Source organism: Pantherophis guttatus, chromosome 15 (assembly GCF_059756535.1).
Source record: "Pantherophis guttatus breed Tessera chromosome 15, ASM5975653v1, whole genome shotgun sequence".
NCBI classification, from domain to species: domain Eukaryota; kingdom Metazoa; phylum Chordata; class Lepidosauria; order Squamata; family Colubridae; genus Pantherophis; species Pantherophis guttatus.
The window spans coordinates 6298242-6866243 of record NC_142077.1 but is presented as its reverse complement, the minus strand read 5'-3'; the positions used below and the strand labels follow the sequence as shown (position 1 = coordinate 6866243).

Genomic DNA, 568002 nt, shown 5'->3' with positions numbered 1-568002 from the left:
TTTGCATTTGGTTTCAAAAAAAAAATTTGGCTTCAAAAAACATTTTGGTTCCCGGGCAGCATTTTTCCTGACCATTAAGTCACGCGTTTTCTTCCCCAGGCACCAAAAAGGCTCGATTTTTAAAAAGTGGAAGCAACACCATTTTTAGATATGGAATTTCATCCCTAAACTCATCCTGGTGTCCGTTTTTGCATTTGGTTTCAAAAAAAAAATTTGGCTTCAAAAAACATTTTGGTTCCCGGGCAGCATTTTTCCTGACCATTAAGTCACGCGTTTTCTTCCCCAGGCACCAAAAAGGCTCGATTTTTAAAAAGTGGAAGCAACACCATTTTTAGACATGGAATTTCATCCCGAAACTCATCCTGGTGTCCGTTTTTGCATTTGGTTTCAAAAAAAAAATTTGGCTTCAAAAAACATTTTGGTTCCTGGGCAGGATTTTTCCTGACCATTAAGTCACGCGTTTTCTTCCCCAGGCACCAAAAAGGCTCGATTTTTAAAAAGTGGAAGCAACACCATTTTTAGACATGGAATTTCATCCCGAAACTCATCCTGGTGTCCGTTTTTGCATTTGGTTTCAAAAAAAAAATTTGGCTTCAAAAAACATTTTGGTTCCTGGGCAGCATTTTTCCTGACCATTAAGTCACGCGTTTTCTTCCCCAGGCACCAAAAAGGCTCGATTTTTAAAAAGTGGAAGCAACACCATTTTTAGACATGGAATTTCATCCCGAAACTCATCCTGGTGTCCGTTTTTGCATTTGGTTTCAAAAAAAAATTAGCTTCAAAAAACATTTTGGTTCCTGGGCAGCATTTTTCCTGACCATTAAGTCACGCGTTTTCTTCCCCAGGCACCAAAAAGGCTCGATTTTTTAAAAGTGGAAGCAACACCATTTTTAGACATGGAATTTCATCCCGAAACTCATCCTGGTGTCCGTTTTTGCATTTGGTTTCAAAAAAAAAATTTGGCTTCAAAAAACATTTTGGTTCCCGGGCAGCATTTTTCCTGACCATTAAGTCACGCGTTTTCTTCCCCAGGCACCAAAAAGGCTCGATTTTTAAAAAGTGGAAGCAACACCATTTTTAAATATGGAATTTCATCCCGAAACTCATCCTGGTGTCCGTTTTTGCATTTGGTTTCAAAAAAAAAAATTTGGCTTCAAAAAACATTTTGGTTCCTGGGAAGCATTTTTCCTGACCATTAAGTCACGCGTTTTCTTCCCCAGGCACCAAAAAGGCTCGATTTTTAAAAAGTGGAAGCAACACCATTTTTAGACATGGAATTTCATCCCGAAACTCATCCTGGTGTCCCTTTTTGCATTTGGTTTCAAAAAAAAATTTGGCTTCAAAAAACATTTTGGTTCCTGGGCAGGATTTTTCCTGACCATTAAGTCACGCGTTTTCTTCCCCAGGCACCAAAAAGGCTCGATTTTTTAAAAGTGGAAGCAACACCATTTTTAGACATGGAATTTCATCCCGAAACTCATCCTGGTGTCCGTTTTTGCATTTGGTTTCAAAAAAAAAATTTGGCTTCAAAAAACATTTTGGTTCCCGGGCAGCATTTTTCCTGACCATTAAGTCACGCGTTTTCTTCCCCAGGCACCAAAAAGGCTTGATTTTTTAAAAGTGGAAGCAACACCATTTTTAGACATGGAATTTCATCCCGAAACTCATCCTGGTGTCCGTTTTTGCATTTGGTTTCAAAAAAAAAATTTGGCTTCAAAAAACATTTTGGTTCCTGGGCAGCATTTTTCCTGACCATTAAGTCACGCGTTTTCTTCCCCAGGCACCAAAAAGGCTCGATTTTTAAAAAGTGGAAGCAACACCATTTTTAGATATGGAATTTCATCCCTAAACTCATCCTGGTGTCCGTTTTTGCATTTGGTTTCAAAAAAAAAATTTGGCTTCAAAAAACATTTTGGTTCCTGGGCAGCATTTTTCCTGACCATTAAGTCATGCGTTTTCTTCCCCAGGCACCAAAAAGGCTCGATTTTTAAAAAGTGGAAGCAACACCATTTTTAGATATGGAATTTCATCCCGAAACTCATCCTGGTGTCCGTTTTTGCATTTGGTTTCAAAAAAAAAATTTGGCTTCAAAAAACATTTTGGTTCCTGGGAAGCATTTTTCCTGACCATTAAGTCACGCGTTTTCTTCCACAGGCACCAAAAAGGCTCGATTTTTAAAAAGTGGAAGCAACACCATTTTTAGACATGGAATTTCATCCCGAAACTCATCCTGGTGTCCGTTTTTGCATTTGGTTTCAAAAAAAAAAATTTGGCTTCAAAAAACATTTTGGTTCCTGGGAAGCATTTTTCCTGACCATTAAGTCACGCGTTTTCTTCCCCAGGCACCAAAAAGGCTCGATTTTTAAAAAGTGGAAGCAACACCATTTTTAGACATGGAATTTCATCCCGAAACTCATCCTGGTGTCCCTTTTTGCATTTGGTTTCAAAAAAAAATTTGGCTTCAAAAAACATTTTGGTTCCTGGGCAGGATTTTTCCTGACCATTAAGTCACGCGTTTTCTTCCCCAGGCACCAAAAAGGCTCGATTTTTTAAAAGTGGAAGCAACACCATTTTTAGACATGGAATTTCATCCCGAAACTCATCCTGGTGTCCGTTTTTGCATTTGGTTTCAAAAAAAAATTTGGCTTCAAAAAACATTTTGGTTCCCGGGCAGCATTTTTCCTGACCATTAAGTCACGCGTTTTCTTCCCCAGGCACCAAAAAGGCTTGATTTTTTAAAAGTGGAAGCAACACCATTTTTAGACATGGAATTTCATCCCGAAACTCATCCTGGTGTCCGTTTTTGCATTTGGTTTCAAAAAAAAAATTTGGCTTCAAAAAACATTTTGGTTCCTGGGCAGCATTTTTCCTGACCATTAAGTCACGCGTTTTCTTCCCCAGGCACCAAAAAGGCTCGATTTTTAAAAAGTGGAAGCAACACCATTTTTAGATATGGAATTTCATCCCTAAACTCATCCTGGTGTCCGTTTTTGCATTTGGTTTCAAAAAAAAAATTTCGCTTCAAAAAACATTTTGGTTCCTGGGCAGCATTTTTCCTGACCATTAAGTCACGCGTTTTCTTCCCCAGGCACCAAAAAGGCTCGATTTTTAAAAAGTGGAAGCAACACCATTTTTAGACATGGAATTTCATCCCGAAACTCATCCTGGTGTCCGTTTTTGCATTTGGTTTCAAAAAAAAATTTGGCTTCAAAAAACATTTTGGTTCCTGGGCAGCATTTTTCCTGACCATTAAGTCACGCGTTTTCTTCCCCAGGCACCAAAAAGGCTCGATTTTTTAAAAGTGGAAGCAACACCATTTTTAGACATGGAATTTCATCCCGAAACTCATCCTGGTGTCCGTTTTTTCATTTGGTTTCAAAAAAAAAATTTGGCTTCAAAAAACATTTTGGTTCCCGGGCAGCATTTTTCCTGACCATTAAGTCACGCGTTTTCTTCCCCAGGCACCAAAAAGGCTTGATTTTTTAAAAGTGGAAGCAACACCATTTTTAGACATGGAATTTCATCCCGAAACTCATCCTGGTGTCCGTTTTTGCATTTGGTTTCAAAAAAAAAATTTGGCTTCAAAAAACATTTTGGTTCCTGGGCAACATTTTTCCTGACCATTAAGTCACGCGTTTTCTTCCCCAGGCACCAAAAAGGCTTGATTTTTTAAAAGTGGAAGCAACACCATTTTTAGACATGGAATTTCATCCCGAAACTCATCCTGGTGTCCGTTTTTGCATTTGGTTTCAAAAAAAAAATTTGGCTTCAAAAAACATTTTGGTTCCTGGGAAGCATTTTTCCTGACCATTAAGTCACGCGTTTTCTTCCCCAGGCACCAAAAAGGCTCGATTTTTTAAAAGTGGAAGCAACACCATTTTTAGACATGGAATTTCATCCCGAAACTCATCCTGGTCTCTGTTTTTGCATTTGGTTTCAAAAAAAAAATTTGGCTTCAAAAAACATTTTGGTTCCTGGGCAGCATTTTTCCTGACCATTAAGTCACGCGTTTTCTTCCCCAGGCACCAAAAAGGCTCGATTTTTAAAAAGTGGAAGCAACACCATTTTTAGACATGGAATTTCATCCCGAAACTCATCCTGGTGTCCGTTTTTGCATTTGGTTTCAAAAAAAAAATTTAGCTTCAAAAAACATTTTGGTTCCTGGGAAGCATTTTTCCTGACCATTAAGTCACGCGTTTTCTTCCCCAGGCACCAAAAAGGCGCGATTTTTAAAAAGTGGAAGCAACACCATTTTTAGACATGGAATTTCATCCCGAAACTCATCCTGGTGTCCGTTTTTGCATTTGGTTTCAAAAAAAAAATTTGGCTTCAAAAAACATTTTGGTTCCTGGGCAGCATTTTTCCTGACCATTAAGTCACGCGTTTTCTTCCCCAGGCACCAAAAAGGCTCGATTTTTAAAAAGTGGAAGCAACACCATTTTTAGACATGGAATTTCATCCCGAAACTCATCCTGGTGTCCGTTTTTGCATTTGGTTTCAAAAAAAAAATTTGGCTTCAAAAAACATTTTGGTTCCTGGGCAGCATTTTTCCTGACCATTAAGTCACGCGTTTTCTTCCCCAGGCACCAAAAAGGCTCGATTTTTAAAAAGTGGAAGCAACACCATTTTTAGACATGGAATTTCATCCCGAAACTCATCCTGGTGTCCGTTTTTGCATTTGGTTTCAAAAAAAAAAATTTGGCTTCAAAAAACATTTTGGTTCCTGGGAAGCATTTTTCCTGACCATTAAGTCACGCGTTTTCTTCCCCAGGCACCAAAAAGGCTCGATTTTTAAAAAGTGGAAGCAACACCATTTTTAGACATGGAATTTCATCCCGAAACTCATCCTGGTGTCCCTTTTTGCATTTGGTTTCAAAAAAAAATTTGGCTTCAAAAAACATTTTGGTTCCTGGGCAGGATTTTTCCTGACCATTAAGTCACGCGTTTTCTTCCCCAGGCACCAAAAAGGCTCGATTTTTTAAAAGTGGAAGCAACACCATTTTTAGACATGGAATTTCATCCCGAAACTCATCCTGGTGTCCGTTTTTGCATTTGGTTTCAAAAAAAAATTTTGGCTTCAAAAAACATTTTGGTTCCCGGGCAGCATTTTTCCTGACCATTAAGTCACGCGTTTTCTTCCCCAGGCACCAAAAAGGCTTGATTTTTTAAAAGTGGAAGCAACACCATTTTTAGACATGGAATTTCATCCCGAAACTCATCCTGGTGTCCGTTTTTGCATTTGGTTTCAAAAAAAAAATTTGGCTTCAAAAAACATTTTGGTTCCTGGGCAGCATTTTTCCTGACCATTAAGTCACGCGTTTTCTTCCCCAGGCACCAAAAAGGCTCGATTTTTAAAAAGTGGAAGCAACACCATTTTTAGATATGGAATTTCATCCCTAAACTCATCCTGGTGTCCGTTTTTGCATTTGGTTTCAAAAAAAAAATTTCGCTTCAAAAAACATTTTGGTTCCTGGGCAGCATTTTTCCTGACCATTAAGTCACGCGTTTTCTTCCCCAGGCACCAAAAAGGCTCGATTTTTAAAAAGTGGAAGCAACACCATTTTTAGACATGGAATTTCATCCCGAAACTCATCCTGGTGTCCGTTTTTGCATTTGGTTTCAAAAAAAAATTTGGCTTCAAAAAACATTTTGGTTCCTGGGCAGCATTTTTCCTGACCATTAAGTCACGCGTTTTCTTCCCCAGGCACCAAAAAGGCTCGATTTTTTAAAAGTGGAAGCAACACCATTTTTAGACATGGAATTTCATCCCGAAACTCATCCTGGTGTCCGTTTTTTCATTTGGTTTCAAAAAAAAAATTTGGCTTCAAAAAACATTTTGGTTCCCGGGCAGCATTTTTCCTGACCATTAAGTCACGCGTTTTCTTCCCCAGGCACCAAAAAGGCTTGATTTTTTAAAAGTGGAAGCAACACCATTTTTAGACATGGAATTTCATCCCGAAACTCATCCTGGTGTCCGTTTTTGCATTTGGTTTCAAAAAAAAAATTTGGCTTCAAAAAACATTTTGGTTCCTGGGCAACATTTTTCCTGACCATTAAGTCACGCGTTTTCTTCCCCAGGCACCAAAAAGGCTTGATTTTTTAAAAGTGGAAGCAACACCATTTTTAGACATGGAATTTCATCCCGAAACTCATCCTGGTGTCCGTTTTTGCATTTGGTTTCAAAAAAAAAATTTGGCTTCAAAAAACATTTTGGTTCCTGGGAAGCATTTTTCCTGACCATTAAGTCACGCGTTTTCTTCCCCAGGCACCAAAAAGGCTCGATTTTTTAAAAGTGGAAGCAACACCATTTTTAGACATGGAATTTCATCCCGAAACTCATCCTGGTCTCTGTTTTTGCATTTGGTTTCAAAAAAAAAATTTGGCTTCAAAAAACATTTTGGTTCCTGGGCAGCATTTTTCCTGACCATTAAGTCACGCGTTTTCTTCCCCAGGCACCAAAAAGGCTCGATTTTTAAAAAGTGGAAGCAACACCATTTTTAGACATGGAATTTCATCCCGAAACTCATCCTGGTGTCCGTTTTTGCATTTGGTTTCAAAAAAAAAATTTAGCTTCAAAAAACATTTTGGTTCCTGGGAAGCATTTTTCCTGACCATTAAGTCACGCTTTTTCTTCCCCAGGCACCAAAAAGGCGCGATTTTTAAAAAGTGGAAGCAACACCATTTTTAGACATGGAATTTCATCCCGAAACTCATCCTGGTGTCCGTTTTTGCATTTGGTTTCAAAAAAAAAATTTGGCTTCAAAAAACATTTTGGTTCCTGGGCAGCATTTTTCCTGACCATTAAGTCACGCGTTTTCTTCCCCAGGCACCAAAAAGGCTCGATTTTTAAAAAGTGGAAGCAACACCATTTTTAGACATGGAATTTCATCCCGAAACTCATCCTGGTGTCCGTTTTTGCATTTGGTTTCAAAAAAAAAATTTGGCTTCAAAAAACATTTTGGTTCCTGGGCAGCATTTTTCCTGACCATTAAGTCACGCGTTTTCTTCCCCAGGCACCAAAAAGGCTCGATTTTTAAAAAGTGGAAGCAACACCATTTTTAGACATGGAATTTCATCCCGAAACTCATCCTGGTGTCCGTTTTTGCATTTGGTTTCAAAAAAAAAATTTGGCTTCAAAAAACATTTTGGTTCCCGGGCAGGATTTTTCCTGACCATTAAGTCACGCGTTTTCTTCCCCAGGCACCAAAAAGGCTTGATTTTTTAAAAGTGGAAGCAACACCATTTTTAGACATGGAATTTCATCCCGAAACTCATCCTGGTGTCCGTTTTTGCATTTGGTTTCAAAAAAAAAATTTGGCTTCAAAAAACATTTTGGTTCCTGGGCAGGATTTTTCCTGACCATTAAGTCACGCGTTTTCTTCCCCAGGCACCAAAAAGGCTCGATTTTTAAAAAGTGGAAGCAACACCATTTTTAGACATGGAATTTCATCCCGAAACTCATCCTGGTGTCCGTTTTTGCATTTGGTTTCAAAAAAAAAATTTGGCTTCAAAAAACATTTTGGTTCCCGGGCAGCATTTTTCCTGACCATTAAGTCACGCGTTTTCTTCCCCAGGCACCAAAAAGGCTTGATTTTTTAAAAGTGGAAGCAACACCATTTTTAGACATGGAATTTCATCCCGAAACTCATCCTGGTGTCCGTTTTTGCATTTGGTTTCAAAAAAAAAAAAATTGGCTTCAAAAAACATTTTGGTTCCCGGGCAGCATTTTTCCTGACCATTAAGTCACGCGTTTTCTTCCCCAGGCACCAAAAAGGCTCGATTTTTAAAAAGTGGAAGCAACACCATTTTTAGATATGGAATTTCATCCCTAAACTCATCCTGGTGTCCGTTTTTGCATTTGGTTTCAAAAAAAAAATTTGGCTTCAAAAAACATTTTGGTTCCTGGGCAGGATTTTTCCTGACCATTAAGTCACGCGTTTTCTTCCCCAGGCACCAAAAAGGCTTGATTTTTTAAAAGTGGAAGCAACACCATTTTTAGACATGGAATTTCATCCCGAAACTCATCCTGGTGTCCGTTTTTGCATTTGGTTTAAAAAAAAAAAATTGGCTTCAAAAAACATTTTGGTTCCCGGGCAGCATTTTTCCTGACCATTAAGTCACGCGTTTTCTTCCCCAGGCACCAAAAAGGCCCTATTTTTAAAAAGTGGAAGCAACACCATTTTTAGACATGGAATTTCATCCCGAAACTCATCCTGGTGTCCGTTTTTGCATTTGGTTTCAAAAAAAAAATTTGGCTTCAAAAAACATTTTGGTTCCCGGGCAGCATTTTTCCTGATCATTAAGTCACGCGTTTTCTTCCCCAGGCACCAAAAAGGCTCGATTTTTAAAAAGTGGAAGCAACACCATTTTTAGACATGGAATTTCATCCCGAAACTCATCCTGGTGTCCGTTTTTGCATTTGGTTTCAAAAAAAAATTAGCTTCAAAAAACATTTTGGTTCCTGGGCAGCATTTTTCCTGACCATTAAGTCACGCGTTTTCTTCCCCAGGCACCAAAAAGGCTCGATTTTTAAAAAGTGGAAGCAACACCATTTTTAGACATGGAATTTCATCCCGAAACTCATCCTGGTGTCCGTTTTTGCATTTGGTTTCAAAAAAAAAAAATTGGCTTCAAAAAACATTTTGGTTCCCGGGCAGCATTTTTCCTGACCATTAAGTCACGCGTTTTCTTCCCCAGGCACCAAAAAGGCTCGATTTTTAAAAAGTGGAAGCAACACCATTTTTAGATATGGAATTTCATCCCTAAACTCATCCTGGTGTCCGTTTTTGCATTTGGTTTCAAAAAAAAAATTTGGCTTCAAAAAACATTTTGGTTCCTGGGCAGGATTTTTCCTGACCATTAAGTCACGCGTTTTCTTCCCCAGGCACCAAAAAGGCTTGATTTTTTAAAAGTGGAAGCAACACCATTTTTAGACATGGAATTTCATCCCGAAACTCATCCTGGTGTCCGTTTTTGCATTTGGTTTCAAAAAAAAAAAATTGGCTTCAAAAAACATTTTGGTTCCCGGGCAGCATTTTTCCTGACCATTAAGTCACGCGTTTTCTTCCCCAGGCACCAAAAAGGCCCTATTTTTAAAAAGTGGAAGCAACACCATTTTTAGACATGGAATTTCATCCCGAAACTCATCCTGGTGTCCGTTTTTGCATTTGGTTTCAAAAAAAAAATTTGGCTTCAAAAAACATTTTGGTTCCCGGGCAGCATTTTTCCTGACCATTAAGTCACGCGTTTTCTTCCCCAGGCACCAAAAAGGCTCGATTTTTAAAAAGTGGAAGCAACACCATTTTTAGATATGGAATTTCATCCCTAAACTCATCCTGGTGTCCGTTTTTGCATTTGGTTTCAAAAAAAAAATTTGGCTTCAAAAAACATTTTGGTTCCTGGGCAGGATTTTTCCTGACCATTAAGTCACGCGTTTTCTTCCCCAGGCACCAAAAAGGCTCGATTTTTAAAAAGTGGAAGCAACACCATTTTTAGACATGGAATTTCATCCCGAAACTCATCCTGGTGTCCGTTTTTGCATTTGGTTTCAAAAAAAAATTAGCTTCAAAAAACATTTTGGTTCCTGGGCAGCATTTTTCCTGACCATTAAGTCACGCGTTTTCTTCCCCAGGCACCAAAAAGGCTCGATTTTTAAAAAGTGGAAGCAACACCATTTTTAGACATGGAATTTCATCCCGAAACTCATCCTGGTGTCCGTTTTTGCATTTGGTTTCAAAAAAAAAATTTGGCTTCAAAAAACATTTTGGTTTCTGGGAAGCATTTTTCCTGACCATTAAGTCACGCGTTTTCTTCCCCAGGCACCAAAAAGGCTCGATTTTTAAAAAGTGGAAGCAACACCATTTTTAGACATGGAATTTCATCCCGAAACTCATCCTGGTCTCCGTTTTTGCATTTGGTTTCAAAAAAAAAATTTGGCTTCAAAAAACATTTTGGTTCCCGGGCAGCATTTTTCCTGACCATTAAGTCACGCGTTTTCTTCCCCAGGCACCAAAAAGGCTCGATTTTTAAAAAGTGGAAGCAACACCATTTTTAGACATGGAATTTCATCCCGAAACTCATCCTGGTGTCCGTTTTTGCATTTGGTTTCAAAAAAAAAATTAGCTTCAAAAAACATTTTGGTTCCTGGGCAGCATTTTTCCTGACCATTAAGTCACGCGTTTTCTTCCCCAGGCACCAAAAAGCCTCGATTTTTAAAAAGTGGAAGCAACACCATTTTTAGACATGGAATTTCATCCCGAAACTCATCCTGGTGTCCGTTTTTGCATTTGGTTTCAAAAAAAAAATTTGGCTTCAAAAAACATTTTGGTTCCTGGGAAGCATTTTTCCTGACCATTAAGTCACGCGTTTTCTTCCCCAGGCACCAAAAAGGCTCGATTTTTACAAAGTGGAAGCAACACCATTTTTAGACATGGAATTTCATCCCGAAACTCATCCTGGTGTCCGTTTTTGCATTTGGTTTCAAAAAAAAAATTTGGCTTCAAAAAACATTTTGGTTCCTGGGCAGCATTTTTCCTGACCATTAAGTCACGCGTTTTCTTCCCCAGGCACCAAAAAGGCTCGATTTTTAAAAAGTGGAAGCAACACCATTTTTAGACATGGAATTTCATCCCGAAACTCATCCTGGTGTCCGTTTTTGCATTTGGTTTCAAAAAAAAAATTTGGCTTCAAAAAACATTTTGGTTCCTGGGAAGCATTTTTCCTGACCATTAAGTCACGCGTTTTCTTCCCCAGGCACCAAAAAGGCTCGATTTTTAAAAAGTGGAAGCAACACCATTTTTAGACATGGAATTTCATCCCGAAACTCATCCTGGTCTCCGTTTTTGCATTTGGTTTCAAAAAAAAATTTGGCTTCAAAAAACATTTTGGTTCCCGGGCAGCATTTTTCCTGACCATTAAGTCACGCGTTTTCTTCCCCAGGCACCAAAAAGGCTTGATTTTTTAAAAGTGGAAGCAACACCATTTTTAGACATGGAATTTCATCCCGAAACTCATCCTGGTGTCCGTTTTTGCATTTGGTTTCAAAAAAAAAATTTGGCTTCAAAAAACATTTTGGTTCCCGGGCAGCATTTTTCCTGACCATTAAGTCACGCGTTTTCTTCCCCAGGCACCAAAAAGGCTCGATTTTTAAAAAGTGGAAGCAACACCATTTTTAGATATGGAATTTCATCCCTAAACTCATCCTGGTGTCCGTTTTTGCATTTGGTTTCAAAAAAAAAATTTGGCTTCAAAAAACATTTTGGTTCCTGGGCAGCATTTTTCCTGACCATTAAGTCACGCGTTTTCTTCCCCAGGCACCAAAAAGGCTCGATTTTTAAAAAGTGGAAGCAACACCATTTTTAGACATGGAATTTCATCCCGAAACTCATCCTGGTGTCCGTTTTTGCATTTGGTTTCAAAAAAAAAATTAGCTTCAAAAAACATTTTGGTTCCTGGGCAGCATTTTTCCTGACCATTAAGTCACGCGTTTTCTTCCCCAGGCACCAAAAAGGCTCGATTTTTAAAAAGTGGAAGCAACACCATTTTTAGACATGGAATTTCATCCCGAAACTCATCCTAGTCTCCGTTTTTGCATTTGGTTTCAAAAAAAAAATTTGGCTTCAAAAAACATTTTGGTTCCCGGGCAGCATTTTTCCTGACCATTAAGTCACGCGTTTTCTTCCACAGGCACCAAAAAGGCTTGATTTTTTAAAAGTGGAAGCAACACCATTTTTAGACATGGAATTTCATCCCGAAACTCATCCTGGTGTCCGTTTTTGCATTTGGTTTCAAAAAAAAAATTTGGCTTCAAAAAACATTTTGGTTCCCGGGCAGCATTTTTCCTGACCATTAAGTCACGCGTTTTCTTCCCCAGGCACCAAAAAGGCTCGATTTTTAAAAAGTGGAAGCAACACCATTTTTAGATATGGAATTTCATCCCTAAACTCATCCTGGTGTCCGTTTTTGCATTTGGTTTCAAAAAAAAAATTTGGCTTCAAAAAACATTTTGGTTCCTGGGCAGCATTTTTCCTGACCATTAAGTCACGCGTTTTCTTCCCCAGGCACCAAAAAGGCTCGATTTTTAAAAAGTGGAAGCAACACCATTTTTAGACATGGAATTTCATCCCGAAACTCATCCTGGTGTCCGTTTTTGCATTTGGTTTCAAAAAAAAAAATTAGCTTCAAAAAACATTTTGGTTCCTGGGCAGCATTTTTCCTGACCATTAAGTCACGCGTTTTCTTCCCCAGGCACCAAAAAGCCTCGATTTTTAAAAAGTGGAAGCAACACCATTTTTAGACATGGAATTTCATCCCGAAACTCATCCTGGTGTCCGTTTTTGCATTTGGTTTCAAAAAAAAAATTTGGCTTCAAAAAACATTTTGGTTCCTGGGAAGCATTTTTCCTGACCATTAAGTCACGCGTTTTCTTCCCCAGGCACCAAAAAGGCTCGATTTTTACAAAGTGGAAGCAACACCATTTTTAGACATGGAATTTCATCCCGAAACTCATCCTGGTGTCCGTTTTTGCATTTGGTTTCAAAAAAAAAATTTGGCTTCAAAAAACATTTTGGTTCCTGGGCAGCATTTTTCCTGACCATTAAGTCACGCGTTTTCTTCCCCAGGCACCAAAAAGGCTCGATTTTTAAAAAGTGGAAGCAACACCATTTTTAGACATGGAATTTCATCCCGAAACTCATCCTGGTGTCCGTTTTTGCATTTGGTTTCAAAAAAAAAATTTGGCTTCAAAAAACATTTTGGTTCCTGGGAAGCATTTTTCCTGACCATTAAGTCACGCGTTTTCTTCCCCAGGCACCAAAAAGGCTCGATTTTTAAAAAGTGGAAGCAACACCATTTTTAGACATGGAATTTCATCCCGAAACTCATCCTGGTGTCCGTTTTTGCATTTGGTTTCAAAAAAAAAATTTGGCTTCAAAAAACATTTTGGTTCCCGGGCAGCATTTTTCCTGACCATTAAGTCACGCGTTTTCTTCCCCAGGCACCAAAAAGGCTCGATTTTTAAAAAGTGGAAGCAACACCATTTTTAGATATGGAATTTCATCCCTAAACTCATCCTGGTGTCCGTTTTTGCATTTGGTTTCAAAAAAAAAATTTGGCTTCAAAAAACATTTTGGTTCCTGGGAAGCATTTTTCCTGACCATTAAGTCACGCGTTTTCTTCCCCAGGCACCAAAAAGGCTCGATTTTTAAAAAGTGGAAGCAACACCATTTTTAGACATGGAATTTCATCCCGAAACTCATCCTGGTGTCCGTTTTTGCATTTGGTTTCAAAAAAAAAATTTGGCTTCAAAAAACATTTTGGTTCCTGGGAAGCATTTTTCCTGACCATTAAGTCACGCGTTTTCTTCCCCAGGCACCAAAACGGCTCGATTTTTACAAAGTGGAAGCAACACCATTTTTAGACATGGAATTTCATCCCGAAACTCATCCTGGTGTCCGTTTTTGCATTTGGTTTCAAAAAAAAAATTTGGCTTCAAAAAACATTTTGGTTCCTGGGAAGCATTTTTCCTGACCATTAAGTCACGCGTTTTCTTCCTCAGGCACCAAAAAGGCTTGATTTTTAAAAAGTGGAAGCAACACCATTTTTAGACATGGAATTTCATCCCGAAACTCATCCTGGTGTCCGTTTTTGCATTTGGTTTCAAAAAAAAAATTTGGCTTCAAAAAACATTTTGGTTCCTGGGAAGCATTTTTCCTGACCATTAAGTCACGCGTTTTCTTCCCCAGGCACCAAAAAGGCTCGATTTTTAAAAAGTGGAAGCAACACCATTTTTAGACATGGAATTTCATCCCGAAACTCATCCTGGTCTCCGTTTTTGCATTTGGTTTCAAAAAAAAAATTTGGCTTCAAAAAACATTTTGGTTCCCGGGCAGCATTTTTCCTGACCATTAAGTCACGCGTTTTCTTCCCCAGGCACCAAAAAGGCTTGATTTTTTAAAAGTGGAAGCAACACTATTTTTAGACATGGAATTTCATCCCGAAACTCATCCTGGTGTCCGTTTTTGCATTTGGTTTCAAAAAAAAAATTTGGCTTCAAAAAACATTTTGGTTCCCGGGCAGCATTTTTCCTGACCATTAAGTCACGCGTTTTCTTCCCCAGGCACCAAAAAGGCTCGATTTTTAAAAAGTGGAAGCAACACCATTTTTAGATATGGAATTTCATCCCGAAACTCATCCTGGTGTCCGTTTTTGCATTTGGTTTCAAAAAAAAAATTTGGCTTCAAAAAACATTTTGGTTCCTGGGAAGCATTTTTCCTGACCATTAAGTCACGCGTTTTCTTCCCCAGGCACCAAAAAGGCTCGATTTTTACAAAGTGGAAGCAACACCATTTTTAGACATGGAATTTCATCCCGAAACTCATCCTGGTGTCCGTTTTTGCATTTGGTTTCAAAAAAAAAATTTGGCTTCAAAAAACATTTTGGTTCCTGGGAAGCATTTTTCCTGACCATTAAGTCACGCGTTTTCTTCCCCAGGCACCAAAAAGGCTCGATTTTTAAAAAGTGGAAGCAACACCATTTTTAGACATGGAATTTCATCCTGAAACTCATCCTGGTGTCCGTTTTTGCATTTGGTTTCAAAAAAAAAATTTGGCTTCAAAAAACATTTTGGTTCCCGGGCAGCATTTTTCCTGACCATTAAGTCACGCGTTTTCTTCCCCAGGCACCAAAAAGGCTCGATTTTTAAAAAGTGGAAGCAACACCATTTTTAGACATGGAATTTCATCCCGAAACTCATCCTGGTGTCCGTTTTTGCATTTGGTTTCAAAAAAAAAATTTGGCTTCAAAAAACATTTTGGTTCCTGGGCAGCATTTTTCCTGACCATTAAGTCACGCGTTTTCTTCCCCAGGCACCAAAAAGGCTCGATTTTTAAAAAGTGGAAGCAACACCATTTTTAGACATGGAATTTCATCCCGAAACTCATCCTGGTGTCCGTTTTTGCATTTCGTTTCAAAAAAAAAATTTGGCTTCAAAAAACATTTTTGTTCCTGGGAAGCATTTTTCCTGACCATTAAGTCACGCGTTTTCTTCCCCAGGCACCAAAAAGGCTCGATTTTTAAAAAGTGGAAGCAACACCATTTTTAGACATGGAATTTCATCCCGAAACTCATCCTGGTGTCCGTTTTTGCATTTGGTTTCAAAAAAAAAATTTGGCTTCAAAAAATATTTTGGTTCCTGGGCAGCATTTTTCCTGACCATTAAGTCACGCGTTTTCTTCCCCAGGCACCAAAAAGGCTCGATTTTTAAAAAGTGGAAGCAACACCATTTTTAGACATGGAATTTCATCCCGAAACTCATCCTGGTGTCCGTTTTTGCATTTGGTTTCAAAAAAAAATTTGGCTTCAAAAAACATTTTGGTTCCTGGGCAGCATTTTTCCTGACCATTAAGTCACGCGTTTTCTTCCCCAGGCACCAAAAAGGCTCGATTTTTTAAAAGTGGAAGCAACACCATTTTTAGACATGGAATTTCATCCCGAAACTCATCCTGGTGTCCGTTTTTGCATTTGGTTTCAAAAAAAAAATTTGGCTTCAAAAAACATTTTGGTTCCCGGGCAGCATTTTTCCTGACCATTAAGTCACGCGTTTTCTTCCCCAGGCACCAAAAAGGCTTGATTTTTTAAAAGTGGAAGCAACACCATTTTTAGACATGGAATTTCATCCCGAAACTCATCCTGGTGTCCGTTTTTGCATTTGGTTTCAAAAAAAAAATTTGGCTTCAAAAAACATTTTGGTTCCTGGGCAGGATTTTTCCTGACCATTAAGTCACGTGTTTTCTTCCCCAGGCACCAAAAAGGCTCGATTTTTAAAAAGTGGAAGCAACACCATTTTTAGACATGGAATTTCATCCCGAAACTCATCCTGGTGTCCGTTTTTGCATTTGGTTTCAAAAAAAAAATTTGGCTTCAAAAAACATTTTGGTTCCCGGGCAGCATTTTTCCTGACCATTAAGTCACGCGTTTTCTTCCCCAGGCACCAAAAAGGCTTGATTTTTTAAAAGTGGAAGCAACACCATTTTTAGACATGGAATTTCATCCCGAAACTCATCCTGGTGTCCGTTTTTGCATTTGGTTTCAAAAAAAAAAAAATTGGCTTCAAAAAACATTTTGGTTCCCGGGCAGCATTTTTCCTGACCATTAAGTCACGCGTTTTCTTCCCCAGGCACCAAAAAGGCTCGATTTTTAAAAAGTGGAAGCAACACCATTTTTAGACATGGAATTTCATCCCGAAACTCATCCTGGTGTCCGTTTTTGCATTTGGTTTCAAAAAAAAATTAGCTTCAAAAAACATTTTGGTTCCTGGGCAGCATTTTTCCTGACCATTAAGTCACGCGTTTTCTTCCCCAGGCACCAAAAAGGCTCGATTTTTAAAAAGTGGAAGCAACACCATTTTTAGACATGGAATTTCATCCCGAAACTCATCCTGGTGTCCGTTTTTGCATTTGGTTTCAAAAAAAAAAAATTGGCTTCAAAAAACATTTTGGTTCCCGGGCAGCATTTTTCCTGACCATTAAGTCACGCGTTTTCTTCCCCAGGCACCAAAAAGGCTCGATTTTTAAAAAGTGGAAGCAACACCATTTTTAGATATGGAATTTCATCCCTAAACTCATCCTGGTGTCCGTTTTTGCATTTGGTTTCAAAAAAAAAAAATTGGCTTCAAAAAACATTTTGGTTCCTGGGCAGGATTTTTCCTGACCATTAAGTCACGCGTTTTCTTCCCCAGGCACCAAAAAGGCTCGATTTTTAAAAAGTGGAAGCAACACCATTTTTAGACATGGAATTTCATCCCGAAACTCATCCTGGTGTCCGTTTTTGCATTTGGTTTCAAAAAAAAATTAGCTTCAAAAAACATTTTGGTTCCTGGGCAGCATTTTTCCTGACCATTAAGTCACGCGTTTTCTTCCCCAGGCACCAAAAAGGCTCGATTTTTAAAAAGTGGAAGCAACACCATTTTTAGACATGGAATTTCATCCCAAAACTCATCCTGGTGTCCGTTTTTGCATTTGGTTTCAAAAAAAAAATTTGGCTTCAAAAAACATTTTGGTTTCTGGGAAGCATTTTTCCTGACCATTAAGTCACGCGTTTTCTTCCCCAGGCACCAAAAAGGCTCGATTTTTAAAAAGTGGAAGCAACAACATTTTTAGACATGGAATTTCATCCCGAAACTCATCCTGGTGTCCGTTTTTGCATTTGGTTTCAAAAAAAAAATTTGGCTTCAAAAAACATTTTGGTTTCTGGGAAGCATTTTTCCTGACCATTAAGTCACGCGTTTTCTTCCCCAGGCACCAAAAAGGCTCGATTTTTAAAAAGTGGAAGCAACACCATTTTTAGACATGGAATTTCATCCCGAAACTCATCCTGGTGTCCGTTTTTGCATTTGGTTTCAAAAAAAAAATTTGGCTTCAAAAAACATTTTGGTTCCCGGGCAGCATTTTTCCTGACCATTAAGTCACGCGTTTTCTTCCCCAGGCACCAAAAAGGCTCAATTTTTAAAAAGTGGAAGCAACACCATTTTTAGATATGGAATTTCATCCCTAAACTCATCCTGGTGTCCGTTTTTTGCATTTGGTTTCAAAAAAAAAATTTGGCTTCAAAAAACATTTTGGTTCCTGGGCAGCATTTTTCCTGACCATTAAGTCACGCGTTTTCTTCCCCAGGCACCAAAAAGGCTCGATTTTTAAAAAGTGGAAGCAACACCATTTTTAGACATGGAATTTCATCCCGAAACTCATCCTGGTGTCCGTTTTTGCATTTGGTTTCAAAAAAAAAAATTAGCTTCAAAAAACATTTTGGTTCCTGGGCAGCATTTTTCCTGACCATTAAGTCACGCGTTTTCTTCCCCAGGCACCAAAAAGCCTCGATTTTTAAAAAGTGGAAGCAACACCATTTTTAGACATGGAATTTCATCCCGAAACTCATCCTGGTGTCCGTTTTTGCATTTGGTTTCAAAAAAAAAATTTGGCTTCAAAAAACATTTTGGTTCCTGGGAAGCATTTTTCCTGACCATTAAGTCACGCGTTTTCTTCCCCAGGCACCAAAAAGGCTCGATTTTTACAAAGTGGAAGCAACACCATTTTTAGACATGGAATTTCATCCCGAAACTCATCCTGGTGTCCGTTTTTGCATTTGGTTTCAAAAAAAAAATTTGGCTTCAAAAAACATTTTGGTTCCTGGGATGCATTTTTCCTGACCATTAAGTCACGCGTTTTCTTCCCCAGTCACCAAAAAGGCTCGATTTTTAAAAAGTGGAAGCAACACCATTTTTAGACATGGAATTTCATCCCGAAACTCATCCTGGTGTCCGTTTTTGCATTTGGTTTCAAAAAAAAAATTTGGCTTCAAAAAACATTTTGGTTCCTGGGAAGCATTTTTCCTGACCATTAAGTCACGCGTTTTCTTCCCCAGGCACCAAAAAGGCTCGATTTTTACAAAGTGGAAGCAACACCATTTTTAGACATGGAATTTCATCCCGAAACTCATCCTGGTGTCCGTTTTTGCATTTGGTTTCAAAAAAAAAATTTGGCTTCAAAAAACATTTTGGTTCCTGGGCAGGATTTTTCCTGACCATTAAGTCACGCGTTTTCTTCCCCAGGCACCAAAAAGGCTTGATTTTTTAAAAGTGGAAGCAACACCATTTTTAGACATGGAATTTCATCCCGAAACTCATCCTGGTGTCCGTTTTTGCATTTGGTTTCAAAAAAAAAAATTGGCTTCAAAAAACATTTTGGTTCCCGGGCAGCATTTTTCCTGACCATTAAGTCACGCGTTTTCTTCCCCAGGCACCAAAAAGGCCCTATTTTTAAAAAGTGGAAGCAACACCATTTTTAGACATGGAATTTCATCCCGAAACTCATCCTGGTGTCCGTTTTTGCATTTGGTTTCAAAAAAAAAATTTGGCTTCAAAAAACATTTTGGTTCCCGGGCAGCATTTTTCCTGACCATTAAGTCACGCGTTTTCTTCCCCAGGCACCAAAAAGGCTCGATTTTTAAAAAGTGGAAGCAACACCATTTTTAGATATGGAATTTCATCCCTAAACTCATCCTGGTGTCCGTTTTTGCATTTGGTTTCAAAAAAAAAATTTGGCTTCAAAAAACATTTTGGTTCCCGGGCAGCATTTTTCCTGACCATTAAGTCACGCGTTTTCTTCCCCAGGCACCAAAAAGGCTCGATTTTTAAAAAGTGGAAGCAACACCATTTTTAGACATGGAATTTCATCCCGAAACTCATCCTGGTGTCCGTTTTTGCATTTGGTTTCAAAAAAAAATTAGCTTCAAAAAACATTTTGGTTCCTGGGCAGCATTTTTCCTGACCATTAAGTCACGCGTTTTCTTCCCCAGGCACCAAAAAGGCTCGATTTTTAAAAAGTGGAAGCAACACCATTTTTAGACATGGAATTTCATCCCGAAACTCATCCTGGTGTCCGTTTTTGCATTTGGTTTCAAAAAAAAAAAATTGGCTTCAAAAAACATTTTGGTTCCCGGGCAGCATTTTTCCTGACCATTAAGTCACGCGTTTTCTTCCCCAGGCACCAAAAAGGCTCGATTTTTAAAAAGTGGAAGCAACACCATTTTTAGATATGGAATTTCATCCCTAAACTCATCCTGGTGTCCGTTTTTGCATTTGGTTTCAAAAAAAAAAATTTGGCTTCAAAAAACATTTTGGTTCCTGGGCAGGATTTTTCCTGACCATTAAGTCACGCGTTTTCTTCCCCAGGCACCAAAAAGGCTCGATTTTTAAAAAGTGGAAGCAACACCATTTTTAGACATGGAATTTCATCCCGAAACTCATCCTGGTGTCCGTTTTTGCATTTGGTTTCAAAAAAAAATTAGCTTCAAAAAACATTTTGGTTCCTGGGCAGCATTTTTCCTGACCATTAAGTCACGCGTTTTCTTCCCCAGGCACCAAAAAGGCTCGATTTTTAAAAAGTGGAAGCAACACCATTTTTAGACATGGAATTTCATCCCGAAACTCATCCTGGTGTCCGTTTTTGCATTTGGTTTCAAAAAAAAAATTTGGCTTCAAAAAACATTTTGGTTTCTGGGAAGCATTTTTCCTGACCATTAAGTCACGCGTTTTCTTCCCCAGGCACCAAAAAGGCTCGATTTTTAAAAAGTGGAAGCAACACCATTTTTAGACATGGAATTTCATCCCGAAACTCATCCTGGTCTCCGTTTTTGCATTTGGTTTCAAAAAAAAAATTTGGCTTCAAAAAACATTTTGGTTCCCGGGCAGCATTTTTCCTGACCATTAAGTCACGCGTTTTCTTCCCCAGGCACCAAAAAGGCTCGATTTTTAAAAAGTGGAAGCAACACCATTTTTAGACATGGAATTTCATCCCGAAACTCATCCTGGTGTCCGTTTTTGCATTTGGTTTCAAAAAAAAAATTTGGCTTCAAAAAACATTTTGGTTCCTGGGAAGCATTTTTCCTGACCATTAAGTCACGCGTTTTCTTCCCCAGGCACCAAAAAGGCTCGATTTTTTAAAAGTGGAAGCAACACCATTTTTAGACATGGAATTTCATCCCGAAACTCATCCTGGTGTCCGTTTTTGCATTTGGTTTCAAAAAAAAAATTTGGCTTCAAAAAACATTTTGGTTCCCGGGCAGCATTTTTCCTGACCATTAAGTCACGCGTTTTCTTCCCCAGGCACCAAAAAGGCTTGATTTTTTAAAAGTGGAAGCAACACCATTTTTAGACATGGAATTTCATCCCGAAACTCATCCTGGTGTCCGTTTTTGCATTTGGTTTCAAAAAAAAAATTTGGCTTCAAAAAACATTTTGGTTCCCGGGCAGCATTTTTCCTGACCATTAAGTCACGCGTTTTCTTCCCCAGGCACCAAAAAGGCTCGATTTTTAAAAAGTGGAAGCAACACCATTTTTAGACATGGAATTTCATCCCTAAACTCATCCTGGTGTCCGTTTTTTGCATTTGGTTTCAAAAAAAAAATTTGGCTTCAAAAAACATTTTGGTTTCTGGGAAGCATTTTTCCTGACCATTAAGTCACGCGTTTTCTTCCCCAGGCACCAAAAAGGCTCAATTTTTAAAAAGTGGAAGCAACACCATTTTTAGATATGGAATTTCATCCCTAAACTCATCCTGGTGTCCGTTTTTTGCATTTGGTTTCAAAAAAAAAATTTGGCTTCAAAAAACATTTTGGTTTCTGGGAAGCATTTTTCCTGACCATTAAGTCACGCGTTTTCTTCCCCAGGCACCAAAAAGGCTCGATTTTTAAAAAGTGGAAGCAACACCATTTTTAGACATGGAATTTCATCCCGAAACTCATCCTGGTGTCCGTTTTTGCATTTGGTTTCAAAAAAAAAATTTGGCTTCAAAAAACATTTTGGTTTCTGGGAAGCATTTTTCCTGACCATTAAGTCACGCGTTTTCTTCCCCAGGCACCAAAAAGGCTCGATTTTTAAAAAGTGGAAGCAACACCATTTTTAGACATGGAATTTCATCCCGAAACTCATCCTGGTCTCCGTTTTTGCATTTGGTTTCAAAAAAAAAATTTGGCTTCAAAAAACATTTTGGTTCCCGGGCAGCATTTTTCCTGACCATTAAGTCACGCGTTTTCTTCCCCAGGCACCAAAAAGGCTCGATTTTTAAAAAGTGGAAGCAACACCATTTTTAGACATGGAATTTCATCCCGAAACTCATCCTGGTGTCCGTTTTTGCATTTGGTTTCAAAAAAAAAATTTGGCTTCAAAAAACATTTTGGTTCCTGGGAAGCATTTTTCCTGACCATTAAGTCACGCGTTTTCTTCCCCAGGCACCAAAAAGGCTCGATTTTTACAAAGTGGAAGCAACACCATTTTTAGACATGGAATTTCATCCCGAAACTCATCCTGGTGTCCGTTTTTGCATTTGGTTTCAAAAAAAAAATTTGGCTTCAAAAAACATTTTGGTTCCTGGGCAGCATTTTTCCTGACCATTAAGTCACGCGTTTTCTTCCCCAGGCACCAAAAAGGCTCGATTTTTAAAAAGTGGAAGCAACACCATTTTTAGACATGGAATTTCATCCCGAAACTCATCCTGGTGTCCGTTTTTGCATTTGGTTTCAAAAAAAAAATTTGGCTTCAAAAAACATTTTGGTTCCTGGGAAGCATTTTTCCTGACCATTAAGTCACGCGTTTTCTTCCCCAGGCACCAAAAAGGCTCGATTTTTTAAAAGTGGAAGCAACACCATTTTTAGACATGGAATTTCATCCCGAAACTCATCCTGGTGTCCGTTTTTGCATTTGGTTTCAAAAAAAAAATTTGGCTTCAAAAAACATTTTGGTTCCCGGGCAGCATTTTTCCTGACCATTAAGTCACGCGTTTTCTTCCCCAAGCACCAAAAAGGCTTGATTTTTTAAAAGTGGAAGCAACACCATTTTTAGACATGGAATTTCATCCCGAAACTCATCCTGGTGTCCGTTTTTGCATTTGGTTTCAAAAAAAAAATTTGGCTTCAAAAAACATTTTGGTTCCCGGGCAGCATTTTTCCTGACCATTAAGTCACGCGTTTTCTTCCCCAGGCACCAAAAAGGCTCGATTTTTAAAAAGTGGAAGCAACACCATTTTTAGATATGGAATTTCATCCCTAAACTCATCCTGGTGTCCGTTTTTGCATTTGGTTTCAAAAAAAAAATTTGGCTTCAAAAAACATTTTGGTTCCTGGGCAGCATTTTTCCTGACCATTAAGTCACGCGTTTTCTTCCCCAGGCACCAAAAAGGCTCGATTTTTAAAAAGTGGAAGCAACACCATTTTTAGACATGGAATTTCATCCCGAAACTCATCCTGGTGTCCGTTTTTGCATTTGGTTTCAAAAAAAAAATTAGCTTCAAAAAACATTTTGGTTCCTGGGCAGCATTTTTCCTGACCATTAAGTCACGCGTTTTCTTCCCCAGGCACCAAAAAGGCTCGATTTTTAAAAAGTGGAAGCAACACCATTTTTAGACATGGAATTTCATCCCGAAACTCATCCTAGTCTCCGTTTTTGCATTTGGTTTCAAAAAAAAAATTTGGCTTCAAAAAACATTTTGGTTCCCGGGCAGCATTTTTCCTGACCATTAAGTCACGCGTTTTCTTCCACAGGCACCAAAAAGGCTTGATTTTTTAAAAGTGGAAGCAACACCATTTTTAGACATGGAATTTCATCCCGAAACTCATCCTGGTGTCCGTTTTTGCATTTGGTTTCAAAAAAAAAATTTGGCTTCAAAAAACATTTTGGTTCCCGGGCAGCATTTTTCCTGACCATTAAGTCACGCGTTTTCTTCCCCAGGCACCAAAAAGGCTCAATTTTTAAAAAGTGGAAGCAACACCATTTTTAGATATGGAATTTCATCCCTAAACTCATCCTGGTGTCCGTTTTTTGCATTTGGTTTCAAAAAAAAAATTTGGCTTCAAAAAACATTTTGGTTCCTGGGCAGCATTTTTCCTGACCATTAAGTCACGCGTTTTCTTCCCCAGGCACCAAAAAGGCTCGATTTTTAAAAAGTGGAAGCAACACCATTTTTAGACATGGAATTTCATCCCGAAACTCATCCTGGTGTCCGTTTTTGCATTTGGTTTCAAAAAAAAAAATTAGCTTCAAAAAACATTTTGGTTCCTGGGCAGCATTTTTCCTGACCATTAAGTCACGCGTTTTCTTCCCCAGGCACCAAAAAGGCTCGATTTTTAAAAAGTGGAAGCAACACCATTTTTAGACATGGAATTTCATCCCGAAACTCATCCTGGTGTCCGTTTTTGCATTTGGTTTCAAAAAAAAAATTTGGCTTCAAAAAACATTTTGGTTCCTGGGAAGCATTTTTCCTGACCATTAAGTCACGCGTTTTCTTCCCCAGGCACCAAAAAGGCTCGATTTTTACAAAGTGGAAGCAACACCATTTTTAGACATGGAATTTCATCCCGAAACTCATCCTGGTGTCCGTTTTTGCATTTGGTTTCAAAAAAAAAATTTGGCTTCAAAAAACATTTTGGTTCCTGGGCAGCATTTTTCCTGACCATTAAGTCACGCGTTTTCTTCCCCAGGCACCAAAAAGGCTCGATTTTTAAAAAGTGGAAGCAACACCATTTTTAGACATGGAATTTCATCCCGAAACTCATCCTGGTGTCCGTTTTTGCATTTGGTTTCAAAAAAAAAATTTGGCTTCAAAAAACATTTTGGTTCCTGGGAAGCATTTTTCCTGACCATTAAGTCACGCGTTTTCTTCCCCAGGCACCAAAAAGGCTCGATTTTTAAAAAGTGGAAGCAACACCATTTTTAGACATGGAATTTCATCCCGAAACTCATCCTGGTCTCCGTTTTTGCATTTGGTTTCAAAAAAAAAATTTGGCTTCAAAAAACATTTTGGTTCCCGGGCAGCATTTTTCCTGACCATTAAGTCACGCGTTTTCTTCCCCAGGCACCAAAAAGGCTTGATTTTTTAAAAGTGGAAGCAACACCATTTTTAGACATGGAATTTCATCCCGAAACTCATCCTGGTGTCCGTTTTTGCATTTGGTTTCAAAAAAAAAATTTGGCTTCAAAAAACATTTTGGTTCCCGGGCAGCATTTTTCCTGACCATTAAGTCACGCGTTTTCTTCCCCAGGCACCAAAAAGGCTCGATTTTTAAAAAGTGGAAGCAACACCATTTTTAGATATGGAATTTCATCCCTAAACTCATCCTGGTGTCCGTTTTTGCATTTGGTTTCAAAAAAAAATTTGGCTTCAAAAAACATTTTGGTTCCTGGGAAGCATTTTTCCTGACCATTAAGTCACGCGTTTTCTTCCCCAGGCACCAAAAAGGCTCGATTTTTAAAAAGTGGAAGCAACACCATTTTTAGACATGGAATTTCATCCCGAAACTCATCCTGGTGTCCGTTTTTGCATTTGGTTTCAAAAAAAAAATTAGCTTCAAAAAACATTTTGGTTCCTGGGCAGCATTTTTCCTGACCATTAAGTCACGCGTTTTCTTCCCCAGGCACCAAAAAGGCTCGATTTTTAAAAAGTGGAAGCAACACCATTTTTAGACATGGAATTTCATCCCGAAACTCATCCTGGTGTCCGTTTTTGCATTTGGTTTCAAAAAAAAAATTTGGCTTCAAAAAACATTTTGGTTCCTGGGAAGCATTTTTCCTGACCATTAAGTCACGCGTTTTCTTCCCCAGGCACCAAAAAGGCTCGATTTTTACAAAGTGGAAGCAACACCATTTTTAGACATGGAATTTCATCCCGAAACTCATCCTGGTGTCCGTTTTTGCATTTGGTTTCAAAAAAAAAATTTGGCTTCAAAAAACATTTTGGTTCCTGGGCAGCATTTTTCCTGACCATTAAGTCACGCGTTTTCTTCCCCAGGCACCAAAAAGGCTCGATTTTTAAAAAGTGGAAGCAACACCATTTTTAGACATGGAATTTCATCCCTAAACTCATCCTGGTGTCCGTTTTTGCATTTGGTTTCAAAAAAAAAATTAGCTTCAAAAAACATTTTGGTTCCTGGGCAGCATTTTTCCTGACCATTAAGTCACGCGTTTTCTTCCCCAGGCACCAAAAAGGCTCGATTTTTAAAAAGTGGAAGCAACACCATTTTTAGACATGGAATTTCATCCCGAAACTCATCCTGGTGTCCGTTTTTGCATTTCGTTTCAAAAAAAAAATTTGGCTTCAAAAAACATTTTGGTTCCTGGGAAGCATTTTTCCTGACCATTAAGTCACGCGTTTTCTTCCCCAGGCACCAAAAAGGCTCGATTTTTAAAAAGTGGAAGCAACACCATTTTTAGACATGGAATTTCATCCCGAAACTCATCCTGGTGTCCGTTTTTGCATTTGGTTTCAAAAAAAAAATTTGGCTTCAAAAAACATTTTGGTTCCCGGGCAGCATTTTTCCTGACCATTAAGTCACGCGTTTTCTTCCCCAGGCACCAAAAAGGCTCGATTTTTAAAAAGTGGAAGCAACACCATTTTTAGACATGGAATTTCATCCCGAAACTCATCCTGGTGTCCGTTTTTGCATTTGGTTTCAAAAAAAAAATTTGGCTTCAAAAAACATTTTGGTTCCTGGGAAGCATTTTTCCTGACCATTAAGTCACGCGTTTTCTTCCCCAGGCACCAAAAAGGCTCGATTTTTACAAAGTGGAAGCAACACCATTTTTAGACATGGAATTTCATCCCGAAACTCATCCTGGTGTCCGTTTTTGCATTTCGTTTCAAAAAAAAAATTTGGCTTCAAAAAACATTTTTGTTCCTGGGAAGCATTTTTCCTGACCATTAAGTCACGCGTTTTCTTCCCCAGGCACCAAAAAGGCTCGATTTTTAAAAAGTGGAAGCAACACCATTTTTAGACATGGAATTTCATCCCGAAACTCATCCTGGTGTCCGTTTTTGCATTTGGTTTCAAAAAAAAAATTTGGCTTCAAAAAACATTTTGGTTCCTGGGCAGGATTTTTCCTGACCATTAAGTCACGCGTTTTCTTCCCCAGGCACCAAAAAGGCTCGATTTTTAAAAAGTGGAAGCAACACCATTTTTAGACATGGAATTTCATCCCGAAACTCATCCTGGTGTCCGTTTTTGCATTTGGTTTCAAAAAAAAAATTTGGCTTCAAAAAACATTTTGGTTCCTGGGAAGCATTTTTCCAGACCATTAAGTCACGCGTTTTCTTCCCTAGGCACCAAAAAGGCTCGATTTTTAAAAAGTGGAAGCAACACCATTTTTAGACATGGAATTTCATCCCGAAACTCATCCTGGTGTCCGTTTTTGCATTTGGTTTCAAAAAAAAAATTTGGCTTCAAAAAACATTTTGGTTCCTGGGAAGCATTTTTCCTGACCATTAAGTCACGCGTTTTCTTCCCCAGGCACCAAAAAGGCTCGATTTTTAAAAAGTGGAAGCAACACCATTTTTAGACATGGAATTTCATCCCGAAACTCATCCTGGTGTCCGTTTTTGCATTTGGTTTCAAAAAAAAAATTTGGCTTCAAAAAACATTTTGGTTCCCGGGCAGCATTTTTCCTGACCATTAAGTCACGCGTTTTCTTCCCCAGGCACCAAAAAGGCTTGATTTTTTAAAAGTGGAAGCAACACCATTTTTAGACATGGAATTTCATCCCGAAACTCATCCTGGTGTCCGTTTTTGCATTTGGTTTCAAAAAAAAAATTTGGCTTCAAAAAACATTTTGGTTCCCGGGCAGCATTTTTCCTGACCATTAAGTCACGCGTTTTCTTCCCCAGGCACCAAAAAGGCTCGATTTTTAAAAAGTGGAAGCAACACCATTTTTAGATATGGAATTTCATCCCTAAACTCATCCTGGTGTCCGTTTTTGCATTTGGTTTCAAAAAAAAAATTTGGCTTCAAAAAACATTTTGGTTCCTGGGCAGCATTTTTCCTGACCATTAAGTCACGCGTTTTCTTCCCCAGGCACCAAAAAGGCTCGATTTTTAAAAAGTGGAAGCAACACCATTTTTAGACATGGAATTTCATCCCGAAACTCATCCTGGTGTCCGTTTTTGCATTTGGTTTCAAAAAAAAAATTAGCTTCAAAAAACATTTTGGTTCCTGGGCAGCATTTTTCCTGACCATTAAGTCACGCGTTTTCTTCCCCAGGCACCAAAAAGGCTCGATTTTTAAAAAGTGGAAGCAACACCATTTTTAGACATGGAATTTCATCCCGAAACTCATCCTGGTGTCCGTTTTTGCATTTGGTTTCAAAAAAAAAATTTGGCTTCAAAAAACATTTTGGTTCCTGGGAAGCATTTTTCCTGACCATTAAGTCACGCGTTTTCTTCCCCAGGCACCAAAAAGGCTCGATTTTTACAAAGTGGAAGCAACACCATTTTTAGACATGGAATTTCATCCCGAAACTCATCCTGGTGTCCGTTTTTGCATTTGGTTTCAAAAAAAAAATTTGGCTTCAAAAAACATTTTGGTTCCTGGGCAGCATTTTTCCTGACCATTAAGTCACGCGTTTTCTTCCCCAGGCACCAAAAAGGCTCGATTTTTAAAAAGTGGAAGCAACACCATTTTTAGACATGGAATTTCATCCCGAAACTCATCCTGGTGTCCGTTTTTGCATTTCGTTTCAAAAAAAAAATTTGGCTTCAAAAAACATTTTTGTTCCTGGGAAGCATTTTTCCTGACCATTAAGTCACGCGTTTTCTTCCCCAGGCACCAAAAAGGCTCGATTTTTTAAAAGTGGAAGCAACACCATTTTTAGACATGGAATTTCATCCCGAAACTCATCCTGGTGTCCGTTTTTGCATTTGGTTTCAAAAAAAAAATTTGGCTTCAAAAAACATTTTGGTTCCCGGGCAGCATTTTTCCTGACCATTAAGTCACGCGTTTTCTTCCCCAGGCACCAAAAAGGCTCGATTTTTAAAAAGTGGAAGCAACACCATTTTTAGACATGGAATTTCATCCCTAAACTCATCCTGGTGTCCGTTTTTGCATTTGGTTTCAAAAAAAAAATTAGCTTCAAAAAACATTTTGGTTCCTGGGCAGCATTTTTCCTGACCATTAAGTCACGCGTTTTCTTCCCCAGGCACCAAAAAGGCTCGATTTTTAAAAAGTGGAAGCAACACCATTTTTAGACATGGAATTTCATCCCGAAACTCATCCTGGTGTCCGTTTTTGCATTTGGTTTCAAAAAAAAAATTTGGCTTCAAAAAACATTTTGGTTCCTGGGAAGCATTTTTCCTGACCATTAAGTCACGCGTTTTCTTCCCCAGGCACCAAAAAGGCTCGATTTTTAAAAAGTGGAAGCAACACCATTTTTAGACATGGAATTTCATCCCGAAACTCATCCTGGTGTCCGTTTTTGCATTTGGTTTCAAAAAAAAAATTTGGCTTCAAAAAACATTTTGGTTCCCGGGCAGCATTTTTCCTGACCATTAAGTCACGCGTTTTCTTCCCCAGGCACCAAAAAGGCTCGATTTTTAAAAAGTGGAAGCAACACCATTTTTAGACATGGAATTTCATCCCGAAACTCATCCTGGTGTCCGTTTTTGCATTTGGTTTCAAAAAAAAAATTTGGCTTCAAAAAACATTTTGGTTCCTGGGCAGCATTTTTCCTGACCATTAAGTCACGCGTTTTCTTCCCCAGGCACCAAAAAGGCTCGATTTTTAAAAAGTGGAAGCAACACCATTTTTAGACATGGAATTTCATCCCGAAACTCATCCTGGTGTCCGTTTTTGCATTTCGTTTCAAAAAAAAAATTTGGCTTCAAAAAACATTTTTGTTCCTGGGAAGCATTTTTCCTGACCATTAAGTCACGCGTTTTCTTCCCCAGGCACCAAAAAGGCTCGATTTTTAAAAAGTGGAAGCAACACCATTTTTAGACATGGAATTTCATCCCGAAACTCATCCTGGTGTCCGTTTTTGCATTTGGTTTCAAAAAAAAAATTTGGCTTCAAAAAACATTTTGGTTCCTGGGCAGGATTTTTCCTGACCATTAAGTCACGCGTTTTCTTCCCCAGGCACCAAAAAGGCTCGATTTTTAAAAAGTGGAAGCAACACCATTTTTAGACATGGAATTTCATCCCGAAACTCATCTTGGTGTCCGTTTTTGCATTTGGTTTCAAAAAAAAAATTTGGCTTCAAAAAACATTTTGGTTCCCGGGCAGCATTTTTCCTGACCATTAAGTCACGCGTTTTCTTCCCCAGGCACCAAAAAGGCTTGATTTTTTAAAAGTGGAAGCAACACCATTTTTAGACATGGAATTTCATCCCGAAACTCATCCTGGTGTCCGTTTTTGCATTTGGTTTCAAAAAAAAAAATTTGGCTTCAAAAAACATTTTGGTTCCTGGGCAGCATTTTTCCTGACCATTAAGTCACGCGTTTTCTTCCCCAGGCACCAAAAAGGCTTGATTTTTTAAAAGTGGAAGCAACACCATGTTTAGACATGGAATTTCATCCCGAAACTCATCCTGGTGTCCGTTTTTGCATTTGGTTTCAAAAAAAAAATTTGGCTTCAAAAAACATTTTGGTTCCTCGGAAGCATTTTTCCTGACCATTAAGTCACGCGTTTTCTTCCCCAGGCACCAAAAAGGCTCGATTTTTAAAAAGTGGAAGCAACACCATTTTTAGATATGGAATTTCATCCCTAAACTCATCCTGGTGTCCGTTTTTGCATTTGGTTTCAAAAAAAAAATTTGGCTTCAAAAAACATTTTGGTTCCCGGGCAGCATTTTTCCTGACCATTAAGTCACGCCTTTTCTTCCCCAGGCACCAAAAAGGCTCGATTTTTAAAAAGTGGAAGCAACACCATTTTTAGACATGGAATTTCATCCCGAAACTCATCTTGGTGTCCGTTTTTGCATTTGGTTTCAAAAAAAAAATTTGGCTTCAAAAAACATTTTGGTTCCCGGGCAGCATTTTTCCTGACCATTAAGTCACGCGTTTTCTTCCCCAGGCACCAAAAAGGCTTGATTTTTTAAAAGTGGAAGCAACACCATTTTTAGACATGGAATTTCATCCCGAAACTCATCCTGGTGTCCGTTTTTGCATTTGGTTTCAAAAAAAAAAATTTGGCTTCAAAAAACATTTTGGTTCCTGGGCAGCATTTTTCCTGACCATTAAGTCACGCGTTTTCTTCCCCAGGCACCAAAAAGGCTTGATTTTTTAAAAGTGGAAGCAACACCATTTTTAGACATGGAATTTCATCCCGAAACTCATCCTGGTGTCCGTTTTTGCATTTGGTTTCAAAAAAAAAATTTGGCTTCAAAAAACATTTTGGTTCCTCGGAAGCATTTTTCCTGACCATTAAGTCACGCGTTTTCTTCCCCAGGCACCAAAAAGGCTCGATTTTTAAAAAGTGGAAGCAACACCATTTTTAGACATGGAATTTCATCCCTAAACTCATCCTGGTGTCCGTTTTTGCATTTGGTTTCAAAAAAAAAATTTGGCTTCAAAAAACATTTTGGTTCCCGGGCAGCATTTTTCCTGACCATTAAGTCACGCGTTTTCTTCCCCAGGCACCAAAAAGGCTCGATTTTTAAAAAGTGGAAGCAACACCATTTTTAGACATGGAATTTCATCCCGAAACTCATCTTGGTGTCCGTTTTTGCATTTGGTTTCAAAAAAAAAATTTGGCTTCAAAAAACATTTTGGTTCCCGGGCAGCATTTTTCCTGACCATTAAGTCACGCGTTTTCTTCCCCAGGCACCAAAAAGGCTCGATTTTTAAAAAGTGGAAGCAACACCATTTTTAGACATGGAATTTCATCCCGAAACTCATCCTGGTGTCCGTTTTTGCATTTGGTTTCAAAAAAAAAAGTTTGGCTTCAAAAAACATTTTGGTTCCCGGGCAGGATTTTTCCTGACCATTAAGTCACGCGTTTTCTTCCCCAGGCACCAAAAAGGCTCGATTTTTAAAAAGTGGAAGCAACACCATTTTTAGACACGGAATTTCATCCCGAAACTCATCCTGGTGTCCGTTTTTGCATTTGGTTTCAAAAAAAAAATTTGGCTTCAAAAAACATTTTGGTTCCTGGGCAGGATTTTTCCTTACTATTAAGTCACGCGTTTTCTTCCACAGGCACCAAAAAGGCTCGATTTTTAAAAAGTGGAAGCAACACCATTTTTAGACATGGAATTTCATCCCGAAACTCATCCTGGTGTCCGTTTTTGCATTTGGTTTCAAAAAAAAATTTGGCTTCAAAGAACATTTTGGTTCCTGGGCAGCATTTTTCCTGACCATTAAGTCACGCGTTTTCTTCCCCAGGCACCAAAAAGGCTCGATTTTTAAAAAGTGGAAGCAACACCATTTTTAGACATGGAATTTCATCCCGAAACTCATCCTGGTGTCCGTTTTTGCATTTGGTTTCAAAAAAAAAATTAGCTTCAAAAAACATTTTGGTTCCTGGGCAGCATTTTTCCTGACCATTAAGTCACGCGTTTTCTTCCCCAGGCACCAAAAAGGCTCGATTTTTAAAAAGTGGAAGCAACACCATTTTTAGACATGGAATTTCATCCCGAAACTCATCCTGGTGTCCGTTTTTGCATTTGGTTTCAAAAAAAAATTTGGCTTCAAAGAACATTTTGGTTCCTGGGCAGGATTTTTCCTGACCATTAAGTCACGCGTTTTCTTCCCCAGGCACCAAAAAGGCTCGATTTTTAAAAAGTGGAAGCAACACCATTTTTAGACATGGAATTTCATCCCGAAACTCATCCTGGTGTCCGTTTTTGCATTTGGTTTCAAAAAAAAAATTTGGCTTCAAAAAACATTTTGGTTCCTGGGCAGCATTTTTCCTGACCATTAAGTCACGCGTTTTCTTCCCCAGGCACCAAAAAGGCTCGATTTTTAAAAAGTGGAAGCAACACCATTTTTAGACATGGAATTTCATCCCGAAACTCATCCTGGTGTCCGTTTTTGCATTTCGTTTCAAAAAAAAAATTTGGCTTCAAAAAACATTTTTGTTCCTGGGAAGCATTTTTCCTGACCATTAAGTCACGCGTTTTCTTCCCCAGGCACCAAAAAGGCTCGATTTTTAAAAAGTGGAAGCAACACCATTTTTAGACATGGAATTTCATCCCGAAACTCATCCTGGTGTCCGTTTTTGCATTTGGTTTCAAAAAAAAAATTTGGCTTCAAAAAACATTTTGGTTCCTGGGCAGGATTTTTCCTGACCATTAAGTCACGCGTTTTCTTCCCCAGGCACCAAAAAGGCTCGATTTTTAAAAAGTGGAAGCAACACCATTTTTAGACATGGAATTTCATCCCGAAACTCATCTTGGTGTCCGTTTTTGCATTTGGTTTCAAAAAAAAAATTTGGCTTCAAAAAACATTTTGGTTCCCGGGCAGCATTTTTCCTGACCATTAAGTCACGCGTTTTCTTCCCCAGGCACCAAAAAGGCTCGATTTTTAAAAAGTGGAAGCAACACCATTTTTAGACATGGAATTTCATCCCGAAACTCATCCTGGTGTCCGTTTTTGCATTTGGTTTCAAAAAAAAAATTTGGCTTCAAAAAACATTTTGGTTCCTGGGCAGCATTTTTCCTGACCATTAAGTCACGCGTTTTCTTCCCCAGGCACCAAAAAGGCTCGATTTTTAAAAAGTGGAAGCAACACCATTTTTAGACATGGAATTTCATCCCGAAACTCATCCTGGTGTCCGTTTTTGCATTTCGTTTCAAAAAAAAAATTTGGCTTCAAAAAACATTTTTGTTCCTGGGAAGCATTTTTCCTGACCATTAAGTCACGCGTTTTCTTCCCCAGGCACCAAAAAGGCTCGATTTTTAAAAAGTGGAAGCAACACCATTTTTAGACATGGAATTTCATCCCGAAACTCATCCTGGTGTCCGTTTTTGCATTTGGTTTCAAAAAAAAAATTTGGCTTCAAAAAACATTTTGGTTCCTGGGCAGGATTTTTCCTGACCATTAAGTCACGCGTTTTCTTCCCCAGGCACCAAAAAGGCTCGATTTTTAAAAAGTGGAAGCAACACCATTTTTAGACATGGAATTTCATCCCGAAACTCATCTTGGTGTCCGTTTTTGCATTTGGTTTCAAAAAAAAAATTTGGCTTCAAAAAACATTTTGGTTCCCGGGCAGCATTTTTCCTGACCATTAAGTCACGCGTTTTCTTCCCCAGGCACCAAAAAGGCTTGATTTTTTAAAAGTGGAAGCAACACCATTTTTAGACATGGAATTTCATCCCGAAACTCATCCTGGTGTCCGTTTTTGCATTTGGTTTCAAAAAAAAAAATTTGGCTTCAAAAAACATTTTGGTTCCTGGGCAGCATTTTTCCTGACCATTAAGTCACGCGTTTTCTTCCCCAGGCACCAAAAAGGCTTGATTTTTTAAAAGTGGAAGCAACACCATGTTTAGACATGGAATTTCATCCCGAAACTCATCCTGGTGTCCGTTTTTGCATTTGGTTTCAAAAAAAAAATTTGGCTTCAAAAAACATTTTGGTTCCTCGGAAGCATTTTTCCTGACCATTAAGTCACGCGTTTTCTTCCCCAGGCACCAAAAAGGCTCGATTTTTAAAAAGTGGAAGCAACACCATTTTTAGATATGGAATTTCATCCCTAAACTCATCCTGGTGTCCGTTTTTGCATTTGGTTTCAAAAAAAAAATTTGGCTTCAAAAAACATTTTGGTTCCCGGGCAGCATTTTTCCTGACCATTAAGTCACGCCTTTTCTTCCCCAGGCACCAAAAAGGCTCGATTTTTAAAAAGTGGAAGCAACACCATTTTTAGACATGGAATTTCATCCCGAAACTCATCTTGGTGTCCGTTTTTGCATTTGGTTTCAAAAAAAAAAATTGGCTTCAAAAAACATTTTGGTTCCCGGGCAGCATTTTTCCTGACCATTAAGTCACGCGTTTTCTTCCCCAGGCACCAAAAAGGCTTGATTTTTTAAAAGTGGAAGCAACACCATTTTTAGACATGGAATTTCATCCCGAAACTCATCCTGGTGTCCGTTTTTGCATTTGGTTTCAAAAAAAAAAATTTGGCTTCAAAAAACATTTTGGTTCCTGGGCAGCATTTTTCCTGACCATTAAGTCACGCGTTTTCTTCCCCAGGCACCAAAAAGGCTTGATTTTTTAAAAGTGGAAGCAACACCATTTTTAGACATGGAATTTCATCCCGAAACTCATCCTGGTGTCCGTTTTTGCATTTGGTTTCAAAAAAAAAATTTGGCTTCAAAAAACATTTTGGTTCCTCGGAAGCATTTTTCCTGACCATTAAGTCACGCGTTTTCTTCCCCAGGCACCAAAAAGGCTCGATTTTTAAAAAGTGGAAGCAACACCATTTTTAGATATGGAATTTCATCCCTAAACTCATCCTGGTGTCCGTTTTTGCATTTGGTTTCAAAAAAAAAATTTGGCTTCAAAAAACATTTTGGTTCCCGGGCAGCATTTTTCCTGACCATTAAGTCACGCGTTTTCTTCCCCAGGCACCAAAAAGGCTCGATTTTTAAAAAGTGGAAGCAACACCATTTTTAGACATGGAATTTCATCCCGAAACTCATCTTGGTGTCCGTTTTTGCATTTGGTTTCAAAAAAAAAATTTGGCTTCAAAAAACATTTTGGTTCCCGGGCAGCATTTTTCCTGACCATTAAGTCACGCGTTTTCTTCCCCAGGCACCAAAAAGGCTCGATTTTTAAAAAGTGGAAGCAACACCATTTTTAGACATGGAATTTCATCCCGAAACTCATCCTGGTGTCCGTTTTTGCATTTGGTTTCAAAAAAAAAAGTTTGGCTTCAAAAAACATTTTGGTTCCCGGGCAGGATTTTTCCTGACCATTAAGTCACGCGTTTTCTTCCCCAGGCACCAAAAAGGCTCGATTTTTAAAAAGTGGAAGCAACACCATTTTTAGACATGGAATTTCATCCCGAAACTCATCCTGGTGTCCGTTTTTGCATTTGGTTTCAAAAAAAAAATTTGGCTTCAAAAAACATTTTGGTTCCTGGGCAGGATTTTTCCTTACTATTAAGTCACGCGTTTTCTTCCACAGGCACCAAAAAGGCTCGATTTTTAAAAAGTGGAAGCAACACCATTTTTAGACATGGAATTTCATCCCGAAACTCATCCTGGTGTCCGTTTTTGCATTTGGTTTCAAAAAAAAATTTGGCTTCAAAGAACATTTTGGTTCCTGGGCAGCATTTTTCCTGACCATTAAGTCACGCGTTTTCTTCCCCAGGCACCAAAAAGGCTCGATTTTTAAAAAGTGGAAGCAACACCATTTTTAGACATGGAATTTCATCCCGAAACTCATCCTGGTGTCCGTTTTTGCATTTGGTTTCAAAAAAAAAATTAGCTTCAAAAAACATTTTGGTTCCTGGGCAGCATTTTTCCTGACCATTAAGTCACGCGTTTTCTTCCCCAGGCACCAAAAAGGCTCGATTTTTAAAAAGTGGAAGCAACACCATTTTTAGACATGGAATTTCATCCCGAAACTCATCCTGGTGTCCGTTTTTGCATTTGGTTTCAAAAAAAAAAATTTGGCTTCAAAAAACATTTTGGTTCCCGGGCAGGATTTTTCCTGACCATTAAGTCACGCGTTTTCTTCCCCAGGCACCAAAAAGGCTCGATTTTTAAAAAGTGGAAGCAACACCATTTTTAGACATGGAATTTCATCCCGAAACTCATCCTGGTGTCCGTTTTTGCATTTGGTTTCAAAAAAAAAATTTGGCTTCAAAAAACATTTTGGTTCCCGGGCAGCATTTTTCCTGACAATTAAGTCACGCGTTTTCTTCCCCAGGCACCAAAAAGTCTTGATTTTTTAAAAGTGGAAGCAACACCATTTTTAGACATGGAATTTCATCCCGAAACTCATCCTGGTGTCCGTTTTTGCATTTGGTTTCCAAAAAAAAATTTGGCTTCAAAAAACATTTTGGTTCCCGGGCAGCATTTTTCCTGACCATTAAGTCACGCGTTTTCTTCCCCAGGCACCAAAAAGGCTCGATTTTTAAAAAGTGGAAGCAACACCATTTTTAGATATGGAATTTCATTCCTAAACTCATCCTGGTGTCCGTTTTTGCATTTGGTTTCAAAAAAAAAATTTGGCTTCAAAAAACATTTTGGTTCCCGGGCAGGATTTTTCCTGACCATTAAGTCACGCGTTTTCTTCCCCAGGCACCAAAAAGGCTCGATTTTTAAAAAGTGGAAGCAACACCATTTTTAGACATGGAATTTCATCCCGAAACTCATCCTGGTGTCCGTTTTTGCATTTGGTTTCAAAAAAAAATTTGGCTTCAAAGAACATTTTGGTTCCTGGGCAGGATTTTTCCTGACCATTAAGTCACGCGTTTTCTTCCCCAGGCACCAAAAAGGCTCGATTTTTAAAAAGTGGAAGCAACACCATTTTTAGACATGGAATTTCATCCCGAAACTCATCCTGGTGTCCGTTTTTGCATTTGGTTTCAAAAAAAAAATTAGCTTCAAAAAACATTTTGGTTCCTGGGCAGCATTTTTCCTGACCATTAAGTCACGCGTTTTCTTCCCCAGGCACCAAAAAGGCTCGATTTTTAAAAAGTGGAAGCAACACCATTTTTAGACATGGAATTTCATCCCGAAACTCATCCTGGTGTCCGTTTTTGCATTTGGTTTCAAAAAAAAAAATTTGGCTTCAAAAAACATTTTGGTTCCCGGGCAGGATTTTTCCTGACCATTAAGTCACGCGTTTTCTTCCCCAGGCACCAAAAAGGCTCGATTTTTAAAAAGTGGAAGCAACACCATTTTTAGACATGGAATTTCATCCCGAAACTCATCCTGGTGTCCGTTTTTGCATTTGGTTTCAAAAAAAAAATTTGGCTTCAAAAAACATTTTGGTTCCCGGGCAGCATTTTTCCTGACAATTAAGTCACGCGTTTTCTTCCCCAGGCACCAAAAAGTCTTGATTTTTTAAAAGTGGAAGCAACACCATTTTTAGACATGGAATTTCATCCCGAAACTCATCCTGGTGTCCGTTTTTGCATTTGGTTTCCAAAAAAAAATTTGGCTTCAAAAAACATTTTGGTTCCCGGGCAGCATTTTTCCTGACCATTAAGTCACGCGTTTTCTTCCCCAGGCACCAAAAAGGCTCGATTTTTAAAAAGTGGAAGCAACACCATTTTTAGATATGGAATTTCATTCCTAAACTCATCCTGGTGTCCGTTTTTGCATTTGGTTTCAAAAAAAAAATTTGGCTTCAAAAAACATTTTGGTTCCCGGGCAGGATTTTTCCTGACCATTAAGTCACGCGTTTTCTTCCCCAGGCACCAAAAAGGCTCGATTTTTAAAAAGTGGAAGCAACACCATTTTTAGACATGGAATTTCATCCCGAAACTCATCCTGGTGTCCGTTTTTGCATTTGGTTTCAAAAAAAAAATTTGGCTTCTAAAAACATTTTGGTTCCCGGGCAGCATTTTTCCTGACAATTAAGTCACGCGTTTTCTTCCCCAGGCACCAAAAAGTCTTGATTTTTTAAAAGTGGAAGCAACACCATTTTTAGACATGGAATTTCATCCCGAAACTCATCCTGGTGTCCGTTTTTGCATTTGGTTTCCAAAAAAAAATTTGGCTTCAAAAAACATTTTGGTTCCCGGGCAGCATTTTTCCTGACCATTAAGTCACGCGTTTTCTTCCCCAGGCACCAAAAAGGCTCGATTTTTAAAAAGTGGAAGCAACACCATTTTTAGATATGGAATTTCATTCCTAAACTCATCCTGGTGTCCGTTTTTGCATTTGGTTTCAAAAAAAAAATTTGGCTTCAAAAAACATTTTGGTTCCCGGGCAGGATTTTTCCTGACCATTAAGTCACGCGTTTTCTTCCCCAGGCACCAAAAAGGCTCGATTTTTAAAAAGTGGAAGCAACACCATTTTTAGACATGGAATTTCATCCCGAAACTCATCCTGGTGTCCGTTTTTGCATTTGGTTTCAAAAAAAAAATTTGGCTTCTAAAAACATTTTGGTTCCTGGGCAGCATTTTTCCTGACCATTAAGTCACGCGTTTTCTTCCCCAGGCACCAAAAAGGCTCGATTTTTAAAAAGTGGAAGCAACACCATTTTTAGACATGGAATTTCATCCCGAAACTCATCCTGGTGTCCGTTTTTGCATTTGGTTTCAAAAAAAAAATTTGGCTTCAAAAAACATTTTGGTTCCTGGGCAGGATTTTTCCTTACTATTAAGTCACGCGTTTTCTTCCACAGGCACCAAAAAGGCTCGATTTTTAAAAAGTGGAAGCAACACCATTTTTAGACATGGAATTTCATCCCGAAACTCATCCTGGTGTCCGTTTTTGCATTTGGTTTCAAAAAAAAATTTGGCTTCAAAGAACATTTTGGTTCCTGGGCAGCATTTTTCCTGACCATTAAGTCACGCGTTTTCTTCCCCAGGCACCAAAAAGGCTCGATTTTTAAAAAGTGGAAGCAACACCATTTTTAGACATGGAATTTCATCCCGAAACTCATCCTGGTGTCCGTTTTTGCATTTGGTTTCAAAAAAAAAATTTGGCTCCAAAAAACATTTTGGTTCCTGGGCAGGATTTTTCCTGACCATTAAGTCACGCGTTTTCTTCCCCAGGCACCAAAAAGGCTCGATTTTTAAAAAGTGGAAGCAACACCATTTTTAGACATGGAATTTCATCCCGAAACTCATCCTGGTGTCCGTTTTTGCATTTGGTTTCAAAAAAAAAAATTTGGCTTCAAAAAACATTTTGGTTTCCGGGCAGGATTTTTCCTGACCATTAAGTCACGCATTTTCTTCCCCAGGCACCAAAAAGGCTCGATTTTTAAAAAGTGGAAGCAACACCATTTTTAGACATGGAATTTCATCCCGAAACTCATCCTGGTGTCCGTTTTTGCATTTGGTTTCAAAAAAAAAAATTAGCTTCAAAAAACATTTTGGTTCCTGGGCAGCATTTTTCCTGACCATTAAGTCACGCGTTTTCTTCCCCAGGCACCAAAAAGGCTCGATTTTTAAAAAGTGGAAGCAACACCATTTTTAGACATGGAATTTCATCCCGAAACTCATCCTGGTGTCCGTTTTTGCATTTGGTTTCAAAAAAAAAATTTGGCTTCAAAAAACATTTTGGTTCCTGGGCAGCATTTTTCCTGACCATTAAGTCACGCGTTTTCTTCCCCAGGCACCAAAAAGGCTCGATTTTTAAAAAGTGGAAGCAACACCATTTTTAGACATGGAATTTCATCCCGAAACTCATCCTGGTGTCCGTTTTTGCATTTGGTTTCAAAAAAAAAATTTGGCTTCAAAAAACCTTTTGGTTCCTGGGCAGGATTTTTCCTTACTATTAAGTCACGCGTTTTCTTCCACAGGCACCAAAAAGTCTCGATTTTTAAAAAGTGGAAGCAACACCATTTTTAGACATGGAATTTCATCCCGAAACTCATCCTGGTGTCCGTTTTTGCATTTGGTTTCAAAAAAAAATTTGGCTTCAAAGAACATTTTGGTTCCTGGGCAGCATTTTTCCTGACCATTAAGTCACGCGTTTTCTTCCCCAGGCACCAAAAAGGCTCGATTTTTAAAAAGTGGAAGCAACACCATTTTTAGACATGGAATTTCATCCCGAAACTCATCCTGGTGTCCGTTTTTGCATTTGGTTTCAAAAAAAAAATTTGGCTTCAAAAAACATTTTGGTTCCCGGGCAGCATTTTTCCTGACCATTAAGTCACGCGTTTTCTTCCCCAGGCACCAAAAAGGCTCGATTTTTAAAAAGTGGAAGCAACACCATTTTTAGACATGGAATTTCATCCCGAAACTCATCCTGGTGTCCGTTTTTGCATTTGGTTTCAAAAAAAAAAATTTGGCTTCAAAAAACATTTTGGTTTCCGGGCAGGATTTTTCCTGACCATTAAGTCACGCGTTTTCTTCCCCAGGCACCAAAAAGGCTCGATTTTTAAAAAGTGGAAGCAACACCATTTTTAGACATGGAATTTCATCCCGAAACTCATCCTGGTGTCCGTTTTTGCATTTGGTTTCAAAAAAAAATTTGGCTTCAAAAAACATTTTGGTTCCCGGGCAGCATTTTTCCTGACCATTAAGTCACGCGTTTTCTTCCCCAGGCACCAAAAAGGCTTGATTTTTTAAAACTGGAAGCAACACCATTTTGAGACATGGAATTTCATCCCGAAACTCATCCTGGTGTCCGTTTTTGCATTTGGTTTCAAAAAAAAAATTTGGCTTCAAAAAACATTTTGGTTCCCGGGCAGCATTTTTCCTGACCATTAAGTCACGCGTTTTCTTCCCCAGGCACCAAAAAGGCTCAATTTTTAAAAAGTGGAAGCAACACCATTTTTAGACATGGAATTTCATCCCGAAACTCATCCTGGTGTCCGTTTTTGCATTTGGTTTCAAAAAAAAAAATTAGCTTCAAAAAACATTTTGGTTCCTGGGCAGCATTTTTCCTGACCATTAAGTCACGCGTTTTCTTCCCCAGGCACCAAAAAGGCTCGATTTTTAAAAAGTGGAAGCAACACCATTTTTAGACATGGAATTTCATCCCGAAACTCATCCTGGTGTCCGTTTTTGCATTTGGTTTCAAAAAAAAAATTTGGCTTCTAAAAACATTTTGGTTCCTAGGCAGCATTTTTCCTGACCATTAAGTCACGCGTTTTCTTCCCCAGGCACCAAAAAGGCTCGATTTTTAAAAAGTGGAAGCAACACCATTTTTAGACATGGAATTTCATCCCGAAACTCATCCTGGTGTCCGTTTTTGCATTTGGTTTCAAAAAAAAAATTTGGCTTCAAAAAACATTTTGGTTCCTGGGCAGGATTTTTCCTTACTATTAAGTCACGCGTTTTCTTCCACAGGCACCAAAAAGGCTCGATTTTTAAAAAGTGGAAGCAACACCATTTTTAGACATGGAATTTCATCCCGAAACTCATCCTGGTGTCCGTTTTTGCATTTGGTTTCAAAAAAAAATTTGGCTTCAAAGAACATTTTGGTTCCTGGGCAGCATTTTTCCTGACCATTAAGTCACGCGTTTTCTTCCCCAGGCACCAAAAAGGCTCGATTTTTAAAAAGTGGAAGCAACACCATTTTTAGACATGGAATTTCATCCCGAAACTCATCCTGGTGTCCGTTTTTGCATTTGGTTTCAAAAAAAAAATTTGGCTTCAAAAAACATTTTGGTTCCCGGGCAGCATTTTTCCTGACCATTAAGTCACGCGTTTTCTTCCCCAGGCACCAAAAAGGCTCGATTTTTAAAAAGTGGAAGCAACACCATTTTTAGACATGGAATTTCATCCCGAAACTCATCCTGGTGTCCGTTTTTGCATTTGGTTTCAAAAAAAAAAATTTGGCTTCAAAGAACATTTTGGTTCCTGGGCAGCATTTTTCCTGACCATTAAGTCACGCGTTTTCTTCCCCAGGCACCAAAAAGGCTCGATTTTTAAAAAGTGGAAGCAACACCATTTTTAGACATGGAATTTCATCCCGAAACTCATCCTGGTGTCCGTTTTTGCATTTGGTTTCAAAAAAAAAATTGGCTTCAAAAAACATTTTGGTTCCTGGGCAGCATTTTTCCTGACCATTAAGTCACGCGTTTTCTTCCCCAGGCACCAAAAAGGCTCGATTTTTAAAAAGTGGAAGCAACACCATTTTTAGACATGGAATTTCATCCCGAAACTCATCCTGGTGTCCGTTTTTGCATTTGGTTTCAAAAAAAAAAATTTGGCTTCAAAAAACATTTTGGTTCCTGGGAAGCATTTTTCCTGACCATTAAGTCACGCGTTTTCTTCCCCAGGCACCAAAAAGGCTCGATTTTTAAAAAGTGGAAGCAACACCATTTTTACACATGGAATTTCATCCCGAAACTCATCCTGGTGTCCGTTTTTGCATTTGGTTTCAAAAAAAAAATTTGGCTTCAAAAAACATTTTGGTTCCCGGGCAGGATTTTCCCTGAACATTAAGTCACGCGTTTTCTTCCCCAGGCACCAAAAAGGCTCGATTTTTACAAAGTGGAAGCAACACCATTTTTAGACATGGAATTTCATCCCGAAACTCATCCTGGTGTCCGTTTTTGCATTTGGTTTCAAAAAAAAAATTTGGCTTCAAAAAACCTTTTGGTTCCTGGGCAGGATTTTTCCTTACTATTAAGTCACGCGTTTTCTTCCACAGGCACCAAAAAGTCTCGATTTTTAAAAAGTGGAAGCAACACCATTTTTAGACATGGAATTTCATCCCGAAACTCATCCTGGTGTCCGTTTTTGCATTTGGTTTCAAAAAAAAATTTGGCTTCAAAGAACATTTTGGTTCCTGGGCAGCATTTTTCCTGACCATTAAGTCACGCGTTTTCTTCCCCAGGCACCAAAAAGGCTCGATTTTTAAAAAGTGGAAGCAACACCATTTTTAGACATGGAATTTCATCCCGAAACTCATCCTGGTGTCCGTTTTTGCATTTGGTTTCAAAAAAAAAATTTGGCTTCAAAAAACATTTTGGTTCCCGGGCAGCATTTTTCCTGACCATTAAGTCACGCGTTTTCTTCCCCAGGCACCAAAAAGGCTCGATTTTTAAAAAGTGGAAGCAACACCATTTTTAGACATGGAATTTCATCCCGAAACTCATCCTGGTGTCCGTTTTTGCATTTGGTTTCAAAAAAAAAAATTTGGCTTCAAAAAACATTTTGGTTTCCGGGCAGGATTTTTCCTGACCATTAAGTCACGCGTTTTCTTCCCCAGGCACCAAAAAGGCTCGATTTTTAAAAAGTGGAAGCAACACCATTTTTAGACATGGAATTTCATCCCGAAACTCATCCTGGTGTCCGTTTTTGCATTTGGTTTCAAAAAAAAATTTGGCTTCAAAAAACATTTTGGTTCCCGGGCAGCATTTTTCCTGACCATTAAGTCACGCGTTTTCTTCCCCAGGCACCAAAAACGCTCGATTTTTAAAAAGTGGAAGCAACACCATTTTTAGACATGGAATTTCATCCCGAAACTCATCCTGGTGTCCGTTTTTGCATTTGGTTTAAAAAAAAAATTTGGCTTCAAAAAACATTTTGGTTCCCGGGCAGCATTTTTCCTGACCATTAAGTCACGCGTTTTCTTCCCCAGGCACCAAAAAGGCTCGATTTTTTAAAACTGGAAGCAACACCATTTTGAGACATGGAATTTCATCCCGAAACTCATCCTGGTGTCCGTTTTTGCATTTGGTTTCAAAAAAAAAATTTGGCTTCAAAAAACATTTTGGTTCCCGGGCAGCATTTTTCCTGACCATTAAGTCACGCGTTTTCTTCCCCAGGCACCAAAAAGGCTCAATTTTTAAAAAGTGGAAGCAACACCATTTTTAGACATGGAATTTCATCCCGAAACTCATCCTGGTGTCCGTTTTTGCATTTGGTTTCAAAAAAAAAATTAGCTTCAAAAAACATTTTGGTTCCTGGGCAGCATTTTTCCTGACCATTAAGTCACGCGTTTTCTTCCCCAGGCACCAAAAAGGCTCGATTTTTAAAAAGTGGAAGCAACACCATTTTTAGACATGGAATTTCATCCCGAAACTCATCCTGGTGTCCGTTTTTGCATTTGGTTTCAAAAAAAAAATTTGGCTTCTAAAAACATTTTGGTTCCTAGGCAGCATTTTTCCTGACCATTAAGTCACGCGTTTTCTTCCCCAGGCACCAAAAAGGCTCGATTTTTAAAAAGTGGAAGCAACACCATTTTTAGACATGGAATTTCATCCCGAAACTCATCCTGGTGTCCGTTTTTGCATTTGGTTTCAAAAAAAAAATTTGGCTTCAAAAAACATTTTGGTTCCTGGGCAGGATTTTTCCTTACTATTAAGTCACGCGTTTTCTTCCACAGGCACCAAAAAGGCTCGATTTTTAAAAAGTGGAAGCAACACCATTTTTAGACATGGAATTTCATCCCGAAACTCATCCTGGTGTCCGTTTTTGCATTTGGTTTCAAAAAAAAATTTGGCTTCAAAGAACATTTTGGTTCCTGGGCAGCATTTTTCCTGACCATTAAGTCACGCGTTTTCTTCCCCAGGCACCAAAAAGGCTCGATTTTTAAAAAGTGGAAGCAACACCATTTTTAGACATGGAATTTCATCCCGAAACTCATCCTGGTGTCCGTTTTTGCATTTGGTTTCAAAAAAAAAATTTGGCTTCAAAAAACATTTTGGTTCCTGGGCAGGATTTTTCCTGACCATTAAGTCACGGGTTTTCTTCCACAGGCACCAAAAAGGTTCGATTTTTAAAAAGTGGAAGCAACACCATTTTTAGACATGGAATTTCATCCCGAAACTCATCCTGGTGTCCGTTTTTGCATTTGGTTTCAAAAAAAAAATTCGGCTTCAAAAAACATTTTGGTTCCTGGGAAGCATTTTTCCTGACCATTAAGTCACGCGTTTTCTTCCCCAGGCACCAAAAAGGCTCGATTTTTAAAAAGTGGAAGCAACACCATTTTTAGACATGGAATTTCATCCCGAAACTCATCCTGGTGTCCGTTTTTGCATTTGGTTTCAAAAAAAAATTTGGCTTCAAAAAACATTTTGGTTCCTGGGCAGCATTTTTCCTGACCATTAAGTCACGCGTTTTCTTCCCCAGGCACCAAAAAGGCCCTATTTTTAAAAAGTGGAAGCAACACCATTTTTAGACATGGAATTTCATCCCGAAACTCATCCTGGTGTCCGTTTTTGCATTTGGTTTCAAAAAAAAAATTTGGCTTCAAAAAACATTTTGGTTCCCGGGCAGCATTTTTCCTGACCATTAAGTCACGCGTTTTCTTGCCCAGGCACCAAAAAGGCTCGATTTTTAAAAAGTGGAAGCAACACCATTTTTAGATATGGAATTTTATCCCTAAACTCATCCTGGTGTCCGTTTTTGCATTTGGTTTCAAAAAAAAAATTTGGCTTCAAAAAACATTTTGGTTCCTGGGAAGCATTTTTCCTGACCATTAAGTCACGCGTTTTCTTCCCCAGGCACCAAAAAGGCTCGATTTTTAAAAAGTGGAAGCAACACCATTTTTAGACATGGAATTTCATCCCGAAACTCATCCTGGTGTCCGTTTTTGCATTTGGTTTCAAAAAAAAAATTTGGCTTCAAAAAACATTTTGGTTCCTGGGCAGGATTTTTCCTAACCATTAAGTCACGCGTTTTCTTCCCCAGGCACCAAAGAGGCTCGATTTTTAAAAAGTGGAAGCAACACCATTTTTAGACATGGAATTTCATCCCGAAACTCATCCTGGTGTCCGTTTTTGCATTTGGTTTCAAAAAAAAAAATTGGCTTCAAAAAACATTTTGGTTCCTGGGCAGGATTTTTCCTGACCATTAAGTCACGCGTTTTCTTCCACAGGCACCAAAAAGGCTCGATTTTTAAAAAGTGGAAGCAACACCATTTTTAGACATGGAATTTCATCCCGAAACTCATCCTGGTGTCCGTTTTTGCATTTGGTTTCAAAAAAAAAATTTGGCTTCAAAAAACATTTTGGTTCCTGGGCAGCATTTTTCCTGACCATTAAGTCACGCGTTTTCTTCCCCAGGCACCAAAAAGGCTCGATTTTTAAAAAGTGGAAGCAACACCATTTTTAGACATGGAATTTCATCCCGAAACTCATCCTGGTGTCCGTTTTTGCATTTGGTTTCAAAAAAAAATTTGGCTTCAAAAAACATTTTGGTTCCTGGGCAGCATTTTTCCTGACCATTAAGTCACGCGTTTTCTTCCCCAGGCACCAAAAAGGCCCTATTTTTAAAAAGTGGAAGCAACACCATTTTTAGACATGGAATTTCATCCCGAAACTCATCCTGGTGTCCGTTTTTGCATTTGGTTTCAAAAAAAAAATTTGGCTTCAAAAAACATTTTGGTTCCTGGGAAGCATTTTTCCTGACCATTAAGTCACGCGTTTTCTTCCCCAGGCACCAAAAAGGCTCGATTTTTAAAAAGTGGAAGCAACACCATTTTTAGACATGGAATTTCATCCCGAAACTCATCCTGGTGTCCGTTTTTGCATTTGGTTTCAAAAAAAAAATTTGGCTTCAAAAAACATTTTGGTTCCCGGGCAGGATTTTTCCTGACCATTAAGTCACGCGTTTTCTTCCCCAGGCACCAAAAAGGCTCGATTTTTTAAACGTGGAAGCAACACCATTTTTAGACATGGAATTTCATCCCGAAACTCATCCTGGTGTCCGTTTTTGCATTTGGTTTCAAAAAAAAAATTTGGCTTCAAAAAACATTTTGGTTCCTGGGCAGGATTTTTCCTGACCATTAAGTCACGCGTTTTCTTCCCCAGGCACCAAAAAGGCTCGATTTTTAAAAAGTGGAAGCAACACCATTTTTAGACATGGAATTTCATCCCGAAACTCATCCTGGTGTCCGTTTTTGCATTTGGTTTCAAAAAAAAAAATTGGCTTCAAAAAACATTTTGGTTCCTGGGCAGGATTTTTCCTGACCATTAAGTCACGCGTTTTCTTCCACAGGCACCAAAAAGGCTCGATTTTTAAAAAGTGGAAGCAACACCATTTTTAGACATGGAATTTCATCCCGAAACTCATCCTGGTGTCCGTTTTTGCATTTGGTTTCAAAAAAAAAATTCGGCTTCAAAAAACATTTTGGTTCCTGGGAAGCATTTTTCCTGACCATTAAGTCACGCGTTTTCTTCCCCAGGCACCAAAAAGGCTCGATTTTTAAAAAGTGGAAGCAACACCATTTTTAGACATGGAATTTCATCCCGAAACTCATCCTGGTGTCCGTTTTTGCATTTGGTTTCAAAAAAAAATTTGGCTTCAAAAAACATTTTGGTTCCTGGGCAGCATTTTTCCTGACCATTAAGTCACGCGTTTTCTTCCCCAGGCACCAAAAAGGCCCTATTTTTAAAAAGTGGAAGCAACACCATTTTTAGACATGGAATTTCATCCCGAAACTCATCCTGGTGTCCGTTTTTGCATTTGGTTTCAAAAAAAAAATTTGGCTTCAAAAAACATTTTGGTTCCTGGGCAGGATTTTTCCTGACCATTAAGTCACGCGTTTTCTTCCCCAGGCACCAAAAAGGCTCGATTTTTATAAAGTGGAAGCAACACCATTTTTAGACATGGAATTTCATCCCGAAACTCATCCTGGTGTCCGTTTTTGCATTTGGTTTCAAAAAAAAAAATTGGCTTCAAAAAACATTTTGGTTCCTGGGCAGGATTTTTCCTGACCATTAAGTCACGCGTTTTCTTGCCCAGGCACCAAAAAGGCTCGATTTTTAAAAAGTGGAAGCAACACCATTTTTAGATATGGAATTTTATCCCTAAACTCATCCTGGTGTCCGTTTTTGCATTTGGTTTCAAAAAAAAAATTTGGCTTCAAAAAACATTTTGGTTCCTGGGAAGCATTTTTCCTGACCATTAAGTCACGCGTTTTCTTCCCCAGGCACCAAAAAGGCTCGATTTTTAAAAAGTGGAAGCAACACCATTTTTAGACATGGAATTTCATCCCGAAACTCATCCTGGTGTCCGTTTTTGCATTTGGTTTCAAAAAAAAAATTTGGCTTCAAAAAACATTTTGGTTCCTGGGCAGGATTTTTCCTAACCATTAAGTCACGCGTTTTCTTCCCCAGGCACCAAAAAGGCTCGATTTTTAAAAAGTGGAAGCAACACCATTTTTAGACATGGAATTTCATCCCGAAACTCATCCTGGTGTCCGTTTTTGCATTTGGTTTCAAAAAAAAAAATTGGCTTCAAAAAACATTTTGGTTCCTGGGCAGGATTTTTCCTGACCATTAAGTCACGCGTTTTCTTCCACAGGCACCAAAAAGGCTCGATTTTTAAAAAGTGGAAGCAACACCATTTTTAGACATGGAATTTCATCCCGAAACTCATCCTGGTGTCCGTTTTTGCATTTGGTTTCAAAAAAAAAATTTGGCTTCAAAAAACATTTTGGTTCCTGGGCAGCATTTTTCCTGACCATTAAGTCACGCGTTTTCTTCCCCAGGCACCAAAAAGGCTCGATTTTTAAAAAGTGGAAGCAACACCATTTTTAGACATGGAATTTCATCCCGAAACTCATCCTGGTGTCCGTTTTTGCATTTGGTTTCAAAAAAAAATTTGGCTTCAAAAAACATTTTGGTTCCTGGGCAGCATTTTTCCTGACCATTAAGTCACGCGTTTTCTTCCCCAGGCACCAAAAAGGCCCTATTTTTAAAAAGTGGAAGCAACACCATTTTTAGACATGGAATTTCATCCCGAAACTCATCCTGGTGTCCGTTTTTGCATTTGGTTTCAAAAAAAAAATTTGGCTTCAAAAAACATTTTGGTTCCTGGGAAGCATTTTTCCTGACCATTAAGTCACGCGTTTTCTTCCCCAGGCACCAAAAAGGCTCGATTTTTAAAAAGTGGAAGCAACACCATTTTTAGACATGGAATTTCATCCCGAAACTCATCCTGGTGTCCGTTTTTGCATTTGGTTTCAAAAAAAAAATTTGGCTTCAAAAAACATTTTGGTTCCCGGGCAGGATTTTTCCTGACCATTAAGTCACGCGTTTTCTTCCCCAGGCACCAAAAAGGCTCGATTTTTTAAACGTGGAAGCAACACCATTTTTAGACATGGAATTTCATCCCGAAACTCATCCTGGTGTCCGTTTTTGCATTTGGTTTCAAAAAAAAAATTTGGCTTCAAAAAACATTTTGGTTCCTGGGCAGGATTTTTCCTGACCATTAAGTCACGCGTTTTCTTCCCCAGGCACCAAAAAGGCTCGATTTTTAAAAAGTGGAAGCAACACCATTTTTAGACATGGAATTTCATCCCGAAACTCATCCTGGTGTCCGTTTTTGCATTTGGTTTCAAAAAAAAAAATTGGCTTCAAAAAACATTTTGGTTCCTGGGCAGGATTTTTCCTGACCATTAAGTCACGCGTTTTCTTCCACAGGCACCAAAAAGGCTCGATTTTTAAAAAGTGGAAGCAACACCATTTTTAGACATGGAATTTCATCCCGAAACTCATCCTGGTGTCCGTTTTTGCATTTGGTTTCAAAAAAAAAATTTGGCTTCAAAAAACATTTTGGTTCCTGGGCAGCATTTTTCCTGACCATTAAGTCACGCGTTTTCTTCCCCAGGCACCAAAAAGGCTCGATTTTTAAAAAGTGGAAGCAACACCATTTTTAGACATGGAATTTCATCCCGAAACTCATCCTGGTGTCCGTTTTTGCATTTGGTTTCAAAAAAAAATTTGGCTTCAAAAAACATTTTGGTTCCTGGGCAGCATTTTTCCTGACCATTAAGTCACGCGTTTTCTTCCCCAGGCACCAAAAAGGCTCGATTTTTAAAAAGTGGAAGCAACACCATTTTTAGACATGGAATTTCATCCCGAAACTCATCCTGGTGTCCGTTTTTGCATTTGGTTTCAAAAAAAAATTTGGCTTCAAAAAACATTTTGGTTCCTGGGCAGGATTTTTCCTGACCATTAAGTCACGGGTTTTCTTCCACAGGCACCAAAAAGGCTCGATTTTTAAAAAGTGGAAGCAACACCATTTTTAGACATGGAATTTCATCCCGAAACTCATCCTGGTGTCCGTTTTTGCATTTGGTTTCAAAAAAAAAATTCGGCTTCAAAAAACATTTTGGTTCCTGGGAAGCATTTTTCCTGACCATTAAGTCACGCGTTTTCTTCCCCAGGCACCAAAAAGGCTCGATTTTTAAAAAGTGGAAGCAACACCATTTTTAGACATGGAATTTCATCCCGAAACTCATCCTGGTGTCCGTTTTTGCATTTGGTTTCAAAAAAAAATTTGGCTTCAAAAAACATTTTGGTTCCTGGGCAGCATTTTTCCTGACCATTAAGTCACGCGTTTTCTTCCCCAGGCACCAAAAAGGCCCTATTTTTAAAAAGTGGAAGCAACACCATTTTTAGACATGGAATTTCATCCCGAAACTCATCCTGGTGTCCGTTTTTGCATTTGGTTTCAAAAAAAAAATTTGGCTTCAAAAAACATTTTGGTTCCTGGGCAGGATTTTTCCTGACCATTAAGTCACGCGTTTTCTTCCCCAGGCACCAAAAAGGCTCGATTTTTAAAAAGTGGAAGCAACACCATTTTTAGACATGGAATTTCATCCCGAAACTCATCCTGGTGTCCGTTTTTGCATTTGGTTTCAAAAAAAAAATTTGGCTTCAAAAAACATTTTGGTTCCTGGGCAGGATTTTTCCTGACCATTAAGTCACGCGTTTTCTTCCCCAGGCACCAAAAAGGCTCGATTTTTAAAAAGTGGAAGCAACACCATTTTTAGACATGGAATTTCATCCCGAAACTCATCCTGGTGTCTGTTTTTGCATTTGGTTTCAAAAAAAAATTTGGCTTCAAAAAACATTTTGGTTCCTGGGCAGCATTTTTCCTGACCATTAAGTCACGCGTTTTCTTCCCCAGGCACCAAAAAGGCTCGATTTTTAAAAAGTGGAAGCAACACCATTTTTAGACATGGAATTTCATCCCGAAACTCATCCTGGTGTCCGTTTTTGCATTTGGTTTCAAAAAAAAATTTGGCTTCAAAAAACATTTTGGTTCCTGGGCAGGATTTTTCCTGACCATTAAGTCACGGGTTTTCTTCCACAGGCACCAAAAAGGCTCGATTTTTAAAAAGTGGAAGCAACACCATTTTTAGACATGGAATTTCATCCCGAAACTCATCCTGGTGTCCGTTTTTGCATTTGGTTTCAAAAAAAAAATTCGGCTTCAAAAAACATTTTGGTTCCTGGGAAGCATTTTTCCTGACCATTAAGTCACGCGTTTTCTTCCCCAGGCACCAAAAAGGCTCGATTTTTAAAAAGTGGAAGCAACACCATTTTTAGACATGGAATTTCATCCCGAAACTCATCCTGGTGTCCGTTTTTGCATTTGGTTTCAAAAAAAAATTTGGCTTCAAAAAACATTTTGGTTCCTGGGCAGCATTTTTCCTGACCATTAAGTCACGCGTTTTCTTCCCCAGGCACCAAAAAGGCCCTATTTTTAAAAAGTGGAAGCAACACCATTTTTAGACATGGAATTTCATCCCGAAACTCATCCTGGTGTCCGTTTTTGCATTTGGTTTCAAAAAAAAAATTTGGCTTCAAAAAACATTTTGGTTCCCGGGCAGCATTTTTCCTGACCATTAAGTCACGCGTTTTCTTCCCCAGGCACCAAAAAGGCTCGATTTTTTAAAAGTGGAAACAACACCATTTTTAGACATGGAATTTCATCCCGAAACTCATCCTGGTGTCCGTTTTTGCATTTGGTTTCAAAAAAAAAATTTGGCTTCAAAAAACATTTTGGTTCCCGGGCAGCATTTTTCCTGACCATTAAGTCACGCGTTTTCTTGCCCAGGCACCAAAAAGGCTCGATTTTTAAAAAGTGGAAGCAACACCATTTTTAGATATGGAATTTTATCCCTAAACTCATCCTGGTGTCCGTTTTTGCATTTGGTTTCAAAAAAAAAATTTGGCTTCAAAAAACATTTTGGTTCCTGGGAAGCATTTTTCCTGACCATTAAGTCACGCGTTTTCTTCCCCAGGCACCAAAAAGGCTCGATTTTTAAAAAGTGGAAGCAACACCATTTTTAGACATGGAATTTCATCCCGAAACTCATCCTGGTGTCCGTTTTTGCATTTGGTTTCAAAAAAAAAAATTGGCTTCAAAAAACATTTTGGTTCCTGGGCAGGATTTTTCCTGACCATTAAGTCACGCGTTTTCTTCCCCAGGCACCAAAAAGGCCCTATTTTTAAAAAGTGGAAGCAACACCATTTTTAGACATGGAATTTCATCCCGAAACTCATCCTGGTGTCCGTTTTTGCATTTGGTTTCAAAAAAAAAATTTGGCTTCAAAAAACATTTTGGTTCCTGGGAAGCATTTTTCCTGACCATTAAGTCACGCGTTTTCTTCCCCAGGCACCAAAAAGGCTCGATTTTTAAAAAGTGGAAGCAACACCATTTTTAGACATGGAATTTCATCCCGAAACTCATCCTGGTGTCCGTTTTTGCATTTGGTTTCAAAAAAAAAATTTGGCTTCAAAAAACATTTTGGTTCCCGGGCAGGATTTTTCCTGACCATTAAGTCACGCGTTTTCTTCCCCAGGCACCAAAAAGGCTCGATTTTTTAAACGTGGAAGCAACACCATTTTTAGACATGGAATTTCATCCCGAAACTCATCCTGGTGTCCGTTTTTGCATTTGGTTTCAAAAAAAAAATTTGGCTTCAAAAAACATTTTGGTTCCTGGGCAGCATTTTTCCTGACCATTAAGTCACGCGTTTTCTTCCCCAGGCACCAAAAAGGCTCGATTTTTTAAAAGTGGAAGCAACACCATTTTTAGACATGGAATTTCATCCCGAAACTCATCCTGGTGTCCGTTTTTGCATTTGGTTTCAAAAAAAAAAATTGGCTTCAAAAAACATTTTGGTTCCTGGGCAGGATTTTTCCTGACCATTAAGTCACGCGTTTTCTTCCACAGGCACCAAAAAGGCTCGATTTTTAAAAAGTGGAAGCAACACCATTTTTAGACATGGAATTTCATCCCGAAACTCATCCTGGTGTCCGTTTTTGCATTTGGTTTCAAAAAAAAAATTTGGCTTCAAAAAACATTTTGGTTCCTGGGCAGCATTTTTCCTGACCATTAAGTCACGCGTTTTCTTCCCCAGGCACCAAAAAGGCTCGATTTTTAAAAAGTGGAAGCAACACCATTTTTAGACATGGAATTTCATCCCGAAACTCATCCTGGTGTCCGTTTTTGCATTTGGTTTCAAAAAAAAATTTGGCTTCAAAAAACATTTTGGTTCCTGGGCAGCATTTTTCCTGACCATTAAGTCACGCGTTTTCTTCCCCAGGCACCAAAAAGGCCCTATTTTTAAAAAGTGGAAGCAACACCATTTTTAGACATGGAATTTCATCCCGAAACTCATCCTGGTGTCCGTTTTTGCATTTGGTTTCAAAAAAAAAATTTGGCTTCAAAAAACATTTTGGTTCCCGGGCAGAATTTTTCCTGACCATTAAGTCACGCGTTTTCTTCCCCAGGCACCAAAAAGGCTCGATTTTTTAAAAGTGGAAACAACACCATTTTTAGACATGGAATTTCATCCCGAAACTCATCCTGGTGTCCGTTTTTGCATTTGGTTTCAAAAAAAAAATTTGGCTTCAAAAAACATTTTGGTTCCCGGGCAGCATTTTTCCTGACCATTAAGTCACGCGTTTTCTTCCCCAGGCACCAAAAAGGCTCGATTTTTAAAAAGTGGAAGCAACACCATTTTTAGATATGGAATTTTATCCCTAAACTCATCCTGGTGTCCGTTTTTGCATTTGGTTTCAAAAAAAAAATTTGGCTTCAAAAAACATTTTGGTTCCTGGGAAGCATTTTTCCTGACCATTAAGTCACGCGTTTTCTTCCCCAGGCACCAAAAAGGCTCGATTTTTAAAAAGTGGAAGCAACACCATTTTTAGACATGGAATTTCATCCCGAAACTCATCCTGGTGTCCGTTTTTGCATTTGGTTTCAAAAAAAAAATTTGGCTTCAAAAAACATTTTGGTTCCTGGGATGCATTTTTCCTGACCATTAAGTCACGCGTTTTCTTCCCCAGGCACCAAAAAGGCTCGATTTTTAAAAAGTGGAAGCAACACCATTTTTAGACATGGAATTTCATCCCGAAACTCATCCTGGTGTCCGTTTTTGCATTTGGTTTCAAAAAAAAAAATTTGGCTTCAAAAAACATTTTGGTTCCCGGGCAGCATTTTTCCTGACCATTAAGTCACGCGTTTTCTTCCCCAGGCACCAAAAAGGCCCTATTTTTAAAAAGTGGAAGCAACACCATTTTTAGACATGGAATTTCATCCCGAAACTCATCCTGGTGTCCGTTTTTGCATTTGGTTTCAAAAAAAAAATTTGGCTTCAAAAAACATTTTGGTTCCTGGGAAGCATTTTTCCTGACCATTAAGTCACGCGTTTTCTTCCCCAGGCACCAAAAAGGCTTGATTTTTAAAAAGTGGAAGCAACACCATTTTTAGACATGGAATTTCATCCCGAAACTCATCCTGGTGTCCGTTTTTGCATTTGGTTTAAAAAAAAAATTTGGCTTCAAAAAACATTTTGGTTCCTGGGCAGGATTTTTCCTGACCATTAAGTCACGCGTTTTCTTCCCCAGGCACCAAAAAGGCTCGATTTTTAAAAAGTGGAAGCAACACCATTTTTAGACATGGAATTTCATCCCGAAACTCATCCTGGTGTCCGTTTTTGCATTTGGTTTCAAAAAAAAAATTTGGCTTCAAAAAACATTTTGGTTCCCGGGCAGCATTTTTCCTGACCATTAAGTCACGCGTTTTCTTCCCCAGGCACCAAAAAGGCTCGATTTTTTAAAAGTGGAAACAACACCATTTTTAGACATGGAATTTCATCCCGAAACTCATCCTGGTGTCCGTTTTTGCATTTGGTTTCAAAAAAAAAATTTGGCTTCAAAAAACATTTTGGTTCCTGGGATGCATTTTTCCTGACCATTAAGTCACGCGTTTTCTTCCCCAGGCACCAAAAAGGCTCGATTTTTAAAAAGTGGAAGCAACACCATTTTTAGACATGGAATTTCATCCCGAAACTCATCCTGGTGTCCGTTTTTGCATTTGGTTTCAAAAAAAAAAATTTGGCTTCAAAAAACATTTTTGTTCCCGGGCAGCATTTTTCCTGACCATTAAGTCACGCGTTTTCTTCCCCAGGCACCAAAAAGGCCCTATTTTTAAAAAGTGGAAGCAACACCATTTTTAGACATGGAATTTCATCCCGAAACTCATCCTGGTGTCCGTTTTTGCATTTGGTTTCAAAAAAAAAATTTGGCTTCAAAAAACATTTTGGTTCCTGGGAAGCATTTTTCCTGACCATTAAGTCACGCGTTTTCTTCCCCAGGCACCAAAAAGGCTCGATTTTTAAAAAGTGGAAGCAACACCATTTTTAGACATGGAATTTCATCCCGAAACTCATCCTGGTGTCCGTTTTTGCATTTGGTTTCAAAAAAAAATTTGGCTTCAAAAAACATTTTGGTTCCTGGGCAGCATTTTTCCTGACCATTAAGTCACGCGTTTTCTTCCCCAGGCACCAAAAAGGCCCTATTTTTAAAAAGTGGAAGCAACACCATTTTTAGACATGGAATTTCATCCCGAAACTCATCCTGGTGTCCGTTTTTGCATTTGGTTTCAAAAAAAAAATTTGGCTTCAAAAAACATTTTGGTTCCCGGGCAGCATTTTTCCTGACCATTAAGTCACGCGTTTTCTTCCCCAGGCACCAAAAAGGCTCGATTTTTTAAAAGTGGAAACAACACCATTTTTAGACATGGAATTTCATCCCGAAACTCATCCTGGTGTCCGTTTTTGCATTTGGTTTCAAAAAAAAAATTTGGCTTCAAAAAACATTTTGGTTCCTGGGAAGCATTTTTCCTGACCATTAAGTCACGCGTTTTCTTCCCCAGGCACCAAAAAGGCTCGATTTTTAAAAAGTGGAAGCAACACCATTTTTAGACATGGAATTTCATCCCGAAACTCATCCTGGTGTCCGTTTTTGCATTTGGTTTCAAAAAAAAAATTTGGCTTCAAAAAACATTTTGGTTCCTGGGAAGCATTTTTCCTGACCATTAAGTCACGCGTTTTCTTCCCCAGGCACCAAAAAGGCTCGATTTTTAAAAAGTGGAAGCAACACCATTTTTAGACATGGAATTTCATCCCGAAACTCATCCTGGTGTCCGTTTTTGCATTTGGTTTCAAAAAAAAAAATTGGCTTCAAAAAACATTTTGGTTCCTGGGCAGGATTTTTCCTGACCATTAAGTCACGCGTTTTCTTCCACAGGCACCAAAAAGGCTCGATTTTTAAAAAGTGGAAGCAACACCATTTTTAGACATGGAATTTCATCCCGAAACTCATCCTGGTGTCCGTTTTTGCATTTGGTTTCAAAAAAAAATTTGGCTTCAAAAAACATTTTGGTTCCTGGGCAGCATTTTTCCTGACCATTAAGTCACGCGTTTTCTTCCCCAGGCACGAAAAAGGCCCTATTTTTAAAAAGTGGAAGCAACACCATTTTTAGACATGGAATTTCATCCCGAAACTCATCCTGGTGTTCGTTTTTGCATTTGGTTTCAAAAAAAAAATTTGGCTTCAAAAAACATTTTGGTTCCCGGGCAGCATTTTTCCTGACCATTAAGTCACGCGTTTTCTTCCCCAGGCACCAAAAAGGCTCGATTTTTTAAAAGTGGAAACAACACCATTTTTAGACATGGAATTTCATCCCGAAACTCATCCTGGTGTCCCTTTTTGCATTTGGTTTCAAAAAAAAAATTTGGCTTCAAAAAACATTTTGGTTCCCGGGCAGCATTTTTCCTGACCATTAAGTCACGCGTTTTCTTCCCCAGGCACCAAAAAGGCTCGATTTTTAAAAAGTGGAAGCAACACCATTTTTAGATATGGAATTTTATCCCTAAACTCAACCTGGTGTCCGTTTTTGCATTTGGTTTCAAAAAAAAAATTTGGCTTCAAAAAACATTTTGGTTCCTGGGAAGCATTTTTCCTGACCATTAAGTCACGCGTTTTCTTCCCCAGGCACCAAAAAGGCTCGATTTTTAAAAAGTGGAAGCAACACCATTTTTAGACATGGAATTTCATCCCGAAACTCATCCTGGTGTCCGTTTTTGCATTTGGTTTCAAAAAAAAAATTTGGCTTCAAAAAACATTTTGGTTCCCGGGCAGCATTTTTCCTGACCATTAAGTCACGCGTTTTCTTCCCCAGGCACCAAAAAGGCCCTATTTTTAAAAAGTGGAAGCAACACCATTTTTAGACATGGAATTTCATCCCGAAACTCATCCTGGTGTCCGTTTTTGCATTTGGTTTAAAAAAAAATTTGGCTTCAAAAAACATTTTGGTTCCTGGGCAGGATTTTTCCTGACCATTAAGTCACGCGTTTTCTTCCCCAGGCACCAAAAAGGCTCGATTTTTAAAAAGTGGAAGCAACACCATTTTTAGACATGGAATTTCATCCCGAAACTCATCCTGGTGTCCGTTTTTGCATTTGGTTTCAAAAAAAAAATTTGGCTTCAAAAAACATTTTGGTTCCCGGGCAGCATTTTTCCTGACCATTAAGTCACGCGTTTTCTTCCCCAGGCACCAAAAAGGCTCGATTTTTTAAAAGTGGAAACAACACCATTTTTAGACATGGAATTTCATCCCGAAACTCATCCTGGTGTCCGTTTTTGCATTTGGTTTCAAAAAAAAAATTTGGCTTCAAAAAACATTTTGGTTCCTGGGAAGCATTTTTCCTGACCATTAAGTCACGCGTTTTCTTCCCCAGGCACCAAAAAGGCTCGATTTTTAAAAAGTGGAAGCAACACCATTTTTAGACATGGAATTTCATCCCGAAACTCATCCTGGTGTCCGTTTTTGCATTTGGTTTCAAAAAAAAAAATTTGGCTTCAAAAAACATTTTGGTTCCCGGGCAGGATTTTTCCTGACCATTAAGTCACGCGTTTTCTTCCCCAGGCACCAAAAAGGCCCTATTTTTAAAAAGTGGAAGCAACACCATTTTTAGACATGGAATTTCATCCCGAAACTCATCCTGGTGTCCGTTTTTGCATTTGGTTTAAAAAAAAATTTGGCTTCAAAAAACATTTTGGTTCCTGGGCAGGATTTTTCCTGACCATTAAGTCACGCGTTTTCTTCCCCAGGCACCAAAAAGGCTCGATTTTTAAAAAGTGGAAGCAACACCATTTTTAGACATGGAATTTCATCCCGAAACTCATCCTGGTGTCCGTTTTTGCATTTGGTTTCAAAAAAAAAATTTGGCTTCAAAAAACATTTTGGTTCCCGGGCAGCATTTTTCCTGACCATTAAGTCACGCGTTTTCTTCCCCAGGCACCAAAAAGGCTCGATTTTTTAAAAGTGGAAACAACACCATTTTTAGACATGGAATTTCATCCCGAAACTCATCCTGGTGTCCGTTTTTGCATTTGGTTTCAAAAAAAAAATTTGGCTTCAAAAAACATTTTGGTTCCTGGGAAGCATTTTTCCTGACCATTAAGTCACGCGTTTTCTTCCCCAGGCACCAAAAAGGCTCGATTTTTAAAAAGTGGAAGCAACACCATTTTTAGACATGGAATTTCATCCCGAAACTCATCCTGGTGTCCGTTTTTGCATTTGGTTTCAAAAAAAAAAATTTGGCTTCAAAAAACATTTTGGTTCCCGGGCAGGATTTTTCCTGACCATTAAGTCACGCGTTTTCTTCCCCAGGCACCAAAAAGGCTCGATTTTTTAAAAGTGGAAGCAACACCATTTTTAGACATGGAATTTCATCCCAAAACTCATCCTGGTGTCCGTTTTGCATTTGGTTTAAAAAAAAAAATTTGGCTTCAAAAAACATTTTGGTTCCTGGGCAGCATTTTTCCTGACCATTAAGTCACGCGTTTTCTTCCCCAGGCACCAAAAAGGCTCGATTTTTAAAAAGTGGAAGCAACACCATTTTTAGACATGGAATTTCATCCCGAAACTCATCCTGGTGTCCGTTTTTGCATTTGGTTTCAAAAAAAAAAATTGGCTTCAAAAAACATTTTGGTTCCTGGGCAGGATTTTTCCTGACCATTAAGTCACGCGTTTTCTTCCCCAGGCACCAAAAAGGCTCGATTTTTTAAAAGTGGAAACAACACCATTTTTAGACATGGAATTTCATCCCGAAACTCATCCTGGTGTCCGTTTTTGCATTTGGTTTCAAAAAAAAAATTTGGCTTCAAAAAACATTTTGGTTCCTGGGAAGCATTTTTCCTTACCATTAAGTCACGCGTTTTCTTCCCCAGGCACCAAAAAGGCTCCATTTTTTAAAAGTGGAAGCAACACCATTTTTAGACATGGAATTTCATCCCGAAACTCATCCTGGTGTCCGTTTTTGCATTTGGTTTCAAAAAAAAAATTTGGCTTCAAAAAACATTTTGGTTCCTGGGCAGCATTTTTCCTGACCATTAAGTCACGCGTTTTCTTCCCCAGGCACCAAAAAGTCTCGATTTTTAAAAAGTGGAAGCAACACCATTTTTAGACATGGAATTTCATCCCGAAACTCATCCTGGTGTCCGTTTTTGCATTTGGTTTCAAAAAAAAAAATTGGCTTCAAAAAACATTTTGGTTCCTGGCAGGATTTTTCCTGACCATTAAGTCACGCGTTTTCTTCCACAGGCACCAAAAAGGCTCGATTTTTAAAAAGTGGAAGCAACACCATTTTTAGACATGGAATTTCATCCCGAAACTCATCCTGGTGTCCGTTTTTGCATTTGGTTTCAAAAAAAAAATTTGGCTTCAAAAAACATTTTGGTTCCTGGGCAGCATTTTTCCTGACCATTAAGTCACGCGTTTTCTTCCCCAGGCACCAAAAAGGCTCGATTTTTAAAAAGTGGAAGCAACACCATTTTTAGACATGGAATTTCATCCCGAAACTCATCCTGGTGTCCGTTTTTGCATTTGGTTTCAAAAAAAAATTTGGCTTCAAAAAACATTTTGGTTCCTGGGCAGCATTTTTCCTGACCATTAAGTCACGCGTTTTCTTCCCCAGGCACCAAAAAGGCCCTATTTTTAAAAAGTGGAAGCAACACCATTTTTAGACATGGAATTTCATCCCGAAACTCATCCTGGTGTCCGTTTTTGCATTTGGTTTCAAAAAAAAAATTTGGCTTCAAAAAACATTTTGGTTCCCGGGCAGCATATTTCCTGACCATTAAGTCACGCGTTTTCTTCCCCAGGCACCAAAAAGGCTCGATTTTTTAAAAGTGGAAACAACACCATTTTTAGACATGGAATTTCATCCCGAAACTCATCCTGGTGTCCGTTTTGCATTTGGTTTCAAAAAAAAAATTTGGCTTCAAAAAACATTTTGGTTCCTGGGCAGCATTTTTCCTGACCATTAAGTCACGCGTTTTCTTCCCCAGGCACCAAAAAGGCTCGATTTTTAAAAAGTGGAAGCAACACCATTTTTAGACATGGAATTTCATCCCGAAACTCATCCTGGTGTCCGTTTTTGCATTTGGTTTCAAAAAAAAAAATTGGCTTCAAAAAACATTTTGGTTCCTGGGCAGGATTTTTCCTGACCATTAAGTCACGCGTTTTCTTCCCCAGGCACCAAAAAGGCTCGATTTTTTAAAAGTGGAAACAACACCATTTTTAGACATGGAATTTCATCCCGAAACTCATCCTGGTGTCCGTTTTTGCACTTGGTTTCAAAAAAAAAATTTGGCTTCAAAAAACATTTTGGTTCCTGGGAAGCATTTTTCCTTACCATTAAGTCACGCGTTTTCTTCCCCAGGCACCAAAAAGGCTCGATTTTTTAAAAGTGGAAGCAACACCATTTTTAGACATGGAATTTCATCCCGAAACTCATCCTGGTGTCCGTTTTTGCATTTGGTTTCAAAAAAAAAATTTGGCTTCAAAAAACATTTTGGTTCCCGGGCAGCATTTTTCCTGACCATTAAGTCACGCGTTTTCTTCCCCAGGCACCAAAAAGGCTCGATTTTTAAAAAGTGGAAGCAACACCATTTTTAGACATGGAATTTCATCCCGAAACTCATCCTGGTGTCCGTTTTTGCATTTGGTTTCAAAAAAAAAATTTGGCTTCAAAAAACATTTTGGTTCCTGGGCAGCATTTTTCCTGAACATTAAGTCACGCGTTTTCTTCCACAGGCACCAAAAAGGCTCGATTTTTAAAAAGTGGAAGCAACACCATTTTTAGACATGGAATTTCATCCCGAAACTCATCCTGGTGTCCGTTTTTGCATTTGGTTTCAAAAAAAAATTTGGCTTCAAAAAACATTTTGGTTCCTGGGCAGCATTTTTCCTGACCATTAAGTCACGCGTTTTCTTCCCCAGGCACCAAAAAGGCTCGATTTTTAAAAAGTGGAAGCAACACCATTTTTAGACATGGAATTTCATCCCGAAACTCATCCTGGTGTCCGTTTTTGCATTTGGTTTCAAAAAAAAAATTTGGCTTCAAAAAACATTTTGGTTCCTGGGCAGGATTTTTCCTGACCATTAAGTCACGCGTTTTCTTCCCCAGGCACCAAAAAGGCTCGATTTTTAAAAAGTGGAAGCAACACCATTTTTAGACATGGAATTTCATCCCGAAACTAATCCTGGTGTCCGTTTTTGCATTTGGTTTCAAAAAAAAAATTTGGCTTCAAAAAACATTTTGGTTCCTGGGAAGCATTTTTCCTTACCATTAAGTCACGCGTTTTCTTCCCCAGGCACCAAAAAGGCTCGATTTTTAAAAAGTGGAAGCAACACCATTTTTAGACATGGAATTTCATCCCGAAACTCATCCTGGTGTCCGTTTTTGCATTTGGTTTCAAAAAAAAAATTGGCTTCAAAAAACATTTTGGTTCCTGGGCAGCATTTTTCCTGACCATTAAGTCACGCGTTTTCTTCCACAGGCACCAAAAAGGCTCGATTGTTAAAAAGTGGAAGCAACACCATTTTTAGACATGGAATTTCATCCCGAAACTCATCCTGGTGTCCGTTTTTGCATTTGGTTTCAAAAAAAAAATTTGGCTTCAAAAAACATTTTGGTTCCTGGGCAGCATTTTTCCTGACCATTAAGTCACGCGTTTTCTTCCCCAGGCACCAAAAAGGCTCGATTTTTAAAAAGTGGAAGCAACACCATTTTTAGACATGGAATTTCATCCCGAAACTCATCCTGGTGTCCGTTTTTGCATTTGGTTTCAAAAAAAAATTTGGCTTCAAAAAACATTTTGGTTCCTGGGCAGCATTTTTCCTGACCATTAAGTCACGCGTTTTCTTCCCCAGGCACCAAAAAGGCCCTATTTTTAAAAAGTGGAAGCAACACCATTTTTAGACATGGAATTTCATCCCGAAACTCATCCTGGTGTCCGTTTTTGCATTTGGTTTCAAAAAAAAAATTTGGCTTCAAAAAACATTTTGGTTCCCGGGCAGCATATTTCCTGACCATTAAGTCACGCGTTTTCTTCCCCAGGCACCAAAAAGGCTCGATTTTTTAAAAGTGGAAACAACACCATTTTTAGACATGGAATTTCATCCCGAAACTCATCCTGGTGTCCGTTTTTGCATTTGGTTTCAAAAAAAAAATTTGGCTTCAAAAAACATTTTGGTTCCCGGGCAGCATTTTTCCTGACCATTAAGTCACGCGTTTTCTTCCCCAGGCACCAAAAAGGCTCGATTTTTTAAAAGTGGAAGCAACACCATTTTTAGACATGGAATTTCATCCCGAAACTCATCCTGGTGTCCGTTTTTGCATTTGGTTTCAAAAAAAAAATTTGGCTTCAAAAAACATTTTGGTTCCTGGGCAGCATTTTTCCTGACCATTAAGTCACGCATTTTCTTCCCCAGGCACCAAAAAGGCTCGATTTTTAAAAAGTGGAAGCAACACCATTTTTAGACATGGAATTTCATCCCGAAACTCATCCTGGTGTCCGTTTTTGCATTTGGTTTCAAAAAAAAATTTGGCTTCAAAAAACATTTTGGTTCCTGGGCAGCATTTTTCCTGACCATTAAGTCACGCGTTTTCTTCCCCAGGCACGAAAAAGGCCCTATTTTTAAAAAGTGGAAGCAACACCATTTTTAGACATGGAATTTCATCCCGAAACTCATCCTGGTGTCCGTTTTTGCATTTGGTTTCAAAAAAAAAATTTGGCTTCAAAAAACATTTTGGTTCCTGGGCAGCATTTTTCCTGACCATTAAGTCACGCGTTTTCTTCCCCAGGCACCAAAAAGGCTCGATTTTTAAAAAGTGGAAGCAACACCATTTTTAGACATGGAATTTCATCCCGAAACTCATCCTGGTGTCCGTTTTTGCATTTGGTTTCAAAAAAAAAATTTGGCTTCAAAAAACATTTTGGTTCCTGGGCAGCATTTTTCCTGACCATTAAGTCACGCGTTTTCTTCCCCAGGCACCAAAAAGGCCCTATTTTTAAAAAGTGGAAGCAACACCATTTTTAGACATGGAATTTCATCCCGAAACTCATCCTGGTGTCCGTTTTTGCATTTGGTTTCAAAAAAAAAATTTGGCTTCAAAAAACATTTTGGTTCCTGGGAAGCATTTTTCCTGACCATTAAGTCACGCGTTTTCTTCCCCAGGCACCAAAAAGGCTCGATTTTTAAAAAGTGGAAGCAACACCATTTTTAGACATGGAATTTCATCCCGAAACTCATCCTGGTGTCCGTTTTTGCATTTGGTTTCAAAAAAAAAATTGGCTTCAAAAAACATTTTGGTTCCTGGGCAGCATTTTTCCTGACCATTAAGTCACGCGTTTTCTTCCACAGGCACCAAAAAGGCTCGATTTTTAAAAAGTGGAAGCAACACCATTTTTAGACATGGAATTTCATCCCGAAACTCATCCTGGTGTCCGTTTTTGCATTTGGTTTCAAAAAAAAAATTTGGCTTCAAAAAACATTTTGGTTCCTGGGCAGCATTTTTCCTGACCATTAAGTCACGCGTTTTCTTCCCCAGGCACCAAAAAGGCTCGATTTTTAAAAAGTGGAAGCAACACCATTTTTAGACATGGAATTTCATCCCGAAACTCATCCTGGTGTCCGTTTTTGCATTTGGTTTCAAAAAAAAATTTGGCTTCAAAAAACATTTTGGTTCCTGGGCAGCATTTTTCCTGACCATTAAGTCACGCGTTTTCTTCCCCAGGCACCAAAAAGGCCCTATTTTTAAAAAGTGGAAGCAACACCATTTTTAGACATGGAATTTCATCCCGAAACTCATCCTGGTGTCCGTTTTTGCATTTGGTTTCAAAAAAAAAATTTGGCTTCAAAAAACATTTTGGTTCCCGGGCAGCATATTTCCTGACCATTAAGTCACGCGTTTTCTTCCCCAGGCACCAAAAAGGCTCGATTTTTTAAAAGTGGAAACAACACCATTTTTAGACATGGAATTTCATCCCGAAACTCATCCTGGTGTCCGTTTTTGCATTTGGTTTCAAAAAAAAAATTTGGCTTCAAAAAACATTTTGGTTCCCGGGCAGCATTTTTCCTGACCATTAAGTCACGCGTTTTCTTCCCCAGGCACCAAAAAGGCTCGATTTTTTAAAAGTGGAAGCAACACCATTTTTAGACATGGAATTTCATCCCGAAACTCATCCTGGTGTCCGTTTTTGCATTTGGTTTCAAAAAAAAAATTTGGCTTCAAAAAACATTTTGGTTCCTGGGCAGCATTTTTCCTGACCATTAAGTCACGCATTTTCTTCCCCAGGCACCAAAAAGGCTCGATTTTTAAAAAGTGGAAGCAACACCATTTTTAGACATGGAATTTCATCCCGAAACTCATCCTGGTGTCCGTTTTTGCATTTGGTTTCAAAAAAAAATTTGGCTTCAAAAAACATTTTGGTTCCTGGGCAGCATTTTTCCTGACCATTAAGTCACGCGTTTTCTTCCCCAGGCACGAAAAAGGCCCTATTTTTAAAAAGTGGAAGCAACACCATTTTTAGACATGGAATTTCATCCCGAAACTCATCCTGGTGTCCGTTTTTGCATTTGGTTTCAAAAAAAAAATTTGGCTTCAAAAAACATTTTGGTTCCTGGGCAGCATTTTTCCTGACCATTAAGTCACGCGTTTTCTTCCCCAGGCACCAAAAAGGCTCGATTTTTAAAAAGTGGAAGCAACACCATTTTTAGACATGGAATTTCATCCCGAAACTCATCCTGGTGTCCGTTTTTGCATTTGGTTTCAAAAAAAAAATTTGGCTTCAAAAAACATTTTGGTTCCTGGGCAGCATTTTTCCTGACCATTAAGTCACGCGTTTTCTTCCCCAGGCACCAAAAAGGCCCTATTTTTAAAAAGTGGAAGCAACACCATTTTTAGACATGGAATTTCATCCCGAAACTCATCCTGGTGTCCGTTTTTGCATTTGGTTTCAAAAAAAAAATTTGGCTTCAAAAAACATTTTGGTTCCTGGGAAGCATTTTTCCTGACCATTAAGTCACGCGTTTTCTTCCCCAGGCACCAAAAAGGCTCGATTTTTAAAAAGTGGAAGCAACACCATTTTTAGACATGGAATTTCATCCCGAAACTCATCCTGGTGTCCGTTTTTGCATTTGGTTTAAAAAAAAAATTTGGCTTCAAAAAACATTTTGGTTCCTGGGCAGGATTTTTCCTGACCATTAAGTCACGCGTTTTCTTCCCCAGGCACCAAAAAGGCTCGATTTTTAAAAAGTGGAAGCAACACCATTTTTAGACATGGAATTTCATCCCGAAACTAATCCTGGTGTCCGTTTTTGCATTTGGTTTCAAAAAAAAAATTTGGCTTCAAAAAACATTTTGGTTCCCGGGCAGCATTTTTCCTGACCATTAAGTCACGCGTTTTCTTCCCCAGCCACCAAAAAGGCTCGATTTTTTAAAAGTGGAAACAACACCATTTTTAGACATGGAATTTCATCCCGAAACTCATCCTGGTGTCCGTTTTTGCATTTGGTTTCAAAAAAAAATTTGGCTTCAAAAAACATTTTGGTTCCTGGGCAGCATTTTTCCTGACCATTAAGTCACACGTTTTCTTCCCCAGGCACCAAAAAGGCCCTATTTTTAAAAAGTGGAAGCAACACCATTTTTAGACATGGAATTTCATCCCGAAACTCATCCTGGTGTCCGTTTTTGCATTTGGTTTCAAAAAAAAAATTTGGCTTCTAAAAACATTTTGGTTCCCGGGCAGCATTTTTCCTGACCATTAAGTCACGCGTTTTCTTCCCCAGGCACCAAAAAGGCTCGATTTTTTAAAAGTGGAAGCAACACCATTTTTAGACATGGAATTTCATCCCGAAACTCATCCTGGTGTCCGTTTTTGCATTTGGTTTCAAAAAAAAAATTTGGCTTCAAAAAACATTTTGGTTCCTGGGAAGCATTTTTCCTGACCATTAAGTCACGCGTTTTCTTCCCCAGGCACCAAAAAGGCCCTATTTTTAAAAAGTGGAAGCAACACCATTTTTAGACATGGAATTTCATCCCGAAACTCATCCTGGTGTCCGTTTTTGCATTTGGTTTCAAAAAAAAAATTTGGCTTCAAAAAACATTTTGGTTCCTGGGAAGCATTTTTCCTGACCATTAAGTCACGCGTTTTCTTCCCCAGGCACCAAAAAGGCTCGATTTTTAAAAAGTGGAAGCAACACCATTTTTAGACATGGAATTTCATCCCGAAACTCATCCTGGTGTCCGTTTTTGCATTTGGTTTAAAAAAAAAATTTGGCTTCAAAAAACATTTTGGTTCCTGGGCAGGATTTTTCCTGACCATTAAGTCACGCGTTTTCTTCCCCAGGCACCAAAAAGGCTCGATTTTTAAAAAGTGGAAGCAACACCATTTTTAGACATGGAATTTCATCCCGAAACTAATCCTGGTGTCCGTTTTTGCATTTGGTTTCAAAAAAAAAATTTGGCTTCAAAAAACATTTTGGTTCCCGGGCAGCATTTTTCCTGACCATTAAGTCACGCGTTTTCTTCCCCAGCCACCAAAAAGGCTCGATTTTTTAAAAGTGGAAACAACACCATTTTTAGACATGGAATTTCATCCCGAAACTCATCCTGGTGTCCGTTTTTGCATTTGGTTTCAAAAAAAAATTTGGCTTCAAAAAACATTTTGGTTCCTGGGCAGCATTTTTCCTGACCATTAAGTCACACGTTTTCTTCCCCAGGCACCAAAAAGGCCCTATTTTTAAAAAGTGGAAGCAACACCATTTTTAGACATGGAATTTCATCCCGAAACTCATCCTGGTGTCCGTTTTTGCATTTGGTTTCAAAAAAAAAATTTGGCTTCTAAAAACATTTTGGTTCCCGGGCAGCATTTTTCCTGACCATTAAGTCACGCGTTTTCTTCCCCAGCCACCAAAAAGGCTCGATTTTTAAAAAGTGGAAGCAACACCATTTTTAGACATGGAATTTCATCCCGAAACTCATCCTGGTGTCCGTTTTTGCATTTGGTTTCAAAAAAAAAATTTGGCTTCAAAAAACATTTTGGTTCCTGGGCAGGATTTTTCCTGACCATTAAGTCACGCGTTTTCTTCCCCAGGCACCAAAAAGGCTCGATTTTTTAAAAGTGGAAGCAACACCATTTTTAGACATGGAATTTCATCCCGAAACTCATCCTGGTGTCCGTTTTTGCATTTGGTTTCAAAAAAAAAATTTGGCTTCAAAAAACATTTTGGTTCCTGGGAAGCATTTTTCCTGACCATTAAGTCACGCGTTTTCTTCCCCAGGCACCAAAAAGGCTCGATTTTTAAAAAGTGGAAGCAACACCATTTTTAGACATGGAATTTCATCCCGAAACTCATCCTGGTGTCCGTTTTTGCATTTGGTTTCAAAAAAAAAATTTGGCTTCAAAAAACATTTTGGTTCCCGGGCAGGATTTTTCCTGACCATTAAGTCACGCGTTTTCTTCCCCAGGCACCAAAAAGGCTCGATTTTTAAAAAGTGGAAGCAACACCATTTTTAGACATGGAATTTCATCCCGAAACTCATCCTGGTGTCCGTTTTTGCATTTGGTTTCAAAAAAAAAATTTGGCTTCAAAAAACATTTTGGTTCCTGGGCAGCATTTTTCCTGACCATTAAGTCACGCGTTTTCTTCCCCAGGCACCAAAAAGGCCCTATTTTTAAAAAGTGGAAGCAACACCATTTTTAGACATGGAATTTCATCCCGAAACTCATCCTGGTGTCCGTTTTTGCATTTGGTTTCAAAAAAAAAATTTGGCTTCAAAAAACATTTTGGTTCCTGGGAAGCATTTTTCCTGACCATTAAGTCACGCGTTTTCTTCCCCAGGCACCAAAAAGGCTCGATTTTTAAAAAGTGGAAGCAACACCATTTTTAGACATGGAATTTCATCCCGAAACTCATCCTGGTGTCCGTTTTTGCATTTGGTTTAAAAAAAAAATTTGGCTTCAAAAAACATTTTGGTTCCTGGGCAGGATTTTTCCTGACCATTAAGTCACGCGTTTTCTTCCCCAGGCACCAAAAAGGCTCGATTTTTAAAAAGTGGAAGCAACACCATTTTTAGACATGGAATTTCATCCCGAAACTAATCCTGGTGTCCGTTTTTGCATTTGGTTTCAAAAAAAAAATTTGGCTTCAAAAAACATTTTGGTTCCCGGGCAGCATTTTTCCTGACCATTAAGTCACGCGTTTTCTTCCCCAGCCACCAAAAAGGCTCGATTTTTTAAAAGTGGAAACAACACCATTTTTAGACATGGAATTTCATCCCGAAACTCATCCTGGTGTCCGTTTTTGCATTTGGTTTCAAAAAAAAATTTGGCTTCAAAAAACATTTTGGTTCCTGGGCAGCATTTTTCCTGACCATTAAGTCACACGTTTTCTTCCCCAGGCACCAAAAAGGCCCTATTTTTAAAAAGTGGAAGCAACACCATTTTTAGACATGGAATTTCATCCCGAAACTCATCCTGGTGTCCGTTTTTGCATTTGGTTTCAAAAAAAAAATTTGGCTTCTAAAAACATTTTGGTTCCCGGGCAGCATTTTTCCTGACCATTAAGTCACGCGTTTTCTTCCCCAGGCACCAAAAAGGCTCGATTTTTTAAAAGTGGAAGCAACACCATTTTTAGACATGGAATTTCATCCCGAAACTCATCCTGGTGTCCGTTTTTGCATTTGGTTTCAAAAAAAAAATTTGGCTTCAAAAAACATTTTGGTTCCTGGGAAGCATTTTTCCTGACCATTAAGTCACGCGTTTTCTTCCCCAGGCACCAAAAAGGCCCTATTTTTAAAAAGTGGAAGCAACACCATTTTTAGACATGGAATTTCATCCCGAAACTCATCCTGGTGTCCGTTTTTGCATTTGGTTTCAAAAAAAAAATTTGGCTTCAAAAAACATTTTGGTTCCTGGGAAGCATTTTTCCTGACCATTAAGTCACGCGTTTTCTTCCCCAGGCACCAAAAAGGCTCGATTTTTAAAAAGTGGAAGCAACACCATTTTTAGACATGGAATTTCATCCCGAAACTCATCCTGGTGTCCGTTTTTGCATTTGGTTTAAAAAAAAAATTTGGCTTCAAAAAACATTTTGGTTCCTGGGCAGGATTTTGCCTGACCATTAAGTCACGCGTTTTCTTCCCCAGGCACCAAAAAGGCTCGATTTTTAAAAAGTGGAAGCAACACCATTTTTAGACATGGAATTTCATCCCGAAACTAATCCTGGTGTCCGTTTTTGCATTTGGTTTCAAAAAAAAAATTTGGCTTCAAAAAACATTTTGGTTCCCGGGCAGCATTTTTCCTGACCATTAAGTCACGCGTTTTCTTCCCCAGCCACCAAAAAGGCTCGATTTTTTAAAAGTGGAAACAACACCATTTTTAGACATGGAATTTCATCCCGAAACTCATCCTGGTGTCCGTTTTTGCATTTGGTTTCAAAAAAAAATTTGGCTTCAAAAAACATTTTGGTTCCTGGGAAGCATTTTTCCTGACCATTAAGTCACGCGTTTTCTTCCCCAGGCACCAAAAAGGCTCGATTTTTAAAAAGTGGAAGCAACACCATTTTTAGACATGGAATTTCATCCCGAAACTCATCCTGGTGTCCGTTTTTGCATTTGGTTTCAAAAAAAAAATTTGGCTTCAAAAAACATTTTGGTTCCCGGGCAGGATTTTTCCTGACCATTAAGTCACGCGTTTTCTTCCCCAGGCACCAAAAAGGCTCGATTTTTTAAAAGTGGAAGCAACACCATTTTTAGACATGGAATTTCATCCCGAAACTCATCCTGGTGTCCGTTTTTGCATTTGGTTTCAAAAAAAAAATTTGGCTTCAAAAAACATTTTGGTTCCTGGGCAGCATTTTTCCTGACCATTAAGTCACGCGTTTTCTTCCCCAGGCACCAAAAAGGCTCGATTTTTAAAAAGTGGAAGCAACACCATTTTTAGACATGGAATTTCATCCCGAAACTCATCCTGGTGTCCGTTTTTGCATTTGGTTTCAAAAAAAAAAATTGGCTTCAAAAAACATTTTGGTTCCTGGGCAGGATTTTTCCTGACCATTAAGTCACGCGTTTTCTTCCCCAGGCACCAAAAAGGCTCGATTTTTAAAAAGTGGAAGCAACACCATTTTTAGACATGGAATTTTATCCCTAAACTCATCCTGGTGTCCGTTTTTGCATTTGGTTTCAAAAAAAAAATTTGGCTTCAAAAAACATTTTGGTTCCTGGGAAGCATTTTTCCTGACCATTAAGTCACGCGTTTTCTTCCCCAGGCACCAAAAAGGCTCGATTTTTAAAAAGTGGAAGCAACACCATTTTTAGACATGGAATTTCATCCCGAAACTCATCCTGGTGTCCGTTTTTGCATTTGGTTTCAAAAAAAAAATTTGGCTTCAAAAAACATTTTGGTTCCTGGGAAGCATTTTTCCTGACCATTAAGTCACGCGTTTTCTTCCCCAGGCACCAAAAAGGCTCGATTTTTAAAAAGTGGAAGCAACACCATTTTTAGACATGGAATTTCATCCCGAAACTCATCCTGGTGTCCGTTTTTGCATTTGGTTTCAAAAAAGAAATTTGGCTTCAAAAAACATTTTGGTTCCCGGGCAGGATTTTTCCTGACCATTAAGTCACGCGTTTTCTTCCCCAGGCACCAAAAAGGCTCGATTTTTTAAAAGTGGAAGCAACACCATTTTTAGACATGGAATTTCATCCCGAAACTCATCCTGGTGTCCGTTTTTGCATTTGGTTTCAAAAAAAAAATTTGGCTTCAAAAAACATTTTGGTTCCTGGGCAGCATTTTTCCTGACCATTAAGTCACGCGTTTTCTTCCCCAGGCACCAAAAAGGCTCGATTTTTAAAAAGTGGAAGCAACACCATTTTTAGACATGGAATTTCATCCCGAAACTCATCCTGGTGTCCGTTTTTGCATTTGGTTTCAAAAAAAAAAAATTGGCTTCAAAAAACATTTTGGTTCCTGGGCAGGATTTTTCCTGACCATTAAGTCACGCGTTTTCTTCCCCAGGCACCAAAAAGGCTCGATTTTTAAAAAGTGGAAGCAACACCATTTTTAGACATGGAATTTCATCCCGAAACTCATCCTGGTGTCCGTTTTTGCATTTGGTTTCAAAAAAAAAATTTGGCTTCAAAAAACATTTTGGTTCCTGGGCAGCATTTTTCCTGACCATTAAGTCACGCGTTTTCTTCCCCAGGCACCAAAAAGGCTCGATTTTTAAAAAGTGGAAGCAACACCATTTTTAGACATGGAATTTCATCCCGAAACTCATCCTGGTGTCCGTTTTTGCATTTGGTTTCAAAAAAAAAATTTGGCTTCAAAAAACATTTTGGTTCCTGGGCAGCATTTTTCCTGACCATTAAGTCACGCGTTTTCTTCCCCAGGCACCAAAAAGGCCCTATTTTTAAAAAGTGGAAGCAACACCATTTTTAGACATGGAATTTCATCCCGAAACTCATCCTGGTGTCCGTTTTTGCATTTGGTTTCAAAAAAAAAATTTGGCTTCAAAAAACATTTTGGTTCCTGGGAAGCATTTTTCCTGACCATTAAGTCACGCGTTTTCTTCCCCAGGCACCAAAAAGGCTCGATTTTTAAAAAGTGGAAGAAACACCATTTTTAGACATGGAATTTCATCCCGAAACTCATCCTGGTGTCCGTTTTTGCATTTGGTTTAAAAAAAAAATTTGGCTTCAAAAAACATTTTGGTTCCTGGGCAGGATTTTTCCTGACCATTAAGTCACGCGTTTTCTTCCCCAGGCACCAAAAAGGCTCGATTTTTAAAAAGTGGAAGCAACACCATTTTTAGACATGGAATTTCATCCCGAAACCAATCCTGGTGTCCGTTTTTGCATTTGGTTTCAAAAAAAAAATTTGGCTTCAAAAAACATTTTGGTTCCCGGGCAGCATTTTTCCTGACCATTAAGTCACGCGTTTTCTTCCCCAGGCACCAAAAAGGCTCGATTTTTTAAAAGTGGAAACAACACCATTTTTAGACATGGAATTTCATCCCGAAACTCATCCTGGTGTCCGTTTTTGCATTTGGTTTCAAAAAAAAATTTGGCTTCAAAAAACATTTTGGTTCCCGGGCAGCATTTTTCCTGACCATTAAGTCACGCGTTTTCTTCCCCAGGCACCAAAAAGGCTCGATTTTTAAAAAGTGGAAGCAACACCATTTTTAGACATGGAATTTCATCCCGAAACTCATCCTGGTGTCCGTTTTTGCATTTGGTTTCAAAAAAAAATTTGGCTTCAAAAAACATTTTGGTTCCTGGGCAGCATTTTTCCTGACCATTAAGTCACGCGTTTTCTTCCCCAGGCACCAAAAAGGCCCTATTTTTAAAAAGTGGAAGCAACACCATTTTTAGACATGGAATTTCATCCCGAAACTCATCCTGGTGTCCGTTTTTGCATTTGGTTTCAAAAAAAAAATTCGGCTTCAAAAAACATTTTGGTTCCTGGGAAGCATTTTTCCTGACCATTAAGTCACGCGTTTTCTTCCCCAGGCACCAAAAAGGCTCGATTTTTTAAAAGTGGAAACAACACCATTTTTAGACATGGAATTTCATCCCGAAACTCATCCTGGTGTCCGTTTTTGCATTTGGTTTCAAAAAAAAAATTTGGCTTCAAAAAACATTTTGGTTCCCGGGCAGCATTTTTCCTGACCATTAAGTCACGCGTTTTCTTCCCCAGGCACCAAAAAGGCTCGATTTTTAAAAAGTGGAAGCAACACCATTTTTAGATATGGAATTTTATCCCTAAACTCATCCTGGTGTCCGTTTTTGCATTTGGTTTCAAAAAAAAAATTTGGCTTCAAAAAACATTTTGGTTCCTGGGAAGCATTTTTCCTGACCATTAAGTCACGCGTTTTCTTCCCCAGGCACCAAAAAGGCTCGATTTTTAAAAAGTGGAAGCAACACCATTTTTAGACATGGAATTTCATCCCGAAACTCATCCTGGTGTCCGTTTTTGCATTTGGTTTCAAAAAAAAAATTTGGCTTCAAAAAACATTTTGGTTCCTGGGAAGCATTTTTCCTGACCATTAAGTTACGCGTTTTCTTCCCCAGGCACCAAAAAGGCTCGATTTTTAAAAAGTGGAAGCAACACCATTTTTAGACATGGAATTTCATCCCGAAACTCATCCTGGTGTCCGTTTTTGCATTTGGTTTCAAAAAAAAAATTTGGCTTCAAAAAACATTTTGGTTCCCGGGCAGGATTTTTCCTGACCATTAAGTCACGCGTTTTCTTCCCCAGGCACCAAAAAGGTTCGATTTTTTAAAAGTGGAAGCAACACCATTTTTAGACATGGAATTTCATCCAGAAACTCATCCTGGTGTCCGTTTTTGCATTTGGTTTCAAAAAAAAAATTTGGCTTCAAAAAACATTTTGGTTCCTGGGCAGCATTTTTCCTGACCATTAAGTCACGCGTTTTCTTCCCCAGGCACCAAAAAGGCTCGATTTTTAAAAAGTGGAAGCAACACCATTTTTAGACATGGAATTTCATCCCGAAACTCATCCTGGTGTCCGTTTTTGCATTTGGTTTCAAAAAAAAAAATTGGCTTCAAAAAACATTTTGGTTCCTGGGCAGGATTTTTCCTGACCATTAAGTCACGCGTTTTCTTCCACAGGCACCAAAAAGGCTCGATTTTTAAAAAGTGGAAGCAACACCATTTTTAGACATGGAATTTCATCCCGAAACTCATCTTGGTGTCCGTTTTTGCATTTGGTTTCAAAAAAAAAATTTGGCTTCAAAAAACATTTTGGTTCCTGGGCAGCATTTTTCCTGACCATTAAGTCACGCGTTTTCTTCCCCAGGCACCAAAAAGGCTCGATTTTTAAAAAGTGGAAGCAACACCATTTTTAGACATGGAATTTCATCCCGAAACTCATCCTGGTGTCCGTTTTTGCATTTGGTTTCAAAAAAAAAAATTTGGCTTCAAAAAACATTTTGGTTCCTGGGCAGCATTTTTCCTGACCATTAAGTCACGCGTTTTCTTCCCCAGGCACCAAAAAGGCTCGATTTTTAAAAAGTGGAAGCAACACCATTTTTAGACATGGAATTTCATCCCGAAACTCATCCTGGTGTCCGTTTTTGCATTTGGTTTCAAAAAAAAAATTTGGTTTCAAAAAACATTTTGGTTCCCGGGCAGCATTTTTCCTGACCATTAAGTCACGCGTTTTCTTCCCCAGGCACCAAAAAGGCTCGATTTTTTAAAAGTGGAAGCAACACCATTTTTAGACATGGAATTTCATCCCGAAACTCATCCTGGTGTCCGTTTTTGCATTTGGTTTCAAAAAAAAAATTTGGTTTCAAAAAACATTTTGGTTCCCGGGCAGCATTTTTCCTGACCATTAAGTCACGCGTTTTCTTCCCCAGGCACCAAAAAGGCTCGATTTTTTAAAAGTGGAAGCAACACCATTTTTAGACATGGAATTTCATCCCGAAACTCATCCTGGTGTCCGTTTTTGCATTTGGTTTCAAAAAAAAAAATTAGCTTCAAAAAACATTTTGGTTCCTGGGCAGCATTTTTCCTGACCATTAAGTCACGCGTTTTCTTCCCCAGGCACCAAAAAGGCTCGATTTTTAAAAAGTGGAAGCAACACCATTTTTAGAAATGGAATTTCATCCCGAAACTCATCCTGGTTTCCGTTTTTGCATTTGGTTTCAAAAAAAAAATTTGGCTTCAAAAAACATTTTGGTTCCTGGGAAGCATTTTTCCTGACCATTAAGTCACGCGTTTTCTTCCCCAGGCACCAAAAAGCCTCGATTTTTAAAAAGTGGAAGCAACACCATTTTTAGACATGGAATTTCATCCCGAAACTCATCCTGGTGTCCGTTTTTGCATTTGGTTTCAAAAAAAAATTTGGCTTCAAAAAACATTTTGGTTCCTGGGCAGCATTTTTCCTGACCATTAAGTCACGCGTTTTCTTCCCCAGGCACCAAAAAGGCTCGATTTTTAAAAAGTGGAAGCAACACCATTTTTAGACATGGAATTTCATCCCGAAACTCATCCTGGTGTCCGTTTTTGCATTTGGTTTCAAAAAAAAAATTTGGCTTCAAAAAACATTTTGGTTCCCGGGCAGGATTTTTCCTGACCATTAAGTCACGCGTTTTCTTCCCCAGGCACCAAAAAGGCTCGATTTTTACAAAGTGGAAGCAACACCATTTTTAGACATGGAATTTCATCCCGAAACTCATCCTGGTGTCTGTTTTTGCATTTGGTTTCAAAATAAAAATTTGGCTTCAAAAAACATTTTGGTTCCTGGGCAGCATTTTTCCTGACCATTAAGTCACGCGTTTTCTTCCCCAGGACCAAAAAGGCTTGATTTTTAAAAAGTGGAAGCAACACCATTTTTAGACATGGAATTTCATCCCGAAACTCATCCTGGTGTCCGTTTTTGCATTTGGTTTCAAAAAAAAAATTTGGCTTCAAAAAACATTTTGGTTCCTGGGCAGCATTTTTCCTGACCATTAAGTCACGCGTTTTCTTCCCCAGGCACCAAAAAGGCTCGATTTTTAAAAAGTGGAAGCAACACCATTTTTAGACATGGAATTTCATCCCGAAACTCATCCTGGTGTCCGTTTTTGCATTTGGTTTCAAAAAAAAATTTGGCTTCAAAAAACATTTTGGTTCCTGGGCAGGATTTTTCCTGACCATTAAGTCACGCGTTTTCTTCCCCAGGCACCAAAAAGGCTCGATTTTTAAAAAGTGGAAGCAACACCATTTTTAGACATAGAATTTCAACCCGAAACTCATCCTGGTGTCCGTTTTTGCATTTGGTTTCAAAAAAAAAATTTGGCTTCAAAAAACATTTTGGTTCCCGGGCAGGATTTTTCCTGACCATTAAGTCACGCGTTTTCTTCCCCAGGCACCAAAAAGGCTCGATTTTTAAAAAGTGGAAGCAACACCATTTTTAGACATGGAATTTCATCCCGAAACTCATCCTGGTGTCCGTTTTTACATTTGGTTTCAAAAAAAAAATTTGGCTTCAAAAAACATTTTGGTTCCTGGGCAGCATTTTTACTGACCATTAAGTCACGCGTTTCTTTCCCCAGGCACCAAAAAGGCTCGATTTTTACAAAGTGGAAGCAACACCATTTTTAGACATGGAATTTCATCTCGAAACTCATCCTGGTGTCCGTTTTTGCATTTAGTTTCAAAAAAAAAATTGGCTCCAAAAAACATTTTGGTTCCTGGGCAGGATTTTTCCTGACCATTAAATCACGCGTTTTCTTCCCCAGGCACCAAAAAGGCTCGATTTTTAAAAAGTGGAAGCAACACCATTTTTAGACATGGAATTTCATCCCGAAACTCATCCTGGTGTCCGTTTTTGCATTTGGTTTCAAAAAAAAATTTGGCTTCAAAAAACATTTTGGTTCCTGGGCAGCATTTTTCCTGACCATTAAGTCACGCGTTTTCTTCCCCAGGCACCAAAAAGGCTCGATTTTTACAAAGTGGAAGCAACACCATTTTTAGACATGGAATTTCATCCCGAAACTCATCCTGGTGTCCGTTTTTGCATTTGGTTTCAAAGAAAAAATTTGGCTTCAAAAAACATTTTGGTTCCTGGGCAGCATTTTTCCTGACCATTAAGTCACGCGTTTTCTTCCCCAGGCACCAAAAAGGCTCGATTTTTAAAAAGTGGAAGCAACACCATTTGTAGACATGGAATTTCATCCCGAAACTCATCCTGGTGTCCGTTTTTGCATTTGGTTTCAAAAAAAAAATTTGGCTTCAAAAAACATTTTGGTTCCCGGGCAGCATTTTTCCTGACCATTAAGTCACGCGTTTTCTTCCCCAGGCACCAAAAAGGCTCGATTTTTAAAAAGTGGAAGCAACACCATTTTTAGACATGGAATTTCATCCCGAAACTCATCCTGGTGTCCGTTTTTGCATTTGGTTTCAAAAAAAAAATTTGGCTTCAAAAAACATTTTGGTTCCTGGGCAGCATTTTTCCTGACCATTAAGTCACGTGTTTTCTTCCCCAGGCACCAAAAAGGCTCGATTTTTAAAAAGTGGAAGCAACACCATTTTTAGACATGGAATTTCATCCCGAAACTCATCCTGGTGTCCGTTTTTGCATTTGGTTTCAAAAAAAAAATTTGGCTTCAAAAAACATTTTGGTTCCCGGGCAGGATTTTTCCTGACCATTAAGTCACGCGTTTTCTTCCCCAGGCACCAAAAAGGCTCGATTTTTAAAAAGTGGAAGCAACACCATTTTTAGACATGGAATTTCATCCCGAAACTCATCCTGGTGTCCGTTTTTGCATTTGGTTTAAAAAAAAAAATTTGGCTTCAAAAAACATTTTGGTTCCTGGGCAGCATTTTTCCTGACCATTAAGTCACGCGTTTTCTTCCCCAGGCACCAAAAAGGCTCGATTTTTAAAAAGTGGAAGCAACACCATTTTTAGACATGGAATTTCATCCCGAAACTCATCCTGGTGTCCGTTTTTGCATTTGGTTTCAAAAAAAAAAATTGGCTTCAAAAAACATTTTGGTTCCTGGGCAGGATTTTTCCTGACCATTAAGTCACGCGTTTTCTTCCACAGGCACCAAAAAGGCTTGATTTTTTAAAAGTGGAAGCAACACCATTTTTAGACATGGAATTTCATCCCGAAACTCATCTTGGTGTCCGTTTTTGCATTTGGTTTCAAAAAAAAAATTTGGCTTCAAAAAACATTTTGGTTCCTGGGCAGCATTTTTCCTGACCATTAAGTCACGCGTTTTCTTCCCCAGGCACCAAAAAGGCTCGATTTTTAAAAAGTGGAAGCAACACCATTTTTAGACATGGAATTTCATCCCGAAACTCATCCTGGTGTCCGTTTTTGCATTTGGTTTCAAAAAAAAAATTTGGCTTCAAAAAACATTTTGGTTCCTGGGCAGCATTTTTCCTGACCATTAAGTCACGCGTTTTCTTCCCCAGGCACCAAAAAGGCTCGATTTTTAAAAAGTGGAAGCAACACCATTTTTAGACATGGAATTTCATCCCGAAACTCATCCTGGTGTCCGTTTTTGCATTTGGTTTCAAAAAAAAAATTTGGTTTCAAAAAACATTTTGGTTCCCGGGCAGCATTTTTCCTGACCATTAAGTCACGCGTTTTCTTCCCCAGGCACCAAAAAGGCTCGATTTTTTAAAAGTGGAAGCAACACCATTTTTAGACATGGAATTTCATCCCGAAACTCATCCTGTTGTCCGTTTTTGCATTTGGTTTCAAAAAAAAAATTTGGTTTCAAAAAACATTTTGGTTCCCGAGCAGCATTTTTCCTGACCATTAAGTCACGCGTTTTCTTCCCCAGGCACCAAAAAGGCTCGATTTTTAAAAAGTGGAAGCAACACCATTTTTAGACATGGAATTTCATCCCGAAACTCATCCTGGTGTCCGTTTTTGCATTTGGTTTCAAAAAAAAAATTTGGCTTCAAAAAACATTTTGGTTCCCGGGCAGCATTTTTCCTGACCATTAAGTCACGCGTTTTCTTCCCCAGGCACCAAAAAGGCTCGATTTTTAAAAAGTGGAAGCAACACCATTTTTAGACATGGAATTTCATCCCTAAACTCATCCTGGTGTCCGTTTTTGCATTTGGTTTCAAAAAAAAATTTGGCTTCAAAAAACATTTTGGTTCCTGGGCAGCATTTTTCCTGACCATTAAGTCACGCGTTTTCTTCCCCAGGCACCAAAAAGGCTCGATTTTTAAAAAGTGGAAGCAACACCATTTTTAGACATGGAATTTCATCCCGAAACTCATCCTGGTGTCCGTTTTTGCATTTGGTTTCAAAAAAAAAAATTGGCTTCAAAAAACATTTTGGTTCCTGGGCAGGATTTTTCCTGACCATTAAGTCACGCGTTTTCTTCCCCAGGCACCAAAAAGGCTCGATTTTTAAAAAGTGGAAGCAACACCATTTTTAGACATGGAATTTCATCCCGAAACTCATCCTGGTGTCCGTTTTTGCATTTGGTTTCAAAAAAAAATTTGGTTTCAAAAAACATTTTGGTTCCCGGGCAGCATTTTTCCTGACCATTAAGTCACGCGTATTCTTCCCCAGGCACCAAAAAGGCTCGATTTTTTAAAAGTGGAAGCAACACCATTTTTAGACATGGAATTTCATCCCGAAACTCATCCTGGTGTCCGTTTTTGCAGTTGGTTTCAAAAAAAAAATTTGGTTTCAAAAAACATTTTGGTTCCCGAGCAGCATTTTTCCTGACCATTAAGTCACGCGTTTTCTTCCCCAGGCACCAAAAAGGCTCGATTTTTTAAAAGTGGAAGCAACACCATTTTTAGACATGGAATTTCATCCCGAAACTCATCCTGGTGTCCGTTTTTGCATTTGGTTTCAAAAAAAAAATTTGGCTTCAAAAAACATTTTGGTTCCCGGGCAGCATTATTCCTGACCATTAAGTCACGCGTTTTCTTCCCCAGGCACCAAAAAGGCTCGATTTTTAAAAAGTGGAAGCAACACCATTTTTAGATATGGAATTTCATCCCTAAACTCATCCTGGTGTCCGTTTTTGCATTTGGTTTCAAAAAAAAAATTTGGCTTCAAAAAACATTTTGGTTCCTGGGAAGCATTTTTCCTGACCATTAAGTCACGCGTTTTCTTCCCCAGGCACCAAAAAGGCTCGATTTTTAAAAAGTGGAAGCAACACCATTTTTAGACATGGAATTTCATCCTGAAACTCATCCTGGTGTCCGTTTTTGCATTTGGTTTCAAAAAAAAAATTAGCTTCAAAAAACATTTTGGTTCCTGGGCAGCATTTTTCCTGACCATTAAGTCACACGTTTTCTTCCCCAGGCACCAAAAAGGCTCGATTTTTAAAAAGTGGAAGCAACACCATTTTTAGACATGGAATTTCATCCCGAAACTCATCCTGCTGTCCGTTTTTGCATTTGGTTTCAAAAAAAAAATTTAGCTTCAAAAAACATTTTGGTTCCTGGGCAGGATTTTTCCTGACCATTAAGTCACGCGTTTTCTTCCCCAGGCACCAAAAAGGCTCGATTTTTTAAAAGTGGAAGCAACACCATTTTTAGACATGGAATTTCATCCCGAAACTCATCCTGGTGTCCGTTTTTGCATTTGGTTTCAAAAAAAAAATTTGGCTTCAAAAAACATTTTGGTTCCTGGGCAGCATTTTTCCTGACCATTAAGTCACGCGTTTTCTTCCCCAGGCACCAAAAAGGCTCGATTTTTAAAAAGTGGAAGCAACACCATTTTTAGACATGGAATTTCATCCCGAAACTCATCCTGGTGTCCGTTTTTGCATTTGGTTTCAAAAAAAAAATTTGGCTTCAAAAAACATTTTGGTTCCTGGGCAGCATTTTTCCTGACCATTAAGTCACGCGTTTTCTTCCCCAGGCACCAAAAAGGCTCGATTTTTAAAAAGTGGAAGCAACACCATTTTTAGACATGGAATTTCATCCCGAAACTCATCCTGGTGTCCGTTTTTGCATTTGGTTTCAAAAAAAAAATTTGGTTTCAAAAAACATTTTGGTTCCCGGGCAGCATTTTTCCTGACCATTAAGTCACGCGTTTTCTTCCCCAGGCACCAAAAAGGCTCGATTTTTTAAAAGTGGAAGCAACACCATTTTTAGACATGGAATTTCATCCCGAAACTCATCCTGTTGTCCGTTTTTGCATTTGGTTTCAAAAAAAAAATTTGGTTTCAAAAAACATTTTGGTTCCCGAGCAGCATTTTTCCTGACCATTAAGTCACGCGTTTTCTTCCCCAGGCACCAAAAAGGCTCGATTTTTAAAAAGTGGAAGCAACACCATTTTTAGACATGGAATTTCATCCCGAAACTCATCCTGGTGTCCGTTTTTGCATTTGGTTTCAAAAAAAAAATTTGGCTTCAAAAAACATTTTGGTTCCCGGGCAGCATTTTTCCTGACCATTAAGTCACGCGTTTTCTTTCCCAGGCACCAAAAAGGCTCGATTTTTAAAAAGTGGAAGCAACACCATTTTTAGACATGGAATTTCATCCCTAAACTCATCTTGGTGTCCGTTTTTGCATTTGGTTTCAAAAAAAAATTTGGCTTCAAAAAACATTTTGGTTCCTGGGCAGCATTTTTCCTGACCATTAAGTCACGCGTTTTCTTCCCCAGGCACCAAAAAGGCTCGATTTTTAAAAAGTGGAAGCAACACCATTTTTAGACATGGAATTTCATCCCGAAACTCATCCTGGTGTCCGTTTTTGCATTTGGTTTCAAAAAAAAAAATTGGCTTCAAAAAACATTTTGGTTCCTGGGCAGGATTTTTCCTGACCATTAAGTCACGCGTTTTCTTCCCCAGGCACCAAAAAGGCTCGATTTTTAAAAAGTGGAAGCAACACCATTTTTAGACATGGAATTTCATCCCGAAACTCATCCTGGTGTCCGTTTTTGCATTTGGTTTCAAAAAAAAAATTTGGTTTCAAAAAACATTTTGGTTCCCGAGCAGCATTTTTCCTGACCATTAAGTCACGCGTTTTCTTCCCCAGGCACCAAAAAGGCTCGATTTTTTAAAAGTGGAAGCAACACCATTTTTAGACATGGAATTTCATCCCGAAACTCATCCTGGTGTCCGTTTTTGCATTTGGTTTCAAAAAAAAAATTTGGCTTCAAAAAACATTTTGGTTCCCGGGCAGCATTATTCCTGACCATTAAGTCACGCGTTTTCTTCCCCAGGCACCAAAAAGGCTCGATTTTTAAAAAGTGGAAGCAACACCATTTTTAGATATGGAATTTCATCCCTAAACTCATCCTGGTGTCCGTTTTTGCATTTGGTTTCAAAAAAAAAATTTGGCTTCAAAAAACATTTTGGTTCCTGGGAAGCATTTTTCCTGACCATTAAGTCACGCGTTTTCTTCCCCAGGCACCAAAAAGGCTCGATTTTTAAAAAGTGGAAGCAACACCATTTTTAGACATGGAATTTCATCCTGAAACTCATCCTGGTGTCCGTTTTTGCATTTGGTTTCAAAAAAAAAAATTAGCTTCAAAAAACATTTTGGTTCCTGGGCAGCATTTTTCCTGACCATTAAGTCACGCGTTTTCTTCCCCAGGCACCAAAAAGGCTCGATTTTTAAAAAGTGGAAGCAACACCATTTTTAGACATGGAATTTCATCCCGAAACTCATCCTGCTGTCCGTTTTTGCATTTGGTTTCAAAAAAAAAATTTAGCTTCAAAAAACATTTTGGTTCCTGGGCAGGATTTTTCCTGACCATTAAGTCACGCGTTTTCTTCCCCAGGCACCAAAAAGGCTCGATTTTTTAAAAGTGGAAGCAACACCATTTTTAGACATGGAATTTCATCCCGAAACTCATCCTGGTGTCCGTTTTTGCATTTGGTTTCAAAAAAAAAATTTGGCTTCAAAAAACATTTTGGTTCCTGGGAAGCATTTTTCCTGACCATTAAGTCACGCGTTTTCTTCCCCAGGCACCAAAAAGGCTCGATTTTTAAAAAGTGGAAGCAACACCATTTTTAGACATGGAATTTCATCCCGAAACTCATCCTGGTGTCCGTTTTTGCATTTGGTTTCAAAAAAAAAAATTTGGCTTCAAAAAACATTTTGGTTCCTGGGAAGCATTTTTCCTGACCATTAAGTCACGCGTTTTCTTCCCCAGGCACCAAAAAGGCTCGATTTTTAAAAAGTGGAAGCAACACCATTTTTAGACATGGAATTTCATCCCGAAACTCATCCTGGTGTCCGTTTTTGCATTTGGTTTCAAAAAAAAAATTTGGCTTCAAAAAACATTTTGGTTCCTGGGAAGCATTTTTCCTGACCATTAAGTCACGCGTTTTCTTCCCCAGGCACCAAAAAGGCTCGATTTTTAAAAAGTGGAAGCAACACCATTTTTAGACATGGAATTTCATCCCGAAACTCATCCTGGTGTCCGTTTTTGCATTTGGTTTCAAAAAAAAATTTGGCTTCAAAAAACATTTTGGTTCCTGGGCAGCATTTTTCCTGACCATTAAGTCACGCGTTTTCTTCCCCAGGCACCAAAAAGGCTCGATTTTTAAAAAGTGGAAGCAACACCATTTTTAGACATGGAATTTCATCCCGAAACTCATCCTGGTGTCCGTTTTTGCATTTGGTTTCAAAAAAAAATTTGGCTTCAAAAAACATTTTGGTTCCTGGGCAGCATTTTTCCTGACCATTAAGTCACGCGTTTTCTTCCCCAGGACCAAAAAGGCTCGATTTTTAAAAAGTGGAAGCAACACCATTTTTAGACATGGAATTTCATCCCGAAACTCATCCTGGTGTCCGTTTTTGCATTTGGTTCCAAAAAAAAAATTTGGCTTCAAAGAACATTTTGGTTCCTGGGCAGCATTTTTCCTGACCATTAAGTCACGCGTTTTCTTCCCCAGGCACCAAAAAGGCTCGATTTTTAAAAAGTGGAAGCAACACCATTTTTAGACATGGAATTTCATCCCGAAACTCATCCTGGTGTCCGTTTTTGCATTTGGTTTCAAAAAAAAATTTGGCTTCAAAAAACATTTTGGTTCCTGGCAGGATTTTTCCTGACCATTAAGTCACGCGTTTTCTTCCCCAGGCACCAAAAAGGCTCGATTTTTAAAAAGTGGAAGCAACACCATTTTTAGACATGGAATTTCATCCCGAAACTCATCCTGGTGTCCGTTTTTGCATTTGGTTTCAAAAAAAAAATTTGGCTTCAAAAAACATTTTGGTTCCTGGGCAGCATTTTTCCTGACCATTAAGTCACGCGTTTTCTTCCCCAGGACCAAAAAGGCTTGATTTTTAAAAAGTGGAAGCAACACCATTTTTAGACATGGAATTTCATCCCGAAACTCATCCTGGTGTCCGTTTTTGCATTTGGTTTCAAAAAAAAAATTTGGCTTCAAAAAACATTTTGGTTCCTGGGCAGCATTTTTCCTGACCATTAAGTCACGCGTTTTCTTCCCCAGGCACCAAAAAGGCTCGATTTTTAAAAAGTGGAAGCAACACCATTTTTAGACATGGAATTTCATCCCGAAACTCATCCTGGTGTCCGTTTTTGCATTTGGTTTAAAAAAAAAATTTGGCTTCAAAAAACATTTTGGTTCCTGGGCAGGATTTTTCCTGACCATTAAGTCACGCGTTTTCTTCCCCAGGCACCAAAAAGGCTCGATTTTTAAAAAGTGGAAGCAACACCATTTTTAGACATGGAATTTCAACCCGAAACTCATCCTGGTGTCCGTTTTTGCATTTGGTTTCAAAAAAAAAATTTGGCTTCAAAAAACATTTTGGTTCCCGGGCAGGATTTTTCCTGACCATTAAGTCACGCGTTTTCTTCCCCAGGCACCAAAAAGGCTCGATTTTTAAAAAGTGGAAGCAACACCATTTTTAGACATGGAATTTCATCCCGAAACTCATCCTGGTGTCCGTTTTTGCATTTGGTTTCAAAAAAAAAATTTGGCTTCAAAAAACATTTTGGTTCCTGGGCAGCATTTTTCCTGACCATTAAGTCACGCGTTTTCTTCCCCAGGCACCAAAAAGGCTCGATTTTTATAAAGTGGAAGCAACACCATTTTTAGACATGGAATTTCATCCCGAAACTCATCCTGGTGTCCGTTTTTGCATTTGGTTTCAAAAAAAAATTTGGCTTCAAAAAACATTTTGGTTCCTGGGCAGCATTTTTCCTGACCATTAAGTCACGCGTTTTCTTCCCCAGGCACCAAAAAGGCTCGATTTTTAAAAAGTGGAAGCAACACCATTTGTAGACATGGAATTTCATCCCGAAACTCATCCTGGTGTCCGTTTTTGCATTTGGTTTCAAAAAAAAAATTTGGCTTCAAAAAACATTTTGGTTCCCGGGCAGCATTTTTCCTGACCATTAAGTCACGCGTTTTCTTCCCCAGGCACCAAAAAGGCTCGATTTTTAAAAAGTGGAAGCAACACCATTTTTAGACATGGAATTTCATCCCGAAACTCATCCTGGTGTCCGTTTTTGCATTTGGTTTCAAAAAAAAAATTTGGCTTCAAAAAACATTTTGGTTCCTGGGAAGCATTTTTCCTGACCATTAAGTCACGCGTTTTCTTCCCCAGGCACCAAAAAGGCTCGATTTTTTAAAAGTGGAAGCAACACCATTTTTAGACATGGAATTTCATCCCGAAACTCATCCTGGTGTCCGTTTTTGCATTTGGTTTCAAAAAAAAAATTTGGCTTCAAAAAACATTTTGGTTCCTGGGCAGCATTTTTCCTGACCATTAAGTCACGCGTTTTCTTCCCCAGGCACCAAAAAGGCTCGATTTTTAAAAAGTGGAAGCAACACCATTTTTAGACATGGAATTTCATCCCGAAACTCATCCTAATGTCCGTTTTTGCATTTGGTTTCAAAAAAAAAATTTGGCTTCAAAAAACATTTTGGTTCCTGGGCAGCATTTTTCCTGACCATTAAGTCACGCGTTTTCTTCCCCAGGCACCAAAAAGGCTCGATTTTTAAAAAGTGGAAGCAACACCATTTTTAGACATGGAATTTCATCCCGAAACTCATCCTGGTGTCCGTTTTTGCATTTGGTTTCAAAAAAAAAATTTGGCTTCAAAAAACATTTTGGTTCCTGGGCAGCATTTTTCCTGACCATTAAGTCACGCGTTTTCTTCCCCAGGCATCAAAAAGGCTCGATTTTTAAAAAGTGGAAGCAACACCATTTTTAGACATGGAATTTCATCCCGAAACTCATCCTGGTGTCCGTTTTTGCATTTGGTTTCAAAAAAAAATTTGGCTTCAAAAAACATTTTGGTTCCTGGGCAGCATTTTTCCTGACCATTAAGTCACGCGTTTTCTTCCCCAGGCACCAAAAAGGCTCGATTTTTACAAAGTGGAAGCAACACCATTTTTAGACATGGAATTGAATCCCGAAACTCATCCTGGTGTCCGTTTTTGCATTTGGTTTCAAAAAAAAAATTGGCTTCAAAAAACATTTTGGTTCCTGGGAAGCATTTTTCCTGACCATTAAGTCACGCGTTTTCTTCCCCAGGCACCAAAAAGGCTCGATTTTTACAAAGTGGAAGCAACACCATTTTTAGACATGGAATTGAATCCCGAAACTCATCCTGGTGTCCGTTTTTGCATTTGGTTTCAAAAAAAAAATTGGCTTCAAAAAACATTTTGGTTCCTGGGAAGCATTTTTCCTGACCATTAAGTCACGCGTTTTCTTCCCCAGGCACCAAAAAGGCTCGATTTTTTAAAAGTGGAAGCAACACCATTTTTAGACATGGAATTTCATCCCGAAACTCATCCTAATGTCCGTTTTTGCATTTGGTTTCAAAAAAAAAATTTGGCTTCAAAAAACATTTTGGTTCCTGGGCAGCATTTTTCCTGACCATTAAGTCACGCGTTTTCTTCCCCAGGCACCAAAAAGGCTCGATTTTTAAAAAGTGGAAGCAACACCATTTTTAGACATGGAATTTCATCCCGAAACTCATCCTGGTGTCCGTTTTTGCATTTGGTTTCAAAAAAAAAATTTGGCTTCAAAAAACATTTTGGTTCCTGGGCAGCATTTTTCCTGACCATTAAGTCACGCGTTTTCTTCCCCAGGCATCAAAAAGGCTCGATTTTTAAAAAGTGGAAGCAACACCATTTTTAGACATGGAATTTCATCCCGAAACTCATCCTGGTGTCCGTTTTTGCATTTGGTTTCAAAAAAAAATTTGGCTTCAAAAAACATTTTGGTTCCTGGGCAGCATTTTTCCTGACCATTAAGTCACGCGTTTTCTTCCCCAGGCACCAAAAAGGCTCAATTTTTAAAAAGTGGAAGCAACACCATTTTTAGACATGGAATTTCACCCCGAAACTCATTCTGGTGTCTCTTTTTACATTTGGTTTCAAAAAAAAATTTGGCTTCAGAAAGCATTTTGGTTCCTGGGCAGAATTTTCCTGACCACGGAGTTACGCGTTTTCTTCCCGAGGCACCAAAAAGCCTCGATATTTAAAAAGTGGAAGCAACACCATTTTTAAACATGGAATTTCACCCTCAATCTTGTTAGGGTTGCCAGGTCTGCATCCAAAAAATAGCGGAAAAGCGGGGGGGGCGGAGGGGCGGGGCGGGGGGTTAAGTAGTAAAAAAATGAAAAAAAAAATCCAATTAAATTATATATTTTCTTACAAACATTTTAACACGTATTAAAATAATCAGTTCAAAACTTTATTTAAAATTCAAAACATCAAATATAATAATATGTAAAATATTAAATTAGATTTTAATTTCATCATAAAGCTTTCGAATAAAAAAATGTCCACTATTTTGTAAAAAAAAATTGAACATAATTTGAAAAAAGCGGATTGTCCGTTAAAATAGTGGACACCGGGCAACACTACGAGCAATTGGCTGCAATTTTCTTCTTGAAACGATGCATCTGAGATGGATACTTGTGGGTGGTACAGTCTTTGCATCCGGGAGGACTTTAACAGGCTGCATATCGGTTCATTTTGATTTTATCGTAAGCTACCCAGGAAAGCGATTGGACTCACACATGTCTGGTTCCAGTGGACACCCATAATTTTGTGGGGATGCCGCTTTATTGGCCTTCGAATAAGTGCTGCAATTTTTTTTTAATTTTTTTTTTTGGGGGGGGGGCAGGCTGATTTTTCTGGTTCTGTATTCCTCACTTCTTCTCTGTGTGTTGGTGCAACAAAACTCTTAAATGTACAGATCAAAATTTAATTTTCCATCCGCCTCGTTGAAGGGGCTTTGAACAAAAGTGTGTTTTTTTAAAAAAAATAAATGAATAAATGAGCTTTGAATCTTTGTTCGTTGTTTTTTTTCTGTATGTGAGAGAGTTTTTCACGAGTTTTTCGTTTTCGGTTGTTTGCTAGGTTTTTAAAATCGTTTTCACAACCTTCTTGTATTTAAGTAACCATTTTTACTCTGGTCTCTTGTGATTTCTTGGTTTGGACTCCCATTCAGAACTTAGAGACAAATTCCTTGTCTCTAAACACACTTGACCAAATAAAGTATTCAATCAATTCATTCACCAATTTCATGGGAAAACGGGCCGTTTCAATTAAGTCAGTAATGAAAAACTGATCTTGGCGGACTGGGAAGAATAATTTGGCTTTTGAATTGGGATGGAAGACCAGCAGGAGATCACCGGGTGCTGAGATACAGAGGAAAGTTGGAAAAACTTTCTGTATCAAAAACGCTGGGAAAATTATGGGCAGTAATCTGAAACCGGAACCCCCTGGATGTAAATTTATGCAAAACAGCCACCTAACTGCCATTTCACTTTTCCCGGAATGTTCCCGCCTCCTTTCCCTGATTGGTTCTCCCTGCTGCTCCAGCATTTTTCGTTCGATAGAAAAGACAGCTGTGGTTTTTCTCTTTTTACTCCGAGACACCCCCAAAAATAGTAAGCTGGCTTTAAAAAAAAAAAACATTTCTAACCTTAAAATCCAAAATCTGGAAGACTGGCCTCCTCCAGAGGAGCAGTGGAGGGTCAGGGAAGGTGCCAAGCAATTTGGGGGGATTTATTATAACAATTAGGAATTGAACAGGAAGCTCTCAAGCCAACGTTCAAAAGAAAAGATGGGGAAAATCTAAGCTTGCCCCCTTTAATTTCCTCTTTGAGAAAAGCTGCCCATCATTGGCGAGGGGCTCTGTGGAGCCTCCCTGATCCGCCGCAGTCTATCTGGGGAGATAATGTTTTGTAAATAGGGTGGAAGACTTTTTTTTTCAGGGGTGCAATGCTCCCGGTTCAGACCGGATCGCCCGATCTGGTAGTGATGGCGACGGGTGGTTTGGAGAACCGGTAGCAAAAATCCCTGCCCCCCACCACCACCATGCCCAGCTGAGCCGCACGATCATCAGAGGCTTTTAAAAGGGAAAAAAAAAAAAGTTGGCCACGCCCACCCAGTCACATTACCCCCCCACCAAGCCACGCCCACAGAACCGGTAGTAACAAATTTTACATTTCACCACTGCTTTTTTTTGCCTTTTTCCCCCACCCCACCCCGTTTTTACCCGATCAGGGGTTTTTCTCTTTAAAAACAATAAATAAAAATCTTTATTTACATTTTCCATTAAAAAAAACAAAAAAATAACAATGCACCATATAAATAACATACAAGACAACATAACAAATAACAAACAAATCTGCAAGTACATTATATTCCGAGGGAGACAGAACGACTTATATCTCTTTGTACATCAATTACGTCTATCCGACCTCACTTTGTTAGTGTAATATAGGTTTCTCAGTAAATGCCTTTCCTCTTTTCAATTGGGTTATAGTTTTCTCGGGGGTTTTCTCTTGATCTCCCCGGAAGGATGGAGGACAAAGAGGAATCGGAACCCACAACCCAAAATAATGTGAGTTTGGAGGGCTGCTTGAGTTGCGGGTTATCTCGATCAGTGGTTATTTCTAAGCTTTAGGGCAAGGCAGGGCAGAGAAATTATGAAGGATTTCTGAAGAGGATCAGCTCTCAACTGTATTAAAAAAAATTTAAAAAAAAGAAAGAAAGAAAAGAAAATGGCAGGGCCTAGACAATCTTTGGAATCTCCTAAAGCTCAGCTGGCTTGTTTGTGGATGGGACACCACCAGGAGATGCATGGAGTCCAAACTAACTTGGGGAAAATCATTAGTAAAGCACATGCAGAAGATCAGCCTTCTTCCCATCCAAGCTAGAAACGGATAGGGGGAAAGGAGAGGGGAGGTCTTAGATGCGTTGTGTTGTGTTGTTTTTTGTCCTTATCCACTGAAGGAATTGTGTTGTTTTCCTCCTCCTGCATAGAAAGTGACCCGTCCACTCGTTCTCTCAGTAATGGGGTCCAGTTTGGGGGTTTTGCAGTATGGATACACGTTCTTTCTTATGACCCATCCCGTTGCGGTAAGTGAATCCTGCTGGGTGATCTTGGGTTGGGACAGTGGCAGTGATTCACACAACCTGTTAGGGTTGCTGAGTTTGCTCTGTGTGGGCCCAGTGTCTTTCACGGCACACGGATGCTGGCTTAGCCTACCCCATCGGGTTTTCAAAATAGTATTGCCTGTTCTGTCCTCTCCCCTCCACTTTCCCCCCTTCCCTTCCTTTTGGCCTTTCCCTTTCCCTTCCCCTCCCCTCCTTTGTCCATCTGCATTAAAAAGACAGCACAGTTTGAAAGAGGGGTTAAAGCAGGGGTGAAATGCTCCCGGTTCGGACCGGATCGCCTGATCCGGTAGCGATGGAGGCGGGTGGTTCGGAGAGCCAGAGAACCGATATGAGTCACTTTATGATCTCTGTTCTGTCCCCGTCTCACACACGCACACCAGCAGTCAACCAAGAGTTAAAATAAACCAGCAGACAAGAATTTCCTTTGATAACAGAATTGGCAGCAACCCAGTGGCTGCTTGCCAACAGTCTTTACTTACAGAGGGAGGTTTATCTCCTCCGACCGAAACATTAAAGTAAGTCCACAAAAGCCAAAGAATAGTCAAGTTTAGTCCAAAAATCAGTCCAAGCAGAACATATAACAAAGTTCCAGAAATGCAGAATGACTTGCTAGCTTTCAGTTTTGTCCATCACAAAGCCTGAATGGCCACCACACCCCCTTTTATACCCTGTGGGGTGTGGTCCAGTGACTCAGTTTAATCTCTGGCATGCCTCCTTCTCTGCTACGCGTGCTTGTCTTTCCGACGCTGTCGGGGATCCAGCCAAGACTTATCTCCGTTGCTGTCTAACTGCGGCTGCTTGGAAGTGCCTGGCTCCTGGCCTATCTCTTGGCCTTCGGAAGACACCTGAGGCATTGCCAGAGAGGAGGGTCCTGGAGAGGGAGGCCTTGCCAACTCCTCTCCTTCACTTTCGGAGTCTTCTCTCTCCGATAAGACGGGCTCGGGGGTCAGAGTCACAACAATCTCCAACTGTGCCCCCAATGTCCCTTTCAACTCTCTGGCCTGGAGAGAGCTCTTCCACCAACATGTCACATAGTCTTTGGCTGACAATACTTCAGTTCCAAACGTTGTAAGCAGAAAACTTTCAACTAAAAATCCAACAAGGCAAGACAAGGTAATGAATCCGGCAGGGCAAGCAAAATAAGGAATTCCAGAAGTGAAGTAGCACGGCAGAAAATCAAACCGGTTGGGAGGATGCCAGGAATTCAGATAAGCACCAGATGAACTCAGCGTTTGTTCCCGACAACCGCCCCTCCCATTTGCCTCTCCTTTAAACTCCATCCCCAGGTGTGCCTTGTGAAGGAAACCGGGGCCCTTTTTTTCCCTCATAAGCCACGCAACCCATGTTGCTCTCTTCTCCGTTCTTCCCTGCATGCCCTAGGATGAGGAGAGGGTGGGCCTTGATCTTCATCTGAACTCACTCTCCCTTGTTCTACCTCTCCCCTGCTCTGCCCAGCCTGACTTTGCACTTCCCCAGTTTCTTCCACAGCCAATGGATGCACTCTCTAGGCCAGGGCTCTGCAACCTTAAACACTCAAAGAGCCATTTGGACCTGTTTCCCACAGAAAAGAAAACACCCGGGAGCCACAAAACCCTTCCCTTGCCTGACTATTTCTTGAGCGGCCACAAAACTAGCATATGTAGTCGAATTAAATGTTCTGTTTTCTTCTGAAGCTTTTCTTTTCTTGGATTTATCCATGGTTGGCCTACCAGGGGTTGAAAAGCTCAATAAATTGCGTTCCTGCGGGTGTCGCACATTGGCAGCTGTGAGTGATATTTTGAGTGACAGGGAGCCACAGCAGAGGGATGAAAGAGCCACATGCGGCTCCAGAACCACAGGTTGCTGATCCCTGCTCTAGGCTCTCTGTCAGCTGTTCCTCTTCCCCTTCGGATTCAGACTCCGACAGGGGCATGATTTCCTGCTTTCTAGCTAATCTAAATCGCGTGGCACAGCGGATTCCCCCCCCTCGCTGTTCTACTTACTTTTGCAGACTCGGAAGGCTTCAAAATGTTCCTTTTTTAGCGCTGCACAGGTGCGCCTCAGGCCACACACCAATTTGAACCACTCAGGACACAGAAAAACCTCCAAGTGGCCTCAACGGCTTTCTAGAAGGATGCAAATGACCAGCGGTCTGCAAGGAATCTAAATCCGTCCATTCCCACTGTCCAGTCAGAGCTGAAGAAGCTTCTTGGATGAGAAGAGAAAAGTCTTCAAAGAAAAACCAGAAAGTCCAGTTGCTTCTTGAAAAAAAAGCACCTTTGGGAAACCATGGTTTGTTTTCCTTCAAGAAAAAAACTCAGTGGGGTTGTCTCACCTGCCCACCATAATGGCTGATGGTCAAACACATTGTGTTGTGGCTCCGTTACCTGAGCCTGTGTCATCGGCAGGAGAGGACTCCGAGAGTGAAGGAGAGGAGTTGGCAAGGCTCCCTCTCCAGGACCCTCCTCTCTGGCAATGCCTTCGGTGTCCGCCGAAGGGCAAGAGATAGGGTCGGAGCCAAGCACGTCCATGCAGCCACAGGTGGACAGTGATGAGAGAAATGAGTCTTGGCTGGATCCTCGGCAGTGTCGCAGAGATAAGCGCGCGCAACAGAAGAAAAGGCGTGCCAGAGATTAAGCTGAGTCATTGGACCACACCCCACAGGGTATAAAAGGGGGTGAGGTGGCCATTCAGACTCTGTGACGGACAAAACTAACTACTATCGAGTCACATTGCATCTTTGGAAACAACATTATCGGCCTTGGATTTATTTTACGAACTGGACACTTCTTGACTGTGTGTATTTTGTTTATGAGTAAAGTTCTTGGCAAGCAGCTACTGGGTTGCTGCCAAGCTTCTTATCGGAAGAATTGGTTGTCTGCCAGTTTATTTAACCCCCGGATGTCTGTTTGTGTGTGTGTGTGAGACGGGGACAGAACACATTGCTTGGAGGAGGAACAGGAGGAAATGTCCCAAAGTTTTTCCCCAAAAAATAATTATATTTCTTTAGCATCTCTGCTCCAGATTCCTTCAGGATCTGGATTTTCCTTAGGGATTGCCAGCTTGGCCAGCCTACCTCGCAGGGAGGTTAGGTGAGGTGGAGGGAGGCAGCTGGGAAGGAAGTGCAACACAGTTAAGTGTTTTCTTGATGCGGTTTTCCCATTTATGTTTTTAAGGTAAAGATTCAGTTGCTGAATCTTCAGGAGGAAGGATTGAAGGAAGAAGCTGTGCGTTTCAAGTTCTTAATATTACTTACCATTTTCATCCCTCTTGGAGGTCTTTTGGGAGTGTATCTCTGGGGTTATCTGGCAGACAAATATGGCAGGTATAGTAGGCACATCTTAAAGAGAATTTCTGGGCTGTGTATATACAATAAAATACCAAATATCCTATGTTTCTATGGCATTGGTGCCATACATTGGCATGTAAAGTTAACCCCTTTCCTGAGTCCCCACTTAGCTCCGAACATCCAGAGCATCAAATCGATCGATCCACTGAAAACGAAACCAAAATTTAAATTAACCAAGTGTCAACTTGCAAAGCTTTCAAGTTGCCATGAGCAGGAGGGAGGGAGAACTGAAGTGAATTCCATACATTCTTTCTGACCGCAGTCAGAAGGAGGGTGTTAGGTTTCACAGCCAGCCAAAGTGGTTAATTGGAGAATGTGATTTATGACATGGCCAGAGAGGAGGGGAGAGACAGGGTCATAGGGGAACGTAAATCTACGTGGGATCAGTCCTAACTGCATCCGAGTATTGCCGGAATGTTGCTCCTAATAAATGAATATATTTCCTTTGAAGTGTGGATTATGGCTCATGAACTAATTAGGGCATCTTTTGGAAACTTGACACCAAGATTAACAGGGGCTGTGTTTAAATAAATATTCAATAAATGACAGAAAAAGAGAGCTGGAAGAGACTTTTAGTCCAATTCAAGCAAGAGACACTATACCACTTGAGACAAATGATGGATAATAATAACAATAACAGAGTTGGAAGGGACCTTGGTGGTCTTCTAGTCCAACCTCCAGCTGATTTTCGGGCCTACCACTGGACGTTGGTAAATGGGCTGTTTCTGGCCTCTGGGGTGGTGGGGAAAATCTCCATTCCCTCCCCAATCCAGGGTGAAGAGTTACTACAAATCCCCATTTGCTCCCAATCAGCTGGGACTCGGGAGGCAGAGAACAGATGGGCGGGGGGCAGTCAGAATTTTTACTACCGGTTCTCCGAACTACTCAAAATTTCTGCTACCGGTTCTCCAGAACTGGTCAGAACCTGCTGAAACCCACCTCTGATCTGGTTGGTTACAGCCAGGGGTGAAATGCTACCAGTTCGCTCTGGTTCGGGCAAATTGGTAGTGATAAAAACTACCAGTCCAGGCAAGCCAGTAGTAGAAAATGCTTTAAAAACTAAAAAAAAAAAAAGGTTCCGACGATAGGGAGTACAAAATACTTTAAGAAGTAAAATAAAAAGTTGGACATGCCCACCCAGTCACATGACACCTCCCCACCAAGCCACGCCCACCAAGCCACACCCACAGAACCAGTAGCAAAAAAACCCTGCATTTCACCACTCGTTACTGTACACATGTGAGCTCCTCATTTCCTCAGCAGAAAAAAATCTAGCCTCTTTCAAACTCAGGGGGAGAAATAAAGTGAAAGAGAGGGGGTTTTTTTCCCCTTCTCTCTCCCTTCAGTTAATAGCTCTGGGCAGAACCATTTAACAGGCAAATACTTAGTTGCGATAACAAAACTGCAGGAATGCAGTCAGCACAGAAACAATAGAAATTTACAGACCATAAGTTTTTTTGGTTTTGCATAATCTCCTGCAATTCCAGGGACAAATTGCTCTTTTAAAAAAAGACAATCAGGATGCTGTTGGTCGTTCAGGATTAAAAAAAAAAATTAGCATTTTTGCAATTCCTGTTTCCTTGAATGTGTCTCTTTCCGTGTCTTTTCAGAAAATCCGCCATCTTAATTAACAACGTAATTAGTATTTTTTCAGCTGCCATCTTGTGTTTTGATAAAATATTCCAGCGCTTTGAATTCAGCCTCTTCGCTCGTTTTTTTGTAGGAATAGCATCAGGTGAGTCCTTGACTGCTTTATCTTAAACCCCCAAATAAAAGGGCCGAACTCTACCTTTGCATTAAATGTTCCACGTGCCAAGATTTCTGCAACCTAACTCTCTCTCCCCTTCAATAAATCCGGTTAAAGAAGACTCCGAGGATTTTAGTCGAGGATATTAGGCAGTCAGATTCATACCCGTGAAATGAGACGGGAGAGCAGGCTGGGAGAAAAGGGTTGGTAAACCTCATTGCACATACTCTCATTTCTTGGCTCCGGGTTCAGCTTCAAGGTATCAGCTCAAATCGGACGGGCCAAGCAGGAACAAGTGAAGATTGCATGGGACAGCACAGCACTGTTATAACCCAATGTCCCCTAAATTGGAGACTTAAATTTGCAAATCTCAGGGCCACCACACACCTAAATTCTGCACTTGCTAGAATGCAAGCTGGGTCTGAAATGTAATTTTCAATTTATTCCACAGGAACTCTTAATTACTCTGTCTCTCTCTACATCCTTGAAATCTCTTCCTTGAATCAAAGGGGAACCTTAGTAACAACTTTGGTTCTCTTCTTCATCTGGGGATACATTCTGGTCCAAATCTTAACCAGTCCCCAGATCTGGGGAAACGAAGAAAGTAAGTATTTCCACCTCCATCCTAGCTTGCTGCAAACTTTAAGTTGTGCTAAGCCAGGGAGGGTATCTTTCCAGTGTCAAAAAGTCCCAGCGCAGAAGAATCAAAGTAAGAGAAGAGGAAGTAGAAAAGAGAAAGGTTACTTCTAAAACATGTAGTAGGATTCCTAATGTTCTCCCTCCTTCCCTCTCTCTCTCTGCCACAGGTTTTTCATTATTAGTGGGCGTTGCAGCCATATTTGCTATAATTAGTAGTATATTGTTGGTGCCTTGTCCCGAAAGTCCGAGGTTTCTGTACTTGCAGAGGAATGACGAAGAGAAAGCAAGAGAAGGTACGGCCACACAAGTCTGGCTTTACGGCCTTATGAGCCGCTCGTCTGAGCTGTTCTGAACTAGGCTTCCTTAGAAAGTGTACAGCACAATCTTAGTCCCGGCAAACCTCTTTAATTCATACGGCTGTGAATTATTGTCATTCTCAGTCTGAAAGGCTTCTCAAACAGTCTTGCAGGGGAGTGTTTACAAACACCCACCTTATCTCCCTTGGAAAGCTGCCAGAGAATTAATTGCTTCACGCGGGGCAAGACCAAACTTAGCACAGAGTCAAACAGAACTTTTCCAAAGCTTTTACCGACCAGATGAACGAATTGCTTCCTGCAAAAGCTCACATCCCATTCACTCCTCTTTTATATCTTATGGGAGGGGCCAATCACCTCCAAGCCTTACTCCCGAGTCAACCCTGTTTTCTTAATTGTTCCTGCCTCCTGGCAGCTCTGCGCATGCACTCACTGGAAACAGGCTCCCGCTGTTCTTCAGCCTCGCTGATGTCAGACTCTGGAGGCAGCAAAGAACTACCAGATGGCCCTGGCCCCCTCTCTGCCTCCAACGCAGAGCCCTCATCCGAGCCATCACCAGACTCCAGGACTGGCCCACGTTCCTCCCCAACCTCCTCACTGTCCGAATCTGCTGCCAGCTCTGCTGGCCGCTGGCAGGCCACAACATGGTCCAAAGGGAGGATCAGGCCTGTAGCCCAGCTTTGGATATGCAAGGCTTGGAAACTCCTTTCAAATGTAGCCCCTTTGTATGTGTTCTTGTCTTCTCTTCCTCCTCCTTTAGTTTTGAAGAAGCTGAGAGGGGAAGAAGACGTGGAGGAGGAAATGGAAGAACTCCGTCAGGAACACTTTGCCGAAAGCAACCAGAAGAACATGACAGTGTGGGAACTTCTTCGCTTCCGCAGCCTCCGGTGGCATGTCATCACTGTCGCGGTCTTGGTCTCTGGAAGTCGATTTATACAAACAAACGCGGTTAGTCACGTCCCCGAGCAATCTCACGTAGGATTTGCTTTTGCGCAGTCCAAATTTGGAGTCTCTGTCCTTCCCCAAAGTGCCGAACGCTGGCTTGTAGCCAGGAACAACATTTCTGGATCCACATCCAGACTCTTCCTGGGCTGCAGGGCAACAGAGGGGTGGAGAGGCAGCTGTTACAGTTTTACAAAAGGGCAAACTGTGATGGAATGTGGTTTCGATTCCCAGGAGGGGGGAGCTGCATTCCAGAGAAGCAAGAGACAATGCAGTTGAAATAGTTGCTGTGAGAGAAATAGGGTGAAGACGGTTCCTCCTTAATAGTTCCCAGAGTCTAAGCTTTATGGTGCAATTGTCTGGTATAATTTGGCAAGATTCTGTCTGCAGGTGATAAATCTACTTAGAAGAATTTCAGTAAAGATTTTTGGAGCCGGACCCAAGTTCTACGTGTGCCTCCATCTGATCCCTTTTATCTTTGATTGCAGGTTTTATTTTTTGCACAGCAGAGCTTTCAAACTTTAAAACTGTCTGCCAAAACTATGAAGCTCCTTCCATTAGTAGGAAGCGTGGTCATCCAGATGATGCTTCTGACAACCGTAAGCCACCTCGAATTGCCACTTGATTACTGGCTCGTTTGTGTTCTCAGCTGCACCCACCGTCGTAGGGTGATGTAGCCCAAAGCAATAGAACCAGCAGGGAGCAGTTCAAATTAGCGAAAACACGATAGCAAAAGCGAAGACCAGGATCATTTTAGTCTCGATGAAAAATTGTGGGCTCCTTTGTTTGATGATGCATTGGTTTGTGTTCTTGGCTGTCAAAAAGCGTCAATCCTCTTTGCTTTTTTTCTAGATCTGCACCATCGAGCCCTTTGGGCGGAGATTACTCATTTTGAGTGGCTTCATGATATGTATCATCTCAAATATTGCCCTAGTCTTCATTTTTAAGGTGGGTAACATTCCTGCTCTCTGCACTGGGACAATTTGAGTTCCCCCTTGTTAACCTGCCTGTGGTTTTTCTCACACACAAGCCTTCCCAGCTAGTTAAAATTGATCCAGTTGGTCAATTTCGCCACTCCATCAATTTCACCCAATCCATCAGTTTCATCCAGTTGGTCAATTTCAACCATCCATCAATTTCACCCAATCCATCAGTTTCATCCAGTTGGTCAATTTCACCAATCCGTCAATTTCAGCCAGTTTGTCATTTGCACCAACCGTCAATTTCATCAATCCATCAATTTAGTCCTGTTGCTCAATTTCATAAGAGTTAATGCCAGTTTTCTCTACATGGGGTTCCCATGTAGAAGATCGGTTGAAGAAATGAAATTGTGGGAGGGGGGAAGGGTTGCTACTTTGATGGTCACCCCACAGGTGCTTCCTTTTTTCCCACAGAACAACAGCCCCGCGCTGGCCATCCTCAGCATTATTCTGATTTTCCTCTTCTTCGTGGGCTACGTAATGGGGCCAGGTTTGTGATCAGATGGGATATGGAGTCTTCGCAGGTGGAGAAAGACCAAGGGAAGTTTTTGCGGTTGTTGCTTTAAAAAAAAAAAATTACAAGGCCTGCCCTCTTCTCTCCATCCAGCTTCCGTTCTTCCCGTGATTATCGGTGAATTGTTCCTCCAGTCATCCCGAGCGTCCGCATATGTGATTGCAGGATTCATCAGTTGGGGAATCAATTTTTTGTCAGCTTTGCTGTTTCTTCTGACTAATGTAAGGGACCCTGTAATCTCTTTGGAAGTTTAAAAAGTAGATTAAAATATATTAAGAAAATGTTTATTTAAAAACTCTGTGGGGATTTTTTTTTCAGTACAGAGGTGACCTTCCCGCGGAATTCTGTGTGACTTGTGGACCTGTCAAGTTTGATCACAATATTTCTTAATTTTTGTTTCCGTCTCTAGTCCTACCTTGAGTCCTACTACTTGCTCCTTTACTGGCCTTTTATGATCCTCGCCTTTATTTACATTTTCCGGGTAGTCCCGGAAACGAGCGGCAAGACATTTCAAGAAATCCAGGAAAACATGGCGGCCTGCATCTCCAGAAATTCCAGAAAAATAGCAGCTGAATAGAAACAGGGAATCTCTTTCTTCCCCTCTGTTTTCAAAATTGATCTGGAATTAAAAAATGAAGTAAAACAGAAGTTCTCTTCAAGCTGGATGGATTAATTTGTACTGTTTTTAACTCCTATCCAGTAATTTGGCAAAAAAAAGTTGTAAGTTTAGCAGAGCTGTGTGAGCAGAGCGTTGGGGGTGGTGGTGGTGTCAGCCCTGCGAGGTAGGCCAAAACAGAAAATCAATCCATTACGAAGGCTAAAAAAAAAAATTCCATTATTGAGATTAGCTATAAAAAGAATCTCTCGCAACCCTGATTGTGCTTTATCCCCTGTTGTTCTGATGCTCCAATGAACCAGGAAGGCACTTTCAAATATCTTATTCCCCAGGATATAAAATATTTTTTCCACTTGAAATACTGCAACCAGTTTTGGTCACTATAATATTTAAAAATTGTAGAAACTCTAGAAAGAGTGCAGAGGAGAGCAACAAAGAGGATCAGGAGATTGGAGGCTAAAACATATGAAGAACGGTTGCAGGAATTGGGTTAATGAAAGGAAGGACTAGGGGTGAGATGATAGCTGTATCAACCCCCCAATATTTGAGGGGTTGATACAAATAACAAGGAGTCAACTTATTCTCCAAAGCACCAAAAAGCAAGACAAGAAGCAATGGATGGAAACTAATTAAGGAGCGAAGCAGCCTGGAATTAAGGTGAAACTTTCTAACAGGGAGGACAAATAATCTGTAGAACAGCTTGCCTTCAGAAGTTGTAAGTGCTTCTTCACTGGAGGTTTCTAAGAAGAGGAAAGTAAACCTGAATGTAATCTTTTATTACAGCTTTTGTGTCAGACCTGCCCCAATCTGATCCCTTAGGAAAGAGAGACCCTCGATTCCATTTGATGGAAGCAAAAGGTCTTTTACTAAAAAGATGTTAGCTGCAGTAAAGTCAGGCTAGATCTGGGTTTCCTGCGCTCAAAAGATACAGAAAGGTTTCCCCACATCCCAGTCCTCCCCTATAACCAGTCCATCTTCAGCCAATCAAAGCTCACTGAAGTGTTTTGAGGACTCTGAGAAGTTTTGTGGTAATCCACTTTCTTTCTCGGGGTGCCTGACCTTGGATTCTGATGCAAACCAGTTCCAAGCTTCTCTGCTCTTTATCACTTGTTGTTCCCTCCTTCCTATTTCCCAACATGTACATACACACATCTTTATTACCCATTTATCCTACCCCGCAACCTTCTAGCCTTTGATGGTAGTACGCCTGTGAGGCGCCGAGCCGAGCCTGGCAGACCTGACATTTTGTTCTGCATTGCCTTGCTGTAAATCCTTGCCAGGTTTCAATACAGGAGCAAAAGGGTAGAGAACTGTGATACAGGAGGCCAAATGTCAAAACAAAATGAAGTGATACAAGAAAATAAAACAAAGGGAAAGGAAAGGAATAGAAAATGGAGTGACAGATCAGCCCTCAGAATTTGAAATTTGGTCATCCGTTATTTCGGCCTCCTTGTGAGGACGTGAGAAACAGATGTAGTGCTACCCCCGTAAGGGCCGCTGGAGTCTGGGGTTCTCTTGGCCGGTCCATACTGGTCCCTCACTCAGGCACCTCTATTGGCCTGGGTCATGTAGTGTTGTGGTGGTCAGTCTTCTCTCGGTAGGCAGGTCACGTGGTGAGATGATGGTCAGTCTTTTCCCAGCTAGTGGGTCACATGATGAGATGGTATTCAGGTAGCTGGTCGGCCCTTCTTCCTTTCTCTCTCCCTCTCCCTCTCCCCCCTCTCTTCTCTCCTTCTCCCTCCCTCCCTCTCTTGAATTGCCTGCTGAGCTCTCCTTCCACCATGTTTGTTCCTTCGTGGATTCCTCTGCTTGCCCACCAGAAGCCTTTTCTCTCCTATCTCCTTTTCTCCCTCAGGCTAGCCCCACAGAAGCCTCTCCTATCCCATCCGCCTTCTCTCCCTCAGGCTAGCCTCACAGAAGCCTCTCCTATCCCATCCGCCTTCTCTCCCTCAGGCTAGCCTCACAGAAGCCTCTCCTATCCCATCTGCCTTCTCTCTCTCAGGCTAGCCTCACAGAAGCCTCTCCTATTCCATCCCCCTTCTCTCCCTCAGGCTAGCCCCACAGAAGCCTCTCCTATCCCATCCCCCTTCTCTCCCTCAGACTAGCCTCACAGAAGCCTCTCCTATCCCATCCGCCTTCTCTCCCTCAGACTAGCCTCACAGAAGCCTCTCCTATCCCATCCGCCTTCTCTCCCTCAGGCTAGCCTCACAGAAGCCTCTCCTATCTCATTCCCCTTCACTCCCTCAGGCTAGCCCCACAGAAGTCTCTCCTATCCCATCTGCCTTCTCTCTCTCAGGCTAGCCTCACAGAAGCCTCTCCTATCCCATCCCCCTTCTCTCCCTCAGACTAGCCTCACAGAAGCCTCTCCTATCCCATCCGCCTTCTCTCCCTCAGGCTAGCCTCACAGAAGCCTCTCCTATCTCATTCCCCTTCACTCCCTCAGGCTAGCCCCACAGAAGTCTCTCCTATCCCATCCCCCTTCACTCCCTCAGGCTAGCCTCACAGAAGCCTCTCCTATCTCATTCCCCTTCACTCTCTCAGGCTAGCCCCACAGAAGTCTCTCCTATCCCATCCCCCTTCTCTCCCTCAGGCTAGGGAGAGATTTAATTTAAAGCCATTGGAGATAGTAATGTTGGACTTGTATAATGAAGCACTATAACAAGTAAGACTACCAAACTCATGGACAGAGGCATTTATTTCGCTTATACCAAAAGAGAATACAGATAATCAGCAAATTAAAAACTACAGGCCAACCTCGTTATTAAATGCCGATTACAAAATATTTGTCACAATAATTGCGGAAAGAGTTAAAAAAAAAAAACCAAATGAAATCATCCATTCCGATCAAAATGGATTCTTGCCAAAAAGGCACCTAAGAAATAATACAAGGATAATAATGAATGTGTTGGAATATTAGGAGGCCCATCCGGAGAAACAAGTGGCAGTGATATTTGTGGACGCAGAAAAAGCATTCGATAACTTAAACTGGAAATTCCTCATTAATCAACTAAATATTATGAATTTTGTAGAAAAAATTATAGGGATGATTAGGGCGATATATTCCACCCAAACAGCAAAAATAATACTGAACGGAGAAACAACAGACAAGTTTAATATAGCTAAAGGGGTAAGACAGGGATGCCCTCTATCCCCCGTCTTATTCAGATCCATTAGAGACAGGAATTACACTAACACAAGCAATAGAAGAATTCAGCAAAGTAGCAGGGCTTAAAATAAATAAAGACAAAACAAAGATACTAACAAAAAACTTTATCACTAGTCAGAAAGAGGAATTGGAGGAGAAATTGGGGATTGAGACAGCTAAGAAAGCGAAATATCTTGGAATTTGGTTGATGGCGAAATGCTCTACTATAAAAGAGGACAATTATAATAAATTAGTACAACAAATACAAAAAGATTTGGACAATTAGGGGAGAAAAAACAACTAAATCACTAATTGGAAGAATTGCCACAATTAAAATGAATATATTACCTAAAATCTTGTTTCTCCTACAAACAGTACTGATAAAATTAGGGAATTTCTTTTTTTGAAGAATTAAAATAATATTAAAATTTATTTGGCCAGGGAAGAAATCCCGCATAAAATTAAAGCTCTCCTATCCCATCTCCCTTCTCTCCCTCAGGCTAGCCCCATAGAAGCCTCTCCTATCCTATCCCCTTCTCTCCCTCAGGCTAGCCCCATAGAAGCCTCTCCTATCCTATCTCCCTTCTCTCCCTCAGGCTAGCCCCATAGAAGCCTCTCCTATCCTATCTCCCTTCTCTCCCTCAGGCTAGCCCCATAGAAGCCTCTCCTATCCCATCTCCCTTCTCTCCCTCAGGCTAGCCCCATAGAAGCCTCTCCTATCCTATCCCCTTCTCTCCCTCAGGCTAGCCCCATAGAAGCCTCTCCTATCCTATCTCCCTTCTCTCCCTCAGGCTAGCCCCATAGAAGCCTCTCCTATCCTATCCCCTTCTCTCCCTCAGGCTAGCCCCATAGAAGCCTCTCCTATCCTATCTCCCTTCTCTCCCTCAGGCTAGCCCCATAGAAGCCTCTCCTCTCCTATCTCCCTTCTCTCCCTCAGGCTAGCCCCATAGAAGCCTCTCCTATCCTATCTCCCTTCTCTCCCTCAGGCTAGCCCCATAGAAGCCTCTCCTATCCTATCCCCTTCTCTCCCTCAGGCTAGCCCCATAGAAGCCTCTCCTATCCTATCCCCTTCTCTCCCTCAGGCTAGCCCCATAGAAGCCTCTCTTATCCTATCTCCCTTCTCTCCCTCAGGCTAGCCCCATAGAAGCCTCTCCTCTCCCCTGCTCTCCCTCAGGCTAGCCCCTAGTCGTGGAGTCACGTGAACCCCTTTTGCGACCTTCTGACAAACAAAGTCAATGGGGAAGCCAGATTCACTTAACAACCGTGGGACTAACTTATTCAACTGTAGCGATTCACTTAACAACTGTAGCAAGAAAGGTCGCAAATTGGCGCGAACTTTACTTAACAAAAGTCTCGCTTAGCAACAGGAATTTCAACCCCTGAAGGTGGAACCTCCTGGATGTAAATTTATGCAAAACAGCCGCCTAACTGCCATTCTGCTTTTCCCGGAATGTTCCCGCCTCCTTTCCCTGATTGGCTCTTGCTGCTGCTCCAGAATTTTCCCTTCTAAAGAAAAGACAGCTGTGGTTTTTCTCCTTTTTACTCCAAGACAGTAAGTTGGCTTTTTTAAAAAAAAAAAACATTTTTTCTAGCCTTAAAATCCAAAATCTGGAAGACTCCAGAGGAGCAGTGGAGGGTTAGGGAGGGTGCCAGCCAATTTTTGGGGGGATTTATTACAACAATTAGGAATTGAACAGGAAGCTCTCAAGCCAACGTTCAAAAGAAAAGATGGGGAGAAACCTTTTTAGGTTTCTTTGAGAAACCTTTCCTCTTTGAGAAAAGCTATGGAGCCTCCCTGATCCGCCGCAGTCTATCTTGGAAGTGGACAGGAGTCACCAGGGAGAGCAGTTTGTGGAGGTTCTCTGACTGAATTTGTGGCGGAGAATGGTTTGTAAATATGGTGGAAGAATAAACAAAGGCACTGACTTTTTTGCTTTTTTGTTTTGTTTTTGTCCGATCAGGGGTTTTTCCTTCATCTCCCCGGAAGGATGGAGGACAAAGAGGAATCGGAACCCACAATCCAAGATGATGTGAGTTTGGAGGGCTGCTTGAATTGCGGTTTATCTTGATCGGTGGTTATTTCTAAGCTTTAGGGCAAGGCAGGGCAGAGAAATGATAAAGGATTTCTGAAGAGGATCAGCTCTCAACTGTATTTATTTATTTTTTAAATGGCAGGGCCTAGGCAATCTTTGGAATCTCCTAAAGCTCAGCTGGCTTGTTTGTGGATGAGACACCACAAGGAGATGCATGGGGTCCAAACCAACTTGGGGAAAATCATTAGTTTCCCGCAGTGGCGGGATTCAGCCAGTTTGCACCTATTTCTAAGCAGTTCGGAGAACCGGTTGTTGGAAGAAATCTCCTTTTGTTTTTTTCCCACTTTACAGGGCTAATCCTGTAAGGAAGGCAGGAAGGAAACATTCTGGCGTTGTCTGTAGCCTAATCTTTATTGCCCTGGTTACAGAAACTGCCTCTTGGGTTAACCCTTATTACATTGTAACAGCTAAGGCGAAGCGCTGATCATGCGATTATCGTCAGTCGCACGAGTGACGTTGAGTCGGTCACGCCCACATGGTCACATGACCACTGAGCCACGCCTACCCAGCTGGTCATTAGGGCAGAGAACTGGTTGTTAAATTATTTGAATCCGACCACTGGTTTCCCCTAACAGAAAAGCCCATGCAGAAGATCGGCCTTCTTCCCATCTAAGGCAGAAACTGGAAGGGGGAAAGGAGAGGGGAGGTCTTAGATGTGTTGTGTTGGTTTTTGTCCTTTCCACTGAAGGAATTGTGTTGTTGTTTTCCTCCTCCTGCACTTTCTCATAGAAACTGACCGGTCCACTCTTTCTCTCAGTAGTGGGGTCCAGTTTTGGGGCTTTCCAGTATGGATACATGTCCTATCTCATCACCAATCCCATTGTGGTAAGTGAGCCCTGCTGAGTGCCGCTGGGTGGCCTTGGGTTGGGACTTGGCAGTGATTCACACAACTTGTTCGGGTTGCTGAATTTGCTCTGTGTGGGCCTAGTGCAGTGATGGCTAACCTTTTTGCCGTCGCGTGCCAAAAGTGGGGGTCGCGTGGGGGATCGCGGGTGCGGGTGCCCACATCCATAATTCAATGCGCCCCGCCCTCCCGTACATGCGCACATGACCCCCCCAACACTTCCCCCTGCGTTTGGCACGCGATGGCACGGTGGGCCCAGTAGGCCCGTTTTTCCCCCTCCCCAGGCTCCAGAGTCTTTCTAGGAGCCTAGGGAGGGCAAAAACAGCCTTCCCCATCTCCCCGGAGGCCTTCTGGAGGCCGGAAACATCCAGTTTCCCGACTTCCGGTGGGACCGGAAGGCCTGAAAATCAGTTGGCTGGTGCGCACTGGAGCTGAGCTAGGGCAACACTGGCGTGCCCACCAATATGGCTCCGCGTGCCACCTGTGGCACCCGTGCCATAGGTTCGCCATCACGGGCCTAGTGTCTTTCATGGCACATGGATGCTGGCTTATCCCACCCCATCGGGTTTTCAAAATAGTATTGCCTGCCCTGTCCTCTCCCTTCCACTTCCCCCCCTCCTTTTTCCCCTTCCCTTTCCCTTCCTTTCCCTTCCCATCCTTCTCCTCCCTTGTCGATCTGCATTAAAAAGACAAAAGTCACTCTTTTGAAGACAGCACATTTTGGACAGAGAGGACCACCAGAGGCGTCAAAGCAGGGGTGAAATCCAGCAGGTTCTGACAGGTTCTGGAGAACTGGCAGCGGAAATTTTGAGTAGTTCGGAGAACCGGCAAATACCACCTCCGGCTGGCCCCAGAGTGGGGCGGGAATGGAGATTTTGCAATATCCTTCCCCCAGGAGTGGGGAGGGAATGGGGATTTTGCAGTATCCTTCCCCTGCCACGCCCACCAAGCCACGCCCACAGAACCGGTAAGGAAAAAATTTGGATTTTACCCCTGGGTCCAAGGAACCATCTATGTCAAAATTGAACAGCTCTCCGTCAACAGAGAAGGAAGGATATGACATCATCTATCTTCAGTCTACGACACAGTCTTTTCAGCAGGTCCAAGAAGGCTCCACCCCCATTTGCACCACTCAGGACACAGATCAACCTCCAAGTGGCCTCAACGGCTTTCTAGAAGGATGCAAATGACTAGCAGTCTGCAAGGGACCTAAATCCTTCCATTATTCCCCATCATCCAGTCAGAGCTGAAGAAGCTTCTTGGATGAGAAGAGAAACGTCTTCAAAGAAAAACCAGGAAGTCCAGTTGCTTCTTGGAAAAAAAAACACCTTTGAGGAAACCATGGTTTGTTTTCCTTCAAGGAAAAAACCCCCCAGTGTGGTTTTCCATTCGGCAGATCTCACCTGCTCACCGTAATGGCCGACGGTCAAACACATTGGAGGGGCAAACAGGAGGAAATCTCCCAAAGTTTCCAAAATAAATAAATAAATAAATTTCCTTTAGCACCTCTGCTCCAGATTCCTTCAAAGGGTAACTCAGGACCTGGGTTTTCCTTAGGGACTGTCATCTTAGCCAGCCTACCTCGCAGGGTTGTTAGGTGAGGTGGAGGGGGGGGCAGCCGGGAAGGAAGTGCAGCACAGTTACGTGTACTTGATGCGGTTTTACAATTTTATGTTTTTAAGGTGAAGATGCAGTTTATGATTCCTCAGAACGCCGAAATCGAGAAAGACCCCGTGCGTTTCAAGTTCTTACTATTACTCCCCATTTTCGTTCCCCTCGGAGGCCTTTTTGGAGTGCTTCTTTGGGGCTATCTGGCAGACAGATATGGCAGGTATAGTAGGCAGAATTTCTGAGCGGTGGATATACAATAAAGTACCAAATTTCGGGTGTTTCTGTTGGCATTGGTGCCATACATTGCCGTATAAATTGAAGCTCTTTTCTGAGTACCCACTTAGCTCCTAATCCCCAGAGAACAGAATTTGGTCCACTGAAAAGAGGACCAAAGTTTAAATTAACCAAGATTAACAGGAGCTGTGTTTAAATTAAATATTTAATAAATGACAGAATGACAGAGCTGGAAGACACCTTGCAGGTTTTCTAGTTCGACCCCCTGCTCAACTTATCCCAGGGGTCTGCAACCTTAAACACTCAAAGAGCCATTTGGACCCTTTTCCCACAGAAAAGAAAACACCGGGAGCCACAAAAGCTGGGTGGGTGTGTCCAACTCAATGTCACTCACTCCCACCCAGTCACATGACACACACACCAGCCACGCCTACCCAGCTTTTGTGGCTCCCAGTGTTTTTTGTGGGAAACAGGTATCTCTCTGTCTCTGTCTCTCTCTCTGTCTCTGTCTCTCTGTCTCTGTCTCTCTCTGTCCCTGTCTCTCTGTCTCTGTCTCTCTCTGTCCCTGTCTCTCTCTCTGTCTCTGTCTCTCTGTCTCTGTCTCTGTCTTTCTGTCTCTCTGTCTCTCTGTCTCTCTCTCTCTCTGGCCAAGTGTGATTGGACACACAAGGAATGTGTCTCTTTCTGTGTCTTTTCAGAAAATCCGCCATCTTAATTAGCAACGGGATTAGTTTCTTTTCATCCGCCATCTTGTGTCTTGATAGAATAATCCACCGCTTTGAATTCAGCTTCTTTGCTCGATTTTTTGTAGGAATAGCAACAGGTGAGTCCTTGACCGCTTTATTATAAGCCCCCAAATAAAAGGGCTGAACTCTGCCTTTGCATTAAATGTTCCTTAATTTCGGAGTTAAGGATTGGAGAAATAAAGAGTAGGATTGGGGAGGTAGGAGGGGGGAATGACAGGGTTACAGGAACCAAAGCTGTCAATCTGGAGCAGACTGACCAATCAAGGACAGAGTCGTGAGAATGGAATGTGAAACTCCACCAAAGAGGCGCCAAACCTCAAAGCCGTTCCCAAAACATCTAGTCTGAATATCATTGGACACGGATGGACTGGTCAAGTGGGGAGGTCCAGGGCAGTGGGAAAATAGCAGGCTTTGTGCAGAAATATTGCGATCCAGATTCGCTCATGCTGTAACCGCTTGGCTTTAGTAAAAGTAATCTTGTCACTTCAGAATTGGAGTTGAGGGTCTTTCTTTCCTAAAGGCTCAAGTCGGGAGAAGCCTGACAGTGGGTTTCTTGGAGCCTAGGAATCAGGATGGTCCTTTGCAAATATTCTGAATGTAGACTATGCAGTTATTACTTCCGTTAGCAAGAAAAACAGGGCAGTGAATCCATCAGGAAGAAATCTCCCTAATGAATGCAGAAATAATTTGGATGTATAAGGAAATTATACAAGTAGCCCTTGACTTACAACAGTTGGTTTAGTGACCATTTAAAGTTACAACAGCATTGAAAAAGGTGACTTGTGACCATTTTGACATTCATGAGTATTGAAGCATGCTCATGATATCAGAATTTGGACCCTTGGCAACTGGCTCATATTTATGACTGTTGCAGTGTCCCAGGGTCATATGATCCCCTCATGCGACCTTCGGGCCAGCAAAATCAATGGGGAAGCCAGATTCACTTAACCACCCTGTGACTAACTTAACAACTGAAGCGATTCACTTAATAACTGCGGCGAGAAAGGTCGTAAAAGGGGGCAAACCTCACTTAATAAACATTTCACTTAACAACAGAAATTTTGGGCTCCGTCGTGGTCGTAAGTCAAGGACTTCCTGTAACCAGTTGCCAAGATTTCTGCAACCTAACTCTTTCTCCCCTTCAGCGTCACCAGATTGATGCCACTCACTGGGCGTGGCTGACTGGGTGGGCGTGGCCAGCTTGACGCCATTCTCCAAACTGCTCGCATGTTTCCTCTTTCCGTTGGGTAGAGTGGGCTGAAGCCACACTGGCCCACCTCTTTGCATTGGGTACCCCAGGCCGAAGCGACGCTGGCCAGCCCCTTACATTTTCTAGGACGGCCCTAGAAACCACATCGTAGGCTGGATCCGGCCTGCAGGCCTTGTGTTTGACATCACTGCTCTAATTTCTTGGCTCTGGGATCAGCTTCAAGGTATCAGCCCAAACCAGAGTGTCAGGCAGTAACAAGCGAAGATTGCATTAGACCAGGGATGGGTTCCACTTACATTCGCTACTTTGCTCTGTGTGGGCGCATCGCTTCTGCGCACGCACAGACCATCTGTGATGACGTCCAGGCAGGTGGGTGGAGTCTCCTATTGCCGCCGCTACCGGGGCAAACCTGTAGTAACCCACCACTGCATTGGGCAGCACAGCACTGTCCAATGTTCCAGTGTTCCCTGTGTTATAATCTCAGGGCCAGCCGCGCACCGCAAATACTCCTAGATTCTGCACTCACTAGAATGCAAACTGTGATAATAATGCAATGTTTAATTCATTCCACAGGAACATTTACTTACTCTTTCTCTCTCTACATCCTTGAAATCTCTTCCTTGAATCTCAGGGGAGCCTTGGTGAACACTTTGCTCCTCTTCATCACCTGGGGATACCTTCTGGTTCAAATCTTAACCAATCCCCAAATCTGGGGAAACGAAGAAAGTAAGTATTTTCACCTCCATCCTTGCTGCAAACTTTAGGTCACGTTAAGCCAGGGAGGGTATCTTTCCATTGTCCCAGAGCAGAAGGATGAAAGCAAGAGAAGAGGAAGTAGAAAAGAGAAAGGTTACTTCTAAAACCTAGATTGTGGCCAGCAACTTCCTAACATTCTCTCTCTCTTCGTCCCTCCCTCCCTCCCTCCCTCCCTCTCCCTCCCTCACAGATTACTCATTATTAATGGGCGTTATAGCCATATTTGCTATAATTAATAGTATATTTTTGGTGCGTTCTCCGGAAAGTCCAAGGTTTCTATACTTGCAGAGGAATGATGAAGAGAAAGCAAGAGAAGGTACGCGAGTTTTTTTGTTTTGTTTTGTTTTGTTTTGTTTTGTTTTGTTGAGTCTGGCGTTACGGCTTTACGAGCTGCTCGTCTGGGCCAAAGGATCAGGCCTGTAGCTCAGCTTCTGCCCTTCAGATCTGCAGGGCTTGGTGGCTCCTTCCAAATGTAGATATTCTTGTCTTTCCCTCCTCTTCCTCCTCCTTTAGTCTTGAAGAAGCTGAGAGGGGAAGAAGATGTAGAGGAGGAGATGGAAGAACTTCGTCAGGAACACCTTGCCGAAAGCAGCCAGAAAAACATGACAGTGTCGAAACTTTTTCGCTTCCGCAGCCTCCGGTTACATGTCATCGTCGTCGTGGTCTTGATCGTCGGAAGTCGATTTATGCAAACAAATGCGGTTAGTGACTTCCCTGAGCAACCTCGCATAGAAAGGATGTGCTTTTCCAGGGTTTAAATTTGGAGTCTCGGTCGTCCTCAAAGTGCCGAGTTGCTGGCTTGTAGCAAGGAACAAAGTTTCTGGATTCACATCCAGATTCTTCCTGGGCTGCAGGACAACAGAAGGTGGAGATGCAGCTGTTACAATTTACAAAAGAACAAAGTTCGATGGAATGGAGTCTGGATTCCCAGGAGGGAGGAGCTGCATTTCTGATAAGCAAGAGATAACGCAGTTGAGATAGTTGGGGTGAGAGGAATAGGGTGAGGACGGTTCCTCCTTAATAGCTCCCGGAGTCTAAGCTTTATGGTGCTTTAGTTTGGCAAGATTCTGTCTGCAAGTGATGAATCTACAGTAGTTAGAAGAATTGCAACAGCGGTTTTTGGAGCCTGACCCAAAACCTATGTGTCCCTCCATCTGCATCTCTTTTGTCTTTGATTGCAGGTTATAATTTTCGCCAAGCAGAACTATAGAACTTTAAAACTGTCTGACAAAACTATGAAGCTCCTTCCATTAGTAGGAAGCGTGGTCATCCAGCTGATGCTTCTAACAACCGTAAGTGTTGTGGCCTGCCAGCGGCCTGCGCAGATTGTGGCTGATCCTGACGACAAGGAGGCTGGTGTGGTATCATGCCAGCAGCCTGCGCAGCTGGCACTCACGTCAGACAGCGAGGAGGCCGAAGAGGATGTGGTGCCAGAGGCAGAGACTCAGCCAGGGCCTTCAGAACCTCCAGAGGCTCCTTCAAGTGGAGAGAGTGAAGTGGAGGAGCCTCTCCTCAATGCTCGAGCATGCAGGGCTGCCAAAAGGCAGGAGTGGCTACTCAGGAGGAGGAGGTGTACTCGAGAGTAGGGCTTGAGGATAATTGGCCACTCCCTTAGCCTATTTAAGTCACACGCCGTTAGTAAATTTCTTGCTAGAAACAACTTGCAATTATCAACAGAGCATTTTTGGAAAAGTCTTATCTTGCTTTCTGGGCTGGTTGCCAACCTTTGCCGGACTTTGGTTTATTCTTGCTACTTAATAAATTTGTTAAGGACCGTTGGTGTGTGTCTATATCCTCGGGAATCTGGAGCTGGGGCAGAACAGTAAGCCACCTCGTATCCCCACTTGATTACTGGCTTGTTTGTGTTCTCAGCTGCACCCACCGACGCAGGGTGATGTAGCCCAAAGCAATAGAACAAGCAGGGAGCAGTTCAAATTAGTGAAAACATGATAGCAAAAGCGAAGTCCGGGATTATTTTAGCCTCGATGAAAAATTGTGGGCTTCTTTGTTTGATGATGCATTGGTTTGTGTTCTTGGCTGTCCATGGTCTTCTCAGGAGTTTTTCTCCAACTTCCAGATGTGTCAATCCTCTGCTTTTTTTTTCTAGATCTGCACCATTGACTCCTTGGGGCGGAGATTTCTCCTTTTGAGTGGCTTTTTGATTTGTATCATCTCAAGTATTGGCATAGTCTTCATTCTTCAGGTGGGTTACGTTCCTGCTTTCTGCACCAGGGCAACGTGAGTGTCCCTCCTGTTAACCTCCTTGTGCTTCTTCTCACACACAAACATTCCCAGCCAGTTAAAATTGGATCTGGTGAATTTTATCCAGTTGTTTAATTTCACCAATTCGTCAATTTCATCTCATTGGTCAATTGCACCGATCAGTGAATTTCATCAATCCATCAATTTCACCAATCCATCAATTTTGTCCTGTTGGTCAATTTCACCAATCTGTGAATTTCATCTAGCTGGTGAATTTCACTAACCCTTAAATTTCATCCAGTTGGTTCATTGCACCCGTCCATCAATTTCACCAATCCATCAATTTCACCAATCCGTCAATTTCATTCAGTTAGTCAATTGCACCCATCTTTCAATTTCATTGTAGTCGGTCAATTTTACCAATCTGTCAATTTTATCAATCCTTCAATTTCGTCAATCCGTCAGTTTCATTCAGTTGGTCAACTGCACCCATCTTTCAATTTCATTGTAGTCGGTCAATTTTACCAATCCGTCAATTTTATCAATCTGTCAATTTCGTCAATCCGTCAATTTCGTCAATCCGTCCATTTCATAGACTTCATGCTAGTTTTCTATAGATGGGGTTCCCAAACCCTATGGAAAATAGGAGGTTGGTTGAAGATGTGAAGTTGGGGGAGGGGGAACGATTACTACTTTGATGGTCAAAGGCGCTTCCTTCTTCCCCACAGAAAGAGAGACCCGCGTTGGCCGTCCTCGGCATTATTCTGATTTTCATCTTCTTCGTAGGCTACATAACGGGACCAGGTTTGTGATCAGATGGGATACGGAGTCTTTGCAGGTGGAGAAAAACCAAATGAAGTTTTTGCGGTTGTTGCTTTAAAAAAAAAAATTACAAGGCCTGCCCTCTTCTCTCCATCCAGCTTCCATTATTCCCGTGATTATCGGTGAATTGTTCCTCCAGTCATCCCGAGCCTCCGCATATGCAATCGCAGGATTCGTCAGTTGGACTATCCATTTTTTCTCAGCTTTGCTGTTTCTTCTGACTAAGGTAAGGGACCCTGTAAACCCTTTGGAAGTTTAAAAAGTAAATAAAATACATTAAGAAAATGTTTACGTGGGGATTTTTTTGGTTTTTCAGTACAGAGGTGACCTTCTCGCGGAATTCTGTGTGACTTGTGGGCCTGCCAAGTTTGATCACAATATTTCTTAATTTTTGTTTCCGTCTCTAGTCCTACCTTGAGTCCTACTACTTGCTCCTTTACTGGCCTTTTATGATCCTCGCCTTTATTTACATTTTCCGGGTAGTCCCAGAAACAAACGGCAAGACATTTCAAGAAATCCAGAAAAACATGGCGGCCTGCATCTCCAGAAATTCCAGAAAAATAACAGCTGAATAGAAACAGGGAATCTCTTTCTTCCCCTCTGTTTTCAAAATCGATCTGGAATTTTAAAAAAGGAAGTAAATCAGAAACTCTCTGGAAACTGGATGGATTGGTTTGTATTATTTTTAAGCGTTATCCGCTAGTTTGGCAAAAAAAAAGATTGGGTTGTAAGTTTAGCAGAGCTGTTGGGGGTGTCACCCCTCTCAGGTACGCCAAATAGCAGAAAGTCGATCCTGCAGGAAGGCTAAAAAAAAATTCCATTATTGAGATGACCTATAAAAAGAATATCTTGCAAAACTGATTGTGCTTTATCCCCTGTTGTTCTGATGCTTCGGCAAACTAGGTAGGCACTTCCAAATATTATCTAATTCCCCAGGACATAAAATAATTTTTCCGTCCTTTTTAGCTACAATTCTTCTATATTTCTGCCAAGGTGATTTTCCTAATTCTCTAGAGGAAATTAGTGGAAGAATTCAGCGTGTAGCTCCCATTCTATAAGAAGTGTATTGCTGCTGTTTTTTGCTTGCAAAATACTTACCTTGCCTTAGTAAGACCACACTTGGAATACTGCATCCAGTTTTGGTCACTACAATATTAAAAAAAAAAATGTTTAGACTTTAGAACAGGCTGTCAAACTCAAGGCCGCGTGGGGTGCTTAGATCTGGCCCATTGGGCCTCCCTAGAAACAGCAAAGGACTGGCTCGCGGTGCCTCTGCCAGTGAAAATGGAGCGTGCGAGGGCCGCGTGCAGCCCCCCCGACCTTCCTTTGTGCTAGCAGAGGGTTGCAGGATGCCGTCGCAGCCAAAAACGGAGCTCGGGAGCCCGTTTTTGCTGGCAGAGTGCTCAACCCGCCACAGGAACCCCCCCACACGAATGACGTCGAGCTGGCCATGCCCAACCTGGCCACACACACCCAGCTGCCCGAGATCAAGCACAACCCTGATGTGGCTCTCGATGAAATTGAGTTTGACCAATTTCATTTGACCACATCCTTGCTCTAGAAAAGAGTACAGAGAAGAGCAACAAAGATGATTAGGACACTGGAGGCTAGAACGGTTGCAGGAACTGGGCATGTCTAGTTTAATGAAAAGAAGGACTAGGGGTGAGATTTATTTATTTATTTATTTTATTAAATTTCTATACCGCCCTTCTCCCGAAGGACTCAGGGCGGTGAACAGCCACAAGATAAAACACATAAATACAAAAATTTAAAATAGATTAAAAACGAATTAAATAATTTGGCTGAATTTAAAATACCCCATAATTTAAAACAAATTAAAATTTATATTTAAAATTTATATTTAAAAGGGGAGAAGATTTAGGCCAGGCCAGCTTGATGAAATAAAAAAGTCTTAAGCGCGCGACGGAAGGTGCGCAGATCCGGGATCCTCCGTATCTCCGGGAGGAGCTCGTTCCAGATCGTAGGTGCCCCCACAGAGAAGGCTCTCCCCCTAAGGGCCGCCAGTCGACATTGTTTGGCCGACGGCACCCGGAGGAGCCCCTCTCTATGGGAGCGTACTGGCCGGTGGGAGGCTATTGGTGGTAGCAGGCGGTCCCGTAGATAATCAGGTCCTAAGCCATGGAGCGCTTTAAAGGTGATAACCAGAACCTTGAAGCGCACTCGGAAGACCACAGGGAGCCAGTGCAGCTCGCGCAGGAGAGGTGTTACATGGGAACTCCACGTTGCTCCCATAACCACCCGCGCGGCCGCACTCTGCGCCAGTTGGAGCCTCCGAGTGCACCTCAAGGGGAGCCCCATGTAGAGAGCGTTACAATAGTCCAGACGAGAGGTGACGAGGGCATGAGTGAGATGATAGCCACGTTCCAATATTTGAGGGGTTGACACAAATAACAGGGAGTCAAGCTATCCTCCAAAACACCTGACGGCAGAGTGCTTTGGATGGAAGAAGCAATGGATGGAAGAAGTAATGGATGGAAGAAGCAATGGATGGAAACTGATCAAAGAGAGACGCAACCTGGAATTAAGGAGAAAGTTCCTAACAGGGAGGACAATTAACCAGTGGAACAGCTTGCCTCCAGAAGTTTTAAGTGCTTCATCACCGGAGGTTTTTAAGAAGAGATTGGAGGTCCATTTGTCTGAAATTGTATAAGGTCTCCTGCTTGAGCAGGGTTGAACAAGAAAAGCTCCAGGTTCCTTCCCAACTCTTATTATATCAATAGATCTCCTTTTGCAAGAAAAAGAAATGTGGCTAAATTAATAATTTAAATGCCAGGAAAGTGAAACTGAGTGTAAATCTTTTTATTACAGCTTTTGTGTCAGACCTGCCCCAATCTGATTCCTTAGGAAAGAGAGACCCTCGACTCCATTTGGTTGAAGCAAAAGCTTCTTTTACTAAAGAGAGCCTAGCTGCAGTTAAGTCAGGCTAGATCTGGGTTGCCCACACTCAAAATATACAGTCAGGTTTCCCCTCTTCCCAGCCCTCCCCCACATGACCAGTCTGTCTTCAGCCAATCAGAACTCGCTGAAGTGTTTTGAGAACGTTGAGATGTTTTGAAGTATTCCACATTCTTTCTCAGGGTGCCTGGCCTTGGATTCTGATGCAAACCAATTCTGAGCTTTTCTACTCTTTATCACCTGTCATTCCCTCCTTCCTATTTCCCAACATGTACATACACACATCTTTATTACCCACTTATCCTACCCCGCAACCCTCTAGCCTTTGATGGCGGTACGCCTGTGAGGTGCCGAGCCGAGCCTGGCAGACCTGACATTTTGTTCTGCATTGCCTTGCTGTAAATCCTTGCCAGGTTTCAATGCAGGAGCAAAAGGGTAGAGAAATGTGATAAAGGAGGACAAATGGCAAAACAAAATGAAGTGATACAAGAAAACAAAACAAAAGGAAGGAAAGAAATAGAGAATGGAGTGACAGTTCAGCCCTCAGAATTTGAAATTTGGTCATCCGTTATTTCGGCCTCCTTGTGAGGATGCGAGAAACAGATGTAATGCTACCCTCATAAGACCCCCGTAAAGTCTCACTTAGCGACAGGAATTTCAACCCCTGAAAGTGGAATCCCCTGCATGTAAATTTATGCAAAACAGCTTCCTAACTGCCATTCTGCTTTTCCCGGAATGTTCCCGCCTCCTTTCCCTGATTGGCTCTCGCTGCTGCTCTAGAATTTTTCATTCGATAGAAAAGACAGCTTTGGTTTTTCTCCTTTTACTCCAAGACACCCCCAAAAATAGTAAGTTGGCTTTTAAAAAAAAACATTTCTAGCTTTAAAATCCAAAATCTGGAAGACTGGATTCCTCCAGAGGAGCAGTGGAGGGTCAGGGAGGGTGCCAGCCAATTTTTGGGGGGATTTATTACAACAATTAGGAATTGAACAGGAAGCTCTCAAGCCAACGTTCAAAAGAAAAGATGCTTAAGTTTGTCCCTTTTCCTTTACTTCCCTCTTTGAGAAAAGCCGTCCATCGTTGGCTACAGGCTCTATGGAGCCTCCCGGATCCACCGCAGTCTATCTCGGAACAGGAGCCATCAAGGAGAACAGTTTGTGGGTTCCCTGGCTGGATTCGGGGGGGAGAATGGTTTGTAAATATGGTGGAAGAATGAACAAAGGCACGGATTTCTTTGCTTTTTTGTTTGTTTGTTTGTTTGTTCGATCAGGGGTTCCCCTTCATCTCCCCGGAAGGATGGAGGACAGAGAGGAATCGGAACCCACAATCCGAAATGATGTGAGTTTGGAAGGCTGGTTGAGTTGCGGTTTATCTCGACCGGAGGTTATTTCTAAGCTTTAGGGCAAGGCAGGGCAGAGAAATTATGAAGGATTTCTGAAGAGGATCAGCTCTCAACTGTATTTATTTAAAAAAACAAAAAAAAAATGGCAGCCCCTAGGCCAGTGATGGCTAACCTTTTTGCCGTCGCGTGCCAAAAGCGGGGGGAGCACGGGGGGGTCGCCCACATGTGTGCCCATACCCCACCCCCATGCCTCCCCCCACGCTTTTAGCATGTGATGGCACAGTGGGCCCGGTAGGCCTGTTTTTCACCCTCCTCAGGCTCCGGAGGCTTTCTAGAAGCCTGGGGAGGGCAAAAACAGCCTTCCCCACCCCACCCCCAGAGGCCCTCCAGAGGCTGGAAACAGCCCATTTCCCAACTTCCGGTGGGACCGGAAGGCCCAAAAATCAGCTGGCCAGCGCACGCATGCGTGCTGCAGCTGAGCTATGGCAATGCTCGCGTGCCCACTGATATGGCTCCGTGTGCCACCTGTGGCACCCGTGCCATAGGTTCGCCATCACGGGCCTAGGCAATCTTTGGAATCTCCTAAAGCTCAGCTGGCTTGTTTGTGGATGAGACACCACCAGGAGATGCATGGAGTCCAAACTAACTTGGGAAAAAACATTAGTTTCCCCTAATGGTAAAGCACATGCAGGAGATCGGCCTTCTTCCTATCTAAGACAGAAACTGGAAGGGGGGAAAGGAGAGAGGAGGTTTTAGATGTGTTTTGAGTGTTGTGTTGGTTTTTGTCCTTATCCACTGAAGGAAGTGTGTTGTTGTTTTCATAGAAACTGACCCGTCCACTCATTATCTCATTAGTGGGGTCCAGTTTGGCGTATTTGCACTATGGATACATGTTTAACCTGATCACTCATCCCGTTGTGGTAAGTGAGCCCCGCTGGGTATCGCTGGGTGGTCCTGGGTTTGGGATTTGGCAGTCATTCACAGAACCTGCCTTCCTGCATTACAGTTGCGGAGGATGGTTTGTGTGGGCCCAGTGTCTTTCATGGGACACGGATCCCATCGGGTTTTCAAATGATGTTTCCTGCCATGTCCTCTCCCCTCCACTTTTCCCACTTCCCTTCCCTTTTTTTTCTCCTTCTTTCTTCCCTTCCCCTTCCCCTTCCCTTTCCCCTTCCCCTTCCCCTTCCCCTTCCCTACCCTTCCCTCCCATCCCCTCCAAGTGCCCTCAATGGCTCTCTAAAAGCTATCTGCAAGGAACCTAAATCCTTCCATTCCCCACCATCCCATCAGAGCTGAAGAAGCTTCTTGGATGAGAAGAGAAACGTCTTCAAAGAAAAACCAGGAAGTCCAGTTGCTTCTTGGAAAAAAAAGCACCTTTGAGGAAACCATGGTTTGTTTTCCTTCAAGAAAAAAACCCCCAGTGTGGTTTTCCATCCAGCAGATCTCACCTGCTCACCGTAATGGCCGACGGTCAAACACATTGGAGGGGCAAACAGGAGGAAATCTCCCAAAGTTTCCAAAATAAATAAATAAATAAATTTCTTTAGCACCTCTGCTCCAGATTCCTTCAAAGGGTAACTCAGGACCTGGGTTTTCCTTAGGGACTGCCAGCTTGGCCAGCCTACCTTGCAGGGTTGTTAGGTGAGGTGGAGGGGGGGGCAGTCGGGAAGGAAGTGTAGCACCGTTGCGTGTGTTTGATGCGGTTTTCCACTTTATGTTTTTAAGTTAAGGATGCAGATGCTGAATCTTCAGAAGAAAGGAATCGAGGAAAACCCCGTGTATTTGAAGTTCTTACTATTACTCATCAGTTTCTTCCCCCTCGGAGGTGTTTGTGGGGTTTATCTCTGGGGCTGTCTGGCAGACAGATATGGCAGGTATAGTAGGCACATCTTAAAGAGAAATTTTTGGGCTGTGGATCGGGGTGGGTTCTACTTACCTTTACTACTGGCTCGCAACGCATGCGCAGAAGCTTCCTGATGACGTTGGGGTCAGTGGGCGGAGCCTCCCGCCGGTTTTACTACCAGTTCTTGCGAACCGGTCCGAACCGGGGGCAACCCACCACTGCTGTGGATATACAATAAATTGCCAAATTTCCAGTGTTTCTGTTGGCATTGGTGCCGTACATTGGCATACATACAAACCAGGATTTTTGTGATTCCTGTTTCCTTGAATATGTCTCTTTCTGTGTCTTTGCAGAAAATCCGCCATCTTAATTAGCAACGGAATTAGTATTTTTTCGTCTGCCATCTTGTGTTTTGATAGAATATTCCGGCGCTTTGAATTCAGCCTCTTTGTTCATTTTTTTGTAGGAATAGGAACAGGTGAGTCCTTGACCGCTTTATTTTAAGCCCCCAAATAAAAGGGCAGCCTTTTCATTAAATGTCCCTTAAATTAGGAGTTTAGGATTGGGGAAGTAAAGAGTAGGATTGGGGAGGTAGGAGGGGGGAATGACAGGGTTACAGGAACCAAAGCTGTCAATCTGGAGCAGACCGACCAATCAAGGACAGAGTTGTGAAAATGGAATGTGAAACTCCACCAAAGAGGCGCCAAACCTTAAAGCCGTCCTCAAAACATCTAGTCTGAATATCATTGGACATTGATGGCCTGGTCAAGTGGGGAGGGTCAGGGAAGAGGGAAAATTTCACGCTTTGTGCAGAATATTGTGATCCAGCTTTGCTTATGCTGTAACCGCTTGACTTTAGTATAAATAATCTTGTCACTTCAGAACTGGAGTTGAGGGTCTTTCTTTCCTGAATGCTCAAGTCGGGAGAAGCCTGACAGTGGGTTTCTTGGTGCCTAGGAATCAGGATGGTCCTGTTCTGTCCCCCCTTCCTCACACAGGCAAACGTAATACCAAGCACGCCTGCCAATATTTTATTAGGTAAACAGATTAGAATTCTTGGCAGACCAAGGTTTTGGCAGCAAACTGCCGAATGCCTGCCAAGACCGGTTTCACTCCCACAAAGCAGAAGAGGACTTATCTTCAATCCGTTCCAGGAGCAACAAATTATCCACAAGACAAGAGTTCAGTCAATGTTCAGTCCAAAATATATCCAAGCCGAATTTCAGAGATCACGATGTGACTTTCAGGGTTTAACTTTGTCCATCACAAAGCCTGAAGAGCAATCCCACCCACTTTTATTCCTGGTGGGGTGTGGCTCCATGACTCAGCTCAATCTCTGGCCCTCCCATGCCTCTTCCATTGTTGCACACGCTTCTCCCTCCGACGCTGCCTGGGATCAAGCCAGGATTCATCATCCTCGCTCCCTATCAATTGGTGCTCCGATATGCCTTCCTCCCGGCACATCCCAGGCTGTTCCTCCTGGCCTTCGGATGGAACCTGAGGCATTGCCAGAAAGGAGGGTCCTGGAGAGGGAGGCCTTGTCAGTTCCTCCCCGTCACCTTCTGAGTCCTCTTCCTCTGTTAGGACAGGCTCAGGAGTCGGGGTCACAACAGGTCCTTTGCAAATATTCTGAGCATAGAATATGCAGTTATTACTTCCGTTAGCAAGAAAACAGGGCAGTGAATCCCCCAGGAAGAAACCTTCATAATGAATGGAGAAATAATTTGGATGTAGAAGAAATGTACAAGCAGTCCTTGACCTACAACAATTCATTTAGTGACCATTCAAAGTTACAACAGCACTTAAAACAGTGAATTGTGAGCATTTTCACATTCATGACTATCCCCATGCTCGCGAGATCAAAATTCGGACGCTGGGCAACTGAGTCATATTTATGACGATTGCAGTGTCCTGAGGTCATGTGATCCCCTCTTGCGACCTTCTGGCCAGCAAAATCAATCAGGAATTGATCAAAATCAATCAATTCACTTAACCACCCTGTGACTAACTTAATAACAGCGATTCACTTAATAACGGTGGCAAGAAAGGTTGTAAAATGGGACAAAGTTCACTAAAACAAATGTTTCACTTAACAACAGAAATTTTGGGCTCAGTTGTGGTCGTAAGTCAAGGACTGCCTGTAGCCATATGCCAAGATTTCTGCTACCTAACTCTGTCTCCCCTTCAATAAATCTGGTTAAAGAAGACTCCGAGGATTTTGGTCAGATTCAGACCCGTGAAATGAGAAGGAAGAGCAGGCTGGGAGAAAAGGGCTGGTAAACCAGGGCCTCTTTGCACATGCTCTAATTTCTTGGCTCCGGGTTCAGCTTCAAGGTATCCACTCAGACTGGAGTGCCAGGCAGGAACAAGTGAAGATTGCATGGGACAGCAGAGCACTGTTATAACCCAGTGCTCCCTAACTTGGACATTTAAATCTGCAAATCTCAGGGCCAGCTGCACACCATTGTTGTGGCCTGCCAGCGGCCTGCGTGGATCGTGGCTGATCCCGATGAAGAGGAGGCTGGTGTGGTGTCGCGCCAGCAGCCTGCACAGCCAGCACTCACATCCGACAGCGAGGAGGTTGAAGAGGATGTAATGCTAGAGACAGAGACTCAGCCAGGGCCTTCAGAAACTCCAGAGGCTCCTTCCAGTAGAGAGAGTGAAGTGGAGGAGCCTCTCCTCAATGCTCGGGCACGCAGGGCTGCCAAAAGGCAGGAGTGGCTACTCAGGAGGAGGAGGTCTACTCGAGAGTAGGGCTTGAGGATAATTGGCCACTCCCTTAGCCTATTTAAGTCGCACGCAGCTAGTGCATTCTTGCTGGAAACAACTTGTATTATTATCAGAGTATTTTGGTTTATCATATCTTGTTTTCTGGGCTGGTTGCCAACCTTTGCCGGTCTTGTTTATTCTTGCTACTTAATAAATTTGACAAGGACTGTTGGTGTGTGTCAATATCCTCGGAAATCCAGAGCTGGGGCAGAACAACCATAGATGCTCCTAAATTCTGCACTTGCTAGAATGCAAGCTGTGACTGAACCGCAATGTTTAATTCATTCCACAGGAACATTTAGTTACTCTGTCTCTCTCTACATCCTTGAAATCTCTTCCTTGAATCTGAGGGGAGCCTTGGTGACCACTTTGCTCCTCTTCCTCAGCTGGGGATCCCTTCTGGTCCAAACCTTAATCAGTCCCCAGATCTGGGGAAATGAAGAAAGTAAGTACTTCCACCTCCATCCATCCTTGCTGCAAACTTTAAGTCATGCCAAGCCAGGGAGGGTATCTTTCCATTGTCCTAGCACAGATCAAAGCAAGAGAAAAGGATGTAGAAAAGATAAATGTTACTTCTAAAAGATGCAGTAGGATCCTAATGTCCTCCCTCCTTCTGTCTCTGCCATAGATTTTTCATTATTAGTGGGCGTTATAGCCATATTTGCTATAATTAGTAGTATATTGTTGGTGCCTTCTCCGGAAAGTCCGAGGTTTCTGTACTTGCAGAGGAACGATGAAGAGAAAGCAAGGCAAGGTATGGCCACGCGAGTCTGGCGTTACGGCCTTACGAGCCGCTCGTCTGGGCCAAAGGGAGGATCAGGCCTGTAGCCCAGCCTCTGCCCTTCGGATCTGCAGGGCTTTGTGGCTCCTTCCAAATGTAGATGTTCTTGTCTTCTCCTCCTCTTCTTCCTCCTTTAGTCTTGAAGAAGCTGAGAGGGGAAGAAGACGTAGAGGAGGAGATGGAGGAACTTTGTCAGGAACATCTTGCCGAAAGCAGCCAGAAAAACATGACAGTGTGGAAACTTCTTCGCTTCCGCAGCCTCCGATGGCATGTCATCACCGTCGTGGTCTTACTCACCGGAAGTCGATTTATGCAAACAAACGCGGTTAGTGACTTCCCTGAGCAGCCTCACATAGAAAGGATGTGCTGTTTGCTTTTCCAGGGTTCAAATTTGGAGTCCTGTCCACTTCAAAGCACCAAGTGGCTGGCTTGTAAGCTACTGTGAAAGACGGATGCACTTTCCCTAGCAGGCGAGGGAGTCTAATCTGGACGGTAACCGGATTAATTACTTTCTCTATTGGGAAAGGGCCTATAAACTTTGGTCCTAGCTTTTTGCATGGGAGTTTTAGTCTAAGGTATTTCATAGAAAGGTAGGCCTTGCTCCCAACCCAAAACGGCTCTTGGGGTCTGTGGTGTTTGTCGGCTTCCACTTTATAGGTTTTCGCTGCTTCCCGCAGAGCCCGCTTAGTGTTTTCCCACTCCTCCTTCAAACACTCCATCCATTCACTCGAGGAGACTGATGAGGGGGGCTCCCTGGGGAGCTCAGGCATGAGGACGAATTCCATGCCACTTGTGACCTGGAAAGGAGTCAGGCCAGTGCTGCTGTGTACAGTATTATTGTATACCACTTCAGCGAATAGCAATAGCTCTGCCTAATTAGACTGCTGATAATTGACATAGCACCTTAAATACTTGCTCTATCATGACATTCGTACATTCCGCGGCCCCATTGGTACTCGGATGAAAAGGCGAGCTAAGTCCCTACAAGGGCCCAATGGACCTAGTGAACTCTCTCTAGAACTTGGCAGTGAATTGGACCCCCCCGTCAAATGATTCTGTGGGGAACGCCATGTAACCTGTAAATCTGCTTTATAAACAACAATTTGGCCAGTTTTTTCGCTGAGGGAAGCCCTGAACAAGTGGTGAAGTGGGCTTGTTTTGAGAATAGGTCTATCACAGTCCAAATGACCGTATTTCCCTCATTTTCAGGGAGTTCAACAATAAAGTCCATGGTGATCTCCTCCCAGGGTGTGGATGGGTCTGCCACCTGTTGAAGTAGCCCTGGGGATTTCCGTGGTCTTTTTTTCATGGCCGCGCACATTGCACAGCTTTTGACATAGTCCTCAACGTCTTTCTTTATCTTTGGCTACCAAAACTGCCTTCTGGCCAAATGTAGAGTTTTTAAGTAGCCAAAATGCCCCGCCTGCTTGGAGTCATGGCTCTGCTGGAGAACTTGAAGTTGAAGACTTGCAGGCACATATAACTTTGAGCCTTTCCAGACTAGTCTATTCTTTAGGGTCAGCGCCTCTTTGTTTTCATCGTACCACGGGTCAGCTGGCAACTCACCTTTCAATTTCTCAGTTACCCCCCCCCTGCTTGTAGCTCCCTGCCGTCTAGCTTGGCTGCGGATCATGGCTTGCGAGGCAGTTTGGGAGGGGGGAATCATGGAGTGGATGATTCTAGGTTCTTATGGTCAGTCCACCCTTCAAACGGAATGTGACTTCCCTCTAGGAAGTGCCTCCAAATCAATAAGACCCAATGAACAACATAGGCTTCCTTCTCCCAGACAGCCCATCTCATCTTGGTCTCCGTCAGTTCTCTGGAAGTGTATGTGCAGGGTTGCAAATCACCATTGGACTGCCGCGACGAAAGTTTTTCCCAAGCTCCAAACAATCAGTCACATGGTCCAATCTCCTTCTTCCATGGACCAGGTGTGAGAATGTCCTTGGTTCTCAAGAGAAAGTATCTTGTTTTGGCTACACAAACCCTTCTATCTGTAATCCCCACTCCCTATACCTCAGCTCCAGTGTGGCAACACTGAAGCTCCAATGTGGCTCCGATCAGGGTCAGCTTCAGGGCTGACATAGGGTGAAGACAGCTCCTCCTGAATAGTTCCCAGAGTCTACATTTCATGTGCTTTAGCAAGATTCTGTCTGTAGGTGATGAATTACCTTAGAAGAATTGTAAGAGGGGGTTTTAGAGCCTGACCCAAATCCTATGTGTGCCTCCATCTGCACCTCTTTTGTCTTTGATTGCAGATTTTAATTTTTGCCCAGCAAAGCTATAAAACTTTAGGAATGTCTGCCAAATCTATACGGCTCCTTCCATTAGCAGGAAACGTGATCGTCCAGCTGATGCTTCTGACAACCGTAAGCCACCTCGTATCCCCACTTGATTACTGGATTGTTTGTGTTCTCAGCTGCACCCACCGACGTAGGGTGATGTACCCCTAAGCAATACAACCAGCAGGGAGCAGTTCAAATTAGCGAAAACATGATAGCAAAAGGAAAGGCTGGGATTATTGTAGCCTCGATGAAAAATTGTGGGCTCCTTTGTTTGATGATGCATTGGTTTTGTGTTCTTGGCTGTCCATGGTCTTCTCAGGAGTTTTTCACCAACTTCCAGATGTGTCAATTCTCTTGTGCTTTGTTTTTTTCCAGATCTGCATCGTCGAGTCCTTGGGGAGGAGATTTCTCCTTTTGAGTGGCTTCTTGATGTGTAGCATTTCAAATATTGCCCTAGTCTTCACTTTTCAGGTAGGTAACATTCCTACTCTCTGCACCGGGATAACTTGAATGCCCTTCTGTTAACATCCCTATGGTTTTTCTCCTACACAAACCTTCCGAGACAGTTAAAATCAATCTGGTGAATTTCATCCAGTTGGTCAATTTCACCATCAATTTCACCAATCTGTCAATTTCACCAGTCCATCAATTTCATCCAGTTCGTCATTTGCACCAATCCATCCATTTCATCAATCCATCGATTTCACCCAATCCATCGATTTCATCCATTTGGTCAATTGCACCAATTTGTCAATTTCATCCAGTTGGTCAATTTCACCAATCCATCAATTTCACCAATCCATCAGTTTTGACCTGTAGATCAATTTCACCCATCGGTAAATTTCATCTAGTTGGTCAATTTCACCAATCCTTAAATTTCATCCAGTTGGTCACTTGCACCAGTCCATCAATTTCAACAATCTATCAATTTCAACAATCTGTCAATTTCAACAATCCATCAATTTCATCCAGTCAGTCAATTTCACCCAGCTGGTTCATTTCAAAGAGTTAATGCCAGTTTTCTCTAGATGGGGTTCTAGATAGGAGGTTGGCTGAAGATGTAAATTTCGGGGAGGGGGGAAGGGTTACTATTTTGATGGTCACCCAAAGGTGCTTCCTTCTACCCCACAGGTCAACAGCCCCTCGCTGGCCTTCATCAGCATTGTTTTGATTATCTTCTTCTTTGTGGGCTACGTAATGGGACCAGGTTTGTGATCAGATGGGATACGGAGTCTTTGCAGGTGGAAAAAGACCAAGGGAAGTTTTTGTGGCTGTTGCTTTAAAAAAAATTTTTATTACGAGGCCTGCCCTCTTCTCTCCATCCAGCTTCCATTATTCCCGTGATTATTGGTGAATTGTTCCTCCAGTCATCCCGAGCGTCCGCGTATGTGATTGTAGGATTTTTCGGTTGGGGAATCAATTTTTTGTCAGCTTTGCTGTTCCTTCTGACTAAGGTAAGGGACCCTTTGGTAATCCTTTTGAAAGTTTAAAAAAATGAATAAAATATATGAAAACAAATATTTATTTAAAAACTCCTTTTCACACCCACACCCACAAAACTGGTAATAAAATTTTTTGAAACCCACCAAATTCTGTGTGTCTCGTGGGCAAATTCTGTGTGTCTCGTGGGCCTGCCAAGTTTGATCACAGTATTTCTTAATTTTTGTTTCCGTCTCTAGTCCTACCTTGAGTCCTACTACTTGCTCCTTTACTGGCCTTTTATGATCCTCGTCTTTATTTACATTTTCTGGGTAGTCCCAGAAACCTGCGGCAACACATTTCAAGAAATCCAGGAGAGCATGGCGGCCTGCACCTCCAGAAATTCCAGAAAAATAACGGCTGAATAGAAACAGGAAATCTCATTCTTCCCCCTGTTTTCAAAATTGATCTGGAATTAAACAAATATAGTGAAACAGAAGCTCTCTTCAAGCTGGATGGATTTATTTGTACTATTTTTTTTAACCCTTCTACACTAGTTTGGCAAAAAAGATTGAGTTGTAAGTTTAGCAGGCACTTCCAAATATTATTCCCCAGGACATAAAATAATTTTTCCGCCCTTTTTAGCTATAATTCTTGCATATTTCTACCAAGGTGATTTTCCTGACTCTGTAGAGAAGATTAGGAGATTACTGCATCCAGTTTTGGTCTCTACAATAATAATAATTAAAAAAAGGTGAGACTCTAGAAAGAGTACAGAGAAGAGCAAGAAAGATGATTAGGGGACTGGAGGCTAAAACATATGAAGAACGGTTACCGAATTTGGGTTTTGTCTAGTTTTAATGAAAAGAAGGACGAGGGGTGAGATGATAGCTGTGTTCCAATATTTGAGGGGTTGACACAAATAAGTCTTCCAATATCTCAAGGGCTGCCACAAAGAAGAGGGAGTCAAGCTATTCTCCAAAGCACCAGAAGGCAGGACAAGAAGCAATGGATGGAAACTAATCAAGGAGAGAAGCAGCCTGGAACTAAGGAGAAACTTCCTAACAGGAAGTTGTCCTTAATTGTTAATTAAGGACAGTTAACCAGTGGAACAGCTTGTCTTCAGAAATTGTAAGTGCTTCATTACTGGAGGTTTCTAAGAAGAGATTGGATGTCCATTTGTCTGAAATGGTATAAGGTCTCTGGCTTGACCAGGGGAGTGGACTAGAAGACCTCCAGGCTCCTTCCCAACTCTTATTATATCAATAGATCTCCTTTTGCAACAAAAGGAAATTAATACTTTAAATGCCTTCATGGCCACCAGGAAAGTGAAACTGAGTGTAAATCTTTTATTACAACTTTTGTGTCAGACCTGCCACAATCTGATCCCTTAAGAAAGAGAGACCCTCGACTCCATCTGGTTGAAGTGAAAGGTTCTTTTACTACAGAGAGGTTAGCTGCAGTTAAGTCAGGCTAGATCTGGGTTGCCCGCACTCAAAAGATACAGTCAGGTTTCCCCTCTTCAAAGCCCTCCCCCCATGACCAGTCTGTCTTCAGCCAATCAGAACTCGCTGAAATGTTTTGAGAATGGTAAGATGTTTTGAAATAATCCACATTATTTCTCAGGGTGCCTGGCCTTGGATTCCGATGCAAACCGATTCTGAGCTTTTCTGCTCTTTATCACCTGCCATTCCCTCCTTCCTATTTCCCAACATGTAGATATGCATATCTTGATTACCCATTTATCCTACCCCGCACCTTCTAGCCTTTGATGGCGGGACATCTGTGAGGCACCAAGCCGAGCCTGGCAGACCTGACATTTTGTTCTGCATTGCCTTGCTGTAAATCCTTGCCAGGTTTCAATGCAGGTGTCAGGTTTCGATGCTATCTCAAAATAAATGAATTTCCAAACTGCCGATCTTTGAGGAAATTTTCTCTTTATTGAGCATAGTGATCTGTCCCTGGCTCTTTCGCGGTCAGCACTGACCTTTGCCCCCCAATCCCTCCCTTTCCGATCCCCAATTCTCTGCATCTCATTGGCTATCTTCCAAGCCACTCTCCTCATCCCATCTCCGTCAGATCACAGGAATGTCCCCCCTCCTCCCATCTCCGAGGAAACAGAATCTTCAAAGGAATTAAGTAGGCAAAAGTTCAAGCTTCTCCTCTCCTTTCATATGTCAACGCTGGAACGCTGGCAGCAGGAGCAAAAGGGTAGAGAAATGAGATGCAGGAGGCCAAATGTCAAAACAAAATGATGTGATACAAGAAAGTAAAACAAAGGGAAGGGAAAGAAATAAAAAATAGAGTGAGAGTTCAGCCCTCAGAATTTAACAATTTGGTCATCCGTATTTCGGCCTCCATGTGAGGATGCTAGAAACGGAGAAAAAGCAGGATTTAATAAGCTTGTTATTGAACAATGAGGAGGTTTAATAAGCCATCTCAAGGCCAGATTATTAAAATAGCCGATTTGCAAATTAGAAAAAGTGACAATGCTCAAAAAATTGCTACAATGTAGAGGCCAGAAGGAAGGATGAAATTAACATTTTGAAAAAAAAATTCTCTTGACTACATCGTGGCCCAAAGCAAAATATGTCACCCAAGCACAAATTTATTTAATAAGGCTGAAAGGTCCCCAAGATGGCGCTCTCCATTCAAACTCGATTCCTGTTTTTTAAAAAAAAGGCATTTAACAGGGTAAGTCAAATGCTTTCTTGCACTCTGCAGTGTGTCTTTGTGTTTACATAGGTTTATTTGTTTTGTCAGGAAGAATAACATGCAGAACGGAAAAACATACATCCAACACTAACAACAAAAAAAGGGGGGAAATTGTCTGCAAAAAAAGGGGAAAAAATGACTCAAATATTGAATTAAATCTAGACATAAATAATCCATTCCAACTGGATGCTGAAAAGAGGAAATAAAAAAAAAAAACCCTGATAAATTCTCTTCCCCTTACAAAACGGGTCTAAAATATAGGTAGTCCTTGACTTACTATGGTTCATTTAGTGACGGAAGTTGCAACGGCACAGAAAAGAGTGACTTATGACCATTTTACACACTAATGACCATTGCAGCATCCCCATGATCACGTGATCAAAATTCAGATGCTTGGCAACCGTCTCATATTTATGACGATCGCAGTGTCCCGGGATCACGTGATCCCCTTTTGCGGCCTTCTGACAAACCAAGTCAATGTGGAACTCAGATTCACTTAACAACCGGGTTACTAATTTATCCACTGCGGTGATTCACTTAATAACTCTGCCAAAGGTCGCAAATTGGCGCAAACTTCACATAATAAAAAGTCTCGCTTAGCAACAGGAATTTCAACCCCTGAAAGTGGAACCCCCTGCATGTAAATTTATGCAAAACAGCCGCCTAACTGCCATTTCGCTTTTCCCGGAATGTTCCCGCCTCCTTTCCCTGATTGGCTCTCGCTGCTGCTCCAGCATTTTCCCTTCTAAAGAAAAGATAGCTGTGGTTTTTCTCCTTTTACTCAAAGACAGTAAGTTGGCTTTTTTTTAAATTTTTTTTTTCTAGCTTTAAAATCCAAAATCTGGAAGACTGGCCTCCTCCGGAGGAGCAGTGGAGGGTCGGGGAGGGTGCCAGCCAATTTTTGAGGGGATTTATTACAACAATTAGGAATTGAACAGGAAGCTCTCAAGCCAACGTTCAAAAGAAAAGATGGGAGAAACCTACGTTTGCCCCCTTTTAATTCCCTCTTTGAGAAAAGCCGTCCATCGTTGGCTACAGGCTCTATGGAGCCTCCCGGATCCACCGCAGTCTATCTTGGAACAGGAGCCATCAAGGAGAACAGTTTGTGGGTTCCCTGTCTGGATTCGGGGGGGAGAATGGTTTGTAAATATGGTGGAAGAATGAACAAAGGCACGGACTTTTTTGCTTTTTTATTTTGTTTTTGTCCGATCAGGGGTTCTCCTTCATCTCCCCGGAAGGATGGAGGTCAGAGCGGAATCGGAACCCACAATCCGAAATGATGTGAGTTTGGAAGGCTGGTTGAGTTGCGGTTTATCTCGACCGGAGGTTATTTCTAAGCTTTAGGGCAAGGCAGGGCAGAGAAATGATGAAGAATTTCTGAAGAGGATCAGCTCTCAACTGTATTTATTTTTTTTAAATGGCAGGGCCTAGGCAATCTTTGGAATCTCCTAAAGCTCAGCTGGCTTTCTTTGTGGATGGGACACCACCAGGAGATGCCTGGAGTCCAAACTAACTTGGGGAAAATCATTAGTTTCCCCTAAGAGTAAATCACATGCAGAAGATCGGCGTTCTTCCCATCCAAGACAGAAACGGAGAGGGGGAAAGGAGAGGGGAGGTCTTAGATGGGTTTTGAGTGTTGTGTTGTTTTTTGTCCTTGTCCACTGAAGGAATTGTGTTGTTGTTTTCCTCCTCCTGCACCTTCTCATAGAAACTGACCGGTCCACTCGTTCTCTCGGTACTGGGGTCCAATTTGGGGTTTTTGCAGTATGGATACACGTTCTTCCTTATCACCCATCCCATTGTGGTAAGTGAACCTTGCTGGGCGTCACTGCTCCTCTCCACTCCTCTCCTCTCATTTCCCCTCCCTTCCCTTCCCCTCCCTTCCCATATCCTCCCCTCCTCTCCTGTCCTCTCCTTTCCTTTCCTTTCCTCTCCTGTCTCCTCCTCTCCTCTCTTCCCCTCACCTCCTCCCTCCCCTCCCCTTTTCTCCTTTCTTTTCCTTTCCTTTCCTCTCCCCTTCCATCTCCTCCTCTCCTTTCCCCTCCCCTCCCCTTCTCTTCTTTCCTCTCCTCTCCTCTCCTCTCCCTTCCTGTCTCCTCCTCTCCTCTCTCCTCTCCTCCCCTCCTCTCCCCTCCCCTTCTCTTCTTTCCTCTCCTCTCCTCTCCTCTCCCCTCCCCTCCTGTCTCCTCCTCTCCTCTCCTTTCCCCTCCCCTCCTCCCTCCCCTCCCCTTTTCTCCTCTCTTTTCCTTTCCTTTCCTTTCCTTCCCCTCCCCTCCCCTTCTCTTCTCTTCTTTTCTCTCCTCTCCTCTCCTCTCCCTTCCTGTCTCCTCCTCTCCTCTCTCCTCCCCTCCTCTCCTTTCCCCTCCCCTCCCTACCTGTTTCCTCCCCTCCCCTCCTCTCCTCTATCCTCCCCTCCCCTCCCTTCCCTTCCCTCCTCTCCTCTCTTTTCCTTTCCTCTCCCCTCCCACCTCCTCCTCTCCTTTCCCCTCCCCTCTCCTCCCCTCCCCTCCTCTCCTCTCCGCTCCTTTCCTTTCCCCTCCCCTCCTCTCTTCTCCTCTCCTCCCAGCTGGCCAGCCTACCTTGCTGAGTTGTGAGCTGAGTTGGAGGGAGGCAGCTGGGAGGTGAAGTGCAGCAGCACAGTAGCGTATTGTTGATGTTTTCTGTTTTTAGAGAAAGATGCAGTTGCTGAATCTGGAAGGGCTCGATTCGCACTCCTTGAGTTTCCAGTTATTAATATTAATCGCCATCATTTCCGTCCCGCTCGGAGGCCTTTTTGGGGTGTTTCTTTGGGGCTGTCTGGCAGACAGATATGGAAGGTACACACATACCTTAAACAGAATTCCTGGGCTGTAGATATAAAGTAAAGTGCCAAATTTTGGCGGTTTCTGTTGGCATTGGTGCCATACATTGGTATCAGGGGTGCTATTCAGCAGGTTCTGCAGAACCGGTAGCGGAAATTTTGAGTAGTTTGGAGAACCGGCAAATGCCACCTCTGGCTGGCCCCAGGGTGGGGAGGGAATGGGGGTTTTGCAGGATCCTTCCCCTGGAGTGGGGTGGGAATGGGGATTTTGCAATATGCTTCCCCCAGGAGTGGGGTGGGAATGGGGATTTTGCAGTATCTTTCCCCTGGAGTGGGGTGGGGATGGGGATTTTGCAGTATCCTTTTCCTGGAGCGGGGTGGGGATGGGGATTTTGCAGTATCCTTCCCCTGCCATGCCCACCAAGCCACGCCCACCAAGCCACACCATGCCCGCCAAGCCATGCCCACAGAACCGGTAGTAAAACAATTTGAATTCCACCACTGATTGTCATGTAAAGCGAAGCCCTTTCCTGAGTACCCACATAGATCCGAACCCCCAGAGAACAGAACCTATCGATCCACTGAAAAGAGAACCAAGGTTTAAATAAACAGGGGCTGTGTTTAAATAAATATTTAATAAATAACAGAATTACAGAGTTGGAAGGTTAGGGCTTCCTGGTGAAGCTATTTTGTCATTTTGTATAACCTTTTGCAATTCCAGGTATGAATTGTTCCCGTAAAAAAGACTATTATTATTATTATTATTATTATTATTATTATTATTATTATTATTATTATTGACTGGAAGGCACTTGGTCCACAACACACCTGACATAACAATAGTTGAAAAGAAAAAAATATGGTTCATTGACATTGCAATACCTGGTGATGCACGGATTGAAGATAAGAAAAAAATCACAAAGTACCGGGACTTGCAAATTGAAGTTGAGCGACTGTGGAAAAAGAAATCGTGTGTTGTCCCGATTGTAATCGGAGCCCTTGGAGCAATACCCAAAGGGCTACCCCGCTATTTAGAAATTCTAAATTTGCCGGACTTGAACATTTTGACTCTACAAAAAAACCACCTTACTCGGAACAGCTTACATCCTCCGACGATACCTTAACAGTTCCTGGGTCCTTGGTTAGGAACTCGAGCTGCTGAGCTATTAACCAGCCTCAAAGGCTGTGAATCTCACTATAGATTAAATAATGATAATAATAATGATAATGATAATAATAATAATAATAATAATAATAATAATAATAATAATAATAATAGCAGCATTCTTGCATTTCCTGCTTTCCTAAATATATCTCTTTCTGTCTGTTTGCAGAAAATCCGCCCTATTAATTAGTAACGGACTTAGCATTTTTTCATCTACCCTCCTGTGCTTTGATAGAATATTCCAGCACTTTGCATTCAGCCTCTTTACTCGTTTTTTCGCAGGAGTGGGGTCAGGTGAGTCCTTGACCACTTTATTTTAAGCCCCCAAATAAAAGGGCTGAACTCTGCCTTTGCATTAAATGTCCCTTAATTTCGGAGTTAAGGATTGGAGAAATAAAGAGTAGGATTGGGGAGGTAGGAGTGGGGGATGACAGGGTTACAGGAGCCAAAGCTGTCAATCTGGAGCAGACTGACCAATCAAGGACAGAGCTGTGAGAATGGAATGTGAAACTCCACCAAAGAGGCGCCAAACCTCAAAGCCGTTCCCAAAACATCTAGTCTGAATATCATTGGACACTGATGGACTGGTCAAGCGGGGAGGGCCAGGGAAGAGGGAAAATCACAGGATTTGTGCAGGAATATTGCGATCCAGATTCGTTCATGCTGTAACCGCTTGGCTTTAGTAAAAGTAATCCTGTCACTTCAGAATTGGAGTTGAGGGTCTTTCTTTCCTAAAGGCTCAAGTCCGGAGAAGCCTGACAGTGGGTTTCTTGGAGCCTAGGAATCAGGATGGTCCTTTGCAAATATTCTGAATGTAGACTATGCAGTTATTACTTCCGTTAGCAAGAAAAACAGGGCAGTGAATCCCCCAGGAAGAAACCTTCATAATGAATGGAGAAATAATTTGGATGTAGAAGAAATGTACAAGCAGTCCTTCACTTACAACAGTTCATTTAGTGACCATTCAAAGTTACAACAGCATTTGAAACAGTGAATTGTGAGCATTTTCACCTTTATGACTATCCCCATGCACGCGAGATCAAAATTCAGACGCTGGGCAACTGACTCGTATTTACGACGGTTGCAGTGTCCTGAGGTCATGCGATCCCCTCTTGCGACCTTCTGGCCAGCAAAATCAATCAGGAATTGATCAAAATCAATCAATTCACTTAACCACCCTGTGACTAACTTAACAACTGCAGCGATTCCCTTAATAACGGTGGCAAGAAAGGTCGTAAAACGGGACAAAGCTCACTTAACAAACGTTTCGCTTAGCAACAGAAATCTTGGGTCAGTCGTAGTCGTATGTCAAGGACTGCCTGTAGCCATATGCCAAGATTTCTGCAACCTAACTCTTGTCTCCCCTTCAATAAATCTGGTTAAAGAAGACTCCGAGGATTTTAGTCATAAGGAGACGGCAGTGAGAGTCAAACCCGTGAAATGAGAAGGAAGAGCAGGCTGGGAGAGAAGCAGGGTCGGCTTTCAAAACCCGTCGCTACCAGTTTGCTCGTGGGAGCGCGCGTGCACGCTTCCACATCCGAGCATCCAGGCAGGTGGGTGGAGACTTCCACCACCGCCGTTACCTGTTTCCCCCAACCCGGAGTGAACTGGTAGCAACCTTCCACTGGAGAGGAGGCACATGCCCTAATTTCTTGGGTCCAGGATCAGCTTCGAGCGATCAGCCCAAACCGGAGCACCAGGCAAGAACGAGTGACGTTTGCATTGGACAGCACAGCACTGTTACAACCCAGTGTCCCCTAACTTGGACATTTAAATCGGCAAATCTCAGGGCCAGCCGTGCACCGTAGATGCTCCTAAATTCTGCGCTCGCTAGAATGCAAGCTGTGATCCTAATGCCATGTTTAATGCTTTCCACAGGTATCTTTACTTACTCTGTCCCTCTCTACATCCTTGAAATCTCTTCCTTGAACCTAAGGGGAGCCTTTGTGACGTCTTCAGTCCTCTTCTATAGCTGGGGACATCTTCTAGTCCAAATCTTAACCAGCCCCCAGATCTGGGGAAACGAAGAAAGTAAGTCTTTCCACCTCCATCCTCGCTATAAACTTTAAGTCGTCCTAACCCAGGGAGGGTGTCTATCCATTGTCCCAGCGCAGAAGGATCAAAGCAAGAGAAGAGGATGTAGAAAAGAGAAATGTCGGTTCTAAAATTGTGATGGCGAACCACCATATTTGTGGGCCATATTTGTGTGCACGTGAGCGTTGGCCTAGCTGAGCTCCAGCTGATTTTCGGGCCTTCTGGTCCCACCAGAAGTTGGGAAATGGGCTTTTTTCCGGCATCCAGGGGGCCTCTGGGCGGGTTTGGGAGGCCATTTTTGCCCTCCCCAGGCTCCTAGAAAGACTCTGGAGCCTGGGGAGGGCAAAAAACAGGCCTACCGGGCCCACCAGTAACCTTTTTGCCATTGCGTGCCAAAAGAGGGAGCATGAGGAGTCGACGCGTGCATGCGTGGGGGGCGGGGCATGGGGGCATTGAATTATGGGTGTGGGCACGGCCACGCGTGACCTCCCCACACTCCCCGCGCTTTTGGCACGCGACGGCAAAAAGGTTAGCCATCACTATTCTAAAACATACAGCAGGATCAGGAGTTTCCTGATGTTCTCCCTCCTTCTCTCTCTCTCTCTGCCATAGATTTTTCATTTTTGGTGGGCGTGACTGCCATATTTGCTATAATTAGTAGTATATTGTTGGTGCCTTCTCCGGAAAGTCCGAGGTTTCTGTACTTGCAGAAGAACGACGAAGAGGAAGCAAGGCAAGGTAAGGACACGCCAGTCTGGCGTTACGGCCTTACGAGCCACTCGTCTGGGCCAAAGGGAGGATAGAGGCCTGAAGCCCAGCTTCTGTTCTTCGGATCTGTAAGGCTTGGGGGCTCCTTCCAAATGCAGCCCTTTTGCCAATTGTGGCCCCGTAAGGGGACAACATTTTGGATGGTTGTTTAGGAAGTCCTTTTCGTCTGTCAGATACTTTGGTGGGAACGGAAAGGGTGGGGTTTCTCTGGGATCCAGGAGGCCATGGCCAAAGATGGTCCTTCTTAAAGATTGTCTGAACAAGAGGGGAGATGTCAACCGTTGGTCCTCAGTTTCACTGACGAAGTTGGAAGCCATCATCTCAAAGGGTGCCTCCTATGAGAGTCCATCTCTTGGTGAACAAGAGTGAGGGTCTTTTTCCAAGAGCTCTGAGTTTTGAGAAGAAAAGGAAAAGAGGAGAAGAGAAGAGCAGACTATGAGTTACAGGCTTTGCTCCTAAGCATCTGGGAGCCCTGGACCATCCAAGCTCTCCAAAACCCCAGAGTTAAGACCAGGGGTGAAATCTACTTACCTTCTTTACTGGTTCAGAAGTGTACCGGCCCCGCGCGCATCACATACACTCGCAGACCTTCAAGATGTGCAAAATCTTCTGTGTGTCAGCACTTCAACCTGCATTTACTCTAGTGCTGACATAAGAAGGAGAAGAGGGGGCAGCTGGCAAGAAGACGCTCGACATTTCACCTACTTATTTTTCTTGAAGATAATATCCCCTAGGAGATGAGAGGGAGGGGGGACATTCCTGGGAGCTTAAGTAGTAGACATGGGGAGAGTGATTTGGAAGAAGGCCAATGAGATGCAGAGATTTGGGGAACGGAAAGGGAGGGTTTGGGGTCAGGAAGTCAGAGTTGGTTTACGCCACGATCAGGGGCAGATTGTCGTGCTTAATAAAATGAAAGATTTCTTCAAAGACTATCTGTTTGGAAATGCAATTTATTTTATTTGAGACGATATCGAAACCTGACACTGTGCATGCGCAGAGGGTAAAAAACGCATTACTTCCTGATTAAAACCAGGAAGTAACGACACCCTGGCAGGTGGGTGGAGCTTTGCTCCACCATCGCTACTGGTTCTCCGAACTACCGGCCACGATCACTACCGGATCGTCTGATCCAGTTCGAACTGGGAGCATTTCACCCCTGGTTAAGACCAGTTAAACAGGGGGGCTTGGAAACCCACCTCTATACTCCTCTGCACATGTTCTTGTCCTTCCCCTCCTCTTCCTCCTCCTTTAGTCTTGATGAAGCTGCGCGGAGAAGAAGACGTAGAGGAGGAGATGGAAGAACTTTGTCAGGAATATTTTGCCGAAAGCAACCAGAAGAACATGACAGTGTGGAAACTTCTTCGCTTCCGCAACCTCCGGTGGCATGTCATCACCATCATGGTCTTGATCTCCGGAAGTCAATTTGTGGAAACCAACTCGGTTAGTTGCAATCTCGCTCACGGTTCAAATTTGGAGTCTTTGTCCTCCTCAAAGTGCCGAACAATATTTTTGGATGCACATCCAGATTGATCCTGGGCTCCAGGATAGCAAAGGCAGCTGGTACATTTTACAAACGGGCAAAGTGTGATGGAATGTGGTCTGGATTCCCAGGGGATTGGGGGTGGGGGGAGGATGAGCTGAATTCCAGAGAAACAAGAGACTACACAGTTATAGTTGGTGTGAGAGAAATAGGGTGAAGACGGCTCCTCCTTAATAGTTCCCAGAGTCTTTTATGGTGCTTTAGTTTGGCAAGATTCTGTCTGCAGATGACGAATCTACTTAGAAGACAACAGGGCCTGACTCAAATCCTACCTGTGCCTCCATCTGCACCTCTTTTGTCTTTGATTGCAGGTTTTAATTTTCGCCCAGCGGAGCTATCAAGCTTTAAGACTGTCCTCCAGAGCTGTCAATCTCCTTCCATTAGTGGGAAGCGTGATCATCCAGCTGATGCTTCTGACGACTGTAAGCTTGTTCATGTTCTCAGCTGCCTCCGTCACCCCATCGAATTAGGCAGCGGTGAAATCCACTTACCTTCGCTACCTGTTCGGGAATGGGAGCGTGCGCGCCTCTTCTGCACATGCGCAGAGGTCAAAAAGGGGACGTAATGACGTCCCAGCGGGTGGGCGGAGCCTCCCGACAATGGTGCGACCGGTTCACACAAGTCGGATAGATCCGGCTGGATTTCACCACTAGACTTAGGCCAATGCCACCTCGTATTCCCCACTTGATTACTGGCTTGTTTGTGTTCTCAGCTGCACCCACCGACGCAGGGTGATGTAGCCCAAAGCAATAGAACAAGCAGGGAGCAGTTCAAATTAGTGAAAACAATAGCAAAAGTGAAAACCAGAATTATTTCAGCCTTGATGAAAAATTGTGGGCTCCTTTGTGTGATGATCTATTGGTTTGTGTTCTTGGCTGTCCATGGTCTTCTTAGGAGCTTTTCTCCAATGTCCTGAAGTGCTTTGCTTTTTTGCTTTTTCTAGATCTGCACCGTTGAGTCCTTGGGGCGGAAATTTCTCCTTTTGAGTGGCTTCTTGATGTGTAGCATCTCAAATATTGCTCTAGTCTTCACTTTTCAGGTGGGTCCTGCTCTCTACACCAGGGCAACTTGAATGCCCCCCCTGTTAACGTCCGTGTGTTGTTGGTTTTTTTTTCACACATACAAAGCCTCCCAGCCAGTTAAAACTGATGTAATGAATTTCACCCAGTTGGCCACAATTTCACCAACCTTTCCGTTTCATCCAAGTTGTTCAATTGTGCCAAATCCATCAATTCTATCCAGTTTTGTCAATTGTACCAATTTCTCCACTCCGTCCATTTCATCCAGTTGCTCAATTTCACCAATCCATTAATGTCACCAATCCGTCAATTTCATCCAGTCGGTCAATTTTGTAGAGTTCATGCCAGTTTTCTGTAGATGGGGTTTCCAAATCCTGTGGAAAATTAGGAAGTTGGTTGAAGGTGTGGAATCCGGCTGGGGCAGCGGGTGGGAGAGAGGGGTACTGCTTTGATGGCGCTTCCTTCTTGCCCACAGATTGACAGCCCCAAAGTGGCCTTCATCAGCCTTCTTTTGATTATCGTCTTCTTTATGGGCCACATAACGGGACCAGGTTTGTGATCGGATGGGATACGGAGTCTTTGCAGGTGGAAAAAGACCAAGAGAAGATTTTGTGATGGTGGTTGTTTTTTTTAAAAAAAAAATTATAATACCTCCCCTCTTCTCTCCATCCAGCTTCCATTCTTCTCCTGATTATCGGTGAACTGTTCCTCCAGTCATCCCGAGCATCTGCGTATGTGCTTGCAGGATTCATCAATTGGGGAACCAATTTTGTCTCGGCGACACTATTTCTTCTGACTAGTGTAAGGCAGGGGTCCCAAGCCCCCAGAGTGGGTTTCAATTTCGTTTGCTATCGGTTCGTTTGTGTGCGCAAGTGACACTTCTGTGCATGTGGGCGGAACCTCCCAACACCGCCGCTACAGGTTCGCCCGATCCCTCACTGCCTCAGGCCTATTTGCAACAGGGCCGCTCGAGCAGCAAGTTGCTACCCAAGCGCAGATTGACTAGCATGAGCTGTGGGCTGTCACCCGTGTGTGCACTGGCACGTCACTTACACAAGTGAAGCTTTGCGCGTACATGCGTGCCAGCCCGCAGCTCAGTTCCTTTCCCCCACCCCCGCCAGTCCACCAAGCTGCAAAGTTTGAGCACTGCTGACTTAAGGGACTTTTAATCCCTTTGGAAGTTTAAAAAAGTAAAGACGATATATTGAAGAAATAGAAATAGCAATAGCATTTAGACTTATATACCGCTTTACAGTTTACAGAGTCAGCCCTATTGCCCCCAACAATCTGAGTCCTCATTTTTACCCGCCTCGGAAGGATGGAAGGATGAGTCAACCTTGAGGCAGTTGGTCAGGATTGAACTGCTGGCAGTGGGCAGAGTTAGCCTGCAATACTGCATTCTAACCACTGGGAGGGAGCGGGGAAAGGAAGGAAGGAAGGAAGGAAGGAAGGAAGGAAGGAAGGAAGGAAGGAAGGAAGGAAGAAGAGATAAGGGAGGGAGGGAGGAAGATAGGAAGGAAGGAAGGAAAGAAGAAAAGAACAATTTGGGTCCTCATTTTTACCCACCTTGGAAGGATGGAAGGCTGAGTCAACCTTGAGCCTGGTGAGATTTGAACTGCCAAACTACAGGCAGCCGGCAGTCAGCAGAAGTAGCCTGCAGTACTGCACTCTCACCACTGCGCCACCCTTTTAAATACTTGAAAAACTCTGGGGATTTTTTTTTTCCAGTACAGAGGTGACCGTACCGCAGAATTCTGTGTGTGTCATGGCTGAGTTTACTCTCAGTTTTTCTTAATTTTTGTTTCCATCTCTAGCCCTACCTTGGATCCTATTACTTGCTCCTTTACTGTCCTTTTATCATCTTCACCTTTATTTACATTTTCCGAATCCCGGAAACCAGCGGCAAGACGTTTCAAGAGATTCAGGAGAACATGGCGGCCTGCACCTCCAAAAGTTCTAGAAAAATAACGGCTGAATAGAAACAGGAAATCTTTTTCTTCCCCTCTGTTTTCAAAAATTTGATCTGGAGTTTAAAAATGAAATAAATCATAAGCTCTCTGCAAGCTGGATGAATTTATATGTATTTTTTTTAAGTGTACAATGCTACGGAGTACAGTAGTTTGGCCAAAAAAAGAAAAAAGATTGGGTTGTAAGCAGTGGTGAAATCCAATTTTTTTTTACTACCGGTTCTGTGGGTGTGGCTTGGTGGGCGTGGCTTGGTGGGCCCACTCCAGGGGAAAGATACGGCAAAATCCCCATTCCCTCCCCCACTCCTGGGGGAAGGATATTGCAAAATCTCCATTCTCACCCCATTCTGGGGCCAGCCAGAGGTGGCATTTGCCGGTTCTCCGAACTGCTCAAAATTTCTACTACCGGTTCACCAGAACCTGTCAGAACCTGCTGGATTTCACCTCTGGTTGTAAGCTTAACAGAGATGTGTAAACAGAGATTGTCAGCCCTGCGAGGTAGGCCAAAGGAGAAAATCAACCTGCAGGAAGGCTTTTAAAAAATGCCCGTTGTTGAGATTAGCTATAGAAAGAATATTTTGCATGCCTGATTGTGCTTTATCTCCTCTTCTTCTGATGCTCCACTGAACCAGGAAGTCACTTCCAAATATTATCTAATTCCCCAGGACATAAAAGAATGTTTCTGCCCATTTTTAGCTATAATTCCTTGCCTATTTCTGCCAACATGATTTTCCTGACTTTCTGGAGGGAGTTAGGGGAAGAATTCAGCCGTTAGATCAGAAATGTACGGATTTCTGCCGCTTCTTCCATGCAATATCAATTGATCCCCTTTTGCAACAAAAGGAAGTGTGGCTAAATTTATATTTTAAATGCCTTCACGGCCATTTCACTGAAACTGAGTGTTAGTACAGCTTTCGTTCTCCGTGGCCTTGTTGTAAATCAGTGGTGGGATTCTACCGGTTCGGACCGGTTGTTGTGATCCACCAGCAGTCTGCAGAGCTGGCAGCAGAATCGGACAGCGATGAGGCTGAGGAAGAACATGGACCGGTCCTGGAGGCTGGGGAAGGCCTGGATGAGGGCTCTACGTCAGAGGCAGAGATGGGGCCAGGGCCATCGGGGAGTGATGTACGGAGTTCGGAGCCTCCAGAGGCTGACAGTAGAGAGGCAGAGGAATAGGAGGAGCCTGTTCCTAGTTCACGTATGAGAAGAGCTGCCAGAAGGCAGATGTCAGCGTTGCAACGCTGGCATAGAGAGAGAGCAGAGGAGAGCGAAAGATAAACTCTGAAACTTATGCCTGCTAAATCCCTTTGAAGCCTGGTTGTCGTGGAGATGAGGGGAGGGGGCACATTCCTGGGAAATGATGAGGAAAAGAAGTCTGAAGAATGACTTGGAAGACAGCCAATGAGAAGCAGAGATTTGGGGATCAGAAAGGGAGGGATTGGGAGGCAAAAGGTCAGTCTTGTCCGCGCGGAGTCATGATCCGGTGGCTGAGCTCAATTAAAGAAAGATTTTCTTAAAGATTGGCGGTTTGGAAATTCATTTAATTTTGAGATAGCACCGCAGTCTGACAGCAGGAGCAGATAAAGCAGAGAGGATGACTCGTGAGTAGGGCCAAATTAGAAAAAGCGACATTGCTCAAAAATTGCTACGACGTGGAGGCCTGAAGGAAGAACAAAAGTAAAGTTTTTTGGGGGGGAAACCTTCCTTCTACCCCATCCTGGCCCAAAGCAAAATATGTCACCCAAACACAAGTTGATTGAACAGGGTAGAAAGTTCCCCAAAACAGAGTTCTCTGTTGAAACTCGCTTCCTGTTTACCAAAAAGGCATTTAACAGGGTCAGTGAAAGCTTTTGTGGAAAATGCTGTGTTTTGTGTTCCTATACATTTATTTGTTTTACAAACAAGAATAAAATGTGAAACAGAAAAAAAACACATATCCAAAGTTTGCCTTAGGGCTGCTGGACGTCAGCTGACTTTACATTCCATATGGAAATGTATGCAAATCAGCCCCTAACTGCCAACCGCTTCTCCCGGAATGTTCCCACCTCCTTTCCCTGATTGGCTCCATCCGCTGTTCCAGCGTTCATTCGAAACAAAATTTCAGCTGAGCAGATCCGGCTTGTCCCTTTTCACGCCATGACACGCAAAAAACCTCGGTGAGTTTGTATTTATATTTTCTTCTTTTTTCCCCCCCCCAGCCTTAAATGCCAAATCTGGAGACTGGCATTCTCTAAAGGGGCTGACAGACGAGCAGTGTAAGACTGAGACGGTGCCACTCAATTTGGGGAATTTATATAAAAATAAATAAATTAGGAATTAAACACAAAGCTCCCAAGCCGACATTCGGGAAAAAAAAAGACGGGGAAAAGGTTTTATTTATGTCTGTCCCCTTCCCTCTAATTTCCTTTTTGGAGAAACGTTGCCCATCGGTGGCAATGGGTTCTATGGAGCCTCCCTGATCTGCAGCAGTCTACCTGTGAACAGGAGCCACCCAGGGAGCACAGGTTGCTGAAGCTCCCTGGCTGGTTTCGGGGGCACATAGACGCTCGCAAATATGGTGGAAGAACAAACAAGGGGACAGATTATTATTTTTTGCTTGTTTCCTCTTTTTTTAGCTCAATCAGGGTTCCTTTCTCCAGAAGGACAGTTGTGAAAAAGGACTCAAAACCATCAATTCGAAATTATGTGAGTTTGGCGTATCGGATAAAATGAGACCAAGATGATTGTTCTCTTTATCAGTTACTGTTTCCCTGAAAATAAGACCTCCCCTTTTAGCATGCACTAAAATGAGCCCTCCCCAAAAATAACACCCCCCCCCAAAATAAGCCCTCCCCGAAAACATTTAAGCACCATTTCGTCTGGTTAAGGTTAGGGAGACAGAGGTGGAAATCAGGTAAGACGGCAAGAGGTGCCCCGTCTTGTTCCACGCACCCTAAAATAATAAGACCTCCCCTGAAAATGAGGCCAAGCACTTATTTCAGGGTTCAAAAAAATATAAGACAGGGTCTTATTTTCGGGGAAACACGGTATTATTTTAGCCTTCAGCACAAGGCAGGGCGGAGAACAGGACTCACCCCAAAAGGACATAATTAAAAAGTATTTCTAAAGGAGATTTTCCGTTACTCCAGAATCAGGGGTGAAATTCAACCGGTTCCTACCGAATCGCGCGATACGGTAGGGCCAACTGCGCGAAGCCCCGCCCACCGGTGCAGATATCATGATGTCCCATTTTTGCAATGATTTTCAGCCTCTGCGCATGCGCAAAAGGCATTTGCAAACCGGTAGGGAAGGTAAGTGAATTTCACCCCTGTCCAGAATATATTTTTTACGGCAGCAACCTCGGCGCGTCCGTGAAGCCCACAAGCCAGACCTGATATAGAAACCACGTTACCTTTTTAAAAAGAAGAAACGTGGCTTACACCATTGCAGTAACCATTGTTTCTTTTCCTTCTGTTGAAGCTGAGCAGGACGTTGATTATTTCGATATTGGTTTCGTATCTCGGACATTTTCAGTATGGCTACTCTGTCTTGCTGGTGCATCACCCAGCTTCGGTAAGTCTCGCCAAGTGAACCAGGGTTTGTCTGGCATGGGGAGCCCCGATTATAAACCCCCGACCTGAGGTCCCCCTCTTAACCCTGTTCGAATGTTTTGGGTGAGCCCAGGTAGCGTGGCACGCCAGCTGAGGTTTTGCCATTTTTCATCAAGCGTATAACATACAAAGGAAAAAAAAAAATCTAAGTGATAGGAAGGTAGGAAAAGAAAAAAGGAGGAATAAGAGGGCCGGCCGTGGGGGGTACCATCAAATACAAAATAGAACCACAGCCTCAATATTTTATGGCCCCAACTTAAGTACATTGTCAAAAAAATGTGTGTGTATGTGAGTATATGCATAATGGTTATCTTTTGAGAGGTGAACGCAATGAAATTTCATTTTAATGTATGCTGATCAGTGTACATTTAAAGTGGCAATAAAGTTTTTTATTCTGTTCTGTTCTGTTCTGTTCTGTTCTGTTCTGTTCTGTTCTGTCCTGTCCTGTCCTATCCTGTCCTATCCCATTCGGTTCTAAAGTGAATAAAACTAGTTTAATCAGCAAAACCCAAAGTTTTCTTTAAAAAAAAAAAAAATTATTAAACAGTTTGTCTTTAAAAAACAACACAAAAAAACAGTCACACACATATAAAAACAAAACATGTCAAAACGTAACATATTGAACATTACATAACATTAATGGTAATTTTACAGCATGTCGTATCAACTTAACGTACTTTGCTTTTGTAGTGCTCTAGTCTGTCATTTCTATTTACCACTCAAAAGTTTTCATTTTTTATTTATTTTTTTTGCCTCGAGCATAAAGTCCAAGATCGGTTTCCAGCTAGGAAACGAAACTGGTTGTATTCTTTTCTTTTCTTTTTCTGAGGAAAACAATCAAGTTTGTCCTCTCTTCCTTTTTTTCATTCATTCTTCTATTCCCGGGCATTGCCGGATCTTTTCAGCTGGTTGTTTTGCGAAGGAGAATGTGACTCCTTATTGATATTCACCCCCATGTCCAGAGATAATTTACCTACCGGTTTGGCCAGCACTGAAAATATGAGTACGTGTACGCCCACTCTCGCTTCACTGACACGTGCCACCTCCACGCATACAGTACAGTTTAAATCAGTCTTTTCTGAACAAGGGCTGTTAATTTAACTTCATTAACAGCTGACAAGAATCCAAAGAATAATAACTCAATTCGGAAACACAGTATTTCAGATAACCGTAATCTTACTGTGGTTGGCAGAATGCCCAGAAGCAATTTGCAGGAAAACTGACAAGAAAGGAGCAAGAGTTGATCAGCTGCACAGGCCGCTGACGGGCCACAACACTGCCTGTGCCCAGCCTCAAAAACGTGCCTAAATAGGACAACATAGAGCCGAGGCGGGCTCACCCGTGATTTCCGGTACCAGTTCACCCAAATTTGTCCGAACCAGCTAAATACCACCTCTGCCCACGTCTTAAATTTAATTTCTGGCTGATCCAAAAATGGGAAATCTCTTCTTTGCTTCCTCAGTTTGCTCATTTTTTTTCCATTTTTCTCCCCTAAGCTCCTTGTCTCCAACTTGACAACGGAGGAAGCGAAGAGCTTGAAAAATTTCTGGTTCATCTTATCGCCCGTGGTCATATTCTTCCCGATAGGAGGGGTGACTGGCATTGTGCTGTTCGCAAACCTGGTGGACAGATACGGCAGGTAACGGAAGTGGCAAAACGATTCGGGGAAGGAGGGGTCGTGTACAATTTCTCCATACCATAGAGCAGGGTTGAAATGCTCCCTGTTCGGCCCGGTTCGTCCGAACTGGTAGCAATGACAGCCAGTGGTTCAGAGAACCAGTAGCGATGGCAGCTCGAGGCTCCACCCACCCACCCAGTCATCGTTACTTCCTGGTTTTAACCTGTTTTTTTACCCTCTGCTCATGCGCAGAAGGTTTTGCGCATGTGCGGAGGGTCAGCGCGCGCACTTCCGAACCGGTAGGGGAGGTAAGTAGATTTCATCCCTGCCATAGAGCGAAGCAAATGTTACCCAGGGATCTCCTGGTGGTCTCTTTTCCAGGCGTCACCCTATACTGTACGGGTAGTCCTCAGTTTATGCCCACAATTTAGCCCCAAATTTCTGTGGCTAAGCGAGACGGTTGTTAAGTGAATTTTGTTCCATTTTACAATCTTTCGTGCCACAATGGCGGTGAAGTGAATCTGATTTTTCCCCCCCTCCATTGACTTTGTTAAATGAAATAATTGAGTTTTGTCCCATTTTACGACCTCTCTTGCTACAGTTCTTAAGTGAATCACTGCCGTTGTTAAAATCGGTCACCCCCATCGTTAAGTGAATCCGGCTTCCCCACTGACTTTGCTCGTTGGAAGGTCACAAAAGGGGATCACGTGACTCCTGTCGTATTTGCAACCGTCGTAAATATGAGCCGAGCGTCTGAATTTTGATCACGTGACCGGGAGGAGGCCGCAAGGGCCCCGAATGTGAAAAACATGTCATTTTTTTTTTCAGTGCCATTGTAACTTCGAACGGTCAGTAAACGAACGTCGAAGGCTACCTGTATTTGTCCATTAAATGAGGTTGCCAATACCTTTTCGCACCTGCCTCTTCCTCCCCCCTCCCTTTTTTCCTTTTGCAGAAAATGTCTCCTGCTGTTTAATAACACCTTGGCCTTCTTCGCCTCAGTTTTTCTCTGCCTTTCCAATAGCGTCCATCTTTTCAATTTCACCCTGTTCGCCAATTTTATCATTGGGATGTCTTCAGGTGAGTTGACCTCCGAGACGTTTGGGGACGACCTTCCTCTGGGAATCGGTCTCCGGGATTGGTTTGTTGATTTGACCATTTGTGGGTGCTGAAGAGACCGGCTGCTTTTCTTCGAGATCCGGCTCTTCAGCAGCGTAGCAAATAGTACCGTGACGGTGAACCTACGGCACGCGTGCCACAGGTGGCACGTAAAGCCATATCCGTGAACATGGGAACGTTGCCCTAGCTCAGCTCCAGCGTGCATGGGTGCGCCGGCCAGCTGATTTTGGGGCGTTCTGGGCCTCGCGGAAGTCGGAAAATGGGCTGTTTCCAGCCTCCGGAGGGCCTTCGAGAAGGATAGGGAAGGCTGTTTTTAACCCTCCCCAGACTCCAAAAAAGCCTCTGAAGCCTGGGGAGGGTGAAAAACAGGCCTACCGGGCCATCACGTGCCAAAAGTAGGGGGAGTACAGGGGAGGGGGTCGCACATGCATGCATGGGGGGGCAGGGCACATTGAATTATGGGTGCACGACCCCCGTGTGACCCCTGCTTTTGGCATGCGACGGCAAAAAGGTTAGCCATCACTGTAATAGTAGATCAAGCAGACCTGTTCTGACCCAGCTCCCCGAACACAACAATCTCTCTGTAGTTAAATCAATGATTCCTTTATGAGACGCGGCAGCAGCCCCGGCAAAAAAGGTTCTCTCTCACCGCAGGTTAACAAGTCTGTCCGGCCGGGAGATGAATAGTTGTCTGCCACATCTATTCATCTCCGCCCCCTGCCTTTTATCCCGAGAGTTAGGGTGGGGCTTTGCTAACAGCGGTAGCTCTTCTGTTCCAAAGACCGGCCCATTGATTTCCACTGCTCTCCTCTCCTCTGCCTTCTGTGCATCCGTGCATCAGGCACAGGACCCAGCTGTTCCTCCTCTTCCTCATCAGCCACCTTCAGACCTGGGGGCTGTTGACTCTCCCTCTGAGGGCTGACAGACGGCCCAGGCTCCGCCTCTGTCTGTCTCTCTGCCAGTTCCATTCCCTCTTCCCCCTCGAAGCTCTCAGGTGCTGACCCTGACTCCCACTCCTACTCCTCCTACTCCTTGGATTCAGCTGTAGGAGGGCCCAGCGGCCGACAGGCCACAACAAGACTACTCATCACTGTTCAATTTCCTTGTTCGAATTAGGGATCTTCTCCTGCTGTGTTCCGCTGTACCTCTTAGAGGTTTCTCCCACCCCCATAAGAGGGTCGATGACTACAACCTCGGCCCTCTTCTTCAGCCTTGGCGCATTGTTATGCCATATGCTAGGACTTCCGAAGATTTTGGGGAACAGAGAAGGTACGTGTGTGGACGGAATCGTCATTGCGACAAATTTTGTGAATAACTCCCTTGCAGCAGCCTGCAAATCCTGGCTTACGAGCACCCTTCTGCCTAAGCAGCATGTCATAAAAGGAAAGGCAGAGGGGCAGAAAGAGGAAGAAAAAAAAAAAACCAACCAAGAACATCAGGCATAGATTCTCAAAAACAGCAGAATGTAGACGATGACCAGGCTGAGCCCGAGGGAGGGATCAAATGTGTCATAAGACACGAGTCCCTGCACGCCCACAAAAGATCTAAATCCAGCTCAGGAGTGGCATTCACTTACCTTCACTACTGGTTCACAAATGTAAGTGTGTGGCATCTCCATGCATGCACAGGGCCTTCCACGCATGGGCAGAGTATCAAAAACAGGACGTGATGACATCCGGGCAGTTGCACGGAGCCTCTCGCAGCTGCCACTACCGGTTTGATAAAACCGGCTGATTACCGCCACTGATCCAGCCCACCTTGAATAGCTCTCTTATTGCCTGCACATTTCCCTTGACTGTTAGTTGGTCAGATTCTTGTAGAGAGCTTAAGCGTGCAATAAACCCGCCTGAATTTTATTTTTTTTTTAATTTTTAATTTGATTTATATGCCGCCCTTCTCCGGAGACTCAGGGCGGCTTACAATGCGTGAAGCAATAGCCTTCATCCTTTTGTATATTTATACAAAGTCAGCTTATGGCCCCCACAAACTGGGTCCTCAATTTACCTACCTTAGAAAGGATGGAAGGCTGAGTCAACCTTGAGCCTGGCGAGATTCGATCTTACTTTAATTGCAGACAGCTGGTGTTAAATTGCAGAGCTCTGTCTGTTGAGCTATCCACGCTCCCTAATTTCCTGATTTCCCAGCGCTTGAACTTGCCCATCCAAAATTCTCTCCCCCTTCCTTCACAGGTTTCCCGTTAATGGCTATTGTAGTAGGTATGGTTGCTACCGTTTGCATTTTGCTCCTCCTGTTCTGTCCGGAAAGTCCTCGCTTCATTTTAATCCAGAAGAAAAACGAAACCAAAGCAAGAGAAGGTAAAGAGACTCTGGATCCTGGCTGGATCGCAAATGTGAACTCCCGGCTGGATCGCAAAGAGCTGATACCCTTTCCCCGTTTTTATACGATGCAAATTTGCTCTTTCTCTCTGCGCCCTTCTTCATGGTCTTCCCTCTTTCCCACCAGTTTTAAGAAGCTTGAGGACTCACGAGGACGTGGGTAATGAGATCCGGGAACTCCAGGAAGAAGATTTTTACGAAGTCATGGCCAACGAGAAAAAGATGAATCTGAGGAAATTTTTACGTATTCAGAAATTCCGCTGGCCTATAGTCACCATCATCGTGTTGATGGCCGGAAGTCAGCTTTCTGGCATCAATGGGGTAGGGCAGGGGTCAGCAACCTGCGGCTCTGGAGCCGCATGTGGCTCTTTCACCCCTCTGCTGAGGCTCCCTATCCCTCAAAATATCACTCACAACCGCCAATGTGCGACACTTGCCAGCACGCGATTTATTGAGCTTTTCAACCCCCAGTAGGCCAACCATGGATAAATCCAGGAAAAGAAAAATTTCGGAAAAAAACAGAACTTTTAATTCGACTACATATGCTAGTTTTGTGGCGACTCAAGAAATAGTCAGGCACGGGAAGGGTTTTGTGGCTCCCGGTGTTTTCTTTTCTGTGGGAAACGGGTCCAAATGGCTCTTTGAGTCTTTAAGGTTGCAGACCCCTGGGGTAGTGGGAAAAAACATCCCAAATCCTTACTGGGGGTGGGTGGGACCCCCAAACCAACTACGATACGGATCCCAGGGTTTGTTTCACGCGGAAATGATGTCATCTCCTCACTTTGTCGAGTTCCTTTCTCGTTTAAGGGCAGCGGATAGAAACCCCAAATCTCTTTCTTTCTCTTTTCCCTGCCCCCGCCAAAAATTTTTTTGTTTCCCAGTGTCATCTTCATCACAACTTCTCTTTTTCATCTGGACACAGATGTTCTTTTACATCGAGAAAGTCTACAGGATCACGGGCATATCCAGGCCTATCGCTGACGTCATTTCTACAAGCATCCATTTCATCATCATCATTACCGTTGTCGTCACAGTAAGCTGTTCGCTTTTTCCAGCTGATTTTACGGCAAAAACTCAAGGCAAAATGTGTGTCATTTCCCACCCACCCCGGCATTAAAAATAAAATAAAATAAATCCAAACATTTTGGTTCTCCGGAACGAGTCTAAAGAACAGGAGATAAGGGTTTATTCGGAGGAGTGGCTCTGTTTGGCACAGACAACCGTAACAGAAAAACAAAATTGGAAGGGACCTTGGAGGTCTCCTAGTCCCACCCCCACGCTCCCGCCATGCCGAGGGATCCTTTTGTACCATTCTGGACAAAATCCAAGAAATAAAGGGACACTTTATCAGCGAAATATAAATTTGGTATAAAATGGTTTCTCGTGAATGCGACTGCTTGAGGGCTCCTGGATTGGAGGTGAAAGGCAAAAGTGCAATATATATATAATTCTGACCGGCCTCGTCCCCATTTATTCTCTGCCTCCCAAGTCCCACCTGATCAGGAGGAAATGGGGATTTTGCAGTATCCTTCTCCCTGGAGTGGGGAGGGAATGGGAATTTTGCAATATCTTTCTCCTGGAGTGGGTTAGGAATGGAGATTTTGCAGTATCCTTCCCTTGGAGTGGGATGGGAATGGTGATTTTGCAGTATCCTTCCCCTGGAGTGGGGAGGGAAGGGAGATTTTGCAGTATCCTTCCCCTGGAGTGGGTTGGGAATGGAGATTTTGCAGTATCCTTCCCCCTGGAGTGGGGAGGGAAGGGAGAATTTACAGTATCCTTCCCCTGCCATGCCCACCAAGCCACGCCCACCAAGCCATGCCACGCCCACCAAGCCACACCCACAGAACTGGTAGTAAAAAAAAAATGGAAACCCACCCCTGCTCTGATCCCCATTGCCTTGCCCTTGAGATCCCACCAGACCTCTGTCCCCTTGATTTTGTTTCCCCCCTAGATCAACTTGGTTGAAATGTGGGGCCGCCGCGTTCCTCTAATCATGGGTTTTATGATCTGTAGCATGACCTGCATCCTTCTAACCTTCACGCTGGAATTCCAGGTTTGACTGCTTCCTGCAGGGAACTCCCCGCTTTGCGCTTCTTCCCGAGCCCCCTCCCGCCCACCCCCACCCACCCCAATCTTACCCTTGCTGGGAGGGCACGGTGGGTGGGAGCCGACCTGAAGCTTCGAGAAAGCTGGGTGCTGGCAGAGGAAGAAGAGGTCTCCTTTCCAAAACTACCTCGCTCCCCTTCTCGCTTTCTTTCCACAGGAAGAAAGCTACGAATTGTCTTTCCTAAGCCTGGTTTTCATTATTATCTTTTTAATGGGACATATGCTAGGACCAGGTAGGCGAACAGACTTCACCATGCCGAACCTTTGCTAGAAATCCCAGGCAGCCGTGAGGTCTGCAATGTCAGGGTACTAATTAATCCCATTCTGCTTTTGGGTAATCGCACCTTGATTTAGAGACGTGGATCGAGACTTTTCCTTGCAAGTATACATTAAGAAAATAAACCCCGAAGATATTTTTTCTAAGAAAAACTCATTTATTTGTTATAAAGAAAATAAAACATCTTACTAATCTAAATTAGTTACATTTTGGCAACGTTCCAGCCGGCCACCTCTCTGGGGCCGGACCTCTCCTGGCAGGAGAACAAAGAAAGTGTGAAGTAGAAAGAAAGGAATGTGGACATGCGTAGTGGATCAGAGATAAGATACTTGGCAAGCTACAGAAAGTCTGAATGTCCAAAAATATGAGCTCATCTGGTAAATACCGAAACGCAGTGACATGCAAAACCAGCCAATGGACAAGGCCCGGTCTGCAATGGGGAAGCGATTTCAAGATGGAAGGGACCTGGGAGGTCTTTTAGTCTAACCCCTTGAAGGCTGAAGGTAGGAGACTTTATCCCGTCCTGGTCAAGTCCTTCCTTTTCCTTCCTTCCTTCCCCAGGTCCGATCCGTTTGGTCATTCTGGGAGAGCTTTTCCTGCAGTCGACCCGCGCCTCGGCTTTTACCATAGGATACTCTGCCCTGTGGTTTGTTCGGTTCGTCTCTGGGATGATCCTGATCCAGCTGGAGGTGAGTCCTCATACGAACCAGAGTGGGTGGAGTGGGGGTGGGGTGGTTACACCTTTACAAGATCCTCGGATGGCCTTTGGGAACTTCCGCTGTCCGAAATCTCCCGTGGGGCTTTCAGAGTCCGCGATTCTGGGTTGCGGGCGGACGGCACCGATTTGAGGGCTTAGATACAAACCAGGTTTACCCCAGAGGGAGGTTATGAGCTGGGAATTGTAGAGGGGAAAAAAAAAGAAGTGAGGGACACCCTCGGATGGGATCAACCCGAGCAGATTCGTTCAACGGGTGGATTTGCTATTGAGCCGAGTTAAAAAAACAATATTGATGCGAGCAGGAGATGAATTTCAGCCCGGACAATGGGAATAGAGGTGGTATTCAGCCGATTCGCTCGAACCGGTAGTGGAAATTGTGGGTAGCCGCCCTGGCTCTATGCCATCCTATTTAGGCATGGTTTTGAAGCTAGGCGCATGCACGGCAGGCAGGCGCACGAACCAGGCACGAAGCGAGCTTGTGTGCGCGGGGCGAACCGGTAGTAACATCATGTGAAACCCACCATTGAGCGGGAAGCGAGTTTTGAAATCTTGTCGAGTTAAAAAAAAATCTCTTGTGTCATTTTGCTCCCTTCCTAGTTACTCCTGGGCCCTTACTCTCTGCTACTCTACTGGCCCTTCTGCGTGGCCACCTTTATCTATCTTTTCAAGATGCTCCCCGAAACTAGGGGCAAAACGTTTGTGGAGATCCAATTTGCCAAAAGAGGAGAAGTTTGAAACCAAAGAACGCAGCGGAATCGATTGAAAAGAAACGATGGCTGGTTGACAAACAGCGGCCCGCGGGATGCTTTGTTGCGGCTTTTCCGTGTGTGTCGTCCGCTGTTAGTTTATTTTTTTGAGGGGTGTGTGTGTGTGGAGAAATTACTTGTAGATCTCTTTTTTTCCCCCTGGATCTCAGCTCTTCCGTTCCACCAGCATACGCAAACCAAGAATTTGGCACTATATATTGTACGCTTCTTCCTTCTGCAGATTTTTCTGCGATTACCCGCCCGAACTCAAATAGATCTCTGTGGACGATCAGTCCTGCGCATCGGGACACTGCTCGATGTGCCTTGGGCACTTTCACAAAATGGCTCCCAGGGAGGGGCGTGGCCGGGAGAAGAGCCACGATTTATTTGTGCAAATTTGTCCCTTAATTTCACTTTCTTTACAAGGCTCACTTTGGAAGCCTCAGGACTGCTAGCAATAAAGATACTGGGACCATATTCTGTTGCGTTGCCCTTCCTTTCGGCTTTTTTTATTTTTTTTTAATTAATTTTTTAGAAGCGAGAGTCACAAAAGTTGTGGAGAATATTGCTGGGCAAGGAAACACTTAAAAAAAAAAAAGTTCTCAAAACAACACACGTAAGTCAGGAGTAATATGGAGGACCTAAATAGAACAGCATGCAAGGAACAAACAAACAAACGAGGAACTTATCATTGTGACCAGCTAGGAGGAAAGCCAGGGTTGAGCTGCTGGAGGTTCGTAGGGGTTCGGGAGAACCTCTAGCTAAGATTCTGGGCAGTTTGGAGAACTCCCAAATCCCACTCATGGCTGGCCCCGCCCACTCTGCCCCTCCCCTCCCAGGAGTCCCCACGTGGCCCATTTTGGATGCAGGTAAGCGCAGGGCATTGTGCGGAGGCTCAGGGAGGGGGAAAAACGGGCCTACTGGAAGTTTAGGAAGGCCGGAAACGGGCTCATTTCCGACCTCCAGAGGGCCTCTGGAGCCTGGGGAGGCTGTTTTCGCCATCCCGGAGGCTCAAGGAAAGCCTCTAGAGCCCGGGGAGGGGAAAAACACCACTACCCTAACCCGACTAGGCCACGCCCACCATAGCCACGCCCACCTGGCAACCGGGCAGAGAACCCCTTGCTAAAATTTTTGAAGTCCACTCCTGAGGAAAGCCACTGATCATCTACAGGTAGTCCTCGACTTACAACAGTTCATTTAGTGACCATTCAAAGTTACTGTAAGGTTAAAGTTATTAATGTTAATATTTATTGTAATATTAACATTAAGCACAGCATACAAGTTGTTGAAATGTATTTTAATTAATAATTGTATGCCTTCAAAAAGGCCACACGGGGACAGTGTATTATACATTCATACTTCTTCGCCAGCATGGGATCACTTTATTGAGATATGGATATTACTAATAACGTTCATAATGATCAAAATAATGTGAATAATAATTGGGTCCGTGAGAAAAAGGATAAATCCTTTGATGGCTGCAACTCCGCAGATGGCCACGAGATGGCAGTATTTTATGTCACTACTGTCTGCTATGTTATTTTAAACAGCCCATTGTAAGATATTTTAGTTCGCAATATCAGTATTAATAATAACATTAATTTTTGTGAAAATAACGTGAATAATAATCAGATGACAGAAAAGAAGAATAAATACTTTGATGGCTGTAACTCCACCGATGGCCACGGGATGGCAGGGTTTTCTATCATTGCAATCTTTAATTTTGAACAGCTCGTTTTAACTCAGTTTGATGTGGTTTAATTTTGGTTTCCCATGTCTGTTTGTGTTGTTCAGCACAGGGGCTTCTTGTTGAAATATTAACATCAATAATATTATTGGATACTGAGGAAATATTAATATCAATAATATTATTGGATACTGAGGAAATATTAATATCAATAATATTGGATACTGAGGAAATAAGTGAATAATAAGTGTTAAAATATAAATATCAATAATATTGGATACTGAGGAAATAACGTGAATAATAAGTGAAATAAGTGAATAATAAGTGTTGAAATATTAATATCAATAATATTGGATACTGAGGAAATATTAATATCAATAATATTATTGGATACTGAGGAAATATTAATATCAATAATATTGGATACTGAGGAAATAAGTGAATAATAAGTGAAATAAGTGAATAATAAGTGTTGAAATATTAATATCAATAATATTATTGGATACTGAGGAAATATTAATATCAATAATATTATTGGATACTGAGGAAATAACGTGAATAATAAGTGAAATAAGTATAAGTATAAGTATAATTTTATTTCTATACCGTCCTTCTCCTGAAGGACTCAGGGCGGTGTACAGCCTATTTAAAATATTAATATCAATAATATTGGATACTGAGGAAATAACGTGAATAATAAGTGAAACAAGTGAATAATAAGTGTTGAAATATTCATATCAATAATATTATTGGATACTGAGGAAATATTAATATCAATAATATTATTGGATACTGAGGAAATAACGTGAATAATAAGTGAAATAAGTGAATAATAAGTGTTGAAATATTCATATCAATAATATTATTGGATACTGAGGAAACATTAATATTAATAATATTGGATACCGAGGAAATAACGTGAATAATAAGTGAAATAAGTGAATAATAAGTGTTGAAATATTAATATCAATAATATTATTGGATACTGAGGAAATAACATGAATAATAAGCGAACCCCTTGAGAAAAAGAATAAATCCTTTGGTGGCTGCAACTCCATCCATGGCCACGGGATGGCAGTGTTTCCTATCGTTGCAATCTTTAATTTTGAACAGCCCGTTTTAACTCAGTTTGACGTGGTTTAATGTTGGTTTCCCGCGTCTGACCCTGTTGTTCAGCACGGGGGCTTCTTGTTGAAATATTAATATCAATAGTAACGTGAATAGCGAGGAAAATAACGTGAATAATAAGTGAAATCCTTGGATGGGGGGGTGGCTGCAACCCCGAAAATGGCCACGAGATGGCAGCGTTTTATAGGTCTCCGCCGCCTTCCTAGGTAGCTTTGCAGGGCCCATTGAAATCCAAGTTTAACGATCTTTAAACTCGGTTTCCATCACATCCCCGCAGCTAAATCGGGTGATCCTGGTTTCTTTCTCAGTGTAGCCCCCTTCCTCTGTCCTGGTTTTGAGGCAGAGGGGAGAGCCAGGTAAACAAACAAACAAAACCCAAGCTTATTTTATTTATTTATTTATTTATTTATTTATTTATTTATTTACTTATTTACTTATTTACTTATTTACTTATTTTTTTATTTTATTTTATTTTATTTTATTTTATTTTATTTATTTATTTATTTATTTATTTATTTATTTATTTATTTATTTATTTATTTATTTATTTATTTATTTATTTATTTATTTATTTATTTATTTTGTATACTGCCCTTCTCCCAGAGGGGACTCAGGGCGGTGAACAGCCAAAATTAAAAAAAAACATACAAATACAAAAGTTAAGATAATTAACTCATTAGCTTCCCAATTTAAAAAACCCCAAATCCATAAAATTTACAATTTACAATTTAAGGCCATCAACCTAGTACATTTTTAAAAAAAAAAATCGTGGCCAGAAGCATCTGGGGAAGACATGGGGGCTGGTGCCACCTGGTCCCACCTGAGCATCAGGTGGGGTGGGATGTGGGCGACGAACGCGGCAGTTGGGATCCAAATCCGGGACCCCTTTAGGGGGGCAAACAGCCTTCCGTATTAATCTGGCACTTGGAATGTCCGTTACTGGAAATTACTGGACACTCCTGGACTTTGTAGTGGCTGATTGGGGATGCTGGAAATTGCAGTCCCATCCCCATCCCCCCAAAAAATCACCCGATTTGGGGACTGCAATTTGGAGAGGGAGTTCACAGAGAGGAGTTTGAAAGTTTAACCAATTTTTTTTTGGGGGGGGGTCTCCCCACCCTTAATTTTTATTTTTTTTGGATCTGTAGTTTTGATTTTAGAGAGAGATGGATCCACCAGTGACAGATGTCCCTATTGCTGTTTCGGGACGGGTAAGCCTGGAGGGTTTTTTTGGGGGGGAAAGGGGGGTGGTCTCCCCCAGGGGGCTTCTGGGGTACCGAAAGAAAAGGGGGTGGTTAAATGGGGGTCCCGTAAACCCAAGGCGAGGGGTTTCGCGGCTGAGGACCGCAGCGATGAAGAATCTTTGTAAATCAAGAGTGGAGCTGCTCTGGGTTTTTCTGTTGGGTCTTCTCCAGACTTTGGAAGATGGCACCAAGTGTGGTTGACCCTGCCCCGCCTTCCCTTTCCCACGTTTCCTGGATCCCTCCCTCAAGGTCTTTTCTATAATTTTTGTTGTTTTTTTGTTCACTTCTCTTTCATTGATGCGTCTCTCTCCTTCTCCAGCTTCTCCTTCTCGTCCTCCATTTTCTCTTCCGGCTCCTCCTCCGCCATCTTCCATTGCTGCCTTCTTCTCCTCCTCCTCCATTTCTCCTTCTCCATCTCCTCCTCCTCCTCCGTTTTCCTCTCCATGTCCTCCTCCTCCTCCTCCTCCTCCTCAACCTGGTCTTCCTCCTGGTCCTCCTCTTGGACCGTTTCTCCTTCCTCCTCCTCCTCCTCCTCTTCCTGCCTTCCTCCTCCTCCTCCTCCTCCTCCTCCTCCTCCTCCTCCTCCCCCTCCTACGTTTTATCGTCGATCTTTTCCTTCTGGTCCTCGGAGAATGGTGAGTAGCGTCCAACCTAGAAAAGGAGACCAGCAGGCCTCACCTGGGATGGAAGGCCACAAGTCTCAAAAGCTGACCTCCATCCCCCCCTGTGCCCTTCCTTCCTTCCCTCCCCAGATGGTCACCCGGCCCCTCGTCCTGGTGACCCTAATATCTGCCTTTGGCTCCTCAGTCCAGTACGGTTACAACGCCTTTGTCATCTTCTACCCAGCCAAGGTAAGACCCCACCTCTTGTCCCAGAGAGGAAATAGAATAGAATAGAATAGAATAGAATAGAATAGAATAGAATAGAATAGAGTAGAGTAGGGTAGGGTAGGGTAGGGTAGGGTAGGGTAGGGTAGGGTAGGGTAGGGTAGGGTAGGGTAGGGTAGAGTAGAGTTGAATAGAATAGAATAGAATAGAATAGAATAGAATAGAATAGAATAGAATAGAATAGAATAGAATAGGGTAGGGTAGGGTAGGGTAGGGTAGGGTAGGGTAGGGTAGAGTAGAGTAGAGTAGAGTTGAATAGAATAGAGTAGAGTAGAGTAGAGTAGAGTTGAGTTGAGTTGAATAGAATTGAGTAGAGTAGAGTTGAATAGAATAGAATAGAATAGAATAGAATAGAATAGAATAGAATATATGATAATAGAATATAGTACAATATAATATATGATAATATATAATATAATATATATATATTATATTATATTATATTATAATATAATATAATATAATATAATATAATATAATATAATATAATATAATATAATATAATATAATATAATATAATATAATATAATATAATATAAGGAAGCCCCCCCCCTCAACTGGTGTCGCTCTGCTTCTCCTCTTAGTACATCCAAAACTTTTTCAATGAGACGTATCGGTTCAGGAACATGATCAGCATTGATGAAGGCTTGCTGAGGTTCCAGTGGGGTCTCACCGTCGCCTTTTTCCCATTTGGGGGGTTTTTGGGAGCTCTCATAGCTGGACCTCTGGTGGACAGCATTGGCAGGTACTCCCTCCCTCCCTCATGTCTCTTCTTCCTCCCTTTTATCCTTCCTTCCTATCTAGCTATCTTCCTTCCTTCCTCCATCTCTCTCCTTCCTTCCTTCCTTCCTTCCTTCCTTCTTTCTTTCCTTCTTTCCTTCCTTCCTACCTACCTACTTACCTTATCTCTCCTTCCTTCCTTTCTTCCTTCCTTCCTTCCTTTCTTCCTTCCTTCCTATCTACCTTGTCTCTCCTTCCTTCCTTCCTTCCTTCCTTCCTTCCTTCCTTCCTTCCTTCCTTCCTTCCTACCTACCTACCTACCTACCTACCTACCTTGTCTCTCCTTCCTTCCTTCCTTCCTTCCTTTCTTCCTATCTACCTACCTATCTGCCTTGTCTCTCCTTCCTTCCTTCCTTCCTTCCTTCCTTCCTTCCTTCCTTCCTTCCTATCTACCTACCTATCTGCCTTGTCTCTCCTTCCTTCCTTCCTTCCTTCCTTCCTTCCTACCTACCTACCTACCTAGTCTCTTCCTTCCTTCCTTCCTTCCTATCTTCCTATCTTCCTTCTTTCCTTCCCCCCTCCATTTTATCCTTCCCTCCCTCTCTACTGCTCTCCATTTATTCCTCCCTCCCTCCTTGCTCCCTCCCTCCCTCTTTTCTTCCCTTCCCTTCTCTTCTCTTGTCCCTTTTGTTTTCCAGGAAAAAAACCCTCCTGGTCAATAACTTTTTGGCCATTATCGCGGCTGCCCTGGTCATTGCCACCAAACCAAGGCGTTCCCACGAACTTCTGATTTGTTCACGCTTCTTTGTGGGAATCTGTGCCGGTGAGTGACAGCCCAGCTGTAGCGGGGGGCGGGGGCCGGAGGGCCCCACCGCCAAGCCAACGGCCACGTCAAACGGTGAGGGGTTCCTTCTCTTGCCTCCCCGAAACAGGGATTGCCTTCAGCGTGGTCCCCATGTACCTGGCCGAGATCGCCCCCCAAAATCTGCGGGGGGCGCTCTGCACGGTGGCTGACCTTTTCATCACCTTCGGTAGTTTGTTGGCCGAAGCCATAGGCTTCCGCGATGTCCTTGGGACCGAAGAAGGTAAGGGAGGACGAGAACATATCTTAAATTGGGACGATTCTGGTCGGGGTGGGGGGGGATGCGCGGTCAGTGATTCTGAGCAGGTGTATGTCTTCTTCAGGTTGGCCCATCTTGTTAAGCCTCACTGGCATCCCCGCAGTGCTCCAATTACTTCTCCTCCCGCTTTTCCCCGAAAGTCCTCGATTTCTCCTGATTCAGAGGAAGGAGGAAGAAGAAGCCAGGCAGGGTAACGATTGACTGACCGATTGATTATTGATTAGTGAGTGTGTCGAGTTCTTCTCAAGCCAGGTTTGATTTCCCAAGCCGCTGGCCTCTGTTTACAAGCGGTCAGGGGCTGTCCGGTTTCCACATCCCAGACGGCTGAAGGAGGTGGCTTCAGATTAGAGATTGTCCACGTCTTAAATTTAAAAAGGGGACGCGGTGGCTCAGTGGCTAAGGCGCCTGAGCTTGTCGATCGAAAGGTCGGCAGTTCAGCGGTTCGAATCCCTGGGAGCTGCATAACGGGGTGAGCTCCGGTGACTTGTCCCAGCTTCTGCCAACCTAGCAGTTCGAAAGCAGAAGTAGAAAAATAGGGACCACCTTTGGTGGGAAGGTAACACAGTTCCGGGCGCCTTTGGTGTTGAATCATGTTGGCCACATGAACAGATAGAGATGGGGTGGGTAGAAGGGACCCTCCAGAGTAGGGGTGGGCTGCTGGGGGTTCACAGGGGCTCAGGAGAACCTCTAGCTAAGATTCTGTGCAGTTCGGAGAACCCTCAAATCCCACTCCTGGCTGGCCCCGCCCACCCCTCCCCTCCCCTTCCCTCCCAGGAGTCCCCATGTGGCCCGTTTTGGATGCAGGTAAGTGCAGGGCACATGCGGATGCTCAGAGACGGTGAAAAACGGGCCTACCAGAAGTTCAGAAAAGCCAGAAACAGGCCCGTTTCCAGCCTCCAGAGGGCCTCCAGAGCCTGGGGAGGCCACTTTTGCCTTCCCGGAGGCTCGAGGAAAGCATCCAAAGCCCAGGGAGGGCAAAAACAATGCCCCCTCATGGTGCAGGAGACCGACTAGCCACACCCACCATGGCCACACCCACCCAGCAACCGGGCAGAGAACCCCTTGCTAAAATTTTTGAAGCCCACCCCTGCCTTCCTCCTCCTCCTGTAGCTTTGAAGAGGCTGAGGTGTTCGGACGACGTGGAGCAGGAGATGGAAGAACTCCGACAAGAGGGACTGGCGGACAAGGCCGAAAAAGATATGGACGTGATGAAAATCCTGTATTATCCCGGCCTTCGGTGGCACGTGGTGTCTATCGTGGTCCTGATGGTGGGCCAGCAGCTCTCTGGGATCAACGCGGTATGGAAACCTTCTGGAGAACTTCCCCTCTGTTTATCTGGAGCATGGATCTCCTGTTTCTCAGGACCATCTGAGGTGGCAGAGCAAGTCTTCCGGTCCATTTTTGTCAACCTTGGCAAAAGTTGAACAGGTGTGGTCCTCAACTCCCCAGAATTCCCCAGCCAGCCACGGGGGAAATCTGGGAGTTGAAGGCCATACCTCTTCAATTGGCCAAGGTTGAGAAAAATCGATCCGAAGACCGCTCTACCTGGGATCCTTCACCTCACATGGTCCAAGCTCAGGAGACCAGAAGCCTGGTTCTTTGTCTTGCGTGTCAGTTAAGAAGCGGGAAGAAATATGGGCTTTGTTGTCCTTCTAGGCCCACTATTACGCAAAGCGGATTTACTTGTCCTCGGGGGTCAGCGATACGATTGTGTGGTACATCAGCATAGCTTTGTCTGTCTTCCTGATGGTCATCACAACACTAGTGGTAAGAGTCTGGGGCGAACGGGGGGGACGACCTTGTCACCGAAGCTCTTAACGGGTCCAGATTTTAAGAATTTTCCTCCGGCGGCTAGAAGAGGAGACGGGGCTAACTCAATCATGGACTCTCTTCCCCGTTTTTCAATCTAGGGTGAGGAATAATCAGATTAAGGAGAAAGAGATGAAAATGATAAGTGGCTTCTCTTAACAGTCACGGATAGCATCTTTCGTTCCTGTGAGAATTTTGCAAGAAAGTTGCATCATCGTCGTCATTATTATTATTATTATTATTATTATTATTATTATTATTATTAAATTATTATGATTAAATAATTTATTATTATTATTATTATTATTGGTTAATCTTTAGTGAGATTCACAGCCTTTGAGGCTGGTTAATAGCTCAGCAGCTCGAGTCCTAACCAAGGACCCAGGAACTGTTAAGGTATCGTCGGAGGATGTAAGCTGTTCCGAGTAAGGTGGTTTTTTGTAGAGTCAAAATGTTCAAGTCCGGCAAATTTAGAATTTCTAAACAGCGGGGTAGCCCTTTGGGTATTGCTATTATTATATTTATTATTATTATTATATTTATTATTATTATTATTATTATTATTATTATTATTATTATTATTATTATTTAACCTTACTGGGATCTGCTCGCATAATCTGCCGATACATCACTCAGTCCTAAACGTTTGGGAAGTGTTCGACTAGTGATTTGGGATACGAAATCCAGCATGGTCATCTCGTTTGCTGTGTACACATAATAATAATAATAATAATAATAATAATAATAATAATAATAATAATAATAATAATAATAATAATAATAATAATAATACATCCTGTGATGACACTTTTAATAGCATCCAATAACAACACCAGTCTAACCCAATATATTCATTTTTATAGTAGCTATTCTTCCTACCATCGATAATTGCGATTCCCTTTCACCCCTACTTTTTATACTCTCAATGCTACCACTGACAATCATTTTGAAGAAGATGAACTGTGGATACGAACTTGCAAAGAAAGGACTGAAAATCTCGCACTTGATGTACATGGATGATTTGAAGCTGTTTGGTAAAACAAAAGCTGAACTGAATTTATTAATTGAAAACACAAAAGAATTCAGCCAAGACATTGGTATGCAGTTTGGAATTGACAAATGTGCAACAATAGCAACCAAAGCAGGCAAGATCATAGAAGAGGATGGAATAGAACTAGAGAATGAAGAAATGATAAAGGCAGTAAAATCAGAAGAAGGCTACAAGTACTTGGGGATTTTAGAAGCCTCTGACTTAATGCATAATAAAGTCAAGGAATTAACTTCAGCCAAGTACATTCGACGAATTCGTAAGATATTAATGTCCAAATTGAGTGGAGGAAACATCATAAAAGCCATAAATACCTGGGCTATACCTGTGATTAGATACTCTGCAGGAATAATTGACTGGACCCAGATGGAGTTAGACAATTTGGACAGAAAAACAAGGAAGCTTATGACAATGAATCATGCCTTGCACCCTAAAAGTGATGTTGACCGATTATATTTACCAAGAGCAGAGGGTGGTCGAGGACTCCTACAAGTAAAGCAGACTGTGGAAGAAGAAAAATGCAACTTGAATGATTACATCCAGAAAATTGAAGAACCAATGATTAAGGAAGTAAATAAAGGAGGCCTTTTAAAGACAACTAAAACAAAAGCAGAATATAAGAAAGAAGTAATTGAGCAGCGAGCTGAAAATTGGAAACACAAAGCTCTGCATGGCCAATACTTGAAAAGTATTGACGGCAAAGCTGACCAGAAACTAACTTGGAACTGGTTAAGATCAGGAGTACTGAAAAAAGAAACAGAAAGCTTTATTTTGGCAGCTCAAGAACAAGCCCTAGCCACAAACTGTATGAAGGCAAAAATTCAACATGTTACCACCAACAGCAAATGCCGCCTTTGTAATGAGAAAGATGAGACAGTCGACCACCTGATCAGTGGGTGCAGCAAAATTTCACAAACTGACTACCTACAACGCCATGACCGTGTTGCTAAAATCATTCACTGGAAATTGTGCCAGAAGTTTGGATTTGAGTACAGCAAAACCCACTGGGAACATCAGGTTGAGAAAGTTTTAGAGAATGAGAAACTCAAGATCTTGTGGGACTTTAGGATTCAGACTGACAGGCACTTGGTCCACAACACACCTGACATAACAATAGTTGAAAAGAAAAAAGTATGGTTCATTGACATTGCAATACCTGGTGATGCACGGATTGAAGATAAGCAGCAAGAAAAAATCACAAAGTACCGGGACTTACAAATTGAAGTTGAGCGACTGTGGAAAAAGAAATCGTGTGTTGTCCCGATTGTAATTGGAGCCCTCGGAGCAATACCCAAAGGGCTACCCCGCTGTTTAGAAATTCTAAATTTGCCGGACTTGAACATTTTGACTCTACAAAAAAACCACCTTACTCGGAACAGCTTACATCCTCCGACGATACCTTAACAGTTCCTAGGTCCTTGGTTAGGACTCGAGCTGCTGAGCTATTAACCAGCCTCAAAGGCTGTGAATCTCACTAAAGATTAACCAATAAATAATAATAACAATAATAATACATCCTGTGATGACACTTTTAATAGCATCCAATAACAACACCAGTCTAACCCAATATATTCATTTTTATAGTAGCTATTCTTCCTACCATCGATAATTGCAGATTCTTCCATTTCTCCAAATCCTGCTTCATTTGTTGCATTAATTTTATACGATTATCTTCTTTCATTGTTGCACAATCTTGCCGTTAAATCAATTCCTAGATATTACACTTTCTTGGCGACCCGGAGATTGGTTTTCTTTAACCAGCTCATTTTTCTGTTTTTCTGTAAAGTTCTTTAACTGAAAACCTTTACAGAAAAACAGAAAACTAGTATTTTAGGTTCTTCTTTGTTTATTTTCAACCCTGCCGCTTCTCCGTCTCCTTCTGTTTCCCTTATTCGTTTGGGACCAGTTTCTCACGGTTCTTCTAAGATAAATACCAGGTCATCTGCAAATGTTCGTCATTTATATTTTTTCTTTTTAAAATTCCCATCCCCTTTTATATCTGCATCTGTTTCGTGCAACCGTACGGCCAAAATCGGGACTGGGAATTTTGGCTGTAAGTTACGACGGTCGTAAGTCAAAGGCGCACACGTGACCGGACTTCTCTTTTTGTGTGTGTGTGGGCGGGGGGGGGTTGTTGAGCAAACCACACAATGGTCAGTGGTGGGTTGCTCCCGGTAGTAAAAATTTTTAGTAGTTCGGAGAACCGGAAATAACATTGGCTGGCCACGCCCCCGAACCGGTCCCCGAACCCGCCACTGCTCGCTTACCCCGCCCACCTCATCAGAGGCTTTTTTAAAAAAAAACTTTTAAAAGCATTTTTTCTACAACCTCTTCGGCTGAAAAAAATGCTTTTAAAAGTTTTTTTTAAAAAAGCCTCTGATGATCGCGCGGCTCAGCTGGGATCTTCAGAGGCTTCTGAAAACATTTTTTTCCTGCAACCTCTCCAGCCGAGGAGGTTGTAGAGGAAAAAAAATCCCTTTAAAAGCCTCTGGCGATCCCAGCAGATTTATTTGCCTGATCGTCAGAAGCTTCTAAAAAGCATGTTTTCCTGCAACCTCTTAAGGTTGTAGAAATAATGCTTTTAAAAGTAAAAAGTAAAAAAAAAAAAAAAAAAGTTGGCCACGCCCACCCAGTCACATTACCCTCCCAAGCCACACCCACAAAATAAGCCACGCCCACAGAACCGGTAGTAAAAAAAAAAATTAGAACCCACCCCTGATTCTGACTCCATTCTCCCCAATGGGAAGGGGGTTCTTTTCGTCAGAAACTGCCCCCCACCCCAAAAATATCACAAATTGTGGTCCCCAAAGCACGCAAAATTAAGACTTCGAGATGGAGTGCACAAACTTTTTTTTTTTTTTTTGACAACTGGGAGTGGTTGATGGGCTGAGAAGCAAACTTTCTGAGGCTGTCATAAGTCCGATTGGTCGTAACTCGAGGACTACCTAGGCAGGCAATTTATTTATTTATTTATTCATTCATTTATTTATTTATTTATTTATTTCTCTAGATCTGCATCGTCGAAACCTCGGGACGAAGGATACTCCTGCTCACCGGCTTCGGAATCTGCGCAATTGCCAGCATTTTCTTGACCATGACTTTACAACTTCAGGTGGGTCATTCTCTTAAAAAGCCTTATTTTTATTTTTATTTTATTTTTGAGATTTTTGGAAAGCCGAGACATTTCCCCCCCCCTCTGGGTTTGATGCCCGAAATTTACGTCGCTAAGCGAAACGTTTCGTTAAGGGAGTTTGGACCCCGTTTTCACCAGTGTTCTTGCCGGCGGTTGTTAAATGAACTGTTGCATTCATCAGGGTAGTAACACTCTGTGGACTCTGCCACCGTCATAAATACGAGCCAATGGCCAACGGTCTGAATTTGGATCGCGCGGCCAGGGGGTGGCGGCGGCAACGGTCACAAGTGTGAGAAACGGCCGTAAAGTCACTCTTTTTCAGGGTCGTCGTAACTCTGAACGGTCACTAAACCAACTCGTTTTGTCGGTTATGCTCCCCGGGGAAATATGCCTGAATATCTTTCGTTTATTGAAATGCGTTGGCCGCAGAAATAAATCCCTAGCGCAGTGATGGCGAACCTTTTTGTCATCTATTCTATGTGCCCTGCTCCCGCGCATTTATGCGCGATCCTTCCCTGCGCTTCCCCTGCTTTTGGCATGCGATGGCATGGTGAGCCCAGTAGGCCCATTTTTCACTCTCCTCAGGCTCCAGAGCCTTTCTAGGAGCCTGGGGAGGGCGAAAACAGCCTTCCCCCCTCCTGGAGGCCCTCTGGAGGCCAGAAACGGCCTGTTTGTGGACTTCCAGGGGGCCCAGAAGGCCCGAAAATCAGCTGGCTGGCACATGTATGTACACTGGAGCTGAGCTCATGTGCCCACCGTTATGGGTGCCATACGTTCGCCATCACGGGCCTAGCGGCTCCCAGGACAGCTGCGATAAATAGCGATCTAGAGAAGGGAAAGTTTTTAAAGAGAGCCGCGTCCTGATTTTGTGAGGTTTTTTCCCCCCCCCCCCCCCTCCGGCAGAAAAACATCCCCACCATGGCGTATCTGAGTGTCTCATTCCACACCATCTTCCTTATCGGACAAGCTACCGGTCCCAGTAAGTATCTCGGCACCGAACCCTTGCAGGGGTGTGGCAAAAAGATCAGTCGTTGAAACGTGCTGCCTTTGCCCCCAGATCCGGTTCCCAATGTGCTGGTAGCCGAGTATTTCCTCCAGACGTGCCGGTCCACGGCTTTCGTGATCGCCGGAAGCATCCACTGGATATGCAAATTCCTCATTGTTGCAACGTATCTCCACATGGAAGTGAGTGCTTTTTTTAAACAAAAATCTTCTTCTTGGCTTGCTTTCAACGAGCCTCTCCGTCTCTGGGTCTTTCTCTGGTTTCATGTAGCCACGCCCACATTCGGTTCTGACCCCGCCCACTATTTGACGCCTAACCCTAACCTATCCCTCCTGTTTGACTTAGCCCCACCCATCCTCCGTCCTAGCCCCACCCATCCTTGGGTCATAGCCCCACCCACTTTGACCTAGCCCCACCCATTCTGGGTACCAGCCCTCCTGTTTGAACTAGCCCCACCCATCCTCAGTCCTAGCCCCACACATCCTTGGGTCTTAGCCCCACCCACTTTGACTTAGCCCCACCTATTCTGGGTGCCAGCCCTCCTGTTTGACCTAGCCCCACCCATCCTCCGTCCTAGCCCCACCCATAATTGTAAGCCCCACCAATTCTGGGTGCCAGCCCTCCTGTTTGACTTAGCTCCACTCATCCTCATTCGTAGCCCCACCCACTTTGACTTGGCCCCACCCACGCTCATTCTTAACCCCACCCACTCATTGATTGGGCTCCACCCATTCCCAATCCCTTCTCCACCCACTTTAACATAACCCCGCCCATTCTGGCTACCACCACCACCTCACCCAGCTCTTGATGCCTCTCCACCCATCACGAATCCCAGCTCCGCCTACTTGCCTATAGCCCCACCCATTCTCACTCTAGACCCACCTACTCTTTCGGCTAGCCCCACCCTTTCCATGCAACTCCCAAGACCTTGTCTTCAACGGAGCATAGGTTGGGATAGAAAATGAAAACAAGGGCTCCTGGCCCAGATGTTGAACGAGTGGACCTCTCTTCAGTCCCACCACGAACCTTCTCTAGAAGATGGGATGGTCTCCTGGATCATTCCGGGGTTAAAGCTCCTGAGTCCTGGTTCAAACTCTCCAGCAACTGTTGGGTGGAGGAGGAGGAAAGGCAGGACTTCTTCTCTTTCGGTGGGGGCAGAAGATACAACTCTATAAAGATGGATCCGTACCATGACTTCCTTTCTCTTCCTAGGCCGAACTGGAACCGTACAGCTTCCTCTTCTTCTGGCCATTCAACATCCTCACCATTTTATACATAGCCAAGATGATCCCCGAGACCAAGGATAGAAGTTTCCTAGAGATCAGGAGAATCCTGTCTCGCCATCTGACCCAACGGTCATAAATGGTGGACCTGGTGGACCTTCTCTGTGGACCTTCTGGACTGCCTTTCCGTCAAGGGAAGATGAGCTTATGAGATCTCCTCTTAGTTTGGGGGCAGACGATGCCCCCATCTCCTCTTCCAGCCCACCCCCACTCCAGACGTCAAGTTATGGAGGTGGATCCTCACCAGGAGGATCAAGTTAGTTCCTTCAATTGGGATGATCCTTGATGGCTTGGGAGGATCAGATCTTCTCTGTTGACCTTTCACAGGGGACAATTTGGAAAGACCTTGTTCATTTGACCCTTAGAAGGACCACGCCAGATCTCTCAACAGGATCCTGGAGACATCAAAACACATTCCGGGCATTTTTGCAAAATTTTTCTGGAACTTTCCTTCTTCTTGTTTTAACTACTGTTTTCTGTTTGGGGTTGAGTTGATCCAAACTTCCTCCGGGGTTTGTTTGCTTTTAAAATATTAATTTTTTAAAAAATAGTAATAATAATAATAATAAATTTTAGTAAATAACCTTGCACTTTGTATGTCCTTTTGTGATTCTCCCGTGGTCTTTTATTTATTCGGAGGGGGGGGGGGAAATGAGATGTTGGAAAAATCAAGCAGGAACGGAAAAAGGAGTGAAGTTTTGGATTTAGACTTTGGAATCAGAAGGCAGAATTGGGTGGGGGGGCTTGGAAAATGTAGGGTTTTTGAATGCAGCTCAGAATCTGATAATTCCAATGAAACGCTGGACACGAGGCTACTGATAATCAGCTTTTATTTCTAGCTAGAAAGCAAAACGTTTTAGTCTCCCACCTTAACAGCAGGCAGAGAGAAAAGCAGGTGCGCGCCAAAAAGAAAAAACTTTTCCAAACTTCTTATAGACTTACACAGCTTGCACTGACCGTCCTAGTGTTAGAAACATTATTTCATATCATGCAAACCTCATGATTTTCTCAACGCTTCTGCGAACAACAGACCTTAAAAGGGGAAAGACAGAGGTGTCTGCAACCTTAAACACTCAAAGAGCCATTTGGACATGTTTCCCACAAAAAAGAAAACACCGGGAGCCACAAAACTCTTCCCGTGCCTGACTATTTCTTGCGCGGCCACAAAACTAGCATATGTAGTTGAATTAAACGTTCTGTTTTCTTCTGAAACTTTTCTTTTCTTGGATTTATCCATGGTTGGTCTACCGTGGGGTTGAAAAGCTCAATAAATCACGTGCCGGCAAGTGTCACACATTGGCAGCTGTGAGTGATATTTTGAGTGACAGGGAGCCGCAGCAGAGGGGTGAAAGAGCCACATTGCGGCTCCAGAGCCGCAGGTTGCTGACCCCTGGGAAAGAAATGCATTTTTCTGGCATATAACTCAGAGCTCTGTTAGCATTATTATCTCTTATATTGGGTTGCTGAGAATACGCATTTTAAGTTACAAGAAAGGCTACTTGTCAGAATCCGCATTTGGCATTTCACAAGTTACTTTAGCTACTTGGCAACTGGCCTAGAGCCGTGACGGAGAACCTATGGCACGCGTGCCACCTGTGGCACGCGGGGCCATATCTGTGGGCACGGGAGCGTTACCCTAGCTTAGCTCCAGCGCATATTCACGGGCTGGCCAGCTGATTTTCGGGCCCACCGGAAGTCTGGAAACTGGCTGTTTCCAGCCTCCGGGGGGTGGGGAAGGCTGTTTATGCCCTCCCCAGATACCTAAAAAGCCTCTCGAGCCTGGGGAGGGCGAAAAACAGGTCTTACGGACCCGCCGTGCCATCGCGTGCCAAAAGCAGGGAGAGGGCACATTGAATTATGGATGTGGGCACGCATGTACGTGACCGGCCCCCGCTCCTCCTGCTTTTGGCACATGACGGCAAAAAGGTTAGCCATCCTTGGTTTACCTGGCGATACGACTATTATATATAGTTAACTCCGGTTTTCTCCGTAGGGGGAAAAGCTTTCCAAGATATATTTTTTATTTTTAAAACTCTTGCCTAGAAATGAAGACACAGAGTCCTGGATTTACGACCTTCAATGGGGGCCGAAAAATGCGTCTGGCTAAGCGAGACATTTGTTAAGTGAACTTTGCTCCGTTTTACGACCCTCTTCGCCACCGTTGCTAAGTAAATCACTGCAGCTCTTAAGCGACTAGCACTGTTTTTAAGTGGGCCTGGTTTTCCCCACCGATTTTGCTTGTCGGAAGGTGACCGCATAAAACCCGGGACACTACGAAACCTGCCTGAGCAAGGAGCGGGTTGGACTAGATGACATCTAAGGTTCCTTCCACCCCTATCATTCTGCATTCTAATATTTCTCATAGTTTGAAACTGGCAAGCCACTTCTCCTACAGGAAACAGGTTTCTCATGAGAAAAGGGAGGAGAAAAAGAAGTTTTCCATCTTGTATCTGGAGCGACAACAATCCTGCCAGGTAGGCTCCTTACGAGGTGGCAGTTTTTTTTATGCTCCCTGGCACATTTCCGACTTCCTGGCATGGTGACGCCTTCCATTCTGGCAGGCTCTGCCCCGTCTCCTCTTTTTTTTAATAATAATAATAATAATAATAATAATAATAATAATAATAATAATAATAATAATAATGAGAGAACTTGAATCTTGGCGTGTCTTCTAACGGCCAACTGTTTTGCTTCTAGAACCTTCTCAGTTTCGCTGCCTGATTGGCTTGGAATCCAACAATCTTTCCAACGATCCACAGCCAAAGGGCCGGTTGGTAGCTGTGTTTTCTTTTTTTCCCCCCCTGCTAAGGGAGATGGGGCTTCCCCATCCAGGAGCAGTCTACCCGCAAAAACTGGGGAAGGGGCAAAAAGGAAATCAGGGAAAGGCAAAGGAAAATCCGGCTTGGCTTCTGAGTTTTCCAGAGGCCTGAGCTGGATGTCAGGTTGATAATCCGGTTTTAAAAAATCTGGTTTTTTTTTTGTTTGTTTGTTTTAATCTCTTAAATTAGAGGGAGCTGTATTGTCAAGGAGTCTCGAGTTCAAATCCTCGTTCCCCCCCGCAAAGCTATGGATCTAGATCCAGAAAAGGCCAAACAGATGAGCCCAAGGTATCTCAATCAGGTGAGAGCTGGATTTTTGCTCTCGTCGCGTCGAGGCGGTGAGTCGTTCCGTGGAGGCGTGTCGCGAGCCCCCCTTCGTGCATTATCCCGAACGCGGGTTTCCAAAGCAGATAGTCCTCGACCTTACAACCCCCACTGAGCCCAACGCTTCCGTCGCTAAAGGGAGACCTTTGCGAAGTGAATTTTGTCCCCTTTTTGTCGACCTTACCTTGCCGTCGTCGTTAAATGAATCACGGCGGTTGATGGGTTAGTAACACGGCCGATAAGCGCGAAATCTGGCTTCCCTTCCGTGGACGTTGCTCGTCGGAAGGTCGCCAAAGAGCGGGAACACTGCAACTGTCATAAGTACATGTCAGTTGCCAAGCATTCTTGATTTTGATCATGTGACCTTGGGGAATGCTGCAAAGGTCGTAACTTTGAAAAACGGTCGTAAGTCCCATTTTTCAACGCTGTTGCGACTTGGAACGGTCAATAAGCCAACTGCGGTAAGTCGAGGACTACCTGTATTTTTGGCAAGGGGACAACCTGATTGTGCCTTCTCACCTACCTCATGAGGACTAGCCACCTGTGGCGTGCAAAAATAGAATAGAAAAAAATAATAATTGTTTAGGGAAAACGCCTGCTTTGAAGTGGGAAAACGCGACGATTTCAATGCCTGTCCTTTAAGAGAGCCTCTTAAAATTGAAAAGACGGTGACTTTAGAAGGGACCAAAAAAAAGGGATTTATTGGATAGTGGCTGATGATATTTATATATAAGAGCTGCATTTTAGCCACAGCTGCTCTTTAAAGTTTCTTTAGAAACTTTGAAAGGTTTAATCTTTGTTGGAGATGCGTAGTAGGTTTTGCTTCCCATGTTTGAACGTTTGGGTATGGGTCACTTGTTAAAATAAATATTTGGAAGTTTGTTTTTTTTTAAAAAAATTAATTAAAAACATCCCTTGTAATCTTCCAAGCAGTAGAATCAGATTCACGGAAAACCACAAGGTATGTTTTACTTTTATTTTTAATTTAAGAGAATTACTTAAGGAAAGCTGGAAGCGTGAACGCAATGCTATATACATTTGCTGTTTTATTGGTGGTGTGGTTTGTCCTTTTTCCTTCCTTCCTTCCTTCCATCCATCCATCATCCTTCCCTCCCTCCATTTTATTCTTCCCTCCCTCTCTACTTGTCTCCCTTCCTTCCTTCTATCCGTCTGTCCGTCCGTCCATCCGTCCTTCTTTCCTTTCTTCCTCCATTTTATCCTTCCCTCCCTCTCTACTTGTCTCCATTTATTCCTTCCTTCCTCCCTTCCATTTTATCCTTCCCTCCCTCTCTACTTCTCTCCATTTATGCCTCCCTCCCTCCATTTTATCCTTCCCTCCCTCTCTACTTGTCTCCCTTCCTTCCTTCCTTCCTTCCTTCCTTCCTTCATTCATTCATTCATTCATTCATTCATTTTATCCTTCCCTCCCTCTCTACTTCTCTCCATTTATGCCTCCCTCCCTCCATTTTATCCCTCCCTCTCTACTTGTCTCCATGTATTCCTTCCTTCCTTCCTTCCATTTTATCCTTCCCTCACTCTACTTCTCTCCATTTATCCCTCCCTCCCTCCATTTTATCCTTCCCTCCCTCTCTACTTGTCTCCCTTCCTTCCTTCCTTCCTTCCTTCATTTTATCCTTCCCTCCCTCTCTACTTCTCCCCATTTATCCCTCCCTCCCTCCATTTTATCCTTCCCTCCCTCTCTACTTGTCTTCCTTCCTTCCTTCATTTTATCCTTCCCTCCCTCTCTACTTCTCCCCATTTATCCCTCCCTCCCTCCATTTTATCCTTCCCTCCCTCTCTACTTCTCCCCATTTATCCCTCCCTCCCTCCATTTTATCCTTCCCTCCCTCTCTACTTGTCTTCCTTCCTTCCTTCCTTCATTTTATCCTTCCCTCCCTCTCTACTTCTCCCCATTTATCCCTCCCTCCCTCCATTTTATCCTTCCCTCCCTCTCTACTTGTCTTCCTTCCTTCCTTCCTCCATTTTATTCTTCCCTCCCTCCCTCCTTTCAAGAAGAGACTGCACTGCCCTCTGTCAGAAATGGTGTGAGCAGGGGGGTTGGACTAGATGACCTATAAGGTCCCTTCCAACCAACTCTTGTAATTCGGTATTGTATTCTGTATTCTCTCCCTGATAAAAATATAAATCTAAATCCAAGAAAGAAAGAAAGAAAGAAAAAACGAAACTAAAGGCTCAACTCCCATCGCTTTCTGTTGCTGTCTTAGCTGAAGCTAAGACCTCCCCTCCCTTGGAAGGCTTGACCCACCCCAACCTGGCTCCCCCTGGCCACGACCGCTGGGCTTCTGACCCCCCTCCTTCTCTCTCTCTCTCTCTTTCCCTCTTTCCCTCTTGGCAGGAACTGACCAGGCCTCTGATGACCATGACAATCATCTTAACCTTTGGGTCCTCTTTCCAATACGGTTACAATCTCTGGGTGGTGAACCATCCCGCATCGGTAAGTGGTGCCCTGTGGGCAGCGGTGGAATTCACATTTTTTAAAAACTACCGGTTCTGTGGGCGTGGCTTGGTGGGCGTAGCTTGGTGGGCGTGGAAGGGGAAGGATACTGCAAAATCCCCATTCCCACCCCACTCCTGGGGGGAAGGATACTGCAAAATTCCCATTCCCACCCCACTCCGGGGCCGGATAGTGTAAAATCTCCATTCCCTCCCCACTCCGGGGGAAGGATATTACAAAATCCCCATTCCCTCCCCACTCTGGGGGAAGGATACTGTAAAATCCCCATTCCCGCCCCCCTCCAGGGGAAGGATACTGCAAAATCCCCATTCCCTCCCCACTCCGGGGGAAGGATAGTGTAAAATCCCCATTCCCTCCCCACTCTGGGGGAAAGATACTGTAAAATCCCCATTCCCGCCCCCCTCCAGGGGAAGGATACTGCAAAATCCCCATTCCCTCCCCACTCTGGGGGAAGGATACTGCAAAATCCCCATTCCCGCCCCCCTCCAGGGGAAGGATACTGCAAAATCCCCATTCCCTCCCCACTCTGGGGGAAGGATACTGCAAAATCCCCATTCCCTCCCCACTCCGGGGGAAGGATATTACAAAAACTCTTATTTCCTCCCCACTGTGGGGGAAAGATACTGTAAAATCTCCATTCCCACCCCACTCCTGGGAGAAGGATACTGCAAAATCTCCATTCCCTCCCCACTCCTGGGGGAAGGATATTGCAAAATCTCCCTTCCCACCACACTCTGGGGCCAGCCAGAGGTAGGTATTTGCCGGTTCTCCGAACTACTCAACATTTCCGCTCCCGGTTCTCCAGAACCTGTCAGAACCTGCTGGATTTCACCCCGGCCTGTGGGGTTCAGGTACCAGATCCCACCACCCCCTGCCCCATTTCCCTTTTTGAAAGGGTCCCCAGAAATCCAAAGGGTCGGCCCATTTTTGCTACTGCTGAGCGTGCCATTTTCTGTCCAGCTGATCCAAGAAGACTACAACATCACTCTGAAGATGAAGAAGAAGGAGAATCAGAATACTATGAATTTCCTCTTGACTTTGACCAATGTGATCTACTCTCTGGGAGGCGTCACTGGATCTCTTATGGTTTGCCCCATGGCTGATACCTGCGGCAGGTAATAATAATACGAGACACCAGGTGGAATAAATCTGCCCTCTTCAGTTGTTCCACCCACCCACCGTAACTGTAAATCCATCCTCGTTGATCCAAGCTTTTTAATTTTTATTTTACGGATTAAATCTTGCATTTGCGCTTCTGAGACGGACCTTCCACTTGTCCCTGGGATTAAAAAAAAAGGGGGGGGGAAGGAATCCTTCATTTCAGAAAGAAATCCTTTTGATCTCTCGGACGTGCGTGACTTGATTATCTTGGTTTGGCTCCGGGATCATCCTTTGCAACGTCGTGTCGGCAACCTATATAAACCATGACTTCTTTTAAAAATTCAGATTCGTCCCTTTTTCCAATTCTTGATTTTCCACCCCCACCCCCACGAAAAGAGAGTCAGTTTATGGGGGAGCCAGTTCCCCAGTAAATAAACCATACCGTGTTCCCCCAAAAATAAGACCGGGTCTTATATTAATTTTTGCTCCAAAAGACGCATTAGGGTTTATTTTCTGGGTAGGTCTTATTTTGGGGGAAATACGGTATTAAATGCATCCATCTGGCTGACGATCTTAACTGGGGCTTATTTTGGGGGTAGGGTTTATATTACGAGCATCCTGAAAAATCATGCTAGGGGTTATTTTCCAGCTGGGTCTTATTTTTGGAGAAACAGGGTAGTTAGAAAGAAGACCAATTGTCAAGTGTGTATCTACAACCACAAGGGAGCCCGAAATTCCTGCTGCTAAGGAAGACAGTTGTTAAGTGGGTGTGGCCTCATGTTATGACCACTCTTGCCAGAGTTGTTAAGTGAACAGTACTGTTGTAAATTTGAACGGTCACTAAACGAACTGTCGTAAGTCGAGGACTTCCTGTATGTCTATTTTTCTTTCAGGAAGGGTACCCTAGTGATAACAAACCTCTTAGCTTTCATTTCCGCCATCTTTTTGGGGTTTTCAACCATCGTCCACACTTATGACTACACCATATTTTCGCGCCTGCTCAGCGGGATCTGCTCAGGTAAGAAAGACCAAATGTTTTTGGGTTCGGGGGGGAAAAAAACCGCGGTTAGGCGGCAACTAGAAGCCGTCTCGCCGCGAATGTTGGCTGAAAAACATCGCGCGTTGCTCCTTTCTGACTGGAGCTGCTTGCTGGGGACAAGGGGGGAAAACACTCTTTGCATGCTCAGAGGCACCTTGAGGTCCATCTCAGCTAGACTCGTTTTGTGTCTCTCCAAAATTCGGTGTATTTTCCACCACCACCCCTTATCGGTAGATATGAGGAATGGAGTTTAAGATTTTTTTTCCTCTTGGGGAGAAATTGATACATGAAGAATTACAATAATGATGCATTGAAGTGTCCATCAATGTCTCATTTTGATAGCAGAGGACTGGATGTGGGTTTGCTGCGTAAAATACGCAATGGGCAAAGCGAGCATCTGCAAACGTCAGCTTTGGGGGTTCTTCCCGTCTCCCCACTTAAAAAGACTAGCCCCATTGTTGCAATAACATCCAACTTTCTCTGAGCATCTCGACAAGTTGGTAGAGAACCAAACCTCTTTGGGGGCCTGGATATAGAACCAGGGTTAGCATTGGGGTTCCACCTCCCCTTTCGGGTTCCCAATGTGAATTTGGAGCCTTGAACCCCAGAATTTTTTAGACGTGAGTAAGAGATAGCTGATTCTCACATCACCCAGAGATCATTAGGCTCCTCTCTGTCTCCCACTTCGCCCGGAAATCTGTAGGCTCCTCTCTGTCTCCCACTTCGCCCGGAGATCATTAGGCTCCTCTCTGTCTCCCACTTCACCCGGAGATCATTAGGCTCCTCTCTGTCTCCCACTTCGCCCAGAAATCAGTAGGCTCCTGTCTGTCTCCCACTTCGCCCAGAGATCATTAGGCTCCTCTCTGTCTCCCACTTCACCCGGAGATCAGTAGGCTCCTCTCTGTCTCCCACTTCGCCCGGAGATCAGTAGGCTCCTCTCTGTCTCCCACTTCGCCCGGAAATCTGTAGGCTCCTCTCTGTCTCCCACTTCGCCCGGAGATCAGTAGGCTCCTCTCTGTCTCCCACTTCGCCTGGAGATCAGTAGGCTCCTCTCTGTCTCCCACTTCGCCCAGAAATCATTAGGCTCCTCTCTGTCTCCCACTTTGCCCGGAAATCTGTAGGCTCCTCTCTGTCTCCCACTTCGCCCGGAAATCAGTAGGCTCCTCTCTGTCTCCCACTTCGCCCGGAGATCATTAGGCTCCTCTCTGTCTCCCACTTTAAACCAGGGATCCTCTCCTGTGCTGTACCGTTGTACCTTGCCGAAATTGCTCCCCGAAATTTAAGAGGGGGCATCATGACCATGGCGATGGTTGCCGTTGCTAGCGGGGTCCTGTTCTCGCAGATCCTTGGCCTTCATGAGCTCCTAGGTTCCCATAAAAGTAAGTCGGAAGGGCAGGTTGGGATATCTAGCCAGGGTTCAGGGATGGGGCCATGTTGGTGACTTGGTTTCTTCTCCTGACGCAGAATGGGCCATCTTGCTGAGTCTAACTGGGATTCTTGCGGTGTTCCAGCTCTTCATCCTGCCCAAGTTCCCCGAAAGTCCACGCTTCCTGTTGATTCAGAGGAAGAACGAGGAGAAAGCAAGACAAGGTATAATAATAACAGAATAACAGAGTTGGGAGGGACCTTGGAGGTCTCCTAGTCTAACCCGTTGCTCAGGCAGGAAACCCTACACCATTTCAGTCAAATGGTTATCCAACCTCTTCTTAAAAACTTCCAGTGTTGGAGCATTCACAACTTCTGGTGGCAAGTTGTTCCATGGGTTAATTGTTCTCACTGTCAGGAAATTTCTCCTTAGTTCTAAGTTGCTTCTCTCCTTGATTAGTTTCCACCCGTTGCTTCTTCTCCTGCCTTCAGGTGCTTTGGAGAATAGCTTGACTCCCTCTTCTTGGAGGGAGCCCCTGTCATTCTATGATTCTGTAAGGGTCTGCTGCTCGAGCAGTGGAGTAGACAGATGTTTCGGTCCCAAGAAGCCAGATCCCATTCAGCCACGAGATACAAACATCTCAAGATGTTCCATAACTGGTCTCAGAAAGAATTTGGATTGTTGCAGAGGGTTCGCTATTGTTTTGATGATGTGGGCTGGATTTTGAATGTTTGCATAGTACAGGGGCCTGCAACCTTAAACACTCAAAGAGCCATTTGGACCCGTTTCCCACAGAAAAGAAAACACCGGTAGCCACAAAAACCTTCCCGTGCCTGACTATTTCTTGAGCAGCCACAAAACTAGCATATGTAATCGAATTAAACGTTCTGTTTTCTTCTGAAACTTTTCTTCTCGTGGATTTATCCATGGTTGGCCTACCGGGGGTTGAAAAGTTCAACAAATCACGTGCTGGCAAGTGTCACACATTGGCAGCTGCGAGTGATATTTTGAGTGACACGGAGCCGCAGCAGAGGGGTGAAAGAGCCACATTGCGGCTCCAGAGCCACAGATTGCTGACCCCTGGTGTAGTAGGTCTACTAACATGTTTTTTTGGGGCGTCCTTTTTGCCCGTTTTCCCCTCCTGTCCCCCACAGTCTTGAGGGTCCTACGAGCCAAGGAGGACGTTCAGGAAGAGATCGAGGAACTTCATCAAGAAGATATAGCTGAGATGGAAGAAAAAGAACTGAGCGTGTTGAACCGGCTTAGATACAAAGGTCTACGGAAGCAGATCATTTATGTTATCCTCCTGATGGCCGGTCAACAATTCACAGGGGTCAACGCTGTAAGGCCCAGGCTGGGGCTGGCTTGAGGGGAGGAGAGGGAAGACTCCGGGACCTGCCAATTGGCCATCTGGGTTCTCTGCCCCATCCTGCTACAAACCACCAGCCCCCTCAAGAGATTTGGGGGGGCTATGATGACCCCAGTTCCCAGCCCACCTTGCCTATGGTGGCCAGGGGGGTCTGGAAAATGAAGTTCTGAAACATCTGGAGAACTTCAATGTTGGCACCATGGCATCAGTGGTGGAATTCAGCCGGTTCGGGCGAGCCGGTAGTTAAATTGCAGACCGGCCCTGCCCCACCCTGCCCCTTCCAGGAGTCCCCATGTGCCCCATTTTGGCTCCCAGGTAAGTGCAGGGAAGCCTCCTAGGCCCAACAGGGACTCTTAATCCTGCTGGGCTCCCAGGAGGCTTCCTAGGCCCGTTTTCGCTCCTAGGAGGCTTCAGGGAGGCCTACTAGGCCCAAAACAGGGCGTGAGGGAGGTGCTGCCTGTCACACACCCCTGGCCATGCCCACCATGGCCACGCCCACCCAGCCGGTCATTAGGGCAGAGAACTGGTTGTTAAATTATCTGAATCCCACCACTGCATGGCGTATCAGAAATTATGGAGGGTTTTCTGATGCTTTCGAATTAGGGGTAGCCCCCAGAGGAGGGGTGTCGAACTCAAAGCCCAGGGGGCATATCCCAGTCCGCAGGGTGCTTAGATCTGGCGCATATGGGCTGCCCTCCCAAGTTCTGTTATCGCAGGACGTGTCACAGCCAAAAACGGAGCTCGGGAGCCCATTTTCGCTGACAGAGCACTCGGGCCACCACAGGTGCTCCCCCCCGGGCACGAGTGACATCATGCTGGCCATGCCCCCCCCTGGCCACACACACACACACACACTCGCCCCCAACCCCCGAGATCAAACACAATTGTTGGCGGTCGTGTTCTCTTCCCAGGTGTATTATTACACCGAGTATATCTACAGAACCAAGTGGCTGAATGGGTACAAATCTCGGTACATCATCATCGTGTGTTCCACGTTTGTCCTCCTGACCTTATTATTTGTGGTGAGTTTTCCCACCTCCGTGTTTCTATCGAGGGGGCTTCTCCCGGGCCAGTTTCATTCAGATCCAATAGGGTTTCAGTCCAGAAAACCATCCAGTCAGAGCCGAAGAAGCTTCTTGGGTGAGAAGCAAGGGTGGGCCGCTGGGGATTCGCAGGGGTTTCGGGAGAACCTCTAGCTAAGATTCTGTGCAGTTCGGAGAACCCCCAAATCCCACTCCTGGCTGGCCCCGTCCACCCCTCCTCTCCCAGGAGTCCCCACACGGCCCCTTTTGGATGCAGGTAAGTGCAGGGCATGCACAAAGGCTCGGGAAGTGCAAAAAACGCACCTCCGGAGCCTGGGGAGGCCATTTTCACACTCCTGGAGGCTCAAAAAAAGCCTCCGGAGCCTGGGGAGAGTCAAAATGCCCCCCTCTGCCGTGGTAAAGGAGGCCAACTCAGCCACGCTCACTATGACCAACCCAGCAACCGTTGGTCATAGTGGGCGTTTTGAAGCCCACCTATGGTGAGAAGCGAAACGTCTTTCAAGAAAAACCAGAAAGTCCACTGGCCTCTTGAGAAAAAAACACCATGACCTGGAGGATTGAGAATCTCCATAGATCATGGCTTGTTCCATCGTGGTTCCAAACCTTGATTCAGGCTTCACCCCATGATGGTCTCTTTGCTTCAAGACAGGGTTTCCCAACCTTGGCCTTGTGTGGACTTCAACTCCCAGAATTCTGCACGCCGGCTAGGGAATTCTGGGAGTCGAAGTCCACACTTCTTCAAATAGCCAAGGTAAGGAGACCGTGGCTTTAGAGTGATGACCACTCCCAGGCGGTCAACGGCTTGTTTGACAAACCATGGTTGAAAAGAAACGTGGTTTAGCCTCCTTTTCAATCTTGGACTTTCTACCCTGTAGTCCTATAGCGTCGACAGCTTGGGCCGAAGACTCTTAATCCTGCTGGGATTCGGCATCTGTAGCACCTTCTGTGTCCTCTTGACTATATCTCAGGAACTTCAGGTATGCCATTGAAACTTCTCCAAAAATCGTGACACCTTTTTTTGGGGGGGGGGAAAGAAAACCAACCCAACAGGCCGAACGCGCCCCGATATTTTCTGCTGGATTTGGGGGGGGCGAGGGCTTTGTTTTAAAAATGTGAAAATTCATCCCAACCGCAAACTTGAGAGTTTGTGGTGGAGTTATTGTGGTGGTGGTGGTGGGGAGTTTGTTGTGTCTTCTGGCCAAATTTACTGGTCCATCACTTTGATTGTCTCAGATTGGGGTGACCAACTTCGGAGGGTCCGAGATAGCAAAGCGTGAGATTATCATCATCATTTAATGACCTCATAATCCCTTGTGGGGTGGAGTCTGGGCAACTGAATGGAGTTGAGTATTTACTGGCCGGATGCCCTTCCTGTTTCCAATGTGGAGTTTTGTTCAGCAGATATATTCTCATCGTGCCCAGAGAGAGAAATATCTGCCTCTACTTGACTGATCAAAAGTCAGTTGCTTGACAACTGATTCAAATTTATGATGGTTGAGCATCCCGTGTGTGTGTGTGTGTGTGTGTCACATGATCCCTTTTTGCGACCAAAAGGGAAGCCAGACTCACTTAACAACCGAGTTGTTAACTTATCAACTGGAGTGATTCACTCAACAACGGTGGCAACGAAGGTCATAAAAATGGGGGCAAAATTCACTGAACAATAGAAATTTTGGGGCTCCATTGTGGTCGTAAGTCGAGGACTCCTGTAATTTAGACGATTTCACCGTTTGTACCTTGGGTTTGTAGTTTTTTTAAAAAAAATATGATTCTTGTTCATTTTAATGCTCTTATGTTTTTGATTTCATGGCATTGGGAGCCTCCCAGGACTGGCCTGGATCCTGAGGTGAGGTAAATTGGCCTGGATCCTGAGGTAAATTTAATAAAGAAATATAAATAAACTTCCTCCAACAGATGACCGTTTCTTGGCTGTCTTACGTCACATATATTTTCCTGCTCATCTTCCTCCTCGGACACGTATTAGGTCCAGGTAGAGACTCTTCATCTGGGGGGGAGGGGGTGGGACTGGGCCCCCACCCACTGATATGGAGGATAATTGAGAGTGTGCCTCTCTGACCGCCATCTTTTCCTCCCCCTTTTCCTCCTCCTTCTCTTCTTCTTCTCCCTCCCCCACCTTCTCCTGTCCCTCTCTTCTTCCTCCTCTTCTTCCCATTTCTCTTCTCTTCTTCCTTTTCTTCTTCCTCTTCGTCCTCCTCTTCCTCTTCTGCCTCCTTTTCTTCCTTCCCCTCTCCACCTTCTCCTCCTCTTCCCCTTCTTCCTCTTCTCTTCCTCCTCCTCTTCCCCTTTCTCTTCTCTTCCTCGTTCTCTTCCTCTTCCTCTTCCTCTTCCTCCTCCTTCTTCCTTCCCCTCCCCCATCTTCCCCTTCGTCCTCTTCTCTTCCTCCTCTTCCTTCCTCTCCCCCACCTTCTCCTCCCCTTCTACCTCTTCTTCCTCTCCTCTTCCCTCTTCCTCTTCCTCCTCTTCCTTCCCCTCCCCACTTTCCCCTCCCCACCTTCCCCTCCTCTTCCCCTTCTTCCTCTTCTCCTCCTCATCCTCCTCTTCCCTCTTCCTCCTCCTCTTCCTTCCCCTCCCCTCCCACACCTTCCCCTCCCCTCCCCCCTCCCCTTCTTTCTCTTCTCCTCCTCATCCTCCTCTCCCTCTTCTCCCTCCCCCTCTTCCTCCCTCTCTTCCTCCTGCAGGTCCATTACCAAATGTCATCATAGCTGAACTGTTCCTTCAATCCTCCAGGTCGACAGGAATTATGCTGGGGGGTTTTGTCCATTGGCTTCTAAATTTTATAACTGGGGTTATTGTCCTTCAGGTTGAGGTAAGTGAATCTGAATCGATTGTTGTTGAGTCCACTCCTTATTTTTATATATATATATATTTATATATTAGAATAGAATTAGGAATAAGAATAGGAGTAGAGTAGAAGAATAGAATAGAATAGAATAGAATAGAATAGAATAGAATAGAATAGAATAGAATAGAATAGAATAGAATAGAATAGAATAGAATAGAGTAGAATAGAATAGAATAGAGGAGTAGAGTAGAGTAGAGTAGAATAGAATAGAATAGAATAGAATAGAATAGAAATAGTAGAGTAGAGTAGAGTAGAGTAGAGTAGAGTAGAGTAGAGTAGAATAGAATAGAATAAGGACTAGGACTAGGACTAAGACTATAGAGTAGAGTAGAGTAGAGTAGAGTAGAGTAGAGTAGAGTAGAGTAGAGTAGAGTAGAGTAGAGTAGAGTAGAATAAGGAATAGAATAAGGACTAGGAATAGGAAAGGATAGGAGAATAGAATGGAATTGAATAGAATAGAATTAGGAATAGAGTAAAGTAGGGAAGAGTAGAAGAACAGGACAGGACGGAACGGAACGGAACGGAACAGAACAGAACAGAACAGAACAGAACAGAACAGAACAGAACAAATAGAATAGAATTCTTTATTGACCAAGTGTGACTGGACACACAAGGAGCATTTCTTTATAAATCCAATTTAGAAACCTAAATTTAGAAACATGAGACTTGAAGTCAGCCGTCACTCATTTCCACATTTTCTTTGCTTGATTCTGAGGTTTTTTTGGATGGGGGTGGGGGTGAGAAAACTGTTGTTGTTTTTTTGAGTCAGTCAGGAGGGCCCTTTTCTTCTACGTTATGCTGGCCGCACAATCTCTTTTTGCTCCCTCCAGAATAAGATTGGATCCTACAGCTTTCTCCTCTTCTGGCCTCTTTGCATCGCTAGCTTCGTGTTTATCTTCAGGAATATCCCTGAGACCAAACAGAAGAGTTTTCTGCAGATCCGGAACCTTCTGGCTGCGCGGGCCATCAAAAAAATTAAAGTCCGGGGGTCTCATCACCAGTCGAATCCGTTCAAAGGGCTGCATGGCGGGAGGCGTAAAAAACCCAGAGCCGTCACTTCCCACGTCCCATCCGTGCCCTCAATTTAAGGGAAGGGGCCGTTGAGATTTTTCTACTCTCTTGTTTGTTAATTTTTAAAATAAATGAGATGTCTTTCTTGGGGAAAAGAATGGCTTCCTTTATTTATTTATTTATTTATTTATTTTCTTAGATTTCTATGCTGCCCTTCTCCCGTAGGACTCGGGGCGACTCACTGAATTTATTTTTTTTAAATTTGATTTATATGCCACCTTTCTCCGGAGACTCAGGGCGGCTTACAATGCGCTAAGCAATAGCCTTCGTACTTTTGTATATTTATACAAAGTCAGCTTATTGCCCCCACAATCTGCGTCCTCATTTCACCTACCTTAGAAAGGATGGAAGGCTGAGTCAACCTTGAGCCTTGGCGAGATTCGAACCTGCAGTAATTGCAGGCAGCTGGTCTTAATAACAGGGTGCTTTAGACCACTGTACTACCAAGGCTCTTAATATATAAAAAGCATATAACAATAAATAGAACTAAAAACATCGAAATGTAAAAACCCCAACAACTAAAATCTCATAACAGATCAGGGAATTTGCTGAAAAAGCCGTGTCTTCAGTTCGGCGCGGAAAGAGCGGAGGTCGGGGGCCGTCCGAAGCCCGGTGGGTAATTCATTCCAGAGGGTCGGTGCGGCCACTGAGAACGCCCTCATCCTGGGGGTCACCGGCTGGCATTCTCTGGCCGATGGCACCCGGAGGAGGGCAGTCCTATGTGACCGCACTGGGCAGTGGGAGGCCGGTAGGAGGTGGTCCTGCAAGTACCCCGGGCCCATGCCACGTAGGGCTGGATTTCACTCCTGAACCCAGTTCCTGCAGCCGTTCTTTATATGTTTTAGCTTCCTAAACACCCTAGTTGCTCTTCGCTGGACTCTTTCCAGAGTCTCAACGTATTTTTTTCATCATGGCGACCAAAACTGGATGTAGTATCCCAAGTGTGGCCTTACCAAGGCCTTATAAAGCGGTATTAACACTTCCCGTGATCTTGATTCTATCCCTCTGTTGATGCAGCCTAGAATATATCTGTTTAATGACAAAATAATAATAACTTTATTGTCATTGTACGTGTACACACAGTATATCCATACAGCGAAATTCACGTAACACCCAAAGACCAGGTCCAACACACATAACAATCCCCGAACACACCACAAATTCCCCACTCCTAAACCACCCAAACATCCACACGACAGACCAAGTCATGCCGTCCAACAGCTCACTGATGGTGGCCCTTGAGTTCATTGTTGAGTGCAATTACAGCTCTGGGATAAAAACTATTCGGGAGACGTGCGGTCCGAGTTTTAATTGTTCTGTATCTTCTGCCAGAAAGCAACAGTCCAAAAAGATGATAAGCAGGATGGGAAGAGTCTCCGAGAATGTTATGCAATTTCCTCAAATGACTTAGATGAGGGAATAGAAGGGGAACTCATCAAATTTGCAGATGACGCTAAGCTGGCAGAAATGGCTGTCACCCCTCTAAGCATATGCACCAAAGACAAATTCCTTATGTGTCCAATCACCCTTGGCCAATAAAGAATTCTATTCTATTCTATTCTATTCTATTCTATTCTATTCTATTCTATTCTATTCTATTCTATTCTATTCTATTCTATTCTATTCTTCTCTTCTATTCACTCTTCTCTTCTCTTCTATTCACTCTTCTCTATTCTATTCTATTCTATTCTATTCTCTTCACTCTTTTCTAGTCTATTCTATTCTATTCTATTTTCTCTTCTATTTTCTCTTCTCTTCTATACACTCTTCTCTTCTCTATTCTATTCTATTTTCTATACACTCTTCTCTATTCTATTCTATTTTCTCTTCTATTCACTCTTCTCTTCTATTCACTCTTCTCTATTCTATTCTATTCTATTCTTCTATTCTATTCTATTCTATTCTATTCTATTCTTCTATTCTATTTTCTCTTCTATTCACTCTTCTCTTCTATTCTATTCACTCTTCTCTATTCTATTCTATTCTATTCTATTCTATTCTCTTCACTCTTTTCTATTCTATTCTATTCTATTCTATTCTATTCTATTCTATTCTATTCTATTTTCTCTTCTATTCACTCTTCTCTTCTATTCTATTCACTCTTCTCTTCTCTATTCTATTCTATTTTTCTATTCTATTCTATTCTATTTTCTCTTCTATTCACTCTTCTCTTCTATACACTCTTCTCTTCTCTATTCTATTCTATTTTCTATACACTCTTCTCTATTCTATTCTATTTTCTCTTCTATTCACTCTTCTCTTCTATTCACTCTTCTCTATTCTATTCTATTCTATTCTATTCTTCTATTCTATTCTATTCTATTCTATTCTATTCTTCTATTCTATTTTCTCTTCTATTCACTCTTCTCTTCTATTCTATTCACTCTTCTCTATTCTATTCTATTCTATTCTATTCTCTTCACTCTTTTCTATTCTATTCTATTCTATTCTATTCTATTCTATTTTCTCTTCTATTCACTCTTCTCTTCTATTCTATTCACTCTTCTCTATTCTATTCTATTCTATTCTATTCGCTTCACTCTTTTCTATTCTATTCTGTTCTATTCTATTCTATTCTATTCTATTTTCTCTTCTATTTTCTCTTCTATTCACTCTTTTCTCTTCTCTTCACTCTTCTCTTCTCTATTCTATTCTATTTTCTCTTCTATTCACTCTTCTCTTCTATTCACTCTTCTCTATTCTATTCTATTCTATTCTTCTATTCTATTCTATTTTCTCTTCTATTCACTCTTCTCTTCTATTCACTCTTCTCTATTCTATTCTATTCTATTCTATTCTATTCTATTCTATTCTATTCTATTCTATTCTATTCTATTTCTATTCATCTGTTAAATCTGTTAAGAGATTTTGTAATGTCTACACAACGTATTGGTTCTTGGCTGCTGCAGTGCCTGCATCTGGCCACCAGAGGGCACCCTTCACCGCCCTTTCCCAATTCTGCTACTGTGTAAACCCAATAAAGAGGTTTGCTGTGTTTTATTTGATTGCGTTAACATTAATTGTGTTCCTCTGCAGTTACACTATTTTACAAACATGGGGCTGCGGAACACGCACTTCAAGGCTTCGCGGTTACCTTCTTTGCAGTCTAATTGAGAGTTGGGTGGCAGACCATTTCAATAGATCATGATTTGTCTATTGAATCCTGGTTTCTTACTGGTCGAAGGGCTGAGGATAGCGCTGGTGGCTTTAGGGCGGGACTCCTCCAAAGCTGGGGGTTGACTTAACCATGGTTAACCGGTAGCTTTTCTCCAGTTAAGCCACAAGCCATGATTGGCCAACTGATAAGGCTGGGCTTGTCTAATTCCCGTAAGCCAGAATCAACCATGATGGTTAGTGGATGTGGTGAGAACCCATTAGCCTCTAAGGCAGGGGTCTGCATCCTTAAACACTCAAAGAGCCATTTGGACTCGTTTCCCACAGAAAAGAAAACACCGGGAGCCACAAAAACCTTCCTCTAAGGAGACCGAGAAGATGTGGGACTTGAAAGAAAGACTGGATTTCTGAGTTTTCTCTTTCTTGTCTCTTTTAGGGGCCGCCGAGGCACCATGTCCTGGGATCCAACTGCCAACCGGACCCCGGAATCCTGCGGAGCCCTCGCCTGATTGGCTCTCCCCACCGGGCACCGGTTCCAGGCCTGCTTTGGCCATCAATCCAGAGTGACCCAGGCCTTGAATCCTCCAGGGGTAGAACGGGCAGTGACGGGGCATCCTGGCTTGTCGAGAGAAGGCCACCCAAGCGTTGGTTGAACCCGAGGCCTGACCGGTGCGGAACTTAGTTGGAAGGGCGCTGTCTTTGCCTAGTGGGCAAAGAGGGGCGTTGAGAAAGGAGAGGCGGAGGGGAGGTATATTGCAGGAAAGTATAAAGTAAAATATTACGTTTTTTGGGGGGGGGAAGCCAAGCATTTTTGAATGACCTCCAAGTAAGTTCCTTCCTTCCCTTTCTACCCCTTCCTTCCTCCCTCCTCCCCATCCCTCCTGTGTTTCCTTCCTTCTTTCCTCCCTCCCTCCTGTGTTTCGTTTCCTTCCTTCCTCCCTTCCTTCTTCCTTCCTTCCTCCATCCCTCCTTCCCTCCTGTGTTTCCTTCCTTCCTTCTTTTCTTCCTTTCTCCCTCCTTCTTTCCTTCCCTTCCTCCCGCCTGTGTTTCCTTCCTTCCTTTCTTTCTTCCTCCCTCTCTCCTGTGCTTCCTTCCTTTCTTCCTCCCTCCCTCCCTCCTTCCCTTCCTTCTTCCCTCTCTTTCCCTCTCTCCTGTATTTCTTTCCTTCTTTCCTCCCTCCCTCCTGTATTTCCTTCTTTCTTCCTTCCTTCCTCCTGTGTTTCTTTCCTTCCTTCTTTCCTCCTTCCCTCCCTCCTGTGTTTCCTTCCTTCTTTCCTCCCTCCCTCCTGTGTTTTGTTTCCTTCCTTCCTCCCTTCCTTCTTCCTTCCTTCCTCCGTCCCTCCTTCCCTCCTGTGTTTCCTTCCTTCCTTCTTTTCTTCCTTTCTCCCTCCTTCTTTCCTTCCCTTCCTCCCGCCTGTGTTTCCTTCCTTCCTTCCTTCCTTTCTTCCTCCCTCTCTCCTGTGCTTCCTTTCTTTCTTCCTCCCACCCTCCCTCCTTCCCTTCCTTCTTCCCTCTCTTTCCCTCTCTCCTGTATTTCTTTCCTTCTTTCCTCCCTCCCTCCTGTATTTCCTTCTTTCTTCCTTCCTTCCTCCTGTGTTTCTTTCCTTCCTTCTTTCCTCCCTCCCTCCCTCCTGTGTTTCTTTCCTTCCCTTCTTTCTTCCGTCCTCCTTCCCTCCCTCCTGTGTTTCCTTCCTTCCTTCTTTTCTTCCTTTCTCCCTCCTTCTTTCCTTCCCTTCCTCCCGCCTGTGTTTCCTTCCTTCCTTTCTTTCTTCCTCCCTCTCTCCTGTGCTTCCTTCCTTTCTTCCTCCCTCCCTCCCTCCTTCCCTTCCTCCTTCCCTCTCTTTCCCTCTCTCCTGTATTTCTTTCCTTCTTTCCTCCCTCCCTCCTGTATTTCCTTCTTTCTTCCTTCCTTCCTCCTGTGTTTCTTTCCTTCCTTCTTTCCTCCTTCCCTCCCTCCTGTGTTTCCTTCCTTCTTTCCTCCCTCCCTCCTGTGTTTTGTTTCCTTCCTTCCTCCCTTCCTTCTTCCTTCCTTCCTCCGTCCCTCCTTCCCTCCTGTGTTTCCTTCCTTCCTTCTTTTCTTCCTTTCTCCCTCCTTCTTTCCTTCCCTTCCTCCCGCCTGTGTTTCCTTCCTTCCTTCCTTCCTTTCTTCCTCCCTCTCTCCTGTGCTTCCTTTCTTTCTTCCTCCCACCCTCCCTCCTTCCCTTCCTTCTTCCCTCTCTTTCCCTCGCTCCTGTATTTCTTTCCTTCTTTCCTCCCTCCCTCCTGTATTTCCTTCTTTCTTCCTTCCTTCCTCCTGTGTTTCTTTCCTTCCTTCTTTCCTCCCTCCCTCCCTCCTGTGTTTCTTTCCTTCCCTTCTTTCTTCCGTCCTCCTTCCCTCCCTCCTGTGTTTCCTTCCTTCCTTCTTTCTGCCTTCCCTCCCTCCTGTTTCCTTCCTCCCTCTCTCCTTCCTGTGTTTCCTACCTTCCTTCCTTCCTTTCTTCTTTCCTTGCTTCCTCCCTCCTTCCCTCCTGTGTTTCCTTCCTTCCTCCCTCCTTCCTGTGTTTCCTTCCTTCCTTCTTTCCTCCTTCCCTCCCTCCTGTGCTTCCTTCCTTCCGTCCTTTCTTCCTTCCTACCTTCCTCCTCCTTCCCTCCTGTGTTTCCTTCCTTCCTTCTTTCCTCCTTCCCTGTGTTTCCTTCCTTCCTTTCCTCCCTCCCTCCCTCCCTCCTCTGTTTCCTTCCTCCCTCTCTCCTTCCTGTGTTTCCTTCCTTCCTTCTTTCCTCCTCCTTCCCTCCTTTGTTTCCTTCCTTCCTTCTTTCCTCCTTCACTCCCTCCTGTGTTTCCTCCCTCCCTCTTTCCTGTGTTTCCTTCCTTCCTTCCTTCCTTCCTCCCTCCCTCCCGTATTTCTTTCCTTCCTTTCTCTCTCCATTTTATCCACAAAATGGGATCGTGTGACCGCGGGGCACTGCCACCGTCATCCATACGAGCCAGTTGCCAAGCGTTTGAATTTGGATGACCTGACCGTGGGGATGAGTGTGAAAACCGGTCATAACATAAGTCCCTTTTGCCAGTGTTGGCGTAAAGTTGAATGGTCACTAAATGAGCTGTTGTACGTCGAGGACTACCTGTGCAGGCAGCGGAGGGGAAAACAGGAAAAGTCAATTCCATACCTTCCCCAGAATTCAAGGGTTTTGCAGTTTCTTGCTTTTCTTTCCATTTGGGGTTGTTTTAAAAACATTGAAGGGATAAATCATGATAAATTATCATGATTAAATAATGATAAAATTATTTAATAATGGTAAAATTAAATAATAAAATTAAATAATGATAACATTCATTGAAAATAGCCTTTTCTCCTTTTTTTTTTTTTTGCTTCCTAGGGTCGCTTGTTGTGATTGTCGTCCTCACAAACCCCCCCCCCGCTGTCCTCCCCCCCGGAAAAGAAACCATGGAAAGCAGAACAGAGCTGAATAAAAAATTGATAATAGAAGAGTGGAGCCAGGTGAATGCTATTCTTTCAGGATTTATTTATTTTATTTATTTATTATTCAATTTCTGTACCGCCTTTCTCCCGTAGGACTCAAGGCGGTGTACAGTCAAGAAAAATATAGACACACCAACATCATGAAATTGCTAATTAAAATTATTACTTAGTTTGGTCAATTAAATAAAACCCTATTACTACTAATCTCATAGGATGACAAGCAGAGATTAAAACTAAGAAATCATAATTTATCAAATGTATTTGCCTCTTGAGCTGTGGGTGTTCCTCTGAGCAGGGCAGCAAAATTTAGCCCAAAAGTTATTTCCAAGTGAGTCAACTTTTTTTTTTTTTTTGGTAACAGCAATAGAATTGGAAGGAGACCTTGGAGGTCATCCAGTCCAACCCCCTGCTCACGCAGGAAACCTGGGATTCGAACCGCCACACTGCCGACCTTTCTGATCGACAAGCTCAGTGTCTTAGCCACTGAGCCCCCTTAGTCAGGCTCTGTGTACTGACTTATGCACTTGGCACCCTGATCTGCCCGGATTGAAATGGAAAATTGTGTTCATGTTATGGAAATGCCCTGATAGGAAACATTAGTAATTGAGGAGGGCACGGGAATTTAAAAAAAAAATCTTTAAAATCAAACTTTCCTATTGATTCGGATTTTATATCTTCGGGTGCCGGTGGCTGAAATATTGAAATGGGTTACCCCTCTATTTCCTGCAGCCTGATAAGGAGCGTAACCCTCTTGCAAATGCATGGGTTGCTTTTTACCAGATTTGCATTGGCTAACTTGGTTAGCTGTAATCCTGGTTTGTGCAGGTTGTGTGCTATAAATACTATCCAGCAAAACTGGATTTCTTTGATATCTTAAAAAAAAAATTCCCCTTCCTTCCTTCCTTCCCTCCCTCCCTCTCTCCTTCCCTCCTTCCTTCCTTCCTTCCTTCCTTTCTCTTCTCTTCTCTTCTCTTCTCTTCCCTTCCTTCCTTCCTTCCTTCCTTCCTTCCTTCCTTCCTTCCTTCCTTCCTTCCTCTCCTCTCCTCTCCTCTCCTCTCCTCTCCTCTCCTCTCCTCTTCTCTTCTCTTCCTTCCTTTCTTCCTTCTGTCATGGCTGCATCTGTCCTATTCAAGCATCATGAGCTGATAATGGGACGGTTGACTCCTTCCTTCCATCCTTCCTTCCTTCCCTCCCTCTCCATCCCTCCCTCCTTCTCTTCCTTCCTTCCTTCCTTCCTTCTGTCATGCTACATCTCTCCTATTCAAGCATCATGAGCTGATAATGGGACGGTTGACTCCTTCCTTCCATCCTTCCTTTTCTCCCTCTCCATCCCTCCCTCCCTCCCTCCTTCCTTCCTTCTGTCATGGCTGCATCTGTCCTAAAGCATCATGAGTTGACAGTGGGATGGTTGACTCCTTCCTTCCTTCCATCCATCCTTCCTTCCCTCCCTCTCCCTCCCTCCCTCCTTTCTTCCTTTCTCTTCTCTTCTCTTCTCTTCTCTTCTCTTCTCTTCTCTTCTCTTCTCTTCTCTTCTCTTCTCTTCTCTTCTCTTCTCCTTCCTTCCTTCCTTCCTTCCTTCCTTCCTTCCTTCCTTCTGTCATGGCTGCATCTCTCCTATTCAAGCATCATGAGCTGACAGTGGGATGGTTGACTCCTTCCTTCCATCCTTCCTCTTCTCTAACTTTGAGCGATCGCTAAAGGAACTGTTAAATTGAGGACTATCTGTATCATCCTCTTTTGACGAGCCCATAATCTGGCGTGGAGTCTGGGCAACTGAATGGAGCTGAGTATTTATTGGCCGGATGCCTTTCCTGTCACCGATGCGGAGTTTTGTTCAGCAGATATATTCTCATTGTGCCCAGAGAGCGAATAATATCTGTTGAGGACTATCTGTATCTGTGCTTTAAAACAATATGGAGATCTGCGTTCAAGTTGAGACCTCTCCTTCCCTTTTTTTTCTTTAAAGCTAACAGAAACCTCACGCCAACTCGTCTTCGTAACGGGCTTAGCGTCGCTCCAGCTGGGTTACAACCACTGGCTCTGCTACTCGGACACTACGGTGAGTGACCTTCACAAAACAGCTGCCAGCTGAGAGGTGAAAAATCGGAACAATATTTGTCACCTTTGTTGTTTTTAAATCCATTGGTTAGTTTAAAAGCCTGTCCCGCCAGATCAGGGGTGGGTTCTAAATTTTTTTACTACCGGTTCTGTGGGTGTGGCTTATTTTGTGGGCGTGGCTTGATGGTCATGTGACAATTATTTAGGATTTAGCAGAGGGACTGGTCTACCAGGCTTTTAACTGCTTGCAGAGCTGTACCAATCTACTCACGTATTTTTGCAGGCACTGATCTACTCATATATTTTTGCAGGCACTGATGCAGGCACTGATCTACTCATATATTTTTGCAGGCATTGGTCTACCCATTTATTTTTGCAGGCACTGGTCTACTCATGTATTTTTGCAGGCACTGATCTACTCATATATTTTTGCAGGCACTGATGCAGGCACTGATCTACTCATATATTTTTGCAGGCACTGGTCTACCCATTTATTTTTGCAGGCACTGATCTACTCATGTATTTTTGCAGGCACTGGTCTATTCATGTATTTTTGCAGGCACTGATGCAGGCACTGATCTACTCATATATTTTTGCAGGCATTGGTCTACCCATTTATTTTTGCAGGCACTGGTCTACTCATGTATTTTTGCAGGCACTGGTCTACTCATGTATTTTTGCAGGCACTGATCTACTCATGTATTTTTTCAGGCACTGGTCCACTCATGTATTTTTGCAGGCACTGATCTACTCATGTATTTTTGCAGGCACTGGTCTATTCATGTATTTTTGCAGGCACTGGTCTAGGGGTGGGGCATTGTGGTGGGTGGGAGTGTGTTTGGGGATTGTTATGTCTGTTGGACCCGGTCTTTGGGTGTTAAGTGAATTTCGTTGAACGGGTATACTGTGTATACACGTACAATGACAATAAAGTTATTATTGTTGTGTTCCAAATGACGATCCGTCTGTGTTCGAAAGTCCCACAAGATCTTGTTCTTGTTGTTGTTATTATTATTATTGCTGTTACTATTTTTAGGGAGTTTGCCTAAAATGGATCAGCTCAACGGATCAGAACCGCCAAGTCAAAGCTGCCCAACAGCTATAACCTGGCGGCCTCTATTCCAGCTGCTCCTTTCTTCCTTCCAGCTCATCAGGGAATTTTATAATCTATCGTATCACAACGTGATGAAAAACGCCAGTCAAAAGGATAAGGCCGATGTGGTGGTCGGTTTTGCAAGCAGCCTCTTCCCTCTGGGAGCCATGATAGGCTCACTTCTTGTCGGAGTCCTGGTGGATAAATTCGGCAGGTAAATGGATTCAGGGCGCCGCCAGGACTCATCCGTGCAGGCTGTTTTGGGGTAAGAGTGAATGAATGAAGGGAAGGAGAAGAAGGGAGATATATCTTTGCCAGCTCCCAGACATGTAGGTTGAAGTCTACCACAGGGGTGGGCTGCTGGGGGTTCGCAGATAAATGCAAGAAAAGAAAAGTTTCAGAAGAAAACAGAACGTTTAATTCAACTACATATGCTAGTTTTTTGTTTGTTTGTTTTTTTAATTTGATTTATATGCCGCCCTTCTCCGGAGACTCAAGGCGGGTTACAATGCGTTAAGCAATAGCCTTCATACTTTTGTATATTTATACAAAGTCAGCTTCTCTTTCTTTCTTTCTTTCTTTCTTTCTTTCCTTCCTTCCTTCCTTCCTTCCTTCCTTCCTTCCTTCCTTCCTTCCTTCCTTCTTTCTCTTTCTTTCTTTTTTTTTTTTTAATTTGATTTATATGCCGCCCTTCTCCGGAGACTCAGGGAGGCTTACAATGCGTTAAGCAATAGCCTTCCTACTTTTGTATATTTATACAAAGTCAGCTTTTCTTTCTTTCTTTCTTTCTTTCTTTCTTTCTTTCTTTCCTTCCTTCCTTCCTTCCTTCCTTCCTTCCTTCCTTCCTTCCTTCCTTCTTTCTCTTTCTTTCTTTCTTTTTTTTTTTTTAATTTGATTTATATGCCGCCCTTCTCCGGAGACTCAGGGCGGCTTACAATGCGTTAAGCAATAGCCTTCATCCTTTTTGTATATTTATACAAAGTCAGCTTCTCTTTCTTTCTTTCTTTCTTTCTTTCCTTCCTTCCTTCCTTCCTTCCTTCCTTCCTTCCTTCCTTCCTTCCTTCCTTCCTTCCTTCCTTCTTTCTCTTTCTTTTCTTTTTTTTTTAAATTTGATTTATATGCCACCCTTCTCCGAGATTCAGGGCGGCTTACAATGCGTTAAGCAATAGCCTTCATCCTTTTGTATATTTATACAAAGTCAGCTTCTCTTTCTTTCTTTCTTTCTTTCTTTCTTTCTTTCTTTCTTTCTTTCTTTCTTTCCTTCCTTCCTTCCTTCCTTCCTTCTTTCTCTTTCTTTCTTTTTTTTTTTTTTAATTTGATTTATATGCCGCCCTTCTCCGGAGACTCAGGGCGGCTTAGAATGCGTTAAGCAATAGCCTTCATACTTTTTTTGTATATTTATACAAAGTCAGCTTATTGCCCCCACAAACTGGGTCCTCAATTTACCTACCTTAGAAAGGACGGAAGGCTGAGTCAACCTTGAGCCTGGGGAGATTCGAACTAGCAGTATTTGCAGGGAGCTGAATGATAATAACAGGCTATTAGTCTGCTGCGCCATCAGGCTCTAGTTTTGTGGCCGCTTAAGAAATAATCAGGCACGGGGAAAGGTTTTGTGGCTCCCGGTGTTTTCTTTTCTGTGGGAAAGGGGTCCAAATGGCTCTTTGAGTGTTTAAGGTTGCAGACACCCCTGTCTTAGATAGTTGCTTACCATTCCTGGACGAATTAAACCTGAACGATTGAATGAAGTTTCCCACCTCATTAGGACCTCCCAATTCTCTCTCCAACCACCGGGTTTCTTGTCGTCTTCTCTAATACTACCCAAGATGGAAGGAACCTCTGAATCCCACCATGTCTTTCTGTTGTGTCTTCAGGAAACAGACATTGATGACCAACAATTACATTTCCTTGGTGTGCTCCATGTTGATGATTTTCGCCAAACTTCAACACGAATTCATCTTTGCCATGTTTTCACGTTTCCTTATTGGCATCTCAATGGGTGAGTTGGGGAGAGTGGGAGGGGCTCGTTTCGCGTTGAACTCAAAGAGCCACAAAGGTCCTAACTGGGAGCCCCCCCCCCCGGTTCAATTCTGGAGCCAACTGGAAGTCTGGTTCCCCCTACCATAGAGTCTCCTCCTAGCATGGCGTCCTTTTTCCTATGCTGACCGGAAGTCTGGTTCCCCCCTACCATAGAGTCTCCTCCTAGCATGGCGTCCTTTTTCCTATGCTGACCGGAAGTCTGGTTCCCCCTACCATAGAGTCTCCTCCTAGCATGGCGTCCTTTTTCCTATGCTGACCGGAAGTCTGGTTCCCCCTACCATAGAGTCTCCTCCTAGTGTGGCGTCCTGTTTCCCCTACCTGTCCTAACCGAAAGCCCTATCAATTGTGGAGCCGACCAGCTACAAGAAGCCGCAGCACAGGGATGAAAGAGCCACATGCGGCTCCAGAGCCGCAGGTTGCTGACTCTTGCATTAGCCAAACCCAAATCCTGCAACCGTCCTTCATATGTTTTAGTCTCCAGGCCTTTGATCGTCTTAGTTGCTCTTTTCTGCTGTCAGCATTGCAACGCTGGCCTAGAAGGAGCAGAGGAGAGCGAAAGATAAACTCTGAGACTTTTGCCTGCTAAATCCCTTCAAAGCCTGGTTGTCGTGGAAATGAGGGGAGGGGGCACATTCCTGGGAAATGATGAGGAAAAGAAGTCTGAAGAATGACTTGGAAGACAGCCAATGAGAAGCAGAGATTTGGGGATCGGAAAGGGAGGGATTGGGGGGCAAAAGGTCAGTCTTGTCCGCGTGGAGTCATGATCCGGTGGCTGAGCTCAATTAAAGAAAGATTTCCTTAAAGATTGGCAGTTTGGAAATTCATTTAATTTTGAGATAGCACCGCAGTCTGACATCTGCACTTTTTCCAAAGTCTCCCCCCCCTCCAAGCGAAGAGAAGGTTACCTCCCAAGAAAATGGACCCATGTTTTCCAACAAAAACAACTTCCACAGTTTAATGTTGGTGGCCTGTTGACTGCCTGCCCCTCCGACAGCCGAATCAGTAATTACCCTTTACTAGTTACAGATAGTCCTTTGATTTATGACCACCATCAAGCCCAACATTTCCTGTTGCTAAGTGTTAAGTGTGTTTTGCCTCCCTTTACGACCTTTGTTGCCATATTTGTTGAGCGAATCACTGCGATTGTTCAGTTAGTCCCACGGTGGTTAAGTGAATCTGGCTTCTGACTTTGTCAGAAAGTCACCCCCCCAAAAAAGGGGGGGATCACGACGTAACCCCTGGGCACGTAACATAAACATGAGCATCTGACTTTTGATCAAAGAGGAGCCTTGGTAGTATAGTGGTTTAAAGCACCCTGTTATTAAGACCAGCTGCCTGCAATTACTGCAGGTTCGAATCTCGCCAGGCTCAAGGTTGACTCAGCCTTCCATCCTTTCTAAGGTAGGTAAATTGAGGACCCAGTTTGTGGGGGCAATAAGCTGACTTTGTATAAAATATACAAAAAGGACGAAGGCTATTGCTTAGCACATTGTAAGCCGCCCTGAGTCTCCGGAGAAGGGCGGCATATAAATCAAAATAAATAAATAAAAAAGTGACTGGGGACACTGCAACGGTCGTAAGTGTGAAGCAAGGTCCTAAGTCACCTTTTTTCCAGTGCCGTTGTAAGTTTGAACTTGTGGACTTCAACTCCCAGAATCCCTCGGTCAGCACGGCTTGCTGCGTAGTTCTGGGAGTTGAAGTCCACAAGTCTTAAAGTTGCCAAGTTTGGAGATTCCTACTCCAGGGTTATGTTTATTTATTATTATTATTTATTAATCAAATTTCTATACCGACCTACTCCCGAAGGACTCAGGGCGGTGAACAGCCAAGATAAAATACAGATAATACAAATATTAAAAATCCCTTAAAATTATTAAATATTTTGGCCGAAACACAGATTAAAACACCCAATTTATAAAATCACGAATTAAAAATTTAAAAGAGGAGAGTTAGGCCAGGCCAAACGACCAAACGACGATGAAGTTCTTCTGAACGTGCCGGGTATGTTTTTGTTCCCCAGGTATTTTCTCCAGCGTCATTCCTATCTACCTCCTAGAGACCAGCCCCCTGGGTTTGAGGGGTTCCATTGGCATGCTGCCCCATTTCTTTCTAGTGATCGGGGTCCAAATGGCTCAGATATTTGCCTTTCCTGAACTACTGGGCACTGTAGAAGGTAAAGTCCGTTTCCTCTCGATAAGGAGGGGAGGAAGCGCTGGGATGACATCACCCAACTTCCCCTCCTTTGACCACTCGCTTCTGTCCATGCAGCTTGGCCAATACTGGTGAGTTTGCCTGGGCTGTTGGCTATCTGGCAGATCCTTCTGCTCCCTTCCTGCCCTGAAAGTCCGAGGTACCTGTTGATACAAAAGAAAAAAGAAGAAGAAGCCAGAGAAGGTATCTGCTAGGGTTGGGATGGACTCATATCTAAACTCCTGGCAACGTGTGTGGTATTTAAACAAGCCAAAACTCTAGGATGTGTGAAAATGTGGAATGGTCAAAGGAGGTAACTCATAGATTATGTGCCATCAAGTTGTTGTTGACCCTTAGTGGCCACATAAGTAAGTTATCTCCAGGAGGATCTGTCCCCAGCTTGGTCCTTCAGAACGTCCAGTGGTCCACTCATCACCCCTCCAGCTACGTCGGCACTCAACACTCCATTAATTCAGTGTTTGTTCCCGACAAATGCCCCTCCCTACAGCGTCTCCTTAAGTCTCAGTCCCCAGGTATGCCTTTTGAAGAGGGGCGGGCCGCTCTCCTCCCGAGTAGCCAAGTCAGTCTGCACTGTTCTCGCCTTCTCTCCACTCTCCGTGCTCGAGGATCAGGAGGTCATTGCCTCTCAATAACCTCTTTTCGTGATCCCGCCCCTGTTCCTCCCTGCCTACAAACTGTCCTAATCCTGAAAGGCCCTGACTGGGCCTGCTCCTCCTCATCTTCCTCCAAAGCCCTCGATCTCCGTCAGCTCCAATTCCAGCTCGTCTTCCCTCACAGATTCAGGCTTTGACGGGAGTATGACCCCATCTTATCCTTATCCTTATCCTTATCCTTATCCTTATCCTTATCCTTATCCTTATCCTTATCCTTATCCTTATCCTTATCCTTATCCTTATCCTTATCCTTATCCTGTATCCTGTATCCTGTATCCTGTATCCTGTATCCTGTATCCAGGGGTGAGATTCAGCCGGTTTGGCTGGCCCCACCCACTCTGCCCCTCCCCTCCCAGGAGTCTCCATACGGCCCGTTTTGAATGCTAGGTAAGTGCAGTGCCCATGCGGAGGCTCTCTGACGGCCGTTTCCAGCCGTCAGAGAGCCTCTGGAGCCTGGGGAGGCTGTTTTCGCTCTCCCGGTGGCTCGAGGAAAGCCTCCGGAGCTTGGGGAGGGCGAAAACACCCTCCCCCACCGTGGTGCAGGAGGCCACGCCCACCATGGCCACGCCTACCCAGTAACTGGGCAGAGAACCATTTACGAAAATTTTTGAATCCCACCACTGCCTGTATCCTTATCCTGTACCCTCACCGCACTTCAACCTCGACCTTCAGCCTTGGGGGGGGTTTTCTGTTTCATCTCCCCAGCTCTGAAGCGCCTCAGGTTCCAGAGCGAAATTGAGGATGAAATGGAGGAACTCCGACGGGAGGACATTTTTGAGAAGGACGAGAAGAACATGACTACTCTGCGGTTGCTGGCTTATCGTCCGCTCCGTTGGCACCTGGTTTCGGTGGTGGTTATAGAAACAGGCCAGCAGCTTTCCGGTGTCAATGTGGTAAGGGAAGGCAGTCTGTGGAACCCGTAAGAAGCTGAGCGTCGTCGTCATGGCAACCGCCACCAAATGTAATGCGTCGGGTGAAGGTTCTTTCTGGTGGCCCTGAATCAGTGGTGGGATTCCAATAAATTAACAACTGGATCTCTGCCCTAATGACGGGCTGGGTTGATGTGGCTGGGTGCCCATGTGACTGGGTGGGCGTGGCCAACTCGATGTCACTCATCACACCCAGCCCCGCCTCCTGGCCACTCACCTCAAAGGCCACAACAAGGTACAATTTCCCTCTCTATTTACTACTACTGAACATCCAAACCAGCCCGAAAAACGGCCCAAAAATGGCCCGGGAAACAGCCGAAAACGGCCAAAAAATGGCCCAAAAAATGGCCGGAAAGGCGGTTGGAAAAGGCCCCCAAAAGGGCCCCAAAATGGGTAGGCGGTGGGACTAGCCAGTGGTGGGATTAGCCGGTTCACCGAACTGGGCAGAATTTTAACAACCGGTTCGCTTGAACCGGTCCGAACCGGGTGAATCCCACCTCTGCCCTGAATAACTTTGGTGGTCTCAGGTTGCCCATGGTGGCTTTTGTGTTAAACTTCATGGAAAGTATCTACCAGGTGGTTCTCGGTCTCACGAGGAACAAATCTCATTGTTCCGCGTGGCCTTAGAAGATCACCGGTTGAGGTTTCCTGGAAAGACAAGAAGATCAGAAGATGGAAGAAGTCTTCTCTTCTGAAGAAGCCTTCTAGGTTGACCAGTCTTGGTTTCTCATCCACCAAGCTCTGGGTTTCATTTTTGGGATGGAGTTGATGTGGTGTGCTTCACCTGAAAATGTGCACCTCAGATCCAGGTTGATCCAGGACAGCAAATCTGGTCCAAAGCTACCCAACTGGTTGTCTAGACTTCACGTCTACTCCAGCACCTACCTTCACCATGATTCCAAACTCACTCCGTGCGATTTTGGGAACAAGGTATTCTTGGTGGGTTCCTCCCTAGGGCAGAAGAATCTAGTCCAACCCCCCGCCCAAGCAGGAGACCCTCCATCATTTCTGACAAATGGCAGTCTAGTCTCTTCTTGAAAGCCTCCAGTGATGAAGCTCCCACATGGAACAGAAGGCAACTTCTATTCCATGGGTTGATTGTTCTCCTTGTCGGAAAATGTCTCCTTATTTCCAGGTTGCATCTCTCCTTGGTCAGTTTCCATCCATTGTTCCTTGTCTGGTTTTTGGGTGCTTTGGAAAATAGCTTTGACCCCTTCCTCTCTGTGGCAGCCCCTCAGATATTGGAAGACTGCTATCATGTCTCCCCTGGTCCTTCTCTTCACTAGACTAGCCATGCCGAGTTCCTGCAACCGTTCATCGTATGTTTAATCCTTCAGTCCCCTAATCATCTTCTCCGCACTCTTTCTAGAGTCTCAACATCTTGTTTTATAGTGTGGGGACCAAAACAGGATGCAGTACTCTAGGTGGAGTCTTACTAAGGCTTCTTGGAGTTGGAGAAGGCTTCTTGGTTTGAAGACTTCTGCTCTAGGGATGCATAATCAATAATGGTGAAGATCTTCTGAACGTGTCTGGAAGCCGAGTCCTTTTGTTGTGCTGGTTTTGTTTCAGATCTACCTCGGCATTGAGGAAATGCTCTATTCTACGGGGTTAAGCCACAAAAACGCCCGATATTTCCAAATGATGACCACTGCCCTGTTAATCTTGGCTATCTTATACGGGGTGAGCCTCTTCTCCTCCTCTCCCCTCTTCTTCTCCTCCTCCTCTTCTTCTTCCTCCCCTTCCTCCTTCTCCTCCTCCACGTTCATTTTTTCAACCCTGTTTTGTTGAAGAAGCCAGACGTAGCTTTTCAGCCGAGCGACATAGCCATCACGAGGCTGGATCCTGGTTTGTTTTCCCGCCTTCCTTTTTCAGCTTCTTTTTCCTGCCTTGAAATCAAACCGTGGCAATCTTTGGGCTTTATTGGGGGTGGGGAGGTGGAGGGGCTGAATGGAGATGGAAAACAGACCACTCGGTGATCTCTGTTCTGACCTAGGAGAGAAACCTAGAGAGAGGTGGTGATTTCTTCCATTTCCCCCCCCTCTTTCCTCCCCATTTTGCAGATGTACATTGTGGATAGGAAAGGACGGAAAATCCAGCTTCTCCTTGGATTTGGGATGTCCACGGTCTTCTGCCTCTTGCTCACGGTGACCCGAGATCTACAGGTACGTAACAGGGGAGACGTTGCTCAGAAAGGATGGGATTTTAGAATTTAGAATAAGAGAGTTAGAAGGGACCTTGGAGGTCTTCTAGTCCAACCCCCTGCTCAGGCAGGAAACCCTACACCATTTCAGACAAAGGGTTATCCAACATCCTCTTAAAAACTTCCAGTGTTGGAGCATTCACAAGTTCTGGAGGCAAGTTATTCCATCGGTTGATTGCTCTCACTGTCAGGAAATTCCTCCTTAGTTCTAGGTTGCTTCTCTCCTTGATTAGTTTCCACCCGTTGCTTCTTCTCCTGCTTTGGAGAATAGCTTGACTCCCTCTTCTTTGGGGCAGCCCCTGAGATATTGGAAGATGCTATCATGTCTCCCCTGGTCCTTCTTCTCATCAGACTAGCTTTACCCAGTTCCTGCAACCGTTCTTCCTATGTTTTAGCCTCCAGTCCCCTCATCCTCTTGGTTGCTCTTCTCGGCACTCTTTCCAGAGTCTCCACATCTTTTTTATAATATGGCGACCAAAACTGGATGCCGGATTCCAAGTGTGGCCTTACCAACTCTGTTGTTTTATATCTAACTCCCCCCCCCCCCTTTTGCAGGGTAAATTTGTCTGGCTGACTTTCTTCAACAACATCCTTGTCAACTTTTTCCTGATCATCTACGCCGTCGGACCAAGTAAGTACTTGTGTTTGTGGCGGAGGTGAAATGCTCCTGGTTCAGCCCGGTTCGGGAGAACCGGTAGCGATGGCAGGTCGAGGCTCCGCCCACCCGCCCGGTCGTCGTTACTTCCTGGTTTTAACCAGGAAGTAACCTGTTTTTTACCCTCTGCGCATGTGCAGAGGGTCGGCATGCATACGTGACATAGGTTCCACTTCTGGTTTGTGGGTAGGTGGCCACCTGTGTGTGAATTGTCTAGATTCGCACCCGGGCCTGGGATTTCCCCACCTGCAAAAAAAAAAAATCTCCCGCCTTTCTCCAATAAATTGCTTTTTCTTCTAAGGCTACCAAGACAAAGACTTTAAAATTACCCAACTGATTTACCCAGTAGTCCTCAACTATCTGTTTAACGACCAATCAATGTTACGACGGCGCTGAAACAAAATGGGAACCTGGGACCAGTTTTCACCTGACTGTTGCAGCATCCAAGCGGAGGGTGGGGGGGTAGGGGTGTCACGTGATCAAATTTGGCAACTGGCATGTATTTATATCCTGACTGCCATGTCCCGGGGGGGTCACGCGATCCCCCTTTTGTAACCTTCTGTCCAGCCAAGTCCATGATTCGCTTAACGGCCGTGTCGTTAACTTAACAACTGCAGTGATCCGCTTAACGGCGGTGGCAAGAAAGGTCGCCAAAGGGGGCGGAACTCGCTTAACGGCTGCTTTGCATCCCTCCCTCGCTCCTTCCCTCCTTTTTCCTCCCTCCCTCTTTTCCTTCCTTCCTTCCTCCCTCCCCTTCCTCCTTACTACCTTTTTTCCCCTCCCTCCCTCCTTTTTCCCCTCCCTCCCTTTTCCTTCCTTTCCCCTCTCCCACCCTCTTCCTTTTCCTTCCTTCCTTCTTTCCCTCCTCCTTTCCCTCCCTCCTTCTTTTCCTTCGTTCCTTCCCTCCCTCCTTCCCTCCCTTTTCCTTCCACCCTCCCTCCTTTTTTCTTCTCCTTCCCTCTTTTTCGTCCTCCCTCCCTCCCTCCCCTCTCTCCCTGCCTCCCTCCCTCCTTTTTTCCCTTCCCTCCCATTTTTCCTTCCTTCCTTCCTCCCTCCTTCCCTCCCTTTCTTCCTTCCTTCCTTTCTTCCACCCTCCGTTCCTCCCTCCCTCCCTTTCTTTCTTCCTTCCTTTCTTCCTTCCTTTCTTCCGTCCTCCGTTCCTCCCTCCCTCCTGCCTGCCTTCCTCCCTCCCTCCTTTTTTCCTCCCTCCCTCCCTCTTTTCCTCTCTCTTTTCCTCCCTCCCTCCCTTTTTTTTTTTGGTGTCTCAGGTTCTCTGATCAACCTGCTGGTTGGAGAGCTGTTTCTGCAATCTTCCCGGTCCTCTGCTTACGTCGTCGGACAATTTTTACACTGGTTCCTGAACTACCTAACCGTCTTAAATTTTGTCTATGTAGAGGTGAGTCAACCTGCAGCTATTTTCCGGACATTTTCCTCCCCCCCCCTTTTTTTTTTTGACCAGGAACGATTAGGGTGGTTGAAAAACCAGGATGGGGGCGGGTGAACGTTGGAAATGGTAATTGATAGCAAATTTACAGCTGTGGGATCCATATTCTGGTAAATAGAAGCTTTAAATCCATATTTTTCAAGCTTGACAGGTTTAAGATATAGGGACTTCAACTCCCAGAATTCCCCACCCTAGCTGTGCTAGGGAATTCTGGGAACTCTGGGAGTTGAAGTCCACACCTCTTGGAGCATGGTGGCTGGGGAATTCTGGGAGTTGAAGTCCACCCATCATAAAGCATGTTGGCTGGGGAATTCTGGGAGTGGAAGTCCACCCATCATAAAGCATGTTGGCTGGGGAATTCTGGGAGTGGAAGTCCACCCATCGTAGAGCACGGTGGCTGGGGAATTCTGGGAATTGAAGTCCACACACTTTAGAGCATGGGGGCTGGGGAATTCTGGGAGTTGAAGTCCACCCATCATAAAGCATGCTGGCTGGGGAATTCTGGGAGTGGAAGTCCACCCATCGTAGAGCACGGTGGCTGGGGAATTCTGGGAATTGAAGTCCACACACTTTAGAACATGGGGGCTGGGGAATTCTGGGAGTTCAGTCCACATACCTGAAAGCATGCTGGCTGGGGAATTCTGGGAGTGGAAGTCCACCCATCTTAAAGCTTTAGTGTTGCCAGGTGTCCACTATTTGAGCGGAACATTATGTTCACTATTTTTTTTTCACAAAATAGTGGACATTTTTTTTTTATTCAAAAGCTTTATGATGAAATTAAAATGCAATTTAATATTTTACATATTATTCTAATATATTTGATGTTTTGAATTTTAAGTAATGTTTTGAAGTGATTATTTTAATACGTGTTAAAATGTTTGTAAGAAAATATATAATTTAATTGGTTTTTTTGTTTTTTTTTTACTATTTAACCCCCCCCCCCACTTGTCCGCTATTTTTTGGAAGCAGACCTGGGAACCCTATAAAAAGCTTGCTGGAGAAACACAGCACGTGGGGAGGGGGTGAGGTTGGAAAAGGACCCCTTGGCCTGGACCTTTGTCGAAAGAGATCCAGTAGATCCCTTTGCATATTATTAACCTTTCTCCTTTGTTCTCCAGGACTACATCGGGCCTTACAGCCTCCTCCTTGCCAGCCCTGTTAGCTTGGTGACTTTTTTTTACATCTTGAAGATTATCCCCGAAACGAAAGATAAGACTTTTTTGGAGATCCAGGGCCTGGTACCCCTCTACAAGGCCAAGCACACTCCTGCCTAGCAACAAAATCAGTGCTTTCCACTCCAAAACTTCGACTTAATAAGAAGCGACTGTGTCCGCTGTATAGGAAGCATCCAGCTCTGCTTTTCCCACCCACCCCCCTCCGTTTTCTGCAAAATCGGCATCCCTTTCCATATCCTTGGATTGTGGCAAGGTGATGGCAGCCACTTGGGGTCTGAGTTGTTCCTTTGTAAATAGAAAAAAAGGTGTATGTGTGTTTTGCTTTCATTAAAAGTTTTTTGGGGGGATGTAAATCTGGAGTTTATTGGCTCAGTTGTCCCCCAAGGACCCCCAAGGGGGTCACTTTCCCTCTAATTTGCCATTGCTAGGCGCCAAAGATCCGTTCCATGAATCCGATGGTGGGCGGAATCAAATGTACCCCTTTCTCCTCGAATGGAGCCCCCAAGACTGCCCTTCATTTTCCAGGTCCCTAAACCAGAGCAAAGAGTTAAGAAGAAACACAGCATTGTCTATGACGGATGGATGAATGGCTGGGTGAATATGTGGGTATATTTAGATAGAGAGAGATGAGAGATAGATGAGAGGGAGAGAGAGGGAAGGAGGGAGGGAGAGAGAGAGAGAGAGAGAGAGGAGGAAGATAGGATAGACAGGTAGATAGATAATAGATAGGTCGGATATGTATGTACATCTGGATAAATAAATGGATGGATGATAGATAGATAGATAGATAGATAGATAGATAGATAGATAGACAGATAGACAGATAGATGTAGAAAGATAAAAGAGAGAGAGAGAGATGAGAGAGAGAAAGAGGGGGGAAGATGGGAAAGACAGGCAGATAGATAATAGATAGGCCGGATATGTATGTACATCTGGATAAATAAATGGATAGATAGATAGATAGATAGATAGATAGATAGATAGATAGACAGACAGACAGACAGACAGACAGAAAGATAGATGTAGATAGATAAAAGAAAGAGAGAAATGAGAGAGAGAAAGAGGGGGAGGGAGGGAGGGAGAGAGAAGGAGGGAGGGAGGGAGATAGGATAGAGAGGCAGGTAGCTAATAGATAGGTCGGATATGTATGTACATCTGGATAAATAAATGGATGGATGGATGATAGAAAGATAGATAGATAGATAGATAGATAGATAGATAGATAGATAGACAGACAGACAAACAGACAGATAGATGTAGATAGATAAAAGAGAGAGAGAGATGAGAGAGAGAAATGACAGACAAGGTAGATAATATAGATAGGGAGGGAGGAAGAGATGGATGGATGGATGGATGGATGGACAGGCAGACAGACAGACAGACATAGATAAATGATAGGTTGGATACATCTAGATAGAATAGAATAGAATAGAATAGAATAGAATAGAATAGAATAGAATAGAATAGAATAGAATAGAATAGAATAGAATAGAATAGAATAGAATAACAGAGTCAGAAGGGACCTTGGAGGTCTTCTAGTCCAACCCCCTGCTTAGGCAGGAAACTCTACACCACTTCAGACAAAGGGTTATCCAACATCTTCTTAAAAACTTCCAGCATCCGCAACTTCTGGAGGCATGTTGTTCCAGTGATTAATTGTTCTAACTAGATAGATAGATAGATAGATAGATAGATAGATAGATAGATAGATAGACAGATAGACAGAGATAGATAAATAGATAGATAGAGATAGATAGACAGACAGATAGATAGATGAGAGAGAGAGAGAGAGAGAAAGAGAGAGAGAGAGAGATCAAGTCTGTCTTGACCTTTTCCTGGCAATTGCCTGCATGAGTCCTGCTGTTTTGGGGGCCCATTTTGGCCACCCTGGTCTTCTTCCTGGGGGCAGAGAGCGAGGACCTGGCCCCAAATCACCCGGCTGCCTTCGTGCCTAAGGCAGGACTCTCGCTCTTCCAGATTACTTAATACCCTTTGATGAAATACCGCAGAGAAAGAGGGAGGCAGAATGTGGAATGTGGAAAAGCCAGCTGGGCATGCATGTCCTCAATTAGCCGTCCTCACCCCAACCCTGCGAGGTAGGCAAGCACGAGCCGCTACTAGCCAAGTCCAGGATTTGACACCCTACGGAAATCCAGGCTATTTTTTGCCGTCGGGTTTTGGGTGCGACGGCTAGAAATGGTTTCATCGTTTATTTGTTCGCAGAGCTCTCGAATGGCTGCTTTGCAGAATTTTCACCGCTTTTCCTTATCTGGGTATTTTCACCCACATTCCTGCAAGGCAATTTAGTTTGGTTGTGAGTCTTGCTCTTTCCTCTGCCGGCCGGGTGCATTTTCCTTTACACGCGTCACATTTTTTGTCGTCGTTAATTAAGGGGCGCAGGATTGGCTCAAAGGCTGGTGTGTATTTTGGGAGCTGGCAGCAGAGTCGGACAGTGAGGAGGCCGGGGAGGAACAGGGGCCAGTCCTGGAGTCTGGGGAAGGCTCGGACGAGGGCTCTGCGTCGGAGGCAGAGAGAGGGCCAGGGCCATCTGGGAGTTATGTGCCGCCTCCAGAGCCTCCGGAATCTGACATCAGCGAGACAGAAGAACAGTGTGAGCTTGTTCCCAGTGCGCACATGCGCAGAGCTGCCAGGAGGCAAGAACAGTTAAGACAAAAGGGGCGACTCGGGAGTAAGGCTTGGAGAGGATTGGCCCTTCCCATAAGGCATAAGAGATGAGCAAACGGACGTGAGCCTTTGCAGGAAGCAACTTTGTTCATTCTGGTTGGTTCAAACTCTGAGAAGCTCCGTTTTGACTCTGTGCTCCGTTTGGCCTTAAAAAGCTAATCGGCCATTAGGTCTCTGGCAGCGTTTCAAGGGAGATAAAGGTGGGTGTTTATCTGCATTACCTTGAAAGACTGCGGCAGACACCTGTCGGACTCTTCACAGACTGTTTGTGAATTATTACGGGCTGTGAATGATCATAATTCACAGCCGTTTAAATAAAAGAAGGGGTATTTTTGGGACGAAGCCAGTGGTGGGTTTCAAAACTTTTTACTACCGGTTCTGTGGGCGTGGCTTGGTGGGCGTGGCAGGGGAAAGATACTGCAAAATCTCCATTCCCTCCCCAATCCAGGGGAAGGTTACTGCAAAATCCCCATTTCCTCCCGGTGAGCTGGGACTCGGGAGGCAGAGAATAGATGGGGGCAGGGGACAGCCAGAGGTGGTATTTACCGGTTCTCAGAACTACTCAAAATTTCCGCTACCGGTTCTCCAGAACTGGTCAGAACCTGCTGAAACCCACCTCTTGATTAAGCGTGTGATTTAAGCTTTCTCAGGGAGCCTAAATCAGAACAATATCTTCCTTCTTGACTAGGGGTGGGTTCTACTTACCTTTACTACAGGTTCGCAACCAGTAGTAAAAAAAGCTTCTGCACAGGCACAGATCGTCCATGATGACGTCCGGGCGGAGCCTCCCGCTGCTTTTACTACCGGTTCGCAAGAACCGGATCGAACCGGGAGCAACCCACCACGGCAGTGATGGGTTCTAACCGGCTTTACTACCGGTTCTCTTCGTGCACGCGCTTCGCGCAAGCACGTTACAAATCTGTCTAGCTGAGGAGCGGCAATCCACTCTGCCACACCTATCAGCTGGGCTAAAAAAGAAGGAATAAAAGGTAGGAATAACGCGGGGGCGGGCGGGAGGGCCAAGAAAACCGGTTCAGTGACATCATATCGTCATCGCTACCGGCTCGGCCGAACCGGACCGAACCGGGAGGAACCCACCACTGCACTACGTCTCTCGACCCTCACGTTTTTTCTCCTTGTTAAAAATCCCAACCACTGCATTTTTTTTCCCCTTCTGCCCTGCAGAATTTCGAAGGAAGGGAGTTGTGTTTGTTTGTCTGTCCCGGTGACAGTTTTGTGGCTAAGAAACGCCGCAGCTCTGCTTTTCCTGCCAAGTAAGGTGTGTTACAGGGAGGTGTGCAAATGTTCCCGGCCGGCCTGCCTTCCTTGCCGACAACCACACCAGGCTGAGCTCCGAAGCGATCCCAGTGAAGGAATTGCAAGAGGTGGAAAAAAATAGATCTGTTTTTATTTCATGGCCTTCTCGTTTTCCTTTTGCAAAGCGGTAGCTGATGGGCAGAGGAAAGTTGTTGTTGCCAGCAGTGGCCAAAGAGCAAAGCCAAACTGTGAAGTAACTCGGTTTGTCTACCAAAGTCCAAAGGCAGGAGAGAGAGTGAGAGAGAGAGAAAAAGACACAATCGTTTGTTTTAGCTTGATTTTTATTTTTTCATCTTGCAAGTTGTGGGTTGTTGTTTTTTTTTCCCCCTTCCTCTGCTTTGGATGTGAAAAGGGGCTCGACGGGAAGAAATAGGTAAGTTGAGGCGGGGCCGTTTAAATGTGTGGATGGAGGGTGTGTGAAAAACACAACCCTGATTTGGAGTGTGTTAAAAAAACCCAGATATGTGTGTGATTTTTGTTCCGTTAGGCATCGCGTCTTATCTTGTCTTATAATGAACGGAATTTTTTGCCCCTCTTCTTCCTATTTTAGCCTAGTGCATTATCCCATATTTTTAAAGGAAAAAATTCAGCCTTTTTCTTCTGATTTCAACCTGATGGACAACGTTTATTATTTTATTAATCGGAATAATTTCCTGGGTTTTTTTTTTTCCTCCCCTCGATTGGCATCTTATCAGCAGGCTAAATAAATCCATTTTATTTAATGCTTGGGCATTAATTGCCCTGCAGTTTTGAACCATGGCAGATTGCAGTTTTAGTGTTTGGCACTAAACACTAAAACTGCATTATTAGTTTTTAGCATTTAGCATTATTCCTGCGCTCTGCTCGCCCTCTTTTTGCTTCTGAGTTTAGCTTCTGAGTTTCTAGCTGAGCTGACGCCATGCAAAGGATTTTTACAATTTCCCAGGGGTCTCCAGGGTTATGCAGGTAAGTATAAAAGAAAAGTGAGTGATTTTTAGTTCAAAAGATGGATAAAAGGGACTGCTGGAAAAGAAAACGCCATTATTTTTTTCTGTGCTACGATAATAGTTCCTGATTGAGAGATGAAGCCCCATCAAGTTGCTAGTCCTCAACTTCTGCAATCTGTTGCTGCGCAGGGCTCACGGGCCATGTATACTTCTCCCTTTGGGGGTAGCTTTGACGAGCATCGTGTCTTTATGAGGAGTTATTCAGGGGCCAGGTTACAGGTAGTCCTCGACTTACGACCATAATTATTGAGCCCAAAATTTCCGTCGTTAAGTGAGATGTTTGTTAAGCGAGTTTTGCCTCATTGTACGGCCTTTCTTGCCACCGTTGTTAAGTGAATCCCTGCAGTTCTTTAATTAATAGCACGGTTGTTAAGCGGAACTGGCTTCCCCATTGTCAGGCGGTCACAAAACGGGTGTGATCTGACCCCAAGGACACTGCAACTGTCATAAATACGAGTCAGTTGCCCGAGTTTTGCTCATGGCTCATGCTGCAAGTGTGAGAGACAAACGGTCATAAAAGTCACTTCTTTTTCAGCGCTGTTGTAACTTTGGAACCGTCACTAAACGGACTGTTGTAAGTCGAGGATATGCCCAAAGGAGACTTCAAGGAAAGTTTTTTGAGTCTGGAATCGTGACAACTCGATTTATCCAAGGGGGGAAAAGAATTAAAATGCGTAATTCCACAGCGTAATTCCAGTGGGGACCGAAACAAAATCGAAAAGTTTTACTGCCCAAAACACTCTCAGCTGGGACCGAAGTCCATTGTTATTGCTGCCTCCGTGAATTCCGAATTAATTTTTTTTTTATCTTATCACATGATTTATTTATTTCCAAATCCACCAGTGGTCAGTCATCTTTTGACACTAACAAGCTGATGTAGAAGCCGGCTTTTAAATCCCAGCTCTCTGCAAATAAAAACTTTGGATACTTAAAAAAAAGTATTTTTTTTTTTTTAAAGTCAGGGAGCTTTTAAATATTGAAACCGGGGAAACGCTTGAGAGCACGCCAAGAACTTTTATTTCAACCAAAGCCAGATTTTCAACCTTCGCAAATATTATTTTTGGATCCCATTCAGTGGAGGTTTCCGGAGAATGCAAAAAAAAAAGAGGAAAAAAACCCCTAATTCCTTTCATTTGCTCTGTTTGTCCCAGGAAAACTTTTCACCTGCTTTTAAACCTTATTTGAAACCTGTCATCTGCACTCCAGATTCTTGGCTGAGCTACACATCCTTTCTGTATACCAGAAGTGGTAGCAAACGGTTCTCCCAGCACTGGAAATGTGGCGCCATCCACACCTCCGTGCGGCACAGTGGTGGATTGCCCCCCCCCGGTTCGGACCGGTTCTTTAGAACCGGTAGTAAAACCAGCGGGAGGCTCCGCCCCCTGACCCTGACGTCATCAGAAGCGATCAGCGCCTGTGCAGAAGCAAGGCGCGTGCACGGGTGAAGCGAGCGCACACGATCCCGTTGCGAACTGGTAGTAAAAGTAAGTAGAACCCACCCCTGGTGCGGCGTCACAAAACACGGCAATTCGCTCACGCGCACCGTCCGTGCATGCGTGTGACGTCAAACCACATGGCAATTCGCTCACGCGCACCATCCAAACATGCCTGCAGCGTCAAAAACAAAGCGATTATAGGGCAGGATTGTGCCACTACCGATTCACCCGAACCGGCTGAATACGATTTCTGCTGTATACATTTAGGAAGTGAAAAGGTAACTTTTGCTGGGATGTTATCTTAAAAGAGTGCAACAAGCGCTGTCCGAAGACCTCTCCGTGGTCATGTGGCCGGCATGACTCAACGCCAAAGGCGCACGGAAAACGCTGTTCCCTTCCCACCCAAGGGGGTCCCTATTTTTTTCTACTTTGCATTTTTTACGTGCTTTCGAACTGCTAGGTTGGCAGAAGCTGGGAGAAGTCACAGGAGCTCACCCTATTCTAGGGATTCGAACCCCTGAACTGTCGACCTTTCGATCGACAAGCTCAGCGTCTTCGCCACTGAGCCACCGCATCCCCCAATTTCCTACACACATACACCTACACAATTTGCTAGCCAATTTGCTAGCTTTAATGCAAAAGCACGCCGTTAAAAAGCAGCAAATGAGGACCCCCCAGGAGCAGGGCCACCTAAGATCCAGGTAGACCCTCCCCTACCAGAGTTTTTGATAGCATTAGATGGGGGGAGGGGGGCGGGAGATCAAAGAAGTACTTTTTTTTTTGAAAAAAAATTGATTTATATGCCGCCCTTCTCCGGAGACTCAGGGCGGCTTACAAGGCGTTAAGCAATAGCCTTCATCCTTTTGTATATTTTTATACAAAGTCAGCTTATTGCCCCCACAAACTGGGTCCTCAATTTACCCACCTTAGAAAGGATGGAAGGCTGAGTCGACCTTGAGCCTGGGGAGAATTGAACTCGCAATAATTGCAGGCAGCTGGATGTTAAATGCTGCCTTAGGAGGCATTAGCCTCCTACGCCACTCAGGCTCATTTATAAAATGTACCTCTCATCTCCTGGGGGATGGAAAAAAAGGCAAAACACCTGTTTATTGTCTGGATAAGAGGAAGGTTTAATGATTGATGGATCTCATCGGCCTCCGTCCGGAGTTTTTAAGCCAGAGATCTCTGCCCCAGAGCAGATTGCAATCTGCCCCCCCCTCCCGTGAAGGCAGAAGGTGATTGAACAGAGGAGGAGGAGCAGAATGAACGGGGAGAAAGGGATGAAAGGAAAAGGAAGGAGGGAGGGGAGAAGGAATGCTCTCTCTCTTTCTCAATCTCTCTCTCTCTCTCTTTTGTTCAGTCTCTCTCTCTTTCCAAAGTCCCTTCTCAGTTGCAGAGAAGCTGGAGGGGGGGGGGGCTTCAAAGGATTAAGATAAGAGATAAGGTGGAAGAATGGAAGAGGGAGAGGAGGAATGTTTGGGTGGAGAAACAGATATGCAAGGATTTTGGGAATGCCTTACTTCAGAGGTGGGAAGCCAGGAAGGGTTCAACCTGAGTCCCATTTTTAGCGCAGCTATCATGGTGCCCCATTCGCTCTGTGCCCGGAGAAACGAAATCACGGGTAGGGCTGAAAAATAGAATGCAACATCAGAAGCCCTCTTGGTTATTGAGATACAAGGTAGTTTTCGAGCCCCCAAATTTTTGTGTTGTTAAGTGAGACCTTGGTGAAGAATAGAATAGAATAGAATAGAAGAGAATAGAAGAGAAGAGAAGAGAAGAGAAGAGAAGAGAAGAGAAGAGAAGAGAAGAGAAGAGAAGAGGGAGTAGAGTAGAGTAGAGTAGAGTAGAGTAGAGTAGAGTGGAGTGGAGTGGAGTGGAGTGGAATGGAATAGAAGAGAAGAGAAAAGAGAATAGAATAGAATAGAATAGAATAGAATAGAATAGAATAGAATAGAATAGAATAGAATAGAATAGAATAGAATAGATTTTTTTATTGGCCAAGTCTGATTGGACACACAAGGAATTTGTCTTGGTGCATATATTCTCAGTATACATAAAAGAAAAGATACAAGAATCATAAAGTACAACACTTAATGATAATCATAGGGTACAAATAAGCAATCAGGATACAATATCAATATAAATCATAAGGATACAAGCAACAAAGTTACAGTCATACAGTCATAAGTGGGAGGAGATGGGTGATGGGAACGATGAGAAGATTAATAGTAGTGCGGACTTATTGAATAGTTTGACAGGGTTGAGGGAATTATTTGTTTAGTAGAGTGATGGCGTTCGAGAAAAAACTGTCCTTGTGTCTAGTTGTTCTAGTGTGCAGTGCTCTATAGCGTCGTTTTGAGGGTAGGAGTTGAAACAATTTGTGTCCAGGGTGTGAAGGGAGTTTTGCTTCATTTTACGACCTTTCTGGCCACCGTCGTTAAGCAAATCACTGCAGCTGTTAAGTTAATTGCGCCGTTGTTAAGTGAACCTGGCTTCCCCATTGTCAGAAGGTTTGCAAAAGGGGGAATCACATGACCCCCCCGGATGCCGCGACAGTCATAAATACTAGTCCATTGCCTAGCGTCTGAATTTCGCTAACATGACCATGGGAACGCATGCTGCAACGGTCATAAGTGTGAGGGAAACGGTCGTACGTCGGTTTTCCCCCCCCCAGTGCCTTTGCAACTTTGAACGGTCACTAAACGAGCTGTCGTAAGTCGAGAACCATCTGTAGTGGCTTAATTCGAGGCTCGCTTGAGAATTGGCTGTGTTTCTGGACCAAAAGTGTGTTTGTGTGTGTGGGTGGGCGGGTGTTATTTTACGCAAGACAACATTCTCACGTGTTCCTTTTCTTCATTGGCCCTTCCGAGGCTGCACAAGGCTGGGGAAAAAAATAGGTTTCAACACTGGCTGTTGTGAGAGAAAATTCCGTGTTACGCAACGGGGTGTGCGTTACACACTCACGTGCTTGGCAGTGTGGTGCGGCCTTTGCCTTCACCCAAAGCCTGTTTCCACAGGTATTAGTGCCTGGCTGGCTGGGATAATTAATAGCGCCAATAAATCTTTGGCTGCTTGTACCTTACTCAGCTCTTTCTCTCTTTTTCACTGTGCTGAGGACTAGAAACTTGACAGGGCTTTGAAACTTAAAGTCGCGCCAAGTGCAGAATTCTGGATAGGGTAACATATCCAGCTTCACTGCTTCGGCACCAAAAGACCCCCCACACACACACAGTTATTGACTTATTCTGCCAATATTCCTTTATTTTTGAAAGCGCATATCCTATTCAGTTGTTTGACACCATCTCAGAGCCTTTTTATGTAAGAGGTTGGCTCAAGAATAAAATTTATTCATTTGGCAAATCGAGAAGAAGAGCAGGAAAGGAAGAGGTTGGAATTCTTCATTAGCTTTAGGCCTGTCGGGGTTTTTTAATGTACATCTGGGAAAGGATTGATAAATCCATGCAAGCAATATTTTTCTAATATTTTTGAATATTAGTATTTAATATCTAGTATTCTGAAGAAAATACAAATGCTATTTTGCTTATTTTTATTACGCAAAGAAAAGAAAAAAGAAAAAAAACCCAGGAATTTTCAGGGCAGGGATACGACAAGTTTAAATCCTTCACTTGGAGTCTTATTGACCTGAGGACAAATGCAGATTTATTGATCAGGGATAGAGTTTGCTCTGTTTGATAATATTATAATTAGGATTAAACATCAGGTTTTCCTTCCTATGAGAACTGATGATTTCCCATCTTTGCAATGATCTCGGACTGCAGCAGCGGAAAGTAAAAATGACTTGGTCATCCGATAACATTTGGGTTATCAGTCAGTTAAATTGTTCTTATTAACTGAACATTTGCTGACTTGGAAAGCTGTATCAAAGATCAGCTGGGCTCAGCAAAAAAACCGAACAGATAAATATCATATAATATAATCCACACTGGCTAAGAGGACATGGCTTATTCAGAAAACAGGAACTTAAGAATAAGTTTATGGTCACTTTAACTCTACACTAATCGGCATAGATTAAAATGAAATTTTGTCGCATACACCTCTCAAAGCCTACCAGAGGTTGACTTCAGCAGTTCTGGAGAACCGGTAGCGGAAATTTTGAGTACTTCAGAGAACCGGTAGTAAAAATTTTGACTGGCCCCATCCCCATCTATTCTCTGCCTCCCAAGTCCCAGCTGATCCGGAGGAAATGGGGATTTTGCAGTATCCTTCCCCTGGAGTGGGGAGGGAATGGAGATTTTATGGTATCCTTCCCCTGGAGTGGGGTGGGAATGGAGATTTTTCAGTATCCTTCCCCTGGAGTGGGGAAGAAATGGGGATTTTACGGTATCCTTCCCCTGGAGTGGGGTGGGAATGGAGATTTTACGGTATCCTTCCCCTGGAGTGGGGTGGGAATGGAGATTTTACAGTATCCTTCCCCTGCCACGCCCACCAAGCCATGCCACGCCCGCCAACCCACACATACAACCAGTAGTAAAAAAATTTGAAACCCACCCCTGAACGTGACAAATAATAAATAAAAATTATGCACATACCCACATATATTCTACGACACGGAGATTACGTACGAAAGACAAAGGGAAGCCTTGATATAGGATTGTGCAAAAAAAGTGTCTAACCAAAAGTAAGCCAGCTGATTTTGGTGGGACAGGTAGTCCTCAACTTATGACCCAAAATTGAGCCCAACCTTTCGGTCGCTAAGCGAGACGGTGGCTCAAGAGGATTTTGGAGCCCAGGTCTTGCCACAGTTGTTAAAGTGATTCACTGCAGCTGTGAAGTTAGTAATACGGCTATGAAGTGAATCTGGCTTCCTTAATTTGCGTGTCCGAAGGTTGCAAAATGGGATTACGTGACCCCAGGACATTACGACATTACGTCATATATATGAGTCAGTGGCCTGCAACGCAGCAACTGTCATATATATGAGTTAGTGGCCTGCGACACAGCAACTGTCATATATCTATATCTATATCTATATCTATATCTATATCTATATCTATATCTATCTATCTATCTATCTATCTATCTATCTATCTATCTATCTATCTATCTATCTATCTATCAAGCGACTGCTTGAGGGCTCCTGGATTGGAGTTGAAAGGCGAAAGGGAAGCAGTATGCTCCCTCCCAATTATTATTTTTTTTAAATTTGATTTATATGCCGCCCTTCTCTGGAGACTCAGGGCGGCTTACAATGCGTTAAGCAATAGCCTTCATACTTTGTAAGTGTAATGATTGTAAGTGTGGAAAAAACGACCATCGCTCACCTTTTCCAGTGTTGCTGTGACTTTAAAATAGACACTCAACAAATTGTGGCACGTCGAGGACTATCTGTAACCATTTTCTAAAGAATGCGGGTTCCAAATTTGGAAGGTGGCAGCTGCAAAAATGTCATTTATTTTTTCCCAGGGTTAGGAATTTGTGGGAAAGGTGAACGGGAGAAATTCTGAAAGATGACCGATCTTTAAAGGGGAGGAAATGCATTTTGGCCTCTGGTCATTTCTGGTTGTGATGACTGTCCACTTGAATTTTACTCTCCTAAGGTTGCAGGAGCCACTTCATTTGGGAAACTTTGCCAGTCCAGATGTGCGTGTGGGGAGGGGGGGCAGATCCAGCTGTTGCTCAAGATCCAGATGGCTCTCCATAGACTCGAACGCTGGGCCCTATATCTAACAAAATGAAATTCGGTGTAGAGAAAAGTAAAAGTCTTACGCTTAGGCGAGAAAAATCAAACGCGCAGGTACAGATTTGGTCAAACCTGGCTCAACAGCGGTAACTGCGAGAGGGATCTTAGAGTCCTAGTAGTTACAGTCCCTTAAAATATGAGCCAGTGGTGCTCATATTTTAGCAGCCCCAAAAGCTAATGCAATCCTAGGTTGCATTAACAGAGAATCAAGATCACGTGAAGTATTACTACCTCTTTGTAAAGCCTTAGTAAGTCCACACTTGGAATACTGCATTCAGTTTTGGTCGCCACGATGTAAAAAAGATGTGGAGACTTTAGAAAAAGTGCAGAGAAGAGCAAGAAAGATGATTAGGGGACTGGAGGCTAAAACATATGAAGAACGGTTGCAGGAACTGGGTATGTCTAGTTTAATGAAAAGAAGAACTGGGGTGACATGATAGCAATGTTCCAATATTTGAGGGGCTGCCAACTTATTTTATTATTTATTATTATTATATTGAGGGGGGTCAACTTATTTTTCAAAGCACCAGAAGGCAGGACAAGAAGCATATAAATATTGCTAATCAATATTATTACTAATCAATACAATTACTAATCAAGGAGAGAGGCAACCTAGAACGAAGGAGAAATTGTCAACAATTAAGCAATGGAAAAAGTTGCCTTCAGGAGTTGTGGCTGCTCCATCCCTGGAGATTTTTTTCTTTTTTTAAAGGACAGCCATTGTCTGAAATGGGTTTCCTGCTTAAGCAGGGGGTTGGACTAGAAGACCTCCAAGGTCCCTTCCATCTCTGTTAAATTGGGAGAGAAATGCAATATAATCGCTATGCTGCTATATATATATATTTTTCTTATATTTCCAGGTGCCACTGTGGGCTTTTGGGTCATGCAGCGAAGCTCAAATTGGAGTGTTTAGTTTCTCAAAGTGGTGAGAAACTTGGCTGATGGAGAAAATATGAGGGAGAGAATTAAGAGGTTGACAATTTACCTGTGGCTGGGGAAAATAAGCTCGCTACAAAATTCCCACGTCTTGCAATAGGTGAGTGAAGGACGAAGACTTATTCAGTGGAGCACAGAAGTCAATTTCATGCACCCTTTTAATTATTTGAAGTTTAGCATGTGGACTTCAGTTCCCAGAGTCCCCCAGCCAGCTATGGCTCTATGGTGGCTGAGGAATTCTGGGAGTTGAAATCCCCATATCTTTAAAAGCATTTGGCTTGGGGAATTTCACATTTCAAAGATGCCAAGCTTTGGGAACAATAGGAAAAGGTAGGAAAAGCCATTTTTTTTTTTTTTTGCAAATGTTACATTTTATGGATGTTTTCTCCCCTTGTTTTGGTTCCTCTTTTCCCTCTCCAGCCTGCAGGCAGGGATTAGCTCCTGAGTCTTGAGATAAGGTGCAGGTTGATTTAGTTACTGATTAAGGAGGAAAGAAATGGATATTTTTTTTGTCCTGGATTAGGTGGTGGAAGAAGGCGGAGGAGAAGAAATAACCATGAAAAAGACTTTGCCTATCAGTGATAAACATGATCCCCTGGCATATTTACAAACTTTAAGCCGTGAAGCCAACTTTAAGGATGAAATAATGAAGTCTACAGAGAAGGGGGAAAAAAAACTGGATGTAAATAAAATTTAAAGGAATTTAGTGGCCTCCTGTTACCCCTGCTCCTGGTTTTTCAGCTAAACCAAACAGGGGAGAAAAAAAAAAAGGAAAAATCACAACCATATATGTATTTAAAAAACAAAACAAAACTCAAGTATATATGTCCCATTCTCCAAAGCTGGCCTTCCCAGATATTTGACCTGCATTGATTTGACTGAAAAAAATAAATAAGTGTAAGCATCCTTTAATAATAGCAATTTATTAAATTTGCATGTCGCCTGACTTGTAGCAAAAATGGGCAAAATCACTGCATTTTTTGCATGCTAAACGTCGATAAGGATTGGAGATATAAATGTGTGTGTGTATATAAATATATATATGTGTGTGTATATATTGTATATATAGAATAGAGTAGAGTAGAGTAGAGTAGAGTAGAGTAGAGTAGAGTAGAGTAGAAAAGAATTGAATTGAATTGAATTGAATTGAATCGAATCGAATCGAATCGAATCGAATAGAATAGAATAGAATAGAATAGAATAGAATAGAATAGAATAGAATAGAATAGACACCAACGCTGGCTATTGGGGATGAGATCTTACCCCCCTCAGAGAGGCCTCGCAACTTGGGCGTCCTCCTGGACTCACGGCTGTCTTTGGAGGATCATATGATGGCCGTGGCCAGGGGGGCCTTTTATCAGGTTGGCCTGATCTCCCAGTTGCGTCCCTTTCTGGATCGGGACGCCCTGCGCACAGTCACTCACGCCCTCGTCACTTCTCGTCTGGACTATTGTAACGCTCTCTACATGGGGCTCCCCTTGAGGAGCACCCGGAGGCTCCAGCTGGTCCAGAATGCAGCCGCGCGAGTAATCATGGGGGCAACTCATCGCTCCCATGTAACATCCATCTTGCGCGAGCTGCACTGGCTCCCGGTGGTCTTCCGGGTGCGCTTCAAGGTGTTGGTCACCACCTTTAAAGCGCTCCATGGCTTAGGACCTGGTTATCTACAGGACCGCATTCTGCCACCGATTGCCTCCCACCGACCAATACGCTCCCACAGAGAGGGCCTCCTCGGGGTGCCGTCAGCCAAACAGTGTAGGCTGGCGACCCCCAGGGGGAGAGCCTTCTCTGTGGGGGCCCCGGCCCTATGGAATGAATTGCCCCCGGACATACGAAGGATCCCCGACCTCCGCGCCTTCCGTCGTGCTCTGAAGACCCTATTATTCCAGCAAGCTGGACTGACAGGATAAAGGTTTTTTTTTTTTTTAATTTTAAAAAGCAAAACTTTATTCATTCTTAAAAAAAGCATTTAAAACATACAAAAGCTTGATTAAGTTAAAAGTTAACTTAATCAAGAAACAAATTTGCATATACATATATGATAAAGGATAAAGTTTTTTTTAATTGGGTTTTGATAGGGGTTTTAAAATGATTTTAGTTGGATGTTTTAATTTTTTTTTTTTTTTTTAATTTGATTTATATGCCGCCCTTCTCCGAAGACTCAGGGCAGCTTACAATGTGCTCAGCAATAGCCTTCCTCCTTTTGTATATTTATACAAAGTCAGCTTATTGCCCCCACAAACCGGGTCCTCAATTTACCTACCTTAGAAAGGATGGAAGGCTGAGTCAACCTTGAGCCTTGGCGAGATTCGAACCCTGCAGTAATTGCAGGCAGCTGGTCTTAAGCAGCTTAATAACAGGGTGCCTTAAACCCTAGTACTACCAAGGCCAAAAATTTGGCCGATTGATTGAATTATTTTAACAAGCTTTTAATTTTTGTTGGACATTGTTTTTACCATGGCTGTTCACCGCCCTGAGTCCCTCGGGAGAAGGGCGGTATACAAATATAATAAAATACAAATACAAATACAAATTTATTGGCCAAGTGTGATTGGACACACAAGGAATTTGTGTATTATGTATATATATAAAGTGTTTTTCTATAGAGGGACTTGTATATATATATATATATATATATATGCATATTCTTTCTAGCCAGGTTTTACCTATGTAAACTTAGTTGTCTACAACTAAGTTTACATATGTAAAACCTGGCTAGAAAGAATATGCACATAAAAGCCTATGAAAAAAGAAAAAAAAGATATATATATATATATATATATATATATATATATATATATATATATATAAATTTTGCCCATTTTTGCCGGATAAAATAGGTGCTACAGTTAATTTACATATATATATATATTAAATATTATATTTAAAATATATTTAAAATATTATATATACATGTATATATATGTATGTATGTGTATGTATGTGTATATATATACATACATACATACATACATACATACATACATACATACATACAATATTTAACTGTTCTGTAGCACCTATTTTATTTTTATTTTATTTTATTTTTCCTGCATGGAAGGCTGCCCTGCTACAGCTTTTCCAATCAAAAAGGAAGTTTGTTTTATATATACTCTTAAGGTCGGAAGCATCAAATTCCTTTGCAAACAGAGATAACTGTCCCCTCTCCTCCCCTCTTCTGGTGGGCTTGGAAAAATCTTAAAATCTACAAATCGAGCAGCAGCCAAGCAGGGAAAAAACATTGTGCACCCCAAGGAGAATCAAGAATTTTTTTCCCCCACCAGAAAGAAAAAGGCTTTTTTTGGGGGTGGGGGTGGGGGTGTTGTGTTCTGTCTACTACGTGCTGCAGGGATTTTACTCAAGGGTTGTGGAGGTCATCCCCAGTCAGGAAAGGAGTTAGGGTTTGTTTTTTTTTTAAAGCTGTCCAGAGGATGCCTGGAGGGCTTATCTGTTAGGGGTCACGTAAGCAATGGTTCCCTCCCAGATACCCTTAGAAAAAAAGGAATTTTCTGGGGAGGAGGAGGGGTGGGGTCAGGCAAAGAAAGGGATATATATATAGGATGAAGGGAACTGGGTGGGCTCTGGCTTGCTGACTCACAATCTGTGAGAGCATCTAGACTTCTTCTTCAGCAAAGAAGGAAATTGCTGGCTCTTTTACAGCTTTTGGAAAGGTAAGGAAAATAAAACAAAAGCTTGCCAAAAATAAATAAATAAATAATAAAATAAAATAAAATAAAATAAAATAAAATAAAATAAAATTAAATTAAATTAAATTAAATTAAATTAAATTAAATTAAATTAAATTAAATTAAATTAAATTAAATTAAATTAAATTAAAATAAAATAAAATAAAATAAAATAAAATAAAATAGGGTTTGTTTTGGGAATCCTCCCGGGTAGACTTTAGAGAAAGAATTGGCTTTGCAAAAATCATGCGTTTATTTATTTATTTGGAGAGAGTTGGGTAAATCAACTTTGCAGGATGTGTTCATCAATAAGCCGGAGATACAGTTGCGTTTTATTTAAAACGGGTTTTGATGGCCGTGGCTTATTTGTCCCAACTGGAGGATCGGGTTTGGTGGTCCCTCTCCCATCATCCCCAGCCAAACTGGTTGATGGGATCCTAGAGAGGAATACGAGGGAGAGGGAATCCAATTGAGAGAGGAAAAAACGCTGGGGAAAATTGAAGCGGAAAGGAGAAAGCTTGAGGGGGGAAAAAGAATCCAAGAAGAAAAATACAACTTTTTTGAGTTATTGGGAATTAATAATAATAATAAAAAAAAAAAAAACCTTGGTGGAAGATTTCTCAAATGGAAAGCAGTTGGGACTGTTTTGATGTTTTTGAATTTTGGCTTTGAGAAAATCTTTTTTTCCCCCCCCACCAAAAAAATTATTATATTTTGGAATTGGCTCCTGGTTAGCTTCTTCTGCCTGGAGACTTGGCTCATCCTTTTGTTGTAGAGATTTACTTTCTTTTAAAGTAGAAAAGGGGAAATGAATGGACTTTGATGCCCATCCTTGTGAGGACACGGATTTTCTTACAAACTTTTGTTTTCCTAACTTCAGTTGGATTCTTAGCCAGGTTTGTTTTGTAGATCCGAAAAGAGAATCTTAATTTTGTGTGTGTGATGATTTCGGGTTTTTGGCTGTGTTTCCCTGTTCTTCATGTGTTGGAAAGCACACTCAAGAAATTGGAAGTGGTTTTCCGTGATGGAAGTCTTGAGGACTACAACTCCTATCAGCCACAGCTAACCCCCTCCCACCCCCTTGTTGTTTTTTAATAGGATTGATTTAGCACAGACAGGTGCTGGACAATCTTCAAAATGCTGATTTTTATTTTTATTTTTTAGAAATAGCAACTTTTAATTTACGGAAAAATATTTTCCCCAATCCTGTTTTTCTTATCTAGATCGTGAGATGTCCTGGTCTCCAAAAACTGGAATTTGCTGCTTTTAATTAATCCTGATGGCACTAAATAAAACAATTCTCCTTATTCCCTCCCCCCCCCATTCTGTTTGTTAAACTTTCTGCCTAACTTTTTAAAAGCCAACTTTTTAAAAAACTTAAACGGGGAAACGTATAACTTGCAATCCAATTTTTCTCTTGGATGTCCCCAACTACAATTCCAATAAACCTTGGGCTGCGTCATGGGAGGTGTAATCCCAAATAACTAGAACAGGGGTCCCCAAACTTGGCAGCTTTAAGACTTGTGGACTTCCAACTCCCAGAATTCTCCAGCCAGCATAGCTGAATTCTGGGAGTTGAAGTCCACAAGTCTTAAAGCTGCCAAGTTTGAAGACCTCTGAATTAGAAGGGTTTTAAAAAAAAGAGTACTGGGGTACTTCTGAGTGGTTTGGAAAAGTTTTTGTGTAGGGCAGTGTTCCTTGGTCTTGGGGGCCATTTTAGGATGTCTGGACTTCAATTCCCAGAATTCCCTAGAGGGCTGAGGAATTCTGGGAGTTGAAGTCCAGACCTTTTAAAAGTGAAAAAACACTATTGGAGAATCTTTGAAGTAAGGCAAAGAGATTTAGGAGGATGAAACAAAGGAATTTCCCCCTTTTTTTCCTCTCCCACTGGGCCAAAACCAAGATTTGAACCAGGGTGGATTTGATTTAAATCGAATTGATTTAAATCACAATTTAAATCATGATTTAAATCACTAGTAAAAAGGCTTGATTTAAATCAACTCGATTTAAATCATAATTTTTAAAGAGCAACTGTCATCTCTGCTACTCCTTTGACCCGCTGTTGACTCACCGATAGTCCCAGTGTTGCAGAATATACAGCCTCATGCTACATAACTCAGCTCCATTTCATGCTGAATAAACTAAATTATTTATGTATCTTAAATAGAAAACTATCTTACGATAGATTTTTACCCCAAAAGTTTTTTATTAAAATAAATTTGATAAAAATCAAAAAAATCCGATTTAAATAAAATCCGATTTAAATTAAAAAAATCCGATTTAAATTTAAAAAAATCCGATTTTTTTGATTTTTTTAAAAAAATCATTGATTTTTATCCACCCTGATTTGAACCCATTTTTTATTCCTCCATCCCTGCAATCAGTCTGATTTGAACTCGAAGGAGGAAAAAAAAAAAAAGCTTTGTTAGAAGCTGCCAAAGATTCCAAAAGTCCAGAGGCTGTCCGTTTTTTTATCCAGGAGCCGAGTTGTAAAATAAATTGCTATGCGTCACCCAACTTATCTTGCTCAGTGGCATTTAATTGCAGGGGTTTATAACCCTGTCTGTGGAATGTATTATTATTTTTTTTGCCTTTCTTTCTCCGTTCCTCCCTTTAGGTCCCCAGGACAGGAAAGTGTGAAAATGCCACAGCCCGTGCCACAGGCATCCCAGAAGGGGGTGAGAATGGGTATTCGTTTAGAGAGGATGGGGTGGGACAGAAATGGACAGGGGTGGGTGGGTTAGGAAAGGTGATCAGACAGGGCTTCCACTGTAATAAACGTTTGTTAAAGGCTGTTTCAGGTTTAATTCAGGTTTAAATTCAATTTGTTCTCCTGTTTTCTCCTGTAACCATCTCCTTATCTGTTCCCAATATTTCTTTGCTTTGGGGTATTGCCACCACATGTGATAGAATGTTCCGTCCTTATATTTACACTTCCAGCAGTCTGGTTTCATATTTGCGTACATTTTAGCCAATCTCGCTGGTGTTAAATGCCACCTATAAAACATTTTGTACTGATTTTCTTTATATGCGTCCGACAATGCATTTTTTATATTGCACTAAATACTATTTATCTTTTTAAAAAAATCATATTAGTGGTCTGTGGGATTTAAAATTATGAATTTAGTGGTCCCTGAGGTCCGAAAGGTTGGCGACCCCTGAGTTAGAAGGATATTTGAAGAGTAATTCGATCTCTTAGCTGATCTGGGCTGCTTCAGGAATACTGTCTCTGCATTGCTTGGTCTATTTTCTTTTTTTTTTTTTCTTTCCAGAAAATGACAGTGATGCTTGCTCTGGTGACCCTCATTGCGGCCTTCGGATCGTCTTTCCAGTATGGATATAATGTCTCCGTGATCAATTCTCCAGCTCCGGTTCGTTGGAGTTATATAATCCATTTAGGGGGGCATTTATTAGCGGTTTATACATTTCAAAGGAGGTAGAGATGCCCAAATGGCCGATAGTGTTTAAGAAAAGAGAGAGCAGTGTCTCCCAACCTCTTGGCCTTTTTTAAGATGTGAGTCTTAAAAGTGGTCAAAATTGAGAAACACAGATTTAGAAAGTGTTTTAAATAAACATTTAATAAATGTATTTTGCACTGCAACGACTACTGAATTATTCAGCCAATAAATGGCAGTGTTTAATTTAGTGTGCCTATATCAGAGGTGGTATTCGGCAGGTTCTGATCAGTTCTGGAGAACTGGTAGCAGAAACTTTGAGTAGTTTGGAGAACCAGTAAATACCACCTCTGACTGGCCCTGCCTCCATCTATTCTCTGCCTTCTGAGTCCCAGCTGATCTGGAGGAAATGGGGATTTTGCAGTATCCTTCCCCTGGAGTGGGGAGGGAATGGAGATTTTGGAGTATCCTTCCCCAGGAGTGGGGAGGGAATGGAGATTTTACAGTATCCTTCCCCTGCCACACCTACCAAGCCATGCCACGCCCACCAAGACACGCCCACAGAACCGGTAGTAAAAATATTTGAATCCCACCACTGGCATCTACGGTTATAATCTATGGTTTCTTTAGTAGACTTTCCTGTTAACAGTCATACAATTGAGCAGTAAAGCACATGGTGACTGTACCCTTTATTTGCTCTGTGGTGCTTTATATAAAACAGAATTTTCTAACAAAAAGTACCTGTGAGTGGGGACTTGTTTCAGCCCACATGACAAACTTTTAATATTGCTTAAATCCACTTGTGTCAACCTAGATACTTTTTACTGTAACTCTCAAATTTTGCTGGCTAAGGATGATGGGTATCTAACCCATTGGAAGCCCTCCCCCCTCCCCCCTGTCATCACAAATTGGGCTGCTTGTTAATCCTCTCATTGGTCCTTTCTTCCATCTATCCTTCCAGTTCATGCAACAATTTTACAATGAAACATACCAGGGACGATACAGTAAATATATGGACGAGAGTTTGATGACCGCCCTCTGGTCTCTGAGTGTGTCCTTCTTCCCACTTGGGGGGTTCTTTGGATCACTGATGGTGGGGCCCATGGTGAACAACTGTGGCAGGTAGGTTTCCTTCTTCTTTGTTTGCACAGTTTGCATCCTGGGCCGGGTGTGAGGCTCCCACTGGCCTAGGAGATAGAAAACATCCACAGTGCCAGGAGAAACATCTGGCTTGGGTTTTCTCCTGGGTGTGGTTGAATGTCCAAGCAAAAAGGACCTCCTGTGATGGTCTTCTGTGGGCCACGGAAGGGTGTTGTCTAAAGAGGAATAAGCTTAAGGGCCAGACCTTCATTCTTTAGAGCTCCAGGTTGAATCTTCTGAAGCTCTTGAGATGTTCTCCTCCTTTACAGAAAGGGCACCCTCCTCATCAACAACATCTTCTCCATCATCCCCGCCATCCTCATGGGGACCTCCAAGGTAGCCAAGACCTTTGAAGTGATCATCATTTGCCGCATCATTATTGGCATCTGCGCAGGTGAGACCTCGGCGCTAAAACCACCTCGTCCATCTTAGAGACTCCATTTTCCATCTCTGTGTTTAAACAGAGGCGGGGAGCGGGGAATTCTGGGAGTTGAAGTCCACTAGTCTTGAATTGTCCTTGACCAGTGGAACATACAATGTTACTGTCAGGAAAACCATCATTTTTGGGGGGCGGGTGAGGGTTGTGTTCCCCGATACTATCCTGAATCTCTTCTCGTTTTCCGAGTTAGGCCTTTCTTCCAACGTTGTCCCCATGTACCTCGGAGAGATGTCCCCCAAAAACCTTCGCGGAGCCATCGGGGTGATGCCGCAGCTGTTCATCACGGTGGGAATCCTGGCGGCTCAGATTCTCGGGATGAGAATGATCCTCGGAAGCGCCGAAGGTAAACCGGAGAGACGGGGATTGGTGTAGGCATTGTTGCGGGGTGCTGTGCGAGGACGGGGATTGGTGTTTGTTGCCGGGTGTTGTGCAAGGACGGGGATTGGTATAGGCCTTGTTGCCGGGTGTTGTGACGTGTCTCCCTCTTTCTCTGCAGGGTGGCCGATCCTCATGGGTTTGACGGGAGTCCCCGCTGCGTTACAGCTTATCCTCCTGCCCTTTTTCCCCGAGAGCCCCAGGTATCTGCTGATCCAGAAAGGCGACGAAGAGGGCGCAAGAACAGGTATATTTCCAGCTTCTAGGGAATACCGGTAGTCCTCAGCTTACGACCACAATTGAACCCAGTTGCAGAGTGAGAAATTTGTTAAAAGTCAAGTTTTGCACCATTCGGCGACTTTTCTTGCCCACATTCGTTAAGTGAATCCCCGCGGTTGTTGAATGGGTAAGACGGTTGTTACATGAATCTGGCTTCCCCATCGACTTGGCTTGTCAGAATAAAGGCGGTGATTCGTGGCAAGGAAGGTCGTTAAATGGGGCGGAATTCACTTAGCAACTCTGTTGCTTAACAATGGAAATTTTGGGCTCAAAACTTGAGCTCAAAATTTTCGGTCGTAAGAATTGCCAATAGTTTGGGCTCCGTTTAATACATCCCTCTTAATCTTCGTTTAATGACTCCATAATCCCTTGCGGGGTGGAGTCTGGACAACTTGAATGGAGTTAGCAGAGTGTTTTTACTGGCCAGATGCCTTCCCTGTCGCCTGTGTGGAGTTTTATTCAGCAGATATATTCTCCTTGTGTCCAGAGAGAGAAATATCTGCCTCTACCTGCTCCCATCCTGGCTTCCTGTGAGATTATTTTCCTCATCTTTTTTTTTTTTTTTATCCCGTTCAGCTTTGAGGAAGCTGCGAGGATCGGATGACGTGGAAGATGAGATGGACGAGATGCGGCAGGAAGACCTAGCGGAGAAAGCTGAGGGCCGGATGTCCGTGTTGACCCTCTTCACTTATCCAGGCCTTCGCTGGCAGCTCATCTCCATCATCGTCATGATGATGGGGCAGCAGCTCTCTGGGGTCAACGCAGTAAGTAAAGAACCAACCAAAGGCACACTTTTAAGGTGTCGGGGGGTGTCCCTAGAGGTCATCCAGACTCACCCCCTCGCTCATTTTTTTTTCTGACCATTGAATATTGAGAGGAAGTGTGGACGGTTGAAAGGATTGAAGTCAAAGGCTGAAAGAAAAATCTATAAACTGTGCTGTGGGGGGAGGGCTCGTGGTGGTTATTGGAGAGGAGGCCACGAGGAAATATTGAGGCCGTCGAGACCAGGGGATGGGTGTCAGATTTGGTTATTGGAGAGGAGGCCATGAGGAAATATTGAGGCCGTAGAGACCAGGGGATGCTAAATCCGGTTATTGGAGAGGAGGCCATGAGGAAATCTTGAGGCCGTCGAGACCAGGGGATATCAAATTTGGTTATTGGAGAGGAGGCCACGAGGAAATCTTGAGGCCGTCGAGACCAGGGGATGTCAAATTTGGTTATTGGCAAGGAGGCCATGAGGAAATCTTGAGGCGGTAGAGACCAGGCGATGTCAAATCCGGTTATTGGAGAGGAGGCCATGAGGAAATCTTGAGGCCGTCGAGACCAGGGGATGTCAAATCCGGTTATTGGAGAGGAGACCATGAGGAAATCTTGAGGCCGTAGAGATCAGGCGATGTCAAATCCGGTTATTGGAGAGGAGGCCATGAGGAAATCTTGAGGCCGTCGAGACCAAGGGATGTCAAATTCGGTTATTGGAGAGGAGGCCATGAGGAAATCTTGAGGCCGTCGAGACCAAGGGATGTCAAATCCGGTTATTGGCAAGGAGGCCATGAGGAAATCTTGAGGCGGTAGAGACCAGGCGATGTCAAATCCGGTTATTGGAGAGGAGGCCATGAGGAAATCTTGAGGCCGTCGAGACCAGGGGATGTCAAATTCAGTTATTGGAGAGGAGGCCACGAGGAAATCTTGAGGCCGTAGAAACCAGGGGATGTCAAATTTGGTTATTGGAGAGGAGGCCACGAGGAAATCTTGAGGCCGTAGAAACCAGGGGATGTCAAATTCGGTTATTGGAGACGAGGCCATGAGGAAATCTTGAGGCCGTAGAGACCAAGGGACGTCAAATTCACTCTCTTGACCCCCCCACAACCCTGTTTTCAATCTGATTGACAGGTGTATTATTATGCTGACCGGATCTACTCGAATGCAGGAATAGAGGAAAGCAACGTTCAGTTCGTCACAGTGGGAACCGGAGCCGTCAACGTATTGATGACGATCGTTGCGGTATGGTTTGTTTTGGTTTGGTTTTGAGAGAGAGAAACACCGCTCCCCCCCCCACAAATCCAGGTAGTCCTCGACTTACGACAGTTCATTTAGTGACCGTTCCAAGTTACAACGGCACTGAAAAAAGCGACTTCGGACCGTTTTCCACAGTTACCTTTGCATGTCCGTGTGATCCAAATTCAGACACTTGGTGGCCACTGACTCGTATTTATGACGGTTGCAGCATCCCGGGGTCACGCCCATCCCCTTTTGCGACCTTCTGACAAGCAAAGTTAGAGTCCCCAGATTCACTTAACAACCTAACAAGAAAGGTCATAAAATAGAGCAAAACTCAACAAATTCTCAACAACATAAACTTTTTGGGCTCAATTGCGGGTTGTAAGTCGAGGACAATCTGCAAAATGGTTTCTACTTCCAAGCCAAACGAATTACAAAAAAAAAAAAGGGAATTAAATTCGAATTAGGAATTCTTGTTCTTCCCAGCTGTTTAGAAAAGAAACGTGGAAAACCATAGAGTTTGCCAACTAACGGCACTTTGGAGGATTGGAGGAGGGGCGTGCAAGGGAAGGGATGGTGGGGGGGGGAACTCTTCTCAGCATGGCGGTGAGTTCTGTCAGTGCCTTATGGTCTTCGGTTTCCCAATCTACCCTTTTTTTCCCACCCACCCCCCACGGTAGGTATTTGTCGTTGAGGCGCTGGGACGAAGGATTTTGCTTCTGGCTGGTTTTGGGATCTGCTGCGTCGCCTGTGCTGTGTTAACCATTGCGCTGAATCTCAAGGTAGGTTTTTAAAAGAAGGCTTTTGATTGGCTGGAAGGGAAGAGGATCTGGGGGCGGGGGGACATCTGGGGAGGAAACCCCACAATTTTAGCCTAGATTCTACCATAGCAGGCTTCCTTCCTTTAATGAGATGTGGCCTTGGGAGAAAGGAGGAAGAATTGCAGATAAGAGAAGCAGAAGTGGGATTCAGCCGGTTCGGGAAAACTGGTAGCGGTGACTGTGGGCCTGGATGTAATGCTGTCTTATTTAGCCACGTTTTTGAGGCCAGGGGCATGCGCGGAAGGCCCACGCGCAAGCAAACCACATGCACGGAAGGCCGGGCGCATGCGCGAAAGGTGCGCACGCGGTGAAGCGGTAGTAAGAATATGTGGAGCCCCACCACTGAAGTGACGGTAACGCGAGCCCTTAGAAGAAAAAGGGGTGTGGGAAGCATCTCAGAAAATTCCCCAGTTTTCCAGCGAGTGAAAGGAAAGGAGGGGTTGAAATACTTTTCAAGTCTTCCAAGATATGTCCTTACAATAAAGATGCAACTCAACCCTCTCGACCTTTTCAGAATAACAAGAATAACTTAGAATTGCTTAGTGGTCTCTCATCCATCATCATCTTCAGAGTAGGAAGGGATCTTAGAGGTCTTCTAGTCCAGCCCCCTACTCAAGCAGGAGACCTGGGCCTAGGCCATTCCAGACATGTGGCTGTCCAGTCTCTTCTTAAAAAGCCTCCAGTATTGGAGCATTCACAACTTCTGGTGGCAAGTTGTTCCACTGATTAATTGTTGTTAACTGTTGGGAAATTTCTCCTTAGTTCTAAGTTGCTTCTCTCCTTGATTAGTTTCCACCCGTTGTTTCTTGTCCTGCCCGCAGGTGCTTTGGAGAATAGCTTGACCGCCTCTTCTTTGGGGCTGCCCCTCAAATATTGGAAGACTGCTATCATGTCTCCCCTCGTCCTTTTCATTAAACTAGACATACCCAGTTCCTGCAACCGTTCTTCGTATGTTTTAGCCTCCAGTCCCCTAATCGTCTTTGTGGCTCTTCTCTGCACTCTTTCCAAAGTCTCAACGTCTTTTAAATATTTTAATAATTTATATTTTCAATTCCCCCCCACCCCCCAGGCAATCTGGTGGATGCCCTACGTCAGCATTGCCTGTGTGATCATTTACGTCATGGGACACGCCATTGGTGCAAGTAAGTAGATTTGTGGATCGTATGCTCAGAGGACGTACACAAATCAGCCTTCTATCTTAAATTGGCTTGTCAACGCATTCACACCCTCCACTCAGTACTAACTATGATATATATTGTCTCTATAACACTGATTGTCCTGGATATTATCAAACAAAGGGCCCTTGAGATGCAGTTTCTTCGAATTAAAGCCCCCTCATGTTTCTAGTCCTCAGTGATGACAACATGAAGAGGTGGCAAAATGTAAGTTTTCTCTTAGAAAAAAAAGTCAACTATTGCATTTAGCTCTGTCTGGAAACGCCTGATGGACATTTTGGTGGAAAAGAAAATCAGTGATTCATGAGTGATTACAGAAGCAGGAAATTATGATGTAACCTGAGAGAGAGGTTAAAATATAAATGTAAATTTAATTTAAAATATATTTATAGTGGTCAAAACTTTTCTATTTTTTTCCCCTATTTTCTGTCCTATTCTTTGTACTGCTTTTTATCTCGTTAAAAAAATCTCTTTAATAACGTATAATAGAATTATGTATAATTACCATATTATATAGGTATCTAAGCTTCTAGTCCTCATGAAGCAACCTCAACTTCCCACTTGCAAGCTCAGCCAGGCATAAGATGTGGGGGAGGGAAGGGAAAAGTTGATTTTTTTTTTGCTTTTCTTGGATAAAGGACGCTCACCTCCTTTCTCTTATTTCCAATTTCTTTCCTTTTTAGGCCCAATTCCAAGCGTTATGATAATGGAAATGTTTCTTCAATCTTCTCGGCCGGCTGCCTTCATGGTGGGAGGTTCGGTGCACTGGCTATCGAATTTCACCGTGGGACTAGTTTTCAGCTACTTGGAGGTAAAATCTTTTTAAAAGTTCTGAAACTTTTTTGCAATGGCCCCGGGGTTTGGCCCCGCATTCTGATTAATGCGTGTAAACATGCGAAAATAGAGGAGTGCTGTGGTGGCCTAGAGGTGGAGCTCTCGCCTTGCAATCGGGAGGCTGTGAGTTCGATCCTAGGTAGAGGCAGATATTTCTCTCTCTCTGCACACTGAGAATATATCTGCTGAACAAAACTCTGCATTGGCGACAGGGAAGGGCATCCGGCCATTAAAACACTTTGCTAGCTCCATTCAATTGCCCAGACTCCACCCCTAAGGGATTATGGGGTCGTTAAAAGATGATGATGATGATGCGAAAATAGAAATCTGACTCTGAACGGGTGGCGATGGAAATTTTGGGCTCAAATGAGAGGTGGGTTTCAGCAGGTTCTGACCAGTTCTGGAGAACCGGTAGCGGAAATTTTGAGTAGTTTGGAGAACCGGTAGTAAAAGTTCTGACTGGTCCCACCCCATCTATTCTCTGCCTCCCGAGTCCCAACTGATCAGGAGGAAATGGGGATTTTGCAGTAACCTTCCCCTGGAGTGGGGAGGGAATGGAGATTTTATAGTATCCTTCCCCTGCCACGCCCACCAAGCCATGCCATGCCCACAGAACCGGTAGTAAAAATATTTGAATTCCACCACTGGCATTTATGGTTATAATCTATGGTTTCTTTAGTAGACTTTCCTGTTAACAGTCCTACAGTTGAGCAGTAAAGCACATGGTGAATGTACTCTTTATTTGCTCTGTGGTGCTTTATAGAAAACAGAATTTTCTAACAAAAAGTACCTGTGACTTGTTTCAGCCCAAATGACAAACCAGTTCTGAAGAACCGGCAACAGAAATTTTGAGTAGTTCGGAGAACCGGTGGTAAAAATTCTGACTGGCCCCACCCCCATCTATTCTCTGCCTCCCAAGCCCCAGCTGATCGGGAAGAAATGGGGATTTTGCAGTAACCTTGTCCCGAGTGGGGTGGGAATGGAGATTTTACAGTATCCTTCCCCTGTCATGCCCAAAAAGCCACACCCCACAGAACCGGTAGTAAAAAAAATTTGAAACCCACCACTGGCTCAAATAAAGGGGGGAATGCATGAAGTTTAGATAAGAGGCAAAGTTTAACTCTTACGTCTGAACGGTTTCTTACGAAACTCAAAACCTCCGCTTGATTTTGAGGCAAGATTTCTCCCAAAAAACTTTTCTCCCCAAATAAAAACATTTTGCGGAGCTGCCGACCGATGCAATTTCTTAATCCTCTCTTACGAACGTCCCATCTGTTTGTTGTTCCTTCTCCAGCAAGGCCTCGGTCCCTACTGTTTCCTCATTTTTGGCGCCATCTGCTTGGCCACCGCCGTCTACGTCTTTCTCATTGTCCCGGAAACCAAGAACAAAACCTTCATGGAGATCAACCAGATCATGGCGAAGAGGAACGGTACCGAAGATCAGGCCGAGAAGGACGAACTGAAGGATTTCACCGCCGTTTCCGTGCCATACGGCAAGAAAATGGATGGGGAAAGAACCAGCGCGTTGTAAAGTCTCGGCAACCGCCGAATTTCCCCCCGTGTAAATAAACCCACCGAACTCTGCCTTAAAACATCTTCGGTTTGCAATGTGCCTCTCCTCGCTGTTGGACGATAGGGCACCCTCAAAAACTTAAAAATTATATTTCAAGGAGAAACGGGGGTGACCAAGCGTTGCCATTTCCCCCCCCCCCCAGCCGTTGCCTTCCAAGGTGGGACCGGAGTTAGCGAGATTTCGGTGGAATTACAAGATCCTGTTTTGGAAGCAATTCACAGCGAATATTGGCGCATGCTGGGGAAAAAATGCGTTTTCCATCCGGTGGACTCTGGGAAAAAAATTATCAGTATTTTTTTTTTGTTCTTGAATAGGGATGGATTTCAGCTCTCTTAGGTGGGAGCATGTAAATAATTTTTGTTTAGTAATAATGCTGGAGCTTCTGTTCTTAGATAACAGAACTGGGGAAAGAGACACCCCCCTCCCCAAACCATTGCTTAAATTTGAGAGGTGCATTTTGTAACACAGAGACCCCCAAATTCTCCCCCAGGGCCTTTGGAGATGTGCTAGATTAAGTGCCTTTGTTAGATTAAATGCCTTAGATTAAATGCAAATGAATGCTTTGCGGATGTGTTAAGATTAAATGGCTTTTGTCCCCAATCAAGCCAATCTCTGGCTGTCTTATTATAACACAACTGCATTTTTGCAAAGTTTTATGCTATATTGCCAAGCGGTCCTTTCTGTTTTTCAAGAGAAACACTTCTAAATTAAACAAAACCATCTCATCTTTCTTTCTTTCTTTTTTTTCCCCTGGATCCCAGGATGTTTAACAAAAGTTTTTTGAGATAGGAAAACATTCCCCAAATGTAGAAACCTAGCTTCTCAAGGTTTCCTCTTAGCCAGGATCCCTGACATGCTAGATATCACTGCATTTTTGGGGGGGCAGTTCTACAGATCCCTGCATTCAAGGTAAGCTTGCAGGGATTTTTGGCAGCATGGGAGCCCACTTTAAAAATAATTTTCCACCCTTGGGGATATTTCTACACTGAATTTAACTTGGGGCTCCTAACAATCTGTTAGTTTTCTATTTCTTTGGTCGTTTTTGTTTTCCAAAACAAGATTGATGGGTTGTTTCTCTTGCAACCAGAATCATCTTTTTCATAACAAACCTGATTTAAAAAAAAAAAAAAAAAACATCCACAAATTTGAGAAGAGAAATGTTGTACATATCTTGGAATGTTTTTTGTGTAGGTTGTATGTGTGTGTGTTTTTTTTAAGGTTTTATTTTCTCTGGATTTTTTCGCTCCCCCCAAAGTGTGGGGAAATTATACTTTTGCACAAACAGGTGTATTTTATTTTATTATTTTGAGTGCTGCAAAATAAAATAGCTGTTGGAGAAAACTTGGAAAGAGGCAAGAGTTGTTTGTTCCAATCTTGCTGTGTTAGCTGGGATTTGCGTTCCTGCACCGAGATATATTTAGAGAGAGCGTGATACTACTTTTGAGAAGAGTAAATCAAATTTGGGGTTCAAGGAGCCCATGGCATAAAGTATGTTTGAGATTTTTTTTTTAAAAAAAAGGGGGAAACCTACAATTTAAGAATTGTCGATGTCCGTCAATTCAGTTTGGTGTTAACCAAATACAACGCATGTCAGATGAATAATACCGAATAATTGGATTGCAGAATTATTTATGGGAGGTGGTGGTGGGGGCAGAATAAAATTTTAAGAAATCAAAATAAGGCTTGGGTTGAACTGGTGGAGAATGTATTGATGCCCCACAACCGGCAAGCCAAAAATGTAGGTTTTATGCCATGCAGGCTTTTTAAATTTAAATTATTAAGCAGGTTTCGGTGGGGTGCAAATCCTCTGGACAATCAGTTCGCAATCTTTTTGTTAAAAATCGTCACTATCGACACCCCCTCCCTACACTGTCTTGACACAGGGCAATCCAAAGTGGGGGGGGTAGTTCGACCCCCCCTTTGATGGACCCCCCCCCAACCCATTGTAGGAAGTTAGCACCCACCCCTTTACTAGAAGAATGAAATATTTTAGGAAATATTGAAAAGGCAGAATATTATGTTTCCCTGCATGAGAAATGGAGAAGCATGTTTTAAAGACAAAGCAGCTCCCACCTTTTGTCAATGGGCCAGAGACAGAAACTCAGTCTTTGTCAATGGACCATCATCTGCAACACAATAGGACCCATCTAGCAACAGAAACTCACCACATGGCACCTGGGAAGGTTACATCAGCCAGCAAGGCTAGCTAAGACCCCCACCCCCTGGGAGTCTGACAACCAATCAGGATACTCTTTTCGGGGGTCCAGGAAGTTCAAAGCCAGAGAGGGCCTAAAACCCGGAGACTCGTTGCATCTCGGCCCCTTTTCTGTTCAGGAACTCACACCATGTGATCCTGTCCGCCATTAAACCATCTTTCCAAGCAGTCTCCATGTTTCCAGTGTCTTTTTCCCCACTTGGAGCTGAACCCAGAAGGATATTTCTTCCAACACCATTAATTCAATTTTTGGGGTATACCTGGGACATTCTAGCTCCAGATTTCCCCCTCCCCTCCTTCCCCAACATTGCACAAAAGACATGTGTTCACACCATCCATGTGAGTCAGTAGCCTGGGACTGTAAGGTCTCAGTCCTATCCATAAGTCCCTGCTGGATGGGAGTGCACTATAGTCTCTGGGCACCAGTGTTTTTTGTTTGTTTTTTTTCCCGTAAGAGGAGTGGATTTCAACTCCCAGAATTCCCCAGCCAGCAAAGCTTCTGGAGATAAGGAACCATAACAGAAGATCATGGAAGCCAGGAAGCAAAGCGGGCTGGGGAATTCTGGGAGTTGAAGTTCGCCGCCTCTCTTAACGCCCACTGAAATTAAGAGTCCCGGATTGGGAAAATGCAAAGATTTGGGGGAAGGAAACAAGCTTTTTTTTTAATATAGAGACCTCGAAACCCAGGCCTGATTCATCTACAGCTGGTGTCAGGGCCTAGGGACACTCCGCCGAAGAGGGACATATGCGTTTCCCCCCAAGCCACGACGTCTCCTTTTTGCTGGCTGTGTTTGCAAAGGGTGAGCTCCTGGATGTCGTTCTGGTCCAGCAGCCAACTCCAGAGGTTGACGTGGCTCATCCAGCCGGAGAAAGCGTCAGCGAAGACATCCAACATGGCGTTCTTCCTCTTCCCCAGGATAGGCGTCCCGCCGCTCTGGATGATGTAGTTTTTCTGAATGTTCCGGGCGGTGCCCACGGCTCCGTTGACCCATAGGTTGATGGTGCCCGAGCTGGAGACCCAAGTGACGCAGTGGTGGACCCAGTCTTCTGCCCGGCGGTGGAGGTCGAACTGCACAAACTTGCCCCCGATCCACACGCCCACCGCCATGCCGACGCTGATGACCAGCTCGTTCTCGCTCTCGGGAGTGGAGTAGAAGAGAACGGTCTGCCTGCCTTGGTTGCTGTTCTGGACCCAGAAGCAGAGAGTGAAGGTTTTCAGTTGCATGGGCTTCAGAGGGATGATCATCACGTAGCTGGCCGTGTTCTCCAAGGGGAAGTGGAAGGCTTGCAAGCTGGGCTGGTGGTGACCTGAAATAAAACAACCGGACATGGTCAAGGTTGGCTTGGTCCTTGAGCTGGCCGACCGACTGGAAGGAACCAATTTTGTTTATGGCTTCCCCTTGAGTTGATCCTTGGAAGAACTCAGGAGAACCTCATTAAATTGATCCTTGGAAGAACTCAGGAGAACCTCATTAAATTGATCCTTGGAGGAATCCAGGAGAACCTCATTAAATTGATCCTTGGAAGAATTCAGGAGAACCTCATTAAATTGATCCTTGGAAGAATTCAGGAGAACCTCATTAAATTGATCCTTGGAAGAACTCAGGAGAACCTCATTAAATTGATCCTTGGACGAACCCAGGAGAACCTCATTAAATTGATCCTTGGAGGAACCCAGGAGAACCTCATTAATTTGATCCTTGGAAGAACCTAGGAGAACCTCATTAATTTGATCCTTGGAGGAACTCAGGAGAACCTCATTAAATTGATCCTTGGACGAACCCAGGAGAACCTCATTAATTTGATCCTTGGAAGAACTCAGGAGAACCTCATTAAATTGATCCTTGGAAGAACCCAGGAGAACCTCATTAAATTGATCCTTGGAAGAACCTAGGAGAACCTCTTAGTCATAGGTGGTCCTTGAGTTGTCACCTTTAGAGCCCTTCATGGCTTGCAACCAGGCTATCTGAGGGACCGTCTCTGGCCGGTCACATCCACATGACCCACTAGAACAGGGAGGCAAGGAATGTTGGGAGTCCCATCCCCTAAGGAGGTCCACTTGGCGAGACCCAGAAGAAGGACCTTCTCCGTGGTGGCTCCTTCCCTTTGGAACATCATCCCTGCAGAAATTAGACTGGTCTCCGCTCTGGCACTCTTTTTGGAAGGACCTGAAGACATGGTTCTGCCAGCGGACTTGGGGAACCCAGAATGTGAGGGAGCCCATCAAATGGCTTATTTAATCCTGTACTGTCACTGTGTGTGTGTGTGTGTGTGTGTGTGTGTATTTATTGAATTTTGTATTTTTACCGTTTGTAAAGCCGCTTAAGAGTTGCTGGGAGCGAGTAGGCGGCTATATAAATTCTCTAAATAAATAAAGATCTGTGAAATCTCTCCAACCATCTCCACTTCTCCCAACACAATGGGCACGGAGGGAGGGCACGGACAAAGAAGGGGGCAGAAGAGAAGAGATGCTAGGTCAAAGGTGATGGCTAACCTTTTTGCTGTCGCGTGCCAAAAGCGGGGGGAGCGCAGGGGGTCTCTTTCACATGTCCACACCCCCCCGCACGCTCCCCACGCTTTTGACATGCAATGGCACTGTGGCACCCTCCCCAGGCTCCAGGGGCTTTCTAGGAGCCTGGGGAGGGCAAAAACTGCCTTCCCCCTTCTGGAGGCTGGAAACGGCCTATTTCCCGACTTCCGGTGGGCCCGGAAGGCCCGAAAATCAGCTGGCTGACACGCACATGCGTGCTGGAGCTATGGCAACACTCGCGTGCCCACAGATATGGCTCTGCGTGCCACCTGTGGCACATGTGCCATAGGTTCGCCATCACGGTACTAGGTGCTTCCAAGACTCAAAACCGCCTTGCCTCTTGGCTTCCATGGAGCTTCCAGAATCCAGAATTGGTTCTGGGGTCTCCTAGGGTGGCATCCTTAATTTCCCAGCTGGGTTGGGAAAGAAGGCACTTAGGTCAACAAAAGCCAAGAAGGTGTTCCTTACCAGGCTTGCCTATGACATCCAGAAGATACTTCTTTATCTCAAAAAGATGATTCTGTAGTTTATCCAGTTTCCTGGAGATGCTCTCAGGCTGACACCTTCCTAAAATGACAGAGAGTTCTAGTTTTTAGCTCCTTGGTAAACTTTCTCCGTTGTTGTTGTGGTCCGCCAGCAGCCTGCGGAGCTGGCAGTGGAGTCGGACAGTGAGGAGGCTGGGGAGGAACATGGGCCAGTCCTGGAGTCTGGAGAAGGCTCGGACGAGGGCTCTGCGTCAGAGGCAGAGATGGGGCCAGGGCTATCTGGGAGTGATGTGCGGAGTCCGGAGCCTCCAGAGTGGGACAGCAGAGGAACAGGAGGAGCCTGTTCCTAGTGCACACAAGCGCAGAGCTGCCAGAAGGCAAGAACAGTTAAAACGAAAGGGACAACTCGGGAGTAAGGCCTGGAGATGATTGGCCCCTCCCATAAGGCTTAAAAGAGGAGCAAAGGCACGTGGGCCCTTTGCAGGAAAGCAACGTTGTTAATTCTGTTCCCAGTCGGCATCTCTGTTTGATTCTGGACTCCGTGTGGCTTTGCCAAGTAGGTCTTTGGCAGCGTGTCAAGGGAGATAAAGGTGGGCGATTATCCCGAAGGACTTTTTGCAACTAATTGGGACTCAGCTGTGAATGAACGTAATTCACAGCTGTTGCAATAAAAGAGGTTTTGGGGACTAGTGTGTTTTAAAGCCTAAGTCACAACAGTTGTATTAATGACCCACCCAATCTAATGCAGAGACGACCCAAGGAAATTAGGGGTGGAACGATGAAAAGAAAACTAGAGCACTTTTCACTCTCAGTTCCTTTGGACCAACTGAGCTCACACCCCCTCTACTGTTTTTAACTAGGCTTTGTGCCACAAACAATTCTCGCCTGGCTCACATATCATACTAAGCCCATAAATCATGGTTTTACTAAGGACACACACCCACAAAAAATTGTACCCAGATGTTACATTGATTGATTAATGATGAATTGTTCGTTTAAAAATAAAAATAATTTTTTTTTCTAAAAAAAAAAATGGAAATGAAAAAGATTAAAGAGAAAGTAAAAATACATTTAAGATAAAGATGTAAATAAAAAAGAAATTGTTAGTAAATATATAATGAGAATAAGAATAGAACAGAATAGAATTCTTTATTGGCCAAGTGTGATTGGACACACAAGGAATTTGTCTTTGGTGCATAGGCTCTCAGTGTACATAAAAAGACAAGATACATTCGTCAAGAATCATAAGGTACAACACTTACTGATAGTCATAGTCAATATAAATCTTAAGGATACCAGCAACAAAGTTACAGTCATACAGTCATAAGTGGGAGGAGATGGGTGATAGGAACGATGAGAAGACTAATAGTAATGCAGACTTAGTAACTAGTTTGACAGTTTGATGGCGTTCAGGACAGTTTTTTCCTGAACGCCATCACTCTGCTAAACAAATAATTCCCTCAACACTGTCAAACTATTCACTAAGTCTGCATGACTCTTACTATTAGTCTTCTCATCGTTCCTATCACCCATCTCCTCCCACTTACGACTGTATGAAAGTAGCTTGTTGCTCTATCCTTACGATTTATATTGTTTCCTTGTATGATTCAATTGCTTATTTGTACCCTATGACTATCATTAAGTGTTGTCCCTTACGATTCTTGACGAATGTATCCTGTCTTTTTATGTATACTGAGAGTGTATGCACCAAGACAAATTCCTTGTGTGTCCAATCACACTTGGCCAATAAAGAATTTTAACTTCTATCCATTTTAAGAAGGTGGGGGCCTGAGCAACAGAAAGGGTCTACTCTGGAGGAGAGAGGTGATCAGGGAGGGGTCTACTCCAGAGTAAAAGTCTACTCAGGAGGAGGAGAACCAGAGACTATAATAAAGGTAAAGGTTCCCCTCGCACATATGTGCTAGTCGTTCCTGACTCTAGGGGGCGGTGCTCATCTCCGTTTCAAAGCCGAAGAGGCTGTCCGAACACGTCTCTGTGGTCATGTGGCCGGCATGACTCAACGCCAAAGGCGCATGGAACGCTGTTCCCTTCCCACCAAGGTGGTCCCTATTTTTCTACTTGCATTTTTTTTACGTGCTTTCGAACTGCTAGGTTGGCAGAAGCTGGGACAAGGAACGGGAGCTCACCCCGTTCTGCGGCACCAGGGATTCGAACCGCTGAACTGCCGACCTTTCGATCGACAAGCTCAGCGTCTGAGCCACTGAGCCACCGCGTCCCTTTTTATTAAAGAGACTATAATAAAAGCCCTTAGTTCACATTTTGGTTGAGTTGGGTGGAGTCTTAGAATTGTCTTCCTGGTTCCTGTCTTAAGATCTGAGCCCTGAAGATTATGAGCTGGTCCAATCCATGGTGATTTGCCCATCCTACTTTACATCCTTTTGAGTGGGGGGGGGTCAACTCCTGCAATGTACCTTCGAGCAACTGAGGAGAGAAGGATGCTTTGACTACCCGTTGGTTGAGAGGCTGGATTTGACGGTAATCGTTTCTCAAAGTTTTGTTGTTCCAATCCATCAAGGTGCTTTCCAAAAGTTCGATCTGTAAAGAAGTAAATTTTGGAGCGGGGGAAAAAAATATATTGGAGGAGCCGCAGTATAAGTGGAATATAAAGGTAAAGGTGTCCCTCGCACATCTGTGCTAGCCATTCCCGACTCTAGGGGGCGGTGCTCATCTCCGTTTCAAAGCCGAAGAGCCAGCGCTGTCCGAAGACGTCTCCGTGGTCATGTGGCCGGCATGACTCTCAACGCCAAAGGCGCACGGAATGCTCTTCCCTTCCCACCAAAGGTGGTCCCTATTTTTCTACTTGCATTTTATTTAAGTGCTTTCAAACTGCTAGGTTGGCAGAAGCTGGGACAAGTCACGGGAGCTCCCCCCGTTACGCGGCGCTAAGGATTCGAACCGCCGAACTGCCGACCTTTCGATCGACAAGCTCAATGTCTTAGCCACTGAGACACCGCGTCCCTCTTAAGTGGAATATAGGCTTCCGCTAATAAGTGTGTTCAGCTCAGTCTGAATCCAGCTCTCCTGTCCAAACGGCAGTTAGAACTGATGATGTTACTTAGTTGGGTAATGAAATGTTTGCAAAAAAACCCCAGCCAAGCTTAGAGAGCACCAAGGAGCCCTCCAAACAGTGTTTTGTTTGGATTTTTACAAGGCAAATATAAAGAAGAGAACTGCAGGGGGAAGAGAGAAAAAAAATGATGAACAGAAGCAGGTTTAGAGATATAATAATGATTAATTTTGAATTTAGGAGCCACCCAATTCCAATGGACTCTCACTGAATGTACAAATGAGAAGGATTCACAAAACCATTTTTTTTTTTTTTTTTGCAAAATCAAACACGAATCATCCTTAACGAATTATTCAGATGGTGCTTCTGGAGAGCTGTTTCTATTAAAAATGGGGAGAAAACACCCCAAACGTAAGCCAAATTGGCCAATGCAATTTAAAAAGTGAAGAGCATAGTTTTATAAAACCACCCAAAAAAAAAAGAAAAAAAAAAAAGGATAAGATGCCAATTAAAAAATAACTCAACCTAAAATTGTAGAATTAAAGTCAATGTAAAAGTTTGTCAGGTTATTATTTTTTTAAAAAAACCAGTATATTCAATGGCTGGGAGGGAATCAAAACTGCTTCCTGCCTTTAAAATAATCTTAATCTTTAAAATAAAGATTTCATTTCTTCTTTGGTAAAGTTTCAACCCGTGTTACGTACCTAGCCTGCTAAACAGCTAAAGAAAGCTGTTAGATTAACAGAGGTGGAAGGGATCTTGTAGGTCATCTAGTCCACCCCCCCACCCCCGTCCATACACCATCATAACATGGCTTGTTTATTTTTGGGTGGGTGGGCTGTCTGAACTGAGCAACTGTGGCTTGCAAAGTAGAACCAGGGTCGTTTAAAAGCAATTGTGCAATGTGTTATTGTGTTATTCAGCAAGCCATGGTGTGTTGTGCAATGCGTAGATCCAAACCATGATTGAATGCAGCATCAACCTAAACCATGGTTCAGTGCAATGCAGGGACAGTGTAAGGGAGGAATATTTCTTGCCTGAGTGTAAGACAGCTTGATAGGCGTGTCAAACACCGTCCAGATCACGTTTTCTGTGCATGGAGGCGTGGTCAACGAACCATGATAGCGGTAGAAATTGGAGAGGTTTTCCGGCAACATGGCTAAGATATCCAGGCTATCGAGAGTGGTCGAATACCCTACAAGAGAAAAAACACCCCTCTGCGTACAACGATCTTGTAAAGCAGGCCAGGATCAGATGAAGGAGCACTGAGGGATCTAAATGACCCAATGTTTTAAAAATTGCCTTTAAACTGAGATGTTTGGGAAGACAGGAGAAAAGGAAAGCATCAAGAATGGTGCTTTGGTCTCCCTTTGGAGGCGGGAGATTGGGAATGCTGGGCTTTGTAGTCCCAAGAGAGCCCAGGCTGCATGAAGCGATTTGCGCATCAAGCATTTCTCCCCTGCTGAGTTTTTGCAGTCTGTGTTACAAAATGTGTATTGTCTTAACTAGTTGGTCAGGCAACATATAAACTATCAATATATGTTTGCAGTCAAAAGGTATTATATTGCTCTAAGACTGTATTGCATCATCCTGTATCCTGATTGGCTAAGCTCTGTAGCCAATGTACTTAAGGGGAAGCCTGAATCATGGCTTGTGGACACTACACCATTTTACCTGCTTATTTGCTGTTACTCTCTACATGCTCACTGTTTGATCATTGCTACTTGTTGCTTTCTACTATTTATTGAATGTTTTAATATCGAACTTGTTCCCGTTTGAAACTCAAGAAGAACTGTTTTATTCTGTAATGACTACAACAACTGGTAAGAAAACTTTGTACTTGGAATATCCCTGAATTGATATTTGAACTATCGCCTTATCTGTGTATGACCTGGATTGTTATTGGACGTTGCTTTACTTTTTCCTAAAAGTAAAAAGACTACCACAACTCAGTGTGTCTGTATATTAACTGTAATTAGTCATAAACACTCTCAGCCGTTTTCCATGTGTATACTCAAGGAGTACTCTGCTCAATAACCCATAACATCGGTTATGAGCCGAGAATATCCTTAACAGTCTGTTTTCCCACTTTGCAGGATATATTGCAAATTGCTATTTGGTTAGCCAAAAAGCTGCATTTGTTTATTGATTTCTCCCCCTTCTTTCTAGATGGGGTGCTTAAAACAGGTAGAGAATCTTGCATGGATGGAATTGAGCAGCTTTGGTGGTGCCCTCTGGACTTCATCTCCCATCAGCTCTTGAGCAACGCAGCCAATGGCAAGGAATTGTGGCAGCCGGGAGCATCTGATTGGTGCGTGTGGGGAGAATCTCATTTGCATTTCTGCATCAGCCCAAAAATCCAGGGATGCTTACCTGCATACTTAATTTTGGCCAATTTGGCAATGAAGTCGCTGTAGTAAGCATTCTCAAAGGGGTTGCCCTGAAAAAAAATAAAATTAAAATAATTACATATCTATATTGCTCGACTTCTAATGACAAAGGAAACTGATTTGCCTAATTCATGCACCCCCACCACTAGATGCTGGCTGTTCTTGAAGGAAGAGAAAAAAAAATGGGGTTAAGTTTTGCTTTTTGGGATGGGAGACCACCAGGTGAGCCTTGCAAGTTGAACATCCCAGAAATAATGAGCATCGGGATTGAATTAATCTCAAAGGAGAAGCACACCAATATTTTGCTTCTCTCCTTTCCTCTCCTTTTAATTTAAATGTCCCGATTTGCTTTCAGAAAATTAAAAAATATGTCCAGTCCAGGAGTGAAATCCAGCAGGTTCTGGAGAACCGGTAGCAGAAATTTCGAGTAGTTCGGAGAATTGGCAAATAACACCTCTCACTGGCCCCAGAGTGGGGTGGGAATGGAGATTTTGCAATATCCTTCCCCCAGGAGTGGGGAGGGAATGGGGATTTTGTAGTATCCTTTCCCCAGGAGTGGGAAGGGAATGGGGACTTTGCAGTATCCTTCCCCTGGAGAGGGGTGGGAATGGAGATTTTGCAGTATCCTTCCCCCAGGAGTGGGAAGGGAATGGGGATTTTGCAGTGCCCTTCCCCTGGAGAGGGGTGGGAATGGGGATTTTGCAGTATCCTTCCCCTGTCACACCCACCAAGCCACGCCCACTAACCCACACCATACCCACCAAGCCACGTCCACAGAACTGGTAGTAAAAAAATTGGATTTTGCCACTGATCCAGTCTTTATTTCTCTATTCTTTGCTGCTCCCTAGTGTTAGATTCAGGGTTGTGAACCGAAGTATAATCTTCCCCTCTTTAAAATCTCCGAGAAGGTTTTATTTTTCAATTGAAAAAACTTTATTTTAAACCCTAAACTTGATGTTACACAATGACCCTTCTTAATTTTAAAGCAATTAAAAAAACACAACCCATCTTGATAACAATCCCTGATTGATAAACTAAGCCACAAGGTGGCTTATTAAATGGTGGCTTGGTGGGAGGCTGCAAGCCAGCCGCTCGCTCTTTAAAAACCCCAATTCGAAGGTTGAGCAAACCTGATCCAGCCACATTTAAAACAAGCTGTGATGTGAACCCAATTATAATTGATCAGATTTGGGGAAGAAAGGAAGTAGCTGATCCAGATTGGGAGAGATAGTTTCGTCTGTGTGAGAGGGAGGGAGAGGGAGGGAGGGAGAGAAAGAAGCAAGCCCATCGTTCTGAGCCAGAAGCAAACAGCTGGAAAATTAAGCTGAATTCCCAGCTACCAATTTTTCCAAACTGCACAGACAACAATTTGGACAGCTGCGAAGGAACCAAAACAGTGATTCTTAGCTTTGTCCTGCTGGAGAGATCCTTTTGTTAAGCAGATGTCAGACAGATGTTGGGGAGGGGGGGGAAGGCGATGGGAGACATTGTCTGGGAAATTGCCTCTTGCGCTTCCAATTGTCCTGGGATGTTGGCATGAAAATGACAACCTTGATTTGCAAATCAAAGGGACGCCCTAACAAATCTCCCTTCCAAAGGAGGCCACTTGCTTGCAATGCCAGGAGAAAAAAAATAATTTTTTTTTTAAAAAGTCAAACATATACTGCCGAAACTTTTCCAAGGGGAAAAAATTAAAATGCGCTATAATTGCATTGTGTTGCAAAGTGAGCGTATACCAATGAACACCCTTTATTATAAAAGGTAGTTGCAAAAAGGGTGTTTTCTTTGCTAGACTAGCCACGCCCAGTTCCTGCAACCGTTCATCGTATGTTTGAGCCTCTAGTCCCCTAATCCTCTTTGTTGCTCTTCTCTGCACTTTTTTTAGAGTCTCAACATCTTTTTATAGTGTGGTGACCAAAACTAGATGCAGTATCCGAGGTGTAGTCTTACTAAGGCTTCATAGAGTGGTATGAGTACCTCGCTAATTAAAGAAAAAGAACTGGAGAAGCTCACAAAATATAAAGACCGGCAAATAGAAATAGAACGACTGGGGCAGAAGCAAGCAAAGGTAGGTCCAACTGAACACCGTTCAGAGATCGACAAATTCACCGCCAGTCAATTGCAAAAGGCAGCTTTGCTCGGAACAGCTTACATCCTCCGATGTTCTAACACCGTAAAACAGTGATGGTGAACCTTTTTTTCCCTCGGGTGCCGAAAGCACGCGTCCATGTGCCCACCTCCATAATTAAATGCCCCCCTGTGTTCTGCCTCCCTGTGCATTATCTTTCCGTGCCCCATTTTGGGCCTAGCAGGCCTCCCTGAAGCCTCCGGAGGCCGGAAACAGCCAGACTTCCAGTAGGCCCAGTAGGCCCGTTTTTCGCCCTCCCCAGGCTCCAGGGGCTCTCTTGGGAGCCTGGGGAGGGCGAAAACGGCCTCCCCCCCCGGATGCCCTCCGGAGGCCGGAAACAGCCCGTTTCCAGACTTCCAGTAGGTCCAGTAGGCCCGTTTTTCACCCTCCCCAGGCTCCAGGGGCTCTCTTGGGAGCCTGGGGAGGGCGAAAACGGCCTCCCCCCCCACCGGATGCCCTCTGGAGGCCAAAAACACTCTCCCAGAGCCTCTGCATGAGCCCTATACTTACCTGGCATCCAAAACAGGCCACGTGGAGACTCCTGGGAGGGGACGGGAGACGTGGACGGGGCCAGCCGAAAATCAGCTGGCCGGCACATGTATGCGCACTGAACCTGAGCTAGGGCAACGGCTCACGTGCCCACAGATATGGCTTCGTGTGCCACCTGTGGCACGCGTGCCATAGGTTCGCTATCACGGCGATAAAACATTCACCTCTGCTTATTCCGGGTTCTTGGGAAGGCCTCGATAGGTGGATAAAAATGCCAGATAACCACTAGCTGTGTCTCGAACCATAAACACGAGGAGACATGATGGGATATGTATGTTGGGAGCGATCCTTTGAAGGGTCTTTAATGAACTTGTAGTACCAAGGAGGTGGGACAGAAGTCGACACGCAGCTCTGGCTCTGTGCCACCCAACTTAAAAGCCTCTTACAAGACTCCCGTGGCATAAATGGTGGTACTTACCACAAAAAGAAAAGCGAGAACAGCCAGACCATCGGGTTTATTCTTTGCTTGGTCAAAGCTGGAGTAAGCTGCTGAGTTGTAATGGACAATGTGGAGCTGCGGGGGAAAAAAAAAAAAAGCAAGGGTGAAAAAGTGGCATGGGGGCCCACACGGTGGTGAAGCTCCCCCTCGAAGGCACAAATAGCCTTGGACAACCGATTCTTAGTTCTTCAGCAACAGGCAGTCCTCGCCGACCAATGGGAGCAGGATTTCCGTTACTAAGCAAAGCAGTTGTTAAGTGAGTCCTGTCTGATTTCACAATCTTTTTCACCATGGTTTAGTTGTTAAGCGAATCTCCCATCGACTCCCTCCCTGTTTCCTGTCAAGACCTTTCCTCAGAAACGGTGTCATCAGCGGATTGAAGGATTCTACGCAGGGGTGGGCTGCTGGGGGTTCGCAGGAGTTCAGGAGAAAATTCTAGCTAAGATTCTGTGCAGTTCGGAGAACCCTCAAATCCCACTCCTGGCTGGCCCCGCCCACCCCACCCCGTCCCTCCCAGGAGTCCCCACGCGGCCTGTTTTGGCTGCAGATAAGTGCAGGGTGCGCACGGAGGCTTGGAGAGGGCGAAAAACGGGCCTACAAAAAGTTTGGGAAGGGCCTCCGGAGCCTGGGGAGGCCGTTTTCGCCCTCCCGGAGGCTTGAGAAAAGCCTCTGGAGCCCGGGGAGGGCAGAAACACCCCCCCCCCCATGGTGTAGGAGGCCAACTAGGCCACATCCGCAGAGAACCCCTTGCTAATATTTTTGAAGCCTACTCCCGGATGTCCCTCCCTCCCCTTTTTTTGTTGTCCTCTTCTTTCCTAGGGGGAAACGGAGTGTGACGTACCTCGGCGAGATATCGTAACCCGTCGATCGTGTGTTCAGATCCGCTGTTTTCTTTCCCCGTGCCACCCCAGTGGAGGTGAAGCTGGATTGCTGTGAATTTCCCAGGGAGGCCTTTTATAATCTTCATGGATGAAGGAAGGTGTATGATAACTGGAAAGGGGCACGGAAAGGAGGGAATAAGACTCATGCAGATAGTCCTCGACTTACAACCATTCATTTAGTGGCCGTTCCCAAGTTACAACGGGACTGAAAAAAATGACTTAGGACTTAAGCCGGAAATTTGAGCTTGGACCAAACAAAGAGAGTTTAAGTCCCATGCAAGGAACCAAGTTAACACTGTTTTACTTCTTCTTTTATTTTTCTACTACAAGTAGTCCTTGAATTACACCCGTTCGGTCACCATTTAGTGACCGTTCAAAGTTACAACGGCCCTGAAAAAAGTGAGTTAGGACCGTTTTTTTCACACTTAAAACCTTGGTAGCATCTTTGTGATCGTGTGATCGGAATTCAGACGCTTCGTACTTATGACCGTTGCTGTGTCCCGTCGGATCCCCTTTCGTGACCCATCTGATGAGCAAAGGGGAAGCCTGATTCACTTAACCCCCCTGTTACTGACTTAACGACCGCTGTGATTCGCTTAACAACGGTGTCAAGAAAAATTGTAAAATGGGGCAAAACTCCTTTAACGAATATCTCACTTAAAACGACAGAAATTTGGGGCTCAATGGTGATCCTAAGTTGAGGACTACTTGTATTTCAAACAGATTTCTCATTTTCCTCCCTTCTCACTGACAACCTGCCAGAATAAGAAGAAATGGGTTCAAGTCCCGGCAACATTGAAAGCATTTCTTTTGGCAAAATATACATCCTTTTTAAAATTTTGGAAAAAAATGTCTTTCAATATTTTCTGAACAGGATCAGCTCCCAAGTTAAAGTCAAGGCACAAAAGCAGTTGTCCTTTGCAGGTTGTGACTCTCAGACCACATACACACACACAAAATCAAATCTGCTTACTGAAGCTGCAATTATCCAAATAGTTGTATAATTACAACAGAGCCCGAGTTAAATTGGGGCTGTTAGTTTTGCGGCTTTATCAAGTTTTTGCAGAGTGAGAGGCGGGCAGGAACCCAAAAAACACACAACTACAATAGTAATTCTCATTGGGGCCAAACTTTCTCTTGTGTGAAAAGATCATATACCGGTTGAAAGGCCCGGGTTGAAAAAGTGGCATGGGGGCCCACACGGTGGTGAAGCTCTCCCTCAAAGGCTGATAGCCTTGGATAAGAATTCCTAGTTCTTCAACTATGGGTAGTCCTCAACTTACAACTACAATTGAGCCCAACGTGTCTTTTGCTAAGCAAGGCAGCTGTTAAGTGACTGATGCCCCGCGACCTTTTGTGTCCATTTTTCGGCCGAAGAGGTTATAGAAAAAATGTTTTTAAAAGGAAAAAAAGCCTAAGCTGATCAGGCAAGCCAGCTGGGATCGTCAGAGGCTTTTAAAAGCATTTTTTAATAACCTCTTTAACCGAAGAGGTTGTAGAAAAAATGGTTTTAAAAGTTTTTTTTTTAAAAGTTGGCCACGCCCACTCAGTCATATTACCCCCACCAAACCACGCCCACAGAACCGGTAGTAACAAATTTTACATTTCACCCCTCGTTCAGTGGGATCGCAGAATTCCAAGACCGCAAAATTCACTTTGGGACTTTAGATTTGAACCCGCAGCCTTGGAATTTCTTAGCAGCCTCTTATCCGTCCTTTCTCTCTGTCCGGTTAAATATTTTCCGCACCAAAGGCCCACTCAACCCTCTTTCTCTCCCTCTCCTTTTCAAGTTTGCTTCTGAAAATAAAGCATTCCTGGTTTTCGAGTATATCAGCAAGTTAAAAATACGGGGCACTGGGTATTTTGTAATTGTTCCAAATTCTAGCAATATCGCCATTCATCCGTAATGTTGGATCTGTGCTTTTGTTGTTATTTTCTCTCTCTCTCTCTCTCTTTTTTTTTTTTTTTTAATGCCTCGTGCATTTGTTCAAACCGTCCGTCCCGTCCTCTGTTGTTTTTGGCGTGCCCACCGGTGGATTGAGGAAATCAGCACAAAATTAGCCAAATAGAATGTGGAAGGGCATAAAGAAAATGATGACGGTGACAAAAAAAAAAAAAAAAATGAGAATGGATCACGACAGGAGCCGCGTGCAATTAAAAAAAAAAAAGCGAACGGCCCGACTTCGTTCGCAAATAACGTTCTGCTGATTTTCTTTTAACGGGGCCTTCTGATAAACCTAGAATGCTTCCTGTGGGGGGGGGGAGTCGGGTTTAAAAACGGGTTTGCACCCCGATTTTAATCCTGTTGAAAAAGGGGACTCTCTCTCTCTCTTAGCTGCCTTTGCGCAGCCCGATTTGAATCCCGTTTAAAACGGGGCTCTGTTTTAAGCGGCCTTTGTCACCCCAATTTTTAATCCTGTTGAAAAAGGGGACTCTCTCTCTCTCTCAGCTGCCTTTGCGTACGCTCACATTGATGAGCCTGTAGCGAAGGTAAGTGAATTCCGTCACTAAATGAGCGGTGGGAAGTCAGGAATTGCATGTAACGGTTGCAAACTGGCTTACCAAAGATATGTCTTTTGCAAGTCTAAAAACACATTAGCGTTTTGCAGGGCGGAAAGCGCATTGCATAGGGCAGGGGGCCAGCACCGAGAAGTCCCCGTCACCCATTAAGGTTCTCTGCAGTGACCCTAATCTGGAAATTTCATCCCTTCCAACTCCAAAGACAGACTGGTGCCAACTCCGATACCCTCTCATCTAGCTGGACTGAAACCACAAGCTTTGGAGAGCTAAGGCTGTGTAATATTGTGGGTTGCCTCACAGACTTTAATCGACCGCCAGCTCTTATTTATTCAGGTTTTATTGCCTCTGATTGCTGCCTTTCGGCTTCTGATTCTTGCAAGCTCAGGCCACTGCAAGATTTGAAGGCGTATTTAAAGAAATAAATCCTGTGGCTGCCCACCGCAAAAAATTGAGTAGTTCGTAGAACCGGTAAATACCACCTTTGACTGGCCCCGCCGCCATCTATTCTCTGCCTCCTGAGTCCCAGGTGAACGGGACGAAATGGGGATTTTGCAGTATCCTTCCCCAGGAGTGGGGAGGGAATGGGGATTTTGCAGTATCCCTTCCCCAGGAGTGGGGAGGGAATGGGGATTTTTGCAGTATCCTTCCCCCAGGAGTGGGGAGGGAATGGGGATTTTGCAGTATCCTTCCCCCAGGAGTGGGAAAGGAATGGGGATTTTGCAGTATTCTTTCCCCAGGAGTGGGGAGGGAATGGGGATTTTGCGGTATCCTTTCCTCAGGAGTGGGAAGGGAATGGGGATTTTGCAGTATCCTTTCCTCAGGAGTGGGGAGGGAACGTGGATTTTGCAGTATCCTTTCCCCTGGAGTGGGAAGGGAATGGGGATTTTGCAGTATCCTTTCCTCAGGAGTGGGAAGGGAATGGGGATATTGCAGTATCCTTTCCCCTGGAGTGGGAAGGGAATGGGGATTTTGCAGTATTTTTTCCTCAGGAGTGGGAAGGGAATGGGGATTTTGCAGTATCCTTCCCCCAGGAGTGGGGAGGGAATGGGGATTTTGCGGTATCCTTTCCTCAGGAGTGGGGAGGTAATGGAGATTTTGCAGTATCCTTCCCCTGCCACGCCCACCAAGACATGCCACGCCCACCAAGCCATGCCATGCCCACCAAGCCACGCCCACAGAACCGGTAGTTAAAACATTTTTGAATCCCACCACTGATATATATATATATATTTAAAAAGATAGTGATCTTAGGGCCTACGTTAAGTTTTAGGGAAATTTATTTTATTTATTTATTTATTCATTTATTTTCAATTTATATACCGCCCTTCTCCCTGAGGACTCAGGGCGGTGCACAGCCAGAATTAAAAACATGAAATACAAATATTAAAAACAATTAAAATCGATATAAATTTGGCCCAAAATTTAAAAAAAACCACAAACCAATTAAACATTTAAAAATCTTAAAAAAATTTCTTCCTAAGCCAGCCCGGCTTGCTGGGAAAAGTGGGTTTTAAGGGCACGGCGGAAGGCACCGAGGTCTTGGATTCTCCTTATCTCTGGGGGTAGCTGATTCCAGAGGGCCGGGGCCCCCACAGAGAAGGCTCTCCCCCTGGGGGTCACCAGCCTGCATTGTTTGGCTGATGGCACCCCGAGGAAGCCCTCTCTGTGGGAGCGCACGGGTCGGTGGGAGGCCGTCGGTAGCAGCAGGCGGTCTCGAAGATAGCTAGGCCCGATGCCATGGAAAGAAGTTATTCTGCTGTTTAAACTGATTTTCTGGATGTGGGCAAGAAACGAATCCCGTGTTACAGAGGGAGATGCTCACAATGGGACCTTGTGGAGGTCTTCTAGTCTAACCCTCCAGCTCGGGCAGGAGTACCTTATACCATTCTGTCTAGTCTCTTCTTAAAAACTTCCAGTGTTGGAGCATTCGCAACTTCTGGTGGCAAGCTGTTCCACCGGTTAATTGTTCTCACTGTCAGGAAATGTCTCCTTAGTTCTAAGTTGCTTCTCTCCTTGATTGGTTTCCACCCATTGCTTCTCGTTCTGCCCTCAGGGGCTTTGGAGAATAGCTTGACTCCCTCTTTTTTGTGGCATATTGGAAGACTGCTATCATGTCACCCTCTAGTCCAGTGATGGCGAACCTTTTTTTCCTCAGGTGCCGAAAGCACGCGTGCATGTGTCCACCTCCATAATGAAACGCCCTCCCTGTGTCACACACACACCCCTGCGCATGCGCGCATGGTCCCCCCTGTGCCCCATTTTGGGCCTAGCAGGTCTCCCTGAAGCCTCCGGAGGCCGAAATCAGCCCGTTTTTTGCAGACTTCCGGTAGGCCCAGTAGGCCCGTTTTTCGCCCTCCCCAGGCTCCAGGGGCTTTCTTGGAGCCTGGGGAGGGCAAAAACAGCCTCCCTCCCCACCGGATGCCCTCCAAAGGCCGAAAACGCCCTCCCAGAGTCTCCGCACGAGCCCTATACTTACCTGGCATCCAAAACAGGCCCTGTGGAGACTCCTGGGAGTTGAGGGAAGGCGTAGACAGGGCCAGCCGAAAATCAGCTGGCCGGCACACGTTTGCGCACTGAAGCTGAGCTAGGGCAACGCGTGCCCACAGATATGGCTTTGTGTGCCATCTGTGGCACGCGTGCCATTGGTTCGCCATCACGGCGATAGTCCTTTCATTTCTCTAGGCTAGACTTACCCCATTTCTGCAACTGTTCTTCGTATGTTTTAGCCTCCAGCCCCCTAATCATCTTTGTTGCTCTTCTCAAGCTTTATTTATTTATTTTTTTTAAAGCTAGAAATACCACCCTTGCAAGTTTGCAAGATCTTTAATCACCAGATTTCTGGATCAGAAGTCTAGGATTTTGCTTCCCCCACTCCCCCCCGGCCCCCCAGTTATATTCACCTGAATGGCCGTTGTTCATCATTTTGAATGCATCACGGCGGTAGCCATAACCCTCCAGCTGCAGCGGTTCCAAGTCTGAATTAAATCTGACTTTTGACCTCTGGATATTGATGGGGGATTGCATTTTCCCCAGGCAGTGTTCGTAGTAGGTCCCCCATTCGTCTTCACTGTGCTCCTCTTGGGTTGCGGGCCGGAGAGGAAGAGAAAAATGCTGTCAGATAAGGCCAGGAGCCAAAGATTGGTCTTGAGCCCTACAAGCAAACTTTATTTTATTTTATTTTATTGATTTATTAAATTTATATACCGCCCTACTCCCGAAGGACTCAGAGTGGGACAACTTCCACCTTTACAACTTCCAGATTGCCTGGAAGGTTAGTTAGTTAGTTAGAAAGGAGCGGGGTTGGTTTATTTATTTATTTATTTTTCTTCTACTTATATGCCGCCCTTCTCCCAAAGGACTCGGGGCGGCTCACAGAAATTAAAGCGATGAAAACGCTAAAAATAGCTACTAAAAACAATCAATTAAAATCTCCCGATTAAAAATCACCCATCAGATCAGCAAATTTGTTGGAAAAGCCATATCTTCAGATCCCGGCGGAAAGAGCGGAGGTCGGGGGCCGTCCGGAGCCCCGTGGGTAACCCATTCCAGAGGGTCGGTGCGCCCACAGAGAACGCCCTCATCCTGGGCGCCACCCGCTGACATTGTCTGGCCGATGGCACCCGGAGGAGGGCAGTCCTATGTGAGCGCACTGGGCGGTAGGAGGCAGGCAGAGAAATCCCTAGAAATTAATTTGCAGAAATCCTGCAGAAATTTGGAGTTAATTTCTAGGGATTCCCTGTAAACCAGAGAGAAGGGAGGATTGTCAGATTACCAAAAGCTCCTTCTTGGCTTCAATAAACTTTTTTTAGACTTGAAATAATCCTTCAGCCTCTTAAGTGCTCCCTTTGGCCCACTTTCCAAGTTTCTCAGCTCTGTTTGCGATCAATCCAAAAATCATTCTTGGCTCTCTCCCTAAATTTTAGGGTAGCTTCTTCGCCATTAGGAGTAAGAGGTATCGATCCATCCTTATTAGAGGACATCAACGTAGGAGGAAAGTTACGGGAACAAAATATCTCCAAGGAGCCTCTCCGAGGAAATATTTTTTTCTCCTCTCAAAGAGTTTCTCCTTGGGATTTTTAAATCATCCTTGTCATGTTTGCCAACTACATGGCTCAGTGGCTAAGATGCTGAGCTTGTCGATCAGAAAGGTTGGCAGTTCGACGGTTCAAATCCCTATCACAGGTCTCTTGTGTGAGCAAGGGATTGGACTAGATGACCTCCAAGCTCCCTTCCACCTCTGTTACTGTTAATTTAGTTTAATTTTTTTTAAAAAAAAATTAATTTAATCATCATCTTCATCATCGTCAACTTGGCACCATGTCCAAGAATTCTTGGCACCATGTCCAAGAATTTTACAAAACGCATCAAGAAATTGCAGCTTCCTGCAATAACACCAGTGGAACTGCAAACAACTGTGCTACTTGGAACATCGTACATCTTAAGAAGGTACTTGGTTGATCCCTAGGACACTGGTAGCAACCCCTATCAACCATTAGCACCAGTCAATGGTATTTGTGATGCATTTTTAAATGATCGGTTGATTGAGTTTCATGTTTAATGAATAAAAGAGATAATAATAATAATTAAAAATTAAAAATTAAAAATATTAAAATTGAAGTTGAGCAACTGTGGAAAAAGAAATCGTGTGTTGTCCCGATTGTAATTGGAGCCCTCGGAGCAATACCCAAAGGGCTACCCCTCTATTTAGAAATTCTAAATTTGCCGGACTTGAACATTTTGACTCAACAAAAAACCACCTTACTCGGAACAGCTTACATCCTCCGACGATACCTTAACAGTTCCTAGGTCCTTGGTTAGGACTCGAGCTGCTGAGCTATTAACCAGCCTCAAAGGCTGTGAATCTCACTAAAGATTAAATAATAATAATAATAATAATAATAATAATAACAACAACAACAACAACAACAATAATAATAATAATAATAATAATAATAATAATAATAATAATAATAATAAAAAACTAATGTTCGACTAGTGATTTGTGATACGAAATCCAGCATGGTTATCTCGTTTGCTGTGTATACTGTCATTTTTGTGTATATAATAATAATAATAATAATAAAAAATCAGAAGCAGGTTTAACCTCCTTCCCTATTAATGTCCCAGACTAGGCAGGCATCAACTTTTGGCTGGCATTATGCATGGCACAGAGGGAATGCCCACAGCAGAAAGAACAAAGATTTATCGTATTTTCCTCGGTTTCTCCCTCTTAAAAAAAAAGGAGCAACGTTGCAAAATATCATTTATTTTGTTTTGAATTTGACGGATCGGGAGAGACAGGAAGACTAAACGAAAAGCCGGCCAGCACAAGCTCACCTATTTTTGAGTTTCTGCTCGATTGGGAATTTCTATCCAAATTTTTTTTCCCCCCACACTCCTTTTGTTTCAAAAAAACAAACAAAAAACGACATCTCCACCGCGGGAGGCCTGCCAAGAATTTGGGCGTCCGAAGAGGATTTCAAAATTAATCCTAAAGCAGCCGTCTCTGGGACGTTGGGAGATGTTAAGAAAAGTTTAATGGGGGCTGGATGGGTGGGTAGAGGGAGGAAATTTACCTGATTTGAAAGGGCTGCAAATGGCATGAAGGTGATTTGATTTTAAAGCCGGAGGGGTCTGTGCTGCAGGTTGGCAGATGTTTTGGGGATGTGCACAGGTGAGCTAAGCAGATGCCAAAACACATCTGTAGGCGTTTTTCCCCCTCCATCCTTTAAACTGGTCCACTCCAGATCTGCTGGGCAATTCTTTTTTTTTTTTTTTAATTGAAAAAGTTTTACAATTACATTTTCTCCCCGATTTCCCCCCCCCCAACCCCCCAAACCTCCCTAACCCTCCCTAACCCTCCCCTCCCCCCCGACGTCCTCAAAATGTAATCCAAATCAAAATCCCCTTTTTATAAAACTTGAACCCGTCCACCCCCTCTATATTTTTCACAAAGTTCTATTATTATTCTATCCCTATATAATACTTTCAGTTAAAAGCTATCTGATATTTCCTAGTTTGATATTTATTCTGCACATAATCTATCCACTTTTTCCACTCCCATACATAAGACTCTTGTGAGCGATCTTTTAAATATGCTGAAATCTTCGCCATCTCTGCAAAACTGGCCATCTTCAAAGTCCATGCTGAGCAATTCTTAATTCCTCCCCCGGCTAGGAAAACTGACTCTTAGGACTCTCATAGTGGAGATCTAATGGAATTATTCTTAAATATAATTCTGCACAGTATGAATCTCAGCTCCAGTAACTTAATGTTCGCTCCGATTGTGGACCAACAGAACAGCATGAAGAGTTCACACGTTTTTGTTGTTTGCAAACGGGACCTACAACGCCACAATGTCATTTGACGGGGTGGGCTGGGTGGGTGGGGGCAAGCCCCTAGGTTCCCCCCCCCCAAATGTTCTTCTTAAGCCATGTTTGAATTATGATGGGCCACAATTCCTGCCCGGGATAGTTGGAGTATTATTTCTTATTTGTATCCTGCCTTTATCTTTACAAATAATTCAAGGCAGCAAACATATATCTATCTACGCTTTTTCCCTCCTATTTTCCAATATTTTAATTTTTGTTATCGTGAGGAAATATTGTGTGGTTTCCTCAGAACAACAGCCCTGTGAGGATGAGTTGGTGAGCGAGAGAAAAAGGACTGGCCCAAAGTCACTCAGTTTCTTCCATGCCTAAGGCAGGACTTGAACTCACGGTCTCCCGTTTTCTAGCTAGGTGCCTTAACCACTAGACCAAACAGGCTCTCTAGAGTAACAACTAGGAGTAGCTAGGATTGCACTTCCGGTCTTTTAACCACGTTGCACAATGTTCAACCCTGAAATAAACCACAGTTAAAAGCAAAAGGTGATTCTGCATTCCTTTCCCTCTTTTTTTCCCCCCCCCCTCCTTACCGTGATACGTCCAGTCCACGATTTCGAAGGAGCTCAGGTGTAGAAAGAAGAGTTGGAACACCCAGACGCTAGTCCTCATGATTCGGTGAAATCAAAAACCCCAGATCTGCTGGTTTTTGTCGGATCTCCGAAAAGGTAAATAATAATTTGACTTAAATCCAGCCTCTTTTTTTTTTTTTTCCTCCTGCCGAAATAAGAGCAGATATTCTGTTTTTCTCTTGCTGGGTGAGAAAGTTAATTATATTGCGGATTGGGGATCGACGGCTAAGTTTCTAATAGAGCCAGCAGAAAAGACCACAATACAGTGGTGGAGGCAGGTGGGGATTGTCAGGTGAAACAGGCTGTGGTGGGGTTTGAGCTCGGGTTTTTCTCAGTCGTAGGTAATCGTCCACTGCCTCTGGCTCCTGTGATTGGCTAGGTTAATCAGCATCCTGCAAGCATTAATGTTTTATGTACCTTAAAGTCGATGCTTTATGCCAAGAGGAAGGCAGAGGCCTTCTTAAAGGCCAGTGGGAAGAACTTAGCAAGAATAATTGAGAAATGACACAGATTTTGGAACAAAAAGTAAATTACAGGTAACCCTCGACGCAGGGGTGAAATGCTTTCCTTGAGCCTCCGGGAAAGGCGAAACGACCTCCCCAGGCTCCGGAGGCCCTTCCTGAACTTCAGGTAGGCCCGTTTTTCGCCCTCCCCGAGCCTCTGCGCCAGTGGTGGTATTCAGCTGGTTCTATCCGGTTCAGGTAAACTGGTAGCGGCGGCGGTGGGAGGTTCCGCCCACTCGCCCATCATCCCGTCCCGTTTTCGATGCTCTTGCGCATGCGTGGAGGTGGTGCGTCCGAGCTCACATTTGAGAACCGGTAGTGAAGTGAGTACCACCTCTGCTCCGTGCGCCCCTGCACTTATCTGCATCGAAAACGGGCCACGTGGGGACTCCTGGGAGGGGCGGGGGGGTGGGCGGGGCCAGCCAGGCGTGGGATTTGGGGGTTCTCCGAACTGCACAGAATCTTAGCTAGAGGTTCTCCCGAACCCCTGCGAACTCCCAGCAGCCCACCCCTTTGTCTATTCTTCCCATTAAGAGAGGCCCTCTTTCTCTTCAGGGAATCTGAATTCTCCACTTTGCAGAAGAAAAGAGCCTTGGTAGTACAGTGGTTTAAAGCACCCTGTTATTAACACAGCTGCCTGCAATTACTACGAGTTCAATTCTCACCAGGCTCAAGGTTGACTCAGCCTTCCATCCTTTCTAAGGTAGGTTAAATGAGGACCCAGTTTGTGGGGGCAATAAGCTGACTTTGTATAAATATACAAAAGGATGAAGGCTATTGCTGAGCACATTGTAAGCCGCCCTGAGTCTCCGGAGAAGGGCGGCATATAAATCAAATTAAAAAAAAAAAAAAAAAGTAAACAATTTGAGCCGGAGACCTGAAACACTTGAAAAAAGGTGAATATTCCTTTTGATTGAGCTCAGCTCCCAGGGATTTTTCACAGGCAGGTATCTGCCACATTCATAACAACTAAGAATTATTTCAGAAAAGTATTAATTATTAAGAAAAAAAACTTCTGCTTCATTTATTTCTCAACACAGTGCATTTCCTGGTGGTGTCACATCCACTCCTAAGGGCTGTTTGAAAGATTGGCTGCATGTTCCCAGTTCTTGAAAGGGACAATTTAAGCCAGTATTTTCTCAATCGTGGCAACTTTTAAGGTGTGTGGACTCTGACTTCCCAGAATTCCCCAGCTAGCAAGCTCCCAATGACGCTCAAATTAGCTTGGCCGCCTTGACTTTTCCTCTTCCCTCCTCCGTCGTCGTTCTTTTTGTGCCGTGACTTTTTCGACGCGAAGTTGCAAAAACCGAAGGGAAATTCGGAGGAGTTGGGAAGATCTTAGGCCTCTTAAAAGTTGCCAAGCTTGAGAGACGCAGGTTTTAACCTTCCTGATGGAACTTGGGAGCTTCGATATTCTCCGCTCGGGTCTCCCGGGGCAATCTGGGAGCTGGTCTGAATCGTTGGCATTTTCCCGTTTCAGCAATTTTCAAGGACTATTTACCCAACTGGATTTTGCAGGATTATGAAATGCCTTCTGGGCCTCGGTTTTGATCTCCGTACATTCTGCTGCTTTGCAGAACAAGCCAAAAAAAACCAACAATATCTCCCTCTAGCCGCTGGCGTTTTATGAGCTTTTGGAGAAGATTTCCTTAAAGCCCTTCTTGCAAACCTGATGAGCAGGCATAGGAGACATCCTGACCGCTGACATCGCTCAGCCTGCCTCCAGATGCTACGGGTCATAATCCCCTCTTGTTATGTAACGGCCCCTTTCCCCTCCAGGCTTCAGGGGGTCCTCATTTCCTGAAGGGCTAGCTTTCTAGATGCCAAGTTGGATAACTTTACTTTCTTGGGGAGAAAACGTTTTCATATTGTTGGCCGAGCAGGGACAAAAATAGCCAGAGAAAGGATTGGAGCCAGGGAAACAGATCCAGAGATGGGTTTTAGCAGGTTCTGACCAGTTCTGGAGAACCGGTAGTGGAAATTCTGAGTAGTTCGGAGAACCGGTAGTAAAAATTCTGACTGGCCCCATCCCCATCTATTCTCTGTCTCCCGAGTCACAGCTGATCGGGAGGAAATGGGGATTTTACAGTATCCTTCCCCTGAAGTGGGGTGGGAATGGAGATTTTACAGTATCCTTCCCCTGGATTGGGGAGGGAATGGAGATTTTACAGTATCCTTACCCTGCCATGCCCACAGAACCGGTAGTAAAATTTTTTGAAACCCACCACTGAACGGGTCCCTTGTCAGTAAGCAGGAATGCTGATTTATCACCTGCTTACCAGGTGCTTAGGAGCCAAGGAAATAACAATCAACAACTTAATAGCCGGCTATCAACACCCCAATTAAAAACTAAAAGCCACGAAGAACAAAAGAACCATATAAATACCCATGCATAGAATAGCCCAGTGCAAGCATTCTGGAGGCAGAGAAAAATGGATTACAGAACGAATCGGAAAGCTTGGAAGAATAAATCTCTGGTCCCAGGGACTGTCCCAGATTGCAAATCTTTAATAGCTTTATTTCTACAGGGTTTGAAGTTCAGCCTATCTGTTGGAATACAATCCTAAATGGACGATAATCCTAATTTGATTGCCCGTCTACATTGGGTAAAAGGCTCAAAGTTCAGGTTGAAAAGTCCAGGCTAACTTTTTTGCAAGAAGACAATCTTGGCCAAGCTACTCAGATCCAAAGTACAGGAGGTTCCTTGATTTAAGACCAGGGATGGGTTTCACATATTGTTGCCATCTATTTAGTGGCTCAATAGGACGGCCACTACCGGTTTTCCCAAACCGGCTGAATACCACCTCTGCTTATAACCACAATTATGACCCAAATTTCCATGGCCAAGCGAGACACTTCCGTGAAATTTGCTCCCTTTTACGACCTTCCTGGCCACCGTTGTTAAGCGGATCCCTTGTGGTTGTTTAGCTACTAATGGTGGTTAACTAAATCTTGATTTTGCTTAGCCAGAAGAGTCACAGAAAGGGATCACGTGATCCCAGGACACAGCAAACGGTCATAAATATGGCTGCAAGCGTCTGAATTTTGATAAGGATGCTGCAATGGTTATGTGAAAAAAATGTCACACTTTTTTCAGCGCCGTTCTAACTTTGAACCGTCCCTAAACAAGTAGTTGTAAGTCAAGGATTTCCTATACTTTGGACCTGAGTAGAGACCAAGTCTTACCAAGCAAAACCCCCTTCCCCTAAGCTCAAATTATGCATTTTTTACCATGTTTCCCCGAAAATAAGACCTCCCCTGATAATAAGCTCAATAATGCGCTAAAATAAATCTGCCCCGAAAATATTTAACCACATGCTATTTCCTCTGATTAGGGTTAGGGAGACAGAGCTGGAAATCGGGTAAGACGGCTCCATGCGCCCCAAAATAATAAGACCTCCCCGAAAATGAAGCCAAGCGCTTATTTCGGGGTTCAAAAAAATATAAGACAGGGTCTTAATTTCGGGGAAACCCGGTAAATATTTTGTTCTGTTTATTTCAATTTAGTGGTGTTGAGGGTCTTAACAGCCTCTTAATCTGCGGGAGTTTCAAAGTTCAAAACCCAGGGGAAACCTCCAAGAAATCAAACCCCAAACGATCCTTGTTTATTCCGATTCAAACCTGCTTTCTAAACTTGGGACATTCCGATTCCTTGCTGTGATGCAAACCGCACCGATCAAACCCCCTAACTTATTTATTTTTTAAAATTCTGCCTTTTGAAAACATCCCTTCGCCAAATGAGAAATAAAACCCAGACTTTTTGCCAATACAGCTGGCAGGTTCAGGAAAAAAAGGGTACAGGAATGCAAAGGAATAATCATAATATTTTCTGGAAGCAGCTTCGTTGCGTAAAAAGCCGCTTTAATTTTTGCTATTTTTAAAATTTTTCCAATGTGTCGCGTGTTGTTTCAAAGACAATGCAGTTTTCATTTGAATATTATAAGAGTTCTGTTGTTGTTTGTTCTCCCTTCCACCTTTGCAAATGCCAGCCAGACGGGTTTTTTTCCCTAGCGATGAACACGATCATTTTTTGGCTGGACAGATGGGAAGGGAGAGGCGGAGGAGGAGACAGAGTAAAAAAATGTTCCATCACAGATCATAAATTATAGATGGTGATTGTTTTAGGGGGCAAAGCTATCGTTTGGTTTCAAGAGCGAAAAGGGCCAACTTGCCAGTGGGATTTCTAAATATTTATGGATTTGGGCAGAAAGAGAGACACGACGCATCAAGCCACATGATGCTTTAGTTCGATCTGGGCTGTGAATGGCACTGTTGTGCCACTGTTATCAGTTAACAGTGTCGCTCACTGTTGTGAGCGATAAACCAAGATTCGCGGCTTGGTGCCCTCGCCCCCCCCCAAAGAGGGGCTCAAGGAAGATTGGGGCCTGAACGGAGGGTCTTTTTCACAATAGAAAAAAAGGATTGAACCAGGGGTGAAATCTAAAATTTCTTACTACTGGTTCTGTGGGCGTGGCTTGGTGGGGGTGTGTGTAATGTGACTGGGTGGGCGTGGCCAACTTTTTTTTTTTTTAAATTTGATTTATATGGCGCCCTTCTCCGGAGACTCAGGGCGGCTTACAATGCGTTAAGCAATAGCCTTCATCCTTTTGTATATATTTATACAAAGTCAGCTTATTGTCCCCACAAACTGGGCCCTCAATTTACCTACCTTAGAAAGGATGGAAGGCTGAGTCAACCTTGAGCCTGGGGAGATTCGAACTTGCAGTCATTGCAGGCAGCTGAATGTTTATAACAGGCTATTAGTCTGCTGCACCACCTTTTAAAAGCATTTTTTCTACAACCTTTTTTAGAAGCCTCTGACGATCAGGCAACTCCGCTGGGATCGTCAGAGGCTTTTAAAAGCATTTTTTGTTTTCTACAACCTCTTCGGCCGAAAAAATGCTTTTAAAAGTAAAAAAAAAACCAGCCTCTGATGATCGCATGGCTCAGCCGCGCATAGGGGCGGGGAGGGCATAGGGATTTTTGCTACCGGTTCTCTGAACCACCCGCCGCTATCGCTACCGGATTGGGCGATCCGGTCTGAACCGGGAGCATTTCACCCCTGGATTGAACTCATGCAAATTCGACAAATATACCGGTAGAAAGCTTCCACTCAAATAGGCACTGAAATTTACATTTGGGAGAAGAAAACAACACGAACCAATTTGGAAGAGGAGCTGAAGATTTGCACAGATTTTGGTGACCCGGGAAAGAACACATTACCACCACGAGACAAATCCCCGTTTAATTATGATGTGTAATACCCTTAAACACAAGGTATACTTACTCGCCGGTCCCGATCCTCTCTTGTTTCGGTGGAATGGCAATGCTCTCTTAAGGTTTTTTAGCTCTTTGTGGACATTTTGCTCCAAATAGGTACGAGGAGGAGGGGGAATCTATGTGGGAGTCAATCAAACATTAAAAAATAATAATAAAGGAATTAAACTGTGGGTCTGGATTGAGTGGTGGACTAAGAGCCATCGAAACCAAACCAGCTGTGGAGTTTTGCCCAGGATGATTGCCAACATTCAGTGTCTTTGTGACATCATAAGAGACAGGCTTAAAGACACGATGGCAGACCTATGGCATGTATGCCAGGGGTGGCACGTAGAGCCCTCTCTGTGGGTACGCGTGCTGTCACCAGCTGCTCTTCGCAGGGGCCAGAGTGCTGGAAAACGGCCTGGTTTTCAGGCCGTTTTTGGCCCGAAAAAGGCAGGAAAAATGGCCTGAAAACAGCCCAAAAATGGCCTGAAAACGGCTCAAAAATAGCCTCAAAATAGACTAAAAAATGGCCTGAACACGGACCAAAAAACAGCCTGAAAACGGCCTGGAAAACAGCCTGAAAACAGCCCAAAATGGCAAGAAAACGGACCCAAAAATGGCCTGAAAATGGACCAAAAAGCAGCCTGAAAATGCCATAAAAATGGCCTGAAAATGGACTAAAAATGGCCTGAAAACAGCCCAAAAATGGCCTGAAAATGGCTCAAAAATAGCCTCAAAATGGACTAAAAAATGGCCTGAAAACGGCCCAAAAACGGCCTGAAAATGGACCAAAAAACAGCCTGAAAACGGCCTGTAAAACAGCCTGAAAACAGCCCAAAATGGCAAGAAAACGGACCCAAAAATGGCCTGAAAATGGACCAAAAATCAGCCTGAAAATGGCCTGGAAAACAGCCTGAAAACAGCCCAAAATGGCAAGAAAACGGACCCAAAAATGGCCTGAAAATGGACCAAAAAGCAGCCTGAAAATGAACCAAAAATGGCCTGAAAACGGTCCAAAAAACAGCCTGAAAATGGCCTGAAAATGGCCCAAAAATGGCCTGAAATTGCCCCCAAAATGGCCTGAAAATGCAATAAAAAACGGCCTGAAAACGGACCAAAAACAGCCTGAAAACTGACCAAAAAAACAGCCAGAAAATGGACCAAAAAACAGCCTGAAAACGGCCTGGAAAACAGCCTGAAAACAGCCCAAAATGGCAAGAAAACGGACCCAAAAATGGCCTGAAAATGGACCAAAAATGGCCTGAAAACGGTCCAAAAAACAGCCAGACAATGGCCTGAAAATGGCCCAAAAATTGCCTGAAAATGCCACAAAATGGCCTGAAAATGGACTAAAAAATGGCCTGACAACAGCCCAAAAATGGCCTGAAAACGGCTCAAAAACGGCCTCAAAATGGACCAAAAAACAGCCTGAAAATGGCCTGGAAAACAGCCTGAAAACAGCCCAAAATGGCAAGAAAACGGACCCAAAAGTGGCCTGGAAATGGACCAAAAAGCAGCCTCAAAATGAACCAAAAATGGCCTGAAAATGCCCCAAAAATGGCCTGAAAATGGACCAAAAAACGGCCTGAAAACGGCCTGGAAAACAGCCCAAAATGGCCTGAAAACGAACCAAAAATGGCCTGAAAACGTTCCAAAAAAACAGCCAGAAAATGGCCTGAAAAACACCCCCAAAACAGCCTGAAAAATGGCCAAAAAACATGCATGCATGCGCCAGCCAGCTGGTCTTCGGTTTTCCGGCGCGTGCACGCACATTCTGGTTTGGGCACTCGGTCCCAAAAAGGTTCGCCATCAACTGCCTTAAACCTTCCTCTTTCCCTTCTGATCTGCTGCCGACTTTTTTACCTGCCCTGGCAAAACTTTTTTTCCAACTTTTTAACACAATGACAGTGTTGAAAGGGACCTCGGAGGTCGTCTAGTCCAATCCCCTGCTCAAACGGGATACCCGATATCATTTCAGACAAATAGTTGTCCAGTTTCTTCTTAAAAGCCTTCAGTGATGGAGCAACCGACAACTTCTGGAGGCAAACCACTGGTTAATTCATGGTTCTCCCTGTCAGGAAATTTCTCTTTTAATTCCAGGTTGCTTCTCTCCTTGATTAGTTTCCATCCGTGGCTTCTTGTCTTGCCTTCTGGTGCTCTGGAAAATAGGTTGTATGTATCTCTGCTTGCTGTGTGAGTTTATCTAGCTGCATTTGCAAACTTAGGGTAATTCTCGCCCTGATAAACTGAGGTTTGGCTGAACTGTGGTTTGGATTTAGCCACAAGGAGCTGGCCTTCCAGATTAACCTTAAACCGAGATATAAAAACAAACAAACCACAGGTTGATTTTTAGCGTGGGCTGCAACCCATCGATTTCCAAACCTTATCAGTCCCTGTGACACGTGTGTTTGGAAGTTGTGGCATTCAGATTTCCACCGGCACACGGCTGGGATTTGCTCCAAATCTGGTGTTCTAAATTAAAAAATCCCCCATCTTTTAAATTTGCTTTACGATTCTGCACTCCGTATTTCAGCATGCAAAGAAACCAGAAAAAGCAAGTTTTACCAGCTAAAATACCACCGGATCATCCCCTTCAAAAAAAACCATCCAAACCTCTGGCGGAGATGATACCAAGGTGGCTTCTGGCCACCTCTGGAATCCGCTGTTTCTAAAAGAAGTCACCAAAATTCCCAATTCTGACCACGATCCTTCCAGACGCTCACCGAAAACGAGTGGCTGCGGGACCTTAAAAACAATACAACATACTCCTTGTGTGTCTACACACACTACCAGCCCCACAGCGCTATATTATGGTTTAGAAAAAAAAAAAAAAACAGATGCTGGGACAAAATAATCCCAGCATTTTTTTTTTGCCCAAAGCGAGAACTTTCGGTGTTTTTATTGCTACTAGAAGAAATTCATTGCGAGGCTGAGCCAAATTCCTTCTCTGAAGCTACTAAGATGGGCTGGAGGCCTCTTCCTTCTCTCTCTGCATTTAGTACATCATTTACCGCAGGGGTTTCATCCAACCTTCCTATTTTAAGTCATAAATTGGTTTATTTGTCGGGCACCAGTTTTTCGGTGAAATGGCATCTTGTTTGACTACGATGGATGGGGTGTTTTTCTTTTTGTGTGTATGAATCTGTTCAGGACGTGTCAGAAAAGACAGAGTACCCAATTTTTCAAAGGAGGTGAAGGTTGCATATTTTGGGGTCTTTTTTAAAAAAAATAATAACAAAAGTTTCTTGCCAAGTTAGACCAAACTGGAGGCTGAGAGGTGTGTTTTCTCATTCATTATAATCAACATTTTTACAAATCTCTTGTAAATGAGTTTTGACCAGCTAAGTCTAACCCTGTCTGTGTTAAGACAAGCGATTAAACTGGAGTTTTATAGACATTAAAAGAAGCAATTAAATTGGGGTTTGGAAAACAGCATTTTAGAATTCTTAAAATGCATCACTTCCTTGGTTGAAATTTTACAGATATCCGTCTCTATTATGCAGAAGTTCTCTTTCAGAGTAAACATTGGCACAGAAACACTAAAGGGAACACATCAAATCGTGATTATTATTATTATTTTAAAAGCTAAATCACGTTTAAAGCTACAATTTTACAAACTTCAGGTTCTGTTTAGAAAGTTTGTTTCAATTGGTATGAAAATTAAGTATTAAATAAAAATATTCAATGCTGGATTCAATTGTGATCTCTTGTACTATTCAGTTTGGATATTGAGAATAAATAAGCTTTTGGTTATTAATGTGGGTATTAAACTTTGGATTACTGGATGCGATTATAAAGTTTTAACACTATATTCCATCCATTGATTGTTTGCAAAACAGCCCCATTTTGAAGCTGCAAATCTTAAAAAGAATTATTTCCGTGCAAGACAATGATCCCAATTTTGCAAACGACCCAATGCACAGTATGAAGAAAATTAAAAAAAAAAATTAAAATCTTCCCCTCCGCTTTACAAAAATGGGGATTTTTTTCCCCCCCGCCTCTCGCTAAAAGAAATTAAAAAAGGAAACTAAACTGAATTAGGCCCGCCCACGCGACTGCGTGAAGGAGAAAGGTGCCGGAGCACGTAGCGCACGCGCCAAGAGGCTGAGCCTGGCGAGAGGCCCGCCGGCCAATCGGCGGGCGGCAGGGCGGCGCGGCCGGCCAATGAGAAGCCGCGACGAGGCCATCTCATCTGCATGAACCGGGCTATAGTTTAGTGCGCGCCGGCCGCGTCTTCTTCAGTTGCCCGGGGTGCGCGAGGCGAGCAACGTTGCAGTGATTAGAAAAAGCCACCAAAAAAAAAAAAAGGTATTATTGCAATTTTATTTCCTTAGGCGCTGCTGCAACGCGAGAGAGCTTAGCCTAAGGTAAGTTGGGAAAGCGTTTGCTTTGGAAGATAAGAGAGGGAATAATATTTTGCAGGAAAATCATATGCATTTATAGATCAATTTTCTTGCAGGCGTTTGCAAGCTGTGGTTCAAGGCGTTTCGAAATTTCCTTTTATTTTTATTTTTTTTTTGCAAGGAAAAGGAAATAGGTGTGCCTTGCAAACATTTTCGAAGGTTGCATTTTTGCTAGAGATTAAAAAAAAAAAGGGGGGGGGACCCAGCTTCCTTTCCATTTCCAGCATTTCATCATCCATTTAAAAAAAAATGCATTCATTCAATATTTTTATTTATGATTTGCATCTGGGGAACTATAGTTTCCTTAAGCGAGTGGTCCAAAAGAAGCCCAACATGGCGTCCTTTAGTTAACCAGGACTACATGCCCTATGGTTCCCTGCCAGCAGATGTAGGAGGGGTGCATAGTAGTCCCAACATGGGTGGAAAAATCTAGCCTAAAATCAAAGCAAGGTGAAAAATAGGGTTAAAAAGGAGAAACTTGGGCTTTTGTTTCATCTCCTGCAAAGCAGATAGGATGCTGTAAGGCTCAAGAAAAGAAAACTTTTTAAAAAAATGCTCCAGGCCCATTTTTTTTTGTCTATATCTTGGGGTCCTGTGGCTTCCATGGTAGTCAAAAGATGGATTAATCCTTTCTTTTGTCCAGGAGGGGAAGGCTGCAAAGAGGGGTAAAAATGGGGAAGGACTGATGGGTACCAAACCTGTTGTTCCTACTCAGGTGGCACAGAAAACCTGCAGTTTTTTTTTTTTAAATGGTTTTTTTCTTTAACATACATGATTACTTAGTGAATAGTATATTGTCTGGGTTAATTTACTTTATACACAATACTTAGAGCAATAATAATACTATTTAAGTATATACGTAGTACTCTTCCAACTTCTAATGATTACATATACTTAGTAATTTATTTATATTTATATAACAATATGCATCATAATACTTTCCCCGTTTCTAATTTTTGTTTTCTAATGTTGAATGGAATAAATCCCCTGCGAAAAGGGGTTCTATATCTAGAAAACCTGCAGTTTTTTTTTTACATCTGCAAATAAAAAGGGAAATCCTTTTTAAGGGAAAAAAGGGTTTTAAAAGGAAAAAAAATAAAATTTGAAACAAGGCCAGCAAAGCAAATGAAGGGGTGGGGGGGCTTCGTTTGCTTTGCTGACCTTGTTCAAATTTTTATTTTTAATTTCTTAAACGTTTTAAGATCTAAGCTGCAGGAGGACCTGATTTTTGGGGAAAATGGTCTCTTTTTTTGGGGGGGGTGGATGGATGGATGGGGGGGTGAGGGAGAGAGTCTGCAGAGGGCCCCCCCCCGGCATCTTTTTTTTCAGAAGCCATTTGCAACAGGCTGCCTTTGTAAAACAGGTTGGCTTGTGGGTAGCCAAGATGCGGGCATCCTTCGCACGTGGACCGCCGGCAGCCTCCTTTGGGGGGGGGACCACGTGCAGATGCCCCCCCTCCTTAAGGCGGAAATGATGAAGAGATGGAGATGGCCTGGAGCAACTGGAGACGGACAGCCCTTACGTGCCTTACATATTTCCGTCTCCTGAGAAGGACAAGCCGTGATTGATGGGAAGGACAGTTGCTGTGTAATGCAGAAAGTTGCAGCCGAATGCTTCCATTCATGCTTAGCCCGCTCCTCCCTTTTGCAAAGTGCGGAGAGTTTTGTCCTTAGCCGCGGCAGCCAAAAATTTCCCCATCCTGCGGAGAGGCTGAGTCACGTCCTCCCGACGGCGGTGACGTTTAATTGAGTGGCTTAGCTTTGCGGCCTTAATCATCCTTTTTAATTCTTTTGCACACTCTTGTGCAATTGTTGACACAATTGCACAAGAGCGTGCACATTCCTCTTTGCTTTGCAACGGGCCCCTGCGTTTCTGCCTTCCCAAATATTTAATATGTGGGGAACTCTTCCCCCCTGACCTTCTGGGGACAGCTTGATCCCGGTTGGTGGCCTTCAAGGGACTCCAATGCCTATCATTCCCAGCCAGCAATCGGGGGTGGGGGGATGGAAAAGAGGTTTCTTGCACTTGGAAGTGCTCCTGTCTTCTTTCAGAGAGCTTGGAAAATTTCAAATTATTGCTTAATACGGAGAGTGGGTTTAATGCAGCTTTCTCTCTCTCTTTTTTTAAAATAAAAATTTGTAATTTTATTAGAACACAGACATTTACACAACATACAACATATAAATAACTTATCATATTTAAGCATTGTTTCATAGTGGTCTTCCAGTTATTACTTTATTCTTCTTCCCTTTTATCTTAATCGCCTTGAGTCTTTGGAGAAACAAATAAAATAAATAATCTTTTACTCCAGTCTTCTTCCCCTCCTTTTCCTTTCCCCCCCTTCCTCCCCCTTTTTCCCCTATAGAGAACTATACATTTTAGCTATCTCTTTAGTATTACACATTTCTACCTTCATATTATATACATTTTGATTCCACTCCGCACATTTGATACATCTCTATTTTGTACTTCTATTTTTCTCTTCTGAGAAATAGTTATTGTTCTTTATTGTTAGTCTTAAGCCAATTGGTTTAATGCAGCTTTCTCGAGCTCTCCGGAGTTTTTAAAATAGGTGGACTTCAACTCCCAGGATTCTGGCTGGCTGGGGAATTCTGGGAGCTGAAGTCCACACATCTTAAACCTGAGTTAGAAGTTGCTTTGCAACGAGGCACAGCAAATTCTCCTCTTTAAAAAAAAAGTGCAACAGGTGAGAAAGTGGTATAAATTCAGCCTGTAACCAAGAGGCAGCATTTCTAGCTAAAGGAAATTTTCTGTAGAAAGTTAGCACCTCAGGGTTAAGGCTTATATTCTCTTGGGAAGCTGCATTGTTGTTATTATTTGTTATTTTAAATTGTAAAATTGTAAATAAGTTGGTTAAAATATTTAAGATCCTGGTTAAAATCCCAGCTTAAAATCTTCTAAAAATCCTTATAGATTTTTTAGAAGATTTTAAGCTGTGATTTTAACTAGGATTTTAAATATTTTAACCAATTTATTTAAAATGACGCGGGAAAACACCCAAGATTTTAATTTTTTGCATATGCACACCCCCGAAAACTTAAGACATATATATATATATATATTATATATATATTATATATATATTATATATGTGTGTATGTATGTATATATATGTATATATATGTATATCTATCAATTTCCTGGCTAGAAAAACACATGTATATGTATATATATATATAGGCAGAGATCTCTGTAATGGTAGTTTAATACTCTTAACGATATCAGCAGATGGCTGACAAAAGCTTAGTAAAATAATATTTTAATTATTTTAAAATTTTAAGTTCCGGAGTTCGCAGTATATCTGCTTCTTTTTTTTTTTTACTAATATACCTGGAACTCGTATTTTTAGAATAGTTTGTAACTTCCTGGGTAATTTTATCCCTAGTGCAGCCGCAGATGGCCAGCTAGGGTGAAGGGAAGAGATCTCACCAGCTTCAAATCTAGGTGTGGTGTCACAACGTGGATTTCCATTTTAGAGTTTGGCGAAGGTCCCGAAATAGATCCCTGAGGCTTGCAGAAAAGAAATTTAAATAGACCAGTAGAGTACAGGAAGTCTCGACTTGGTTACCGCAAATGAGTCCAAAATATAAATTGTTAAGCGAGACATTTGTTAAAAGTGAGGTTTTTGGGCCCATTTTACAACTTTTCTAGCTAGAGTTGTTAAGTGAGTAACACGGTTGTTAAGTGAATCCGGATTTTCCCATTGACTCTGGTTGCCAGACGGTCACAAAAAGATGATCACACACGATCCTGGGGCACCAGAACCTCTCCTAAACCGGGAACCAGTTGCCAAGCATTCAAATTTTGATCAGGTATAACGGTAACAGAGAAGGAAGGGACCTTGGAGGTCATCTAACCCAACCCCCTGCTCCCTCACCTGAATTAGGGATTCGAACTGCAGACCTTTCTGATCGACGAGCTCAGTGTCTTAGCCACTGAGCCACCTAGATGGTGTAAACCAGGAGTGGGCAAATATGGCCCCTTTTACAACCTGTGGACTTCAACTCCCAGAATTCCTGAGACAGCCAAGCTGGCTCAGGAATTCTGGGAGTTGAAGTCCACAGGTCATAAAAGGAGCCATATTTGCCCACCCCTGGTGTAAACCATGGGGATGCCGCAACGGTCATAAAGTGAGAAGAACGGTCATAAGTCCCCAGCTGTTTCATTCTCCGTCTGGATTTACGGTCTCCCTTCCAGAAGGGGCCGGGAATGTTGGTTATTGTAGTCCCAGCAAGGTGGGAAGGCTTCGCTCGGAGAAATCTGGGCTTAGGAGGAAGCGAGCCGAATTTTTTATTCCTTGGTGGCTCAGTGGCGAAGACAGTTGGCGGTTTGGCGGTTCGAATCCCTTAGTATAGGTCTCCTCCGTCAGCAAGGGGGGGTTGGACTGGATGACCTCTAAGGTGCCTTCCAACTCTGTTACTGCTTCCGAAAAGAATCTGGGCTTCTGGGCTGGGAAGAGTAGGGGAAAAAAAAAAAAGCAGGAAAACTCTTGGCCTTTCCGTTTGCAGAAACTGAGTCATTCCAATTCCAGAACTGATTTCCTCCCTGCAAAGTATTTTTTTTTTTCCTTTTTCTTATTTTTTTTTTTTTACAGTTACATAAAACGCTGAGTCAGGTCGAGCAAAGACATTTGAGAGCAGGCTTAGTTTCCAAGCGCACGGATGTGCGAGTGGGAAGAGGCTCCGTTTTATTCACTCACAGCCTGGAGCACCCCCACACATGTGATTTATTTTATTTTATTTTATTTAAAAAAAAAATCAATTTTCCATGAGTGTTTTCAGGGCAGCGCTTATAAATTTGAAGGTGACCTTAGCTGGAGGAAAGATTCAGGCGAGGGCGCTGGCTTCTCTTCCGGTAAAGCCCGTGTTGGGAGAGGTGAAATTATAATTCAGCGTTTTTTCTCTCTGCAGGGCGAAAACTGGAATTGCAGCTAATGTGATGATGGGTTGTTTTCTTTTTCCCCTCATTTAAAGATCTGAGCTTGGGAATCTGATTGTTTTTATATCAGGGTGGATAAAAATCAATGCTTTTTAAAAAAAATTGGATTTTTTTAAATTTAAATCGGATTTTTTTTTATTTTTATCGAACTTATTTCAATAAAAAACTTTTGGGGTAAAAATCTATCGTAAGATAGTTTTCTATTTAAGGTACATAATTTAGTTTATTCAGCATGAAATGGAGCTTAGTTATGTAGCAGGAGGCTGTATATTCTGCAACACTGGGACTATCGGTGAGTCAAGAGTGGGTCAAAGGAGTAGCAGAGATGACAGTTGCTCTTTAAAAATTATGATTTAAATCGAGCGGATTTAAATCGAGCCTTTTTACTAGTGATTTAAATCATGATTTAAATTGTGATTTAAATCAGCTCGATTTAAATCAAATCCACCCTGTTTTATTTTATTCTTTTTATTTTATTTTTTTTTTGGTCTGCCTTCCTTCAAATTCCAGTGAATTAATTGAACTTCTTCCTTTTCTGTTGAAATATGAACAAAAATGAGTTTATTTTTAATCCGTCCTTCAGAGGACGAATGCCAGCACGGTTTGTTTTCTGGGTCTAAACTGAAATCTGGACTCTTGTCTCAGATTAATTTACCGTGTTTCCCCGAAAATAAAACCCTGTCTTATATTTTTGTTTGAACCCTGAAATAAGTGCTTGGCCTTATTGCCGTGCGCTCAAAAGCCCGATTGGGCTTATTATCAGGGGGTGTCTTATTTGGGGGGAAACAGGATATGGATTAGATGGGTGGGTTATTTTATCACCCGTTAACACCCCCCCCTTTTTTAAAAATTTGATTTATATGCCGCCCTTCTCCGGAGACGCAGGGCGGCTTACAATGCGCTAAGCAATAGCCTTCATCCTTTTGTATATTTATACAAAGTCAGCTTTTCTTCCTTCCTTCCTTCCTTCCTTCCTTCCTTCCTTCCTTCCTTCCTTCCTTGTCTTTCCCTTCCGTTTGTCTTTCCTTCCTTCCTTTTCTTTCCCTTCCATTTGTCTTTCCTTCCTTTCTCTCCTCCCTCCCTCCCTTCCTCCCTCCCTCTCTTTCCTTTCTCCCTTCAGTCATTCCTCTCCTTCCTTCCTTTCTCTCCTTCCTTCCTTCCTTCCTTTCTCTCCTCCCTTTCTCCCTCCCTCCCTCTCTTTCCTTTCTCCCTTCAGTCATTCCTCTCCTTCCTTTCCTTCCTTCCTTCCTTCCTTTCTTCCTTCCTTTCTCTCCTACCTTTCTCCCTCCCTCCCTCTCTTTCCTTTCTCTCTTCCTTTGGTCCTTCCTTCCTTCCTTCCTTCCTTCCTTCCTTCCTCTCCTTTCTCCCTTCCTTCCTTTCTCCCTCCCTCCCTCCCTCCCTTGTGCTTAGAATGCAGTATTGCAGGCTAATTCTGCCCACTGCCAGCAGTTCGATCCTGACCAATTGGCTCAAGGTTGACTCCTTCCCCTACTCCCCTCCCCCCTCTCCTCTTTCCCCTCCCCTCCCTCCCCCCTAGCAAAGTTTCTAGCCCTCAGTGTATTTACTGATGTGCAACTTGTCTTAGGAACCCAAAAAAATTTGTACTCGCTGCTTCACATTCCTGGCTTCCAGAATATGTGGATATGTTTGGGTTTTTGGAAAGTCAAAACTTTTTTTTTTGCCTTGTCCTTTCTTCTTTAGACCAACAACATGTCCATCCTTAAGGTCTACGCCCGTGAAATCTTCGACTCCCGCGGGAATCCCACCGTTGAAGTAGACCTCTATACCAACAAAGGTCAGCCGCCCTGGGAAGAACCTGGGCCCCTCCCCCAAATTGTTTTTTTCGCTCACGAGGCTGGGAAAATGGATCCCTTTCCTTCGGCTCAACAAATGGGGTTCTCCTTTTTTCCCACCCTCCCCAGGTCTCTTCCGTGCTGCTGTTCCCAGCGGAGCTTCAACTGGTATCTACGAAGCCCTGGAACTCCGTGACAACGACAAGACTCGCTTCCTGGGGAAAGGTAACCCCTACCGACTAGCGGTGGCTACGTTTTCACTCGAAAATTGTCAATCTGCTCTGCTTTGCTAGCAGTGTCCTTCAAATACCGTATTTTTTGCTCCATAAGGCGCACCTGACCATAAGACGCACTCCCGTTTTTGGCCTCCGGGTGTCCCATTTTCTGCCTCCTTCATGAACGGCGGGGCGGGGCGGGGCTTCGGCAATATTCGCTCCATAAGACGCACAGACATTTCCACCCAATTTTGGGTGACCCAAAAGTGCGTCTTACGGAGCAAAAAATACGGTAATTCCCAGGGGTGAAATCCAGCAGGTTCTGACAGATTCTGGAGAACTGGTAGCGGAAATTTTGAGTAGTTTGGAGAATCGGCAAATGCCACCTCTCGCTGGCCCCAGAGTGGAGTGGAAATGGAGATTTTGCAATATCCTTCCCCCATGAATGGGGATTTTGCAGTATCCTTCCCCTGGAGTGGGGAGAGAATGGGGATTTTGCAGTATCCTTCCCCCAGGAGTGGGGAGGGGATGGGGATTTTGCAGTATCTTCCCCTGCCACGCCCACCAAGCCACACCACACCCACCAAGCCACGCCCATAGAACTGGTAGTAGGAAAATGGATTTCATCACTGGTAATTCCATATTTATTGAATATTTATTGTATATTTCCCCCCTACCCCCAAGAGGCTCAGACATAAATACCTCCTTGCAAGCGGCTTTAGTAGGTCTTTGTGCCGTGATGCCATCCCAGATGGAATAAGCTGACCGCTTTTTTCATATGTTCTCCCATCATATTGGAGCAGAAAGGAAGACGCTAATTGCCCCTGGTCGCTGTTCTTTTTTTTTTTTTTTAGTCTTTTAATGATCCCATAATCCCTTGCGGGGTGGAGTCTGGGCAACTGAATGGCGCTAGCAGAGTGTTTTAATGGCCGGATGCCTTTCCTGTCGCCAGTGCGGAGTTTTGTTCTTCAGATATATTCTCAGTGTGCCTAGATGCAGAGAGAAATTATCTGCCGCTATCTAGGATCGAACTCGCAGCCTCCTGATTGTGAGGCGAGACCTCTAGGCCGCTGTACCACTCGGCCCCTTGGTCAATGTGCTTTGGGAAATTCTGGGGCGATGGCTTGTCGGCCTGGCTCAAGTCCCATACGGGGGGACGGGGGGACGGGACAACTCAGTGTCATAACAAAAACACAAAACGGAGATTTCGTTCTGCTCAAGAGCTGCAAAGCTGAATTTAGAGTGTCGTTTTATATTAAAAATCTAGTTTAGTATATAAAGCTTTTGATTCTTTTAACCACTTGTTCCCTTGCATTAAAAAGTCCACGATCCAGCTTTTAAGGTTGAACCCGTAACATCAGCGAGCTTAGAAACGTCACCACAACTTCAAAAACTCACCATGCAATTGCAAATGTTAGCTGTCGCATAGCACAACATATTTATTTATTTATTTATTTATTTATTTATTCATTCATTCATTCATTCATTCATTCATTTATTTATTCATTTATTTTATTCAATTTGTATGCCGCCCTTCTCCTAGTGGACCCAGGGCGGTGCACAGCCAGAACTAAAACACCTATCAATACAAAATTTAAAATTATTAAAAGAATTACATAACTTTGGCCCAAATTTAAAACAATTCGAATTAAAACCCATTGACAAATTAAAGCTAAAAAACTAAAAAACAGCTAAATCATCAAGTTTTCTTGCCCTGCAAAAAAAAAAAGAAAAAAGAGAGAGATTCTGCAACCTGTTTATAGATTTGCCAAATTAAAGAAAGCATGCGCCTTAAAACCGTGGCTTGCAATCTACGGTGGAAATATCGCCTTGACGTGCCTCGCAAACCACGTTTAGGTTTGACGCCTGTTAAAACGACCGTCCTGTTTAATAAACTGGAAGGGATACCGTGTTTCCCAAAAAATAAGACCCTGTCTTATATATTTTTTTTGAACCCTGAAATAAGCGCTTGGCCTTATTGCCATGCGTTCAAAAGCCCGATTGGGCTTATTATCAGGGGATGTCTTATTTTGGGGGAACAGGGTAGATGATAGATAGATGGATGGATAGATAGATGATGGATGGATGGATAGATAGATGGATAGATAGATGATAGATACCCTTTCCCCCCGAAAATAAGACCCTGTCTTATATTTTTTTTGAATCCTGAAATAAGCGCTTGGCCTTATTGCCATGTGCTCAAAAACCTGGTTGGGCTTATCATCGGGGTGTCTTATTTTGGGGGAAACAGGGTAGATAGATAGATAGATGGATAGATAAATAGATGATGGATGGATGGATAGATAGATAGATAAGTAGGTAGATAGATAGATAGATGATTGATACCCTTTTCCCCTGAAAATATGACCCTGTCTTATATTTTTTTGAATCCTGAAATAAGCGCTTGGCCTTATTGCCATGTGCTCAAAAACCTGGTTGGGCTTATTATCAGGGGATGTCTTATTTGGGGGGAAACAGGATAGATAGATAGATAGATAGATAGATAGATGGATAGATAAATAGATGATGGATGGATGGATAGATAGATAGATAAGTAGGTAGATAGATAGATAGATGATTGATACCCTTTTCCCCTGAAAATAAGACCCTGTCTTATATTTTTTTTTTGAACCCTGAAATAAGCGCTTGGCCTTATTGCCATGCACTCCAAAGCCTGATTGGGCTTATTATCAGGGGATGTCTTATTTGGGGGGAAACAGGGTAGATGATAGATAGATGGATAGATAGATGGCTGGCTGGATAGATAGATAGATAGATAGATGGATAGATAAATAGATGATGGATAGATGGATGGATGGATAGATAGATAGATGGATAGATAAATAGATGATAGATAGATGGATAAATAGATGATAGATACTCTTTCCCCCCGAAAATATGACCCTGTTTTATATTTTTTTGAATCCTGAAATAAGCTCTTGGCCTTATTGCCATGTGCTCAAAAACCTGGTTGGGCTTATCATCGGGGTGTCTTATTTTGGGGGAAACAGGGTAGATGATAGATAGATGGATAGATAAATAGATGATAGATGGATGGATGGATAGATAGATAGATAGATAAGTAGGTAGATAGGTAGATAGATGATTGATACCCTTTTCCCCTGAAAATATGACCCTGTCTTATATTTTTTTTTGAACCCTGAAATAAGCGCTTGGCCTTATTGCCATGCGCTCAAAAGCCTGATTGGGCTTATCATCAGGGGGTGTCTTAATTTTGGGGGAAACGGGGTATTAGGCGGTCCATTCAGGAAGAAACGCGAAGCCGCCGTTTTTGTAACACGGAACCGTGGTTTGAGTTCTTGTGAATATCTGCGGCAGGTCCGTTCAGCGCGATTTGAGTTTCGTTCCACGTTCCCCAGTTCAAAACTTAAAAAGTCGGGTTACACTGTTATCAAGATACACTCTCTCTGTCCCAGGGGTCTCTCTCTCTCTCGCTGTGCATTTCATGCGTGCTCCCTCTCTTTTCCATGCATGAAGTGCTTTTTTTTTTTTGTCTTCCTTTTGTGGGCATTCATCCTTTCTTTCTTTCCCCCCTCTCTCTCTTCACTCCTTCTCTCCACAAACTCGGTGCCCCCCTCAGGTGTCTCCAGAGCCGTTAAGTACGTTAATATGTTCCTGGCACCAGCGCTGTGCACTCAGGTAACCGATGCACACTTGTGGCCGGGGTGCTGCCATCTTGCATGATTTGGCGGCTGGCCTCCTCGCTGGCATTCCTGAATGACGCTTCTTCTCGGCAATTGTTCAGAAAAAGGGGATTTTAACAACCACGCACGCTTGGATCTTTTGGCTTGAGGACTAGGAGACTGAAATTCTAAATGGCCGGCCTGCCAGCCCGTCCCCGAGCCGTCTTTTACTAATGCCTGTTTTTCCTTGAGGAGTTTTTTTGGGGGGGTGTTTAGTGATGGATCTTGGTTGTTCCTTCCAGGTGTCTCAAAGGCTGTTGAGCATGTGAATAAAACAATTGCACCCGCTCTGGTTAACAAGGTAGGCATGCTTCCCCCTTACGCTAACCCTGTAGTGTAGGCTGAGTGCTGTGTGCAGCAGTTTTTTTTTAAAATCCTTCGCATGGGGGCCTGTGTGTGTTTCCAAGGACGTCCGAAGGAGCAAAGCACTTTTTTGGGTGGGGGGGGGAGTGTGTCTCTAAACCTGAGCACCTCGCACGATTTGGGAAAGGCGGTGGGGCTGAAGCGGGATGTTGTCAGTTTTATGCTCAAAAATTCGAATGCAGATAGTCTTCGGATGACAACTGTTCGTTTAGTGACCCGTTCAAAGTTACAACGGCACGGAGCAAAGTGATTTAGGACTGGTTTTTCCCTAGTTAAAGCTTTTTGTAGCATCCCCATGATTTTGGGATTAAAATTCAGATGATTAATTTGGTTAAACTGGTTAATACTTAACACCAAGGGCTCTGCAACCTTAAACACTCAAAGAGCCATTTGGACACCGTTTCCCCACAGAAAAGAAAACACCGGGAGCCACAAAAACCCTTTTCTTGAACGGACATAAAACTAGCATATGTCGTTGAATTAAATGTTCTGTTTTCTTCTGAAACTTTTCTTGGATTTATCCATGGTTGGCCCTACCAGGGATTGAAAAGCTCAATAATTCGCGTGTCGCACATTGGCGGTTGTGACGCATATTTTGAGTGACGGAGCCGCAGCAGAGGGGTGAAAGAGCCACATCCGGCTCCAGAGCCGCAGGTTGCTGACCCCTGATTTACACTGTGTCCCCTTTGGCGACCTTCTCACAAGCAAAGTCAATGGGGAAGCCCGATTCACTTAACAACCGGGTTACTATCTTACCAACTGCAGTGCTTCACTTAACGACGGTGGCAAGAAAGGTCATGAAATGAGGAAAAACTCACTTCTACCCCCCCCAAGTTTTTTTTTTATATTTTTACAAACATATCAATGCGTGAACAGTGGGTGCCATGCATTCTATTACAAATAAAACTAGTAAAATTAATCATAGTTATTACATTCAATCAACTTTTCTAATAATACACACTTCTATTAAGTTACAGTCTATCATCATTCAATTATTCCATATTTCCTCTTGTTATTGATTTTATTTTACTGTATAAAAGTGTATACACTAATATTCCCCCTTATTTCTATCGCTTATTCTAACTTATATCAACCCTTGATATTAAAAAACATTTTCTTTCTATCCTACCTAACTTCTAGTCACGTCACCTACCTAAAAAAAAAAAGAAAACGAGGCAAAACTCACTTAAATGTCTCACTTAACAACAAATGTTGGGCTCATTTCTGGTCATAAGTCGAGGACTTCCTGTACAAAAGTTTTAATGTAAAAGAATTGTAGATTTTGCAAGGTAAGCATCCCCCGGACCATTTCTCCGAGGACTGGATGATTTCCCTCCCCTACAGGTAATCCCCGACTTATGACCACAATTGAGTCAAAAGTTCCCACTGTTAAGCCAGACAGTTGTTAAGTGAATTTTGTCCCCTTTTAGGACTTTTCTTGCCACTGTTGCTAAGTAAACCGCTGCAGTGGTTAAATTGGCAAAGTGGTTGTTAAATAAATCTGGTTTCTCCATTGTGTTTGTTTATCAGAAGGTCGTAAAATGGGGGAAATCACATAACCCCGGGACATGGCAACCGTCATAAATACGCATCGGTTGCCAAACCTCTGAATTTTGATCATGCGACGCTGGGAAATGCTGCCATTGTAAGGGTGAAAATTAGTCACAAGTCGCTTTTTTTCAATGTCGTTACAACTTTGAACAGTCACTAAACGAATGGTTGTAAGGCAAGGACTATCTACTGCAATGCAAGCCACCAAACGAGGGGTCATAAAAAGCAACAACTTATTAAAGTGGCTAAGTTTGGAGTCCCCGGCTATGCTGGCTGGGGAATTCTGGGATTTGAAGTCCACAAGTCTTATTAAAGTGGCTAAATTTGGAGTCCCTGGCTGTGCTGGCTGGGGAATTCTGGGATTTGAAGTCCACAAGTCTTATTAAAGTGGCTAAATTTGGAGTCCCCGGCTGTGCTGGCTGGGGAACTCTGGGATTTGAAGTCCACAAGTCTTATTAAAGTTGCTAAATTTGGAGTCCCCGGCTGTGCTGGCTGGGGAATTCTGGGAGTTGAAGTCCACAAGTCTTATTAAAGTTGCTAAGTTTGGAATCCCCGGCTTTGCTGGCTGGGGAATTCTGGGAGTTGAAGTCTGATCCCCCCCTCCCTATTTTAAGCTAAGGATTCTTGTTTTATACACTTTAATTCACAACCTAGAATTAGAAGCCACAATGAAACCTGTGTGGGAGTGAGGGAAACTTATGGACTGGGGATCATATGCTAAACTATGATTGGATTCTCATCTCTCTCTCTTCCCTGCCCCTCTGCAGAATGTAAACGTGGTGGAACAGGAAAAGATTGATAAGCTGATGATTGACATGGATGGATCTGAGAACAAGTGTAAGTAAAAGAGCCACACCCTTGCATATGGGGGGCGGGGGGGGGAAAGAAAATTATTTTGAAATTATTTTAATGATAACACACTTGTGTTTTCCTGCCCCCTGACACAATCCTCGGCAAAGAACTAGGTTGCTATTTGGAGCATTCAAAGGGTTAGCAATGAGAGAGAAACCGAGATTTGCCACTCAAATCTCCTAGCTGTCCACCTCTGCTGTTAGTGGAAACTTTTGACTAGTTATTTATTATTGAGACTTAATTAGGTATTTATTAGTAAATGTCTATGGAGATTCTCAAGTCATTCGGGATGCTTTTTTTCAAGAGGTGAGGAAGCTTCTTGGATGAGAAGCGAAACGTCTTCAAGGAAAAAGAAAGTCCAGTGTCCTCTTGAAAAAAACACCTTTGGGTCTGGGGTTTGCATCAAAGGATTTAATTGGAGCCAAAGATACGTCTGGCTTAATTTTGAAAGGGGCAGAGCTAGAGATAGAAAAAGGGAATGGAAAAGGTGGATAGAATATGTTCAGAACAAATATCAAACTAGAAAGTATCAAATAGCTTTTATTTGAAAATAATGTACTAGAAATTTTTCAATGTAATGAGACAAAGAGAAAAATTATATAGGGGAGGTTTATATATAAGTGTTATATTAGGGTTCTTTATGAGTTTGAGTATATTATAGGGAAGTCTGGGGGGAGGGGAGGGTTAGGGAGGTTGGGAAGTTTGGGGGTGGGTGGGGGGGGAAAAGGGGTGAAAATGTAATTGTAAAACTTTTGCAATAAAAAAAAAAAAAGAAAAAAAATTATTCCAGCCCAAAATAGCATAATCCTGCTCGTTTTCATGTTGAAACGAGCCACGGTGGCGCAGTGGCTAGAGTGCAGTACTGCAGGCTACTTCTGCCGACTGCTGGCTGCCTGCAATTTTGGCAGTTCGAATCCCATCAGGCTCAAGGTTGACTCAGCCTTCCGTCCTTCCGAGGTGGGTAAAACGAGGAGCCAGATTGTTGGGGGCAAGAGGCTGACTCTGTCAGCCTCTTAGAGCTGTAAAGCACTGTGAAGTGATATATAAGTCTAAGGGCTCTTGCTCCCTCCCTCCTAGTGGTTAGAATGCAGTACTGCAGGCTAACTCTGCCCACTGCCAGCAGTTCGATCTTGACCAACTGGCTCAAGGCTGACTCAGCCTCCCATCCTTCCGAGGTGGGTCAAATGAGGACCCAAATTGTTGGGGGCAATATACGCTGATTTTATAAACCGCTTAGAGAGGGCTGCAAAGCGGTATATAAGTCTTAAAAGTGCTATTGCTATGGCTAAACAATGCCAGAGGTGAAAAATAATTTGAGAGGCAGCAACCTGTGTTGTGAGAACTGGTTGCAAGCAAATAATATTTATTTATTTATTTATCTATCTATCTATCTATCTATCTATCTATCTATCTATCTATCTATCTATTTCCCGCTTTCTCTCTCTCTCTCTCTCTCTCTCTCTCTCCCCCCCCTCCCCCTCTCTCTCTTCTTTACGGCAGCTAAATTTGGTGCAAACGCAATCCTGGGTGTGTCTCTTGCGGTGTGTAAGGCTGGTGCGGCGGAGAAGGAGGTGCCCCTGTATCGTCACATTGCTGATCTGGCAGGAAACAAAGAAGTTGTTTTGCCGGTGCCGGTAAGTTTATTTTGCTGTGCCCGTGTGGAAGGCCGACCCTGGGCCGGAAATGAAGCTGCAAATCAAATCTTTGAGAGTGTGAATGCAGGAATCCGTTAATCCTTTGTGGAGGATTTTATTCTCTCTTGGTTTTTTTTTTTTTTTTAAATTTGATTTATATGCGCCCCTTCTCCGGAGACTCAGGGCAGCTTACAAGGTGTTAAGCAATAGCCTTCATCCTTTTTGTATATTTATACAAAGTCAGCTTATTGCCCCCACAAACTGGGTCCTCAATTTACCTACCTTAGAAAGGATGGAAGGCTGAGTCAACCTTGAGCCTGGTGGGATTCGAACTTACAGTCATTGCAGACAGCTGGTGTTAAATTACAGTGCTATCAGTCTGCTGAGCCACCAGGCCCTTGTGGGAAGGTCCCCCCCCCTTTAAGCTGTAAAATATGGGGATCGATTGGGGGTTGCGGTGAGTTTTCATTTAAAAAAAAAAAAAATCCACAAATTTGCCACAATGGAAAATGTCTGCCTTGGATGCAAAAAAACCCCAGACCCAAAGGTGCTTTTTCAAAAGGACTTTTTTTGAGGGGTTTTTTCCTTGAAGACATTTCGCTTCTCATTTGAGGGGCTTCTTCAATTTCTGACTGAACGGCGGGGAAATGGAATAACAAACCCTTCCATTCTCCCATCAGTCAGAACGGAAGAAGCTTCTCGGATGAGAAGCGAAACGTCTTCAAGGAAAAAGAAAGTCTAGCGTCCTCTTGAAAAAAAAACAAACACCTTTGGGTCTGGGGTTTGCATCGAAAGTTCTGGCCGGTGGAGATTGGAAAGATTTATATTCCATTCCTGCCCGTCATTCAGTCAGAACGGAAGAAGCTTCTCGGATGAGAAGCGAAATGTCTTCAGGGAAAAATAAAGTCTAGCGTCCTCTTGGGAAAAAAAAACACCTTTGGGTCTGGGGTTTGCATCGAAAGTTCTGGCCGGTGGAGATTGGAAAGATTTATATTCCATTCCTGCCCGCCATTCAGTCAGAACGGAAGAAGCTTCTCGGATGAGAAGGGAAACGTTTTCAAGGAAAAAACAAAGGAAGTCCAGTAGTTTCTTGAAAAAGACACCTTTGGGACAATCATGATCTGGATGACTGAGAATCCCCACAGACCCCTTCAGTCAGGGGTGGGTTTGCAGGGGTTCGGGAGAACCTCTAGCTAAGATTCTGTGTTGTTTGGAGAACCCCCAAATCCCACTCCTGACTGGCCCCGCCCCACCCTGCCCCTCCCTGGTTTAGTTAGACAAGACTGTTGGGGAGTGTTACGGACTAGATTCTAGTCACTAGAAGCTTGAATTGGTTTTACGCTGGATCTCTGGTTTTGTGGGTTAAACCACTGTTGTGGGGTCCTTGGTGTCTCCGAAGGCTTTCAACGTGATCAACGGTGGCTCTCACGCTGGGAACAAGTTGGCTATGCAGGAATTCATGATCCTTCCTGTCGGGGCAGAAAGCTTCAAGGAAGCCATGAGGATCGGGGCGGAAGTGTACCACAACTTGAAGAATGTTATCAAGGAGAAATATGGCAAGGATGCCACCAACGTGGGTGACGAAGGAGGCTTTGCCCCCAACATCCTGGAGAACAAGGAAGGTAAAATCGGCTTTGCGTGGAATTGGTTAGGTTTTAAAGCAGTGAGCGTTTCTCAAAGTCAGCAAGGGGACTTCAGCTCCCAGAATTCCGCAGCCAGCATGAATGAACTTCCAACTCCCAGAATCCTCTAGACAGCATTACTGGACTTCACTTTCATAATTCCCCAGCTAACATGGGTTGACTTCACTTCCATAATTCCCCAGCCAGCATGAGTGGACTTCAATTCCCATAATTCCCCAGCCAGCATGAGTGGACTTCACTTCCATAATTCCCCAGCCAGCATGAGTGGACTTCAACTCCCAGAATCCCCTAGCAAGTATCACTCCCAAAATTCCTTGGCCAACATGAATGAACTTCAACTCCCAGAATTCCTCAGCCAGAATGAGTGGACTTCATTCCCAGAATCCCCTAACCAGCATTAGTGAACTTCATTTCCATAATTCCCCAGCCAGCATGAGTGGACTTCAACTCCCAGAATCCCCTAGCAAGTATCACTCCCAAAATTCCTCGGCCAGCATGAGTGAACTTCAATTCCCAGAATTCCTCAGCCAGAATGAGTGGACTTCACTTCCATAATTCCCCAGCCAGCATGAGTGGACTTCAATTCCCATAATTCCCCAGCCAGCATGAGTGGACTTCACTTCCATAATTCCCCAGCCAGCATGAGTGGACTTCAACTCCCAGAATCCCCTAGCAAGTATCACTCCCAAAATTCCTTGGCCAACATGAATGAACTTCAACTCCCAGAATTCCTCAGCCAGAATGAGTGGACTTCATTCCCAGAATCCCCTAACCAGCATTAGTGAACTTCACTTCCATAATTCCCCAGCCAGCATGAGTGGACTTCAACTCCCAGAATTCCCTAGCAAGTATCACTCCGAAAATTCCCCAGCCACCATGAGTGAATTTCAACTCCCAAAATTCCCCAGCCAGCATGAGTGAACTTCAACTCCCAGAATTTATAACACAATTTATTTTAAATTTATTATAAATTTAATTTATTCCTCGTGCTGGGTGGGGAATTCTGGGAGTTGAAGTCCACATCTTTTTCAAATTTGCAAAGTTTTGAGAAACACAGATTTTGCAGGTATGCCAATTTACGCTCGCGTGTGTCCTTAGGAAAGCAGATAGACCTCGATCGCTCTTTTGCTTAATTGCTTGTTAATTGGCTTGTTTACTCAGTGACTTTGCTTGTCTGCTTCTTTAGCTCTGGAGCTGCTGAAGAATGCCATTAGCAAGGCCGGCTACACGGATAAGATCGTCATCGGAATGGACGTGGCGGCTTCTGAGTTTTACCGCGAAGGGAAATATGACCTGGATTTCAAATCCCCGGATGATCCTAGCCGATACATCTCTCCCGATCAGCTGGCTGACCTGTACAAGAGCTTTGTCAAAAACTACCCAGGTGTGTATGCTGTGTTAGCACGTTTCGAATACAGAGCCTTCCCCTCTTAAGGGCAGCCGCAGAGGAATTGTTCTGCCCTAGGCTTCCCCAGCAGCACGAAGCCGAGTCCTCGTCCTGATAAGCCCCTTTTATTTAATTTACAGTGAATTCCTCTCTAGCAAAAGTCTTTCCTCTCCCACAGTCTTTCAAGGTAGTTCACAATGACCGAACTTTATCAGGCTTGGAGAGTGGCCAGGCCAATATCTTTCATTGGCAAGAATGCAGGAATGAACTAATTTTCTCCTGCAAACTTCACTCCCCTTTCGCTCCTCTTTTATTCCCTCTGGGAGGGGCCATTCATCGTCCACCTGTGGCTTTACTCCTGAGTCGACCCTTGTTCTTTAGCTGTTCCCTTCTCCTGGCAGCTCACACTGGGAACAGGCTCCAGCTGTTCTTCTGCCCCACTGATGTCTGACTCCGAAGGCAGCTGACAACTGTCAGACGGCCCTGGCCCCCTCTCTGCCTCCGACGCAGAGCTCTCATCAGAGCCTTCCCAAGACTCCAGGACTGGGGAAGTTGGGAGGGGTAGAAAGTTAGTTATAACAACATTCCGTATTCAAGGACTTTTGCCTGCGTCAGATGGAGAATGCCTGAAGATTGTATCCGGCGGAGTGTGAAGAGTTGATTGGACAATGTGATGAACTTGTGGGCGTAGGGCAGGGCTGTGAACTGTTAGCTGGGTGGAGGAAACCTGGAAGCTTTCAGATTCGGGTTTTCCCAGATGTGCCAACATGACATCCCTAATAAATTGGAACCTCAGAGCTTTATTTCGTTGGGGGCGTTCCTTGGAACCCCGACAGCTGCATTCCCAGAGATAGTTGGTGGCCAGTCAGCTCCATCTCAGCTCCGTCTCTTTCTCCCCCTTCGTCGTCCTCAGTGGTTTCCATCGAAGATCCCTTCGACCAGGATGATTGGCCAGCCTGGAAGAAGTTCACGGCCGAAGCCGGGATCCAGGTGGTGGGTGACGATCTGACGGTGACCAATCCCAAACGCATCAGCAAAGCTGTGCAGGAGAAGTCGTGCAATTGTCTTCTCCTCAAAGTGAACCAGATCGGCTCCGTCACCGAGTCGCTGCAGGCGTAAGTCTTCCATCCGGAGGTTTAGCGGAGCCCCTGTGGGGGAGGCAGACGGGATGTTGCAAAACTCCAGAGATCTGGTGGGGCGGGAGGAAAGGGATTCATAAATGAGAACGGAGGTGATCTTCGACTTACAACAATTGTTTGTTTAGTGACCACTCAGCAGAGTGTTGAAATTGGATTTCATTGAGGGCCGCATCACAGTTGTGTTTGACCTTGGGGGGCTGGGGGGGGAGCATGGCCAGGATGACTGTGGCCAGCTCGACATCACTCGTTTGGGGGCTCTGCCAGTGAAAACGGGCTCCCGAACTCAGTTTTCGGCTGTGACGTCTTCCAGCAACCTTCTGCCAGTGAAAGCACGCGGCCCTGCCGAGCTCCGTTTTTGCTGGCAGAGACACCGCGGGTTGGTCCTTGGCTGTTTCCAGGGCGGCCCCGCATCCAGGGGGCCGGATGTGGCCTGCAGCCCTCGAGTTTGACACCCGTGACTCAAGGCATTAAATCAAGGTTTAGAGAGAAAATATCTCTCGGGATGTACAAAACGTGAAATGGAATGAATTACAGGTAAATCCTTCACGTGCAACCTATTTGTATAGCGACCGAAGTCGATAAACGAGTTGAGCCTGCTTTCCTTTTCGAGGAAAGAGGACACAGTAGCATCAAATTCAGGGAAAAGTCACCCAGCCCCTGGTTTTGATGTTTGCTTGCTGGTTGGAAAATCACCCTGTGGTCTCCTTTCCCTTTCCTTTTTTTCTTTTTAGCTGCAAGCTGGCTCAGTCCAACGGATGGGGGGTGATGGTGAGCCATCGCTCCGGAGAGACGGAAGATACCTTCATTGCCGACTTGGTGGTTGGTCTCTGCACAGGACAGGTGAGGAGTTTACCTGCCCCAAAGGTTGCTGGAAGAATGTGGGGGGAGGTTGGGGTCGTGCATCGGCCTAAAGGGTGCACGGGGAGAGGAAGAGCGGGAAGGAAATACCGGAAGGAAGATTGGGCAGTATTGTTTCATATGACCAATGGTGGGTTGCGAAACAAGCCACGATGCGGAAAGCTTGTTGCGGGCTTTGTGTGAATGGGATGTCCTGCAGCATTGAACGGCAGCCATTTTGAAGATGTGTGGACTTCAACTCCCAGAATCCCCCCCCCCCTTTCCCCAAGCCAGCTAAACTGGCTGGTGGGATTCTGGGAGTTGAAGTCCACACATCTTCAAAATGACTGCGAAACGTTGGTGTATTGTTATGAGAATGATAATTCTGTGGCTTGTTGGAGAAGCTGGTTAGATCCTGGCTAAGGAGTCTTTTTTGTCACATGAAACATTATCTATCTATCTATCTATCATCTATCTATCTATATCTATCTATCTATCTATCTATCTATCATCTATCTATCTATCTATCTATCTATCTATCTATCTATATCTATCTATCTATCTATCTATCTATCTATCATCTATCTATTTATTTATTGGTTCGATTTATATGCCACCCTTCTCTGGAGACTCAGGGCGGCTTACAATGCGTTAAGCAGTAGCCTTCCTACTTTTGTATATACCTGCTTAGTAGGGCTTTCGGACCCCCCTATAAGCGGTGTTCTTTTTTATACAAAGTCAGCTTATTGCCCCCACAATCCGGGTCCTCATTTCACCTACCTTAGAAAGGATGGAAGGCTGAGTCAACCTTGAGCCTGGTGAGATTCGAACTCGCAGTAATTGCAGGCAGCTGGTGTTACTTAACAGCACTTTAGTCTGCTGCGCCACCAAGGCTCAAAATGACGCCGTTGGCTGTGAGTTCTCGGTTCCTTGTAGGCTCATACTAATTTTCTTTTCTCAGATTAAGACTGGTGCTCCTTGCCGATCCGAACGTCTAGCTAAATACAATCAACTTCTAAGGTAAGGGCAGTTTTTATGGCCAGATTCTTTTGGGGGGTCAAAGGGCAACATCTTCCTTTTCATCTATGACCTGTGGCCGTAATAAAGATTTGAATTATTCCCTAAATTGAATTGTCCTCTAAATTCTGGGTTCTTGTAAAATGGCCAAGTTCTGTTCAATGCATCAATAGCGCTTGCAGAAGAAATCGTTTTTAATTTAAATATTCAACAAAGTACAGAAGAATAAAGATTTCAAAATAAGACGGAAAATTGAAAAAGAAAAAAACTTTTTCTTTCCATCGAGTAATATTTTTTATTTTCTGCCTTTGATCTTTATTGTCCTTGTTCTATAATTTTAAAAGCGTTCAACCTAATTTAATTTGAACGTTAAGGTTTTTTTTAATAAGTTCTTTTATTTATCAGTTGTATTAAATTGCCCCCTGCCGGAGGAGCCCATCTTTTGAGGGAGATGGGTGGTTTAGAAATAACGAAACACAAATAAAAGAAATAAATCTTCCCATTTTAATTTTTCCCCTTCCTTAATGTAGGCAGGTGAGCTCAGGCTAATGAGAATAAGTGGTCTTCTAACAACTCTGCAGGAAGTGATGTAATGCTGGGGAATTCTGGGAGTTGAAGTCCACCCTGTTTAAACTGGCCAAGTTGGGGAAACATTGCTAAATTATCAATGCAACTTGTTTGGGGTGGGGGAAACTGTGATGATCCCCACCCATATTTTACTTGTGGGCTATTTACAGGTAGTCCTCGATTTACAACATTCTGTTTAGTGACTGTTCGAAGTTACAACGGAGCTGAAAAAAAACAGCTTATGACCATCTCTCACATTTTACAACCCTGTCCTTCTCAGTTGCAGCGATTCACCTAAGCAAATCCGGTCGTAAAACGGGGCAGAATTCACTTAACAATAGTCTGGCTTAGCAGCAGAGATTTTGGGCTCCCTTTTGGTCGTAAGTCCGAGGACTGCCTGTATTTCTTGCTGTGGGGGCTTTAAAAAAAAAACGATTTTCCTTGTTTTTTTTCCTTCCTCCTATAGAATTGAAGAGGAGCTGGGGAGCAAGGCCCGTTTTGCCGGCAGGAATTTCAGAAACCCCCGAGTCAACTAAAAAAAAAAAAACGTGGCTGTCCCAGGACACGAGGCTCATTAGAGGAATACATTTAGTCCCCTCTTCCCCCTTAGCGCCTGCGTCGTAGCAAAGGAAGGGCAGCTGACGGAAATGGTTCGATGTTTGCAATCCTGTAAATCTTTTCTCTCCGCTCCCCATGCCTCCTTTCTCTCCAGCTGTTGCTTTTCAAGAAACATGGGGGTGCTTGTGGGGAGGGTCTCAAGGCAAGGACGGTTCGCTCAGCTTCTCATTGCTGGGGACCTGGGAATGGAGAACACCCCCCCCTCTTCGAATTATACTGTAAACCATTTTTTTGCTGCCTTTGCTTCAGATGCTGTCGGTTGTTTTTTTTCCTTCTCACTTTGTTGCTCCCCCCTCCTATCCTCAACTCCTATCCCTCCCTCCCCTTTAGTGTATGAAAAAGATTTGCAAAGCCATCTGAGCTACCTGTTCACCCCCCCCCCCAAAAAACCCCCACCACCCCAGAAATTCTCTTGTGAGGCAAATAAAAACAGAGAAGCGTTGGTGTTTTGTTGATGTTCTTCTTTTGGGGGCGAGATGAGAAAGGAAGTTGCCGTATTTTTCAGACACACCTTTTCCCCCCCAAAAAAGAGGGTGAAAATCTGGGTGCGTCTTATACTCCGAATGCAGCCCCGCCCAGCTTCTCAAATTTCTTTTTTCGGAGGCTGAAAAAAGCATCAGAAATAAAGCTTCAGAAAAAAAAGCCTCCAAACAGAGCTTCAGAAAAAAAGCCTCCAAACAGAGCTTCAGAGGCTTTTTTTTCTGAAGCTCTGTTTCGGAGGCTTTCAGAGGCAGGAAAAAAAGTTTTTTTCTGAAATGGAGTTTCAGAAGTTTCAGAGGCAGAAAAAAAAAGCAAAAACAAAAACAAAAAACAAGGCACAGAGCTCACAACCAAGGAATCTGTTGGTAAAATTCACCTCTGGAACAGCTGATTGGGGATATTCCGGGAGGCTGATCCACCGGCCAATCAGCTTTTTTCTTATTTTCCTCCCCAAAAACTAAGGTGCATCTTATATTCTGAAAAATACGGTAAATTGAGGGTGGTGGGTGGGAAAATCAAACTAGCCAGTTGAACTTGAGGACTGGCTCTGCAGCTTCCCTGATAGCAAAGATGTGGATTTGGTTTGCCCAGTTTTGACGGAAAGGAAGAGAGAAGTTAACTTCTTGGATCCTTGTTGGGGAATGGTGGTTTGTCTGCAGAGCTGCCTTGCTGGTGGTTGTGTTAAGCCATGATTAGTGAAATGGAAATTGTTAAGACAGCTGCAAAGAAAGCCGTTGTGTGTGGCAGGTTTACCCTGGAGTAAATGCAGAAGTTGAGCGAGTTGGGCACTGCTGTCTCTGCAATCTGGGATTTCAATCTCTGCAGGACTACAGGCTCCATTATCCCCAGACGGGATGATTTTTGAGCCAGTGGGGCGATAATACTCCATTGTGGTCCTTTTGGCCGTCTTTTCTGATGGGCTACAACAACCCCCATCATCCTTGGTGAAAGCAATTGGAGGGGAAGAGGGTGGTAATTCCATCAGCTGTTTCTATGGTGCCTCCCAAGAGCTGTGCCTGGCTTCTATGGTGACTACAATATCCATGCTCTACCCGACACGGACTCCAAACCCATGCAAAACAACCAGGCCTCCCCAGCCTCTGCATGGTGACTACAATACCCATCCTCTGCCCGACACGGACTCCAAACCCATGCAAAACAACCAGGCCTCCCCAGCCTCTGCATGGTGACTACAATACCCATCCTCTGCCCGACACGGACTCCAAACCCATGCAAAACAACCAGGCCTCCCCAGCCTCTGCATGGTGACTACAATACCCATCCTCTGCCCGACACGGACTCCAAACCCATGCAAAATAACCAGTCTTCCCCAGTCTACATGGTGACTACAATGCCCATGCTCTACCCGACACGGACTTCAAACCCATGCAAAATAACCAGCCCCCCCCAGCCTCTGTATGGGGACTACAATACCCATCCTTTGCCTGACATGGACTCCAAACCCATGCAATACAAGCATGGACCTTGAGCCAGTTTTCTCTGACTTAAGACTACAACTTCCAACGCCTCTGCCCAGTGCTTCTTAACTACACATACCATCATTCACAGCAAGCAATTTTCTTGGGCAGCTCCCTTCAACCTTCACATCCCAGGGGTGGTGTTGGGACTACAACTCCTATCATCCCGAGATCTGCGCCTCAAAAGGGTGTGGGGCTCTTCCCAGACCCATCATCCCCGGTCACGGATCCTTAGCAACCCCTGGCTAAGACACTTGAGCTTGTGGATCATCAGAAAGTTAGGGGTTCGAGTCCCTAGTATACAAGGTCGTCTTTGTGGGCAGGGGGTTGGACTAGATGACCTCCAGGGTCCCTTCCAACTCTTGTGACTGTTAAAACAGTTTTTCCACTTCCCAGCCCGGGTGGGATTACAATTCCCATCCGCGGGAAGAAAAATGACTACAAAACCCATCATCCCTGGGAACTAAAACGACTACAAAGCCCATCATCCCTGGTGCTGCTGCAGCTCCCCTTTTCTGTTAATAAGACTACAATTCCCATCCGCCCTGGCCCTTTTTTTTTTGTTTTTTTTTGGGGGACTACACTTCCTATCATCCCCTCAGGTCGGCCGGACTACATATCCCATCGTCCCCTGGGGCACCGCCTTCCTCTCCCTCCCCCTCCCATCCCGCCTGCAGGGGGCGCCTGTCGGGAGAGCCGCCAACCGCCGCTTAGGATGTGAAGCCCCGCCTTTCGCCCCGCCTCTCCCGAACTCCCTTTCTGGACCAATCCGGAGCAGCCCTCCTCTTTTTTTTTTTTTTTTTGTATGTATCTGGAAAAGCTCCCACCTCTCTTCGAAACGGACTTTTCTCCATCCTGGCCGCTGATTGGCCGCGGCTGCTTATGGAGTGGGAGGAGGAGGAGGAGGAGGACGACGACGACGACGTCACGAGGCGGCTCCTCCTCCTTCCCTCCTCCTCCTCCCTCCTCCCAACCCCGCCTCCTTCGCGCCCCTCCCTCTCGTCCTAGGGACGGACGGCGCGCGAGAGGAGGCACGCGCCGGCCGGGGCCGCGTCCAATCAGGAGGCGCGTTACTGGCAGGTGGAGCGGGCCTGTCTGGGGGGTGGTTGCTGGGTGGTTGTGTGTGAGGGGGAGAAGAGGCGGCGGAGAGGGGAGAAAAGCCGGAGGAGGAGGAGGAGGAGGAGGAAGGAGAAGGCGAAAGGGGGCCAGGAATTAAAACAAAAAAAAATAAGACGGAGGAGGCGAGAGAGAATAAAACCCGAAGGAGAGAAATTGCCGGCTGTTTCCCTCCCCCCCCGCCTTCTTTTCACGCCCCCCCCTCCCTCAAGTGTGTGTGTGTGTGTGTGTGTGGGTCCTTCGCCCCCTTGGCCTGGTGGGCGATCGCGCCTCAAGCAAGAGCAGGCCTGAGTGAGGAGGGGGCGCCTTGGAGCCTCCCCTCCCCCCTCCTCCTCCTCCTCCCTCCCCTCAGCCCTGGCCCCTCCCTCCCTTTAATCACTGACCACGTGACCCCCCCCTCCCACCGCAGCCTCGCCCCCTCCCGCCCCCCTCCCTCCTCCAAAGACCCCCCCCTCCATTAACATGCAAGGGGAAGACCCCACTTCCTAAGCATCTCCCCCCCCAGCTGCAGCAGAGCCCCCCCTCACATCTCTCTCTCTTTCTCTCTCTTCCCCCCCTTCACATCTCTCTCTTTCTTCCCCCCCCATTGACCCCCCCTTCCTGGCTGGGGAGGGGGGCCCCCCCTTTGTAGCCCTTTTAGCCTTTCCACGACCTCCCCCCTCCTCTTCCACCATCAAAATTTCAGGGTACCCATTTTGCCCCCACCCACCCCCACCCATTGATTGGCCCCACCTGCTTGCTTCCCCTATTCTCCTTGCCCCCCCTCTCCTCTTTTTTTTTTTTTTTAGATCTTGCTTGGGATCTCTTTGCCCCCCTCCATCCCACCCACCCCCACCCCCAGAGAAACCCCTACTGATGGTGTGAATCGGGAGGAGAAAGGTAAGTAATTTAAAAAGAAAAGGGGGGGGTGCGTTTGGCTTGATGGCTTTTGTTTAAAAGGCTCCTCTTTTTAATGTAGGAAAGGATGAGAAAAAAGGAGGAGTGGGGGTGAAAAAAAAAGGTTTTTGTTTGTGTGCACAGAGAGGCCCTGGTTATATTTAGAGCTTATTTATACATTTAAAAAACAAAAAAAAAGAGTGTATGACACTAAAAAACGTTTTCGCCTTCGAAATGTCGTAGAGAGAGGCGGTTGCGGCTGTAACCCTACTACAGATTTTTAGATTTGGGGGTGCTTTTTTTTGTTTCCCCTTCTTGCTTGCCCCCCCCCCTCTGTACAGCCTCTGTAGGACTCGTGTTTCCCTCTCTATTAAGCATCAGAGGTTTCTTTCAAAATGGGAATCCATGTGGATGAACATGGAAAAAAGAGGTCGATATTGCTGTGAAAGGTTTACATTTTGCCAAATGTGAGGTTTTGTGACTGTGAAGGAAAGATAAATAAACAATATCCTTTTGAGTGCATCTTTGGAAGAGGGGAGACCTCAGAGGGGAAAAAAATACTTGTCTTAAGTAAAGTATGGGGCATCTCTAAGTTATTTTCTTTCTCCTTTCCTTTAAAAAAAAAAAAGTTCATAATCTTGTTTAATAATCCCGAGTGGTGGAAGAAAAAAAAGAAACCTACTTACGAATTGTGGTGAGGGAAGGGTTTTTAACCTGTGCCCTATTTGGAAATTGTCTGCATATACAAACTCTGGTTGCATTAAGGGAAACACGTTTTATCGTGGTAAAGATGTTTTATTTATTTTTTAAAAAAACATACTCTCTTAACCAGGATATCATTGCATGCCTGTTAAATTTATGTATCCGAATTGCATTGCTCCTGTCTTCATTGGGCTTCCTCTTTTTAAAGATACTTTTTTGGGAGTGGGTGGGAAAAAAAGAGGTCAGAAAAAGTGCAGAGTTTCAGCTTCTAAAAAGTTGGCTATAAAAAACAAAAACAAAAAGTGATTCATCCATTCATTGAAGCATGTGGTTGAGTTTATTTTCGAACACCAGCTTGGTTTTGGTTTTAATTTTACTGACTGGCTTAAGCCTGTGAACAGCTCTATCCCTTGACATTATATAAGGATGGCAATTTTACAAAGTGTTTGGCTCTATTTCTGATCTATTTCGCTGGTGCCAGAATTATTTTCAACATGATATAAATATTGAGCTTCTGTTTTTAAAAATGTATGTCAGGACTTAGCATGATTTTTTTTTTATATACTTCTAATAATAACAAATAAAGCAAACCGACCTTGAAATGAGCTGTGTACCATAACAAGAAATATTTGTTCAGCTAGTGTGAGTGTGACTGAATTGTAGGATTACAGTCTAATGCTACCTGTGCTGTAACACTTAATTTCAGCTGCTAAGGCAGGTGCTAAATATATTTCATTTCATTCATTCTGATGTGTTTGATGTGCTTTTGTATTCTTAAACTGTGCTAAGGCATACAAAATGTGTTAAAATGTTTCACTGTATTTTTAAACTGTTTTTCACAAATACAAGGTGGTAGAAGGATGCAGGAGAAACAAGGGGAGGGAGTTTTTAATATATGAATTTTTTTTGTTTTGTTTTGTGTCTAAAGTTTGTCTGATAATTTATTTGCCACATTTTTTATATTGACGTTCTGATTTGGAAGAGCTGCCATGCTAAATTTGTTGGTTGCTGAGGAGTGGGGGGAAAAAAGAGACACCCCTTGTCGTGCCTTATTGTTTGTTCACTCATGACTGGCCCATACTTGTCCTGCTTTTTACATAGCTCCAAAACAATTATTCAGGTGAGAGGTACGGGGGAAAAAATCACAAAAGACTCTTCCCTTTTTTTTCATTGATCTGACTACTTCTCTTTCGAAGTATGACTTTATTTCAGACGTAAGAGTGTACAGGTAACCCTGTTGTTAAGTGAGTTTTGCTCCATTTTATGACCTTTCTCGCCACAGTTGTTAAGTGAACCATTTGGCCGTTAAGCGAATCTGGCTTCCCCCCCCCATTGTCAGCAGCCAGGCGGGAAGTGATCACATGACCCCAGGACAGTGCAGCCATCTGAAATACAGGCCAATGGCCAAGCACCTACCTTTGGATCATCTGACCACGGGGATGCTGCCGGGATTTGTAAGTGTGAAAAACAGGCCAAAGTCACTTTTGTCGGTGCTGTTGTAACTTCGAACGGTCGCTTAAGTGGACTGTTGTAAGTGGAGGAGTCCCTGTAGTAACTTTTACGCTTCCAGAGATGAAGTACTGTCTCTTCGCCCTAGCTTTACAGCCCCAAATATTTTTATTTTGATAAGGGATGGTAAGCTACTGGCCATGTGTGAGGAGGCAGCAATATAAATTTTCTAAAATAAATAAATAAATTAAATAAATACCTGTTTTGCAGAATATAGCCAAGGTGTCTCTGAGGCTAGGTAGTGGAGAGAAGGTGCTCTGTTAGTAAACCACTCTCTTCCCCCCCACCCCTCAAACTGGGGTCCTCAGACATTCTAGATTAACTATTCTCTTAAATCCAGACTTGCCTGGACTTTTGTAGGACAATATATTTGTAGGTTAGTGCACAGCCTTGCTTTAGATGAACGGATAATCAGGTCAGACTATCGGGCAATATCCTGTTTTTGCCAGAAATTGGCACATGCTGAAATTGATTGCTCTATTTATTTATTTTTGTAGCCTGTTTTAACTTTGCCAGGGGCTCCCTCTTTCCCACAAGAGCTTATCTAGTTCAATTTTATGGGTGAAGAAGGGAGAATAAGGGACTCGGGTGACTTTTTAAAGAGCATTCTTGTTGAATCCGGGACCTGTAAATCCCAAAGCCACATTTTATAATCCCGTAGTCATAACAATCTTTGCACTCCCTTGAAATTAATGGTTTTCTATAATTTTCCAAACTTGTACCCGATCAGACAATGCCCTGCAAATCCTGATATGTTAATATATCTGATGTTGTCAGGATTAGTGTACAGATTTAGGGGATGTGTATGCTTTGCTGTGTTCCTATGATGACACTAACCCTATTAAGTTAGGTTAAGCAAGATCACCCAGCATCTCCCTGGCTGGGGCTCCCATCCCTTTTAATTTTGATTTGATATCTAGTCTTAAAACATTTACCAAGAACAGAGATGATACTCTCTTCAGTTTTATGCGGTCTTCTAGCATGATGGCCTGTGAATGCATGATAAACTTATGGGGTCCACAATTTAACCTTGAGCCGCAGATATTCTCAGGAAGAAACTTGTTACAAAAGAATACCCTGTACTTAAGGCCTTTGTAGTTACGTTGCTGTTGAATATTCCTGAGTGAGTGTTCTTGGTTAAGAAAATATAAGAAGTACCCTGCTGGGACAGATTAAAACCCTTAACTAGCTTGCCTACCTGGCAATAGGGAGTTCATTCTCATTACATCTGGAGGCCACCCTACAGAATTTATGTTAAGCAGTTCCACGGGATATATAGGCTGTGGCCTGAAGGGCCCTGCTTTCCATTACAACTTTCCAGGATGAAAACGGCTGTTTTCCCACTTCGCTTTTGTGGCTCCTTATGTTTTCTTATCTTCCAAGCATTCCTGGCTTCTCTTCAAATACCACGTTGTTGTAGCCTTTGGCAACGTATGGCAAATATTAACTTTATCTCCTTCTAATGAAATTCCATCTACGCTTTGCTGGTAGCCAGATTCCTTTGGCTTTCAAGTTCATAACCCATTTTTTGGTCTAATGTTGCACCTCTCTCTCTCTCTCTCTCTCTCTCTCTCCTTCTTTATGGCTTGTTTCTTGGTTAGGCTGTATTTTGCAAGGCTTGCTCCTGCACATATGCTGTCCCAACAGTAGAGCAGGAGAGAATTATATTGGACTGTGTACAGATGTGTTTGAGTTTTCCCTGGAATTTGTATTCTGGTTGGTGGGGGGTGTAATAGAGTGGGGATTGGTGGGGGGTGTAATAGCAACAGAGATGATTATAGAGGACTGGAGGTTAAAATATATGAAGAACGGTTGCAGGAACTGGGTATGTCTAGTCCAGGGGCCTGCAACCTTAAATACTCAAAGAGCCATTTGGACCCATTTCCCACAAAAAAGAAAACACCGGGAGTCACAAAACCTGGGTGGGCGTGGCCAACTCAATGTCACTCACTTCCACTAGTCACGCCTACCCAGCCGGTCATTAGGGCAGAGAACCAGTTGTTAAAAAACACCGGGAACCGCAAAATCCTTTTGACATATTTCTCTCTCCCTCCCTCTCTCTCCCCCTCTCTCTGTATCTCTCTATGTCTCTCTCTCTCTCTCTCCGCCCCTCTCTGTATCTCTCTCTCTGCCCTGGCCACTTCTCCATCCCTTACCTTCTCAGGCCAGGCGAAGAGTGACTGGGAGGGGAGGGCGAGAGGCGGGGCCAGCCAGTGGTGGCATTACCTGATAGGGAGTCACAGCAGAGGGCCCAAAGAGCCGCATGTGGCTCCGGAGCAACAAGTTGCTGACCCCTGGTCTAGTCTGATGAAAAGAAGGACTAGGGGAGACATGATAGCAGTCTTCCGATATCTCAGGGGCTGCCACAAAGAAGAGGGAGTCAAGCTATTCTCCAAAGCACCTGAGGGCAGGACAAAAGAAGCAAGGGGTGGAAACTAATCAAGGAAAGAAGCAACTTAGAACCAAGGAGAAATTCCCACAATTAATCAGTGAAACAACTTGCCTCCAGAAGTTGTAAACACTGGAAGTTTTTCAGAAGAGATTGGCTAACCATTTGTCTGAAGTGGTGTAGGGTATCCTGTCTAAGCAGGGAGTTGGACTAGAAGACCTCCAAGGTCTCGTCTCTCCTCTCCTCTCTCCTCTCTTCTCCTCTCCTCTCCTCTCCTCTCCCCAGGAGCACTCTGCAGGCCTCCCAAACCCTCTGCGCAACCTGTTTTTGTGAAAAACGGACCCATTTTTTGCCTCTTAACCAGTGGAACAACTTGCCTCCAGCAGTTGTAAACACTGGAAGTTTTTAAGAAGAGATTGGCTAACCATTTGTCTGACGTGGTGTAAGGTTTCCTGCCTAAGCAGGGGATTGGACTAGAAGACCTCCAAGGTCCCTTCAAACTCTGTTGTTCTGTTCCTATTCCTATTCCTATTCCTATTCCTATTCCTATTCCTATTCCTATTTCTATTCCTATTCCTATTCCTATTCCTATTCCTATTCCTATTCCTATTCCTTTTCCTATTCCTATTCCTTTTCCTATTCCTTTTCCTATTCCTATCCTGAGCAACATTCTCTTCTATTACTATTGTTGTCTCAAGGTCCTTGGAAGAGAGCAACAATTTTAAAGAGTTATCTTGAGGTAAGATGGGTGGTCTATAAATTTTATAGATAAATAAAATAAATAAATGACAATTAAAGCCAATTAATTCATCTCTAGAATTTGGGATAATTTCCCATCACCTCTGCAGGTTCTTCTGAGTGAATGCAGCGTAAATTTTGCGTACTTAACATTAAAGCTGTTGTGCCTGTGTTATATTTTTAAGGACAGACCTTCAGGTCGGAAACAAACTCAACTTGAAAAGAATGACGTATTTGGCACCTAGGTCCCAATTTTTTTTTTTTAAGGAAAAAAAAAATTCCTTAAAAGGAAATATTCAATATTTCACCCAGTAACCTGCTGGGTGAAATATTGGGTTAGAAAGCAAAAGTCACCATGGCCAGCAGCTTGTGCTCGGTGGCTGGAAAAAACAACAACTGGGAAGCATCTCTTGACATTCAGAGGTGGTGTGAAATGAAAATAAATCTTGAGTTTTAAATGATCCTGAATGGAAAAAACAGCAGGGAAAGGAGATGCATTCACTCATGCAACCCAGGCTGACCTGGACTCTGTTTATCTAATTCATCTTGTTCACAGAATATAAATTAGTCTCATCTCATTACGTATGCATAGACCCATTTATGATAATGGGAGCTATTTTTGGGGATAGCCTGGCGTTACTTTGACTTCCTTCAGTCAGATTCCAAACGGGCAGATACAGCATCTAATTACCTGAGACTGCCTGGCCAAAGAAAGAAATTATTCTGATTTTATTTGTATTTATTATTTTTTGCCAAGAGAAATGTTTCAGGGTGGTGAAAACCAATGCCAACCCTGTTTCCCCGAAAATAAAACCCAATTGGAAAATAAGCCCTAGCATGATTTTTTTCAGGATGCTCGTAATATAAGCCCTGCCCCCAAAATAAGCCCCAGTTAAGATTGTCAGCCAGATGGGTGCATTTAGTACCGTATTTCCCCCAAAATAAGACCGAACCAGAAAATAAGCCCAAGCATGATTTTTCAGGATGCTCGTAATATAAGCCTTACCCCCCAAAATAAGCCCCAGTTAAGATTGTCAGCCAGATGGATGCATTTAGTACCGTATTTCCCCCAAAATAAGACCCAATCAGAAATTAAGCCCTAGCATGATTTTTCAGGATGTTCGTAATATAAGCCTTACCCCCCAAAATAAGCCCCAGTTAAGATTGTCAGCCAGATGGATGCATTTAGTACCGTATTTCCCCCAAAATAAGACCCAACCAGAAAATAAGCCCAAGCATGATTTTTCAGGATGTTCGTAATATAAGCCTTACCCCCCAAAATAAGGCCCAGTTAAGATTGTCAGCCAGATGGATGCATTTAGTACCGTATTTCCCCCAAAATAAGACCGAACCAGAAAATAAGCCCTAGCATGATTTTTCAGTATGCTCGTAATATAAACCTTACCCCCCAAAATAAGCCCCTGTTAAGATTGTCAGCCAGATGGGTGCATTTAGTACCGTATTTTCCCCAAAATAAGACCTAACCAGAAAATAAGCCCTAATGCGTCTTTTGGAGCAAAAGTTAATATAAGACCCGGTCTTATTTTCGGGGAAATAAGGTATTGAAAAAGGGCAAGCACTGGGGGTTGAACTATTCGGGCCATATCTGGGGTGGGGGAGCTATTCAAGATCCACGTTTATTTTGGAGCAAGAATTGGAAGTCTGAAAGTCTTCCTTTGCTTTCAGAGCTCAAGAATTTGGAACAACACCTTTTTTTTCACATGTTTTATTGTACTGTGAGTTATAAACAGAGTTTATAGGTCAGTATGTATATTCTCCCCTTATTAGAGAGATTGCCAGGGAGGGCAGACAATTTTTATGTAGGCTTTATCCTCCAACCCGGCTATCATGCGTGCAGTGGCAAAATTCTGTGTTGCTGCAATGTCCAGAAGAAAAAAAATGGTTACAGAATTACAGCTGTCAATTTTGTGGAGATATCTCTTAACAATTTTTGGAAAATTGTATTTACTCAGATACTTATCGGCTCTCCCACTCACGTAAACAAACTAGGGAGTGTCCCTAACTGTTTGAGAACATGTATTTTCCTAACGGGGATGTTATTATCCACTATTAATGTCAGTACTATTTTTTAATCTATTGTAAACGGTGATGTCTTTTGCTGGCCCTATGACCGTAATAAAGTTATATTCTGTGATTGTTCCTGGGTTCTTGGCTCTGATTGTTTGCCGAGATGTCGGACTTGTTAAAAAAAAAGAAGATTCAAAAGTCCAGAACGAAGCTGGAATACAGGCAGTCCTCAGTTTAACGATGACAACTGGGACCAGAATTTCTGTTGTTAAGCGAGGTTAAGTGAGTCACAGCCGATTTTATGACCTTTGTTTGCAATGGTTGTTAAACGAATCTCTGCAGTTGTTAACATGGTCGTTGAGCAAATCCGGCTTCCCCCAACCCCCTTTAATGGCTTGTTGGAAGCTGGCTGGAAATGGTGATCGAATGATCCCTGGGACACTGCCCACCTTCATAAATATATATGCCAGTTGCCAAGCAGCTGAATTTTGATCTCTTGATCATGGGGTTGCTAGAGTGGCTGTAAGTGCGAGGACCAAGTCAGTGCTGTCGTAACTAGTCGCTAACTGAACGGTTTTAAGTCTAGGACTCCCTTCAATTCCTTTCTTTTCAGATTGACGTTCTGGAGATCTCACTCTGGAGCTCGAGGCGCCCATGCCACAAATCAGAAAGATCCTGGCTGTGGATAATGGGTTTGTGTCTCAGACAACTCCATAGCTGCTATCCTGATGGACTTGTACTCTCTTTTACGACTCGGGGCTAGAGTCTCTTCTGCAGAAGTTGGTTCTCTCTTGTTGTGCGACCGTTAGCTCCTCTTCCCCGGGAGAAATTTTGCACAGCGTGGGGGGGGCGGGTGCGTTTGAAAGCAGGGCAGGAAATAACTCTTTGGAAAGTTGGCAGGTGGGACAATGAGCAGGGAGGTTCTGCGCGATGTTGTAAGTGCCATCGAATGGCCAAAGTGCCCGTTGAGCCTCTTGCGCGAAGTCCTGGAAAGCCGGAGCCTTCCGGTTTCTTTCGTGGGTTGCGCGACAAACAGGGAAATGAGTAATAAACACGGCTGTTTCTGCATCAGACTCTTGGTGAGTTGAATACAAAGACCACCTGGCCTCCTCCTCCTCCTCCTCCTCCTCCTGTGCAGAGTTGTACAGAATTAAGGAGAAACTTCCTAACAGGACAATTAACCAGTGGAACAGCTTGCCACAAGAAGTTGTGGGTGCTCCATCACTGGAGGTTTTTAAGAAGAGACTGGACACAGTCACTTGTCGGAAATGGTATGCAGAGCCATCTTTCCGGGCACGCGAGCCGTTGCCTGTTGGTCTTCCGAGTTTTGGCGCACCGCATCGGCCAGCTGGTGTTCACGCGCGTGGCAGCGCCGGAAACCAAAAGAGCAGCCGCCCGGTTCACATACACGAAGGTGCGCATACGCGAAGGCCTTGGAGGACTTTTGGCAAAGAGAGGATTAAAAACAAGAAAGAAACCTGTGCCATCAAGATTACATTCTTTTATCTCCAAGGTGGGTGGGTGGGGCGTTAATTCCCTTTAAAAAAAGAGAAAGTTAAAAGGCAGTAGAAGCGATGCAGTGTTTGAGGTGAAGCTGGATATACTAAAATTAAGTGCCTCTGTTGAAAGTGCCAGGCCTTTTTTGGTTTGAAGTACGGGCAGTCCTCGACCCCCAATTGAGCCCCAAATCTCCGTTGTTAAGTGAGACATTCGTTGAGGGAGTTTTGCCCCATTTTTACGACTTTCCTGGCCGCAGTTGTGAAGCGAAATCGCTGCCGTCGTTAAGTTAGTAACACGGTTGTTCAGCAAATCTGGCTTTGCTCGTCGGAAGGTCGCCAGAGGGAATCCCGTGATCCCGAGGCCGTCATAACTATGGGTCAATTTCCAAGCGCCCGGATTTTGATCATGGGGAATGCGACAAAGATTGTAACTGCAGAAAACGGTTGTGACACTTTTTTTTTTCCAGTGCCGTGCTAACTTTGAACGGTCGTAAGTCGAGGACAACCTGTATCTGAAACAGGGTTGCCGTTAGAGGACTGTGATGAGTTTGGTGCAATCTGGTACCTTTAAAAAAAAAAAAAAGAAAAAAGCCTGAATGAATGTATACAGTCTTTCAAGTCTGTTTCAGTAACAGTAACAAAGTTGGAAGGGACCTTGGAGGTCATCTAGTCCAACGCCCTGCTCACGCAGGAGACCTACACTAGGGATTCGAACCGGCGAACTGCCGACCTTTCTGATGGACAAGCTCAGCGTCTTAGCCAGTGGCTAGTTTCATGATGACATCCTTCAAATTATGTGAATATCTTTGTCCATTGGGTTGCCTGTTTTTTTTTCTTCTTCCAAAGAATAAAATGCAAGCCGTGCTTTTTATTTATTTCTATCTAAAATTTTACATTTGAGTTTATTTTATCCTAAGCATTTACTACCCTGTTTCCCCGAAAATAAGACATCCCCTGATAATAAGCCCAATGGGGCTTTTGAGAGCAATGCGCTAAAATAAGCCTCCCCCTCCGGAAAATAAGCCCTCCCCGAAAATATTTAAACGCAGAGCTGGAAATCAGGTAAGACGGCAAGAGGAGCCCCGTCTTGCTCCACGCGCCCCAAAATAAAGGTTCACTTATTTTGGGGTTCAAAAAAAAATATAAGACAGGGTCTTATTTTCAGGGGAGCTGTGTTTGATTTTTTTTTTTTTTTAATATGAATTAATCTGACAGTAGGCAGGTTCTGCTTTTTGGTTCATGCGTTCAGTTGATTTAGCAGTTTACTTTTGGAAGATGGCTGGCTGTGATCTCTTGTTCGTTTTATTCCCAAACACACACACACACACACACACACATTCTTTTTCGTCTGTGTGTGATGAATCTTTTATCCTTTCCAAATCACTGGAGACAAAAGGGCTTAATTCTTTGGAGAGGTACCGGCACAAATATTGCAGGAGAATCCGAAGATGTTGATTGACAATTCTTGGGTGGGAGGATGGGGGAGAGATTTAGAATAGATGTGCAGAATTTTGTGTGGCTTGTGTGGTTAAAAGCATGTGTTTAGAGTGTGTGTGTGTGGGGGGGGGGAGAGAGAAGACAGCCTCCTTTGTTTCTAAAACAAACCATATTAGAAACTGGTTTAGCCAGAATGCAAAGCAGTTTTTAATAGCATTCCTTGCACCAGTGAGCAAGCGGGCCTTAAAAGGCAGGCTGGGAACGTCAAGATGCAGGCTTAATGCAATGCTAATATTTGCTCTCCGTGGACAACTTCATATTTGGCTTGCGTCAGGTTTTTAAAACTGGGATGCTCCTAAATCCTAGTAATGATATTGCTTCTTGCTTTTATCTCTCTGCCTTTCCCCCCCACGTCTCTCTTTTCCTTTGCCAGCTGTTTGTCAGAGGGAAAACGCACTCTGCACATGTGGACTTCGCTTAAAAAAAAAAAACAGATTTCAAATATTCTAGAGATTTGGTTCCTTATCTTCCTTAACAGGAAGCCTGAAGTTGTGTGCCAAAGTATGTTATTTAATGTCAGCGGGGGAAAAAAACAGGAATTTCTAGCTAAATACCCTTTTTGTCCTTTCTCCCTAGTGATTTTCAGCGGCTTTCTTTTTCTTTCTGATTTTTATACTGTCCCATTATTTGCCTCATCTCTTAACTCGACTTATCCGAACCTGAGTTTTTAACACTTGTGCAGAATTGCTGACGGAAAGGAACCAGCCAAAATACCAAATTTGTCATTTAAAGCAGATTTTCCATCTGCGTTGGGCTCTCACCCCTTGCTTTTGTCCTATGGTTTACTTAACAATGGTTTGTTGGGTAAATCGCGTTTCTGCTCATAGCTTGTTAGGCCACCTCCAGATAAACTACAGGGTGGCCTCTCTGCATGAGACGCAAAACAAATTGCAAACTTCTCGAACCCTTGGCTGTTCTAGGAACCCCTTAGTTATCTACAGATGCAAACAGCTGGCAGACCCTTGCTCTGTGAACCTAAATCCCTTGGTTCTTTCGTAAGACTTGCTGGGATCTTTTCAATCCCTTTTCAGGCGTGTTTCCAGTTGCATGATAGAAAAGAGGGAACGAGGCTTGTAAGCTAGCATTCTGTGACAGCCCTGTTTAGAAATTATTTCACTGAGAAAGGGACTGTACCAGAAAGGGAGAACTACCATATTTTTCAGAGTATAAGATGCACCTAGATTTTGAAGAGGAAAACAAGGGAAAAAAAAAAGGTTTTGGCCTCTACGTGTCTGTTGTTTGCCCTCCCCAGACCCCAGGAGCACTCTGCAGGCCTCCCAAACCCTCTGTGCATTCCGTTTTTGCGAAAAACGGGCCTGTTTTTGGAGAAAACAGGATGCACAGGGCGGGGTTTCGGGAGGCCAAAAATATCTTTATTCGGTGTATAAGATGCACCAACATTTCCACCCTCTTTTAGGGGGGAAAAAGTGCGTCTTATACTCCGAAAAGTACGGTATTTAGTTCCCAAACGTACATCTTTTATAAACAATTTTATTGGATGGAACTGTGGCTATGGTTTATTCTGGGTGTTTTTTTTTTAATTTGGCTTTGATGTTTGCTATTGTTCTGCTGTTAGTTGCCATGGGCCTGACTTTTGCTTTTGTGAGCGCATAGGATTGAAACGAACAACCTTAAATGAATGAATAAAATAAAAAGAATGGGTGGAAAAGACAGTCTTTTGGTGCAAGGTCTGGGATTAGGAAGATTGTCAAGAAGCATAATCTTCTTGCCATGTAATTAAAAGCAACAACATTTTTTTTAAAAAAAAAGCTGCTGTCAGGGGGATTTAACTTTAAAAGATGCCATCTAAATATTTTAAATAAAACCAGTGAGCAGAGCAGTCTTAATACAGATATATCCAGGCATTAACATTTGGAGAAACGCCTTCTGAAACGAATCATCTGAGTCGGGTGACTATCAATTTTGGTTTATAGCTGCCTTGTTCATTTAAAGTTTTTATACTCCTTTGCAAAGATAACTGCCGAAAAGCATTTGCAATAATAAGGCACTTTGGCAAGGATCTTTCTTGAGCAGCAGTCTACATTTCACTCCCTGGTGTATTTTAGCTACTCTCTCTAGGATTGAAAAGGGGCAGTACTGTGTTTCCTCTTCCTTTGGCATAGTTCTCCCATCCTTCCCTCTCAGTTCCATCAATTTCCATTTTTAAAAAATGGAAGTATTGTATCTCATGCTTCATTCTCATTTTAAATGAAAAGGCTTTCTTTGAGCTGTTTTGGCACTCTGCAGGTTTTCTCTCTCTCTCGCAGACTCGTGTTCTTTCTGCGCCTTTTTAAAATCTTATTTTGATTTTGATTTTTCATTTGTGTATTTATCTGTGTAGTGAAGAAGGTTTTTTCTTGCTTTAATCATCCAGCCGTCATAGAAGATGCTGGGGCACAGACTGGCTGGCTTGCTTGGTGCATCTTGAATACTCAGAGGCTGTTGCTCTTGTGAGCTTCCTTGTCCCAGCTTCTGCCAACCTAGCAGTTCGAAAGCAGGTAAAAAATGCAAGTAGAAAAATAGGGACCACCTTTGGTGGGAAAGGAACAGCGTTCCGTGCGCCTTTGGCGTTGAGTCATGCCAGCCACATGACCACGGAGATGTCTTCGGACAGCGCTGGCTCTTCGGCTTTGAAATGGAGATGAGCACCGCCCCCTAGAGTCAGGAACGACTAGCACGTATGTACGAGGGGAACCTTTACCTTTTATGCTTTCCTCATATCAGATCAATATTGAGGGGCAGATGCGTAAGAATCTCCGCCCAGCAACTTTTAGGTTGGAATTGGTGTTTTTTCCTTTCTTTCCCAGTTTTTCCCCCTTCCTTAATGAGATGCGCCTTCCTTTTTTTCCCCTATCTTCCTGCTTCACAGCTGTTGTTTTTTTCATGGCTGCTCCACTGCCAGTGAGGACGGACAGCTCGTGACTCTAGATGATCGGTGTTAGTGTAGAGGTGACCCTTGACTTCCTGGCACTGACTCAGCGTGCTTTGTGGAATTGCATTTGGATTGCTCTTAGCTGTTTTGCTAACCTGCGACACCCCGGCTTTCAATGCCGCAGGGTAGCTTGGGCTGGTTAAGATTGATCTCATCTCACCCAAAAAAGCCAGTGCAATCCTAGGTTGCATTAACAGAGGGATAGAATCAAAATCACATGAAGTATTTGTACCGCTTTATAAGGCCTTGGTAAAACCACACTTGGAGTACTGCATCCAGTTTTGGTCGCCACGATGTAAAAAAGATGTGGAGACTCTTGAAAGAGTACAGAAAAGAGCAAGAAAGATGATGAGGGGACTGGAGGCCAAAACATATGAAGAACGGTTGCAGGAATTGGATATGTCTAGTTCCATGAAAAGAAGGACTAGAGGAGACATGATAGAAGTGTTCCAATATTTGAGGGGCTGCCCCAAAGAAGAGGGGTACATGTGTCACCGTGTTTTCCAAAGCACCAGAAGGCAAGACAAGAAACAATGGATGGAAATGTATTGAAGGGAGAAAGAACCTGGAATTAAGGAGAAATTTCCTGACAGTGAGAACAATTAACCAGTGGACCGGCTTGCCACCAGAAGTTTTGGGTGCTCCCATCACTGGAGGTTTTTAAGAAGAGATTGGACATCCACTTGTCTGGAATGGCATAGGTTTGCTGTGATGGCAAACCTATGGCACGCGTGCCACATGTGGCACACGGAGCCATATCTGTGGGTACGCGAGTTGCCCTAGCTCAGCTCCAGCACGCATGCGCGCGCCGGCCAGCTGATTTTTGGACCTTCCAGGCCCACCAGAAGTTGGGAAACGGGCTGTTTCCAGCTTCCGGGGGGGGGGTGGGGAAGGCCATTTTCGCCCTCCCCAGGCTCCAAGAAAGCCTCTGGAGCCTGGGGAGGGTGAAAAACAGGCCTACTGGGCCCACTGGTAACCTTTTTGTCGTTGCGTGCCAAAAGCAGGTGGAGCATGCGCGGAGGGCGGGGAGGCATTGAATTATGGGTGTGAGAACACGGGCGCGCAATCAACCCGCGCTTCCCCCGCTTTTGGCACGCAACGGCAAAAAGATTAGCCGCCACTGGTATAAGGTTTCCTGCTTGAGCAAAGGGTTGGACTAAAAGACCTCCAAGGTCCCTTCTGTTTTGACAACAAAGAGACTTGTGGGACTTGAAAGTCAAAAAAATGGGACTTGAAAGTCGAAAAAAGCCTCCCGCTTTTGTGATCTGAGCCTATGTCTTCAAATGCACAGAGCATTAGCTCATCATCCAAGTACGTACGGCAGCCGCGATTGGGGATTACAAAGCAGTGAAGTTGGGTCAATGTAACTGACCTGGCTGGTTTTTGAGGTTTTAGGAGACCTTGTTTTCTCGCTGAAACAGGCTGAAGTGGAAATTATTATGGTTCGGTTGTCTTAGTCATGTCTCTGGGCCAGACAGTGCTTTTTTGGCAGAGCTGTTCCTTTAAAACGTGAACCCTCTTTAGCCGGGAAGGATTCCTAGAGAGGGTACGATGAGTGGAAATCCTGTAACCCTGGCTCGTGTGTCATTGGCGTTCGCCTTCTGGAAATTGCTTCTATCCTTTGCATTCTTCCTCAGTCAGTCAACTTCTTGCTGACTTAATTGCAGCCATCCGCACCGTGTCCTGAGTGACTTTGAATGAAAGCACAACATCCGAAGGGGTTAGCTCACTATTGAAGTCCTCCTATACGACCCCGCAGGCCAACTCAGAGGCCACTGCGTAGCTGAAGTTTGGATAAATCCCCCTTTCAAGGGTACCGCTGAGCACACACACATATATTTTTTTGTTTCTAACAGTTGTGCGAAGAGGCTTGCTGATGATAAAAACCCATGTGGTGTTTGTATACATTTGTATACATTCAGGGCCAGGTTATCTTCGAGACCGCCTTCTACCACATAGCTCCCAGCGACCAGTAAGATCCCACAGAGTCGGTCTCCTCCAGGTCCCATCAGCTGTTGGACAAGTGTTCGGAGACTACAGGTGGTCCAGAACGCAGCCGCGTGAGCTGTCGTGGGTACACCTAGGTACACCCACATTACACCAATTCTCCGCGAGCTGCACTGGCTCCCTGTTGGCCTCCGGTCACAATTCAAGGTGTTGGTTATTACCTTTAAAGCCCTACATGGCTCAGGGCCAGGTTATCTTCGAGACTATCTTGTGCCGCATAACTCCCAATGACCGGTAAGATCCCACAGAGTCGGTCTCCTCTGGGTCCCGTCAGCTAAACAATGCCGGCTGGTGGGCCCATGGGGGAGGGCCTTCACTGTGGCTGCCCCGGCTCTCTGGAACCAATTACCTCCTGAAGTCCGGACCGCCCCCACCCTATTGGCCTTCCTAAAAGCGGTGAAGACCTGGCTTTTCCGGCAGGCCTGGGGCCGTTGATCTCGCTGTTGCGATCTGGCCATGAATGGTGTGAATGGGTTTTAATTGTTTTTAATGTTTTAATGTTTAATGTTTTTATATATGGTTTTTAATTGCATTGTAAGCCGCCTTGAGTCTTCGGAGAAAGGCGGCATACAAGTTGAATGAATGAATGAATAAATAAATAAATTTGGCATTCTTAGCGATAAAAGGAATCCTCCTGTACTGGTTTGAATCCCAAAACTTGCTTTTCTCTCGGGGCGAACAGAACAGTGGTGCACGCCTCGATTATCAAGGCCTTCCTTGTGCTTGAGAAAGAACGTGGACTTTCAAGAGGAAACCGTCAGAAGAGTGAGCCCAGTAAAACATTTCCTCAATGCACCACATGCAACTGCAGCGGATTTGATCCCTCTATGAAGGAGACCTTTCCGATGCCCATGTGATCCAGGTGCGGTAGTGTTTGAACGGCACGCCTCCTTGAAAACCTGGGAGATGGAGTTGGCTTCTTTTGATGCATCTCCAACTTCAGTCGTTGGAGTTGGGAGTTTTTCAAACAGCTGCCGGCTACACAAACGACAGCTGGTGCCAGAGGGCTCACGGAAGTGACATCTCCAGGTGTTAACATCACAAGAATGTGTAAGAAAGGCAGGCTCGGCTAGTTCTCAGAATCACCTTTTCTGTACAATATCTAACATCCATAGCTCCTGGAACTATCACTGGATAGAGTGTAAAAAAGGTAAAGGTACTCACACATATGTGCTAGTCGTTCCCGACTATAGGGGGCGGTGCTCATCTCTGTTTCAAAGCCGAAGAGCCAGCGCTGTCTGAAGACATCTCCATGATCATGTGGCCGGCATGACTCAACGCCAAAGGTGCCCGGAGCTCTGTTACCTTCCCATCAAAGGTGGTCCCTATTTTTCTACTGGCATTTTTTTTTTTACGTGCTTTCGAACTGCTAGGTTGGCAGAAGCTGGGACAAGTCACGGGAGCTCACCCCCGTTACGCGGCACTAGGGATTCGAACCGCTGAACTGCCGACCCTATGATCGACAAGCTCAGCATCTTAGCCACTGAGCCACCGCGTCCCTCTGGATGGAGTGTATGTGAGTGTTAGAATCACATAAACCTCTCCGGCATACCTTTATGTTCTCAAATAATTGCCTAATGTTCTGTTTTGGCCAGCCGCTACATCTGTTTTTGCAACACCGCCATCATGTCACCCCATAGTCCTTCTTTTCACTAGACTAGAAATGGAAACGAAATAGAAAGAAATGGAAATAAAAACAAATAGAAAAAGAAAGAGAAAGAAATGGAAGCGAAAAATGGAAGTAATGGAAGAAAACGGACAGCCGTTTTTCCGGAAAGGTTATCGTGCTTCCTGCTTGAACAGGGGGTTGGGTTGGAAGACCTCCAATGTCCCTTGAAACTCTGCTATTCTGTAATTTTTGCATTACAGAATTTGTAATACTTTTGTAAAATAACATTTTGGACCAAGCCGTTCATTTCCCTGATGGAGAAGCCGATGGTGCACTTACATTCCCATCAGTGGAGATTGCTTAGAAAAAGAGCAGAAGTTGGCCGCGGATGGTAGGAAATTGGGCAAAAATACTGAAAGTGCAGTAAATTGGTATGGCTTTGAATCAGCTTGACGACTTCTCCAGGGGTCCTAGCCTTAAAAATGTGTGGATGGAGAGGGGACGCTTACAAGGATGCATGGTTAATTTGGAAGGGTCGCTGTTTAAAAATGGCGGATTACGTGTTGAAGGGACATGACAAGGACTTTGGAACGAGCGTCCTCTGGTATCCCTTCACACCTCTTTCGTGAAGGCTATGGATACAGTTCTGTGCTGTCCATATTGTGTAGATATTATGGTCTAGGTTAGTTGCCCCCTTGCCCGTCTTGGTTAAGGCAGTGCTGATCCTGGCTTGTTTGTTAGCTTAGCAGTGAAACACTATAGCAGCTAAAATATGAACTATCTTCATTTTCCCTTTAATGAAAAAAAGTATTTTGACTACGGGTAGTCCTCAACTTATGACAGTCCACTTCGTGACCATTTGAAGTTACGGCGGTACTGAAAAAAGTGGCTCATGGCCATTTTTCACACTTACGACCGTTGCATTTGGATGCTTGACAGCCGACTCACATTTATGACGGTTGCAGTGTCCCAGGGTCACGGGATCCCCTTTTGCGACCTTCCGACGAGCCAAGTCAACGGGGGAAGCCAGATCCATTTAATATCCGTGTTGCTGATTTAATAACTGCAGTGATTCCACTAACAAACATGGCGAGGAAAGTCGTAAAATGGGGCAAGACTCCCGTAACAAATTTCTCATTGAACAACATCAATTTTGGGCTCAATTGTGGTCGTAAGTTGAGGACTACCGGTATTGGGTTCTGCTTGCCTAAGACAAAAGACAAAATGCCACCTGTCAGAAATGGTGTAGGGCAGGGATCTGCAACCTTAAACACTCAAAGAGCCATTTAGACCCATTTCTCACAGAAAAGAAAACACCGGGAGCCACAAAACCCTTCCCGTGCCTGACTATTTCTTGAGCGGCCACAAAACTAAAATATGTAGTCGAATTAAACATTCTGTTTTCTTCTGAAACTTTTCTTTTCTTGGATTTATCCATGGTTGGCCTACCGGGGGTTGAAAAGCTCAATAAATTGTGTGCTGGAGGGTGTCGCATGTTGGTGGTTGTGACGCATATTTTGAGTGACAGGGAGCTGCAGCAGAGGGGTGAAAGAGCCACATGCGGCTCCAGAGCCACATGCAGCTCCAGAGCCGCAGGTTGCTAACCCCTGGTGTAGGGTCTCCTTTATGAGTGGGGGGAGGGTTGGACTAGATGACCTATAAGGTCCCTTCCAACTCTCTATTATTTTGTATTATTCCGTAAAACAGAGATGATCAGTTTTGTCTATGTTGCAGATTGTTATGAAGTGGGGTTGAGGGGTACCCCGGACCGTGAACCAGCTCATGAGCAAACACATGAGTGTAGGTTCGTTAAACCATCCTCTGCTACTAACTGTTATGAAGTGGGGTTGAGGGGTACCCCAGACCGTGAATCAGCTCATGAGCAAACACACTAGGACTGAAATAAATCTGAAAACACTCGTGACACAGATGACCAGAAAGGATAAGCACCGGAACTGGGCAACAACACGAGTAGATTTTACTTTTCGTTCTTCTTTTTCAAGGAAGCTTTCAGACCCAGATCTATTCAGGTTTGCAGGCAAACAAAAGTTAAAAACCCAGAAGAATACGTTCCTTAAATTGATGCAATTACAGTTCGTAGAAAAGTAGTCTGGTTGGCATGGAAGGACCTGTTGAGCACTTCTATTCATTCACTCACTGTTTGCCCGATTAAAAGAGACGTTATTAATAAAGCCTCCTGCTTCTTTTTGGCACAAAGACAGGGGGTAAATAGCCAGTGACACATGGTATTCTGGTTTTAATTAAAATTTGTCCTGGGTTTGATCCCAGATATTTCACAAAAAGTGGCTAGAATGCAGTACTGCAGAGTACTTCGGCTGCCTGCTGGCTGCCTGCTTGCAATTTGGCAGTTCGAATCTCACCAGGCTCCAGGTTGACTCAGCCTTCCATCCTTCTGAGGTCGGTAAAATGAGGACCCAGATTGTTGGGGGGCAAAAGGCTGACTCTGTAAACTGCTTAGAGAGGGCTGTAAAGCACTGTGAAACAGTATATAAGTCTTAAATACTATCCCTTCCTTCCTTCCTTCCTTCCCTCCCTTCCTCCCTCCCTCCCCCCTTCCTAGTGGTGAGAATGCAGTATTGCAGGTGATTCTGCCCACTGCCAGCAGTTTGATCCTGACCGACTGGCTCAGGGTTGACTCAGCCTCCTGTCATTCCAAGGTCGGTAAAATGAGGACCCAGATTGTTGGGGGGCAAAAGGCTGACTCTGTAAACTGCTTAGAGAGGGCTGTAAAGCACTGTGAAGCAGTTTATAAGTCTTAAAATACTACTCCTTCCTTCCTTCCTTCCTTCCTTCCTTCCTTCCTTCCTTCCTTCCTTCCCTCCCTCCCTCCCTCCCTCCCTCCCTCCCTCCCTCCCTCCCTCCCTCCCTCCCTCCTTAGTGGTTAGAATGCTAACTGCCCACTGCCAGCAGTTCGATCCTGACCGACTGGCTTAAGGTTGACTCAACCACCTGTCATTCTGAAATCGGTGAAATGAGGACCCAGATTGTTGGGGGCAATAGGCCAATTCTGTAAACCCCTTAGGGCTGTAAAGCACTGCGAAGTGGTATATAAGTCTAAATGCTATTGTTATTCTGTGAAAGAAAGGAAAAATGCCTTTAAAAATGCCTCTTCTCAATCCCATTGGGCAGGAAAGGCACGTTCTGCGTAGCATCTATTAGGGTATAGCCTATAGGAAAAGACCTCTTTTAGTTGTGCCCACCCATTGCATCATCATGACCCCAGAGATTAGATTGGCCCACAAACCTGTCAATCTTTGACCAAGGCCTTAGACATCTCCAGGCCTGGAGTTACGGATTTTGGTTTGACGCCATCCAATAAGTGGGCTTTGTGGTGTGGTTTTTTTAACCTGCTTTTTTTCCTCCGTGTGTGCTTTTTAAAAATGGTTTTTACTCTTTCTGTGTTGTCTTTAAATTACGGTTAGCCGCTCAAAGTATCTTGAATTTGACGCGGCCAGATAAATCAAAATAATTCATGACTAAATAATGAAAACTATTGCTTCACATGCATTTATTGTGATATTTGTATTTCCTTGCAATCGCAAAGGGCTGTTGTCAGGTCACCCGGACGATTAAACCATCCATGAATAGCTTGAAATTAGGAATTTATAGAAAACATCATCTCCTCCCAGCAGCCAGCTGTCTAAAAATCCTCACCCAAAATAATTTCACACACCCCCATTGAGCTTGTTTTCATGTGTTTCCCTGGGGACAGCTAAGCCGGAAGTCGCTTGTTATGATATATTTATGTAGATATTTATTGCACGTTTGGCTTTGGGTGACAAAAGTGAAAACAGCAACGGATAAAAGGTTAACGTTTGGAAGTCTAAAATGCCAGCAAAAAGGCTATATACAGTATTGACTTAACTCCTTAGAAAATGAGATGGGAATTTTACAAATTCCGATTTAATTCAGCTTTATTATCTAGAAGCAGGAGTGAGGAAATGGAAGATATAATGTTCAAATGGAATACAATTATACCAGTTTTGCATGCTATGCTGTAGTTTCATTCATAGGGTAGGATCTTAACCTTGGCTTGGTAAATATCTTTATACCGCTCAAGAGCACTGTTGAAAAATGATTGCCCTTGAGATATACAACACTTCCACTGGTGTTTTGTGTGTATAGTGTTGCCTCCGTCCCACGTCACAATCTACTATGCCGAGACTGGCATTGCCAGAGGATGACAGGTAAAAGGGTGAATAAAGTACAGGTAGTCCTCAACTTATGACCGCCATTGAGCCCAACATTTATGTGGCTAAGTGAGAAATTTGTTTCTTGCCCCATTTTACGACTTTTCTTGCTACGGTTGTTGAGTGAATCACCGCGGTTGTTAAATTAGTAACACGGTTGTTAAGTGGACGAAGTCCTTCTGACTGCAGTGGGATAGAAATGTAATAATAAATATGTAAATAAACTCGGAAGGAAATCTCTTTTCAGTGCATACTGTTTGGATCTGAGAATATTATTGTGCCACTATTGGGTGCTTTATACTGAATTTTTTTTCTGAAGTCTCTCAATTACATCCTTCTGAGTCATTGACATGGCTTGTCAGAAGGTCGCCAAAGGGGATTATATGACCCCGGGACATTGCAATGGTCATAAGTATGAATCAGCTGCCAAGCATCTGAATTTTGATCACATGATCATGGGGATACGGCAAAGATCAAAAGTGTGAAAAACCATAAGACACTTAATCCAGTGCCGTTGCAACTTTGAACTGTCACTAAATCACCACCTTTTTTTAACGACCCCATAATCCCTTGCGGGGTGGACTCTGGGCAACTGAATGGAGCTAGCAGAGAGTTTTACTGGCCGGATGCCCTTCCTGTCGCCAATGCGGAGTTTTGTTCAGCAGATATAATTCTCAGTGTGCCCAGAGAGAGAAATATCCGCCTGTACCTAGGATCGAACTCCTGATTGTGAGGCGAGAGCTCCACCTCTAGGCCACCGCACCACTTCTTTGAATGGTCCCTAAACGAACTGTTGTAAGTCGAGAACTACCTGCGTTAACAATATCCAAGTGTTTTGCAAACTTCCAGCATGATTCTGTTGTGGCCCGCCAGCGGCCGCGGATTGTAGCTGATTCCGACAACGAGGAGGCTGGTGTGGTGCTGCGCCAGCAGCCTGTGCAGTTGGCGCTCAAGTTGGACAGTGAGGAGGCTGGAGAAGATGTGGTGCCAGAGGCGGGGATTCAGCCAGGGCCTTCAGAACTTCCAGAAGCTCCTTTAAGTGAAGAGGACGAAGAGGAGGAGCCTCTTCTCAATGCACGGGCGCGCAGAGCTGCCAAAAGGCAGGAGTGGCTCCTCAGGAGGAGGTCTCCTCGAGAGTAAGGCTTGGGGCTAATTGGCTACTCCCTTAGCCTATTTAAGGAGGAACACTGATTGCAGCAAGCTGTAGGGAACAACTTTAGTTCGCTCTCCTTCGGTTTGGATTCTGACAACGCTAATCAATGATCACTGAGCCTTTATGACCTAGATTTCAACAAACAAACTACAGCCAGACGTAGAGGCTATTTTTCTCCCTTCGGTGGTCAGTTAGCTGACCCAAAGGATTGTACGCTCCGATATTGCAATCCGGTGTTTAGCCTGATGGGTTTTTTTTCCCCACCCGACCCCAACAAGATCTGTTTATTATTAACTCTGAAATACGTTGCAGCAACGGTAAGAAAAGCAATGAAGGGCTTTTTCTGTAGTTACCAAAACTGCATTTAACAAGATTTGCTGTGGCTGAATGCCTTTGATTGTAATACTTTATGGCTCATAGTAAAGCCGTATAAGTAAGTTAAGCGACATCCGTCTCCCCGCTGATACAAAACTGCTTTCTCTTATGCTTTCCAACAATCACGTTAACACTTCTGGGGTAAAATGGCCTTCCCTTGGTCAAGGAACAGGGTTTTTTTGCCGGTTGCAACTTTCGCACAAAAGGAAGAGCGAGTCATTTGGGAACACGGGGGCGTTCGTTGTGGAAGATCCCTGCTGTTACCCGCTGGAGAAAAAAAATATTTGTCTAAGCCAGAAGGCACCCATACGATTTGGAGACGGGAATATTAATATTCAAACCCATATTCCCTTTGATGGCAGTTCGCCTTCTCTCCCCCCCCCCCCCGCTTCTTCATTCTGTGCGGAAAAGGAGGTTTATTTATTATTACATTAATAACACTCTTCTGCTTGGTTATAACTTGGTTATTGATTTTATTTACTTATTTACTTAAAGTAAATACTAAATCAGTATTTAGTATTTAGTAGTAGTATTTAGTAAATAAATACTTATTTACTAAAAGTAAATACTTTTATTTACTTATTCAACGTATATGCCACCCATTTTACTGTTGAGCGATTCCTTTTGAAATGGATGTCTTCCTTCAGTCTTATGAGAGACCTTCCTAAATGTCTCCTCAGTTTTAATATTTGACGTCAAACAAGTTTATAATAAACTTGTTCTCCGGGATTACACTTATATCAAGGTTTCCCAACATCGACATGTGGATTTCAGCTCCCAGAATTCCCCAGCCAGCTCTGCTGGCTGGGGAATTCTGGGAGTTGAAGTCCATATGTCTTAATGTTGGCAAAGTTGGGACAATTTTAAATTGGGGTATTTTAAATTTCTGGGGTTTTAAATGGAGCCAAATTTATTTAATAATTTTAAATTTTAAATTGATGTTTTGTCTTGTGTTTTTAAATAGGTTGTACACCGCCCTGAGTCCTTCGGGAGAAGGGCGGTATAGAAATAAAATTATTATTATTATTATTATTATTATTATTATTATTATTATTATTATTATTATTATTATTATTATTATATCTTTGGCTGCCCGGCGGTGTCTAATGAAGTAGTTTTTCTCAGATGTGTTTTCCAGATTGTGGGATGGGATTTTTGAAATCTCTGGAAGGATTCCTGTAACTGCTTTAGGTGTCGGCAATCCAGACACTTTATTTAAGAACTTGGGGTTACCCAGATATTGCTAAACGAAACCCCCCAGCAGCCTCATCAAGGATGCTGGTTTAGCAAAACCCTGACAGGCCCTAATTTTCCCATCAGGAATTTAGGAAAACCTCCAGCTGGGCTGACCAGAGTGGCCTTTTTACAGTATTACGTTTATATCTCCTTCGTAGGCAGAACGCATGCGGGGTGATCACTTCGGCCAGTGAAATAAACACTGCTTGCGGTTACTTACACGTATGAACTTGAGGCTCATGTGTTTCTCATTCTCGTTTTTGCCGTGCCTTTGCTTTGTTTTCATTAATGACTCCCTTGCAAGTCCGACACCCCCCCTTCCCACCTCCCCAAGACAATTCTACTTTGTTTGAAGTTTGGGGGAAACCGAGCCACCTGAAATCAGTTGGATCTCGGCTTCCTCGCCTGAACCATTGGTTCAGGCCAGAGGTGGTATTCATCCGGTTCGGGCGAATCGGTAGTGGAAATCGTGGGTCGGCCTGCCCCAGCTCTACGCCTTCCTATTTAGGCACGTTTTCGAGGCTGGGCGCATGGGGGGGAAGGCATGTGAGTTAGCAAAGCACATGCGTGGCGGGCCGGGCTCATGCGCAAAAGGCGCGGGTGGGCGGGGCTAACCAGTGATAAGAATATTGGAAACCCACCGCTGGTTCAGCTTGTTCACGTTGACCAGAAAAAGGCCGACGATGGGCGGCTTACGAAACCTGTGGAACAGGCAGCTCTTTTTCCAGCCCCAGGCAGAGAGGTAGACTTCAGCGATCCTGTTTGCGGGAGGCTCTTCCTCCTCCTCCTCCTCCTCCTCCTCCTCCTCCTCCTCCTCCCCCCCCCCCCTCATCATCATCAACTATTCCTCTGCAGCAATATTTGCTCCTTCTGAAGCGTTTTCCGCCCTTGAAGGATAAATCCAGCCCTCCGTTTGCGTTTAATTAAGATGCCTCTTAAATCTTGTCCCAGCCTCTTTTCATCAGAAGGGGGAGAAGAAATAAAAAAAACCCCCAATAACAACAACAACTGGAGACTTGCTGCAGTGAGAGGCAGATCTGTGAGCCTGGAATATCAATGGCCCTATTCAGCGGAGAATGTGTGTATGTACACTAATTAAGGAGCGCCTCATTGAGCTGCTGCATAATTAACAGGCAGTGCCCCAAGTGTCTAAATATAAGCGCTTCTAACTGTCCTGTCAAAAGGCCCCATAATTGTGTGCTGCTTTTTTTAACATTGTGATTCTCTCTCCTCCCCCCCCCCCACTTCCACTTCCCCAACACCCCCCCCCCTACCCCCGGTGTACTCTTTCCTTTCCAACCCAGTTGGAGCCTCTGGGAAAAAGGGGGCAGGGTCAGCAAAATTAGCCGTTTGGAAAAAAAAAAAAACAAGGTCTCCTCCTCTCTCCCCCTCCCCTTTCTCCTTCTTTCTTCCTCTTCCTCTCCTCCTACTTCCTCCTCTTCTCCCCCTCTCCCCTCTCCCTTCTCCTCCTCCTCTATTCATCTTTTCCTCTCCCTCTCCTCCTACTTCTTGCTCTCCTCTCCTCCCCCTCTCCCTTCTCCCTTCTTTCTCCTCTTTTCCTCTTCCTCCTTTCCTCTCCCTTCTCTTCCTCTCCCTCTCCTACTCCCTCCTCTCCTCTCCCTCTCCCTTCTTTCTCATCTTCCTCCTCTTTTCCTCTTCCTCCTCTTCCTCTCCCTCTCCCTCTCCTTCCTCTTCTCTTCCCCCTCCTCCTCCCTTTTCCCTCTCCTTCTTCCTCTTCCTTCTTCCTCTTCCTCCTCTTTTTCTCCTCCTCCTCCTCTCCTCTACTTCCTCCTCTTCCCCCCTCCCTTCTCCCTCTCCTCCCTTCTCCTCCTCCTCCTCCTCTTTTCCTCTTCCTCTCCTTCTACTTCTTCCTCTTCTCTCCTCTCCTCCTTTCTTCCTCTTCTCTCTTTTCCTCTTCTTCCTCTCCCTCTCCCTCCTTCTATTTCCTCCTCTCCTCTCTCCTCTCTCTTCTCTCTCTTCTTCTCCTCTTCTTCCTCCTCTCCTTCCTCTTCCTCATCTGCCTCTTCCTCCTTTTTTCCTCTTCTTCATCCTCTCCCTCTCCCTTCTCCCTCTCCCTCTTCTCTTCTTCCTCCTCTTCCTCTCCCTCTCCTTTTACTTCCTCCTCTCCCTTCCCTTCTCTCTTCTCCCTTTTCTCCTTCTCCTCCTCTTCTTCCTCTCCCTCTCCTTCTACTTCTTCCTCTCCTCCCCTCCCTCTCCTTCTCCTCCTCCTCCTCCCTCTCCTTCTCCTTTCCCCTCTCCGTCTTTTCCCCTTCCCCTCCCCCTTCTCTCTGCCTAGAGGAATCAAGATGTCCTGGTTGTCTGTTCCCGACATCCAGGTAGCATCTGTTTGGGAGAAGAAGCAAACATCTGGCCTGCACTGAAGGGAATCCTAGATAGGAACGTTTTGACTACGGTATGACTCAGAAGGGTGTAATTGAGAGAATTCAGGGGAAAAAAATAATTCAGCATAAAGCACCCAATAGCGCAACAATCATAGTCTCAGATCCTAACAGCATGCACTGCCTTTGGAGAAATCCAAGATGCTTCCTTTGAGTTGATTTACACATTTATTATTACCATTTCTATCCCACTGCAGTCAAATGGTGAGGATGCTAAAAAAAGAAAAAAGAAAGAAAGTTTAAAACATCCACAGTCAGCCATCTGCCAGAACTTTACAGAACATGTAAAGTTCATGCCGGCTGGGGAATTCTGGGAGTTGAAGTCTACCCATCCGGTGTGCTGGGGAAGGCTTACTTGGATTAGAGACGATTTTGGCTGTATGTGTGGGAGGATGTGTTATTCAGGCCCAACACCTATATTTTATTTTATTTTTATTTTTTATTTGATTTGATTTATATGCCGCCCTTCTCCGGAGGCTCAGGGCAGCTTACAATGCGTTAAGCAACAGCCTTCATACTTTTGTATATTTATACAAAGTCAGCTTATTGCCCCCATAATCTGGGTCCTCATTTTACCTACCTTTGAAAGGATGGAAGGCTGAGTCGACCTTGAGCCTTGGAGAGATTCGAACTTGCAGTCATTGCAGGCAGCAGATGTAAGTGGATGTTAATTAGTCTGCTGAGCCACCAGAGCTCCTGTATATAAAAGTAGGCTGACTTGTTGAACTAAAAAACATGATTAGCGTCCACATATCGGAGGTTGTGTGGCCAATAGATGTGTGACTTTGGGAAGGAAGGCCTTAGGTGTCTGTATTTTGGCTGAAATAGCTGGCTTTTCTCCCAAAGCAAAGCCAGAAAGTAATGATATTTAATCTGCTTCGATAGCAAGGTTTTTTTTTAATGGCTTGAGACCTGGGCACCTGCCAGCGTAGTGCCAAGGAGACATCCATGTATATTCTACCCTGGAAGTGAAACTTTCGCCTGAGGGACACGCTTGGCTTTAAAAATACATTGTACTCAAAGCGCTGGCTTTAAGATTTACCCATTTCTCCTTAATTCCAGGTTGCTTCTCTCCTTGGTTAGTTTCCATCCATTGTTTCTTGTGTCCTGCCCTCTGGTGCTTTGGAAAATAAATTAGCCCCTTCCTCTTTCCGGCAGCCCCTCAAATACTGGAAGACTGCTCTCATGTCCTCCTTTTCTCTAGACTGGCCAAACCCATATCCTGCAACCATAAACTAAGATGGGCAACCTCAGGTAAGGCCCAGGCTGCTCCGATCCGTGCTTTTTCTCTCTCTCTCTCTCATTTCCCCCCCCACTTTTTTTCCTTCTGAATTTTCATTGGAAGCCACCTGACATCATGCGGACCCGTATCCCCTTTGGGGTTCTTATGATAAACGTTGCTTTTGCAAACCGGGGAACGTCTTGCCTTTAAAATGAAATGCGCTCCTATTAACCTCCCTTTCATATGGCAGTGTTTCAGCAGGGGCTGATTTGACTTTCTAATGCACCTGTAATGAATCTTCGGGGGGTGGGGGGGGGAGGCTGGGCTACGCTTGTCTCTTGCAGCTCCACCGTAACATTTCGTGTCAGCGTTTCCCAGTGAATTAAAAAAAAAAAAAGAAAAAAAGAAAACAGCCAACGAGGAGAGGAACGATCTTTTTGGCTTGATATCCTAAAATCGCAACGCGCCTTAAGCCAGGCCGGGCCCATCAATTCAAGGCTGCTTCGTCTTTTTGTTTCGTTTCCTTTTATTTATTTATTTATTTAAATAAATAAATAACAGTGTCTGATATTTTCTCTTTCTAAAGGAGCCAGGCAGACCGCAGAAAAATGATAGAGATATTGGACAGGCTGGGATGGTAGCGGGGTGGAGGTGGGGTGGAGAGAGGATTGCTGTGGATGTGATGCTTCAGTAACCAACAAAGAGAAGAACTTTGTGGTTCCATAAAGGGGGTGTCAGTATACACTAGAAGGAGAGGCAAACGAGGCTCCCCCACAAGAGACATGTCAATAGCCCTGGCTTTCTCCCCCCCCCCTTTTGCCTTAAAAGATAAAACGGCTTGTAAGGCAGGCTTTCTCCTTCTCCCTCCTAAACGGAGCACCCGGAGAATTCGACCCCCTTTGAAAAGGGATGGAGATGAAAAGGTGAGCCCAAGTCGGAAATGGTGTTCCTGATGGGCTTTTCAAGGAACCGGAGGTGGGGGGGGGGCGCGCGGAGATGCTAGTCACGCTGAGAAATAAGCCGCTTGCAATTAGCCTCCTTAATTAAACAGAAAGGCCTCTCTGCGGCATGGAAGAGAGTTCGGCCTCCAGCCGTTTAATGGGCTGTTTTTGAAGTCTCCGCATAGGAGAAAGGTGAGTGTCGCTTTGGCCCTCTCTTTTGACAGCTGGATGGGCAAGCTCTGTTTAAAATCATGGGTTTTTTCCCCCTCTAAATGGACAATTTAGTGCTTAAAAAAAGAAAAAATGCTAATACGCAGGGCTGTTGTAGTAATTGGGATGCCCCTTTAATGAGGAGACGGCCTTCCATCTTTCCCTTAGAGAAGGATGTTCCGAATTCAGAACTATACTCCCCCACCCCTCGGATCCCCAAAATGACCTCAGGATATTTCTGGTGTCCTTATCTCTTTCGTTGGCATTTCAAAGAGCTGGTGTGACTGGTCACCCCGGGATGGTGTCCGAGTATTGGAAGGCACATGTTGTGGAACTGTGTTTCTCATCCTAGGCCCCTTGACGATGGGTGGATTCTGGGAGTCGAAGTCCACCCATCTTCAAAATGGCTGTTGTTGTGAAATGTTGGTCTATTGTTGGCTGGGGAATTCTGGGAGTCGAAGTCTACCCATCCTCAAAATGGCTCTCATTGAGAAATGTTGGTCTATTGTTGGCTGGGGAATTCTGGGAGTCGAAGTCTACCCATCCTCAAAATGGCTCTCATTGAGAAATGTTGGTCTATTGTTGGCTGGGGAATTCTGGGAGTCGAAGTCTACCCATCCTCAAAATGGCTCTCATTGAGAAATGTTGGTCTATTGTTGGCTGGGGAATTCTGGGAGTCGAAGTCCACCCATCCTCAAAATGGCTCTCGTTGGGAAATGTTGGTGTATTGTTGGCTGGGGGATTCTGGGAGTCGAAGTCTACCTATCTTCAAAGCAGCTGACTTCTGAAATGTTGGTGTATTGTTGGCTGGGGGATTCTGGGAGTCGAAGTCCACCCATCTTCAAAATGGCTGTCTTTGGGAAATGTTGGTGTATTGTTGGCTGGGGAATTCTGGGAGTCAAAGTCCACCCATCTTCAAAATGGCTGTCGTTGGGAAATGTTGGTGTATTGTTGGCTGGGGGATTCTGGGAGTCGAAGTCTACCTATCTTCAAAGCAGCTGACATTCTGAAATGTTGGTCTATTGTTGGCTGGGGGATTCTGGGAGTCTTAAGTCCATCCATTGCCAAAGCTGAGCAACACCGGTGCAGAAATCGATTGTGTGGGCAGGAGGCTTTCATTCCTATAAGGCGCATTGAAATGGCTGTGGCTTATTTGGGCTAGAGAAGGATGTTGGTCCCTGAGAAATTTAGTTCTGTCTGCATCTCCGGATATTTCAAAGCAGGACCAGGGAGGGATTTTTTTTGGTCTTCCCTCAAAATGCAATTCTGAGCATGCTTATTCCAGCTACCCCCCCCATGTGAAATGCGATAACCTAATATTTATCTTCAGTTTGAAAGGAGGGACCCCCCTCTCTTGGCTTCCTGTTTCCTCCCTCTCTCCCTCTTTAATTTTACGGGAAAACGCTTTTTAATAACGGCGCCTGGAGTGGAGTGACAAAACCTCGCAACCGTCCCTCCCCGGAGAGGAGGGTTGCGCCGCGTGGGGCACGCTCCCCCCTTCCTCTCGCCCCCCCCCGAACAACAGCTGCATTTTTAATGAAGGATGATTGCCTTTCATAAACAGACCTTTAAAAATTAAAATAATATTGATCCTTTTTCATTTAGGTTCTATTAAAACGGCAGGCGATATATCTTCCTAATAGCCCTAGGCCAGATCGCGGTTAAATATAGAACAAGGGATCGACTTAGAGGCTTTAAGTAAAGGGTACGTCTTTAGCTGCTCGCCTGCCTTTTCTATAGCCAGTTTTGGATTTGATTCCTCCCTCCACCCCCCACCCCCCCCATGAAAAGGGTCTCTCCTTCACCCGACTTGATGCACGTGAAGGTAATTTTGAAGGTAATTTTCTTTCCGTGCTCTTCCCCTCCACCTTTCTGCGAAGCTCACGTTTAGATTTCGTAAGTGTTTCCAAGGCATCCAACTGACTTTTTTCCCCCAACCTTCAGCACAGTGGCGTATTTCCTAGAAATTAAAAATATTGTTCCTTAGTAGGGGCAAAAAAAAAAAGGAGTTAGAAGTTCTCTGGCATCGTTTCTTCCCCCCCCCCCCCATAATGTTGCTCAGGTTGAAATGTTTTGATGTAGTTAAGAAATCACTACCTTCCACCGGCTGGTACGCTCTCATAGAGGGGCTCCTCCGGGTGCTGTCAGCCAAGCAGTGTCGACTGGCGGCCCCCAGGGGGAGGGCCTTCTCTGTGGGGGCACCCACTATCTGGAATGAGCTCCCCCCGGAGATACGGAGGATCCCAGATCGGCGCACCTTCCGCCGTGCTCTTAAGACCCTCTTATTCCAGCAAGCCGGCCTGGCCTAATTTTTCTCCCGTTTCTTTTAAATTTTAAATTGAAATTTTAATTTGTTTTAAATTTATTGGGATTTTAATTGTCGCGGGCCAAATTATTTAATTTGGTTTTAAATGGTTTTTAACTTTTGTATTTCTGTATTTTATCCTGTGCCTGTTCACCGCCCTGAGTCCTTCGAGAGTAGGGCGGTATACAAATTTAATAAAACTAAACTAAACTAAACTAAAACTTCACCATCAAGCTTGTATATGAACAAGGCAAGGGAGACCTTGTTGTGGGGTCTCGGTGATCTCTGAGCTCGGTGGGTTTTCTTGCAGGCGTTTCAAGACCCTACTAGGTAATATCATCAGTTGCAGTAACGATCACATCACCACTGCACTGATGATGTTATTACCTAGTTGGGTCATGAAACGTCCTGCAAGAAAAAAACCCCAAGCTCAGAGGCCCTGCCGTTTGACTGTAAGCTACAAATGTTCTTTTCTTGTTGGTAGATATATATATTTTTGCATTCTTGCTCTGTTGAACCTGGTTTGAAAGAATATGCCATCGCCTTACTGATATGAGAGTATTTTAACTCCCCGTTTGCTCTTCAGCGCAGTATTCGAGTCCTTATTTGTTCAGAATAAATTGCTTTTTTATGGTGTCCCCCAAAAAAATAATAATAAAAAATTCCCGAGGGGGAGGCCGGTAAACTGCAGAGGGAAGCCAGGCGTGGGAGTGGACTTCAAAACGGATTACGGTTAAGGTTACCCCTCCAATGTTCTTTGATTGTGTTGCAATTTTGGCTTTTAGCGCTTGCTTATCTCGAGATAATCGGGACCAATTTAAATATTGCGGAAAAGCAACTCCCTAAATGCCATTAGAAGCTTATTGACTGATGGACACCAAAAAGCAGGATCTTGATTTTATTTTTATTTTTTTTTATCTCAGGTCCAAATCCCTCCCTCCCTGGGGTTGCCCCATTCCTGTTTGTTGTTTCTGGTGAAGACTTAAGAGCTTTCTGGTTAAGGAAAGCCTAGGCCCTTTGAAGCTGGAATGTACCGCTTGGCCTCCTGTAATTGATACCCGTGAAACTTTTACTGCTATTCTATTTGCGGTATGATAATCTCTTTGTTTGCAGCTTTTGAGCCCCTTTTGCCTGTTCCCTGGTTACAAATATAAAATCCACGGCAGGCGAAACTGGCTGGGGCTCTCCTTTTCTGTTGAAAGGGGGGGGGAGGGGGAGGTATTGATTTTGGTTTTCTTAGGCATCAGTGTGTTGTAAACGATTCAGGTAGGGTGTGTGTGTGTGTGTGTTTGACAAACCTGTGAACCAGTAACTCCTGCAAAGCTTTTGGCAAGGCTAAAAATCTCCTTTGTATCTTTGAAAAAAAAATTATTTGTGTTTCGGAGATAGAGAGAGGGAGGGAGGGAGAGAGAGAGATTATAGATAGATACTGTAGATAGGTAGGTAGGTAGGTAGATAGACATATAGATAGATACATAGGTAGGTAGGTAGATATTTAGATAGGTAGGTCAGCAGTGATGGGATTCATCCAGTTCGGGTGACGAACTGGTAGTTAATTTGCTGGCTGAACCCTCCCCTCCTCGCCTCTTCCGTCCCCACGCGCCCCATTTTGGCTCCTAGGTAAGTGCAGGGAGGCCTCCTAGGCCCAAAATGGGGCGCGTGTGTGCGCGCGGTGTGTCCCCCCCCCTGGTGGCCCGTTTTTGCTCCCAGGGGGATGTAGATGGCCAAGTGCTGCCTGTCACACCCTCTGGCCACTCCCACCATGGCCACGCCCACCCAGCAGGGCATTAGGGCAGAGAACCAGTTGTTAAATTATTTGAATCCACCACTGGTAGGTAGGTAGGTAGGTAGGTACATACATACATACATACATACATAAACAGATAGACCATGAAAGGGATGAGAGAGAGAAATGAGAGGTAGATGGAAAGAGTGAGATGATAGAATGAGCGAGAGAGAGAGATGAGATGAGAGAGAAATAGGTAGACAGATGGGTAGATATATATAGAGAAGGTAGATAGAGATGATAGAGAGGGTGAGAGAGAGTTGAGAGAGAGAGACGAAGGAGGAGAGAGGAGAGAGAGAGAATAATAGATACATAGATGATGAGAGAGAGAGAAAGGATAGGTAGGTAGGCAGAGATGATAGACAGTGAGAGAGAAAGAGAGAGAGATGATGGAGATTATAAATAGAGAGAGAGAGAGAGAGAGAGAGAGAGAGAGAGAGAGAGAGAGAGAGAGAATGTGCTATTTCAAACTTTTCTGTGGGTGTTTTCCACCATAATTCTGCCTTGGACTCTTGAGTGTTCTTGTAGTCCACTTTTAATATTGGATTGGCCCTTCCTTCCTTCCTTCCTTCCTTCCTTCCTTCCTTCCTTCCTTCCTTCCTTTTTTGCTTTTCTGTGTGCTAAACCATAAACCTCTTTTAATTGGAAGAGCTAGTGGATGTGATAATAAATCGGGTCGAGGGGAGAGATGTTTTTATTTATGTATCTATCATCCCTGTAAACCGTAAGTTCATGAGAAGGCCCAGGCCAGTGTTTCTCAACCGTGGCAGCTTGAAGATATGTTGGACATGCTGGCTAGAGAATTCTGGGAGTTGAAGTCCCCACATCTTCCCAGCTGCCCAGGTTGAGAAACACTGGCTCAAGTTTGTTTCTTCCTGGGTGATTAAAAAAAAAAAAAACCTTTGCATCACAGTTGCTTGGCAGTTCATTAAAAGCCTCACCAACCTTCCTTAAAATAGTGTAATATCATTCGTAGGAGATGCAGCCACACCAGCATTAAAAGTTGGAGTTATAAAATCGCTCTGAACGAGGGGGGGGAAAAAAAGAGAGAGAGAGATTCCATTCATCACACGGGCAGGTGGATTTATCCTGGAACTTGCAGACTTTATAAGAAGCATTTTCTTTCCACTGAGAATTCATAGCAACACCCCTACCCCCCCCTCGTGCATGCGTGGTGCATGCCAAATGCACGCTGTGTGTGCGTGCATGTGCAGTGCGTGCCACACGCACACTGCACACATGCACAGGGTGCACCAAATGCACGCTGCACACGGAAAAAGGAAACTTAAGGTAAGTAGAACAGCGAGGGAACGGGGATCAGCTGTGACACGGGATTTAGATTCGCTAGAATTTCCTGCTTTCTAGCAAATATAAATCGCGCACCACAGCTGATCGTCGGAAATACCGAGTAGCTTCCCAAACCGGTGTGAACCGGTAGCATTTCACTCCTGATCCCTGCCCCAAAGCAGAATTCCTCTAGTTTCTGAATCTGTTATAGAGAGAGAGAGAGAGAAACTTCAGAGGAGGGAAAAAAATCCAGTTTTGGGAAGATTGTGCAGAGAGAGAGAGGAGGGGGGGGGGAGGAAGCTCAGCTGGCAACAACAGTGTGTCAGGCACCCTCTTTCTGTGTGAATGTGTCCCTTGTTTCCGAACCAAGTTCGTAAATAACCAATCCCTTGTGGAAAATCCCCACCAGAGGACTCGGAGAATGAAACTTAACATAAAGTGGAGGATAATTATTGTGGATTTCCTCCCCTTTCCTTTTCTTCCAAGCTGTCAGCAAATTAATGACATAGGTAAGTATTGGGGTGTGTGTGTGTGTGTGTGTGAGCGGGCTGATTGTGCCTCTTGTGTGTGTGTGTATGTGTGTGTGCAAATTCACTAAACTTTGTAGACTTCTAGAAACCTGTCTGTTTATCTGGAACATCTGTAAAGACTCATGGTTTTGTTGGTAAGCTACTGAGGATGGCAGCTGAGCTGTCGCTGCGCCATCCCCGCACTGCCATCAGAGGTACCAAAAATAAAATACTAAAAGTATTGTTTCACCTTGCTTCGGCTTCACTATCCTTCCTTTTTTTAAAAAAAAAAAATTGCTTAACCCCTGTTTGAAAACCACAGACTAACCAGAAGGAATCTGGTAGAACAGATTTTTAAGCTTCAACTCTCAAAAGCTGGTGGCTTTTAATAAAAAAAGTAGATGGAAAAAGATGCTACCGGGCTCCTTCTCATTTTTTGGCTCCCATCAAGTAGCACGGTTTTTTATTTTATTTATTTTTATTTATTTTGCTTTAATTTCTATGCCGCCATTCTCCAGAGACTCAGGGCGGCTTATAATGCGTTAAGCAATAGCCTTCATCCTTTTGTATATTTATACAAAGTCAGCTTATTGCCCCCACAAACTGGGTCCTCATTTTACCTACCTTTGAAAGGATGGAAGGCTGAGTCAACCTTGAGCCTGGCGAGATTCGAACCTGCAGTAATTGCAGGCAGCTGGTCTTAATAACAGGGTGCTTTAGACCACTGTGCTACCAAGGCTCTTTTAGGAAGAATGTAGGTTTTCTTCCTACAACGTTCGGATCGGCAAGGGACCGAAAAAACCCATGCTAAGTGTCACCAATTTGGGTCCGGGTTCAAGTCTCTGTAACTGGAGCCTCGGTGCCTTGGGAAGTACAAATGTACCGATGAAAGAGAATATTTGTAGTTCGGGGATCCTTGGTGTTCTCTCAGCCTGATGGTTTTCTTGCAAACATTTCGTTACCCTATTAGATAACATCATCAGTGCTAGAAGGGAGTGAGATTTTTTTTTTTTAATTTGATTTATATGCCGCCCTTCTCCGGAGACTCAGGGCGGCTTACAATGCGCTAAGCAATAGCCTTCATTCTCTTGTATATTTTTATACAAAGTCAGCTTATTGCCCCCACAAACTGGGTCCTCAATTTACCAACCTTAGAAAGGACGGAAGGCTGAGTCAACCTTGAGCCTTGGCGAGATTCGAACCTGCAGTAATTGCAGGCAGCTGTTCTTAATAACAGGGTGCTTTAGACCGCTGTACTACCAAGGCTCTTGCAGATTTGAGAGCGGAGGAGAAGGGGAACGGGACTGCGAGGTCCTTGGTGCTCTCTGAGCTTGGTGGTTTCCTTGCAGACGTTTCATTACCCAACTAGATAACATCATCCAAGCTAAAAGGGAGTGAGATTGTGGAGAAGAGGAAGAGGATGGATACTCTGTACGTTGTCTACTCTTATAGCTTGTTTATCTGAGTTAGTAGTTCCTTGTTTGGGGTATTCTTTGCTTCTTGATTCTTGGTCTCACGTTAACCTTGGTGTTAGTAGGTCTGTTTCTCTTAACAGCAAAAGTCATTGAGTTAAATTTCCCCCCAAACCCTCTTAATTAATTCAAATTGGTGAATGAGCCCCTTGGGGAAAGGAGGCATGTCCCAGGGTGTGCTCTCTGCTGTTTGCCCCAAACTATCGAGAGAAATGGCTGAATTTATTTACTATTTCTCTCTCTCTCTCTCTCCCCCCCCCTCCCCCTTTTCTCTTCTTCCACCTCCGGCTCGATTGAAGAACCTACCCCCTGAATCAGAATAAAATATTGATCTCTTCCATGTAATGGGAATTGCGGCAGCTTTGTTAGGGAACAAAAGGCCTGGCATCTTTAAGTCTAAAGCAGCTGTCTAGAAAACAGGTTCATTTCGTTTTGTGTAAAGGGAATTATGAATGCGCTTCCTCTCTCTCCCCCCCCCCCGACATTCCCCCCTCGCCCACCCCAAATATTAAAAACCACTTACTTAGTTGCGGTTCATTCATGACAAGTTCTTGATGCCACTGAGTGGTCTTCCTTCCTTCCTTCCTTCCTTCCTTCCTTCCTTCCTTCCTTCCTTCCTTCCTTCCTACCCTCCCTCCCTCCCTCCCTCCCTCCCTTTTTCTTTTTTCCTTCCTTCCTTTTTCTTTTTTCCTTCCTTCTTTCCTTCCTTCCCTCCCTCCCTCCTTTCTTCCTTCCTTCCTTCCTTCCCTCCCTCCCTTTTTCTTTTCTCCTTCCTTCCTTCCTTCCTTCCTTCCCTCCTTCCTTCCTTCCTTCCTTCCCACCCTCCCTCCCTCCCTCTCTCCCTCCCTTTTTCTTTTTTCCTTCCTTCCTTTTTCTTTTTTCCTTCCTTCTTTCCTTCCTTCCTTCCTTCCCTCCCTCCCTCCTTTCTTCCTTCCTTTCTTCCTTCCTTCCCTTCCTCCCTTTTTCTTTTTTCCTTCCTTCCTTCCTTCCTTCCTTCCTTCCTTCCTTCCTTCCTTCCTTCCTTTTTCTTTTTTCCTAGGTCTCAGAACATCTGATATTAGCGAATCCCAAGCTGGTTAATTAGGTTCAGAAAGAAAGAAATACATTTGCCTGTTTGCTGTAATTCTTGCCGCCGCCGAAACGCACACCACTCATTCTTATTAACGTTGCATCTTCCTCTCCCTTAGCTCTTAAACAGAGCAGATTGATTTTTAAATTGAGCAGAAGGACGAGGTTTGTGAATACAGAAGGTGGGATCACGACATGCGTCTCTCTCCTCTCTCTCTCTCTCTCTCTCTCTCCTCTCTCTCTCTCTCTTTTCTCTCTCTCTTCTCTCTCTCTCTCTCACTCACTCTCTTCTCTCTCTCTCTCTCTCTCTCTCTCTGTGTTGGATGGATGGATGGCCTTGCCCAGTATTTTTTTTTTAAAAAATAGTGATCCATCTAGGATTGTTCCTCTGAATTCTGTTGCTGCAGGATTCAAGAGAAGCGTTTTTAAAGCTTGGGAAATCTAGAGGAAGAAGGTGGGGATTAAAACAAGATTTTAATGACTTCTGCATTCGCAAGTATCCCATTACCTAGCGGGCAGCCCACCAGGCCAGCCCTGTCCCCGAATTGAAAAGCCAGTGGGCGTATTGCGGTTGGATTGCTGGAATAATTTGATTTATATGGTCTTTTGGACACCGGCAGGAGATGGAAATTCAAGGCATTTGTTAGAAACCAAATACTGGATTTTCTTATCCAGCGGTATCCGATATTCTCGGCTGCAAATAAAAGTCCGCGCATTTGATTCCCCCCCCCAAATAGCCTTTTCAAGCCGATCGTAAATTGCTGTCAGTATCGCTCTGGTCATCGCCGTTCTTCTTAGCAGCTTTTCTTTCCCAATAATTTTGGGCATCTGGGCCTCTTTCAGGTGACTCTGACCTCCGTGCCACCTCCCCACGAACCCGGCTTTTTGTTTCTTCCTTGGCCCACATCCTGGCATTAATAAAACATGGGCGGCAATTTGCAGGGGCGGAAGTGGCTTCTCCGTATTCCCTTTTGATGGCTACAGGGAGGCACTTCCAGGAATTCCTTCTGCTTGTTGTAACGCCCCCAGGGAAATGGCCTCGGATGGAAACCCCTGGCCGTAATCAGCCCCATCCGTTACCTGGCCTGAGCTGCATTAAGGGTTACCTACCCAGCTGCAGAATTAGAGATTGGGGGGGATTTCTGCCCTTCTTCCCCTCTCCTTCCCCTTGGTACAGGTAATCCTCGGAGTTCTTCCTCCTTCTCTTTCTCCTCTTCCTCCTCCTTCTCCTCCTCCACCTCCTCCTCCTCCTCCTTTTCCTCTTCCTCCTTTTCTTCTTCTTCCTCCTCATTCTCTTCCTCTTCCTCCTCCTCCTCTTCTTCCTCCTCCTCCTTCTTCTTTCTCCTTTTCCTCCTCCTCTTCTTCCTCCTCCTTTTCCTCCTCCTTCTCTTCCTCTTCCTCCTCCTTTTCCTCTTCCTCCTTTTCCTCTTCCTCCTCTTCCTCCTCCTCCTCTTCCTTCTTTCTTCTTCTTTTCCTCCTTCTCTTCCTCCTTTTCCTCCTTCTCCTTTTCCTCTTCCTCCTCCTTTTCCTCCTTTTCCTCTTCCTCCTCCTTTTCCTCTTCCTCCTTTTCCTCCTCCTCCTCCTCCCCCCCTTCAGCAAACCCACTTTCTTGTAGCACTGATGATGTTACCTAGATAGGTCATGAAACGTCGTCTGCAAGAAAACAACCATGTTCAGAGAGCATCAAGGACCCCACAATCTTTCTCCTCCTCCTCCTCCTCCTCCAGCAAATCCCGCTCCCTTCTAGCACTGATAATGTTACCTAGATGGGTCCCGAAACGTCTCCCGAGAAAAAGAACCAAGCTCAAGAGAGCACCAAGGACCAGGCACCACCCCTTCCCTTGCAAAAGGCCTTATTTAATGCTTCCCCACGCAACAACTTAGCCTAGAAAACACAAACAAGCGGCAGCCCTTCACGGGGTCTGTGACAACGTAGCAACAACATGCTGTTTCGGTTGGGAAGTGGCGGCTTCGTGCTTTGAAAACGACTTAACAAGCCACATGGTCAAAAGCGGGGGGGGGGGGAAAGGAACCGAAGAGGCAAACTCAACAGCAAGGGAGGGGGGAAAAAGCAACAACAACAACACTGGGGAAGTGCCCAGGCCCTGATGGTGCGTACTGCAGTCAGCCCGGCCTCCTGGTTATAAATGTCTTATCGACTAACGGCGGTAACAGATGGTGCTACGCTCCCACGAGGGCCTTCTCCTTGTTTTGTTTTGCTCCCTTCTGAACCTCGTCTGCTTTTTTTCTGCTCCAAACCAGGCCTTACTTGGGGGTTCAAAAGGATAAGCCAGTTTTAAAGGGGCTTGGGAATTAAATGTATTTATTATTTGGATTTATATGCCGCCCTATCTCCAAAAGGACTCAGGACGGCTCGCAACAATAAAACACATACAGGCCAATCCTTCCTTTAAAAATTTCTCAAGGTTGACTCAGCCTTCCATCCTTCCGAGGTAGGTAAAATGAGGACCCGGATTGTGGGGGCAATAAGCTGACTTTGTATATAAAAAAGAACACCGCTTGGGGGGGCCGAAAGCCCTACTAAGCAGGTCTATACAAAAGCATGAAGGCTATTAACGCATTGCAAGCCGCCCTGAGTCTCCAGAGAAGGGCGGCATATAAAGCAAACAAACAAACAAACAAACAAATAATAATAATAAATAAATAATAATAAATAAATAAATAAATAAATAAATAAATAAATAAATAATAAGAATACCCAATAAAAGTATAAAACTATAAAAGCCATTAAAATCCCCTCTAAAACCCCTTCAGTCCAAGCCGGCCAGGCGAAATAGCCATGTTTTAAGGCCACGGCGGAAAGAGCGAAGGTCGGGGGCCACCCGGAGCCCCAAGGGGAGCTGATTCCACAGGGTAGGTGCGCCCACAAAGAAGGCCCGCTCCCTAGGGGTCGCCAGCCGACATTTTCTGGCCGACGGCACCCCAAGGAGGCCCTCCCTGTGGGAACGCACCAGGTAGATGGGAAGCTGCCGCTGGCCGCAGATCGTCCGCCAAATACCCCGGGCCTAAGCCATAAGGGGGAATAGTGGGGAATCCTTTGTGGGGGGGGGGGAGAACGTCTGCACCCTGTGAGGAAAAAAGATGAAGCGATGGTTGTTTGGCCCATCACACAAAGGTATTTTAGGTGGATGGCGAACCTATGGCACACGTGCCCGAAGTGGCACGCAGAGCCATGTCTCCTGGCACGCATGGTGTTGCCCATTCCTCTTCCGGGTTTCTGGCATGCATGAGCGCGCGAGACGATCAGCTGGCCTTTTTGCATGCAGCAGTGCTAGAAACTAGAAGAGCCGCTCTTCCTTTTTCCTGCATGAGCATACACACCGACCAGCTGATAGTTGCACGCCAGAAACCCGAAAGAGTAGCTGGCTAAAACCGGAAGTTCAGTAACCTGAAACCGGAAGTTCATTTTTGGGTGTGCGCGTGCGCTCTGGGCAGCTCCTCTTCCGGGTTGTGGCCCAGACGCGCATGTGTGCATGCTCCCTTTTCAGCACTCGGCGCCAAAAAGTATAGACTTCTAAGCCAGGTAGGGTGAAACCTGGAGGGCTCTAAGGACGCTGGAAATTGGGGCACCTTGTTCCTTTCAACCAGGTGGGACCTGGCACCTCTCAGCCCAATAGTTTGCCCGTCGATTTGGCCAAGAACACAGGTAGTCGTCCTCGACTTGACGACCACGGTTGAGCCCAGAATTCCTGTTGCTAACATTTAAGTGAGTTTTGCACCCATTTTTACGACTCTCCTTGCCACATTTGTTAAATGAATCGCTGCGGCTGTTAAGTGAGTCACACGGTTGTGAAGGTCAAGCTGGCTTGTCAGAAGGTCGCGAAAGCGGGTCAAGGGGCACTGCGACCGTCATAAAGTTGAGCCAGTTGGGGAGCCAGCGTCTACATGTTGATCACATGGGCATGTGGCTGGTGTGGAAAACTCTTAAAAGTCATTTTTTACAGCGCCGTCGTCACTTCAAACGGTCATTTATTGAACGGACGTAAGTCGAGGACTACCTGTGTGCCCGAGGCTTGCTTGGCTGCCGTGAGGGATGGGAGGAAAATAAGATGGCAGGGTTGCCCGCTTAGCGCCGGTCTTTTGCGGGAGGAAAATGAGGGCCAACGATGGAGAATCACTGCTTTTCCTCTCCCCTTCCTGTTGGAAAGACAGCAAAGGATTTCAGAGGGACGCAGCAGCATTGATCGAAACCTTTAAAGCCCGATTTGGCTGCATTGGCAACATTTGGTGGTAAATCTTAATTTAAAAACACAGCAGCACTTAAGGTCATTCAGCTTCCCTTTGTATTGCCGTATTGATCATTTTCTCCCCCAGAACCCAAGGAATGCTGAACGCGGTGTTTTGAAGTTAACCAAGCAAAGCTGTATGAATAAAAAAAAAAACACCAACCCCAGCATTACGAAATGTTATTCTGAGTGGATTCCTGCCTGGCGGACTCCGTAATGCTCTGTTAAAAGGACGTAGGACGGCAACAGCAATAGCGCTTAGACTTATATACCGCTTCGCAGGGCTTTACAGCCTTCGCTAAGCGGTTTACAGAGTCAGCCTTTTGCCCTCAACAATCTGGGTCCTCGTTTTACCAACCTCGGAAGGACAGAAGGCTGTGTCAATCTTGAGCCTGTCAGGATTGAACTGCTGGCAGCAGGGTGGGTTTGATTTAAATCATGATTTAAATCACTAGTAAAAAGGCTTGATTTAAATCCACTCAATTTAAATCATAATTTTTAAAGAGCAACTGTCATCTCTGCTACTCCTCTGACCCGCTGTTGACTCACCGATAGTCCCAGTGTGGCAGAATATACAGCCTCCTGCTACACAACTAAGCTCCATTTCATGCTGAATAAACTAAATTATTTATGTATCTTAAATAGAAAACTATCTTACGATAGATTTTTACCCCAAAAGTTTTTTATTAAAATAAATTCGATAAAAATAAAAAAAAATCCGATTTAAATCAAAAAAATCTGATTTAAATCAAAAAAATCTGATTTTTTTTTATTTTTTTAAAAAAACCATTGATTTTTATCCACCCTGGCTGGCAGTGGGCAGAGTCCGCCTGCAATACCGCATTCTAACCACTGCACCACCACAGGATGGGACAGCCGTGATCTGAGGAAAATAATTCCCCTCGGAAAGAGGCTTTGCATTTGTGTGGGTCCCTCTGTTTACTCACCCTGGAGACCTCTGCTTGTAAAGGAACTGCACCTTTAGCAGAAGCAGGAACGTGAGTTGCTTAAAGCGTGAACCATGCTGGGCACAAATAGTTGAAAGGGACAGCTAAAAAGGTAACACAGGTGCAGCCTGCAGCCCCATCAGCAATATAAGGAGATGCAAAGAACTCCTGACTTAAGTTCATGTTGCTTTCTTACCGAAAGTTGGCACGACGCGCCATTTAGATGTTTAGGACTTACTTGGCAGAAGGAATTTTTATTCCAGCGGTAGTAAAGCTCTGCGGTTGTTTCTGTAAAAACCCAGACTTTGAAGAAGTCTCTGGAGAGCCATTCCAAATTCTTCTTCTCTTGTCTTTCTACAGAACAAGGGTTAACATTCCCTCTGGATGGGAACGATGGACCTTCCAGGAAGGTCCTAGAACAGGGGTGTCAAACTTGATTTCATTGAGGGCCGCATCAGGGTTGTGTTTGACTTTGGGGGGGCTGGGGTGGGCATGGCCGGGGTGGCTGTGGCCAGCTTGACATCACTCATGGCGGGGGTACCTGTGCCCTGAGCACTCTGCCAGGGAAAACGGGCTCCTGAGCTCCGTTTTCGGCAGCGACGGCCTCCTGCAATCCTCTGCCAGTGAAAACAGAGCTTGGGGGAGAGGGGGTATGTGTGGCCCTCCCAAGCTTCATTTTCGGTGGCAGAGGCACCATGGGCTGGGCCTTCGGTGTTTCCAAGGCAGCCCTGTGGGCCAGATCTAAGCACCTTGAGTTTGACACCCCTTTCCTAGAAGGTCCCACTAGAACAGGGGTCTGCAACCAGAGCCATTTGGACCTGTTTCCCACAGAAAAGAAAACACCGGGAGCCACAAAACCCTTCCTGTGCCTGACTGTTTCTTGAGCGGCCACAAAACTAGCACATGTAGTCGAATTAAACGTTCTGTTTTCTTCTGAAACTTTTCTTTTCTTGGATTTATCCATGGTTGGCCTACCGGGGATTGAAAAGCTCAATAAATCGCGTGCCGGCGGGTTTCGCACATTGACGGTTGTGACACATATTTTGAGTGTCAGGGAGCCGCAGCAGAGGGGGTGAAAGAGCCACATGCGGCTCCAGAGCCGCAGATTGCTGACCCCTGCACTAGAAGGTCCTAGAACAGGGGCGTCAAACTCTATTTCATTGAGGGCCGCATCAAGGTTGTGTTTGACCTTGGGGTGCGGGGGGCATGGCTGGAGTGGGCGTGGCCAGCTTGATGTCACTCATGTTGGGGGCGCCTGCGGTGGCCCGAGTGTTCTGCCAGGAAAAATGGGCTCCCAAGCTCCGTTTTCGGCTGCCGGATCCAGTCCCCGGGCCTTGAGTTTGACACCCCTGTCCTAGAAGGTCCCGCTAGCAGCTTTTGGGTAGCAGGAAAACATTCAGGTTGGCATTGTGTTAGGACGTTTGGGGCTAAACGCACAACATTGGCAGCGGGAATCCAAAAGTTCGAAAGGGCAACTCTCTACTCTGCACCATGAGGCCCATGCTGTTAGGTTTTGCACCGGCCTTTCCTGTCTGACATGAATCCTGGTTTATTGTGCATGGCCACCAGAGGTCCCAGTTCCGCTGATCTGACGCAAAACCCAGCAAAGATGCCTCTGTCCTTCTCTGTTTGTTGTAAAATGCAACACTGAATTTTCCAGTTAAGGCCGGCATGTGCTTGAGAGCAAGTACATAAAGTCAGAAAGAAAAAAAAGAAAACCTGTTTTCCAGAAGATGCAATTAATTAGCATTTGGGGTCCAGTAAAAAGAAAAAAGAAAGAAAAGTTTGGCCTTTTTTAGCAAGGATTTCGGGCAATGCTGTTGTATTTATTTATTTATTTGAAAGATTTATACGGCTGCTTACCTGAAAGTACTCTGGGCGCTGTACTATAATAGCTGCAGCCAGAGTTTTTATGATGTCCTATATATCCATCCAGATGGATTAGGGGCTTAAATTGAAGCACCTTTGGAAGGCATCTGAAATAACCATCCCGGCAACCTGAATAATAAGCCAAAAAACCTGCTTTTAAGAGCGCTAATGGCTGTCAGGATAAGTAAAACTTCATTCCAGACGTGGAAAACCGATATCATCCCGTGTGGAATCGGTTTATGGTTTTGGTTTGGCTCTTTCCCCCCCCTTTCCCCCCCCACTTGGAAGCTTTTATAATTGATTATTTTTTCATTTGACGATGGAGGGAGGGAGGATCGTTCCAAAGTCTGGGACATCCCCTGTAGCTGTGGCAACTGGTTGAGCGGTCTGTTCCTATTTAAAAACAGCTTTGCGTAAGTTGCACAAAGGCCCGTGGACAGGATGATACTCACTTATTGACACTGGCAGTCAATACAGGAAATCCTCGACTTACAACAGTTCATTTAGTGGCTGTTCAAAGTTGTGACGGCACTGAAAAAAATGTGACTTAGGACCGTTTTTCACACTGATGACCTCATGGTCACGTGCTCCAAATTCAAATGCTTGACGACTGGTTCCTATTTATGGCGGTTGCCGTGTCCCGAGGTCACGTGATCAACTTTTGCAAATTTCTGACACTTAAAACTCACGCAATCTGGGAAGCCATATTTAGAGGTGGTATTCAGCCGGTTCAGACCAGTTCAGGGAAACCGGTAGTAGTGACCTGCGGGTGGCCCAGTCCACCTGTCCGAGCGCAATCCCGTCCTATGTCGCTATGTTGTTTGATGCCGCACGAATGTGTGGATGGCGCGTGTGAGCGAATTGCTGTGTTTTGTGTCATGCACGCTCACATTTCTGGTGTTGGGAAACTGGTTGTAACAGTATGTGAAGCCCATCTCTGGCCAGATTGACTTAACAACTGTGCTTCTAGCTCAACACCTGCAGTGATTCACTTAACAACTGGGTCAGGAAAATGGGACAAAACTCACTTAATAAATGTCTTACTTAATAACATAAATTTTGGGCTCAATTGTGGTCATAAGTCGAGGACTACCCATATCCCCGACTTCAGATGGATTGATGTAAGGAGCTTCAGGAAAAGGATTTCTCTCTCCCTCCCTCCCCCCCCCTCTCTCTCTCTATATATTTTATTTATGCATTTTTTTTATAATCATAAAAAATTCAATGTCTCCGTGAACAGTGTGTTCCCTGAGTACAGTTAATTTTGAGAAATAGTAATAATAATAGTAACAATAATGTTCATAACAATCACATAATATTCGTTTATCCATTTCAATGAACCTTCTTCATATAATTAATCATTCTCTTAAGCTTTTAAAATTCTAACTTCTGTTTTTGTTAGTTAGCCATTGAAATGAATCCCATGTTAAAAAAATACTCTGTTTCTTTTCCTTTTCCTTAATTTTAAGTGTTAATCTATCCATTTCTGCACATTCTACCCTGTTTCCCCGAAAATAAGACGCAACCAGAAAATAAGTCCCTGTCATGATTTTTCAGGATGCTCGTAATATAAGCCCTACCCCCAAAATAAGCCCCAGATAAGATCGTCAGCCAGATGGGTGCATTTAGTACCGTATTTCCCTGAAAATAAGCCCTAACCAGAAAATAAGCCCTGGCATGATTTTTCAGGATACTCGTAATATAAGTCCTACCCCCAAAATAAGCCCCAGTTAAGATTGTCAGCCAGATGGGTGCATTTAGTACCGTATTTCCCCCAAAATAAGACCTAACCAGAAAATAAGCCCTAATGCGTCTCTTGGAGCAAAAATTAACCGGTCTTATTTTTGGGGAAACACGGTAGGTTTTTAAAAAGTTTTGTATTACACTTTCTTCTGTAGGGATTTCAGTAGGTTTTTCCACAGTTGTGCAAACACAATTCTCCATCTCAACAACTCTCAAGATTTATTTATTTTTATTTATTTGTTTCAACTTCTATACCGCCATATACTGGCTGGGGAATTCTGGGAGTTGAAGTCCACCCACTCGAGAGTTGTTGAGATGGAGAAACGCTGCTCTAGAAGGTGCTAGGAAACAAAGCACAAAGAACCCCCCCCCCAAACGCAAACTGACATGCTTTGGCATTTTAGGGAAATGGAATAGGAAGTTTGATGTATGTTTTCCCTTTGAGCCACAAAGACTGCCCAGCATAGCAAGAGATGCAGAAGACTTGGGAGGGTTTGGCTTGGTGAACCGGTCTCAAGCAATCCGTCTTCATGACTGAACTCTGGAGGAATGTCTTTAGAAGTCACGTTTTTTTTGCCGGGGGGGGGGAATGTTGTGGCTCTGAAAGTAAAGCTTTGTAATTCTCCCCACCCCCCCTTTCTGGTTGAATTCACTTCTAACACTGAAAGACCTGGCTCATATGTAGAACTTGCCCTCCAGATGTCTTGTTTTCATAGTGGGTCCCGTATGATTGCCTTTTCCTTGTTTAGGTAGGTGGTAAACATCCTCCGGTGCAGTGTGAAGCTGTGTCACCTGTACTCTTGAGGTAAGGGCCCAGTAGCCCTCCTTCTCGCTGCTAAGAATAAAAATTGGGATGCTGGCCAAGCCTTACAAAAAAAAATATACACTGCTTTTTCTAAACGCAGCAGCAGTCATATTTTAAGATGAATGTCTTTTGTTCCCGGTCCTGTTTCTACAAGATTGCTTTATTTAGACTTTTGTCCTTGGGTAATATATAATATCAACTGCCAAGTCAGGGCTCAGAGCATTTAATCATTCCTTCAAGGCTGTTGGTCTTGGGTGGGTCGGTAAGTTAAGGGATGAAGCGGCTTGTAGCTATCAAGGAGTTGTGCCCTGCGATTGCTTAAAGGAAACAACTGATATTTATTTATTTATTTTGTCGCATTTCTATGCCGCCTAACTTCCGAGGGACTCTGGGCGGCTTACAACAGAGAATAAAACAATGCAACAATATCCCATACAAAAGTTAAAAGAAGACATTAAAACATTAAAACACATACACTCCAATTTGTGGCCGGGTCTCGCAAGATCACTATAACGAGATCAACGGCCCCAGGCCTGCCGGAAGAGCCAGGTCTTCACCGCTTTCCGGAAGGCCAATAGGGTGGGGACGGTCCGGACTTCAGGAGATAATTGGTTCCAGAAAGCCGGGACAGCCACAGAGAAGGCCCTCCCCCGTGGGCCCGCCAGCCAACATTGTTTAGCTGACGGGACCCGGAGGAGACCGACTCTGTGGGATCTTACCGGTCGCTGGGAGCTATGCGGTAGAAGGTGGTCTCGAAGATAGCCTGGTCCTGAGCCTTGTAGGGCTTTAAAGGTAATAACCAACATCTTGAATTGCGCCCGGAGACCGATAGGGAGCCAGTGCAGCTCGCGGAGAATTGGTGTAATGTGGGTGTATCTAGGTGCACCCACTATAACTCGCGCGGCTGATAGAAGAGAATATTTGTAGATCAGGGTTGAGCTGTGTAGTCTTCAGTGCTCTCTGAACTTAGTGGCTTTCTTCCAGACGTTTCATTACCCAACTAGGTAACATCATCAGCGCTAGAAGGGGGGTTGTGGCCTGTGGGGGATCCTTAGTGGTGTCTGAGCTTGGTACTTTTTTCAGAAGTTTCATTACCAAAACTAAATAACATCATCCGTGAATAAGCCACTGATGATGTTCCCTAGTTTGGTAATGAAACATCTGCAAGAAAACCACCAAATTCAGATACCACTAGGGACCTATTAAACGAAACATTGGTTCTGGGGAATGTTATTTGGGGAATGCAAATTGCTTGTAGTTAGTGGGTGCATACATCAAATCTTTTCTCTTGGTCTTTTACCCTCTCATTCTGGATCCCTGGAAGCTTTCTGAGTGTACCCCAAGTTCTGAAGGTTGGACAGTGGGGTATTCCCCCTGTCCCCCCGGTGAGCGTCTTTGAGGTCCTTAGGATCAGAAATGGATGCCCAACACTCACGGGCACAGAATTTCCTTGACCTTGATTGCTGCAGTTTCCACATGCTTTGATCCAGGATATCTATAAATTTTGTAGTAGCGGCTTAAAATAGCTTCAGCAAGGATCTCCCGACTAGCTTCTTCAAATAAATGCCAGAAGAAAGATCCTGATCTCATCAGAATTGAATAATCACTTGAGATTCCTGGAACCGATGCAGAAATCTTGTTGACCTCTGAAGAGGTGGTGGCGATGGGCCCAGATCTGTCATGATCCTGATGGACCATCTCTTACAGTGGTTGGGGCTGTGATTGCCGCACATCTGGAAACATAGGTCTCTTGCCTCTCATCTTTTCTTAACGACTCTTCTTAAACAAGAAGGTGGCATCTTGGACTTCTCCATCTTGGGCTTCATCCTCAACTCTTCGACTTCCCCAGCCAGCAGGACCATTGTCAAGAATTTAGGGAATCGAATTCCACCTTTTCTGAAGTATGCGGCATGACAAGGAGGATAACGCCCGCTTGTCCTTCAGACTCTTGATTTGGAAGAGGCTTTATAGATGGGCTGTTCATCTCCAAGTGAGCCACCTTGAGATGCCTTCGAAATCCTTGATGCTCACTTAAGCAAGGATTCAGATTTTTTCTTGTCTGAGCTCTTTTTCTCGCATTCAGCCAGAGGTGGTATTCAGCCGGTTCGTACCGGTGAATCGGTAGGGGAGACTATGGGTGGGCCACCCCACCCCCCCGCCCCAGCGTAATGCCGTCCTCTTTAGCCACATTTTCACACTTGATGCTCATGTCAGCAAGGATTCAGATTTTATCTTGTCTGAGCTCCTTTTCTCACATTCAGCCAGAGGTGGTATTCAGCCAGTTCGTACCGGTTCTGGCGAATCGGTAGGGGAGACTATGGGTGGGCCACCCTCCCGCCCCAGCGTAATGCTGTCCTATTTAGGCACATTTTCGAGGCCGGGCACATGCGCAGAAGGCGTGCGCACAAGCAAAGCGCGTGCACGGAAGGCGCATGTGCAAAGCGAGTGTGTGCGCAGGAGGGGGCGAACCGGCGGTAGGAATTTTTGAAACCCACCGCTGCATTCAGCGATTTCCCCGTAACATCTCAACTACGTGTAAAAGGCCGGCTTCTGCTTCATGCCTTCATGATGTTTACAATCCATTTCCTTCCCTTTATATTCATCCGAAAATAGGCTTTGAAAAAAATAAAATAAAATAAAAATCAATAGTTTTAAGACTAGCCTTTGGAACGATTGAAGCTGTTCTCAGCCGGATCGTGAAGTGAGTGACCCTTCCTTCTAGACCATGAAATAAAAACCTTTTGATTCGCAGCGGACTTTGGCGGCCGGCGGCTTCATGGCTTCTAGATTTGATGGGCAATAAAGGCCTCATTGAAAAAAAAGGGCGTGAATCGAGGACATTTGGAAGGACTCCGTTTCAGTCAAAGGGAAAATCTATTTTTTGCTAAGCTTCCTCTCCGTTGGCGGGCAGGCTCTGTTGTATGCCAAGTAAAAACGATGCTAATTCAGAGCTGGAAAAAGATCTGTTTCTAATTCTGCATCCTTTTGAACGTTTCGTCGCCTTTTATTGACAAAGGCCAACAAGAGCCACCAACTATATATATATGGTTTCTGCAAGGAGTGAATTCCTTCCGTTGTTCTCCTCGCTTAAGCTTTAAAAAGCATCAGCACCTTGGGGGATTTTCTGGGGGAAGGAATCGTAATGTAAGATCGCTCCATTAAAAAGTGGAGCCAGAACGCTGACCCTGTGAGTAGACCATCTCTTCGTAATTCCTCTCCGGACAAGGTGAGTTTTCTTCAGTCCTCAGCCAAAGAAGTTTTAAATACAAGTTTTAATCCCCCACCCCCCAAAAAATTTATTTCAGAATAAACGGCACAAGAGTGATTAGAAGTTTGATTTTTGGAAAGTTACGTATGGACTAATGAATAAGACAATGAATCAGTGGAACAACTTGCCTCCAGAAGTTGTGAAGGCTCCAACACTGGAAGTTTTTAAGAAGAGGTTGGATAAGCATTTGTCTGAAGTGGTGTAGGGTTTCCTGCCTAAGCAGGGGGTTGGACTAGAAGACCTCCAAGGTCCCTTCCAACCTTGGGTAGGATAGGAATAGGAATAGGAATAGGAATAGGAATAGGAATAGGGTAACTATTCCTATTCCTATTCCTATTCCTATTCCTATTCCTATTCCTATTCCTATTCCTACCCTACCCTACCCTACCCTACCCTACCCTACCCTACCCTACTCTATTCTATTCTATTCTATTCTATTCTATTCTATTCTATTCTATTCTATTCTATTCTATTCTATTCTATTCTTTGGAATTAATTATAAGAGTTTTTCCATGGGAAAATGCTTTTGTTTTGAATTCTTTTTTAAAAAAAGAAAAAGATGATGGGATTTTGAAGCCTGGAAGCTAGAGGGAACCAGAAGGAGCCAAAGAGTACAATTAAAGGAGAAGAACACTTTAAGTTTTGATTTACAGATACAGAATGGAGCAAAATATCATATGCTGGAGGCCCCGAAGAAGTAATTTGAACAATGTAATGAGCTAAACGCAGGGATCTCCAAACTTGGCTGGCTGGGGAATTCTGGGAGTTGAAGCCCCCAAGTCTTAAAAGTCGTCAAAGTATGGGAACCCCTGAGCTAAAGCTACGGAGAAGTTGCCAAAAGTTCTGTTGTGGTCCACAATAATTGGAACACAGGTGTTGAGTCAACCAAGGGAGCTAATGAGTGCCTTTCCCCCCATTTCCCAGAGAAGGGTCCTCCTGCTTGTTGACTCGAGACCAAGTCTGTGGCTCAGAAGAGCAATATTTGAGGGTGCTTAACACATCCACCCACCATGTTTCTCTTCTAGATTTTTATTGTCTCTCGTCTTTTTCCTCTCACACCCCTTCCCTCCCTCCAATTCATGATGGCAAAGAAGATATTTAATTGTCGGAGCTGTTTGCATGGTACATGTCCCATTATGTTCTGGATAATTAGATTTTTTTTTCCTCCTCTTGTTTCTCTGGCTAATGTGATTCTTCTTTTCTTTTTTTTGTCTCCTGGCATATGACAGTAGCTCTTACACTTTCTAAACATCCAGAAACTTATACATTGCCTTACAAATAATATTTTCTTACCGAAGGGGTTGGGGGGGGGAACGAGCTGCGTGTTTCAAATCACAGCCCCTGTGGCGTTGTACCACTGAATCCCAAAATTTAAGCCGTTTTCAAAAAGCCAGGTTCCGTTCAGCAAATTCTCTCCTTTCGTCTTGCGACAGTCGATAAGAGCAGCTGATGGTGGAGTTGTGCGAAATTGGGGAAATGCAGGGATATAAAAATGAGTCAATCGGATGGAATAAAAGATTAAATGTACCGGAGACAGAAGCGCTCCCAACTGCAAAGAAAGGCTGTCCACAGTAGTGGAAATGAGGCGGCCCATCTATAAAGGAGAACAAGATTTGGTAAATTTATCAGCGGTGATCTCTATCTGGCGATTTCACACCTCTGAGGTCAAAATGCGGTGGTACGCCTCTGAAGAAGACCTTAAGAAGAAGGTCTTCGTTGCACATCCTGCTCTGTGATAGATATGAGCCAGTGATAAATAGGAGACAGCCATGTGCAGCAGCTGCCAAAGAAAACCCCAACACAGTTCTAGGCTGCATAAACAGAGGGATGGAATCGAGATCACGTGAAGTGTTGATACCACTTTATAAGGTCTTGGTAAGGCCACACCGGGAATACTGCGTCCAGTTTTGGTCGCCATGATGTAAAAGAGATGTGAAGACTCTAGAAAGAGTGCAGAGAAGAGCAGCAAAGATGATGACGGGGCTGGAGGCTAAAACATGAAGAACGGTTGCAGGAACTGGATATGTCTAGTTTAATGAAAAGAAGGACCAGGGGAGACATGATAGCATCTTCCAATATCTCAGGGGCTGCCCCAAAGAAGAGGGAGTCAAGCTATTCTCCAAAGCACCTGAGGGCAGGACAAGAAGCAACAGGTGGAAACTAATCAAGGAGAGAAGCAACTTAGAATTAAGGAGAAATTTCATGATAGTTAGAACAATTAATCAGTGGAGCAACTTGCCTCCAGAAGTTGTGAATGCTCCAACACTGGAAGTTTTTAAGAAGAGGTTGGATAACCATTTGTCTGAAGTGGTGTAGGGTTTCCTGCCTAAGCAGGAGGTTGGACTAGAAGACCTCCAAGGTCCCTTCCAACTCTGTTATTCTATTCTATTCTATTCTATTCTATTCTATTCTATTCTATTCTATTCTATTCTATTCTATTCTATTCTATTCTATTCTATTCTATTCTATTCATTCCATTCCATTCCATTCCATTCCATTCCATTCCATTCCATATTCTATTCTATTCTAATTCATTCCATTCCATTCCATTCCATTCCATTCCATTCCATTCCATTCCATTCCATTCCATTCCATAGCACTGATTGATCTTCATTAATGCAACAGTGGTGATTTTGGCAGCCCAGAGATGACCAGAAGGAGGAGGGGGGAAAAAATCAATTTCCCAGTTAACAAAAGTTTGGCTATCTGGCCAATAACTTGCTCATCCTTGGCAGTCATGCAGCTTGTTATCAACACACATGTCCTATACAACTTGTGTTCGTGTTTGGAACTCAACCCACCGTGGTCGTTTAACCGTAGTAGCAGGAGAAGTAGGGTTTGGAGTGAGGACCAGGTGTCCATTGTCCTTGGCCTTTGTGGAGATACCTAAGCTTGTTCATCACCTTTTCTGCAAAGGGACCTTAGAGAAGCTCCAAGAAGTTTCAAGAGATGGGACACCTACGTTTTTGACAACCCAAAGCTCTGGATGAAATATGTCCCAAATATTACAGGGTCTGCTTCATTTCATTTCATTTCATTTATTGGATTTGTATACCGCCCTACTTCCGAAGGACTCAGGGCGGTGAACAGCCACAGAATAAAACACATAAATACAAAATTTAAAAACAGAATAAAACCGAATTAAACAATTTGGCCGAGACAAATTTAAAACACCCAATAATTTTAAAAACAAATTAAGCAGGAGATTGGATTAGAAGACCTCCAAGTTCCTTTTCAACCCTATTCTTATTCTATGGACAGAGATGAGACAGCAGTGGGGATGAACCAAGAAGCCAGTTGCTAGTCAGAGCTTCGGTAGAGTGAGACAATTCAGATCCTGGAGACGGGAAATATTCTTGAAGAAATCACGATGAATATCGAAAATATTCTTCTGTACCCCCATAATCTCAGACGCCCCTCAGTATGGGCCTGAAATCCTTCCTTTGCCTTCCTACTAGACTCCTTTTGCATAAATCTGTAACCATGTCCCTGGCTTTAGATATTAAATATTGAGTGGTGAAAATATAAAATATTGGTTGACCGGTGGCCATTTTGGAGCTGGAAGATCTTGAAAGAGGAACCTTGAATTGGTGCTCAGATGCTAATTTGGGAAGGAAGGTCATTTCCTCCCTTTCTCGTTCCTCAACACTCTTCCCAGCCAAGGTTTCACAAGAAAATATGGACACCTCATTTTAACCACATAGACCCGTGATGGCAAACTTATGGCACTCATGGCAGAGGTGACACTCAGAGCCCTCTCTGTGGACACGGGTGCCGTTGCCGCAACTTTTCTGGTTTCACGTGCCCCGTTGCCAGCTGGTCTTTTTGGGTGCCGGAGAGTCAAAAACCGGCCAAAAAACAGTCTTTTTTTGGACAGTTTTGGGGGCCATTTTCAGGCTGTTTTTCCAGGTCGTTTTCGGACTGTTTTTTGGGCTGTTTTCAGGCTGTTTTTGGGCCATTTTTCAGGCCGTTTTCAGGGCCATTTTCAGGCTGTTTTTCGGCTGTACTTCGGGCCATTTTCCAGGCCGTTTTTCGGGCCCGAAAACAGCCGAAAAACAGCCTGAAAATGCCCCTGAAAACAGCCTGAAAAACAGCCAAAAACAGGCATGCACAGTGCTCTGGTGCGTGCAAAGACCAGCTGGGCGGAGTACATGCGTGTGCATGCACGCACATGCCCACACGTTCCAGTTTGGGCACTCGGTGCCCAAAAGGTTCGCCATCGCTGATGTAGACTGATGATGCCCCTTAGCAAAATGATTTCTTTTCTCTTCATTCCATTGGCAGATACCCCTGAGAATGGGGCCAAACGATGTGGGAAAAAATAAAACCGGATTATTTTGGTCCGTGTTTGAATGTACAACTTTTTTCTTTTTTTTTTTTGAAACATCCGTTCCCATCTTTTGGCCTGCTTGGTTCTTGCTGGTCTACAAGAGGCTGGTCTGCTTTGCCAAGGGCTAATCCAGGTTTCCTTGAATGGCTTATTAATGAGCCAGTGAAGTCTATTGACAAAACACAAGGACGACAATTCAACAGTTGGGTTTGTCAATATCCTAACCAAAGGACAAGACAAGTTGGACCGAAGTGACACAGAAAAATATTTAGTAAACTCCTCTGGAGGGTTGTGGCAGTCGGTTAGAATTTCATCTTCGGCGTGGCAAGAACATAAAATATTCCTCGACTTAACGCCAGTAACGTTTGAAGTTACAACAGCACTGAAAAAATGACATACGACCAGGGGTGGGCTTCAAAAATTTTAGCAAGGGGTTCTCTGCCCGGTTGCTGGGTGGGTGTGGCCATGGTGGGCGTTGCCTAGCGGCCTCCTGCACCACAGCGGTGTGTGTGTGTGTTTTTTTGCCCTCCCCAGGCTCTGGAGGCTTTCTTTGAGCCTCCGGGAGGGCGAAAACTGCCTCCCCAGGCTCCGGAGGCCCGTTTCCGGCCTTCTCGAACTTCCGGTAGGCCCATTTTTCGCCCTCACCGAGCCTCCACACGTGCCCTGCACTTACCTGCATCCAAAACGGGCCGCGTGGGGACTCCTGGGAGGGGAGAGGGGTGGGCGGGGCCAGCCAAGAGTGGGATTTGGGGGTTCTCCGAACTGCACAGAATCTTAGCTAGAGGTTCTCCCGAACCCCTGGCAGCTCCCACTCCTGCTTATGACCCGTATGATCCTTTTTCACACTATGACCGTTGCAGCATCCCCATTGATCAAAATTCAGCCGTTTGGCAACTGGCTCGCATTTATGACGGTTGCAGTGTTCCAGGGTGTGTGTGTGTGTGTCTGTGTGTATCACGTGATCCCCTTTTGCGACCTGATGATGATGAAAGTCAACGGGGAAGCCAGATTCACTTAACAACCGTGGTAGTCACTTAACAACCACAGGGATTCACCGGCAAGAAAGGTTGGTGAAACGGGGCAAAATTCAGTTAAGAAATGCCTCACTTAGCGACAGAAATTTTGGGGCTCAGTTGTGGTCGTAAAGCCGACGTCTACCTGTAGCCGTTCCTTGTAGGTCTTGTAGATAATGATGAATGAGCAGAAGTGGGTCATTCCATGGGGAAAGGAGAAAAAGGAGGAGATTTGGGGACGTTTCTGTGCTTCTCTTCTCTTGCATTCCTTTATGATAAGCTGCTTCTCTGATAGCTTAAAATAATACCCTGGGGTTGATAGGCTGAACCGCGATTCAGGAAAGGGCCGGTAGGTGGCATAACAGTAAACCATCAACAGCCCCATTCTGCTGATCGAGGCAGAGCTAACAAGATGGGTCTCCTAGCTGTAAAAAAAAAAACCCTGAACGAGGCCACGTTTCCAAGCCACAAAAACAAAAAAAATTGTATATATCATCAATGTTTTCAGTTGGACTTAACTTGGCTTATCGTTTGTGGTGTTGGAGGTGTCTTTTGGGGTGGCAACCCCTCCCGCCCTAATATTTGGTGTGCCTTTGTGTGTTTTAAAAATGTATAAACGGTAAAGGTTCCCCTCGCACGTATGTGCTACTCGTTCCCGACTCTAGGGGGACGGTGCTCCTCTCCGTTTCAAAGCCGAAGAGCCGGCGCTGTCCGAAGACGTCTCCGTGGTCACGTGGCCGGCATGACTCAACGCCAAAGACGCACGGAACGCTGTTCCCTTCCCACCAAAGGTGGTCCCTATTTTTCTACTTGCATTTTTTTTTACGTGCTTTCGAACTGCTAGGTTGGCAGAAGCTGGGACAAAGTCACGGGAGCTCACCCCGTTACGCGGCCCCAGGGATTTGAACCGCTGAACTGCCGACCTTTCAATTGTCAAGCTCAGCATCTTAGCCACTGAGTCACCACGTTCCTTAAAAATGTATATATGTTGGCTTTTTGCACGTGTGTTTTCGAGTCAGTGTTGACTACTAGTGATTGACTGGGCTCCAGATTTCTTGGCCAAGTGTTTTGAAGTTTCCTTCCTGGAGCTGAGATAGAGGGGCTAGCTCAAGGTCACCCAGTCGCTTTCATTACAGAATAACAGAATTGGAAGGGCCCTTGGAGGTCTTCTAGTCCACTCCCTTGCTTTTAAGCTGTACAATTCTGGACAGTCTCTTCTTAAAAACCTCCAGTGATGGAGCATCCATAACTTCTAGAGGCAAGTCGTTCCACCGATTAATTGTCCTCGTTGAACAGGATATTTCGCCTTAATTCTATCTTGGATCGCCCGTTGTTAAGCTTATTGACTTGTCTTCTGGTGCTTGTGCTTTGGAGAATAGGTTGACCCCCCCTCTTTTCTGTGACAGCCCCTCAAATATTGCAAGACGGCGATCATATCACCATTAGTATGTTAGTTTAGATGTGCTCCATTCCCGCAACCATTGTATTGTTGGAAGAAATATCCTTCTGAGTTCGGTTCCAAGTGGGGGAAAAGACACTGGATTCCATTATGAAGGTATCTCATTAAAAACTTCCAGTGTTGGAGCAATTACGACTTCTGGAGGCAAGTTGTTCCACTGGTTAATTGTTCTCACTGTCAGGAAATTTCTTCTTAGTTCTACGTTGCTTTTCTTCTTGATTAGTTTCCACCCGTTGCTTCTTGTCCTACCCTCAGGTGCTTTGAAGAATAGCTTGACTCCCTCTTCTTTGGGGCAACCCCTGAGATATTGGAACACTGTTACCATGTCTCCCCTGGTCCTTCTTTTCATCAAACTAGCCTTACCCAGTTCCTGCAACTGTTCTTCCAAAATTTTAGCCTCCAGTCCCCTAATCCTCTTTGTTGCTCTTCTCTGCACTCTTTCTAGAGTCTCCACATCTTTTTTACATCATGGCGACCAAAACTGGATGCCGTATTCCAAATGTGGCCTTACCAAGGCCTTATAAAGTGATATTAACACTTCATGTGATCTTGATTCTATCCCTCTGTTGATGCAGCCTAGAACTGTGTTGGCTTTTTTGGCAGCTGCTGCACATGGCTGGCTCCTATTTTAGTGAGGACTCCAAGATCCCTCTCACAGTTACTACTATCGAGCAAGGTACCACCTATATCGTACCTAGTGCATTTTGTTTAGAGCATAGAGAGGTTGGTCCCAGAAGCGAGGCCCAGCAGCGCTGGAGGGGATGAGAGCCCCCCCCCCATATTCCCTCTAACACCCCCCCACACACACACCCCAATATTTCCTGTCCCACTCCCACCCACCCACCCACCCGCCTGCCTTTCACTCTGGAAATATTGCTCCCATCCTCCAGTTCCCCAGCGGGCTTCCCCCTCCCCTTCCCGAAGCACACACGTCTCCTTTGTTTTCCTTGGGTTTGTAATTCCACGCAAAAGTCTTTACCTGCCTTTGTTGTGTAAAAAAAAAAAAAAAAGAAAACCACACACACCAAAAAACGGCTGTTTGTTCGGTGCTAAATGCCCTGTTTAATACTTTGATGTATTTCAGCTTGGGCTGTGCAATCCGGGCCTTTCATCTTGGTGAAAATGTTATCTTTGGAAAGCTTTGAAGGCGCTGGCTTTTCTGCAGGGGCGGCCTATCTTTCCCCAGATGGCGGATTTGTTTCAGTGCCCGATTAGTATTGAGATCTACAGGATTTTTTTCCCCCCAGATCTAATGATTTGCAGGTTTCTTTTCTCCTATGTCCCTCCCCAATTGGGTACATAAAGTAAGTTATCACCCTGGTGGGTTTTTTCGGCAGTCAAAAACAATTCCTTTATCCCAGCCTCACGTCCCGTCGGTTCCTGATGCTTTCTTCGCTTCTCTTTGAACATCTGGTTCTAAAGATGCTTCCTCTTACAGATAGATATAAGGAACCGCCAGGCAAAAAAAACCCCCATTGAATCGTTTCCACTCCAGTTGGCAGTAATTCTGGGAGACCTGCGGCAGAGCGAGGGAGGAGATTGCCGGCTCTTTTCCAAGATCTTTTTAATTTCAGCGGGCGGGATTTGAACAAAAGGCAAACTGCGGGCAAGCGAATTGGGATGAGCTTCGTTTGAGTCTCTTTATTATCGGGAATTCAGGAAGGAGGAGGGCTAGTTGTCAATGTGTAAATAGGATTTTGGCCCTTTTGGGGGTAGGAGGAAGGCTGGTGATAGGAGCCGTTTGCTTTCCTGAGTCGTCCTCCTCCCTCCCTCCCTCCCTTTAAAAACTCCAGAAAAGGAATCAAAAATACGAAATAATCCCATTTGACATCTCCTGCCGCTCTCCAGGTGGCTGGAGAATGAACGGGCAGTTCCCAAATTTTGGTGTTTTCTTCCAAAGGTATACAAGTTTAGAGTCCATTCTGTGCCTCGAAGTCAGGCACTTCCAATCACAAAAAGGGCCACTTCATATTTAAATAATAAAAACGCACCTCCTTGTCTCCCTTCCTCCTTCCAAGGGCTGGAATTAATTTGCCTGAAAAAAAAAAATGAAGACTTCTCCTTCAGCTGGGTTTTTCTTCAGCCGTACCTTAACGTGTTTTAGGGGATTTTTCCTGCTCTCCGTGACAAGAAAGGAATAAACCGAAGATCACTGATTTTTTTTTTTCCTTCCTTCCTCCACCCCCTTTTTTCCGCCAGAGCCTTCGTTCTGAAAAAAAAAGATTTGAAGGAACATTTCCTGGGTAGCTGTTTTGGAGCGCTTTCCAAGATCCGAAGCTTATTTACAGAAATATTGCCAGCTACATTACTCCTGAGAGCAGGCAGGCAAGCAAGCTCGATCCAAACCAATATGGTTTTATTTCAAAATATGTCATACCGAGGTTTTGCTTCAGCACTGCCACCTTCTGCAGAGAACGGTTATTATAGTAAGTGGGCTAAATTGGGTTTGACTTGCAGACGCTCAGCTTCCCTTTCCTGCATCTTAAATTGCTGTTTGTGTGTGTGTGTGTGTGTGTGTGTGTGTGTGTGTGTTTGTGTGTGAGAAGGGGGAGCAGGAAAGACGCTCTGTGGAGCCCCCTGCTGGCTTCCTTAATGTATGGCTTCTTCGTACCGAGTGTGAAGTCTGTACTGAGCGAAAAAGGATTTCATTGTGTATCCGTCAGATACCGTGTTTCCCCGAAAATAAGACCCTGTCTTATATATACACTGCTCAAAAAAATAAAGGGGAACACAAGCAGAAGACATCCGAGATCTGAATGAATGAAATAGCCTTATTAAATACTTTGTTCTTTACATACAGTAGTTTATACACTGCTCAAACAACCAAAGGTAACACAAAACTACTGTATGTAACGAACAAAGTATTTAATAAGGCTATTTCATTCATTCAGATCTCGGATGTCTTTATTTATTTATTTTTATTTATTTTATTCGGCTTATATGCCGCCCTCTCTCCAACGGACTCAGGGCGGCTCACAACAATAAAAACCACAATAATCCCATTATACAAAGTTAAAATGCCTAATTAAATCAGATAAGCTAAAAAACCCTTCTGCTTGCGTTCCCTTTATTTTTTTTGAGCAGTGTATATTTTTTGCCACCAAAAAAAGGCGCCAGGTCTTATTTTCGGGGAATGACATCCACTGACTAACCTCGCTTGCGCGCATCACCCCCGACCTCCTTTTTTTCTGTCGGAGGCCTTCAGGAATGTCTTCTTCAGCAAGGCTGGCCGGGCTTTCCTGAAGGCCTCTGCAGCCGATAACAGAGCTCTGGATCGATCCAGAACTCTGTTATCAGCTACAGAGGCCTTCAGGAAAACCTCGCCAGCCTTGCTGAAGAAATGGGCCGGCGAGGCAGGTGTCGGGGTGTGCGAGGCCCGGCTACAACTGTCCAAAGGTAAGTAGTAGGGCAGCTCCATTTCCTTCTACCACTGATGACGTTACCTAGTTTGGTAATGAAACGGCAAGAAAACCACCAAGGATCCCTCAGCCTGTTTCTGTGAAATTGGACTGACCCTCTTTTTCCTTGGTGGACATTTAACCATCCCCTTCCAAACACTGGGATCCAGATTCAAAACGAGGGTGTCGTTTTCTCCAGCCTTGACTTTGAAGCTCATCGCTTCCATCTGCGGATTTCCACCATCTCCAGCTGCCTCTTCCCACCGCTGCAACTGCTAAGCAGTTTTGCGGTTCTGGACTGTTAAACTTTTCTTTTCTTTTCTTTTTTTTCCCCGATCATTTATATGGCAGGCTTCCTGTTTTTAAAGGTTATCAGGCTCTCTTGAGGGAAAAGACGAATATAGCTACACTTTACTTCCTTTGGTTATTGTCATTTTTTTTTTTTTAAAAAAGAAAAACCCTTCTAGATTTTAAAAATGATTGGCGCACTAAAAATAAAGCGAGACCCCCCGCCCTTCAGTAATGTAAAAAAAAAAAAAAAAAACCTCATAGCAAAATTTTCTTCATTAAGAATATTTGCTTTGCCTAATCCTCGGTATTTTAGGCAGCCTCTTTATCTCCTTTCTCAAATTCCCTGCTTTGAAAGAAAAGAAAAATAAAATAAAATAAAATCTCTCGTGTTCCGGAGAGATTGCAATGGAAGCATTTGGTAATAATTTCTGCTGGCTGGCTGGTTTTGTTTTGTTTTTTTATTGTTATTATTATTGGGGAGTGAGAGAAGAGGCATGCTTCGCATTACAGTACTTTAAACAAACCGCAGGGCGGTTGGGTTACAGGGGTATCGTATTTTCCATTCACAAGAACGTCGCGTAAGCTCGAAAACGGAAGAGGGTAACGTAGGTTTTTTTGTGTGTGGTTTAAATTTGGATTGATTTAGAATGCGGAAAAAGGGGGGAAATCGCCTGTAGCGCTTTGTTTTCAGCTCTATTTTTAACGTCTATTAAAAACATCCACAAGGATGTGTTTGTCTGCCTGGGTATCGATTTTGGCCAGCAAATGGGGTTGAGCCGAGGGATAATTCATACTTTCAACAGCTAGTCCTTTTTATTTTGGCTAACTAGAAAGCAACCGAAATAAAGCGCCAGTTCAAGAAAGTGTAAGGACAACTTTGTGCTTCATCTCAGCGGTTTAAACAAACATGAATAGTTTTGTCTTGGGGGGGAAAAAAGCTTCTAAAAAGACATGTTAGGTTTTTAAAAATTATGATTATGTTTTTGCAAACTTAGGACCAGGATAACTCTGTTTGAAAGCAACAATGGCCATTCTTGAATTCAGTTGTTGGACTCTTCCACTTCTGGTTGTTAAAGGTTTACATTGCAATAATGCTATATTTTTGGGGTATAAACTAGCATTCTCCAACCTGAATCTCTATGGTGATCTTAAATTCCTAGAGTAGATGGTTGTGGTTGTAGGGAATTCTGGGAGTTGGAGTTCTATCTCACCTAGAAAAGCATTAAAATTGGGGAGAGAGAATCATCTAACAGAGTGGTGTGTATGTGTATGTATATTGTTTGTGTATATCTCTGAATTGCACCAGGGAGTTGCGTTCTTTGCTTTTGTTTATATGTTGGTTCAGTCACTTTTCCTCAGGTTACATCAAAAATATGGATAAGAATTGTTGGCTGAAAGAGAGCCATTTGTTATCTGAATAATATATTGCACAGCAAGGCAAAACACAACATTAAATTTGTATGTGTGTGTGTGTGTCAATATCTATCTACAGCTATCTATCTATCTATCTATCTATCTATCTATCTATCTATCGTTATATTTGCTGATAAAGAAATAAAGAGAGACTAGTATAGATCTAATTCAAGTTCGAATCAGAGTAAGGGTATGGCTAGCTGATGAGAGCTAAATAGCTTGAAATAGATCTATACTAGTCTCCCTTTATTTCTTTATCAGCAAATATAAATTTGGTATAAAATGGTTTGTCGTTTGAGGGCTCCTAGATTGCAGCTGAAAGGCGAAAGGGAAGCAGTATGCTCCCTCCCACATGTTGGGGTAGACCAGGTGCTTCGACAGAAAAACACTTTATCGATCGATCTATCTATGGGTGAATATGTGATTGTATCTTTATGTATAGCATTCATTTAAAAGGGAACAATTTCATAAATACTAATAATCTCAAGAGTAATGTAAAATAATAATTGTGGAAAACTGCCAGTAATGCCCCAAGAGATGGAATGGTAAAGGATTGTAGTGTAGGTTATACATGACTCATAGGTTATAGGAACGTGGATATTTGCAGCTTGACTTTTGATATAAAACAAAAAACTTAAGGCATGTTAAGGAAAAAACGCCTCTGTAAATTACCTTTTCTGTTTTTATCTCCCGCAATTGGGGAAGTGTAAAGTTAAATTCCATACCCGCTTAAACCTCTGATGGATGGAATATCTTGCTGGATCCTTTTCCATGAATAATCTAAAACTGGTTAGCTATAATTTGATAGGTAACTGTCAGATGTTCTTTACTTGGTAAAGTTCAAATCCCACCAGGCTCAAGGTTGACTCAGCCTTCCATCCTTTCAAAGGTAGGTAAAATGAGGACCCAGTTTGTGGGGGCAATAAGGTGACTTTGTATAAATATACAAAAGGATGAAGGCTATTGCTTAACGCATTGTAAGCTGCCCTGAGTCTCCGGAGAAGGGCGGCATATAAATCAAATTAAAAAAAAAAAAAACTTACTACTTTACCTGATATTTCTGTATGAAAGTGGCAATAGAGCCAATCTGAGACGCTACTTGAACAATCCTGATATATATCTATATATCTATGAATAATCCTGTTATGTATACCCTGTTTCCCCCAATATAAGACATCCCCTGATAATAAGCCCAATCGGGCTTTTGAGCGCATGGCAATAAGGCCAAGCGCTTATTTCAGGGTTCAAAAAAACATAAGACAGGGTCTTATTTTTGGGGAAACACTGTATATATATGAAACGTTTCAATCCAAAACTTTTTGCCACCGCTTAAGAAAGTACACACAATTAAAGATCATAAAAGAGAGATCCAACTTAGAACTAATTTCCTAGAATTTCCTGAGAGTGAGAACAATTAACCAGTGGAACGACCTGCCACCAGAAGTTGTGAGTGGAGGCTTTCAAGAAGAGATTGGACCAGCCATTTGTCAGGAATGGCATAGGGTCTCCTGCTTGAGCAGGGGGTTGGACTAGAAGACCTCCAAGGTCCCTTCCGACCCTATTATTCTCTGTTCTATGTATCAGACTGTCCAGCATAAATTTGCCCCTCCATTTATAGATGCCTTGCAGCCTCACAGATAAAGATAACAGTAATTTCAAATGCTGTGAATTCTTTAAAAGATGTAGGAAGAGGTAGATTTAAGGGATTTAAATTAGGCCGAGATTTTAAAAAAGCTAAACTTTCACAGCTCTTTGAAGCCAAGCCTTTTGCACTCTCTAACATAACGTTTACTTCCTCAATGTTACAGACTTTGAAAAGTGATAGGGCTTTATGCTTCTTGTTAGCTTCTGTGGTGTAAGAAGAGGTGTAAGTCAGAGATCTGAGTTTGAACACAGCCCTAAACAAACCATGGATAAGAGTTTTTCTGGTTTAATTTACTGCCAGCAGGAAGAGCTTAAAGGCAAGTCATCCTTGCTTGATTGGCCAGGATTAAGGAGAATTGTGTAAATAATCAGAACAGCCTATCTAAATATTCCTATGATTTGGTTTTTGTTTTAAAGACTCTCACGTATTTGTGTCAGAGAGATAATATTTATCTTGGTCTGCGACCAGGTAAAACGAGTCTGTGCAAACAAAATGCAGCAGGAACTGTTCACCAAGACGTTGTAGATTTGAACTCAGGAACGTAGATAATACAACGGTATCAAAACTGTAGTTCTGTGGCTGAATTGGTTTAAGGAAAAGGGGGGGGGGAACTCTAAAATGCTCAACCCACAAGTGCGGGATAATAAAAAAATGTGACTATAAAACGTACTACAGATTTCAGTGACCCCGAAAGCTGAGTCAATTATTAGGGGAGGAAAAATATTGGAATGGCGGTTGATATTTTATTATTACATAGCGGGAAATGAATGGACCAGCGTGAGAATTATCAATTGTGAGGTGGTAATCAGTTGTTTATCCACATTCACAACAGCTATGGACAACTCTGTTACTTTGCGGCCCATAAAACCTTGCGTGTCAATAGGGGATATTTACAGTAGCTCCTATCTAATCTTGCTTTTGTTGAAAACCGATCCTACAATTAAATCAATCAGAAATAGAGCGGGAAGGGACCTTGGAGGTCTTCTAGTCCAGCCCCCTGCCGTAGCAGGAGACTATACCATTTCAGACAAGAGCCTGTCCAGTCTCTTCTTCAAAACCTCCAGTGATGAAGCACCCACAACCTCCGGTGGCAAACTGTTCCATTGGTTAATTGTCCTGCCTGTTAGGAGGTTTCTCCTCAATTCCAGGTTGCTTCTCTCCTTAATGAGTTTCCATCCATTGCTTCTTACCTTGCTTTCTGGCGCTTTAGAAAATAAATTGACCCCTTCCTCGCTGTGGCAGCCTCTCTAATGCTATCACCTGAGGTTGCTTAATGCTTGGAAATCAAGCGATCGGTTGGTGGAAGAGGCAATATGAGAGTTGTCAGGACCAACATCTGGCTGAGGATACTTGCTTTCAACTTAATACTTCTCAGATAGTATTGAAGGGTTGGGCCTGCAGTCACAATTGGAAAGGAGGAAGAGAAGGAGAAGAATATAGGATTATAGAATAGCAGAGTTGGAAATGACCTTGGAGGTCTTCTGGTCCAACCCCCCAGCTTAGGCAGGAAACTCTTATTAAGAGCCACGTATAGAACAGGGGTGTCAAACTCAAGACTTGGGGGGGGGGCGGATCCGGCTCGTGGGGTGCTTAGATCTGGCCACCCTGGAAACAGCGAAGGACTGGCCCCGTGGTGCCTGTGCCAGCCAAAACGGCCCTCCCGAGCTCCGTTTTTGCTGGCAGAGGGTTGCAGGAGGCCATCATAGCTGAAAACGGACCTGTTCTGTCCCCTCCCATGAGTGACCTTGCAGAGGCTCAAATAGCCCGGCAGTAACAAATGCAGGCTAGAAAGACTGAAGCTGGCCCTTTAATAAATAGTTCTCTTCCAAAGCGTATATCAGTCCAATAGTTACCGGGCAATGTTCCAAAGGTCTTGGCAGACAGCCAGCAGGCTAATGCAGGAATGCAGACTCTTGTCAAAAACTCCAAACTAACAGTTGTAATTCCACTGCATCCAAAACACCAACAAATTGTTCAACACGCCTTTCCACCCCTTTTATACTTTGTAGGGTGTGGCCCTACGTCTCCTGACCACACCTCTTAGGACGTGGCAATAGCTGTTCTCTACGACGTCTCCTACGTCTTTCTCTTGCATCCAATAGGGGCTCCCCCTCGTCGTTACCGGCCTCTGTTTCCTCCTCAATTTGGCTGGGGTCCATAGGCACGTCAGCAACTGTCCGTTCTTGCTGACTCACCAGTGAAGACGGCCCCTCCGGCACATAGTTCGTGACAGCTTCCTCCTCCTCCATATCATCCTCCGAATCAGCATGCGAAGATAAATCAGCCTCCGGGGCCGGGGTCACAACAGGACCTTGGGTGCCCGTTTTCGTTGGCAGAGCACTCGGGCCTGCCCCCAACATGAGTGACGTCGAGCTGGCCACACACCCCCTGCCCCACCCCACCCCCGAGGTCAAACACAACCCTGATGGGGCCCTCAATGAAACCCCTGATACAGAATAACAAGAGTTGGAAGGTGGCTCAGTGGTTAGAGTGCAGTACTGCAGCTACTTCAGCTGACTGCTAGTTCAGCAGATCAGTGGATCAAATCTCACCGGCTCAAGGTTGACTCAGCCTTCTATCCTTCCGCGGTGGGTAAAATGAGGACCCAGATTGTTGGGGGGCAATATGCTATTTAGTATACTGTCAATTGTTGTAAGCCGCCCAGAGTCCTCGGAGAGTGGGCGGCATAGAAATATGACTAATAAAATAAATAAAAATAAGGGACTTGCTAGCTGCCCTCTTCCGGGTTTTGGCGCTCCGGCACTTTAAAAAAAAAAATCCTCTTCTTAACAACTTCTGGAGGCCAGTTGTTCCACTGACTCTTTGGTCTGAAGATTCTTAAATAACTGTCCATTAAACGATGAAGTACTGTGCCTCAAGGAATCCTTCTCACGTAGCACTCTTAAACTGTTGGCTTTCTGGGGCGCGGAGTGAGAGTTGACAGCTGCTGCTGTTAGAATATTAAAAAAAAAGAGAGAATTAGAAGGACTCATTTTTCTATCCTGCTGAACTTTCAAAGCCAGGGGGGGATCAGTGGCTATTAGTCTTGATACTAGTAGGCTGTATCTGCGGGTGGGTTTCCTTGTGTAATTCATGGGCAAAACGGATGGGTAAGCGGGGGGGGGGTGTGTCTGATCCAGCAGGGCACACAACTTAAACGTTCTTCTTCTTTTGCCGAAAAGCAAATTTGCAGCAAGCAAGAGGCGGAAATGAGAGCGCCGCTGGGAAAAGTTCACAAGGTCTGAAGAGAAAATGTTAGGTGATGGTTGGGGCATTAAGAGGCCCGGAGCTTTCCCTCGGTTTGAATAAATAAATATTGGGTCTGGGAGCGTTTCCCTGGGAAGATGGCAAATAGTTTGGGCAAAACCTCATCTTTGTGTTGTGGCTTTCTCCAAAAAAAAAAAAAAAAAAAAAAAGGGTCGCTGGGAATTTGCACAGCCAAGCGTGAACTAATCAAACCAGGAACTTGTTCTTGAACGTCTTTCAAGCAGGCCTGTTGGGTTTAAAGGCCAAATCCTGGGCAGAATGAGTCAGAAATCACTTCCAGCAAGGGTTTGTTGTTGTTGTTGTTAGTTGTGAAGTTGTGTCCGACCCATGGACCACGTTCCTCCAGACCTTCCTGTCCTCTACCATCCTCCGGAGTCCATTGAAGCTCACAACGACTGCTTCAGTGACTCCATCCAGCCACCTCCTTCTCTGCCGTCCCCTTCTTCTTTTGCCCTCCATCGTTCCCCAGCATTAGGCTCTTCTCCAGGGAGTCCTTCCTTCTCATCAGGTGGCCAAAGGATTTGAGTTCCATCTTCAGGATCCAACCTTCTAAAGAGCAGTCAGGGTTGATCTCCTCTTGGACTGACCGGTTGGATGGCCTTGCAGTCCAAGGGACTCGCAGGAGTCTTCTCCAGCACCAGAGTTCAAAGGCCTCCATTCTTTGGCCCTCAGCCTTCCTTGTGGTCCAACTTTCACAGCCATCCATTGCAACTGGGAAAACCGTAGCCTTGACTATACGCACTTTTGTTGGCAGGGTGATGTCTCTGCTTTTTAGTATGCTGTCTAGATTTGCCATAGATTTCCTCCTCAGGAGCAAGCGTCTTTTAATTTCTTGGCTGCAGTCCCCATCTGTGGTGATCTTGGAGCCCAGGAAAATAAAATCTGCCAGCAAGGATTGGGACGACACAATTATAAAAAGGGGCATGCCTTCCCTTCACCCTATGAAAGAAAAAAAGCTGATTTGATGGAGGGAGAGAGAGCCCAGGAATTTGTTGAAAGAGAGGTAGGATTGGATGCCGTACTTTGCAGAGAGGTCGGTAATTTTTACGAATCGGGGTTTGGTTCGAGTGAAAACAGAAACACTTATAACGTTGATGTGAGCTTCTTCCAAATTTGCTTTTTGTGTTCCACATTTCTTGAAGATGAATCTCTGCGGGAACTTTTCCCCAGTGGAACAGGCAGACTCTCCACATCCCGAAGTAGAACGAGATTAACCTACACACACCCTAAGCCGATCTTGAGTTATTAAACAGGTTTGCTCAGTCGGGTTCCAAGCCCTTGTGAAGAAGAAACAGCACAGCAATCTGTTTTGAGAAGTTTTTTTATCCAGAGCTCCGTACCATTGTTCTTCCTTAAACAACCTTAGCCAAACTTTCCAGTTGGTGCCAATTGGGTTCGCCAAGAGCAAAGCGTGTTAAATTTGACCCGAAAGCTGGTTCTGCTATTGATTTCTTGCCCCCCCCCCTTGCATTTTCTTTTCTCTTCCAGCACCGGATCCTGTGAGCTGTTTAGCTTTTAAGTGCTTAGTAAGTTTTAATAACTGCATTTCTAATGCGATCTCTCTCTCTGATAAGGCCAAAGAGTGGCTCTTACAATTACTTCTGAACTCCCGTTTATCTGGTAGCCTTTAAGCAGCTCCCAGTTTGCCCAGGAGATAAAGCATTTACGCATACCTCGATAAGGAGCTAATTTCTCTCAAGCAGGAATGCTGAGAATGGCTTGTTGCTCAACAGATCTTGTGGCACAACGCCATCGCATGTTCTTCAGGTGTTTGGAAAACCTCTCCCAAGAGGGTATAAATGACTCCTGTGTTCTTTGAGAACTGCCTAGAAAACAGCCCTCTTGTCACCACAGCCTTGATCTGCTCTTGGCTGCTTAGCAAGGTTGGCCTTTCATCCGGCTTGAGGGGAGAGAGAGAAAGAGAGAGGAGGAGGGGGAGAGGAGGGAGGGAGGGGGAGAGGGAAGGGAAGAGAGAGAGGGAGAATGAGGGAGAGAGACAGAGAGGGGGGAGAGGGAGAATGAGGGAGAGAGAATGAGGGAGAGGGGGAGATAGGAAAGGGGAGAGGGGCAGAGGAGAAAGGGGCAGGTGGAGAGGGAGGGGGAGAGGGGAGGAAAGGGGGAGGAGGAGAATGAGGGAGAGACAGAGGGGGGAGAGGGAGAATGAGGGAAAGGGAGAGAGGGAGGGAGAAAGGGGGAGAGGGAGAGAGAAGGAGGGAGAGAGAAGGAGGAGGAGAGGGAGAGGAGGGAGGGGGAGAGGGAAGGGAAGAGAGAGGGAGAATGAGGGGGAGAGAGGGGGGAGAGAGGGAGAATGAGGGAAAGGGAGAGAGGGAGGGAGAAAGTGGGAGAGGGGGAGATAGGAAAGGGGAGAGGGGCAGGTGGAGAGGGAGGGAGAGAGATGGGGAGGGGCAGGGGAAGAAAGGGAGAGAAAAGGATGAGGGAGGGGGAAAGGGGCAGGGGAGAAAGGGAGAGAGGGAGGGAGAGGGGGAGAGGAGAAAGGGGCAGAGGGAGAGAGGGGGAGAGATGGGGTGGAGCAGGGAAAGAAAGAGGGAGAGAAAAGGATGAGGGAGGGGGAAAGGGGCAGGGGAGAAAGAGGGGGAGAGGGAGGGGGAGAAGGGCAGGGGAAGAAAGGGGGAAGGGGAGAACAGGGGGAGAGATATATGTGCGCACGCGCATATAGACATTGCAGAAATGCTCCTCCATCACAGGGAAATATTAGGCCGAGGCTGAGTCTAAGCTGGCAGGAGAAAGAGGTAGTAGAAATCGGGATGGAAAAAGGCCCAGATAATGCTAGAAACAAAAAGGAGGAGTTGGAGGTTGCCAAATATTTTGGACGGGGAATCGGCGGACCACAGCTGTCCAATAGAGATTGTGGGACTTCTAGGCCAGGAGTTTTTGAGAACGCCAAAGGTACAGCTTTTATTTGAGTAGATGGGTTTTCTTTGGGGTCTATATAGAGCCAGTTTGGTGTAGCGGTTAGGGTGCTGGCTTGGAAACCAGGAGACAGTGAGTTCTAGTTCTTCCACCTTAGACATGAAAGCCAGCTGGGTGATTTTGGGTCAATGCCCCCTTTCAACCCAACCCACCTCAAAGGGATCTTGTTGTGAGGAAAATAGAAGGGAATGGAGTTACACATGTTTGCCACCTTGGGTTACTTAGGAAGGGAAGGAAGGAAGGAGAGAGAGAGAGAAAGAAAGAAAGAAAGAAAGAAAGAAAGAAAGAAAGAAAGAAAGAAAGAAAGAAAGAAAGAAAGAAAGAAAGAAAGAAAGAAAGAAAGGTCTTATACCAGAGGGACTTGTGATAAGACCATGTAAGGCAGCTTCAAATAGCTTGCTGGTAGGTGAGGAGAAAGAAAATTGAATTTAAATTAGTAAAATCAATGGTAGTATTCAGCCGGTTTGAACCGGTTCAGACGAACCCGTAGCGCCGGCTGTGGGTGGGCCCATCCTGGCATAATACTGTCCCATTTAGCCATGTTTTCGAAGCCGGGCGCATGCACGGAAGGCTCACATGCGCGAACATAGCACATGCGCGGGAGGCCAGGTGCATGCGCGCGGGCGGGGCGGACCTGTAGTAAGAATATGTGAAACCCACCTCTGAGTAAAATGTAAGTAGAGAGAGGGTTAGCTAACCTTCCACTCACACCGTTTTTCCCCACACGGGAGGATGGCAAGGACCAAAAGCACAGCTTGCTTTGCTTCCAGGTTTGCCCCTCACAGCGGCACTGGGACGCGGGGCCTTTGGGCCTGCACGCGGGAACTTGGGAGCTGGCCTTCGGGCACAGCCAGCCTGTCGCCACTGCGAGCCGAGAAGAAGCTGGTTTATCTTCTCAGCAAGACCTGGTTGGAAACGGAGAAAGGGGGGCGGAGAAGGAAGCACCATGCCAGATTAATTTGCCTCTTTAGATTTCCTTCAGACCTGTGTGCATGCTGACACGCTCTCTCTCTCTCTCTCTCTCTCACACACACACACACACACACACACACACACACACACACACACACAAAGCACACGATGCTCTTGCCTCAAATTGCTCTGCTCCCTTCCCCGCCGGATCGCGGGAGAGTTAATGACAACGTGTCAAAGCCTTAACTTAGAATTTCCCCAGCTTTTGCTGGTTTGTGTCACAACCTTAATGTTACTTAAAACTAGGTATTCCATTTAATTATAATGCTTATAATCAAGTCAGATGTCAGGCGTGCTCAGGCCTGTAAGCAGGCTGAGTGCTTTGCCTGTAACTCCATCCCTCCGTCTTCCTTTCATTATCTGTTAATGGTACTCGACATGACAGGGTTGTTTTGATAAATGGAGGCCGCCGCGAAAAGCGGACTGGATTTCCCCGGCTGCCTGGGATCGGGACTCCGGCCTTTGCACAGCCGCGGCTGGCTGAAGTGAGACGTGTGGAGTTTGGGGGCGAGGGGGGGCTTTGGGGTCTCCGTGGGGGGATCCATTCCTGATCACCGGGGCTCCGGTGCTTTGCAAGAGGAGCTATGTCCCAACCTTAATGACAAATAAGAGAGAAGGGGAGATAAGATTCGCCACAGACAGAAGTGTTGGGTTTGATCAAGAGCTGTGTGGAATAGAAAGGTCGGCAGTTCGTCGGTTCGAATCCCTGGTCCAGATCTCCTGCGCGTGAGCAGGGGATTGGATTAGATCAGGGATGGGCAACTATGGCTCTTTTATGACTTGTGGACTTCAACTCCCAGAATTCCTGAGCCAGCCATGTTTGCTGAGGAATTCTGGGAATTGAAGTCCACAAGTCGTAAAAGGGCCATAGTTGCCCACCTCTGGACTAGATGACCTCCAAGGTCCCTTCCAACTCTCTTATTATTACAGTGTTTCCCAACCTTAGCCATTTTAAAGCATGTGGACTTCAACTCCCAGAATACCCCAGCCTTGGTGCGGGCACTTGTTCTGCCCAAACCCTGAAGGACCTGGGGACTTTAATGAGCAATATGGTTCGTTGACTTTTTTTGCAAAATCCTTAAGCGCGTAATCATCATTCCTGGTTCTCTGGCCCAGTTTTGCGGCTTCTGAACACACTACGACTAAATGACATTACCTAGTTTGGGTCACGAGACACACCTGCAAGGAAACAACCAAACTCCAGAGAGGACCAAAGACACCCCCCCCTCTTCTTTCTGAGCATTGCAGGAGACAAAACACAATCTGGACCCCAAGACAGGCCTAAGGTGCCACGCCATATTTCCCCCTTGCAAGTCCGTGGTTCTCATCTTAGGACCCATTGGGAAGGATTTTAGTCTTCGTTTGCATAAACAGATAATTTTCCTGCTGCTATTCAGGGGTTTTGTTTTTTTTTAAAAAATACCCCCCCCTGCCCTTTTCTAATCTTTTTTTTTCCTTTTTTTTTTCTTTATTATAAACTAAAAACAAAAGACAGAAAGAAGACAATAACAAAACAAAATCACATACATACGTTTGAGGTTGATTCAACCCCCATATACATACAGTTCCTAAGTAACGTTACATATCATCATGCTATAGCTTCAATTAAATTTATCATATTTCCCCTTTTCCAATCTTAAGGCCACATGAGTCGATCTCTTCGGAGCCAGGGGCCTTATGGTGTGTGGCTTATGAACTTTGTGTCTGTTTTCTTTAACAACCCTGATAAAATTATTATTATTATTTTTTTTTGCTTATCCTGGTTAGCTTCCTTCCCGTTTGCCTTGTGGGAGGGAAGGCTTCTTGGGGACACGGAATTATAATCTTCATGTTTTCCGCTTGATTTGAGAGCATCACCTCGTTTAGATAAAAAGTCCAGAAGAAGTTGTAGCGACTGTTAAAACGCATTAAGAGAGAAAGGGCTACCACCACTTTAAAGCAGGGGTCTCCAACCTTGGCAACTTTAAGACTTGTGGACTTCAATTCCCAGAATTCTAGGAGTCGAAGTCCACAAGCAAAGCTGGCTGAGGAATTCTGGGAGTCGAAGTCCACAAGCAAAGCTGGCTGGGGAATTCTGGGAGTCGAAGTCCACAAGCAAAGCTGGCTGGGGAATTCTGGGAGTCGAAGTCCACAAGCAAAGCTGGCTGAGGAATTCTGGGAGTCGAAGTCCACAAGCAAAGCTGGCTGGGGAATTCTGGGAGTCAAAGTCCACAAGCAAAGCTGGCTGAGGAATTCTGGGAGTCGAAGTCCACAAGCAAAGCTGGCTGAGGAATTCTGGGAGTCGAAGTCCACAAACAAAGCTGGCTGGGGAATTCTGGGAGTCGAAGTCCACAAGCAAAGCTGGCTGAGGAATTCTGGGAGTCAAAGTCCACAAGCAAAGCTGGCTGAGGAATTCTGGGAGTCGAAGTCCACAAGCAAAGCTGGCTGGGGAATTCTGGGAGTCGAAGTCCACACGCAAAGCTGGCTGGGGAATTCTGGGAGTCGAAGTCTTAAAGTTGCAGAGGTTGGAGACCCCAAAGGAACCCAGGTTGGCTACATTCACACTTCTCTTCTTTTTTTTTTTGCCCAGCACACCTCTCCAGCCAGAAAGAGGAATAAATCTCCATTTTGCGCCACCTTAAAGACAGAAAAGAGGCCCTCTTGAGTTTCAAAAATAAATTCTGTGTGGGTCCTTCAGGAAAAAGCATCTTCAGTTCCATTTAATCTTCCCTAAAAGCAATCCATAAACCTTCCAGAAAAGGGAGCATTAGATGTGGTATAAAACTTGCAGGTCAGCTCAACTCTTTCTAAATCTTATTCCGGCTGCTCCTGCTTGCCAAAAAAAGGATTGTCAGTTTTGGCCGAGATGATGCCCGCTTTCTTTTCACCCCAGAATGGCAAGGCCGGCTTTCTAGGCCCTTCCGTGCTCCATTGTCCCTGTCCCCGTGCCAGCCTGCCAAGTCGCGGTGACCTTGGCGGTGATTTCCGCAATTCTTCCTTGACTTCAGCTGTTTTGACTCAGCCTCCCTTTCACTTTTGCTGGGGTTAAGCCGAAGGAGATGTGTGGTCTGTTTCTTGGGTTAAAGAGAGTCAGTTTGATGTCACGGTTAAAGGAGATCATGATTTGTAGCCCTGCCTGGTGGCTGGGTACCTTTGGGCCAGACTCGGTCTCTCTCTCTCTCCCTCCCTCCCTCCTTCCCACCACACCCCACTCCCTAACTTTCTCTCTTTTCTCTCTCTCTCTCTTTTTCTCTCTCTCCCTCTCTCATACCACACACACACACTCCCTAACCTCTTTTTCTCTCTCTTTTTCTCTCTACCTCTCTCACACTATACACGCTCCCTAACTTTCTCTTTCTCTTTCTCTCATTTTCTTTCTCTTTTTCTCTCCCTCCCTCCCTCTCACACCACACACACAGACTCCCTAACTTTCTCTTTTTCTCCCTCCTTCCCTCCCTCTCACACCACACACACATACTCCCTAACTTTCTCTTTTTCTTTCTTTTTCTCTCCCTCCCTCCCTCTCTCACACCACACACACAGACTCCCTAACTTTCTCTTTTTCTCTCTTTTTCTCCCTCCCTCCCTCTCTCGCACCACACACACAGACTCCCTAACTTTCTCTTTCTCTCTTTTTCTCTCTCTCTCCCTCCCTCTCTCACACCACACATACACACTCCCTTTCTCTTTTTTTCTCTGTCTCTGTCTTTCTCTCTCTCTCTCATTTTCTCTCCCTCCCTCCCTCCCTCCCCCTTCCCTCTCTCCCTTCCAAAAAGGTTGACCTCAAAACTGCAGTTGCCAGAATTGAAGATTGACTTGGAAGTACTTAATTTCCTTCTCATTTTACCCGCCTTGGAAGAGAAGCCATCTGTTAATGGGGCTGCAGAGGTTTTTGCATTCTTCCAAGTTTTTTTTTTCCTGTTTCATTTTTTGTTTTAGTTACGATGTTTTGTAAACTTTAGGAAGGTGTTGACCAAATATGTATTTTGCGTAGCTCGCCTTTGCTAGGCCTCCTGTGGCTTGCCGAATGGCAGTTGTTTGGTTTTTTTTAAGGGAAGGTGCCCTTCTGATTCCAGGACTTTTTGGGGAGGGGGGTGTCGCCTTATCTGTCCCCCCCCCTCTTAATTGTGAAGCTGATTTTCAGTGCTGCCTTCATTCCCCCTTGGGTGAGAAAAATTCTTCGGTATTTGGTCTTCATTAAGCAGGCAGCGTAGAGAGAAAGTTGGTAACTTAGCTGCTGGTTGGCCAATTTCAGACAGATTAAGTTGGACTTAAAAAAAATATCTCTGAAGGCACGAAACGCTACTGAGCAGTAAATATGAATCCTGGGTGTTTGGAGATAGTGACGCTGAATGTTGGTCTGTTTCATTCATCTACCACTAATGTAGGGTTTGTTCCGTTTTCCTTGATCTCCTGTTACCGGTGGCTAGGGGGACCCTAATCCAGGTTTTACGTGGGCAAGGATGCAGGTGGTTTACACAGGTCAGCTGGCATTCAGGGTACATCCTTAAGGGAGAATTGTGGTCCTTTTGTGGGGTGAAACTCCCCCAAACCTGGCCCTAACTCTACTTAATGAGGGAATTGAGGTGGGATTGATGTATATGCCACACAAAGGGGCACAGAATTCCCTGGCCTGGGGTTATTTTTTCCCCCTCCAGGGTGGGCATGGAAACTGATGCCCAAGCTTTCAAAGCTGTTCTTTACCCCCTTTTGCTGAAAAGCTGGTGTGGCACCAATTGGGGGGGGGGGAGGGAGAAAGAGAGTGCCCCCTTTTCTGTGGTTATGATCCTTACGATCATAAATACACTCATCACTCGGCTTAACAACTAATTCCCACAACACTGTCCAATCCTTTACTAAAGACTGTATCACTATTATTCCTCTCTTCCTTACTATTCTATCTCTTCCCACTTATGACTATAACCGTGTCGCTTGTGTCTTTCAATTAATGTTGCTTTTATTTGTTTCCTAGTACGATTTGATAGCTTATTAGTAACCTTGACTATCACTAAGTGTTGTATCTTTTTATTCTTGATGAATGTATTTTATTCTCCTTACGTACACTGAGAGCATATACACCAAAGGCAAATTCCTTGTGTGTCCAATCACACTTGGCCAATAAAAGAACTCTATTCTATTCTATTCTATTCTATTCTATTCTATTCTATTCTATTCTATTCTATTCTATTCTATTCTATTCTATTCTTCTCTGTTCTCTTCTCTTCACTCTTCTCTTCTCTCTTCTCTTCACTCTTTTCCTCTCCTCTCTTCACTCTTCTCTTCTTCTCTGTTCTCTTCACTCTTCTCTTCTCTCTTCTCTTCACTTTTTTCCTCTCCTCTCTTCACTCTTCTCTTCTTCTCTGTTCTCTTCTCTTCACTCTTCTCTTCTCTTCTCTTCACTTTTCCTCTCCTCTCTTCACTCTTCTCTTCTTCTCTGTTCTCTTCACTCTTCTCTTCTCTCTTCTCTTCACTTTTTTCCTCTCCTCTCTTCACTCTTCTCTTCTTCTCTGTTCTCTTCTCTTCACTCTTCTCTTCTCTCTTCTCTTCACTCTTTTCCTCTCCTCTCTTCACTCTTCTCTTCTTCTCTGTTCTCTTCTCTTGAGTCTTCTCTATTCTATTCATTCTTCTCCTCTCCTCTATTCTCTTCACTCTTATTTTCTTCTCTGTTCTCTTCTTCTCTTCATTCTTCTCCTCTCCTCTCCTCTCTTCTCTTCACTCTTCTCTTCTCCTCCTCTCCTCTCCTCTCCTCTCCTCTCCACCTGTATCTTTCAATTTATATTGTTTCTACTTGTTTCCTCGTAGGATTTGATAGCTTATTAGTAACCTTGTTTATCCCTAAGTGTTGCATCTTTTTTTTTATTCTCGACCGGAGGCATCTTATCCTCTTTATGTACACCGAGAGCATCTATACACACCAAAGACAAATTCCTTGGGTGTCCAATCGCACTTGGCCAATGAAAGAACCCTATTCTAAATGGCTTTCTGGGTGCCGGGTTCCTCACCCCCCCACCCCCCCAATCCCCATCCCATGGCCTTGCCCCCCCACTCCTCTCCCTCCCTCCCCCTCCCCTCCCCTCCCTTTGATCTGCCTCTCTTCCCCCACCCCTCTCCGCACGGGGCCAAGAGAGGCGCCCGCGGGCACCCAGCGACGACCACCGGTGGGAGTGGGGAGGGGGGGATGCAACCGGGGCAATCAATCCTCCAGGAGGAGGAGGAGGAGGAGGAGGCTCGGCCGCCCCCGAAGGAGCCGAAGCGGGCCCGGGCTCCGGGTTTTCGCGCGCTCCGCGTGTTGTCTTCGGCGGCCGGGTGGCGGCGGGCACAAAGCAGGATCGGAGCGACGGATCGGAGCGGGGAGCCCAGCCTTGCTTCCTCCTCCTCCTCTTCCTCCTCCTCCTCCTCCTCCCGGGCACCGCGTGGCTCGCCCTCCGGCGCCGGCGATGCCCGGCCGCTCCTCCGCCTCGTCCTCCCGGCCGCCTTCCTCTCGCCTGGCCCAGCCGCGGCGCTGCAGTGAAGCGGGGGCCTCCTTTTGTTCGCTGCCGGCTGCCTCTCTGGCGCTGGCTCGCCCTCTTTCTCCGCCCTCGGCGGGCAGCACCGCGCGGGGCTGAGCGCAAGCAGCCAGCCCGCCCCAGGCTCCCTCCCGGCGGGCTCAGGCAGGCAGGCAGGCGGGCGCAGCTGCCGCCATCGCTTGCCCCTCGGCTGCGCCCAGGCTGGCCGGGTGAGTGAGCGAGATCGGGGGGCGCTGGGCTCCGGAAAGCGGGGGGGGGGCGGGAGAGAGACGGTGGTGGGGGATTTTTTGGGGAGGGGGATCTCCTTACCTGGGGAGAGGGGTCGGTGGGTGGGTGGTCGCCGAGTTTTAGGCCGGGCTGTTTACCTGGAGGCGCCGCACGTGTTTGTTGGAAAGAAGTGGGGGGGGGGTGTTTGACAGCCTCAAAAGTTCCAGCAGGGCGGGGGGGGGGTTTGTGTGTATGGGAGGGGGAGGGCGGAAGCAATCGGACCCCCTCCCCACCTCCTCCTCCTCCTTCCCTTCTCCGCCATCAGGTTGGAGGGTCTGCCCCCCCCCCTCCCTAGAGGCAGTCCGGATTTCTTTCCCCCCGCCCCCCAATAAACCCCCCTCCTCCCTCCCCAAAATGGCCTTGTGCAAGAGCTTGGTTTGAATTGAATTGAATTGAATAATTTAAATTTATATCCCGCCCTTCCCTTCTCCCGAAGGACTCAGGAGGGTGAACCAGCCAGAAGTTTAAAAAAACAATCAAATAACAAAATTTAAAAACAGTTTAAAATATATATTTAAAGAATTTGGCCCCACAGTTAAAATCCCCCATTTGAAAATCCAAATTAAAATTACACAATTGGAGAGATTAGGCCAGCCCCCCCTCCTCCCTTTCCCCGCTTCCCTTCTTTAAATCCCAGCAATTGCTCCCCGCTCCACCCCACCCTCCCCAAATCTTGGTCCCTTTCTTTGGCCGAGTCAGGAAAATTGATTCTCCCCCTGGCAAAGGTGGTTCTCTCTCCCACCCCTCCCCGTCTTCCAAAATCCTTGAAGACCCCCCCAACCTTTCTCCTCTTTCCCCCCCCCATATGAACTTTAAAAATGGGGCTTAACAACCCCCCCCACCCTAAACTTAGAAAAATAATGAAGAGATGATAGGAGGAACAATTCATGTTGGGTTTGTTGGGATAGAGGGTCTTTTCCCACCCCCTCCCTCTTCTTCCTGCCCCTGGCAGAGGGAAGCAGAAACTCTTAGCAGGCCTTCTGTGTGTGTTTGTGTTTGTCTCTGTGTGTGTGTGTGTGTATGTGCGCGCTTGTGGTTTAATTAGTGTGCTGCTGTCTCTAAAAGGCCCTTTTGTAACATTTGCTTGGGTCCTTCTCTGGTTTCCTGAGACAGAAAACTGGCTGGCGTTTTTTTTTTTCTCTCCCCTTCTTCTTTTCCTTTTGCAGTTTTGAGATTTTGTTTGAAGCTCCTGGGATCTTTTTTATTTTATTTTTTTTGGGGGGGGGGGGGAATTGGCCGCCTCCCAAACACATGCGACTTTGCAAGCGCTTGTTAAGCAACTCGGATCCCCCCCCTTGAAGGAGAGGGCGATTTGGGGGGTGGGTGGAAAAAAAAGAAAAAAGAAAAGTGTGTTTTCTACTTCTCCAGTCCAATTAACGCTGGCGCTCTCTCCTCGGTTTCCCAAGTTAAAATTCATTCCTTAAGTGTCGGAGGCAGCACCAAAAAAGAAAAGAAAAAAGAAGAGTTGAGAATATATATGTATATCCCAGTTGTGCCTGTTGGGAAGTTAAGCGGGTTTTAAAGTCCCCGAGGGGCCTAGTGGCAAAGGGGAAGGTATTGATCTCTGGATAATTAGCTCACAACCTTCAACCAACTCTGCATTTGTATATGTCTCTCTCCGTCTCTCTCTCTCTATCTATCTTTATCTATCTATCTATCTATCTATCTATCTATCTATCTATCTATCTATCTATCTCTATCTATCTTTTTCCTCCAGACATTATCCAAAGGCCTGCTATAAAAATCACAGGAGTTTCTGCACAGCCCTTCCCTCGAAACTTTGAACCCTCCCCCTTTTCTTCCCACCTCCCCTTTTGGGGTCACCCTGCGGCCTTGTAAAGCCCTGTCTTAGGTAGTTCCCCCGTCCCCTTTTTGGAAACCCCTCCCCCCATTTTGGAGTGATTTTGCCCCACCGGCTGGGTGGGAGGCAGCCAGCCTTTCCTGCTTTTTGTCCTGCAGCGGTTGGGTCTGGCTTGCGGGATGGACTTGACAAGGATGATGATCTCTGGCTTCCCTCTTTCTCCCTGCCTTCTTCCCCCTTGGCTAAAGAAAAGTTGAATCTATCTAGCGTTGTGTGGAAGCAGCAGCGCAAGGCAAAGCTGGGTTCCTGGGAGGGAGGAAGGAATGCCGCTGCCGTTGCACCGTTCACAATTTGCCTGGTTGTGCGGTGTAGCATTTATGAATTGAAGCGAGGAGGGCTGACGTCATTCCTCCCTCTTGTGCCACTTCCTTTGTGTGCTTTCTCCTTTGAGTTTCGAGGACTGCCCTTTGGCGGGGGAGGATGGGTGTGGGGGTGTGTGTTTTGACTCCAGACCCAGGCGCATTGGTTGCTCAGGAGTGGGGGGGGGGGTTAAGCTCCCCCTTCGTGGGTTCTTCTGGGTTTTGGTTCTCCCTTTGCTTAGGGAGCGTTCTGGAGAAAGTGGGGGGGGGGGCGGCAGAGAGAAAAAACAATTCTTTTTATTTTAATGAAAGCGACAATGCATACAGCTGTTGTGTCGAAACATATTGGCTTCCCTTTTGGCAGTCGAGAGAGTTATCCGAAGACTGCTTGGAATTTGCTGCCGTCTCTTTCTCTTTTGCGTTTTGTTGTTGTTGTTGTTGTTGTTTTAAAAAAAATCGCTCAATGAAAGGAAACGGTGATTTTTGGCAGGAACTAAAGCAGCTTTTTTTAAAAAAAAGAAAAAAAGGGAAGAAAGGCTCTGTGTTGTGTTGTGGGTGGGTGTGTTTGAGAGTAATGGTTTGATAGTTGCTTTGCCCAACTTGTGTCTCCAGACTACAGTTCCCAGCATCCTGTGCCGACATGGCTGACACCCCTCCCCTTGCTTTGGGCCCAATCGCGGAGGCTGTGCGGGGAATCTGTGCGGGAGGCTTTGACATTCCCCGAATGGAAGAAAAGTCGAGGATTAAACTCGTCTGCAAAATAAATAACATAAACGAGGAGGTGGAGTTGGGGGGGGCAAATCTTGGTTGGAAATCATTTGGGTGTTAAGATTTGTTGGGCAAGCATCCCCAAATGACGACAGCTAAGAGGTTAAAAACCATTCTGAGGAGGCGGTCTTGATTTAAGAGGTGTGGATGTGGGTCCCTTTTTTAATTGGGTTACTGATTTTAATTTGGTATTGTATTGTGATTTGTATTGAAGTTGTCATTTTGTAAGCCGCCTTGAGTCCCTAGGGAGAAAGGCGGCATATAAATCGCAATAAACAAACAAACAAACAAACAAACAAACAAACACACACACACACCCCAACACACCAACCCTTCTAAGTTGTGCCAGGTAGCTTGTTTTTGAAAATCAAAACGACGGCTTTTGATTGCTTGGCCTCCCAAAGTAGATGTCTCATCCAGAAGAGAAGGGTGGGGGGGGGACTGCCCTCCTCTTCTCTAAGTCCCAATTGTAAGGTGTCATGTGGCTCATCAGAAGGTGAGAGAGAGAGAGAGAGAGAGAGAGAGGAGGGCTGGGGGGGGTATGGCCTACTTTGCCTCCATTGGGGTCTCCGTGGCAAGTCGCAGCAATCCGTGTCACGCTTCTGGGGCTATAAAACGTGGTGTTTTTTTTAAAAGCCGAACGATGCTGTTTCTGGAGTCTTTTTTTTTTTTTTGCCTGACCGGTGTTGACGGTGGCGAAATTCCTCCGTAAGCCACCTTGTTGGATTCATGAGGCCGGGTTGTAAATTCTCCTTAAGTCCTCCAGGCGGGCCTTCCTTTCTTCAGCCTTGGCTTGTCAACAATCTTGCGCTTGTTCACTCGTGGCCAGGAAGGGGTTTACATGCCTGCCATGCAACAAATCAGGCTGGCCAGCAATTCCCTCCCCTTTTTTTTGTTTCCCTTTTTCTTTTGTAAACAGAAATTATTCCCGTTCCTGCCACTGTTTTTATTTAGGTCCGTTGGGGGAAGAGCATGGAGGCAGCTAGAAGGCCCTGTGGTATATTTCTGGACTGTCCCAAGTTTATTTATTGGTTCGATTTATATGCCGCCCTTCTCCGGAGACTCAGGGCGGCTTGCAATGCGTTAAGCAATAGCCTTCATACTTTTGTATATACCTGCTTAGTAGGGCTTTCAGGCCCCCCCCTAAGCGGTGTACTTTTTTTAATACAAAGTCAGCTTATTGCCCCCACAATCCGGGTCCTCATTTGACCTACCTCGGAAGGATGGAAGGCTGAGTCAACCTTGAGCCTGGTGAGATTCGAACTCGCAGTAATTGCAGGCAGCTGGTGCTACTTAACAGCACTTCAGTCTGCTGTGCCAACAAGGCTCTTAAGTGGAAGTATAACGCAAGGCTAAAACCACCGAAAGGAACAGGCTGGGTTCCGTTTTGGAAAACGCACAAGGATGTTGAGACTCGTGGGAAAACTGGAAGACAGATCGTCCCAATTCCCTCTATTTGTGTGTGTTTTTATTGGGATGCATCCGTACCAAAGGCGTATTATAATGATGTGGTTTCTGACACAGATGATTCTGGTGTTTTGGACCGGTTCCCATAACACCTGAGTCACGTGGCTGCGAGATTATCAAGAGTAGAAATCCAGCATTTGTTTTCAAGGGCACCGAGTTGGGAGAGTCTTGCTCCGTAATTTTTTTTTTTTTTTTAAAATTTGATTTATATGCCGCCCTTCTCCGGAGTCTCAGGGCGGCTTACAATGCGTTAAGCAATAGCCTTCATCCTTTTGTATATTTATACAAAGTCAGCTTTTCTTCCTTCCTTCCTTCCTTCCTTCCTTCCTTCCTTCCTTCCTTCTTTCCTTTCCTTTCCTTTCCTTTCCTTTCCTTTCCTTCCCTTCCCTTCCCTTCCCTTCCCTTCCCTTCCCTTCCCTTCCCTTCCCTTCCCTTCCCTTCCCTTCCCTTCCCTTCCCTTCCCTTCCTTCCTTCCTTCCTTCCTTCCTTCTTTCTTCCTCTTTCTTTCTCTTTCTTTTCTTTTCTTAAAAAATTTGATTTATATGCCGCCCTTCTCCGGAGACTCAGGGCGGCTTACAATGCGTTAAGCAATAGCCTTCATCCTTTTGTATATTTATACAAAGTCAGCTTATTGCCCCCACAAACTGGGTCCTCAATTTACGTACCTTAGAAAGGATGGAAGGCTGAGTCAACCTTGAGCCTGGGGAGATTCGAACCTGCAGAAATTGCAAGCAGCTGTGTTAATAACAGGGTACATTAAACCACTGTACTACCAAGGCTCTGAATCCAGAGTGACTTAGCCCCCCCCCTTCCCCCCCTTGCTTGAAATGGCAGAAAGGCAAACCCGGCTTTAGCAATGGAGCAGAGTAAGATGTTTGGAGCATAAGAGTAAGATCCAGGAGCCTGGATAGCTCTGCAGACTAAAGCACTGTAATTTAACACCAGCTGTCTGCAATTAAAGTAAGTTCGAATCTTGCCAGGCTCAAGGTTGAGTCAGCCTTCCATCCTTTTTAAGGTAGGTAAATTGAGGATCCAGTTTGGGGGGGCAATAAGCTGACTATACAAAAGTATGAAGGCTGTTGCTTAGCGCATTGTAAGCCGCCCTGAGTCTCCGGAGAAGGGTGGCATATAAATCAAATTAAAAATAAATAAATAAATAAAAAGATAGAAGTGAATGGGGGGGAGTAGGCCTTAAAAGCACAACAGATAAGCCTGTATTTCTTCCCGTGTCCCACACACTGAAGGAGACAAAAAAATGTGTTTTCCAAGATGGGCAACTTTGGGATGTCAATAAAGGAGGATATTTGTAGCTCAGGGTTGAAATGAGGGGTCCTGGGTGGTCTCAGCTTGGTGGCTTTCCTTGCAGAGGTTTCATTACCCAAAGAGGTAATATCATCAGTGCTGGAAGGGAGTGAGGTTTGCGGAGAGGAAGAGGAGGAGGAAGACTATGGGTTCTTGGTGGTCTCTGAGCTTGCTTATTTTCTTGCAGACGTTTCATTACCCAATTAGATAATATTATCAGTGCTAGAAGGAAGTGAGGTTTGTGGAGGAGGAGGAGGAGGAGGAGGAGGAGGAGGAGGAGGAGGAGGAAGACTAATGAAACGTCGGCAAGAAAACAAGCAGAGAGCCCCAAGGACCTTCTCAACTTTTAAGATGTGTGAACTTCAGCTGCCAGGATTTCCCAGCCAGCATCCCTAATGGGAATAGAAGCAAATTCAAAATAGCGTCTTATTTGCCTTGGGGTTGTAGAGGTTATCATTGGATGCCACACCTCCTTGTCTCAGATAATTCTCCAGCTACCAACTCTCAATAGACACGAAAACTGCCTTGCACGGATATGAGTAAGTGCCCACTCTTTTGGGTGTTGCCGTTTCAGCCATCCGTTGTGTCGCTCTTGAGCCTAGACCTGAATGTGGCCTTTGGACTTCTGAGGTCAGATGACACCAAGGCTCCTGGGCCTTGGTGGGCATTGTGGGGAGAGAGGTCAGGCAATGACTCAAAGCCACCAAAGAGGCATGACATTTGTTTGTCCGTAGGGCAGCTGGGGTGCCTTGGTTGAAGGCCTGATTAATCGTGAAGATGTCCGATATAAATGGAGACTGTGGCAGCAGAATAACAAGAGTTGGAAGGGACTTTGGAGGTCCTCTAGTCCAACCCCCTGCTCAGGCAAGAAACCGTATATCTGTGATGGCGAACCTATGGCACGCGGGCCAGAGGTGGCATGCAGAGCCCTCTCTGTGGGCATGTGCACCATCACCAGCTACTCTTCTGGTTTCCGAGAATGCCGGCCAGCTGGTCTTGACAGGCACCAGAGCACCGGAAAACAGCCTGAAAACGGCCGAAAAACGACTCCAAAATTGGCCTGGAAAACGGCCCAAAATGCCCCAAAACAGATATGCACTTTCCAGCCAGCTGGTTTTTGGGTTTCCGGTGCTCCAGCGTGCGCACACAGATGTGCATTCATGCGCATTCTGGTTTGGGCACTCGGTGCCGAAAAGGTTTGCCATTACTGCCCTGTACCATTTCAGACAAATGGTTATCCAGTCTCTTCTTAAAAACCCAGCGTGAAAGCTTCACCAGGGCAAAACGTGCAGAGAAATAATAAACCAGGCGTGAGAGAACTTCATCGATCAAGAGGAAATTGGATGCAACTAAGTTATTATCTGTCGGGACGCGGTGGCGCGGTGGCTAAGACGCTGAGCTTGTCGATCGAAAGGTCGGCAGTTCAGCGGTTCGAATCCCTAGTGCCGCGTAACGGGGGTGAGCTCCCATGACTTGTCCCAGCTTCTGCCAACCTAGCAGTTCGAAAGCATGTAAAAAAAAAAAAATGCAAGTAGAAAAAATAGGGACCACCTTTGGTGGGAAGGGAACAGCATTCCGTGAGCTTTTGGCATTGAGTCATGCCGGCCAAATGACCACGGATACGTCTTCGGACAGCGCTGGCTCTTCGGCTTTGAAACAGAGATGAGCACCGCTCCCTAGAGTCAGGAACGACTAGCACCTATGTGCGAGGGAAACCTTTACCTTTTTAAGTTATTATCTCTTGAGCTTCAGGCTGGAAGACCTCTAGAGTGTCTCTCTCACACACATTTCTATAGATAGAGCCGAAGAAGCTTCTTGGATGAGAAGCGAAATGTCTTCAAAGAAAATCCAGGTGCCAAGCACCTTTTTGGGACACCCGTGACCTGAGAATCTCCATAAACATGCCTGTAAATCATGTAAATTGCTGGGAACAAAATCTAGTCCTTTTCTGCAAGGGCTTGAGTAAGAAGTTAGCAAAGCTTCTCTTGCCTTTCGCTTTGATTAGAGATCAATTTTACCTGCGCCAGGTGTCCGATGCTCTGGCACGCCACTTGGAAGGGTACCGTTGCCAAGCTGGTTGCCGTTAGGAACACCAGGAGCTGCCTGATGTCAGAGAGGACTTGACATTTCAAACGACAAACCGTAAAAGCCCGAGAGAGAGAGACGGGGTTGCTAAGCCATGATTCTTGGGCCTTTGTTGACCAAGCGGGAGTTTGTCGTCTTAATTTACCTGCCTTCTTCCCCTGAACGTAGCATGTCCTGCGTCAGTCGACCAATGGGGGGGCCTTTTGCCACGTTGGGGGTGTGTGTGTGTGTTCCTTTGATCAGGTTATTGAATAATCACGGGGGGGGGGGGGGCGGGGAAATGCCGCCTGAGGCAGATTCTGGTTGCCAATCCGAGTTAGGACTGAAACCCAGGTAGGGCACAGTGCCGTTTAATGGGCCGCATCGGCAGGCAGTTATCTTTTCAGCTGTGCAAATGAGCCAAGGGAGCGATGTGTGTTTGGCTGTCTTGCAACAAGATGGCTGGAAGGCCGTGCAGTCACGTTCACACCTTTGTGCCATGCAAGCAGAGTGCAGGTTTTTAGAGACAGAGACAGAGAGGGAGAGAGAGAGAGACACACACACACAGAAAGAGAGACACAGAGAGACAGAGAGACAGAGAGAAAGAGAGAGACAGAGACAGAGAGACGGAGAGAGAGGGATGGAGAGAGAGAATGAGAGAGGGAGAGAAAGAGAGAGAGGGACATAGAGACACAGAGAGAGGGACACAGAGAGAGAATGAGAGAGAGGAAGGGAAACAGAGACAGACATAGAGAGAGAGACGGAGACAGAGAATGAGAGGGGACAGAGAGAGAGGGATGGAGAGAGAGGGAGAGAAAAAAAAGGAAGGGAAGGAAGGAAAAGGAAGGAAGGAAGAAAGAAAAAAGAAAGAAAGAAAGAAAGAAAGGTGTTCCTTTGCAAAAAATAAACACCTGGAAGATTATGCCTTCTAAATTTGTCTGTGAAGCCTTGAGGTAGTGGCCTCTGTGTGTCTGTGTGTCTGTTGTGTGGTTTAAGCCCCTTCTGTAATCTGGCTCGTGTGCTGAATGGGTTGATAGGATTGGTGAGAATTACATGCGTGACACTTTTGAAGAGACGAGCGACACGATCATGATTTGCAGTTTGGGAGCCGGGTTCCTGGAAGACAATTAACCACAGTTTTATATGGCAAATGTGCAGCAGCTGCGCGAGTCAAGTTCCCTGGTAATCCTGGTTTGCAAACTCAGTTTAAAATAACAGGCACATATATACGGCTTTCGGAGAGCCAGCAATATGTCTGTATTTGGCAGCGGCTTTTTTAAAATTATTATTTAATTATTTAGGGGAAAGTGTTCTAATGCAAGAAAAATGTCCGTTTACCCACAGAATGAATCCATGAAGAACAGGGCAGCATTTTCCCTTTTATTCTCAAGTGCCATATTCTTGCCCAGAACGCCTCTCAAAACACTGTCCTGCCAGATGGCATGGCAAGTGATCCATCTGGGCCTCCCTCGAGAAGCCGCTGAGAGATAATGCTGGATTTTCAGTTAAAAAAACTCCACTCGGATATTTTCCTGGGTTTTTTTGGGGGGGGGTTTCCCCCTCCTTCCCCCCCCTCCTTTCCCCTGACAGCGTTTCAATTCTGACCTTTCCTTAGCCGTTTGCGCCTTTTCTCCGCACGGCTCATCTCCATAGCGCTGTTGCAAGTCAATTTTTATTTCCTCTCCGCCAAGAGAAAGGTCCTGGCTCCTCACCGAAAGGTTGGTCTTCCGGATTCGCACTCGGGTTTCTGTTTGTTTTTATTATTAAGGACAATTTCTCATCTGTCAGTGGGGAGAGAGAGGGGGGGGCTCCTTTCTCCCCCGCTCCCCCCCACCCCCGCTTCCCACCATTTGCAAAAGGAAAACGAGAGCGGTAAATTCGACATTAGCAACATGACTGCACATTTCCTCAAGGGGGAAAGTAAGACTGCCATTTTTATTATTATTATTTTTTTTTTAATTTTCCCCCAGGAATGATTCATGGTGATTAGCTGCTTCTATGAAAATCACTGTAATTTAAAGCACAGCGACCTAAATTTTCTCTTGTCAAGCTTTCCGGGATGTAGGAGGCTTCCGCAAAAATTGGATGGTTTTTTTTTTTGCTTTGCTTTGCTTTGCTCCTTCAGAGGGGGGAAGGACTCTTGACATGCCCTAATGAAGCTGCATAGCAGAGCGGACTGTAAGATTTTTCTCCTGAACCTTGAACATTTTAGTTCTTATTACATCTTCAGGAAGTGGCCTAGTCCACTGAAACCAATGTTTTCTCAACCCTGACAACTTGGGAAGTGTTGTGGCCGCCAGCGGAGCTGGTGGCAGACTCAGACAGTGAGGAGGTTGGGGAGGAACATGGGCCAGTCCTGGAGTCTGGGGAAGGCTGTGATGAGGGCTCTGCGTTGGAGGCAGAGAGAGGACCAGGGCCCTCTGACAGTTATCAGCTGCCTTCAGAGTCAGACATCAGTGAGGCAGAGGAACAGCTGGAGCCTGTTCCCAGTGTGAGCTGCCAGGAGAAGGGAACAGCTAAAGAACAAGGGACGACTCAGGAGTAAAGCCACAGGGTTTACAGAGAAACTTCCTAGCAGTGAGAACAATGAACCAGTAGAACAGCTTGCCTCCAGAAGTTGTGAATGCTCCAACGCTGAAAGTTTTTAAGAAGAGATTGGACAACCGTTTGTCTGAAATGGTATAGCAATAGCACTTAGGCTTATATACCGCTTCACAGTGCTTTACAGCCCTCTCTTAAGCGGTTTACAGAGTCAGCCCTATTGCCCCCCAACAATCTTGGTCCTCATTTTACCGACCGCGGAAGGATGGGAGTCTGAGTCAACCTTGAGCCGGTTGGTCAGGATCGAACTGCTGGCAGTGGGCAGAATTAGCCTGCAATACCGCATTCTAACCACTGGGAGGAAGAGAGGAAGGAAGGATTCATTTTACCCACTAAGAGGTTTACAGAGTCAGCCTCTTGCCCCCAACAATCCGGCTCCTCATTTTACCGACCTCGGAAGGATGGGAGGCTGAGTCAGCCTTGAGCCTGGTGAGAACCGAACTGCCAAATGGCTGGCAGCCAGCAGTTGGCAGAAGTAGGCTGCAGTACTGCATTCTAACCACTGCGCCACCGTGGCTCTTAATAGGGTTTCCTGCCTAAGCAGGGGGTTGGACTAGAAGACCTCCAAGGTCCCTTCCAACTCTTATTCTATAATTCTATAATCTTCCTGGGCTGTAAAGTTGACCGAAGCGGCAACTGCAGCCCTGAGTTCAGAAGGCATATAATAGCACTCGGAAGAACTGCAGTGTCAGGCATGAATAACATCTGGAAGAGTAAAGACGACCGGCCCCACAAACGGAATGCAGAATAGTTAACGCCATAATTTTCCCAGTTGCTACTTAAATGACTGGGAAACTTGGGTCTCTGAAAAAGGCCGAGAGGAGAAGGGCAGGCGCCTTTCGGCGGTGAGGCCGGAGGCGACTATTACGCCTGTAAAAATAACCAATAAAGAAGTCCGAGACCCATGATGGCGAACATATGGCACGCATGCCAGAGGTGGCACACAGAGCCGTCTCTCTGGGCACGTGCGCCATCGCCAGCTGCTCTCCTGGTTTCTGGCATGCTGGCCAGCTGGTCTATCGCGGGTGCTGGCGCTCTGGAAAACAGCCTGAAAACGGTCCGAAAAATGGCCAAGAAACAGGCCATTTTTTCCAGATGGTTTTGGGGGCTCAAAAAACGCCCCCAAAACAGTCATGCGTGCCCTGGCCAGCTAGTGTTCGGGTTTCCGGCACTCCGGTGAGCGTGCATGCACACGCGTTCCGGTTTGGGCACTCTGTACCGAAAAGGTTTGCCATCGCTGTCCTAGACCGACCCTCACCAAAAATAACCCCTGAAGCCAAGATGGCCAAAACAGAGGCTGCCGTACTTCGGCCAGGTCACGAAAGCTGACTCACTCGAAATGTCAATCATGCTGGAAGCGACCAGCGGGGGGGAAAAGGGAGAAGGAGCCCATCCTAACACCTGCTGACTGGACACTACAAAAGATGATCCCGCCGGGATGACCACAGCGGGGGTTGAAGGGAAGCGTTGCGAGACAGAGCGGGTGTGGAGGACAGCGCCGATCCGTAGAGTGGCCGAGGGCTGGACACGACTGAAGGCTGACCGTGACGACGGTGACGACGACGGCGGCTACAGGTGTCCCCCAGCAGGTTCTTCTGTAACATGGCAGCACGAAGAAGACAGGATTGAAGAAGAAGGGCAGGTGCCTTCAAACCTTGAGCAGCTCAGGCAGAAAAGCTTCCCCTTAAATCTGGCAGCTCCATCCTTGGGGAATTTGTTTTATTTTTTTAAGTAGTCAAACCCTACTGTGTTCTGCTCAATGTCCTCTGAAGTGGAAGAAAGGAGAGAGAAAGAGAGGTGTATAGAGAGACAGAGAGAGAGAGACACACACAAAGAGAGAGAGGGATAAAGAGAGAGAGAGAATGAGAGAGAGGAAGGGAGAGAGAGAGAGACGTCTAGAGAGAGAGAGACAGACACAGACAGAGACAGACACAGACAGATGTAGAGAGAGAGACAGATGTAGAGAGAGACAGAGAGAGAGACAGAGAGAGAGGGATGGAGAGAGAGAGAATGAGAGAGGAAGGGAGAGAGAGAGAGACGTGTAGAGAGACAGACACAGACAGAGACAGACAGAGATGTAGAGAGAGAGACAGAGAGACAGAGACAGGGATGGAGAGAGAGAGAGAATGAGGAAGGGAGAGAGACATTTAGAGAGAGACAGATGTAGAGAGAGGCAGAGAGAGAGAGAGGGACAGACAGAGAGAATGAGAAAGGGAGAGAAAGAGAGACGGACATAGAGAAAGAGGGACAGAGAGAATGAGAGAGGGAGGGAAAGAGACAGAGAGAGAGAGAGAGAGAGAGATGGAGACAGAGCAAGAATGAGAGGGGGAGAGAGGGACGGAGAGGGACGGAGAGAGAGGGAAGAAAGAAAAAGAAAAGGAAGAAAGAAAGAAAGAAGGAAAGGAAAAGGAAGGAAGGAAGGAAGGAAGGAAAGAAGAAAGAAGGAAGGAAGGAAGGAAGGAAGGAAGGAAGGAAGGAAGGAAGGAAGGAAGGCCAGCACAGGGTTTTTTTCTCCTCTCCCTCCTTTTCAGCTTCTTTGTAAAAACAAAGCAGTTCCTTTGAGCCTGGTACTAACCACACTTCTTTCTTCCTTCCTTCCTTCCTCCTCCTCTTTCTTTCTCTCCCTGAGACATAATCCTCTGATTGATTGAGCCACCTTAGGTAGTCCCGGCATGTGTCAGTGGGCACATCCCGAAAACCAGCGATTTTGGGATTAGGATGTAGTAAATCGACTAGAAAATACCTGGCAGGGGAATTGGGAGCAAACTCAGTTTATTGCATCGTTCAGAGACCGATTAGCCTTCCAGAGGATAATAAAACAAATATGAATAACTGCAGGAAAATTGGCACAGCCACTTGCTTTGGCGCTCTCTTCTTAAAGGGGAAGAACAATATTTTCTCCCCCCCCCCCCAAATCTTTGTAAGGGTTGTGCGTGATGAAAATTCAAAGGGTGTTGGCAGTATCGCTTCCCTCAGTGGAATTTTAAAGAACCTCTGGAGACGCAGAGAGAGAGAGAGAGAGATGCCCGACGGCGGTATTTGCAGCCTTGTAAGGTAGTCCTCAACTTACAACCGTTTTTTTAATGGTCGTTTGAAGTCACAACAGCGCTGAAAAAGAGACTTAGGACCAGTTTTTCACACTTATGACCATTGCAGCATCTCCCCCATGGTCACGTGATCAAAATTCAGACGCTTGGCGACCGGCTCGTATTTATGACGGTTGCAGTGCAGTGTCCCATGTGTGTGTGTGAAGCGATCCCCCTTTTGCGACCCTCCGACAAGCCCAAATCCATGGGGAAGCTAGATTCACTTAACAACCGTGTTTTTTTGCTAACTTTGCTACTTTGCGGTTGATTCCCTTGACGGTTGTGGCGGCAAGAATGGTCGTAAAAAGTGGAGCGACCCTCGCTTAAGAACTGTCTCGCTTAAGAACAGAAACGTGGGGCTCAGTTGTGGTCATAAGTCGAGGATCTCCAGGTGATATAAACCTCTGTTGGTAGTTCTGTTTGTTTACACTCGTGGGCCACTGGAATTGGTACATAGGACGCCAGATTTAAAATAACTCATTGTCTTCGCACTTAAACAAAGATTTTTATGCTTGGTCATCTATCTCTGAAAATTATTATTCTTTTCGCTGATGTACGAATGCTCTTTTCTTTCATCCCTCCCCTTGTACCCCAGAGAGGAATGAATTATTTGTTATGACGTACCTCAAATCTTGTTGATGATTCTGGACCAGAAACTGATCCTCTCAATAGAATTTTTTTTATTGGCCAAGTGTGATTGGACACACAAGGAATTTGTCTTTGGTGCCTATGCTCTCAGTGTACATAAAAAGACAAGATACATTCGTCAAGAATCATAAGGTACAACACTTAATGATAGTCATAGGGTACAAATAAGCAATCGAATCATACTAGGAAACAGATAAATAGCTAGAAGATAGATAGATAGATAGATAGATAGATAGATAGATAGATAGATAGATAGATGGATGATAGATAGGAAGGAAAGAAGAAAGAAAGAAAGAAAGAAAATTTTTTATTGGCCAAGTGTGATTGGACACACAAGGAATTTGTCTTTGGTTCATACGCTCTCAGTGTACATAAAAAAACGATACATTCGTCAAGAATCATAAGGTACAACACTTAATGATAGTCATAGGGTACAAATAAGCAATCAAATCATACTAGGAAACAGATAAATAAATAGAAGATAGATAGATAGATAGATAGATAGATAGATAGATAGATAGATAGATAGATAGATAGATAAGATATTTATTGTATTTATTGGTTCAATTTATATGCCGCCCTTCTCCGGAGACTCAGGGCGGCTTACAATGCGTTAAGCAATAACCTTCATACTTTTTGTATATAAAATGTCATTGGTGCATGCGTTCTCAGTGTACATAAAAAGAAAAGATACGTTTGTCAAGAATCATAAGGTACAACACTTAATGATAGTCATAGGGTACAAATAAGCAATCAGGAAACAATATCAGTATTAATCGTTAGGAATACCAGCAACAAGGATAAGTCCTAAGTGGGAGGAGATGGATGATGGGAACGATGAGAAGATTAATTGTAGTGCAGACTTAATGAATAGTTGGACAGTGTTGAGGGAATTATTTGTTTGATGGCGTTCGGGGAAAAAACTGTCCTTGTGTCTAGTTGTTCTGGTGTGCAGTGCTCTATAGCATCGTTTTGAGGGTAGGAGTTGAAACAGTTGATGTCCAGGATGCGAGGGGGTCTGTAGATACTTTCCCAGCCCTCTTTTTGACTCGTGCAGTATACAGGTCCTCCATGGAAGGCAGGTTGGTAGCCATGGTTTTTCTGCAGTTCTAATGATCCTCCGAAGTCTCTTTCTGTCTTGTTGGGTTGCAGAACCAAACCAGACAGTTATGGAGGTGCAGATGACAGACTCAATCATTCCTCTGTAGAACTGGATCAGCAGCTCTTTAGACAGTTTGAGCTTTCTGAGTTGGCACAGAAAGAACATCCTTCGTTGTGCTTTTTTGATGACATTTTTGATGTTAGTCAAGAACTTTCCTTCAAGATTGATTTAATGGTGTGTTGTTGTTGTTTTCCTCCCGGTCATATTGTTAATGGTACATTTGATGCTCGCTAGAAGATAACGTCCCGCTGCTGGCGCATAGAATATAATCAGATCCTCAAGATTTTATCTTACTTCATTTAAAGCAGATACGGGCATTTCTGCCACGGTTATGTGCAGTGTGGGGTTTCAGTTGCGTAACTCTAGACCTAGAATTCTGTTGAGAAAGCAAACTTTCGAAATATAGTTTGGACCATCAGGTAACTCCTCTCTTAATGCCGCCACCGTTCTTATCCGCTCGTCAAAAAAAGCTTTATATCAGATTTTCCCAGAAATGCTAGTTGAATTCTTGGGACGTCTGGTTTACACATTCGGTGACACCTGGTGCAGGTTTGAGTTCGTGAAATCCTTAGATTGGCTTTTTTTTTTTTTTTTTTTTTTGTATAGGGAATGGCCAGATTTCTGGGGAAGGGTGGTTTGAGGAAAGGCATGCTTTATTTCAGGCCTAAAAATTTGTATTTATAAAATAAGTTAAAATAGCCCTTTCTTCGCAGAGTTAGGCAAGCGTTCTTTAGGCCTTATGGCTGACCCCAAGCCTCCTATCTTTTTGTAAGGAGCTAAAGACGAGGCTCTGCAATGGAAGTGGTCCATTGAGTAATAACAGATCCCACCTCCTCCCCCCCTCAAATCTGCCCCTGCCCTGCCCTGCCCTGCCCTGCCCTGCCCTGCCCTGCCCTGCCCTGCCCTGCCCTGCCCATGTGTCCTTGGTTTTAATGTCTGCTTTGAACTTTTTAAGTTTTAACTGTATATATAACTGGAAACCTCCCAGAGTTACCCTGTGGTAAGATTTGCAGCCAATAAATTAGATAGATAGATGGATGGATGGATGGATGGATGGATGGATGGATGGATAGATAGATGGATAGATAAGAGATAGATATATAAATATAAATATAGATAGATAATTGATAGAAGATAGATGATAGATAGATAGATGATAGATAGATAGATGATAGATAGATATGGATGGATATAGATATGCAGCTAATAAATTTGATAGATAGATGGATAGATAAGAGATAGATATATAAATATAGATAGATAATTGATAGAAGATAGATAGATGGAGGGAGGGAGGGAGAGAGAGAGAGAGAGAGAGATGGATGGATGAGTGGATGGATGGATATAGATATGCAGCTAATAAATTTGATAGATACACTGCCAATAAATTTAATAGACAGATAGGTGCACACACATATATACATATATACATACAGGCATATAGTCCTGATAAGATTTGTGATAGACAGACTCGTTCATTCATTCATTCATTCATTCATTCATTCATTCATTCATTCATTCATTCATGTAATCCTGGTTTGATTCGCAACCAATCCTGGTTATGTATGTATATATGTATGAATGAATAAATAAATAAATTACTGTAAATAAATAAAGGTAGTCCTCAACTTACGACCACAATTGAGCCCAACATTTATGTTGCTAAGTGAGACATTTGCCCCAATTTACGACTTCCCTTGCCACATTTGTGAAGCGTACCACCGTACTGGCTAAATTAGTCACACGGTTGTTAAGCGAATCTGGCTTCCCCATTGACCTTACTTGTCAGAAGGCCCTCAAAAGCGGATCACACCTGACTCCGGGACGCCTGTAAATACGAATCAGTGGTCCAGCATCCGAAGGTAAATTATGTGACACCGAGGGGGGGTGGAGGAACGCTGCAATGGTCCTAAGTGTGGGAAAAAAAAAAACAGCCATAAGTCACTATTTTCAATGCCCGTTGCAACTTTGAACGGTCACGAAACAAACCGTTGTAAGTCGAGGGCTCCTGGCAAATACCCTGATTCTTTGACGAAGGGAGCAGAAGAAGGCGACTGGAAGGAAGGCAATTTGTGGTCCCAACGTCTTTGGGAATCGTCCATGCCTCTGAGCAGTCGTCGGGAGAAATGTGTGAATGGCAACTGTCTGAGAAGGTTTGGAAACTCCCTAACGGTTGCGGTTTCCTGTAGTGCCTTGCGAAGAGCCAGAAGAATCCTTCCTTTGGCTCTTCCTCTTGAGAAAGTTGGTCTTCCCTGGGATGCCAGCTCTTGTTTGCTTAAAAACCCTCCAGCCTCGCTTGCCAGCGTCTTCCCATCGCTCAGGGGTGGCTTACATCCGTGGAAAGCCACAAATCCTGCGTAAAAGGCACAGAAAGCAACAGCAGGAAATATCAGAAGGGAGCTGAGCAGATGAAATAAATGCCTGCCATTAAAAAAAAAAAATCCTCTGCTTGACAAGACACACACACACACACACACACACACACACATACACACACACACAGAGGGGCTGGCTCTCCAGGAGATCGGGAAAGATTTAAGCAAGCAAGGGTAAAATAAATAGGACCGAGGGAGGGGACATTGCGAGGGAAGAGAGCATCCCACAGACACTGTGAAGGATTTTATTCTTGGATTCATTATTTAGCCATTTGTCTGGCATGTTATAGGGCAGTGATGGCGAACCTTTTCAGTGTGCTGAACAGGGAGCGCACAACACGCTTCTGGGCCGCAACTTGGAAGAGGAGCTACAAAATGTGGGTTGGGGCCACAAAACGTGCGTTTCGTCAACATGGCGTCAGGCACGAAGAATCGGGACTATACAATACGTTCAGGGCTGGTATTCACTTACCTTCGCTACCAGTTCGCAAATGTGAGCGCATGTGCACCGTCACTTCGCTAGTACGTGCCACTTCCGCGCATGCGCAGGACCTTCCGCACATGGGCAGAGCGTCAAAAACGGGACATGATGACGTCTGGGCAGGTGGGCGGAGCCTCCCTCACCGCCGTCGCTACCGATTCGCCCAAACCGGCTGAATACCACCACTGGTTACATTGCAGTTAAGATTGATTGCCAAAGCCTGTACCCAGGAATCTGGTTCATTAACATTCAAAAGTAAATTGACGCTAGACAAAGAGCCGGTGGAATTGAAGAATTTAACAGTAATAGTTGGAAGGGACCTTGGAGGTCAACTAGTCCAACCCCCCCTTCTCACGCAGGAGACCTGTACGAGGGATTCGAACCGCCGAACTGCCAACTTTTCTGATCGACAAGCTCAGCGTCTTAGCTGAGGGGTTGGAGCTAAGACTGTTTGTGGGAATATTAAGGATTCTAGGCCGATGACTTGCTTCACTCCACCTCCCAGCTCGGCCCGCTTTTCTTCTGCACTCAGGATCACAATTCATGTTCTCAAGCTCTTTGGGGAGTTTATTACATGCTATGGATCCACAGGATGAGAATCCCTACCAATCTTCTTCTTGAGCTCCCCTCCCCTTCCCCAAATGTTCCCCGAAAGAGCGTTGCATACAACATAAAGCTACTAAATAACTCTGGAATTTGGGGGCCAATTCAACCCTCCTGGTTAGTTGACTGGAATCCGGGGGGGTGGGGGCGGGGAAGGTGCTCTCACAACGGCTGCCGTTTTCCATTTTATCTATTCTTCGTACCCTTTGCAACTTCGAGGAGGGATGGCAGGAAGCAGTTGTCGGAGAAAGCGTGATTGTGGAAATGGATTCATAGTGAGGAAAAAGGAGTGTGTTATACCTTAAACGTGCCGTGTATGCTCCTATACCTGGGATGGCGAACCTATGGCACGGGTGCCACAGGTGGCACGCGGAGCCATATTTGAGGGCACACGAGAGTTGCCCTAGCTTAGCTCCAGCACACATGTGCCCGCCGGCCAGCTGATTTTCGGGCCTTCCGGGCCCACCGGAAGTTGGGAAATGGGCTGTTTGTGGCCTCCGGAAGGCCGTTTTTGCCCTCCCCAGGCTCCTAGAAAACCTCTGGAGCCTGGGGAGACTGAAAAATGGGCCCACTGTGCCATCGCGTGCCAAAAGCGGGAGGAGCGTGGGGGGAGCACGCGCATGTGTGCGGGAGGGCGGGACACGGGTGGGCATTGAATTATGGATGTGGGCACGCACGCGCACGTTGCCCCCCGCTCTCCCTCCACTTTTGGCACACGACGGCCAAAAGGTTAGCCATCACTGTCCTATACTGTGCGTGACCCTCTTAAGCGTGAGCTGGGACAGATCGGGATTGTATGTGATACGCAAGTTTAATAGCCTTAATCTCTTAAGCGCCTCCTGCTAACCCGTTGACTATATTTCAAGACTGGGGAGAATTCATCTCATTAAGGGGGGGGAGAGGGAAGGACTTCCTGTGACACTCCCCCCCCCTTTTGCTTCGGGAGATTTGGGCAATGAGAAATTGCTGCCATCTGGGAGATTGTAAATCTGATTTTTATTTTGATGCATTGCTTTGGTGTTCTGGTGTTTGCTGGTCTGGAACATTAGTCTGTAATTATGAAGCCTGAAAGGACTTTCCTTTTAATCTATCATTTTGCAGGCACTGTGATGATCTCTGTATTTTTTATTATTTTTTTTTTTTTAAAGTTTAACGCTTGGTGGAATATGGAAAGAAGTGTACGAAAGAAGGGATGGGATGGCTGGATGATGAAGTGAACGTAGGCTACGTTTTCTCAAGCAAAGTCTGCTGGCTTCCTTCAGACACAACACAACACACACACACACACACACACACACACACACACACACACACACAGAGAGAGAGAGAGACGAGAACATCCAGCTAATTTTTGAGGCGTTTGAAGCAGAACTGTGATTTTTGTGGTGCGGTTCAAATTTCCTATGCAGCTGCATTAGCCCAGAGAGTAACGTTTTTCAACCTTGGCAACTTTAAGGGGTGGGGGGGAGGAATGGGACTTCAACTCCCAGAATTCCCCAGCCAGCATGAGTTGTTCTGACCCAGAATGCCTTTTGACTTACGTTGGTGGAAAATCATACTGGTGAGAAGGAAATCATTCAGGCAATTTATATGGTTGGGCTATGGACTTGAACTCTGCTCTCTTGATTTCTGGCCTCGTTACCTTCAGGACTGTGTCACCATAGTTCGTATCCCTTCTTTGACCCATGGACAGGGGTGAAATTCAGCCGGTTCGATCTGGATCGCGCGATCCGGTAGGGCCGACTGCACGAAGCCCCGCCCAGCCGCGCGAATGGCATGACGTCCCTTTTTTTGCGATGATTTTCAGCCTCTGTGCCAGTGGTGGGTTGCTCCTGGTTCGGTCCGGTTCTTGCGAACCGGTAGTAACGGCGGCGGGAGGCTCTGCCTACCCGCCCGGACGTCATCATGGACGATCTGCGCGCACGCACATTTGCGAGTCGGTAGGGAAGGTAAGTGAATTTCACCCCTGCCCATGGGAGCATTTTGTCGTGCGACTTTTACTACATATCTTGTACGGGTGAGCTACTCCGAACTGAATATTGAAAAGCAAAAAATTCAGAATAACCTCAGCGTAGAGATTCCTTCCTTTCCATTTGAACACTAACTGTAAAACATGTTACTCGGTAGAAGAGGCTTCTGGCTGGTTTGGTGGCGGCGGCTCCAGGGACAAGCAGAGATTGTGTGTGTGTGTGTGTGTGTGTGTGTGTGTGTGTGTGTATCTGGTTGTGCTCTTTGAGTAATCTTTTCCTATTGCCTCATAGCCCAACACTCCGAAGGGAAGTTCAAAGGTCATGCGTTGGGCCAGGAAGGATGTGTTTTGTTTTAAGTGCCAACTCTTGTACGATCCCATCATTATTTATTTTTTTTCCCCATGCGGTCAAGGGAGCGTGGCGTGTGAGGCAGCCTGTAGCCGGGTTGTTAGGGTCCCTTTTTGGCAACCTCAAAGGAGAGGTGTCTCTTTCTGCCTTAATTCTTGCATTTTAGGGTAGAAAGGGGGGATCGGATCTCCCATTTCCCACGCGAATAAGCAGCCTTACTCTCCTGGGCTGCAGGGATACTCCTGGAGTTGAGAGTCTCTGCCTGTTGCGCCGTCATTTATCGCGCGAGAACCCATCCGAATCGGGGGGGGGGGGGGGCAACCCACCACTGGCCCAAGGGCTGAGAGAGAGAGGGAGAGAGAGAGAGAGAAAGAAGAAAAAAGGAAAAAGGAAAAAGGAAAGGAGGGGAGGGGAGGGGAGGAGAAGAAGAGGAGGAGAGGAGAGAAAAAGAAAAGAAAAGAAAAAGAGAAGAGGAAAAGAAAAAAGAAGAAAAAGGAAGGGAAGGGAAGAAAGGAAAGGAAAGAAGGAAAGGAAAGGAAAGGAAAGGAAAGGAAAGGAAAGGAAAGGAAAGGAAAGGAAAGGAAAGAAGGAAAGGAAGAATCTGTAGAGCTGGGGTATCTAACCTAGGCAACGTTGAGGCTTTTGAACCTCAACTCCCATAATTCCACAGCCAGCTATGGAATTCTGGGAGTTGAAGTCCGCAAGCCTCAAAGTTGCCAAGGCCGGACACCTTTGCTTTAGAGAATGTGAGCGATCAGAAGCTCTTTAGGCTGTGACTCTTCCCAAGCGCTTCTGGGATACACAAGGATTTGTCTCCGTTTTAACATGTTGACCTTCCTCCCCTGGCAAAGCGGGAACAGCGGCTCTTTTGTCCCGTTAAGATAATAACCGTAGTTCACTCAAATGTCATGACTCCCGAGTCAAATAAGGCAGCCTTTGTGAACGGGGATGCAAAGTGTTACAAAGGGATCCTGGTCACTGCAGAAGAAGACCTCTGTTTCAGATCTCCTGGAGGGGTTGTTTTGTTTTTGTCTGTTTTTTTAAATCCTGGTTTTGGTAGTCATGATAGCAGTATTCCAGGATTTGAGGGGCTGCCACAAAGAAAGTGGAAGTGGGGATGGGGGCGTCATCTTATTTTCCAAAGCACCAGAAGGCAAGAAAAGAAACAACAGATGGAAAATGATCAAGGAGAGAAGCAACTGGGAATTAAGGAGAAACAACAGTGAGAACAACGAACCAGTGGAACAGCCTGCCACCAGAAGTTGTGAGTGCTCCAACACTGGAGGGTTGTTAAGAAGAGACTGGACAGTATGTGTCTGAAATGGTATAGGGCCGTGATGGTGAACCTATGGCACGCGTGCCCGAGGTGGCACGCAGAGTCATCTTTCCGGGCACTCTTGTCACCGAACTCACCCGCAACTGCACATGTGCGCGTGCCCTAACTGGTGTTCGGGCCTCCGGTGCGCATGTGTGCAATTCAGGGGACCCAGCTGGTCTGCGGAGCTCTCCTGCGTGTGCGTTCGCGCATGCGCGCACATGCGTAGATGGCATTTGCGTGTGTGTATTGTGTGTGAAAATGGTGTGCATGCGCAGATGGTGCAATTGCGCACGCAGCGTACAGGAGCCGCGTGAAACCTGCACTCCTCAGATAGGGCGATTGCACATTCAGCTGCACGAAAGCTGTGGGCATGCACAGATGGTGCAGTTCTACTCTACTCTACTCTACTCTACTCTACTCTACCCTACCCTACCCTACCCTACCCTACCCTACCCTACCCTACCCTACCCTACTCTACTCTATTCCCTTCCCTACCCTACCCTACCCTACCCTATTCCATTCCCTTCCCTACCCTACTCTATTCCATTCCCTACCCTACCCTACCCTACCCTATTCCCTTCCCTTCCCTACCCTACCCTACCCTACTCTATTCCATTCCATTCCATTCCCTATCCTATCCTATCCTATCCTATCCTATCCTATCCTATCCTACCCTACCCTACCCTACCCTACCCTACTCTATTCCATTCCCTATCCTACCCTACCCTACCCTACCCTACCCTATTCCCTTCCCTTCCCTTCCCTACCCTACTCGACTCTATTCCATTCCCTACCCTACCCTAACCTACCCTACCTTAACCTACCCTACTCTATTCCATTCCCTATCCTATCCTATCCTACCCTACCCTATTCCATTCCCTTCCCTTCCCTTCCCTACTCTATTCCATTCCCTATCCTATCCTATCCTATCCTATCCTATCCTACCCTACCCTACCCTACCCTACCCTACCCTACCCTATTCCATTCCCTTCCCTACCCTACTCGACTGTATTCGCTTCCCTACCCTACCCTACCCTACCCCATTCCATTCCATTCCACTCAGAGGTTTTTGGGGGTTCATGCTGCTTTTCTTCTTCTCTGAAAGCGGGGTGCGGGGTGGACCCCTTTCATTTTTAGAGCTGTGTATAACTCTTTTTCTCCGCTTCAGATTGCACTCAGTCCCCGGGTGATCATCCTTGTAGCAACAGCAGCCCTTTATAGATAGATCACTGGGAGCTAAGTCTTCCAAACAAGATTTCTTTCCCCGCAGGAGCCCAGCTCTGCATTGTTACACGAAGCCGTGCGATGATTAATATTTGGTGGTTTTCCTTGTAGACGTCGTTAGTTTTTGTAGTTGGGGCTTTGGGGGAAAAACCTGGGGTGGTGGGCGGGAGAGAAGAGGAAGCATTCCCCGTATTAATTTTGCTCTAATTTTGCTAATTTGTTCCCCCTGTTCCTTCGCGGGAGACGTCACTAGAACATACGGCTTGGAGGAGTTTTAAGGGGTGGGGAAATGCCTTTAGCTTTTCGAGGGAGAATAAATGCACAGCTTATTACGGTCTGGAATGGTTTCTCGGAGCAAAGTTTGCAAGCCCGACTCTCGGCTTTCCAGAAACTGGGAGAAAAGATAACTGGAAATAAGGGGAGGTCGCAAGGCCAAAAAAAAAAGGTGATGAGAGGGGGTTTTTTTGGGGGGGGGACCTCCCTTGTCCCTTCCGAGTCTTGTTATTCTGTCTTCTCTTAAAGTGCCTGTCTCCTCTCAGCCTCAGAAGCCGGATTATCCCGTTATTCCCTGGGAGAGACTTGGCTGATGAGACCACAAGGCTCTGTGGCCTGCGAGGGGGTTATTAGGAGGGAGGGGCTGGGCGGGAGCTGGGAAACAGGCTTTAATCGCGTGGCTCACGGGGAGGAACGTGTGGCTTGGGAAAATCTCAACCAGAGCTACAGCCTGTAAACACAGAAGCCCAGTTCCTGCTTACGGGGCAAAGGCCTTCGATGGCCTGAGCAGGTTTATAGCCTTGGAAATGTGGGTGTGTCTATCCCGCTCTCTCCCCCCCTCCTCTCTCTCTCTCTCTCTCCTCCTCTCCCTCTCTTCCACCTCTCTATTTCTGTCTGTCTATCATCTCTCTCTATCCCCCTTCTCTCTATCCCTCTATCCTTCTCCCTCTCCCTCCCTCCCTCTATTTCTATCTATCATCTGTCTGTCTGTCTGTCTATCATCTCTCTCTCTCTCCCCCCCTCTATCCCTCTATCCTTCTCCCTCTCCCTCCCTCTCTCTATTTCTGTCTATCTATCTATCTATCTATCTATCTATCTATCTATCTATCTATCTATCTATCCCCCCTCTATCCCTCTCCATCCCTCCCTCTATTTCTCTCTCTCTCTATCCCCTCTCTATCCCTCTCCTGCCCTCCCTCCCTTCCCATCTTTCTTTCTTTCTTTCTTTCTTTCTTTCTTTCTTTCTTTCTTTCTTTCTTTCTCTCTCTCTCTCTCTCTCTATATCTATCTATCTATCTGTCTGTCTATCTATCTATCTATCTATTTTTCTATCTATCATCTATCCTCCCTCCCTCAATTTCTCTCTCTATCCCCTCTCTATCCCTCTCCTGCCCTCCCTCCCTTCCCATCTTTCTTTCTTTCTTTCTTTCTTTCTTTCTTTCTTTCTTTCTTTCTTTCTTTCTTTCTTTCTTTCCTTCTCTCTCTCTCTCTCTCTCTCTCTCTCTCTCTCTCTCTCTCTCATCTATCCTCTCTCTCTCTCGCCCTCTCCCTCTCCCCACCTCTCACACACACGCTCTTTCTCTCTTAATAAATTGCCTGCAGACAGGCTAGGCAAGTAAGTCTGAAGAAAGCCACTAAAAGAAGAGGTAACTGCTGGCCCAGGAGGAAATGGACGATTCAGCAAGGGATAGGAGCCGTTGTAGTAATGAAGCTGTGATTACAGAACTGCTGTCCTCTCCCCGGGATTTATTTATTTTTTCCTAGAGGAAGATTTTGCTTTGTTAGGGAGGGCAGGGCATGGAGAGACCCCCTGTTCGGGAAGGCCCCAGCGTGCCTCCCCTTGCTTTGTGCATTTTGTTGCTTAATCTCCTCATGAAACCTCCCTCCTTGGACGATAAAAAGACAAAATTGCAGTTTTTATAAAGAGACGGAAGGGCAGATTAGGCTTTTTGGCTCTCCGAGGACGAGCAGTTGCTTTCTTCTGGGTCCTTGAGTGGCGCTAAACCTTCCCCAATGTTTGCGTTGACAACGTTAAATCTGCTATTCCACTCAGGGTCTTCGCATGGGTGACCCAAAGCGAAAGGACGTTATTAATGTGGATCTTCCGAGCTCCCCAGGTGGGTCAAAGAAGGACTTCCATAGAAGTTCAAAATAATTCTTCCTCATTAATCAAGATGGTCTGTTAGGATAGTGGGGTGAAGGTTACCACTCTATTTGGGATGGTTCTGCTCCTCCCCTCCCCTCCCCTCCCTTCCCCTCCCTTCCCTTCCCCTCCTCATCCCTTTCTCCTCTCCTCTCCTCTCCTCTCTTCTCCTCTCCTCTCCGCTCCTCTCCTCTCCTCTCCATCCCTTTTTCCTCTCCTCTCCTCTCCTCTCCTCTCCTCTCCTCTCCTCTCTCCTCTCCTCTCCTCTCCTCTCCTCTCCTCTCCCCTCCCCTCCCCTCCCCTCCCCTCTCCGTCCCTCTCTCCTTTCCTCTCCTCTCCTCTCCTCTCCTCTCCTCTCCTCTCCTCTCCTCTCCTCTCTGTCCCTCTCTCATCTCCATCCCTTTCTCCTCTCCTCTCCTCAACCGCTCCGCTCCTTTCTCCTCTCCATCCCTTTTTCCTCTCCTCTCCTCTCCTCTCCTCCCTTTCTCCTCTCCTCCCCATCCCTTTCTCCTCTCCTCCTCAACCGCTCCGCTCCGCTCCTTTCTCCTCTTCATCCCTTTCTCCTCTCCTCTCCTCTCCTCTCCTCTCCATCCCTTTCTCCTCTCCTCCTCAACCGCTCCGCTCCTTTCTACTCTTCATCCCTTTCTCCTCTCCTCCCCATCCCTTTCTCCTCTCCTCTCTCCTCTCTGTCCCCTTTGCCTCTCCTCTCCCCTCCCCTCTCCTCTCCCCTCCCCTCCCTTCTGTCTCTCTCTTCTCTCTCTCCCTCTTTTTTCCCTTATTTACCATGCATTTTAAACCGCCATGCTTGTTCAAAGTAGTTAACCATTAGTGGCTGATTACTAATTTGCTGCCGAACAATTATCCAAATTGGGCTTGAAATGTTGCGAAGCCGGATACGGGTCATTACTAAGTTTAAATACATGTATGGATTCCGCCCCCCCTTCCCCCCCCAACGGAGCATCATATTTAATGTGCTTAATACAAAATAGCCAATAAAGAAACAAATATCCCTTTGTGCGGCCCAGCCAGCTGGGATGCTGAAGACAGAAACCGCTTACGGGCCATTCTAAACATCCCGGAGTTACTTATTGTTATTCTAGGAGCTCCTCTGGTGATTTTGCTCCCTGGTTTAGAGTTTTCCTCATCAATCTGAATTTGGCTAAACTCCAGCTAGTTTAAAACACGGCTTGTTAGTAAGCCAGAGCCACAAACGATACTTTAGCCCTAGCTAATGGCAACAAAGGGACACGGTGGCTCAGTGGCTAAGACGCTGAGCTTGTTGATCGAAAGGTCGGCAGTTCAGCGGTTCGAATCCCTAGCGCCGCGTAACAGGGTGAGCTCCCGTCACTTGTCCCAACTTCTGCCAACCTAGCAGTTCGAAAGCACCTAAAAAATGCAAGTAGAAAAACAGGGACCAGCTTTGGTGGGAAGGTAACACCTTTGGCGTTGAGTCATGCCAGCCACATGACCACGGAGACATCTTCGGACAGCGCTGGCTCTTCGGCTTTGAAACGGAGATGAACACCGCCCCCTAGAGTCGGGAACGACTAGCACATATGTGCAAGGGGAACCTTTACCTTTAATGGCAACAAGCTAGAGTTTAACCAGAATTCATTGGAATTTGAACGTTGCAGGTTCTTTTGTCAGAGCGAAAAGCAAACAAGAGGAACCAGCGTTTCTGGAAGTTTAATTCCAGAAACACGGACTTGCGGGTTAGAAAAAATTACCCAGGCCTGTGCTTTTAATTGTAATGTTTAATTTTAAGAACAATTGATCGGTAGAATGGCTTGCCTCCAAAAGTTGTGGGTGGAGGTGGTTTTAAGAAGAGACGGGACAGCCATTTGTCTGAAACGGTTTTTGGGCAATTTTTTTGGGCCATTTTCAGACCACTTTTTGGACCGTTTTCAGAACCACTTTTTGGACCGTTTTTTGGGCTGTTTTCAAGCCCGAAAAAAACGGCCTGAAAAAAACGTCCTGAAAATGCCCCCCAAATGGTCCGAAAAACGGCAAAAAAACAAGCAGTTTTCGGGCTTTTTTGGGGGGGGTCATAAACGGCTTCCGGCATTCTGGCGAGGGCATATGTACATGTATACATGTGCGTTTCGGTTTGGGCACTCGGTGCCGAAAAGGTTTACCATCGCTGTCCTAACCTGAGCTGGAGAGTCGGCCCACGCTTCAAACTCAACTACCCATGATTCTGCGAGAACAACAACTGTGCCTCTTGCATTTATTTCTCTTTCCAAATAAATAATATGCAGTCTTGGTTCTCGGGGCCGCCTCTCTCTCTCTGTTGTAGTCTTAGCCTTGGAAACAGACAGTTTTTGAACATGGTTGATTTGGAAATTGCTGGCTGGCTTGGCTGATTGATTGATTGATTGAGCGTAAGGCATTTGATACACGGGCTTGCAACATAGAGTAAAATTTCACCTAAAAGCATCACAGTAAGACGTGAATATTAACAAAAATTCTATATTCGAATACCAACGTGTCGGGCATCTAACCTGAAATTTGGTACTTTAAAATTGGTTCACGTATTCACATGTTGCCTGAGAGGTCAACGATGACATGTTACGGCGTGTTTTAATGTGGACCTTTCTGCCCCAGGGTCATGACGGACACAGGCTTCCAGGAATTCAGATCTCCTTGCCAAACGGGCTCCGTAGCCACCGAGAACAGTGTGGGCAAAGCTTGGCTAACTAACCACCTCTGGGAAGTTAACCAAGCCCAGAGGAGCTCCTGGGAGAATTTGGACTGGCGATTTGCTGTTTTCGGAAGTGTTAAAACTTCTTACTGATGTTGTCCAGCTGGCATAACAATTCGTTTTCTTTTTTTAACGGGTGTTTCTCCTGGCCCTATTTATTTTCCTCCTCCTTAGAATATTTGTCTCCTTCTCTTCCCTCCTCTGCTCTGTTTTTTTTTAAAAAAAATTTTTTTGATTTATATGCCGCCCTTCTCCGGAGACTCAGGGCGGCTTACAATGCGCTAAGCAATAGCCTTCATCCTTTTGTATATTTTATACAAAGTCAGCTTATTGCCCCCACAAACTGGGTCCTCAATTTACCTACCTTAGAAAGGATGGAAGGCTGAGTCGACCTTGAGCCTGGTGAGATTCGAACTTACAGTCATTGCAGACAGCTGGTGTTAATCACAATGCCACCAGGCTCAGCAGACTAATAGGTTTTCCTCTATAGCCGTGATGGCACTTCTCTGTGGGCACGCGTGCTGTTGCCAGCTGCTCTTTTGGTTTCTGGTGCACACGTGCACGCCGGCTAGCTGGTGATCGCGAGTGCCAGAGCGCCCGAAAAACAGCCAAAAAACAGGGCATTTTTGGGCCATTTTCAAAGGCCGGTTTTCGGACCACCGGCCATCTGGTCTTCAGGTTTCCGGCGCACGCACATGTATGCACATACACGTGCATTCCAGTTTGGACACTCGGTGCTGAAAAGGTTCGCCATCACTGCTCTATAGAAATTGCAGCCTGTTTTTTGTAGATGTGCGGGCTCCCAACTCCCACGAACCTCTAGCCAGCCCGGTCTTCCCTCGCTGAAGAATTCTGGGAATTGAAGTTTGCACATCTGGAGAGCATCAGGAGAACACTTGGCCTTTTCCTGGTTGCGGTGCAGTCCTGGTGCTGCAACTGCCACGAACTCCTGTCCGATCGGGGGCCCCATGGGAATTGTAGTTCTTTGCGAGGCTTTCCTGTTTTGGGAAGCCCTTCGTAAACAAGCCGGCTTCCGTCGTTCTTTTCTTCCACTGACTATACGAACCATTACGCCATACAAATGTTATTTTCCTTCTTGCTGTTTTTCAGTCACCGTCTGCCAAGTGCAATTATCGGCTAGTTTGCGGATCCGAGTTGGACATATTTTGTGGGGTTTTTTTTTTTTTATGCTTCTTGTTTTATTTTTATTTTTTTAAATAAAAATCACAAAAAAACACATCAGAACGTGACCCAGTTTGACACAGCGCTGGCTTTATTTTCCGTGCATAACCTGGACTTCATTAATGGCTTTTGGAAAAAAATAATTTCAGACCTCTTTCTTGCTTTTGAGATGGTCCAGCACGCCAGTGTTTTTTTTTTTTTTCCATGAAAATCTGTTGCCCCAAAATGTGTGTCAGGTGGCCCTGAATGGGCAGAGGAGACGTTCCTGAGATTATTCCTAGTATCAATAGCAGAGAATATTTGTAGTTCAAGGATTGAACTGTGGTCCTCTCTTGGTTGTTTTCCTGTAGACGTTGTATTACCCAACGAGGTAACATCATCAGTGCTAGAAAGGAATGGAGTTGGAGGAGGAAGACTGGAGGGTCCTTGATGCTCTCTGAGCTTGGTTTTTTTCCTGTAGACGTTGCATTACCCAACTAGGTAATCTCTTCAGTATTAGTCATTGGTATCTAATCTGCTACACTTAATTTTCCTTCATCAGCTAGCTCTGATGATGTTGCCTAGTTGGGTAATGAAACATCTTGAAAGCAAACAGCCAAGCTCAAAGACACTAAGGACCCCACAATAATCCTAATCCTCCTCCTCCTCCTCCTCCTCCTCCTCCTCCTCCTCCTCCTCCTCCTTCTCCTCCTCCCCTGCAAACCTCACTCCCTTCCAGCACTGTTGATGTTACCTAATAGGGTCATGAAACATCTGCAAGAAAACAACAAAACTCAGAGAGCACCAAGGGCCTACCATAGGGTAGGCCCTTGGTGCCGTACATCTGGACACAATCGGTACCGTACACCTGGACACAATCAGTGGAAACCGAGTGTCAAGACGGCTTCAATCAGCTTTATATTGTAGTATGTTGAATCATTGCCCCCCATCCCAACATAAATTAGATCATTTCTTTCTCTTTTTCAACTTCCCCCAAAAGGGAGCCCCTGGCCCCTTCCTGGCAGTAGGGCAGTGATGGCTAACCTTTTTGTCGTCATTTGCCAAAAGTGCGCACACACAATAGCATGCGTGCATGCCTGTACCCATAATGCACCGCACACACAACCCCTCTACGCCCTGTCCCCCCCCACGCATGGATGTGTGCCCCCCCCCCCGTGGCCCGTTTTTTGTCCCAGGAGGCTGTAGGGAGGCTTGCTAGGCCCAAAACGGGCCGTGGGGGGCGCGCCACATCCCCCACGCTCCCCACGCCCCCCACATGCACATGTGACCCCCACGCCTGCACGTGCATCTCCCGCATGTGCCCTGCTCGCCCCACACATGTGCAGCAGAGACCCAAAAATCAGCTGGCCGGCGCGAGGCGTGCTCGCATGCGGGGTAGAGCTGAGCTGGGTGACAACTCGCATGGCTCCGCCTGCCACCTGTGTGCCATAAGTTCGCCATCATGGCAGTAGTGGCTCCCCAGTCTCCTTTTCAATCTGCCTTGTCGCTGAAGACTTTTTATTTTGCCGAGTTGTGTTTCTTACGGTGGGTAACGCATGACCCATGCAAATCTTGTTAAAAGATTTATCTGTCTGGCTTGCTGGAGGAGAGCCTTCGAAGGGAAGGGATCAGGAGGAAGAGAAGCTCCTGTCTCTTAGTTCCGCCTCGTGCTTAGTTGCCTCGAGTGCTTTTTTTTTTTTTTTTGCTGGATTTCACATTAAATGTACGATCTGACTTCAGGAGCGCATAAACCTCTTAGTTAGGCATTAGCGGGAGAAGCCGCATGCAGCCGGAATTTCTCTCTAATCTTACAGGTGTGCTTGGATGAATAACCACCCCGGCTGTCTCGCTCCCCTCCCTTTCCCCCAGTTGGAGATTTGTACCGCGAATTGATAAAACATTTGCCATCCGTCCTTCTCTTTTGTTCCTTAAGATGCACAAGATGGGTTTAGCAATATTACTTAGCAAGAGCACTTAGACGTTATATACCGCTTCACAGTGCTTTACAGCCCTCTCTAAGCGGTTTACAGAGTCAGCCTCTTGTCCCCAACAATCTGGGTCCTGGTTTTAGCCACCTTGGAAGGACAGAAGGCTGCGTCAATCTTGAGCCTGCTGAGATTCGAACTGCCAAATTGCAGGCAGCCAGCAGAAATAGCCTGCAGTACTGCACTCTAACCGCCATGGCTTTTTCATCAGCTGAAATCTTGGGAGACTCAGCAGTTGGAAGCGTTGGTGGCTCCATCCATCTCGTAGTCTTTTCTGCAGCCTACCAGGTTGTCTAAGCCAGCGGCTGCTAACCGTTTGGGGCACCAGGGACTCGGTTCCGCGGAGAAAGGTTTTCCCGCGGACCGGAAGGAGCGTGGTTTCGGGTGCTGTCCACCTCCTGCGGATGGGGCTTTTGAGCGGCCCGGTTTCTGGCATGCCGCGGCAACCAGTGCCAGTCCACGGACGGGGATTGAGGACCCCCTGTCTAAGCGGCCGATTCTTCTGCAACAATGATTGACAGAACATTTTGCAACATGGGGAATCCTTGGAGTTTTGAATCCAAAATTTCCATTGCTAAACAAGTTGAGTTTTTTCTGCCATTTTACGGCCTTTCTTGCCCACAGCTGTTAAAGTGAACTGTGGCAGTTGTTCAGTTGTTAACACGGTTGTTAACCTGGTTTCCCCATTGCTTGTCCAGGGAGAAAGTTTCCAACCGCCAGACAGCTGTTTTTTGGCTGTTCTGGCGGCTTTTACAATACCGGGGATCAGGCGCTCACGGAGGAGCGTCTGCGACGCGCGTGGAGCCAACCGGAAGTCCCAAGCATCCGAATTTTAACCCCAGGGGGGGCTGCAACGATCGTCGGTGTGAGAACCGGTTGTAAGTCACTTTTTTTCGGGGCTGTTGTGACTTTGGTCACTAAGGAAATGGTTGTAAGTCAAGGACTTAGCCGTATCTAAGCAGGAGGTGTGGAGGCTGCCTGTGTTTTCCTGTCTTAATTGCTGAAGAAAAACTGACGCTTCCCAAGGAACGTTTATCAGCTCCCAATGAAGCAACCAAACGGGTGGGCTGATCTGAAGCATGGCGGTGGTGATTCCACTGAAAGCTTGGATCAACTGTCTCTATATGCAAAATCATGAGAGCTGGAAACTTGCCACTTGGATTTAAAGTCCTGGGAACTTCCACTGGGCTGTCACTCAGCAGTTTTAGGAGGCTGAGTGGGAATTAGTATTTTTAGCTGTCCCATCTCTCCCTCTCCCTCTCCCTCCCTCTCTTTCTCTCTCTCTCTCTCTCCTTCCCACCCTCTCTATTACTCCTTCCATCTCTCCCTCTCCTTCCCTCCCTCCCTCTCCCTCCTGCCCTACCTCTCTCTATCTGTCCATCCCTCCCTCCCTCCAACTCTATCCCTCCTTCCATCTCTCCCTCTCCTTCTTTCCCTCTCCCTTCTGCTCTCCCTCTCTCTATTTCTCCCTCTTCTTCCCTCCAGGGGTGGGTTCTACTTACCTTTACTACTGGTTCAGAATGGGAAGCTTCTGCACATGCGCAGATCAGTGATGACGACATCCGGGGCAGTAGGCGGGGCCTCCTGCCGGTTTTACTACTGGTTCTTGCGAACCGGTCTGAACTGGGGGCAACCAACCACTTTTTCCCTCCTTCCGACTCTCTGTCTCTCTGTCTCTCTGTCTCTCTGTCTCTCTCTCTCTCTCTCTCTCTCTCTCTCTCTCCCTTTCCCTCTCCTTCCCTCCGACTCTCTCCTTTCGCTCCCCCTCCCTCCTCTTTCTGTGTGTGTGTGTCTTTGTCTTTCTGCTTTTTTAAATTTGGAAACGACGAACAGGAAGTTATTTTGCTCAAAGTTATTCTACTCAAAGTATAATAATAATAATAATAATACCGTTTCCCCTAAAATAAGACCCCCCTGAAAATAAGCCCTCCGTGAAAATACTTAACCGCATTGCGCAGACGGTCCCTGCCATTTCCTCTGGTTTCCTCCACGTGCCCCCAAATAATAAGACCTCCCCGAAAATAAGGCCCAAGTGCTTATTTCGGGGTTCAAAAAAATATATATAAGGCAGGGTCTTATTTTTGGGGAGGTCTTATTATTTGGGGGTAGTGATAATGATGATAATAATCCGCTATTGTCTTTTGTGCTGGTGGCCGAGACTTCAAATGACAGTCGCTTGTTTTAAAAAAAGGGGTTTTAAAGAATGGTTTTTGAGTTGGTAAAAAGTGTGTCAGAGGGCAGGATTTTTCTTGATCCTTTCCTGTGGCTTTATAGAGATTAGGTCGGATCAGGCTGGAGATCACACAGTTGTATTCCAGGGAGGCGGGGCTGTCGATACGGTTGGCGATTTTAAGTCTAATTTGTTATTTTGTGCCCAAGCGGGAATTAATTCTTTCAAGACTTGAAAAACTTATTAGCTGCAAACCGAAGGAATGATGCAGAAAATATAAATAGACGGATTTGGAGAACGATTTGGGATTACGAGAGGGGAGACTAGGGGAGAAAGGCCTAGTTTTAAGATTTCACAATGGCTAGCATTGTCACACCAATTGTCCCTTGGGACAGCAAACCCTTTTTAATGTTTTGGCCGGAACCGGCATGACTACAACATTATTGGGGAGGCCTTGCGACCTCCTGATGCGTGACGTCCTTCTGTCTTGTTTGGGCCCCGCCAGAACTGTTAACGTCAAGATCCTCGGAACAATTTGGTCAACGGCAGAACTTCATCGGCGACATCTGCTTCTGACGTTCAGGATGTTCCCTGCCAGACCTCTTCGCCCTTTTGAAATCTGTTTTCTTCCGGAATTCCTCGCCTCCTTGCAGAGTCTTCCTTCCGTTCGTTTCCTTCGCAGAAAATCCTCATTCCAGAAAATTAGGACAAAACCTATGCTCCACTCTCCCCCGCCCCAAATTAGATATCAAATGTGAAATAATTTTCTACAGGATACCTCTTGCACCCCTGTTTGACGTGCATCTGAAGTTGGTTGCTCCAGTGGTGAAATTCAATTTTTTTTAAACCACCGGTTCTGTGAGTGTCGCTTGGTGGGCGTGGTGTGGCTTGGTGGGCGTGGCAGGGCAAGGATACTGCAAAATCCCCATTCCCTCTCCACTCCTGAGGGAAGGATATTGTAAAATCTCCATTTCCACCCCCCTCTGGTCAGCCAGAGATGGTATTTGCCGGGTCTCCGAATTACTCAAAATTTCCGCTACAGGTTCTCCACAACCTGTCAGAACCTGCTGGATTTCACCCCTGGGTTGCTTCCTTTTCAAGGGGAGTGGGAGTCTAGGAAGCAATAATTTGGGTGGGGTCCCACTTCTTTGCCTTTTTTATGCCTTCCAACTCTCTTAATCTGTTCATTTTTTCTTTTTTAAAATTTGATTTATATGCCGCCCTTCTCCGGAGACTCAGGGCGGCTTACAATGCGTTAAGCAATAGCCTTCATCCTTTTGTATATTTATACAAAGTCAGCTTATTGCCCCCACAAACTGGGCCCTCAATTTACCTACCTTAGAAAGGATGGAAGGCTGAGTCAGCCTTGAGCCTGGTAAGATTTGAACTTGCAGTAATTTGCAGGCAGCTGATGTTAATAACAGTGCTTAATCTGTTGAGCTATCCAGGCTCCTACCTCACCTTTGTTGCTATTGTATTACTCCTTGTAGGATACTCCCTCTCCGTGGGTATGGCAGGCTTTTGGTATCAGAGACCCCCGAGTCCTGCCTGCAACCAGCAAGGGTTTTCCTCCCCCGTCAAGTGACAGCAGGAGTCCCCATGCTGACAGTTGTTTCAGTCGGGGAGGAGGGAAATTATTGCAGAAGGTAAGCTAGCAAGCTTGCCCACCCCACTAAGGGTCTCCCACCCTCAAGTAGATGTGTTACTGCCGTCTAAATCCTCTCTTTCAACATCTGCGTAAACATCTGTCTGCTTGGCAGTCTGGATGATATATATCGGCGCGGTTCACTTCCGAGAACACTTCCTCAGCAACAATCCAAATCATTGACTTGAGATTTTTTTTTTTTTTTTTTTTACTTTTATGGGCTCCGTAACGTTCGGGTGCAATTACAGCTGAAGCCGTCGGGGTGCTTAACCCATTGCAACAGCTGGGAAAGGAGAGAGGGGGGTGAGTTAAGCAAATGGGATTAGCGTTGAGGTGCGTGAGAAGGTTCAGTAAATAGCACTCATGGCCCTTTTAGGGTTTCTGGACGTACAGAAGGTGGAATGGCAAGAAGGACCTCCATGTAATGTCTGGAAGAACTCCGGTGAAGTCAACTGCAATTGTCTTTTGGGGTTGAGATGCAAGTTCAGTGGTGAAGGCATATTTAGTGGACCTGTTGATGAGATGGTGGTAACTATGGTCCTGAGACAATGTTCCCCAAAGTTCAGGAGCCTGAAAAGGGTCTTGTAGATCAGTGGAACAACTTGCCTCCAGAAGTTGTGGCTGTTCCATCACTGGAAGTTTTTAAGAAGAGATTGGATAACCGTTTGTCTGAAGTGGTGTAGGGTTTCCTGCCTAAGCAGAGGGTTGGATTAGAAGACCTCCAAGGTCCCTTCCAACTCTGTTATTCTGTTATTCTGTCTCTGTGCCCAGATCTCAGAGATATCTAGTTACCCACTTGGAGAAGCAGCAGACCAGGTTAGGTCTTGGCCCGATCTAACCCAACTATTGTGGTTTTGTCGTCGCTTGTGGCCTGTTGGCCACTGGCCCCTCCAGCAGCCAAATCAGATGAGGAGGCGGCATGGGAGTCAGGGTCAGTATCAAGGCAACCTGGGAGCTCCGAGGGGGAAGAGGGAATGGAGCTCTCAGAGAGCCCTCTTCATCAGCCCTCAGATGGAGAGTCAACAGCCCCCAGATCTGGAGGTGGCTGATGAGGAAGAGGAAGAGCTGGGTCCAGTGCCTGACACATGGATGCAGAGAAGGCAGAGGAGAGGAGAGCAGTGGAAATCAATGGGCCGGCCCTTGGAATGGAAGAGCCACCTCTGCTTGCAAAGCCCCACCCTAACTCTTGGGATAAAGGGCAGGGGGCGGAGATGAATAGATGTGGCAGACAACTATTCATCTCCCGGCCGGACAGACTTGTTAGTCTGCGGTGAGAGAGAAACTTTTTTGTCGGGGCTGCTGGCGCTCCTAATAAGGGAATCATTGATTTTAACTTCAGAGGGTTTGTCGTATTTGGGGAGCTGCATCAGAACATCACTCATACAATTCTGGCCGGTTCTTCTAAATGGGTAAACTGTGATCGAAACCAGCTGGCTTACTACAAGGTTGACAATCCAACTCCATTGTTTAGACCAAGCCACACAGCTCGGTAGAAAATCTAATAGGCCTTTTGTGGTTGATTCTTCAAAGGCGACTCGATTGAGCACTTTGCGTTAGTACTTCTTTAATTCTGCCGTACACACGTGGCCTTAGGTTTTGGCTTTGTCACAAGCACCGGCGAGGTCCCCTACCTACTTAGTTCATTTTGAACCTGCTTGGTTGCTTTGTTCCCGCCTCCTCCCCCCTTTTTTTTCTCTCTCTCCACGGGGGAAAATAAAAATAGCTGCCTTTATCGGCATTGTTTCCTTCTGCGATCATTGTAATCCCGGTGGAAATGTTTACACTGTGCATATGCCATGAGCCACGGAAACGTGATCTCGAAAGAAAAGGCGCCGGTGGGAGGTTGCCTAGATTAGTGCCAACACTCCGCTTCGGACACCTGCCTCTTTGTGGACCTTGCGAGGTGTTTAGAGAAGTGATGGCGAACCTTTTCTGCACTTGGTTGTGCAAAAATGTCGCGTGCGTGTGCACTCATTGGTGCCGCGCTCCGGAAAAGCTGAACTTCCGGGTTCTGGCGCACATGCGCACCCGACAATCAGCTGGCTGGCACGCATGCGCATACTGGTTTTCGGCACTGCCGCGCGCGAGAAGGATAGCTGATCGTCGCGTGCACATGCATGCCAGAAGCCCGGAAGACAAACAGAGAAGGCTGCGCGTGCCGGGCGACATGGCTTTATGTACCACTTTGGGCACGCGTGCCATAGATTCGCCATCACGGGTTTAGAGTGTATTGCAACGCAGATGGAGCCAGGCAGATGTTGTCCAACCATTACTGTTTCTGAACACTGCATGCTTCCTTCCTGGGTGGGTGTTTTTTTTTTTTTTAGGTGTGTAAAAATCCACACCCGCAAAAGTCAGCCACTTCGCTTCAGGGAGCGTTTGGGCAAGTAAGGATCCCCGCTGCTTTTCATCGCAGAGTTCCTTTCAAGGGGAAAAAAGGAAAGGTTTGGTCATTACAACAGCTGATTTTAGAAGAGCGTCCATAAGCTCACCTGTCACGCTGGGAGAAAGAGCAGTTAAGCAAATGAGGTGTCCCTTGCCTGAACCTGGAGGAAAATGAGCAGCCAGTCGGAACCGATTGGCAAGAAGCTGCTAGAGCAGGAGGTGTCAAACTGGATTTCATTGAAGGCCGCATCACGGTTGTGTTTAACCTCACCGGGGGGGGGGAGGCTAGGGGGGCGTGGCTAGCTCGATGTCACTCATGTTGGGAGCGCCTGTGGCTGCCTAAGCGCTCTGCCAGCAAAAACAATCTCCCGATCTCCATTTTTGCTGGCAGAGACACCACGGGTCGGTCCTTCACTGTTTCCAGGGCAGCCCCGCAGGCCAGTTCCTAGCCACAACAAGCCAGTATATTGTGGGTTGCAATTGATGTTTCCCTGCGTGTCGTTGGTCGTCTCTCTGTGCGCGGTGGCACGACTGCCACTTGCCCCTCTCTAGGCCCGTTGCTGGTTGGACAAATAAAAGAATTTGTCTAATCTTGGTGATAAATCCTGCCATCTGCCTCGGGTGAGGGGGAACGGAGAAAGGAAGCGGCTTGGCTTTGGCGAGCCGTCTCCGGAAGGATGGATGGACATTGCTGCTGCCTGGAAGGGGAAACTGCTTTCTTCTCTCTTGATATTTACGCAAGGTGTCTGCTTGAAACGGATTCCAGAGAGCTGTCCAGTCCAGTCACATTTCTAATTAGTCACTGCCGCTCCCACTGTCTGCCTTCTTAGAACCTTTTGGTGAAGATTAAACCAGCAACCGCAGTCGCTTTGAAGCCGACACTCCGGCCATTGGGGCCGTGTTGCTCGTCGTAAGGATCTTCCCGTTCCAGGCTCTGTGGCCTGGTGGGCTTCCTTGCGTGTTTACAGATTAACAGAGTTGGAAGGGATCTTGTAGGTCATCTAGTCCAACACTCCCCGCCCAAGCAGGAGATCCTACATCATCTCTGACAAATGGCAGCCCAGTCTCTTCTTGAAAGCCTCCAGGGATGAAGCTCCCACAACGTCCGAAGGCAACTTCTGTTCCATGGGTTGATTGTTCTCCCTGTCAGAAAATTCCTCCTTATTTCCAGGTTGAATCTCTCCTTGATCAGTTTTCATCCATTGTTCCATGTCTGGCCTTTGGAAAATAGCTGGATCCCGGACCTCCTCTCTGTGGCAGCCCCTCAAATATTGGAAGATGCTATCATGTCTCCCCTGGTCCTTCTCTTCAATAGCCATGCCCAGTTCCTGTAACCGTTCATCGTATGTTTGAGCCTCCAGTCCCCTAATCATCCTGGTTGCTCTTCTCTGCACTCTTTCCAGAGTCTCAACCTCTTTTTTATAGTGTGGTGACCAAAACTGGATGCAGTACTCTAGGTGGGGTCTGACTAAGACTTTATAGAGTAGTATTAGTATCTCCCTTGATCTTGATTGTATCCTTCTGTTAATGCAATTTAGGATTGCCTTGGCTTTTTTGGCTGCCGCTGCACACTGCTGGCTCATATTTAGCTAGTTGTCCACTAAGACTCCAAGATCCCTCTTGCAAATGAGGACACTTGCAAATCAGGCAAGGGATTTCCGGACATCCAAGAAGTTTGACAAAAAAAAGAGGAAAGTTGGAGTAGTTACCGCATCACAATATCTCTGGATATTGGGTTTCTCTTCTCCCATCAGATTTCCTGCCGAAAAGAAGCACGCTGGCTGCTAGAGCCGGCATGGGTGCATATTCGGTATCCATTTACTAGTCTCACCTGGGGTTTTTTGGGCACTGGGGCATCAATCGTCTTCTGACGTGGCATGTCAGAAATCAAAACATGGACCTCTTTTTGTTTTCTAGCACCTGTGGAGATTCTCCATCATCCAGGCTGTGGTTGTCTCAAAGGTGCTTTTTCAGAAGGCAACTGGACTTTGTTTTTTCTTTGAAGACGTTTCGCTTCTCATCCAAGAAGCTTCTTCAGCTCTGACTGGATGGTGGGGAAAGGAAGGATTTATACTCCTTGCAGACCGCTGGTCCTTTGCATCCTTTTTAGAGGTCGCTGAAGCACTTGGAGATTTATCTGTGTCCTCAGGGTCACCTGAGTAGTGCTGTGGTCTGCAATTTTTCCCTCTGGAAATCCATTCCTACTCCCACGCCATTCGAAGAGCGTTCATCCCAAATTGTATAGCTAAAAGTCTGTAGAGATCCTCAGTCGTCCAGGAGTCCCAAAGTTGCTTTTGATTTTTTTAAAAAAATGTTTTGCTTTTCATCTAAGAAGCTTCTTCAGTTCGCTCACTCTGCTTACACAAAGCCTCTAGTACCAGAACAATCTTTGTGTGGTGTAGACTCTTCGTTGTCGTATGTGTGCGTCTTTGTGTCGCCGCGTTAGGACATCATTTTCTAGAGCTGTTTAATCTCTTCCTGAGCTGTTTGCCTCCATCTGGGGGGGGGGGAAAAATACCAGGGGTGTGTGTAAACGGAGAAAAACCTTGAATCTCAGGCTATGACAGCAAAGTCAATTTATCATTTTGAAGGTTACTGTTGTTGGGAATAAAGTCAACCAGGTCTTAAGAATTCATTAGCTGCCCACCCTCCCCTTTTCTATTTTAAAAAGAAGATGATTAAGTTCTGAAAGGAGCAGATTTTGATCTTCAAAGCTACTTATTGCCATTCCTGACCCTTCCATGCTGCAAATATATCGGCCTCTTGAAATGGGTGTTTCCGGGATGACGACGTCATAGAGAGTCTCTTTCCCCTAGGATTTTTTTTATAAAACCACTACTCTGTTTCCCCTAAAATAAGACATCCCCTGATAATAAGCCCAATCGGGCTTTTGAGCGCATGCACTAAACTAAGCCCCCCCTGAAAATAAGCCCTCCCTGAAAATAAGCCCTCCCTGAAAATATTTAAACACATGCACAGCAGGTCCCCGCCATTTCCTCTGGTTTCCTCCACGCACCCCAAAATAATAAGACCTCCCCGAAAATAAGGCCAAGTGCTTATTCCGGGGTTCAAAAAAGCACAAGACGGGGTCTTATTTTCGGAGAAACACGGTAGGCTTGCCTCCGTGTAGCTGTGGTTGCCTTTACAATCTCTGTGGGGTTTGCGTGTGATAGAGAACGTGTGTGTGTGTGTGTGTAACATACTCTGGCCTAGTTTGCTCATTTTGCAAAAAAAAAAAAAAGGCCCTGGCTTGTCTTAAGAACTTGTTTCCTAAACAAACCTGGGAGGCCTAATTCAGATTGTAAATAGCAGCCGTGTAAACTATCCAGGCTGCTTCCCACGGAGCCCCACCCCCCATCAAACAAACCACATATGACTTCATACGATGCGTTGAGCCCACCCATTTACCTGGAAGAAGGCTCCGGATTTGGAGTCTTTCCTTTGGAAAGGATCGGACACACACAGGAGATCTGGATCCGAGATCCGGTCATAGAATAGCTGTGCATTTTCTTCCAGTGAGGCAGCGGTGAAATGCACTTACCTTCGCTACCGGTTCAGAAATGTGAGCGTGCGCGCCTCTTCTATTCATGCACAGAGGGTCAAAAAAGGGACGTAATGACATCCTGGTGGGTGGGCGGAGCCTCTCGCCGCTGGCCCTACCAGTTCGCACGAGCCAGATAGATCCAGCCAGATTTCACCGCTGCAGTGAGGGTAGACAGCAGTGGCTTAACTGCAGGTATCGACCAGCCTCTTGAGTCCTGATGTATATTTTTTTTAATGGCTTTGCATGGATTCTAATTCTCTGAATAATCCTCTAAGACGGACTGGCAATTGATTTCCATTAGCTGCAAATGCAGGAGCTGAAGCTTGCTTTGGATCTAGTGCAGGGGTCTTCAAACTATGGCCCGGGGGCCAGAAATGGCGGCAGAGAGATACTAGTGGAGACACACACACACACACACACACACACAAACACAAGTCTCTCATACACACCCCAAGGCAGCCACATCCCTTCACTATCCTGCTTTCCACCCTCGGGAGCTTAACAAATTAAACTTTAATTTGTGTGTATTCTTTAGACTGCTAAATTGGCCACGCCCACTCATTCACATGGCCACCTAGCCACGCCCATCCAGCTGGCCTGGCCCCCGAACAGTCTGAGGGACTGTGAATTGGCCCCCTGTTTAAAAAGTTTGAGGACCCCCGATCTAGTGCTTCGCCGCCATTTAGCTGTGTCTTGGTTTAGATGGCGGGGCTCCTGAACTAACCGACGTGCCCTTTGTAAAGCCCTGTACGCCTAGGTGGAAGCTTATGAAGAATGCCTTTTGTCCCTCCCTCCCTCCCTCCCTCTTTTTTTTTTTTTATTAAAACAAGGGAATTGATTGCAAAGACTTAAGAAGATGGTTCCAGCGTGGGGCAAGAGGAGACAGATTTGTGGCTGAGCCTCTTAACCACATTATATCTGGTTAGTTAGGGCATGTCCTCTCCGAGAGAAAGAATAGAAATTTATTAGGGTGCTGGAAAAGTCATTGTCAGAAAGTGAGTGGGATGGTATTAGGCTTTGATGTAAAAGGCCCTTGGCCCGTACATGCCATTACTTAGATGGCGTCCCAGGTGCCGAATTTTGTGACGTCAGAGACGTTGACTCAGGGGCTTTCTTTGGGGCTGAGCAGCCTCAATATTCCTGCTAGAACAGGGGTCCCCAACCTCCGGTCTGTGCACTAGCACCAGGCCGCGGCATGCCAGCAACCGGACCGTGCAAACAAGCGGAGCCCCATCCGCGGGATGCAGACAAGGAAGTGAAACCACGCCCCCTCTGTGATATACTGTATGTCCCCAATCTTGGGGGCGAAGGCATGGCCAGGTTGAGCTTCAGATGGAGAAAACAAATAACCATTAATGAGACCAGATGGTTTCCTTGCAGGCCGTCTGATGGAACTGGTTAGGATGGATGGCCACAGTTTTGTTCCCCAGGAAAGGACAGTTGAAACTCCTTCCTCTCCCCCCCCCTTTCTTTTTCGTCTCACCAGATGTTTTTCCATGCACATAAAAAAAAAATGTGTGGCAGATTAGCGTACATCCCGCAGTCCGTATTCCCTTTGAGCTCCACATTTGGATTTGAAGCACAAAGATTAGTTACCCCAAGGGTGTCTTGTTTTCCTGCGGCTTTTATTTAAAAAAACAACAACAGGAAAACTTTGTTCCTAGGAACGCGATGAAAAAATAGCGCCTTCAAACTTCCTCCAGCGCGTTTCACAAAACGTTTGATGAAGTCCAAGTTTCTTTCCCCCGTAAGATTCAGTGAGTTTGGAAGACCATGGGGCTCACCCAATCCTTCCATTAACTCCCCACCGTACATGGGTGATGCGTATTTAGGCTGCCTGACACCCTGCCGACAGTTTGACCGGCAGAGAATTTGTCGCAGGTGAATGTCGCAGGGTCATCGTTGGCTAACGTAGCCTTTCTCTTTGTTTCTCTCCTTCTCCAGGGCCTTTTTTTAAAACACTGGGGTTACCGGCGTGGTCCAATTTTTCCTGGAGTGGAGTGCGAAATTCAGAAGACTGAAGCCCAGGCTGACTGTCTACCTTTCACGGAGGCCGAGCCGTGAGAGGACGGAAGAAGGCACCTGGCGCATCATGACAGCGGACAAAGAGAAGGACAAAGAGAAAGAGAAAGACCGGGATCGAGACAAACGGGACAAGGGACAACGGGAAAGCGAGAACTCACGGCCCCGCCGGAGCTGCACCCTGGAAGGCGGCGCCAAGAACTACGCCGAGAGCGACCACAGTGAAGACGAGGACAATGACAACAACAGCGCCACCACCGAGGAGTCCACCAAGAAGAACAAAAAGAAGCCGCCCAAAAAGAAGTCGCGCTACGAGAGGACCGACAATGGGGAGATCACCTCGTTCATCACCGAGGACGATGTCGTCTACCGGCCGGGAGGTGAGAGAGAGAGAGACTCCGCTCTTATAACATATTTTGTGTGTGTGCGTATGAGAGTCCCTGAGCCAAGGAATTTGTGACTTTCCTTGTTATATTCTCAAAGGTGCTTTTTCAAAAGGCAACTGAACTATTTCTTCCTTGAGGAAGACGAAGAGGGTTCTCTTCTCATCCAAGAAGCTTCATCAGTTCTGGCAGAATGTAGAAGTGATGAAGCTTCTTGGATGAGAAGCGAAATGTTGCTTTCTTCTTCTTCTTCTTCTCCTTCTCCTTCTTCTTCTTCTTCCTCTTCCTCTTCTTCTTCTTCTCCTCCTCCCTACTTCCTCCTTCTTCCTTCCTGTTCTTCTTCCTCCTCCTCCTCCTCCTCTTCCTCCTTTTCCTCTTCCTCCTCCTCCTCCTCCTCTTTTTCCTCTTATTCCTCCTCCTCTTCCTCTTCCTCTTCCTCTTCCTCTTCCTCTTCCTCCTCTTCCTCCTCCTCCTCCTCCTCCTCCTCCTCCTCCTCCTCCTCCTCCTCCTCCTCCTCCTCCTCCTCCTTTGGAGTTGCCTTTTGAAAAAGCACCTTAGAGAGACAACCACAACCTGGATGACTGAGAATCTCCACAGACACTTGTTATACAGGTAGTCCTCGATTTACACCAGTTCATTTAGTGGCCTTTCAAGGTCAGAAAAAAAGCGATTTATGACCTTTCTTCACACTTAACAACCATTGCAGCGTCCCTATGGTCACGCAATTCAGATTCAGCTGTTTGGCAGTTGTCTCATATTTATGACAGTTGCAGTGTCCTGGGGGTCATGTGATCCCCTTTTGCGACCTCCTGACAAGCAGAGCCAATGGGAGAAACGACTGCTGGATTCCCTTAACAACTGCATTGAATTGTTTAAAAGTTGTCGGTGTGTGTGAAAAAGCTGTAAAAACCAGGCGCAGCTCACATAACAACCACCGTCCAACGTGATCATAAGTCAAGGCTGTAGCTTTTTAGGCTGGCATACCGGTCTGTACCTGGAGGCCAGCTAACCATGAATGTTGGTCGGTCTTTTAATTGTGGCTAAGAGACCAGGATGGGCGATAAGCTTGAGTCCCAGCCCATGCTGTTGTGTCGTTGTGAATTAAAGGGGGGGGGGGGCAGTGGTGGAATTCAGCCGGTTCGCACCACTTCGGGCGAACCGGTTGTTAACTTTCTGAGCAGTTTGGTGAACTGGTTGTTGGAAGGAATCATTAGGGCAGAGAACCGGTTGTTAAATTATTTGAATTCCACCACGGGGGGGGGGGGGAGCACTTAATTCGTAGATCCGTTCACCAGACCAGAACATTTCATTAAAATTTGGCTTTTTCCAGAAAACGTTAGCTTGGTATTTTAATAGCATTTCCCGAATAATCAGGTTGAATTTTTATATTTCTGCCTTGAGAGGTGCGGGCAATACGTCTTGCCTGGGTTATTTGCCGTTTCCTTCTCTGCTTTTGGGTTTCGTTCTGATAAAGAAATAGATATGAAAAGTTCTCGGCTGACACCGGCAGCCAAGCGTGTGGCTGTTTACATGCCTCAGTACGTACATATCAATCTGGCTCTTCCCTTCTGGGACGAGAGGCATCACGCGAAGAGGCGAGAGAGTAAGAAAAGGAAAAGCAAGAGGTGGAAAAAAAAAGAGAGAAAATCTCACATGTGAATTTATGCCGTTGCTATTCACTTTCTCTCTCTCCGTGTCTTTGCTTCCGTCGTGCCCCTTTTAACTGATCATACAGGACAAGCAGAGTCAAGGGGCAACTCAGGTTCGCTTAATTTAGACCGTGTGACTAACCGCTGCAGTCATTCCCTTAACAACGGTAGGCAAGAAAAAAATGGTGCCAAAATTCATTTAACTGTCTTGCTGAGCGATGGAAATGTTGGGCTCCATTGTGGTCGTATGTCGAGGATTACTTGTAATATAGTAGTGGCCAAAATTGTGGGAACCTTTTGGGAAAAGTATATTTTTGAGGTTTGGTGCCTAATAACACCACTTTTTCTTTTTTGGAGTTTCAAGATAATCCTGTTCCACTGCTGGAATGGCCTGGGAATAGCCCAGACCTTAACCCCATTGAAAATCTATGGAGCCGACTAAAGAAACTTGTTAAGTCAGAAGCGACCCAGCAATAAAACCCAGTTAATAGAAGTCATCCTTCAATCTTGGTTCCACATTAGAACAGCTGCAGAACTCAAAGACTTGGTTCCCTCCATGGGAAGACATCGTAAGGCCGTCATCCATGCTAAAGGTGACCCAACTCAGGATTGACTGACACGGTGATCATTTTTGTGTATCTCGTTTTCTCTATGGTGATCATTTTTGTATATTTCATTTTTTCTACGCATTTCACTTTTCTTTTTTATACCGTAACTGCTATTCTAATAGCAAATCCTTCATAAAAGTTATTGCGTTGCATTCTTGATTAAATTATCTTTCCATTGATATTATGGTACTACTCCAAAAAAAAGTGGTGTTATTAGCTAAGTTTTAGAAAACACACTTTTCCCAAAAGGTTTCCACAATTTTGGCCGCTACTGTACATCCCTAGGAAGAGTTCCTTAGGCTATTGAATCCAACAGCTTAAACATTCCTGGGATGGCTCTCTTTCTTTGTAGGAACTCACAGTCTACAAGCGTTTGATGCTGAGCTCCGATTAAAGGAGGCTCCCAGATTGGTGGGGATAGTTGGAGTCGGTTCATACATGCCTGTATAACTCTGGACTGCTCTTCTACTCTTGAAGGATGGTAGTTTGTGATGACAACAGGACCAGCTGGATTGTCGGGTCGCCATTCGTACCCTGAAAGCATCCAGAAATGGCCCCACGCTAGCTTTGAGTATGGTACCTTTTAACTCTGGTGGTGATCGGGACCTTCGGATCCACTCCCACAACTGTGGTTAAGCCTTCCTTGCCAAGTTTTTGGCAGCCATTAATGGGAAGGTATGAAGCGATGAATTTTTCATGCGTGCAAGGGGGAATTCCTAAGAGTCATAGCTGAATAACCGCCAAGTATCCTGAGTCGTGCAAGAATTGGAAATATGGCAGAAAAGCAGAAATGCATTAGGAGGAAGGGGAGTGGGGGAGGGAGGAAGGACAGAAAGAGGGATGGAGGGGAAGGAAAGAAGGAAGAAGGGAGGAAGGGGGAGCAGAAGGAAGGGCATAAGGAGGAATGGAGGGGAAGGAAAGAAGGAAGGCCGGCCTGTGATGAAAACAATTCTCTGAAATAGGAGAAATCACACTATTGTTATCTGTTATAGCATTCGAGAGGGCACAAAAGAAAATTTTACTCTTCTTTCAGGAAATCGCACCCAAACCAACAGTGGTGCATGTGGGCCAGGTTTCTAGTCCTCAACCTTGCAAAAACAACAACAACCAACCTCCATAAACCCCCCCCCCAAAAAAAATACTTCCTGCATCTAGCCTCAGAACTAGAATCTCTAGTTCTCAGTGTGGCAAAAAAAAAAAGTATGAACTAATACTCAGGCTTTATTTGTTTCTTTTGTAAAAGGGGGCAAATGTCAGATTGAGGTCTCGGCTGTCGGAACAAGGCCAAAAAAAAAAAAAAAGAAAAGAAAGATAAGAAAAAAATAAATAGGCCTTTTGCAGGCGAGAGAGGGACCAGAATGGTTGTTCAGGGAGAGAAAACACTGCAGAGCTTTCCTTCTCGAGGTCAAGATCTCTGTGAGAATGAAAAGAAGCTGTTTGTGTTCTCAGCAGCGCGCCGCGACCACTTTCCGATCAGCCGGCGAGCGGTTTGCTTTTGTTGGCTTGAAGGAGGAAGCTGACCTCCGTGGGGAGAGAGAGAGGGAGCTGGGCTGCAAGCATAGCCTGAGTTTTCGGAAGAGGGAAACAGCCTGTCTTGCAGAGTGACAGGTTCCTGAAACAAACCAGACGGTCTCCCCGTGTTCTTGTACAGTTGGCTTTCATGGATCTCGTGTATCCGTCGCAGCTACGCTACAGGCCTTGTTTTCACTTCACAAGAGGCCTGAGGAGGACTCCCTTTTCTTGTCCTCCCGTATGTTTTAAACTTTGCTAGCCTCTTTTACGTGCTTGAATAGAAAAACAGGCCATTAGCTGAATGGGTAAATAACGGATAAGATCTTGCTGTGCGCGGCAAAGATATTTGTGCAGTGCTGTTGGATCAAACGTATCTCGGAATAGCTCTGCTAGAAGACTACCTCGACTTACGAACCACAATTGAGCCCAAAATTTCAGTTGCTCAGCAAGACCGTCGTTCAGTGCCCCATTATATGACCTTTCTCACCATAGTTGTTAAGTGAATCCCTGCAGTTAAGGGAGTGACGCAGCTCTTCAATGAATCCGGCTTCCCCGTCGAGTTTGTTTCTCAGAAGGTCGCAAAAAGGAGACCAAAAGTGCGGTCGCTCACCAAGAGGGATGTTGCTACTTACCTGCCTAAAGATCTCGTTTCCCCAGCCTGTGTGAAGGGCACTGCTTCATCCATCTCGCTGCTTTGGCTTCAAGCAGAGTTGCAAAACACAGAGGCAGGCACAAAGACGCACACACTTCCACCCCGGATTGTATATTGGACCTTCGATCATTTCATCTCCCTGCCACCTTTGGTATCTTGATGACTGTCTTGTCTTCTGGACATCCTTTTTTTTTTTTTTTAAATTTGATTTATATGCCGCCCTTCTCCGGAGACTCAGGGCGGCTTACAAGGCGTTAAGCAATAGCCTTCATCCTTTTTTATATTTATACAAAGTCAGCTTATTGCCCCCACAATCCGGGTCCTCAATTTACCTACCTTAGAAAGGATGGAAGGCTGAGTCAACCTTGAGCCTGGCGAGATTCGAACTTGCAGTAATTGCAGACAGCCGGTGTTAAATTACAGTGCTTCTGTCTGTTGAGCTATCCAGGCTCCTTTTAACTTGCGCAGAGAAACTTCCTAACAGGGAGGACAGTTAACCAGTGGAAGGGCCTGCCTTCAGAAGTTGTGGATGCTTTGTCACGGGAGGCTGGAATTCGAAACTCACTTTAACAGTCCTCTTGCTTAGCAACCAAAATTTGGGGCTCAATTGTTGTCGTAAGTCGAGGACTGTCTCTGCCTTCCTCTGCATGGCAGCCTTGCCTAGTAAACCCCTTCTCTTTTCTGGGAATTTCTCCTCTGTGTTAAGAGGCTCATCTAATTATATTAAGATGATATAAGGCCTCCTGCTGGAGCAGGGGGTTGGACTGGATGACCTCGGAGGTCCCTTCCAAACCTGGATTGCTGTGCTATTTCAAAGCATCCACTGAAGCTGCGTCTAGTGCCGGGGTTTGTGGTCCTTCCTTCCTCTCCTTTTTCTTTCCCTCCCTTCCCACCCTCTTCCTTCCTTCCTTCCTTCCTTCCTTGCTCCCTTCCCACCTTTCTTTCTTTCTTTCTTTCTTTCTTTCTTTCTTTCTTTCTTTCTTTCTTTCTTTCTTTCCTTCCTTCCTTCCTTCCTTCCTTCCTTCCTTCCTTCCTTCCTTCCTTCCCTTTCTCTCTCTCTCTCTCTCTCTCTCTCTCTCTCTCTCTCTCTCTCTCTCTCATTCTTTTCTTTTTGTCTCCCTTCTCCCTCTTTCGCTTTCCCTCCCTCCCTCTCTCTCTCTTCCCCTCTCCCTCCCCCCTTCCCTTCCTCCTTCCCTCTCTCTTTCTAAGGCTAGGATACCCACCCGAAACAAAAACTCCTTTGGATGAAGCCGGCTTCTGGCTGCCAGAATTAGCAACTAGACGATTGGCTGGCGGCTAACTGTCCCAGGAGGTGAAAAGCCCAGGACTAACAGTGTTTATTTATTTATTTATTTATTGGTTCGATTTATATGCTGCCCTTCTCCAGAGACTCAGGGTGGTTTGCAATGCGTTAAGCAATAGCCTTCCTACTTTTGTATAGACCTGCTTAGTAGGGCTTTCAGGCCCCCCGTAAGCGGTGTTCTTTTTTTTTATACAAAGTCAGCTTATTGCCCCCCACAATCCGGGTCCTCATTTTACCTACCTCGGAAGGATGGAAGGCTGAGTCAACCTTGGTGAGATTTGAACTCGCAGTAATTGCAGGCAGTTGGCAGCTAAATGCTACTTTAACAGCACTTTAGTCCGCTGCGCCAACAAGGCTCTTGTGTGGATACACAAGTGTGGCATCGAATGGGCTGTGACAAAGCGTGTGGGACGGAGGGACCGTGTCCAACTGGCCGTGGCGAATGGGCGGGGGCGGGTCAGCCAAGGAGAAAAGCTAGAGGAGAATCCCCCGAGGCGGAAGCCTGGCGGAGAAGCAGGCGCAGCCAAGGGTAGGAGGTGAAAAGTCCTAAACCCGACCTGCCCACCCACCCGCCCTATGCCATCCTATTTATGCACGTTTTTGAGGCTGGGCGCACGTGCGGAAGGCACGCACGCCAGCAAAGCACATGCATGGAATGCTTGGGCGCATGCATAGATGGGGTGTGGGTGAGCAAAGCGAGCGTGCACGGACACATTTGCGAACTGGTAGGGAAAGTAAGTGAATGCCACCCCTGCTCTCTGCCTTTGCTAAAGATGTGTGTGTGTGTGTGTATAAATAAAATGTGTGTGTGTGTTTGTTTGTGCTTGCTTGCTTGCTTGCCTGGCTGCTTAACGAAATTTAGCTGCTCTGTTCGCAGGGCTGCCGTGTCCTTTGCTTGTCCTTGTTTGGGATTCAACTGACGGTTGATAAATCTACGGGACTTGCCTCCTCCTTGCGCAGAGACCTATGTGCTCACCTCAAAAGTGTTGTCAAGCAGTCCTCTGCTCCCCCACCTCCTCCATGGCCACCTGTGCGTGAGCAAACGGGCTTGAGATTTCTGTTAACCCCACATCATCACAACTTCCCTTGTGATTTTTTTACTTGCACCTGCAGGGTTTGTCTCCCTTGTAAGCTCCAAAACTCGGGTCTGATTCCAGCAGAGGGAAAGAACACCGTTGGCAGAGTGCCGTTAAAGGCAGTGGGGTCACCTTCCTAAGATTTTCCTTCCCAAAGGATTGTGGAGGACAGGGGAGCCTCCCTAATAGATGTACCGGATAGAATATAAGACTGACTTGACACTTCTCTTTATCTCTGGAAGCTTCAAAAATAGGACACCCTCGTTTTTTATTTTGCCGTGATGATCCAGAACCGTTTAAAAGGATCTCTCCGGATTAAAATGATTTAATCCAGGAGGGCCTTCGTGGCAGAAAGACAAATAGGAATAAAAAGCTGGGGCCGCAAAGGATGCTTGCTTTGGCAAACAGGAATGTAGAAAGGGCTCCACCCCACTGCGAGGATTTTTTTTTTTAAGCCTGCCGCCGGATTATTTAATTACCAAATGGTTGCATTTCCTGGATTTTAGAGAGATGGATTTTAAAAAAAAATTTTTTTTGATTTATATGCCACCCTTCTCCGGAGACTCAGAGTGGCTTACAATGCGTTAAGCAATAGCCTTCCTACTTTGTATATTTTATACAAAGTCAGCTTATTGCCCCCACAAACTGGGTCCTCATTTTACCCACCTTAGAAAGGATGGAAGGCTGAGTCAACCTTGAGCCTTGGAGAGATTCGAACCAGCAGAAACTGCAGGCAGCTGTGTTAATAACAGGGTGCGTAGACCACTGTACTATCAAGGCTCTATCTATCTCGGAAGGATGGAAGGCTGAGTCAACCTTGAGCCTGGTGAGATTTGGACTCGCAGTAATTGCAGGCAGCTGGTGTTACTTAACAGCACTTTAGTCTGCTGCGCCACCAAGGCTCCTTTAACCTCCTCTAATGTGCTGTACAAACCTAGCCCCAAGGAAGGGTCTCACCTTGCAGGTAAAGTGAAATCCCACTTTCAAAGGAGTCCTGGTGAAAGAGAAGAGGGCGGGGAAATGATCTCTGCGTGTAATAATGGAAGAGAACGAAAACGCACATGAGCAGCTCTAAAGGTTCCTTCCGTATTTGAGGAAGGAACCAGCATTCCTTTTGTTTGTGTAGAAGTGAGCTGTGAAATGCTTTACAGCTGGCTGGGTGCAGCCCTCGTGCTTGCTTGCAAGGGAAAGAGAACACTTAGCAGTTGAGGCGCGCACGTTCTCTTATCCCTTTCTCTCCAAGCGCTTATTTCTCGGAGAGAAAGGGTGCCGGCTCCATTACCGAGAGCAGGGGAAGAGTGTAATTTGAGCCTTTGTTCGGGATGCTGATGGATGCCCCTGCCCAAAGCAGTCGTGTTACATGCAAAACAAGACAGCCTGACCTGCCTTTATTGCATGCTGGGAAGGAGGTGATGTCTAAATGTAGTTTTGGCTGCTTCTGCTGAGTCTGTAGGAAGGGAGCAGGCAGGCGGGTGGCGAGGCCTCCTCTCTTAGCATTAGCAGCTGGCCTGGGGCACTTTGGGGCGAGTCGACAGGGCCCTTCAAAGCATTATTCCTTATTCCAAGCCTGCTTTTGTTTCTTTGGCTCTATGGCATGAAGCTATTAATGCATATTTGAAGATCCCTTTGCTTCCAAAACCCTCAGAGCCAGTGACCTGAAACCGTGGTTCCCATGCACAATTACCATCTTCCTCGATTTGTCTTCATTTAACATTGGTCGAGACTCTCACCGCAACCAGTGTGACCGCTGGCCTAAATTCATAGAAATGCTCACAAAAAATGATAAGCCAGAACTGGAGAGAATTTATTTTTCACGTCCGTGCACGCTGCTCCGTGCTACCCTGTCTTTTCCTGCTTGACTCCTGCTGGAGGGGAAAACATCACGAGGAATCCCCCAGGAATTAAAAGCTCAACATTGTCCCTTAAAGTACCTTCTGGCACCTTTTAAAATTTTCCGTAACCTCGTAAATCCCTGTGGAGCTGGGTCTTTAACAGCGATGCCTTCATCCTAAATCCCCGTGGAGCTGGCTCTTTAACAGTGGTGCCGTCCGTGGGAAAGGATACTTCCGGATACAGGTTTCCCCACCTTCTAATGGAGGCATTGATCTTAATTTAATCTTGATTTACTGGGTCATACTTAACCACTTAAAAGGCGTGATGGCTCAGAGGTTATAGAAAGCTGACAATCCAGGTTCGAGACCCGAGCGCCGCAGGACTGGGTGAGCTCCTGTCCTTGCCTCAACTCTTGCCCACCTAGCAGTTCAAAAGCATATAAATGTGAGTAGATTAATAGGTACCACTACAGTGGGAAGGTAACAGCATTAAGTGAGCCTTTGGCCTATAGCCATGACCTGACCTTGGAAAATATCTTCAGACAACCCCTGGCTCTCTTAGCCGAGAAAGGGAAATGGGTATCGTGCCTTAGAATCAGACATGACTGGACAAGGAAACCTTTTCCTTTTTACTTAACTAGTGCAAGGAAATGAATGCTTGCCTTTAAAAAAAATTGGAAATGGGAGACAGCCAAGTTAAAATCGGCCCCTTCCTGTTGACTGTGCCGTCTTTTTCTAGACAAACAGCTTTTTTTATTGGTGGTCTTCAACTTTTCCTTGTCTTCCAAGTTCTTGTGGGCTCTTTTTTTTTTGGGCTTCAATCCCCTACCCTTCCCGAGGCAAGTTTTTCTGCCAAAGCATGTTTAGAAATGGATGGGAAAAGGCTCGGGGCGAACAGAGATGGGCTGGAAGAGACTTCGTCCCCTGCCAAGCTCTGGGAGAGGAGCAGTATTATTTTTCCCAACTCCTTGGCCCAGAAAAAAGCTGGGTTAAGGAGTCCTCGCCATTGAGAGAGGCACTTGACTCCAAAGGTTGAAGTGGCTTTTGGAAGTCTTACGTGGCAACGCCATTGGAAAACCAGAGCAAGCTGGAATTTGTTAAGAGATTCTTTACGTGACTGACAGCCATGTTAGCCAGGATCAAGCCACCGTTCTTCCTGAATGTTCAAAAACCTTGCAGGGTTGCTTCCTGGCCCTCTGAACACACCCAGCCTCCCGGAGAGGCGTGGGAGATTTCCCCGGAAGACTTTTGAACATCGGCAAACTTTGAGAATTCTCCCAAGTCTGCAGCTATCTCCCTCATGAGCTCATGCCGGCATGGAAAGGAATCCACTCCCGAGAAATGGGTTTCTCAATTTCATCCAGGGGTGAAATGCTATCGGTTCGCTCCGGTTCGGGCAAATCGGTAGTTTAAAAAGCTGCCCGTTCAGTCTAACCGGTAGTTAGCTACCGGTTCCGATAGCTGTGCCGCGGGGTTTAGCCAAATCGTGCGGCACAGTTAATTCCCCACCTCGCTGTTCTACTTACCTTCCCAAGCCTCCTTTTGGTGCGTACTGTGCACGCACGCACATGCAGTGCAATTTGGCGCACAATGTGCATGTGCATGCAGCGCACAGCACACATGTGCAGCCAACGAACCGATAGCAGTCCGGTTCAGATTTCACCACTGATTTCATCCATTCCTGTTGGCCTCCGACTCCCAGAATTCCTCAGCCCGAGGAATTCCGGGAGTCGAAGTCAGCCCAGCTTAAGGTTGCTGACATCAACAGAACCTGATTTAGCAACAGGTAATAATATCTCCAGCATCCCACCTGCGTCGCCTCCCACCTTGTCGGATAAGTTTGCTTCTCCTGTCCTGCGGATCATATGGGTGACATGAGGATGGGGCTGAGATGCAAGAGTCTGCTTTGTGAAGGAAGCCACGAAAATTAATGCTCCACAAAAGATTTGATTTCCCTGCTGATCTATACAGATAGGCCAGGGATCGGCAACCCGTGGCTCTGGAGCCACATGTGGCTCTTTCATCTCTCTGTTGCAGCTCCCTGTTGCTGGTCGGCTCCACAATTGATAGGGCTTTCGGTTAGGACAGGTAGAGGAAAAAGGAGGCCACGCTAGGAGAAGACTCTATGGTGTGGGGGGGAACCGGACTTCTGGTCGGCTCCAGAATTGAACGGGGGGCTTCTGGTTAGGACCTTTGTGGCTCTTTGAGTGTTTAAGGTTGCCGACCCGTGAGATAGGCGGCGAGTTAGTCACCGGACCTGTTCAGCTGCCGTCTATGGGGCTAAAGGTTGCCCCCTTCCCCTTGCCCAAAGCGACTCGTTGGAAGTCCCCCCCTTGCTTTTTTGAGTTGAAAAGGCCCCAAATGAGGCAGAAGCAGGGTCTCCCTTCTCATTTTGCAAGGCGACCTGCTTTCAGAGCCGAGTCCTAACTCAGCCATCCGTCTCGAGGTTTCTGCGCGCAAAGAGTCCGGATTGCGGTTCGGTTGTGCCCCATGAAAACCACTTCCCCTGGGAACTCCCTGCCCTGGAGATGTTGTGCAATCCTTTACGCACCTCCGGGCCAGCAAAGCAGGGGAAACCTGCTGTCCTTGGCGGTGACCCACACGTACCGGGCCAGAGGGAGTGGGCTTGGTTCCCCCCCTCTCCCTCGCACCCTTCTGGCGCATTCCCGCTTCACCTGTTTGTATCCCACGGAACAGAGATAAAGGCTTTGTGATTTTTGTCACCTCCTGCATCTTCTTTTCGGGGAGGGCGGGAGTTGCATTGTGTCTAACCCCCCCCTTTCATTGAACAGCTTTCCCTGCTCCTGCCTGGTGTCGGTCGGATTACCTGCGAAACGCAACAAGACAACAACAGAAGGCGTTCGGGTTGCTCTTTATCTCTCTGATGTATTTTTTCTTTCTTTTTCCCCCCCCCCCTTCTCATCTCTCTCTCTCCAGCACATTTGCATCTTGGCCGAGGAGGCGAGCCAGATTTTATTTTTATTTTATTTACCCAGTGCTTAATTGGGCTGAGATCTCCTAGGGTGCCGTTCAAACCCTCTGCCCTTTTTGCTTAGGCAAGCAAGCCCTTGAAATCCGAAGCTCGGGAGGCCTTCAGCTTCTGCCGGCTCAATTAATTGTTAAATGTTCCCTTTATAATAATTATACATTGATGCTTTCCCCTCGCCCGATCCGCCAAGGAGGAGGAGGTGGTGGCGGAGGCTCCCGCCCAATTCCCCCATCTGCTCTTTGATGGTTGCGTGTTTGTGCAAAAGGGAGGGAGGGACGGTGTTTGTGCAAAAAAGGAAGGAAGGGGGAGGAAAAAAGAGGGGGGGAGAGGAGGAGGAGGGGAAGAGTTGCTTTTGAAAAGAAAAAAACCCCAATGAATAGAGCGAATGGGAAAGAGGCTTGGCGAGGCTCCCGTTTTGTTTTGTTTTTTAAGCAGTCTGACGCTATTTAGATGAGAGGACATGAGCGAAATTGAAAAGCTCGCCTTTTGCCTTTCGACCCCGTGAGTGATTGACTTCTGGTTGACATTGACCCGCCGTGGTTTGCCTTGCTCCCATATATTGCCTGCTATTTGTTCTGACAGCTTCACCAGCTGAGAGAGAGAGAGAGAGACAGAGAGAGAGACAGAGAGAAAAGCTAGCGTGCCAGAATTACAGGAGGGAAAAAAGCAAAAAGACTCAAAAGAGAGCGGGAGACCGGGGGGGGGGGGGGGGGAGAAAGAAAGAAATGAAATAGCCGAGGTCTTGCTGACAAAAGAAGTAGCCAAATCAGGCCGCGAATGCAAAACCCGCTGCAAATCTCTGGGTTCTGTGCCGTTCTCTCCCTTTTGCTTGACGGTTGGGGTCCTTGGGGCTCTGTGAGTTTGGTGGTTTCCTTGCAGACGTTTTATTGCCAAACTAGGTAACATCATCAGGGCTATAGGAGGGAGTGGGGTTTGTGGAATGGAGCGGAAGGAGAATGGGGGGGAGGAAAAGCCTTGGTGGCGCAGCAGACTAAAGCACTGTTAAGTAACACCAGCTGCCTGCAATTACTGCCCTCGACCTGGTCCTTCCGCCCTTCCATCCGAAGGTGCACTATTACCATCCCTCGCACTGGTGTTGTCCTCTTCTTCTCTTTCCTCCCATGTGCGTCAGATAGCCCTGCCCCATAGAAGTCGGAGGGCTCAGGCCCTGGTTCTCTTAGCCCGGGAGTTTCCAACCAGGGTCCTCACCCAGTTCTCTGGCTGCAGTGTATCCCAGGAACTCCAGGGCTGCCCCCAGCCCAACCTGGAAGCTCCCGGGGATTGAACCACGGAAAGCAGCTTTGTTATGCTCAGCCAGAGCATTTCCTGAGCATGGCCTGTGGGTCTGAAAGAAAATGCTCGGTTTTGCTTTCGAGGAGAACTCCTGCGAAGCAGCACGCTGCGTCTCCCAGCGCCTGGCAAGTGTGCAGCTTTCAGAGGAAGGAATGCATCTCTGTCCATATTCTTGGCTTCCGGTTTTTGCAGCGCTAAAAGTGGAAGGCATGGTGATGTGAGGCTTATGTGCTTTGTCAGTCAGTGCTGCTCCTGAGAGAGAGAGAGAGAGAGAGAGAGAGAGAGAGAGAGAGAGAGAGAGAGAGAGAGAAACAAAGATGGAGAAAGAATGAGAGAGAGAGAGACAGAGAGAGAGAATGAGAGAGCGAAAGAGGGAGACACACACTCACAGAGAGAAAGACAGAGAGGGATGTAGAGACAGACAGAGAGAGAGACAATGAGAGAGACAGAGACAGAGATGTAGAGAGAGAGAGAGAAAGAGAGAGACAAACAGACAGAGACAGAGAATGAGAGAGTGAAAGAGAGAGAGACAGAGACAGAGAGATGTAGAGAGAGATAAACCGAGAGAGACAGAGATGTAGAGAGACATAGAGAGAGACAGAGAGAGGGAGAGAGACAGAGAGATGGACAGAGAGAGACGTAGAGATAGAGACAGAGAAAGAGAGAGAGAGAGAGTGAAAGAGAGACACACAGACAGAGAGAGAGATGTAGAGACAGAGAGAGAGAGACGGGGAGAGACAGAGAGAGACAGAGATGTAGAGAGAGAGAGAGACGTAGAGAAATAGAGAGAGAGGGAGAGAGACAGAGAGATGGACAGAGAGAGACGTAGAGATAGAGAGAGACAGAGAAAGAGAGAGACAATGAGAGAGCGAAAGAGAGACACACAGAGAGAAACAGAGAGAGATGGAGAGAGAGAGAGATGGAGAGAGGGGGGGAGAGAGAGAGAGTCACACCCTTGGCTTTTAATTGTGGTAGCCAAGCCGTAGTTGGTGGCCTCTTGCCGCCCACCAAAAAAATGAGCATTACAAGGTGGAAACCGCTACCTCATCTCCCTTCGCCACCCCCCCCCCTTAGCGCGAATGTGGCAGGCGTTGTTCTGGCTTTTAAAATATGGAGCAGCTGTTATTGCCTGACAGATGGTGCCGCTCTTAAAGACTGATAAATGGAGGTTGAGCATTAAAACCCACCGTCGCTTTCGACTTTCTAACAATCCGCTCGGATCTTTTTTCATGAAACATCAAAAAAGAAAGAAAGAAAGAAAGGGAAGAGCCGAGGATTTTGTTCAGTATCTGTATGACAAAATCACTCAGATTCGGGAAGATCTGGACTCTGACTGGGTAGATCCAACGGGGATGACGGGGGCAGGTCCTGAGAATGTTATCTGGGATGAGTTTGATTCTGTGACCCCTGAGGACGTGGACAGGATTCTGGGTAGACTGAATGCGACCACATGTTTGTTGGACCCGTGCCCCTCCTGGTTAGTGCTGGCTTCCCGGGAGGTGACGCGAGGCTGGCTCCAGGGGATTATAAATGCTTCATTGGGTGAGGGTGTCTTTCCCGCCGCCTTGAAAGAGGCGGTGGTGAGACCTCTCCTCAAGAAGCCTTCCCTGGACCCGGCAACATTGGCTAACTATCGTCCAGTCTCCAACCTTCGCTTTGTGGCGAAGGTTGTTGAGAGTGTGGTTGCATGACAGCTTCCCCAGTACCTGGATGAAACGACGTATCTAGATCCGTTCCAGTCGGGTTTCAGGCCTGGGTACAGCACGGAAACGGCATTGGTCGCGTTGGTGGATGATCTCTGGAGGGCTCGGGACAGAGGTTGTTCCTCTGTCCTGGTCCTATTAGATCTCTCAGCGGCTTTTGATACCATCGACCATGGTATCATGCTGCACCGGTTGGAAGAGTTGGGGGTGGGAGGCACCGTATTACGGTGGTTCTCCTCCTTTCTCTCCGACCGGTCGCAGTCTGTGTTGACAGGGGGGCAGAGGTCGACCCCGAGGCCCCTTATATGTGGGGTGCCACAAGGATCGGTCCTCTCGCCCCTTCTGTTCAACATTTATGTGAAGCCGCTGGGCGAGATCATCCGTGGTTTCGGGGTGGAGTACCATCAGTACGCTGATGACACCCAGCTGTACATCTCCACCCCAGACCACCCCAACGATGCCCTTGAAGTGATGTCCCGGTGCCTGGAGGCCGTACGGATCTGGATGGGGAGAAACAGGCTCAGGCTCAACCCATCCAAGACCGAGTGGCTGTGGTTTCCGACGTCCCGATATAGTCAGCTGATGCCATCGCTGACTATTGGGGGCGAAGCATTGGCCCCCACGGAGAGGGTTCGCAACTTGGGTGTCCTCCTGGATTCACGGCTGTCTTTAGAAGAGCACTTGACGGCCGTGACCGGGAGGATTTTTCATCAGGTCCGCCTGATTCGCCAGTTGCGTCCCTTTCTGGATCGGGACTCGTTACGCACGGTCACTCATGCCCTCCCGTCTGGACTATTGTAACGCTCTCTACATGGGGCTCCCCTTGAGGAGCACTCGGAGGCTCCAGCTGGCGCAGAGTGCGGCCGCGCGGGTGGTGATGGGAGCAACGTGGCGCTCCCATATAACGCCTCTCCTGCACGAGCTGCACTGGCTCCCGGTGGTCTTCCGAGTGCACTTCAAGGTTTTGGTCATCACCTTTAGAGCGCTCCATGGCTTAGGACCTGGCTATTTACGGGACCGCCTGCTCTCACCAATAGCCTCCCACTGACCAGTACGCTCCCATAGAGAGGGGCTCCTCCGGGTGCCGTCGGCCAAACAGTGTTGACTGGCGGCCCCCAGGGGGAGAGCCTTCTCTGTGGGGGCACCTACGATCTGGAACGAGCTCCCCCCGGAGATACGGAGGATTCCGGATCTGCGTACCTTCCGTCGCGCGCTTAAGACGTTTTTATTCCATCAAGCTGGCCTGACCTAAACTTTTCCTCTTTTTAAATGGAATTTTAAATTTGGTTTTAATTTATTGGGGTTTTAAAATGTCTCAGCCAAATTTATTTAATTAGTTTTATCTCTATTTTAAATTTTGTATCTACATGTTTTATTTTATGGCTGTTCACCGCCCTGAGTCCTTCGGGAGTAGGGCGGTATACAAATTTAATTAAAAAAAAAAGAAAAAAAAAGAAAAGCAGAATCCTGGCGAAAGGGTTCAGTTTGGGCCGGGATTAGAACCGTCTGGAGGGCTGAGAGTCGGCGCCCTCCCTACTGGGGAAATTTGTGGAGGTCGAGGTAGAGAATTTGACCAAATGTCATTTGTCAGGCTCACTGTTTTGGGGAGCAGCGGAATCTCCTGGTGAGACAGTCCTAGAGGGATCCTTTGGCCTTTGGTTTCTGAATGACTGTCTGTCTCAAGGCCCCAGCAGCCTCCGCTCTTCCAGGCAAGGACCTGAGCATTGAGTCCATGAGTGGCAGGGAATGCTATCCTCATAATTCTAGCTTATCCCTTCCTTCCTTCCTTCCTTCCTTCCTTCCTTCCTTCCTTCCTTCCTTCCTTCCTTCCTTCCTTCCTTCCTTCCATGTCTACGTCTCTCCATTTATCCTTTCCTTCCTTCCTCCCACACTTCTTCCATTTTATCCCTCCCTCCTCTCCCTCCCTCTGCTCCCTTCCTCCTTCCCTCCCCCTCCTTCCCTCCCTTCCTTCCCTCTGCTCCCTCCCTCCCTTCTCTCCCTCCCCTCTGCTCCCTTCCTTCCTCCCTCTCTTCCCCCTCCCTCCCTCCCTTCCCTCTGCTCCCTTCCTTCCTCTCTCTCTTCCCCCTTCCCCCCTCCCTCCCTCCTTTCCCTCCCTCCCTTTCCCCTCCCTCCCTCCCCTCTGCTCCCTTCCTTCCTCCCTCTCTTCCCCCCTTCCTCCCTCCCTCCCTTCTTCCTTCCCTCCCTCCCTTTCCCCTCCCTCCCTCCCCTCTGCTCCCTTCCTTCCTCCCTCTCTTCCCCCCTCCCTCCCTCCCTCCCTTTCCCCCTCCCTTCTTCCCTCCTTCTGTTCTGTCCTCTCATTGTCTAGAGGGACTCTCAATTTCTTTGGATTTTTCTTTCTTTCTTTCGAGAAAGACACAACTAAGAGGTGAGAGGAGACATGGCCAGGAATATATAAGCCTCCTTTCTCCCTTTCTTTTACAGAACGTGTATCAGATTCCATTTATGGCTTGAAGAGTATCGGGGGCAGGGGGGGGAGCGTGCATACACACACACACACACACACACACACACACACACACACACACACACGTGTCTAGCTCAGAAAGCCAAGTAGCTGTTGTCCCTTTTAAGCACAAATGGCTGGTTGAAAGGTTCTGGGGTTTGATTGTAAAAACGCTGGGTTGATGGATGGTAAACGGCTGAAGAGAGACGCACTCAATTGCTTGGGAGCCACTGTGCAGCGGTCGGGAAGCCCAGCGTGCTTCTGGCAAGGCAGGAAAGGCAGCTTATTTCCCCCTACAACCTCTTTCCTCATGGTCTGTGTGTGTGTGTGTGTGTGTGTCCAAAATGGCCAGGAAGAAGGAGCCCCCGATGAACGCCCCCCCATCTTTTTCATGGACGTCTCGCCGTCGCCTCTCCGCTTTCCTGCAGCTGCAAAGAAGCCGTTAGCTTCTGTCTTCCCGTCAGGCGTGGGGCTGACGGACAGCTGCTGATGGCTGTCGTGCACTTAGTGCCAAGGAGGGGACCGATAAATGGGCTCGAGCTGGAAGGAGAATAGGCAGCCATGAAAGTGGGCTGGGGTCTCGGCTGTGTTAGTAGGCGACGTCAGAGGGTGGCGGGGGGGGGGGGGAAATAGCCCAGGCATCTAATTCACATCTCGCATGGATGCCAGTGGACGGTTTCGCTTCCTGGTCAGCATCTGGGCAAGGGTCATATCTGGATTTAGGACACGTTAGACGGAAGAAAGCAAGACATTGTTCACCGCACCTCTTTTCATAGACATGCGAGGACATAGACGTGTCAAAAACCAGGAGCCGGGACAGGAAACTTTCCTTGAACCCGGTCTTTTTAAGCCCCTTCCCTTCTAAAGTCTTGCATCTTGGGTTTCCTTCCGGTGTGGAGGAATTCTGGGACGTGTAATCCCCGTGCCTTAGGGGGAAAGCAGAGACTCCAGATGTTTACAGGGTCTCGTGCTGTTCTTCCAACTCAGCACGACCAGCCTCACCTGTTATTTGTTATTTAGACACCAATTATTATTATTATTATTTAAGCTTTTCATGAGGGAAAAGAGCCTGGAGTGGTGCAGTGGCCTAGAGGTGGAGCTCTCACCTCAAAATCAGAAGGCTGTGTGTTCGATCCTAGGTAGAGACAGATATTTCTCTCTTGGGCACAGTGAGAATAAATCTGCTGAATAAAACTCCGCATTGGTGACGGGAAGGGCATCTGGCCAGTAAAAAACACACTGCTAGCTCCAGAGCTAGCAGTGTGTTTTTTACTGGCCAGATGCCCTTCCCGTCACCAATGCAGAGTTTTGGCGCAGACTCCACCCCATAAGGGATTATGGGGAAAGAGGAAGAGGAAGAGGAAGGAGAAGAAGGAGGAGGAGGATGGAAAAGAGCCTCAATGGTCCAACCTAGATTGGGAGTTGGGTGCCCTAAAGTTTCTCCCCTGTCCTCCTCTCCTTTTTTTCCCCCTTCTCATCCATCCACCCTTCATGTGACGGTTGCAAGTCTTATGTCAGAACGGGGAAGAGTTCAAAATGCCCATTAGCTTGCAAACGGGAGCCATACTTAAAAGAAAGAAGGGGGGAGGTGGGGGGGAGAAAAGCTGCCATGGTGGAAAGTGTAGAAGGAAACCATTGGAATGGGGAAATCGTGTAACGGGGATGCAGGAACCGAAGAGCTGTAGCTTTCATGAAATGGAGAGAGAGAGAAAGAGAGAGAGAGAGAGAGAGAGAAAGGGGGGGGCTCTCTGTTCCAGAAGAGAATTAACTGTCATTAATTTTGTTGAATAGAAATATGTTCCATTTACTGTACAATCAGGAGCTAGGCTTGAATGAGCCCAAATTGATGAAATCTAAATTATACTGACAGTCCATTAAACAGCAGCGGCAGCGGCAGCCCCCTTGGAAGAAAATGGATTCTCCAGAAGAGCGGTTTATAATAAAAAAAAAGAAGAAGAAGAAAAAAGAAATCGTTTGGGGAAGCGAAGTGCCCGCTGCCTGGCATCTTTCAAGGCGAAGGGAGGAAATTGGAAAGGGCCTTTTGGAGCCTGGGGGAGCGGGGAAAGGGGAGGGGAGGTTCCCCCCCCTCAAAAGCAGCGGTTTCCTTGACAAGGAGCCAGCAGCCGCCTGCCTTGAAGCCTGCTTGGCAGGAACGGCGCTAAAAGATCAGACTAGCGATTTGTTTGTTGTCAGCAGCGATGGAGGAGGCGGGGAGGGAGGCGGGGAGTTCCCCCCCCTCCTCACCTGTCACTCTTTCCCTGGCGTTCCTCTCCCATTAGCCCTCTCCTCCCTCGGAATGATATGGATTTCCCACCCTTCCCTCTTCCACAAGAACAGCCCAGCTTCCTCCTCCTCCCTCCTCCTCTTGAAAAGGGTGTTTCGGGCTTGCCAAGGACTTTTAAGGGACAGGGCTGCCATCTTTGTCATCCAGGAATGGAGGAAAGGGAGGAAAGGAAAGAGAAGGGAGGGAGGGGGAAGGATAAGGGAAGGGAAGGGAGGAAAAGAAAGAAGGGGAAGGGTTAGAGGGAGGGAGGGAGGAAGGGGAAAAAGAAAGAAGAGGAAGGGAGGAAGGGAAGGAAAAGGAAAGATGGGGAGGGAGAGAGGAAAGAAGGAAGAAAGGCGAAAAAGAAGAGGAAGGGAAGAAAGGAAGGGAAAGAGGAAGGAAAAGGAAAGATGGGGAAGGAGGGAGGAAAGAAGGAAGAAAGGCGAAAAAGAAGAGGAAGGGAAGAAAGGAAGGGAAGGAGGAAGGAAAAGGAAAGATGGGGAAGGAGGGAGGAAAGAAGGAAGGAAGGAAGGGGGAAAAGAAACAAGAGAAAGGAAGGAAGGCAAGGAGGAAGGAAAAGGAAAGATGGGGAGGGAGGGAGGGGAGGAAAGGAAGAGAGAAAGAAAAAGAAAAAAAGAAAGAAAGAAAAAAGAGAAAGTTCAGACTTTCTTCCAGATTCTTGGTTGTAACATGTAACTCATTAGATTTCAGGGTTCGGTGTGGATGAGAAAGGATTTGAACTATGGCCCCACTTCAGATGCAACGTTAAGTTCTCGTTTGAAACTCAGCCATTCGCAGCTTCTGTAGCCTCTTGGGTTTTTTTGCACCGTCCCCACAGTCCCGCTATCAAAATTCAGGCGCTTAGCAACTGAGTCGTATTTATGACGGTTGCAGCGTCCCGGTTGCGCCCTCCTAACAAGCAAAGTCGATGGGGAAGCCAGATTCTCTTTAACAACAGCGGGACTCACTTAACAACTGCAGTGATTCACTGAACAACGGTGGCAAGAAAGGTCGTAAAATGGGGACGAAACAGCTGTCTTGCTTAGCAGCAGAAATGTTGGGCTCCGTAGCGATCACAAGTCCAGGACTATCGGGCAGACACATTATTAGAAGATTGGGGGGTGGTTTTTTTTCCGCCGATAAATTAAAACGGGAATTAAAAGACATATTGACAGAATGTGGCACTCAGGAAGAGTCTGTTCTTAGCATTGCCAAGACGAGATGCTTTCATTATCGCTATTAACCGCAGCTCCAGATAAAGTTAATTGCCTCGAGCTGTTCGCAGATCTTGATAAATGGAATTTTGCCGGCTTCCCCGCAGCAGAGCCTTCCAGAAGGCGCACTTAAACGTCTCTCTCTCTCTCTCTTCTCCTGTCTTCCTGAAAGGACCTTGTGTCGTTTGCCTAATAGTAAAAAAAAAAAAGATGTGTACGTGGAGATCCCTGATTTACCGTATTTTTCGGACTGTTAGACACACTGTTTTGTCTCCCAAAAGGGGGTATCTGTGCGTCTTATAGATTGAATATTGCCGAAGCCCCACCCACCCGCCGGTGATTTTTTTTGGCCTCTGCACACCCCATTTTTGGGCCTTCTTTCGGCCTTTTTCAGGCCTATTTTTGGCCTGTTTTCGGGGGTTTTTTTCAACCTGTTTTTGAGGCTTTTTTTTTTTTGGCCCATTTTTGAGGCTATTTTCAGTCCATTTTTGAGGCCTTTTTCAGGCCTATTTTTGGCTTGTTTGGGGGGCTTTTTTTCAGCCTGTTTTTGAGGCTTTTTTTTTTGGCCCATTTTTGAGGCTCTTTTCAGTCCGTTTTTGAGGCCTTTTTGAGGCCTATTTTTGGCTTGTTTTGGGGGCTTTTTTTCAGCCTGTTTTTGAGGCTTTTTTTTGGCCCATTTTTGAGGCTCTTTTCACTCCATTTTTGAGGCCTTTTTCAGGCCTATTTTTGGCCTGTTTTCAGGGCTTTTTTTTCAGCCTGTTTTTGAGGCTTTTTTTTTTTTGGCCCATTTTTGAGGCTCTTTTCACTCCATTTTTGAGGCCTTTTTCAGGCCTATTTTTGGCCTGTTTTCAGGGCTTTTTTTCAGCCTGTTTTTGAGGCTTTTTTTTTTTTTGGCCCATTTTTGAGGCTCTTTTCAGTCTGTTTTTGAGGCTTTTTTCATTTTAGGAAAAAAACGGGCCGAAAAAAGCCTCGAAATGGGCTGAAAAAAGCCTCAAAAACAGGCTGAAAAAAGCCTCGAAAACGGGCTGAAAAAAGCCTCAAAAAACAGGCTGAAAAAAGCCCCCCAAACAGGCCGAAAAAAATCTGGAAAAGTGCAGAAAAAGGGCCCCTAAAATGGGGCGCGTGGAGGCCAAAAACTTTTTTGTTGTTGTTCTTTTCCTCTTCTAAATTTAGGTGCGTCTTTATAGTCGAAAAAAGAAAGGTGTTTCCAGAACGTTCTAAAATTGGCTAGCTCCGTTCTCGGAGTTGCAAACAAACAAAAAAGAAGAAGGCCCAAATGGGAGACATCAGGCGAAGAGCAAATGTTATGCCAGTTGTAATTGTGCCCCGTTCCAATGTGAAACCCCTTTCTTCGGTTGCATTATTATTATTATTGTAATCCTGCCCTAGAAAAGCCAGGGCTTCTGAAGGAAGGAGAAAAGACCCTGGTAGAGTTGTGACGACGGTAGCATAACCGAAGAAGCTTTTTTTTTTTTTTTTAAGCTCAACTTGGAATCTGGAAGGTGTGAGTTGACAGCGGGGGTGGGGGGGGGGCTTATAGAGAGCACCCAGGGATGATTTTCAAGAGAGGGGTTTTTTTGTCTCCCCGGGAAGAAAAGGCCCCCATGGAGAGCCCATAGCATAATCCCTTTGGAAGATACAAGCTTGCATTGTTAGAGCATCCTGGTATCCTGCCGGGCACCTAATTGGATTGCATTGACTCCGGGAGCTTCCTGGCCTTTGAAAGAGGCCGTCCGCTTCCTTTCCCAAACAAAAATGATATCCCGGTTTCCCGACGGAGATCAGAAATAGATAAAGACTCCGGCGCTTGGAGTTGAACAAAGGACATTGAAAGCAGAGTGCAAGATTCGGCTTGGTTCATCTCGGCTGAAATGTGTGAAAAAGCTGTCAGATAGATCAACTGTCTCATCCGTGGAGTCCTGGGTGCTCTCTGAGCTTGGTCTTACAGACATTTCGCGACCCAGCTTAGTAACCGCATCAGTGCAAGCTGAGGAAAGGAAATTAAGAATAGCAACTTAGATATAGATCTCTGTTTGAACTTTCCCGTCCTTTTTTCAAGAGGGGTATCTGGTGGGTGACAATCGGATTCCTGATTTGGGCCACACCAGGATCGGGCTTGTTTGTGGGCCCCAACTTCTCATGTCCAATAAGCAATACAATGACAGTCCAAGGCCCTCCACTTTTGAGTGTGGATTAACTGCACATGTGTGTGGATAGCAAAACCATGGCTTTCGCATGTAGGCATTGGACGCTCGGGATGTTTGCAGGCTTTGGTGACCCTGTGATCACCATGGTTACTCCTCTCAACCCAGGAAATGAACTTTTTGTTCAGCAAGAAGAAGGCTGGGATGTCGATGGCAGGGGTCGGCGGGACATTTATTCATGGGGTTTGGCAAAGGAGGAGGAGACAGATTGCGGAGGGAGGGGGGGCCTCGGAGGAGACCACAGAACATTGGCTTGGGGCTGTGGCTTGCTTGACAGACCACAGAAAATCATCACCACCATAGAAAGGTTAAAACATGTACTGCGGTACCTTGGTACTCAACTGATTTGAAACTCATCAAGTTTGGTATTCGGAAACCAAGATGATTAAGGAACTGGAGGCTAAAACATACGAACGGTTGCAGGAATTGGATATTGTCTAGTCCAGGGATCGGCAACCCGCGGCTCTGGAGCCGCATGTGGCTCTTTCATCCCTCTGCTGTGGCTCCCTGTCGCCGGTCAGCTCCACAATTCATAGGACTTTCGGTTAGGCAGGTAGAGGAAAAAGGAAGCCGTGCTAGGAGGAGACTCTATGGTGGGGGAACCGGACTTCCGGTCGGCTCCAGAATCGAGCAAGGGACTTCCGGTTAGGACCTTTGTGGCTCTTTGAGTGTTTAAGGTTGCCGACCCTTGGTCTAGTCGGGTGACGTAGGGGTGACATGATAGCAGTCATGTCACCGTGTGCTGAAAAGGTTGCGAGGAAACATCACATGGGCACTCGTTGGGGCTGCGCTCTGGAAAAGCCGAACTTCCGGGATCTACTGCGCACGCACGCCTGATGATCAGCTGGCCGGCGTGCATGCGCAGGCCGATTTTCGGCACTGCCTCGCACTTGAAAATGGAAAAGCTTTTCATGCTCTGGAAAAGCCGAACTTCCGGGTTCTGGCGCGCACATGCACCTAACAATCAGCTGGCCTGTGCACACGCGCACACCGGTTTTCAGCACTGCCACGCTCGCGAAGGACAGCTGATTGTTGCACACGCATGTGTGCCAGAAACCCAGAAAACAAACAGGCAAGGTCACGCATGCCAGGCGACATGGCTTCACGTGCCACTTTGGGCACGCGTGCCACAGGTTCGCCATCACGGGGCATAGAGTTTCCCGCTCGAGCAGGGCGTTGGATTAGAAGACCTCCAAGATCCCTTCCAACTCTGTTATTCTGCAAACTGAAATAACGGAAGGAACTAAAGATGCTTTACTGCATAGATAACAGCTGGATAGAATGGCTTTATTATTATTATTATTGTTGTTATTATTATTATTATCATTATCATTATCATTATTATTATTATTATTAATTTTTAAAGAAAGTATTTAGGATGTGAATAATGGACCTCTTAGACATAGCTCTAGGCCCAAAGGATGTAGAGTAAACGTTAGCATTGCCAGGCAGGTATTGTTTGTAAAGATTTGTTCTCCTGATTTCCAATTCTCGGAGGCCCTCCTTTTATTCTCTGTTCCCAAGCATCTTAAAGAGTTCACAGATGTATGTGATCCAACAGCTGGAGAGCTTTTCGTGGATCTGATGAAACAGAGTCCTAAAAGCCCTCGGATTGGCTCTGTTTGGCTCGTCTCCCAGATGCAGCGAGCCGGCTTTGTTCAGACGGATCTGTGAATTTCATATAACCGCCTGCAGGTGCCTGTCTGCGAATTCATCTTAACATTTTCATCTACGCAGATTGTTGAAACCTCTGTTTTTTTAAAAAAATAAAAAAAAGTAACCACCGCAAATAGCTCAGATGAAAACTCGTGGTTTGCTAGCACTCCTCTTTAAGCTGTTCCGCCTCCCCCTCCCTTCACCCAAGTAGATTGAGTCATTAATTTGGGGGGGTGTAGCAATACCAGGATACCTTTCGGGAGAGCGAGAGATTTGAAACCTAGACTTAAGAGAATGCAGGGAAATGATACAGACAGGTAGGAAATCTACAGCTTGGCGCAGCCGAGAAAACCCCACGAATGGATGGAGAGAGACTTAGATGTAACTGGAGGGAAGAAGCACCACGAGATGAGCCCCATATACAATATTTTTCGGAGTGTAAGATGCACCTTTTTCCCCCCTAAAAAGGGGTGAAAATTTAGGTGCGTCTTATACACCGAATGTAGCCCCGCCCACCCACTGGGCCCCCATCCTTTGGCCTCTGCCTCCCAGCAATTTACCTCTCTGCAGCAAGCAGCAAGAAGAAACAGCCCGTTTCAGCCTAAGCACAAGTTGATTGTCCCTTGGATCGGCCTCTCGACTCTCAGCTGTTTTGTGTGGGCCTCTGCTGCTTGCTGCAAGGAGGTAAATTGCTGGGAGCAGATTTTTTTTTTCCTTGTGCTAATCAAGTTATGCTGAAAACGAAAATGAAAGTAAAGCAGACTGTTTGCTGTTGGCTGCAACGAGGCAAAATTGCTGGGTGGCAGAGGCAGAGGCAGATTTCTTTTTCTTGTTTTCCTCACCAAAAAAGGTAGGTGCGTCTTATAGTCCGGTGCGTCTTATACTCCGAAAAATACGGTAAATGCGATCAATCAATCAAATAAATAAGATAGAAACTCTGGGAGCGTTAGAGCAAAATTGGGAGGGTTTTTTTTTTCCCACACAAAAGATTGTGGCAGATGTGGTGGGAGATATGGGAGAGTCATCTTCTCATTGGGGATGCCCAATTTGGGAGGAATCCTAGATCTGTGATGGGGAACCTGTGGCACATGTGCTGGAAGTGGCACGCAGAGCCATCTCTCTGGGCATGTGAGCCATTGTCCGTTGCTCTTCCGGGTTACGGCGCGCTGGCCAGCTGTTCTTCATGCACGCGGAAGCACAGGAAACCGGAAGAGCAGCTGCCCGGTGTGCATGCACGTGCCAGGAAGATAATCTTCCGGTTTCCGGCACGCGCATGGGCACCGGCCAGCTCGTCTTTGCACGCACGTGCATGCCAGAAATGACCCAAGTGGCCGGTGTGCATGTGCACACTGGAAAACCATTTTCCCGGCGCGCGCATGCACACTGGGCAGCTGCTCTTCCGGTTTCCGGCATGCCCCCGTTTCGGCACTCGGTGCCGAAAAGTTTTGCCAACACTATCCTAGATGGTGCCATCATCTAGATATGGAAAATGTAGCGGGCGAGCTAACACGTAGTCTCGGAGAAGAGACGTGACATTTTTCTGCATTACCCTGGTCCTTAAAAAATTACCTTAATACTCGTCTTGTATTGGTGTGTGTGTGTGTGTGTTTGTGTGAGAGTGAGTGAGTGAGTGAGTGTGTGGTGTGTCACATTTTATAGCATTGTCTGGAGATTCTCAGACATCCAGGTCACGGTTATCCCAAAGGTGCTTTTTCAATGGCAACTGGACTTTTCTTTGGTTGTTGTTTTTTTTTCCTTGAAGACATTTCGCTTCTCATCCAAGAAGCTTCTTCAGTTCTCCTCTCGTCCAAGACGCTTCTTCAGAAAGGAAAAAGCTCCTTTGGATGAGAAGCAAAACCTCTTCAAGGAAAACAAAAACAAAGCCTTTTGAAAAAAACACCTTCGGGACATTTTTATAGCCTCGTTTGTTCTAATCCGCTACCATTCGGTGTTGTGTTTGATAATTCTCGTATTACTTTACCCAAGGCTGAGAAACTCTTCCTTTTTGTCCCCTCCAAAAGATTGCGTGTATATTGAGAGCCGTCGGCCGAACACACCTTACTTCATCTGTAGCATCCAAGACTTCAAACTGGTAAGCAGCAAATATTTCTCTCTTCCCGAATGTAATATTTCTCTGGGCTGAGACCCCCTCGGCTGTAAATGCCCGCCCATCTGCCAGCCCGGAGTTTTTTATGTGACCGTGTGTTTGTGACGCCGTGACGTGTGATGTAGCGAGGTCAACAGAAGGCTTCCTTGATGGATTACAAGCTGTCTTTTCCGGAGCCAGAGCGGAGTATTGTCTGAATTATCTGGCTAATTAGCCGTGGCTAATCATACCCTCCATGAATTTCCCCTCCAGGTGACTTGCGGAGGTTGTCCATGCATGGACAATTGTGTGTTTTCTCAGCTGGTTTTGCCTGATATTTTTTCCTTCCGATTCTGATCCAGAGTTTGCCTGTGGTGCACACTTTCGCAGAATACCAAGTCTGGAAAAAAACAGTATTTTTCAACCTACTGTCGCTTTAAGAGGGGTAGACTTCAACTCCCAGAATTAGCCGGCTGGGGAATTCTGGGAGTTGAAGTCCACCCCTCTTAAAGGGACAGAAGGTTGAGAAACACTGCCAAAGATGGCCCCTCTCAGTGATTTGTGAAAGGAACAGGGGTGGGGCTGCCTGGGGGTTTCGCAGGGGTTCGGGAGAACCTCTAGCTAAGATTCTGTGCAGTTTGGAGAACCCCCAAATCTCACTCCTGGCTGGCCCCTCCCACCCCGCCCCTCCCAGGAGTCCCCAGGTGGCCTGTTTTGGATGCAGGTAAGTGCAGGGCACACGTGGACACCTGGAGAGAGCGAAAAACAGCTGTACCGGAAGTTCAGGAAGGCCCGTTTCCGGCCTTCAGAGGGCCTCTGGAGCCTGGGGAGGCCATTTTCACCCTCCTGGAGGCTCAAGTTAAGCCTCCGGAGCCTGGGGAGGGCAAAAATGATGCAGGAGGCTGACTAGGCCATGCCCACCCTGGCCACGCCCACCCTGGCCACGCCCACCCAGCAACCAGGCAGAGAGCCCCTTGCTAAAATTTTTGAAGCCCACCCCTGGAAAGGAACCCCACTCTTTCTGGCTTTTAGGGACCGGGTTCATTAAAAATCAACCCAATTTTTAAGAGCAGCAATCTCTCTTTTTTTTTTTTTTCTCGCCCAACCTTGACCCGTCTTTGAGGAGCAACTTGCTATTATGAGACTCTCTTGAGAAGAGCTGACCCAGGCCCCAAAACACTCACTCCTTCCTAAATGGATTTCAAAAGCCATTCTTTCCCCAGTACACGCTGCACTTTGTGGTTTTTGGAGTCAGCATACGCAACCTTTCCAGTCTTAGGAATTTGGAACGGGGCTTTTACGAGCTGGCTCATAAAATGGCTTTGATCGGGTCACATATCATGCATTTATTAGAACGGGGAAGAAGGTTTTCTTCGCTTCGGGATGCTCTGTGTCATTCGCATGGCACTTCTCCTCCCCGGGTTGTGGGTAGGGGGCTAAACCCTTGGGTGGTCTCTCATGATGCCCAAAGATGCCTCTTGTAAAAAAAAAATAGACCACCCTAGATACATCCTGTTATTGAATCCCCGGGGCTGCCTAGGAAGCCGAACCTGGTTAAGGGAATCGTGGTTTGTGTCAGAAATTATTGAGTACTTCATTGTGGAGGTTTTTAAGAAAAGATTGGACAGCCATTTGTCCGAAACGGTATAGGGTCTTTTGCTTAAGCGGTGTGTGTGTGTGTGTGTGTGTGTTTGGACTATAGAATTAGAAGGATAGAATTATAGAACAATGAAGTTGGGAGGGACCTTGGAGGTCATCTAGTCCAACCCCCTGCTTAGGCAGGAAACCCTATTTAGAGCCACGGTGGCGCAGTGGTTAGAATGGAGTATTGCAGCCTACTTCTGCTGACTGCCAGCCGTTTGGCAGTTCGGGTCTCACCAGGCTCAAGGTTGACTCAGCCTCCCATCCTTCCGAGGTGGGTAAAATGAGGACCCAGGTTGTTTGAGGGCAAGAGGCTGACTCTATAAACCGCTTAGAGAGGGCTGGAAAGCACTGTGAAGCGGTATCTTAGAACTAAGGAGACATTTCCTGACAGTGAGAACAATTAACCCGTGGAACAACTTGCCACCAGAAGTTGTGAATGCTCCAACACTGGAAGTTTTTAAGAAGAGGTTGGATAACCCTTTGTCTGAAGTGGTGGAGGGTTTCCTGCCTAAGCAGGGGGTTGGACTAGAAGACCTCCAAGGTCCCTTCCAACTCTGTTTATTCTGTAATTCTGCTTTTCAGGTTAAAAACAGACTGTTTTAGAAACAAAAATTTAAAGAAACTCACATCTCTGTGTAACTCATCATCTGTTCAAAAGTAGTTCCAAAACATTCCTGCTTCTCTTTCTCTCTCTCTCTCTCTCTCTTTCTCTCTCTCTCCCCCTCTCTCCCTCCCTTTCTTTTTCTCTTCCTCCCTCCCTCCCTCTTTCTCTCCCTCTCCCAGCTCATTCTTCTTTTCCTTCTGTTGAAAATTGTGTTATAACTGCAGTGTGGGAGAATGTATGTTCTTTCTCTGTTTATTTTGACAGCCTCTTTCAATATTTATATGCCTGCTATTTTTTACCCCCTCTCCCCCCCCCGTCCTCCCCAAAGGTCTCACTTATATACAGTTTCTCTCCTTCGCAGGTAATTTTTCACATCTTTTAAAAATGGTGCAGTCAATCCCGCTTCTGGGCTTTCGGGGTTGTTGGGGGTTTTTTTTTGCGCCAGGAGAGTGTTCTTACTTCTTTTTCTCTTTCTCTCTTCTTTTCACGTCCTCCCTCTCTAACAAATTCAGTCATATCATGGCCCCAGCTGCACTTTAAAAAATAAAAATAAAATGGAAACGAAGTGCTATTCATACCATTTAAAAACAAACAAACAAACAGAAAAGCTGTCTGCTTTTTAAAGCTCCCGGCCTTGAATAACATTTTCAGCTCCAATTTTGGCACCTGAGCAGGTGAGGGGAAAATCGCTCCCGCAAAAAAAGTAGATAGTGTTCCAGAAGCTGCTTGCTTTGGAGCCCAAGTGCCCACTGAACAGCCATAATTTCTCAGGGTATTAGCGGTAAATCAAACCCAAAATTTCTGTTCTCCGCTTTTCTCGGATACAACACATTGTCTGCCCAAAAGCGTGGTAAGCCAAGCATCATGTGTGTTTTGCTACTGTTAGGTAGCAAAAGATAGAGCCGAGGCGGTGCAGTGGTTAGAGTGTGGTACTGCAGGCTACTTCTGCTGCCTGCCGGCTGCCTGCCTGCACTTTGGTAGTCCGAATCTCACCAGGCTCAAGGTTGACTCAGCCTTCCATCCTTCCGAGGTGGGTAAAATGAGGGTCCAGATTGTTGAGGGGCAATAAGTTGATTCTGTAAACCGCTTAGAGAGGGCTGTGAAACACTGTAAAGTGGTATATAAATCTAAGTGATCAGTTTGCTTGGAGATCAGGATTGGCTCCCTAGATTCTCCTTCCCTCCTTCTTTCCTTCCTTCCTTCCTTCCTTCCTTCCTTCCTTCCTTCCTTCCTTCCTTCCTCCCTCCCTCCCTCCCTCCCTCCCTCTTTTCTTCCTTCCTTCCTTCCTTCCTTCCCTCCCTCCCTCCCTCTTTTCTTCCTTCCTTCCTCCCTCACTCCTTCCTTCCTTCCTTCCTTCCTTCCTTCCTTCCTTCCTTCCTTCCCTCCCTCCCTCCCTCCCTCCCTCCCTCCCTCCCTCTTCACTTTCTTTCTTTCTTTCTTCCCTCCCTCCCTCCCTCCCTCTTTTCTTTCTTCCTTCCTTCCTTCTTTCCCTCCTTCCCTCCCTCCCTCCCTCCCAATGTTTAGAATACAGTATTGCAGGCTAACTCGCCCCCACAGTCAGCCGTTCGATCCTGATCGGGCTCAAGGTTGACTCAGCCTCCCATCCTTCCGAGGTTGGTAAAACGAGGGACCCAGATTTAACAGATTAACAAGAGTTGGAAGGGACGTTTGCAGGTCATCTAGTCCAACCCCCTGCCCAAGTAGGAGACCCTAACATCTGCCTCTACCTAGGATCGAACTCACAACCTCCTGATTGTGAGGCAAGAACTCCACCTCTGTAAACTGCTTAGAGAGGGCTGTAAAGCTCTGCGAAGTGGTATATAGTCTTAAGTGCTATTGCTATTCCTGCCTTGCATTGCCCTCAAAGCCCCCTCACTGTTCTTTACATGTCCTATTGTTACGTTTGCCATTCAACACCCAACATACTGATAACTTGGTTGCGTGGGGCTATCCAACAGAACGTGGGGGTCAAGGAAGAGTGGCTGGGGTTTGGGAATAACCCTCGTCTTCATAAGTGGAGGTCAGGGAACCTTTCTGCTGAATGGCAAGGCGATCAAGGACATAATGAAAGTTTTGGTCAGGATTTTAAATAGGCGGTCTAGCTTAATGCTGTATCGCAGACTTTCTCAGTCTCTCCAAGTCAAAGATGTATGGACTTCAACTCCCAGAATTCCTCAGCCAGCAGGGCCGGTTGGAGAATTCTGGGAGCTGAAGTCCACGTATCTTCAACTTGCCAAGGTTTAGAAAAACACAGCTCAACCCATTCTGGCTAGGACCTTCTAGTTCAAAAGCAAAAGGATCCTGCACTCAACCGTATCATTAGAGCATTTTACTACCCTGTTTCCCCAAAAATAAGACCCAACCAGAAAATAAGCTGTCAGCACCCCAAACTACATTCGTTCCAATGCTGACATAAGGAGGAGAAGAGGGGGCAGCTGGCAAGAGGACACTTGACTTTTCACCTACTTATTTTCCCTGAAGATAATATCCCCTAGGAGATGGGTTGGGAGGGGGGACATTCCTGGGAGCTGAAGTAGTAGATATGGGGAGTGTGATTTGGAAGATGGCCAATGAGACGCAGAGAATTGGGGAACGGAAAGGGAAGGTTTGGGGTCAGGAAGTCAGTGTTGGCTACGACATAATCGGGGACAGATTGCCGTGCTTAATAAATGAAAGATTTCATCAAAGACTTCGTTTGAAATGCAATTTATTTGAGACGACTTCGCAACCTGACATAAGCCCTAGCATGATTTTTCAGGATGCTCGGAATAGAAACCCTACCCAAAAATAAGCCCCAGTTAAGATCATCAGCCAGACACACGCAATTGGTAGTACAGGGGTTTAATGCACCCTGTTATTAAACTGGTTATTAAGACCAGCTGCCTGCAATTACTGCAGGGTTCGAATCTCGCCAAGGCTCAAGGTTGACTCAGCCTTCCATCCTTTCTAAGGTAGGTAAATTGAGGACCCAGTTTGTGGGGGCTGACTTTGTATAAATATACAAAAGGATGAAGGCTATTGCTTAGCGCATTGTAAGCCGCCCTGAGTCTCCGGAGAAGGGCGGCATATAAATCAAATTAAAAAAAAAAAATTAGTACCGTATTTTCCCCAAAATAAGCCCTAACCAGAAAATAAGCCCTAATGCAACTTTTGGAGCAAAAATAATATAAAACCCTGTCTTAATTTCAGGGAAACACGGTACCAAGATGCTCTTCTGGTTGACTCCTAGCCTGATTTACAAATTTTGCTCCCCTTCCCTTTTTGGCTGGCCGTCTAGCTTCATCTTGGCAGATTTTGAACGTCATGACAATTAACTATCTTTCCCTTCGTTGCTCCTTGCTGAAATTGGTGTGTGTGGAGGGGGGGGGTCTCCAGAAAAGCCAGACAGAGTCAGCAACAGCCCTTTGACCTTGTTGGAACTACAACTCCCATCAGGCCTGGGCAGCCTGACACAGGGTGTATGTGGCATGCTGGGAAGTTGTGGGCGGGCAGCCTTAATGTCACGTATTCCCTGTCTTCACTGTCCTTTTTTGGGGGGGGCACCCAGCACTGTCAACAGGAAGATATAAGGCCCCTGATTGTTTCTTAAGGACGCTGCAGGTCCTCCCAAGTCATTCTGGTTTGATCTAAAGCGCCAGGGCGGCCGCAAGATCTAATCAATTTCCCTGACTAGCAGATCCTTAATTCAGCATCATAATGGAGCTGCCGGAGGAGGCAGCGTCGATCGATCGCTGGTTCCTGGACCACAAGATCCTCCTCCTTGCTAATAACGCGGGCAGTATGCGTAAGAGAGTTATCCCAGACCCATTGACATCTTCGGGGGGTTGATTTATGCTTGGGGCTGGCTACAGAGAGACCCCCCCTTAAAAGGAAAATCTCCCTCTAAAAATGGCTATTCTGCAGTTTGCTCTCATTTTCTTTCTCGGTGGAACTACGAGAAAAAAAACTTGTTTTCTTTTTTCCTTTCATCGCAAGCCCTGTTCCTTGTTTTGGTTTTCCAGTATTAGGTAAAGGTAAAAGGTTCACCTCATGCATATGTGCTGGTCGTTCCCGACTCTAGGGGGCGATGCTCATCTCCATTTCAAAGCCAAAGAGCCAGCGCTGTCCGAAGACGTCTCCGTGGCCATGTGGCCGGCATGACTCAACGCCAAAGGCGCACAGAACGCTGTTCCCTTCCCACCAAAGGTGGTCCCTATTTTTTCTCCTTGCATTTTTTTACGGGCTTTCGAACTGCTAGGTTGGCAGAAGCTGGGACAAGTCACGGGAGCTCACCCCGTCATGCAGCACTAGGGATTCGAACCGCTGAACTGCCGACCTTTCGATTGACAAGCTCAGCGTCTTAGCCACTGACCCACCGCGTCGTGTATTAAGGGTACCCAAAATGCGGCTTCGGTTATAGCTGGGCGTAGCTTGGTAGGGGTTGCACCTGTGCTGCTCTTTGTGAAGGGAATAAGATGCTCTTGTTTGAGCCGGGATCCCTTTTACAGATTCCCTCCCACATCCCACACCCCCGGTATCCCCAGCGCTCAAATTTTTGAGACGCGGGCGCAAAGGAACGCTGAACAATGGGGCTCAGACACCCCGTTCACGGGGACTGAATTTCAATGTGGGTTCTCCTGGCACGAGTCGTGATTGTCGCTGGAGATTTATGTGTGTGGAGGCTTGTTGCGTGCACACACACACACACACACACACACAGTGACTCTTTCACACTCGGTCCAATTGAAGGGAGCCCAGATGCTTTCTCTTCGCCCTCGTTAGATTTCGTTAATGAAGGAAGCATTTTAATCCCCCCCCCTCCCATGAATGCCCCATTTGTGTTGGGATGCTTAGAAGCGAAGTCCAGCTGCATCAAGGCCTAACAAGAACTTTAATAGCACTAGCAATAGCACGTAGACTTACCATACTGCTTTTCAGTGCTTTATAGCTCTCTCTAAGCGATTTATAGAGTACAGCCTATGGCCCCCAACAATCTGGGTCCTCATTTGACCCACCTCGGAAGGACGGGAGGCTGAGTCAACCTTGAGCCAATTGGTCAGGATCGAACTGTTGGCAGTGGGCAGTCAGCCTGCAATACTGCATTCTAACTGGAGGGAGGGAGAGAGGGACGGAGGGAGGGAGGAAAAATACTTAAGACTTATATGCTGCTTCACAGTGCTTTTATTTATTTATTTATTTATTTATTTAATTAATTAATTAATTAATTAATTAATTAATTAATTAATTTGTATACCGCCCTTCTCCGAAAAGGGACTCGGGGCGGTGAACAGCCAAAATTAAAAAAACATACAATACAAAAGTTAAGATAATTAAAAAGAATTAAATCATTGGCTTCCCAATTTAAAGCCCCCAAGTCTATAAAATTTAAAATCCCAATTAAGAACCATTTAGGCTAGGCCCTACAGCCCTCTCTAAGCGGTTTACAGAGTCAGCCTCTTGCCCTCAACAATCTGGGCCCTCATTTTACCGACCTCGGAAGGATGGAAGGCTGAGTCAACCTTGAGCCTGGTGAGATTCAAACTGCCAAATTGCAGGCAGCCGGCAGTCAGCAGAAGGAGCCTGCAGTACCGCACTCTGACCACTGCGCCACCGAGGCTCAACTTTAATGCCTTTAGAGCCAAAATAGCCATCGAAGCCCCTGGGGGGGGGTGAGGGGCGGCATCCTGTGGATTTATGAGGCTTTGGTCAACCTCAGCCAGAGGGAGATCAGTAGCATCCCAGAAGCCCAATGGGCTGTCCGACCCCTACTCCCCTTTAGTCTGCAAGAGTCAGTCAGTGCACACCCCCCCCCCAAAAAAAAATCCTGGAAAAAAAATGGCGAAAATAACCTGTGGAATTCTGGGAGTTGAAGTCTAACATCTTCTAGTGGCCAAGGTTGAGAAAACCTGTTTTAAAGTGCCTATGGAGATTCTCAGTCATCCAGGTCCCGGTTGTCCCAAAAGTGCTTCCCTCCCTCTCCCCACAAGAGCTGAAGAAGCTTCTTGGATGAGAAGCGAAACGTCTTCAGAGAAAAAAAAAAACCTCAGAAAGTCCACTCGCCTCTTGGAAAAAAAGAGCCCCTTTGGGACTGTTTTAAAGGAAGCTGCAGGATCCCACAAGCCTTTCCATTCTCCTGGCCTTTGCCTTGGTCGGTATGCACAAGAGCCTTGGTGGCGCAGCGGACTAAAGCGCTGTTAAGTAACACCAGCTGCCTGCAATTACTGCGAGTTCGAATCTCACCAGGCTCAAGGTTGACTCAGCCTTCCATCCTTTCGAGGTAGGTAAAATGAGGACCCGGATTGTGGGGGGCAATAAGCTGACTTTGTATTAAAAAAAAGAACACCGCTTACGGGGGGCCTGAAAGCCCTACTAAGCAGGTATATACAAAAGTATGAAGGCTATTGCTTAACGCATTGTAAGCCGCCCTGAGTCTCCGGAGAAGGGCGGCATATAAATCGAACCAATAAATAAAATAAATAAATGTGAGTGGTTGCGGGAGGTTTCCGTGCTTGTTGGATTTTCCATTTGAAGTCACATTGTAATGGCAAGAGCTGGCACGTTGCCTTATGTTTCCTCCGGCGAATAATTTTGCAAATATTAGCTTCCTACCAAGCTGGTTTTTTTTAAAAAAAAAAAAATAGAAAAAAGTCTAAAAGCCAGAATCGGGGACCGGTGTCTCCCCTCCTTTCCCCCCGCGCGCCGTTCCTTAAAGCCGACCTAAACCGTTGGCCTTTTCTCCCTTCTGCCTTGTTAGCTGCTTGCCTTTTGGAGCGTCTGGAGCCTCCGTGGGGATGTTCCGCTGAATATCCCGCTTTGAAAGCAACTCCCTGCATTGCCATCTGCTCCTTTTAAACTTAATCCCTGCAGCGAACTGAAGGCGGATTCGATTGGTGGGCCACAGGAAACCCAATTACAAGAGCTCGGAGCTGAGAGAAGCAGAATGTTCCTAATTTCCTTTCCAGAGCCTTAAAAAAAAAAAAAAAATTGTTGGGAGAAAAGACTTCCCACACTGGAGGGAGGAGTTAAACGGGGAATTAGCCCGGACTCGTTACATAAACACAAGAGAGCAAAGGGTCTGATTCACTTCCCCAAATGCCTTTGAGTCTTATCTGGTCTTTCCCAGCTGAATCTGCCAGCCTGGGAAGATTCCTGCGCAATAGGCAAGAAGCAATAAAGTTAGCTAAGGGACGCGGTGGTCCAGTGGCTAAGACGCTGAGCTTGTCGATCGAAAGGTCGTCAGTTCCGCGGTTCGAATCCCTAGTGCCGCGTAACGGGGTGAGCTCCCGTGACTTGTCTCAGCTTCTGCCAAGCTAGCAGTTCGAAAGCACGTAAATAAAATGCAAGGAGAAAAAATAGGGACCATCTTTGGTGGGAAGGTGACAGCGTTTTGTGTGCCTTTGGCGTTGAGTCATGCCGGCCACATGACCACGGAGGCGTCTTCGGACAGCGCTGGCTCTTTGGCTTTGAAACGGAGATGAGCACCGCCCCCTAGAGTCGGGAACGACTAGCACCTATGTGCGAGGGGAACTCTCCTTCTGCCAGGGGAACCCTGATCTTCTGCTGCAGGACTGGCCACCCTGGAAAGCAGCTTCCCTATCCGAGCCCTGATTTTGCTCCAACCTTTTCTTTTCTTTTCTTTTCTTTTCTTTTCTTTTCTTTTCTTTTCTTTTCTTTTCTTTTCTTTCTCCCTCCCTCCCTCCCTCCCTCTCTCTCTCTTTCCTTCTTTCTTTTCTTTCACCCTCCCTCATCTTTCTTTCTTTCTTTCTTTCTTTCTTTCTTTCTTTCTCTTTCTTTCTCCCTTTTTTTCTCCCTTTCTCTTTCTTTCTCCCTCCCTCCCTCCTTCCTCTTTCTTTCTTTCTTTCTCTCTCTCCCTTTCTCTTTCTTTTTCTCCCTCCTCTTTCTTTCTTTTGCTTTCTCTCTCTCTCTTTCTTTCTTTCTTTCTTTCTTTCTTTCTTTCTTTCTTTCTTTCTCTCCCTCCCTCCCTCCCTCCCTCCCCCTTCCTATTTCCTTCCTTCCCTCCCTCCTTTATTTTCTCTCTCTCTCTCTCTCTCTCTCTTTTCCTCCCTCCCTCCATCTCTAGCAATTCACATTTGGCAAGAAAAGTCGTAAAACAGGGCAAAACCCCGCCCAACAAATTTCTCACTTAGCAACCTAAATTTGGGGCTCAATTGTCACCGTAAGTTGAGGATCGCCCTGTAGCTAGTTTGAACTCTACTGGTGGAGGCCCTGGCCATTTGACAGGAGGGTGGGCTGCCGGATGTGAGACAGGCCCTTGTAATGGTTCCTTGGCAAATGAGAATTGACAGCTGGGGTTGTTTGTTTTTTTTAAAAAAAATACCAATAGCTTGATATTTTAATTTAAACGCACACACGCACGCGGGGGGGGGGGATAGGATCAAAAGGGACAGGCGGCATCTAACAAAGAATTGGGGGTGTCAGTTTTAAGAACTGCCTGGCAAGAGCCCCGCCCGATGATTAAATTCACCGATGCCGTCTCGGCCGCTGTAAGGCTGGAGATAACATTCTCTCCCCGTGATGGAAACAAGAATCAATACCAACTCCTTGACAGGGGCTAAATTATTAAATAGAGCTTTTCTTTCCCGTGTTTCATTATCTGGGATTTACACCCCCCCCTCGGCCCCCCCTCCATTGGGGACTTGTCAGTGGGGCTGGGGGGGGACACGGACCTGAGAGAAGGAAAAAAAAAGGGGTGACGTGAGCGGGCTGCTTCTATTCAAACCCACCCTTGCTTGCATTGTGCACCCCTTTGTTAGGATTCTCCCCACACCCCCAGATCACGGAGGCTTCCGCCAGAATGGCTGTTAGCATTATTTTTCTTCCCTTTTTTGGCCATCTATTCTGGCTGATTTAGAGATGCGTTATCTCTCGCAGCCTTTTGGGGATTGCTGACAAAGCTGTTTAAGTCGGCATCTCAACCTGCTCCCCCCTCCCTCTCTCCGTCCCCCCCCCATCGCCAACCTCCAGCGCAAGGATGAGGCTTACATATGAATGGAGAAGGAGGATTGAACCCTCCCACCTGGGACGGTCAGCCTGGCCCAGTAAAAATGGGGGGACGGCATTTCCTTGTCAGGTTGCAGCTGAGCGGGTCTTTTTGTGGTGCTTGAATAGGATAGAATAACAGAGTCAGAAGGGACCTCGGAGGTCTTCTAGGAAGGAAACCCTGCACCACTTCAGACAAAGGGTTATCCAATACATTCTTAAAAACTTCCAGTGTTGGAGCATTCACAACTTCTGGTGGCAAGTTGTTCCACTGGTTAATTTTTTTTTTTTTATTATTTGATTTATATGCCGCCCTTCTCCGGAGACTCAGGGTGGCTTACAATGCGTTAAGCAATAGCCTTCATACTTTTGTATATTTTATACAAAGTCAGCTTATTGCCCCCACAAACTGGGTCCTCATTTCACCTACCTTAGAAAGGATGGAAGGCTGAGTCAACCTTGAACCTTGGCGAGATTCGAACCCTGCAGTAATTGCAGGCAGCTGGTCTTAATAAGCTTAATAACAGGGTGCCTTAAACCCCAGTACTACCAAGGCTCTTGGTAGTTCCAACTGTCAGGAAGTTTCTCCTTCATTCTAAGTTGCTTCTCTCCTTGATGAGTTTCCACCCATTGCTTCTTGTCCTGCCCTCAGGGGCTTTGGAGAATAGCTTGACTCCTTCTTCTTTGGGGCAACCTCTGAGATATTGGAAGACTGCTCTCATGTCTCCCCTCGTCCTTCTTTTCGTCAAACCAGATATACCCAATTCCTGCAACCGTCCTTCGTACGTTTTAGCCTCCAGTCCCCTCATCACCTTGTTTGCTCTTCTCTGCACTCTTTCTAGAGTCTCCACATCTTTTTTACATCGTGGCGATCAAAACTGGATGCAGGATTCCAAAAGTGTGGCCTTACCAAGGCCTTATAAAGTGGCATCAACACTTCACGTGATCTTGATTCCATCCCTCTGTTGATGCAGCCTAGAACTGTGTTGGCTTTTTTGGCAGCTGCTGCGCACGGCTGGCTCCTATTGAAGTGAGGACTCCAAGATCCCTCTCACAGTGACAACTATCGAGCAAGGAATCATTGTGCATAATTAGAATGAGGATATCCCCTTGCAGATTGATTTCCCCCCCCCCCCCAGTTCCCAGGCCCCCAAGGAGACCCATGGCTAACATTTGAGAAAGGCCTCTCTTTTTTTTTCTCCCTTTAGAAAGAGACAGGGTAGTGTCCGAGCCAAGAGGAGCCGTGAAATTAATATGAATTTGTTTTGCATCCAATTGGTGTGAACGTAATGGCTTGCATTCTTAATTAATGATGAAAATTCCTCCGGGGAGGGGGAAAGGCGTGGGATACACCACCAGGGTAGGTGGGCTGGATTGTTTTTGGGGAGCCCCGGCGGCTACAGGGACGTGTGATGAGGCTTCCTAAGGCACCCAAGAGCATACATTAGCGAAAAGTGTTTTGTTGTTTTTTTCCACACGCATTCAGAAGGGATTTTTCTTTCCAGGGAACGCTGCGGCGTTTATTATAATTTGAGAGCAGGCGGACTCTGCTGGGTGCAAGATGTTTGGCAGACTTGGGTTAAATGTTGATGTAATGATGATCAGTTTGCTTGGAGATCAGGATTGGCTCCCTAGATTCCCCTTCCTTCCTTCCTTCCTTCCTTCCTTCCTTCCTTCCTTCCTTCCTTCCTCTTTTCTTCCTCCCTCCCTCCCTCTCTCCCCCCTCCCTTCCTCTTGTCTTCCTCCCTCCCTCCCTCTTTTCTTCCTTCCTCCCTTCCTCTTTTCTTCCTCCCTCCCTCCCTCCCTCCCTCTCTCCCCCTCCCTTCCTCTTTTCTTCCTCCCTCCCTTCCTCCCTCATTTCCTTCATTCCTTCCTCCCTCCCTCCCTCCCACTTTTCTTCCTCCTTCCTTCCTCCTTTCCTCTTTTCTTCTTCCCCCTTCCTCCCCCTCCCTCTTTTCCTTCCTTCCTTCCTTCCTCCCTCCCACTTTTCTTCTTCCTTCCTTCCTTCCTCCCTTTCTCTTCTCTCCCTCTTTTCTTCCTCCTTCCTCCCTCCCTCCCTCCTTCCCTCTTTTCTTCCTCCTCCCTCCCTCCCTCATTTCCTTCATTCCTTCCTCCCTCCCTCCCTCTTTTCTTCCTCCTTTCCTCCTTCCTTCTTCCCCCTTCCTCCCCCTCCCTCTTTTCCTTCCTTCCTTCCTTCCTCCCTCCCACTTTTCTTCTTCCTTCCTTCCTTCCTTTCTCTTCTCTCCCTCTTTTCCTTCCTTCCTCCCTCCCCTTCCCTCCCTCTTTTCTTCCTCCCTCCCTCCCTGTTTCCATCATAGCAGCTGACTTTCAGCATGGCTGCATTCACACAAAACGCCTGCCAAGGGTAATTTTTAGCCAATGTTTGTTTTTCAACGAACAAGCCACAATAGCCGCCTTTAAAACCTATCAGATAAATCTTACTAGGCCACGTTCAGGATAGAGATTAACCCGGCAAGCGGAAGCCCCATCTTTGTGTATTGGTGTTGCGACACCGGTGGTCATCTTGGAAACTAAAATCGGGGGAACTGCCGAAAGGAATCGGCAGCCGTACGGAATGCTGTAACATCAGCACATATGTCTAAATTAGAAGGCTCAAATCGGTACATACACCAATGTTTAATAATTATATTTTAGAAGCCTCCCCCCTAATTTCCAGCTGAGGCTAACTAACCACTAACCTGCTCACCTCTGCCTGTTTTCCAAATCTCTTTTTAATATTTTCTGGTTTTCCTTATTTCAACTTCTGAAGCCTTCAAGAGCAAACTCAGCTCCCCCCTGGCTGGGTTTTGGTGGCCCAAGGAGTTCCCATTGAGCCCAGGGTCTCGTAAGCCGGGCCAGCATCCTTCCTCCAGAAGCCTTTCGGAAATGGCGGTGGTCCACCTCCTGCTTGCCTGCTTTTGAGATGAAAGCATTGCTCGCTGTTTCCCAGGCTAACCCTTTCTGGCTCCTGGCAACACCTGGAGTTGAACGATTTCACACTCGGAGATGTAACATTCCCCACCGCCAGCCCTGCGGTGAAATTCTATTATAAATCTTTCATCTGGATGGCCTCAGCTGTCAGGGCTTTGCTCCCCCCCCCTTTTCCTCTCCTCCCCCCCTCTCTCTGCATTTGGCTGCCTAACCTACTCCTCCGTGTAATTCTGCCTCCTGTAGGATGCTCACCTCTGATTAGCAAGGCGTGACCCTTCCGTACGCTGTTTTCCCACGCAAGCCAGCGGTTGCCCGGCCTTGGCGCTGAAGAGAGGAGAGAGAGAGAGGAAACGGGGCACGGAAGGGGCTGGACTGCCCCCCCCCATGCCAGAAACAGAGGATAAAATAGCCAGCCCAAAAAGACATTCCAGTTTATACACCTGATCTGTGATCTTGGGCATCCTGCTAAGAAATGCAGGATATTGTATGCCGTGCCTGGACAGGACAGGACAGGACAGGACAGGACAGGAGTGGAGAGGACAGGACAGGAGAGGAGAGGAGAGGAGAGGAGAGGAGAGAAGAGAAGAGAAGAGAAGAGAAGAGAAGAGAAGAGAAGATACAAAGAATAGATAGAATAGAATAGATTTTTTTATTGGCCAAGTGTGATTGGACACACAAGGAATTTGTCTTTGGTGCATATATTCTCAGTATACATAAAAGAAAAGATACAAGAATCATAAGGTACAACACTTAATGATAGTCATAGGGTACAAATAAGCAATCAGGATACAATGTCAATATAAATCATAAGGATACCAGCAACAAAATTACAGTCATGCAGTCATAAGTGGAAGGAGATGGGTTGGTGGGAATGATGAGAAGATCAATAGTAGTGTAGCCTTAGTAAATAGTTTGACAGTGTTGAGGGAATTATTTGTTTAGCAGATAATAAGAGAAGAGAAAACAGAAAAGAAAAGAAAAGAAAAAAGAATTAGGAATAGAAAAGAAAAGAAAAGATGGAATGGAATGGAAAGAATAGAATAAACAGGGTTAGAAGGGACCTTGGCGGTCTTCTAGTCCAACCCCCTGTTTAGGCACAATACCCTACACCACTTCAGACAAATGGTTGTCCAACATCTTCTTAAAAGCTTCCAGTGTTGGAGCATTCACAACTTCTGGTGGCAAGTTGTTCCACTGGTTAATTGTTCTCACTGTCAGGAAATTTCTCCTTAGTTCTAGGTTGCTTCTCTCCTTCATTATTTTCCATCCATTGCTTCTCATCCTGCCTTCAGGGGCTTTGGAGAATAGCTTGACTCCCTCTTCTTTGTGGCAGCCCCTCAGATATTGGAACACTGCTATCATGCCTCCCCTCGTCCTTCTTTTCGTCAAACCAGACATACCCAATTCCAGTTTTTCCCCCACCACTGCCAGATAGAGCAGCTGTGGGAGTTCAAGGCTGGCTATGCACTTTGCTGTAAAACAGAGGCAGAGAAACATTTGTTTTCTCGGGGGCTGCTGAAACTAGAATTCCCTGCAGCCCAGCTCAGCAGAGCCAGGCAGGAGGGGCGCTGGGAGTTGTAGTTCCTTAAAGGGCAGAGCAGCCTCTTTCCATTAAACGAGAGCCGAATTGGCTCGAGAGGAAAAGTTGGTTTGGAAGTCACTTTTCAAAGATGCCCAGAGACAGCCCACGTCCTTCATACCATACCAAGAGCCTTGGTAGTACAGTGGTCTAAAGCACCCTGTTATTAAGACCAGCTGCCTGCAATTACTGCAGGTTCGAATCTCGCCAAGGCTCAAGGTTGACTCAGCCTTCCATCCTTTCTAAGGTAGGTAAATTGAGGACCCAGTTTGTGGGGGCAATAAGCTGACTTTGTATAAAATATACAAAAGTAGGAAGGCTATTGCTTAGCGCATTGTAAGCCGCCCTGAGTCTCCGGAGAAGGGCGGCATATAAATCATTTAAAAAAAGAAAAGAAAGAGAAAGAAAGAGAAAGAAGGAAGGAAGGAAGGAAGGAAAGAAAAAGAAAGAAAGAAAGAAAAAGAAAGAAAGAAGCTGACTTTGTATAAATATACAAAAGGATGAAGGCTATTGCTTAGCGCATTGTAAGCCGCCCTGAGTCTCCGGAGAAGGGCAGCATATAAATCAAAATTAAAATAAAAAATAAAATAAAATAAAATACCCTCCATCCTCAGGAGGGCACTCTTCAAGAACCACAACAAAACACTTCCACATCTGGCCAGCCTTGAAATGTAAGGCAGCTGTGCAGTCAAGAGAAGTGGGAAAGCAAGCTTAGAGATTGTCATCTCCTTAGGCTGCTGTTGGGAATGACTTTGGTCTGACTCGATCACAGGGTGGATAAAAATTGATGATTTAAAAAAAAACAAACCGGATTTTTAAAAAAATTAAAATCGGATTTTTTTTTATTTTTATCAATTTTATTTTAATCAAATGCTTTGGGAGTTAAAAAAAATCTATCTCAAAATAATTTTCCACTTAAGATACATTAATAATTTAGTTCAGCATGAAATGGAGCTTAGTCATGTAGCACGAGGCTATATATTCTGCAATATTTACATTTTTTGGTAAACTCATTCAAAAGAATCAAAGCTCTGCTTTGGAAACCTTCATTTTGTTTGCAAATAATAATATTAAAAAGATTCTAACTCCCAACAAGGAACGAGTCTTTACATTTAAAGAGCACCTGTCATTTCAGAGCCGTCATGGCAGCAGCGCCTGTTAGCGGGCATCCGCTCACCTGCTGCCCGCCATGTCTCTCACCTTGTTGTGTCACTGCCGCATCACCAGCCGTCCCATTGAAGTGACTGGGACAGTCGGTGAGTCAACCGGAGATCAGAGGAGGAGCCGCTGCGAGACAGAGATGGCAGCGGCTCTTTAAAAAATTACAATTTAAATCGACTTGATTTCAATCAAGCCTTTTGAACTAGTGATTTAAATTGTGATTTAAATCGACTTGATTTCAATCAAATCCACCCGGCTCAATCACCATCCTTCTCCTGCACCTCTTTCGGCTCACAGCTGCCCACGGGCCTGCCCTTGTTTGAGCTCTCAAAAGATTGTGCCCCCCCCCACTTTCTCCTTCCTGCAGAAATACCCCCGAGCAGGGTACACGCCTCATGTTTACATAGGCAGGCATGTTGCAAGCGCCGGCACCCAACAACACGCCAGGTGGTTGCAAAACTGTGCTTAGCAGTTGTTTTTCTAAGACCTTGTATGTGCAGCCTTTGAAAACAAAAGGAGGCTTAAGAATAGCTTTTTTTGGGGGGGGGGGCTTCCCTGGAAAGGTGCCTCTGCCAGCTTTGTGCAAACTTCAGATTGTGTGGCGGCTTGCTTAATCTTTGGGATTATAAAGGGGGCCAAACCAAAAGAGCCTTGGTAGTACAGTGGTCTAAGGCACCCTGTTATTAAGCTGGTTATTAAGACCAGCTGCCTGCAATTACTGCAGGTTCGAATCTCGCCAAGGCTCAAGGTTGACTCAGCCTTCCATCCTTTCTAAGGTAGGTAAATTGAGGACCCAGTTTGTGGGGGCAATAAGCTGACTTTGTATAAATATACAAAAGGATGAAGGCTATTGCTGAGCACATTGTAAGCCGCCCTGAGTCTCCGGAGAAAGGCGGCATATAAATCAAAATAATAAAAAAAAGAAAAGAAAGAGAAAGAAGGAAGGAAAGAAAGAAAGGAAGAAAGAAAGAAAGAAAGAGAAGCTGACTTTGTATAAATATACAAAAGGATGAAGGCTATTGCTGAGCACGTTGTAAGCCGCCCTGAGTCTCCGGAGAAGGATGGCATATAAATCAAAATAATAAAAAAAAGAAAAGAAAGAGAAAGAAGGAAGGAAAGAAAGAAAGGAAGAAAGAAAGAAAGAAAGAGAAGCTGACTTTGTATAAATATACAAAAGGATGAAGGCTATTGCTGAGCACATTATAAGCCGCCCTGAGTCTCCGGAGAAGGGTGGCATATAAGTCAAATTAAAAAAAAAAAAAAAACCCAGCAAAAGAGAGCTATTCCCGCAAGAAAATGGCTGCTGTAATCAGCACTCGAAGGTGGATTTCTTGAATTCACGGACCATGGGGGGCAAGTGGGTGTCGGGCGGACAGAAGCCGTTTTCCACAATCCCCATCATCCTCGACCCTTGGCCAGATTGATCCTCAGACCCAGTGCTGAGCTGGGATACATGCAAGATTCCCGAGACCGTGGGAATCTCCGTTCCCGTGCATTGGGTGGCCCAAGGGTCTCCAGGGCAAAGATGCAGCCAAAATACAGTGCATTTGGCTGGGATTTTCCAGGAAACTGGAATTCTGGACTTCTCAATCCAGGTTCCACTTAACACTGATGGAAGAAGCTGCACGCTGGCGGAGTCCATGCAGGACCGGAGCAGAGATGCAGCTTTTTCCTTCATCAGTGCAATGCAGCCTGGTGCGGTGACCTTGTGATGGAACTCTTACCTCGCAATCAGGAGGCTGAGAGTTTGATCCTAGTGTTGATCGCGCGGCTCAGCTGGGATCATCAGAGGCTTTTAACAGCATTTTTTTTTTTACAACCTCTTCGGCTTTTAAAAGTTTTAAAAAAAAAAGTTGGCCACGCCCACTCAGTCACATTAAACCCCACCACCAGCAAGCCACGCCCACAGAACCGGTAGTAACAAATTTTACATTTCACCACTGCCCCAAATCCTTCTCCTGGCTGGCCCCGCTCACCCCTTCCCTCCCAGGAGTCCCCACACGGCCCATTTTGGATGCAGGTAAGTGCAGGGCACACGTGGAGGCTCAGGGAGGGCGAAAAACAGGCCTACTGAAGTTCGGGCCTGTTTCTGACCTCCGGAGCCTGGGGAGGCCATTTTTGCCCTCCTGGAGGCTCGAGGAAAGTGTTGTGGCTCCGTTGCCTGAGCCTGTGTCATCGGCAGGAGAGGACTCCGAGAGTGAAGGAGAGGAGTTGGCAAGGCCTCCCTCTCCAGGACCCTCCTCTCTGGCAATGCCTTCGGTGTCCGTCGAAGAGCAAGAGATAGGGGTCAAGCACGTCCATGCAGCCACAGATGGACAGTGATGAGGGTAATGAGTCTTGGCTGGATCCACGCCAGCGTCACAGAGATAAGCGCGTGCAACAGAAGAAAAGGCGTGCCCGAGATTAGGCTGAGTCACTGGACCACACCCCACAGGGTATAAAAGGGAGTGTGGTGGCCAGTCAAACCTTGTGACGAACAAAGCTGAAAGCTTCGACACCATTCTGCATTGCCGGACTTTTGCTTTAAGACTTGGCTGGATTATCTCTGGACTTGATTGTAATTATTGAGCTGTTTCTTTTGGTGTATCAGAAGCGGGGAGAAGTTATCTCTCCTCTTCGTAAATAATAAACTCTTGGCAGGCAGCCACTAGGTTGTTGCCAAGTTCTGTTATCATAAGGAGAAGGATTTTGCCGGCTGGTTTGGTCTTTAACTCTTGAACGTCTGTTGGTGTGTGCGCGTGTGGTTGGGGACAGAACAGAAAGCCCCTGGAGCCTGGGGAGGGCAAAAACAACACACACACACCCCGGCCATGGTGCAGGAGGCCGACTAGGCCACGCCCACCCTGGCCACGCTCACCCAGCAACCAGGCAGAGAACCCCTTGCTAAAATTTTTGCAGCCCACCCCTGCCTGTTGCTCCCTGAGATCCTTTCTGCAGGAAGAACTGAGGCCGACCACCAAACCACCAGAGTTCAGTTTTAATTGTGGCTCCCTTCTCTAGGCTGGGGCGGTTCAGCTGCCGATTCCTGAAGCTCCTTTGCCCCACAGTATTTTTCTCATTTCTACCACGTTTAAAAATAAAAAAAACCAGTATGCCAGCCATACAGCATTGCAAGCAGTTTGTAAAAAGTAAAAAAAAAAAAAAAAAAAAAACACACCACCACCCTGATTATTATTTTTTTCCCTGGGACAATGCTGCCACGGGCTGGATTTTCTACAGTATTACATGGGCTTTCTCCCTATCCCCAAAAAAGAGAGAGATCTTAGCAATATAGGGGGATGAAGGGAGGGCAGAGAAAAGGAAGAGGAATGGAATTAGCCCCACACATTACTTAAATAAATTGCTAGGCTTCTAAAGCATTTCCGAGTCACCTCGTGAGAACCAGTTACAGGTAGTCCTCGTCTTAACCAGGGTGGAGTTGATTTAAATCGAGTTGATTTAAATCATGATTTAAATCACTAGTAAAAAGGCTTGATTTAAATCAACTCGATTTAAATCATAATTTTTAAAGAGCAGCTGTCATCTCTGCTACTCCTTTGACCCACTGTTGACTCACCGATAGTCCCAGTGTTGCAGAATATACAGCCTCCTGCTACATAACTCAGCTCCATTTCATCCTGAATAAACTACATTATTTATGTATCTTAAATAGAAAACTATCTTACGATAGATTTTTACCCCAAAAGTTTTTTTATTAAAATAAATTCGATAAAAATCAAAAAAATCTGATTTAAATAAAAAAATCCAATTTTTTAGATTTTTTTAAAAAAATCATTGATTTTTATCCAACCTGGTCTTAACGACAGTTTGTTTAGTGACCGATCAAAGTTACCAAAACAAGTGACTTAACGGCCGTTTTTCAGAGTTACGACCTTTGCAAGCATCCCTGCGGTCACGGGACTTAACATTCGGACGCTTGGACAGCTGGTCCCTATTTACGACGGTTGTGGGTACCCCAGGGTCGTGCGATCCCCTTTTGCGACTTCCTAACGAGCAAAGTCAACGCTGGTTGCCAGATTCATGGAACGACCGGGTTATTAACTTACCCACTGCGGTGATTCACTTAACAACCGTAGCAAGAAAGGCTGTGAAATGGGGCCAAGCTCACTTAACGAATGCCTCAACTTAACAAGAGAAATGTTGGGCTCGACTGCGGGTCGTAAGTCGAGGACTACCTAAGTCGTGGCTCCGGCAGGAGAGCTGCTGAATCTGCCACCTGGGAACTCTTCCGAATGTTGTGCATGGTGAAAACGTCCATTTTAACAGATTAACAGAGTTGGAAGGGACCTTGTAGGTCATCTAGTCCAACCCCCTGCCCAAGCAGGAGATCCTACACCATTTCTGACAGATGGCAGTCCAGTCTCTTCTTGAAAGCTTCCAGGGATGAAGCTCCCACAACTTCCGAAGGCAACTTCTCTTCCATCGGTTGATTGTTCTGACTGTCAGAAAATTTCTCTTTATTTCCAGGTTGAATCTCTCTCCTTGTTCAGTTTCCATCCATTGTTCCTTGTCTGGCCTTCGGGTGCTTTGGAAAATAGCTTGACCCCCCTTCCTCTCTGGGGCAGCCCCTCAAATATTGGAAGACTGCTATCCTGTCTCCCCTGGTCCTTCTCTTCACTAGACCAGCCAGGCCCAGTTCCTGCAACCGTTCATCGTATTAGTTTTAGCCTCCAGTCCCCTCATCATCCTGGTTGCTCTTCTCTGCACTCTTTCTGTACGTTTCCCACCCACCCCCCATTTTTCTGTGGGGCAAGCACTAATAAGCATGGGAGATTCTGACCTAAGGAGCTGGGCTTTAGCCAAGAAAAAAAACTTATGCCAGCAGTTAATCTAAAAATACCACAGCAGTGGTAGGTTTCAAATTTTTTTACCACCGGCTCTGTGGGTGTGGCTTGGTGGGCGTGGCAGGGCAAGGATACTGTAAAATCTCCATTCCTACCTGACTCCAGGGGAAGGATACTGCAAAATCCCCATTTCCTCCCGATCAGCTGGGACTTGGGAGGCAGAGAATAGATCTGGATGGGGCCAGTCAGAATTTATACTACCGGTTCTCCGAACTACTCAAAATTTCCGCTACCAGTTCTGCAGAACTGGTCAGAACCTGCTGAAACCCATCTCTGTACCACAGACTGATCAGCATCTTTTTGTTTTAATTTGATTTATATGCCTCCCTTCTCCGGAGACTCAGGGCGGCTTACAATGCGTTAAGCAATAGCCTTCATTCTCTTGTATATTTTTATACAAAGTCAGCTTATTGCCCCCACAAACTGGGTCCTCAATTTACCTACCTTAGAAAGGATGGAAGGCTGAGTCAACCTTGAGCCTTGGCGAGATTCGAACCTGCAGTAATTGCAGGCAGCTGGTCTTAATAACAGGGTGCTTTAGACCACTGTACTAGCAAGGCTCTTAGGTTTCCGCCAGCCCTCTCTAGATGAACTTCTCTGTTTGCTGGAGGTCAGAATTTTGGAAGGGCAACTTAATCCCTCAGTTTACTTTTGCCTCTGCCCATAGGCCAGGCAGGCACCTGTCCTCGACTTACAACCACAACTGAGCCCCAAATTTTGCTGCTAAGCAAGACACTTTCTTGCCCACCGTTGTTAAGCGAACCCCTGCAGTTGTTAAAATTAGTAACACGGTTGGGAAGGGAATCCGGCTTCCCCATTGAAGCCATTTGCTTGTCAGAAGGTTGCAAAAAGGGATCGCGGGGGCCCTGCAACCGTCACAAATGCAAATCGATGGCCAAGCGTCTGACTTCTGATCACACGAGCGTGGAGATGCTGCAAGAGTTGTAAAATGGGAAAAACACCCAGAAGTCATTATTTTCCAACGCTGTTATAACTGTTGAACGGTCGCTGTTAGTCAAGGACTAACCTGTATAGGCATATTTTTTATTATCACAATTTGTCCTTCCTTGGAAGGAGAGCTTCCGATGTGTGTTTGGGCAGTGCTGTGTGTTGTCCTTATGCGGTGTTGCCCACAGAGAAGGTCTCTCTTCACTCTCCTCTCCAGGGGTGGCCTTCAAAAATTTTAGCAAAGGGTTCTCTGTCCGGTTGCTGGGTGGGCGTGGCCTAGGCAGCCTCCTGCACCACTGCAGGAGGCACGTATTTACCCTCTCCGGACTCCGGAGGCTTTCCTCAAGCCTCCGGAAGGACAAAAACATCCTCCCCAGGCTCTGGAGGCTGGAAACGGGCCCATTTCTGGCCTTTCTGAACTTCCAGTAAGCCCTTTTTCACCTCCGCGAACCTCCGCATGCGCCCTGCACTTACCTGCATCCAAAACGGGCCACGTGGGTACTCCTGGGAGTGGCGGGATGGGGCAGGCAGGGCCAGCCAAGAGTGGAATTCGTGGCTTCTCCAAACTGCACAGAATCTTAGCTAGAGGTTCTCCCGAACCCCCAGCAGCCCACCCCTGCTCCTTTCCCTGCTCTCATGGGCCAAACAACTCACTTTTCTTGCAGCGAGCCGCCACATCCGCCCACCTAGTGCTGCGTCAGCAAGCAAGCTGATCCGGTTCCCTCGTCCGTAACGGATTTCTCCTTCCTTCTCTTCCAGAGCAAGCGGGACCACCTGCTCATGAACGTCAAGTGGTACTACCGCCAATCCGAAGTCCCGGATTCCGTTTACCAACATTTGGTCCAGGACCGACACAACGAAAACGGTATGTTGTGGGGGTGGGGGTGGCGAAGCCGTTGCCGTGCCTCTGAGCGGGTTGTCTTCTCTTTGTTCTGCTCGTGGCATTCAAACTCCATTTGTAACAGAGGTGGGTGTTGCATCCCGAGGCTACCAGCTTGTGAAGTGTCAACCTTCCAACAGGCACCTTCCTGCCTGTTTCTGGCCACGTGGAGAAGACGTCTGGGCCAAAGGGAAATCCTCTCAAAAAAAATAAATAAAAAAAGTGGAATTAAGTTCTGGAGTGTGGAAGCTTCCCTTTACATTTTTTCAGATTTTCGCATTTGGGGAAGACTTTTTCCCAGTCTTCCTTTGATCACAAGAGCTGGAACAAGAACTTCAAAAGAAACAGGGAGACACCGTGTTTTTATGAGCTGGTAGTTTTCCCTTCGACTGACTGCACGATGTCTTTTGGGGAAAGGAAGCTCCACAGCTGAATCCCCGTGGAATCTTTCAGTTCCCAACATGATGGGTGTAAAAGGAAGCAGTGGGTTCCAAGGAGACCTAATGTGGGATCTATACTAGAGTGTCAGGCCTGTCCCAATCTGATCTCTTAGGAAAGAAAGACCATCGACTCCCGTTTGGTTGAAGCGAAAGGTTCTGCTGCAGTGAAGTCAGGCTAGATCTGGGTTTCTCAAAAGATACAGAAAGGTTTCCCCTCCCCCCAGCCCCCACCCCTCCCAGTGACCAGTCTATCTTCGGCCAATCAGAACTCACTGAAGTGTTTTGAGAACACTGAGAGGCTTTGGGGTAATCCACATTTTTCCCGGGGTGCCTGGCCTTGGATGCTGGTAAAAATCACGTTCCGAGCTTCTCTGATCTTTATCACCTTTCATTCCCACCTCCCAATTTCTTACCTTATACACACACAGCTTTATTATCCATCTATCCTCCCACACACACACTATTTATTTTATTTTATTCAATTTGTATACCGCCCTTCTCCTAGTGGACTCAGGGCGGTGGACAGCCAGAACTAAAACACATACCAATACAAAATTTAAAATTTTAAAAGAATTACATGACTTTGGCCCAAAATTTAAAACATTCAAACTAAAACCCATTGACAATTTAAAAAACTAAAAAAGGGGAGGGGGGTGTTCACGCCAGCCCTGCTTAATGGAAAAGAAAAGTTTTCAGGGCACGGCGAAAGACCCGGAGATCCGATATCCTTCGTATCTCCGGGGGCAAATCGTTCCAGAGGGCAGGAGCTGCCACAGAGAAGGCCCTCCCCCTGGGGGTCGCCAACCGACATTGCCTGGCTGACGGCACCCTGAGGAGTCCCTCTCTGTGGGAGCATACTGGTCAGTGGGAGGCTATTGGTGGTAGTAGGTGGTCCCGCAAATACCCAGGTCCTACGCCATGGAGTGCTTTAAAGGTGGTAACCAACACCTTGAAGCGCACCCAGAAGACCACTGGAAGCCAATGCAGCTCACGCAGGAGAGGTGTCACATGGGAGCGCCCCCTCGCTCCCATAATCCCCCGCGCGGCCGCATTCTGCACCAGTTGGAGCCTCCGGGTGCTCCTCAAGGGGAGCCCCATGTAGAGAGCATTGCAGTAGTCCAGGCGGGACTACTAGCCACTAGTCTTTGATGGCAAGATGCTTGTGAGGCGCCAAGCCGAACCTGGCACACCTGACATAGGACGACAGCATCAAACGGCCTTAAATCAGATCCAGCTGTTTGCACCTGGCTTAGACCAACTAAGGCCCAGGATTTATACAAACCGATTCTGCTCTTTCCTTACACCTCTTCAGAGCCAAAGCAGGATCTTCTCCGTGCACGAAGAGCATGGTCCTGGCCTCTCCTTTTACCTCTAAACATGACAGGTGGCTTTTTGAGGGACTTCGGAGAAAATTGTGCTGACTGCGAGAGGCACCGCTAACACGCGGCTTTCTTTCCACAGATTCTGGGCGGGAGCTGGTTATCACCGACCCAGTGATCAAGAACAGAGAGCTTTTCATTTCAGACTATGTGGACACTTACCATGCTGCTGCCCTCAGGTGAGTAGCTAAAAAAAACAGCCCATGAGATTATTCTCACGGGATACTGAAGCTGGAAGGGCCAACCCACTGCTCAAGCAGGAAGCCCTGTACCAGGGATGGCTAACCTTTTTGCCATCGCGTGCCAAAAGCAGGGGGAGCCGGGGGGGGGGTGTTCACATGCGTGCGTGCCCACACCCATAATTATATGCCCCCCCCCACGCATTTGCGCACGGCTCTCCCCACTTTTGGCACACGGTGGGCCTGATAGGCCCGTTTTTTCCTCTCCCCAGGCTCCTAGAGAGGCTCTGGAGCCTGGGGAGGGCGAAAATGGCCTCCCCCCCCCTCCGCAGAGGCCCTCTGGAGGCCGGAAACGGCCCATTTGCCGATTTCCTGTCCCACCGGAAGTTGCAAATGGGCCGTTTCCGGCCTCGGAGGGGGGGGGGAGGCTGTTTTCGCCCTCCCCAGGCTCCTAGAGAGGCTCTGGAGCCTGGGAAGAACAAAAAACGGGCTTCCCCCCCAGGCCCTCTGGAGGCAAAAATCAGCCTATTTCCCTACTTCTGGTGGGCCCAGAAGGCCCGAAAATCAGCACACACTGGAGCTGAGATTGCATGCACACCAGAGCTGAGCTTGTGTGCCCACCGATATGGCTCCATGTGCCACTTGTGGCACGCGTGCCATAGGTTCACCATCACGGCCCTATACCATTTCAGAGAAATGGTTTGCAATTGGCTTGAAGTAATCCCATTAAATGAGGATCCCATTAAAATTCTTCCTTGATATAAAAGATTCAGTAATTCTCTCAGAGAGGGCAGTAGAAGAGAGTAGAGGTGAGAGGATTACCTAGATTGAACATCCAAAAAGCAGACAGAGACAAAGATTTAAGAGAGGAATTCGGGAGGCAAGTAAAACAACAACAACATAGCAGTTAAAAGTATCGAAGCGGGGAAGAGATGATGGATAGATGATTTTTTCTTCTTTTTGTGTTGTTTTCATTTGCTTTTCCTTTTTCCTATCTTTCTCTTAAAGCGTAGCAATTAAAGTATTGAAGCGGGCAAGAGATGATGGATAGATGATTTTTTTCTTCTTTTTGTGTTGTTTTCATTTGCTTTTCCTTTTCCCTATCTTTCTTTTAAAGCGTAGCAATTAAAGCATTGAAGCGGGCAAGAGATGATGGATGGATGATTTCTCATTTTTGTTGTTGTTCTGAGTTGCTTTTCCTTTTCTCTCTCTCTTCCTTTTTTTCCCCCTTTTCTTAGGTAGGTGACATGATTAGAAGTTAGGAAAGAAAGAAAGAAGTTTCTTAATAAAGGGTGAGATGTCAAAAGTTAGAATAAGCGATAGAAATGAGAGAAGGGGGAATCTTAGTGTATACATTTTTATACCATAAAATGACAGTAATAACAAGAGAAAACGTGGAATAATTGAATAATGGTAGACTATAACTTAACACAAGCGTGTCTTATTATTAGAAATACATAAGCGGATTGAATGTAATGATTATGATTAACCTGATTAGTTTAATTTGTTTTAAAATAAATGTGACACCTGTTCACGCATTGATGTGATATTTTTATTAAAAATTTTAAAAAATAAAAAACTTTTTTTTTAAAAAAACTTTTTAAAAAAAAATTTAAAGAGAGAGGGGTTTCAAAGTTTCAGAGAGAAGGTGTTTTTTTTTAAAAAAAAAAACGTGAAACCAGATTTGGGGTTTTTTTGGGGGGGTGTTTGCTGTTCTCTGTTAAGTAATATTCCTGTGATATTCCTTTTTTTTTTTCCTTCCCTTCCTTGCAGGGGGAAATGTAACATCTCTCATTTCTCCGACATCTTTGCTGCTAGGGAGTTCAAAGCCCGAATGGACTCCTTTTTCTATATCCTGGGCTACAATCCAGAGACCAGGTGAGTGGTCAATTTATTTCATTCAATTTATTTCATTCAATTGAGAAATAATTCAGCTGCCTACAAGAGACCCGTAGTCTGAGTTAAGAGGAAGGGAGAATATCTAGGCGGGTATGCTAAATAAACTCCAAGGAAATGCCGAGTATTTATTCCTATATGGTTTTTGAAACAACACTGCTGTGGTTTTTTTAAATTCAGATTTAAACCTTGTTGTCCTGCTGCGGAGATCAGTTTGAGCTCAATAACAGATCTAGCTGGGGCCTTTTTAGTGGTGGCTCCCTTTCCAAAGTCTCTCGCAGAACGGACCTTCTCAACAAAGACTCCACCCCCCCAAAAAACCGGCTGTTTCCGTTGCAATTCTCTCATTGTTGCTTCATTGTGACCTCCGAAGGTTTTTAATCTGAAATCCTTTTTCAAACAGCCTTTTCTCTTTTTGGTTCGGCTTCTGGATCGCCATCCTAAGCCACGCGGACTGCTTCGGTTTTAATTTGCTGCTTTGGGGGGGAAAAATTTGCTGCTCGGGGGGGAAAAAAAGTAGCTTGTAGCCAGCGGTGAAATCCAATTTTTTTTTTTTACTACCGGTTCTGTGGGTGTAGCTTGGTGAGTGTAGTGATGGGCGTGGCTTGGTGGGCACGGCAAGGGAAGGATAGTGCAAAATCCCCATTCCCACACCACTCCAGGGGAAGGACACTGCAAAATCTCCATTCCCACCCCACTCCTGGGGAAGGATATTGCAAAATCTCCATTCCCACTCCACTCCAGGGGAAGGACACTGCAAAATCCCCATTCCCACCCCACTCCTGGGGGAAGGATATTGCAAAATCCCCATTCCTACACCACTCCAGGGGAAGGATACTGCAAAAGCTCCATTCCCACCCCACTCCTGGAGAAGGATATTGCAAAAGCTCCATTCCCACTCCACTCCAGGGGAAGGACACTGCAAAATCTCCATTCCCTCCCCACTCCTGGGGGAAGGATATTGCAAAATCCCCATTCCCACCCCACTCCAGGGGAAGGACACTGCAAAATCCCCATTCCCACCCCACTCCTGGGGGAAGGATATTGCAAAATCTCCATTCCCGCCCCACTCTGGGGCCAGCCAGAGGTGGTATTTGCCGGTTCTCCGAACTGCTCAGGCTCAAAATTTCCGCTACCGGTTCTCCAGAACCTGTCAGAACCTGCTGGGTTTCACCCCTGCTTGTAGCTTGAACTAATGGTCCAAATTTGGGGAGAGGGGGGAGGATTTCAGAATTGTGATGCCCTCCTGACTTGTTGCAAGCTCGTAGAACCGCCTGGGCACCCGATCGGTATCGCAAAGGAATATTTATGTATTTGTCAGATTTATATGGCCGTTCTGTCTCACCCTCGCTTAGTGACCACTTGAAGTTACAACGGCCCTGAAAAAAGTGACTTGGGACTATTTTTCACATGACAGTTGCGCCATCGCCACGATCAAACCTCAGACTCTTGGCAACTGATTCGCGTTTACGACGGTTTGCGGTGTCCCTTTTTACGACCTTCTGACAAGCGAAGTGACCGGGGAAGCCAGATTCACTCAACAACCATGTTACTGATTTAATAATTTGTAGCGACCCGCTTAGCAACGGTGGCAAGAAAGGTCGTAAAAATGAGGCGAAACCCGCTTCACAAATGTCTCACTTAGGCAACGTCCATTGCGGTCGTAAATTGAGGACTATCTGTATGCCGGTGGCGGTCTTTGGGTCTCCACAAAAATGTCATCCTCTTGATTTCATGTCTGGTTAATTATAATCAGGGACCTTCCTCTGAAATGAAGCCTTTAGACTCGAGATTTGAACCCGGGTCAACTCTTCCTGCTTAGGAATGCCTTCACACCTGCGTGGTGCTGAGTTTGAATCTAGAGCCGGGTCGAGAACCGAGCTGGAGGTTCCACTTTTTGTTTGGGTTTTGAATTCTTAGCCCTGAGCCACCGGCAGCTAAATTTGAGGGTCTTTCTCATATTGGCTGGGTTTTATTTTCAGTATTTTTATATTCTTTGGCAGAAGAAAGGATGCAAGAAATAGTACATATTAGATCCATTTACTAATGCTAGAATAACAGAGTTGGAAGGGACCTTGGAGGTCTTCTAGTCCAACCCCCTGCTCAGGCAGGAAACCCTATTGGCAGAAGAAAGAATATAAGAAATAGCACAATATTAGATCCCTTTATTAAAACTCCCAAACTGTCTGCTTCAATTGATAGTAGCTTTGTGAAGTCTCAGGGAATAGAATAGAGTAGAGTAGAGTAGAGTAGAATAGAATAGAATAGAATAGAATAGAATAGAATAGAATAGAATAGAATAGAATAGAATAGAATAGAATAGAATAGAAAATACGGAATGGAATGGAATAGAGTTAGAGTTAGAGTTAGAGTTAGTTAGAGAATAATAGAATAGTAATATTCTATTATTAATAGAATATTATTATAGATTATTATATAATATATATTAATTATGTGCCTTGATAGCACAGGGGTTTAGTGCACCCTGTAATTAACACAGCTGCCTGCAATTTCTGCTGGTTCGAATCTCTCCAAGGCTCAAGGTTGACTCAGCCTTCCATCCTTTCTAAGGTAGGTGAAATGAGGACCCGGTTTGTGGGAGCAATAAGCTGACTTTGTATAAATATACAAAAAGGATGAAGGCTATTGCTTAATGCATTGTAAGCCGCCCTGAGTCTCCGGAGAAGGGCGGCATATAAATCAAATTTAAAAAAAAAATAAAAAATCTATTAATAGTAATAGAATAATAGGAATAGAAGAGATTAGAATTAGATTTAGAATTAGAATTATAGGAATAGAATTATAGGAATAGAATAGGGAATAGAATGGAATGGAATAGAGTAGAATAGAATAGAATAGAATAGAATATGGAATGGAATAGAATAGAATAGAATATGGAATGGAATGGAATAGAATAGAATAGAATAGAATAGAATAGAATATGGAATGGAATGGAATAGAATAGAATAGAATAGAATAGAATAGAATAGAATATGGAATGGAATGGAATGGAATGGAATGGAATGGAATGGAATGAATTAGAATAGAATAGAATATGGAATGGAATGGAATGGAATGGAATAGAATAGAATAGAGAAGATGGAAGGGACCTTGGAGGTCTTCTAGTCCAACCCCCTGCTCAGGCAGGAAACCCTATTCATTGGCAGAAGAAAGAATATAAGAAATAGTACATTTTTTTTCCAAAAAGAAAAGTTTTTATTTTTGTTTCTCATAAACATATTAGATGTACAGTCATTTATCCATCATTTTTCATGAAATAGTACATATTATTAAAGCTCCAAAACTGTCTGCTTCAATTGATAGTAGCTTTGTGAAGTCTCAGGGAATAGAATTAGAATTAGAATTAGAATTGGAGTTAGAGTAGTAGAATAATAGGAATAGAAGAGAAGAGATTAGATTTAGAATTAGAATTATAGGAATAGAATTATAGGAATAGAATAGGGAATGGAGGAGAGGATAGCATAGAATAGAATAGAATAAAGAATAGAATAGAATAGAATAGAATAGAATAGAATAGAATAGAATAGAATAGAATAACGAAGATGGAAGGGAGCTCGGAGGTCTTCTAGTCCAACCCCCCCCTGCTCAGGCAGGAAACCCTCTACCATTTCAGACAAATGATTGTCGTAATCTCTTATTGAAAACGTCCAGGGATGGAGCACCGACAACTCCTGGTGGCAAGTTGTTCCGCTGGTTAATTATTCTCACCGTCGGGAAATCTCTCCTTAATTCCAGGTGGCTTCTCTCCTTCGATTAGTTTCCATCCGTCGGCTTCTCGTCCTGCCCTCGGGCGCTTTGGAGAATAGCTTGACCCTCCCTCTTCTTTAGGGCAGCCCCTCAAATATTGGACGACTGCTATCCTGCCTTCCTCGCGGAGCTCTTCGGTTTCCTGCCACGCTGCCGGCTGGAACCCGGGTTTCGCCCCTCCTGGTTCCCGGGAGGCATCACCAATGAGCTTGCCGTTGCCTCGAATGCGAATCTCCTCTGCTGGCATTTCATTTAGCCTGGCTTTAAAAAGAAAAAACCTGCTGAGCGCAGTTTAAAAGCAAGGGGGATCCGAGGCTGCCTGGCATCCCCCTCCCCTCCTTCCCTTTACCCTTCTCAAAGTGATTTGCGTTTTCCCGAAAAGCTCATGGGGGCCTCGGTTGTTTCCCAGGTGGAAAAAAATAGTCGGTGGCAAATTCCTGGCAGGAGGTTCTCTCTGGAAAAAAAAAAGAAAAATAGTGTAAATGAGCTTTGTGTGCTTTCTGTGTATTTGTAGAGGGGTGTTTCAGCATCTTCTCTGGTGCCAGCGTCAGAGCCCCAAGAAGATATTTCATTTTCATTTTTTTTTCATTTTATTTGATTTATATACCGCCCTACTCCCGAAGGACTCGGGGGCGGTGAACAGGCCCAAGATAAAAACACACAGAATACAAAAATTTAAGAGCAGAAGTAAAATCGAATTAAATCAATTTAAAACCCCAGGTTAAGAACAAATTAAAATTTACATTAAAATTTACATTAAAAAGAGAATGGAAAGATAAGATTCCCAAGATTCATAAAAAGCGGACCTAGGATTATTTTTCACGCTTAACGACCGTTGTAGCATCTCTCCTCCCACCCCCCGTGGTCACGTGATTTCCATTCAGGCGCGTGACACCCGACTCACCTTTACGACAGTCGTAGCGTCGTCATCCTCCCCCCCTCCCGGGGTCACGCGATTCCCCCCTTTTTGCGACCTTCCGTCAAGCAGAGTCGACGGGGAAGCCGGGATTCGCTTAACAACCGTGCAGAGATTCCCTTGACAAAATTTAGCAAACATAAAGCTGAGGACATAAGCTGAGGACTACCAGCTGAACGTGCGTGGGCCTTGGAGGTCAGAAATAGCTTTGTGGGGTGCGTCACTCAGGCCCAGGAGCTTGAAATGCCCCCCCCCCCAGGCCAGGATGGGGAGGGAGATGCCCCACAGGTAGAGCCCACCTGTGTTGCTAGAAGGACGGCTCCCACTTCCCTGAGTTGTAACTCAGCAACATCTGGAGGGTTGCAAGATCTTAGCCCTTCCGTAGAAGAGGGAACAGCTGGGGGGGGGGAAGGAATCTGTCGCGCTGGGGAAGTTACCAGAGTCCCCGGGAGGATCACTGCGATGGGGACAAAATGCCAGCCCTTCGAGGTAGGCCAGATGAGGGAACAGATCTCACCGAGATCCCCAAGAAGGCTGTTTTATTGTCGGAGGTACTGTGATTAGAATCACAGAAGTAGGTCTCAGTTTCTCTGCTCTTTCTGATCTGTTGTAATTCAAACGGGAGGGTTTTGGGTTTGTCTCTGGATTGGGTGAAAACTCTTATTAATGCTTCGCTCGGTCCTTTTCGTAAGATCGGTTTATTTTCCTTTACGTCAGTCCTTATTCTCACGAGTCCATGTTTGAATTGACCTAGCATCCCCTCGCCTGCCTGCCTGCCTGCCTTCCTTCCTTCCTTCCTTCCTTCCTTCCTTCCTTCCTTCCTTCCTTCCTTCCTTCCTTCCTTCCTTCCTTCCTCCCTCTCTCACTCTCTCCCTCCCTCCCTCCCTTCTTTCCTTCTGTCCTTCTTCTCTCACTCTCTCCCTCCCTCCCTTCTTTCCTTCTGTCCTTCTTCTCTCCCTCCCTCCCTCCCTTCCTTTTTTCCTTCCGTCCTTCCTCCCTTCCATCCTCCCTCCCTCCCTTCTTTCCTTCCTTCCTCCCTCCCTTCATTCCTTCTTTCCTTCCTTCCTTCCTTCCTCCCTCCCTCCCTCTCTCCCTTCTTTCCTTCCTTCCTTCCTCCCTCCCTCCCTCCCTCCCTTCTTTCCTTCCGTCCTTCCTCCCTTCCATCCTCCCTCCCTCCCTTCCTTCTTTCCTTCCTTCCTCCCTCCCTCCCTCCCTCCCTTCTTTTCTTCCTATCTTCCTCCCTCCCTCCCTCCCTTCTTTCCTTCCGTCCTCCCTCCCTTCCATCCTTCCTTCTTTCCTTCCTTCCTTCCTCCCTTCCTTCCGTCCTCCCTCCCTCCCTCTCTCCCTTCTTTCCTTCCGTCCTTCCTCCCTTCCATCCTCCCTCCCTCCCTTCCTTCTTTCCTTCCTTCCTCCCTCCCTCCCTCCCTTCCTTCTTTCCTTCCTTCCTTCCTCCCTCCCTCCCTCCCTCCCTTCTTTTCTTCCTATCTTCCTCCCTCCCTCCCTCCCTTCTTTCCTTCCGTCCTCCCTCCCTTCCTTCCTTCCTTCCTTCCTTCCTTCCTTCCTTCCTTCCTCCCTTCCTTCCGTCCTCCCTCCCTCCCTCTCTCCCTTCTTTCCTTCCTCCCTCCCTCCCTCCCTTCTTTCCTTCCGTCCTTCCTCCCTTCCATCCTCCCTCCCTCCCTTCCTTCTTTCCTTCCTTCCTTCCTTCCTCCCTCCCTCCCTCCCTCCCTTCTTTTCTTCCTATCTTCCTCCCTCCCTCCCTCCCTTCTTTCCTTCCGTCCTCCCTCCCTTCCTTCCTTCCTCCCTTCCTTCCTTCCTCCCTCCTTCCCTCCCTTCTTTTTTTCCTATCTTCCTCCCTCCCTCCCTCCCTTCATTCTTTCCTCCCTCCCTCCCTTCTTCACCCACTGAAACTGACTTCTTACTCATCGTACCTTGGCTTCAGTCGCCCTGTTTCTCCCTGTTGTCCCCTCCCACTCCCCCCCCACCCCCACCCCAGGGAGCATCATTGGTCCTGGCCCAACGTGGGTCCCCGGCTCCCTTTGGACCCTTTCCCAGACGTGACCAGGCTGGGTAGCTCGTTCCAGGCTGGCATCCTTGCTCCAAATCCGTTGGCCATTTGCTTGGGTCGTGCCCCAAAGCTCAATCTGGGGTGTGTGTGTGTGTGTGTGTGTGTGCGTGTGTGCTTCTGAGCATGGTGGCGTCCAACAGCCCCCCCTCCCCAACTTTAGGGAATAAGCCCGCGTAGGTAGGACACCCTGTTGGGGACCTGTGAGGTGGATGGAAAAGCAGGCTATATCCTGCCTGGCCTTCTATTTATACCTTGGCTTGTGCATCTGGACCCCTCCGGCAGAAGGGATCCCCCTCCCCGAAAGAAATGAAAAGGTAGCGGTTGTATGCGAGCATGTGTGTGATTCCCTGTCCCTGCAGCCTGTCTTCTCCTCTAGGGAGGGTGCAAGCCCCCCCCCACCACCCCCCCCCCCACCTTGGATGGAGCCAGACCTTCCTCCCCGAACGTACGTTGCCCGTCTCAGACTCCCTTGCAAAGGGCCCCACTTCCCTGCACACTAGCTTGCTAGGCGAAGCAGCCGACGTCTTCTCGTCGCTGCGTTTTGTGGCTGGGCTGGCGGTGGTGGTGCAGCCCTCCTCCCCGTGCGCGGCTGTGTGGCGGTGCTTTATTTACGGAAACAGGAGAGGAGGGAGGGGGGGGGTCACAGCACATGCTCAGTGCCGCCAGTCTTAAGGGCGAAGTTTTCTGCGTCCTGCGTGCGGGGCTGAGGTCACCGCACAAGCTCGGGCGAAAGCTCTCCCGGGGTCTACCTCGGACTGCATGGGCCTCCATTTTGATTAGTTCAGCTGGGGAGGGGGGGGGGAGAGGAAGCAGGCCGACTCTCTTCCCCCCTCCCCTTCTGCTTCTTCTTTTCCTGGGGTTTTTGGGGGGGTTTTTTTGCCCACCCTCCTCCCCTCTTTTGCTGGAGCCACAGAGAGAGGCAAGGTCAGGTAGCATCCGTTGCAGCACCCGGGCGAAGCTGTCACTGTCATGGATGACCTGTTCGGCCCCTTCAGGTAGGCAGAACACTGGCTGGGGGGGGGGACGGGGGATCGAGAGGGGGGGAGGGTGGGCTGGCCCGGGAGGAGGGATTGGTGGAGAGTGGCTTCTTCCCACCCCTCTGCGCCCCCACTCCCCCCAATCCCTGGTTGCATGTCCAAGAATGGGACTTGGCAGCTGTCAACGTGGCCGGCAGCTTGGCTTTCCTCCTCTTCCTCCTCCTCCTCCTCCTGCAAGGGGGCTGGTGTCAGCCCCGAGCCCACCTGCCCTGTCCCGGTTGCAAGGGCTGGCAGGAGGGGGCCCTCCGAGAGGGGAGGGAGGAGGGCCGTAGAGCCGTAGCCATTGGCTGCCGTTGCGAGAGGGACGGGACGATTCTGACAGCCTGCTTGCTTAGCTGGCTGGCTGGCTGGCTTGCCTGGACAGGCTGGGGCTCTGGAGTGGAGAGGGGGCCTTGAGGGGAGGCTTCCCCCCCCCCCATGCACACGCACCCCTCCCCTGAGCAGGCTAGATGGCTAAGCCCCCTTTTTTTGGGGGGTGATGCAACATTTCTCCAAATTGGCTGCTCTGGGGAGCGCATCCATTGGGGAGAACTTTCCATGGGGCGGAGGAAGTGGCACCCCAACCTGCAGGGATGCCGATGGATGCCTCCCCTTTCAGGGAAGGTGGGCATGGATCCATTTCCCCCCCCCTCCTCCATGAGTGGGAGCAGGGAAGCCCCACTCAGCTTAGGGGGAGCATCCAGACTTCCTGTAACCACAGGATCAAGCGTATTTTTCATAAGTACGTAGAAGCCTTTCTGTACAGGCGGAAGCCCAACTGGGACGTGAGCCTGGTCACTACGGGCCCTGCATTCACTCTCCCCACCCCCCCACCCCGGACAGCCAGGCAGGGCAAATCCAGCTGTTGCAAATGGACAGGAAGAATTGGGGAAAGTCCTTGCGAGACCCGCCCAGCCACCCCGAGACAAATAGCACCTCTCTTAAGAGCAGCCGGATTTGTACTGTGGGGTTATTGAACCGGGTGGCTTTGGGGGGGGGGGCTGCGTGGAGTTGGAAATATTGGGGCAGCTAACGAAAACCAAATTTATTTATTTATTTATTTATTGGTTCGATTTATATGTCGCCCTTCTCCGGAGACTCAGGGCGGCTTACAATGCGTTAAGCAATAGCCTTCATACTTTTGTATAGACCTGCTTAGTAGGTATATACACCCCCCAAAGCGGTGTTCTTTTTTTTATACAAAATCAGCTTATTGCTCCCACAATCCGGGTCCTCATTTTACCTACCTCGCAAGGGTTGGAAGGCTGAGTCAACCTTGAGCCTGGTGAGATTTGAACTTATAAGTATAAGCTTTGACCAGTTGCGGGTTAGGACTTTGAGGATACCAACATGTTGCGTCCACTCCTACCTTGCTCCTCTTGAATTCTTTACCCATCTACCGTGACGCGAATTAAATTGAGATATCCATTAATATTTTTTTTGCATTTTTTGGGGGGGATACATGTGTGCATTTATGTATGTTTTTAAGGAGGGGGAGAGAGAGAGAGGTAGATTACATTCTTTCAAAGGCTAATTTATTTTTGCTCAGGATTTGGTGTTAGCTGGATAATCCAGACTGTCACAAACCCTGTCAAGTGTGTATTTGTGGAAGAGATTCAGACAATTGTTCCTCTTCACTTTCCCCCATTTTCTGCAGCAAGGCTACTGTGTGTAATATTGTGGGGGGTTTTTGCATCGGGATTACTTTCGATTTAGGGTTGTTACCTGGGCTATGCCATCCCGTAGTTTGCCTTGCTTCGGAGCGCCGTCTGAACATTTGTGGCCATGGTTTAGCAAGTGCGTGAACCCAGGAAATGCCACTGCAACTGTTTTGCCCTGGCATCCTTTTGCCCCCTCTTTCCGGCATCGTTCAGATGAAGCCTCGGTCACATCCCAAGAACGGGCGATACGAGAGAAGCGTATCGGAAAGATTTATCTTGAAGGACACCTGCGATCCAGAAAAGCCAAAATCAGATCGAAGGATTTCTTTCTTTTTTTTTTTTTTCCCTCCTTTGGCTAATTCGGATCACCTCTTTTGGGAGAATTTTGTTTCGTAACCCTATTTTGGGGAGCAAAGTGTCGGCTCTTTGCGTTGCGGCGAAATTAAAAATTCACCTACGCTATCCCGAAAGCAAAACCCCTAACTTTCAACCATGGTCGAGAATCATAAAGATGATTATGCTGAGATTAACAGTAGAACGATAAAAAAAAGAGAAGCGAATTCGGAGAAACGTAGGCTCAAATTATTCCAGTTTTGCAGAAGATCAAATGTTGGTCTCTTCCATCCTCCCCCCACCCCAAAAAAAGGGGGGGGTTTCAGGAAGACCCAACAGTGTCTGAATTGACGAGCAGTGAAATCTTGCAATTTAGACTGCTTGCAGTTCCTGATTTGGATAAGTATTTCGTTTCATTTTATAATTTAATAACCTATAATGTTTAGTATTAAAGAGAACACTCTTGCCTCATTTCCAAGAACCTCACCCCGGAATAATGCCGGACACAAGTATGTTTATTTTCATCCTTGTGCATTAAATATTCAGGACGGTCAGTATTCATCCATATTGATGCAAGGAAAAACTGAATAAATTCCTGCATATTTGAGGGTCGTCCCATCCAGATTCCTCTGGGAATCTCTCACCGTCTGATGTCCGGATTTCTCTGCTCGCCCGAAATCCTGGTGAGGATACGACATGCCTTCCTTTGCTTGGTTTCATCGCAACCGTCTCCCAACCGTTTCCCTTGTTGGAAAACTTACCTTTTCCAACAAGCCGGGCTGGCCTAACAAATCTTTTAAATGATTTTAAATTTGTTTGTCTTTTTAAATTTTGGGCCAAATTGAGATATTTCCTTTTAATCTGTTCTTAATGTATTTATTATGTGTTTTTATTTGGCTGTACACTGCCCTGAGTCCCTAGGGAGAAGGGCGGTATATAAATTTGAAGTAAATAAATAAATAAATAAATATCCCTTAGGAAAGAAATGGAAAGATACACACACAGAGAGGGAGAGAGAGAGAGAGAGAGGGACAGTTGTGTCGGCCTCAGTTTCCCCTCCTGTAAAAGGGGAGCCACCTTGGAGGGGAACGGAAGCCTTAGTACGTACCAAAGGACAGGACAGATGTGGGAAGGGGAGAGCAGGACGGCCCCCACCGGTTGCAACGCAGCCTGGGCGGATGTGTGCGTCCGGCGGGTGGGGTGGGGGGAATTTATGCATCCTTAAAAATTGTGCATCCATCATTCGGTCTGAGCAGCCGGGAAGCCTCCTTTCCCTCCCAAAAATGAGGGTCTCACCTGCTTCAGGAGAGCCCCATCATCACAACGTTAACAATGGAAGCATCGGTGTTTGATGTTGGCTCAACCTGCCCCCCCCCTCCGCCGCCCCGAGATTAAAGGGGGCTACAAGCTTTCCGGGCCTGGAAGCTGGCAATTTTGCGCACACTTGGATACGGATCCTTCTGTGAAATGGGTCCAGCTGGGCCAAGCCACCAGTGGGGTGAAATTGGGGTGGGTGGGAGTACATGTGGCTTAAGGAGATTTCCTGATCTGGTTAGCTATTGGGGATCAAAGCTTCCTGTCCGTCCGTCCGTCCCCCATTAATCACCTCTCCAAAGAGCAATTCCCCCCAGGTGGAGCGCCCCCTTCCTCTTCCTCTTCACCACCCACCCACCCATGGGGGGAGGCGCCTATCTCCCCCCCACCATCCTTTTTGATATTCCTTTGCGGTCCAGCCCCTGTGGTTATTTGATAGGCGACAACGTTGCCATGGCAACAGGTTGCTTTTTTTTTCCCCTTCCTCCTCCCCTCCCCTCTCTCCCCCCCCCCTTTTCCTTCCTTCCAAAGGAGGAACATCTTGTCATTATATTTAATCCGCTGCGGCTGGAGAAAAAAGGGCTGAAATATTAAGTTGGGGGGGTTGCCATGGCGACCACTTTCGTGGCATCGCTGTTTTTTGCCTTTGGTGTCGGATTTCGCACCCTGCGCCCACTCTTCCGCCGAAACCCCCCCTCTTCCCTCTTGTTTTCCTCCCCCTCGTCCTTTCCAGCCCACTCCCCCTTGCCCCCCCATGTTCCCCCCCAAATAAATAAATAAATAAATAAATACTGTGCATTTTTCTACGATAGACCATCAATAAATACATACATGTGTGTGTGTGTGTGTGTGTGTTTAAGTGTCTTCCACATTTTGTTTTGTTTCTTAAAATAAAAACATTTTTATTTTTTAAAATAAAAAATGCCTCTTCGGTTTTCTCTCTCTCTCTCTCTCTTTTTTTTCTCTCCTCTAGCGAGAAAAATGGCTTTTCTAGGCTGGGGAAACCATTAGAAATAGTGTCGCTGTTGTTTTCGATCCCTTTGAAACTGACCCAGATGGGAACTTGGCGAAAACATTTATTTATTTATTTATTTATTTATTTATTTATTTATTTATTTATTTATTTATTTATTTATTTATTTATTTATTTTTGCCTGTGGGTCTTTTTTTCCTTGTTGGCTGATGGCTGGTGGGGTCCCAAGAGCTGCGAGTTCGAAACGCAACCCGCCAAACTCTTTTCATGTGACTCAACCTGACCTCTTTTTCCCAGATGAACCCATTTGCTCAAGGTCGACCGATCCGTCTTGGGAATCAGACCAGGGCCCAAAGTTGCCGCCCGCTACCACAAGGCCCCCCCCCCCCCCGTTTTCCTCTTCCACCGTTCGTGCCAGGAAAACATCTACCTGCTAGATAAGTCTTCGTTGGTCTTCGGCACCTGCCGAGAAAAATCAAAATCAAGAGCGAAGGATTTCTTTTTTTTTTCCCCCTCCTTCGGCTAATTTCGATCGCATCTTTCGGGACAATTTTGTTTCGTGACCCCATTTTGGGGGGCTCTTTGCGTGGCAGGGAAATTTAAAATTCACCTAAAGCAAAATTCCTGGCTTTCAACCACAGTCGAGAAGTGGTTGAGCCTTGGTAGTACAGTGGTCTAAGGCACCCTGTTATTAAGCTGGTTACTAAGACCAGCTGCCTGCAATTACTGCAGGTTCGAATCTCGCCAAGGCTCAAGGTTGACTCAGCCTTCCATCCTTTCTAAGGTAGGTAAATTGAGGACCCGGATTGTGGGGGCAATAAGCTGACTTTGTATAAAAATATACAAAAGGATGAAGGCTTAACGCATTGTAAGCCACCCTGAGTCTCCGGAGAAGGGCGGCATATAAATCAAATTTTAAAAAAAAAAGTGAATATGGAGAGATTTTTGGGGGCGTTGTCTCACTGCCTTTTACTCTGGAGGCTCTATAGCTGTGATGACGAACCAATGGCACGGGTGCTAGAGGTGGCACAAAGAGCCCTCTCTGTGGGCATGCACGCCATTGCCAGCTTCTCTTCTGGTTTCCAGCGTGCACATGTGCGCCAGCCAGCTGGTCTTCGCAGGCGCTGGAGCACCTGAAAACAGCCGTTTTTGGGGCTGTTTTCCAGGCCATCTTCCAGTCGTTTTCCAGCCGTTTTTGGGGCCTTTTTCAGTGCCAAAAACGACCAAAAAAACAGCCAAAAAACAGGCATGTGCGCGCTGGCCAGCTGATCTTCAGGTTTCCAGCGCGCACACATGCCCACATGTTCCGGTTTGGGCATTCAGTGCCGAAAAGGTTCGCCATCACTGCTCTATAGACCCCCAATAACTCTGCTCCTCGGCTGCGGATTTTCCCAGCCTGCTTCTAAAGTCACCTTCGAAAGCTTGGCGTGGCTGTCTTTTATTTTATTTCTTTCCATCCCACCTTCGTCATTTGTATAAAGAACTCAAGGCGGTGAACATAGCTAATGTCGTGGGGGGGGGGGATCCTTGGTGGTCTCCGAGCTGGCTTGCTTTCTTGCAGACGTTTCATTACCCAGCCTGGTAACATCATCAGTTGCTAGTAAGGAGTGGGGTTTGCTTTCAGTTTCTGTTCTGGTGAATTTGCCTGTCTTGTGTTGGTGGAGATGGGTCTTAAGAGATTCTTTAATTGGGCTATTTAACGGATGGCTCTTGGGCAGTTTCTCGATTGCGGTATTGTTTACTTGATTGTGGTTTGAAGTTAACCTTGGAGTTCATCCATGCTGATCTGAATGCTGATTATTGATTATTTTGTTCTCTATAGATTAGGCTGGTTGCATAATCTATAGATGTTGTTATGCCTGTTGATAGCAAACACTCTTATTTTCCTATTTTCCCCCTTAACAACCACCCTATGAAGTGGGGCAAACTTCATCTTCCTCTCCCCATTTCCTTCACACGTGCAGATACGACAGTCCTCTTGCTGTCCTCTTTCCTTGCTGTTTTTCCTTCCTGCGTGCCTTTCCCACGATGCCGTCTCCTCCTCCTCCTCCAGACCCACCCAGCTTTCTACCTTTCTTTCTGCCTCCAGAGGTGTTTGGGACTACATCTCCCAGCCTTCCCAGCCAGCTCCAGCCTGACAGATGTGTCACCAGCAGGCATTTGAGGACACAGAATTAGCCTGACTCTTCTCTTCGCCGCATTTCCCTCAAATTTGCGGCGCTTCCAAGACTTTTGATAAGTAAACGTGTGACCCCAAATCTGGGCACATCCTTAACGGCAGGAAATGTTACCGGTAGTCCTCAACGTACAACCACAATTGAGCCCACCGAAATTTATGGCATTCAGTGAGAAATTTGTTAAGCGGATTTTGCCCCATTTTACGACTTTTCTTCACATGGTTGTTAAGTGAATCACGGCAGTTGTGAAATTAGTAACACGGTTGTTAAGGGAATCTGGCTTCCCCATAGAGTTTGCACGTCAGAAGGTCGCAAAAGGGGACGGGGTGACCCTGGGACACTGCAACCGTCGTAAATGTGAGTCAATTGCCAAGCATCTGAATTTTAATCACGTGACCACAGGGATGCTGCCACGGTCATAAGTGTGAAAAACGGACACCGGTCCCTTTTTTTTTCAGTGCCATTGTAACTTTGAATGGTCACTAAGCGAACTGTTGTAAGTCAAGGACTACCTATATTTTCCAGTTCCATCAACAGGGACCTTTAGAGTGGTGCGGTGGCCTAGAGGTGGAACCCTCGCCTCACAATCAGAAGGGCTGTGAGTTCGATCCTAGGTAGAGGCAGATATTTCTCTCTCTGGGCACAATGAGAATATATCTGCTGAACAAAAACTCCGCATTGGAAACAGGAAGGGCGTCCGGCCAGTAAACACTCAGCTCCATTCAGTTGCCAGACTCCACCCCACAAGGGATTATGGGGTCATTAAAAGATGATGATGAGTGGTGCATAGCCTAGAGGTGGAGCTCTCCCCTCACAATCAGGAGGGCTGTGAGTTCGATCCTAGGTAGAGGCAGATATTTCTCTCTCTCTGGGCACAATGAGAAATAGATCTGCCGAACAAAACTCCGCACTGGCAAGAAGAAGGGCATCCGGCCAGTAAACACACTGCTAGCTCCATTCGGTTGCCCAGACTCCACCCCACAAGGGATTATGGGGTCGTTAAACGATGATGATGATCGACGGGGATCTTTCTTCCCCCCCCCCCCCAAAAAAAATTTCCCACTTTTCCCAACCTTGCAAATCCGACGTCCTATTTCTCTTTGGAGCACACCTCATTTTGCTTTCGCTTCTTAGCCCCGGGGTCACGTCTAGGAGAAAGGCCGTGCTAAAAATGCAACATATCACATAAATGCTCGGTCGCGCCTTTCTCTCGACTCCATTCCCTCCTCGGATCTGAGGTTGCCAAGCCGACATAAAAGGCCCCAGCCTTTTTCCCGGTCCCTGCCGAAGAAGATCACAAGGAAGGGTGTATGTGTGTGTGTGTGTTTCGTTTTTGTTGTGTTGTGTTTTTTTTTATTATTATTATTTTTTGGCTTGCTCTTGTGGTGCGAGGCCTTCCTGGGCAGGGAGCCATTGTACCGAAAGGTGTCGGAAGAAAAGACCGAACCTCGTGCGGCTTGTTTTTTTCCCTCACGGTGGAAGAAAAGAACCAGACCTGAAGAAAAGATTACATACACCCAGCTTGCCTGTCTGTGGGAAACATCGCTTTCTATTCTTGCGGGATTTTTCTTTTTTTTATTTCCCCCTCCCTCTTTACATAATAATCCAGCTTTCCCCCCTTTCTTGCCTCGCCACGAACTCCAGAGAGAGAGAGAGAAAGAGAGGAGATAAACATAAGACGGGCTGCCAAGGTTGCCATTTTGAAATCAATCCGGCACAGCAAGAGACATCGCAAGGCACAAGAAACCTTGAAGAGAAAAGGGTTTCCCCCCCCCCCAAAATTAAAAGTTGATCTGATGATTCTAGCCGCATGTACAGTCGGAATAAATTCGCCGGCTTTCCTCTACATCAGGAGTGTCAAATTCAAGGCCCGTGAGGAGGCCGGATCCAACCCGTGGGGTACTTAGATCTGACCCGCGAGGCCGCCCTGGAAAAAAAATAGCAAATCGATGGGATTTAAATCGATGGGATTTAAATCAAATCCACCCTGCACGTAAATACTGTGTAAGCCGAAATCTTCCCGGATTCAGCCCTCTGTTGCAAGTGGGTCTCCCCATCAGTCTTTCAGGCGCACCCTTTCGCACAAATAGATGGTACTACGTGGGTATTCGATACCAGTGACAATCAGCCGGCATGAATTGATGGAAACGGCGATCACTGATTAATGCGGCTGTGCAAGGTTTAGCATCATCGCACACTGGGGTTTGTAGGGAAAAAAAAAAAATTCTGAAGGCCCCACGTGCTCAGCCTAAGCATGGAGGCCTTCAGAAGAGGCACGTTCTCAGAGCTGGCATCATTCGCACCCAGAAGAAGCAAAGAACAGGGCCCAGGGACTCAGCCAGCCAGCTGGGGGTGCTGTTCATTTGCTGATCCATTTGGATCTGGGTAGGTGTGACTCTTATCTTCTGACCTAGGCTTCCTTAGAAAGTGTAAAGCACAATCTTAGTCCCGTAAAACCGCTTATTTATACGACTGTAAATTATTTTCATTTACAGTCCGCAAGTCTTTCAGAGGAAGGTGATCCACACCCACCTATCTCACTTTCCTTCTCAGGCAGTAGAGGACGTGCGATCTTACTAACCCTTCTGTGTCTTTAACTTGCAGGAGGCTGAACAGCACCCAAGGAGAAATCCGGGTTGGGCCCAGCCATCAGGTAAGGTTGCCCCGAGCATCGCCTCGCCGTGCAGTTTTTTTTTCACACAAAAAAAACCATTCCACAAACAATCCTGGCTGTAGCATTTGAAGAATTGTTGTTGGCTTGCAGCCTAGTTTACTCGTTTGTAATATTCAACTTGATGCCGAACAACTCTGGGCAACCCCGTAGTCAAACACAAGGCCAGATCCAGGGATGGGCTGCTGGGGGTTCGTAAGGGTTTGGGAGAACCTCTAGCTAAGATTCTGTGCAGTTCGGAGAACCCCCAAATCCCACTCCTGGCTGGAAACTTCTGGTAGGCCCATTTTTTGCCCACCTCGAGCCTCCGCGCGCGCCCTGCACTTACCTGCATCCAAAATGGGCCGTATGGGGACTCCTGGGAGGGGCTGGGTGGGCGGGGCCAGCCAGGAGTGGATTTGGGGGTTGTCCGAACTGCACAGAATCTTAGCTAGAGGTTCTCCCGAACCCCTGCGAACCCCCAGCAGCCTACCCCTGCATGAAATGCTTGGAAAGAAGAAAGACACACACCTTTTTGTGTGTGTGCGTGTGTGTGTGTGTTTGTTTGTTTATGGATGTCCTGCTTCGTTGTGTGAAGGCCCTTTCTCTCCCCACAGGGCACCAGGCCACATTCCTTTACAACTCAAGACTTTCTCAACTTTAAAAGTTTGCTTTAAAACTCCGCTTTAAAAGTTCGCGTCGAGTGTCCGCGACGGCTGACGTTTCTCTGATTTATCTTCCCTCTTCTTTCCAGGCCAAGCTCCCCGAGCTGCAGCCTTTCCCTTCCGGAGATGGTGACGCGGTGACACGTCACGAAGAGCTGGTCTGGATGCCCGGGGTGAACGATTGCGACCTGCTCATGTACCTGCGGGCGGCGAGGTAATCATCACGTTCGGAAATCGGCCCACCGAGGACCCTCGGGTTTGCAAAAACCCAACTGACCTGGCGCTCCAAAGTTGCCTCTGAGAAAGACGCTCCCTGCTTGGTGCGTCGGTGCACGGACGCCTCTCAAAAACAGCCATGCTTTCTTCAGATTAGGGAGGAAGCTTGGAAAGCTGGTGTGCATTTTCTAGAAGAGAGATGGGCTGCTCTCGGGCGTCTCCACAAGGCCCGTTTTTTCCCCCTTTCCTGATTCGTTTCAGAAGGGGCGCTGTCTTAGCGATAGAGGTTAGACTTATATTCCGCTTCACAGTGCTTTCCAACGCTCTCTAAGCAGTTGACAGAGTCAGCCTCTTGCCCCCCAACAATCTGGATTCTCATTTTACTCACTTCAGAAGGACAGGAGGCTGAGTCAACCTTGAGCCAGTCGGTCAGAACTGAACTCCTAGCTGTGGGCAGAGTTAGCCTGCAAGACTGCATTCTAACCACTGGGAAGGGAGGGAAGAAGGAACAGAAGGAAGGAAAATAACAATAGCACTTAGGGTAGTTTACAGTCATTGTTCTCCATTGTGGTCGTAAATCGAGGATTACCAGTAAACCTCTTTTTTAAGTTGGGGGAGCTTAGCCTAGTGAAAAAAAAAATTATCTGTCAATATTGGTTTTTTTGGCTCTGCTGGCTTCACCTTGGAAGACGGTCGCAACCTGCTAAACTTCAAATTTCTTTTTGGGATTCGAAGGAGCATGGCGGCTTTCGCAGGGATGTGCGACGGCGGTTCGACGGAAGACGGCTGCGTGGCAGCTTCCCGGGATGACACCACCCTCAACGCGCTCAACACGGTAAGGAGCCAACTTCCGCCTTTCCGGAAATAAAACGTTTTAGCAATTCTAACCGAGTTCTTCTGCAGGGCGATGTTCAAAATCCTGCCTGTGTGTTTGGATCGACCTTGTGAATCTTAGGCAGCCGGACTGGTCCAATCCACAGAGCAGAGGGAAGGGGGAGTGGGGGAGAGAATTTAGGAAGGGAACTGAAGAATAAACAGAATTGGCGTAGGGGCTTGCCACAGCTCACCTCTTCATTGTAGATGGGCTGGTGGCCCTTGGCTTCTCTCCAGCCTGCTTGTGGCATATGGCTACTTGCTGGGGTGCCATTCAGATGTTGGTCTGAAAACTTCAGGGATTTTTTGCCTACTCAGTACAATCATACTGACTTATACGCATCCAAGTGGCTGTAGGTGTAGGTTTTCCCAAAATGGGTAGAATAGGGCAGGGCAGGGCAGGGCAGAGTAGGATGCAGAACACAGAATGAAATGGAATAAGGAATAAGGAATAAGGAAGGTTAGGAGAAGAATAGAATAGAATAGAATAGAATAGAATAGAATAGAATAGAATAGAATAGAATAGAATAGAATAGAATAGAATAGAATAGAATAGAATATATGGAACGGAATGGAATGGAATAGAATAGAATAGAATAGAATAGAATAGAATAGAATAGAATAGAATAGAATAGAATATATGGAACGGAATGGAATAGAATAGAATAAGGAATAGGAAAGGATGGAATGGAATGGAATGGAATGGAATGGAATAGAATAGAATAGAATAGAATAGAATAGAATAGAATAGAATAGAATAGAATAGAATAGAATAGAATAGAATAGAATAGAATAGAATATATGGAACGGAATGGAATAGAATAGAATAGAATAGAATAGAATAGAATAGAATAGAATAGAATAGAATAGAAAATATGGAATGGAATGGAATAGAATAGAATAAGGAATAGGAAAGGATAGAATGGAATAGAATAGAAAATATGGAATGGAACGGAACGGAACAGAACAGAACAGAACAGAATAGAAATCTTTTATTGGCCAAGTGTGATAGAAGAGACAAGGGATTTGTCTCCGGTGCAGAAGCTCTCAGTGTACTTACAAATAGCAAAGTAATATAATTGTAAGATACCAATAAGAGAAGGTAGTCAAAAAGACGAGAAGGATAATAGTACTACAGCCAAACCACGTGGAACATTAATGTCTTTATTAGGGCTAAGATCGGTGACCCTGTGTTAAACACCCGTACATTTTAATGCCTTTCTTTTTTTTCTTTTTTCCCCCCATCCTCTTTTTCCTCCCCTTTATTTGAGGGCCTTTTCTGAAACCACTGCAAGAGATGGTGAGAAGCAGGCTTTATACTCTATATTTATCTGTTGCCTTGGATAGAAAAGCTGAGCCTTTCCTTTCCTTTCCTTTCCTTTCCTTTCCTTTCCTTTCCTTTCCTTTCCTTTCCTTTCCTTCCCTTCCCTTCCCTTCCCTTCCCTTCCCTTCCCTTCCCTTCCCTTCCCTTCCTCTTTTCTTCCTTTCCTTTCCTTTCCTTTCCTTTCCTTTCCTTTCCTTTCCTTTCCTTTCCTTTCCTTTCCTTTCCTTTCCTTTCCTTTCCTTTCCTTTCCTTTCCTTTTTTTAAAAAGGGGAAAATATTTAGCCTTCCAGAGGCCACGTTGCCTGAAACGGCTGGAAGACGGCTCTCCAACCAGGAAGAAATGGTTGCTTACCTGTTTTGGTTTTGCTGGGAGCCCAAACCGGCTTGTAAAAGCTGGACTTTTTCAAGAGATCCATCCCCGTCTGGTTTTCCGATCCGTGGCTGGGAATCGCGGAGTCTGGTTTGCGCGGAGGGGGCGTGTTGATGTTTAGCAATGATAATGGGGTAAAAAAAAATAATAATAATGGATCCGCTCTATGATTCCTTATTATGGAAATACAATAAACTTCAGAGCGGCCCTTCACATAAATCATTCCTGACAAAGTTCTCTCCCAGTGTTTTATTTATGTAATAACAGGGTGCTGCAGTCCTCCCCGTGATTTATTGTTAATTACACCCAAAAGGCAGCGAGAGAACAAGGGAAGCCTTTTTTTCCCCTTCCTTTTGCTGAGCAGCATTTATATTAACTTCCTTCCTCCCTGGGTCTATTTGCCTAAGGACAAGGCTACATTTCCTTCCTGCCCTCCCCTCCTCTCCCTTCCCTTCCCCTCCATTTGTTTTTCTCTCCATTTATCCTTCCTTCCTCCTCTCCCCCTCCATTTATCCTTCCTTCCTCCTCCCTCTTTTTCCTTCCTTCCCTTCCCTTCCCCTCCATTTATTATTCCCTCCACTTAGCCTTCCTTCCTCCCCTCCCCTCCCCTCCCCATCCCATCCATTTATTCTTTCTTCCTTCCTTCCTCCTCCCTCTTTTTCCTTCCTTTCTTCCTCCCTCCCTCCTTCTCTTCCCTGCCCCTTCATTTATTATTCTCTCCATTTATCCTTCCTTCCTCTCCTCCCCCTCCATTTATTCTTTCTTTCTTCCTTCCTTCCTCCTCCCTCTTTTTCCTACCTCCCTTCCTACCTCCCTTCCCTTCCCCTCCATTTATTCTTCCTTCCTTCCTCCTCCCTCTTTTTTCTTCTTTCCTTCCTTCCTCCCCTTCCCTTCCCCTCCATTTACCCTTCCTCCCTTCCTTCCCTTCCTATCTTCCTTCTCCTTCCTTCCTTCCTTCCTTCTTTCCTCTTTTTCTTCCCTTCCTCCCTTCCCTTTCTATCTTCCTTCATTCCTTCCTCCCTTCCTTCCCTTCCTATCTTCCTTCTCCTTCCTTCCTCCTTTCCTTCCCTTCCCTTCCCTTCTCTTCCCCTCCATTTATTCTTCTCTCCTTCCTTCCCTTCCCTTCCCTCCCCTCCCCTCGACAACCCAGCATGTAATTACAGATAGTCCTCGACTTACAACAGTTCATTTAGTGACCGTTCCAAGTTACAATGGCACTGAAAAAAAGTTACTTATGACTGCTTTTCACAGTTACCATCTGTGCAGTGTCCCAGTGATCTTGTGATCAAAATTCAGACCAGCTTGGCAACTGGTTCATAGTTACGACCGTTGCTGTGTCCCAGAGTCACATGATCTCCTTTTGTGACCTTCTGACGAGCGAAATCAATGGGGAAGCCAGATTCACTTAACAACCATGTTACTAACTGAGACAACTGCATCGATTCACTTAACCACTGAGGCAGGAAACGTCGTAAAACGGGAATTGCGCTTAACAGCAGAAATTCTGGGCTCAAAAATCGTGGTCGTAAGTCGAGGACCTAACTGTACAACAATTGCAGCCTTCCGGGATCACCTGATCCCCATCCCAGCCAGAGTCAAGGATGGGAGGGGGAGGGGATGGATTCACTTAACAACCACCTGACCGGCTCAACAAATGTGCATGGCTTAACAGTCATGGCAGAATGGTCGTAAATTTGGATGCAACTCACTTTAATAACTGCTATGCTTAGCAGCGGAAATTCTGGTCCCCATTGTAGTCGTATGTTGAGGACTTCTCCTCCTCTCATCCATTATCCATTCAGATTGACAGCTGATGTCCGAGCCCTTTCGGATTTGGAGCAAGGATGTCGTCTCCTGTCTCCACCCCCACCCCACCCCATATATATATATATATATATATGTTTTTCCTCTAGCCAGGTTTTTCCTACGTGACTGCTATCATGTCTCCCCTCGTCCTTCTTTTCGTCAAACCAGACATACCCAATTCCTGCAACCGTTCTTCGTATGTTTTAGCCTCCAGTCCCCTCATCACCTTAGTTGCTCTTCTCTGCACTCTTTCCAGAGTCTCAGCATCTTTTTGACATTCTGGCGACCAAAAATGGATGCAGGATTCCAAGTGTGGCCTTACTAAAGCCTTATAAAGTGGTATTAACACTTCACGTGATCTTGATTCTTGATCTTGATATTAATCACCTTTCAGCTTCTAACTTCTGCCTCTATTATCTAACCCTTGATAGAACAAATCCCATGTTTAAAAAAAATATTCTGTATCTTCTTCACCTCCAAGACTCCCCCCTTTCCATTAAAACATCTGCAGATATTTGAAGAGGCAGGCAGAGCTTTAAGAGTTCCCCCTCTGAGATTATCAAAGGCCAGAAAATTCAGGCCCATATTGGCTTTTAATAGCGTATATAAAAAAAACGCCGATTGCTGATAACTCCTCGCTGGGAGATTTCTCTTCCTTCTTTTTTCCTTTTCAACTATATTTTTAATGCAAGAAAGAAAGAGGGGGGGGGAGGGAGGAAGGAAGGAAGGAAGGAAGGAAGGAAGGAAGGAAGGAAGAAAGAAAGAAAGAAAGAAAGAAAGAAAGAAAGAAAGAAAGAAAGAAAGAGAGAAAGATCTTAAGCGTTGCCAAGACTGTGAGTTGACCCCAAGCACAACCTTAAAAGGGAGGGGGAGAGGGAAACTCAACAGCTCCCCTGCCTCAAGATCCCTGCAGAGTGGTCCTTTGCAGGGAGCCCATCTGCAAAGCTAGCCCAAACTTTCCTCCTCTCCCCCTCCAACCAGCCTTCCGAGATCCTGGCCAGGTTCTTAATGGACTCCCCATTATTTCCTATCTCCCATCACCACCACCATTGCAGCCCGGATGCTTTCAAGCCAGCTTGGTAATGGCCGTAATTGGAGGCACGTGCCCTCGCCACGCCGGTGCCCCCAGTTACACAGCCGCGGTTTCAACTCGGAAAGGTCGCCGGGAAAACAGGGGCCTTCAAATTAAGTTATGAATTACAAGCCGAGGACAATATTTTGACGCGCCCGAGCTGGCGGTGTCAGGAGTGGCAGGACGTAATTCACAGATTCATTACCAAATGGAGGTGGGGGGAGCGGGGGGTGACAGCTGAGCGCAGAAGGCCTCACGGTGGCGACGCGCGGGTGCCCCGATGCCCGCCCGCTTCCTCGCGCAAACGCACACCCGTTCACCTTGCACGGGCGATGCGAATAAGGCGTGTGAGGGGGCAGCGCCCCTTTAAGGCCCCTTGCGAGATAAATGAGGGTGAATAGAGAAGGAAAAAAAGAGCATTAGCATTTAAAACAGGTAATGTTGTAAGCCCTGCCTGCCTCCCTCCTTCCCTGCCTTAACAGCCACGGGGAGATTAAAGCGGGCCTTGGATGCTTAATTGCTTTCATCTTCAGGAAAGTAAAACATACGCATCACAACAGCCCTGACAATTTCAAAATACTGATTTTTGTGTTCTCTCGTGCCCCCTCCCTCTCCTCTTCCCCTTTCTATGCCTCCGTTCTTAAACTGGCAGAAAGGAGAAGGGTGCAGCAAACCCTGTGAAGCGCCTCCTGCCTTTTAATGTTCCTTCAGTCCATGCGCCTAATCGTCACATCCTTTTTAAAAAAAAAAAAAGACTTCCCACTTCCCTTCCTCGTTCTCTTCCCCTGCTTCTCTGAGCGAGGATGGGCTCCGGAGTCCGCTTCAGTTAAGCTGCCTTGATTAACGAGGGGGATGAACGGCTGGTTAAGTTTCATTTGAGCCCCTGGTTGCCAACTCAACCCGTTCGGGTTGTTTTACGGCCCCGCGCGCACGCGTCATGCTCAGGAAACGGGATAATGCGCAAAGCGACGGAGGGAGAGGGGTTACCGATAGGCCTGCTGAGTCATGGGAATGGCATAGCGATATAGTGGTTTTATCAGCACCTATTTAAATATACACGATGATCAGTGGTGGGATTCAAATTTTTTTACTACCTGTTCTGTGGGCGTGTCTTGGTGGGCGTGGCATGTCTTGGTGGGCGTGGCAGGGGAAGGATACTGCAAAATCCCCATTTCCAAAATTCCATTTCCATTTCAGCTGGGACTCGGGAGGCAGAGAATAGATGGGGATGGGGCTAGTCAGAGGTGGTATTTACCGGTTCTCCGAACTACTCAAAATTTCCGCTACCGGTTCTCCAGAACTGGTCAGAACCTGCTGAATACCACCTGTGATGATGATATACATCCTAATTACGACCATTTTTCTCTTATTCATACAGTATAGTCCATAAGGGGGTGGAAAAAGAAACTTGATATTATACAACATATTTATATCTATTGTTTTCATGGTTATAACATGATTCTCTATACATTTATCACTCTATGTATTTCTCTATATACAGTAATAATGTTGCTTGCAATGCGTATTTTTCTGTATAGATTTGTACCTGTATTTGTTTCTAGCTTATTAGTCCTCTTTCACCATTAATTTTCTAACCCTTGCATCTATTATCTAGCCCCATGATGGCGAACCTATGGCACGCGTACCACAGGTGGCACGCATAGCCATGTCAGTGGGCACGTGTGCTCAGTTCCGGCGCACATGCACATGTCGGCCAGCTGATTTTCGGGTCTTCTGGGCCCACCAGGCTGTTTCCTGCCGCCGGAGGGCCTGGGGGCGGTGGGGAAGACCCGTTTTTCTTTCTTACCTGGCTCCAGGGCCTCTCTAGGAGTCTGGGGAGGGAGAAAACAGCCTTTCCCACCCCCCTGGAGGCCGAAAACGGCCCGTTTAACAACTTCTGGTGGGACCAGAAGGCCTGTTTTTTGTTGTCCCCAGCCTTCGGGGCCTCTCTAGGAGTCTGCGGAGGGCGAAAACAGCCTCTCCTCCCCCCCGCCCCCCCGGAGATCCTCCAGAGGCTTAAAATGCCCCATTCGACAACTTCCGGTCCCACCGGGCCTTCTGGTCCCACCGGAAGTTGTTAAACGGGCCATTTTTGGCCTCCAGAGGACCTCCAGGGGGTGGGGAAGGCTGTTTTCGCCCTCCCCAGACTCCTAGAGAGACCCTGGAGCCAGGTAAGAAAGAAAAATGTGCATGCCAGCAGCGGGGGAGGGGAGGTCGCACACGCATGCGCGGGGGCGGAGCACATAGAATTATGGGTGTGGGCACATACGCGCGTGACTCCCCCCTCCCCTCCTGGCACACGATGGCAAAAAGGTTAGCCATCACTAATCTAGCCAATTGTACCATAGGTCCCATATTAGATAATACTCTGTTTCTCCTTTGTCTTTCATTTCCATCGTTAACCTGTCCATTTCGGCGCAGTCTGATATTTTCCTTATTACCATTTCCTCTGTAGGTACACTTCAATTTTTTCCAATTTTGCGCATACGTAATTCTAGCTGCTGTTATCACATGTAACATTAAATATTGAATTCTTTTATTGTATTTCCCCGTTAGTATGCCTAATAGAAATTGTTCTGGTTTTAGGTCAATTAGTTGTGTTATCATCTCCTCTAACCACTCTTTTACCTTTACCCAATATTTTTTCGCCAACGGACAGGTCCACCACATGTGAATGTTGCTTGTCTTCAGAACCAAAACTGTCTTCGGCCCGAAGCCGCTAAATTTTCCACTTCGGAAAAAAGTATTTATGTCTCTCTAGCATTGTTTCCACTGACCCCCCCCCCTATTTTCTCTTCCTTCCTCCAGCTACATGAGAGCAACTACGACGCCGGGAAGGCCCTCCAGCGTCTGGTGAGGAAGCCCGTCCCCAAACTGATCGAAAAATGCTGGACGGAAGACGAAGTGGTAAGAAGGCTCATTTTGGGAGGCCGGCTGTTGTCGGGCTTCGCTTCAATCTCTCGTCGTTTTTGCTCAGATCCTTCACTTTGGAAGGTGGCGAGAGACACAGGGGGTCTCTTGCGCGGCCGGCTTCTCCCAGCTGCCAGGTTCCCACCTTGCCAGCTTGCACCCAAATCACTCAAAATTAGACATTGCTCTGCTACCTGTTATGGCCCGCCAGTGGATCTGGCAGCAGATTCGGACAGTGAGGAGGTTGGGGAGGAACGTGGGCCAGTCCTGGAGTCTGGGGAAGGCTCTGATGAGGGCTCTGGGTCGGAGGCAGAGAGGGGGTCAGGGCCGTATGCCAGTTATCAGCTGCCCTTGGAGTCAGACATCAGTGAGGCAGGCAAACAGCTGGAGCCTGTTCCCAGTGTACACATGCGGAGAGTTGCCAGACAAAGGGAACAGCTAAAGAGCAAGGGTCGACTCAGGAGTAAAGGCACAGGTGGACGGTGAATGGCCCCTCCCAGAGGGAATAAAAGAGGAGCGAAAGGGGAGAAGAGAGACTTCGTTGGAGAGGAAGTCACTGTAAATAAATAATTAATTAATTAATTAATTAATTAATTAATTAATTAATTAATTAATTAATTAAACAAAAGGGGTTTTTGTCGGGACAAGGCGTCTGCTTCGTGGTTTGGGGAAGCCTAGATCAGAACACTACTACTGGGTTCAACCAAGGAGCCGCTGGGGGCCAAGCCTCATCGTCTTGTGCCAGTTACCCCTAGTTGCCCAACTGAGGGGCCAGCAGACCTCTCTCCCCAAAAAACCCCAAGTAGAAATAGCTTTTCTGTGCCTTGTCTGTGTTACCTGAATTCAGTTAGCCATGAAATGTTTGGAGCTCTGAGCTCAACTTTCACCCAAGGTGCCCTTGCATGGACTCGAAGGTCCAAAGAACGAGGTGAAGGGATGGAACGGGGGGGTACCAAGGCCAGGGAGAATGAGACGAGGGGAGCAGGAGAAGAGAAAATAATTCCCCCTCCCATCCCCTGCGGAGAGGAAGGGGAACACCAGAAGCCAGATGGCTTAAGAGGAAGCGCATTAAGATCCATGCGCCTGCTCTAATGGTTGTAAGGCTGGCGTGGCCCTCTCTAGTAAGATCCAGGAAAGGTATGGAAAGGGGCTCGGCGGGGATCCCTCCCCTCCCCGGGTCTCCTTTGGTTCTGGCCCGAGAGTGGTGTGGGGGAGAGGTTGCTGAATCCCACAGACTCTGACCAATGGCAAAATCAGGAAATTTGATGTCTGGCCACCCTGGGATGCTCGGAGGGAGGTGGGAGTCTTGTCCAAAACAGGCCTCTTTGACAGCAAGGTATCCTGGTCTCTAGCACATCCTGGGTACCGAAGCGAGCTGCGCCACAGTTTATCAAAGAACCCCTTCGGCAAACAATGCAATGCGTCTCCAAGGCTGGCCGTGTTTTGCTTCGGATCGAAATGGGCCCGCCTGACCTCCTCCCCCCAACTCCCACCGTGTCCCTCCCTGCCAACTTCTCATCAGCTGGGAAATTGGCACCCCTGCAGGAACCCTCCTTCCCCCTAGGTCTCTTCTCTTCCCCCCCTTCCTCCCCCCTTTCCCTACGCCTTTTTTAAATCCTAAAAGCGCCAGCGATATTTTGGTGCATCAGACTGGAAGAAAAGCAGGTGCTTGAAGGCCTGTTAGCACCGGGTGCGCAAGGAACAGGTTCAGACATGACGGCACAGAGTTCCAGAAAGCTGGATGGAGAAGAAATGGAGGCAGCTTTGTAACATCTGGATAGGCCAGCTCGTTGCCCTTTCGGCTCATTTGTCCCAAAGGAACTTTTTCTCTCAAGAGGCAACTGGACTTTCTTGTTTTTCTTCAAAGACGTTTCGCTTTTCCTCCGAGGAGCTTCTTCAGCTTCTTCTCCTCCGAGAACCTTCTTCAACTTCCTCTCCCCCGAGGAGCTTCTTCAGCTTCCTCTCCTCTGAGAAGCTTCCTCATTTTCTTCTCATCAGCTGAAGAAGCAAAAACATCTTTGGAGAAAAAAACCAGAAAGTCCAGTTGTCTCCTGAAAAAGCACCTTTGGGACAACTACAACAGAGGTGGTATTCAGCCGGTTCGAACCGATTTGGGCGAATCGGTAGCGGAAATTGCTCTATGCTGTACTATTTAGGCACGTTTTTTTAGGCCAGGCACATGTGCAGAAGGCGCACACACCAGTAAAGCACATGCATAGAAGGCCAGGCACATGCGTGGAGGTGGCGTGACTGTGCACACGCTCACATTTTCGGTGCTGGGCAATCCAGTATGTACTGGATGACTGAGAACCTCCATAGACATCTTGGCTCGTTTGTCTTCCAGTTGTCGGAATTCAATCTTCCCTTGCAATTTTTTTTTGGGGTGGGTGGGGGTTGGGGGAGTCTCCTTTCTGAGAATGGATAGGCCCGGCGTAATATTTTTAGCATCCTTGAAATCAGAAACCCTTAATCGGAGGAATGAGATTCCGTGCTTCGAAAGGGCTTGGCTCCGATTAGCAAGCCGGTGTTCGAAACGCCGCCTCTTTTCCAGCTCCGCTTGCGCCATCCAAAGAACGAAGCCCTCTAAATTTGTGCTCAACTGCCCCTCCGTTGCCTGTGCGTTTGGACAATGGACAGTAGAATTGGAAGGGACCTTGGAGGTCTTCTAGTCCAACCCCCTGCTTAGGCAGGAAACCCTACACCACTTCAGACAAAGGGTTATCCAACCTCTTCTTAAAAACTTCCAGTGTTGGAGCATTCACAACTTCCGGAGACAAGTTGTTCCACTGGTTAATTGTTCTCACTGTCGGGAAATTCCTCCTTAGTTCTAAGTTGCTTCTCTCCTTGATTGGTTTCCATCCATTGCTTCTTGTCCTGCCTTCAAGTGCTTTGGAGAATAGCTTGACTCCGTCTTCTTTGAGATATCGAAACACTGCTATCATGTCTCCCCTAGTCCTTCTTTTCATTAAACTAGACCTACCCAGTTCCTGCAACCGTTCTTCATATGTTTTAGCCTCCAGTCCCCTAATCATCTTTGTTGCTCTTCTCTGCACTCTTTCTAGTGTCTCCACATCTTTTTTTACATTATGGCGACCAAAACTGGATGCAGGATTCCAAGTGTGGCCTTACCAAGGTCTTATAAAGTGGTCTTAACACTTCACGTGATCTTGGACACATGCAAAGGGGGAAAAAACGCAGGGGCCATTTTTCCCTTTCTAGCCGAGGGATGATAGATCCAAGATTAATCAACGTTGCACAACGTTGCACCTGTCTTTCAGGGCTGCAATTTCTCTCTCTTTTTTTTTATTTTTAGTTTTCTATTTAACTGAGATCGCTCAGGCTTTCGGCCCTTCGGCCTTGGATTTCCTTTTTTTTTTTTTTTTTAGTCTCGGTTGAGAAATGCGGAAGCGTGCTTAAAAAAGCAGCTTGTTCGTTCTCTTCCCCGAGCAATCGACTCCATCCACAAAAGGAGACCGATCCCAGAATGCTTTGTAGTTTCTTAGCAACGGGGAGAAGTTTGTTTTAGCTGGCTGGGCGCTCAAGGAAAGCACATCTTGTTCCTTCTGTGTGCAGAAACAACCGAAGAACGTACGGCTTCAAAACACGAAACTTAAACAAACTGGCAGCACAGATAATCCCTAGTGGGGTGGAGTCGGGGCAACTGAATGGAGCTAACAGAATGTTTACTGGCCGGATGCCCTTCCTGTCACCAGTACGGAGTTTTATTCAGCAGATATATTCTCATTTTGCCCAGAGAGAGAAATATCTGCCTCTACCTAGGATCGAACTCACAGCCTCCTGATTGTGAGGCAAGAGCTCCACCTCTAGGCTATGCACCACACCACTCTTCCAATATTCCAGAGATCTGAGCATGAAATGCACCAAGGATATCAATCTTCAGTCTCGGCTTAAAAGAATTTTTAATTGCTGGGAACGTCTTATATCTGGGATTATAGGAGTTTTTACAGGCCTACACGCTCGTATTCGGAAGAAATGCACCCTTTCTTAATGAAAGAGTGCCCTTACATGTCTTACTCCATTATAGTAGTGCCCAAAATTGTGGAAACCTTTTGGGAAAAGTGTATTTTTTTATTTTAAACACCACTTTTTTTGGGGGGGGGGGAGTTTCAAAGTTAATCATATTCCACTGCTGGAATGGCCTGGGAATCACATGATCACAGGAATGCCGCAATGGTTGTTAGTGCGAGAACCGGTCATAAGTCCCTTTTTTTCCCCAGTGCCGTCGAAACTCCAAAGGTTCGCTAAATGAATCGTCGTAAATTGGGGACGACCTGTGGAAAAACCCCAGTGTTGAAAACGGAGGAGTTCTGTTCTGAGCCCGGAGAGATTGGAGGATCTCTCTTTTAAGACGCTAACTGGAATTTATTTCTGCACTTTTTTTGTGCATGCATTTATATATATATACACTGCTCAAAAAAATAAAGGGAACTCAAGCAGAAGACATCCGAGATCTGAATGAATGAAATTGCCTCATTAAATACTTTGTTCGTTACATACAGTAGTTTTGTGTTCCCTTTAGTTGTTTGAGCAGTGTATAAACTACTGTATGTAAAGAACAAAGTATTTAATAAGGCTATTTCATTCATTCTGATCTCGGATGTCTTCTGCTTGTGTTCCCCTTTATTTTTTTGAGCAGTATATATATATAGAGAGAGAGAGAGAGGGAGGGAGAAAGATTGGCTAGCAAACACAAGGATCCTTTTCCCTTCTCCACAACTGCTCCGAGAAACTACCGCTTTTGTTAAGAAGGCAACGGATGTCTGCTTTTGTGGCAAGCGGCCCCACAAATTATTATTAAGGAAGTCATTTTAGTAATAGGCTTCCCAGCCCGAGTAATAAACAGGGAGTTTAAATGTTGCTGAGAAAAGAGATTAGGCTCCTTAACTGGCTTTGAAAGGATGAGAGCCCATTATAATTATGTCTCTCTTGAAATAAGAAGCTATTCTCTGCTTAAGAACTTCTAATTTTTAATGTAGGAAAAGCTTGTTTTTTGTTTTTTTTTAACCAGTCCTTAAATCCTCGGATCCTTAGACAGAGCAAAAAAAGGGCTTTGCGTTCATATCCATCCGTCTGATTCCCAAACAGGCGGGGCACCCCGGTTTTTTTTCCCCCTCCCAGAGGAAAAATCTCTCCCCCCCCCGCCGTCCTTGTGTCCTTGACTCCGCCGTTTGCAATTTGTAATTTCCATTTTCATTTCGTGCGGTGTGGATCCCCCAACCTTTTGATCTGAGCCTGCCTGACAGCAAGCTATTTGTCTTCCTTTCTTTTTCTTCTTCTTCTTCTTCTTTTTTAACATTCCCCCTGCTATGGCATTTAAAAACTATACTTCAAAGGGAGCCACCCCCCACCCCCCCACCCGGTCTGGGCACACTTATGCTTCATTCATGGAGCTCCATATTCAGGAGCTTTGAAAAATGATGTCGCTTTCCATCCGCAACCATAATAGAGCAGGTGAAGGAAGCTCTCCATCCATCCTGGCTTGCTCCCCCCCCACCCCGCCCCCTTCCCGCTCAGTTATTTAAACCGCGTGGCTGTACAGCTGTGATGGCGAACCTATGGTACGTGTGCAAGAGGTGGCACGCGGAGCCCTCTCTGGGCATGCGTGCCATCGCCAGCTGCTCTTCTGGTTTCCAGCATGCCAGCCAGCTGGTTTTCGAGGGTGCCAGTGCCGGAAAACAGCCAAAAAACAGGCCATTTCTGGGCCATTTTCAGGCCATTTTTCAGGTGTTTTCCGGGCTGTCTTTTGGGCTGTTTTTGGCCCAAGAAACAGCCTGAAAACAGCCAAAAAACAGGCATTGGTTTTGCGCTGGCCAGCTGGTCTTCAGGTTTTGCGGTGCTCCAACGCGCACACATGCCCGCGTGTTCCAGTTTCGGCACGGTGCCAAAAAGCTTCGCCATCACTGCTCTAGAGCTTCCTTCAAGGGGGGCGCTATTATTTAATTCTAAGTTGGTTGTGAGGTCACTTTTTTCCAGTCATCTCATCTCCCTAGTTATCATTTTTTGATCCTTCCAAGGAAGGGTAAACATCTTGGGACACTAATGATGATCTGGTTGAACGGAAGGTTTCAAAGAACCGTTGGAAGAAATGTCCATCTGGGTTCAGTTCCAAGTGGGGAGAAAAACACTGGAAACATGGAGGCTGATTGGAAAGATGGTTTAATGGTGAAGCAGAACCACTAGGCACGTGTGATTCTGGGTAGCTGGCCACATGGAGTGGAGAGTGAGTGTTATTTACACCCTCTCTTGGGCTTTGAACTTGAGCTTCCTGTTCCTGTGGCAAAGGCATGTATTCTGTTGGTTGCTGTAGTCAGACTCCCATGTGCAGTCATGTTTGTCTGAATCAAGTTTGGTTGAACCTTGGGCTGATGTAATGAAGGGGCTTGGTTGTGCCATGTGGTGAGCTCTGCTGATAGATGATCCTATTATGTCCTAGAGGGTGAAGGTGTTTTGTTTTGTAGATAGGCTGGCCCAGTCTTTTGTCTTGTAGATAGGCTGGCCCAGTCTTTTGTCTTGTAGATAGGCTGGCCCAGTCTTTTGTCTTGTAGATAGGCTTGGCACCAAAATATCTGCTGGGGGCAGGGAGCTGGAGCTGAGTTTCTGTCTCCCTGAAGATTTCTATTTCTCTTTTAGGGGAAATATTCTGCCTTTTTAATATTTCTTAAAATATTTCATTCTTCTAGGGCAGTGATGGCTAACCTTTTTGCCATTGCGTGCCAAAAGTGGGGGGAACGTGGGGGGGGGGGTGTCACGCGTGCGCGTGTCGACACCCATAATTCTATGCGCCCTGTCCCCCACACACATGTGCACGCAACCCCCCCATGCTCCCCCGTTTTTGGCACATGATGGCACAGTGGGTCCGGTAGATCCGTTTTTCACTCTCCCCAGGCTCCAGAGCCTTTCTAGGAGCCTGGGGAGGGCAAAAACAACCTTCCCTACTCCCCTGGAGGCCCTCCAGAGGCTGGAAGTGGCCTGTTTGCCGACTGGTGGACCCAGAAGGCCTGAAAATCAGCGGGCCGGAGCTGAGCTCGTGTGCCCACCGATATGGCTCCGTGTGCCACCTGTGGCACGTGTGCCATAGGTTCGCCATCACTGTTCTAGGGAGAGGGGTGGGTGCTTTCTACAGAACGTTGAGAGGATATATGTATGTAGGCTTGTACCCAGAGAAGAAGCTACAATGAAGTCAGTAACCGCCATCCAACCTTCTGAAGGTTGGATTGGTTCCGTTTTGCTTGACTCCGGGAAGGAATTTGAAGAGCTGCAGACCTTCAACCCCCTTGGACTTGGAACTCATCTTCCCTTGGATTCATAGGATGGCCTTCTGAATAAACCTGATCCAAAAGGTGGACCACAAGAAGAAGGTTCCAAGAAACTGGACCACGGAGAGATGCCTCGTGAGGTCCGAACGACGGGCGGCCAATATTTTTTCCCTTCTTCGGATCCAAGATTCCTTGTGCTGTCCTGTTAAATTTAGCTTCTTGGCTGCCGGGTATCCGTTGCGAGTCCTCATCCCTGACTTCCCCCCCACCCCCTCCGTTGAGGTGGATCATCGTGCGTATGGGCTCTGCTGGGAGATATTGGTCACGCCAGAGCTTATGCATTTAGAATAGCCAGCCAACCCCCCTGCTTTTCCTCTTGGCTGGCTCGGAATAATTTCAGCCTCTCAAATCCCACGTTTCAGTTATGAATTGGAATCAGGGAGGCGTGCAAAAGCGGTTGGAGAAGAGGCATATTGACCGAATGTCGTGGGTTTTTTTCCCCCCCACTTTCCTCTGATGTTTCCATTTCGAGATGTGTTTTGGAAATGAGCTTCTTTCTGGCCCACAAGAGCCGACTCGGGCCGGTTGTGTTCCGAGCGGGACTTTTTAGGGGCCGAGAAACTCACGTGAGTTGCCCTGGACCGTTGCCATGGAACTAAGATCAGGATAGAAAAAAACCTAAAGGACAAGAATTCTTTTCAATTACCTGCAAGTTGGGACAAGTCCTGTCTCCGGCGAAGATCCTCTGATTAAGCTGAGAAAAATCCGCCGCAATTTGTCGTCTCTTGCGAGAGCTGCAGATGGCCTCAAAGTTTTTCGCTCTTTGGTCAGAAAGAGGTTCTTTATGCATTTCTTTTTTTGAGCAGTTTCGTGTTTTTTTTTTTTAAACCGAAAAACATTTGCCGGTTGGTTATAAGAAAGAGTTTTGGTTTTTGGGGTTTTTTTTACTTTATTTTAACTGTTGGTTTTGCTCAAGGACAACCGGTTTGTTTCCTTCCACGGGGTTGCTGGGATTTGGATCGCATCCTGTCTTTTCTTCCAGAGCAAAATTCCTGCAAAATCGCCAAGGTTATGGTCCACATCCATAACTTGTCTGTGAACTGTTTTGAATGCAGATGGTTCCAATCCTGAAATATAGCAGTTCTGGATGTTAACTAAGTAGCCAAACAGTTGTAAATCTACCCATGAATCTGGTGATTCCTCTTTTTCTCCTTCTCTTTCTCTTTCTCCTTCTCCTTTTCTTCTTCCTCTCCTCCCCCTCCCCCTTTTCCTCTCTTCTTCTTTCCCCCTCTTCTCTTCCCTCCTCCTCTCCCTCCTTCCTCCACTTCCATCTCCACCTCTTTCTTCTCTGGTTATTTTGACTACATATCACCCATTACTCTATGCCAGTGGTCTGCAATCTTAAATACTCAAAAGAGCCATTTGGACCCATTTCCCACAGAAAAGAAAACACCGGGAGTCACAAAACCTGGGTGGGCGTGGCCAACTCGATGTCACTCACTTCCACCAGTCACATGACCCACCCCTCCAGCCATGCCTACCCAGCCGGTCATTAGGGTAGCGAACCAGTTGTTAAAAAACACCGGGAACCACAAAATCCTTTTGACATCTCTCTCTCTCTACCCTCCCTCTCTCCCTCTCCCTCTCTCTCTATCTCTCTATGTCTCTCTTTCTCTCTCTCCTGCTCTCTATATCTCTCTCTCCCGCTCTCTCTGTATCTCTCTATGTCTCTCCCTCTCTCTCTCTCTCTCTCTCTCTCTCTCTCTCTCTCTCTCTCTCTCCCTCCCGCTCTCTATGTCTCTCTCTCTCTATCTCTCTCCTGCTCTCTACATCTCTCTCTCCCGCTCTCTCTGTATCTCTCTATGTCTCTCCCTCTCTCTCTCTCTCTCTCTCTCTCCCTCCCGCTCTCTATGTCTCTCTCTCTCTCTCTCTCTATGTCTCTCTCTCTCTCCCGCTCTCTCTGTATCTCTCTCTGTCTCTCTTTCTCTCTCTCCTGCTCTCTATATCTCTCTCTCCCCCTCTCTCTGTATCTCTCTATGTCTCTCTCTCTCTCTCTCTCTCTCCCTCCCGCTCTCTATGTCTCTCTCTCTCTCTCCCGCTCTCTCTCCCTCCCGCTCTCTCTGTATCTCTCTATGTCTCTCCTGCTCTCTATATCTCTCTCTCTCTCTCTCCCACTCTCTCTGTCTCTCTGTCTCTCTCTCTCTCCCTCCTGCTCTCTCTGTATCTCTCTATGTCTCTCTCTCTCTCTCTCTCCCACTCTCTCTGTATCTCTCTATGTCTCTCTCTCTCTCTCTCCCACTCTCCTTGTATCTCTCTGTCTCTCTCTCCCTCCCCCCCTCTGTCTCTCTCTCTCTCTCCCCCCTCTCTCCCTTTTCTCCCTCTCTCTCTGTATCTCACTGTCTCTGCCCTGGCCGCTTCTCCATCCCCTGCCCATCACCCTTACCTTCTCAGGCCAGGCGAGGAGTGACTGGGAGGGGAGGGCGAGGGGCGGGGCCAGCCAGTGGTGGGATCACCTGACAGGGAGCCACAGCAGAGGGCCCAAAGAGCCGCATGCGGCTCCAGAGCCGCAGGTTGCTGACCCCTGCTGTATGCAATTCCCCCCTCCCATTTTCCCATAGAAGAAGATGTGGCAGGCCTGAAGGCCCAAATGTAAAAGATGGCTTCCAGGTCTGAAGACCAATGAGCGTAAATTATGGCCTGGGGGCCAAGACAGAAGAAACCAGAGTGAATTCTCTGCTGCTTGGAAATTCTGGCGGTTGGGACAGCTGGATTCCTTCCGAAATCCAGCTTTTACGCCACGCCTGTCTCTTATTCTTCCAGCTTCTATACTTAGCACTTTCTCCAGTCTTTCCTTCTGCTTCCGTAACTCTCGTTTTTTGAAGTTTCCAGCTCCGAGGATCAAAACACCTCGGCGTACAGGAGCGCTAATCCGGTTTGCGGGAACATAAAACCCGCAGAGCAGTGTGATCTAATATAACATCTTACGGGGGGAAAAAAACCACCTGATTTTATTTTCGAATAGCTTGGCAGTCAAGTCGCAGTAGGAGATCTTGGCAGCTGCTCAGATGGCTGCAGCGTGCAGGGATTGCTGGCGTCGACACTGGATCACTCCAGATTTAAGCACAGAGTTGTGCGTGTGTATATGTGTGCTTCTTTTATGCTTAGAAAAGCTTTAACGGGGATCTTTTTTTTAAAAAAAAAAAAAAACTTTCATCAGGCATGGATTATTCTCCTGCATTCGACAACTTGAACGGAGCTCAGCTTTTGGCGTATTGTCAGGACTGCTGAGCCGTAGGGAAAATATTTATATTTTTGGGTGGGAAATTGATATGAATGGGATTGGAGAGCAAATGGACTTTTGCTAGCTCCATCTCTGTTCCTTGTCAGGTGGCTTTTTAAGCAGCTATTTTTCTGGCTCGCTTACAGGGAATAAAAATTCCCTGTAAACAGAAAAAATAATTGTTTTTATTCCTAGGTGGTTCGAGAGGGGGAACCGTGCAAAATTTGGACCAGTGCTTTTTTGGGGGGTGGGGGTGGAGGAATCAAGAAGCAAACTAACAATGCCCTTCTTGTCTTAATCTCTTAATCTTATCTGTGTAAATCTTTCTCCCTTTGGGGGTTATCCTCAGATGCCACCTTGTACTGTATTAGTTCTTGTCCTTTGGTAGCTCCCAAGGGTGGGGTGGGGGGGAGGCGTCCTAAAGCCACAGCCCCTAACCACATTCAGTTGGGTTTACTCCCAGGGAAGTACCTGCAGAAGGTTGCAACCTGAATTAAATCCTTAAAAAGAGGAAGGGGAGGGGAGAGCAGGCTATTCATTTTTTAAAATTTTTTTTATTGTTTAAGAATTACAGTACAATTCCACCGTTTCCGGTTACATGGTGTTAATATACATACACAGATATACCTTCATAATATTTACATTGTTATTTACATGGTATTAATTCATTATCTTAATTTCGGTTGATGATTCGTGGCAACATGGCGTGGTAAGATCGATCGCTCCTCTTCACTGCCACTTATCGCCGCGTTTTGGGGACCCTTCGAGGCGTGGGAGCTCGGAGGGCTTCGCAGACAAAAGTGAGGCATCGGCAGGCTGAGTGGTGAGTCGCAAACCCACCCAGTCGGACCGACATTCACTGTCGAACCAACGCGGCGCGTCTGCCTTCTAATGGCGGACCCAAAGCTGCGATAATCAACGAGACGGGAAGCGAGAGCAGGCTATTCAAACCCACCAGCTCTTTGCTAACATCAGAAAAACCCATCATTAGGATGCAGGGATGGTTTCTACTTACTTTTACTACCAGTTCCCATTGCTCGCGCACCGGCGTGCTCTTCTGTGCATATCACCTATGATGACGTCTGGGTCAGTGGGCGGAGCCTCCTGCTGGTTTTACTACCGGTTCTTGCGAACCGGTCTGAACCAGGGGGCAACCCACCATTGCTAGGATGTCCTATGGTGTAATCCTACCCCAGATGTTTTGTCTTTCCGGGGTTTAATTACCCGGAAAGCACTGATGGTGCAGGAAAGCAGCCCACCAGGGTACCAGGGACGAGCAGAGTGTGACCGTGATAAGCCCCCTCCCCACCTCTCTGCCTTTGCTTCCAGCCTTTGGGAATCAAGAAAATCAGCCACGCGTCCCAAAGCTCACCTGAACAACGACCCTCCGTGGTTGTCTGGAGCTCGGCCTTATTGCCGCTTCCGGGGTCTCCAGCGGCTCCAGACAAGGGCAGAGCTTGGTGTTGTGACCTAGGCCCAAGTAGTTATTGCCAGACACAATCAGTCCTAGACAAACATATTTTATTAGAACAACTGAGAATTACTTCATTCTCAGCTTAGTCCAAATTAATTCCAAAACAAGTCCTTCAGAAAAAGTCCTTCGGCCTTATCACAAACCTTTATTTTCTTTGGCGCCCTGCCAAAGGCCTTTCTTGGCAAAGCCCCACAAAGTTCAGAAACAAGAGATGCTGACTGGAAACGGATTAAGCAACATTGCTTTCCTACAAAGAGCCCAAGAGCCTTTGCTGCTCTCTTAAGCCTTCTGGGAGGGGCCAATCATCTCCTGGCCTTACTCCCGAGTCATCCTTTTTGCTTTAGCTGCTCTTGCCTTCTGGCAGCTCTTCGCATGCGTGCACTAGGAACAGGCTCCTCCTGTTCCTTTGCCTCTCTGCTATCCACCTCTGGAGGCTCCCGAGTCCGCGCATCGCTCCCAGATGGTCCTGGCCCCATCTCTGCCTCCGACACAGAGCCCTTGTCTGGGCCTTCCCGACTCCAGGACTGGCCCATTGTCCTCCCCAGCCTCCTCACTGTCCGACTCCGCTGCCAGCTCCGCAGGCTGCTGGCGGACCACAACAGTTGGTTTATAAGAGCTGCAAGACAGTAGTGGCCGACCAGGGGAAGAAGGGACTGCCAGGCATCCCTGTTGGGCCAGCTTTGGCTGACGTGGGGAAAAGCCGGTTGTTGCCGGGATGGGAGACCACTTGGAGATCCCACAGCCAGACAAAGAAGCCGGCCTCTTCTGTACTACTGCAGCAAAAAATTAAAAAAATTCCTTTTTCCTGTCCCTTTCTCTTAAATTAGCCTGCCGTATTATGGGGGTACTTTCCCCTCCCACTTCTCTCTGCCCCCCTAATCCCCGATAGTCGGATCTGTCCCCACAGTCCGCTTCCACGTTTCAAGCCTTTTGAAAGACGGGGAACAAGGCTCTCCCCCTTCCCCTTCGTCGGTTCGAATGCCCCAGGCCAGGTTGGGGGGCTTACTCTTCCACTGTCCCTGGGCATGAAAAGCATGCTTTGTGGAGTGGGGGGGGGGGGCGATCCTGGTTTGGGATCTGGGTTAGTGTTAGTCTCCCTCGCTGGGCCCCCGAGAGCAAAAGCAAAGGGGGCATGGACAGAGAGAAGCCGTGGTTTGCAGTCTGTTGGCTTGTTTGTCAGCACTTCTCCGATTTCCCCCCGTGCCGTTGCCTGGCAACCCGGGGCCGGAGCCATCGGCGCACAAGGTTGGCGGGTGATGGATAGCCAGGGCCAAAGCTGGCAGGAAATGGCAGGGCTCTGAGTGGGGGGGGGGTGAGCGGCCTTGGCCGGGGCGGGCAGATGCGGTGGGGATATGCGGAGAGTCGTTAATCCGGGTCAGCTGTTGGAGAGGAAGATTAAAGGCTCTGTGTTTGGGGGGGGAAATAAAAGAGGTTGTTGGGGAGGGGGGGCTTTGTGTGGGGTTGCACGAGGCCAAAGCCTGCATAGTCCGCTTGGCCAGAGCGTCCCTTGTTCAGATGCCTTGCAGGGGAATAATCTTGCAACTTGGGTTAAAATATATATATATATATATATTTAGCTTTTTCTGACTTGCTGCGATGCTGTAGCGCAGGAGTGTCCAGCCTTGGTGACTTAAAAAGACCTGTGGACTTCAACTCCCAGAATTCCCCAGTCAGTCTTTGCCTCCTTCCGAGCGGTGGGAGAGAGAGGGGCTGGCCTAAGGCCTCCCAGCTGGCTTTGTGCCTAAGGAACTCCTAGCTGGCTGCCTTAGCCACTCTACCAACCAACTAAATAGTTAAGAGTATTACCTACCTACCTACCTACCTACCTACCTACCTACCTACCTACCTATTTTCCTACCTGCCTTACTACCTCCCTCCCTCCCTACCTACCTACCTACCTACCTTCCTATCTATCTATCTATCTATCTATCTATCTTATCTATCTATCTATCTATCTATCTATCTATCTATCTATCTATCTATCTATCCATTTTTCTCCAACATACCTACCTACCTATCAATCAATCAACCAAATTTACTGGCTATATATCTATCATCTACCTATTAAATTTATTGGATGTGTATCTATCTATCTATCTACCTACCTATTTCCCTCCCTCCCTCCATCTATCTATCATCCATCATTTTTCTCCAACATACCTACCTACCTATCAATCAATCAACCAAATTTACTGGCTGCATATCTATCATCTACCTATTAAATTTATTGGATGTGTATCTATCTTATCTACCTACCTACTTACCTACCTATTTCCCTCCATCTATCTATCTATCTATCTATCTATCTATCTATCTATCTATGTATCTATCTATCTATCTATCTATCTATCTATCTATCTTCCGTCATTTTTCTCCAACATCTCTCTCCCTCTCCCTCTCCCTCTCCCTCTCCCTCTCCCTCTCTCTCTATATCTATCTATCTATCTATCTATCTATCTATCTATCTATCTATCTATCTATCATCCGTTATTTTTCTCCAACATCTCTCTCCCTCTCCCTCTATCTATCTATCTATCTATCTATCTATCTATCTATCTATCTATCTATCTATCTATCTACTCTGCAAAGCACAGATTGCAGTGGCTGAATGTGTGAACCAGGACACCCAATTATATATATATAGGAGATATATGTCTCCTATATATATATAATTGGGTGTCCTGGTTCACACATTCAGCTAATGCAATCTGTGCTTTGCAGAGTCTGTCATTCCATCATTTACATCCTCTTATCTCCTTTTTTATACAGTTCCGGGCAGTGTAATGGAAACCCCCCCCCCCAAAACAGTATCCATAAAAGGCACGCTCAGGTCTTAAAGCCTCCCCCAAAATCGCCCACAGAGGGCTGTCCCCCCCAAAAAAACAATCCTTCTCCAGCTTGCCAGAGGCTGTGTAGCTGCATTCACACAACCTTCTCAGCCCAAAAACCAACTATTTGCCGCTTCGGCACGATGGCTGAGCTCAAGGGAGGGCAGCAGAGAGCTGCCACTGGCCGCACAGCTGGCTTCAGCTGCTGGTTGCACCAAGGCTAAAGCATCTGGGAGGGAACAAAATGGCACCATCTGAAAACACACACACACAAACACACACCAATTTCCAGGGGCCCCCGATTGCAATCCTTGGCGGCTACTGCTACCCATTTCCTCCCTCGACAAGCGGCGGCTTTTCTCGTTCTCGCCACTTTGATAAACGCGCCATCTGAGAGAGCTCCGTTAGCCAGAACATAATGACTTTGTGTATCTTGTCGACACTATTTGTTTCGGGAGATAAAATACGGGGGGTGGGGGTGGGGCCCTCCGAGAGGCCTCACATATGCAGAAGCCTGGCGTGCTTTCCTCCTAACTCCAGCTCGGTTATTTACAACTGTCCGTGTCCCCAACCCCCCCAGCCAAACCTCCACACTGTTTACACATTGTGGCAGGGACACAGACCAAAGACCCTTATAAATTACGTCGCGGTGGGAACGCAGAGGAGCATCGACACTGGGGGCGGGGGGGGGGGAGAGAGACCCAGACCCCCTCGGCGGCTGTGTTGACACCCATCCATAGCCATGGCAACTGGGTTTTTGCAGAGCGATGACCCCCTACCCCCCACCCCCGGCCGTTTGAATGTCTTCATGCCAATGTTTTATAAAGGGGGTGTGATGCCCAGCTGTGCCACGTTCCAAAAGAGCCCCCTCCCCTCTGCCTGTCCATCCCCCCCACCCCCTCCAACAGTCCTTAGAAATAGACCCCCCCCGCCCCCATAAATCTACCTCGGTCCCGCTTGTCACAGCAGAAGCATCGCTTAGAATAATTTAAAAAAAAAAAAAACCGGGGACGGGGATTATAAATAAGACATTAAAAGGTTGCCAGAGGAAGTGCCAGAAAGGCAGATTTGCAAGACAAGTGTGGGGCGCAGGGTGTATTTATGTATTTTAGTTTTAGTTTGAATGTTTTAAATTTTAGTTTGAATGTTTTAAATTTTGGGCCAAAGTCATATAATTCTTTTTTTAAAAAAAATTTAAATTTTGTATTGGTATGTGTTTTAGTTCTGGCTGTGCACCGCCCTGAGTCCACTTGGAGAAGGGCGGGATATAAATTGAATAAATAAATAATATATGTTTGTTTGTTTGTTTGTTTGTTTGTTTGTTTGTCAGATTTATATGCTGCCCTTCTCCCATAGGACTCGGGGTGGCTCACAACAATAAAACAATCCGACAATAGATAAAAATTAAAAAATATTAAAAAACCCCAAATCCCCAAGTTAAAATCCACAGGCAGATCAGGGATGTTGCTGAAAGAGCCATGTCTTTAGGTCGGCGCGGAAGGTGCTGTGTTTGTGCATCTCCTCCTTTTGCAAAATAATTAAGGGTTTTCTTTGTTTGGGGCGGGGGCTGCTGGAAGAGGTTAAACTACTAGAGCATTTCATCTCGTGGGTTTTTTTCCCCCAAATTTTGCTTCCTTGCAAAGGGGCCAATTTCCTTGATCCCAGTGTGGACAGGACCCTCGACAATCCTGGCCCATAGATTAAAACCCTCCTGTGTTATGTTGTGTTGTGTTGTGTTGTCAGCTTCTTCCCTGCTCCTTGGGTAAAGATGAAAGTTATTCCCAGAAGGTTGCAAACCAGTTTTAATTACAGGATGTGGAATTTGGGGAGGGGAGACACAGCAGGAAGACCAGAACCAGGGATGTCTATTTTTAAAAAAGTTATTTTTAAAAGTTGGGTTTTTTTTTTTTTCCTTTTCTTCTCACAGCAGAAGGAAACAGTCAACCCCTTCACCATTCAGGGGCCTCAAGTTAGTATTTTAAATACCGTGTTTCCCCGAAAATAAGACCCTGTCTTATATATATATATATATATATTGAACCCTGAAATAAGTGCTTGGCCTTATATTGCCATGCGCTCAAAAGCCCGATTGGGCTTATTATCAGGGGTGTCTTATTTTGGGGAAAACTGGATGGATGGATGGATGGATGGATGGATGGATGGATGGATGGATGGATAGATAGATTGATAGACAGATAGATGATAGAAAGAATAGATACCGAGTTTCCCCGAAAATAAGACCCTGTCTTATATATATATATTTTGAATCCTGAAATAAGCACTTGGCCTTATTGCCATGCGCTCAAAAGCCCGATTGGGCTTATTATCAGGGGTGTCTTATTTTGGGGGAAACAGGATGGATGGATGGATGGATGGATAGATAGATAGATAGATAGATAGATAGATAGATAGATAGATAGATGATAGAAAGAATAGATACCGAGTTTCCCCGAAAATAAGACCCTGTCTTATATATATATATTTTGAATCCTGAAATAAGCACTTGGCCTTATTGCCATGCGCTCAAAAGCCCGATTGGGCTTATTATCAGGGGTGTCTTATTTTGGGGGAAACAGAATGGATGGATGGATGGATAGATAGATAGATAGATAGATAGATAGATAGATAGATAGATAGATAGATAGATACCGAGTTTCCCCGAAAATAAGACCCTGGTCTTATATTTTTGTTTGAACCCTGAAATAAGTGCTTGGCCTTATTGCCATGCGCTCAAAAGCCCGATTGGGCTTATTATCAGGGGGTGTCTTATTTTGGGGGAAACAGAATGAATGGATGGATAGATAGATAGATAGATAGATAGATAGATAGATAGATAGATAGATACTGAGTTTCCCCGAAAATAAGACCCTGTCTTATATTTTTCTTTGAATCCTGAAATAAGCACTTGGCCTTATTGCCATGTGCTCAAAAGCCCGATTGGGCTTATTATCAGGGGGTGTCTTATTTTGGGGGAAACAGGGTATCCAAACTGGGCACTACATTGGGCCATGAAAATTCATCTAGAGTAGGACAGCAACGGGAAACTTCCCCCCATCTATCTGTATGTGTGGGGAAGGGGGGGTTTAAGAGATATTGAAGCCGCAGGTACCAAATCAATAGATTGGAGAAGCCAACCACTTTGGGGGTGGGGGAAATATCCTAAAGACATTTCAGAAGAAGCGGTTGGACTAGATGACCTCTTAAGATCCCTTTGATCCACTCTGTTACTGTTAACTGAAGATTGAAAGGGAGCGCCTGCAATCCTGATCCAAACCCCTTTGGGCTCCAACCTTGTGTCGTAGACCCATCCCGGATAATCAGACATAAAATGAATTATTGTTAAGCTGTGATTAAACAGAACTATTCACATTTTCCCCCTGCTCTCCCCCTCCCCCTTCTCCCGGAATATGCTTCAGTGTTTGGGATAATCTACCAAGTCTTCAATAATAACACTGATTCCTTCCTGTGTCTTTTTTTTTTTTTTTTCCTTTTTAGTTATTCAATTGATTACAGCCACTTAGTTAAATGGATGGTTTTTAAATGAGTTCTTACTGCAGTAAAGATTGCAGGGTTATTTAGCTTGAATGTTGTCGTCTTAATTTTTTTTTTCTTCTTTTTTTGGCACTTTCGTCTTGTCTGTGCAGTTGTTGTTTAATTACCCAGGTCTCTAAAGTCAAACAGAAAACAGTTCAGATCTTTTAGGAGAAAAATTAAAAAAAATAAAAATTAGTGGGTGAGATTTATTTATTGATTGATTGATTGATTGATTTGATTTATATGCCGCCCTTCTCCGCAGACTCAGGGCGGCTTACAATGCGTTAAGCAATAGCCTTCATACTTTTGTATATACCTGCTTAGTAGGGCTTTCGGACCCCCCCACAAGCGGTGTTCTTTTTTTTATACAAAGTCAGCTTATTGCCCCCACAATCCGGGTCCTCATTTGACCTACCTCGAAAGGATGGAAGGCTGAGTCAACCTTGAGCCTGGTGAGATTCAAACTTGCAGTAATTGCAGGCAGCTGGTGTTACTTAACAGCGCTTTAGTCTGCTGCGCCACCAAGGAGATTGCTGAGCGATGCACCTTAATTCTGAACAAGAAGTGGAAAAGTCCTTTCTTTTATCTGCCACCTGCAGATTTAAAAAAACGAAACAAAACAAAATCCCAGAAACTCAGCTAGGTATGGAGGAAAGAGTTGGGAGAATCGCATAAAAATTGTCCTCTGCACAAGTGATAAAACAGGAATAAATATAAAGAAGTCTTCCTCTGTAAGAGTCTATCAAAGGAGGACTGTGGCATCTTTGGACTGAACAGAATTAACAAAGTCGGAAGGGACCTTGGAGGTCTTCTAGTCCAACCCCCTGCTTAGGCAGGAAACCCTACACCACTTCAGACAAATGGTTATCCAACATCTTCTTAAAAATTTTCAGTGTTGGAGCATTCACAACTTCTGGTGGCAAGTTGTTCCACGGATTAATTGTTCCAACTGTCAGGAAGTTTCTCCTTAGTTCTTTAGACCACCGACTCTTAAATATAGTGATTTGTGACTCCTCCACCGGCCAAAAAGCCCCTTACCAGGGTGCTTTGTGCCCTGGTATCGAGGCAGCCCAAAACTTAAACGAGATGATTTTGCAGAGAGCACCGCAATCTCCATTTAAGCCAAGGATGTCCAACCTTGGCAACTTTTTAAGAACCTGTGGACTTCAACTCCCAGAATTCTTGCTGGCTGGCTGGCTGGCTGGGGGAATTCTGGGAGTCGAAGTCCACAAGTCATAAAAAAAAAAATTCCCCAAGGTTGGACACCCCTGATTTAAAGCTTTGAAAGTAGCCGATTGCAAGGGGTGGATGAGCCGGGCTGTTAGAAGCAAGGTGGAGCTCTTGCCTCACAATCAGGAGGTTGCGAGTTCGATCCTAGGTAGAGGCGGAGGTAGGGTCTCCTGCTTGGGCAGGAGGCTGGACTAGATGACCTGCAGAGGTCCCTTCCAACTCTTGTTAATCTGTTAATCTGGCCTGATCTCTCCAATTGTGTATTTTCATTTGGATTTTTAATGGGGGATTTTAACTGTTGGGCCAAATTGTTTAATTCATTTTAAATTGTTTTTATATTTTGTATTTGATGTTTTTTTACTTATGGCTGTTCACCGCCCTGAGTCCTTCGGGAGAAGGGCAGTATATAAATTTAAATATTAAATTAAATTAAATTAAATCTGTTAAATCTGGTTTCCAGAGAGATGAGCCCAAATCAAATCGTTTCTTCATTAGAAAGACGCCCCTTCCCCCCCACCAAAAGGCCTTGCCCACAGACCCCGATTTGCAAAGGAATGCTTGTCAGTTGACCTGAGGCAACAATGTACCCCAAGGCATGGGTGAACTAAGCAGGCGTGCATTCTTAGTCTGGACATCTGGACTCGCGTGGCCAAATAGGTCTAAAGCGAGGGCTCCCAAGTGCCGATTTAAGACCATCGGCCACTTAACCCCTACAGATGACATTATAATAAAAAAAAAAATTCTGGAATGTGCAGAAATTTAACAGAAACCGAGTTGGAAGGGACCTTGGAGGTCAGCTAGTCCAACCCCCTGCCCACGCCAGAGACCTGTACTAGGGATTCGAACCGCCGAACTGCCGACCTTTCTGATCGACAAGCTCAGCGTCTTAGCTAAGATAGTCAACCTATCTTGGATATGGATAATAACTTAAGCTGTATGGATAAGATAAGCTAATGCTAATGCCTCCCACTAAGGCAGCATTTAACATCCAACTGCCTGCAATTACTGCAGATTCGAATCTCGCCAAGGCTCAAGGTTGACTCAGCCTTCCATCCTTTCTAAGGTGGGTAAATTGAGGACCCGGTTTGTGGGGGCAATAAGCTGACTTTGTATAAAATATACAAAAGGATGAAGGCTATTGCTTAGCGCATTGTAAGCCGCCCTGAGTCTCCGGAGAAAGGGCGGCATATATAAATCAAATTTTAAAAAAAAGAAAAGAAAGAAAGAAGGAGAAAGAAGGAAGGAAGGAAGGAAGGAAGGAAGGAAGGAAGGAAGGAAGGAAGGAAGGAAGGAAGGAAGGAAGAAAGAAAGAAAGAAAGAAAGAAAGAAAGAAAGAAAGAAAGAAAGAAAGAAAGAAAGAGAAGCAAGAGAAGCAAGAGAAGCAAGAGAAGCTGACTTTGTATAAAATATACAAAAGTATGAAGGCTATTGCTTAATGCCTTGTAAGCCGCCCTGAGTCTCCGGAGAAGGGCGGCATATAAAAATAAATAAAAATTTAAAAAAAATTAAAAACCCTAAAAAGGAAAAGAAGACTTTATATTTTATGACATGGGAGCTATTCTATAAATGGTTAAGTGGCAGATAACCGAGTTTAGAGGAGTGGATTTATGTGAAATATGGACTACCCGAGAAACAAAAAAACCGATGAGTAAATATTCTGATTGGTTATATAATCGATACTATAGTGGCAGATAGTATACTTTTCAATAACGATTGATATTATCCCATATATATATTTTATATATATATATATATATATATATATATATATATATATATATACACATACATACATATACATACATACATACATACATACATACATACATATATATACATATACATACATACATACATACATATATATATATATATATGATTATGACGACAATGTTTATATGTTAACACTTTGGACCCCTGGAAAACACTTCAACATAGAAGTGGAACACGTGATATAAAATACTAAAAAAAAAAATCTAACAAAAAAAATAAGACAGTCCCTCTCCCAGCCCAACCCAACCCACCTCACAGGGTCGTTGTGATGGGGAGGGGGAAAAAAAAAAAGGAATTAGGCCTGTGCCTTTGGATAAGGTTTTGCAGCCTTGAGCTAGTTGTAAAAAATAATAATAATAATAATAGTGCAAATTAATTCAAGCAAACTCCCCCCCCCTCCCTTTGCATTGCAACCTTTGCAATGCGCCCCCCCTCCCCCCCGCTTCACCTCATTTGCACCTCCCAAATCCAGGTCACAGTTTTGTTTTGTTTTTCCCCAAGCGCGGAGAGTCCGCTTTCCCAGCGCCGCGATCCAGGCCGCCTTTTGCAGCGCGCCCAGCGCGGCTCCCGGATCACATGTTTAAAGGCGCCGCTCCCTCCCTCCCTCCCTCCCTCCCTCCTCCCCCTTTGTAGTGTCAGAGGCTCCCCGGTGGCGATCAGGAACCCCCCCCTCCCCTTCCCCGTGGCCCCTCCCACTCAGGGCCCACCTGTGCCTCGCCGGACTGGGCTCCCTTCTCTTGGCAAGCGCCCCTTTTGCAGGTTGGGAATCTCTGCCTTTCCTTTTTTCCTTTTTCCCCCTCCTCCTTTTCTCTCTCTCTCTCTCTCTTTTGCAAACAGCTCTGCTTTGGGGTCCTGGGTTTTTTTGGGGGGGAGGGGTTGGCGGCTGCAAGCCCCAGCCCTGTTGCAGCTCTGGGGAGGGGTCCCCAGGAAGCCCCCTTTTTTTGCAGGATGGCGTGCTTTTCTTTCTTTCTTTCTTTCTTTCTTTCTTTCTTTCTTTCTTTCTTTCTTTCTTTCTTTTTTGCAAGATGGATTGGAAAACGGGAAAGCTGCTTTTTCCTCTCTTCTCTTTTCCTCTCCCCCCCCACTTTTCCACCTCCCCCCCCCCACCCCAGGAGGTGTTTGGGAGGGGGGTTGTTTGGCTAGAACTGGATTATTTGCCCAAAAAAAAAAAGTTTTGTTTTTTTTCCCCCCCTCCGCAGCTTCTGGCTCCATCCTGCAACTGCAAATATGTTTCATGCAAAAAGGATACATATTTTTTTTTTCTTGTTTGCCATTTATTTTTATTTTAAAAAAGGAAAAACAAACCTGGGGGTTTGTTTTGTTTTGTTTTCTTCTTCCCTGCGGGCAAAGCTACTTTTTAATCTTTTTTTAAAAAAAACTGATTTGTATTTATTTTGTAAATAATACGTTTATTTTGTTGTTGCAAATAAAGGAGAAACAACACCTTTCCCTGCCCAGCTGCCAAAACAACCCCCCCTTTTTCTTTCCCAAGGTTTTTCCCAAAATGGGAAAACTTCCCTCCCCTTCCTCTCCTCTCCCCCCCCACCCCTAATCGTTTCCTTCCTCCCTTTAACCTGGAACTAGATACTGCGCTTTTGAGTTTTTTCCCCCTTGTGTTGTTTTCCCTGGAATCAGCAGCTTGGCTTCCTAACAGCCATCAAGAAGGATGTATCTTCTTTTTCTTAACAACCCTTTAAAAAAACAATTTCAGGGCCAGATGTGGAAATTAGTGCACGGATGAGCGGTGGAATGTATATTAACGTTATTTTTCTGCAGGTCTTAAACCTCAGATTCCTTTTTTTTTTTTTTTTTTGTACGATTGAAAAGATCTCACTCATCATCCAGGCCCTGCTGACATGCTTATTTTTATTTTTATTTTTAATCACAGAAGCGGTTCATTAAAGGCCTCCGGCAGTACGGCAAGAACTTTTTCAGGATCCGAAAAGAATTGCTCCCCAATAAGGAGACGGTGAGTATCCCTGGACTTTTATGTAACTTGTTTCATACACACACACACACACACACACACACACACACACACATATCTCTGGCTAAAATGCCTTTCTGCATTCCTCCATTTGCTGTGACGGAGGAGCCTTTTTTAACCCTCGATGGGCCTTCGGTCGAATGTTTCTGGGGATATTTGCGTCTGCCTGTGCAAAGACACCGTCGGAGTTTTGAGATCCGCTGGTTTGTCGGGAAGTCTTCGTCTCCCCCCCGAGAACTTCTGGGATCGATCCGAGCTTGTTTAACCCCGTGTCGGAAGTGGAAATGGAGTCATAATTGAGCGTTTTTTGCAAACTCAGGAAGAGGTTGGTGATTTAAAGGACGGCAGTGTTAAAAGCTGTTTTAGTTGCGCCTCAGGGAAGGGCAGATCTGTGTTGGGTAGATGTTAAATCAGATCGTGGTCCTTCCGTTCTCCTTGATTTGGGGGACTGGCAAGGCATGGTTTTGTCAGCTGATTTCAGGATTGGTTCTCCTTTGACATGTGCAAAGTTTTTTTCCCCCCAATGATCTGGATGTAATTTTGGACGGGGTGCCCTGCTTATACTGCTGGAAAAAAGAGACAGAGGAATCCCAGATCTCATCCTGGGCACCCCCTCCTTTTTTTTTCTTTTCTTTTTTTGAACTATTACCATCTGGCAGACGGTACAGGATACTAAAAACAAGGACAAATAAGGCTGAAAAACAGCTTCTCTCCCAGGGCGATAACCATACTGAATTCTACGGTATAGTGCAATATCGGGGTTTTCGATTTCAATGATATAGAATGTAAAGGGATATGTATGTTTGTATTTTTATTGTTAATAGTTCTAACGTGCACTGAAGAAGGCATTTAATTTCGTCGTACCGTGTGCCACGACAATAAAGTAAAGTAAACTAAACAGAAGATCTTAGGTGGTTGGAATTGGCCTAAATCCACTAAGTGTTTTTATCTATTAGCCTCTGGATTCTTGTGGTGATCCATCCCGCGTAGGTGAAAACAGCTTTAAACGTGTGTTTTCCTCCTCTGGTGTTTTTGTGGCGGCTCAGGCGTTTTTATTTCCAAGGTTTTGGACGAATTCTTTTTTTTAAAAAACGGCTCGGTGACAGTACTGCACAAGCCCGGCCTGTTGTGGGTTGCTCTGGACGGAGGCAGGAAGTTCTTGTGATTGTGACTCATGCTTTTCTTTTTAATTGAATAACTGGGACCTGGCGGGGTTTTTTTTTGTTTTGTTTCCCCTCCCTGGTACAAAGGGCATCTGTTGAAATTCCCCGTTCTATGACCCAAGGAGCTGTCAACGGTGCGGAATTAATGGCGGCTTTGACACACGGATCTCCCTCCCCCCCCCATCTCCTCCCCTCCAATCCATTGGGGACGAGAAACTGCTTCCTACAAAGTTGTTCTTTTTTTTTTTTGTTCCTGTTGTGTCACCGCTGCTGGCCTGACCCACAAATGGGCGATCAAGGGAAGAGGGCAAGAACAAAAATTTGCATTTTAATGACCCTTTTCTCTTTTTGGAGGGACGGAAAAACCGGCTTTTGGAGAAGCGAACTTTAACACACATGCACCAACCCTACCGTGGGCACGCTTACTAAAACAAACAGCAGCCCTGGGAACTGGTGGATTGTGATTTTTTTTTTTCTCTTTCTCTCTCTCTCTCTCCCCCTGCAGCCTTTCCAAGTATATTGTGAGCAGATCTTTGGGAAAGTGGGGGCGGAGGGGTTTGCATGTCCCTCTGAAACGAACAGGAATATTTTCAAATTATTTTGACAGTTTTTTCCCCCCATCTGGCCTGGGAAACAGCTGTCGTCCGCCAGACCCTGTTTTCCTCCTCCTTGCCAAAAACTGGAGGTGGGGGAGGCTTCAGTATACAGGCCGATGCATGGAGAGAGAGAGAGAGAGGGGGGAGGGAGGGAGGGAGGGGGTGGAGTGGGATGGGGTGGGTAGATAGATATAGATATAGATCAGAAGTGGGTTTCAGCAGGTTCTGACCAGTTCTGGAGAACCAGTAGTAAAAATTCTGACTGCACACACACACACACACACACACACCATCTATTCTCTGCCTCCCAAGTCCCAGCTGATCGGGAAGAAATGGGGATTTTGCAGTATCCTTCCCCTGGAATGGGGAAGGAATGGGGATTTTGCAGTATCCTTCCCCTGGAGTGGGGAGGGAATGGGGATTTTGCAGTATCCTTCTCCTGGAGTGGGGAGGGAATGGAGATTTTGCAGTATCCTTCCCCTGGAGTGGGAAAGAAATAGGGATTTTGCAGTATCCTTCCCCTGGAGTGGGGAGGGAATGGAGATTTTGCAGTATCCTTCCCCTGGAGTGGGGAAGAAATAGGGATTTTGCAGTATCCTTCCCCTGGAGTGGGGAAGAAATGGGGATTTTGCAGTATCCTTCCCCTGGAGTGGGGAGGGAATGGAGATTTTACAGTATCCTTCCCCTGCCATGCCCACCAAGCCACGCCCACAGAACCGGTAGTAAAAAAATTAGAAACCCACCACTGATATATAGATGTATATATCTATATATCTGTCTATGGAAATGGCCAGTTGCATTCTGGGGAAAGAGGCTGTCCCGGCCAGGCTGAGAATTCTGAGATTTTGAGCTTGTCTAGATTACAGCACCGCCATTCCTCCTTCTTTTAAAAACCAAACCGGGATGAACTTGATTAAATGCAACCTCCCTCCCCCCCCCCACTGCTTTCCTATTTACTTACCCGTTTTGCATCTTATTTTATCTTACAACTCCATAAAATGCTGAAAGGTAAAAAGGCAAACATCGTGTATTCTCTTTTCAGTAGTCTGCCTTATTATTATTATTATTATTATTATTATTATTATTATTATTATTATTATTATTCTTTAATTTATATGCTCAAGGCCCAACCTTTTTAAGGGTGAGATGCTACAGATGTGATAGGTGCCGTCTAGCAGTGACTTCCCCCCCTTGGATAACGTCATCTCTTGCTTCCTGCCTTTCTCAAAGTCGGCTTCGAGACCAAGACGCAAGGCAGGAAACACGAGCTTGTTGTGGCGATCCGTGATTACGTTTCAAGGTTTAAAAACCACAGTTTGGGGACTTTTGATGCCTAGAAGGTAACTTAGATGAACTCCATCGCTGGGGGTTTTAGGAGATAGACGGGACCAACTGTTGCATCAGGATAGAGTGAGACTCCTGGCTTGGGCAGAGGGTTGGACTAGAAGACCTTTGAGGTCCCTTCCAGGCCTATTGACTTCTGGGCTCTAGATTAGACTGTGATGGGAAAAACTGCTTCTCTCCTTGCTTCTTTTCCCCTTCCTCCTCTTGCTTGAAATTGAGGGGATGAAGAGGGTCAGGATAGGGGTGAAATGCTCCTGGTTTGGACCGGTAGTGATGGCGGACGGTGGTTCGGAGAACTGGTAGCAATGGCGGCGCAAGGCTCCATCCAATCGTCATTACTTCCTGGTTTTAACCAGGAAGTAACCTGTTTTTTACCCTATGAGCATGCCCGTGGCCCGTGGGTCAGGATTCTTTCAAGTGAGGTTCTGCATGGCACAGTCCAAACTTGCAAGAGAAGAATTTGTTGTTGTTGTTTTTAGTTGCGAAGTCATATCCGACCCATCGCGACCCAATGGACCACATTTCTCCAGGCCTTCCTGTCCTCTACCATCCTCTGGAGTCCATTTAAGCTCACGCCGACTGCTTCAGTGACTCCATCCAGCCACCTCCTTCTCTGCCGTCCCCTTCTTCTTCCTTTGCCCTCCATCGTTCCCAGCATTCGGCTCTTCTCCAGTGAGTCCTTCCTTCTCATTAGGTGACCAAAGTATTTGAGTTTCCTCTTCAGGATCTTGGCCTTCTAAAGAGCAGTCAGGGTTGATCTCCTCTAGGACTGACCGGTTGGATGGCCTTGCGGTCCAAGGGACTCGCGGGAGACTTCTCCAGCACCAGAGTTCAAAGGCCTCCATTCTTTGGCCCTCAGCCTTCCTTATGGTCCAACTTTCACAGCCAGACATTGCAACTGGGAAAACCATCGCCTTGACTATACGCACTTTTATTGGCAGGATGATGGGCAAGGACACTCTGGTTATTGCCATTTTGAACCACTGGGCTCTAATCCAGGATGAGGGAGCTTGAGCTGGGCTCAGCTGGGGACAGGTGGAAGAGCACTCTGCACTTCCTCAGAAGCCGTCTCTTTTGAAATGCTTCAATCCAGCCCTTGACTTAGAACTTGAGCCACCCTAGAGAACCGGAAGTGCTCGGATTTCACCGGACAACGTAGCAGAGCAAAAAAAAAAAAACCCTCTTTTGAAGTTTCTCCATCAGGAGCCGGGAGGAGCAAACAGTGCATGGAATTTAATTCCCACTGTCTAAGCCTCTTTCGCTTAACTTCTCTTCTCCAAACAGAGCTCCCAAAAGCTCCCAAAAAGAACCGTTTCCTGTCCCCTTGAAAAGATTCCCAGATGTCACCCAAACAAACAAAGGTTTAATTGTTTAATTTCACCCAATCTTGAGCCTCCCATTTACTCCCAATAAACTCTGGTTTATTTTATTTCAAAACCTGTTTAATTGCTCTAAAGACTGGGCATTTCCACATTCAAGAACTGCTTGATATGTTGTGTCCATATCAGCTGCTGACAAATTTACAGGGGTGTCATTGATGACAGTTCCCGTAGTAGTTAATGAACTTGGTAACTGGAGAAGAGAGAGAGAGAGAGAGAGAGAGAGAAGACAGCAGAAGCAACATGGTGCCCACGATTCTGTTTGCTGTGGCTAGGTCTGGAATAAATCTGTGTGATTTTAGTGGCCCTTTTCCCAGTATATCTTGGGGCGGGGGGCACACCTCAGGCTAGGCCGGTACTGAAATCAAAGCATCGGTCCAGTTCTCGCACGTTAAACTAAGTCAAAACCAGATCGTTTTATGGCTTTAGATCAGTGGCACCAGGGACCGGTTCCGTGGACCGGAGGTGTCGTGGTTTCGCATGCTGCCTGCATCCCGTGGATGGGACTTTGCTTGTATGCGTGGCCCAGGGGTTAGAGACCCCTGGCATAGATATAGATGAACTGAAGATCCGGGGGGGGGGGGGGTTCTCTCTCCCTCCCCAATCAGCGGTGAAATGCGCTTACCTTCGCTACCGGTTTGGGAATGTGAGTGCACGCGCCTCATCGAAGAGCCTTCCACGCATGCGCAGAGAGTCAAAAACAGGGATGTAATGACATCCCGGCGGGTGGGCGGAGCCTCCCACTGCTGGCGCTACCGGTTCGTGCGAGCCAGATAGATCCAGCTGGATTTCACCACTGCCCCCAACCACATCTCCTGGAAACGGCAATTCTTATCTCTTTAAAGCTGCATTCGACAACGCATTCGAGACCCTCCTCTCCTGAGGTTTGGCCCAGACCTGCAAATTTTTCCAAAATTTCACCTGCCCAGCTTTAACTGACCGAGCTTTTAAGGAGCCACAAAACTGGCTGTTTTTTTTGTTTCCCCCCCTCCCCACTTTTGCCATTTTCTATGGAAGAATTTTACTTGTCTCCAAAAATCCCAGAGACCACGTAGAATAAATAAGCCTGCTTGGAATGGGAGAGGGGGGGGAAAAAAAACAAAACTTCTTAAACTCTAGTTGCTTAATTCCTTCCCAGGTATTTTTGCTATGCTATTAGCGGTTTCTAAGCCCCAAAATGCATTGCTTTCCAACTCTCTTTTTTTCTCTCTCTCTTTCTCTCTCTCTCTCTAGGCATAAGAGAGTATTTTTAACATCTGAAAGAGCCTGCAGCTAGAGATAGAAGTCGCGAGAATGTTTGCTTTGTAAATCAAACTTCTCGGAATAGGCACATCTGACAGAGAGGAGTGTCTCCCTCTCTCCAGCCCTCCAGCATATGTCAAAGCCATTTTGTGTGGCTGCGGGGCAAGTTCCTGATGGGCAGGCTTTATATATAGCTTTAAACACCCCCCTCCCAGATAGATAGATAGATAGATAGATAGATAGATAGATAGATAGATAGATAGATAGATAGATAGATAGATGATAGGAAGGTAGGTAGGTAGATTAGATAGATTAGGTAGGTAGGTAGGTAGATAGATACATAGAAATAGATGTGTGAGAGAGATGATAGATAGATGATAGATAAATAGATGTGTGAAAGAGAAATGACAGCATAGATGATAGATAGATAGATAGATAGATAGATAGATAGATAGATAGATAGAGATAGAGATAGATGTGTGTAAGAGAAATGACAGAATAGATGATAGATAGATAGATAGATAGATAGATAGATAGATAGATAGATAGACCATGTTTCCTCAAAAATAAGACCCTGTCTTATATTTTCTTTGAACCCTGAAATAAGTGCTTGGCCTTATTGCCATGCTCTCAAAAACCCAATTGGGCTTATTATCAGAGGATGTCTTATTTTGGGGGAAAACAGGGTAGCTATCGGGGGGGGGCGCGAAAGCCCTACTAAGCAGGTATATACAAAAGTAGGAAGGCTATTGCTTAATGCATTGTAAGCCGCCCTGAGTCTCCGGAGAAGGGCGGCATATAAATCGAACCAATAATACTAATAAATAATAATAAATAATTAAGAGAGCTGGAAAGACATGGCCTCAATTGTGACTGTTGCTTTGAGGGGGGGGGCGTAGGGCGGCTGGTGACCTCCACCCGGGGCGGTGAGTGCAAAGCAGGCCGTGCCTTAGAGGTTTTGCAGTCCTTTCCTTGCCAGCCTTGCTTCCTTCACCCCCCCCCAACCTCCCCACATAAATAGCCGACCTCTTAAACTGGTGAGCGTATAATCTGGCCTTACATAATCCACCCTTTGCAATGCTTCACATGGCCTGAGGGGGATGGACGGACGGACAGATGGACGACATTAGCCAGGCGAGCTGGGTTTAAGAGACAGCCCCCCACCTTCCTTGTCCTCTCAGCATTTCTTCCAGGAAGGTGGCTGCAAGAAAGCCTTAAATCCCTCGCCCTTGGGGGGGTTGGAGCTTGAGATTTCTCGCCCTCTTTAATTTACAGAGTTCCTGGGCTCGCACAGAGTTCCAGGCACGCACGCCCAGGACGTGCCGTGCAAGCATGTCTTTTTACTGAAGCTGAAAGACTCCCCCCCCTTCTCTCTCTCTCTCTCTCTCTCTCTCTCTCTCTCTCTCCCCTCCCCTTCCAGCCTTCCTTTCGTAACTTGTATGCTTTCCTTCGCTCAGCCTCCTGATGCACCCGAAGCTGAAATTTTCCATTAGGCTGGGAAGCGGCTGCCAACATAAACAAGCCGGATTTTCCTTTCCTTCTCCCCTCCCTCGCAGCCCGCCCGCCCGCCCTGTTCCTCTGCCAGCCAGCACTGCTTCCCCTCGGTGGATATTAACAGTAGCAGGGAGGGGGTGGTACTACGGGCTATTCAAGGCTCTCTGGATGCCATGTCTGTCTGTCCGTTTCCCACCCACCCCCCCTCTTTTTTTTTTACTCCGTCTTCCAATTTTGGGCCTGGCAGAATGTGCCCGCTGGTGCCTTCTCCTCATCCTATCTGTTGCCAAAATGCAAGGAAGGTGCGGCATCTATTAGCCTGCGCCTGGATATTTTGGGGGTTTGGGGGTGGGAATTGGCATTCTAGGAGAGCCGAGGTGGGTACTGCCAGCTTGTGTGTCTTCATCCCATTCTAAAACCCTCAAAATTCTCTTTCTCTCTCCCTCTCTCTTTCTCTTTTTCTCTCTCTGTCTTTCTCTTTCTCTCTCTGTCCCTCTCTCTCTCTCTCTCTCTCTTTCTCTGTCGCTCTCTCTCTCTCCCTCTTTGTCGCGCTCTCTCTTTTTCTGTCTCTCTTCTCTTTTTCTGTCCCTCTTTCTCTCTCGCTTTCTCTTCTTTTTCTCTATCCCTCTTTCTCTTTTTCTCTTCCCCTTTCTGCCTTCTCTTTCTCTGTCCCTCTTTCTTTTTCTCTGTCTTTCTCTTTCTGTCTCTCTCTTCTCTTGCTCTCTCTTTCTCTTCTCTGTCCCTCTTGTTCTCTCTTCTCTTTCTCTCGCCCTCTTTCTTTTTCTCTCTTTCTGTCTCCTCTTTCTCTTTCTTTCTCTTTCTCTCTCTTCTCTTTTTCTCTCTCTCTTCTCTCTGTGTCCCCCTTTCTCTCTCTCTCTTTCTCTTTCTCTTTATTTCTGTTGGTCTAAACTACTGGTAGTTGGCTTGTGGTCCCATCTTCCTTCCCCTGTCAAGTCGAGAACTCTGATTGCTTAGAGAGGCCTACATTTCCCAGGGTTCTTTGCAGAACTTAGTTTTGAAGACGAGCAGAAGGTCAGGCTTATTCAACGTTTCATATATATAGTCTGGGTACCCAACATTGTACTTAGGGGTTAAGAGTGTACCGTGTTTCCCCGAAAATAAGACCCAGAAACAGGGTAGGTAGGTAGGTAGGTAGGTAGGTAGGTAGGTAGGTAGGTAGGTAGATAGATAGATAGATAGATAGATAGATAGATAGATAGATAGATAGATAGATAGATAGATATAATATATACCGTGTTTCCCCGAAAATAAGACCCTGTCTTATATTTTTTTGAATCCTGAAATAAGCTCTTGGCCTTATTGCCATGCGTTCAAAAGCCCGATTGGGCTTATTATCAGGGGAGGTCTTATTTAGGGGGAAACAGGGTGTGTTTGAGAGAGAGAGAGAGAGAGAGAGAGAGAGAGAGAGAGAGAGAGAGAGAGAGGGAGAGAGAGAGAGAGAGCCATCAATATCCCTGCTCCTCCTGTTTTTAGAATTTTTCTCAGCTTCCCGTTCTTAATCTTTTGTGATTTTAATCTGTGTTTATAAGTATAATTTTTTTAATAGCTCTATATTTTATTACAATGTAAGCCGCCCAGAGTCTCCTCCAACTGCAAGATCGGCAGCGTATAAATTTAATAAATAAAATAAAATAAAATGTGGGGAACGCTCCCTTAAACTTCTCCACATCTACAGGCACCTGTAAAGGTTTTTGTTTTTTAAAGCGGGGATACAAGCCATATTTCCTCGGCCTTTTTGCTAGCTGGATAGTCTGCGATTGGCCGCACCTACCCTGCGGCCATTTTGTGAGAGTGCCCGCGAAGCTCTCCATTTCCCCGGCCCCCAAAGCTAGGTTGGGCAGGGGGGACTAAGAAGACGGAGCCCCATAGTCCAAATCTGCCAACGACGAGAAGCCCTCCCCCCTTCTCCTTGCCATCATGCCCACCCCCCCAAACTATAAAACCAGGATCCCGCCCACACACGCTTTCCCGTAAACCGTAAATCAGCCCCCCCCCCCCAAGGTATTCATGCTGCTGGCTCTGCTTTCTAGTTAGCCCAGGAAGGCCGAAACCTCGGATGTTTGCTTTCCGTTTTGCAGGTTTCCTGTGTGTTGGAAGTTAAAATGGGATGGCCAAGGACGAAGCCCTTGATCTGATGCCAAGCCAGCCGCTGCTAGTGAAAATTTAGGGGTGGGGGAGAGAGAAAGATACTGCCGTAGAAGGGGAAGGGGTGTCTGGCTTTCTCCCTGCATTGTGCATTGTGTGCAAGGTCTGTGTCACACACACTCTCTGTCACACACACACACACACACACACACACACACACACACACCTGGGCATCCCTTCCTGGCACTCACATGCCAGTGCTCGAAGTAGTTTGACCCATAACCTCGAGGACATTCATTGCGGTTTTTGATGGTTTTGCTGGCTAAGGCCTTTCGGGATTTGCTTTAGAGGGATGGTTCCCCCCATCCTATTCCTCCCTTCCTGTTTTTTTTTCCTCCCCATCATTTGGTTGATGGAAAAAAATCCCCTCTCCTCTCTCTTTTTTTTTTCCTTTTCAACTTTTTTTTTAAAAGCCAGCCTTTATTTTGTAAGCTGAAAAAGGTTGGAATTGTGTTTGTAATTTGTAATCGGCGTTTGTAATTTGGTTTCATGATCTTCAAAGGTTGGTCGTCTCCTTCCTCTACCATCACCTCCTCCTCTTCTCCTCCTCCTCCTCTTCTTCCTCTACCACCACCTCCTTCTCTTCTTCTTTCTCTTCCTCTACCACCACCTCCTCCTCCTCTTCTCCTCCTCCCTCCTCCTCCTTCTTCCTCAACCACCACCTCCTCTTTCTCTTCCTCTACCACCACCTCCTCTTCTTTTCCTCCCTCCTCCTCCTCCTTCTTCTTCCTCTACCACCACCACTTCTTTCTCTTCCTCTTCCTCTTCCTCTACCACCACCACCTCTTCTCCTCCTCCTCCTCCTCTTCTTCCTCTACCACTACCTCCTCTTCTTTTCCTCCCTCCTCCTTCTTCCTCTACCACCACCACCTCTTCCTCTACCACCACCTCCTCCTCCTCCTCTTCTTCTCCTCCCTCTTCTTCCTCTACCACCACCTTCTCCTCCTTCTCTTCTTCCTCTTCCTCTACCACCACCACCTCCTTCTCCTCTTCTTCTTCTTCTCCTCCTCTTCTTCCTCCTCATTGTCCTCCTCCTCTATTCATCTTCCACTCCCCCTGGTCATCCTCCTCCTCCGTTAAGGGCCAAGTTAGCCTTTCCTTTTTGATGCAGGCTTTATTTTTTTTTTCCACGGCCCCAAGCTAAAGAGCAGGAGGATATTTATATTCTCCCCTGTTATTCCTGTCATTGATGATGACTTTATTTTTAATGTCCCCGGCTAACAAACAAACTCACTGGCTTAAATTATGGTTATCGAGGCCTCGGCAAGCCGCTTGCCGCATTGAAAACGTGGAAATGACCTCCAACTCCAAAATGCAAAACTATTATCAGCCTAATGTCATGTTTAAGCAAAATATATCGCAGGAACCACCCCCCACCCCAAATACTCTCTCCCTGGCTTGGAGAACGGTCGAACTCCTGAGTCACGATCAGCCTTTTCTCAGCTGGGGGACCCTTATGATACTTAGGGTTGTTTCCAAAGGCCACGGGGTCTTCATTTGTGTGTCTGTGGTTGTTTTTGTGTGTGTGTGTGTGATTCTTTCCCTATTGGGAGAACCTGAACACTCTTTCCGCCAGCTGCCAGATGATCTTTTAAAAACATCTTACAGGTAGTCCTTGACTTATGGCTGCAATTGAACCCAACATTTCTGACGCTAAGCAAGACGATGGCAGACCTGACACGGTGGTTAAGTGAACTTTGCGCTCCCCTCCCCCATTTTATGATCTTTGACTTTGCCTGTCAGAAAGTTCGCCAAAGGGGGACCTCATGACCCGTCATAAATACGAACCAGCGGTCGTGCATCTGAATGTAAATCACGTGGCCATGGGGTGGGAATGCTGCATCAGTCGTAAGCATGGAAAAACGATCCTAAGTCAGGATTTTTTTCCCCAGTGCTTTTGTAACTTCGAACGGTCGCTAAATGAGCCGTTGTAAGTCGAGGACCATCTGTACTGCGCTCTTCCAGCTGCTTCGACCCGTTGAGATGTCTCTCAGTTCTAGATGTTGATCTCTAGCTCAAACGAGGGAATCCGAGCAACCCCTTTGTTTTTTTTTAAAAAAAATCCGGTTTTAAACGTGGAAATAACAACAAAACGCAAACTATATCAGCCTAATGTAATTTTAAAACAAATAGACCCATTGGAAGAAGGAATCCGATACAAGAGCTTTGGGAGGAGAGGGAGAGGCACAATCCGTTTACAGCATAACAAGAGTCGGAAGGGACCTTGGAGGTCTTCTAGTCCAACCCCCTGATCAAGCAGGAAACCCTATACCAGTGATGGCGAACCTTTTAGACATCAAGTGCCCAAACTGAAAGGTGCGTGTGATTAGAATAGCAGTGACAGCATAAAGAAGAAAAGTGAAACACGTAGAAAAAACGAGATATACAAAAGTGATCCCCATAGAAAAAAACGAGATATACAAAAATTATCCCCATGTCAGTTAATCCTTAGCTGGGTAACCTTTAGCTTGAATGACGGCCTTACAACCTCTTCCCATGGAGGGAACCAAGTCTCTGAGTTCTGCAGCTGTTCTAATGTGAAACCAAGATTGAATGACGGCTTCTATTAACTGGGTTTTATTGCGGGGCCGCTTCTGACTAACATGTTTCTTTAGTCATCTCCTGGGATTTTCAATTGGGTGAAGGTCTGAGCTATTCCCAGGCAGTTCCAGCAGTGGAATAGGATTATCTTGAAACTCCAAAATAAAAGTGGTGTTATTAGCCATCCAACCTCAAAAATACACTTTTCCCAAAAGGTTCTCACAATTTTGGCCATTACTGTAACAGTCCTTCCACCTTGCTGATGTCCCTCCTCTTTCCTTCCACCTTTCCGAGCATTATGGACATCTGCAGAGAGCTTGGTCTTCCTCCTCCTCCTCTTCATTTATTTATTTATTTATTGGTTCGATTTATATGCCGCCCTTCTCCGGAAACTCAGGGCGGCTTACAATGCGTTAAGCAATAGCCTTCATACTTTTGTATATACCTGCTTAGTAGGGCTTTTGGCCCCTCCTAAGCGGTGTTCTTTTTTATACAAAGTCAGTTTATTGCCCCCACAAACCGGGTCCTCATTTTACCTACCTCGAAAGGATGGAAGGCTGAGTCAACCTTGAGCCTGGTGAGATTTGAACTCGCAGTAATTGCAGGCAGCTGGCAGCTAAGTGCTACTTTAACAGCACTTTAGTCCGCTGCGCCACCAAGGCTGTCATCATCCTGTCTCGGCTTGCCTTAGTCCTAGTTTTAGTTTCTTCCTCCTTCCTGGAGTCTAACCGTAACATCTCAGGTGTTCCCCATTTCAGGTAAATTCAAAAGAGATTCTGATGGGGTAGAATCCCTCGTCCTTGTGTAGACAAGCTGTGGTGAAACCTCCTTGCTTTCTTGGAGTGTGGTTCAATCCTTTCCTCTTTGTCGACCACCAAGGAAATCGGGAGATCCAGGCGTAAAGATTTATCGGTAAGCCTTAAGCTCTCCGCAAGAATCTGAACCACTAACAGCCAAGGGAAATTAGCGGGAGATAAAGGGAGAAGGAATTCAAGGTGGACTTAAGATTTCTCGTGGTGAGAAGGCACTCGTGAATAATGACTCTCTTGACTCCTCCCTCCCTCCCTCAGACTCAACCTGGTCATCTCCTAAACTCTTGCCTTCTCCACCAGCTCACGGCATTTGTGGAAGACAGTTAGCCTTTCTCAAGAGCTATGCCCCGCACGCAGCTGTCCTCTTTATTGCCAGCATATAATGATGACTATCCTTCAAAAAGCTCCATCCTTGGCTTCACATAATACCAGGCTTTGCGATTGCTTCTTCCTACGGCCGGACTCCCCTCCGCTCCCCCCCCCCCATCTTCCAAGATCAGAAATACCCACAAATAAAACCACTCGGAGTTTAATTCATTAGCTTTCTTTGCAGGGCACCGGTTCCTGACCAAGGACACACAATACGTTTGCAGGTTGCGTTGTTAGATTTATTATTATTTTTTTCATCATCTTCTAACGGCCGGCGAGGGGTGGAAGACCAAGCGAGCGAGCGTGAGATTTAAGGATTTTATTGATCTGGCAAGTCCCAGGGCCTGCTATTATCGGGTGCCATTTGATGCGGCGGATATTTCCTTCCCTGCTTCAGAAGTGAATTCTTGGGTTGCCACACTTTTCAAGTTTATTTAAAAGAAAAAAAACAGAGCGTAAAAGAAAAACAACACGGGGATCAAAAGAAGGACCCCGGTGTTAACGCTCTCATCTGCCTCTTTGGATTTATTTGCTGTTTAGAGGACTTGGAAGAGAAATCTGATCTGCTTCGCCTTTTATCTCCCGAAGCTTTTAACTAGAGCCCAGAGGCTAATTTCTTCAGAGCAGGAATGAAAACCAACTTGCGAAGGATTGGTTGTGTTTACCGTGGTCATTGCCAAATTGAATGGCTTCCTTGGAAATCTGGAAAGATTCAGTTCTAGGTAAAAACGTGGAGAGGCGAGACAAAGTTGTGTATCTTTAGGTCCACCAGAAGCTCCAGATGGCATGTAAAGCATTTCCTACACCCCTTTTATCTCCTTGGCAATAGCCAGTGCATGACACAACCAGCTAACAGTATAAATATCTGGAGAAAGAAGGCATGGAATTGCAACGGGAAGGAGGAGCAAGATTTAGGCAAATTGGGTGGGGGATCTATTGTGTCTTGTGCTTTTAGAGGATTGATCTTTCTGGTGTATCCCGAAGATCGTATTTTTCCAGCTTTCCCCGTGCATATAAAGAAGACAAGAATACCGTAAAGGTAAAGGTTCCCCTTGCGCATATGTGCTGGTCGTTCCTGACTCTAGGGGGAGGTGCTCATCTCCGTTTCAAAGCCGAAGAGCCAGCGCTGTCCGAAGACGTCTCATTGGTCATGTGGCCGGCATGACTCAATGCCAAAGGTGCACAGAACGCTGTTCCCTTCCCACCAAAGGTGGCCCCTATTTTTTCTACTTGCATTTTTTTACGTGCTTTCGAACTGCTAGGTTGGCAGGAGCTGGGCCAAGGAACGGGAGCTCATCCCGTTACACGGCACTAGGGATTCGAACCGCTGAACTGCCGACCTTTCGATCGACGCTCAGTTTCTTAGCCACTGAGCCACCGCGTCCCTATATATATATATATATATAGCCTTACCTCTTCATTCTTCTTCCTTCCCCTCTTCCCTTATTTTTCCTTCTGTGCTCTCTTCCCATCTTTCTTTCTTTTTCTTTGTCTCTTTCCCTTTCTCCTTTCCTGTCCCTTCTTGCATGCTCAAATGCAAAAGGGGAAACATTTCTCCTTTTTGTTTTTAGTTTGATTTGATAGCCTTCTGTCAGCAAAAACGGCGCTCAGGGAGGGGGCACACGGCCAGATCTAATCACCTCTGATAACACCCCTGATATAGACGAATCCTTGATTCCCTCCCAAAGTGGCACAGCCAGGGGAATTTCCACAGGGCATCCCCTTCCTTCAGATGACAATTGTGGTGTGAATGCTTCCATGTTATTCCTCTAGCAGGAAACAGCGTTTCCGGTCTGCCGATCCTTTGTACCTACTGATCGGTTGAGTGTCAGGATTCCAAGTAACACCCCCAACGAAAGAAAACTCCGAGGTTTGAGTTTCCTCAAAGCTACAATTTATTAGAGACCTCTAATAATGTCTCTACATCTAACAATGACATCTAATAATGTCTCAGTATGACATCATATTGGCACATCTGGGAAAACCGGAATCTGAAAGTTTCCCCACCCAAAGGAAAGTCCAAGTCCCCACCCAACCCCCACATGTCCATCACATGGTCCAATCAAGCATCGTTTCCACCAGAGATGCCTCCCAGTTCCAGCCTTCCAGGCACAGGGCAAGGTGGCCTTGACTTCTTGAGAAAGGAATGTTCTTATGACTGTATAACACCCATGCTCCATACAATCCCCCTCCCAATTTCCCACAGTAGTAAACGCGGCAGGTCTGAAGGCAGGTCTAAATACAAAAGATGGCTTCCAGGTCTGACATTGAGCATCATCCCGTTAGTACTAATTACCTGCAACAGTCTTGAAGGCTGACTCTTGACACCTTCCTCCTTTGCCGGAGATGCCCATGGCATGCTGGCTAGACAGACAAATGACTATTTGTCGCAGCAGCCCCAGACTCGTCTTCAGAGAGCTGTTGTGTGTGCGTTAACTAAAGCCCTTCGATTAGGCAACAGACCTTCACGAGAAGTTTATTTGAGGTCACCTCTCTCTTCCCACGCCTTCTTTTCAACTCTCCTTGAACCCACCTCATCCATCCTTGACAAGGGAATCTCAGCTTTTTATCCCAAAGTTGGTCTTCTGTTGAGTGACCCAAATCTTGTGTTCCAGTATCTAAGGGGCTGTCAACCTATTCTCCAAAGCCGCCTGACGACAGGACAAGAAGCAATGGATGGAAACTACCGTGTTTCCCCCAAAATAAGACCGGGTCATATATTAATTTTTGCTTCAAAAGATGCATTATGGCTTATTTACCGGTTAGGTCTTATTTTGGGGAAAATACAGTACTAAACATATCCGTCTGCTGACGATCTAAATTGGAACTTATTTTGGGAGTAGGGCTTATATTATGAGCATCCTGAAAAATCATGCTAGGCCTTGTTTTCAAGTTAGGTCTTATTTTGGGGGGAATATAGTACTAAATGCCTCAGTCTGCTGACGATCTTAACTGGAGCTTATTTTGGGGGTAGGGCTTATATTACGAGCATCCTGACAAACCATGCTAGGGCTTATTTTCCAGTTGGGTCTTATTTTGGGGGAAATACGGTACTAAACGCTTCCGTCTGCTGACAATCTAAACCGGGGCTTATTTTTGATGGTAGGGCATATATTACAAGCATCCTGAAAAATCATCCTAGGGCTTATTTTCTGGTTGAGGCTTATTTTCGGGGAAACAGGGTAACCACGGAGAGAAGCAACCTAGAATTAAGGAGTAATTTCCTGACGGCGAGAACAATTAACCCGTGGAACAGCTTGCCTCCAGAAGTTGTGGGCGCTCCATCACTGGAGGCTTTTAAGAACAGATTTGGACAACCGTTGGTCTGAAAAAGGTATAGGGTTTCCTGCTCGAGCAGAGGGTTGGACTAGAAGATCTCCAAAGTCCCTTCCAACTCTGCTATTCTCCTCTTCTCACATCATCTTGGGCCCTTCCTCTGCCTGTCAACATCTTGATGGAATCCATCCCCATTTCCACCCCTTAGCCAAGGTGCGAAGCCAGCCATTAAACATCATCTTTGAAGGCACGATGTCCTCCTCCTCCTCCTGTAGGCTATCTTGGAAGACAACAGAAAAGGTCTTTTCAAGTTCAGCCTTGGAGAAGTCCTCGTTTTTTTACCCCACCCCCCAACTGCCAAGACTTCAAAGGGAGATAAAGAGGAGGCCGTCTCAAGATAAGGCTGAACGGGGAACATTAGGAGTCAACCTCGGCCGAAGAAGGATTGACGATTTGGGCGAAAAAGCTTGTTTTGTCTGCACGGACGGGTTGGGAGCCCGCTTTATCGTTGTTTCAGAGACGGGCTAATGCTCCTTGTTCCTTATTTTGGTTTGCGGCTGTCCGTCGTCGTCCTTAGAAGCTCCCCCCCTCCCCCTTCTGCTTCGAAGCTTTTGATGTGGTGTTTTCGCTCATCAGACACACCGTGTCAACCAGAGAATTAGCCAGCAAGCCCTTTTGTCGCAACACAAAAATTCTTTTTCTTTTTTCTTTTTCTTTTTTTTTTTTCTTTCCAGTTGACTGTCTTCTCATCTCTTTTCCCCTATTATGGCAAATTGTTATAAAATTGGAATCTGCCTGCCCTTCCAACCTTATGCCGGGGCATCTCACGTGACCTCATCTAAGGACTCTTCTCTCCGGAAAAAGGCTGGGATGGATGGTAGCTATGGCAACTGCGCCACAATTTAGTTACCGGTATTTAAAAAAAAAGAAAAAGAAAATAAGACAGAATATATCTCATCTTCGGTTTTATTTACTTCGCCTTCTCCCCCCCCCTCTCGTGCATCCGTCTCCCGTCCCCCAGTCGCGCTGTTGGACATTATCCTGGGATTGAAATGCTCAATTTAAGGAGGCCGGCCTCGTGCGTAGTAACCCCTTAGTAGCTAAAAGGGGGGTGCCGGATCTGCATTTAGACAGTGGATCCCTACATGATGGAGAAGATCTCAAAAAGCTGCGATCCTGAGTCAGGGATCGGTCCAGAAATAGACCTTTGAGCTGTTCATTAGACCTCTGGAGAGCCACTGGTGCAGAAAACGTGGCCTTCAGCTGAGCCAAAATGCAGCTTTGGAGTTTTCCGTAGAAGTGGGAAATATCATGCTTCTAGTCCACATGGATAAGCAATGAAACGTATGCAGCGAAAAAGGTTCTTTCTGCTTAAAGGTGGTGAGAGTTGATCTTGGCACAGTTTGCAGGAGCAGAATACATGATGGGAGGGGGGTCCTTGTTGCTTTCTGAGCCAGATGTTTCATTACCCAACTAGGTAACATCATCAGCGTTAGTGAGGAACGGGGTTTGCTCCCAGTTTATATTCTGGGATGGTTTATTCAGTTTCCATCCATTATTATTCCTTGTCTGGCCTTCGGGTGCTTTGGAGAATAGCTTGCCCCTCCCCCCCTTCCTCTCTGTGGCAGACCCTCAAATATTGGAAGACTCCGTCACTAAGCATTGCAGTCATTAAATGAGTTGCTCCTGATTTTAAAACACACACACACACACACACACACAGTCATTAAGCAAACTCAGGTTCCCCCATTGACTTAGCTTGTGAAGGTTTCCCATGGCGGCCACATGACCCCTGACCCTGCCTCCATTGCAAACACATGACTGTTGCCCATCACACGAATTTTGGTCACAGGACCCCCGATGGTCGTAAATGCAAGGACTGGTCACGAGTCTCCTTTTTTAACGTCGTAGTGCAGGGGTGAGCAAATGTGGCCCATTTACAACCTGTGGACTTCAACTCCCAGAATTCCTGAGACAGCCAAGCTGTCTCAGGAATTCTGGGAGTTGAAGTCCACGGGTTATAAAAGGACCACCCCTGTCTTAGTGTCATTAAATGGTCATTAAACAAAGAGGATTACCTAGACATGATGTAACAGGCTGAACTGCCAACCTTACGGTCCTTTAAAGACAGTAAAAACGGAGGCAGTTGATTTTTTAAAATTAATTACATTTATTAGTGCTTAATGAACATCGTGTTGTCTGGGTATTTAGTTTGCTTAACAATACATACTGCATTCTGAATCTCCTCCACGACCCCTTTTTCCCCAACCATTGATAAAACAGATTCCATGTTTGATAATATTCCGTATCTACTTTCTGTTTAATGTCTCAATGTCAAATCTTTCCATTTCAAGGCACACTAGTATTTTTATTTTTTTTAATTTCTTCACCTCGCGGTGTTTCTTCATTTTTATTTATTTTTTGTTTCTGACGCACATTTGCGTGCGAAGACTAGCAGGCCGGTGTGCATGCGTGCGCCAGGAAGATGACCTTTCAGTTTCCGGCGCACACATGCACACTGACCAGCTGGTCTGTGCATGCGCATGTGTGCCAGAAGACCAGTGCGCATTCACACGCCAGAAACCGGAAGCTGTTCTGGTTTCCGGCACTCACACGCACGTGAAGACCAGCTGGCCGGCGCACTGGAATCCGGAAGAGCAATGGGCGATGGCTCGCGTGCCCGGAGAGATGGTTGTGCGTGCCACTTGCAGCACACGTGCCATAGGTTTGCCATCACAGATATATATATATATGTATGTATGTACGTACGTACGTACGTACGTACGTACGTACGTACGTACATACATACATACATACATACATACATACATACATACATATATATATATATATATATATATATATATATATATATATATAAATTTACAACACCTGGAATCTGCCCTGGTGATGTGAGACTAGCTCTCCGGCGTGGAGAGATGGTCGCGGAGAGGTGGTCCGGGGAATCTCCTAAAGATTCACACCCCGTTTCGTATCAAAGTCTTTCCGAACGAACGAACAACAAGAAGAAAAACCCGCCACTGATTTACAACTTGGAGTAAGTGTTTATTATGACAAGCATAATCTAGTTTTAATTAGCAAGGTGCCTCGCAGTATGTTGCTTGCAATTTCTCTCCCTCCCCTTCCCGTAATGAATGTCTCTCCCCCCCTCCCAATAACTTACAGCTTTGTTTTTAGTGCCGCTGAATTATAAAGACTGGAGTTTAGGGTGGCCGACAGAAAGCCTTAAGACACAATTAGAGGGGGGGGGCAGACCACGGAGGGAGAGCTTACAAGCCGCCCCACTGCTTTTTTAACCGGAGTGGGGGGGGGACACATGAGGGGGGGGATGGATGGACCAAATCGTTTAACAAACCGATCGTCCCACGCTCCTGGCTGCCAGAGAGGCCATTCTCCAAAACAAAGATCTCATTTTTTGTCCCCAATTGTATTATGCTAGATAATCCCATTGCTCCAGGAAAAAAAAACTAAGATTGAACGAAGCTTTCTCTTCCCCCCCCCTTCTCTGACAGCCATTAGCTTCCCTACATGAAAAAGAAGGGGGGGGGGGTTGAAGCATTTTCTCTTAACAGTCTGCCCCTCCCCTCTCCAAATGGATTTTCCTCCATCCTCTGTCATTCAATTATCACCTTGGGAAAAACACAGACACAGAGATGTAACTGATGATCCCTTTTTTAAAAACAGCCCTGCCGTCTTTTCTCCCTCCCCGCCCCCACCCCGGCCCCTCTCTACCCATCATTAAATGTAACACTGCCAGCCTACATTATATAGGCTGACCCTGACGAGCTGCCACTTTGATGCCGCAGCGCCCGAGATAATAAGATTGCACAAACCAGAAAGGGCAGAGAGAGAGAGAGAGAAAGGAGAGAGAGGGGGGGGGGGAAAACCCGTTTACCTCCTAAGACGAGAATCAAAATCCTTCCCTTGGCAAACCTGAGATTGGGCTTTTAATCTGGAACCCCCTGTTGATAGCATAGCATAGCATAGCATAGCATAGCATAGCATAGCATAGCATAGCATAGCATAGCATAGCATAGCATAGGATAGCATAGGATAGCATAGCATAGCATAGGATAGGATAGGATAGGATAGGATAGGACTATAGAGTAGGGTAGAATAGAATTCTTTATTGGTCAAGTGTGATTGGGCACACACGGAATTTGTCTTCGGTGCATAAGCTCTCAGTGTACATAAAAAATACATTCATCAAGAATCATAACAAACAACGCTTAGTGATTTTGTTTATTTATTTATTGTCATATTTATATGCCGCCCATCTCCCGAGGGACTCGGGGCGGCTCACAGAATAAAACAACCCAACAATAAATAGAATTAAAATGTTAAAATCCGAATTAAAAACCCCAAATCCCCCAAATTAAAATGCACAGCAGATCAGGGTGATAGTCATAAGATACTAAATAAGCAATCAAAGTCATAGAATAGAATACCGATAGAAATTAGAAGAAGAGAAGAGAAGAAGAGAACAGAAATACAGAAAGAATAGAATAGGAATACAGAAAGAATAGAATAGAATAGAATAGAATAGAATAGAATAGAATAGAATAGAATAGAATAGAATAGAAAATAGGATAGACAGAATAGAATAAGGGAAGAGAAGAGAAGATAATTCTTTATTGGTCAAGTGTGATTGAACACAAGGAATTTGTCTTCGGTGCATAAGCTCTCAGTGTACATAAAAAATACATTCATCAAGAATCATAACAAACAACACTTAGTGTTAGTCATAGGATACTAAATAAGCAATCAAAATCATACTAGGAAACTAAATAAAACAATATAAATTGTAATGTTACGAGCAACAAGGTTAGAGTCATAAGTGGGAGGAGATAGGTAATAGGAAGGATGAGAAGAATAATAGTAATACGGTCTTAGTAAATAGCTTGACAGTGTTGTGGGAATGAGTTGTTTAGCAGAGCAATGGCACGCGGGGAAGAAACTGTGTCCTTGTGTCTAGTTGTTCTGGTGTGCGATGCTCTATAATGTCGTTTTAGCAAATTTTAACAAAGTCAAAGGGGAAGTCATCTCACTTCGCCTGACAGGAGGTGGAGAAGAAACAAAAAAAGAGGATTTTGCAAATTCTTCGCAGAGGAATTGAGCCATTCGGTGTTAAAAGTCACCGTTGTGAGGTGGGGGAAACTACAAATCCTTTCAGTACATTTTCAGAAGGTGACAGACCACCTAATTGGTGAGAAAGCTTTGGCCTCTCGTTCAAATCATCTAGGTTTGAATTAAACCAACATCCGGAAAATTGGGCCGGTAATTTTTGGACGTGCAAGCCTCATCGTCCGTCAAGCCGAAAAGATCCAAAGACTCGGATTCGCCACTTGAAAACTCCATGGCGCAAAGTTATGCCAATTGAAATAGGAACAAACCTTGTTTATTTAGCGTTGCCGGAAGGGCAGCAAGCCTGCGTGGTCGATCCCCCGTTTTCATCTTTTCAATTTGGTGCTTCTAAATTACTTTTTAAAATAATAATAATTCCCTGTTCTGGTTTGCATTAGTCATTCTTTCTCTTCTCCCTTCCTGTCATACGGCTGGTCTTTTTCTGGCTTGTGTGTAAATATAGCACAGCCGGTTGTCGCTAATTTTAGCAAACATATTCCGAAACCTTCTTTTGCTCCAAGTTCAGGCACGTAATGCTGTGTTCTGCCATTAGGGGGCAGTGTCGCCCACAAGGCCCAGCATCTTTCTTCCAAAACAGCCTTAAAAATCTTCTTTTATCAGAGCCGAAAATCCGTCTTTTCATCCATGTCTCCAAAGGAAAAAATCGGTATTTATTTATTTACTTCTTCGTTTGAATTTTGAAAGCATCTGGAGTGACTGTTGCCGGAAGCGGGTTTATCCTACGCTGCCCAGACTCACTTCGGGGCAGATGGGCGGCCATGTAAATGTGAGAAAACAACTAAATAAAAACAAAAAAAAGTAGTAGGAAATTAAAGCTATAGCTTGCTGGGGAATAGGGCGGGCCCCATCCCAGGACATCCTTACTTAAAAACTTTCCATAGTAGTGCCTGTACCGATGGCAACGGTGTGCAGCGGCAGCCAAAAAAGCCAAGGCAATTCTAAATTGCCTTAATAAAGGGAGTCAATCAAGATCAAGGGAGGTACTAATACCACTCTACAAAGCCTTAGTAAGACCTCACCTAGAGTACTGCATCCAGTTTTGGTCACCACACTATAAAAAAGATGTTGAGACTCTAGAAAGAGTGCAGAGAAGGTGATTAGGGGACTGGAGGCTAAAACATACGAAGAACGGTTGCAGGAACTGGGCCTGGCTAGTCTAGTGAAGAGAAGGACCAGGGGAGACAGGATAGCATCTTCCAATATTTGAGGGGCTGCCCCAGAGAGGAGGAAGGGGGGTCAAGCGATTTTCCAAAGCACCCGAAGGCCAGACAAGGAACAACGGATGGAAACTGAACAAGGAGAGATTCAACCTAGAAATAAGGAGACATTTTCTGACCGTGAGAGCAATCAACCCATGGAAGAGAAGTTGCCTTCAGAAGTTATGGGAGCTTCATCCCTGGAAGCTTTCAAGAATAGACGGACTGCCATTTTGTCAGAAATGGTGTGGGGTCTCCTGCTTGGATGGAGGGTTGGACTAGATGACCTACAAGGTCCCTTCCAACTCTGTATAATCTGTTAATCTGAAAGGATATCACCTGTGGTGCAGCCAACAGGTAAAACGCATCACTAGGCACACGCAAGGTGTTTCTCAACTGTGGATGGGCTTCTACTCCCAGAATCCCCCCGCCAGCCAGCATTAAAAGCTAGCTTGGCTTCAGATCACATCTTTACGTTTTAAAGGGATCACCTGAGATACAGAGATTTAGAGGGGCACCCAAAAATGCTTCCCCTCTCCCCCACGAGCCAACTGGACTTTGTTTTTCCTTGAAGACCTTTCGCTTCTCACCCAAGAAGCTTCTTCAGTTCTGACTGAAGGGTGGAGAATGGAAGGATTTATATTCCGTTCTCCAGCCTTCTGTCAGAACCGAGGAAGCTTCTTGAATGAGAAGCGAAACGTCTTCAAAGGCGGGAAAAAAAGTCCACCCCTCTTGGGGGGTGGGGGGAGAACTTTGGGACAACTGTAACATGTATGACCGAGTATCTCCATAGATGTTGAGATCCGTCTCTATTTGGGCCTGGACATTTTAGGAGCAGGACAGGTCTTGGGAGGGTGGGGGGAAGCAAGGGAGATCAGCCAGACGGACGGTGGGCTTCTGTGCCGCCAAAGAACAGGCCCCGCTGGCTAATTTACAAAGCGGCCCCCCTTTGTACCCAGGGCCTCCCTTTGATCCACAACTCCTTGCGTTAATGTTTCGGGTGGCTTTTGTCCCCTGGATTTATGCACGAGGGGTGAGCCATGTCAGCGGGCACACGCAGTGCGTGTTTGATTGATGTTCCCTCGGCTTGACTCACGGGGGGGGGGTGTTTCCCCGTCTGCCGCTTCCCGAAAGCTTTCTTGACGGGTCCTTTGTCTGCACGGCAGTCCCCTACCACCCAGGAACCCTATAATCCTCCCGGATTTACTCTTATTCCAGCATTTAATTCCTTAGCCAGACACAATCGCCATTAAGGGAGCAAGTTGGGCCTGGTTGCACCCTCCCAAGACAGAGTTTTCAAACCTGCCTTTCCTGGCTTGTCTCCGGTTTCTTCGCCCGGCATTGGCCTAAACCTTCATTTTGGCATCTATGAATGTTAGCTACCCAGAGGAGACCCAACCTGGCAGTTGGGGTTGAGGTTTGCGGAATTGGTTAGATCAGAGAGAGAGAGAGAAAGACAGAGACAGAGAGAAACAGAGAGAGAGAGAGAGACAGAGAGAGAGAGAGAAAGACAGAAAGAGAAAGAGAGAAAGACACACAGAGAAAGAGACAGAGAGAAACAGAGAGAGACAGATAAAGAGAGGGAGAGAGAGAGAAAGACAGAGACAGAGAAACAGAGAGAGAGAGAAACAGAGAGAGAAAGACAGAAAGAGAAAGAGAGAAAGACACACAGAGAAAGAGACACAGAGAAACAGATAAAGAGAGGGAGAGAGAGAGACAGAGACAGAGAGAAACAGAGAGAGAGAAAGACAGAAAGAGAAAGAGAAAGACACAGAGAGAGACAGATAAAGAGAGGGAGAGAGAGAGAGGGAGAGAGAGAGAAAGAGAAAGACAGAGACAGATAAAGACAGGGAGAGAGACAGAGAGAGAGGGAGGGAGGGAGACAGAGAAAGAAAGGGGAAGAGAGAGAGAGAGAGAGAGACATACGCACCCTCTTGTGGGCAATTGGAGGCAGTGTCCCTTCCGATTTGTCGGCTTCTGAGAAGTCAGTTAGAAACATACACACACACACACACACACACACACACACACACACACACACACACACACGGAGTTGAAATCCATCCACCAGGCTTTAAAACTCCCCACTACACCTGCTCTCTCTTTCGAATCTGATATTCTGAACCCGAGCCAGATTCATTACGCTGCGGGATTACTGCTGATTTCTCCTGGTGGGCCCTTTGATTGCCTAATTATCCGAACATCCGTACATGAAGATTTCAAAAAAAAATAAATAAAGAAAATAAATAAAGAAAATAAATAGATCGTCTTCTTACGGCTTTCGTATTGTGGGAAGAGCTTTGAGCAGGAGATCGTAGAACTGGATTTTTATTCATTTTTTCAATCCCAGGTTATCAGCTGCCGCTCCCTTTCCCCTCCCCTCTTTTTAATTATCTAATTTTAGCTATTTTTAAGGCTTTTAATTCATGCGAAGGATTAAACTTGAGGGACCGGGGACGTTAACTTTTTTCTCGTGCCGGGAATGCCAACCGTTCAAAACCATCCATATGAACCAAAGGTGCTTTTTCAGGAGCCCACTCGACTTCTTTCTTTTTGCTTTGAATCCTTCCATTATTCTCCACCATCCAGTCAGAGCTCAAGAAGCTCCTTGGATGAGAAGCAAAATGTCTTCAAAGAAAAAAAAAAACAACAGAAAGTCCAGTGGCCTCTTGGAAAAAACAAGCGCCTTTGGGACAACCATAACCTGGATGACTGAATAACATTGTAACTACGTAGTACGATGGACTTGCAGGGCCGGTGCAACGTGTAACATGTTCACACGGGTACAATAGGACTGAGTGTTTTGTTAATACGATTTATTGAGTTAGGGATTTTCTGTCTTCACTGTGAGTTGTATTGTGATGTGGGGGTGTGTGCACTGAAGGAGCTCAACCGATCTCATTGTACATACATTGTGCACTGAGAATAAAGATTTGAAATTGAAATTTCGAAATTGAAAATCTCTACAGACTTTCGGTGGATACAGAAATGCAACTTCGAAAAGGAGAGCAGAACGTGGCCTACCCTCCGAGGCAGGGGGTGTCAAACTCGGTTTCATTGAGGGCCACATCAAGGTTGTGTTCGACCTGAGGGGAGGGGGGGAACGCATGTCGGGGGTACCTGTGGTGGCAGCAAAAAAAACAGACTCCTGAGCTCCGTTTCCAGCTGTGACGGCCTCCTGCAACCCTCTACCAGTGAAAACAGAGCTGGGGGGGGTGGTGGTGGAGGCAGCCCTCCCGAGCTACATTTTCACTTGCAGAGGCATCCCAGGCCAGTCCCTCTCTGCTTCCAGGGTGGCAACTTGGGCCAGTATCTAAGCATCCCACAGGACCAGATCCATCCCGTGGGCCTTGACACACCCCTGTTCCAAGGCAAAAGTTAGAATAAGAGATAGAAATAAGAGAAGGGGGAATATCAGTGTATACACTTTTATACAATAAAATAAAAGCAGTAACAAGAGGAAGCAGGGAATAATTGAATAACAACAGGCTGCAACGTCATATAAATGTGTATCATTATTAGAAATATATAAATTGATTGAAGGTAATAACTAAAACGTAAAAGGAGCCTGAGTGGCGTAGGAGGCTAATGCCTCCTACTAAGGCAGCATTTAACATCCAGCTGCCTGCAATTGCTGCGAGTTCAATTCTCACCAGGCTCAAGGTCGACTCAGCCTTCCATCCTTTCTAAGGTGGGTAAATTGAGGACCCAGTTTGTGGGGGCAATAAGCTGACTTTGTATAAAATATACAAAAGTATGAAGGCTATTGCTTAACGCATTGTAAGCCGCCCTGAGTCTTTGGAGAAGGGCGGCATATAAAAATAAATGAATAATTTTTTTAAAAAACTATGATTAATTCTACTAGTTTTATTTTTATTAGAATGTATGACACCCAGGTGCTACAGTGTTCACGCATTGATATCTTTGTAAAAAAATAAAAATAAAACTTAAAAAACAAAGAATTGAAGGAATTGATTTTTCCAAAAAAAAAAAAATCATGTTCCTTTTCTTTAACTTTCTCGGCTAACCTTGCGATCCCGCTCATTTTCTTTTTTTCCCCAGGGAGAACTGATCACCTTCTATTACTATTGGAAGAAAACCCCGGAAGCTGCCAGTTCCCGGGCTCACCGCAGGCATCGGCGACAAGCCGTCTTTCGAAGAATTAAGACCCGGACAGCTTCTACTCCGGTTAACACCCCCTCCAGGCCTCCTTCCAGCGAATTCTGTAAGTAGGAAACTGAAAAGATGGGTGGGGGATGGGGGGATCGATCTCTGTTTTAGATGCATGGGGTCAAACAGAAAGTCGTGGTTTTCTCCACTTCGGGCTGGACCCGGCTGTGAAACTGGAACTGTGCTCAGGCGCTCGGTCTGTCTCTGAGCGTGACGCATTTAGCCACCTGCACAACCTATTTTGTGGCTCAGCTTCTACCATGTTTCCCTGAAAATAAAACCGGGTCTTATATTAATTTTTGCTCCAAAAGATGCATTAGGGTTTATTTTCTGGTTGGGTCTTATTTTGGGGGGGAAATACGGTGCTAAATGCATCCATCTGGCTGACAATCTTAACTGGGGCTTACTTTGGGGGTAGAGCTTATATTACGAGCATCCTGAAAAAACATGCTAGGTCTTATTTTCCGATTGGGTCTTATTTTGGGGGAAGTACGGTACTAAATGCATCCATCTGGCTGACCATCTTAACTGGGGCTTATTTTTGAGGTAGGGCTTATATTACGAGCATCCTGAAAAAACATGCTAGGTCTTATTTTCCAATTGGGTCTTATTTTTGGGGAAATACGGTACTAAATGCATCCATCTGGCTGACAATCTTAACTGGGGCTTATTTTTGGGGTAGGCTTATATTAGAAGCATCTTGAAAAATCATGCTAGGGCTTATTTTCCAATTGGGTTTTATTTTGGGGGAAGTACGGTACTAAATGCATCCATCTGGCTGACCATCTTAACTGGGGCTTATTTTTGAGGTAGGGCTTATATTACGAGCATCCTGAAAAAACATGCTAGGTCTTATTTTCCAATTGGGTCTTATTTTTGGGGAAATACGGTACTAAATGCATCCATCTGGCTGACAATCTTAACTGGGGCTTATTTTTGGGGTAGGCTTATATTAGAAGCATCTTGAAAAATCATGCTAGGGCTTATTTTCCAATTGGGTTTTATTTTGGGGGAAATACGGTACTAAATGCATCCATCTGGCTGACCATCTTAACTGGGGCTTATTTTGGGGGTAGGCTTATATTAGAAGCATCCTGAAAAATCATGCTAGGGCTTATTTTCCAATTGGGTTTTATTTTCGGGGAAACAGGGTAGGCTTTGTACCTGCTCTCTGTCTAGGCGGAGAACCCAACTGAAGGGGGTGCTGGCTTCAGCCTGCTCTGCAATATATACTTCTTTCACTTTGAAAAAAAGAAAATTTAAGTTTCTAGCCCTTATGACTGCAGCAGTAGCGGCAGTCCTCGACTTAGAACCACAATTGATCCCAGAATTCACTATTGCTAAGTGAGACAGTTGTTAAGTGGGTTGGTTTTGCCCCCGTTTTACAACTTTCCTTGCCACATTTGTTAAAGTGAGTCGCCGAAGTTGTGAAGCTAGTAACACGGTTGTTGAGTGAAACGGGCTTCCCCTATTGACTCTGCTTTTCGGAAGGTCGCAAAAGGGCATTGAATGAACACACACACACACACACACACACACACACGGGACACGTCCTAATTTTGATCATATGACCACAGGAATGCTGCAACAATCATAAGTGTGAAAAACAGTCATAAGTCACTTTTTTTCGATGTTATTTTAATTTCTAAAACGGTCACCAAATGGAAAGTTGTCAGGCAAGGACTACCTGTATAGTGTATAGGTTGGAGACAATGCCAGGGAAATCTCGGTAGGCGTGAGTGCGGTGACAAAATTGAGTGTCCAGAGGAAAGAGGCATGGCCCGGGGGTGGGGGGAAGAGTTTCTTTACTCTTCCTTACATAATTCAGTAGAAAAAAGACACACATAAGTATTACATTCTGTGCTGCTCCTCCTTGCTGTGTAGCCCCCCCAAAAAGGAGAAGGAAGATAGATACCCTGAATCAGTTTGTTTCTTTTTGTCCCCGCTTCCTCTCTCTCTCTCTCCCTCCCTCTCTCTCCCTCTCCTTTCTTTCCCTCTCTCTCTCCCTGTCCCCTTTGATTATTGATAGATATAGCTTTATTGATTAGCCTATTAGGCAGGGGTGGGCTTCAAAAATTTTAGCCAGGGGTTCTCTGCCCAGTTGCTGGGTGGGCGTGGCCTAGTCGGGCTCCAGAGGCTTTCCTCGAGCCTCCGGGAGGACAAAAACGGCCTCCCCAGGCTCTGGAGGCCCTCTGGAGGGTGGAAACAGGCCCGTTTCCGGCCTTCCCGAACTTCCAGTAGGCCCATTTTTCACACTCCGTGACCCTCCGAGCACGGGGATTTGGGGGTTCTCCAAACTGCACAGAATCTTAGCTAGAAGTTCTCCCGAACCCCCAACAGCCCACCCCTGCCTATAGGTCATATCAAAATACAAGGTTCAAACATGTATTACCAATAAAACCGTACAAATCGACGAAGTACACTTAGCGCCAAAGCTCCTTTGCATCTATTACCCTGTCCCCTTCTTAATTCCTCCTAGTGGATTTGAGTTCGGCCAGCGAAGATGATTTCGACAGCGAGGACAGCGAACAGGAGCTGAAGGGCTATGCGTGTCGTCACTGCTTCACCACCAGTACGTATTTTTTACCTGGCGGGGGAGGTGTCCTGTGATCCCTGGTAGACCAGACTGGAAACAAATTCTGCTTTATTGTTACACGGCTACATCAACAGAATCAGGCAAATCCCCATTTCCTCCCGATCAGCTAGGACTCGGGAGGCAGAGAATAGATGGGGGCGGGGCCACTCAGAATTTTTACTACCGGTTCTCTGAACTACTCAAAATTTCCGCTACCGGTTCTCCAGAACTGGTCAGAACCTGCTGAAACCCACCTCTGTCCCGCTCACTATCTCTTCCTCCCCCTTCCCATTCCCACAGCTTGACTCGCTTCGTTGCGGCGGCCCTAAAAGTGCCAGGAGGGAGAAAAATGGTTCCAGGGCTAACACCCCTTCCCCCCCTTTAAATCTGTGATTCGTTCTTCCGGGGTTGATCGCATTTTTTTTTTGTACATTTTTTTAACAGCCTCCAAGGACTGGCATCACGGGGGCCGGGAAAACATCCTTCTCTGCACGGACTGTCGCATCCACTTCAAGAAGTACGGAGAGCTCCCTCCCATCGAGAAGCCGGTGGACCCGCCGCCCTTTATGTTCAAGCCGGTCAAAGAGGAAGATGACGGTCTCAGTGGGAAGCATAGCATGAGGACGAGAAGGAGTCGCGGCTCGGTAAGTCCATTTTTGTGATAAAGTAACAGAATAACAGAGTTGGAAGAAACCTTGGAGCGTGGCTTCGGCCCGGTCTACCGAATGCAAAGAGGAAATGTGCCAGCAGTTTGGGGAGTGGCGTCAAGATGGTCACGCCCACCCAGTCAGCCACGCCCACCCAGTCAACCAAACCCACCCAGCCACCCCCCACCCCTCCAAGGCCAACTACAGCCCTCAAATGAATATGAGTTTGATACCCCTGACATAGAACATTGAGTAATAGAATTGGAAGGGACCTTGGAGGTCTTCTAGTCCAACCCCTGCTCAAACAGGAAACCTATACCATTTCAGACAAATGGTTGTCCAATCCCTTCTTAAAAACTTCCAGTGTTGGAGCATTCACAACTTCTGGAGGCAAGTCGTTCCGTTGATTAATTGTTCTCACTGTCAAGAAATTTCTTCTTGATTCTAAATTGCTTCTCTCCTTGATTAGTTTCCATCCGTTGCTTCTTGTCCTGCTTTCGGGTACTTTGGAAAATAGGTGGACCCCCTCTTATTTGTGGCAGCCCTTCAAATATTGGAATATTGCTATCATATCCCCCCCATCCCCCAAGTCCTTCGTTTCATAATGTTCAACAGGTGGACAAAGCAAGAGGCAATGGTCCCATCGCACATTATCCTTTCCTAGGCTCAGTTGTTTTGGCTTCCCTGCTTTACCGAGGACTTGAGAACTTTGAGGTTCTCCAGGGAGCGTTGGGGTGACAGTGTGGCTTCCTTCCTGAATGCTGAGGAATGGAAGAAGGGCCACCAGGTGCATTCCGGGGCTGGAACCAGACCTAACATGGTGGAAACCATGGAACTGAGCCGTCTTCTCCCAAAGTGACCTGGTCAAGACCTCACTAAGTTTGGATCCAGACTTGAATTGCCCTTGATGGAGACCCAACAGTTGCTTGACCAACACAAGATGGCTTTCGGAGAGAATTAAAGTCAGTTTATTCGCATTGGCGGTCAAGGTCAAATCTCCCCGGAAGCAGCCTTTGACCTTGCCTTTCTCTTTTAACCAGCAGATGTCTACGCTTCGCAGCGGTCGTAAGAAGCAACCCACCAGCCCAGACGGGAGGGCCTCGCCCATCAACGAGGACATCCGATCCAGCGGCCGTAACTCACCCAGCGCGGCCAGCACGTCCAGTAACGACAGCAAGGCGGATTCGGTCAAGAAATCCACCAAAGTACGTTGTGATTAGAGTTTTGGCTTTCCTTCGCGGGTAGGGAAGACAAACGCGGCTGATGGAGCTGGCCCTTCCCTGCCCCTCTGAACCCTCCCGCAGAGTTCCTCATCTTGCCAGCTTCCAGTGAATCACCCAGCTGGGATTATGAGTCTTCTCGTGTCATCCTTTGAGTGTCAGGATTCCAAGTAATGACCCCATTTCAAGCAGAATTCCAAGGCAGATTCTCAAAGAACCGTTTTTTATTTTGGAGACATCATCTTGGCATTAGCTGGTGGAAAGCCAACTCTGAGATTTCCCGCGCTTTCCACCTCATTAAAACCAAAAGTTTCACTTTCCCCCCAAATGTGATTGGACAGTCACATTGTCCAATCCAGGCACTGGCTGGTCACCTGGCAACTCCTTCCTCCACCTCTAGCCAGCCGGCAGTTAGGGTGTCCTTGACCCAGAGTAAACGAGTTTGTTTTATTTACAACCCCCCACCCCTTCAGCTCCAAGCACAGGTGGGCTGCTGGGGGTTCGCAGGGGTTCGGGAGAACCTCTAGCTAAGATTCTGTGCAGTTCGGAGAATCCCCAAATCCCACTCCTGGCTTGCCCTGCCCACCCCTCCCCTCCTAGGAGTCCCCATGCAGCCCGTTTTGGATGCAGGTAAATGCAGAGTGCGCACGGAGGCTCGGAGGGTGAAAAACGGGCCTACTGGAAGTTGGGGAAGGCCGGAAATGGACCCTTTTCAGGCATCCAGAGCCTGGGGAGGCCGTTTTTGCCCTCCCGGAGGCTCGAGAAAAGCCTCCAGAGCCCGGGGAGGGCAAAGGCATCCCCTCCCCACCCTGGTGCAGGAGGCTGATTAGGCCACACCCTCCATGGCCACGCCCACCCAGCAACCGGGCAGAGAACCCCTTTCTAAAATGTTTGAAGCCCACCCCTGGCTCCAAGCTGTGTGTCAAGCCTGAAGCCATGTGAAAGAAACTCCAATAGAAAAGTGCAGAAGAGGAAAAAGAGGGGGGGGGACAATAAACCCTACAGCCAAGTCAGACATTCTCCCCTTCTTCCCCTCCACTGACCTTCCATTGGGGAAGCCTGTTGGAAATCCAACCTCTCAACCCATCAGCGGTGGTACTTCACTTGAAGCCTCCATCTCCTTCCAGCTCTCCGTTCCTTGTTCCTTCCGCCACTTCAGGAAAAAAACCCCTTGGGTGAAGCCTTTAGGAGGCCAGATACCCCGGCGCCGCTAGCCCTGTGCCTTCCCTTTAAACCACGTTGCTTTTTTTTCTTCTTCTTCCGCGGCAGAAGATTAAAGAAGAGGCTTCTTCCCCTCTCAAGAGCTCCAAGAGGCAGCGAGAAAAGGCGGCGTCCGACAGCGAGGAGCCCGACCGCATCAATGCCAAGAAAACCAAAACCCAGGTGAGTTCCTTGGAGAAGAAGCCGCTGGCGCTAGGGTGGGTGGAAGCCCATCTTGACACCAGGGTTAGGGGAGGCCCACGGTGGTTTTCCGAAGGGCACCAGGGAGGTTGGGTTGTCCTCCAGGGGTGGCATGATCTGATGGAAGCCATGAGATGCTCAAGAGACCCCTGTGGCCTGTGGTAGCTCCCCTCCGTCTCCATGGCAGCTTTCTGGAGGATCCAATCTTCCGGCATGTCCTCCCCTCCTCTTCTTCCTCCCCCTCCGCAGGAGATCAGCCGGCCCAACTCCCCCTCGGAGGGCGAAGGGGAGAGCTCCGACAGCCGCAGCGTGAACGACGAGGGCAGCAGCGACCCCAAAGACATCGACCAGGATAACCGCAGCACCTCGCCCAGCATCTCCAGCCCGCAGGACAACGAGAGCGACTCGGATTCTTCGGCCCAGCAGCAGCCGTCGTCTCTCCAGGCGCCCAACGGCCCGACTCAGCCTCCGGGGCCCCTCCCAGCACAGCTGCCCTCCTTGCCGGCCGGCTCCAGCATCCCCTCTTCCACCGTCGTCCCGCATGTGTCTCCTTCAGGAGCGCAGCCCCCCAGCCAGCCTCTGGCTCCGGGCCTCCCTCATTCGCACATCCAGCAGGTCCCTTCGTTGCACCCGCCCAGGCTGCCTTCCCCTCCTCACCCGCCGCTGCAGCCACTCGCAGGGCCCCCAGGCCAGCCCCAGGGCCTCCCCCAGCCGCACCCTCAACCGCCCCTCCACGGCCAGATACAGGCCCTCCCGCATGGTCTGCAAGCACAGCCCCTCTTGCCCCACCCGGCCCCTGCACAGCCCTTCACTCTCCCGCCCCAGGCCTTGCCAGCCTCCTCTTCGCAGTCTCAGGGTCCCCTCCCTCCCCCGGCCCACCCTGCCCTGCAGGTCTCCTCTGGCCAAGTGGCCTCCTCGTCCCCGCTGTCTTCCCAGTGCCCCCGGGAGCAGCCCCTGCCCCCCGCCCCTATGGCCATGCCCCACATCAAGCCCCCACCCACCACGCCCATCCCGCCTCTCCCCACGCTACCTTCCCACAAGCACCTCTCGGGCCCTTCGCCGTTCTCCATGAACTCCAACCTGCCCCCGCCCCCTGCGCTGAAGCCGCTCAGCTCCCTCTCGACCCACCACCCGCCCTCCGCGCACCCCCCTCCCTTGCAGCTGATGCCCCAGAGCCAGCCCCTGCAACCCTCCCCCGCCCAGCCGCCAGTCCTCACCCAGAGCCACCCTGCTCCTCCCCAGCCTTCCTTCGCCCAGCACCCCTTCGTTCCTGGGGGGCCGCCTCCCGCCACACCTCCCTCCTGCCCGTCGACTTCCACGCCGCCATCTGTGCCAAGCGCTCCGAGCCAGGGGGCCGTGTCCAGCTCAGCGGCCTGCGGCGGAAACGTCCCTGTGGTGGCCCCCTGCACCATCCCCTCCATCCAGATTAAGGAGGAGGCGCCTGATGACGTCGAGGAGCCTGAGAGCCCGCCTCCCCCCACCCGGAGCCCCTCGCCAGAACCCACCGTGGTGGACACGCCGAGCCACGCCAGTCAGTCAGCTAGGTGAGGGGGTGTGATTTCATGATTATTGCTTGGAGATGTAGAGTATATATATAGTATATATAGTATATATAGTAAAAGGTAAAGGTTTCTCTTGCACATATGTGCTAGTCATTCCCAACTCTATGGGGCAGTGCTCATCTCCATTTTGGCCCATCTACTTAGCTGGAAGAGATAGATGGTTTGGGCAGGCTTGGGGGACTTAGATGGGATGCGAATTCAGCCCCTTTGTGGGGTATTCAGGAAACCATGTGTCAAGTTTCGTGGTTGTCTCGAATAAAATGCATTTCAAACAAAATCTTTGAAGAAAAAACTCCTATTTATTGAGCACGACATCCTAACATGACTCCAAACGAAGCTAACACTGACTTCCTGACCCCAAACCTTCCCTTTCTGTTCCCCAATTCTCAGCGTCCCATTGGCCCTCTTCCAAATCACTCTCCCCATATCTAGTACTTCAGCTCCTAGGAATGTCCCCCCTCCCAACTCATCGCCTAGGGGACATTATCTTCAGGGAAAATAAGTAGGTGAGAAGTCAAGCGTCCTCTTGCCAGCTGCCCCCTCTTCTCCTCCTTATGTCAGCACTAGAGTAAATGCAGGTTGAAGTGCTGACACCATGGTTTAAATGTGGCTTAGTGCATCACGATATAAAACCTCAGGCACTTAACGATCAAGACTGAATAACACGGAGAAAAATCTGGGAGGAATACAGTCCCCAATCATTTTTCCAGCTGATGTCCTGCTAGAGGGGAGGAAGACGAAAGATCCCATCATCCCTAGCCAACATGATGGGTAGTTTAGTTCCAAACCTCTAGAAACGAGTATAGTAGTCTTGTGTGTATATATATGTATATCGATGTTTAGAACAAGGAAAGCAGTACAAATAAAAGACCTGTAACAATACTGTTGTCAGTTTCAGAATAAAAATACAGCTTGCAGAAGGCATCCTTGGTTCAAGAAAGAGTTCCTCTGAAACGTTATTTCCAAATTAGGGGAACAAGACATTAGGGGAACTAAGACATTTCCTGTCTTAGATCCGCGTTTCTGCGTTTTGTACATTCCTGGTTTGTTTTAGATCTGTGGCCATCTCTTTTTCACGCTCAAAGATCCCGCTGCTTTTTTTTTTCCTGCGCCGATCGTTTTAGTTTCTCATCCTGCCCTCCCCGTCCATCCTGCAGGTTTTACAAGCACCTGGACCGCGGCTACAACTCCTGCGCGAGGACGGATCTGTACTTCATGCCCCTGGCCGGCTCCAAGCTGGCGAAGAAGCGAGAAGAGGCGATCGAGAAAGCCAAGCGGGAAGCGGAGCAGAAAGCGAGAGAAGAGAGGGAACGGGAGAAAGAGAAAGAGAAGGAAAGGGAACGAGAACGGGAGCGCGAGAGAGAGGCCGAGAGGGTGGCGGTAGGTTTTGTCTTATTTGTGAAGGTGGGGTGGTGGGGACTAAAATCAGACCCCAAAAGGAAGGGGAGACCCACAAATTCTGAAGGTTTTCACTCGTTAATTGTCCTCACTGTTAGGAAGTTTCTCCTTAATTCCAGGTTGCTTCTCTCCTTGATTAGTTTCCATCCGTCGTTTCTTGTCCTGCCCTCAGGTGTTTTGGGAAATAGGTTGACACTCCCCACCCCCTCTTCTTTGTGGAAACCCCTCAGATATTGGAAGACTGCTATTATCTTCATGTCTCCCCTAGTCCTGTACAGCAGCTGCCAAAAAAGCCAACACAGTTCTAGGCAGCATAAACAGAGGGATAGAATCAAGATCACGTGAAGTGTTGAGACCACTTTATAAGGTCTTGGTAAGGCCAAACTTGGAATATTGCATCCAGTTTTGGTCACCATATTATAAAAAAGACGTGGAGACTCTAGAAAGAGTGCAGAGAATAGCAACAAAGATGATTAGGGAACTGGAGGCTAAAATATATGAAAAATGGTTGCAGGAACTGGATATGTCTAGTTTAGTGAAAAGAAGGACTAGGGGAGACCTGATAGCAGTGTTCCAATATTTCAGGGGCTGCTCCAAAGAAGAGGGAGTCTTCTTATACAAAGTCAGCTTATTGCCCTCACAACTGGGTCCTCAATTTACCTACCTTAGAAAGGATGGAAGGCTGAGTCAAGTTTTTAAGAAGAGATTAGACAGTCATTTGTCTGAAGTGGTGTAGGGTTTCCTGCCTAAGCAGGGGGTTGGACTAGAAGACCTCCAGGGTCCCTTCGAACTCTGGTTTTTCTATTCTATTCTAGTCCTTCTTTTCTCTAGACTAGGCATAACCAATTCCTGCAATCATTCTCCGTATCATGTTATCTCCACGCCTTTAATCATCTTAGTTGCTCGTAGTCAATACCTCCCATGGAAGAATTGGGAGAGTAGGAAACATCTGGGCTGGGGTTTTCTTTTTGAATTTGCCCTGAGCCTCTCTCTTTTTCCCCCCGCAGAAAGCATCCAGTTCCTCCCACGACGGTCGTCTCGGAGAATCTCAGCTAAGCGGTCCAGCGCACATGAGGCCGTCTTTCGAACCGCCTCCCACCACCATTGCGGCCGTGCCCCCTTACATCGGTCCGGACACGCCGGCCCTACGGACGCTGAGCGAGTACGCGCGTCCCCACGTCATGTCCCCCACCAACCGGAACCACCCTTTCTTCGTCCCCCTCAATCCCGCCGACCCGCTCTTGGCCTACCACATGCCGGGCCTCTACAACGTGGACCCCACCCTCCGGGAGCGGGAGCTGCGGGAACGGGAGCTGCGGGAGCGGGAGATCAGGGAGCGGGAACTGCGGGAAAGGATGAAGCCGGGTTTCGAGGTGAAGCCTCCCGAACTGGACGCCCTCCACCCGGCCACCAACCCCATGGAGCACTTTGCCCGTCACGGAGCCCTCACTATCCCCCCGACTGCAGGCCCTCACCCCTTCGCTTCTTTCCACCCTGGGCTTAACCCTCTGGAGAGGGAGAGACTCGCTTTAGCCGGCCCTCAGTTACGGCCCGAAATGAGCTACCCGGACAGACTGGCTGCCGAGAGGATCCACGCCGAGCGCATGGCGTCCCTCACCAACGATCCCTTGGCCAGGCTCCAGATGTTCAACGTGACGCCCCATCATCACCAACATTCCCACATCCATTCACATCTGCATCTCCACCAACAGGACCCACTACATCAAGGTGAGGCCCCGGGGATCTCCCATCGTCCCTTGGACTGAGTCCAAGGACTGTCCCCGGGCAAGGAGGTATCCTCGGATGGGCAGAGAACTGGCACATCGGGACGAGTTGCGTTGCCACGTCTCTCCCAGCCTGAGGCTGGTGCAGTTACTGCTCGGCTTTCCAAGTTACAATGGCGTTGGAAAAACCACGGTGTGGCAGCACTGAAGCAGCAAGATGGCTTCGGCCAGGCCAGCTTCAGGGTTGACAGCCTCTGCACGTAGCTTACCACTCTGTGTTGGCAGCTCCTGAGCACCCAGGAGGGCAGCGGTGGTTGTATCTGCAGGCCGATAATCAGGTTGAAAGAGAACCCAGGGTCGTTCAGTCAATTCTTGGTCCTGCCAGGTGTCCTGTTTGAGAGAAGGAAACCACAAGGAGGTGCACAGAAGCCCCTAAGGAGGTGTGGACATAGGGAGGTGGGGATCTCGATTGCGGTGCATCAATGGGAGAGAAAAGATGCTAGTTGATGAGTTAACATGTTGGTGCGACGCTTGTGGAAATGGTCATCCCAAGGTTTGATGCCGCAGGGCCCTTTCTCAGAATAGAATGGAATGGAACGGAACGGAACGGAATAATTAGAATGGAACGGAATGGAATGGAATAATTTAGAATAGAATAGAATAGAATAGAATAGAATAGAATAGAATAGAATAGAATAGAATAGAATTTGAATTATTTGAATTCTTTATTGGCCAAGTGCGATCGGACACACAAGGAATTTGTCTTCAGTGCATACGTTCTCAGTGTACATAAGGAGAATAAAATACATTCATTGAGAATAAAAAGATAAAACACTTAGTGATAGTCAGAGTTACTAATATATCAAATCATACTAAGAAACAAAAACAATATAAATTGAAAGATACAAGCAACATGGTTATAGTAATAAGTGGGAAGAGATAGACCCTAGTAAGGAAGAGAAGGATAATAGTAATACAGTCTTAGTAAATTATTTGACAGTGTTGTGGGAATTAATTGTTAAGCAGAGTGATGGCGTTTTGGGGAAAAACTGTCCTTGTGTCTAGTTGTTCTGGTGTGCAGTGCTCTATAGCATCATTTTGAGGGTAGGAGTTGAAACAATTTATATCCAGGTTGCAAGGGGTCTGTAGATATTTTCCCAGCCCTCTTTTTGACTCGTGCAGTAGACAGGTCCTCCATAGACGGCAGGTTGGTAGCCATGGTTTTTTCCTGCAGTTCTAACTATCCGTTGAAGATTGAGAGAGGGGGTTTGGATTAAGGCAGAACCTGCTCAGATCTCAGAGACCTGATCCCCCAGGTGTGTGCTCCCTTTGGGGGGGGGGGCGAGTTGTGGAAACGTTAAAACTGCGATTCCTCAGTAGCTGTGCCCGTGGGGGGGGGACAGGACTGTGCAGGTGGCATTGTTTTGACACACAGAAGGGTTGAGTTTCAGGGATCCCTTTAAAGTAGCAGCTTCTTTTTGCTAGATGTTCTCCTTTTAACTTTCTGGAGAAAATACCTGCCTAAAGGTGATCAGCCACAAGAATACCTCAGCAGGGAGAGGATGGGGGGGGGGTTCTGCCCAATTTCCCCCCCCCCTTGTTAGAAAACCCAAATGAGGACCTCCAGGATGTTAATCCAGATGGAATACCTCCAGATTAACATCAGACCAACAATCAAGGAACTGCCATACAAGCCAACAGTAAACAGCCCTAACGAAAGCACCTCTAAGATCACGCCAGAGCACGCCACTAGAATATAAACTTGAGAGCAAACCTCATTCCTTACTAGTTACCTATTTGGGTAATGAAACGTCTGCAAGAAAAACAAGCCAGTTCATAGAGCATCAAGGACGCCTCAAGTCAACCCTGAGCTACAAATTTCCTTCCTTCCTTCCTTCCTTCCTTCCTTCCTTCCTTCCTTCTTCCCTCCCTCCCTCCTTCCTTCTTCCCTTCCCTCCTTCCTTCCTTCTTCCCTTCCCTCCTTCCTTCCTTCTTCCCTTCCCTCCTTCCTTTCTTCTTCCCTTCCCTCCTTCCTTCCTTCCTTCCTTCCCTCCTTCCTTCCTTCCTTCCTTGGCTTTGGTACGAGCATTGATGTTGTAACATAGTGCAGTTGGTGCCTGTAGCTCTATAACTTGCCAATGGATATATTTGAGAGAGAGGGGGAAAAAATGCCATTTTTATTCTTTTATTCCAGGGCCAGTCTATCTAGCTCTTGCAAGGGGCCCTGAGTTGTGCGTTAAGTTTGCTAAAGCTTTGAGAAGTGGAGTGGAATTGTTGATGGAAAAGAAGAGGAAGAGAAATAAAAGCAAATTATGCGGGAATTTTTCCCTGCCTGTCAAAATTAGCTTCCCCTTTTTCCTCAAAGAAAACTTTTTTCTTTGAGGAAAAAAGGAAAACCTTTTTCCCTCGTTTCCCCCCCCCCCTTTTTTTTTTTTTTTAGCTGTATTTTTTGGAGTATAAGACGCTCCGGACTATAAGACGCACCTACCTTTTTAGTACGTTTCAATTTCAGCTTCAGCCCAGCCTGATCAGCACAAGCAGCTGATTGTTGGTTGGCTCAACCTTCAGAGGATCAGCTGTTTCAGGCTGCAGGGATTGCCATAGCCTATTGCCACCTCCGTGAGCCCCATTTTCCAGGGGGCCGGCGGGTGGGCGGGGCTACATTTGGTGTATAAGATGCACCCAAACTTTCACCCTCTTTTATGGGGGGGGGGAGTGGGTCTTATACTCTGAAAAATACAGTATTAAGGGTTGTTTGACAGGCAGCTGCCACTTCAGACATGCTGGGCAGAGAAGTAAGGGATGACTTTTCAGCAGAGAGAAGCTTTCTAATCAATTCCATTTATGCCCAGCTACAAGTAGTCTTCAAGTTAAACATTCATTTAATTTGTTTAGTGAAGTTACGATGACCCTGAAAAAAGTGACTTGTGACCATTTTTCACACTTAACAACTGTTGTAACATCCCCAGGATCATGTGATCAAAATTTAGATGCGTATCTATGACGGTTGCAGAATCCCAGGGGGTCACGCAATCCCCTTTTGCGACCTTCCGTTGAGCAAAGTCAATGGGGAAGCCAGATTCGCTTAATGACCGTGTCATTAACTTAACAGCAGCATTGATTCGTTGAATAACTGTTGAAATAGGGGCAAAACTCACTGAACTGTCTTGCTTAGCAACGGAAATTTCAAGCTCAATTGCGGTCGTAAATTAAGGACTGTCTGTAATGAGGATGATTTTGATCTTGGATGGAAAGTCTGAGTTTCTAAATGGGTGGTAACTCTTCCCTTTTCCTCCACCCCCTTCTCCTGCCCCATCCCCTTTCTCAGGCTCAGCCGGACCCGTTCACCCCCTCGTGGACCCTCTAGCCGCTGGACCGCACTTGGCACGCTTCCCTTACCCTCCTGGTACCATCCCCAACCCGCTGCTAGGACAGCCATCTCACGAGCATGAAATGCTGCGGCATCCAGTCTTCGGTGAGTGGGGGGACGGGGATGCAACCTGCCAGGTTCACACAACATGCCCACCTGCCCCTATCAGGCCAGCCACATTAGGGGTTGGGCGGGCAAGAGGGCAGACCACAGAGGAGATGGTCAATATCCCTAGATGGATTTCCCCATAAAGCCAACTCGGTGTTGTGGCCCGCCAGCAGAGATAGTGGCAGACTCAGACAGTGAGGTTGCGGAGGAACGTGGGCCAGTCCTGGAGTCTGGGGACGGCTCTGATGAGGGCTCTGCGTCAGAGGCAGAGAGAGGGCCAGGGCCGTCTGACAGTTGTCAGCTGCCTTCGGAGTCGGACATCAGTGGGGCAGAAGAAGAGCTGGAGCCTGTTCCCAGTGTGAGCTGCCAGGAGAAGGGAACAGCTAAAGAACAAGAGACGACTCAGGAGTAAAGCCATAGGTGGACGATGAACGGCCCCTCCCAGAGGGAAATAAAAGAGGAGCGAAAGGGGAGTGGAGTTTGCAGGAGACAATTAGTTCATCTAATTGGTTCGTGACTCTCTGAGACTCCTTGCCAAGTTTTGAAGATATCGGCCTGGCGGCTCTCCAAGCCAGATAAGGTCTGTGACTGTCAATCCTCCCTTGAAAGACTTTGCTGGATGTGAATGAGAGGAATTCACAGTCACGTAATAAAAAAGGGTTGTGTTTTTTTTTCCCGTCAGAACACTCGGTATGCCCACTGATGGGACACGGAAGACCCCGGGAGGGGGGAGGGGTGATCCGTGCCCTGCTCGTCTCTGGAGATGCCTTCTCCCTCTTTCTCCCAGGTGCCCCCTACCCACGCGACCTCCCTGGCGCCATCCCTCCTCCCATGTCAGCGGCCCATCAGTTACAAGCTATGCACGCCCAGTCGGCAGAGCTTCAGCGACTCGCCATGGAGCAGCAGTGGCTTCACGGGCACCCCCACATCCACGGGGGGCATCTTCCCAGCCAAGAAGACTATTACAGGTAAAGGGACACGTGCTGGACCCCCCCCCACTGCCCCCCCCACTGCCCCCCGCCCCGCGCTTGCTTTTCACTTCCTGCTTTTTTTCTCTCTCTTTTTTTCCAGCCGTCTGAAGAAAGAGGGCGACAAGCAGTTGTAATACCTTATTTATTTGTGACGCTGACTACTCAAGTTCCTAGTCCTCGTGGGGGGAGAAAGCAGTGGAATGTGTTTGAATCTCGAGAACTGCTGGAAAGAACCTTCTTCTCTCTTTTCGCACGGTGGAAAACACACAGCAGCCCCATCAGTTTCGCCCGAAAGCCAAACCTCACACGAGACGTGAATTGGTGCATACGTTCTGTATAGTATTCACTTGTAGGAAAGATTTCTCAAAAGACCAGTTCAGGAGTCTCCTTGCATGACTTAAACCTGTTAAAAGGCCTTTTCTTTTTTTCCCTTTTTTTTTTTTTTTTTCCTTTTTTGGAATGGGAGGAAGAAGAGAAACAAAACAGAACCGGGAGAGAAATTAATCCAAACAATTTCTTATTGGTTTGGTATGTTTTTGGCTGTTGGTTTTATTTTTATTCTATTTTATTTTTTTCATTTTCATTTTTGAGTAGGTGCTAGTTTCAGATTCACAACCTCTAATGCAAGCCACTGTGCATAAAAAAAAAAGTATATTCAATTTATATATATATATACTTAAAATAAAAATAAAAAAAATACCCGAGAATCGCAAGTTAGTGGCTTTACAAACCTCCGGAGAAAAAAATCCAAGTGCTATAATAGAATTTTAAAAAAAGAAAAAAAAATCTACTTTTATTTTAATACATTGTAGGCAAACTTCATAATTTTAAAAGAGAGCTTTGCAGCATGGCTTTTTAAGTCTGTAAATAAGTTTTTCGGGGGAGGGGTTAGGGGTTTTAAAAAGATGATTATAATTTCATGAATTCCTGATTTATTAATAATAATAATTATTTTTTTGCCTCTTCTCCAGCCCCGACTTCCTTCCTCTCTCATCATAAAATCATCTACTTCTTAAAACCTGCTGTTTCACGAGAATATAGACTTGATTTTTTAAACAAATAAGAGGAATATATATATATATAAGCGATCCTTTGATTCATGAAAAAGGGGAGCACCATAAAGTCAATAATTTCAGAACGGCTGGTCGGAGCGCAAAAGCATTAAAAGGAGTTGCAGGGATAATATTAAAAAAAACAAAACACAGTTTTGATTTTATTTTTTGCACACATGTTACATGTGCAACGTTCTTTATTTAATTACTTAACGTTCCATAAACATTCTCCTCCCATTTCCTTCAGTAGCTGGTTGTGTTACAAAAGCAGTTGTCTCTTCCAGATTGTGGGTACATCACCTCATCCCTGGAGGTGCCTCTTTTACATACCACACTCCTTTTTCTGATTTTATTGCTTTTTTTTTTTTTTTAATCCCAACAGCGTAGGAACATTGAAGGTATTTTTTTACCATACCCTTCTTAATTTGGGCCTGTGGATCATTTCTGCCAGCCCATCAATTTAAATCGTTTGAGAAAAGGTTAAAAAGGCTTGGCCAGAGCAGTAGGCTGCTTTCAAACCGGTTATGCATAAAAAATGCTGGCTGTAAATATAATTTTAAGTCGCCCGTGGGCACGCACGATTGTTCGGGCAGGTTTCTCTCCTCCCTTCCAGCCTCAGTCTACCCTCTGGGTTGTGTCGGGAAGCGGAATAAAATCGGAATTTTTGGCAACACTCAGGAACGCGTTTGGTTAAGACGACTTGCCTTTTCGCGAGATCGTTCACGCCAGCCTCCAGCTGAGCTACCTGGCCGTTGCTGGACTCGCACTGTGAATCCTCGCCCTTCCCACGGTTAACGTCAGACAAGCTTTTAAATTGGGAGGCCAATACGAAACGTGTGCCTGCGTCACCAGTTCCCCTTTTCGTTGCTTCTGTCGGAAGCCTTTGCTGCCCCGTGTCTCTCCCCTCCCTCTTTATTTTTTTTGGGGGGGGCAGGGGGGAAGCCAAGATTTCTGGTGCAAAGGCCATTTTAAAAAATAAAATCACCTGTGTTTTCTCAGGATACCCTCTCCCAATCCTTCAGAATCTCCCTTCCTGATGGCAGTTTGCAGCCTGCCCCCATCATCCCTTTCACCCTAAAGGTTAAAAAGAAAAAATTCCCAGCACAGACCTGCATCTCGGTTTCACAAGATAGATTTGGCTTGGCTCGGGGTGGGGGGTGGCGGTGTCTTTTGGGGGTGATCTCACCCAGCCCGGAATTAAACCTCAATCCACGTTGGCGATCGGATGGGTCTCCCTTGCCTTTACTTGCAGGAGATACAAACAGTTAAATCTGGCCTTTGGGGGAAGAGAATGGGACTGAGAAGCAGGAAAAAACTTTTTTTAAAATTTTATTTATTTCTTTTGCAAGTCAGATGCAAAAAAAACCACAAAACCGTATTTTTTTTCCCCACCGACTAGCAAGACAAGCTAAAAAAAAAGTGAAGGAATCTTGAAAAGTTCATCCGCTTTTCTGGAGTGGAAAACACTAAAAAAAAACAACAACAGCAGAATAGCCCCCAGTAATTTGTGAACATCCTTCTTCCGTCTCCTGTTCGTTCGTGGAAGAGAAAAGTAAAACCTTAATTTCAACAGGTAAACCTCCCGAGTCTTCGGGGAATCTGCCTAAACGTAAGATCCCCTTTTGGGAAACGCGGAAAACAGAAGTTGCACACTCAAGTCAAAGATACCATCCTGTTGAACTCCCACCCACCCTTCCAATTTTCCAGTTAATATTTTGAATCATTCCAGGGTGGGAAAACTTTTTAACTCGCAGTGTTACTTCTTCCCAATCTCTTAGCAATTGCCTTTCTCTGTTGCAACCGCCCGATTTTTTTTCCCTTTTGTGGTTTAACATTTTGCAGAACCTTCTCCGTTTTTTGTTTTGTTTTAACAACACATTTCTTTTTTTTCCTTTTCTTTTTTTCTCATTCTGGTTGCCCCACTCTCCTCGTTTGGGGTGGATCATTATTTTCGTTCGTTCGTTTTATTTCACCAACCCGTCTCTTCGTTCAGTGTTGTCCTTATTCAAGCTCTCCCTTCTGACAACTACGTTTATATATATCTTGAGGCTTAGTGTATATATGAGTAGTTTGCCATGGGGTAACACAGTGTAAAGCAGGATATAGAAGAAGAAGAAAAAAAAAACCCAGGAGTTGTGAATTCTGTGTTCTCTCCATTTGAGTATTTTGTAATTTTTTTGAAATATTTGTGGACATAAATAAAAACCGAGCTACACTACCTTTCCCGTTTTGCCTTTTCTTGGTACTACGTGGGCGTGGGGGGGGGGGTCACACACGAAGGAGGCTGTTTGCACTTCCGACACCCCCATTTTGTCCCCTGCAAACCAGCAGCAAGGTAAGAGGTTTTTTTAAACAGGGATGAGGATGGATGTTTTTCATCTGGCAGATATTCTGAAAATAATAATCTCAGATATTCTGAAAATAATAACCTCAGATATTCTGAAAGTAATAACCTCAGATATTCTGAAAATAATAACCTCAGATATTCTGAAAGTAATAACCTCAGATATTCTGAAAGTAATAACCTCAGATATTCTGAAAGTAATAACCTCAGATATTCTGAAAGTAATAACCTCAGATATTCTGAAAATAATAACCTCGGATATTCTGAAAGTAATAACCTCGGATATTCTGAAAGTAATAACCTCGGATATTCTGAAAGTAATAACCTCATATTCTGAAAGTAATAACCTCAGATATTCTGAAAGTAATAACCTCAGATATTCTGAAAGTAATAACCTCAGATATTCTGAAAATAATAACCTCAGATATTCTGAAAGTAATAACCTCAGATATTCTGAAAATAATAACCTCAGATATTCTGAAAGTAATAACCTCAGATATTCTGAAAATAATAACCTTGGATATTCTGAAAGTAATAACCTCGGATATTCTGAAAGTAATAACCTCGGATATTCTGAAAGTAATAACCTCATATTCTGAAAGTAATAACCTCAGATATTCTGAAAGTAATAACCTCAGATATTCTGAAAGTAATAACCTCAGATATTCTGAAAGTAATAACCTCAGATATTCTGAAAGTAATAACCTCAGATATTCTGAAAGTAATAACCTCAGATATTCTGAAAATAATAACCTCAGATATTCTGAAAGTAATAACCTCAGATATTCTGAAAATAATAACCTCGGATATTCTGAAAGTAATAACCTCGGATATTCTGAAAGTAATAACCTCGGATATTCTGAAAGTAATAACCTCATATTCTGAAAGTAATAACCTCAGATATTCTGAAAGTAATAACCTCAGATATTCTGAAAGTAATAACCTCAGATATTCTGAAAGTAATAATCTCGGATATTCTGAAAGTAATAATCTCGGATATTCTGAAAATAATAATCTTGGATATTCTGAAAAATAATCACCTCGGATATTCTGAAAAATAATAACAAGAGCATGAAAATAATAATAAATCTCCAAGATGCTTTAGAGTCCTGTTTGGAGAGAAATGGGGGAGTTTAGAAATTGGGAGATAGAAGTCAACACATTTTCCCCCCTTTTTTACACTTACCCCTTCCCCTCCTTTATTTTTGCTCCAATTTGCTTTTCTACTTAATATTATAAACTAATAAAAACGGTATAAACAATGAAGAAATGGGGAGGGGGGAAAAGTATTTTAGGTTGAAACGTCAAATGCCTGTGGATGTATAAAATGAGGTTTTGGGGAGGGGGTGGGTCTACCCTCCAAGGAGCTTGCAATCTGCAACATTTATATTTCAATGTAATTTATTTAGATACCATATTTAAAAACATGCCCGTTTCCTTGGGAGTGCAGGATGAAGAGGCTTTTAAGGGCCAATGCAGACCCTCCACTTCCCAAATTGCTGGCTTAAAAACGATTGACCCATCATATGAAGTTATCCGGACCTTTATTTATCCTGGCTTCAGCCTTCCTGAGAGCTTTGGACTAGACCCCCCCATAATCCCCAGCCACCCAGGACCCCAAAGGCCATTCCATTCCAAGCCTGTTGACCCCACCCGCTTCTTCATGGCCCACCCACCCCTTCCCTCAGGTGCCCACAGGTGGGGCTCGTTCCTTTAATGGAGGGCAGGCATCAAACGCCTCAGGCGCCAGCCAAAGGCCCTGTTTTTGGCCCCAATGGGCCCCTTTTTGGCCCCTGTTGAGCCAGGTTGGCCTTCAAATGTCTCTTGGGGTATGTGAGGCGCCCCATGGGGGAGATTTTGGTGCCTCATTGGTGCCTTTTCCCTCCAAAAGGGTTTTGGGGTTGCTTTTTTCCTCACACCCCTGCAAGGCAGGCCCGGCGTGGCCCAAAGGGGAGCTCGCAGAAGAGGGCTGGGCCACAAAGAGGAGGGCCTCCGCCTTAGAAGTAGCAAGGACAATGAGGACTAGCAACACCCAGGTCATTAACCTGGTTTAGGACTTATTAAGAGCGGGTAGCTTGTTCAGTCGCCATTGTGGGTTAAAAGAAGAAGAAGGGGATGGAAGGACTGTCTGCCTGTGTGTGTGTGTGTGATTGGTTTTTTATTTTATTTATCTTGTGCCTTTCTTATTTTTACAAATAATTCAAGGCGGCAAACATATCCAAAAGCATCTTCCTCATGTTTTCCCCCACAACAACAACAACCCTGTGAGGTGGGCTAGGCTGAGGGAGGGGGGACTGGCCCAAAGTCACCCAGTCAGCTTTCCTGGCTAAGGCTGGATTTGAACTCGCAGTCTCCTGGCTTTCTAGTCTGGTGCCTTAACTAACTAACTAGACCAAACTGTTTCTCTGGCCGGTGTTTATTATGCTTGTTTTATTATTTTGTTTATTAAACTGGCTGGTGGTTTATTATGCATTGGAGTCGACCGCCTTAAGAGGCCTCCCTGCAGTTCTGTATTTATTATGCCCAGCAAAGCTGTCACTCGAGGCCAATCTTCTCACTTCAGCCATCTGCAGCTGCCCTCTCCGGCATCTGGGGGACTGCCACCCCCCCACCCCACCCCCGATTGTGTCTGTGTGTGCCCCATCCTTGTGAGTGCACACGCACACATCCTTCCTCCCTTTCAGATACAGGATGGGTAGGAATTGGGAGAGAGAGAGAGAGAGGTTATGTTGGAAGGGAGGAAGGGGATGGATAGATGATAGAGGATGGAGAGAGAGAGAGATGGATTAGATATAATAGATAGAAAGATAGAAAGATAGATACATGATAGATAGATAGATAGATAGATAGATAGATAGATAGATAGATAGATAGATAGATGATGGATGGATACGAATAGAGATGAATGATAGAGAGATGGATGATAAAATGATTATATATAGAGAGAGAGAGAGATGAGAGATGGATGATAGATTAGAGATACAGATAGATATGAATAGAGATGGATGATAGATTAGAGATGGGGAGAGATGGATGATAAGATGATTATATATATATATATATAGAGAGAGAGAGAGAGAGAGAGATGAGAGATGGATGATAGATTAGAGATATAGATATGAATAGAGATGGATGATAGATTAGAGATGGATGGATGGAGAGAGATGGATGATAGATAATAGATGATTAGAATATATATATATATAATATATATATATATATATATATATATATATATATATATATATACACACACACAGAGAGAGAGAGAGAGAGAGAGAGAGAGATGAGAAAGAGATGGATGATAGATTAAAGATAGATATAGATAGATTATATATATATAGAGAGAGAGAGAGAGAGAAAGAGAGAAGAGATGAGAGAAGAAAGAGATGGATGATAGATTAGAGATAAATATAGATAGATTATATAGAGAGAGAGAAGAGAGAAGAAAGATGGATGATAGATTAGAAATAGATATAGATAGATAGATTTTATATATATATATACAGAGAGAGAAAAAGAGATGGATGGATGGAGAGAGGGATGATAGATAATAGATGATTAGAAATAGATAGAGTGATAGAGAGATTGAATGATTAGTAGAGCAAGGAAGAACTCTACTTAATCATATAAAAGATGATTTCACCTTGCCCAGATTGGCTAATTCTTACCCCAAGCCACAAAAGAAAGCAGCTTTCGCTAACATTGTACATTTACAACAGGTTCGGATTTTCCTGATGTTTTTCCTCTCCCTACTCCCAGATGAAAGAGCCCACCCCCCCAAAAAATATCATTTCAAACAACCAGGGATTAATCATCTAGAGCTCCCTAATACCCCCTATGCAGGTTCTTGTGTGAAGATGTGTCACGAGGAGGGGGTTTCCTTTGTACAGCACATCACACCTTACACACCTCCAATAAAGCAAGGGAAAGCAACAGGCTAGGCCCATCCACCCACCCGTCCATTGGATGGCACTCCCCAATTCTTTTCTTGGTTAATTTTCACTAGTTAACGACTATTTATTTTCTGAAGTCCAGGCCTCACCTGTCATCCAAAACTTGAAATATTCATACACTGGCAGCAAACTGCCTTCTTGTTTTTCCCTTTTATAAAGAATTTTTTTTAAATTTTTAATTCTTATACACATAATGTAAATGTACGTTCTCATGCATAATTGATCATACATACATATACATATTTTTCTTAAAGAAAGGATAAAAATAAGGCATTTTAATTACATTGGGGGTTGCTCTTCTACCCTTTTCCCCCCTCATTTCACAACAAACCTTCTTTTCCTTCTTCTTTCTTTCCCTTCCCTCCCTCCTCTCCTCTACTACTTTCTCCCTCCTCCTCTCCTCCCTCTTTCCTACTTCCCCTTCTTTTCCCCCACTCCTTCCCTCTTTCCCCGCTTTCTCACCTTCTCTCCTATTCCTCTCCCCTGTCCTTTCTTCCTCTCCTTTCCCCTTTCTTCCATTCCTCTCTCTCTCTCTCTCCTCTCCTTACCCTCCTCTCTC

General features: G+C 45.1%; 11 protein-coding genes and 2 long non-coding RNA genes across 30 annotated transcripts; 10 read left to right on the top strand and 3 right to left on the bottom strand.

The window, feature by feature from the left end:
* Positions 1–88520: 88520 nt before the first annotated feature.
* LOC117659562 (solute carrier family 2, facilitated glucose transporter member 5-like) lies at positions 88521–113527 on the top strand. The gene is made up of 24 exons (XM_060682413.2): positions 88521–88608; positions 89490–89567; positions 89990–90085; positions 93280–93428; positions 95063–95187; positions 95651–95803; positions 96006–96131; positions 96913–97100; positions 97583–97693; positions 97947–98042; positions 98489–98564; positions 98682–98809; positions 104311–104379; positions 105172–105267; positions 106969–107117; positions 107830–107954; positions 109661–109813; positions 110034–110159; positions 110357–110544; positions 111025–111135; positions 111951–112046; positions 112774–112849; positions 112966–113093; positions 113275–113527. Exons 2-24 carry the CDS (start codon positions 89526–89528, stop codon positions 113440–113442), a joined length of 2775 nt encoding a protein of 924 aa, XP_060538396.2. The 5' UTR covers positions 88521–88608; positions 89490–89525; the 3' UTR covers positions 113443–113527.
* A 2419-nt stretch (positions 113528–115946) lies between these two features.
* On the top strand, positions 115947–126721 carry LOC117658836 (solute carrier family 2, facilitated glucose transporter member 5-like). Of its 2 annotated transcripts, XM_060682414.2 has the most exons (14): positions 115947–116631; positions 116849–116940; positions 117054–117121; positions 117950–118045; positions 118851–118999; positions 119322–119446; positions 122030–122182; positions 122366–122491; positions 122656–122843; positions 124777–124887; positions 125179–125274; positions 125935–126010; positions 126130–126257; positions 126483–126721. In XM_060682414.2, the coding sequence occupies exons 3-14, from the start codon at positions 117080–117082 to the stop codon at positions 126648–126650; spliced, it is 1458 nt and encodes a 485-aa protein (XP_060538397.2). In that variant the 5' UTR covers positions 115947–116631; positions 116849–116940; positions 117054–117079; the 3' UTR covers positions 126651–126721. The 2 variants fall into 2 exon arrangements, with proteins under 2 accessions (XP_060538397.2, XP_034262827.3); XM_034406936.3 differs by lacking the exons at positions 115947–116631; positions 116849–116940 and having other exon boundaries at positions 116968–117121.
* A 3381-nt stretch (positions 126722–130102) lies between these two features.
* On the top strand, positions 130103–140326 carry LOC117670883 (solute carrier family 2, facilitated glucose transporter member 5-like). Its single transcript, XM_087878900.1, has 12 exons — positions 130103–130218; positions 130646–130741; positions 131608–131753; positions 133072–133196; positions 134781–134933; positions 135549–135674; positions 136957–137144; positions 137556–137666; positions 138188–138283; positions 138739–138814; positions 138937–139064; positions 140078–140326. The coding sequence occupies exons 1-12, from the start codon at positions 130177–130179 to the stop codon at positions 140240–140242; spliced, it is 1452 nt and encodes a 483-aa protein (XP_087735026.1). The 5' UTR covers positions 130103–130176; the 3' UTR covers positions 140243–140326.
* Positions 140327–142292: 1966 nt separating this feature from the next.
* LOC117670882 (solute carrier family 2, facilitated glucose transporter member 5-like) lies at positions 142293–153217 on the top strand. Of its 2 annotated transcripts, none has more exons than XM_034426404.3 (13): positions 142293–142386; positions 142846–142915; positions 143690–143782; positions 145317–145459; positions 146394–146518; positions 147674–147826; positions 148747–148872; positions 149021–149214; positions 149816–149926; positions 150845–150946; positions 151157–151232; positions 151838–151965; positions 152592–153217. In XM_034426404.3, exons 1-13 carry the CDS (start codon positions 142367–142369, stop codon positions 152727–152729), a joined length of 1479 nt encoding a protein of 492 aa, XP_034282295.3. In that variant the 5' UTR covers positions 142293–142366; the 3' UTR covers positions 152730–153217. The 2 variants fall into 2 exon arrangements, with proteins under 2 accessions (XP_034282295.3, XP_060538398.2); XM_060682415.2 differs by having other exon boundaries at positions 142312–142386; positions 143698–143782.
* A 3411-nt stretch (positions 153218–156628) lies between these two features.
* LOC117660355 (solute carrier family 2, facilitated glucose transporter member 5-like) lies at positions 156629–168257 on the top strand. The gene is made up of 12 exons (XM_060682417.2): positions 156629–156766; positions 157552–157650; positions 158271–158431; positions 159105–159229; positions 159339–159491; positions 159592–159717; positions 160638–160825; positions 161184–161294; positions 165395–165496; positions 166421–166496; positions 166575–166702; positions 167733–168257. The coding sequence occupies exons 1-12, from the start codon at positions 156722–156724 to the stop codon at positions 167880–167882; spliced, it is 1464 nt and encodes a 487-aa protein (XP_060538400.2). The 5' UTR covers positions 156629–156721; the 3' UTR covers positions 167883–168257.
* Positions 168258–170563: 2306 nt separating this feature from the next.
* Positions 170564–183369, top strand: LOC117670890 (solute carrier family 2, facilitated glucose transporter member 5-like). Its single transcript, XM_034426421.3, has 12 exons — positions 170564–170923; positions 173303–173401; positions 174383–174537; positions 175417–175541; positions 176789–176941; positions 177027–177152; positions 178083–178270; positions 179209–179319; positions 180216–180317; positions 181255–181330; positions 182040–182167; positions 183034–183369. Exons 1-12 carry the CDS (start codon positions 170870–170872, stop codon positions 183289–183291), a joined length of 1575 nt encoding a protein of 524 aa, XP_034282312.1. The 5' UTR covers positions 170564–170869; the 3' UTR covers positions 183292–183369.
* Positions 183370–189761: 6392 nt separating this feature from the next.
* LOC117657424 (solute carrier family 2, facilitated glucose transporter member 5-like) lies at positions 189762–204486 on the top strand. Its single transcript, XM_087879386.1, has 12 exons — positions 189762–189867; positions 191816–191908; positions 193054–193214; positions 194872–194996; positions 197058–197210; positions 197306–197431; positions 198607–198794; positions 200400–200510; positions 200891–200992; positions 201586–201661; positions 202954–203081; positions 204248–204486. The coding sequence occupies exons 1-12, from the start codon at positions 189814–189816 to the stop codon at positions 204401–204403; spliced, it is 1473 nt and encodes a 490-aa protein (XP_087735512.1). The 5' UTR covers positions 189762–189813; the 3' UTR covers positions 204404–204486.
* Positions 204487–217375: 12889 nt separating this feature from the next.
* LOC117670889 (solute carrier family 2, facilitated glucose transporter member 5) lies at positions 217376–234421 on the top strand. Of its 2 annotated transcripts, none has more exons than XM_087878898.1 (13): positions 217376–217465; positions 223669–223729; positions 224324–224422; positions 225408–225568; positions 225856–225980; positions 226216–226368; positions 226522–226647; positions 227256–227443; positions 228570–228680; positions 229358–229459; positions 230568–230640; positions 231357–231484; positions 232802–234421. In XM_087878898.1, exons 2-13 carry the CDS (start codon positions 223694–223696, stop codon positions 233036–233038), a joined length of 1539 nt encoding a protein of 512 aa, XP_087735024.1. In that variant the 5' UTR covers positions 217376–217465; positions 223669–223693; the 3' UTR covers positions 233039–234421. The 2 variants fall into 2 exon arrangements, with proteins under 2 accessions (XP_087735024.1, XP_087735025.1); XM_087878899.1 differs by lacking the exon at positions 217376–217465 and adding an exon at positions 220971–221036.
* Positions 234422–235930: 1509 nt separating this feature from the next.
* Positions 235931–263239, bottom strand: CA6 (carbonic anhydrase 6). 3 transcript variants are annotated; one of them, XM_034426417.3, is made up of 10 exons: positions 262991–263239; positions 257162–257345; positions 253146–253322; positions 247686–247834; positions 246824–246919; positions 243712–243778; positions 242376–242533; positions 240743–240866; positions 238294–238392; positions 235931–236603 (listed from the first exon to the last, which is right to left on the bottom strand). In XM_034426417.3, exons 2-10 carry the CDS (start codon positions 257238–257240, stop codon positions 235990–235992), a joined length of 1563 nt encoding a protein of 520 aa, XP_034282308.2. In that variant the 5' UTR covers positions 257241–257345; positions 262991–263239; the 3' UTR covers positions 235931–235989. The 3 variants fall into 3 exon arrangements, with proteins under 3 accessions (XP_034282308.2, XP_087735023.1, XP_060538401.2); XM_087878897.1 differs by having other exon boundaries at positions 257162–257592; positions 262991–263230; XM_060682418.2 differs by lacking the exon at positions 262991–263239 and adding an exon at positions 259210–259331.
* Positions 263240–267080: 3841 nt separating this feature from the next.
* ENO1 (enolase 1) lies at positions 267081–290089 on the top strand. 4 transcript variants are annotated; one of them, XM_087878904.1, is made up of 12 exons: positions 267081–267273; positions 274029–274122; positions 274250–274345; positions 277937–277995; positions 280721–280790; positions 282306–282439; positions 283839–284061; positions 285269–285466; positions 286383–286584; positions 287340–287448; positions 288407–288465; positions 289496–290089. In XM_087878904.1, the coding sequence occupies exons 2-12, from the start codon at positions 274038–274040 to the stop codon at positions 289563–289565; spliced, it is 1305 nt and encodes a 434-aa protein (XP_087735030.1). In that variant the 5' UTR covers positions 267081–267273; positions 274029–274037; the 3' UTR covers positions 289566–290089. The 4 variants fall into 4 exon arrangements, with proteins under 4 accessions (XP_087735030.1, XP_034282304.1, XP_087735028.1 ...); XM_034426413.3 differs by lacking the exon at positions 277937–277995 and adding an exon at positions 278282–278340 and having other exon boundaries at positions 267156–267332; XM_087878902.1 differs by having other exon boundaries at positions 267201–267332.
* Positions 290090–293487: 3398 nt separating this feature from the next.
* On the top strand, positions 293488–560790 carry RERE (arginine-glutamic acid dipeptide repeats). Of its 10 annotated transcripts, none has more exons than XM_087878886.1 (22): positions 293488–293600; positions 414281–414738; positions 441181–441251; positions 464695–464800; positions 466717–466813; positions 468587–468691; positions 485537–485585; positions 486337–486461; positions 487199–487298; positions 494717–494815; positions 518103–518183; positions 545008–545170; positions 547595–547687; positions 548135–548334; positions 549381–549542; positions 550827–550940; positions 551208–552502; positions 553678–553900; positions 554926–555646; positions 558971–559117; positions 559908–560088; positions 560192–560790. In XM_087878886.1, exons 2-22 carry the CDS (start codon positions 414429–414431, stop codon positions 560223–560225), a joined length of 4476 nt encoding a protein of 1491 aa, XP_087735012.1. In that variant the 5' UTR covers positions 293488–293600; positions 414281–414428; the 3' UTR covers positions 560226–560790. The 10 variants fall into 10 exon arrangements, with proteins under 10 accessions (XP_087735012.1, XP_087735007.1, XP_087735009.1 ...); XM_087878881.1 differs by having other exon boundaries at positions 559803–560088; XM_087878883.1 differs by having other exon boundaries at positions 549378–549542; positions 550830–550940; positions 559803–560088.
* Positions 471923–473997, bottom strand: LOC117670886 (uncharacterized). The gene is made up of 4 exons (XR_004592716.3): positions 473693–473997; positions 473382–473512; positions 472827–472931; positions 471923–472738 (listed from the first exon to the last, which is right to left on the bottom strand). It is a non-coding gene; the product is annotated as an uncharacterized LOC117670886 (long non-coding RNA).
* LOC148111868 (uncharacterized) lies at positions 502945–505294 on the bottom strand. Its single transcript, XR_015729916.1, has 2 exons — positions 504539–505294; positions 502945–503222 (listed from the first exon to the last, which is right to left on the bottom strand). It is a non-coding gene; the product is annotated as an uncharacterized LOC148111868 (long non-coding RNA).
* Positions 560791–568002: the final 7212 nt, after the last annotated feature.

Coding starts and splice junctions, on each gene's coding strand:
- LOC117658836 (XM_034406936.3), top strand. CDS start 116,972: ATGGTTTGTAAATATGGTGGAAGAATGAACAAAGGCACGGATTTCTTT. Junction 119,447..122,029: donor TTTTGTAGGAATAGGAACAG/GTGAGTCCTTGA, acceptor TTCATTCCACAG/GAACATTTAGTTACTCTGTC. Junction 122,844..124,776: donor GATTTATGCAAACAAACGCG/GTTAGTGACTTC, acceptor CTTTGATTGCAG/ATTTTAATTTTTGCCCAGCA.
- LOC117670890 (XM_034426421.3), top strand. CDS start 170,870: ATGGATCTAGATCCAGAAAAGGCCAAACAGATGAGCCCAAGGTATCTC. Junction 177,153..178,082: donor CGAGGAGAAAGCAAGACAAG/GTATAATAATAA, acceptor TGTCCCCCACAG/TCTTGAGGGTCCTACGAGCC. Junction 180,318..181,254: donor CTATATCTCAGGAACTTCAG/GTATGCCATTGA, acceptor TTCCTCCAACAG/ATGACCGTTTCTTGGCTGTC.
- LOC117670883 (XM_087878900.1), top strand. CDS start 130,177: ATGGAGGTCAGAGCGGAATCGGAACCCACAATCCGAAATGAT. Junction 130,219..130,645: donor AACCCACAATCCGAAATGAT/GTGAGTTTGGAA, acceptor ACCTTCTCATAG/AAACTGACCGGTCCACTCGT. Junction 130,742..131,607: donor TTATCACCCATCCCATTGTG/GTAAGTGAACCT, acceptor TTCTGTTTTTAG/AGAAAGATGCAGTTGCTGAA.
- LOC117670882 (XM_034426404.3), top strand. CDS start 142,367: ATGACACGCAAAAAACCTCG. Junction 142,916..143,689: donor AACCATCAATTCGAAATTAT/GTGAGTTTGGCG, acceptor CTTCTGTTGAAG/CTGAGCAGGACGTTGATTAT. Junction 150,947..151,156: donor CCTTCACGCTGGAATTCCAG/GTTTGACTGCTT, acceptor TTCTTTCCACAG/GAAGAAAGCTACGAATTGTC.
- LOC117657424 (XM_087879386.1), top strand. CDS start 189,814: ATGGAAAGCAGAACAGAGCTGAATAAAAAATTGATAATAGAAGAGTGG. Junction 197,432..198,606: donor AGAAGAAGAAGCCAGAGAAG/GTATCTGCTAGG, acceptor TCATCTCCCCAG/CTCTGAAGCGCCTCAGGTTC. Junction 198,795..200,399: donor AGCTTTCCGGTGTCAATGTG/GTAAGGGAAGGC, acceptor GTTTTGTTTCAG/ATCTACCTCGGCATTGAGGA.
- LOC117660355 (XM_060682417.2), top strand. CDS start 156,722: ATGGATCCACCAGTGACAGATGTCCCTATTGCTGTTTCGGGACGG. Junction 157,651..158,270: donor TCATCTTCTACCCAGCCAAG/GTAAGACCCCAC, acceptor TTCTCCTCTTAG/TACATCCAAAACTTTTTCAA. Junction 159,492..159,591: donor TGTCCTTGGGACCGAAGAAG/GTAAGGGAGGAC, acceptor TGTCTTCTTCAG/GTTGGCCCATCTTGTTAAGC.
- CA6 (XM_034426417.3), bottom strand. CDS start 257,240: ATGAGGACTAGCGTCTGGGTGTTCCAACTCTTCTTTCTACACCTGAGC. Junction 253,323..257,161: donor CGTGGACTGGACGTATCACG/GTAAGGAGGGGG, acceptor CCGCAACCCAAG/AGGAGCACAGTGAAGACGAA. Junction 242,534..243,711: donor GGCCAAAATTAAGTATGCAG/GTAAGCATCCCT, acceptor TTTCTCTTGTAG/GGTATTCGACCACTCTCGAT.
- LOC117670889 (XM_087878898.1), top strand. CDS start 223,694: ATGCCACAGCCCGTGCCACAGGCATCCCAGAAGGGG. Junction 224,423..225,407: donor TGATCAATTCTCCAGCTCCG/GTTCGTTGGAGT, acceptor CTATCCTTCCAG/TTCATGCAACAATTTTACAA. Junction 231,485..232,801: donor TAGTTTTCAGCTACTTGGAG/GTAAAATCTTTT, acceptor TTCCTTCTCCAG/CAAGGCCTCGGTCCCTACTG.
- LOC117659562 (XM_060682413.2), top strand. CDS start 89,526: ATGGAGGACAAAGAGGAATCGGAACCCACAACCCAAAATAAT. Junction 98,043..98,488: donor CCCTAGTCTTCATTTTTAAG/GTGGGTAACATT, acceptor TTTTTCCCACAG/AACAACAGCCCCGCGCTGGC. Junction 112,047..112,773: donor GCATAGTCTTCATTCTTCAG/GTGGGTTACGTT, acceptor TCTTCCCCACAG/AAAGAGAGACCCGCGTTGGC.
- ENO1 (XM_087878904.1), top strand. CDS start 274,038: ATGTCCATCCTTAAGGTCTACGCCCGTGAAATCTTCGACTCCCGCGGG. Junction 277,996..280,720: donor CACCAGCGCTGTGCACTCAG/GTAACCGATGCA, acceptor GCCCCTCTGCAG/AATGTAAACGTGGTGGAACA. Junction 280,791..282,305: donor GGATGGATCTGAGAACAAGT/GTAAGTAAAAGA, acceptor TCTTTACGGCAG/CTAAATTTGGTGCAAACGCA.
- RERE (XM_087878879.1), top strand. CDS start 414,429: ATGACAGCGGACAAAGAGAAGGACAAAGAGAAAGAGAAAGACCGGGAT. Junction 494,816..518,102: donor GCTGGACGGAAGACGAAGTG/GTAAGAAGGCTC, acceptor TTTTAATCACAG/AAGCGGTTCATTAAAGGCCT. Junction 560,089..560,191: donor AGCCAAGAAGACTATTACAG/GTAAAGGGACAC, acceptor CTTTTTTTCCAG/CCGTCTGAAGAAAGAGGGCG.